The sequence below is a fragment of the Lonchura striata genome, chromosome 1 (assembly GCF_046129695.1).
Source record: "Lonchura striata isolate bLonStr1 chromosome 1, bLonStr1.mat, whole genome shotgun sequence".
In the NCBI taxonomy this organism is placed as follows: domain Eukaryota; kingdom Metazoa; phylum Chordata; class Aves; order Passeriformes; family Estrildidae; genus Lonchura; species Lonchura striata.
This window is the reverse complement of record NC_134603.1, coordinates 13,516,883-14,015,543: the sequence shown is the minus strand read 5'-3', so window position 1 is coordinate 14,015,543 and position 498,661 is coordinate 13,516,883. Positions and strand designations below refer to the sequence as shown.

At 39.5% G+C, this 498,661-nt stretch overlaps 7 protein-coding genes and 2 long non-coding RNA genes across 12 annotated transcripts; 3 read left to right on the top strand and 6 right to left on the bottom strand.

Annotated features, from left to right (window-relative positions):
- Positions 1–10,752: 10,752 nt before the first annotated feature.
- Positions 10,753–72,131, bottom strand: TAF2 (TATA-box binding protein associated factor 2). 3 transcript variants are annotated; one of them, XM_077782289.1, is made up of 26 exons: positions 71,605–72,131; positions 70,115–70,169; positions 69,199–69,359; positions 59,204–59,322; positions 57,715–57,856; positions 57,095–57,326; positions 56,592–56,776; positions 55,912–56,025; positions 54,564–54,663; positions 52,892–52,977; positions 49,253–49,388; positions 48,099–48,253; positions 45,878–45,992; positions 45,670–45,779; positions 44,944–45,009; positions 42,795–43,047; positions 39,398–39,538; positions 37,961–38,071; positions 36,711–36,904; positions 36,024–36,163; positions 30,347–30,416; positions 28,753–28,862; positions 26,296–26,525; positions 23,552–23,704; positions 23,033–23,138; positions 10,753–12,380 (listed from the first exon to the last, which is right to left on the bottom strand). In XM_077782289.1, exons 1-26 carry the CDS (start codon positions 71,655–71,657, stop codon positions 12,115–12,117), a joined length of 3,603 nt encoding a protein of 1,200 aa, XP_077638415.1. In that variant the 5' UTR covers positions 71,658–72,131; the 3' UTR covers positions 10,753–12,114. The 3 variants fall into 3 exon arrangements, with proteins under 3 accessions (XP_077638415.1, XP_077638410.1, XP_077638409.1); XM_077782284.1 differs by lacking the exon at positions 23,552–23,704 and having other exon boundaries at positions 59,204–59,319; positions 71,605–72,126; XM_077782283.1 differs by lacking the exon at positions 23,552–23,704 and having other exon boundaries at positions 71,605–72,125.
- Positions 72,132–72,664: 533 nt separating this feature from the next.
- On the bottom strand, positions 72,665–86,978 carry DSCC1 (DNA replication and sister chromatid cohesion 1). Its single transcript, XM_077782280.1, has 9 exons — positions 86,767–86,978; positions 85,070–85,238; positions 82,530–82,664; positions 79,610–79,700; positions 78,528–78,666; positions 77,034–77,086; positions 75,782–75,936; positions 75,080–75,228; positions 72,665–74,283 (listed from the first exon to the last, which is right to left on the bottom strand). Exons 1-9 carry the CDS (start codon positions 86,976–86,978, stop codon positions 74,175–74,177), a joined length of 1,212 nt encoding a protein of 403 aa, XP_077638406.1. The 3' UTR covers positions 72,665–74,174.
- A 23,858-nt stretch (positions 86,979–110,836) lies between these two features.
- Positions 110,837–186,173, top strand: DEPTOR (DEP domain containing MTOR interacting protein). The gene is made up of 10 exons (XM_021546564.3): positions 110,837–111,008; positions 111,165–111,259; positions 135,061–135,239; positions 137,195–137,318; positions 142,870–143,048; positions 157,333–157,518; positions 158,151–158,285; positions 161,394–161,464; positions 162,096–162,200; positions 182,799–186,173. The coding sequence occupies exons 2-10, from the start codon at positions 111,174–111,176 to the stop codon at positions 182,925–182,927; spliced, it is 1,194 nt and encodes a 397-aa protein (XP_021402239.1). The 5' UTR covers positions 110,837–111,008; positions 111,165–111,173; the 3' UTR covers positions 182,928–186,173.
- Positions 186,174–203,967: 17,794 nt separating this feature from the next.
- COL14A1 (collagen type XIV alpha 1 chain) lies at positions 203,968–313,542 on the top strand. The gene is made up of 48 exons (XM_021546489.3): positions 203,968–204,067; positions 206,672–206,793; positions 212,359–212,475; positions 213,538–213,681; positions 216,723–216,809; positions 236,255–236,410; positions 237,098–237,217; positions 238,572–238,736; positions 239,126–239,287; positions 240,606–240,754; positions 241,709–241,838; positions 245,996–246,141; positions 247,439–247,568; positions 250,651–250,790; positions 252,398–252,524; positions 253,394–253,533; positions 256,402–256,534; positions 257,651–257,722; positions 258,443–258,594; positions 261,294–261,423; positions 262,442–262,564; positions 263,894–264,043; positions 264,683–264,799; positions 266,616–266,762; positions 268,988–269,062; positions 270,417–270,556; positions 271,761–271,884; positions 273,374–273,517; positions 275,453–275,617; positions 277,107–277,145; positions 277,345–277,483; positions 279,695–279,837; positions 280,687–280,796; positions 282,009–282,167; positions 286,144–286,221; positions 286,505–286,591; positions 291,377–291,430; positions 291,833–291,928; positions 293,176–293,229; positions 293,669–293,722; positions 299,323–299,376; positions 300,248–300,319; positions 302,250–302,285; positions 302,713–302,779; positions 303,284–303,472; positions 310,622–310,699; positions 311,626–311,781; positions 313,138–313,542. Exons 2-48 carry the CDS (start codon positions 206,706–206,708, stop codon positions 313,458–313,460), a joined length of 5,661 nt encoding a protein of 1,886 aa, XP_021402164.1. The 5' UTR covers positions 203,968–204,067; positions 206,672–206,705; the 3' UTR covers positions 313,461–313,542.
- Positions 307,458–311,487, bottom strand: LOC116183265 (uncharacterized). The gene is made up of 2 exons (XR_004147856.2): positions 310,305–311,487; positions 307,458–309,516 (listed from the first exon to the last, which is right to left on the bottom strand). It is a non-coding gene; the product is annotated as an uncharacterized LOC116183265 (long non-coding RNA).
- A 102-nt stretch (positions 313,543–313,644) lies between the features above and the next one.
- MRPL13 (mitochondrial ribosomal protein L13) lies at positions 313,645–344,983 on the bottom strand. Of its 2 annotated transcripts, XR_002466906.3 has the most exons (8): positions 344,907–344,983; positions 343,289–343,412; positions 340,406–340,499; positions 338,770–338,830; positions 330,480–330,566; positions 330,046–330,167; positions 315,310–315,467; positions 313,645–313,719 (listed from the first exon to the last, which is right to left on the bottom strand). XR_002466906.3 is itself a non-coding variant. In XM_021546488.3 (7 exons), exons 1-7 carry the CDS (start codon positions 344,931–344,933, stop codon positions 315,443–315,445), a joined length of 540 nt encoding a protein of 179 aa, XP_021402163.1. In that variant the 5' UTR covers positions 344,934–344,983; the 3' UTR covers positions 313,980–315,442. The 2 variants fall into 2 exon arrangements, 1 of the variants encoding a protein (XP_021402163.1); XM_021546488.3 differs by lacking the exon at positions 313,645–313,719 and having other exon boundaries at positions 313,980–315,467.
- Positions 344,984–345,023: 40 nt separating this feature from the next.
- Positions 345,024–373,612, top strand: MTBP (MDM2 binding protein). Its single transcript, XM_077782268.1, has 22 exons — positions 345,024–345,111; positions 345,647–345,727; positions 346,724–346,797; positions 346,914–347,059; positions 347,505–347,563; positions 348,419–348,563; positions 350,078–350,195; positions 350,757–350,891; positions 351,685–351,779; positions 352,556–352,628; positions 354,200–354,317; positions 357,160–357,333; positions 358,472–358,585; positions 359,819–359,983; positions 360,350–360,443; positions 362,149–362,304; positions 364,558–364,653; positions 367,775–368,041; positions 369,238–369,469; positions 370,585–370,698; positions 372,377–372,442; positions 373,382–373,612. Exons 1-22 carry the CDS (start codon positions 345,024–345,026, stop codon positions 373,415–373,417), a joined length of 2,646 nt encoding a protein of 881 aa, XP_077638394.1. The 3' UTR covers positions 373,418–373,612.
- LOC144246066 (uncharacterized) lies at positions 357,275–369,522 on the bottom strand. The gene is made up of 3 exons (XR_013339728.1): positions 369,482–369,522; positions 358,665–358,707; positions 357,275–357,315 (listed from the first exon to the last, which is right to left on the bottom strand). It is a non-coding gene; the product is annotated as an uncharacterized LOC144246066 (long non-coding RNA).
- A 4,065-nt stretch (positions 373,613–377,677) lies between the features above and the next one.
- SNTB1 (syntrophin beta 1) lies at positions 377,678–488,985 on the bottom strand. The gene is made up of 7 exons (XM_021546490.2): positions 488,381–488,985; positions 432,554–432,770; positions 419,050–419,257; positions 391,388–391,527; positions 384,582–384,778; positions 382,876–383,066; positions 377,678–380,423 (listed from the first exon to the last, which is right to left on the bottom strand). Exons 1-7 carry the CDS (start codon positions 488,901–488,903, stop codon positions 380,331–380,333), a joined length of 1,569 nt encoding a protein of 522 aa, XP_021402165.1. The 5' UTR covers positions 488,904–488,985; the 3' UTR covers positions 377,678–380,330.
- Positions 488,986–498,661: the final 9,676 nt, after the last annotated feature.

The window sequence follows — 498,661 nt, the reverse complement described above, 5'->3', positions numbered from 1 at the left end:
TTTTACACAAATAAATTGTATATTTCAGCAACAGGATTACCCAGGCCTTTCTGAGGAATTCTAAGCCAAAACAATTTCCTCACCTAGAAAACAAGAGTGAGAGGGTTAAACCATTGACAATATTAAAGGTTTAAAACATTGAAAATACTAATTGCTATTCCCGTGTAGCAACTGAATCTTGACTTTTTTGTTTGTATTTCACTGAAGGAACTCCTCCCATCCCTGGGGAGCATGAACTGTGCAGAATGGAGAGAAGCAAAAAAGGGATGTCTCATTTTGTCAAGAGATGCATTCAGTCACTCAAAAAAGAATAAAATATATAAAATCACTTAATAAATCTTCAGCTCAAGAGTTACTAATCAAGGGTTCTTTCAGTGCCTACAGACTCCAATGATCTCCTAATGTCCAGCCCTTCATTCTGATTACCAGCAAAGAGATCTAAGCTTTTTTGATGATACCAAATTTGGGGGGGAGTTCAAGACAGTCCTCTGGAGACTGAAAATCAAAGCAGCAGTTGTATACAAAGTTTGAGACTCTTGGGTAAAACATCAGGGCCCATGGGGAACATTCCTGCATTAAAGTCAGTGTTTGATTCCAGAATTTGGTATCTCCAAGATGGTAAGAGAGATTTAAAGAAAACAAGACCATCACTCAAAGCATGACAGAGGCTGTCACAACATCATCTCCAACAGGCATTAACACTGAGTTTTAAACACTGAGTGCTGGGGTTTGATGCAGCTCAAGGAAAGTGCTATGCTAACCTTTGGAGAAGATGTACTAAATTTGGAATGTTGTCCAAAGAGAAAACCAGTTATATTCACCAAAAGTCCATCTAATGTTTTACAATGACCCTAAACCAGGCAGATTTAACAAGGGATGGCAAGTAGCCACTAAAGGTCACCTGTCAAATACAAACAGTGATCATGTACTGAGAAGGCACATGGTGTTCAACAAGCAGCACAAGGCTGAAGGGAGCTTGAAGGGTGGCTGAGGGCAGCCTCCTGCCTAATGCAGAAGGAGCTCCCAGGTGGTTGAGTGCTTCTCTGCTGCCGAGGACCTGATCAAGATAGCAACAAATTCTGTGCTGTAGAAGACATCCAATGTAGGCCAACAAGTCTCTGGCACTTTTTAGTATATTCATATATCTGCAACAACCAGCTTTAACATGCCCTTAGGGTATCAGCATTATCACCTAAATTTAAAATACGTCACCCAAAATGTACTCCAGCTCACTCAAACTAGGATAGATTTCCACTGCCACTCATTCTGTCCTCTGGTTAGACACTGATTCATGTCTTTTGCTCTGGCTCATATATATCCTGTTCAGGTGCTTTCTGTACAGGTCTTGGTGCTGTAGACCCTTGTTTAAAGCAACATCAACCACAGCAACAAACAAATATTCTTACACCCTTCCTTCATCTGCTTCCCACATGACCACCACACAGCAAACCCAGGCAGAGAGCTGATCCAGATGAGAAATGTTGAACCAGCTTGCTCTCAGACACATCCATTTAGCAAAGCTAAATGCTGCTGAGAAGAAAGGGGCACAGGACACACCCTTGCTGTTCAAATGCTACAGAGCTGTACATGAGGGCTGTAGGACCAGCTGAATCTTCCAGGTGCTGCCAGTGATACTGACAGCAGCACAGCAGCGCAGCACAGCCCCTGCATACAAATTCCTGACTTTTTTATTTGGAGGACCATTCAAAGGTACTCTATGGACAAGATTATAAAGAAATGTCTTTGCAGTGGCATCCAAGCAGTTTCCAAAATATCTTGACAGAATTCCTTTGAGCAGCACCACTTGCAGATGAGACACAGAGACATTAACAAACTATTTCTACTACATTTAAGAGCCTATCTTAAGACTTCAAGAATGCACAGCTTTATAAAGCACTACTACCACAGTCTGTAATAGGCACTACCAGAGACTGGCCGTACTGGATGTGTGCAGCACAGAGAGAGAAATTAAAAAACAACTTTTTCTAAAAATTATAGCTGAAAAGACCTGGCAGCATCTCATAATAATTGTGTCTATAAAGACACAGAAACAGGATCCAGCTCTCCAGAAAAAGATTGAGCTGATCTGAGCATGACCAGATTTCTCCTGCAGCCCCATTCAAGACACTGAGTTGAGATTGCCCCATTTACTTGAATGCCAAGGTACTGCATACAGTTGCCCAGATGGTCTTATGTCCATTCAAATGGACCTTATTCATATTCTCCAAAGAGAGTGCTTTGTGGCTTGTTTTTTTTTTTTTTTTTTTTAATTATTTTAAAAGACTGAATTCAAAAAAGAGCAATTCCTAGTGTGCTGATGATGTGCTGCCTCCTTCATGGCTCAAGAGCAGTACTGGAACATGTCCGGCTCCCATGAGCTAAGAGGTTATCCACCACAGCTGTTGTAGGCTGTCATCCCTTTGGTAACTCATACCTACAGAGGAATAAAACGTGTTTTAAACAAATGGATATGAAACCTGTTGGCCAGGAACAGTGAGACTCCTAAACCTCTGGCTACAACCCAGTGGATCATGGCTCTAAATTATTCTGTCTAGTCATCTTTGCCCATTAATCCTTGATGCCCAGCTTTTCTTCTTTGTTGCTATTGCCTCTCAGATCTTCCTTTGACTTTATGGTCTGTCACTGGTTCCCTTTCACAGTTCTTGATCCATTCACTTATCTCCCTCATTTCTGCTGCCTCTGCCCTGGTGGCAGTGATTATGTGAACTGCGTCAGCCTTTTATAAGGTGCTAACTCAGAAATTCACAGGGCTTTGATTTCACCATGCTGGATTTCTGGAAATCAGGCAAGGACTTCTAAATCACGTGAATGGTTTGGCCAATTTTACCTCTCATGTCCACTGAAAAATGTGTGTCTTTCAGTGTTTCAGGCAGATGTTAGTGGATGATTCAGGGAGCAGATACACATGGTTGCCAGCCATTGAGGTGAAGAAGCCCCAGAGAGAGTCAAGAGATGATAAAGTTGAGCAAAACTGAGAGTTAATCCAAAGCTTGTAACTTGCTCTCAGCTCCCCTGGGAACACACAACACACACTGAGCAATGGATTCCAAAATATTAAGAAATAAGCTAGCGTGTAAGAAAAATAAGGATCTCCTGTTGAATTAAAGAGTTAGGTCATTAATGCTTGTTCATATTACATTACTCACACTTGAGAGACAAATAACTATCTGTTGCCTCACTAACCCACATATTTATTTGAACAAATATTTCCCAAGAAGTAGGGAGAGAGAACCATTTCAACAGAAAAGTTCTATATTATGGTCTTATCATAACAAGCCACTTCACAGTATGCTGATGTGTATCGTATACAAGCATCCATTGTGAAAAGCTATTAAGTGTATCTCATTTTACAGTGTTGACATGCTGGTTCCTTCACAGAGGTCATTAGCTCACAATGGGGCCTCTCATTTCTCTATGCCTTTCTAAGGTTTTGCTATATTTCAGAATCAAACCTTAGTGTGAGCATTATTAACCCACAGGGGCATGATTGGTGACATATATAGAATTTATATAGAAATCCTGCAATTATTGACAATAAATTTTATTTATTTACATATATAGAAGGAAATCTACCATCTCTGAATAGAAAGGACATATTACATGATTAGGTCAATTTCATATGCTTAAGGTGTTTAACAGAGTAGCCTTCCAAAAAGGAAAAAATATCCAGTCCTAAACAAAACAACCTATTTTCCTCTAGGCTGAAAATGCTGCTCAGTCACCTGTTCCCAGGCCAGCCTGTAAATAGTGCTGGACATGAGCAGTGTGTGGAGGTGAATTGCTGCCTGTATTTTGATCAAACAGATCTCTGATTGCTGCTGGAGCACCAGCATGACCCCCCGTCCAGAAAGGAGAGACATGCCAGGCACTGGTGCTACTCCCTATCCCCAGTCACTCCAGCAGCCCAGAGCTGTGCCAAGGGCAGAACACTGAATCCATCCGGGCTGTAGAAAATATTAGAGACAGTCAAAACCTTTGCAAAAGCAAAAGAACAAGTCTGGGGAGTAGACAGTGGCAAATGACCAGTGCCCTCACCTGCACACTTCATGTGCAGTTTTTACTATCTCTGTAACTGTCTCAAGGCCATGAGAGACTATTTGGTGGCATGTACTGATGCCTTATGCATAAACATACTTCCATCTTCTGGTTCAGCTCTTCATCTCAATGACATTTGAAATCATGTCTGAGCTGGGGAATTGTGAAACAGCAGTAGAAGAAAAGAAAATGGAGAGAAGGAAGAGGGGAGACAGAGGAGCAGGGGGATGGGGCTGGGGTGCAAGGTAGCCTTATCTGTGCACTGTATGCAACTCATGAGAGGTACACAGTGGCTCACTTTCCAGCCCATCCTCTGTCCTCCTTGGTCTGGCAAGCTGCTGGTACAGCAGTGCCATGTGAAATGTCCAAAACAGCTCATTTGGGTGGTTGATGAACATTTCAGTCACAATGCAGAACGTGGGCTGGAGAAAATGTCCTGGCACTTGTGACTGCAGCTTGGGTGTCTGCAAGTGCTTTTTTACCCTCCGGAAAGGGCAGAGAAGTAATTAGTATGCAAATAGAGGACTTGAGCAGTAATTTGAAGGAAGAGGGAGATGCTGCCTTCACAGAGATGAACTCTGCAGATACAAAAAGAAACAAAAAAATTCTTAATTATACCAGGATCCAAAAAGCTGGGATAGTCATGTCCCTCCAATGAATGTCAAAGGCCTGAGAATACCAATTATTACACATGTGACAACTCACCATCTGGGCCTTCTTTTAACAGTAATACAGCATTGTGGATGCCTTATACTAATTCATCTTTACATTAAATATCAGTTACCAAAAACCACTATAGGATTTACAGCTTCCCTCTTTTCTGTAGCAGAGAAGTAACTGCCAGGGGTTGCTTCAGGAACCCAGCACATGGAGCAGGATCACCTCAGCCTGTCCAGACTGAATCCTCTCATCATCCTCGGGTGAAGCCTCCCTCATATTTAAGTATAAGAAAGGTAGATGAATGAGAAAAACCAGCACTCAAGCTGAGGAAGCTGGAAGGAGTTCTCAGTGGCACTGTAATATCTGCTTCAAATGGTGGCACTGATTACCCAAAATCATCTCAGACTCTAGGGAAAGGAAAGGTACAAGTCATTGCTTCAACTCACAGCCACAATCAGAAATGCACACTGATAAAAACACAGCTCAAAGGCTAATTCCTAACTGTGGTTCTGTGCAGCCCATGTATACATTACACACATTATTACAGAAGAGGTAAATCAGGCTCAAAGTATATTTGATTTTTGTAAAACAGCTGTATATAGATATTCAGAAGCTTTCTCTATTCCTGATAGTACAAATCACTAAAGGAAAAATGAAAAGTGAACTCTCAAGCTGTTAGTTTCTGTTGGATGACAGATATTCAGTCATGATACACTGCTTGACTCTGAGAAAGAAATGGGGCTCTGTTTTTTATTAAGGAATACAGGACTCAAGGAAAACGGTCAAAAATTAAGCAGCAGTTTTACATTATATACATTACTACTTTGTTGTTTTCATTTCACAAATTATTTTATCTCAAATTAAATTTTTTAAACTTTTTTTGCAAAAAGAATAGCTATCAGCGGCCCTCTCCACACTATTTTACTCTGAGGTTTTCATCTCTTCATCGTAGCTGTAGTCAACAATCAATTCCTTGATGTCCTTTATCAGTTCTCCTACAGTGCAGTTGTGTTTTTCTTCCATTAAGAGATATACAAAAAGTTTTTGTTCTCTCTCCTCATTTGTGTCTGAATCCTACTTATTAAGTGCTGAGTGTTTCAAAGAGCAATTGGAAGATTTTCAGTGTTATAAAAAAAAAAAGTCTCTGTAAAAATCTGACTCTCAAAATAAAAGCAACAGAAAGCGTTCAGTATTTTGAAATTAGTCAACTACTCAATAACAAACATAAGAATTCCAGCATTATAAAATGGCATTTGAGATGAAGAAGCATTTTTTATACATACTATGGCTCCAAACATAAGCGAGATGCTTGCACAGACTCTGGAATTGTAAAATGTCCACAAGGGACAAGGAATGTCTGTGCTTGGTTCACAGAGAGGAGAAATAAGCTGTAGCAGCCTGCCAGCCACAGAGCTGGGAACAGACCATGAAAGGCCATGACAAGACTCAAATCCCCAAGTGTAGGGTATCAATCTGCTCCTAAGCATCTTAAATCCTCTGCTTTAGAGGATGTTTTTGAGTGGTTTGTCTTTCTGGAAGCTTGGACATCCCTCTGACATCTATTACATTGATAAACTGGAAAAAGACTTGAAGGCAAAGAAATAGTAGAAGAAAACAAGTGATGACAGCAGCAGCTCCATAATACTTAAAAGCAGCAGAAGCTGCCTTTGGAGGGTGAGTGACAGAGCTGATGGGAGACCTTTAATCTCTCCAAGTCTCTCCTCCCTGAGCAAACAGACCATCCCAGGCCCTTCTCTTCCTCTCTATCTCAAGTTTTTCACTGTACAGAAAAACTAGGAATTAAGTGACTAAAACTAGCAAGACTAGCATTGTGAAAAACTTCCATGACCTCTGTATCAGTGTGAAAACTGTAGTCAAATAGTTTCAAAACTTCTAGAAAAGGTTCTTCCCCTATATGCTTTAATTCAGCTCCTGAATGGGGAATGAGCTACAAAACATGTAAGTTTCAAAAGAGATGTTTTTCCTCCAAAAATATGGTTTTGAAAAGGGGAAGAATCAATCATGTCTTGCAATATGCTTTCATTTTTACCCCACTTTCCAACTCTGCCTTTTTTTAGCGAATTTTTAAATTTAGAGATTTAAGCAGTTACATACACTTCACAGTGTATATTTACAAAATATAGGAATATTTAGAAAATGAAAAGTGCATTTTCAGAATGAATTGCTTCCAATTAACTCTTGTGAAATCAAATTCTGTGGATAAAATTTTTTACAATAACATTAATATTAACATTAATATTAACATTAACATTAATATCAAGAACAAAAGTAATTAATAAAATTCTATTTGACCTGAAATGACTTTTGGAGTAATTTCTGAAGTCAGTTTCTTTTCCACTCTATCATTGAGACCAATTTTTTTTAATATAGCCAATCAAAAAAAGTAACTGCCAGTCACGTAAGCTCATCTCACTCCAACCTTCCAAAATGTCCAAAATGAATCTGATTCAAAACAATCACTCAACCAATTCACAACAAAATTAAGACTCCCAAAGAGGCACAGATGTGAAAACTTGAATTCTCCCTATTGTATAATTTTCTCAGAGCAAAGTCCCAAGAAGCAGAGGAGCCAAATGAACTGGCTCCTTCTGCCAAAGAGGGTTTTGTTCCTGCTCACGCCTCCCTCCCTCCCTCTTCCCACTCCACCCTTGACTTCTCAAGCCAGGCATGATCCTTGCTGCCTACTCAGCCTCTGCCCGAAAGTTTCACTAACAGTGCAAGAATAACCCCAGTTTTATTCATGGATTAGAGAGTTGCATCAGGCCACAGAAGAGTCCAGTTAGCAAAATTCCTACATGTGACTGTGGGGTCAGGAGCTGTGGGGGGGGAAAAGAGCTTCTTGCTGCAGGAGGGACAAGCTGTTAAACCAGCCCAAACCATACCCACTTAGATTCACTTTCATTCAGAGATTAAGGAAATCCAGCTCAATATGCTCTCATTTGTTCTGTCACTTTATAGTGGTTACCACAACCTAAGCACCATTCTAACGGAAGGATTTTTCAGTAAAAGGCAAAGCCTTTCAAATGAAATATTGACTCTTCTACATCTACAAAGATTGTTAACATTGTAGATTTATCAGGACAAAAATAATAGTAAAAGAAAGCCTTAGAAATGTGTTTAGAATATCTGTATTTGTGGCATCAGGTTAACCATGGAATAATGTAGATTTTAAATATTATCTGCTGTGACTTAATTCATATGCAAACACTCATATATTATTGTAATTTAAGATTAAAAATTCAGAAAGTAAACATATATTTTAGAATATATATTTTAATGAATATATAAAAATTGAAACATACAAAAGTATTTAAATCTTACCTGAAACATTTTTACTTACCTTGTGTATTTTAAGGGCTGCTGTTTTAACACCGATGCTCTATTAAAATCTGGGTTCTTAAGTTCTGAGAATAAACTATCATAAAGAACTGAAAATAATGACATGACTCAAAATTTCTTGTATTAAAATTTGAAAAAATTCTATTTCTATGAATATAAAATCAACTAAAACTAAGAAGCTCTTATATTCCCAAAAGCTGAACAGTGTAAGACACTAATTTTCATTGATAGGAGCCCTCGTGTCAGCCAGAGAGCTTTATGGAGAACAGAGATGATTATAGAGATAGGAGCTCACCCAAGGACTCCATGAAGGTGCATCCTGCTGTCCCCTCCCTCCACAGCACTGGGACACTCCTCAAACTCCTGCTTACTTGGACACCTAAAGAGAGAAGCTATGTCCTCATTAGATGCTTCAGCATGCCTACAAATTTAAGAGATGCAGTACTTACTTTGTGGACATTTTATTCTATAATTATACTGAGAAATAAAAAAAAAACAATGAAAAGACTGCATTAGCAATGCACACAGATATTTTAGCATTACATATTTACTCTACATTTACATGTGTTCTAATGCTTATATAGAACAAAATAAAGAAATTAATGTTAAAACCTGATATACTGAAATAAATTCTCCAGACTTTGACTGCTTTGCTTATTTTCAACAACACATTATTTTCTGCTTATATGTGTAACGTGCATTCTTGGAGTATTTGGATAACATCCCACTCAAATAAAATATTTTTTCTTTTGTTTTAAGAAGAATGCACTATAAAGCAGGAGTTTTAACCAGAAATGAGAACCCAGATCAAAAGTAACTGAATAGGTTACACGCAACCTATGAGGTTTGAAGGTGGAGAGAACAGAATCCACCGTCCAATTGAATTGATGTCAGGTTATAACTTTGAAACAGTCATCAGTTTTTCAGCTGAAGAAAAACTCAAGCTAAACCACAATTGGTGAGATCTTTGGAAGGCAAAGACCTCAGTTTCCTAAACCTTCTGCAAGTGCTGGTTAAATCCAGGGAGGCATCACAAGAACTTCACTGACAAAAATGGAATATTAAAGAAACCATGAAAACAACCATAGCAGTGAGATCCCTGCACTGTGGTGGGGTGAAGCATCCCATAAATATCCCCTCCAGACATTTGCCAATCTGCTGCTTAAAAGCCTACATGAAATTAGTTTTCACATCATCACTGTGTGCCTGTTGGAATGCTTTTCATCTTAATATTCAACAAAAATATTTTTTCTTGTGAACAAAGCTAATACCTCCCTTCCCAAAGGAAATATCAAGAACAACTGATAAACATTTTTTCTTGTAGCAGTATTTTAGGTATGTGAAGGGCAATCTCCTCCCTCAGACTTCATTTATTCTAGACCAGGAATACTCAGTATTTTCTTATATGCAATGCTACCTCTTGTTTCCATCTGCCCACTTACTTCTTAAAATATTTTGCCCCAAATCACTGGCACTCAATAGAACAATTACTTTCACATCTAAAATTTAAAAATTCCTGTTAATCCTTAAATGACTTTTACTTTTGCAGTAGTATCAAACTGCTCACCTCTGTGCAAGCAGATGCTTTTTTTTTCACTGCACCATACTAGATGGGGAGAATGGCTTGCTTTCATGCACTTCCTTTTCCCTGGTGTTCAGTATTTGTGAATTTCAGTTTGCTTTTTTTGAATTACCTGTGCAATCTGCCAAATTATTCTGATATCTGAGCATGCTTACCAGTTTCCGAACATAGCCTGTCCATGTTGCACCTCCTGCAGACCTCAAACTTTGTATTCCATCAAATACACTAATGGATATTCTGAACCAGGAACATGATGTAACCTCAGAAATTGCATTAGAAAGTTTTTTCAGATTCTTCCCCTCCCTCCCCTACCTTCCAATTTTCTGTTGGCAGAATCTTCACCATATTGTCTCAGCATGTATTTAATAGTTCACTTAGTCATACAGCAAAACCTCTGATGGCAGAATTTCTGTGCTACAGCTCTGCCTCAGTTCTGTGCTTGTATCACTGAACAATATGTTTTCCCTCAGCCTAAGAGTGTAAATCCACATCTCTGAAAGTAGAAACTACACCAGTCTAAATTATCCATGACCTCATTTTTAAAACATAAATGCATCTGCCTTCAATCTTCCAAACAATGCCAGCTTTCATTGCTTATTAGCCAAGGTCTCCCACAAACACCCCTGGCACTGTTACATCACTGCTTAGCCAAGGGAAAAACACCTCAGAATATTTCCATTGAGCTGTGACTCTGTCTCACAAGAAGTGTAGAGCTGAGCTGCACACATGCTAAGTACCCAAAACATGCTCAGTACCTCATCCAGCCCATGCTTAGGTGTTCCCCTTGCACCTTTAGCTCACCTAAGCTCCAAGAGCTTGCAGTTATTGCTAAAAGGAAACCCAGGTGGGCTCCCCCTGACACGGCAAAGCAGCGATCAGGAGAGGCTGCAGGGCTGCCCAGGGCCACTGTGTCTGAATCCAGCCCAAACGGGCTCCACCTGCAATGATTAGCACAACTATCTGTGCAGCATTAAAAGGATATGGTGCTTGAATAACAAAGTAAGTACATGCATATTGCAAAATACCTGGCCTATCATCTTTCTAGTCTACAGATAACTTTTTATTCCAAGAACTACAGGATTCACCAGCAGGTATAGAATATAAAAGTATTTATTAACTTCCATGAAACAGAATACGGCTTTAAAAACGTCTTATTGGGTCCCTCTTGAACTTTCTCTCTTTGCTCTAAGAAGGAGAATCAGTCTCTCATGAAAATTTGTGAAAATTGATAAAAAAATATTTAACCCAACTACAACCATCTTATAGAACACTATGTTAACTCTGGGCAACAGAAGCTAACCAGTATATGGAAATAAAACACTGCCTCTACACACATAAAGAAAATAGATAAAAAGTGGCAGAGATTATTTATCTCTATTATTGAAACTTCTTTAAAATTAAGCTTTCAAATAAAGCCCTTCCTAGTTGTAAATAGTACACTGCATAAACCACAGCTAAAGAAATTTAAAAATATCCATAATTTCAAGTCCCAGAGCTAGTTTAATTTACTGATATATTTTTCCTGTGGATTCATGAGCTGATCTTGCTTTGAAACAAACTACCCATCAGGAGGAAGAAAGATGTATTTTTCAATATTTTAATTTTTAAACTTTTCAGAATTTTTAAAATTTTAGCAAACATCTTTCAAAAGCATATTCCAATATAAGCTTGAAGAAAAAAATCCTACCTCTGTCAAAATAATTCGCAAACTTTATTGGATTTTTAAAAGCCTGATTACAGGACAAAACATGCATTATGCATTTTGCTAAAATTCCAAAAACAATTGCAGAATTTAATCATATTAAAAGGCTCATATCCATAATAAATACCACCAGCTTAAAAGCAGCCTGGAATTTTTCAAGAGTTTTAGTATCTGAAAAATGCACATGTTCTACATACTGTTGTTCTTTTAGAAGTCTGACATTATGTTGCAATGGTTAAAGCAAGAAAACAGGTCAACTGAAGACTGAAGAAAATCCCTGTCTTTTGAGGCGATCTACACTTAGTTATACAATACTGCTCTGGAAACACTCTGTCACCAAAGGCTTGGCAATTGGCATCTGCTTAAAACATACTCTGCCTCTAACATTCTTCAAAGGATTAAACCATAATTGATTCTGGCTATACACATGGTAAGCGTGATGTGCAGGGGGTTGCCAGTGGACATGGGGCCCTTACATAAAGGGCTGTTTTCTTTGTTTAAAATGGAAAAAAGACTGGGAGGTGTGGAGAACAGTGAAATACAAAATGAGTCAGAATAATAAACCATATTTTTTGAATCATATTTCAATAACCACGCATGCAAAAAGAAGATTTCAAAGGTGGCAGAGCTGCTTAATTGCTAAGACAATTCATATATTCTTAGTTCCATAAAAAAAGATAGAAGCTACAGTTATGTACATCCTTCTAACCACTCCAGGAGAACTGCAAGTTGAACTCCAGAGAAGTCACTGGTATCAGTCTGAAAGGGACGGGGAACGGATTGATCGTGCACTGGCTGGACTGTTAGAGAAAACAAAGGGATCCTTTTCCTTTTCTTTAGTATCATGTTTATGTTTGTGTTTATGCTTATGCTTGTGTTTCTTCTTCTTTTTCTTGTGCTCATGGTGGTGATGGTGATGGTGATCGCTGTGTTTTGAGGAGTTTGATTCTTTGCTAAACACAGAGAGTGGAGCTGCTGAGACAGGGTGCATATTTATCTCTCCTGAAGACTGTTCCTTACCTGAAAGAATGGATATGGTGGGATTAGAAAATGTTCAACTTGCATTGTTTCCAAACATAAGAAATTCTGAAATATTAGATAAAACTTACATTATCATTTAAACATAAAACCGTGGAATCTGTTACAATGCTTGTACCATTTAGCTTTAGAGAAAGCTCTGAACATGCCATTAAAGTTCTCACACTACTGAAAATTTTTAGAGATGATCCTTCCTTCCTCAACAGCATAAAAGTATCCCAGACAATTAGGAACTGTAAGGAGCCCTAAGAAACTTTTAAGTCATATTAGCTTCCTGAAATTAATTTTTAAATAGAGTAGGAAGGCCACTGTACCTGAACAATGCAAATATAACTGCTTGTGAAAATGCTGATATTAAGAGGAAGATTGGCATAACAAAGTGCATTTTTGGGATGTGAACTCTTTCTGGTTGGGGGAAAACTTCATGCAAGAACATACAAACCTTTTGATAGTGGAAAACTCAACCGATTTTTCTAAAAATTGCCTCTTACAACCGATTTAGCCTATTTGAAAGATTATACAAGGATTTTTTTCTTAAACAAAACCAAATACCAATAAAGACAATTATACCATCTTTCTCAGTATGTATTTCACAAGTAGACTATAACTAGTTATATACTGAGCAAGCCTGGTATCTGAACCTGAAGAAGGAGACATGATCCATGACATCTCAATTCAGGAATGACTTTCTCATTCTCTCTTTGGCTAATTTAATATTTCATTATTTCAGACAGACTGCAATAGCTTCAATAGTAGAGATTAAAGGCCATTATTCTAAGGATACCTTTGTTGAAGAGTGGAAAAACTTGGAAGGTTGGAACATGCAGATTTCTTTAGGCAGAAATTGAATCAAATCACTCACATTGCAAGGATGCTTTAACAACTACATAAATGTAGAAAAGCACCAGCAGATTTTTGAAGGCAACTAATCCTTTAAGTATTACTTAAAATCTATTTTCTTCATTGCTACTTTAAATACGGGGGTTTTTCCCATCCAGTTTTTGGTAAAAATATCCCAATTAATTAACAAGAAATGATTTTATTTGATGTTATTATGCAATTATCTTTTTCTGTATATTTGAAAACACATTTATTTCCCAGTACGTATTTTTGTTTGGCTGGTTGTGTAACTCTACAGGCAAGAATGATTTGCCCATGGTAATGACTCCTGGAAGCCTAAAGAGACAGCTCCCTGTGCTATGACAAGCAAGTATTGAGAACAATTTCCATGCAGTCTTTCTAGCGTCATCTGAAAGACTGAGAACTGATTCAATCATGCATATATATAGGAAAAATTCTAGATTTTCCTATAGATATGCATACATATATGTACAGCTGTTCTGGGTTTTGTTTGTTTATAAATATGTATGGAAAAAACAAATTCTACATCTATATGAAGTGTTTAGAAGTCAGAATAGAAACAGAAAAAAATTTTAGTGAGGATAATCAATAACTTGCTATGGGACATAGTGGCATTTCTGCTGCTCGAAGTCTTAAGCAGCAAAATTATGTCTTTCCAGAAATATGTTCGGTCTTAACCACAAGACTGGAATATGGTGCAATATAATATTCTGTCGAGGTTATGAAAGAGGCTGGTCTGCAGTACAATAGTTTTCTATGATCTTGAAATATGTATCTGTAAACTTGAACTATATATCTCTAATAAAAAACTATTTTAGAAGGCTTTAATTTTTATTTAATCAGAACTAAGCAGCAGTAAGCTCATGTTACCAATGCAAAAATTTATTATTAGAACTCACAACTTTACTTTATGTATCTTATGGCAGGTAGAGGAGATGCACACCAATTCCAACTTCTACTTGCTGACTTCAATGCGTACCTACTACCATTTTTTTATACTGTTGTCTGGAGCCATTCTCAACAATGAAGACAGCGTGCAAGTATACTGCATTTGATGCAAAAAGTTACAAGACTACTTTACTATGTAACTATTTCCAGTTATAATTTTTAAAGGTGTTCCTCCTGTATCTAAACGTATCCCCATAATCTGAGCTTCTTCCTCTAAAGCATACACTGTTTAGACAACTTTATTTAGCAGCTGCAAGGATACAAAACCAGCCATTAAACAGATGACACAATGGTGAAAAAATGAGTATATCTGGCTCAGGCCATTAGAAAAGGAAAGGGTGGAGGCTGTATCTCAGAAAACCAAGGCAGGCAGTATTTGGTGCTATTAAAATAGGCTGCAGTAGTTACAGGTGAACTCTGGCAGTGACACAAGCAGAGCTCCTAGAAACACAGAAAGATCTTGGCAAAAAGCCTGAAGACCACTGGTTGGTTGTATAGAAAATGTACAAAAGATGACTTAAAGTACAGAAGACATTCTCATGTGTTCTCAAACTACAGGCACATGATACATTAAAATACATGTGCCAAACTCAAGACAACTTCAAATAGAAAAAAAACCCACACAACATGGGACAAACTCTTAAAAGTTCTCAGCTCCATTAATTCCAAATTGTGGAGTTATTTTTATATGGAAACTAAAACTTTAAGTCTAGACTCTACATTTGTAACAACCTCAAACCAAAGCTGAGCCTCTGAACTTAAAAAATTGTAACCAGAACTGCTATAAAAACACTGTTTAAAGTCTGCAGGGATGATGTAGCAGTAGTGTCAAGTGAAGATGGAGGATGCAACCAAACAGACTCAGGACTCTGTTACATGACCTGCCACTTGGGCTAATTTCCTGCAGTTTACTGAACTACCAGCTCTGCTAAGGCAGCAGTCTGTGTTATCACCTCATTTCTTATTTCAGTTGTGTTATTTGTAGCGGTGTGTGTTTTTCTAGGATTTTACAATGTTTTGTTTTAAGGATTAGGTGTTTAATGTTGGGTAGTTTCAGTTCGTATGTTCCTTGTATCCCCTATTCCTTCCCCTCACAATGGTTTCTCCCAGGTTTCTTCTAAGTTTTCCTGACACCTGACTGTCCCTCAAAGTGACAATCTCCCTGTTCCTCCCCTTGTACCCTTAATTGGTTCTGTCAGTCCAAGCTGTGCTGCCCACCTCCCTGTCTGTCATCATAGCCATCCCCATTTGGTTCTCCAAAGTTCCCTGTCTATTGCCCCTTCCCTAGTATCTCATTGGACTGGTAAATCCTGGATTGCCCTCACTGGATTATCCCAGTTGTGTTCTCCTCCCCTAATATCTCCACATTGGATGTGAGTTGTTTCCACCCCTTCATACCCTCCCCTCTTTATAATGTGCTGCCACCCTCATTCCTGTGCCTACTTGTCCCTGACCCCTCCTGGGTAATAAATTACCTTGGAATTTGCACAAGTGGCCCCTCTCCATGCTTGGGAGCTGTGCTACCCACACCACAGCCAGGCACAGGGAGCTGCCAGCCCCTGTGGGCACTGCCACCCCAGGGGACTCAGAAAAGACCTGGGGGCAGCCACTCCTGTTGTGCTCTCCGGCCACAGGGAGCGTGCTAGCCGGGAGACTCCACACTGTGGCTGCAACCAGGCAGCGACATTATTTTAAAAAATCTGTTTGTTAAAGCACTTAAACACCATTGATTGGGGTAAGTGAGGGAGCAAATACAACAGTAGTTAAAACCAACAGGACCAAAGGGGTAGTGGTGACCACTTAGAGAGGCAGTAAGATCTTCAGGAAAGGGAGAAACAGGATCCAACTGCAACTCAAGAGCTACTGACACTTAAGGAGACAGTCAACATTGGTAATATGGAAAAGACATCACTAAGAAATGAAAGCATGCCATTACAAAAATCTGCTTCTACTGAACCAGCAACAGGAGTACATACACAATTTCTTCATAGAGTCACAATAGTCTCTTGGGTTTTTAAACACAAAAATAAAAGCTATCCAGAAAATTTCTTCCTACTGTTGAAGAGTGCTTTGAAATCAAGAATCAAATATACTGATCCTGGATGATGGCTCCAAAAGATTGATCATAAACTACCAAGCTCAACTGTGTGCCAAAATGGACAGACCTATAAAAGCTCTATAAAAAATGTTACAGATTTCCATGCATAAATTTCAGTGTTGAACCTACTAAACTTTTTCCTTCTTCCTTTTAATTAGTATCTACTTAAAGCCTATGCCAGGAACATGGCAAGTGTAGTTAAGGAAAGCAAGGCTAAATAGAAATTGCTTCACAGGGCAGTATAATCATCCTTTTATCAATGGGGGAAGCAGGACTGATGCACAGAGCACTCCCTCTTCCTGCAGGGAACCTACTTCTCCCTGGCACAGAGAGCAGGGCTGAAACCCGGGTTTCACAAAACACAGAAACACACAATAAATGGAGGGCCAGCCCAGGAGCTGCTTCTGAAGTGGTCAGTAGCATTCCTTGGAAGAAAATGCACATAGCATGTGTCTATCCACATGGATCTCCTACTGTTTAGGATGTGGAGATTCCAATGTAATTGTTGGGTTTGTGGTGTTCCAGCTAGCTGGGTAGGTGCTTTAAATTAGGCAGAATTATGATCCCATGGGAGAAAGATCACAATATTTGTGTACCATTTGTGCCAGGGACAAATACAAATCCTGTAGATGTCATGAGAGAGAATAAAATATGAAAACATAGATCTTGTAAATTAAAGGGATTTAGGTCCTGATAAGCTTTAAAGTAACATTTGCTGTCACAATAGAAATTGCTGTCAGATAATTCTAACACCCTGTTCAATTAAGCTTTAGTGCTCATTGCTGCATTAACATTGAACTGTATGGGTAGAGTGTTTCGCCTATTTTTCTCCTATTTTGTTTTTGAACTTTTACCATATGAAAACCTGTAACTTGAGACTTTAACATGCCAACAGGCTGTTGTAAGACCTTTCATATGGTCGCTCCTATGTTTCTGATTTTGTGTGAAGAAAGTGGGATGCCACTAACTTCCAGCCTGTTTCTTTGCAAGGCCAATGGATGTAAAACACTGGCTGATACAGGATTTTTACAAATTGACACTTGTTTGAAAATACCCCATTTTCACCCTAATTTACTGAAGCATCAGAGAGGGAGAAGACAAATTCACAAATCTCAGCAAGTCTGAAGCCTGTGGGTCCTGAGGACAGGCTGGTGCTGCAGCACCTGAGATGGACAGGCTCTGGGAAGAGGGGATGTCCATACAAGTGCACAAGCACTTCACGTGTCTCTCCCAGAACCCAGAGAAAGCTCACTAATGAGAAAGGTAATGCTCTCTCTTCGCAGAGCAGTTGACCTGCATCTCTGGCTAGCATTTTCCCTAAAGAGAAAAAATTCAGAAAATGGAAAATACCATAAAAACAGTTTCAAAATTACCCTGTTTTTCCTTAGTTCTTATTTTCTTTTTAGTGTTACTCTGGAAACATCCAAGACACACTATTTTTTAATTTAATGCTGTGTTTATGCATCTGTTGAACCACCAACAACGTACATAGAAAAAGTTACCAAGCATAAATGATTTCAGGTTTCCAGAATGCAATGTCCTATAATTACTCTAAAGAACCAGAATTTTCAAATTATACATCTCTGAAAAAGGTTATCAATTTTCTCTCTAGGAGAGTGCTCTTTAAGGTTCATGGGACAAAAATTAAAGTTCAAGGGTGAAAAACAAAGGTCTAGTTAAAAAAAATAAAACCAGCCAAAGGTTTTCTGAAGATATGTTAAGCAAATCAGTTAATTTAGAGCCAACATAAACATTTTAACTAGTTCCAATTTACAGATTCATTTGACTTCAATTTTTTAGTGGGAACCAGACAGACCATTTCTTATACCTACACCAAAGGTAAAACTAAAGTATTGTATAGACAAGTTGCTGTTTTAACTAAAATACATTTTTTACTGGTAAGAAGTTTGATTTCCTCATCTGACTTTCATTTAACAAATATATTGCCTTATACTTACACTAAAATATCTTAACTGTGATGTTATTTTTACTACATTTATTTTAATATTCTAGAACATTCTAGTGAAATCCCTGTTTGTGAAAGAAAGAACATCTAAATCAGGAAGCCAATTCAGAATACTTTGTATACCTCTATCAGTCTCAGGTAGTTAACTTGAAAACTTGCTAGCCTTATTCATCCTCTAGATTTGAGAGTTATTTGTTTTCTCAGAGATAGTCACAGCTACAGTATTATGTTTTTTTTAATTAAATAATGGAGTTGACACACTGCTGCCACACACTGATGCAATTCTCATTTCTGTTGTCTCTATCTGTCTCTATTAAAGCTGCTTTCTTTACTTTAGAGTAAAGCACTGGAAAACACCATTCCTTGTGAAGTGTACAATCAACCACATACTATTTCAGTGAGGCACATTTATCTACAAATCTCAAAGCCTATGAACTATCATTTTGGAAACAGTTATATCTTGAGTAATAAAGTGTAACAGATACTGAACTAGTATTTTATGTTATTAAAAGGCATTCTAACAGAACAGTTTTAACAACTTTTACCTCCTTAGAAAGTAAAGCAAAAAGCCATCATTGTCAGTGGTGTCCTCCAATTCAAGAAGTGCTCATTTATATATCTGTCTGTGTGCTGATGTTTTCACAGCACTTTTTGGCAGAGAGCCACTAAAGGCTGGATTTTGAGGTACTGGTGCACTTACAGCTAACTGCAGAGGACTGGGCTTCTCATGCAGTTTGGACTGAATTCCTATTTACTCCTGCATCCAAACTCCAGATGCAGTGATTTGCACCCCAGGCTTGGATCTGCTGCTGTAAATGTACTCTTTAAATATAATAACTACAGTAGTTTACCTCTACACTTTACTGCAGCATATACAGTATGTCCAGTTTCAAAATGTTTCAGGAAAAAAAGTAAATCCAGAAAAACCATAATTTCCTGAAAGTGCAGTGACTGTGATAAACAAGACCACAATCTGATCAACATTATGACTGTGGTCTAGACCTCCAAAATTTCATCTACAGAGTAAACAGAGCAACCACAAAGTCAGCAGGGGCAATTTCCAATTTGACTATGCTGGAAAACTGCAAAAGCATTAACAGAATGGCCAAGGAATCTGTCTGATCTGAATCTGAACGCTCAGGATATCCTCAAAGCCCACTGCCTCTGAATGTCACCAGAAAAAAAACTGCCAGTGCACAAAGACAACATCACTGTATTTTATTTTTCTTTCCTTTGCAGAAATAGAGAGATAATTGGATGCTGCTTTTTATCAACTTTCAAGCCATCAAAACTATTTGAAAAAAGTTCAATTAAGTGTTCATCAGTGATGAGATATGACATGAAACTTCACTGGCAGATAATCCAGCCTACAGCCAGGCATTTATTTTGGAAGCAGAAAAGACCAGGCCAATCAATAACCACTGACAGATACAGCAAAACCTTTTAAAGGTTACTTTTGACATACTGTACTTTCAGATGAGTGAAATATTAAAGAAGTGTACCTTTATCTGATTTCACTGAAGTCAACAAAGCAAGAAAAATCACCTTACAGCCTGAGAGATCAAATCTGTTGTTTACACAAAGTCTCATCTTGAAAGTCTTTTATCATAAGATTTAAGTGAAGAGAGTGTTCCAAATATTCTCGATAATTAATAGCAAATAAAATATGTTCTCACATTAGAAATGTAACCTTGCACAGCCCTGGAGGTTCAAAAGAGGCTACCAAGTTTCCAGCACTAAGGGCAGATGAGTAACCATCACAACAGCATTCTTTAGACAATTCACAACTAATGTTTTGTATTAATAATTTCTTGATAAAATGATCAGATTTCCCTACAACTGACAGAGTCCACAGTTTTACTATCATAGTGAGAATGCTTTAATAGCATTTAAACCATTTATTTTCTGCATGAACTGGGACAGACGCTGTAATTATAACACTGAAACCTGTAATCCAGCACAAGTTGTATTAGAAAACTTGTTTTATTGTTTCAGCCTTAGGCTTTCACATCCATGGGTAGAACCATGCAAAAACATTCTCACCCTCATGTCCCCTTCCCCCTGCCCCCCTCCCCAAACTTTTAAAGGAAAATAATATTTTCCTGGTGTTAGGACGGTTACATCAGCTTGACCAAATCTAAATCATCATTTGGGGTGGTCTGGGAAATGGAAAAAAAAACCCAACCCAACAATCCAGAAAAAAAAACACAGATCCGACAGGACCCAACATGAACTTCCTCCTGGCAGCTGCTTTTCACATGCTGTGTTCAGCTGATGAACTAACACTTCATGTGACACACGGGGACAGAGCCCACAGCTGGGGGAGGAAAACTGTGGGTGGACCAAGAGCTCACTCCTTCCAATTAGGAGTCAGAACTGAGGCAGATTTAGTAACAAGACACTGAGACCATTTTAGAACCTCCTGTCAATCTATTTCACAATAATCACTCCATGAAATGCACTCATCCTCCATCATTATTGCAAAACCTCACAGGCCCTGGTATTCCTTTGTAAAACAGAACACTCTTCCTATGTGTGAACAATTTTATTTATGCATGCTTTTGTTTTTCCCCATCTGTTTCTTCTCAGCAGTATACCATTTCCTAAAGATTGAACTATCTTCATTTACTCCGTCTGTAATTCATACATTTCTGCTTCTAAGAAAAATGACATGAATAAGAAACAGGTGAAATTTTAGAAGCAAAAAAATATGTGAAGTGGAACTGTTTCTAATAGCACAAACCAAAAAAAAAAAAAAAAAAAAAAGAATAAAATAATCTGAAGTGTTTAAAAATAATGCTTTTCAAAGGCTTACTATTTAAAATGAATTCTGGTGCAAAACCTGGCATTTGTCTCATTTATTACCTATGAAAGAAAATGTATTACAGTGTGCTGAATGTCTAAACAACAGGGGTGAGAAGGTCATTCAGGACACAAGTGAGACTTGAAGTAGCTTGTGTCTGCTGTGGGTCTCTAAAAGCACCAGTTAAGTGGCCATTGCTCCACTCTTGGTCAGACTTCACCCTTCCTGACCTCCAGCACAAACTTAATCCGCAACAGTCCCGGAGCACAGAGCTGGCGCACAGAGGGTCCCCATGGTCCTATTTGTGACGTATCTGGCAGAGTTTTGTTTATGACTTTATATTCCATACAGTGTGTAAATCTAGTGATAAATTGTTGCAAAATATCATGTAAGAGTTATAAATATCAATCCTCAGCAGATCAGCTTTGCACCTGCATGCCCTGGATGCGTCATTCTTTGCCGTAACAGAAAATGTAATGGTTGAGAACAAAATTCAAAGCAAATCTGAGAAGTTTAAACTAAAGCTTTGCAGATATAGGCTCCTAAATTCATCAGAATAACCTATATGCAGCCTGTTCCTTTACACTGTTGCAGTAGGTCAAAAAGCTGTGGGTTTTGCTACTCTAGATACCTAATAACAAAGCTGTCCTGGTGGAGTTGCCTGTAGGCACACGTCATTAAATGAAGGCCATCTGGAATCCAGAAACTAGACCTCCCTATATATATGTGTTTTAATGTGACCCTAATTTCTTAGTTGAGAAGTGACAGCCATTAAAGCATTATGTCCAAGGCTCATAATGGAGTATGAGCCTCCAGCTTCTGCACCACTGGCACCAAGCTCAGCAGGATCCTCAGAGCAGCAGCATCCACCAGTCCTCTACAATGGGGCCACTAAACTGCCTGGTCACAGAGAAACCAGATAAGGTCACCTGTCAGCATAGGTCAGGACCTAGGGCAACTCAAGATGGAACCAACATTCCAGATCCTGCTGCTAAGGTCTATTCCTGTTTTACACTAGACAGTCACTGGATTAAAAGAAGAAAAACAAACAAGAGGGCAATTACTCTGAAATCTAAAGCAAAAAACTTCACTTTTACACAATACAGTACTGCAACCTTAAAATGTTGTTCTGAATCTGTATGGAAGATTCCTCAAAATGCTTGGTACATTGTCACATGACCTCAGCTTTGCTCCACTGGCACTTTCTAGAACTGAGCTGCAGACATGTTAAAACATTTTGGGGAAATGAGACAAACTGCTGAATTTCTTGGCTAGTGACAGAAAAAAAAAGAAGGTAGAAGTTCAACCTCTTTTAAAGTTTCTAAGAAACTTTAAAACAAGTGGAAATTCCACCATCTTTTTTTCTTAGAAACACTATGTCTTGAGAAAAAAATTGTCAAGTATTGTATAAAAAAAGATACTAAGAGAAATAGTAAAAGAAAGGAAGTGCTTGAAATGAAACAATTTTACTCACAGATGCAATTTTTTCAACTTTGGAAAATCCTTCTAAATACATTTGAGGCTTGTATATTTTTTAACTGCTAATGTTAAGTTATAAATCATTAGTATTTGAGAGGTTTTTTTATCCGAGGAGTCTTGCTATTTTTAAAAAATTATGCATTTTTAAATGACACCTATGGCAAGAAACATTTTACTTAATTGCTTATGGGATTCTACTTAAAACTTTGTGCTCTTTTATTCATTCCTTAGCTTTTCACTTTCATCAGAATGATTTGTCTTACTTAGATATGTGTGAAAATACACATGTATATACTTACCTATGCATCTACTTAAACCCAAAGAAATGTTTTTATGCATCCTTTCTGAAGTTCCTGGAGTTCCAGAAACATTTAACACTTACCAACACTGTATGTATGGAAATAAACAGTAGCAAAAAACACCTCACAGCTGAAGTAGTTAAAAAAATACAATCACCTTGCCTATAAAGTTACTCATACCTGGTGTGGATGGTCTCTCCAGCATATTCAAATGATGGTAAATGAAGGCTTGGCTGTCATGAACTGTGTCCATATCAATTTCCTCTTCCTCTTGAGAGTTGGAGAACTAAGATATCAGGAAAGAAAATAAGCAGATGCTAATAATTCATAAAAGCATTACTAAACACATTTTAAAATATTTTAGTTTTGAGGTAAACTGGGGGTGAGAGGGAAAGGAAGTGATATCTACCACTGCAAAGGAATAAAAATTCAATAAAATTAAAAAGGGTTGGTGTCTTTCCTTCTTTCTAATTTACTGTGAAGCTGTGTGAACAAGAGCATTATCTGTCAACTTTAGCTCTTGCCAGCCAATAAAGAATCTGATAGGAAATATTTTTGCCAAAGTAAGCATAACAACTGCTGTACATATATTCACAGCATGCCTTTTGTTTCAACACAGCTTCAAGGGAAGCCAGCAGACGCCACTGCTGTCATTCTGAACACCCTACACATTGTGCAAGTTGAATTTCCATTTCTTACTCTGATTTTGAGTTTGACTTTACTGTCTTCATTCTTCTCTAGTATTTGCCCTGGCTCCAATGGAGACCCGAGTGGCATATCAGCCTTCCTCTTCACCCCCTGCTGATGACCAGAAATGCTGGATGCTGTTTCCTTAATAAGATGATCATCCTCCTGAAGCAGCATTAAAAGACCAAAATTAGAAGATAGCAAGATCCGTGTTTCAGAGAAAGCGACCTGATACCTGAAAAATCTTCTGAGTAAAGTGGCTAATTTGAACAAAGTTTTCTCTGTAGCTCTGGCAAGAAGTATTTTCTAAAACCCTATATGGATTTGTGCCAACCACTCCTACAAACATAGTTTCTCTTTTCTGTCCCTGCTCCCTCTGCATATCTAGCATTGGCATCTTTTCTGTCGCTTCTCACAATCATGGTACTGTTGGTGTGCAACAACATTTGCTGCCTCTGAATAGTCTGTCTATAAATCTGTGCTTTGCAGACTCTCCTCAGGACAAATCTCAGTTGAAAAACTGTGATAGCCTCTGATCTACACATGGGATTTAGCTAAATCTTCTTTTAGTTTGTTTTAAAAGCTAACGCTTACTTTACTTAGTACAAATCATAATGAGTACTTATAATTTCTTTTTCTTTATTTTACAACAATATTTATTAAAAAATAAAAAAACTGTTTTGTAAATTTCTGCTTAAGATTATAAAAAGAACAAGGTCAAAGAAATAGAAAAACAGGAGAGTCTCCTAAGTTACACTTACAGTAATGAAAACAGGAGATAGGTGTTTCAACAAGTCTAACAGACAAAATTTAGAAGGGAAAATAAAGCATCCACAGAAGCAAATGTAATTAAAAGCTCACTAAAAACTATAAAAGGCATATATACCATAGACTCTCAAGGGCATATACTGTTCCCCTGAACTGCTCTTCTTCTATCCTACAAAGGGCACTCTAGCCCCACAAACTCTTGCCCTGAAAAATTCAAGTTCTGTTTTATGAAGTGGGTAATTTTTATCATCCTCAGCAGCTTCAGTGGCACCACTCTATCAGTACTGATTTTAACATATTTATGCTCTCAGTGTATGTCACTTTACAGAATCTAGTTAATCTGATAAATTCTATCACCTGTTTACTCTTTTCCCCCCCTCAAATATGCATTTCCCTTTTTTCATCCGTATTACTTTGTCCAAGGCACTGCTATTGTGAAAGATTTCTGCATTAACTTTGTCTGACACAAGAGGCAGTTTTTGTTTTATACTACTGGAAAATCAGTTCCCTGAATTTTGGGGAAGTTACAGTGAAAATGGTAACCTTAAGGTAAGGGGTAGGAGAATGAAGATGAGAAACAGAAGATACAAGGGATGAAGTACAAACTGAGGCTTATACCAGTGCTGTATTTCCACACCAGGACAAGCGAGTACGCTGCTAAATGAAGCAGCCTCTTGCACACACAGTTCTGTCCTGGGATGTCACAAGCATTCTTACAACTATGTGACAAACTGGCTCAGGAAACTGAAATTTTTATGAAATGTCTTTTCATAAAAAGATACTGTTCAACCAGATCTTCCCTGATCCAGCTCACTATTGCAGCAACCACTACTATGCTAGCACAAGGGAGAGGAATGTTTAGAAAAAGAAAAGTTAAGGGGAAATCTTTTGGTAGTCTGGCTGCAAAAAAAGTTTGGGTGTTCACTGAACTGCAGCCTAAAAATCTGCCACAAAATGCCTCCTGCTATTTAATTCTAATGATTAGGTGCAGCAAATTAGGACTTACTACATGATCTGTAAATATGCAGGACAGGTCAAACAATATCTGACTCTACTAGCATTTTCTCCCCCTGCTGGAAAGGGCCTGCAGGGTACTGTTAATTAGTATTCTCAGCATACTTTTTAATAAAAACTATTTAGGCATTAACTATGGGACCGATAAAGTAAAGAGTAAACCATCCTACTCGAAAAGGTGGAAAGAGTGTCAAACATGCTAATCACATGCTGCTTTTGAAATGGTTAAGAAAAAATCACTTATTATTTCCACGTCTGTTAATTTTTTCCCCCCCTCACAATTAAATTTGTCAAAAAAACACCAAAAACTTGGTCTTGCAGCAGTGGCAGTTATTCTTGCAGAAAGAGTTTATAAAAATTTATGTTCTAACTACACAATGGAATATGTGTTAGGACTGAAGCCTCTGAATCCAGAAAGGTACCAAACTGAATGTATGCCATTCTTCAGAAGTTGTTACAAATCCTTCAGAGCACAATACTAAAATGTCAGATTCAAATGTTCAATGCATATGTGTTAAAATTTCAACTTTCAGATCACTTTAAGTTGTTTATAATGAGGAGTATCTATGTATTTTAAGATGCAATAGATTTACTGATAAAAGGGTTTGGTTTGGAAAATTGGATAACTTGCCTATAAGAAACAGTCTCATGAAAAAAGCTTTCATCACAGCATCAAACATTTCTGTGAATCACTTCATATCTCATAAGCAGTAAGTTTCATAAGGAACAGAAATTATGAGATTAGGGAAAAAAAAAACCAACAAACAAGTAAAAGCATGCATATGCAATGCAAAACAGTTAAAAATGTCCAAAAACTCATGGTATATGCCAGCTTTTCAAGTGGACAGAATAAAGAGCAATAAGGTCAGAAGGTAAAGCATGAGAGGCTTGAACACAACACAAAATTAAATCAGCAACCCATGCAAGAACTCGGAGCCAGCTGAATAGGATGGATGGAGATGGTTTGTGCTTACGGTGTTCTGAAATCCTGCTGGCTGTCCATGATTGTTAGAACTGTTCACAGGTTCCTGAGTATTTGCAACTGATTCAGGGATAATTGTTGGATTGAGTACAGCCTTCTTTTCTTTCAGGTTAAGAACAAGTCCAAGCTCTGGCAATGGTAAACAGGAAGGTCTGCTGAGGCCAAAGAGTGTGAAATAGAGGTCCACAGCACCACATCGTAATCTCCAGTCATGTGAAGTTCCTAAATACAAAAGACATTTTTAGTATAGAGATAAAATCTCCTCCTCTCCCACAAATATAACAGTTTAAGTAATCCAGGCACAGCAGAGTATGACATTTTCTGTGCTTAAGATACACTTCCTTCATTATTCCTGTCTCTTATTGGCTCTTGCTTTCTTTTTAAACTTTCCTGATTAAAAGGAAGGCTTTAAGTTTCCTGGGTTGTAAGTTAGATACATTTAGTAGAACAAGACTGGAGAAGTAAATTCTATAGTAACATAATGAAAAATAAAAGAAACATAACAACACCCATATGCCTTTATTTTTCAAGTTGCACTCTTAAGTTTTTCTACTGGACAAGTAAATAGAATACTTTGTTACTACACTGGCTTCCTGTATCAATGGATTTGGTTGCATTTGCCCATGTATTCCACAAAATATAGTAAGAGCTTTAAGCATGACTAAGATCTTTACTCTCTGGAAGTAAAGATAAGAGAAATGCACAAGCATGCTTTTTAACATCATTACTACATCATGTACTTCACTGAATACTCAATACTTTACTTTGTATTCATACTCAAAATATGTATTCTTACTGCACAAAGCAATGCTTTATTTTTAAATTATTTTTCACTACAAGCTGTGTACTGCTTTAATATCTTCATACACAAATGGTCTAAGCACGTTTGGCACCAATCACGACAGAAAGACATTTAACATCTGGTGCAATGCTGCAAATACAGCAGTTCTGGTGTTAACTCAGCCCAGCTCTTGACTGATTGCAAGTTTATTGAACATATTGTTCCCCAGCAGGAACTAAACTATATCTGGTAAACAAGACACAGATGTGCCAACTGCCATATTAATGTGGCCATGCAAGACTTAGCACAAAATAAAATTACAAGATTTATCCCTGTAAATAGTAGTTTTATGGGGCCAAAATAGTATTTGGAGTAAGCCTAGCTTATCCTTACCAGTTACACTTACCCAGTTACAAATGAAAGCAAATTAATATTAATCTGGACATTTCTAACATTAAAATACTCCCCAGAGAATGACACATTCAAAAATGTTAATTTTAGAACAATTTGATATTATCAATTTAATTCAGATTAGCACAGAAAAAAACCAATTACATATATCAATCAGAGTCTGTTCTCCATTACATGTGCTTATGTTAAATAAAAGCAACTCATGATTCTAGAATCATGCACCTTTAAACCTGGCTACTAGCTTGTCACACATCAACAATTTTTTTCAAGGCAACCTGGAATGCCACAGTTATTCCTTACAGAAAATGAACTGAAACATTATGTCATCTTGAGGCATAGAACTTTAGGTACTTAAAGCCCCATGAACCTTAATGAGAATGTATACCCTATTCGTTGCTTGCAAAAAGAGGTAATGCTTGTAACACTGCACACACTCTTCTCCCATGAAAAAGCAAAAACAAATTCTCTGATGGGAACATCAAAATTGTTTATTTTCTGTGTCTGACAGTTGGCAATTCCTATGAAACTGAACTACTAGTAGTCTCCTCACTTCAACCCCTGGAGTGTAGCTGTAAACTTTTAAACACTGAATATAATGACATACAGAGAACAGAAAGCCTGCAATGACCTAAAAAAGCTATATAAATGTTTATATGTAATCTGTGTAGCAATGTGCCAGATGTTAAAGGGCAGTTTGTCAGGACTGGATAAAACTGCTTCAGTAATGAAAAACAGGTCAATGGTAAAGATGCAAGCCCTTCTCTCACTAAGATCTTTCCTAATCTCACAAGGCAAATTGAGTTTTAGGTCTATAATGCACCTCTAAAAATCTCATTTAAATTATCTATATCAATGCTGTCCTCTCATATTCCCTGAGAGTTTAGAAAGAGAGGACAAAAAGAGACCATGTAATGTAAAGCAAACTCTAAGTGTAACAGAGACACCATTATTTCAGGAAACACTTGCTTTGAACAATTTTGAACATTCAAAGTATGATTCTGTGCAGAAGAACATCAAAGCACACTACATCAGTAACCAGAAGAATTAAAAACAAGGTTCGGTAGCCTATGTCATGAAGAGTATTCTGGAAGTACATAGATTATATTCAGCTTCTGAGACTGGATTTTCCATTTCTAACTACTGAAACTAAGAGAGCTCTCTGCATATTCTGAAGCAAGTTTTTAATACTTATTTCACAAAACCTCATAATAAAACTCTAATGCAACAAAAAAACCCAAGCAAATCAAAAAACCTAACCTGAATTCATCAGTTTCCAGAGCTGATCTACCAAAGCTTCATTACATAAGGGGGACTCCATATTCTTGGTGAAAGGTGGATTCTTAGTTAGCATATCCAAAATCTTATGCCTGAAAGAAACACAAAAATAATCTTTATTAAATCCAAAAGAAAACCCCCAAAGATAAGAAGTCCATACAGTTTGCAATATTCTTACAAACTTATTAAACTTACATGATTAGTTCCAATTTTTAAACCAATGTTTTATGCCTCGAGTTCTTCCTTCTGTCCACAAAATGCACAGACACAGATTTACCATCAGCAATATAACTTGGAGATAAAAAGTAAGGTGCAAAGCAGTAGGATGTTTTTAGATGTAACTGTCAAAAGTTGTAGGCTACATTAAGCTCTTCTGTTTAGTCATGATCTTTTTTTGCACTGACTTGGAAGTTTACCAAGAAGATGTAACACTGGCAAATAAACTCCTTGCATACTGATACTGCAAATGTTTATGACTGATACAAAATGGCAGGGCCAAAAAACAGTGACTTGTACATTTTCCTGGAAACAAACACTGCCACCTCTTAAGTTACATTGGTTTTTGAAGATCCTGCAGTTACCATGCTGCTTACAGTATTTACAGACTGAGCTGAAAGTAGATACATTTCTGTTTCTTTAAACTTGGCCTTGAAAACATTTAATGAATTGTTTCATTACTTATTATTTTAACAATTTTTCTCTGAATAGCCAGCTTTCACTTTGCTGTCTTATATATTTGGAACAAGAAGACTCTTGCAGATACTTCTTTTTTTTTAATTTTCTTTTAGAAGAGGCTAACATATTGCACTCAATTCAAAATTTAAACTCCTCTTTAAAAGGATACAAATAAAAGTAAATCTTCTTAAACTGAAGCTAAACCTGTATTTATTTCCATTAACAAGAATGACAGAAATGAAACAGAACAACCTTGCAGTTATGGTATTTGTAAGAAATCACCTATATAGAGAAAGTAAAAGCAGTGTTATTTAACTTTGAAACTCAGTATTTCAATGGTGGTCATAAAAATAAAGTGTTGGGAAAAAACATTTATTATGAACCTTGGTGTTCACAGGTTTTTAACAAACATACTAAAATACCCAACCACTCGTGTGAAAATGAAGTTGAAACAAGAAACACTAGAAATTCCACCATATTTTCACATGATCCTTTCACCCCATCTACAGTCTGACAATTGCTTTACACCCCTTGGTATCCAAATATTGTGTGCACTATGTCTCAGCCTCTGTCTTTTCTAAATATCATGAAGTCTTTTTTGCCATATGCAACATCATATTTATACTCTTTATTTATGATCAGGAAATAATCTCAAACTTCTGCCACGGCAGAACATAAAAGACAAAAGTAACACAATGCAAAATAAGAGCAGAATATACTAATTTTTGAGATGTGAACTGTTGAAACATCTAAACACGTTTCAATTAATGTAAAATAACAAGAAGGAAATACAGTTTGGTGAAGAAGCAGTTAAGGATCTGATCTATTATGGTGATTCCAGGTGAAGAATTTACTTAATAGCCTCAGCATTAGTAAAAAACCTGTCTCTTTATTAACTCACCTTATGTATGGTACAGGATCAGTCTGAACCATAGAGAGTAGCCACTGTAATTCTTCATAGCTCCTATCAACTGCAAAGCAAAATAAAATAAAATGCCTATTAATATATATAAACTGGAAGGATTTTGATGAAGACAATAATGAGTTCCTGAATTAGCACATAAAGAGCATGAATCATTGCAACTAAAGAACTATTGCACTAATTATGGAGCAAATTCAAAGTAAAAAGTATCTTACTCTACATGGATATAGAAACATTTACAGAACTCTTACACCCCTCAATTGTTCAGTAAAAACCAATTTGACTATGTGCATGAGCATTGATAGGGAAAACCAGAGTGAAGGCTCATCTTGATATTGTGTGCTTCCTAAAATGAACACATTCAAATATTCTTTCAAGAATCAGAAGCATAGCATAATCTGTAGAGAATATACAATTCCCATACACAGGAATCTGTGAAAGATTACTATCTTTACAGAGGACTCAAAGAGGACTACTACAGGGCTTACATAAAACAGTAATCATGCTCCTCTCATTAGCCTTCATTAGTTTTTTAAATCATTGTACTTTGCAGCTAAAATGGATTTTGAAACCTATTATCACATGCTTCTAGAAAATTGGTGTTTGACACTGTTGGAAACAAAGTCAGCTTGTAAGTTTAACATGTAACTCACATTACAAAATTCCTTTGATTATTGGAGTAATATTGCAAAATAGGAAACTACACCGGAAATCATCATCACTAATTACACAAAACATGAAAGAATTTTTATTGAGATCTTTCTGTCAGGTGCATAACTGTAAGATTTTTACAGCAGTATTGTCATTTCTTCAAAACAATGAAGACAGTGTATTAATCATTACTGGATGGACAAGTCCACAGACATTTCTACTGCCTTCCATCTTCTGGTCCTAGCAACGTATTTCCTTCTTCGCCTAGCCAATTGTATTTTTAGTTCTAAATACCTCAGTTCAACTTCTCTTCCTTATTTTGGTTTGGTTTAGGTCAACAATTTTAAAATATAATTTCTTTATTCCAACCAATTCTAATACCAGTTATTTTTTTGTTATTTCACTAGAGTAAGTTGCTTTTAACAGAAGAGGCATTTATTTGTAATATAAGAACCAGCACTTCATTCTATTACAAATTTTAAAAATGCTTTGGACAACTAGAATGTAAGACCCCCTTTCTGGGGAAGCAACTACATTAAAATAGTGCTTAGATAATGGCTAGAGAGTCTTTTGCAGGCCACTTGCAAGTCAGCCCTGCTCTTCCCACAGTCTAGCCAAAACAAAACTGGTTACACTGGTGAGGCTCCAGTAAGCCCAGTTCAGAGGCAGAATATATTAGCTCACACAGTGCACTGCTCAGAGTATGGCTTCACACTTCTGGATGATGCCAGAGCAAATCTGTATCCATACAGATCAGAACTACAATCTCAGATTTGCCTTAAAAACCAGAAACCTTTGAAAAACTATGCAGAGAACATACTTTTAAGGGATTAGTTACTTCCTGTGCTCAGCTCAATGCACAGCTGCTCTTCCTGGCTTGGGACAGAAGGCAGCTAGAACACTGCAAACAAACGTTGTTTTGCATGGAACAAAAATAGCATTTTATTACCACACAGCAAATTGCAACACTGCAAACATAAAGTCAGAATCATTAGCAAATTGTAATTATTTTGACTAACAAAAGGGATTTTAGAATGCTTTTTAATTAGAAAATGAAAAGTCTGGGAGATTAATTCTTTAGGCTGATGGTACTGGATAACAAAACCAGGTAACACCACACATTTGTGATTAAAAAAAATGTGTTTTAAACTTATTTCTGCTAGAAATGAAGTAAGTCTTCCCTGTTATTTGCCTTATAGTGTAAACTAAGCCTTCTAGGCTTCCAAAGCTTTGCTACTAATGCATTTAATCTGCTTTTCAAATTTATATAGGAACTGTGAAACAATTTGGACAGAAATGACAAATTAAACCTGACCTCAGGCAGAAGAAATCTTATTAGCCAGAAGAACCATAAACCAGGCCTGGTTTGGAGAACTCTCAAGATCATCTGCTCCAACCTTCCATGGGAAAGGGAGCCTAGATGAGATTATCTAGCATTCTGTCCAACTGCATCTTGAAAACCTCCAGCAATGGGGATTCCACTACATCCCTGGTGAGGCTGTGCCACTGATTGATTATTTTCACTGTAAAAAAAATTTTCTTTTATCAAGATGAAATGTCTCTTGGTGGAACTTATTAATCCTTCTCCTTTCCACGTGGAGGAAAGAGACACTCCATTCACTTTGCAGCTGCGCTCTAAGTACTGGAATATTGCGATGAAGCCCCCCTAAGCCTTCTCTTATCCTGGGAGAAAAGAGCTAACTCTGCCACTCCTCTCACATAGAGCAGCTCTTGCACCCCTCTGATAATCTTCATGGCCCCTTTTTGGACCCTCTGCAGTCTGCTCACAACTTTCTTGAATTGTGAGGGCTGCAACTATACACACTGCTTGAAGTGCAGACTGACTACAAAGTAGGTGGGATGATCACATCTCAGTCTCTGTTAGTATGGTTCCTGCAGATGCAGCCCAAGATCTGATCTGCTGCAGTCACACACTGCTGACTTGTGGTCAGCTTCTCTTCCACCAAGACCCCCAGGTCCCTTTCAGTGATTCTGCTCCCCAAGCACAGATCCTAGCCTGTTCTGGGCTCTTGGGTTATGTTGTCCCAGGTGCAGGACCTTGCACTTGATAAACTTCATCCAGTTCTTGCTCTCCTGCTCTCCCAGCCTGCCCAGGTCTCTCTGTGAGATGTCTCTCTCTTCTGAATGCCACCAGCATTCTCATGAATAAACCTGGTGAGGCTGCTTTCAATGCTGTTCTCTACATAATTTCTGAAGATGTTTCCTGGGAGACCCATTTGTGCCAGACTGCCAGCCTTAGTAAAAACCACTGATCACCCCCCTCTGAGTGTGGCCCATGACCTGAATTCTTATCCACCGCACTGACCACCCATCCTATCTGTAGCTTGTCAGTTTGCCTACATGAAGGCTGTGGGAAAAGCAACATGTCTGGATTTTCATACTTCTGGTAGATATAAACATGTGCTTGCTTTCTGAAACAAAAATCCCCTTACAAGTTTTTTTTTTTAAATTACAAGCAGTGTTGTCGCAGTTTTCAATTGCAGGAGAGCATCTTTGACACTGAACATTCACATTCTTCAAATTTGATAATGGTTATTTATTAAGAATAGTTTGTTGTTTTCTCTTCCAAGTATGCAACTGCCTTGTTCTATACAAGTAACTATTAATAGTAATACTGCTCTCATAAGTAAATTTTATAAAGTTAAAAAACCCTTTTCACTTCAAGTGACTTTAGATAAACTGTCCAAGCCCCCTTGTATGCTGCCTCAAGCATTTTAAAAAGTTACCATTTCTCAAAAAACCCCTTGCTATTAATGGCAAAGAAAACAAGTTACTCTGTTCCATGAAGAAATTATTTCTTTTCAAGTTACTCAAAAAAAGTTAGTGTTATTTCTACTCAGAAAGTTCCACCCAGAAAACACAGACTTTCCTTTTTATGGAAATTACAAAATCGGTTAGCTTCCTTTACAAGTACTGTTAAAAGCCAGCTCTGGCACAAGCAACAGGCACTTGATAGCCGCTGGTTTGCATCCAGTGTGAACTGGAAACCAGGTAACTGGGAACAATGAGAATCAGATCTCTTGGCAATAGATCACCAATCATTTCTCCTTCCAAAGCCAGATTTAGGGCTCTGCAAGGCAAGCACTGCTAACTTCTCTATGGCTAGAGTAAGAAGTCAGCACACTGAGTTTCTGGATCATCCCTCCACCAAAAACCCACCAGTCTTACAGAAGGAGCGGGAGATTCTGTGTTCAATACTGGAAGCTTGTATTTGAGAAATGACTGATGACTAGCTAGATATCAGGCTGTGATAGAAGATAAATATTTGCATCTGCTACCTCTGCATCAGAGAAAAAGCTGTTGGCAAGGGACAAGGTACCTAGGTACAGCAGTATTCTAGTATGTCATTATCAGATCTCAGAGTGAGCTCAGTCAAAAACTCTGTTCAGATCAACCACTGATTACAAGTAATCTACTACTTTTCACCATTCAAGTTTTAGCTTCCTGTAGATTTCAAGCAACTTACTCTATTATCTTGCTTATACCACATCCCGTTTGATCAGCTGTTTTAAAGATGTACTTTAGAACTTTGTAGTACAAGCACTTTCTTATTCAAGCCAGTTATTAACTATAAATACCATCCATAAAAGGTCAAGAATTTAACGAGAAAACATTATTTCTATCAGTTTGTCTTTCCACAGGGTGGGAGGAAATTAGTGAGGAGATTGTTCTGAAGAAAGAGCTGATGAGTAAGCTTTCTATTCTCCAGCAAATATTTCCACTAACATTCTATGAAGGGTGGAAAAAAGCAAGTCACCCATAAGAGAGAGATATGCACAGCACTAGCACAGTTCTGTTTTCTAGCTATCACTCACAGGATCACTAAGTGGTCTGTGTGCAGTGGATTAAGGATACAGTGTCTGGTGATTACAGGAGGGAGCCTGAGCACTGCTGGGTGCACAGCCTCCCTCACAGGTATCAGCTGCTCAGAATGACAGCCTGCTTTCAGTCTGACTGGATGCCTGAGTTTCACTGAATGCATTCACTCCAAGACTCAATTGCCTTGAAACCTCCCACTGCTTATCTAGTTTGAGAAGTCTCTGAATAGAATAACAGGCATAATGTCAAGGTAATACAGCCCTTAAAATGAAGGAGAAAACAATTATTCATGTATCAAGCAAAGGAAACTCTCCTTTACCCTGAAAACAAAACAAACCTAAGAAATCTGAGGCAGAATAATTAGAAATCTAGATCCCCCAGTCTGCTACAGAGGAAGAACTGAATGATTTGACCACTTTGAAAGGTATAAACCTCCAAACACAAAAGTACTACAAATCTGCTGATCAAAGGAAGACTAACCCAAATAAATGAACATGACAATATAATATCAAATTAACTTCATGTAATGCAGATCACTGAAGCTGTAATTTCTAACTGCCATTAGAAATCTGTCAGGATTGAGTATCAACTACAGAACATTTAAGAAACTGTCCAGGGCTTTTTTTTTTTTTTTCCATGGATCTTCAATAGTTAACTACGATAAAGGCAATATTAAAAGAATGTAAACATCTCACAAACATAAGCGATACATAAGGAATGACAAAACAGAATCAGCCAAAATATATCTGCAATAATCTAAGTTTCCAAAATTTATAACCAAAAGATGCATGCAAAAAGCACAATTAAGATATTAGCAAGAAGGTAAAGCAAAATCAATTACTTTGACTAGAAATTAGGGCTAAAATCAACTAAATCAAAGTCACTGAAGTGTTAAAGACAAATTATCAAATCCCCTTACTGCCACTCATTATTTCAAAACATTGATATCTGATTCAATTTGCAAAGCACTGAGAAACAATGCTCAGCACATCTTCATAACACTTGTACTTGCTGGGACAAAACAATAATAGAAATCTCAGTTTTTTATTAAAAACCTGTGACCACACCTCTTCTGATGGACACTATTTCAACCTAACATTAATGAGGTAAGCATTACATATATGTAGAATTGTTACATAATGTCAGAATACTTGGAAAAAAGTACCTTTTGTGTAGTCAACAACAGCTTCCAGTGCTGCTATCCGGACATCGATGAAGTGCCCGTATTCTGCGTATGACTTGAAGAGAGCAGGATCACTTGGGACATGACCATTCTTCTGAAGCACTCGAATAGCTTTTAAACAGCTAGAAATGGTAGAAGAAAATATACATCAGCTTCATAGAATACCAGCCAAGAAAAATAAAATTAATTTCTTCCAAATCAAGTATTGCAAATCTTCTGAAATATGTTATCTGTATTAACACGATTAATATGTTACAATTACTTTCACAGCATTAGCATATAGCTCTTATTATCTCTGAATTAGGCAGAAACACAAACAAAATATTCCACCCTGTCAAATCCATTGCTTGGTTTCAGTACAGCCATGATAACTTAGAGAAAACATAGCTCAGATGATGTTGCATGCCCTACAGTTATTGTTACAAGGCAAAACTTTCATAAATGCTCTTCTTAAAGAGACATGGAAAGATCAAATTATGACTGCTACTAAAGGTTTACATTGACAAAAATTAATGCTGAAAAGTAAAGAAATCAAGAAAAACTTGCATAATCAGCTTTTGAAACTCAAAGGGAATTTGACATTTAAGATTAAGACATACAGGCTAAAATCACAAAAGCTAACTACAGAAAGGTACATAAAACCCAAGAAAAGTACTCATTAAAGTGTACCTGACTGTGATAGTATGTCTGTAACTGGGAAGAAGCTTCTCCATATTCAGAAAACGGGTAATTTCCTCAAGAATAAGTCGTACATCAGGATTTAAGTTATCTAATGTTCGAACTTCGTTGTTCACACTGACTGCAGGAGTCACAGAGTTGGCTAGGGCATCAATCAGCTCAGCACGATAGTAGTTGTCTGAAAACTAGAAAAATCCAGTATTTAATACCTGGGCTCATAGTTTTAGCCCTTCCATTATGCTGTCTTTTGCATCTGTTGGTTGTGTTAGTAAGCAGCAAAACATAATATTTACAAAAAGCAGACTGAAGTATTGGATTTGAGTATTAGTTACTTTAACCTAAACAAACCAAACATCTGTCAGATCCAGGAGAAGATTTCAAACACGTGTAGAAGGGACACATGGAAAGGTGAGGATGAGATGTCAACACATGTCACCCCTTTCTGTGACTACTGGTGTCCAAGTCTCTACCTCTCCCCATCCATCATCCTTATTTCAGTAACAAGCAGCACGTCTTGTTACAGTATGTGTTCTACACACAAGAAGAAATTAAGTTTAAGACACATTAGACTGGTTCCACTTCACTTTGGATACTTAATTGGGAAGATTATGCTAGGCTCCTAGCTATAGAGATGGAATTCTGTATCATCTCAGGATCTTAAAGGTCATTTAAACATCCTTCAGAAGTGTCTGTTTGGGAAGGAACTTGGGGTGACATTTCTAACTCAGATGGTTCAGTTTAGTGATGAAACAACATAAACCTGTGGTTCACCTGTTATTTAACCACATGAAGATAATCCAGTTCTGTGAGCTACAACTGATACTCAGAACACAGAATTTCAGAGTCCTGTGTAATGCTAAAAAAATATTATTTCCTTTCATTGCTCTTTCAAATACTCATCTCAAGTAGAAATAAACATCAAAAAACCTATGTTTAACTTCTCATGCTACATTTTCTCCAAACACTTGGGTCTTCTGAACGAAAAAGAGTAAAGCAAGAGAAGTATGTGTGCAAATGAAGACAAGCAGGTCCATAGTAACAACAAGCACACAGAGCTTTGAAACATAGAAATATCAGCTTACAGAATATTCTCTAACATTTACCGCATCACCTTTTCATCAACTCTGAGCTAGGTATTTGCAGTAGTGGCATCCAACATCATGCAGTATACTAACTCAAACTCTTTTCACAAAAAAAAAAAAAAAAATCAGTAAGAAAAGTAACATAAATACTGTCTTTACCTTATTCTTCCTGTTATCGTTATACTTGATCAAATCCAAAATAAACATTAAAACCTCCTTAGGACAAAGGTTGTGAACATCTCTCAGAAGGGCCATGGCAACAGGCATAGTCTGTGTAATAAAATTAATGAATATCACTCTTTATATTATTGAAATGATAGTTACACCCTGAAAAGAGGTACATCCTGAAAATCAGCAATTAACAGATTTACAATAGCAGGTGTCTGAAAAGCTGTATTTCCATGCTTTTTTGAAAGTCAGACCATGTACGGTGTAAGTTTCAGATCAAATCAACTACGTAGTTATTGCTCAGTAATTAGTCACATTACAGACATTAAAAAAAAAAGAATATTCAAAAAACAGACTTTCAAGTCAGGACACTATCAAAAAGGTATCAAATGAAAAACAATGAGACAAAGAAAATGATGATGGAATTTCTCTTGAGATAGACACTGAATTTGAGTGTTTTCATGTGAGCACAATGTCTAAGCTTCCACTTTCACTGAGACATACAGACCCAACAGGGTCAATGAAGCCTGAACAATTATTAGCCAGACATCTGTTATTCTGATTAGGTATTTATTTTAGAATGAGCTAAGCAGATCTCTCAGCTCCACTCAACATAGACTTAAGAATATTACTCTAGATCTACACACTTGCCACATAGCATTAGAAGGGAGAAAAATGTAAGATTCAGTGGTGAAGAATGAACAATGGCAAAAAAACCCAGAAAAATGCAAAAAGAAGGACCAAGAATAACACAGTTTTGGACAGAGTGATTTGAGTCTACTGTAAAATCAGTAATATATAATCCATGAAATAAGAACTCAATTACTCAGTCAAGTAAATCTCAAGAGAAAAGCATTGTAATTAATTTTATTATCCAATGAACAACCAAAAACTATGGGTTACAGCAAAAAAAAACTGTGCTAACACCAAAAGAAACAGCAGCAATATGTGATGTTGACAATAGAAAGAGGGAAAGAAGGATTATGCAATGTCTTGAACTAAAAAAGTCCACCAATTTAAGAGTTATAAGATTTTACTTGCAGTATGGTGTAACTGGTATTAAAGAATAAACGTAGTTGCTAAATTCACCTAAAAGATAAAATTAGTATCCTCCTTCAAGTCCTATTTATGAATGAGTTTACAAATAATTGCAAGTAATTATATAATAATATGTAATTCACCAGTCTTCTGAAGAAACTGCTAATTTAACTTCAGCTAATCAGAAAAAAATAGCTAAGAATTTGTTAATTTATTTTTTAATAAGATGGAACAAACTGAAGCCATATGACAAAGAATAAGTTACTTTGATTTTTATTACAGAGGAAATCAGGTTTGTTCTATCCACATTCCTATAATTGTCAATTGTAGGAACACTTTTGTATTTTTGACAGTTCTTTAAAAACATTCACTGAGAAAAAGAAATTTTACCTTTTGAAGAAAGTAGCTCTGAAAGTTCATGAAGTTGTTGGTCTTCACAATGTTTGGACAAGTCTTACAACAAAACATTCGGGTAAAGAGTGACTTCATGGCTGGTGGTCCTGTCCATGTGCTTACCATGGAATTTGCAATCTGAATAATTAGGGGGAAGGGAAATCATATTAACATGACCACTGAAAGTTTAGTTTGGCTGTAGAAAATTAAACATTTCCCATAATCAAAAAGGATAATTGCCAAGAACATTTTCTCCTTTAAACAGATACTTACTTTCATGAGTGTATTATCTTATATTAGCTAAATTTTCACTGTCAATTCCCAATATATCTTATCTACATTAAAGGTAAGTTTTATGGAAATGGCTCAATTGGAAGACATCTGCAACTAACTATCCTTCCATAATAAACTTCTGTTGTTAATTATTTTCTCTTTTATATATTTTAGATGAATATTCTGTGTTTACTAAGCCAAGTTCTCTGACTCTACGGAAACCAGTGATGGAAGGGGATTTTGCAATACCAACTTCACAAATTTACCCTGGCAGTAACCTCAGCCTAGACTTTAAAACAGGCCACAGCTACCCCAAGAATAAAAGACCACCCCTGAAGTTAAAGGCTTTTTGTGCCTTCCCAGCATCCTGGGTTTCATACATTTGCTGTATGGAGCACTGAAAGCCTGCAGACTTTCAGTCTGTGAAGAACACCTGTGCCTGCTGATGGTTAATCTGACTGATGATGTGTGTGCACACAAACAAATGGGACCAATGCACCCCACACAAACTAAGGAAAAACCTGTTGATACACAGAAAAACCTGAATTTGCTGATTTCCTTCTAAATGATGCAGCTTGTTTCAAAGGCTATTACATATTTAGCAAGTGAAGAAAAAGCAAGAGGCTATTTGAACATGCACAGCAATCCACTTCTCCATTGCTTTTGGGGAAGTGTGGTGCTTTATTACTCAATAACATTTTTCCACTAACTTGGGCTTCAAAGGAAAATCAGAAAGGGAAAATACTGCAATTGATCTTCCCCTTGCAATAACTGAAGTGTTTGAACTAAAGATGCAGGTACAGCTTTTTCTGAAAGGTACAATAACTCTTCCTGCAGAGGAAGATTAATCCCAAAAACTGCTTAGAAACCATGACAAAGAACGTAAAACTACAAATATGAAATTTATGTAGCAGTGTCCAATAAAACTCAATCCCCAAAATATCAAGTTGTATTATGCTTATAAGATATTCACTATTCCATTAATATCAGGGTGTACATTTTAAAATATTAACTTCTTATTGTAAGCATTTAATTTCACTAAGCCTGCAGACGAACAACTACTTTCAGTTAAAATCAAGAGTAGTTAAACCATCATCTTTTCATTATTTTTTTGGTCTTATGTGTTGTGACTCATTTGAATTTCTCTTTACAGACAGAATTTGACTTTTCTACTTAGTCTACTGAGACATTATACATTCTGAGCTAAATGAAACTGCACATTCCCCATACAGTAGCAGAAATTACTTGTGTTGCATTATTTCTACTTAAAAAGGCAGGAGGCACACTCAATTTCTGCATCATTCAATTCAGTACAGCATAAAAATGCAGACTAAGGTTTAACTTTCATGCACATTTATGAAACTCCTCAACATTTGGGAGGGTAGTGTTCCTACGGCAACATTTATAACACATCACCTACACTGCAATCAATCTGAACTGGGAAATCAGCCTGGGTACTCTCAGGAATTATGATTGTGACATTATTTTCTCCTTTCTCTGTATTTGTTATTTGTCCTGAAGGACTCAGCACAGCATGTGTACACACATGCTCACACGTATCTCTTAATTTATCAATGAGGATATGTCACCTGGATACTTCACTGCTGAGAGACTTTTTTACAATGAAGTATATACACCAAGAAAGTATAGCAAATTCACTTTGACAATTGCATTGTCACATATCATTTCTCCGTATCAACATGAATACACTGAGAATATTTGACAACAGTAACTGCAACCCAGCTAGAAACTGTAAATCAACAAAAAAGAACCTTCCTCCTGAATAATCACAAGGGACTTAACTTTTTTCAATAAAGAATACAAATCCTGAATATTTACAACCTGAGAAAATTAAACTCAATGACAACAGGAAGTTATTCTTATTAACGTCCTGATGTTGGAATCAGTAATAGAATGTATTACTTTCCTCCCAGGTAACTTACATAAACATATCTACAACTTTGTTCTGCCATGCTCCTTCGCCTTGATTTAATGTCACAGCCATACTTTCTGCCTGCCACATTATCTTCTTTTATGCAAGTCAACCACCTTATCCACAGACCCAAGATTTTCCATACAATTACAATTGAACAAAACCAGCAATGATTATCTGCAGCCAAATTGCCTAAGAAGTTACAGTAAAGACAGAAAAAACTATAGCATTAAATGTTGCAACAACATTCTGTTAATATTTACCTGTGGAAAATATACTATTAGATATGCCAAGTGAATTTGTTATGAAAAGCACATATTTTAAGCCAGATAACGGCAGCACCAATACTAGAACATACATTAGCAGTTTCACATCAGTGTTTCAGAATATTAAAATAGTTTGTCAAAAACACTGGGATTTTGATTTTCAAAATAAGGCTGAAGGTTTTATTTCTGTACAGGAACTAAATTAATCCAAACAGGTACACAGCAGAAAACAAGCTATATGTCAATAATCTGAACTCTACAAATTGTCAATCAATATGTCTTCATGTGCATAAAAGTCACTAACATGCCATTTTAGAAATTCTTCTTCTTCTGTATTTCCACCCACTTGTGGTAAAATTACAGGTTTACTAATTTTAATTCTTAATGCTAATTTTATGTCTAAGAAAAAAAAGATCTTCCCTTTTCAAGGCAATTATTTGGCTTTTTAATACTTAATTGTATCCCAACTTGATGTTTATTTTGTGACCCTATTCAATCTGAAACGACATAGAGCAGCAATCTCAAGTTCAGTTAGGAAAAGATGAATTTCAGCACTTCAGAGTTCTCAACAGACTGGCCAAGGAACTTCCCACTAAAAAAATAAAAAATATACTTTGGTTCTGAAAAAAAGTAAAACAAAAGTCTTTTATTTCTGCCACTTAATGAAATCTGGAAAAATCCCTTGTGGTTTTCATGTCTGACATCTCGATTTTGACAATTATGAAAGCCTTCTGCAGTCTCCATTTACAGGCTAAAATAATACAACTTTCCTTTCAAATCAGCCATGTTAAAAATACTTGGCAAATACATTCAAGAAGCTAAATCTCAAGCCAGTTTAGGAACTGTGATGAGTTTTGACCATTTTCAGCCATTTACAAAGTCTAGTGGATTTCCTCCCTTAGTGCCATCCACACAAGCTCACCTTTGCAAGGCAGAAGCAGGCCAGCATTCTCACGCGGTAGAAGCACTGCTCCTGCTCCAGGATGTCAGTCAGTGCAAGCCGGGATGCCGGAGTAGGGAACTTTTCCAGTGCCAGAATGGCTTCTTCTTGTGCCACCACATCTCTCTCGTATCTCAGCTGATACTGCCACATGAAATCAGACTGTTCAAATTCCACCTTCCTCAGTACTGACATATCGGGATCTATTCTTATCCAGAGCAAGGGGGAATCAGCACTAAGACAGACACAAAAACATCAGCAGTTTTACAAAATTTCAAGACTATAGAAATTCTAAAGATCTTCTAACTTGTTATGAGTTATTTTTAAACTATTTAATTTCAAAGAACCATAACAAAGTACAGGTTAGAGAGAACTTTTGAAAGTCTCTTGTTCTAATCTTCTGCTTCTATGATGGCAATTTGATAGCCTCCCAGGGCAATCTGTCCAAACATCTAATATATCAAAATGAATATAGTAGTTTAGGATTTTTAACCTACAGATCTTTGTTCATGGTAAACTACTGCATGATCCCAGTATATGTAATTCTATTCTATTCTATTTTCCTAACTGATAAGCACTTTATCACCTTTTAAAGGTTAAGACTATGAAAAAAAACCCAAGAAACAAAATCTGGTGGTATATACAATTTTTTTAATTAATAGATGTGAAAGTCCTTTACAACTCCTCACATACTATGATGTTAAAAGCTGACAAGGGTAATCATGAAAATGATGATAAAAATCAGGATTAAAGTTATCCTACAGATAAAATTACTCAGTTGTATTCCACCCAAATACATATTTTATACTTTATTATTCACACAGCACCATGACTGCCAAAGTGGTTTACGGAAGCAACAAGCACAAATTATGCAGTACATTATCTTACTCATTTTTCCCATATAAAAACCACAAGATCAAAATACCAGCATGGCATTAGAAAAGAGTTTGGACTGATGAAAAGTGCATAATTATAAATATGATGAGTATTTCTGTATATGTTTGTAGAAAATCCAGAATTACCACCAAGTTAGTAGGTAGAGAAGAAACAACAGTGAAAGAGTGTATACACAAGATTTAGAAAATAGAATGTGTATTATCATACATGCTTGGAGCAGAAGAGCCCAAACTGGAGAGCAGAATGACCACACCACAGATCTGGTTATCAGATAAAGTGCAAGTATCTTGCATAAAATCCTATCCCAGTTCAAAGGTCATTCTAAGATCACTGAAGTCTCAGCTCAGAGTAACGCAGCAGGGACCTGAGCATAACTGATCAAAAATAGTCACAAACATTTAGGGTAATTATCCTTCAATACAATTAAATTATTCATATGTCAACTGTCATATGGAAATGATAGCAAATGACTTGCTCAATGTAAATACGTCTTACAAAATTTTTTCTCATCATGTATTAGATTAGGTTAAATTTATTAGAATTAATGACACTTTTAAGATGACAAGCCATCTATCCTTCTTCAAAGAGACACCACTGGCTTTCAAGACCAGTTATTTACTTCCCTCAGCCAGAAAACAAGGTGCCAACACCTCCACTGTCTCTGAGGGTACTACTGGCTCCAAGTCAAGGAAGGTAAGGCAGGTATTTACACTGAGCAACAATTTACTTCCAAAGAACTTAACAGTTCCAACTGAAATTAATGTCAGTGTGGATTTCAGTATGAAGCACTTCATCATTATTTTAATCTAGAGGAATTCTTTTGTAATTACAGATTTCAGGAACCTGTCTGTATTAGCGGCAGTTAAATGGTCTTGATCAAAATCCAATAAAAATTGCTCTCACTTCGTTTCAAACAAATTCTTGATTACATTTTACCTATGAAGTTAGCTGAAAGGTATAATTGGAAATGAGTTTAAGTAATTTATTACCATCATACATGCTCAAGATTTTCTATAAAATCTGATTATATTGGTTAACCCATACTTTTTACACTTTGCTAGCATTTTCCCAGCTACAGCAGAAAAGTTTCAGTAGAGAAATGTGGGATAGTCTTGAAAGTTGTCAGCCATATAACAAAGTACAACTTTGTTATCCAATCTTTCAAAATAGCATGATTTAGACAAGGGGAGGATGGCTCAGACTCGCACTGAGAAACTCCAACAAGCCAACTTACTCCATAGCAGAAAGGTCCATGTCCACCTCTTCTCCATTCATCAGTGGAATCTTTTTCTTCTTATTTCTATTAATAAAGAGGGGAAAAAAAAGTATTAGTTACCAGACTGGCAAATATATGTTTATAAATGAAGTTTAAGACTGCAAAATACTCTATGCATTTCACCACATAGAAGCATAATGCTCTCTCCAGAAAAAAATATTCACAAATTTGAGCTATGCATCCATATCTATAATTTTTTCTCCCACTATTTTTACAATTACATATAAACATACAAGTTCGAGAAGTAGAATTCAAAGTAATTATTAAAATGCATTAGAAGATGGAGAGAGTCTATGTGGGAAGTATGTCACTTTTCTTGTTCCTTAGGTTTACCTAACAATCTTGGCACTCTGTTCACTTGAGGCAATCCTCTGGCCTACATTTGTCTTTCTTCTAATTTGTGATTCTCATTCAAAGACATTTTGAATAATTTGATTAATTGGAGTCTTCATTCAACTTATTCTACATAAATTAGGTTTTCACAAAACTTCTATAAGATGGTTTACAATTAAGAACTGTGTAAGGTTTCTTGCTGTCCTTAAACAGTATGAAATTCTCCCCTTTACATCACAGGTAAATCTTGTCTAGTAAGATTAAAAAGAAATATATATTTATCATCAAATGCCCTGTATATTTTCATAAATACATAGTAAAAATACCTGAAATTAATATTTTAGCTCTTACCTTCTGCTTTTAGAATGGCAAGGTATATCATGTTTAAGACTGTTTTCTTCAATCTGCAATGTATGGTTGAATGAGCCATCAAGTTCTTGCACTGTCACTTTAAGAGGACCCTTCAAGTTCACAAGATTTTGTTATTAACATTAAACTTATGCTTATTAATGTAGACATCATACTTGTACATGTAGGTAAAATATGGAAGAGACCTTACCACGTATTTCTGAGTCCCAGGAGATGTGTAATCTTGTTTTATTTCCAATTCCAATACATTCCGTTTTCTATTAAATGCAAAGCTACCATAAAATTTTACCACTCCACTCTGGTCCCTAATAAGCAGTATAGGAATTCTAGTGCACAATGCAATAGTTATAAAAAGCCATAATTCTCAATTCTTAACACTTGCTTTATGCTTCTTTATTCTTAGAATTTCCCATTCCAAGAAAATTTGGAAATGAAATCACTCATGTTAATTCATGAAATTCTGGGGTTTTACATTCTTTAAATTTTTTTTCTTTTCATGTTTCCTATGGAGAAAAACCAAAATGAAAAGAAAACTACCTAGCATGAAGAAATTAATTATGAAAAACTATTCTGGACTCCACCACATCCAATGTCCTTGGCATGCTCTCAGAAAAAGTAACTGTGTAAGACTTCAGTAATTTCAATATGGTTTTGCTATATATTTTAGTAAAATTAAACTGAGGGGAAAATGTAGACATTAGTTTCTGTTTTCTACCCACACTACATTAACTCCATTATTCTATTGCAGTTTTCCAAACTGGGTCACGTGAGCATTCACATGTGTGTATATATGAATTCACACATACATGAAAGTATACAATATGAAGGATAAAAAGTAACAATCTCATTCTAAATTTTTGCCCAGGCAATTATTTCTTCAAGACAACTTTTCCTGTGAATAATTTCATCCTTCATTTCTGTATCACAGCCATTACTACACTTTACTTATAGTAAACTAAAACACTAAGCTGAAGCATTTTAGTCTAATGCACACTCTCACAAGTCTCTGACAATATGAGACAAAAGCAAGGGAGGAAAATATGTTCTTTCATGTCCCAACATTTAAGGAAAGAGCTTCCATATTCAAAGACACTTCTTATTGTACAGGGGTAATTAATTTTCCTCCCAAAATTTGGCCATTTGCCTAAATACCTCAGACTGGTTCTGTTCATGGAGGCTGCCTTCACGAAACTCTTGGACTTTGTCATCAGGTACAGTTTAAGACATTTTTAGTGTTTTTTTAAACTCAGCATCAACACAGCCCTTGCTAATGGCATAAGACAGCACTAGGTAACAGCAGCAGGATCCCCTCCCAAACAACATGAAGACCTTCTGTGATCTTACAAGGTGGGAAATCCATTGCCACAGGAATAGAAGTGTTTGAAGCATGGTAGGGAGGTTGCAGGAGGTTGCAGGATTAAATACAAGGTATAGTTACCAGGACCAACCTTGGGGCCAAAGCATGGAAAAGGTGAAACTAATCCCCAAATGTGTGAGGTACAACTTTCTTCCCTACAGAACTGATGTAGTTAAGATTCACCCAGCTCAGACAGTAATGCTGACATTTAGGCGTCACTTCAGTGTGAATACAGAATTCCTATTTTTCTTAAGTACTTGGCATAGCAAGGTATGTAAATTAGAATAATGTGTATTTATTCTTTATTCTTTATATACTTCTGATGCAAATAAAAGACTAACCTCCCATATTACTCTGTAAATACTAATTATACCATGCCTTTTACTTAAGACATTGAGATGCGTGAACGTTGTTAAATTAAGTACCTCCTTTTGTTGTCTGTTACAACAGTAAGGTATGCTTTTGCTGCAGTCATGTACAATTCTAGCCTGGAGTAACAATGAACCCTGTTTCTTGATTAGTATCAGTTAAATTTGAAGAATCAACACACAGAGGTTTATATTACCTGAAACTGTGCTATTAACATAAGCTACCAAGCTATTAAAGTATATTGTAAATGAATACTCTGTGCTTTAGGTTACTTATTTCATGGTGATTTACTGGAAATCACATATTAAAATGCACCAGACTATAGCATTTTCCATGTCCCAGTTCAGCATATTTCTACGGGCAGTGTCCTCTGGAATCCTTTTAGTATAATTTGGCCTTAAACTCCAGCAGAGCTCCTGTGCTTCTTTCAAAGGAAAACTTAAAATAATGAAATCCCTTCTAGTAAAGAACATGCAAAAAAGCCAGCAAAGTTCAAAGGACTATGAAAAGATTGTGAACTCGTGGCTCACATATATATCTAAGTCACAGAATAATGTACTTAACTGTTTTATGCAAAGGCATTTCCTTATTTTATGCCCTTCTTCACATTCTTTTAATAGTGCCAATTAAAAAAACCTAACTCATTTTCCATATTAACAATCCAGACCAAGAATAAAAAGGATACACCCACTGCTTTATTAAAGGTTGGATGTCTTTGCCTGAGACATTTGAGATAGATTTCAAAAACCCAGATGTGGAAACCAACATCTGACTCCACATGTGTGACTGGAACTTCTGAGATGAAGCAGTACTGGCCAGACTCAACAATTTGTTGAAAACCTAAAATGATAAAAAGTTATTACTTTCCCTAAGTATTGATATATAAAATAAGCTTTTCTGTTCAGTTTCTGTTGAATTGCAACTAAAGGCTGATAAACTCACTTTCTGATAACTGGCTTTAAAAAAAGGCTTTCAAAATAAAGACTTTACAGGAAATTACTTGCTTGACTATATCAGAAATTTTCTGTCCAAATGTATCTTCCTCCAAGTTACACATACACATACCAAATATATTAAAAGAACATCAACTATCAAAAATTATCTACAGTCAAAGAAATCACTGACTATATCTTCTTTTTCAGTAATTAAACACTCATCAGATTCTCTGCAGTATTTTCAACCTGACATTATCCAAAATAGCTCTAGCACAATAATGTATGTTTTCCTTAAAAACAACCTCATACCAAGGCAAAAACCCCCAACCCCCCAAAAACCTGAAGCTGATAAGAAAATATCACTCATTTTTTAACTGTTTATTTGTAGCACCCTATTCTTTCTAAGGTATGTCACAAAACATAATTAGTGAAGAAGAGAAACTACAGTTCTGTAGAAGTTCAGTATTTAAGAATAAAATTGCAATCTTCTATTCAAATGCTTCTTCTAAGATAAGCATCTAAGTTTCATCCAGCACTGAAAACTGTATATAATGAGAGAACTGGATTCTCATTATTTATAACTTCATTAGATTAGCTCACAGCAGCACCAGTCAGGGACAGGAAAACAGGCTCCCAGTGTTAACAACCAATTAAATTAACCCAAACCAATTAAACACCTTAAGATTAAAGAGAATATTCAGCATATAAAAAGTATTCTAAGTTATCCATAACAGTTGACCTTATCCTAGCACAAATGACCAAATATTTCTACAGTCCTGCTAAAATTGAAACTACAAATGGAATCCTATGATGACCTGTTCTCCTCTGAACTCTATTTAATGAACAGAAATGCAACTGAAGACAAAGAGTTTTTTGTATCTCACATAATCATCTAAATACCTACCTGTAACATGAACTCCATGCTAATTCTGTTCTCAATCAGTCTCATAACAAGATGTGCTTTACACTGGAACATAGTGTAATATTCCCAGGACAGTGTATGAGGGTGTTTGATAGAAAAATGTAAATGCGAAGCAGGGCTGAAAAAAAAACCAAAACAAAACAAAACATCTATTTTGCATTTTATTGAATGAAATTTAAAAGGTACCCCAGCAACCAAGCTCAGAGCTGCACCAACAATTACTCATGATTTCTTGTACTGCTTTAGTCATAAATTATGGCACACTTAAAATGACCACTCATTTGTCCAGAAAGGTGACCAGGATGTATGCAGCTGGCATACAGCAAGTACTGTACAGAGATTAACGACACCTGATAGCTGCTGTGTAGTGCTGCAGAGACAGTGGAAGCACCAGCACATTGAGCAAGGGACCTGTGACTGAGTCTGGAAATTACTCAAAAAGCAGCAATCTTCCTGCTCCATTTCCATTTAAGAGTGACTGCATATAGTAAATATTTTGTATTTAAATAAATAATTGTTGCAATTCAAGGAAAGTAGGAATTTTACAGCTCACAGAACACTTTCATGTGATGTGCCTAAGGAATTTCTTTCCTTTTATTTTAGTTAGCAACTTTGTCTTTCAACATTTTGGCAAACTTGGTATCTTCTAAATTAGATAACATGTCAAAGAAGACTAGGCAGTTAATACTTAATCCTTGAGAAGAATAAGACTTTTTTGCCTCCTTTTAAGGAGACTCTTATTTGAGAAGACGAAATTATAGATAGTCTGACTTAATTTTCTTGATGAACCAAGTCTGTGGCAACTGTATGTTGCTTGGCTATGTTTCTTCTTTTAGTATTTTTCACAGGACATCTGAGTTTTCCATGAATGAATAACACACATCTGAAGAAACCAGATTCGCTGAGTTTCACTAGCAAGTGCTCTAGAAAGACAGTACCAGTACTTAGCTCCTTGTCTACAGCCCTTAATACTTCAGATGACAAGAACCAAGGGAGCTGCAATACCTTAACTTTCCCATCCTTCTATTTACTGGGAGAATCCCTTGACTTTGCTCATGAGTATCTGTTTAAACATCTTAAGAAGATACAAAAAGAAAAATGTTTCTAAATTTAAGTATTACACTTCTTAGGTACAGTAATTTTGTGAAAAAAAAGTACGTAGGTTAACTCCTTGTTTGTAGTTGATAAGCAGTTGCTGAAGTCTCCCCTTATCACAATTCTCCTGTTATTCTGAATACTTCTCTATTTTGAGGTAGGGAAGGAATAGAAACCATGAAAGAACTGAAATTCAAGGAGGAAACTGAGGTTGTGGCTCAGACATTATATAATAATTTGGTCTCAGAATAAAAACTATTTATCCAGCTTCAAATTATACAAATTATTGACTTTTGTAAAATTCTTTTCTTGCAAATTACAACTGAGCCAGTACCCACAATCCCAAGATCGCTTTCTAAATTTACTAAGTGTTGATTGATTTTGGTACTGGTTACATTATTTAACTGCAAAAGAAACTGAGTCAAGTTTGCATTTGACAGTTACATCTTGCAGTTCTCTCAATATTAATACATTTCTTCAGATTATATTTTTCTTCAGTCATTGTAGTTCCACAGATTTTATTGAACTGGCACCAGAACAGTGTAAAAATTACCAATATGGACCTTTGTCAAAGTAGAAAGTGAACCAGCTTTTCCACAGAATTTTGTAATGTTCATGCTCCTGAACACAGTCCAGACATTCAGTATAAACCCTGTTAGTAAGCTTCTTCCATACAAAATGTAACTATATAAGTTTCTATAAGTTTTTAATTTTTACAGTAGGGTGGCACCAGTACAACCAAAGGCTGAAGAGAACCACAGTCTGAGAGAGGAGGACAAAACCAAAAGGTTACACACAAAGCTTTGTTCTGAAGCTTTCATCCACATGGCAGTTAATCTGAAGTTTTCTCTCCCTCATTTTCCCAGGCTCTAGGATTTTGTCTTTTAGAATAAGCACTTTGGAGTGCAGTGTTTGTGCTACACCAGACATAAACAGGAAGAATCTGAGACCTTTGTTTTGCACACAAATTAATTTGTGTGTCTGAAGGAAGTTGGGGTTTTGTATTTTTTTTTTCCCTTGATGATTTATTATATTTTACTTCTAATTTAGCTGAAAATGAGATTATTACTTAACACAAGTTTTCCTTATATTATAATTAATTGGAACTGCTGTGCTGCAAATATGTTTGCCAGGAAACTGTATCACAGAACAAAGAAATGAAATGCATAGAATATAGTAGAGAAAAATGGTCTAGGCTCCATTATGAAAATATTTTCCTTAAATACAAATTATCTCTCAGAGTCAGGAACATACCCATAATTTACATACCAGGGAACTCTGCAATCTACAAAGAAGACCAAGCTGTAATTCATACTTAAGTGATGCTATGGTTACTATTAACAAGCTGTAATACAACGAAGTAGTAAAATAACTGTAGAAACACTTTCCAAACATGAATCACAGCAAGGAAACACACCTTTAAGATCATTAGGACAAAATTTTGCCAATTATTTGTGTCAAATTATAGAATAGAATTCTAGAATATAGTGAAACATAGTAAAACTATCAGTTAGAAAGAGATTTCAGAGTTTCCTTCTTTAAAAATCTCTAGTTTCATCTGATCTTATTACTGTTAATTTAGTGATTTTCATAATTCATTCCATTCTAAATCCAGAGTTTTAACTTTAAATTAATGAAATCTGGATTTGTACACAATCAAATGTAAAAGAAACACTGTTATAGGCAATTTTCATAAGACAGGGGCTTCTGCTGCAGTAAAGAACAGAAGCTGACATAGTAGTCTACCTGCACAGCCTCAGTCTTGCAGTTGTGCACATGCCGCTTGTGTGTTTCCAAAGAGCAACTCCTTTGTGTAGCAGTGTTAAATGGAGATCAATTTATGAAAGAAAAGAAAAATCTAGCAAAAGCTTGTCACTGAAACCCATATCAACTTACTGATCTGACATGTAGTAGTATTTTTCCACCTCCAGTGTTCAGTACTACTCAGTGGGTAGTACTGGAGTATTACAAGAGAGGGGAGGGGAATCATTCTAAGCTAGACACACTGAAGCCGCAATTATTGGGAAAATAAAAATCCAGCCAGTTCACACTGGTAACTAACAGTACTTCACAGATGACTGATCTAATAATTTTCTACCCCCAATATACTAAGAAATCTCAGTCTAAGACTACAAGGTGGTATCTGAGAGCAGAAAGAAAAAAGAACAAAGAAATAGAAAGCTGATGATATCATTAAAAAAGCATGAAAATTACTAATCACTCCAGAAACAGCTCACATCAAAATTCTGGCTCCATGTTCTCTCTTATCCTCTTACTAAAAAGCACTTTTGTAAAGCATTAAAAACATTAATTATACTTCACTTCTTTGAGATCCAAATTGAAAGAAAAATAAAATAACAGGCATTACAATATACTCACGATGTACTTTATGAGACTGGTAATACATGCCTTGGGCAGCTCGAGATCTTCAGCCTTTGGCTTTGTGCTACACAACACACCCAAGGCATATATTAATGGCCCCATAAAAACATACTCTGCAATGACTTGCAGCTTAAATAAACATACTTGTCTTTCTCTTTTCCTCCTCCAAATATTGGATGCAGTAGAACTCCTCCAGTCTTCAGTTCATATGCCACGATTTGATCTAACTCCTAAAAACAAAATACCTAAGTAAGCATAATTTTGAAGAGCAGAGAAATTATTTAAAGAAGACAGGAAAGCTTTTAATATTGTTCAAGTCATACCTCCTAATAAGCTTGTTTACAAAGGGAGAAATATTTTAAAATCAGGGATGTTCCTCAAATGAAAAACAATAATGAAGAAGAAATTAGCAGCTTCTACTTGTTCAGGGCCTGAACGGGGAACTAATGCCAAACAGTGCTGAACTATATTATAATCATATTATTCTTCAATAAATAAGTTGTCTTTGTCCAAAAGAAATAAATGTGATGAGCATTTCATCCAATGGAAAACAACAACAGACACACACAAATAAATATATTATATAGAGATATAAATAAATAAATATTTATGTCTGGCCTAAGCTCTGCACTGGGTCTGAACTTGTGGGATGCCAGGTTAACAAGCACACCTTAAGGCAGGATGTTTCTAAGGACTCACTGTCACCCAAAAGTCAACATGAACCAAATTGTGTCAGCTTAAGCACAGGAAATGGAAATTGCCTGCAATGTGTTGTTATAAATTTTCCAAATGTTTATATGTACTGAGATTTATTGATACATATTCACTCGCACACTTTTATATATTGGTAATACACTACAAAAATGGCAGAACTGGAGGCTGTGACAGCAGCACCCCTTTTGGACACCTTTACTTTAGTGTGGACAGCTAGGGAACAACATAAGCAACTTCTGCTGCTGACAGCAGTGAACGCTTCCAACAGACCTCCATCCAGGTGTGCTGTTCTCTGCAGCACCTACACCTTCAGCACAGACAACACAAGACTGGAGAACTGAATGAGCATTAGGTAGAGAAGGAAATGGTACTGGTCCCCAGGTGAGTAAGGGATGTGAATGGAGCAAGGGGGACAGGATTTACTTTTTGCAATAGGGAGAGTAAGAGAAGGCGATGAGAGGAAGAAGATACGTATCTGTTTGTGAAAAAATGTTATTTGCAAAGAATGAGAGTCACCGCTGCTATCACTAGAAAGTACCTGTTTCAAAGATTACATTTGGAAACGTAAGCTACAGATAGAAATTTGTTTTCCAAGAAAAAAAATCACTACAAACAGGGAATTTTTTACCATTTCATTATTTCATTTAGTCCTTCAATGATACAAAAAGATACCTGAACCACCCATCCAAGCTAAGACTGGAGCCTCTCTGAGCTATATGAATAGTCATCACAGCATAATAAATTCACCAAATACAAATCCTTATGAATCCTATATTCTATTCTATGTATTCCAAAAGTAGTATCTTTTTTTGACCCTTTTTTTTTTTGTTCAGAAGTCCAAAGAAAAAGAGGAAAACTTATTGCATGGAGAGACAACAACAATTATTATTATTTATTCATATGGCAGTCACAAAAATCTATTTTGGTTTGTATGCTTGGTGCTCTTCCTTGCATTAAGTGGTAAAAATATTCTAGCTTTGAGGTTTGTCACTACTAAAAAGGTCTTTAGATTGCAATGCAAAGCAATATTATATTTGGTTTTTATACTGTATTTTCTTTGATGCAAAATGTCAGAAAGGTGTAGAAAATGCTATGATAGTACCTGTTTAATCCAGTGGCGATACTCGTTAACACCAAAGGTTTTTTTCATCCAAAGGCCATAAATGTAACCAGAGATTCCCTTTAGCACCCATTCATCTGACCTATTATAAGAAAGAAACATGAATTGTATCACTTCAGAGGAAATTTTGTAAGGGATGGCCAGCTCAAAAATAGCCACAAATTTCAAGAGGTTGTATAACTTCTCTAAGTCAACAGAAGTCTGATGAACTGTGAACCAATTTATGGAACCTGGCACCTGGACAGAACCAATGAAACTGAAAAGTCAGTGAAAACTGAACTTCTACCACAGAAAACCAGATTAAAATATAAAACCTATTTTAGCTGGAACAATAATAATAAACAGGTGGAAATGGACACTAAAGTTAAAGCAACTGCTAATTGATATGATCTTAATTTCTTGACACAACTCAATGCAGTGCAGAAGATCTGGACACCAAGTAGACAAAATACCTGTCTCACAATTTGGTGGACACTCTTGTAAACACACCTTCTGTAAATTATGTTCTAAGAGATAAAAACCAGACAAAAACTAAAACATGATAATGAACTAGAACCTTAAAGAGAAAAATGATACTGTATACAGGGTATGATGAAGTAAATAGAACAAGAACTTGGAGTCATCATGGAGGATGAAAAAAATTGCCTTCATCACAGAAGTAGGCTAGAAATAAAGAGAGCCACAGAAATTACAACAGTACAATTTAAGGACATGTTGCTTTCCCTTGTTTAAGACAAGTATGATCCGGGACATAGACTTTTGCCATTAAAAAAAGTAATGGGTTACTTGTTCCCAATAAATAAAGTGTATGCAAAGGATTTAAGATATGTATTAATCAGAACTGCAAGAGCTATTTGGGAAGGTTTTCTGACACATGGAGTTATAGCCACCTTAGAAGGAATTTTCCTATTTGACACTAATTTTTGCATTCTCCTCCCTGAAAAACTTCTTAATTTATTAGTTCTGTGCTCTACAAGTATTTTGCATGCAGGCTATACTTCATCATCCAAAATATCTAACAGAAATTGACTGATAATGCAAAAGAGTTATCTTTCTAAAATTTTCAGATGCCAAAGCACAGTACAACATTCAGGAAGATATATTCAATCTATGCAGTCTTTACAACTTTTATCTCTCATGTTCTCCTTTCAAAATGACAAAAATACTAATGGATTTTCATTTATTGGGCTGTGTTTATTATTCTTACATTTTTTCCCATTTTTGCTTTCTTCTACCATTGCTGTTTTACTTATTTTGTAATTTGCAAATTAAAATTTGAGCTTCCTCGATACCCCCCATTTTTTGAAGAACACTATGGTAAAATACTTACCAGGACATTCTGGATATGAAACATCCAAAGAATTGCTGGGCCAGGGCCTGTGCCAAGCATCTCCTTGTCAGTGGAGTTTCATCTATAATCATTGCACTGTGCAAGAGATTTGTGCTGGAGCCCCAGAAAAAGAAAATAACACAACATGAGCACTGGCTCCAAAGAAACTAAAAAGACCTTGCCTTAAAAACCAAAACAAGTAAAATAATTTCTTCACTTTTTTCAGTAAGATAGCAACATCTTTTTTAATTTTTAATAATCGTAATGCAGGCAGATCTCCTGCTATTATCATCTAGACACAACCCTCTATATAGAGTCTAAGTAGTTTAACTGGTGATATCATCTTGTGTTCCTGATACCTTATTCCAGCTGGAGAAAAATAAAACACAATCAAACTTCTGAACTTAATTTGAGATAAAATATTTCATACATGGCATTTCTAATTCAGAAGGAAAATCACCACCAGTTTTTTCTTGCAGTAAATCCAACATCTTTATAACAGATAAAAATGGAAATGGTGTTAGAAGCCCATAATGTCAGTAAAAACAAGCCTTTTCAAACTAGAAAGCCCAACACTTAGGCTACAAAAATAACTAGAATTTCACATATTTCTCAATAGTCTTGGATCTAGAGCTTCTAGGCCCATGGATTTAGAAGGTGTAATTTCCTCAAATACGAACCTGAAAATACTCATGGATGCATAAGCAGCTACTTCAACATAAGCTTCATCTATAAAAACAGTCTTGAAACAGGAGTAAGGATAGCGGCAAGTAAGAATCTCCTCATAAAATTCAAACACCTCATGAAGGTATGATGTGGTATGTTTGAGCAGTGGAAGAAGTTGTGGTAAGCAAAAGTGAGTCACCTACAAACACAGGAAAATTAGTGGCAAGACCTACAAACATATTTAAATACATAAATATCAAGTGTATTATATATCTCAGGGAATTTCAACAAATTTGCCCCATAAATTCAGACATAAATGGCACTGCTGCTTATTTAAAGGCTTGTATTTTAGAAATAAATTTAAATACAGGCATTACTAGACAAGCTTTATCATACATACTGATGAAGGTTGAACTAGAAATACCCATTTTCGGACTAATGTATACTGAATGCAACATGAAACACCAGCAATTCTTTTTCAAAAAAAAAAGGAGGCTTCTATGATGAAGATTATTACCTCATGCATGTATGGATCAACAAGGATTTCAAAAGGTCCAATTGCCAAGGAGATGTTAGAAGCTGCAGTTGGAATAGTCAACATGTAATGAAAAGTCTTCTTTCTCATATCGTGGGTGTATACAGTTTCCACCAAATCTCCATTTGAAACAGCCACCATTGCAGCATCTACAGTATACTCAAGTTTCCAGGTACACAACTCAGAATATGAATCCACACAAGGAAACCAAAATCTAGAAAAGTAAGGATTAGGGAGAAAATGGTTAACAATTATACTTAACAATTATACTCTTATCCACAGGTGATTTTTCTTTCAAGTTCCAAACTATATCCCTAAATACTTTAAGAATATATGAATGTTGACATACTGACTTCTATAATACATTAACTTTATAAAGCTTTACAAGCTTTTTTTGTCTTTACCTCCTGCTGAGCTATAAAGACTAGACATTCTAATTACTAATAATTAGATGTTACTTCACATTGGTAAGCTCCTTTCAAGCACAAATTAAGTTTTAGAACTTTTTAAACTTGAAATAATTAAAAGAAAATATTTGTATTTCCTACACTTTGAGAAGAAATTTGAAATACAAATCTAACACTCAAAAACAATTTTCTTACCTTGTGGAATTTTGATAACCACATGAAAAGACATGAGCCCCTCTTTCTGCCATGTTGCCCTCCATGTTGGGTACCACAAAATGAAGGCCTCCTTTTGGCTGGTCCAGAGAAAAGTTTATATGCACCTTCAGGACTTTTAACTCTGCAGCACAAAGACCAAAACTGGACTAAGTCTATACAACTTACATGAAAGTTATTGCAGAATAGTAACTCAGTTTTGGACTCTAGGTCTTTGAAGATTATGGGATAATTTCATTCTCATGGACTTCCTGGTCCACTTACAAAGTACAGCTCAAAGCTTACAAAACTGAGACCTTCCTAAGCACAAGTTACAGGAGATGCATTTACAAGAATCTTTATTCACTAATAAAAACTGCAATTGGAGTCACATTTCATCTTCTAATTCCCCAAGAGTGAAGCATATTTATACACTGTATCTAACAACTGGCACCTTGCTGAAAAAATTTTCTCCAAAAAATCTATGAAGCAGGCACGTTCTTACAAGACATATTATTATTGTTTGCAGTTGCTTAAGATCTCTTATTATAGTTAATACTTTTCCTGTAATTTAAGTGTCTTCACTTTGGTTTAGTTTCAAAGAAATCTCACCTATGAATAGATTGGCAAACAAAGAAATTCAAGCATATGCTGAAATTTATCCCACAAGTCTCACTATATTTTGACACTGAAACACTGAAAAGTGAAATTATACGTGTTTGAATATTTCCCCTTCTAGGCTTGCACGTAAGGCAACAGGGACTTACACAAAACTTAAACTAAACAGAAGTGTCTTTCCCATTAAGGTGCATCTGACAATATTGCATAAGTCAGCCTCATTATACAGTTGTTATTGTTCTCTCAGAAGTCTCATAAATCCATGGGAAAAACCAATAAAACCATGCAGGAAATAATACAATAAACTAGTAGATCCCTGTAAGAAAATAATCAACACTGAAGAGTAACTCATTAAAACAGTTGCTTATTCCAGATCTAGTATGCCAGTTTATAGAGCCACAGAAGGAGTCTACTTGCACTACCAAGTCAATTTTAAAATTTTAAAAATTACCATTCCTTGATGTGAGATGGCATAAAATTATTAGACCTTTGTAAAAAGATGTATGTAACTATATCCTTGTAATTTTTTTTTTTTTTTTTGTTGGATCATGTATATTGCAAGCAGCTTCAAAATTACAATTTATCCCCCAGTACACTCCATTATTCCCATTTCCTCAACTATTCTCCTGGGGTTGTGACCACCCAAGAGTATGCTTGTATATAGTGTCAAGAAACCTTGCAACACTTCTCTCTATTACCAAAAAGTGAAAGTACTTTCCAGAATTCAGATGGACAGGAAAAAGGAAACATTAATCAAAAATTCATTAAATAATGTAACACTACTTCAATTTCTTCAAAGCTACTGTCTTCCTAAGCAAACTTGTAGTTGACAACTCTGACATCTTAAATTCATTTTTCAGTATGGTCTCTTTACCATCAACATGTTTCCACAGCTCTGAGGGAACCTTAATGCAGAGCTCTCCATTTCCAGCATCTGGGTCCACAGCACTGACAGCAGCAGCATAGGCATTGGAGAAATAGTTGAGATTCCTCCTGTCAGAAATAGCCAGTTAATTCTTAAAATACAGTTGTGCTGAACCACAAAAAACAACTCTGGAAGTTAAGACAATTTCTATACTGAATTTCAAGGTGCATAGACAACCAAGTGCTTTGTTTTGTTTTTAAAGGAGTAGAAGAGAAAAGGAGCAAAGATTAGATTTCAACAAGCAGAACTTAAAATATAGCTCCTGCAGAAGTGATCTGTGATCAAAAATACTTAAACAGTAATAACTCCCAATAAACTGAGAAATGCTCAGTGCTCTTTTCTTGCCAGTAATAACTACATTTATTGTAATGGAAATTAAAAATTCTGGTTTTTATTTTGGATGGAGTTTGTATATCTTTATTCTAAAGCTCTGTCTTGAGGATCTGGTTCCTCATACATTGCAGTTTTGCTTTTATTTTGCTTTTCTAAATGTTAAGATTTTAGCTTGGCAATGGTATTCTTCTCCTTTAGCTTGATGGACAGGAATAGGGGCACCTGTAAATAACATATAAAATATTATATGCTAGGAGTTTTGGCTGTAATATACAAACATAGAAATATGTGCTATACTTTTTTAGTTTCTAGTTATATTTGAAACATTCTTCTTTCTTAAAGTGTACATTTTTTATATAAGATGCAAACATGGTTTTTTTGTAATCAGGTTTGAGCAACTCCATACCAGAGTGGAATCCTTTGAACCCCTCAGGGAAATTCCCGGGGCCTCGCCCTGGAAGAACATACCATAGTCTCCACCTAGGCTGAAAGAGAAGACTTCCCCACCGAGCCAGGCAACACTGACCCAGTTTTCATTCCCCATGTGCTCTGAATTCTTGTGGTTTCTCCTTTCCTGTTTCCTCATTGGTTGTGGCATCCCTCATGGCCAGCCCCATCTTCACTGAAGAGCAATACCCTTTGTCCTGCCCTTTGAACCAGGCCCATGCCCTCAGACCATTGGCCGCTGACCCCTACGTAACCTTGTGCACACCACATGGCTTGGTCTTTTGTCCCTGATTTCCCCTTTGGCGTGCTGGAATAAACCCTGGCTGGAATTTATCATATAAAAGGCCCTTCTGCCTCTCTTGGTTGAGCAAGCTGTGACAAGTGCGGTGTGTGGACTTGACTGCTTGAATGCTTACCCAAGCTGCTTTTCCACAGGAGATGCTTATTGGGAAATAGGTAGCAGCATCCACCATCTAAATCCCACGCTGCTACATATCAGATTAATTGCTCACTTAATTACAAAGTCGGATCATTACTTCAGTTATGACTTAGATTAATTGTTTTCAACTGAAATGAGCAGGAACAAGCATATGTCTTCTGTTAAAGTACTTACAAGCAGGATGTCACCTTATTATTCAATGTGATTATATTTAACACTGGAGTACAAACAGTCAAGTCCAAAATTAACCCTGCTTTTACGGCTTTATGCAATAGCTTGTATACTTTTTCAAAATGGATTTCTAAACTGTTTAAAGCACGGAAGCAAAATCTTTCTTAATTCTAATTCTTCGGTACACGCAGCTTTTCGAAAGTGTTTAACTTACTTATCACCTTTTCCACAGAATTTAGGTACTGCTGATGAATTCAAGCACAAGCAGGACACAGTCAAGCATAAAGCAGTCAAGGAGTCACAGAGCCACAGAACAATCTGGGTTGGAAGGGACCTCCTAAGGTTCTAATCCAACTTTCCCGGGAGAGGACAGTGACATCTTGCACTAGGTGAAGTGGCTCAGAGTCCTGTGCAACCAGACCTTCAGTATTTCCAGAGATGGGGCATCTACCACCTCCCTGGGAAACCAGTTCCAGGGTTCCACTGCCCTCAGAGTAAGAGAGTTCTTCCTTGCACCTAGTCTAAATCTACCTCCTTTTAGTTTAAAACCATTACCCTTTGTCCTACTGTAACAAGCCCTACTAAAAGGTCTGCCCCATCCTTTTTATAAAGCCCCCTCTAAGTACTGAAAGGTTGAAGGAGATCTTCCTAGAGCCATTATCTTCTCCAGGCTGAACAACCCCAACTCTCAGCCTTTCCCCACAGACAGGTGCTTCATCCCTTTTACCATCCTGGTGGCCTCCTCTGGATCTGCTCCAACAGGCCCATTATCTTCTGTGCCAAGGACCTCAGAGCTGGGTGCAGCACTGCAGGTGGGGCCTCATCAGAGCGCAGCAGAGGAGCAGAATCCCCTCCCTCGCCCTTGCTGTCACACTGCTGGTGATGCAGCCCAGGACACTGCTGGCTTTTTGGGGTGCAAATGAACATTGCCAGCTTATCCTAAGCCTCTCATCCATCAGCACCCTGAAGTCTTTCTCTGCAGGGCTGCCTGCAATGCCTTCATCCCTCTCAACCTGTACTGATACTGGGGCTTGTCCTGACCCAGGTGCAGGATTACTGGACCACAATGGAGTAAATTAACTTTTGGCTGGGGACTCCACCTTCCATGGAATCTAAAGTCTACACAAAGCAGACATGATCTCATTTCAGGATTTTGCTCTCACCTAACCATTCTCTCTATTCACCATCCATGGAGAAAACAACCCAAATTACAGTACCTTATTTGGAAGAACAAAGTGTAATGAACCATGCCACCACCAGCATTCTGTAAGTTTACGTATGTCAAAGACCCTGCTTAATATTCTGAATCTTCCACAACTATAAAAAATTTTGCTAAAACACTGAAATATATTGAGAACATATTTTCATGTAGTTCTTCATCTTTGGCAACAATACTGCATAAATTCCCTGGCACCACTACCAAGGCCGAGAATATCAGGAGCAGTAAACTTTTCTATTTTACTTGAAAGCTTCTGAATAGTAAATGGGACCATTTCAGTAGAGAAACTCACAAACCTCAAGTTTAAATATATTTTTATTTTCTTTTTTCACAGCTAACTGTACCTAAAGGTAGGATATAATGCCAACAATTTTTAAAAGGGAAAGTTGAGTTTGTACCCTAGAATATAGTATAACTTCAAGTATGCCTCCTGAACAATTCCCACCCACTTGAACTCCAGCTGATGTGCTGTGTCCTAGCCTCCCACGCACCACTACTACCTCACCCACTAAGGAGATTACTGTTCATCTGATCCTGTAGGGATACAGCTGAAAGTGTCAAATGGGAAAATAAGTACTTTTTCTCTAATCAGACAGGTTTTAGTTGGTTTACTTCCTTGATCTGCCATTCTGAGGGGTCAAAGAACCTCCCTAAGCAAAGCTGCTTTAAGCTGTCCCTCAAATGGCACCCTAGAAAGGCAAATACCACTGGGAAAACTCTATTTAAAAAGAGTCTGACTAAGACCTATTAGTAATAAAAAAAAAAAAAGCTAGCAACAGAAAAACACAGTAACATTCTGTTAGACTGTGTCTAATTTTACTCCAAACTATTTTTGAAAATTGACTATTATTGATAGGGATCCCTTTCCTACACAGTGAGAACTTGTTCAAACTTTGAGGATTGTGATGAGCTTGTGGCTACACTTTAAACGTCACTGGCTTCACAGACAGGAAAAGGTTATGATTTTACAGCAAAGTAGGGAGACTCCAGAGCTTATCATTTTATGGAAAACAAGTCTATTCTTATATTTCTATTTTTGTGAAGTGTTCTAGTTCAAATGGGTGATTCATTGTAAAGAGAATCCATTAAAGGCATAGCACCACAGATTAATCTTTTCATAGCTTGAACTATTCTCAATAAACTGCATATGGCCATTTTAAGAAAAACAGAGCATATGCCAAAAGTTACAGTCCAAGGAACAATGATAAATTTTCCTAATGCTAACTGTAGACTGACAATGAAAAAACAAATATATATTCATGGTCTTTTCCCAGCAGAGATAAATTCTGTCATCAGAATTCACCCCAAACACTTTTAATTACAGCCCAAGTGCATGCAGCTTGAGTGACTGTAAAGAAGCAATACTACAGAGATTTATTTTTTGAAATTACTAATTTATTTCAAGCTTTCCATAGCATTTAGTAGCTGCACCAGTGCTACAAATGTATGTGTCAAACATATAGTCTATAAACCAGTTTTCCTACAGTACTTAACATCAACTTGGCAAAGTAAGTTATTTGCTCTGCCTATAATTCTTTACTCTTCATTACCAGTAATTAATTTACTATTTTGCATTGCTTCCCATACAGAATAAGCACTTCATATTGGATTGGAGTACATACATTATATACCATGATATACATTTATCATGTATACCATACATAATATATCATACATAATATACCATTGGATATACCATACATGATATAATACATGCGCATATAGGTGATTTATTAATAGGGCAATGATTTGAATCTTTGTCATGCTCAAAAACCTAATTTTCATTCCTGGTCAAGTTTAAGGGCTTTGTCATCTCTCTTCAAAAGTGCTCTACACCTTTGTGCTGTGGTATAGGAATTCTCCCATTTAGTGTTTTCACCAAAACTACTTCAAACTATGTGCCACTCTATCTCTCCACCCTGCCCCTTGGTGGGCTGCAGAGGAGAACTGGAGCCACAAAAGGTAAAGATTATGGATTAAAATAAGAACAATTTACCAGAAACAGCAATGAAATAAGACAACAAACAGTAACAGCAACAATGCCAATGACAATGTGTATGAGAAAAGAGGTGAATGATTCACATGGTATTGCTCACCCCAGGTAACTCATGAAAGCACCTGAACCCTCTGCCATGCTATGGAATCTGGAAGCAAGCCTTTTTCCCATCCCTGGAAAATGAGGCAAGGTGGTATAGAATAATCTCCAGGTCTTAGCCTTTCCCTGCTCCTGACTACTGCAAAAATGAACCCTGTTCTGGCCTGGACACTTTGTTTATTTCTAACAAAGTCTATAATGATTTTTCAATTAGACAAGCATTATACCAGTGAAAATAAAGGCTATTTATTGAAGCAAGGCAACACATGCTCAGTACCACCAGATTTTTTCTATTTTGTGTAAAGTCTAAAGGCTGGATCATTGATTTCCCAGAAGAAAAAATACTGCAAGACAGACATGCTCTTAAGGTTACCACATTGCTCTCTCTCACAGCTTACTGCTGCTTGTAACTAAAGCAACAGGATTTCAAAATATCTTCAAATTTGTAATGATTCAATATTACAGGCTTCAAGCTAAAAAAAAAAAACAAATGAACCAGCATTGCACAGGAAAGCATTATGTGCACATTAGCTAGCTATACAAAAACATAGCTTCCTTTACACAATAATAACAGTAAAACGCAACATCTTCTCAGCCTGGCATCCTAAATATCCCACAAACGTGAAGCATTTAAGCAGGATCACCAAAAACTTCACTTATCACAGATCAAACCACTGCACCCAAACTTTTGCTGTATCTATTTAACAGCTTACAATGTCAACCATAAGATTAAAAATAAAAAAATGTTTCCTTTGTCAGTTTTAAATAAATAGGGCTGAGATACAAGCAGTTGTCTAAGTATTCAGAATACACACTGGGGTCTCTACACAGAATGTGGAAGTATAGCCCAGAAAAAGCAAGCTCCTTTCTCTTACACTGATAGAATTGAAAAAGCACAACTTATAAGAAAAAGAAAGATGAGGAGAATAGACAGCTGTAACACTCAAAAACAGCAGCGCCAAAACATGACCCAAATAGACACTCTTCAACACTATATGCAGTTGCCACAAGATTTGAAACTCTTCTCAAAAGCATGGGATTCTCTGCCATCATGTGCACACACAGTAAAGCAACGTAAATTATTTCATAGCTGTATATACAAACACCTGTTCAGGTGTTTGCTCAGTCAGGAAGGAAGTGACTGCTTTTTCTAAGTTCATCTATCTATTCTGATATGAAAAAGCCATGCTGTACTGAAGCCTTCAGAGGCTCCATCCTCAATGATACTCAAAACTCAAATGAACATAGCCCTGGGCAACCTACTCTACCTGATCCCATGTGAGGGGAATTGGACTGGATGATTTCAGACACTTACAAGTTAGAAGTCTAACTTTGTTTCTAGATAAACCTTTAAACACTCTCTCACTTGTCAGCTGAAGTTATGGTTTAGGACTAATGGATAAATTTGCAATAGCATCAAAGCTAAAAATATATTTAATATGTTAATTCATGCCTTCTAACGTTTCCTACAAATTTCACTGATTTTTAATTACCTTTTTAGTGAGCATTTTTCTGATATTCAGGGGAACTGAAAAAATGCATGACTGAAGAAAAATTATTTTACCTTCTTCAACACTGAGAATGTGAAATTACAGAGATCATGTGTCAATGATTTTTTCCTCAAAGATGCTAACACCCAATAGTACTATTTCAACTGAAAAAAAGTTGAATATTTCAATTCAGAACACAAAGAGGTGATCTCACCAAGAAGCAGTAAAAAAGACAATAGTGAAGCAGACAGAATTGTGTCATAAATAAAGATGAATTCTTCAACCCTCTTTTAACTGTTTTCTTGCATGCCAAAATTTTCACCACATAACCATGAGCCACTTCTCTTAAACCTCCTATGAGTAAACACAACCTATCAAGTCAGAGATGCTGTAGCAAGTTTTCTAATCTTTACTCCATACAGAGTTTTCCATTTTAAACAGAATTATTTTGCTAACTAAGCGAGTAAAAAGTCTTCAGATTATTTTAACTTTGATAAAAAGGTAGGAAAGTGTCCATTAAATTAACAATTTTTCTAAATACTTATGCCCCAGATAAGCTACTTGGAAAAAATTTCTTCACAGAAAAGACTGTAAAGGTTGTAACTGACTGCCCAGGGAAGTGGTGGAGTCACCATTCCTGAAAGTGTTCACGAAACCTGTGGACATGGCACCTGAAGATATGATTTACTGGTCATGGTGGTGCTGGGTTGACAGTTGGACTCATGATGATGATCTTATGGGTCCCTTCCAATTTCAATGCTTCTATGATTTTAAGTCTTCTTTTAGAAAATAGCATCTAAGAAACTAAAAGCGTTATCAAAACAATAGAAAATGTTTGTATATACAATTTTATAACCTGAACTTATACCTCTTACACACCACAGGGAGAACTAAAGATTGAAAATAAAATATTTAACATAAACAGGTTGCCAAGCACCATCCTCATTTCCCCTTTACTAGTTCAAAAGACTACTTAAGAAAACTGTGCAAAAGGAACAATCCCTGTAAGATCAGAAACAAACCATCACATCTAATCTGTCACAAAATAATTGCTGCAGCTAGTTCAGATGCAAGGGTACAAAGGACATCATCACTACACTTGCCATAACAAATGAGAACTTGGAAGAGACAACCAGACAATTAGATACAAAGACTAGTACAAACCACTGTTTCTAGAAGCAGTTCTTTGTAAAGAAGGGCAGAGAAAACATACTGATGATTTTTCTGAAGTACTAATTCTAGAGTTTTTAGATTTCCAGTATTTCTGCTCGCAATCCTGCCAAAAGAGCAGAGATGCTCTATTTACCTACTCAACTGTGACCAGTATTTCAATGGAAAAACACATCTAACTTCATCTAACATTTTGTAACTCATGTTGCCTTTAACTTCTGAGATACAGAAAGAGGCATACTAGTTTCTTGTTATGAGTATTTAGTGACCTCTGTCTTTCAAAACTATGAATAACATGGGAGTTATGAAATACAGAGATTTTCCATTAAATTTGAATAGTTTGAACAAAAAAATCCTCATCTTCTCCACAAAATGACAGAATTCCCTCTCCGAATCCCTTTTTTAACATAATGGGATTCTTCACTCTGATAATTTGAAATGCTGCTCCTTTCTTACACCTTCCAGGAGTTACGCAGGATTCGTTATTACAGAATCACAGAATGGGTGAGGTTGGAAGCAATTTCTGAAGGTCTTCTGGTCCAACCCCTCAGCTCCAACAGGGTCACCAGAAACCACTTGCTCAGGAGCATGTCCAGATGACTCAAATATTTCCAAGGATAGAGACTACACAGTCTCTCTGAGTAAATTGTCCCAGTGTTCACAGTAAAAACTGTTTCTTGATGTTCAGAAGGAACCTCCTGTGTCTCAGTTTGTGCCGACTGTGTCTGCTCCCATCAGCGGATGTGAGTTAAAATATATGAAATTCTATCGGAATACAAGAAAATGCCTTTTACTTTGAGGGTCATCAGCACTGCAGGATGCCTGGAGAGACTGCAAAGATTCCATCCTCAAAGATACTCAAAACCCAAAGGGACACAGCCCTGTGCAACCTATTCTACCTGACCCCATGTGAGAGGAATTGGACTAGATTATTTCAGCCAGTTTTTTACAGCCTAAAGGACTCTGTGGTTTTTGGTTTTTTTTTATCAGCTGCTGTTTAACAACACTTTCACTAGAAGTTTTTTAACAATCCCGCAAATTGTAAATTCAACCAAGCCAGCCAAAAGAAGCTGTGAGAATATAAATGTTCCAGCAAATCAAAAGAGAATACCTAGGGGAAACATGTCCCCATATGCTCTTACCAAAAATGAAATGGCTAAAAGATTTTTTGCTAAAGCCCCTTCCCACATCAATTCCCTGGTGTGGGAATGGGGAATATCCCCTGTCTACCCTGAGGTGCTCTGACTCCCAGGAAAACACTGACTTTGACCGTCATTCATAGGAAAAACTTCCAAAGCCTCAACAAAAGTGTGAAATAGATTGCAGAGATTGTAGATAGTAGTGTAGTATGTCACATGAGTGAAAAATTTAAGTTTTAAGATTTTTAGTATGTTACAGATGAGTTCAAGATTGAAGATATAAAGTGTTGTCTCAAATTCCTTTCTTCTCTCTTCTTCCTCTTTCTTCTTGGGTTTAGGTGGTATCTTGTAATTAAGTAGAAAAGTCTATATTACAAGTCTTTAAGAGTCAGTTATTGAGTTAGAAAAGAAAATAATTTAAGTGTCACTTCTTAATTAAGTAGTTTAGTTTTTGATTAAACTTAAAAAGACCTTGCAGCACGAGGTTGTTGGCCATTTTTGTACTGTTTTCACACATGCAAGGTCTGGGCGCAGACCATGTGCTAAAGTTTTGATAAGTTAACAATAAACAGAAACTGAAAACCAAAAAAGTCCAATGCAACTCTCATTCCTAACACAGAACTGCTCCAAGAGAATCTCCCCTGCCAGGAGAGCCCCCAAAGAGTTGTCCAACTTAAGAGCCCACAAACTCACACCTAGACATTCAGGAAGCCACATGATTTAAAACATACTCTTCAATATGAGAGGCTGAAGAAATGTTAAACTTTTCCTTTCAAATTTTGAAGTGAGTTCAGGTTCTAGGACTTACACTGTTATCGACAACAATAAATAATGCAAGTTTGATTCCTTATAAAAGGCCAAAAGCTTTATTTTCTAGCTCTTCACAACAATCTAGAATCCCTGCAATAACAATTCTGAATTTTTGACATAATAAGTATCATAATGAGTATCAATAACAAAAACATCAAGTCACAAAGCAAACAATTGCAGAATTAATGTACTCAAGTGGTCAGTATGAAGACTCAAAGAAAATTTCGTAACTCTGATAATAAATTCAGTGTCCTATATAAATGAACACTGTATTTGCAAACTGAATTATTGATGCTCTTGCATAACTGATGAATAAAGGAATACCTAGGTGATACACAGTGTCTGTCTCAAGCACACAGATTAAATCCAAGGCCTTTTTCCCCATAAAGTACTTTATATAAATTTTTTTTATACTTTCACCAAACAATACAAAGATATATTAACATGAGAAATTCCAAAGAAGATTAGTGTAAAAGTCAAAATTATTGCCAAAATACTTCCCTAAAATTAGACCAGACCAGAAGTTACTATTAGGAAATTATGAGGTAAAACTAGACAGTAAAAGAGAGTAGATTATACTTAAGAGCAACAGAAAATACTACATCTGCAGAGTCTTAAACATATCACTTACTGCTTTGACTCATGGTGACAGACCTCCAGAGTTGGATCATTATAGATGAAAGCTGCTTCTAAATCATTGACTCTCACTCTGTAAATCCGGCACTGTTTACTGTTCAGCTTGATTCTGTTCAGGTTTGCAACTGTGGGAAATATTGTGAGTTCCACATAACCCTACGAAAACACAAATCAAAATCTTCTGTAAAATATTTAACAGTTTAAAAACTGGAGAGATATAAAAAATTAGTACTAATACAACTTTTAAAAATCAAATCACTGATATAAAGATGGTATTTTCATATTTGAAAAGGAAAATTATTTGCCATTTAGATTTTCTACATTTTCTTTCATGCCATTTAAAAGGTAAATTTTCGCAGCTGTAAATGAAACAGACAAAGCAAAAAATTTAACGTGACTGACAATTTTACTGGAAAAAATGTGCCTCTACTGAGTATATTTCAAGTTATTACCATCACTATGTCTTGGTACTTGAATTTGAGACAAGAATTCTTAAAACCTCAGCAGAATCCTTGAAACACGTAAGTAAATTGACCAAGACTCTTGAAGATTTTAGGACTGAAATGATGAAACTTTCTTCAAAGCCCAAGTGAACTCACATACAAGGGAGAAAACTCTGTAAGCCTACCCTTAACATCAGCTAACACTGTGTGAGCATGAATTTTGAACTGCAAATTGCTCTGTCATATTTACAATGGAGCAGCCTTCATTTAGAAATATTTTTCTAGAAGTGCTCACAATTAGGAATTTTATCTCAAGCAATGACAGACTTATGAGAAGCATCATATTAGAAAATATAACCTATGAAGTAGCTGAACAGCATAATTAGCTTGTAAGTGCATTTTTTCCCTCTAAAAGCATGAAGAAAACCCAGACAATTTCTACTTCACACTTCATTAGGAAATACTTACGACAACAGACTTTCTCTGAAAATTTATGTTGTTGATACAAACTACCTGATGAGTTGTGCTGAAAGGAAAAAAAAAAAGGTAAAAGGTAAGGTTTTGCATAAATGGCAGCATTTTAAATACTTTAACCCAGTTTAACAGACAGCCACACAGGATATATGTACATAAATACTGCAAATAAAATATATTTCTGTAAAAGTCATTAATGTTTGTCTCAATCTTTTATGTGGTCTAAACCAAATAATGAATAGAAGTTACCCACAATGTCAGGAAAGTCCCCCAAAAAATCAAACACAGTATCATGCCAGGATGAACATTACTGGTAATACAGGAAGATAACATAAATTTTGAACAATACTTATTTGCATATAAAGAATTACAAATGGCAGTGTCCAGGTCTAACACTGTAGTGATGAGCAGTATCAGTAATGGCATAAGCCATAACACTTGCAATCAGAGACCTGTGGGAAGTTTACCTGGAGAGCTGACACTCATACGTAATTTATATAAGCAGGTATTACACATTACAAGATACAGTATGTGTTTTTACAATTAGCATGCCTAAGAACTTGTATTTAAAATAATGCAAATCCCTTAATCAAGACAGGTATTTTATATTAGTCAAATGCATTTGCTTAAATTTTGAGTGATGTATTGGAACTCCTGGTAAATAAAACTGATTTAAAAGGTAGGAGATAAAATAATTCCAACTTTTAAAAAAACCTCTAAGTTATTTCTATGTAATTTCCTGTAATAGGTGTCATTGTTACAGTAGTGCGTTTCATGACCCAAGACAAAACCTTAAAATAATTCAACTTCTATGGCATATGGCAGTTTATCTGCATATATCCTGTGTGTTAAGAAGTGACATTGCTTCAGGTGACATAAAGTTTGATAAAAACTCTTAAAAGAGAATCTAAAAGTGGTTTCATACATTACTTACACAAATGTATTTCTAAGTAGAATCAGTCCTCTCATATACACTTAATGTAACAGATTTATAAAGGAATAAAACATGTAGAACAAGAAATCTATTAAAATGCACTGAAATATACCACCAACTACTTTGTAGCTCGATTACAACCCAAAGAGTGAATGTGTGAAAATGATAGTTTGCTTAAGAACATGGCTTGCTGAAAAGCAAGCATTTTTTTGTACATAAAAAGGCCCTTAAGTCAAAAGGGCTTTTTGACACAGCAGTATATATAGAACATCGTAGTACAGTCTTCAGTACTGACACTATGTGAACAAATGTCCAAAGCTTGAAGAGCATAATGTAAATATCTTCGTGAGACTGCATGGTTGACAGACTTGCTGCCCATGAGCAAGTCCATTTACATATTCAAACATCCATCTGCAACACAGGTTTTCTTAATGCAAGCTACACCACAAGCTGCAACCTTCTTAAATAAATCATTACTAATCGGCCTGTGGCCTGACTCAGTGTGCATTGGTTTCAAGTATAGCAATTAAAAAAAAAAATGGATACTTATAATTTATAGGGTCTTGGGCTTTCAAATCCTTTGTCTCCTTTCTTTCTATTCATCCTGAACCGCAGCACTAAACACACACTGCTGACCGTCAGACGGGCATCGACATCATCCTCACTCAGCGGGTCCCCCGGTTTTCCCCCGTGTCACGCCGTATTTGATCACTCATCTCCGCAGCGATGTGTGACCCCCAGCAGTCAGGAATCTGCAGTTCCAGTGAGCGCCATCGCTACAGCACCACCGACAAGCAGCGTTTGTACAAAACCTTCAGGGGAAGCGCTCTCAGCTGCTCTGCCTGCGAGGGTCACGGAACCAGTCCAGAGGCGCTTCCTCGCCACGGGAACTACGAAGAACAACCGGCTCAGCGGGCAGCGCCGGCGGAATCAGGAGTGCCGCGGCCAGACGCCGGCAGGCACCGGTGTCCGCGCTCCTGGGAGCGCCGGCTGGGGCAGCGCCGTCCGCCGAGAGCCGGGCAAGGCGCAGAGGGTGGAGCGGCGGGCCCGGGGCAGGCTCGGCCCCGCGGGTCTCCCTCAGCAGCGAGCCCGCCGCGGCCCTCCCGCAGCCGCCGCCATCTTGGCGGTCACCTCCGACCCCGCGGTGAGAGGTCACGGCCCGACCGCCTCAGCGCTGTCACTTCAGCGGGAAAAGCCCCTGGAGTTTCGCTTCTTACAGACGGACAGCCCAGCAGCGGCGGCCGGAGAGAATTAAAAAAAAAAAAAAAAACACGAGAACAAAATAACCCTCCCGAATAAGCCAAAAGCCGAGAGGGGCCGCGCCGCGTCCCCGCGCGCAGGCGCCGGCGCTCGCGCAGGCGCGGGGCTGGGAGCGGGAAGGGCGGCGGGAGCAGCGCGCGGCACGGCGCGAGCCCGCCCGCCTGCCGCTCCTTCAGAACCAGGACTGGCACCAGTAACCTCACATTCAGCTGGTTTAGGTTAACATAAATGCTGGCATCGAAAAAACTGATGGGAGTTTGAACGGTCATTGCATTTTGAGTATGTAACAAAACTAAGCAGGAGCACTGCACACATGGAGTAACACACGCATAATTAATTTAAACAAACTCTTTTCATTGATGTAATAAAGCTCTATTCATTAAAGACTTGTTTTACAAAGAAACACCTATGTAATTACAAACTTGAAGCACAAATATAACAGTATCAATTGTGTTGTGTATTTCAACTAAGGGCCCTTCTGTTGATGCAATGGAAGGAATTTCCAAGGCTTTTCCATTGATCTCTGGAGTGAACCTTGTGGTGCTATTGGGAGCTGTTGGAAACAGGGAGCAAACAAGTCAGTCCTTCCCAGCAGAGAGCCATTCTAGTCTCCACACAGCTGGTCAAACACTACACCCCTGCCGCACTGGGCAACAATAAACAGAGCTCAGGAAGTAGCTTTTATTCAGCTTTTTATCACTACCAAATTCAAAGTATGCACACATGTGCATCTTCAGAGTTACACTCGATTTAGGAGGAGTTTCTCTACTCCCCTCACTCACTCTACAGCTGGAATGCTGGCAGTTCCAAGGTATTTCCTACGTCACATCTGAGCCTGATGGAAAAAATCCTTTTTGTATCAAATAACCAACAACAATTCAGTTTAAAATATGAATCTGAAAACTATCTGATATTAAACTTTGGTTTACTGACATGAAAACAATCCTTTTTAATGATTACAAAATTACCATCTCAGGCACACCACTTCATGGCAGTATCATAAAAACATCCTGTTTAATTTCTCTACATAGAGCAGTATTACCATTACAAAACTGGAAGGTTTCAAGGCACAATTTCTATGTGCTGTTATTTGTCATAACAAAGTTTAAAAAAAAAAATTGCACTACAAAGTTTTGTAGGTTCTTTAAAAAGCACAAGTAGTCTTCCGTGAAACATTAGTTTTACCTCAGCTACATTTTAATGACAGTTTACAGGCTATTTGTAACACCATGTCCAACTATTCTCTCTTATATTCACACTTCACTGCAATTTTTTTTTGTAATATATGTAAGGCCATTCTGCCAAGTATTAAAGTGTCAGGTGCTTGTGCTGATGGTGTTCATAGACATGACCTTAAAAAGAACCACTTTTCAAAATCAAGACTTGTGTTGTCTCAGTGGGGAATGATTTGTTCATGAGCTTGATCAGCTCTGTGCTATTCAAAATGTTAACACTGCATTGAAACTAATCTTTAAGAATGGCCACTAATGGGCAGAAAACTAAAATTTCCATTTTGCTATTCAATTCAATTGACTGAGTTATTATCAAGGAGGTTTTAAATTTTCATTTCAGACTTATGGATAAACAGATTATTTGTATTCAAGAAGTAGAAGTTGGGCAAAGGAAGTTTGGCAAAGAAGGGAGGCAAAGGAAGGTGAGCTGAATATCATTCCTTAGAGGCCACAAGTGTCCTCACACTCTCCTTAGCTGAGCAGAGAACACAACATATTCAAGTCGCCTAGCTGTTTAAACTCAAATACTTGTACAATGATGGTTGGCAATTCTTTACCCCAGAAGGAAGCAGCAAGTAACATTCACTGTTACTACATTCAGTATCCTCAGTTCTTCAAACAGTATTTGTTAGGAGATGTGTCTTCTAGAATTATAAACTTTAACACCATTCAGCATTGAGGAGCGAGCATATTTTGTCAGAAGAGCACCAACGGTCTGTTTCTCTGCACACAAGTCTCTAAAGAGGAAATAAAGCACATGACATTGGCAGTAAGAAATACTCTCACACAAAATGAATCTGTAAAATATTTATAACTACAGCAATAAACTGGATTAGGATGTTAGGAAAAAAAAACCCAGAACTACTCCAGCTGTCTCATAATGCTTTAAATTACCTGAAGTTTAGAACTTACATTGACATTTATGCACTAGGCAAAACTACACGACTTACTTCAGAAAAAAGAATTTTGGGTTTTAGGTGGAGTTTTATTATTACTGTTCTCTAACAAAGTTTTCAATCTAACAAAACAGCTAGCTCTGAACTATTCAGTTATATTCCGATAAATTTAGAGCCACTCATAAAGGATTGATGCAGTTACTTCTGGGTTAGCACAACATCTGCTCACTTATATCACAGCTGGACATTCTAGATAGTGCAGTAGTGTAAGTCTTAACCACCAAAGGAACAAAAGATGTGGTACAGGAAGCACTATTGCTTTATAGTTCTAGTGTTGTAAATATAAAGACTCATTGTAAAGGTCAGGAAGTTTAGCCTTTGAATTTTCTGCTTTAATCAAATGAGAGTTATCACCCATTTAAACCCAGTAGGATCAGCTTTTTACACACATTTAAATCCAAAAAAGAGAGTTACAGATCCCAGAGGTGGGTATTCTATTCATATAGAATCCATTTAATTTAAAATGCAAAAGTATAGTAGTATCATTGAGGCAGTGATAGCTCATCAGAAGCCAGCTACGCAAAAAGGGAAGACTACAGTCCTAATTATGTTTTAATAAAAAGAAATACATCCTTACTGTATATAAGGGGTAATATCCACTTCCGTCCACTTTTCCCGTATGCCAAATAAACTGTTGAATCTTTCTTGGTTGTCCTCAGGTAAGTCTTCTACTTTCAGCAGAAAGATGGTCTCTGGTCTTGAACTTTTATCCACAAGAGCCAAGCCCTGTAGAACAGCATCAGAAAGGAAATGCTAAGTACTGACAAAACAATTAAACATCCTTCTGACTGTATTCCATGCAAGTTGCTCTTTGCAGACCCAAAGCCTTCCAGAACTGCACTACCAGAGGCGAAGTGTATAATAAAGATACTGTTTTACAGGCAGTACTTATAATTTCCTTTATAACAAGAAGGGAGAATCCATTGGGTTCCAATACCTCTCTGCTTTCTTTGAGCAAAAGGATTCCAGTAGTGTTTGCTATTCTACTGGCTGTCACTACCATCTGTTCAATGACAGTTTCAGCTTCTGTTCCAGTCACATTTAAAAGTAGTAAATTACAGCTGCTATCTTCCTTCAAACACTGAAACGTGCCTGAGTTACAGAAACCTGAATTATCATGATTCCAGACTACTGGTGCTCATAGAGGACATCATAAAGCATACTTGAACTCAAAAGCTGACAAAAACAACACAATACCCAATAATGGATAAAATCGATATATGACACAAGTAAGTTACAGCTTACTCACAAAAGAATCCACACTTCTTTATCTGTTTACCTGAAGCTGATCAAGCCTCGTTGTCATCCCCTCAGGGACACTCTGTTGCCAGACTTCTTCAAACTCTGATAGATTGAATTTAACTGCATTTTGCAAAAGCATTTGTGCTATGGCTCTGCATATTTTATCTTCATGCATTTCGAAGAATACCTCCCCTGCTGAGAAGCAAAAACTAGGTTATCTTCGGTTCTTGCCTTTTGATAAAAGAGCAGCCTTATTCTAATCTTCAATACACCAAGTATCCTCTTTTTTCTTTTCCTTGAGAAGTAATTTGATTTGGTGTTAATTTGGATAAATTATGCTATCTTCTCATTCTCAGGAATAAATTATGCAGAATACAGCAGCACTGTCACAACTACAGTATGAATTTGTATCAATAGATGTGTTTTCCCTCCATGTTTTCCCCTTTCACAGTGAACCGTTTCTCCTACAGTTCTCATTCCTATTTCTGAACAGAAAACGAAACTTGCATTTTAATCACCCTTATGAGATTATGAAGGGCTAAGACTTCATTTTCTCACACATCGACTTGGCTAAAATTCTCTGAACCAAATCAGGTATAAACACATCCTTCTATTGTTTCAGTCACCTGTCTGTAATTCAGACTTGTTCCTTGTGCAAGCTACCTAAATATATTAAGACAAGAGTCTGTTGTGACTCCAAAGAACATTTCCTATGTCTTTTAAAGGTTGAGTGAAACTCCTACTTCAGCCAAAGGCGAGATGAAAGCCACTGGGGGGAAGAATTCAGACTGAATTAGGGCAGTGCATATTGTATCTGTGTGGGAGATGGACAATGGAAATCTAATCACTACAACCAGTGGATCTTGTGGTGCAGTTCAAGAGATCACAAGCAGATACCTACTTCAGACAAGCTGAATTAAAGCTATTGACTACTCATAATAGCACAGGTAATTACTGAAATATCTGAGATCTTCTAGGGTATCTAAACAGAGATGTCATCTAAATTTTACTAGCAAGCTCTCTTTAGTCATGGAATTATGGCTTGTAGACATCTAATAAATCACTTCTAGTACCTCTGCTCACAATTGTCTTGTACAGTTTAATAGCCTTTTTTTCCTGTGAAATTTCCTTTAACAATTGTACTGATTTTTAACCCAGTTTACTCCTTCCTTATACTGGCACTGCAGCAAAGTAATTTGTTTGGCCCATTCTTCACAAAACCTACATTTCTTCATTAATAACTATTTATTCTATGCCAAGTTAAACCAGGTAAGCTTTCCCAAACTTACCATCATCAACATATTTCCTGCCATAGCTTAAAAGAATGTGTTCTATCATCTCTCTGGAAAAAAAAAAAAAAATCAGACATCAAGCTCTAATACTGTTTACTAGGACACTACTGAAACAGTAACCAATAAAATTAAGAAACAGGTATGGAGAAAAAAAAATAGCTGAGAAGAATAGATGATGAGACACATTTTTATGGGTGAAATGAAAAAATTGGTAAAAAAATAGAAGAGAGAACAAAAGGGAACAAATAACATATGATTTAGCCTGTCAACCCCAAAGGTCTCTTTCACTCCACTTTCTAGTCATAACTAGCAAAGACTAAAATGACAAGCGAAATAAGGAATAGATTCTTGCAATATCACTTTTTTCCAACGAGAAAGAATTGTATCAGCAAAAGTGTGTCCAGCAGGACCAGGGCAAGGATTGTCCCTCTGTATTCAGCACTGGTGAGTCTGCACCTCAAGTCCTGTGTCCAGTTCTGGGCCCTTCACTACAAGAGGGACATTGAAGGCCTGGAGCACATCCAGAGAAGAGCAACAAAGCTGGGGAAGGGTCTGAAGCACAGGTCTGAGAGGAGCAGCTGAGGGAGCTGGAGGTGTTCAGCCTGGAGAAAAGCAGGCTCAGGGGAGACCTTATCCCTCTCTACAACTCCCTGAAAGGAGAGTATAGCCAGGTGGGGGTCAGTACTCTTCTCCCAGGCAACAAGTGACAGGATCAGAGGAAACGGCCTGATACATTTAGATTGGATATAAGAAAAATTTCTTTCATGGAAAACACTGTCAAGTACTGGAAGAGGCTGCCCAAGGATGTGCTGGAGAAACTATCCCTGGAGGTGTTTGGGCACATGGCTCAGTACTGGACTTGGCAGTGGTGGGTTTATGGTTGGACTCAATGATCCTAATGTTTTTTACCAGTCTGAATGATCCTATGATGAAAGTCAAAAATTTTGCAATTAATTATCCTTTACTGAATAATGGTCACTTTTCTGAACCTCTGTCATAAAATTATAGTCTAACTGTAAATATATTTTTGAGCCAAAAGGCAGTTAAATGGAAAATGCTACATATTGTAAGCTTAAGACTTTCTTTGAATAGTAATTTTGAATTACACCAGAAAACATACCCCCTTCTCAGCTAGTATGCAACAGGTAAACCAAATATTTTTGGCTAGCTATAGCTTCAGAACAGATATTTCAAGATAATCAGTAATTTACAACTTAAGCACGTGCTACTTCCATCATTTACAACTCAGCAGCAATGTTTCTGCTGTGGATCAATGGAAATACTACCAATAAACACTAAAATCAGTTTACCAACCTATCTAAAAATTCCCTTGAGTATTTTTAGAAACAAAGAAAATGTATCATTTATATAACGGTAACTAGAATCTAGATTTGTAAGACTATAATTCTAATAGACAGTTAACAAATATGGTAATTACTCATAGTTAATAATGATTGTAGGCAATTTTAAGTACTAAAAATAATTGTTTACCTGGGTTCTAGAGATCCAAGTTCTTCAAGGCAGGCACACAGAGGAACCTTACTCAAAGGCCAAGACTCTGAATCTATTAGCTGAGTCACATGATTCAAGAGTTTCATCTCATAGTCAAAGTCTAAAATTCTCCAATAGCCTGCCAAACAAAGCACCACAAAACACTGTTAGAAGGAAAACATTAACACCTTAATTCTATTGCCATTAAGATACATTACTGGAGTCTGGACATTCAGGTCACACCTGTGCAATGTGCAGCAGCATTGTGGTTTTTTCAGGATTAAAAGCTGAGAAAGGGAACTAAATAATAAGAGCAAATGTAAAGGAGAATGAAACTTAATTATCTCAATTGTTTGCAATTCTTTAGTAATTCTTCAACTGCCACAGATACAAAGACACTAAAAATATCACTCCAAGATCAATCAGATGTGGAAAAACTAACAGTTCAGGAACAGAACTGCATGAACGGGCTAGCTGCATTGGCCCTACAAAACAACAACTCAGGTCCAGAGAAGTTCACAAAAATTCCAAAATCCAGATGACTCTAGGACTGCCATCACCTTGTGTCCCAGTAAGGGTTTGGGCATAGCCAAGTAAAGGATGAATAGGACCTATCCCAACGTGAGGCACTTACTCAAGCCTTTCCTCACATGGTAGGAAGACACTGAGACAAACCAAATCTGAGAGAAGAAAGGACTATGAAAAGGATGGGGGTACCTAAGAATCAGCTGGTTTTGCCTCTAGAACTGCAGAAAGCAGTACCCACTCATTCATGAAGAGGGTGACCAGCTAAAAAATATTAATGCTGTGGGTGGGATACTCCGATGCCAGTGTTTGTGGCAGCAAAGAAGGAGTTATGCTGGAAAGAGACTCGCACTGCCTGCTCAGCTTTATCCTTCTGATCAGATTCATAGCAGCAGAGGACATGGATCTATGGAAACAAGTCTTAGAACTTTGAAGTAACTTGCATCTTGAAAGACAAGGATATGGAACAGACCTTAGAAAAAGGAAACATATATTTTGGGAAGAATATTTCCAGGATTATTTCCTCATAGGTAATAATATTCTTTAGATAGGAATACCTTCAATTTTGCAGGCATCTATAACTTGCAATTGGTGGAGTATTTCTTCTTCACTTGCTTGAATCAGACTTAACAAATCTTCTGTTGTATACTGCAACAAAGGAAAAAAAGGGAAATAAAAGAGGTTATTCTTATTCCTTCTTTGCTTCAGCAACCAGACTAAATGCATTATAAGCTATAATGAAGACTTCAGATAGATGCCTTTTCCCCTAAACTGAATTTTTCGAAGGCTTGCCACACTCTCTGGAACTTTTCTTGCAACTTAAAACATTTTCTAAAATGGTTATTCAATATAAAGGCAGTCTAACTACAGGAAAGACTTTGTACCAGGACCAAGTAATATACCTATATTCCCAGAAAGTCAAACTAGCACAAGCAGACCTTGTAAGTGAAGTATCTCAGCAAGAATAAAAAGCAAATGTGTTGTGGCTTTCCTGAAATCACATCTTTTAATATGTGAGATTCAAAGAAAAGGCAAAGCAAAAATCACTTATCACTTCTGGATACAAGTTGGAACCTGCACTTAGTATCCCACTGAGGGAAAGCCTCCTCCATCATGACCTCAACAGTTACATGTTGTGTTTTGGTGTCTGCTAATCAGCTGGCACACACAGAGCACAGACCCAGCCCGAACACAAGCACCTCCCTGCAGAACAGTTATGTGGTGAGATGGGAAGGTGCTATGGGATACTGTGGTGAAGATGTGAGTGGATCAGAAGTTATCATGAGGAGTGAAGTAAATGGAAGAAATACCACACTTCAGTGCACAGGAAATAGCACATCAATTCCTTTATTCACAGTAAGCCTTTTTAATCAACTCTAATATTAAAGTTTTGTTGATTATAGCACAAGATTATTTCCAATCAGAAAGAAAAACACTGAATTAAGTATTCGATTGAGATCTATCAGACTATGGGAACACTATACCACCACTAAGTTTGGAACATCCACATGTTAAAAAAACATTTAATAAATACAGAAAGGCCTCCACTTCCTGTTATGCTATTCCTATCAGAGTATGTTGAAATATCATCAGGCCAAGCTTCCATCAGTATGCCAATGAGGGATGACAGTACTTAAAAAAACTGCTAGCAATTGAGAGCAAAAATATCCCCAAATCAGTATGTGTGTTTGAAGTTCATTGCTGCCATTCAGATGCCCTGCACAGAAGTCCTTGGGCTATGTTTCTGCTTTGAGGCCAGCCCAGCAATCCCAGTAGCTTTTTTGAATACGTCACTGCTCTCAGTTCTGATGGTTTTATCAGCTGCATTGCCCTTGCAAACTTAAAATGGAGTGGGTTGACTTGTACCATGTCCACACCAGCAACTTCCAGATAATGTATTTAATATGTTTCTTATCCTTTTTCTTATCAGATGTCTATGATCATCTGAGTATGCCCTGTCATTTCACTGTAAAATTCAGTACTAGCCTACATATTGATAAGCTTTCCTCTAGTTTGCTAAATCACAAAACTATGCAACAGGTTCCCTACACTGCCACAGATCTTTATGGCTCTTTTGCTACAGTTCACTATGTATGATACAGCCCTGAAAATCATGAGACTCAGCTTACAGTAAACAACCAAAAAAGTAACTTGCTTTCAAACATATTAAAGGTGGCCTATAAATTCCCAGCACACCATAAATGTTAAGTGTAAGCAAACAAAACAGTGGAAATCATTACTACACATACATTGTTTGGGATTTCAGTGAAAGTTAGTCCCATAGGAAAGACTTTTTCCCTGGAGAGCTTTCAGATTCATTTAGGAGTTCCACCAGAGCCAAGGTTAAGACTTGTCTACATTTATCTGATATATCTAGTTGCTATCCAGTAAGCTCACAGAGGAAATGCATTCTCCTTCAAATACAAATGGTGATCAATTCTCAAACCAGTCATTAACATTTGAAAGACACTGACATCTTCTTAATAATACTCAATATTATGAATAAATATTATTTCATATGACTTTTTCATGTTGCTGGCCTTTGACAATGCTTATAATTTTCAGACAATTTAAGCTCTTTAACCTTTGCCATCCCTTGTTTTGCTGTGTGTCTCTCTATGCCTCGATCAGCACAGGTAGGCAATTCTGGGGGCAAGATGCTGTAACTAATCAGAAATCAGCCTGTTAATCATCCAAGAAGAGAGAGGCATCATGTCTCTCCAGAGAAAAGTAACATCTGTGTTTGCACATCCAAGCACATGCAGGTGGTTTGGTGATGCCAGCTTCAATCAAGCCTCAGCATAAAATACTTGGGAACAACTACTTTTTGGTTTTAAAGTCAAAAGTAAAACCAACCAAACTAACAAAATCCCAGAATTTTATCAGCCTTTTAGCTGAGATCATATGCTGCACAGTCCAGGTCTCCCCATTACTCTTTAGGTCCCAAATTAAATTTCTTGGAAACACCATAAGACAGCAGGATAGGACTTCATTTGTATTTTCCCTTCTTTCAGTGTGTCTTATTCCATGCCTTATATAATCCCTGTTACTCTCTTCAACTTCCTTCTTCTCTTTGTCATCACCAATTACTGACTGGCAAGCAACTGGACATGGGTGTGCTCTGACTTCATACATGGCAGACACAAAGAAGAAAAGGCTGCATACCTTAGTAATCATGTAAGTCTCAAGGAATCTAGAAAAAATTCTGCTTCAAGAAACTTCCCATAGGAAAAGGGAAATGCCCAGCCTCCTTCCATGTCCTTCATTTTCCTCTTTTAACTAATAAACAGATTGCTTACCTTTACTCACTGGAAGTGCTAACAACAATCAACTTGTTTAGAATGGAAGGGTTAAAAAACTAACTCAAAGAAGCACTGTGAATCATATGAGAAAAGGGATTTTTCTACTTAAGGATGCATCTTCACTTTAATTTGCTCGTTACCAATTACAAGAAAGCAATTTACGCAGCTGATTTACCTTTGAAAATGTTGAAGTCTGCTCTTTCTGACTATCAGGTCCTTCATATGGATCTTCCATTAAAAGCTTCCTCAGTTTCTTCAGTTTTGGTCGACATCTCCTTAATTCCCAATAGTTCTTGGAGAAACCAGCAATCTACAAGAGAAAATCGTAACTCTTTAAACATTTTAATGTAGCATCTGGACTCAAAGCTGCTTACCAAAATTATCAGCAAGCACTGTTAACCCACTCACTGAAAACAAGTTAACTATTAATAGGGTAATTACTTTAGAGATAAAACAATCATTGCAATGTTTTCAATTTAAAAAATTTACTACAGACAGTGAAGAATAAAAATCCACTGTTGATTGATAAAAAATATGTTTGTAGTGCATCAGACAAAGGTAACAACTCAACTCTGCATGCAAATGATAGGAAATCACCACAGGATACATTTCTGCACAATTGCCCTCAAAACTGCTTTTTGTTCTAAAAATAAATTGTATTACTGTCATAAAAGCCTTCCTGTATTAACCTGTGTCTATCTTCCCCACTTCTTCCCATGCTTGAGATCTACTTCATGGTCTTTTTAATGAATCATTGTAGTCCTAAGCTCAAGCAAAGCAGACATCAACAAGGACACAAAGCTACACTTTGCACACAACTGACAAGACATCTCTGTTCCTTGCCCTGAGTCAACACACAAATGAAGAGTGTGCAACAGGAAATTCGGCTGCTCTTGATTCAACAACATCAACTTACCAAAGTTTCACTTTCAGAGTAATCCTCAGGTGTTTCACAGGGTACAGCTTTGACTTCCTTTGAAAAGGCCAGACTATTGGAGGCCCTTCAGCATCACTGCTACTATTTACCAAACTGACAGAAATAGGAACAGAATCACAGAGGCAGAACAGGCTCCAGCTCAGTGACTCCTGACCCAATCACTAGTCCCATGTTAAAACATCTTCCATGAAAAAGCCTCTAGACAGTGCTTTAAAATAGACAGTGCTTAAAATACCCTAAGTGCTTTACTTAGGGGTACTTAGGAGTACTTGGGATATTTTAGAAGGCCTCACTTAAAAAACAACTAAACTAAAACTTCGAAATAATATTCCATTTAAATCAACTATAAGAAAAACGACCTATATATAAAAGAAATTGTATACAAATTATAATACACAGAAATCTTTCAGTTTTCATCTATTACATAACTGGATTAGCAAAAAATTCAGCTAAAAATTCAGCTAAACATCAATTTCCTGACAAACTGCCAAGCTTCATGTCAATTAGCATTTACTTAAGTGCTAGGCTTTTTTCCTGCCAAGTTGTTTTCTGATCATTTGGTAATAAGAAGATACTCTCCATAGAAAAGAAAATAAACAATTCTAATTAATATTCCAAAACTCATAACAGGAGATAAGCTGTGTGAGGTGAATAAAATGGCAGATGCTTTGGCTGTATCAGCTGTGCAAGTGATACAAAGATCAGCACCAAGACTTCAAGTGAAGGGCAGTAAAGCCCCAAAGTGCTGACTACACACAATATCTTTTGCTATGTTTCACAATTTGCAGTGTTAATAAACCATCTTACATTTTTGATCTTATTTTGAGAACTCTTAGAAATAAAGCTTTTTAAATAGTTCCTAAGCAAATCACATTTCTATGATGTGTAACTTCACAGGAATAGCAGAATTATTAAAAGTAGCAAAAAAAAAGTATGTGGAAGAATATTACTTTCTCATTAATCTACTTCAGCTTGAATTAACTTTTTATATTAGCTCATTAGACCTCATGGAAGAAGTGATGTTGAAGTAGGATTATTCCTCAATAATGCCATTATGTTCATTACAGCAAATAATTAACTAATAATATTTGCCTAGCTATTTTAAATATAATTTTATTAACTATGCTTCAGGAGGGCAGAGAACAATGAATTCTTAAACAGAACTCTAAAATCATTCACTTTGAAAAAATGTTTTGATACACTAATTGAAAGAGCCACTTTTGAATATATCTCTGTATTTAAAAAATAGTATTCAGATGATAAAATCTCCCTTTTATGGAAAGTACTCCTAAAAATCAACCTGTAAATAGCTTACTTTAAAAATAGTTGCTAACACTGAGAAATTATACTTTCCAAGCTTTTAATACCTACCATAAGTAATTGCTATGTAATGAAAATAAACCACAGTTTTAACTTCTTTGAAACAGTAATAATCATACATTACAGAGAAAGTTCAGCTGCCTGAAGAAAGGCTCTAAATCCATTTTGGACACCCTGAGGCATAGCATGGCCCTATATAAAAAGTACATTTATAAAGACATCCTCCTGGAACTGGTCAATACACAAAGAAGCTATAGGAGACTTGTCCTGTCTCCAGTGGCAGCCTGCAATGGTGGCTAAGCAATACCACAAGGCATCTAAAATGGCATTAGAAGTCTATGTTTAGGCAACTGAATCCCAGCTGGGTTTCACATATGCATCTTGGACAAAATACAAGAAATTACAGAGAATAAGAAAGCAGAGAATTAAAGCAAACAAAAAAGCCCTGAAAGACATACCTGTGAGTGAATGATATTACAAGATGCCTGATCTGCATTCAGCTCCTCTGGAGTTTTACAACCAGGAACAAACAGCAGCATATTTGAAGTATCTGCTATTTTCATTTCATAAGTTTTATCTTTGCTGCACAACACTGCATGTTCATCCTTTTCACCACGGATTACTAGGCTGGGAAAAAAAAAAAAACAGCATGGTTACCTCTGTTTCAGGATGAACACTTATTAAACTTGTCTGATATTTTTTCACATTCCTACATTTGTAAAGAAATTACAAACTGCAGTTCTGTTTGTTAGCAGCAGTCACAGTTCACCAAAATATAAAGATGCAAATGTAAGTTAATCTAATTGACTATGTTTATCCCTCTTGTTTTAGTGTGGGAAAACTCAAAAGATAAGCATTCCAAGTTTTCATGCAGAACACAGTTGAATGCCTATATTCATACACCAATTCGCTCAACCCCCCAAAAACATGAAGTGATGCTTAATGTGTGAACTAGTTCACTAATCCTAGAAATTAGATTACAACTAGAGTTGTTCTTTAATGAGAACTGATGCTGGCCCACTGTGAAACAAGGAAGCAAAGAGAATTTGCATTTATTGTGCAGAGCCCTTCAGATAATTAATATCTATTTTCTTACAAGTAATTCCAAGCAGGAAAGAAAATAATCTTCTAGAACAATTCTGAATGAAGAGACAATGTAAACCACCCTTTTCAGCTCACACACCTGATGAAGTAAAGATTCTGCATGAGGATGTGGTAATAGCAAAGCCCCCATGACAGGGGAACATTCAGTTCCTCCCAGGCTACATACACTAACCCAAGTGCTCATATTCAATTCAATTCAACTGCTCCTCGTTTCCCAAAGCCTGCATGCATGAACAAAGCTCAGCTGTGCCCCAAGGGATCAACTTGATTCAGGCCTCTAACTGCAAATACTTCATCAGTATTGTACTAAATAGGAATGGGCTTACTAACATACATCTTTGAGAACTACCTTCTTTAGAGGGACTTCTCATTTTGTATCACTTTAACGATTTTCTGTATGTCACTGGCATTGCAGTAAAGGAAGAAATTTACAACAGTATCAAAACCTTATCTAGGACCTGTTCTTGGTTCAGAGTTTGGCATCACATAACCATCCCATCCTAGGGCCATGCTAATACTGCCCATCCTTCCCTGCATTTGTCCATCTTGTAGGCAATCCATCAGGCCTCAAGAGTTCCAATTGGAAAATCTCAAGGTCAGCAAGATTCTCTTAAAGACATAATCTCTTTTCTAAACCTGTATTTCTGATCATAGAATCACAGAATATCCCGAGTTGGATGTGATCCACAAGGATCATTGTGTCCCGCTCCCGGCCCAGGACTGCCCAAAGAATCACAGCACGTGCCCGACAGCGCTGGGCAATTGCTCCTTGAACTCGGCAGGCTTGGTAAAGGCACTTTTTGGGGAACCTATTCCAGCTTCTTCTGAGTTTTGTTTAGAAGTCTCCACAGCAGGAAGCTTTCCATTAAAAAAATAAAAACAAAACCAAAAAAAAACAAAACACACACACGCTCACAAAACCTGCAAAAAACAAACCAAAGACGCTTCTCATAAGTGTAAGTAGTTTTTAGCTTCCCGCGTAAGTGAGATTCCAGGGATCTAAGGCGCACCACACCAGGACACAGGGCGGCCCCGCCCCCGCGCGCGGTACCTGCGCCCCGCCTCCAGCTCCGCGCAGAGCGCCGGCTCCAGCTGCAGCAGGCAGCACTCGCCGCCGCCGGCCTGCGCGCCGAAGCTGAGGCAGTGCACGGCCGGCAGCAGCTCCGCCGGGTTCAGCTTGGCCGTCTGCAGCGTGGCGTCCACCTCGGCGCGGCTCCGCACGGCGGCCCCGGCGCGCTCCGGCCGCCGCGCCACCGCCTCCATCGCGGGCGGGCGGCGCCAGCGGAGCGCCTGCGTTGGTTCCGCGGTTGGCGGAAGGACGGGCGGGTGGATCGGCGGCGGGGCGGGCGGGAACGCCTGGGGGTGGGATCGAGGGGAATCGCTTCCGTCTGCTCCTCCGCCGGGCCTAATTAGGGACAATCCTCCTGATTTCTGTCTGGCTGCACAGGAGCCGGGCCGTGCTGCAGTAAGAGCTCTCGTTATGCCAAGAATGCAATAAAAATATACAAAATACGCAAAAGTAAATACAATTGTAAAACATTGCAAAAACATGTCCAATATGGAAGTCACTGCCCAGCTCTGTTTAGAATGGAAAAGACTTCCAAGATCATAAAATCCAACCCTTTATCCAGCACTGCAAATCCAGCACTAAGCCATGTCCCTGAGTGCCACATCTACATGTCTTTTAAACACTTCCAGGGAATGGTGGCTCCACCACTTCCCTAGACAAGCCAGTTCCAGTGCCTGACCACCTTTTCTATGAAGACATTTTTCCCACTATATAATCTGAACCTCTGCTGGTGCAACCTGAGCCCATTTCCTCTCATCGTGTTAGTTTTTAGCTGGGAGAATTCCTGCCTGGCTACAGCATCCTTTCAGGGACTGGTGGTGAGCGATAAGGTCTCGACTGAACCTCCTTTTTTCAAGCTAAATAGTCCCAGCTCTTTCAGCTGTTCCTCACCTGAGCTGTGCTCCAGACCCTTTTCCAGCTCCATTGCCCTTCTCCGGACGCACTCCAGCTCCTCAATGTCTTTCTTTTAGTGAGGGGCCCAGAACTGGACACAGCACTCGAGGTGTGACCTCACCAGTGCTGAGTACAGGGGGACAATCCCCGCCCTGGTTCTGCTGGCCAGTTTCTGATCCAGGCCAGGATGCCATTTGCCTTCTTGGCTACCTGGGCACAAATGTTCATGTTCAGTCACTGTTGACCAGCACCTCTTTTCTACCTGACAGCTTTCCAGCCACACTGTCCCAAGCCTGGAGCATTGCTGTGCCACTCTCAAAGTTTTTCCTCGACTCCAGAGCATGACAGCAAGTGTGGAGAGAGAGAATTTGAGTGTCCAAGCTACCACAGTGGGGCCTGACAATGGGTGGGAAAGCACTGCTGAGGCAGCTGCTGAGCACTGGTGTCACTCACCCCAGGTCCTTCTGTTCTTCTGGGGACAGTCTGACCAAGGGCAGCAACTTGCAGGTTCTCACCCACGCATCGATCCCTTAGGAAAGGGCTTGCACAGCCACACAGAGGTTCATCTCCCTGTACCTCAGGGCTCAGCTCAGGTTCTTGCTGTGGCTACGTCTGCCAGAGTAAGCTGTGAAGAAGTGCTTGAGCTAAAGCCATGACACAAATGAGTGGAAACTACAGGCATGGGTAATTATTGCAATGGAAATAATCTGCAGCTCAGAGATTCAAGGGGAAGTCTACTGATGTCCTTAAACCATAAGAAGAAAACAGAAGAAGAGGCTCAGAACACAGCAGGTAAGCAGAAGTGGGAGCCAGACTTCTGCAAGGAGCAGCACAGGATGCCTCTTCCCTGCCTTGTCCAGGACAACTGGAGCCTCGGACACTCACTGATTTTTGCTGCAGATCATATATAACACTCAGCCTGGTAGTGTGCTAGCCCTAGCTGTCGGCTGTGTGTATCAGGTAACAAATAGTCACTCAGTGGTCCTAAGTTATATATATCCACTTGCAGAATATCTCTGTGCTTGGTAAAAGTCTGTATCAAATGACCCACAGGAGGAGGTCATAACCCCTATTGTGTGGGAACCAAAAGCAGGAGCTGATGGAATGGAGCTGGCCTGGTTCAGTCCCAGCCTGGCAGAGACCAGGTGTTGTATGTGACTGAGTCAGGCATCTTCTGTCCTCAGAAGGTGGTGTCTGACTGGCGCCAGTGGGGCAATTGGCCTTGTAGAAAACTTTGCTGAAGTTACTAGGCAGTTACCTCTGTCACAAAACACATGCAGTGGCTTGTTCAAAGACTCAGACATAAGTCATGTTTTCATGTTTTATTTCAGTTATTGGAAAGTGGAAATACCGTCATTGTGCACACAGGAAACCAGAGGCACTCCAACTTTGGCTAGTTTCTACTAATACGTAAGTGCAAACTGAAATGTGTATAGCCTTATTGGAGACTTACATTTTGCTTTAATGTAAATTTATTCATGCACACCTCTCAGGTAAACCAGAAAATCACTTTTTACCAAGTAAATGTTGAAGTAGTTATTAAGCTTATTTGTGCTGGCTTTAATTTATACCTTAATTTGTGCAATTTTCCAATGACCTTGTACACCTTCATCTTTCTACTTTTCATTCTGTGAAATAACAAAAAAAAAAGTTTTGGTATAGCCAAGAGATTGAATCCAAGTCATGGGTTCATGGAGTTTGTACCTTAAGAGATCTGCTATGCAACAGAAGCTCAATAATAATTAATTCACTGGATGTTATGCAGGAGTTGGCATTGATCTGTAGTCAGGAACATTTGTAGTAATTATTAATTTTTCTAATCAGTTTTGCTTATCCCGGTAGTTCTGGTTGAAGATGCTTTTTAAATATTATATATATAAATTTCAGAACTGACATGTATGTGCTTATGCTGTCTGCCATATTTCTCTGCCTGTCCCTCATTTATTCCTGGAAGTTGTTCAAGATCAAGCAAATTTGGCATATAAATTTCCTGGAATTTTGGTAAAAATCAGTGTGTGGATGATATATTGAAGCCCCTACTTGGGGGAATGCTGCTCTGATCCATTCTAAGAGGCAGAAGCCAACTGACCTATCACCAAACACATGGACATAAATCTATAGAGATGTCTCATTTCTCAGGAAACAACTGGTATTATGTATCTGTTTTTACTGAAGTTGCTTTAGAGCAGTGACCTGACAAAAACAGGTTTGTCTAGGAACTCATGAAGTTAGTTTCTTGAAACATGGATGAATCATTTAATGAATTTTAATTGCAGAGGAAATGAGATTATGAACTATCAATGTTGCTGTCAATTTATAAGGAAATGCATACTATGGCAAGAGACCTTTGTAGGATCCTGAAATTATTTTATATTGATGCTGTGAGGTTATTTATTTGCTTTGGAGTTGCTATAGCATAAATTAGTTCGGTTTTCAGCTTGAGCTGGTCTGGTGGACTGAAACTGTCAGAGGTGAGGAGCATGTAACACCATGGTACATGCAGGGATGAAACTCGCCTGTCAGGAGCATGTAACATCATGGTACAAGCAGGGGTGAAACTCACCTGTAGAAGGATGGAAGCAAGAGTTAGGAAGCAGTAATTTCAACCATCCTGATGTATCACCAACTGCTGTCAGTCCACCCAGGTGCCCATTGGAGGCTTTAAGTGGCTGCTGTGTGTGCAGCTGTGAGTGTGAGGTATAAGGTGTACACCTGTCAGCATAAGGGAGCACGTAGACTGAACTGCCAAATAGCCTCAGCTGGGCTGGGGACAGGGCAGGAACCCGGTCAAGCCTCAGGCAGGATAAGCTTTGACACGGTTTTTCAATTGACAAATTGAAAATATGTAAATAGAAATTAGTGTTAATGGGATGTGGTTGGCAGTCATTGAGTGAAGTTAGCAAACAAAAAAAGGATTGTTGAAGATTTTTATGGTCTTGCCTTTGAATACCTGGGCCCTGTTTAATCTTTCCCAGAACTCAAACATCAGGGATGTGAACCGTTAAATTAATGAAGGGCATCTGTGACAAATAAATAAATAGCTCCAAAGCTCCACAACTGAAACATAGAATGATGAACTGGAAAATAGGAGTGCATGGTGCTGCTGCACTACTGCTCTAGTCATTAGGTAGCGTGTTCGGATGATGACTTCCCACTGTGATTGCCATTCAAGTGCTTGGGAGCTCTACAGTAAAATGTAGTGAGAAAAATAGAGCTACATGAAATGGGGTGTTCAAATGACAAAGATGTACACACTAGAAATTTATAGATGTCCTTCAAAGTACAACAGAGGTAGCTGAGAAAATAAAAAAAAAAGATAAAGCAAGAACTGGAAAAACTGACACAGTGCCAAAGTTGACTATAGCAACACATTATCAGCTCAGTGATAATTACACAATTCACAGTTACAATTCTTGGAAATTATTCCACAAGAGAGGCTCATTTTGATTAAAACCTCATAAACCCTAATTAAAGGGTTTTTCAACATCTTTTTTCAACTGGAATGCCATCTGCAATATGTAAAATTAGCATGTGTGTTACATTTTCACTCATTAAATGACAATTTATCATTGTCTAGAAATACCTGCCATAGGATGGGCTCATTATGTTTCAGTACAGAAGGTGACCACCTAAGCTGTAGGTGTGACTGGGGTGAGAGCTCTGAATCTCTTTCAACACATGGCAGACTCCTGTGAGACACTGGTATACCGTCTACTTTGCCTGTGTTACATTTCCTTCCTAGGAAAACAAGAAAGAGAAAAGACCAAACAGAAAATATCATACCATTGTGTAAATCCATGATGCACACCTATCCCAAATAATGATTGTCTTAAATATAAGAACTGGGGATTGCTGATGAAAAAACATAAAGCAATGGATTGTGGTGGTGCGTTTTTATTTATTTTATGTACGGTTTCACAATTTTGCATTCCCCCAATGGTTTGTCCCAGTTTCCCCCCGTTTGCTGTATTGGTACATCCTTTTGTTCTGTTTTCCCGCCTGGTCCTCCTTTCCCGCCTTCCCAGTACCTGTCCGTCATCCCCAAAGCTGCCAAGTCATTCCCTTATCCCCTCCCAGGTACCTTGTCTGTCACTCGGTGTTCCTTCCCCTCTGTCCAGAAACTTCTCCACTGGGCACCGAGTGATTGGACGAGGGCCTGGGGCCACTCCCATGTCCCCTTCCCATTGGACCAGGCGGAATCACCCCACCGTGGAGCCACTCCCTTCCCTGTCTCCCATTGGTTTTCCCTCCCTGATGTCCACTCCCATTCCCCTCCTGAATCCTATAATTGCCTGCCCTGAACCCCACTCGGGGTTCCAGCTTGGGGGGGGTTTCCAGTTGGTGTATCTTCTTAATGTTGGCCACGTTGGCCCTGGATTAAAGAAGACTTTAACCCAAGCTGGTTCCGGCTTTTCCTTGCCGCCAATAGGGTAGCCGCTGCTGATTCAGGACCCACGGGGACACCTCTCAAACCCCATTAGGGCGCAGCGAGAGGTGCCTCATTGCCCGTCCTCACCCCAGGTGCCGAGCTAGCCGGGGTTGAGCGTAACATCAGAGGGCATTTGGGGCTGGGGAGCGCGGCAAGTTGGCGCCCAACGTGGGGCCCTGGAATCGCAGCTAGGACCCCGCGGCAGAGGAGTTTGAGGTCCCCCAGACCTCGGGAATTAACCCTCGTGGCCGTCAACTGCCCCTGGTGCGAGCGCGCTCCGTTTTAGAGAGTTGCGCTCCCAGGGGACGGAGCCGGTAGCGCCGGAGGCACCAGCGGCGTCGGTCTCCACCTCGGCGGACTGCTAAGTTCTGCTTTTTCGTTTCTACTCTCCCCTGGTGGACCCTCACCGTGTAGACGGTGTAGGGGCGGTCCGGCTCTCCCCTAGCCCCCATCGGATTTGCCTCCCTTCCCGGGCGGGAGTGCGTCAGGGGTGGGGGAAGAGCGGGGAGCGGTAGTCTTCCCAGTTCTTTTGTTAGTTTTCAGATCTTACCTCTTGGGGCACCAAGTAACAACGAGCTATGGGTGCTAAGCTCTCGGTGCCCCAGAAAAGCCTTTATACCCAAGTTGTGGGCATCCTTTTAGTGGGTGGGGTGAAAATTAAGAAAAGTGAAGTTAAAAAATTTGTCCGATGGTTGTCGCAGGCTTTCCCAGACGTATCGGCAGCTAAATTGTACCAGGTCCCCTTTTGGGACCAAGTCGGGAGGGAGATCCTGCGTAAGGCGGATCTCTCTCTCGCAAATTTTACTTTATTGGCTCTCCAAATTCGCGATATTGTTAAAAATAACTACGGAAACCTGCCACAGCCAACTGACAAACAAATCCCCAGTTCAGCGGGTGGGTTTAGTTCTCCTAAACGTCTTTCCTCGCCCTCTGCTCCTAATTCCCTTCCTGGCGAGACTGGCGCCGTCTCTGCCTCTTCCCGTTCCCCTACTTCTCCTAAATGTACAGCCCCGTCCCGTAGAGAGTTTGTTCGTTCTAAGTTATCCCCCGATCCTCAAACCTCTCCCTCAGCCACTCTCCCGGGGCTGCCACAAAATGGCCGCCCTTCTCCCTCAGTCTCCCGGGCACAAGATGGCGGAGGCCGCGCGGCTTTTCCCGCCACTTGTGCTCCCCCCTCCCACAACCCTTTCCTTCCCGCCTCCCGAAGCTCCGCCCCTGCCCCGGATCTCCCCGCCCATGTCCCTCCTCCACCCTACCCCGACCACGCCCCTGATGACGCGGGGCTTGCCCCGCCCCCTGACTCCGCCTCCGGGGAGGGGAGTTCCCATCCTGCCACTCCCCCCGCTCCTGGCCACGCCCCTTCCGCCCCGCCCCCTGGTTCCCACGCTCCGACTTCCGGTTCCCACGGTATCGGTTCCGGAAGGGGGGGGCGTGGGAACCCGGAACCCTCTCCACCCCTTCCGGCCTTCGCTGCCGCGCCGGTTGTTTACACACCGCGGCAGGGGGCCGGGCCCCTCGCACAATGGTCCCCCATCCCACAGCATGTCATCAAGGAGCTTTGCAAGGCTCAGAGGGAATTTGGCCGCGAAAGCGAATATTTTCGGGGGTTGCTGAAAGCAACCTTTTCTGCGGCCGAATATGTCCCCGCAGACATTCGGACGCTCATATCATGTCTCATCTCACATGGTGAGTTCTTGATATGGGAGTCGGAATGGAAGCGGGAGATCAGGGATGTTCTCCCTGACCTCTGGGCCTCTGCAGAGACCTCCAGGGATGGGGATGGGGCAGTCATATCCCTTGACCACTTGTGCGGGGAAGGGGATTGGAAGGAGGGGGGCAAGCAGGCTGAAAAAATCCCAAGGGGCGCACTGCAGGTCAGTGCGAGGGCGGCGGAAAAGGCACTGGTCACCTTACGATCGCGCGGGGCGGCCATTGATTTCTTATCTATTAAGCAGGGACCCATTGAGCCATTCGTGACCTTCGTGGACCGCCTGCACAGGGCGATGGAGGCTCAGGTTCCAGACGAGCGCCTGAGGGAGGGGATGCTTGCCACAGTGGCAAAGCAGAACGCAAACGAGCCCTGTCGGCAAGCGATCCTCAGCCTCCCTCTCGAACCTGAGCCCACCCTGCAGGCGATGTTGCAGGTCTGTGCTAGGAAGGTCACGGTCCCTGCAGAGGATCCACGGAGGACCCCTCAACCACCATCAAGGAGGGTGTCCTTCGCCGCCGCCCCGACGCCGCCGGCCACACCATCGGCCAACCGTCATCCGCCAGGAGCATCCCCAAGAGGACCCCCGCAGACAGAAAAGTGCCACCTCTGCGGGCAAGGGGGGCACTGGGTCAACAAGTGTCCCCTCAGGGAGGAGTTTTTTAATTACAGGCAACACCAGGGGAGGTCTACCCCCAACTTGGGGGCTAGACCAAAAAACTAGACCATGAGCGCAGTCCCTCCCTGCGCTCAGACAAAAGTGAGGTGGGGAAAATACCATCGGAGGAGGGGAGGGACAACACCGACTTTTGCACCCCACCTGAGGACCTTTCTTTACAGGACATGACCAAGCACCGGACGAACGAACCAGCCTATATGAGGGAGGACGTGGAATTCATTTCCACTGCTTGGCTGGGTCGAGACCCAACCCAGCCTAAGCCAATACTTAACACCAACTCTAATTTCTCCCCATATAGGTTGGCCCTGACCAACGCTCTGCATCTGCGAGACGATTATTGGCATTTCGTCACTGTCAACGCTGACGACCCAGGGACCTGGAGGAACATCCGCAGTAAGTACATCGTCCTTGGGGACACAAAATACACGCCATTGGACATCACCATCGCTCCATGTGTGACATCAAAGGACCCGGACCAGGTGGTTTTGTGGCTGCACTGCTCCCATCCACCGGCTTTCCTTCCCAAGGGCCAAATCATCGCCCAAGCCATTCCTATATCTGGGCCACCGGTGCACCCTGAAGATCTGTGGCGAAAGTCCGCCAAACAGGACTATCAGGTGTGCCGGGCCCAGGTCATTGGGAAGGAAAGGCCGAAGTTGGGTTGTTACATGTGGAAAGGCCAGGAGTTCAAGCACATCAATGGACTCCTGGACACAGGGGCAGACGTCACGGTCATTCCCGAGCGGGATTGGCCGTCGCGTTGGGAGTTGCAAAACGTAGCGGGAAAAATTTCAGGAGTAGGAGGCACCCAATTGGCAAAACAATCGAAAAACGTCGTCAAAATTGAGGGGCCGAATGGGCAATCGGCGTATTTACGCCCATTCGTTTTGGATTACACGGAACCCTTGTCGGGGAGAGACCTAATGGCCCAATGGGGGGTCACAATTGACATACCGACCCCTCAGGTTTTTCGGGCAGCGACCATTGAGGAGCGTCCCACCCAAAAACTGAATTGGCTGACAGATACTCCAGTGTGGATGGAGCAATGGCCGCTAAATAAACAAAAATTAAAAGCGCTCCGGGAGCTCGTGGAGGAGCAGTTAGCCAAAGGGAATATCCAAGAAACCACCTCTCCTTGGAATTCCCCCATCTTTGTCCTCAAAAAACCGGGCAAAGACGAGTGGCGGCTTCTTCACGACCTCCGTTCAATCAACGCAGTGATTGAAGACATGGGCTCTCCTCAACCTGGGATGCCGTCCCTGGCGATGTTACCACAAAATTGGAATCTGGCCATAATCGATATAAAGAATTGCTTTTTCCAAATTCCCCTACATCCTGATGACGCGCCGCGGTTTGCCTTCTCGGTTCCCTCCATCAACCGAGAAGCCCCAATGAAGAGGTACCATTGGAGAGTACTTCCTCAGGGCATGAAAAACAGCCCAAGTATTTGCCAATGGTACGTTTCTTCATTGCTGTCCCCTGTGCGTGCAGCCACAACTGGCGTGATCATCCACCATTACATGGATGACATTTTGATTTGTGCCCCCAACGACGATCTGCTTACACACGCGCTTGAACTGACAACCAGTGCGTTGGTTGCTGCAGGGTTCGAGCTGCGCAAGGACAAAATTCAGAGGATGCCACCCTGGAGATACCTGGGTTTGGAGATCACTAAGCGGACCATTGTGCCGCAAAAATTGGCAATTAAAAATACAATTCGGAACCTCGCAGACGTCCAGCAGCTGTGTGGGTCTTTGAATTGGGTGAGACCCTGGTTAGGTATTTCCAACGGGGACCTAGCCCCTCTTTTCAATTTATTGAAAGGGGGGGACGAGCCTAGTTCTCCCAGGGAGCTCACCCCAGAGGCCAAAGCTGCTTTAGAAAGGGTCCAGGAGGCCATGTCTGCCAGGCAGGCCCACAGGTGTGATCCGGGCCTGCCCTTCAAATTTATCATCATGGGCAGACTGCCACACCTCCACGGCATCATCTTTCAGTGGATGGAGACCCTGGGAAAGGGCACGGACCAAGGCAAAAGGGACCCCCTCTTAATTATAGAGTGGGTGTTCCTGAGCCATACCAGGTCCAAGAGACTGACCAAGCCACAGGAACTGGTGGCGGAGCTGATCCGCAAAGCACGGATGCGGATCCGGGAGTTGGCAGGTGAGGACTTTAAGTGCATTTACATACCTTTAAAATTGGAATCGGGCCAATTCACCAAGGCCATGTTAGAACACCTGCTGCGAGAAAATGAATCCTTGCAGTTTGCTCTGGATAGCTACACGGGCGAAATTTCCGTTTTGAGACCGGCCCACAAAATTTTCGATTCGGATGTTCAATTTGAACTCAAAATAACTCGGATTCAGAGCAGAAAACCCCTGAAGGCTCTGACAGTTTTTACTGACGCGTCCGGAGGGTCCCACAAGTCTGTAGTGACTTGGAAGGATCCTCAGACTCAGCGGTGGGAGTCTGATATTGCTGTGGTGGAGGGATCCCCGCAGCTAGCTGAGTTGGCCGCAGTCGTCAGGGCTTTTGAGAGGTTCTCTGAACCCTTCAATTTGGTCACAGATTCGGCCTATGTAGCGGGTGTAGTATCTAGGGCACAGGATGCAATCCTGCAAGGTGTTTCCAACGAGGCCCTCAGCGAGTTGCTCTCAAAGCTGGTTAGGCTAATCTCCCACCGAGAGCAACCTTTCTATGTAATGCACATAAGGTCCCACACTGACCTGCCGGGGTTCTTGGCCGAGGGAAATCGGCGTGCAGATGCCCTTGCGGCCGCCCCCGTGCAGCTGGCGCTACTCCCGGAGAAGTTCCAGCAAGCTAAAATCAGCCACCAGTTCCACCATCAGAATGCGCCTGGTCTGGTCCGGGAATTCCATCTGACCCGGGACCAGGCCAAGGCCATCGTGGCAACCTGCCCGTCCTGTAAGTCGCTCCCCTTACCATCGGTGAGCGCAGGGGCTAATCCCAGGGGTCTCCAATCCTGTGAGGTGTGGCAAATGGACGTTACTCATGTCCCTTCCTTCGGGAAGCAGAAGTACGTCTATGTCTCTGTGGATACCTTCTCTGGGGCAGTTTTCGCCTCTGCCCACACCGGAGAAAAGGCAAAGGACGTTCAGAAACATCTAGTCCAAGCCTTCTCCATGCTGGGCGTCCCCAAATTGATTAAAACCGATAATGCCCCCGGGTACACCTCCAGGGAATTTGCCAGCTTCCTGCAGCAATGGGGAATAGAACACAAGACCGGCATCGCCTATTCCCCCTCAGGTCAAGCCGTGGTGGAGAGGACTCATCAAAACATCAAACGGATGCTGAAACAACAACTTTCAGCATCCAAACATGAGTCCCCCCAGGTCCAGTTATCGAGAGCCCTGTTTACGTTAAACTTTTTGAACTGTTCATTTGAGTGTCTCAATCCGCCCATCGTGAGACACTTCGGGGCATCAGAGCAGAGCAAGGTCAGGGAAAGGCCGCCAGTTCTCGTCAAAGATCCAGAGACCTGGCGGCAGGAGGGACCCTATGACTTAGTCACCTGGGGACGGGGATATGCTTGCGTATCCACGCCCTCAGGCCTGAGATGGGTCCCTTCCAAGTTCGTCCGGCCTTATGTCCCCAAAGCCTCAGACAAAAGGCCCTCAAGTCCTCAGGTGGGGCACGCAGCCCTCCGCAGGCGGAGGAGGTCCCTTTCCCCCAGCTCCGAACCGTTTTGTTATGACCTTCCCTTCCCCTTCCTAGGCTCCACGGAGTCCCTTTTTCTTTGGAGGATGGACCTCCCTATTAATTTTAAGTATTAATTCTCGTTTCAGTTTATTTTACAGAACCGTGCCCACCACCCCCGGTCCACCCAGCATGTTCCCGCCAATCTACCTCATCCTTCTGGGCCTCTCCATCGCCCCTCGTCTCCTGCATGCCTGGGTCATTCCTCAGCCTCCCGCCAATGTGTGGACAACGCTCGCAAAATCTTTAAATCAGGACCACCTCTGTTTGTCCACCTCCTCTGCCGCCAATCCGTTTCTGTCTTGTCTCGTGGGGATCCCGTTTCCTCTAAAGGTTTTTCCCTTCACTTTACCCCCCAACGCCTCCGCTCCGCCCACCAAGTCCAGGGCCAGGATTTTCTTCACCCATACCCTGAGGGAACCTGAGCGCTGGAGAAAGTGGGTGAGAGCATTCCCCCCAATGGAAAAGGACCCCGAAGAATTAGAGCTGCTCGGGTCCTCCTTAGCTTATTACTGTATCCATTTTTACGTTTCTGACAACCCTTTTGCCCACCCTCAACATAAGATAGTCCAAACAATCCCTGAATACCTAGCTAAAAATTGGTGCGATCAAGTCCTCCACGTTCCTGGTTTTTCCACCCCTGACCATCGACCCCACGCTCCCCCCAAAGGCGTCTTTCTGATTTGTGGCGACCGAGCGTGGGCCGGCATCCCCCCTCACCTGGTCGGAGGGCCGTGCACTTTTGGGCAGCTGAGCTTGTTTACACCCAACAAAACACAGATAACTCATTGGAAACGACTAAATTCGACAGGTCAATTGGCACGCCAAAAAAGAGACACAGATCTCACTGAATTAGACGAAAATTGCAAAGATGAAGTTACCTATTGGTCCAAAACTAAGAGCGTGGTAACCACTGCATTTCTTCCATGGTTATCCATAGCTCAGGCATTCAATGAATTGGCCGGCCTTGAATGCTGGGTTGTAAAACAAGCCAATCTTACATCAGCCGCCCTCAGCAACCTCCTTACCGATGAGGAGACGACGAGACAGGCAACCTTGCAAAATCGAGCGGCCATCGATTTCCTTTTACTATTACACAACCATCGATGTGAGGAGTTTGCGGGACTCTGTTGTATGAACTTGTCATCTAAGGCTGAGGACGTCCGAACGTCCATCTCAAGGATGCAGGAGATGATTCATCATATCCAGAAGGAGTCCGCCGGATGGCTGGACTCCCTCTTTGAAGGATGGGGTCTCACTGGGTGGATCCGTTCCCTTCTCCAAACGGGCATCGTGCTGCTGCTGGGGCTCATCGCCTTCGCCGTGGGCTTCGGCGTGATCAAAAGGCTACTGCTGAAAGCCCTCAGCAACAACATCAACATCAACCACGCTGCAGTAGCCGACCCCGGTGAGCTCCAGCCACTCAACATCAGTGAGCAGCCAAAAGAAGACCCAAACGATGTCTGGTTTGACGAGGATGCCAAGGACTCTGTCTCCCCAGTTTAAGGACTTGTGTTTACCCCCCTCCCCTTCTTTTCTTTTTAAACACAAAAGGGGGAGATGTGGTGGTGCGTTTTTATTTATTTTATGTACGGTTTCACAATTTTGCATTCCCCCAATGGTTTGTCCCAGTTTCCCCCCGTTTGCTGTATTGGTACATCCTTTTGTTCTGTTTTCCCGCCTGGTCCTCCTTTCCCGCCTTCCCAGTACCTGTCCGTCATCCCCAAAGCTGCCAAGTCATTCCCTTATCCCCTCCCAGGTACCTTGTCTGTCACTCGGTGTTCCTTCCCCTCTGTCCAGAAACTTCTCCACTGGGCACCGAGTGATTGGACGAGGGCCTGGGGCCACTCCCATGTCCCCTTCCCATTGGACCAGGCGGAATCACCCCACCGTGGAGCCACTCCCTTCCCTGTCTCCCATTGGTTTTCCCTCCCTGATGTCCACTCCCATTCCCCTCCTGAATCCTATAATTGCCTGCCCTGAACCCCACTCGGGGTTCCAGCTTGGGGGGGGTTTCCAGTTGGTGTATCTTCTTAATGTTGGCCACGTTGGCCCTGGATTAAAGAAGACTTTAACCCAAGCTGGTTCCAGCTTTTCCTTGCCGCCAATAGGGTAGCCGCTGCTGATTCAGGACCCACGGGGACACCTCTCAAACCCCATTAGGGCGCAGCGAGAGGTGCCTCATTGCCCGTCCTCACCCCAGGTGCCGAGCTAGCCGGGGTTGAGCGTAACATCAGAGGGCATTTGGGGCTGGGGAGCGCGGCAATGGATAACAGGAAAGAATAAATTTCTATGCAACACATTGAGAAACTTGGGAGATGTGGTGAAAGTCAAAATTACTGTGATCCACAGAAGAGACAAACAAGTTCATAAAGATGTGCTTGTCTCTGTAAATCAGAATATTCAGGTTTTAGTCATAACTAAGGATCCTAAGTAAATTCAGACCCCCTAAGTCACTAGAGCACACACTCTTCTGCTCTCCATTGGAGTTGATTATTGAGACATAAATTTTTTAAACTTTTTTTTTTTTTGGCACTGAAATATAAAATAGCAAAATGGCAGCTTGCATATTCCATGTTGCAGACCTTGGTGCCGCACTCCCACCCCAGGTCACTTTTCTGGATCCCTTTCTGCCCCGGCTAGCTCTCCAATGGGGCGAGAAGGGCAAATGGAAGCACCCTGTGCTGAGCCCAGCAGGGCTTTGGAGAGTGCTTTGTGGGTCTGACAGGCGCAGCTGAATCCCACGGCGTGGCAAAGAAGAGAGTCTCTTCTTGGGGGCTAAATCCAAAGGTTATTGTAGCCCAGCAGGGCCCAACAACACCTAAACAGTGCCAGCTAACAAGAGCACCAGCAAGGTGCTTGCAAGATGTTATATACTAAGAGGGAGGGGAATCAGTCAGCCAATGGGAGTTTAATGGGGAGTGGCTCTTGTATGGGCAGACACATATGGGAACCAATGAGGGATGGATGTGGGCGGGGCCCCAGGCCCCTGCCCAATCACCCGGCACCCAGGATGGAAGCTTCTGGATGTATGGGAAGGGATACCGAGTGACGGACAGGGTGCCTGGGAGGGGACAAGGGAATGACTGAGTGCTTCAGGGGAGGATTGACACATAGGGTAAGGCGGGAAAACAGGGACAAATCGAGCTGAATATGGGGGGTACATAGGAACAAACCATTACATTATGAAATGATAATAAAACATGCAATAACACAACTCCACACCTTGGTTCATTTGTATTACTGTACCTCAGTAAAACCATCATACCTGATGATGTCAGCCAGAAAAGCGCCACAAAGCAGGAGCTAGTGAGTCCAAGACTCAGAGAAAATTTCAGCCAATTAGTAGAATAACCAGATAGCTCATTGCTACCTCAGCCAAGGCTGTCTTGGCAGTCTTAACAGGCCACCAGGGAGATGCAAAACACATGTATTCAACTTAGAAGAAAATAAACAGCTGTAACCAAACCTAAATATTTGTGTAAACCATAAAATAGCTTGGAGTATCTTGATGGCATATAATTGGTTCTGGCCTGGAAATACTGGAGAAGAAATACTCAACCACAAAGCTGGAAAGCATACATCAAATAGTCAGAGCTCAAGCATGATCAGGACAATTTGGAAATGACTTTGAGAATGTCACTGCACACTGTTGTGACAAGCAAGAACCCAGATGCTTGATGCTTATGAGACAACCAGCAATTAGAGACCTGTTTCATTGCTATGTTGTTTCTTGCAGGGACTGCATGTGTAATTGTAAGCAAAGGCAGAGGATCAGTCATGCAACAGTGATTTGAAGATAAGGTGGGGTAAACCTGAGCAAGCTGCTATCCAGCCTACATTCAGAGCTTCTCCCAGTCTCAGCCAGTCAGCCAGGACATCCATTGCTGTCCTCACAGTGTTAACACTGGTGCAATGAGTGCGAGAAGATGCTGTGATCTTTGTTCACATTGGCATGAAAGAGCAATCTGTTTTTTTCAAAAATGTAAGAATTACAGGGACCCTTTTAAATTTAAAATATATGTCAGGCAGCCATGGTAGTTCATGCATGAGTACATCATTAAAATCTTTTGCTCCCTGTATATAATTTTCTGGGTAGATCTCCAGAGTGCTTCTGCCACAGCAAAGCCTGTAATACAGACTCAGATGATTTTGCTAGTTGGGAAAATTAGCAGCAATACTTTACTGCAGGCCCTAAAATTTAATCACATAAAACACCTGCTGCTAGAGATATATAAAACAGTGTTGTTATTATTAATATTGAGAAGTTACATTAGATAAATGCAAATAAAGGTAGGTTTTTTAAAATACTGTGTAGAGAATTTTGTGGCTAATTTCAGTCTGCAGATCTTATTAATACTGATAACCTAAATACCAGTATGTGTCATCTGGCATATTATCCCATCATCTCTTTTCTTGACTAGATGCTATCTGCATAGCAGTAACCTCAGAGAGTGGGTGTTTTTTAGTTTATTATTAATTTTTAAGTCATTGCTGGGGATATATACTACAAATATATTCCAGCAAACTACTTACTTACACTTTCAGTATGAATCTAAAATAAATAAATAAAATTAATGCAAATACTGTAGCCATTTAATCCAAAATATTTTTAAAAACCCAAAGAGGAAAATGCATCAATTATTTTTTTTGTAGAGAGAATACAATGGAGGAATAGAGTGGCACAGGAAAATGATAGTGAAAAATGGCAAGATGAAAACTTAAATGAGAAGAAGCCGATATGGAAAAAGCTCATGTAACAAAGATAGCAGAAGCCTTACATGGGAAAGATACAAATGAACATATCATAAAAATTATGTCCAACAAATCTAATGCTGGAATGAGCTGCAGAACAAATATCTGATTCTGTTACATTCTAGGTGTTTCTCATGCTTCTGTTTGTAGGGCCTTTTAGTTTCACTCTCAGCCATGATGAATAATGCAATCTCGGGCTGTAACCACCCAAGTATTACCAACCATTTCATTCAATTTTATCATTCTCACCTTTCTTCCCGATACAGAAATGTTAGATGAGCAGGCTGTACCCTTCCCATCTAGCTCCCCAATATACTTAGAAGCCCTTCTAATCCCATGCCCTTTTTAGCCCCAAACTATCAACCTGACATGAAAATGGAAAAACTCTGCAGACATCTCTGCTGGAAATATTTTGTTTTGAAGATTGCCATCTACCCCCCTCATCAGGTTGTAGGGCCTATGCCTAAAGCATCCCATGTCTATTATATTTTTGATATTTTTCTGTGAAGATGCTAACCATCTTTTTTTTTTCTTTGTTTTCACTGCTGCTGAATACTGGAGTTTGTTAAGAGGACAAACATTTTTGCATTGTAATCACTGCGTAAAATAGTATGTCAATTTTTTTTTTTACAACTCCATGATTATTGAACAGTAGTGAGTGTATCAAAAGGGTTGTCAATGTCTTGAGATGTTGAACAATTTGACATAATGTGGTAGGCTGTAACCAGGAAAACACAAGTAATTTTCCATTCACTGTATGTTTTGGCCTCTTAGATCCCCAGTCACTGTTAACTCGGAAAAGTTCACTGCCTATACAGTTAGAAGAGATTCTTGTCCTCTCACCTTCTCCTGCCTAAGTATTAGAGACTGGGTCATCAGTTTTGACACAGACCTTACCTACCAGAACTGCCTCAACCTGGGAAATTGCTCAGTAAGTGGATGATAAAGCTGTTCTCATAATGAACTGCTTCAGAAGATATCCTCTGTCAGGCATGAGGCAAAATACTGCTCTTTAAACCCATGTTCAGACAGCTAAATTAGTTTTCATCCAAAATTTAATTATTTGAATGAGGGAAAAATCAAAGGAAATTAAAAAACTTCAAAAGCTTTAATTAAAAATTCTATGCAGGTTCCATTCCTGGGGGAGTGCACACTGGGGTCTGCCAAATTGTGTTATAGAAGAAATACAGGTGTAGCTGATCCTGTTCCATGGTGGGGATGTGCAGTAAGTGGGTCTTCTGAGATGCTTCTGGGTGAATTTTCTATATTAACATCTTTAACAGTGGTAACTTGGAGGGCTCCTCTCCAGAGAGAGAAGTCAGTGCAGACATGGGGGGAAGGGCTTGTCTCTCTGACATTGCTGCGAAGCCAGAGGAATACAGGGAGAAAATTCTGAGGGACTTCACAAAGAAAATTTATTCCTTCCATCTCCTCCCTCACCATGGCTTGATTGCTGATGTTCCAGCTTCTTTCCCTGTTTTCTCCTGCTAAAGTCTTACTTATGTTCTAAATGTTTGCTGGTATTTCCTGGACCTTTTTATCCTTATTTTACCCTTTTTCCCAGTGAGAGTACACCTTGGAGAAATTTTCTTCTTGGACTCAACAACTACAGACTGATTTTTACATGTTTTTTTTTTTTTTTTTTTATGTTAAGCTGTTGAGAGCAGAACAGTGTTCCCACTACAGTTCAGCCCTTGGCAATATTGTTTACCAGGTTACCGATTTCAAGAAACCCGAATTTGGTCACATGAGAGAACCTTGATATGGTTCTGTTTCATCCCATTTCTGTCTTTGGTGCCTCCTTCTAACAGGTTTTTGGCATCCAGTTACCCTGATGCATATCTGCAGAAAAACTCTCCATTGAAGAATTCTGGTTCTCAGTAGCATTGAAGATACCTTCTCTTTAGTTCAAAGGAGGGACTGGTCATAGCTGATCATTTTGCTATATCTCAGCACAATGTACATTCTGATTTATTTTAGAATCATGTTCTACTGAGTTATTCTCATGGCTTCACCACTGTAGGACATCCATAAATACTTTGAGAACCCAGGAAGTCTCAGACAAATACTTGCAAACTGCCTTCCTTAATAAGAATATTGAATTATCCAGTGTTTTACTGACTTTTTCATTTTTACTAGATTGGGCAGTTATTTTTGGTGTTCATTGGGGAGGGAAATTAATGATGGAGTCAAATATGTTTGTGTTTTTAATTGTGTGCAAAGATCGTATTGTCTAAAGATTATTCCTTTATAAAATTAGCTTAATTTAACAGTCTTTTTCTTTTGTGGAGCATCGATTTACTACACTTTTCTAATTGGCATTTTCATACTTAAATTCTTGAAAGAGCCACAGGGTGGCAGAGCGATTGAGCACTGGCCACAGTTCTTTCTGCGGTCAGGGGCCCGGGTGGGATTGTCCCGGGGGGGCTGAGCCGTGCCATCGGTTTGTCGCGCTGCCGATGTCCCTTAGCAGCGGTGGCACTTTGTCACTGTGCTCTGCTGCTGCCTGTGCCCCAGCGAGCTCTGTGAGCCGGAGGAGCGGCTTGGCTGGTGGGTGATCCTCTGTGTGCCCCACGGCCTCACCTCATGAATTACAGGGTGGGATGTGGAGAAGGACAGACACAATGCTGGAGCCTCAGCCTGGGGGGTGGCCCATGATTCTGTGCCTCACAGACGCAGCTGTTGGGACTCTGTCAAACTGTTTGTCTCTCTTGCTGCCACCAGGACCACACATCCCCTGCGACATGCACCCTGCACACTTGCACCCACCACCTACCCCACATCCTATGGCTGTGATGCTCACCGTAGGAAACAGAGCCAGGTGCCCTAGGGCAGAGTGTGCTCCATCGTGGGCAGCGTGGAAAGAGAAACAGTCAACAGAAACTTGCCACTTCTGAGAAGCAGAAATAGATAGCAAAGGAGTCTTAGACTGAATCTGTACTCTTAGGTGTTGTCTCCCAGAGAACAAGGAAACCAACCCATGCCTGAGTGTTCAGGGCTGATCACAACTCAGTGTCAAACCACCAGTTCAAGCCACAGAGCTTTAAACAAACATTTTAAATCTTGTGGCCAGACATCAGAATGCATTAACACAGAGGTGGCTGGGGCATGGCTTAAGAAGCTGGCTTTTACCATAGAGCTAGAAGGTGTTGTCTTCACATGTGAGAAGTGGTTTAGAAAGCAGTTCCTTTTCGGCTCTTAGTCACACTTCCCAGCTGACTCAGACCTCCCAGTCCCAGTCCATACATTAGGCTGGATATTACACAAGTCTAGGACTATGACCCAGACTGAACATATGATATAGATGAAACTCAAATTGTACAAGGTCATAATTGCCCTTGATTAAAATGCAGAATAAAATAAAAAGAAAACAAGCAAACAAAAATAACTACTGGTAATACATATGAACTTTTTCAAAGATAAACCTGAGGTTTAAAACAGGTTTATAGGTGCTTTTAGGCTCGTAAATATATTTGTGATGCTCAAAATTTGAAATCATGGGAAAACAAATATATTAAATAAGAGGAATTAGAAAATATTCCAGGTACAATAAAGTAGAGGGTAGTGCAAAATGCTGGTTTAACAGAACATACTGTCAATTGGAATTATTTGGGTTACTGGTCTGATGCAAATTTCTGATCTTTTATCTTATTGAAGATGCTTGTTTCTGTAAAATATTTAACTCCTCACAAGAGCAAGCACTAAAGCAGGTACCCATCTCCTGGTCATGCCTTAGCTGTCAGTCTGCACAGAAATCTTGCTACCTCTGTCTGGCCTAGTGAGTCTTTGAATATTTAATGCAAAACGGAAAAGCTGTATAGGGACAGGCTTAGAAAACCCCTTTCAAGTTGTCTCTGTATATGTCAGGATCAAAATGCCTTTTTCTCTCCACTTCAGCTCACTATTACAACAACTACCAGGTCAGTAACACATTAAATATAAGAATATAAACAGATATGATTCTCTAGTGCTGAAATGTTGGACAGACTAGGAAAAATTCCTTCTATTATCTCACCATGGAGGCTTTTGCAGGAACTTGGATACAATAATAGAAAAAGATAAGTTTAACACATATCCTTGTTTTTTGTTTGTTTGTTTCTTTGGGTTGTTTTTGTTTTTTTGTTTTTAACACTTACTACGTATTAACTTTCCTGTGGTTTATCACAGGACTAAAATTAGCTTGGCCAGATGTATTATTTGAATCACACAGGCACTTTTTCTTACAACCAGTTCCTACCAGACAACTTAAATGGTTCAAACTTAGAGCAGCAATGAATGTAATCTGTGCACTTCCATGTGTGGGAAAACTATTGTACATAGCCTGAAAAGAGGAGGGGAGATTGGACAATACCTGGTAGTTCCTATGGTGCCCCTTCCCAGGCCTCTAGTGCTAAGGAAGTCAACCAGTTGAAACACAAAGACAAGGGAGCTCTCTTTGCAAGTAAGCATGAGAATATAGGAAAAAAACCTTCACACTCATTTTCCATGAGTGTTGCAAGAGCTACTTAGATAAGAGGTCAACTTAAGAGCCAAAAACCATTTTGTACTTGTCTTTCTCAGCAAAGAGAGTGAATGAGTATTTTTAAATTTCATATTTATATAATGCTGTCTCTTATACAAAAGGTGCTAGGGAAAAAAAACCCCCACAACTGTCCACCAGCCTACCTGCTAGTGCATTTTGTCCCTAAAGTGCTTCATCATCTTTTGCATCTGTGTAATTTTCCTGTTTAAAAAGTTATAGTCATCCCAGCAGGGGATAGCCAAATAACTTTATCTGGGACTTAAGAGCAATGCTATAGGAGAAATGAAGAAGTATAGACATGAATACTTGCAATTCTTTCATGAGGATGTCTTGTGTTAAAATAAGCTTGCAGAAAATTGACTAGTGAGGCTAAAGAATTAATTTACCAAATTATCAGATTTATTTATTGAGTCAAAATGTAGGCCACAGATACAACAGTCTTCAAAGCAGTGAAAGCAATATTCGTATTTCATTATGTAAACATCTAGTGTTTCACCACTTGGCCAGTTACTAAATGAGATAAGAAAGTTTATACAACTTACTAACATGTTTTCTAAAGTCAGTACTCTAATACAATGTGCCTATTCATGCATGGGGTTCCACAGAGCGTTGTGACCTTGGTGGTTCAAGTGTACTGCCTTATGCCAGAGAGCCTCTAATGTCACCAAAAGACACTTGAGCTACCCCTCACACCTGTGATACCAACCCTCTAGCAGACGTATGCAGCTTTTGGTACTCTCTTAATGTTGTGGAGGATGAGTTTTAAAGTGTCCCAGGGCTCCAGCTCAAAGATCTGTCACGCTTTTGGCTGAGGAGTGCCTTACTGGTGCCTAGCTACCTCCATCTCACTTAACTTCAGCCATGCTAAAGTAAAACTCAGGTATTCCTATGTAAAATAGGCACCAACTTCTAAAATTTATCCTGTATCTGAGAAAATAAATCAATCTACATACCAGAGGTTGTTCTCAGAGGGATGCCTCTCTCTCTCTTGCTTTTAGGATTTCAAACTCTGCACATGCTGTCCCATCTCTTAGAGGAGCATTTTAGTCTTTATGACCTCTCACTTAGGAGGAAGGGTCAACACAGCCTACTTTTTTGTTAGACCTTATGTTCTATAGCAATCTGTAGATTAAAAACAAGTTGCAAACATCCCACCAGGTTATTTTGTGTAGCTATTTGCAGGCTCTTGCCTGCAACGTGACCCTTCAAGGTTATGTCATTACCCTTTTTTGGGGGACAGCAGACTTGAAGTAACTGATAGTCAATTCCCTCCTCTCAGGATAACTGTAACTGTAAGAAATTTCAGTGTGAACATGTGGAACAAATTACAAATGGGATATCAGTGTGCAAAGGCCAACATGAAATTCTGTAATCATTAAATAATCTAGTACAGGAATTTGCACTGGCCTGCATTTTGCAAGTTGCAAAACTGCACAGGGAAGGATATGGATTTCAGGCTGCAGTTCCACAAGCATCCTTTGTCACTGCATGAAGACAGCTTCTTCTCCCTCTTCCTCCTCTTTTGTTCCTGTTTCAAGCTGCCAAGGCCCTCTCTACCTTGGTGTCAACTCTGGCACTCATTGCACCCTGCAATCATCTGCACAGCTCTACTTACTAGCTGAGAAGAAGGTTCTCCACTTTCTGTTACTCTTCTGCCTGTTTAGTGAATTGAATTGAAATGAGCAGAGAACCTGAAAGTGGGAAAATGAACATAAGACACATTGCAGATTGTGTTGCCAGAGCCTGGAAGAAGAGTGTATCTCCTTTTAGCAGTAGTGAATGGATGAAATCAGCCAAACCCAGGTGATAGAGCCAAGGATTTACCCAGAAATGGTCTGCAATGTACATTCTCTTGAAATTGTCTTTCTTTCAGTCATGTGATAAAGTGCTTGATAAAAATTGTTGTGTACATTCTTTGTCTTAAAGATAAGGTCAGGTGAGATGGCTGTTTTAATTCTCTTTTTGTTTCCAGTTCTGTGAATCTGTACTTTGTATGCTTGCAGTTTGACTGAAATTAGAGGCTGTTTGCAAGTATTCAGGTTAAATGCATGTCTTCCAAATTTACAGAAAGTAATCTCAAACTGTAATGCTTACAGTCCTAAGGTGTCCCTCTCTCTAGCCCAAATGAAAGAAGGCAGACTGTGTTTTTCTCCCTTTGCCATTCATGGATATCTAGTGCTCTGTGAGACCCACAAAGGTGCTCACTAAAAGGACTCTGCTGGATTGGACCAAAGGTCCATGTAGTCCAGTGTTCATCTCAGTGGCTATTAACAGATGCGGAGGGAGCAGCAGGGAAAGCACATATGAAATGTCACACAAGTGGTTGCCTTGTAAGACCATTATTTTTAGAACAGAGAATTTCCTGAGCTGGATGTGACTGCTGTCTGCATAGTAGCCCTACGTAGATTTCTTTTCCAAGTGTTTTTCTCCTTTGTTCCAAGTCCATTCTTTTACATCCAGAGCCACCTTTGATAATAAATGCTACAATTCTACTATGGGCAATACAAACAACACCTTCTTCCCATTATCTGCACTCTCGTTACTACTAGGTTCACTTGATTCCTTCTTAGTTTTTCTTGTGGTTCTATCATTTTGGTTTTGAATCGATGACAGTATTGCAAGAACTTTAGCAGACACAATTTCCATGCATGCAGACTATGTGCAGACAGATATAAAGGCAATGAATAGGCAAACAAGGTATTGCATGTGTTTGCAAGTGAAAACCATGGTTGGACCACTGCAGAAGATGCCTCCTCCTGGACTTTTTTAAAGAAAAGGGCAATTTTTTTCCCCATCAAGAATGTTGACAGTGTTTGTGACCTTGCAATTTATTTCCTGTTTCCAAGACAAAATGTTCCTCGGCCCTCAAGAATTCTGCATCCTCTGTCGCCTGGAGACAAAGAGTTGATGTGAGCAGGGGACCAGGGTTTGGACCCTGGGTGGCAGATAAGCGGAAATGTGGACAGCAGGAGGGCAGTAACAGTTTTTGAGGTTGAAACACCAGCTCCTTAGCTCCCTTTCTACTACCTGCCCCGCGCCGCATCTCCAAGGATCACTGCCAAGGCGCAGTCCGCGCTACCTGAGCGGGCAGCAGTCGCATCTCCTCCCGCGCAGTCGGATCGGCTTCTCCCGAGCTCATTGCTCCTCCGAGCAGCCCGTCCTCCCGGCAGCCCCGCGCTGAAGGGAGGACGCAGGACTCCGCACCCGCGGGAAGGAGCCACGGGCGGGGAGCGCTGCGCTCCCCCGAGCGCGGCCGCTTGCTGCCTGCCGGGCCGGGGCTGGCGGGGACGGCAGCGGCAGCAGCCGCTTGGCTGCAGCCCCCGGCAGGAGCCGGCCCTTCCCGCGGGGGCAGCGCCGACCCTGCCGTGTGACAGCCGGGGGGGGCCGCTGCTGCCTCGGCGAGCCCGGCTGCGGCGCGGCGGCTGCAGCCATGTGTTTCTCCGCCTGCCAGTGACACAATAACACGGGAAGCGGCGGGAGGGATCCGAGCCTGCCGCGGGGAAAAGTGACCTGAGGCGTTCAGGTGAGCCGGAGCGGCAGGACGTGGCTGTCGCTGCCCGTCACCCCCGCGAAGAGCTCCGGAGCCGGGCGGGAGGCGCCCCGGAGCCGCCGGCGGGGGCAGCGCGGCCGGGGGCGGCGGGTCCCGGTCCCCCCTCACCCGGCGGTGCTGTGCCCGCAGGCCGGGGCGATGGAGGAGGGCATGAGCAGCATGCAGCAGAAAGCGGCGGAGCTGGAGCACATGGCCGAGGTCCTGCTCACCGGCGAGCAGCTCCGGTAAGCGGTGCCTTCCTCCCGCTTTGCAGGGGACGCGTACCCGGGGTCAGCAGCAGCCCCGCTGACGGCGGGAGGGGGAGGTTTGGGAGGCGGAGGGTGAGGGTCTGTCCCCGCGGACTTTGATTGCACCGGAGCACCTGCCCTGCTTCCATCGCGGCCCCGGGCTCCGGGCCCGCTTTCAGCAGCGGCGAGGACGCGGGGCCGCCTCCGGCGCTGCGAGCCCGGGGAGCTGAAGCAGCGCACGGGGGATTCTGCCGCGGGCACCTCTGCTCCCCTGCGTGCAACGCCAGGCGGCTGGGGAGAGGCTGCTGCGTCACTAAAGGCATCAAACGCGGCAGGAGAGCGGCGTTTTTAAAGATTAAAAACCCCAAAGAAACCAGAAGAGACAAAGTGTCTCAGCACCCCACGGAGAGCCGAGGCGAGCGCAGGGCAGCGCTCCTGCACAGCCCGGCCGGCACTGGCAGCGGTGCCGGGCACTGACCCCGCGGAGCTGCGCCTCACTCCAAGGGACTGCTTTTATTTTGCATCAGCTGGTCCCAGCAGATGGAAGGGGATCCCTACTGTCAGTGCCAGCAGCAATTAACAGTGCTGTGTGACTGGAGTTGTGAGCAGCACAGGAGTCTTGAACAAAAATGCCTGTCTCAGTTAATTTTTAGTTCTGTGGTGTATGCTGGCTATGTATGCCAGCTGTACCTATACAGAGAAGAAAAAGTAATTTTAATAATGTTCATTTGGTGATGGGCCATCTTCTGATTCAGGAATAAAAATCTCACTATAATGTGTTATATAAGTAACTAGAAGGGGATAGTAAAATTATTTTCCCAGTAGCTTTTTCTTGAATTTTTAAAAACTTTTTTCTCAGATGCCAGACAAACACTGAAAAGTGATAGAAATGTTCCCTGCTTTGGCAGATACCATCATTGCTGCTAGTACAGACACTGTTACTGTTTGCATCCACAAAGTGAGGAGAAGTGCCACATTGTGATGCACACCAGTGATACTCCTGTTTGGCAAGTAAATGTTATTTTGGTGATCTGGTTGCAGCACACACCAGTGCCTCCTTCAAGCTTGAGATTCTGCTTCAAAGTAGCCTTTAGGGTGGCAGAGTGCACTGGCACAGGTACTGCATGGTGGATTTGGTGCAGAGTTGAGTGTCCAAGTGTCAGATAAGAATCCTGTTGTTCCTAATTTATGTTACTGAAAGTTGAAGATTTCAGGCTAATACAAAATTTCTATAAGGTTCACATTAATATTTCTGTATACCTCATAGTTAAATGCAAAAGCAAAAGCTTTGCATTCCCCAAAGGAGAAAATGAGGAAATGTTATCAAATCAGGCTCCTAGAATCAGCTCATCAGTGTTGCAATCAAGAATTACATTTATAATTTTATTTATTAAGGTATTGAAACATAGTCATCTTTTTGGGCAAGATGATTTGCAGATACAAAATAATTATTGTCCATGCTGTGAAGTTACCTATGGACATTGCTTCATGAATCTATAAGAAGTGTCTTAGATCTGCTTGGGCTGGGAGTTAATGAACAAGTCAGTGTGAATAATGTCTGGCTGCTGCTGAACAGGGAGATCTGATCTTCTTCTGGCCCTTTTCCTACTACCCAGCACTGTAGTCCCACCTCCACTTTGTGCCTGCTCAGGTAACTTCTTGGACTTCCTGAAAGCAGATCCAATGTGGTGATTTGGTGTGTAGGTTAATTTTCTGAGCTGCTTACTTCCAGAAGCTACAGAAAATAAGTGTTGGGAATGTGGAGCCAGGAGGAAGTGCTGGATGTGATGTAAAAGATACAAAATTTCTATTTGGATAGCAGTGAGCTATTGGGTCAGCTGGAACTGTATTGTGAAACTGCATCCAAAATTGTCTGCTTCCCCCCCAATTTTTTCTTAACTTCATTCTGTTTCTCTGTTGGGATATTCTGTGCAAAGGATTTGTATTCTTCAGTTTTCCAGGCAGTAAAAGCCACAAATAAGTGATAGAAGACTGGCTGGCAGACAAGTTTTTGCCAACCCTGCATTTAAAGTTTCCCTTTTCCTGTCCAAGATAAGCGTATAATTGCAAATGCAAAATGAAAATGTGTAGTGTTTTCAGGATCAAAGACAGTTTCTATCAGCAGGCTTTGGGGCAGGCAAACAGATGATAGAAAACCAGCACACACGTGCACTCAAGGCAGCATACTGTACTCTATTCTTAGGGATGCTTACAACTGCAAGATTCCCCAGTGGGATTGATGCAGCCAGACAGGTGATTATGTGTGTATTTGGGTGAAAGTGCATGCAAGATGAGCACATAACTGAGGAGTGAAAGTGTAAAATGAAACTGTGACCATGGTGTTACTTACACAAACCCAACCAAATGGAGGTATTTAAAGCACTCTTGTACTAGACCAAACAGCACGTGTGTCTAAACTCAAATACTTACCAGAGCTGCTCGATTTAAATTCCTTACAAAGTTCCTAGTGCCTATCCTGCTTTGGCCTCATGTGTTGCCTCACAGCTCTCATTCCCATGGGCTGTTGCATGTCTGTGAGGGTCAAAGTTGTCTGTACAGCACCTTGGCAAGCCTGGCTTTGCACACTGGCAGTGCCTGTGGTGGGAATGGAAGCCCTTTGCCCTCTTTCACTCCCTAGACAAGTGCACAGTGGCTGTGGGAGGGAAAGGAGTAGGACAAAGAGTTTTATCCTTCTCCTTGTTCCTGTCTCTTGGTTGCTTCTGATGTGTGTTTTGCCTTTGCAAGGTCAGGAGCCTCTGCCCTGATGTGTGCAATATCAGCTAGCACCCAGGAATTTGGCTGCTGGCACAGGCTGTGATGTAAATCCTGGCTCATGGGTGGGGTGATTTATGGCAAAAGAAATGAGAGCTGTATGTTAGATAACATGTATGTTAGATAGATGTAGATTTTTATATCCAGTAGTGTCCTTTGCCTCTATACCCAGTAGCTGTCTGAGCAAATGCCTCTTACTTTTGGTTAATAGAAACACATATTTTAAAGTGAGGACTTAGAAGTTTGGCTCTTGGCGAGCTTTTAAATTATGAAGCTGACAGCTGTGAAGGAAAGCTGAAGATTTCAGCAGTGTGACACACCAGCACAGACCCTTTGGCAGCTTCTGTTGCCATGCAAGAGATTTGCAAGAGCAGGGCGAAAGCTGAGCTGGGCACGACCCAGATGTAAACTTTGGCATTGATGGTCCTGCAGGGACAAACTGCAGGCTCTGGCTGCCTCACAGCTCCAGCCACCCAAAATCTCAGCTCTTCCTTTTGTTCTGCTGCAGACACCCTACAGCTGTTGAGTGGTGAGCTCTCTCTTCTCAGGAGGTTGCAACCACCCTGCCCTTAAAACGTTTGAGAGGATCACGGGGCCTTCAGATTCCTCAGGACTGCGAGAGCCCTTGGAGGCTCCACCCTGCTACATCCCTGCCTGCAAATCCCTGCTTGTACAGCCCTGGGGAAGCGAATGTCCCTGAGCTTCCTTGGTCTTGCTGGGAGTGCCTGAAGGAAGGTGTCACATCCACAGTCATTGTTGGAAGCTTAATAACGGCACTACTGAAGTTGTTAAGAATTTTATCAGAAGCTCATTTCCCTCAAAGCTGAAGGCAACAGGTTGTGCCCATTTCAGCACTGTTTGGCAGAAGGATTGAAGTGTTTTGTCTGGGTTTGAGCACTGGCTTGGATAGAGCTGATCTTGCACTCTGGCAACCAAAAGCAGTTTCAAAGGGCATGTTTTGATACAGATGCTGGTTGCCTGTCTTCCAAGGTAAGGGTGTCTGAAACCTCCTCATCTACTGGTTGTTTCTTGATGCCAGATTGTCACCAAAATCTTGTGTATCTCCCAAAAATCCCTAATTTCTTGCAGAAAATGTGCCTAGTAATTCAGGAATCCTCACACTTCAGACAACTGAGCAGCAATATTTAAACACCTATTATTGCCATTGTATATGGTGTGTAGTTCTCTGTAGTAGGTGTAACTTCAATGACATTTAATGTCCCTGCAGATCTTTAGATCCCTCTTTCCAGCTTTCACAAGAAACTACATCTTTCCCTATCCACACTTCTGTTAAATAGTGGGTAAATAAATATGTTTTATTCATGCACACTTCTCTAGATGAGGCAGTGATTTTGATAGAATAGTTTTTATAATCAGCATTGTCTTTCTACTTAGAGAAATATGAAACATGTTTCTTTCTTTTGGAAGAGACAAAAGTTTCAACTGAAATTTATTTCCCTTTTTGTCAGAGTTGGTGCATGAGTTTTGATTCACAGAGTTAAAGGTTTTACATGATAAACAGCTACACATTTTGAAGCTGTAAGACAAAAACAGTTTCACTCATCTTCCACTTTACTTCAGGAACCTTATCAATTTCAGAAGCTATATTTGAGTGCATAACTTTCAGAGTCATTAACTTGTGAAGGGTGGCAGCACCTACAGGTTCATAACTTTTTTCTTATTCTAAGCAATAAACAGTCAACATTTTTTTCATGGGAGTAGGATTGAAAAGTTCATTAGCACTCTAAGGTGCAGAAAGCCCATGACACATAACAGTGATCATTTCTAGAGCAATGATATCAAAAGACCCTTAGTGTTAATGTATTGTTATAATAGAGGATTATACAAACTGTACAGTTACAGAATTTATTAAATGCTATCACTGTGTTTGAAAGGGTGTTAAGACTATGGTGTAAGCTTAGACTCTAAAAGAATTTGAGATATATAATTGTTTAGAGGTCACTTATTCTCAAGTCACATCCCTGGATGTTAAACAAACATCTGTGCCATTTGAAGAACTGACAGATTTTCTTAAAATGAGATTTTGTAATCTGCTTATTAGAGACAATCCAATTTTGTGCTTCCTCCTCAGGGAATGATTGTTTTTCTACCCCTAACACTTTTTTTGCAACTTCCTTAGTTTTTTACCAGTGGTTGCATTTCCCAAGTGCTGATTGGGTTCAAAACTAACCCTGAAAAAAGTAGTTTTCAGGTGTCTCACTTGAGAAGACCCTTGTATGCTCACTTCTCCAGCATGGTTAGAACACAGAGATTATATCATCAGATCTCTGTGGAACAGACTCCTCCAGAAGTCTCTGTACAAATAATTTCACTTCCATCAATTTGTTTTCCAGAATTAAGCAATCAAAAAATTGTCATTTTTCTTTGTGAGGTTTTACCAGAGTGATACATTGAAAGAAAAGGTGTCAAAGTGAAGGTTGGTAAAGCTGCAAAATGAAGTGTTCTGAAATCAGGTTTCCCGCTGACTCTATCACAATTTCAATTACATATTTTTATTACTATATATTATTTATATTTTACAAAAAAGTGTTTTCAAATTTATATGTTCATTTTTCCTAGAGTCTTTGATTCTTCGTCTTTTCATGTGTTATCTTTTCTGTTGGTACTAATTCTAATGACAAACCCCATATGTATATATATATATATGAGGTTCCTGGGCCAGGAATTTCAATTTCTCATGTCCTTCAGTAAAATTTGGGCTATTCAACATTTGTAGAAATGAAGATGTAAGGCTTTGTTTCCTTATTTCTTTCTTTGTAGCTATGCCTTTTAATAATTCAGTTGTTGCCCACAGCAGCTTTCCTCAAGTGCAGCTCAGAGATCAAGTAGTTAACAATGCATGTGCAAATAGTGATCGTTCTTTCACTATGTACATAAGAAGGCAAATGTTGTATGAGTGATTTGTGCTGTATATTTTATGTATTCCATTCCAGATAGAGTCAATCATTAACTTTTGTTTCAGGTTAGCAGAGATCAGCAGGCATCCTGGTAGAGCAGACTTGTGTAAGTCCTTTTGCTAACTAAAAGATACTTCTTTCCTATGTTCAAGGCCAGTCATCCCCTCAGAATAAATTTAAGTGCGAAGAGGCTAAACTGATGAAGAGCTGGCAAAGGGGATCAAAGGCCGGGGAAGAAGCAAGAGCTAATCAGGTTTGGTTTGTGTATCTGGTCTTTGAAGAAGAACTGTGTTGAGGCTCTGAAGGTTAATAAAGACAGAACATGTGAAGGTTGAAGTTTCAGCAGAACCACTTTGTTGAGGGAAGGATGCATTTCATGTGTAAATCATGGGTTGTTGGTTTTATTCTTAAGCAAGATCAGGACTTGCAAACCATATATTTTAAACCATTTTAATGTATAAACCACTGGAATTAAATAAATGCTCTTGCCTTCTGGTTCCCTCCTCTGTGTTTCCCAGTTCTTTGGACTGGCTTAAGCACCTCTGGACCATCACCATATAGTGACCTGCAGTGGGGAGTGATCAACAGGGCTTTTGGAAGGCTGGTATTTCAGTTGGGTCAGTTTTACAAACCAATTTACCACATGGCCACAAAAAAGCTTTCTCTGAAGAAGTTCAGGGGGAGAAATGGGTTCTGGCTTTCCCCATGTCATTGGAATACATACTGTTTGAGGCTGTGGTTTACTGATAGAGCAGATCCAGCTGCAGCCTGCTATTGCCCCACTCTTATCACTTCCCTTGCACTTTGCACTGGTGTTTGTCTGGAATCAGAAGTTCAGGGAACTGAAGCAGCTGAAGCCAAATAAGAAAAAAATTAACTTTCTGAACAGGTTCGGCATGAAGTCAGACCAGTGCCAACACTGGGGTGAAGGAGAGAGTGGAAACACATGGTCAACTACATGGGAGAGGGAATGGTGGCAGCAGCCACTGCTGAGTTTGCTTGACCACTCCCTCAGGGATTAATTTGGTGAATTCCCATTAAAAAATTTCAGACACCAGTAGAAGACATTGTAAAAATGGTGTTGAGTTTAAAATGCCCAATGTACATGCTCTTATTGGGCAGGAACAGAGACTAAGTTGAACAATGATTTTTTTTTTTCAAGGCTTTTACCTTTACTTCTGCACACTTGTCATGGTACTGTACATGAATGGACATTCAAATACTGACATTTCATGTGTTTTGAAATTTGTACTGTGCAATTTGCATGACCAGCTTATCACCAGTGTGACAGCACTACTTCAGAAGGCAACCCTGACCTTAATTATCAGCCTTTTACAGGTTTCATAGTTTGCCTCTTAGCAGTGCCTCAATCTAGTAAATGCATTCAGATCTCAAAGGTGCAGTTGCAAATAATTAAAAAAATATTTCTGATTGCACTTTCTAATTCAGAATGAATATAGAAGCATGTTTTCACATCACAAGGCTGTAATTCCCATTTCCTTACAATTGTGTGGTTGGGTGCATGGACTACCACAGCTGTGTCACAGGGATTTGCAGGCAGGTGAGAGTTTTCTGGTTTCTGAGGAGCCAGGGAAGGTCATGCTGTGGGTTTTACAGGACTGGCTATGCTGCAGAAAGGAGCAGCCCAATTCCCTTGGACTGGGGCTTCTGCTGCATGGCTGGTGCACTGCATTGGTGTGTGTCTGAGCCCATGGTGAGCAGTCTGGGGGGCTCGGCCAGGGTATCATCCTGTCATATGTCATAGCACCGACGACTGTGTAAGACCAGCTGGCCTGAGGCCAGGGGATGGGGACCCCACAGTGAGATTGTCTTCTCAGGGAATCAGTTCTTGAAGTTAAAAGTACAGCTCTGCCGGTCCAGGAGCCCCTTCTCAGCCCTGTTCTTGCCCTGCTGGACCCTTATTTACATGTCAGGTTTTTGGAAGAGATCATAGCCATGCTAGACAAGATTTGGGTGACTCCATCCAAATGGGTCTGTGGCTGTTTGGATGGGATTGCTTATTGTAAATGCAGGCAAACCCAGTGGGAAGAAATTAAGATGTCCGACTCCAGTTCAGAAGGCTGAATGATTTCTTTATTATAACTATGCTATAATAAATTAATATACTATATAAAGGAAGATACTAAAACTACATACTTCTTGTTCTAACTACCATATCTCTAACTAGTTAGTTAGTTACAACTAACTAACTCACAACTCGTGACCCTGTTCACCAGAGTCCACACACAGGTGGATTGGATTGGCCATCAGGCCCAAACAATCCTCACCAGAATCCAATCAAGCAATCACCCCAGGTAAACAATTCTTCAAGTACATTCCACATGAGAAAAACAAGGAGCAGAAATAGAAATTGTTTTCTCTTTCTTCTCTCTGTGCACCTCTATGAAAAATCCTGAGAGAGAGAGAAATGTGCTTGCTACAGTTGCCTTCTCTATTAAGGCAGCAAGCACAGAGATGCTCACTTGAACGTAAAAAATCAAATGACAAACTGTTACTAAATGGCTGATTAGAGCAAAAGCCAACACACTTAAGAGACGGTGAGAGCAAAGATGGGAGCTTAAAAGTCAAGTATGGTAATACTGTTTGGTGGGACAGGAGAGTAGAAGGCAGTGTTATTCTTCTCAAGAGCTGTGGCAGCTGTATTTCCAAGCTGTAATGCTAAATAAGATTCAAAAAAGATCATGTTTTTTGAGGACAGTGCGTAGAAGACTTGAGGTGGAAAATAATAGGGAAGGAGAGCTTGAAAGAGTACTTAAACTTCCTGGTGAGTGGTATAGCTGTTCTGAAAGGGATACAAGGAATCTGCACAAGGAATCTGAGGAGACCAAAGTTCTGCTGATTCAGCACTATGATATTTATCCTGTATGAATATTATGTGCTGCGCCTGGTTTGGGAAGATTCTCCCACCTCCAGCAATACAGTGGCCATCCAGCACAATAGCCTTTGACTGCGTGTTATGGAGGTTTGTGTGGGTTTGCTTCCTTGCTTCTCACACTAAGTACTGGTGGGTGTTTTTCTGTAGTGTTTTTGATAGTGTCCAGCTGTACAACCCAGCTCCGTGGGTCTGTGTCTGCACCTCTCACCTGCACATTGGGCCAAATGTGTTTATTGGCAGCTAAAAAGAAGTGTTTGTGTGTCATGTCTGTTGCTCTTCGCACTGTGACTTGTGTCTTCAAGGCATTGTGGCTGCTTAAAGCAGGCCTGCCTGTCCCTTTGTGTTTGTACAAGCCAGTTCTGGTCCTGATTTAAGAGGCAAAGCAAATGCAAAACATAATTTCAATATGGTTAGTAAAAACAATGATTTTTTTATTTAATTCCAATGAGTATTGCAAAATATTCATAGGAAGCTAGATTTTTAAGGGTTTATCCGAGGAATCAGTCCAACATTTATGCTCATCCTCTCTGGAAGGAGAATCTGACAGCACACAGCCAACACATCACTCAAAGTTAGGATTGCAAATAATGGAAATTACTTCTGAAAAGATATTAGCTAGGCATTATTTATAGCACTGATTGTCAGCAGTGGAACAATTTCCTTTCATTTTTTCCTGAAAAGATCCTTGTCTTGATAATCATACATCCTTTTCTGCAGTAGCATATAATTGTATAGCTTAGAAATTATGGCGATATAATAGAAAGCTGTTAATTGTTTCCTGATGCTCAGGATATAATTAACTTACATTTTCCTCTAGTTGAAATTAATTTATTTTTATTAAAATGTTGAAAAAGTAACAGCTTAAACTGCTATTTTGCTGGTTGTTCAGTGCAAACAGAGGGATTTTATCACGGGAAGAAGCTCAAAGTAGAATTATCATGTATAAATCCTAAAAGACATTGTACAAATACCATTTTGAGAGTGTCTTAAAGACTTGCCTTGGACAATTATTTTCAAAACTCTTAGCATGTTAGACAAACTCACATCTTTCAAGTCATTTGGGAAATAGTAGAAATAGGTGAGATTAAATGAGGTTAATAAGTAGATCTCAGTGACAAGAAAAAATGGGTCCATAACAGGAGCCATTGGTATTATGTTACTACAGTTTTAATTACACAAGGGATGAAGATGGGCTCTTAACACACTAAACAAAAGAAATAAAATAAGGTTTATTAAAAGCTTTATTTTATTTTAATATGCTTTATTGATTTATCTTCTATTTAAGAAAAATTAGGCAACTTTAAAATAGACTGCAAAAAGTTGTCTTCCTACAAGACTCAAACCCCAAGGAGGGCTAGCTCTCAGGATGGAGCTGGGTCAGGGCATGTGATATACAAGGAGGTGCTGAGGGCTGTGTCTGCTCAGCCTAGAGAAGAAAGGCCTGGGGGATTCTTCTGGTTGCAACTACTAAAATGAGACAATGTAAGGAAAGGGGGAGAGAATTTTCCAAAGTGCATAGGAATGGTACAAGAGGCAGTAGTCAAAATTTGCAACGGACTTTCTAATCAGATATTTAGAAAGAATTATTGTCTGTGATGCTAAGTAAAAAACTGGAATAGGAGTCCAGAGAATCTCTGAAATATTAAAATCTTGCCTGGACATGACCCTGAGCAACTTGTAGTAACTGGTTATGCTTTCAGTATAGGTTGGACCAGATGACCTCCAGAGATCCCGTCCAACTGAATATTTTATGAAGGCATAATATGTTGTCTTCTTTAAGCTGTGATGGCTGATATTATCAGCTTTTTGTTTTTGGCTGGCAACCAGAGAAAATTATCTACTCAGTGGCATTGGTGGGAGGGCTTCTAAGAATGCCTCCTTACCTAATCCAGTGCAAAATCAGCTGGGTTAGTTTGTACCACTGCTCTCACATTGTCCATCTTTCCAAGCAAATTTAAGGATGAGAAATGTATCCATTTCCAAATGAATCCAAATAACTTTTTAAATCTCTCTGTTTCAATGAGATTTTTAGGAAGATGTGAAGGTGACAGCCTGACTCCCTTGACCTCAATGTCTTAAGTTAGGATTTTACCTCAGATCATGTGAGATTCATCAAATGCCAACATCACAACTCTTCACCAGATTTCTTTCCAAGATGTTTGTGATCTGTAGATTCATGTCTCAAGAACTTGGGGTACAGAAACCAAAGCACAAATATTTGGGACATGCTTGTTTTGTAGCAACCCTTGAAGAGTGAGAATAGGGAAAAGACTGGAGACAGTGTGGAGAGGAATATGTGCTGTAATGCCAGTAGGTCAGGGTGCCAGAAATGCTGCTGGCTGTGCCATGTTGGCATTGCAGGAGGAACAGTAATCTCAGGGCCAGCCACCTGCTCCTCATTCTCACTGCCTGCATGACACTCTCAGATCCCCTCACACTGTGCACAAAGGAAGGACCAGTTTGAGAGTCTGTTTGTGTGCAAACTGTGTGTACTGGTTCCTGTGCATAGTCCAGCAGCTCCAACTTTGCTTGTGGAAAGAGGATTTTCATTCACATATTGAGGGAGGAAAGTATTTGAACTATTAAAATTTTCTTCCCTTGGAGCTGGTGCATCTCATCCTGTAGTCTGTCCTGCAAAGACATGCTTATATCAAGCCTGTGTCCTACCATTATCCTACTTATTTAAAAATAATAATATTTCTTTCAACACACACAAATGAGATTTTTACTTTCTGTATACACCATTGTGCTTTATCTCAATGTTGCAAGGCCTAGGTCCTTTAAAAATATTTCCTCATGGGGGAAAGTCCAATCTCCTTAGTATTCTATAAAGTGGTGATTTTTCCAAGTGCTATGTATCAAACACCGTCCTGTATCAAACACCAGTGGTTGAAAGATAATTGCTTGCATTCACTTTGTTGGGCTACAGAGGGGCTAGAGTTGCTCCAAACTAATGTATTGATAACTTCATCTTACTTTTTTTGATTAAATCTGCAAATCAACACCAGCTGAAACAGTGTTTCCTACATAATTTCACACAAAATATATTTGTACCCTGTGTTGCTTGCTTTTCTGGTGAATATGGAACATCCAAGTTTAGATAGGGCCAGTAACAACAGCACTCTTAGGAAAGATCTTATAGGACCAAAGGAGGAACAAAGAAAGGATTGCATAAACAGTTAAGGAGAAGCACAATAAAAATGGAGAGAAGAGAAGAATTTATATAAACAGATAAGGAAAAGTTCCAGTGGGGTGGAAATTGTGAAATTTATTTGCAGGCTGAAAATTACAGAGCACATGTTTTTATGTGAAATATCAGTATTCTCTCTCAGAAAATGAAAAACCTGTAGTAAAAGGCACAGAAAGGTGTTGGCAACTTGATGAATGGTTTCATGTCTTCAGTGGCTACAAACCTTTTGCAATTTCAGCAGTTCATATCTGCACAGCCTACTTACATATGGACTGAAATGTTGCATTTCTTTATCTACAATCTGGACGAGGGGATCAAGGGCACCCTCAGCAGCTTTGCAGATGATACCAAGTTGTGTGGGAGTGTGATCTGCTGGAGGGCAGGAGGGCTTTACAGAGGTATTCGGACTGGATGGACCAGTGTGCTGAGGCCAATTATATGAGATACAACAAGGCCAAGTGTCAGGTTGTGCATTGTGTTCACAACCCCATACAATGCTCCAGTTGGAGATGAGTGGCTGGAAAGGTGCCCCTTGGAAAAGAACCCAGGGGTGTTGGTCAGCAGAGACTGAACATGAGCCAGTGTGTGCCCAGGTGGCCAAGAAGGTCAATGGCATCCTGGCCTGGATCAGAAACAGTGTGACCAGCAGGACTGGGCAGGGATTGTCCCCCTGCACTCAGCACTGGTGAGGCCACACCTCAAGGGCTGTGTCCAATTCTGGGCCCCTCACTACAAGAAGGACATTGAAGGGCTGGAGTGAGTCCAGAGAAGGGCAACAGAGCTGGGGAAGGGTCTGGAGCACAGGTCTGAGAGGAGCAGCTGAGGGAGCTGGGGGTGTTCAGCCTGGAGAAAAGGAGGCTCAGGGGAGACCTTATCAATCCTTACAACTCCCTGGAAGGAGGCTGTAGCTGGGGTGTGTTGGTCTCTTCTCCCAGGTGACAAGCAATAGAAGTCTCAGGTTGAACCAGAGAAGGTTTAGATTGAACATTATGAAGAATATTTTCACTGAAGTGGTTGTCAAGCACTCTAACAGGCTGCCCAGGGAAGTGGTGGAGTCATCATCCCTGGAGGAATTTAAAAGAGCAGCAGAACTTCTCTGGCCACCTTAGGGATTTATTTACTATTTTAAAGGAAAACTTCCATTTAATCTTAAGAGAAGAGGAAGAATGGTTCTTTAATAATAATATTTTCAAAGTTTATTTACTTGTGAGCTTTTGACAAGGCCTAATCAAACAAGACAAGATCCTTGATAGCATCCTGACAGAAGGAACTATTCATAAATACTGGTTGTGCCACAGCAGTGTATCTGTTCATATCATAATGTATGAGACATAGAAAAATGCTGAACTAATCAAATAAAACAATCTCCAGGCTAGATTTTTGCAAAAGGAAAATATTTTAAATAGATTCAGTATTTAAATATGATTTTTAATAATAGATTTTCCCTAATGATGAAGTTTTTCATTAGCCTACCAGAATTTAGGCAGTGACCAACTTCATCCCATTAAATAATCCCCTTAAATTCACATACCATAATTCTTGCTGTTATGTGTTTGCATGACCTAGATAGAGATTTAAAGCAGATAGGATGTTTTTTTGCTATTAAAACATTTGTGTAAGAGAGCAGGCTTTTCTGTGTTTAAAAATTAAATGCAGTAGTGTTATGTTGTGAAGTTGTTGAGTAAAATCATTGTTCCCATTGGCATGCACTCATTTGGAGCTCAGTCTGGGGCAGTCAGTAGACATTTTTAATTTTTTTCATCTGCTCGTGGTGGTTTATTTTTTCTTTTTCTTTTGTCAGTGAGACCTTATTGAATGTTACAGGATTTTCTGTAAGAAGAAAATGTATAAATGAGCAGAATGTTAATTAGGATTATGCTGCATTGTTGCCTCCAGCTGACTGGAAAGGTCATACTGGCTTATATTTTACTCTCAAAGAGAAGACAACTTAAGGGAACTCAAAAATGCTGTAACACCATTTGATTCAGACTTCTAACCTATTTTGATTTATTCACTTTAATAATTAGTTACTCTATATTATTTCAATAATTATGTGCCACTATATAAAATTAGTCAAATTCCAAGCTGACTATGACTATATAGACTATATGTTCTTTGCAGTAACTTCACAAGATCCCAGGTCAGAGGCTGGAGCCCCTGCAAACCTGGTGGTCTGGATCTCAAGAGGATGAGTGAATGCGTGCTCTGTGCATGCTGCTAGCCAGCTGATGGGTTTCCTCACAGCAGATCCCCAGCTCTGTCCTGACACAGTTTTATGCCACAAAGGTTTCCTTCAGATGCTGGAGGAGAACATTCCTCTAGTTTGGTGTTGGCTGGCCGGTTAAATCCCCATCCTTCCAATCAGCCAGGTAAAGACTATTAGATGCTTGCACAGTAAAAATGGAAACCAGGGAACACCTGTGGCAAAAACAAGGAAGCATGTTCACAAAATGGGGACATCTCTTGTACTTACAGCTGCTGAGCTTTGGCAAATACACAAAGAATGTCTGTGTATCTGCATATACACTTATAATAAAAGCTTTGATATAAACAGCAAGTGTCTGAATATAGGCAGCATTTGAACTTCCCTTTTTTGCTGCTGACATGAACCAGATTTTAAAAAGGCTGAATCCTGGTATAGTGCATTCAAAGGTCAGCCTCTGATATTCTTCCACCTTACACTATTCCCAAGGTTGTTTGGAGATAGCAGTGTAAATTATGTAATTATAAACCACAGGACTGGAATATCATCTGAAGAATATCACAATACATAATCCTTTGATATATTTATTATTATTACTCTTGCCTTAAGCAAGAATTAGAAATATGTTCTCCAAACTTTGTCTAACTCTTATGTTAGGATCCCTCAGTGTTACTTAAATAGCTTTTCTTGCTCTCTGCTTTCAACTCACCTGAAAGATTATAGACAGCAATTCTGTTCTTCTCACTTTTTGTCTAGGCAAGGTCAGACTCCCAGTCCTGTATTTTTTCTCTCTGCTCATGAGACTGGCTTGTCACTTCTCATACCAGAGCAGAGCTACATCATTGCATCTCTCTGAGCTGATCATTCTTGAATGAGATGTCACAAACAAAGCACAGTACTTTGATGATATTCTGTAGTATCAGATACCATGAAATAAGCAACTGGTTTTCCCATAATTTCTGGAAACATCTCTGTTAGTAGAATATAAGGTTCCTCTTGGTTTTTGCATAGTCTCAGCCTGTACCCAGTGAAAGTTTCACTACTGCATATTAAGCTATTTCTTACTCTGTTGCTTTTAGCCTCTGAGTTCTCAGTTTTCTGCAGAGCATTTTGGTGTTGGAGCAGAGCCTTATAGTTTATAGTTTTACCTGTTCCCCCATGTCTATTTATGAACTGTGAAGGTCATCCTTTAACAATTTAATTGCCTCTAGGCAATCCAGTCAAATGGATCATTACCTTCAGTGTTTAAAAATCTGCAGCAGTTTTTCAGCTTTATTTTACAGTTTAGTAGTCAACCACTGAATTTCAATAGACTTCTGGAAGACAGTGGAAAGAACTCCCTTGAATCAAGTCTGTGGTCAGTGTAGCATCCTGCATATTGTGGTGTTGCCAGGTGGAGGAGGTAAAAAAGCATGTATCAGTGTCAAAACATGGCAGATTTTTTTAAATTTAAAGAAATTCAATGCAAATTGCCTTTTCTAGTGTGTACTTTTTCACTTACTGCTATCACAGCTTCCTTCAAAATAAAGATAAATCCTAAAAAAGCAGTTATAATAAACATGAAATAAAGGAAGCTATTCATTTAGGATGTGAACAGATAAACAAAATTTGATGGGTTTAATTTTGTATATTGAAATAATATTGCATCTCTGTTCATTTTAAGATGGATCTACATATTTTTTCAAAGTGAATAAAAAATTTTGAATCATAGCCACAGTACAAAATCAAGTTTGTTAACAATTGTACATAACATTAAGCATATTATTATTCATTATCTTACCTGTTATTTATGTTATTTATTTATTTATTTATGTTATTTATTTATTTATTACCTTACTGGTTATTTATGCTTAGTGATTCAGTCATGATTCAGCACAGTATTTGGGTAAGAGTTTTGTATGTAGATGGAAAACAATTGTGAAAAGCAATTGAGATATTGCTGCAGTATGATGCTTTATTAATGATGAAGGCAGATTTTTTATTATTGCATTCAGCAGGGTTGCCAAGGACCACTGAAAGGAGTCCAAACAGCTCCTCTGAGAAGTGCAGAATATCAGGGAGAAAATCTCCTGCAGGTCTGTGGTTCTCAGGCTGAGAGCAGCCATTCCTGGATGGACTTTGAGCTCAGATTTACCCATATAATGTCCCAGCAAAACTATTTGTCACTTATTGACAGGGTGGGAGAAATACCAAACTGTGCTGAAGATTAGTCAGTTGACTGATTTCAATTCTCCCATGGATTTCTTGCAAATAATAATCCCTTTTACTGTTTGCACTCCAGGCTTATTCAGTACTGTGCTGCATTCTGAGTGTTACAGATTTGCCTATCCCCAGATGAGAGATGGATGTTTCTTGTTTCTCAGCTGGTCTGAAACTTGCTGCACACAGTTCAAGTGCCTACCAAGGTTAAAGTCAGCTTTGCCCTCTGGGTAAAAGAGGTGTCACCCTTGCTGCAAAAGGGACATCAGCCTGTAACTTTTTTGGTTCCCCTACTCCCATGGCATGCCAGATGCATCCAGGAGAGGAGTTCTCACACAGCAGGGCTTCCTGGTACCCACAGCTGTTTGTGTTCTTGGTCCTCTTCTTGGCTCCAGTCATGCAGGCCTGTAGCTGAGCATCCTATTTCCTAGCTGCTGGTCTGTCTCTCCAGGTTCCTGAATGGCAGTGCTAGCAGGAATATCTGTAGCAGTAGAATTTGGGCTCTCTGACCTGTATTTTCTCTGTTTAGCCCATTTAGCATTTCAAAGGAGCAGTCTCTTCTTCCAGCCATGTTACTGAGATAAGAGGCCTGCATTCCCTGACACAAATTTAATTGGTTTTCACTGGCCTCTCTTGGGACCTCACTGCATCTTCCTGAGTTTGCTATCCATAAAATAATTCCTTTATTGAGAGACATTTTTGCATAAGTCAGCAAAAGCTGATGAGCTTATAACCATGTTAATCCAGTCACAGGATGTCTGTAATAACAGTTCTGCTATGGTTTCTGGTCTGTACTTTGAAATTTTGGTGGTCTTCAGTTTAGATTTGGGAAAATATCCTTGCAAAAATATTATCCTCACAGTACACATTGATTTAATAAGCCTGAGAATATCTGTGCAATGGAGACACAGAAAATAAATGTGGATACAAAACCTGGTTGATTGATATTAGCAAAGATGGCTTGTTTTTGAGTGAAAAGTACATCAGTTCTTTTGGGGATCCACACAGTAGTATCCCATAGACTTTGACCTGCATACATTTGTCCCATGGTGCATCCCAGCTCATCCATAACTGAGTGAGAAGTACAATTATGTCTGACTTGCATTTAGAGAGGGAGGGCTGTGATTTGCTGAGTTCTGACTGCTTCAGCCCAAAAAGTGAGCAGCCTGACTGAGACAGGCAGGCTTCCACTTTCCTTATACGACTAGGGGCAGGTGAAATAAAAACTTCTGTGTTTTCCTATTTTTAAAACCCAGTTTTATGCTTTCCAGCAAGACAGAATCTCTTAAGGTTCAAGTGCACAGGCGGTTAGATATATTATTCCTGTTTGAACACATTTTACTTTAAATTGAAATGCAAGTGAAATGGCTTGGCAGGCAGGGAGATTAGTCACTTCACAGCTTCTGTAGGTTTTACAAGGGATCTCTAGTTTTATGACAGATCAATACAAACACACAGATTTAATTTCTTCTGCAGTCTGGGGTACTATGGAGGCTGTGGCTCTGAATTTGTGGGCTGAGTCTCAGAGACATCATGTTGATTTCATCCCAGACCCTGAGCAGTGTCTGTTCCCCAGAGTTTGCTTTGATCCCTGACAGTGTTAGTAAGGTGTTACGAGTATTGGGGATGTCCTTGTGCACCTTTGGGTGTAAGCTTAGTGGCCTTAGTACTTTCTGAACGTATAAAAATACTTCATAAAAGAGGCAGCCACAATATTTTATTTAAAGCCACAGGGACACTGGTGAACTGTCATTTCTTTGGAAGCTTTAGAATTTCCTCTGCAGTGAACCAAGAAATGGTTTATAGCTCTATGTTCTGTTATCTCCTCACTTTGACTACATACATGGCTGTGGGCAAAAAAGGGGAGATTGTCACAGTGATGAGAAATGCTATCAGGAGCTGCTTTGAAGGCACTCTTTGTATTTGAAATGGCAGAATTCCTGTTCTGCTACAGCTACCAAAACAAAAATATCTTCATCCTATTTCCAGTACGACCCCATGTTTTAAAGGGTAATTTAGCTCCTGTGAATATCAAGTAACAGAACGAAGTGATTGCAGAGCTGAAGCATAAATAGAAAGAGGAACAGGCAACAGTGAAATGCTGACACTTCAGCTGAGACTTGGCAAGCCCAGCTGGAAGTGCTTGTCCTAGCAACACACACTGCATTCACAGAGTACCTTCACGATTGCTTCTGTGTACAAAGTTCATATCCTCACTGACCTATTTTATTTTTTTTCTGACAGTGCAAAAGTTTAGTATAAAGAACATTTTAAGTAGTTTTTTCCTGGGTGTGTATATATACACAAATACCACCTTATACTCATTTATTTTGTAATTAATCAGGTGTGTGTAACTGACCTGTAAGTTTTAAATTTCAGTAGAACTTCTGCTTCTCAGTCACTGAGACGCTTTGGAAAAGTGACCTTTTAGTGCCCATCTACCACCCTGTAGGCAGGTCATATGTTTATGTTAGAATCACTAAATTTTGTGACATCTGGGAGGATACAGAACTGTTCTGTTTCGATCAGAAAGGGGAAATTCTACCTACCAGTGGAAGATGTAGGATGTGCCTTGAGAAGAGTTGTGAAAAATCTGTCCTCTTTGGCCACCAAAATGCTTCTTTTGTCCATGCATGTTTCTCACAAAGGACATCATGACTAGTTTTCCTTGGAAATAAGGAAATCCTTCTCTTATAGAAGTTCCAAAAATACATGAAACTTGTGAAAGAATTTTAAGATGGCAGAAACCATCTGCAGAGATTTGCCTCTCTGCATATAGCTGCTAATTTTCAAGGGATCTAATACAGTTTTGTTCCGTTTACACAAATTTGATAAAACTGTGGTTCAATGAGAGCTGTCTGGCAGTGCTATGGGATAGTCACTGCAACTAAGGGTGTTATGCAAGGTGTAACACATAAGCAGTAACCCATGAGCATGCCAGAACTCCTCAGCAGCAGTTGAGCATGCTGAGGCAGGACATACATTGTGCTGTGACTAATTACATCATCAGTGTGTATTGTTCAATAATTATGATAGGGATTCAATGAATTCTGATAGGGATTTCTATTTTAAGTGATCTCTTCACTGGTGGTTTGTTCTTCCATTAAAAAAAACCATTGTTTCACGCAAAGCATTGTGGACAGCAGGTTGAGGGAATTGGTTCTGCCCCTCTACTGCGCTCTGGTGAGACCCCACTGCAGTGCTGTGTCCAGCTGCGGGGTCCCCAGCACAGGAAGGACATGGACCTGTTGGAGCAGGTCCACAGAAGAACCCTGAAGATTATTAGAGAAATAGAGCACCCATTGTGAAAACAGAAACACAGACTGAGAGTGTCGGGGCTGTACAGCCTGGGGAAGAGACCTTATTGTGGCCTTTCAGTATTTAGAGGGGGCTTAGAAGAATGATGGGAACCAACTTTTTAGTAGGGTTTCAATGGTTTAAATTAAAAGAGGTAAATTTACATTAGATATAAGGAAGAAATTTTTCACAATGAGGGTGGTAGAATACTGGAACAGGTTGCCCAGAGAGGTGGTAGATCCTCTGGAAACATTCCTGGAAACATTCAAGGTCAGTGTGGAGGGGCTCTGAGCAACTTGATATAATGGAAGATGTCCCTGCTCATGTTGGACTGGATGACCTTCAAAGGTCCTTTTCAGCCCAGGCTGTTTGTGTGCCTGTGATTCTATGGTTCCATTGTATGTACATTTCATGTGTGTGTGTGATTGTCCCAGGAAGGCTAAAAGAGGTGAAAGGGTGGAACACATTATGAAAGTTTTCATACCATGTTGTTTATTTAGAGTGTCAGGGACCAACCTGTTCCTTGCATATTTTTTTGAGCCTTGCTAGAATAAGTATAGAGACTATATAGGATGTAGGAACTGGCAGATTAATTATTGAGAAAATTACCAGGAAGAGAAGGAGGGTTTTTTTGGTTGGGTTTTTTTTTTTTTTGTTTTTGTTTTCATTCATAGAACTCAAGATTGGATAACGCTTTTAAGATCTGTATTAGCTAAGCATAAACTACTAGACCTAATAGAGGGAAGTAGCTGGGTGAGATATTTGGACTGTGGTTCAGTTAATGATAGGATATTCATCCAGCATGTTGGCCTTTTCTGGGGTTGGAAAAGAAAGCTAATTGTGCAGGCACTGTCTCATAAATCCTTAACCACTAGTTTAGAAAAGAGACAAGGAACTTCAGAATGCATAATTGTCCCTGGTGGAAATAAAAATGCCGCAGTTGGTGAAAACCAAAATGCAAGTTTCGTGTAGCCACAAGAGAAATTTCATCCCAAGTTAGTGCCTGTTAGATTCTTAATTTCTGGGCAAAAATTTAGATGTTTCCATGATCATGAAAGTGCCTAATGCCATCTCAACAAATGACATTGTTCTCAAAAGCTCTGAAAACTTTTACTGCAAAGCAGTAAAGCAAAGCAGTTCCAAGGAAGACACTTCTGTTCGGAGCAAGAGTCCCTACATATTGTCAATTAGGAACAACTCCTGCTTAGACAAACCCCCAAGAAAACTATTCTGGCATGTATACTTGCAAATACAGCCTTTATTTATTGTAAGCATGAGTAAGGGCCATGGATATAATTTTGTAAATATTAAAGACTTGCATATGCCTGTTGAGCTTCACAGGCAATTGCTCGGGTGCTTTGGATCTCGCTCACAATGTTTTCCTCAGGTAGGGCAGACTGTGGCCTCACATGCAAAATCTATCAGGTGATCTTGAATAATATATGGAATTATAGTTGGATGAGGTAGTGGTACATACAAAATTGTTTTCTGGTGTTAAGCTATTAAGTTGCAGAAAGTGGGTCAGTATTTCAAAGGCTTGGTGAATTAAGGTGTCCCCCTATCACCCCTTGTTGTTTGCCTATCTTCTCCCCCTTCTCCTCTCGAACTGGTCAGGATTTGTCAGTCAGCTAATTCTCTTGAACAGCTCTTGAGAAAAACTCCTTCTAGTGAGGAAAATGTGTTTGATGCTAAGTTAGGTGTTTTCCAGTCATCATGCAGACTAGCTGACATAGGGTGATTAACATTAACATAACTTAAAGGGAAAACATCAAGGACTTTGGCTGAGAAGTCAGAATACTTCTCAATGCCAAGGGATAAAGAATTTACCACTTCACTTGAGTATTGGTTCCAGCATATAATTGTATTCACTGGTACATTTTATTCCTTTTTATTCCATTTGACTTGTCTTCCAAAAAATACTTCTGAGCAGAGACAGATTTTTTGAATTCCTGCCTGAACCTTTGATAAGCACACTGCAATATAGACTCAATACTTTACCTGAGGCTTCTATATTTGTAATTTAAGCTATGTACAGTGTCAATTTATTGATCTACTTCTCCTCCGTAGAGTTTGATTTTTAGCAGATTTGTAGAGTTGAGGGAGCATTGACAAAGAGAACAGCATATGCCACCAAAGAGAAAATCTGAATTTCTTTTGTGTTTGTTATTCCAAATAAATAAGCCTGGACATAATTCAGTATTGGCATAATTGGCATAGACTGCAGAAGAATTCACACATTCATGTGGAAATTCAGGTTTGTTAAGGATTATGTGGTCATGATTTCTTTCTCTTAATGATTTTGTATCCTCTTAGCAAATTTGGATCCACTTTAAGTGGAAATAAGGCAGATCATGAAATACCTATGATTTTTATAGATATAGACAAAAAAGTATACAGAGAGACCCTTTTTCTGAGTGAGCCAAAATATTGTAGTGGGAACCTGTGTCTTTTGGCATGACAGAGGAATTGAAATACTTATAAGCCCATCAACTGCAGGAAAGCCTGAAGTTGGAATTTAAGAAATAAATGCTCATTTCTGGGGCTCTTGACTACTGGCTTGTTTGTGAAATGTCGGACCAATCCTGGTATCCTCCTATGCTACATGTGGACAAAGAATTTTGTAGAAGGGTTTTTTCCTCTTGTGTCAGATGAACTCCATCCATTTAGACTTGCACAGCTGACTGTGTTGGATTGAGCTGTCTGCCTTTGTATGGTACACTCTTTTTCTAGTTTTGTTCTTGCAGGTTATTGTGTGACATGAGACCATATGAACATTAACAGAACCTGGAATGTATTTTAATTGTAAAGCTCCATCAGACATAATGATAATTGCATGTATTATAATTAAAACTGTGAATGCTTTTCTTTCTAAGCCTAGGGAGAGCTGTTAGAGCACATTTGGAAAATATGCTTTAAGCGAAAGTATTTTAGCACAGAGAATTTCACAATCTGTAGGATATTTATCAACATTTCTTTCCAGAATACTAATCTGATTTATCAGTATTTTTAATATAAAAGTCTTACTTTTTTTTTTTTTTAATTATGTTTACAAATCTGGATTTGAATTTACATTGTAGGTTGGCAATTCCAGTGTACTTCAAGGCTAAATGCTGCAGAACAAAGCATTGCTTTGCTACTATTTTTAGGTAGAAGCCTATATAAGCCTTGTCTGATGCCCTCATAAATTTTCTTCATTGATTTCAGCCAAATATTTTCCCTTTTTATGATTTTAAAGAGAAATTATTTTTTATAGTGGAATTTCATTGAGAAGAAAATTTCTCCTACTCTGCACTGTGCTTCTTGAGGCTCATGTAAACACCCTTCTGTGCTATTACCGTTGTACTGCCTACAATTATTATAGCATTACTCAGGACTCTTTGCAGTCAGTGAGAGTGTCTACAGGATAGGACCCTGGCCACTTGGAAATGAACAACAATGTCATTTCTGCACTTTCCTCAGAACTGCCATATAGACATTACAAATCCAATTTTTCTGATATGATTCATTAAAATGGAACAAGAAAGCATAAAACTTAAAACAACTTTAGAAGTTCTATCTGCTAATTTATTGTTAATGTTTCTTATTTTTTTAATTTGGAAAAAAAATGACTAAACATAAATATGTAGAACCTTAAAACCTCAAGTTATTGCTTTAATCACGATCTTGCATTCTGACCCAAGCATCTCAACCAACTTGCTTTCAGGATGATGAGGGAGATTTTGCAGAGAGTTTGTCAACAGATGCCTAAGCAAGAAATCAGTTTCCTTTATTTGGAGTAGGAGGCAACTTTTTAATAATAGATTACACTGTATTGGGGCAGCTTCACACCTGAATTTTAAATCATAAGTGCTGTCCTTGTTGTGCAGTTGGAGGCAAAATGCAGTTACGCAACCAAGTGAGAAGATACAGCTGGAAAAACTAATGAGATTAAAAAAAAAAAAATCTGCAGCAGCAATACTAAAATATAATATGGAGTACATTAGTGGCAATGTGGGAAAATTAATTCCAAATTATTGACAGTTTAATTGACCTACGGGAAGTATTTTAATGGACTTAATATGCTGTGCTGTTCTTCAGTTTTTTAAACTTTTCCACTGAGCAGAAAACAAGTTTTTCTAATTATGGGGTTTAAAGTTGTAACAAATGGTTGCCGTGGGTTCCCTGGCTGTGAGATACCAGCACTGGATGTGTGACTTTTCTGCCCAACACCTGCAAAGCCCATCCTGTGAGCAGGGTGTGGGTGCCACTGCTCCTCTCTCACCCTAACCTTGCTGTCACAGAGGCTCTTTGCAAATAATCCTTACTTGGTGATTTGACCCCCAGGCTCCGACTGCACGAAGAAAAGGTCATTAAGGATCGACGACACCACCTCAAAACGTACCCGAACTGCTTCGTGGCCAAAGAGCTGATTGACTGGCTGATCGACCACAAAGAGGCCTCCGACAGGGAGACAGCCATTAAACTGGTGCAGAAATTATTGGATCACAGCATTATCCACCATGGTAAGTGCTGTATCACCTGCTAAAAACTTCTAAGCTAAATTTACTGATTGCTGTGAGACAAAGGGAAATCCCACTCCTGTTCTTCAGCCAAGTATAGGACAGGTAGGATTCTTTCTCGGCCAGATATGGAGCATCTCTTGAACTGTGCTGCTATGCAAGGTCACCTGTATCCTGAAGGAGATGAGAACTTGAACAGGTATGGAGTGATGTTCCCCATGAAACTTACTGGAGAGTGTGATGCTACTTCCCTGTCTCCAGAGCAGCCTCAGCTGGATCGTGTTCCCCCTCTCCCTGCAGCCCTCATTTTGCTGCTCCTAAGAGCACAGTTCTCCATCTGAAAAACCCATCTGAAAAATCAGCCAGAAAAAAAAAAAATCATTTTTCTCACGTGGATTAATTCCCTGGCCCTGGCCCTCACAGCAGCTGCACAAACATTAGTGCTGGTACAGCTGCAAGAAAGTGGTCTGGCTGTGCCCTGATTAATTTTCTCCTAAACTTGTTGTCTATTTGAGATCTATTCCTTTCAGCTTCTTGAATAACAATTCATGCTGATGAAAAGACTTCCAATTCACTGGTAGCATTTAGTTGCCTTTTGGGACACAAAGAAGATCCAAGGCCTCAATTTCAAGCCTTTAGTATTACCCATTTCAGAATGGCAAATGTACCATTTGTTTCTTTTTAAAGAGAAAACTGAGTGATTATGAACAGACGAATGTTGACTTTATGCAGAGGTCATTGTATGTGCAGCAATGCTGCTGCTGTCTGCAGTACATTAACAACACCTTAACTAAAGTCAGAAATGCACATATTGAGTGAGTGCCACTTCTACAGCTTCTACTTGGCTATTAAATGAAAATTCTGGGTTGTTATGGAAACTGGGACTCACGGTAGATAGTTAAAGAATAAAGTAATTATAGGGTATTCAAATCTGTCTACTTAATCCTCTATTGAGAAAATGTCAGTGAAGAGTTGCGTGCATGCCTGAGTGACTTAATTTAATTGAGCAATAGATATTTTATTGCTGAATGCTTGTTGAAAGCTCTAACAGCCTTCAAGCCTTTTCTACCCTACCATCCAATTGAAAACTGTAGAAAAGATTTTATATATGTGTGTGAAGATATTAGAAATGGAACAGGTGTTTCTTGAAAATGTTCATGTATTGCACTCTAATCAAATACTTTGTGAAGTGAGTTTGGGCAGGTGAATTCAGAGAGGTTCTATCAGGTTCTGCAGGATGCTTAGAACATTCAAGTGCCATGTCAAGTAAAAGGGACACCAGTTCGTGCTTCTGTGGTCCCCATGTATGTGGGTTGACAGCTGTGTTAGGATTACCTTGCTCGGGATAGCTTTCCCATCAGTTTATGCCCTTGATGGAGTTCTGTTCTGCATTTACAAGAGCCCATCATCAGCTGCTGTTCTACAAATCTGATCTGGCATTTCTCGGTGTGCTCATGTTGTACCTACCATTTACTAGCTGGTATGGCAGAGCAATTGAGACAGTTTTAAGGAGGCAGAATGCTTTGGTTTTAACTGTTTCTTTAGGAACTCTCAGGTTTTCTACAGCACTGCTAAGTATGAATAACTTTAAGAAGTTTGGCAAACCTTAAATTATTGGGCATTCTACTCTGGTGGCCTTTTAAACAAACAAGACAACAGACTGTTTTCATCAAAAGGTTTTCTGGGTATGTGGTGGATGGATGCTTTTTTAGTCTTTATGTTTGCAGTAATACTTACAAAACTGATGGACACTTCTTCCTCTCACCAAGAAATTTGGTTACCTTTCAATGTTTTCTCCAGCCTTTCATTAGAATGGAGTAAAACTGTGTGCTGAGAAATACAGGGGGACAGACTATATACATGCTTGCTTTGAAGCTCAGCAGTGGTACCTGCTAAATGGGTCCTCAGCTACTTGTGTGTGAATTTTTTTTTATTTGTTTAATTATTTTATGTTTCAGTCTGTGATGAGCATAAAGAATTCAAGGATGTCAAACTGTTCTACCGCTTCAGAAAAGATGACGGGACATTTCCACTGGACAATGAGGTGAAGGTGTTCATGAGAGGACAAAGACTGTATGAAAAGTATGTTGCATTCAGTATTTGTAATATATTGACAACAGTGCCATGTGAGGCAAATAATACTTGTTAATCTATTTTTGAATCGTCAGAGGCTTTCAATTCATGCAGGAATGGATCTGGGCAATTCCATTACTTCAAGTGGGAGTCCTTCCTTCTCCTATTTTTCTTTTGCTTTTCTACCGTATTCACTTGAGGCATTTTGCTTAAAATCTGATGCCCAAGATTGTAAATACATCCTATATGAGAATTCAATGTGAATTGAAGCCCTTGAAATCTATTCTGTAAAAATAATTACAGAATTATTTGTCAAAATAATTCAAATAATTACAGAATTATTTTATATGTAAAAGCATAATTATAATTCCTAAAACATTATTGAACAAGCAGCCACATGTCTGTGGAGACTCCATATCTACAGCTTCACAGGGAGGCATGATTTTAAATCACCAGTGATATGAATCTCCAGTGTTCCAGCCTGCAAAGTTTCAACATCAGAAAAGTTATGTTAAATGCAATTTCAAAAAAAACCACCAAACCAACCAAGAACATCTGATTATCTAATTTAAACAGATTATTATACTGAGATACTAAATATCCCACTGGATTACTTCCATCAAGTAACTAGGTATCTTAACAATACTTCCTAATATTAAATTAAAGACATTTTTATTCAGGATTTAGAAATTTTGACATGGTACTTTTAAGCAGAGAGAAGAAAATGCATGTTGGCATATGCTACAAATTAATGCAAAAATTGTGATGTGTTGTTTACCAAAAAGCTTGAAGTATTGCTCTAGACTGAATACCACCTACTCTCCTGCTTGTTTGGAGCAGAAGTGTGCAGCAGCCAGGAGAGATGATGTGCTTTCTAGATAAAGGAAATTTGTTTCCTTCTGAGAAGAAAGCACTCAGGAAACTCACAAGTTTAAAAGCTGCTAATAAATATTATTTTCAACGTTAGCTGGCTCTGAAGAACAGTTTGGTGAAAGAGCAGTGAACCCAAAATATAAACAAATACTTGTAAATGCCACACCTTTTGTTACACCCATCATATCAAATTCCCCAAGACACAGTGGCTATGACTATTTAAAGTAAAAATATAATAAACTGTATAAGACATAAGAAAATGCATCACTGGAGAAAATCCTCCACTCTATGCACTGGGACAGGTGAAATGAATCAGCTACCTTCAAACTCTTCTGTGCCTTACTGAGCACAGCATTTTCTCTTTAGACTTAGCAAACATGCAGTGTCTACAAGCCTGATCCATACTCTGAAAAGCAGATTAGAGTGTCTATGGTGCTTTTTAAAGTTTATATTTCTATTTCAATTATCCATAAGAAAAATAATTTTTGTTGGCAAGGCTGATGTCAGTCTTCTGCATGAAAGGAGCCGTAGTAGAAAGAACTCTTTTCTAATAGTGTCTGCTTCCATCACCATTTCTCTGAATGGAGAACTATCCCCAAACCAATGTCTGTGATCCACTTTGTCTAACTCTGTAGTAGTAGAAAAATATTCATAACTGTAGAGAGTGTTCCTATCTTGGCAAAGGAGTTAATGCCAAAAGCAGCACCTGTATCTGAATATAACTTCATCATTGAGTGGTGCTTGCTCCTAGGCAACATATTTGAAGGGTTCAGAAACTTTTAAAAACAGCCCTGAGTGCTAAATATAGTATAAATTAAAAATACCTGTAATTTCAAAACCAGTATATGACAGTCAAAGGTAGTCAAAATTCTCCATGGATCATCGGAAGTATTTTATATTCTTGGGAGATAAGAAGTCATAACTGGGCTTAACTTTGTTTATTTTAGCAAACCTGTGCAGAGATTTCAGACTTTGTTAGTTTACTTGTCTATTCACCTTTATTAGCAACACCTTCAGAATTTCTTTGGATAACCTTTAAACTCAAAATCTTATGCTGAAAATCAGGAGGAGCTCTGCAGTAAAATGTGTGATTATGTAATATATTTGTTGTATCAGTTTGCTAATAGTCTTGAGAAAGAAAATATTAATTCAGTGCTATTAAAAATAATTACTAAATGGCAGCAACCAGAGAAAAGTATTTGTGCACAAACATTAAGTAATTTACCAGTGTATTCAACTTGTTTATCAAAATGCCTATAGGCCTGGTTGCAACAGAAACGCAGCCATGCCAAAGGAAATTTATCCAAATCCAACACGCTTTGAAAATCTGTCTATAATTTTGTAGAGTTTGCTGACCTTTACTAGGCTTTGCTAATTTAAGATAGACATTATAATTCTTTCTTACTCTTTTCCACTCTCTGATTGGGGCTGGAGTACCAGTGGGTTCAGAAGCCAAGGTAGTTTGTGCTTGCCAAAATTACCCAATACCAGTCCATGCAGATTTGTACCCTCAGGTAAAATTAACAAAATGCTTTAGGAGTATCAACAGGTTGCATGGATATCTTAGGCAGGTTCCTTACATTCAGACAGCTGTTTTGGGTAAATGCCTTGTTCTCTGCCCTGGGACATGGGAATATCAGGGCTGTCCCTCTGCTGAGGAGCTCCCTTTCCCATCTCTCTTCTGCATGACCATGAAGCTCCTTGTATCCTGGACTCTCCTTTCTTGTGTATTACCCCCTTCACCCACTATGGGCATCTTTGGTGGCTGTACCTGTGGAATTAGAAGATTTAAAATCAGTCTCTGATTGTATTCTCCCTTCATTTGCACTGAAAATCATGAATCAGTTCAGATTCCTGGCATATTGTTGGAAACTTTGGTAACCCTATCTGTGAACATGCTTTGAGGTTCAGGTTTATAACTAGAGATGAAAACTACTGGATTTCCTACAGTCTCATCTGAAATTGTTGAATAGTTTATAAGATCTAAGATTGGTATCAGTTTTAAGCTCTACAGGACTGCCCAGATACTTTGAATGAGATAAACATGTTTCCTGTTCAACAAAAATCTCCCTGCAAATCTTTTATAAATCCATCACAGACCTTTTGTAGCTTTAAAAAAAAAAATATCAAATTGTTGCAGGCACCTTGTTTTTATGATGTTTGTTATTCTCAGTAGGGTTTGGTTAGACACACAAGATTGTTGTTTCTGGTGCAGTCATGCATAGGAGCTATAAGTCATTTCATGATGCTGACATCAACTGAGATTTTTGAACCAGATTTCACAGTGAAAGAAGTGCAGATTTATGGTTTTAATTTCAGGAAATCTTTCAGATAATTTTGAGACTGCATTCTTGGAATCACTTTCTGTTTAACTCATCAGTGGTTGAGTTGCTTTTATCCTCTGGTGCAGTTATTTTGATAAAAACAAGGTTAAAGACTTCTTTTGAAAAGGAGTTTGAATTTTAGTGTTTGGATAAGTACATTCCTTTAATACAGGACAACACCAGTTTTAGTAAATATGTTTTGGCATTAACAGCCTCGTGTTGTTTTGGAACAAGGAAAAAATGGAAGAGTAAAAGGAAGTTTCCAGTTCTGCCTAATGAAAGGCCAAGTTTTTGATTGATGTAAATTGGTACAGTTTTGTTGACAGCCATGGAGTTACAGTGATTTACTTCAGTGAGTGACGTAAGTCCGTGGATTGCTGTGTCTGGGCTTCTTAAACTGGCAATTTGTCGTGTCTGTTCACAAGTCCAAATCCTTTGCAGTGCTATTCTGGGCTTATGCAGAGGGGTGTGAAATGTCAAACTGAGTGTTTTTCCACTTGATATTTTTCCAGATTTCTTTTGTGTCTCTGTAAAAATCTAACCATTAGCACTGCCTTTTCAAGGACCTTTCTATCTGCGATTTCAATGAGGCAGTCAACTAATTATAGACTCATCAAAGAACAATTAAGACAATCCTAAGGATTTTTTATTTGGTGCCTGCAGAGCCTGGGTAACCAGTTCTGGGTAGCCATGTAACAGATGGTATGAAAAGACACAAGCTTTGGGTTTGCATATTTTTTCTGGAGGGAAAAAGCCTGGTGAGCGAGAGGTATTTAAAGATAGCCCCTTGGAGCATAGTAGGACTGTATTAGAGGTGGTGAGTGTGGGACAAAATGTTGTGGGACAAAATGCTTGTAAATTAAAATATTAAAAAAATAATGAAGTCTGCAAGAATTCTGGAGTCGATACATTGTCTTCAGCTAATTTGGCTTTCTCAGTTCTTACTCAGCTCAGAGGTGCTGGCAATGACACACCACCTGAACGAGCAGTTTGTTGTGCTACCACCGACATTCAGCTGTGGCTGAGCAGCCTGGGGCTGGTTTGATGGTCTGCTACCTGGTGGTCAGATCCAGTAGGTTCAGGCCTCAGGTTAGTGCTCATTAAAGTGAAGAGAAGAGTCTTTTAGGTGAATAAAAGAGGTTGGACCATGTCAAACCTCCACTGTAATTTCAAATGGAACTTCTCTCTGTGTTCCTATGGCACAGATTTTTCTGATGCTTCCCAAAGGAGATGAAGTTATATTCCATAATCTCTGGACATGCTGTCAGTTTAAGAAGCAGATGGCTCGTGTATGGATTTATTTGAATTTCAGTTCCTTTATCAGAAGGACAAAGATTCAGCACTTCCAGAATATGACTACTGTAGTTCAGATGTGTCCTTATTTCCAAATAGTTGGTGAAGGGAGGGGACCTGTTAGTCTTACATGGAAAAACCATTTCTTGAACTATTTCTCTGAAAGTCTTACCACTAGTCCTATTATTAGCCTATAATAAATAATATAGTTATGAAAAAAAAAGGTTAATAAGGATGCTATGGTGCTCAGTTTCCTAAGAAAAAGTGGAATTCTGTATTAGATTCTCACTTCTTTTTTAAAACTGCCTTTTGCATCAACAAAATATTGAGGCACTTTTTTTTTTTTTTTTTTTAAGATTATGTCATTTGCATAGGCATCTTGAATAGAAAAGAGTTTTATAAGTATCCTTCAGCTACTCAGCCACCAGTTGCTAAGAGATTTTGGGACATCTCATAGTTTTCCTCTGGCAGGTGTTACAGAGAGCCAGCTGAGGCACAGAGAACTGTGAGCCTCAGATGATAAAATGTGTTCAAGTCCTTGTGCAACTTGCTGACTGCAACTGCATCATCAAATGTTGGATGCACAATATTTATCTGCCTCCAAACCACAGAACTACCTTTTTGCCTCTTGAATTTTTCTGCAGCTGTTTTAGAGCTTATGGGAAGAATTTTCAAAGTCATCTAAATGACTTTGGGGCATAATCCTGCTAACAGTAAATATTAATTAGGAAGCTTTGAACACATTAGTCACATTTTAGGCTAATTTTTTTTCAAAGCTGATTATACAGTAACTTTTAGAGAATGTTAAACACTAAATAGGGGAAATGCAAAACCTAAAAATCTAAAAAAGAAGAAAGCATTAACTTCACACAGGGATATAAAGCCTAAATCTGTTTACTAAGCAGTTTCATTCACTTCCTAAGTAGATTGATAGCTTGAGGAAAGATTTAGTAAGTCAGTGAGAGCTTCATATGCATTTGCTTGATATAAATGAGATTTGCCAGAATAGATCTGGAACTGCTTTTCTGAAGAATCATTTTCCCCACCAATTTTCCCCCCCACCACACCAGGCTGATGAGTTCTGAAAACACCCTTCTGCAAGCCAGGGAAGAGGAAGGAGTCAAGTACGAGCGGACCTTTGTGGCGTCGGAGTTCATGGACTGGCTGGTCCAGGAGGGCGAGGCCGCGACACGGAGCGAAGCGGAGCAGCTCGGCCGCAGGCTCTTGGAGCACGGGATTATCCAGCATGGTGAGACATTACTGCCAAGCAGCAAACCTACACTTACTGTAGCACTTTCCTCAGCTCAAATCACATGGAGGGGCCCTTGTCCTCCTAATCACAGTATGTTTAGGTTCTAAATGATTTCAGACAGGAGTCTAAGTAATTTTATTTAGTAGAAGGGTGGTTTTTTCAAAAGTGAGTTGTATTAGTTCTGAAAATTCTTCCTCAAATGCAGAGTCTGGCTGGAATTTGAAACTTTATAATAACAATTTAAGGATGTGGATGAAAGTCAGTATTCCTACACTTGCAGTAATTAACTTGTAGAACTTGCTATCTGCAATGTGTGTAATTGAGGTAAATAGATTTGTAACGATCAAATAGGGATTGGAACCATAAATTAGCTAAATTCTGTATGCAAGATAAAAATTTCAGGGTCTATCTATCTCCCTATTTGTAGACAGAACAGAGCATAGTCTTATGCCAGAAAAGCATATAACAGTGTTGTTCTAGTATGTTTGGGCAGGAAGGAGGATGTCACTTTTGGTTGAAGTGTTACTGTATTTGTCCTGGTGGTATAACTTTGAGGCAGGAATCAAATATTTCTTCATAGTCCAGTATAATGTGTCTGGCAATTACAGCTTCACCAAGAAGCTCCTTCTGTTAAGGGTGGAGGAGACAGAGTTTTCTCACTCTACTGCCCGAGGGTGAAGAAATTAACACCCCTGGCCCCATTTTACATGGTGTCATTATCTGTTGCCCTTCTGTGACCAGGCAGTTCCCACCATAGGAGTGGCAGTGCCTCTGGGAGGAATGAAGAGGTGCCAGGAGATGACCACAGAATGGCAGAAATTGTTACCTACATTGCTTAGTGCACAATGTGAAAATAATCATATCCTGGTGGTCCAAGTGTTGTTGCATCAAACCTAATTCTGACAGAAAACAAAGAGATTATATCAGGAAGCTGTTATACACAAGGTGCTAGATTGACTAGGTTGCTTGTTGCTTCACAAGAAAAGCTAGTTTTAATGAATAGAGAAAAACAGGCATGTAAGTGGTCTGCACAGTTCTGTCATGGTTCTAATCATATTCACATTAACTTGCAATTACTAGGAGCTACTTCTGAATGTTTACAGTGATCAGCTTCCACTTCTATAATTACTCCTGTACTTCCTATGATTTATGGAGTGCCAACTGCTCAGAGCTTGATGGACAGGAAAGGTATGCCACCCCTCCTCTTTACAGCAGCAATGATTTAATTCCTATTTTTACTTGAACATTTTCTGTGTATTACATACTATCCTTACTATCCTGGGGTCCTAAACCAGGACACTTACAAAAATTTTTTTAAAAAATATAAGTGAGATTTATGCTGATACAGATGTTTTTGCAGAGAAAATAAAGTCAGGAGTTAACATTTGGTACAAAGGTAGTTTTCTTAGATACTGAGATCTTTGCAGAGCTAAGAAAGTCAGGATGTGGCTTTTCTTGCAGATCAACCATTGTTTCATTAACTAAGGCAAATGCTCAGCAGGGCGCGTTTGAAGGGAAATAACTTTGCTCCTGTCAGGCCAGGTTTCAGGGGTCATTCCTGAGTGACACTAGCCCGGTTCTGGGAATTAGTTGATTGCTGAGGAAGTAGTCTTCTCACTTGTCCAGACCAGGTTATTGCTGCAAGGTACTGTCATCTTCCTCACTCAGTTTTTAATAAAACAAACATTACTGAGTGGTGATTTTGCAAGGAGTTGATGGGGATGCTGGGAGTAAAGTAAAACTGAATGGTGTCCTTGATATTTGTCTTCTATGAGTGAACATGCTTTGTGCACATTTTCTCCTTTGTGAAAGGAGATTTCATTCATTTCACTGCAACAATTTGTCTAGATAGTGTCAGGAATGTTGATGAAAGTACTGGCAGAATTAACATGGAGCTGATTTGGGGTTCATCTTAGCAACTGGACATGATCTGTGCACATTGAAGATTCTTGTAATGCTGGATTCCTCTGAGAAGGGGGCTCAAAATGACAACTACTGGTACAGAATTAGGGACATAAATTGTAAAACAGCAGAAAAGGTATTCTGTCCCCAACACCCTCCCACCCATCTTACAGAGTTCTAGATCCAATTAAAAAACAGAAGAAAGCTATTTTTCTCTGTCTTTGTACCATAATTCATTTCACCATACTGTGCTTCCATTATTTTGTCTCTCATCAGCAATACCAAAATGTTACTGGACACTAATGGGCATCCTTGTTGGCAGAACCAGCAGAAAGACTCTTGACTGAACAGCAGTGGAGACTGAAACATTTCCTGTCCTAAAGGCAATTTTTTTCTAGCAGTATTGTTTTATATCCACAATATGGAATAAAATAAAACCTGTTCTATTATTTTTATTAAGTATTTCTTACCCCACCTAAAGGGATGGGAAGTAATAGAAATAGTTGCATCCAGTTGCCAATCTCAGTGGTAATTTTCCAGCCACAACTGAATTATGCAATGTCTTTTTACTAATACTGACTTTCATTTCAATTACTCAGAGAAGCTGTATTCTGCAGCTGAGGCACTGTATTCAAAATGGCTTCCTGACACATTTTTCTTCACTTTTATTGGTCAGACACAAACCAGGTTTCACACAGGAAACAAACACCAATGCTAATTTTAAAAAGGAAAACGGTGGTTTAAGAGGAATTGTATAAACGCTGCAAAAGCATCAAATTCTCAGTTTTGAAATAATCTTCCTGATCTCTTTGGACATATGTAACTATACACATTTCCCCTACCATGCATGAAAATGCTGAAATGTACTTAAGTGCTGAATTTCTTCCTGCCAAAATCTCACTGGCCCACACAAATCACTGAGATTCGCTCCATTGGTTGGAGTGTAGTGCTAATAATGCAGAGTTGTGGGTTTGATCCCCATATGGGCCATTCACTTAAGAGCTGAACTCAATGATTCTTGTGGGTCCATTCCAACTCAAAATATTCTGTGATTCTGTGAAATCATAATCCACAAAATATCATTACCACCATTTTCATAAATAGGACCCAGAGTTCCTTTGCTGTGTATTGGTATCCCATGTAATAAGGAATAAAGCCCCCATAAGTAGCTGAGAATGGTGCATTTTGCATTTCTTGAAGGCTGGTGTTGGGACTGTAGTTGCCAGTAGTTATTTGGCACTTGTGAACACTTATGGCCTTCATCCAGAATATAAAGACTGTGGGAAGATTTATAAGTTTGGTAATGCACATAAAATAAAGGCAGGGACAAAAGGTACACAGAACACATTTCTCAGCTGTAGAAAAGCCCATAAGAGCTTGGTAATGTTAATAGATAAAACTTTCCTCCAGGAGACTGGATTTTTATTAGTTCTTCTTCATATGGGCATGGTGGGACACATTAGCTACTGTGGTCAATTCACATGCAGCAGGAGAAGAAGTTCTCTGCCAGCTCCCAGGTAGATCAGGCCAACGCAAGGATGGTCTGGGAGCAGGTGGAGGACAGTGTAAGCATCCACACATAGTCACAGCCCTTTCTCAGTCTGGAAAACAGAGATACTGAGATGTCCAAGACAAAAGAGGGTATTCACAGAGCTCTTTATGGATTTTTTTTTTACTCATACTTGCTTATAGCCCTTTCTGAAGAGCTTACCCTGCACCTGCAGCCACAACAACAGACCACTGCTGATGTGACAGGCAGAATTTTCTTGTCCTCCTCCAAAGACCCATTTGGTATGAAAGCTTGAGGGATGGAGAAACATCTGCCTGCCTTGCAGAAACTTTTAAAGTCTGGAATCTCCAGTGATAAATAAGTTAAATTTAAATCTGGTTGATACTGTTAAGAGAAACCAGTACTGCCTTAGGATAGCACCTACAACTTGCAAGATGAATATTTGCATTTCTTCCATGGCAGCAACCAAACCATAGCTTACTTATGGATAGTTTTTGATATATTGTGGGCTGCAAACACACCAGGATTGCCTTGTACCACAGATGGTACCGTGTGTGCTGCCAGTTGAGCCTGTGAGAAATGGGGGCCTCGGCAGCCAAACTCATCTCATGCCACATCACATTCTGAATGTTTTGTGGTTTCTCAAGCTGCTGCTGACCTTCACGTCCATGTGCTTGGTGTGATTTCTTCTCTGACATGCCTCCAGCATCCTCCCTGAGCAGTGACCACAGCACGGTTCAGCATGAAGCATTTTGCAATGGCTGTCCATTCTGTTCTGGGGGGGTTGAGATGTGGATTCCCAGACTCAGACTAGCAGCAGAATAGGTGGGGTGAGGTTTTGTTTTCCTGAATGATTGAGGAGTGTAAGAGTCTCTTTTAGAGACGACAGCGTAGCATCTGTCTTCTTTGGAGCACATGGTCTACCTGGACTTCAGTAAAGTCTTTGATACTGTTTCCTGTGATGTTCTTCAGAATCTGGATTCCCATGGTGTGGATGGGTGCACCCTTCACAGGGCCAAAACTTGGCTGGATGGCCAGGCCTGGAGTATCCCCCAGAGCTCAGTACTGGGGACAAGACCCATTATTTGGGCCAGGCCTCTTAATTATCTTTATTAAAGAGATCTTTATCAAGGGATCAAGGGCAGCAAAGGTGACTTTGTGGATGACACAAACTTGGTTGGTAGTATTGATCTTCTGGAAGGTAGGAGAGCTCTATAGAGGGATCTGGACAGGCTGGAGTGATGGGTCAAGGTCAGTGGTGTGAGGTTCAATAAGGCCAAGTGCTGGGTCCTGCACTTGGGTCACAACAACCCATGCAAGGAACCCCACCAACACTCCCAGATGATTGGCTGGAAAAGTGCCCACTGGAAAAGGAGCTGGGATCCTGGTTAACAGCAGCTGAACATGAGCCAGCAGTGAGCCCAGATGGCCAAGAAGGTCAATGGCATCCTAGCTTGTATCCTCGACAGTGTGGCCAGCAGGACCAGGGAAGAGATTGTCCCCCTGTACTCAGCATTGGTGAGCCAACACCTCAAGGGCTGTGTCCAGTTCTGGGCCCCTCACTACAAGAAGGACATTGAGGGGCTGGAGCGAGTCCAGAGAAGGGCAACAGAGCTGGGTAATGGTCTGAAGCACAAGTCTGATGAGGAGCAGCTGAGGGAGCTGGAGGTGTTTAGCCTGAGAAAAGGAGGCTCAGGGGAGACCTTATCACTCTCTACAAATGCCTGAAAGGAGGCTGTAGCCAGGTGGGTGTCACACTCTTCTGCCAGATAACAAGTGACAGGGCAGGAGGAAAAGACCTTAGGTTGCACCAGGGCAAGTTTAGGTTGGGTATTAGGAAAAATTTCTTCACTGAAAGGGTTGTCTTGAATTGGAGCTGCCCAGAGAATTGATGGAGTTACCATCCCTAGAAGAATTTAAGATGTGTAGATGTGGCACTTAAGGACATGGGTTAGTGGTGAACTTGGCAGTGTCAGGTTAATTGTTGAGCTTCATGATTGTAGATGTCTTTTCCAACCTAAATGGTTATATGATTTTGTCAGTTCTAGGATTTTTTTGATGGTAATAAATATGTGATATCTTAGACATGATATCAGTATCTTTGGCCTCCACCCTCCTTTAAAATACCTTTCAAATTTAAAAAGTTTTATTGATATAATTGCACTTGATCAGACCAGGTGTGTTCAAGCTAGACATGTGTTCTGCTGGCTTAGCACAGAAGCAGGTGCTTATCTCCTTTCAAGAGTTAATCTTTTATCTGTGAACTCCGCTGTGCAAATTACTTTCCAAGGTGAAAACCAACACTTTGTAATGACTTAGTGAGAACAGTAAATGTTGACATGTGCTATGTCCCTGTCTCTGCAGGAAAGTCTTATATCTATAATTTAATTGTCTCTATTCTTTGCAAGGACTCTCTACCTTTATACAGCAGAGTTTCCCGTCTGAAAATGATCAGTGCATTTCATTTTAAGCATCAAGACTCATGATGCATTTGAAAGTTTGTTATAATTGTGGTAGTGGATTGAATATATAACAAAGTATTATTTCTCTTGCTTTTGTTGAAAAGCTTTCCTTCTCTTCTAAAATTGCTGTGTTGCTATGTGCTACCTTAAATGTCCACTGCTTATGATTAGCTGATTATGATTCACTTACAAAGTGAAAACTTGACATGTATGTGAAATGTTCTCTTCTTTAATTCAAGATTTCTATTTGGAGCCCCTTTCTTAGAAATATCAACTGCAGATAAAAGTTTACAAGTGTCATTGCAACAAAACTTTGTTTTTTTAAGTCCTATTGCCCCCATGCTAATGCCAGGCAGAAGCACTCAGTTGTTCATATGGCAGTTCCTATGTGTAGGGACAGTAACCTCACCCAGAGTAATTCATCTGCTTATGCTAAATCTGGAGACCACTTTGCATATTTTTTATGATTTTGCCCTTGCAAGAAGTCAAAGAATAAGAACTTTGTATGCAATTGTAAAAACCCCCAGCTCCTTAGTATGTCAGCTTCTCATTGTGCTTTTGCAGTTGTCTTTATCTACAGCAGGAATGGATTTGGTTTTTCAAAGAGCCACATGCTTTATGCAAATAACATATGACAAATTCTTTTCATATTAATTATTGAATTTTATTTTTCTGACAGAGAATGGGTTTCATTTTTTAGCAGCTGCAATTAAAAAAAAAAAAAAAAAAAAAAAAAAAAAAAAAAAAAAAGAAAGAGATACCCAGATGGGCCTTTTCATCTTCTGCTTCCCTTGCCACAGACTTTACTTTCCATGCTTTATTTGGAAGCAAAGAAAAGCAGTTGGCTGTGTTCTGTAAACTTACTAAATTAAAGATGATAAATCCTCATATACAAACCAAAAAGACTGCTGAAATGTGTGTGATTCAACACTGGCTTTTCATGCTAGAGTAAGTAATGTGTATTTGAAAATACACTGTAAATAGATGGCAAACTGGCTGGAAAGACAAAATGTATATAGAAACACATATCTTCATTCCTATTTTAAGGCAGCAAAAATAACATATTAATGCACTGATGAGAACACTCCACCTTAATAAGAACAGGATACTCTGAATTTCAGTTCCCAAGGAACTTTTTGACAGTTTACTGTAATCCTGATGCTTTAAAGACAATATAAAGTAGTCTAGACTTTTTTTGGAATACATGAATATACTACAGTTCATTGAAACAGCTCAGAAAGTCTTCCAAGTTATAATTCAGAGAGCTGTAGTTATAGCACAGGTTTTTTGTTGTTTTTTTTTTTTCCTGAACCTACTTACAGTCACAGGACCTATTTATTTCTAGACATGCTTACTGACTTCACCATTAGAAGGATGAGCTGGAACAGCTCTCTAGATTTTGTATTGCAGGGCCAGAATCTGCCTCGCAGATTTATACAAGGGGATCAGTGGAAACAAGAGCAGTTCAAACTTAGATCCATTGTCTGTTCAAAATTTGGATTCCTTGTAATCCAAATAAGAAAAAAAATACAATTTAGTGCAGCTGTACTGCCGAGAGTTTAACGTGATGGTTGAATACATGCACAGGTGGGCTTATATACGGTCTGTGTAGCATATAAACATTCATAAAAGGTGGAAATGCAAGTGTTGTGTTTATGCAGTGTGGGGAATCCAAGACCCAAGATCCAGGCCCCTGTGCTCACTGAACATCTGTAGTCTCATTCCCTGGATTTGTGGGGGATCCAAGCAGGTGGAATTCATCAATGTGTAAAAGGAAACTAATCTGAATAGGTGCCATGATTAAAATGCATTTGCAGTGCCAGATTAGCAGAAAAACAGGAAGGCTTTGAGAGGAGTGGGGAAAGCATTGTCCAGTGCTGAATAAAGTGCCAGTTCCTCTCCTCCAGCCACACGTGTGTGTGCAGGGCAGAGTGCAGAGGGGCAGCACAGCGGGCACACGGTGGGCACGGTGGCAGAGGTGGCACTGGGGCTGGGGCTGGGGGCTGGGGGCTGGGGGCTGGCTGAACCCTGCGCAGCCGCTCTGCAGCTCTCAGCAGCCCTCGGTGTTTGCCAAGCCCACGGACTCACCACTGCTTTGTGAGAGCCAAAGTGGACACACACTTCCACTGTTTGTCTGGCAAGGGACCAAAACTGTGCTAGCCAAAGGCCTGAGGCACAGAGGAGGCTGGCTCAGCAAGCTGTGTGCTATCCATAGAGAGAGGCATTTTTTTAAGGAACTCATATTTTATGTGGTGATTTGTTTCCTTCCCTTTTAAACACTGGTTCTGCTTTGGAGAGGGGAGGGAGCAAGCAAAATGACACGGAATGGGAGCCAGACTCTTCCCTGAGCACACTTTGGGTGCAGGTGGCAGCAGCTCCAGCTGTGCTCTTCTTCAGATAGCCCCTCAGCCCCTGCCAGCCCCTGCAGCCTGTCACTGTGTGTCACATCATCCTGCATTTGTTCTTGGCATGATGTTGCTTTTTTGGGGTAATATCCTGCCACTCTAGAGGTCAAAACTGATATGGTCATCTGTGACTGGCTCTATGAAGGCACAGACTATTGCAGCCAGTAATAGTGAAGGTCTAGAAAGATTTGCAACTTCAAACGGCATTTGACATCATTTTAATAGAGGAAACTACCTCATTAAAAAGATAAAGTGTACTTGTGAATATACTGGGGCTGCTGCCTTGTGCAAAGACTTGGAAATATGTTGTGCGCTGCTGGAAAGAGTTCAGCACTGCTTTTGTCTTTAAGTGGAGAAAGATATTACATATCTACACTGAAAAATCCATACACTCTGCCCGTGTTTTATAGCCTCTTCCTCTTAACCCTAGCACAGGCACACTCTCACACAAACAAGCACACACTTCAGTGTGTCCTCTGCTCTCTTGAGAAAAGTTTCTCATCTGGCTCCTCGTACCTTTGATCTCCTTCCCACCGCTCCCTGAGCATGGAACAGCCGTTCCCTGGCTGCAGCCACGAGCTTGCTTGGTGGCAGTGCTGTTTCTGGGGACGTGCAGAGCAGCTGGAGTGCCTCACTGGATGTGTCCTACTGGGGACTGCAGCTTTCAGCTGGGAGAAAGCATTAATCACCACGGTAAAGATGTACACAGATTATCAGCACTAAAAATCATGGGGAATTGAAGTGGTGGGAGGGATTTGGGGGAAAAGCCAGTTATGAAAATGGCCTGATTTTTCAGGCATGAGTCATACCATTTATTAAAATAGGCTTTTGTACTTTCTGAAGCTTTCTCAGTCCTATGTAATCAGTGTAAAGCTAATATTTCTATCTCTGCTGTGCATCAGCCTCCATGAAAAAGTGGAAAAGAAAAGGTTGTGAGCTCCATGCAGATCATGGGATTTTATGTCAGAATCAGAAGCTGAAAGAAGATTTGCATGGATGTTGCTATTTATATTTTATGTATGTGAACAGAACAGGAACTAGAAGCACCAAAGCTGCAACATTAAGTGCTCCCAAACAGAGAAAATCCAAAATTAATATTCTGATTTTTCTCATCTGAACAGTAATGTAAATGGTGAATGACCAGCTAAAATCCTTGCCAATGAAATTTGCAAACTCTAGGGATAGATGAGACAGTAAACAAATAATTGAACTCTATTAATTAAATGGTCATTACCTCAAAAAAGATAGATTTTTTTGTATACCTAATGGTATAACTACAAGGCAGTGCATCTAGAAAATGGAACAATGCTGTGCAGGGCACAAATTATTCCCATTTTATACTATTTGTGCAGTACAATGTAGCAGTAATGGTGGGCCTGGGATGTACAAAAAGAACAACACCCAGTAAGAAAAGGGGAGTAAGGCTGTAACTGGGGGCATGCAGTTCTGAGAAGTGCATGCAGTTCTGAGAAGTGGATTTTTACAAAAGATAAAGATTTCTGAAGAGGACTCCAGGAGGGCTAAAAAAAGGTCAGAATTTAGGGTGTAGGATTTATTCAGTTGATAAAAGATACGTTTGAGAGTTGGCTTCATCTCTTCACAAATTTCTTTGCAGATTTTTTACTAGATTGTATGTAACTTTCTAATGAAGGTGTGATAAAATCCAGGGATTACCAGCTAAAGTTAAGCAAATTCTGCTTTGAATTTAATCTTTATTTTCTGTCAGGGCAAGGGACTGAAGGCTTGAATAGTTTGTAAAAGGAAGACTAAAGTGGTCAATAAATGCTTTAAAGTATGAGTAAACTAAATTTTTCGTAAGATTAAAAGTTAATTTTTAAATTCTGTTTCTGGGAGAAATTTTGTGGCCTGTGTATGTGGGAGATTAGACTGGTGGGCTATGACTCTACCTCCAAAGTTTGACATTTGACATATATTAGCACTGTTGCCTTTCCTTCCAGGACAGTAAATGCTCTTGTATACTTTGATGGGTTTGGAGGTTTCCAGTTGTCATATTTTTACTTTACTCTCTTTGGTTCATTTCTTTCTGTTGCATAAGGTGCACATTGTAACCTGAACATGTTGCCACCTGAACAGTTGTGAATTAAATTGGAGCAAGAAACATGAAGTCACCCCACCTTGCTTTTTACATCACCCTCATAATGTACAAATGCAGGTCCTGGTACTCTTCAGCCATGGCTTGACTGTTAAAGACAAACTGAAATGGGAGCCACTTCACTTTTCCATGCTGCACTATGGAGGGCAGTGAACTGATTCAGAAGTAGTAATGTTAATCCCTTTCTAGAACAGCAACTTGCATGAGAGGTACCTGGAGCAAGAGCTTTGTCAGCTGCCACGAATTTATCTGCTACTGCCTCTGAGTCAACACCCAGAGGTAGCAACCTCTAAATTACCTTTAAAGAAACTGCTCCTGGGCAAGTCTGTGCAACCCTCTCAGCACTGTGCCATTGGTTTGGAAAAGCTTTTCACTCCCACTTTTCTCTGCTGCTTGCAGCAAAGTGTGGGCTGCTAAAGCAGTTGGGCTGAGCACCATGACTGCACCTGTAGCCCTCACCCAGCAGCTGCCAGTGCAACAAACCCAGCCTTCTGTGTGTGCTCTGCATCCAGCATTCCCAGAACTGTGATTTACCAAGGACATGTGTCGCTTCTCCTGGCTCTTGCTTAAAGTCAGCCACTGCACCCGAGGAGTGCTTTCAGAGGCAGCCCCACATCTGCCTCCCCTTCCTCAACTTCTTCTGATCTGTGGCGTGGAAATTCCTTTTTCCACACCGTTCCAGATACACTCATCCTTAGGCAGAGTCACAGCCTGGACATTTAATCACAAATCATTAATAACTCAGATGATATAACAAAAAAAAAAAACAACAAAAAAAAACAAACAACAAAAAACAACAAAGCCCCATGAAGCACAGTAAATAGTTTTGGTGAGAGACTTTATTTGCTAATGTGTGTACAAGGAGAGAGTCTTAGCTATATTGCTCCTATTTCTATTTCTAGTTTATTTTTAAATATGTAAAAAATTACATGATGTTACAAGCACATGATATGTGAACTGTCCTTAGAAATGAGGAGGTAAAAATATGAAAGTCAAGGAGCATGCCAAATTCTATGCTGATGCTACATGTCCTAATAATTTTGGCTACAAATCCTTTGTTGTGTAAATCATATACAAATATTCTCCAACACACAGCCATTGGACTTAGCTTTTCTACTTGCACTCATCTATTGTATAAAAATTTACCCTTCTGTAGACTGAAATAATTACAGCAGAGATTAATGACTTAAGTGGAAGACCTTAGCCTTGCTTGTTTAAGTATATAAATATGACAATGTTTATTTGAAACAATTTTAATTCAAAACATTAAAATATGTTCAGCATCATGTTCATCTATGTTTAGAGTATCTAGTTTCATGGTCAGTAATTCTTGAATTTTGGAGTGCCTGACAATGTCTGCAGCATGAGTGTGTGTTTATCTCTGATTATCATAATTTCTGAGTACTGTCAGAGCACTTCAGTTAATGACACAAACAAAAGAATAATTTTTGTTAAAATCAGTGGCGTCATAATATTTAACTTGACTCAGAAACCCTACTGATATTTCTTACATTGTGAATGGTTGGCCACAGCAGTTCTATTTCCAAGGAAGCATTTGTGGAGCTCTCTTTCATTTAAGATTATGAATTGCAATAGTGCTGAATAAGTAAAGCTTGCCTTTTTAAGATTGAGTTTGAGATGGTCTCATAATTTTTTCTGTCTTTAAATTCAGTTATTCTAATAATGTGGTAAGATATTGATAGATATTGCTACTTTTACGTATTATGTCAGTGATCTTAAAATGAAACTGGTAGCTGCAAACACCTACGTACTAACTCTGCTTCTGATAGCAAATCCTTTGGGGGATGTAGGCAGGTTGCCAAATCTCTCCTCTACTTCCATTCTTCAAAAATAGTGCTTGTTAGTAAGTGTTGTTTAATAGTATTGCATATGATGTGTATCCAAAATGGGGAGCACAGCAGCAGTGTGTGCCTGCAATAATTAATGTGTCAGAACACAGTAACAAGGTACTTGTGATGCTAAATTTGACTTAACTAAGCCATTTTTCATCCCTGAGGTCCCAAGAGATTCAGTATCGAAAGGAAGCAGACAAAAGCTAAGTGGCACTGGCTCTTCAAAGATCTTTGAGAGAGCCAGGCAATCTAAGGGATGCCTTGGAACCTGTGCCATGCGACTCTGGGGCAGATGGTCTGTGTGGCAGCTTGGGCACCAGCATGAGTAGTTCAGAAAGTTTCTGTGTGCTGATTATTTCTTGTGTCCCCAAGATAGAAGTCCATTTGTACAGACAGTGGTCTGTGTGACAGTGACCCAGGCAGGCAAGGAATATGCTTCTTCACAAGATGGTCTGACTTCATAAGGCACTTTCTGCATCCACATAGAAGACGGTGCCCTCAGGATCATATCTAGGACTGGCATCTTCCTTATTGTCTGGGTGACTTGACATCCCTGGAGGTGACTGGACCGACTTTTTCCTCTTTGTGGTTATTTCTTCAGATCACAAACATCACATGACTTACTGGCAGTTTATGTATAAATACAGCCTATTTTGCAAGGTTGTGATGTGTGGTGTAGTTCTATAGTTCTATTAAGAGTAACCTGAGACACAGGGAGTGTTCAAAAGGGATGATAGCCAGAAAGACTGTGTTAGGGATGAGAATGAAAGGAAATCAGCCAGCAGGGCTCCAGGCTCTGGTTCTTGTGTAGCACCTTGGATTCTGCTGGTTTTCGGACCCCGTGTATTGGGCAGAGCAAAGAGCAAGGCAAAAGTTCTGTGTCTGCAGTAGGAGGCCAAGTGACTGAGACATGTAATTATAGACTTGACTGACCTCAGTGCATACCTGTGTTGTTTTTTACACTTTACACATAAATATCTATAGCCCACCAGTTCTTATAATTCAGTTTTGCAAGAAATACAATTTATAAACTAGGAAAATCCAGAAGCTAGATTCTTCGGTGAAAAGGTCAACTATGAGAAATTATTTCTGCAGAATGTTATCACAGAAGCTGGGTAAAAATGGAGAAAAATGCTGCCAAACACCTACTGCAGCTATTTTACATGCAGAGTACTCCAGAGAGATTTCCTGAAGTCAGGACCTACAGGAGTCAAAGCACTTTCAAGACCTGGCACAGAGCTCCATCCAACTACTGCATTTTTCATCACAGCATTGGTGGCAGTGAAGACGTAGATGTTATAGTGATGTAGCACTCTGGGGGTAGGCTTGGTGCTCCTGCTCTGACACCAGCAGCCTGAGGTTTGCTCTCAGTGTCCATATACAGGTTGCAATTAAGATTTTTCTTCATTATGTAAGGAATGATTTTTGGCCAGGTGCCCGTTCCCAAACCTTGTGTATCCGTGCAAAGCGGGGAAGTGGCCTGCAGGAAATGTCTGGAACACAGTGTCTGTGGTGAACAAGACAGAGGAAATACACAGGTCTTGATTCTTTGCTGCTCTATAGTTCTGGACAAGGTATCTGGAGAGAGCTCCAGGGGCTGCCCTAGACTGATGAATGTACACAAAACTTGACATAAGGAGCTAAGTTTGCTCTGTGGGGCCAGCAGCAGCAAGGCTTACAGAGGAATCGTGCACAGAGATGGGCCATTATGCAACCTGTCAGAGGGATAAAGTACTTCTATTTCCACTGGGCAATAAAAAGTGCCTATCATTAATCAAAGTAATGTAAAAGATTCTTCTCAGCATTTGCCACGACAATTCCTAGTTTGCTATTGCTGCTATAAAGGGTGTCTATTGAAGCCGCCTGTGTGAAGCTGGCCACCTTCCTCCTCTTTCTGAGGCTGCACAGGGGAAGAGGAGAGCTCTGAGCATTGCAACCTTACCGCAAGGTCTGTAGCATGCAAGTGGCACATGGGTCTGCTTGGATTTCTTTCTATGCCTACCAGGCATAGACTTTGTATCCATTTCTTTTCCTAGTGTCCAACAAGCACCATTTTATGGACAGCAACTTGCTCTACCAGTGCAGAATGAATTTCCGCCGGCGGCGGCGATTAATGGAGCTCCTCACTGAGAAATCTCGCTTGATGCCAGAAAGCCATGACAGCCCGTTCTGCCTGCGCAAGCAGAACCATGACAACAGGAAACACACCAGTTTTCTCTCAGGTGACTCATTAATTACACTGCTGTTTGTAGAGTGGCTCCATGGAGTATTAAAAGATTGGTTTTGGACAAAGGGTTTCAGTGTTAGAAAAAAATGCAGGGTTGAGTATTATATGTCCCTGTTCATAGGGATTGTCCATTCACTCATTTTACCAAACCTACAGCTCCCTGGGGAATATCTGTATTAACGGCATTTCAGATGCTGATCAAAATTTGGGATCCACATTCAAACTGAATTGGTTAAAGCCCCCAAACTCAAAGTAATTTGTCATACATTCTATGGAGACTTTTCAAGAAAATTAAAAGTGAGGGGAAGGGGTCCTGCAGCATTTGTGAACAGTAATATCTAGTAAGAACTGAAAGAAGGGAAAGAAAAACTGGAAAAATGTAGTTCCCTATATTGGAATGCCTCTTAGAAGACACTGCAATGGGAGCAGTTCAGCCATACTGCTAGTTACAGCATTACTCTCATACAGTGACTCTTCTAACAATGTAGGCCATACTAATCCATTTCCAGTGTTGTCAGTGAAAGCATAGCTTGTTGCTGGGTTGTTTTTTTTTAAAAAATAAATAGGGAAATGGCTTAATAACTGGTACCTGATCCCTCTCTCTCTTTGCTTTCTCTCTGCTTGCAGTGAGTCCCACCAAGGAGATAAAGATCGTGTCGGCCGTGCGGAGGAGCAGCATGAGCAGCTGTGGCAGCAGCGGGTACTTCAGCAGTAGCCCCACGCTCAGCAGCAGTCCCCCTGTGCTCTGCAACCCCAAATCTGGTGAGCACCAGCATGGCTTACAGTGCACAGCAGCCAGGGCACAGACATCTCTGTGGGGAGAAGGTGACATGAAGAATGCCTATCATCACGCCTAAGCCTCTGTTTCCAAGAATACATTAAAAATTCACAGTTTTTGTAGGCCAGAGGGAACTATTATCATCTTCTAGCCTGAAGTCCTGTTGAACACAAGCCAGACGTCTGCCTTCAGTAATCTCTGCGTCAAGTCCATAATTGTGGTTTGAACTGCAGTTTATCTCTTAGGACTACATGCAGTCAGAGGCCTAGATTTGCCTCTTTGCTGCCAAGCTCTGAACCAATTCAAATCTCCTCTTAGAGACATTCCTTTGGTGCAAGTCAGAGAAGAGTTTAACTATCCAGTGACTGCTTGAGCTGCTATGGAGTAACACCCCTCAGAAAACAGCAGGCTCTTAAAAAAACTGAGGCAGCATTGTTTCAGCCTATCAGAAACCATTTGAACATTTTAATTTGTTTTAAGTTTTACACTGCTCTGTTTCAGAAGGTAGAAGTAGTATTGAAGCTTATTTTCCTTTTGAAAGGATTTCCTATCCCACGCCGGAAGGTTAAACACACCCATTCTTCCACAGTTCACTTAAATTGTTTCTTACTGTACATCTGGGAAGGGAAAAGCAGACCAAGATAGATATTGTTTCAGTCTCTCTGTTTCCCTCAGAAATAGCTCTGAATATCAAACAGGGCCCCTGCTGCCCTTTTTGTTTCTTATTATTTCAAATTCACCAAGTCCCTGCCACTGGTGTGGGGAGTACTGTAAAACAGGGTAAGATTTCAGTGGATATGTGTAATCTTTGCTTTCAGAAGCATGCTGGCATTTGAAGTGATTACAGGAGAGTACCTCAAGCACTAGGTGAATGCTGTTCCAAACATTGACCATTTACTCTGGAGATGAGTGAACTAAAGTGTGTTTCATTCCTGCTGTGCAGAGTGGCCATCAGAAAGGGAAGGATATTTCCCCTCTCTCTCCTTTTAGCACATTTCCTTCCCTCTGCTTCATCTCTGTTGGGAATTCAGTATGCAGCTCTGAACTAAAATAATTAGAAGGACACAGTAGGGTTATTTGCTCAGAAGCCACAACCCCCTCCAGCAGACCTGCTGCCCAGCAGAGGAAATGCTGTCAGTTCTAGTGGCCATTGCAGCCTTGGGGTGTGTTACTCTTGGGTGTTCAGCACCATCTTCCAGTTCGCTCACCCCTTCATGCAAGGGGCTTGCCCCTAGATAAAGGGTGCTACAGGATCATGTTTTAGCAGAGCATCTCTCAGGTATACTTTGCAGAAATGCTCTGGTAGCTTTGGTATGGGGAGTTCTTTGTTCCCAGTACATTAATTACATCCTGGAAATTTTTCTGGAACAGATAAAACAGCATTCATGTGCTATCCATAAATGTGGGCGCTATCTAAAGTATGCCAACTATTCCGTTCATTTATGGTTCTGATTTTATATGAAGTGTCAGTCCATGAGTAGTGAGAACAAGTTTATTTTAATGCAGCTGATTACACAATACTGGAATAAAAAGAATAGGCTGATGTTGTTCTTGCATAAATTTTTTAGAAGAAACATTCCCTTAGGACTAGTTTTCAAACTGTGAATAGCTTTAACAGAATCATATTTGAAAGAAGACAGCAGTGGGCTTATAAACAGGCTGACTTTTCAGAATTATACGATTACTGGCAATGTAGGGTTATTTCTCCCAGAACACAAGTACAGATCCACACATCAGCTTGCATAGGTTAACATAAGGCTGTCAGATGGAAATGTTATGAGGAATTCTTAATCCTCTACTCACTATAAGGAGACTTTATTCACAAGTAGCTTCCTGCTATCCAGACCCAGAGCGTGTTGCTGAACTACGTGCTGATAAACACAAGGCAGAGGTGTATTTGTTGTCACACAAGCTCTCTTACAGGCAATCACTTAAAAAATACCCAGGTCATGACTTGACCAACCATGTAGAAAAACGATCATCAAACAAAAAAAATTCTAGAGGTATGATGAAGAGAGGCACATAAGAGAGCTCTGCGTGGATGATTTACCAGATTCTGACTTGTCAAATGAGCACAGTCGTTCAGTTTTTTTCACATTGACCAGACATGCTCTGCAAAGATTAACACTGGCTAAATGACAGTTCATCAAAATGCATGGGAAGGTTAAAAAAAAAAAAAAAAAAGGTATTGGTTTGTCTGCTAGAATTCTCCCTGCTCCCATGAATGTCATTAAGAAACTCAAGAACATCTTCAAATACCATCTGTGAGAAATATTGTCTCCCACTTGTGACTGAAAAGACAGACACCATCAAAATTATTTATCACTAAAAGAAAAACAGCCATATTATTAAGGGTGAAGCAGGCAAATGGGGTGAACAGCATATATCTTTATGTTGTCCTTTGAAGCATTTATGGACAGATAAAAAGTGATACACAGGATGGTATTGATTTGATCTGGCAGAACTTAAAATTTAATTTGTTTGGAGGAAAATTATGCCATTACATGGGAAGGCAATGGGGACCTGCAGAAACTTCCTGGTTTTGCCTTTCATTTAAAATCCCAGACAACTGTAGGTTACCTTGTCTGTCCCTGGATAAGATGGGAGTTGTAGGTCTGTGCCTACAGTTGCAGAAGTCTCTTGAGATAATTCCTCACCCAGGCAAGATTTTCTTGCTGTTCAGTTCTGTGATTCAAACCCAACTCAGATGAAATAGCAGAGAGCACCCAGCAAGTACATAGTGAACTGTGAAGGAAAGATGCTCTGTGCCAGGATGGTTGGTCACTTGTTTCAACACTGGACAAAGGAAAAGCCACTTTTGCATTTTGTAATAGTGTTTAGGGGATTTTGGTTGCAGACAACAAAGTCTGTTGGCTAAATGCTCCAGTTTTCCAAAGATCTCAGCATTTATACTCAGTGTTATTCTGCTGGCTTTTCCTTGGTTCTCTTACTGCTTTCAAGCAAGTCTGCAAGAATTGAAAGCATGTATGGGAAATGAGGCTAAAAAGATGTATCCCAACACTGTATCTTATTTATTAGAAGAAACTCCTAAGGATTGTTTTTATTGAATATTCATTTCTGTACCTCCACAGTATTAAAGAGACCTGTGACTGCTGATGAGCTCTTGATGCCTGGAGCCCCATATGTTAGAAAAACTTTTACGGTATGTCTCCAGTATTTTTCTTTATTTTCTTCATGTTATATGCATATGGGCAATCCAACGGACATTTTTTGATGGGATAATTAGAGCTCATTTGTATTTGCTGAGGTTTATACTGCAAACTCCCAAACTCCATTATCAGTACTTCCACAAATTACAAGTCTCATTCAGCACTTGTTTATTCTGTCTTTATTGCCAGTGTGATACTTAAAGGGGGTGTAAAATTACATAAAGCCAATAACATTTGTGTTATACAAACTCATCTGGACTTAGTTCTCCTGCTCTGCAGGAGCGGATTACCTACCCAAATCAAAGTTTTCTTAGCAGAGACTTTCTACATAATGAGACAGAAAATTTGACTAACATACATTTTTAGAGCCCTTATTTAAAAATGTTCTTGAACCTAGTCATTGGAAGCATTGCTTTTACAGCCTCCTAGTTCAACAAAGAAACTTCATTAAAAGTGAGAGGAACCATTTGGATAGAGCCTTTCCCATGAGTGACATAGCAGCCTGTACTCTACTATGTGTTGGAAGTACAGAGATGTTGAAATGACATCTCGGACCATTTAGCAGTTGCCCCCTTGAATTTCACGGAGCTGTTTGAAAGAGGTCATGTCCTTTCCCCTTTGCAGATCGTTGGCGATGCCGTGGGCTGGGGCTTTGTGGTGCGGGGCAGCAAACCCTGCCACATCCAGGCTGTGGACCCCAGCGGGCCAGCGGCCGCGGCTGGCATGAAGGTGGGTTCTCAAAATGGGATGATTTCCCAGGGAAATTTTTGCTGCTCGGTGAAGGTCTTGGGTTGCCTGCATTTGGGGAGGGAGACGTGCTTTTTTTTTCCAGTGTGCCTTTGTCTCAGTTTCAGGCATTTGTGCACAGTGAGTTTTGTTGTCTTTAAACCCCCTCCTGTTTCTTTTCTTCTGTTCCTGAGATTCTTGAAGTCTCTTTTTCACATGAGACTCAATTATTCTTTCCAGGTTGTTCTTTTGACCTTTTCCCTTTTTGAGGTGGATTTTCATTCATGTGGTTGGCTGGTTTTGGTAGTGGCAGAGTTCTTATTTTTTGATGGATTTTGCAATTTTGCATTTTTTTTTCAACTCTGCACAATTTTGGCTTCCCTCTTTACAATTTATGTGACTGCTGGTATACACCTTCTGGATTTTGCCTTTATAGGAACAGGCAAAGTCAGACATAACTAGTGAGAGTGAAGCTAGCATAGCCCACTGTTCAGTGTAAAGCAGTTAAGATTCAAGACAGTTTGGAAAGAACAACAGATAATACTTTCATAAAGAGCTGAAATAGCTTCATAAATGATTTAAGAATCAATAAATACAAGTTCCACTTTTATCTTTTGCACTGCAATGCAGAGCCCATTGACTTACCTGTGGGCTTGGATCACATCCTGCATATATCTGTGAATTAATCTCTGCCTTGTACAAAGAGAAAAATAAAGGCAAAGTATTATGTTAATACAGATAAAAGCAAGAAAATTGAGTTAGCTGCTCTGCTACACCTGCTCCAATGGCCAGAAAGATTAAACTACCAATTTATGCCATGCTTTATTGTATAGCAGCAACACAGATTAAGGTTTCAGGTGTATTCCACATGTACCCCAGTTTCCATTAATTTTATCCAGCCTTCTAATTCATGTCTCTTTTCCATCACACTCATCCCAGTTGTCTGTGACCTGTCTATTCACACCCACCAAGCTGGAGGCCACAGCTCCAGGGATGCACATCCTGCCTGCTGCACGGTGCCAGACCTGCCATGGGACCCTCCTCAGCAAGTGCAGGACAGGGGTTTCTGCTTTCTGGATGCTGATTCTTTTTTAAATGGAACTTTCAAGCACATGCTGTCTTTGAAACTTTTTTTAGTATAGGTAGGCAAAACCCCTGGGACAGGGAATGGCAGCTGCAGAGCTTGTTGATGCATGCAGCACCCAGACACATCCTGCTGGCAAAGAAGCCTAAGTTCCGAGGAAGTTTCTAAATATAATATACATTTACAATTTTTATATGACAAGTATAATTTTCAAATAATGACCCTGCCTAAAATGTAAAGGGCCTAAGTTTAAAAATAATTTATTAATTCATGTGCATATTCTAAATCCTGAACTTGGGAGCTTAGTATTTTACAGCAGTTTTATTCTCTGAATATAGAAGCTAGCAATACAGTGGAGCGATTCTGAAACCTGACTTGTAAAAACAACACTCTGATGTCATATGTGTCACCCCATGGGGTTACAGAGGTCTACCTGAACCATTCAAGATTGAGGAATGCAAAATAGTTCACTGTCCTGAAAGGAACAACCAGTGTTGTAAAACTGGGATATATTGCCTTGATTTTACACAAGGACAGATCTGATTATTTTCAAAGCTGTTATCTTTATATGAAAGTGCTTTTCAGAACAGAATTGACATAAAAATTTATAGCTGTCTATGAGATGAACCCCTCTTTAGACACAAAATTTGTTGCCCCATTTTTGGAAATGCTGATTACCTTTAGCCTAGTAAGAGATGGTGTTTTTCTTTGAAAATAAGGGCTTTTGTTAGAAGTTCCCATGGCAATACGTATGTAAATCATAGTGCAGTATTTGAAATTTAAAAAAAATCTATGTCACTTAATCCATCTGTTTACAGAACTCCTCAATCTGTCAAATTTAAAGAAATCAAATGACAGGCTTTAGATGACAGCTCCTTGAAATTAAATATTCCCCTGTGTGGAAGCTGCAGGAAAGGCACTTTGAAAACAGGCTGTTGGGCATGGTAACTTCTGGTGGGCTGGTGCAAGAGGCTTTTGTCTGCAAAAAGAGTGCTACAGCAAAGAAGCGCTAACAAGGAAAGTTGGCTATGATGAAAAGGCCAAGAATTTGAAGAAGGGCCAAGCCTTGGCGTTGCAGTTTGTCGAAAAGTTCTTGGCAGTAGCAGCAGGGATTTTCCTCCTAAGGAGATGCATCCACTGTAATTGTTTCTAGAATGTCTTTATTTGTAAAGCTTGTGGTTTTGCACTTGCCTGCTTTGGAGAGCACTGTTTTTCTGTCTTTGCATTATTCTGTACATACTGTAGAGAGGGGACTGCTGCCTACAATGTCATTGTAGGACCTTGGTTTGTGCATTTAAAGTTCTACCATGTATCACAGAAAGAAGTAAACATTGCAGGCTCAACCTTACCTGCTGGACTTAGTGGGGACTTGCTTACAGTTTGAGCTTGTCTGGGCTCTTGGCCTGCTCCAGAGTGCTGTGAGTTGGGAGTCTGTGTAGAAAACTCGGGACAGAGCTCTGACCACCCACAGTGGCTGTGCCTGGGCACGGCGTGAGCGGATGGGACACATGGGCTCTGTCACATGTGCACCTCAGTGTGGCAGATGTGTGACATCCTCTTCTGGGGGAATTTTCAGACTATTTCTGACAAAATCCCTACTAGCATGATCTGCTGAAGAGGCTGATGATCTGCTGAGAGGCTACAAGCTTTAGGATTTAATCCCTCTTCTGGGGCTGGTAAATAGGATTACCACTCACAGTCTGAAATTTCAGGTGTGAAGCTGAGAAAATAATTCAATAAATATCTAGTCAATTATATTTATTAAAGTATTTTTGGACCTGGTTTGCTGAAGTGTGTTTGCCTGTGACAGTGTTATGAGGAGAGTGGTTGCTGCAAGTGCATTAATAAGTGGGAGCTGGAGGCAACGCGAGGCTATGAAAGGAGTCAGTGTTGTGATGCGTTCTTCTCAGTTATTTGCAGCTCTGTTTAGCTGTCTGCTGTTGTCAGCATAGCAGACTGGAACAGCAGGATTTTGAAGTTCCCAGGTTGCTTTAAAATTCATTACTGATTGGCTGAAAAATCTGGTTCTCTGCAGATGATACTGCTAAATATTGCCAGCTGTTGTCAGTAAAACTCTTTTTCTCTTTTTTTAGTGATTTATTCTGTAAGTTCATTTCTGCTTTTAAGGTGCAAGTATTTTTTGAAAAGTTACAACTTGACTTCAAACTAGTGACTCAAATTATGCATCACATAACAATGTGATTTAGTGTGATATAACTGCAACAGAGTGTGATGGAACAAGCAGACCTAGCTAAGTATGAGGCTTGTGAGAGAGATAAATTAATCACTCATTTTGCTGATCATCTGTTCATCCCACTGGCTGGAGAAATCAATGCCCTACTCAAACTGTTAGAAGAAAGCTATCTGATTCCTTAAAGTGACTTTTAGCAAATTAGTATTTATAGCTGTGACACCTAAGGTCCTCAAATCATACAAGTTGCCAGTGACTGTTTAAGCTTTTCAAGCCTAGATCGTGATTTCAGCAGCAAGGAGTCAGCAGCAGGGAGTTTGAAGGACCACGTGCTGTCACTGGTACCAACACCTTCTGTTTGGAGCTCAGCTTGGGAACTGTAATGTGCAGCCAGGACCTTTTCAGCATGGTTCTGCTCTCCTGGTCTCTAAAAGCTGGCACAGGGAGGAGATCAGCTTTATATATTTTCTGCCTCTGCATTTGTGTTCTGCATTCACAAATTATTATTTCAGGTTAAGCTTCTCAAATGATTTCACTAGCAGAATAAGAATCAGCTCTCAAGAATAATTGAGTTGCCACTGTGTCAAGAAGCCAGTGGATGTCAGTTCATCAAGGTCATCAAGCCCATTTCATGCAGTCAAAGGAACATCAGTACTGTCTGATTAGTCCAAAGAATTGAAGTACTGCCACAATAACAGCGTATTACAGACTTGTAACATGGAAGACTAAAAGGCACACATTATAAATGTCCAGCAGGGTGAAAAACAACCTAAAACCATGTGATGTCAGAGGAATTGACAATGCCTTATGTTCCTGAAATTGGAATAAATTTGAACAGTGAGATTCTCATGAAGTTGAATGTACCTCAAGCTACAGAGAAACACAAAACCCATTTGATGGTCCTTGCCAAGCTGACCTCAAAAATGTGGATCGCATAACTGTCTGACAAGCAAGATAAATCAGTCTAAAAATCCTTAAAAAAAAAACCCTTCCCCCAGGAAAAAGTATCCCAAGTCCAATTACCAGTCTTTTACAGGATAGTGGGAAAGGTAGAGAAGCATTGATATTGTAGGTGAGAAACTTCTTTGTAATTCCTAAAGGCACCCTAATGGGAGCTTGAAAACTGGGATTTATATTGCATCAATAAGACACAAGGTACATGCCTCCATTTAACCTTCTCGGTGAAGTTTAGGAAAGAGAAGATACCTCAGTGTTTGGTGCTGGGCCTCTAGCCCTTCAAAGCACTCCAGGGATGCTTCAGTGCTAATTGAAGCTATCGGAAGGGTACTTTCCTTTTTTCATGGAATTGAGCTTTAAATGAGAAGATGGAGTAGGCTTGGATAAATATTTATGCTGTGCACTAGCATATGGTGTTGTTGAAGCAGATGCAATTCAGTCTTAGAATTCTTATCTTATACCAACATGTTACTGATTGTAGAAAAGCATAAATTACACGAGTTGCCATCTGTTTTCAATTACAGCATGAAAACACTGAGGCAGGTTGGGATTTTCCTTTAGCTGTGTTATCAGCTCACTGCTGAATTTGATAATTACATTAGAGTGAGTTGAGAATGGATGTATTTGGAAATGTGAACACTCAGAAAAAGTTGCTGACAAACTGCTTTCATAGCTTGTCCATAAATAGAGAAGCAGCAGAGCTAAACATGCACTAGCACTACCCACAATGAATGCCACTGCTGTAGGGCTTGAATATAAATGTATATATAAGTTTCAAACACATCCCTGTAAGCGTTTCATTTTCTGATAGTATTTATCTGTAAATTATGATATAAAGGTCCATTCTTCTCCACAGAAATGTGGAAGATGTATTTAAGCATCTATGACTTTAGAAAAATATAATTTTAAGGAAAGCTGATTTTTTTACTATAAAATCAGTCTGGTTTTGCAAAACCAAAGAAAACCCAAAGATGTTTTGACTGTGTCTTTCACTTTATGCAGCAATAACCAGGACCTCAGATTTTATCTGATGTTATCTATCACAGAGGTTGGAGAGTGAACTGACTAGGCTAGCATTAGCCTCAAACATCACTGAGATCATGCTTGAGAAGAGTGGTTGTTACATTACAGAATCAGGGTCATGTTGGAAGGGACCACAGGGGTCATCTGCTCCAACCCCCCAGCTCAAGCAGGGTCATTCTCGGGCACACTACACAGGACTGGACCCATCCAGTAAGGGGGATTCCACAGCCTCCCTAGTCAATCTGTTCCAGTGAATGATCACTGCACAGTAAAGAAGTCCTTCCTTGTGTTCAAGTGAAGCTTCCTGTGCTTCAGTTTTTGCATGTCGCCTCTTGTCCTGCTGCTTGGAACCACTGCTGAGACCCTGCCCATCCTCTTGATACCCTCCATTTAGATAGACATTAATGAGGTTCATCAGTCATCTCTTCTTGAGGCTTAACAGGCCCAGCTCCCTCAACTCTTCATTGTAAGAGATATTCTCCAGACCCTTGACTGACTTTGCAGCCCTCCACTGGACCCACTCCATTTTTTCCATGTCTCTCTTGTACTCTCTTGAGGAGCCCAGAACAGGACACAGCACTCCAGATGTGCCTTGCTAGGGTGGAGTAGAGAGGCAGGATCACCTCCCTTGACCTCCTGGCAATGCTTTTCCTAATGCACCCCAGGATACCGCTGGCCTTGGCCACAAGGACGTGCTGCTGGCTCATGGACAGTTTGTTCTCCACTGGGACCCCCAGGTCCTTCCCTGCAGAGCTGCTTTCCAGCAGGGTGGCCCCCACCCTATATTGCATGGGGTTGTTCCTTCCCCGGTGCAGGACCAGGACATGAGGACATGTTAAGAGCATAGCAATGGTGAACACAATGTTGAACAGTTTGATGAACATTTTGGATAGCTTTTTCATTATTATTTATTCAGTCTTCAGTGGAAACCTTTCTAAAAGACTCTAAAGAAAAAATCAGTAAGATTGTGCTAGTAAGTAGCATAATGATTTAACAGAAGTTGGAAGAGATCAAATATTTGTGAATGTAAAAATAATTATCTCTGCCATCAAAAATGAGTTCTTGACTGGTTGTGCTTGACAACTTTTTAACATGTATAGCACTCACCATGCTTTCCTGATCAGTGAATGAATCTGTGCCTGGATGCTGCTGCTCTGTTTGCCTTCTCTTCTTGGTCTTTGGTCATCATTTGCTGGAGTAGTTTTCTGATGAGCTCTGGTGATGCCTCCCTAACTGTCCCAAGTTTTCCAGTTTCCCTGTGTGTATTTAATTAAACTAAATGAGTAGTTCCCAAATTTTTAGAGTGAGTCTTTTTTTACCACTTCTACATAGGTTGGACCTTCCTTAAAAACCATGTTATTCTTACTATACTGGGATTAATGCCATGAAAATTATCACAGTAACATGGTTTTGTGAGGACTGGGAAGAAAATTGCATTGCACCCATCTCCTCTTGTCTGGGAGTTCTGTGAATTCATCCCTCTCACTAAAGTAGAGGCTGCTCTAGCTGAAGGAGAACGTGGTTTTGAAAGCTGCATTGTGTGTCACTGCCAGAACTTTGTTTAGTTGCCAGAAGGAGACAAGGTTTGGCAAATTTCTCCTTTGCTTTGATCTCAGGCTGCTACAAGTGCAACAACAGAGTCTTTATGTCTTTGACCATCCTTTGCATTAGCACAGTGTCTTGAAATAATGGAAGTTCTTCCCCGAGTATTGTGAATCCCGGTGCAGAATTGGATATCTCGCTTCTTCCCTTTCACTGCACCAGCTACTCTGTTTATTTTATTCCTTCTCTATTTTGGAAGCCCTGCCATTGTTGAACCCCTGTGTCAGGAGGCTCTTAGAGACACTGTTCCACTGGGCTGCTGGTGGACCTGCCCCATGGTGGCCACAAGGAAGTCACAGTTTGGATTTGGAATCTCCTCTTATTCCTGTCACAAACCCTCTGTGCAATACTGACCGTTTCCCACTAGAATTCATGTAAAGTGGTATGGATTTAAATAGAGATGGAAAATTTCAGAAAATATGACATATTCTCAAACATAACCAAAACATTTGATGAGTAGATCTCTTTTGGCACCTGTACAGGTAAGTTTGCTAAAGTTTCTTTGTTTCCTTGTGGGACCCGTGGTTCACAGCATAAAGTCCAGGTTTTCCAGACTCAGAGCAGAGAATTTGCAGACAGGGCCCAGCAATGTTACAAATCCCCAGGTTTCAAATGTCAGTTTGTACAGTTCTCCTCTTTTTAAGCTATCCTTCTCCCTCGCCTGAAATTTGTGTTTGTATTAACTCCAGATACTTTCTTTGTGACATCCCACCCTGCCACTCCTGCCCAAGTTGTAACTATTCTGCAGACACACACTTTCTATTTCCAATGTTACTATATTCCAGTCTCTGCTGATCTTTGTGGAATTCTCCTGTTTTGCACCATTTTTCACTAATAAATCATTAGCCTCTTAATTGTGGAACTTTAATTCTTTTAAAACCATTATAAAGTTCCTGTTATCTTCTGACATGTCAGAATTTCATCTTGCATTCCTACTCTTTTTGGTAGATTTCCATTTTTTTCTGCTTGTTTCCTTGGTTTGCCTCGTTTCTTTGTCCACAGAGTTGCATAAGGGTAAGTTTGTTTTGAAGAAATCTCCTGTGAGGTTGCAGAATTTCTGAAGCTGTTTTGAAAAGTTAAGTGAGTCCCACCCTGTGCACAAGCCTCAGAGTGCACAGCCCCACAAGGTAGCTGGGACTGGGCTTGAGCCAGTGGATCACGAGCCTCTCTTCTTCTGAGCCAGTGGACATAAAATTGACTAAAAAATCAGACCAGGTGCTTGCTGTGACTATCCAGAACTGTTCTATGATGAAGAAATCAAAACTTGACCTGTGAAAATGATGAGGGGAAAGCCCCCCACCATGCAGTTGGGAACATTGACGCAAACGTCACACCAGCAGGATGTGAGCTACAAACTGCACACACAAAAGAAAACAGAGAAAAATTCTTTTTATGATTTGCAGACCTGGTTTTGAACAACAGGATCCATGTTACTCACTACAGAGAAAAGAATTAAGACAGTGTGAATTCCCAGGTGAAATATAAAAATGGTGAGTTCAACTTTTTGAGTCTAAATTTCTCCTTGAACATCTTCCCCCCCACCAAACTTACAGGACACAGGTTTAACAAGGTTTTACTTGCTTATCCCAGGCCCAGATTTTGGCCTGCAGAGCAGTATTAGGTTTCCAATGCCTCTGTGTGATTTTTCCTAAAGACTCTTTTAACAGAGAGAGTTTTACTGGGCAATAAAATAACTTTTTTTCTCTTTACAACAACTGAAACCTTATGTGAGTACAGCAAATTTCATAATATCTCAGAGGTCTTTTTTCTGCATTCACAGTGGTGTGGTTGACTTTAGAATTGAATTTGTTTATAGGCCAGTCACCTAAAATGCTGCTGGGCAACAAGTGACCCACTGTACTTGTGTCTGTATGTTGGCTCTTTCTCATCAATAGGAAGTACAAATCTAAAACACAAAAATTCTCTAGCTTCATTACTGGAGATCAGTGGATTTTCTAAATTCAGTCACATTATTTTAATAAATGCTAGTTTTAAAAAATTCTTTTCTAGTAAGCAGTGTTTTATGATGGGATAACCCAGGTATCTGAATGCCCTTTTTGAAAGTGTTTTCTTGATTATTTTCTGGAGTCTTACAGCTGTAACCATTCTGAAAGAGAGAGAGCAGCACTGTAAAACAGGGCTTTGCTTGTGTTTTGATACAACTTCCAAGTTCCTGTGTGGTCTATAGGCCATTGAATGGTAAGATCTAGTGCCTGATGGAGCAGCTGGAATCTTCCCCATGCTCCAGCTCTTGTAGGCTATTGCAGGTCACTCCCTGATGAGAGTCCAGGCTCTCTAAAGAGGCTACTGTCATCTGAAAAACTGATCTGCAGGGTGCCTGAAATCTTGAAAAGGTTATCCTAAGTTCTGTAACAAAGACATAGAATTAAAGGTCAGTTCAGCAAAAAGCTGTCATTTTGAACTACTTTTGCTCTCAGCTAAGGATGAAAAGCATTTTGTATTACTTGGTTTAGTTGCAATACTCTTTTCACTTGATTCCTTGGAGAGTTCCTCAGATGCTGTTGGTTTTACAAGTCTGTGGCTATCTCAGCTCTCTGCCCTGAGCACTTCAAAGATGCTGCTGCTCCCCAGCTGCTGTTCTAAAGACTCTTGCCTCCACTTCTCCCTTTATCTCTTTTCTTGTTGCTGCTCAAGACACAAAGTGGCTTCCTTTCATGGTATAAGCGAATGATTCGGGAAGCCTGTTGCATTAAAGCCAAGGCTCTGTTTAGCTAGCCAAACACATGGAAAAACAATTGCACTTTTGTCTGTGCAAACAGAGAGCAGCTGTTTGTCTCAAACAGCGCAGACTGTTCCTGCTCATGACACGCTGGATACCAGAGGGTGCTGAGGGTGCCTTGCATGAATCTGTCTGCCCCTGTAATTCTCTTGCTCTCACTTCATGACTGTTTTTAACCAATATGGGGCTTACATGAACTACACTTCAGCATAATTATATTTGACCATGTAAGTAAATTGATACATAGTTTAAAAGTTCTTTATTCATTATGTGTGGTTTTGTTTTACTAAATATAGTTTAGTTACAGATATATCAGAAAAAAAAAAAGACATAGAAAGGTCAAGCATTAAAAGACATTATTTGTAAGCTTAGACTCTGTGTTCTTCTGACACTGATACAGTATTTTACCCAGAGCCATCTTTAGCCATTCGAGTTATTTAACATTTTCAGAACTGTTCTGTGGTAGGTATCAAATTGCACTATACAATAAAAATGCTTATAAAGTTAGACATACAGTCACTGGTTTGCTTTCCTGATGTGGCCCAGCCTGGTCCAGCTTTACCTGTGGGTATTTCTCACTGGGACTGACATTAAGTCAGTGATTTTACACACCAATTTCCAATTAGGGCCATGGAAAGCAGTGACCTATATCCCCCTACTCCATATTTATAGATGGTTTGTGTTTCAGGGTATTATGTTCTTATGTTATTACTCTCCACATGTGTACAGATAGCATTAATTTACCTTTGTGAATAATTCCTACTCAGTTGATCTGTCAGCAAAACTCCACCACTTGCAGATCTGAGACTTGTGCAGCCCAAGAGACTCATGCTCCAAAGCAAGAGTTATTCTCATGGGCTCTTAGGTCAGCTCTTTTCCTTCTCTAATTTATCCACTCTGTGGAGTTTGCTCAGCAATGGTTTAATTCTCTTCCTGATGAAGCAAAAAAAGGCTAGAATTCCCACAAATTATCATCATGTGGAAGGGAGGAAGGGAGGCAGAGACTATTTGAACCAATGATGAAGCCCTTGAGAATCTATTGACTTTTTTTTTTTGTGACTTACCCATTATGTTATAAAATAGATATTACTTTATTACATGCATTTTTTTATATTATGCAGTTTATAGATTATGTTGTTTAATTCACATAGGGTTTTTTTCAGCTGGAGACCAATTTGCTTGGAATACTATAAAAAAATTCAGCATCTTTTTTAAAAGTGAAAGAAATATATAATATATATGTAATGAAAGTGTATAAGGAAGCCTTGCTCAGGCAAACCATCCACACCACTCTACAGTCACAGACCAAGATGGATCACAAGAATGATGAACTTATATTTTAATTCTGTAAATGGAGTTCATTTTCTCTGCTATGAGTTTTACTGTGCTCTGCAGGAACACAGTTTCTAGCCCCGTGATGGAACAGGGGGTCAGCTTCACACTGCTGTAAAGAACAAACAAGAAACACATCTCTCTCTCGAGACAAAATCTTTTTTATGCAAAGCCTGGATACTTGCCTACTCCCACAACACCCACTGTACAGCCAATTACACTTTCGCTAGAGATATTTACAGAACTGAACACACATCTGCAATTTATTCTGTTCCATCCAGTAACCTCAGTTATGGAGGAAAGGCCATGGTATGATTTTTTAACCTTCCGGCTACATGCAGTTGGTTGTGAACTGTGAGGTTCCAGCTTTACTTTGCTAATCCTATCAAGATTGCATGAACTCTAAAAAAATAGCAAAGATAAAAATCTAAATGGAAACATAACTTTTAAGACCTCTGATTTTCATCTCTTTTCCTCATTCCATTGTGACAGTGTAAAGCTTAGCAGAGTGACAGCAAAAAAATCAGTGCTGCCTGTGTTTGCTTTTATGTAGAAGTTAGTCTTAGGTCTTAGGCTCTTCTGTGCTACCACATTCAGCATCTCTGTAGCCTGGCCTCTTGGCTGAGCATGGGGATTCCTTTGCTTTATGGCTCTGGGTGACCTATTAAAATAGAAGAACTCCTGTATCAGCATAAATGCAGGCTGTATGTGTAAGTGTGTAAAAGAAGCTGAGCTCTGCACTGTCTCCTCCACTGCTGTTCTCCTGCCTCAGATTTCTCTGCACTTGTTCTTGGTACCATAGCATCCATCTTGCCATTGATTGCACTGGGACTTTAAGTTATCTGAAAACTTAAGGCTGCAGTTTACTGATCTCTGTAAGCTCTGCCAGGAAGGTTGATTTTATTTTCACCTCTTTTTCATCTCCCTCTTTCCCTTTGCCTTCAAGCAGATATATATCTCCTTCCTCCATTGTGTCAGGCACATCAAGGAACTTACTTTGCCTGAAGAAAAGTTCTCAGATTTATTTATTTTTGCTGGCACGGGATGAAAAGGATGCAAAGGGAGTGGTGCCTGGCTTTGGTGTGCTGGTGTCTGAGCCAGCAAAGGGACAGGAGCATCTCTTGGGACTGCAGGCACCAAGTCCTGCTATGAACCTTCCTCCCCTTTGAAAGGGGTTTGACATCTCAATCCACAGACTCCTTGGCAACTCAGGTTGAGTATATCCCTTTCTGTGAGCAGAAAGAGTTGTGACGTCCCAAATCAAATTGCTGATTCAGCTGTTAATAAGCAAACACTTTTTTCCACATTTCTTTTAAAAATAAAATTTTCTTTTTGCCCTCTAAAGAGAGGGAAACCTCATTGTCACTAAGGGTGCTGTCACTAAGGGTTTTGTATACAAAACCGTGATGTGGTATGTGAGGTAGAAGGTGATGATGTGGTAATTGGCTGGGAAGATTTATTCAAGAGATCTAACAACTGGCAAGGCAAACCTGTGTGGTTTTCCACTTGTAAATAGCTCCTTTCTAGTTGGTAACAGCAATGAAAAGTACAAAAGGTGTAGTTTTTTTTCCTTTGTGACAAAATAACAGCCTTAAATGGAAACTTTTACTTTCACTCATTTCTCAATTCTTTCACATTTCATATTTAAATTACATTTTAAAAATTGATTTCCATCTGTTTGCTTGGAGGGCAGTGGTGCTTGGGAGGCAGGAGTGGGAGGAATGTTTCCCAGCATCTGCAGAGGAGCAAGGGGTGTGCAAGGGGGAAAGAATCCCATTGGAAAGATACCCATTCTTTCAAAGTGTTGGAGCCTTGGGTGTCCCCTTCCTCCTTGCAGAAAGCTGGAAAGCTGTGTTTCAGATGTTACATTCTTGTAGCACCTAAGCCTTGCCCAAATTTTGCTGAAATCTGTCAGCAAGACAGGAAAAGCCAAGGCAGCTGTATCGGCTCTTGAAACAAGCAATGGTAAAGTCTGTATTTTCTTTTTTTTTCCTTTGCATTTTCCTTCTCAGTTTCAGGGGTTTAGTAACCTTCCCAGGTGAGAGCTGTGGCCTTACCACAGGAATCAACAAATAAGTTTTAAATTTTAGAACTGGCTCAGGGCTTTCAAAAGTATCTAAAGTGTGAAAAGTTTGATTTGTTTATATCCTGCTGATGACATCTCCAGGTCACTGACAATTGCAAAATGTTAACCCTTCAGCCCTGATTTCATGGATGCCCATAAGGAAGGGCTCTTACTGAGAACATGGCCTGATAGTTAATAGAAATCAGGATCTTGTGGGTCTCTCATGCACATAGAAAACAGATGGGTTTGCTAACCACATATGGAGGGCTTTCCTCTGGAAGATCACAGTGAATTTCAGAATACTGTAATGAAACAATTATGATTTTGAGCTATTCAAACCTCCCAGCTGATCCTTGTCCCTGTCAGATTAGTAGGACCTGAAAAAAGCATTTATTTATAATTATTGAGGGTATCTGTATTACAGAAATGTAAGCAGGCTGTCTCTGTAATGGATTTAATTTCAATTTTCATTAGCAAGAAGAAAAGCAAAAATATTACCATTGGGATATACTTTCTTTTTGAAATAGTTATATTGTCAATTCTGCTATGAATTCTACTCTATAAAATAGTCAAAATACACTTTTGTTTGAACAGCTCTGAAAGAATTGTACTTAGGAGCTTTTATTTTTGTTCTTAGGAAAATGACTGAAGAACTTATCAAGGCTGAAAATAACTCCTACATTTTCCTAATTCATAATTTTTACTTGATGCTAATAAGGACTTTTTAAAAGACTAAAAAGAAAACAATACATTTTTTCATGCATTTTGGGAATGGTTTGTCTTAAAGTAAAAATTATCTGTGTGACTTTGGCTTCACATCAGATGATAAGAAGAAATAGTACTCAATGAAGAATGTCCCAAACTATCCACGTGTATGTAAATCACTGTGGATACAAATGATGAACAGGGCAAGGGGTTAAATCCAGTCTGTCTCATGCTGGATGACTGAGCCTGCCTCGTTTCAGACACAACTTTCCCAACGAAGATGACTTGTTTCTGTGCAATGTGCTAATAACTTATGAACTACCTTGGTCTCAAAGGGATCTGCTTTGCTGCAGAACGTGGGCCTGCTTTGTGCCGTCAGCTGCTAGAAATCTGTTTTGGATCCACACAGAGTCCAGGAATGAAATCCTGGCTGCTTCAGAGTGAAAAGATTAAGTCTGGATTTCACACTCTCTCCAGCATTTTAAAATATTTCCTTCATAAAGTTGCCATGTGTACAGTAATATTCACACTTTCTGAGGAAATTAATTGGTGGCAGTGTTTTCAGCATCTCTTTATGCTGTTAATTGCTGATTCCAGAGCTGCTATCAGTACCAAACAGTCCATCAAACCTTTTTGTTTGGTTGATTTTGTTGCTGTTGAAGGAGAAAAGTCAGGCGTACTGGCATAGACTTTGTGTTTTGCAGCTTTAGACCATGAATATTCCCATTTTTGCCTAGATAATGGGGTAACCTATCAGTACTGCTGAAAAACAATATTTTTGCCTCTGTCTTTACTGTGTCATTGTATAATCTAGCTTTGAATTTGGGAACTTCAAGCCCACATTATATTTGGTAACATTGATTGCTTTGGTACCTATTTGATCTGCAGTTTCAGTAGCATTTGTACTTTCTTAAAAAGTAGTTAACAAACAAACAAAACACGAAAGAAAACCACTAAAACTCCACAGTCAATCAATGAAACAAACAAACAAAAAAAGCAGAGTGGATTCCAGACACTGATGCTGCTGCTGAAATGTAAATGATAAATCCTTTGAGAATGAGAACCTCACCCCCAGCAGCTGCTGGACTGGGGCACAGATCTTTGCTGCTGTGGAAAGGACAGTGCTCCACCATCCCAGCCACACTACCTCATGGCAGTTGTATTCCTCTTAATCTGGACAGGTTTTTGAAAAAAATTATCTCAAATTAAGGTGGCCATGTAATCATCGTCTTATCCACACTGTTTTGAGATATATTATCTGTTGACTGTGTATGGTTGTTACTTGCTTTGTACCAGAGATGAACAGTTGGACTCACTGAATCCATAAATTTAAATGTCTTTTTAGGGCTGTCCCAAACAGCAATGATCACTTAAGTCAAGGTCTGCAGTAGGAATTTCCAGCTCTTCATAAACTTTCAAATACTTTTCTAAAAAGTGTGCCTAGGAAAAGAAAGAATGTTTTTAACGGATTTTTAAATATATTGCATTAAAAAAAGTCCAGAAAGCAAGGCTTGGCTCCGCAGGGAAAGCTAACTAAAGCTCACTGTGCAAACAGCATCTGAATATCCAAGGATCTAGGCTAGCTGCCTATCCTCTAAGAACATTCCTGTAGCACTTACAAATATTGAGGTCATCCTGAGGCAGAACTAACAAAGAATTAGTGACAGGTATGCAATGTTTTTATTTAATGATTGCCTTTAAGGCAGTTGCACAATTCCACACCCATGCCTGCAGCCAGTCTCTGACATCCCTTAGAAGGATCCCACAGTCAACCTCAGCTTGGGTCCTGATCAACACCAGCTCAGCTGTCCAGGCAGCCCCCTGCAAGGGATGGGGCCTTGGTTTGGCCAGCAGGAGCTGTCCCAGCAGGAAAATCAAGGGGTGTGGATGTACATCTGCAGGGCAGCTTGGCAAGACCGAGGAGGGGCAGGCAGCCAAAGATTGCCGTGGAGGAAAGAGCAATTACCAGTGAGGGGGAGGAAGGGTTGTACGGTTCCAAGCACAGCACAATCCTGATTTTGGCCAGTAAATGTTACGGTAACAAATTATTCTCGCCTCTTCTTGCCATCTTCAGTCCAATGATAAATGGCATGATGAATCTTTGCTAACTTCTTTAAACTGCAGGTTCCCAGATCCTTTTTGTACAAATGTAAGGCCAAACTTGAAGTTTCTCTTTTTTTGGGGACAACTGGATTTAGTTAAACCTTCTGTATGCATCATGGAAAACCCACAGAAAGACAGAGGTGCTTTTTCTGCCATCCCTGCTTCCATGAGCTGCTGTTTCCAATGGCGGGAAATTGAAATACTCAACAATAAATGCTTATTGCTGTAATACTTAAATATTTGAAATCTGTTAAGGGAGGGGTTTTTATTATTATTATTTGAGTGTTGCTTTATTTAACTATTATTAGTTCTGTGGTTTTTAGATCACCACATCCTGACCAACAAAATGGTCGGAATTTATTCTGGGCTGTGTTATTTCTTGAAGTCTGAGGGATAAAAAGGGATGGTTATCTCTTGTCAAGCTCCTTGGAGAGCAATGAGGAAATGAGCAATAAAAGGTTCTTTGAGGCTCTTTTAACTGTAGTTTATCATCTATTATAGTTACTGATGTGTGGAAACCAACAGAAATATTTTATGTGTTTGTAGTTACAAAGCCCTTAACAGCTGCAGCTATGAGCTGAGCACTTACAGCTTTTTGAAATGTGTTTTTATAAATGTAACATTAAATCATTGTGTTTTTGTAAACCAGTCTCCTTAAGAAAATTCCTGAGATATTAATATATGGGTTGACATATTCAGTCAGGGCTGGTGAGTGAGTGCTCATTTGGTCTTGTTTGTTTTCTAACTTCAGTAGAGCAATGCACAATATGAGCATTTTTGGGGCAGGATTGATGATGACTAAAATGCACAAAGCAGTACTGCATTTCATTTCCCCTAGCTGGATGCACTGCTGAATGGGAAATCAGGGTGGGAAGAGGAAAACTGAGTGAGTTGAGTGCAGTCAGCATAACAAAGGACACTGTGTATTGCCCTCTCCTCTGCATTTCTCTTCTCATGTGGCCTGGGTGAACTTCTTGCATCTAATCCTCTCCACTGGGAATGATGAAGCTAATAAGCCATGTGGATCCCCTGCAAAGGAGGGCACGAAGGGGGCTGTTCTCAGCTGTACACATTGCTGGGTAATCGTACTGCCAAGGGCATGTGATAAAACAAACACACGGAGAATGCAGATGTGTCAGCTCTTGTCTTCCACAAGAAATTCACTCTTTGGCATCCAGATTGCTGTTGATGTTGTGCCCGTACCATCTGCATTTACACCATTGCAGCCCTGGTGTGGGTCACTGGCTGGTCTGAAAGTGTGTTCCTCTGGCAGGAGTATTCCCCAAAGGCCTCTGAAGCTTGTGCCAGGATCCAGCATGCAGATTTGTCCATTGAACATGGCCAAACACGAGTCCCATGCATTGGAATTCCAGTAACTCAAGATGTCTGAGAATATGCAACAGTAAAACAAAGAGCAGCCATTCAGCTTCCAAAAATTGCTTTAAGCCAGAAGAGACAATGTTGTTTCTGCTGGTCTGTTTTAAATCAACCCAAATATTATTTTAGAGCCAGAGCTATAATTTAGTAAAACTGATACAATCTTGAAAAGCCAAGAAAGTATTAAGAAATATCACTGTAAGTTGAGACCTACAGATGCTGCAATAATCTGCATTTTAAATGAAATAGACATGCCAATTAAATACTGACTGGACACACTGCAGAAGATGATGGGTAACCTTTTCAACAAAAATCCTTAAAATTTAGAAGGATTTGTCTGCATGCAAAAGCGGAACCATTTTCCCAATGCTACTTGCAACTGAAATATTCATATATAGGAAAGATTACTGCCATGGGAATTTACTCAGTTGTATCACTGGTTGCCATACTTTAGTGATCATTTAGGCTACTAGTAAGGCTACTTCCAGGATCTTCAGCTCTGCAGAGGAGTTCTGGGGATAAGGAGTAAGGTGCAAGAGTCTAACAGCCCTTGAAGAGCTGCTGCTGCCACTCTTCCTGCGCAGGGGCTCTAAATAGCAGAGATTAAAGTCATTGGTGGTATTTTTTATGAAATGTTACATTTTTGGATTGGGTTTGCTTTCTCTATAATTTTTCTTAAATTGATAGCTACATTCTGTCCATTTTGCAGAAATACAAATTGAGTTTCACCACACATTTTACTTGAGAGGGAAGTTACTGGCACACAAAAGTTAACTGACTTGGCATGTGAGAAAATCTGCTTTAGAGCTAGCATTGGAGGATGCCAGAGCTGCTTCCCACCTCTCCCACATCCATTTCTATCTTGTGCTTCTGCCTAAATAGGAAAAGTGAAAAAGCATAGATGGATAGAATTGTTACTGCTGGAAAAGACTGGTTGGTCTAATAGAATCAAGTCCAGGCATTAACCTGACACTGCCGTGTTCACCACTAAACCATGTTCCCAGGTGCCACGTCCATGTGGGGTTTTTAAAACTCACAAGGATGGTGGTTTTATCTCTTCTCTGGGCAGCCTGTTCCAATGTCTGACCACCTGTTCTGTGAATAAATTTTTTCTCATATCACAGAATCAAATAGGTTGGAAAAGACTACTGAGATCATCATGTCAAAGCTATGACCAAACACCATCGTGTCAACTGGACCTGGCAGTAATGCTCCCCTGGTACAGCCTGAGGCTGTTGGCTCTTGCCCTGTCACTTGTTACCTGGCAGAAGAGACAAACCCTCACCTGAGTACAGCCTCCTCCCAGGGAGTTGTAGAGAGTGATAAGGTCTGAGCCTGAGCCTCCTTTTCTCCAGGCTGAACACCCCCAGCTCCCTCAGCTGTTCCTCTCAGACCTGTGATCCAGACCCTTCCCCAGCTCTGTTGCCCTTCTCTGGATGTGCTCCAGCCCCTCAATGTCCTTCTTGCAGTGAGGGACACAGCATTCGAGGTGTGGCCTCACCAGTGCTGAGTGCAGGGGAACAATCCCTGCCCAGTCCTGCTGGTCACACTGTTTCTGATCCAGGCCAGGATGCCATTGACCTTCTTGGCCACCTGGGCACACACTGGCTCATGTTCAGTCCCTGCTGACCAGCACCCCCGGGTTCTTTTCCAAGGGCAGCTTTCCAACCACTTTTCCTCAGCCCATAGGACTGCATGGGGTTATTGTGACTCAAGTGCAGGACCTAGGACCTGTCCTTGTTGAACCTCATAAAATTGACCCCAAAATTGATCCAGAGTGTCCATATAAAATAAAGCATGAAAATTTCTGGTGATACTTGTTTCATAGCTTCTTTCTTAAAGATTCAAGCTGACTTACAGGTAAGATAGTCTTCTAGTGAATGTATTATTTCCATTGAAACATCAAGACAATATTATTAATTATTCACTTAGGCTCCATATTTTTACCATTAAAAATACAGATCTAGGCACTACACACACTTTTTGATCTTTTTGCTAAACACTAATGTTATTAATAGATACAGAGAAGTCATAATGTCTTTGAGGAATCAGTATTATTTTTTTTTTACAATGTTTTTTACAATGTTGATATTAGTTTTTCTCTGTGTAAGTGTTTTAAGATATACAATGGTGTTGGTCAGCATATTTCTAGCAAGAATATTTTCCTTGAAAATGTCCTATGATCATACAAAACCTCCATTGTTTGTATTTGTTATGGCTTTTACAGACAAAATACTAGCATATTTGAAATTAATTAATAAGCCATACTTGATGAAGGAAATTAAAACCTAACACATGGTAGTGACATTTTAATCTATCCTAGTACTGACTTCATCTTCCATGATATTATTTCTTAAAATTTGGATCCATTTTGTTCATCTTATACCGTTGGAGGTTTTGGCACTGAATCTAGTGAAGTCATCATCCAGGCCTTGGCCTGAGCCTGGAACATGGTGCATATTTTTATTGTGATTACCAAGAGCTGACTAAAATGATTTCTAAGTGTTTAAGAGAAACTAAAATAACAGACTGCAATAGCCAAAGTTGTCTTCATAGAGTCATAGAATGGTTTGGGTTGGAAGGGAACTTAAAGACCATCTCGTTCCCACCCCCTGCTGTCAGCAGGGACACCTTTCTCTAGGCCAGACTGCTCAAAGCTCCATCCAACTTGGCCTTAAACAGTTCCATGGATGGGGCATCCACAGCTGCTCTGGGCAACCTGTGCCAGTGACTCACCATCCTCATAGTAAAGCATTTCTTCTTGATATCTAAGCAAAACCAACTCTATTCCAGCATAAAGCCTTTCTCCCTTGACCTGTTACTCCAGGCTCTTGTGGAAATAGTCCCTCTCAGTTTTCCTTCTAGGCTCCTTTTAGGTACTGGAAGGCCACAATAAGGTCACCCAGAAATCTCATCTTTTCCAGGCTGAACAAGTCTAATTCTCTTAGCCTTAGTTCCTTATAGAAGAAGTGCTGCATCCTTCAATCATTTTTTGTGGCCTCCTTTGGACTTGCTCCACCAGTTGTCCTTCCTGTGCTGGGGACCCCTTAGCTGGATGCCATATTGATTGCAAAGCACCGTCGAGACCATAACATATCACTGATACAAGAAAAAATAACATTGCTGTAAGAAAAAATGATTGATATTGATAAGTGATTGATGAACTTCAAAAGTTCAAAGATTGGAAACTTGAATTCCACCGATTTGAAAGTTGAAGTGATGTTTCAAAAAAAAAAGTTATAGAAAATTAACTTGTCAGATTAATTCTAAGAAATGTGGGGGCTTTTAAGAGTACCAAATGAGATGATGTGAAGAGTTCTGGAGGTTTTTGTCTGCCCAGGAGTTGATAGTACATCTGTGTAATTAACCTAACAAAATAAAGCCTAATGCATTACTCATTTTGTTGCTTGCTTGCTCCTCAGGTTTGCCAATTTGTCGTGTCTGTCAATGGCCTCAATGTTCTCCATGTGGATTACAGGACAGTAAGCAACCTCATCCTGACCGGCCCTCGAACAATTGTGATGGAAGTGATGGAAGAAGTGGAGGCCTGAGAAGGCACAAAGTCCCTGTTATGGACATTTTTGTGCGACGAATAGCAACAGCCATGGAGTGTCATGACACAAGGCAGCAGAATGTTGCTCTGTCTAAACAGATGATTTTGCTTTTAGGGGAGGGGGCTCTCTTTCCTTTAATAATAGCACTGGTGATTATGCTAAGATGTGAGCAATAGCTACCAGCTTATTTTCATCATGGACTTCTCTGTGCCCAACAGAGACAAAACCAGGGCCTTTAGGTGGTCTGTCCAGCCATGGCTGCATCGGGCAGAATGGGCTCCAGCCTAAGAGGCTGTGCATATTTCCTCACAGTCCACTGCTGGATCAAAGCACTGCAGGAGGTGAAAGAGCCAAGCACTGTGGGGTTGGGGTGTCACAGATGATTTCCATGAGATACTGACATTGATAAACATGGTCCTGGTGTCCAGCTTTGTCCCTGGAGCACATGCAGTCACAGTTGCTCTCTCCTTGGGCTGAGGGACAGCTGACTAAATCCTGGCTTGATTACAGTCAAACACAAATGAACTGCAAATGCATGAGAAAAGGTGTCTGTGCTCTGTAGAGGATAGTCTGGTATGAATGTTTGGGCCTTACTGATTACATGGGTTAGTCTAGAAAGAAAATGGGAAAACGTGTGGTCTTTTACAAAAACTGCCTTTGCAAATTGGTCTTCTGGTTTCAATGCTTGTGTGCTGGATAAGGTGCTTGAGTATAAAATATTGATTTTGAGTTTTTTTCCATACCTGTAAAGGAAAGATGCCTCAGTCTTACTATTGATCACTTCAGAGAAGAACCTTAATTCCCAGAAGAAGAATATTTGGCAGGTTGTAGTGGGAAATTCACAGTGTTAGCATAAGGAATGATACATTCAGATTCTCCAGTAGCAAAAGCACACTTTAAACTGAAGCAATGTACTTGAATGTACATGAAGCATATGAGCACTTTCCAATCATCTGATGTTTTGCAAAGAACCAACTTCCCTCATGAGCTCCATTTGACACTGTTACAAAGAAAACATTGTATTTAACTGACTCTTATTGTTTCTCAAACAGTAGGATTTTTTCATTGATGAATTAATGAAAGAAATATTTTTTAAAAGCATATATAAAAATTCCGTATTCTGCAGTTAGGTGACTCTTCAACTCAGTGTTAGGGGGACTGCATGGGTTTTCTTTGATCTTTGAACTGAATGAATATATCCTGTTCCACAAAATTCATATACACTTTGCAGACTTTCTCTGCTGTGTAAATTTTACAATTAAAGCTTGACTTTCTATATGCACATACCACAGATCATCCAATTCTGGGGTGGGGAAAGTATTTTTCCTCAAATAATTTTGAAACATGTTTTGTATTAAAAATTGTTCTCACTAAAAAAAATTGCTCTGTCAGTATGTTTTTCATTCACTCAAACACTTTTACTTCAGAAGTATAGCAAGTCTTACAACTCATGTATTCCTGAAGCTTTGTAGGAAGAAGTCCTTGAGTTCTTTGTTTCTGGTTTTGTATATCTGTGGTTGTATTTTCAATAAGAAAACTTCTCATATTCCACTAATATGCAGCAGTGCAGGGAGGTATAAAATTGCAGCTGCTTACTCAATACTAACCAGGCACCAGAGTGTTTGGAGGGTTGTTCAAACTGACATCTATGACAGTTCTGAATCCCAATTGTATTCCCCAAAATTTTGGTAAATACGTATACACCACATTGGGTTACATTTTACAGGTCATCCAAAATAAATAGCTGGGCACACAATATTATATTGGATTGTAATAACTGTCCATGGTATCCACTCAAAACAGTTGGAAACAATCTTGTTGTTCCAGAAATGTTTCAGTATACTATAAGTATTTTGAGTTTGTGAATCCAGGAATGCTTCTACAAATATTTATACTTAATTTCTATTTTTTTTAATTTTCTTTTTTTTTTCTTCTTTTTGTTTTTTTTTACCCTAGGTTGTTTTGGTTGCTTAGCCCCTTTAAAATATAAATTTGGCATGTTAGGCTAAGTTAAATATTACAATTGAAGGATTTTCTTAGCAAATTGCGGATGATTCTCTCTAATGCCATCCTGGGTTCATCTGTATTACATCTCTTGCCTTAGTTAATATTCTGCTAGAAGTTCTCTGTAGCTTACAGATAATTAAGAAACTGGGTCAGAATTTGGCTTAATAATGCATTACAGAGTACACTTCAGACTGGAGCAAAAAGAGTGGGAATGGGGGCAGGGAGAAATATGTGCATTTCATTATGTTACAGATTGGAGATGGCATCTTGATTCACAAGATACATTAGTCTCTATCACAATTTGAGCACAGCTACTTGCCTTCTGTTTAATAGAGATTTCCATATTGTGTTCTCAACTTGATTGACAATCCAGGATTTAATTAATTCTTTCCCTCTTCAGCGTGACAAAGGTATTCAAATTGTGTCTGCAATAAAATTTTGTATTTTGGAAGAAAGGGTGGAAAGTAAACAATTAAGCTACGAAATGTATCATTTCCAATTAAATTGCAGTTTGTCTGCACACAGTGCTGCATATGCTCCGAGACATCCCACAGCAGTCAGTGCCAAACTCTCATGCACTTCAGAGGGCACAGAATTTTAAATATAACTGAGCACCTTGCTTCCTGCAAAGTGCCAGGGGAAATGTAAGATTATTCACAGAAGTGAGGTATTTCAAGAGATATCTTGAATGAATAGCATGAATATCACAGTGTAGAAGGAAGCAAGAAACCAGAAATTAAAAAACGAACCCTGGCATCAACAGTAACAGATTCATTAAAAAGACAGGATTTTTGTAAGACTTACTCTCTTCTGTGATCTCATTTTGGTTACTGTAGATCTTACAAGATCCTCTAATAAATCTTTAAGCCTTAATCACTCAAATTAGTGCCATTCCTCTGTACATGTACATTTGCAAATCATTTATGGACATCTTCAAGCAATGTAATATTTAATTAAATTCAAGTAGCAGTTAAGCTAATTGGAGCATTAAATCATTGCAATATTTATTATATTTTTTCCATTATATTTCCCTAAAGATAAATTATTTTAATTTTCTTTTTCAAGATCAAAGACCGTGTGTATGGTACTGAGCACAACTGGTTCCACAATTAGTCCCATGGAAGGCATTTCATTCACACAATGATGCAATAATCCACTTCAGGTGTATCAGTAGTAAATTGTCTGCATTTTATGTCCGCATAGAAGCTGAAAATAAAACTTTCAGAATTAAAAAGACATTGTGTCATAGCAGCATCTGAAATATGAGTGGGTGTGACTTGCTGTACCTTCTTCTATGAGATTACATTCAGGACAAGGTTTGGAATTAAAAGGTCATGCACTTTTTCAAAGTGTTTTTCTTAATTTTTTTCTCTATTTTCTGATCATACCCTCACTAATGACTAGAGTGCTAGGGATGTGTCAAATGCTGTCCCAGAATTACTGTTTAATGGTCAGCTTGTTCCCTTAGCATGGTCTGGATCTCCGAGAAAATTGCCCCAGTGTAGTTCAGAGAATAACATGAGATCTGAATTTGGTGCCTCTTGGCCTTCAGACCAGAGACAGTCTCTGCACTGACTTCATGCACTAACATAGACGTAAACAAATGAGAATAGCCTGAGGTTTAGGAGGAGGAGGCAATTGACTCTTCTTCTGTGCTGATAGCTATAATGCATGGAGGTTTCCTTTTTCTTATCAAATTATAAATTAATTTAAGATAATTCTGGGAATCAAATACTAATTTTTAATGTTAATTTTTTTAGATATTATTTTAATTTTAGAGACAGGAGAAACTGAAACAATATGTCTTGCAAAAGTGTTTGTCTAATGCAAGACAGACTGAGAAATCAAGTGTTGCAAGTAGGAGTATTTTCTTCCCAGTGTGTAATTGGAACTAGACCACTTGTGTAAGTGAAAAATCACGTGAAATATCATGTGTAATATCACATTAATACAGTTAAACCACACTGCTCTTCAAATAAAGTGAACTACTAACCTTTTACAATAAAATTGTCATTAAAGGTTTTTATAGATCACCCTTTTTAAATGTCTTTAGCGACTGATGTGGCTTTTATTTTTCACTTATATGTGTTATTTACAAAAACAGAAATAGTACTTGCCAATTCACTAATTGCCTTTGTATACTCACAGTGCAGATAAAATTATCATTAATGTTCCAGAAAGGCTGAGTGATTTTAAGCCATTAGATTTCTTTCCGAACTTGTACATAAATAAATATTTATAGCTTAATTTTTAAAAGGAGCCACTAATGCAAGAGACAATTTAAGAATGTCAAAGGATGTCACAGGAATCAATGATGCAATTAATTTATACTATAAAGACAGTGTTTCATGTATAGCTACCTAATCTTTGTACTTGCAATTCCTCAGGAAAATTCTGTAATATTCAGAAGAGAGTAGCTAAAACTGTCAAACTGAATGTCCTTTAGGAAAATGGCTCTCCTCCCTCATATTGGCCATGGGAGTTGTGAATTTCCAGTATTGTTGAAACTCAAGTTTTATAAGTACACACTTAAAATGCAATACTTAGCTTTAAAAGCAGGGGTTGAAGCAGACACTGAACTTTAGGTAGCACAAATTGTTCTGGTGCCTCTTCTACAAAGATGCTGCCATATGCCCATAGGTTTCCCATCCTGTGTCACTATAATTCTCCTCGAACTTAGAGTACAACAGTCTCCTACTGGCTTTGTATGGCCTTGTCAAATAATAATCACGATTTCTTTCCAGAATTTGCAGGTGATTTGCAGAGGAAGATCTGGTTTTATGTGCAACCTCTTTCTTCAGTTCCTAAGGTGCTTCTATGTAGAGATGTCTACAAACTGCTCCATAGAGTGCATAGACAGCTAGGGGTATTCTGAGCACTTCAATAGTCATTTCCATCATGCCTGAGAGCTGAACTCCTCCTCTCCAGGGAAATGCTCCCATCCAGCAGCTCCTCCTGCTGCTGCTGCTGCATGCACCCAAGCAGGCTAAGCTGGAGAACACTGGTCAAAACAGCCCACACCCACCAGAATGTTTTGCCTTTACCAGTGATTTATGGATATATTTAATTTTCTTTCCTATTCTACTTATTTTGCTGCATAGTTGACATTGCTCCTACTTTATTTGAGCTCAAAAATAATTTCTGGAATATTTCGATGGTCCTGCTTCTTTGTATTTTTATTAGTCTGTTTTTGAGAGACTCTTTACCATGATCACCATCACTAGCTTTTCATAATTTAGCAGTGCTTATTTAGCAAGCCTAATATTTCAGGGAAACAGGTGAATTGGATGCTGCTTTACAATTGAATGTTAGTTAATGTATAAACAAAGCCTCAAGGCAAGAGAACAAAGAAAGAAAGTGTTACCATAAATGATGGAATAAAATTAATTATCATATAAAATGATATCACATCTAATCTTAAAAAACCTGTGTATGACTCTTAACACAGATGGGCCAGAGCTTCCATGAACTTTCTCAGGTTATGGAGACAAAAGAGGAGACCTCCACAGAGTGGTGTTTCCTTTGGGCCTCTGGATGAGCTACCCATGACTTCCCTCCCTCCTGTACCAGCTGGAGCACAGCCCCCAGCCATAGCTGGGCTTGGAGCCACGCAAACTCTTCTCTTCACTGCTAGCTGTAAATTACTGCAGATTTTTGTAATTACCTTTTATTTTCCACTTCAGGTTTTAGAGTTTCTCTTATTAAACAGAAAACCAATTAATTTCTCCTTCTATCTGATAAAGAAGTGCTGCATTTCATCCCCTTATGTTTGCAGTGGAATGTGTGATAAACAGAAATACTTTTCAGTTTGTACTCAAGCCTGACTCAGGGAATACTTGTTTTTACCTGCCCTTCTCAGGGCAAATCTCTTCTGGGAAAATATAATGAAAATTTCATGAAAACCCTAGCAAAACCTGGGATGTGATGCCTATTAGTAGATCAATCCTGGGAAATACATAATATGTTCAAATAATTATCAAAAAAAAAGAAGAAAAATGAAGACAAGTTAGCTCATTTTAAAATTCTCATTGATGATTTTAAAGTATAAGCAAAATGAATGTAGACCACAGAAGGGAATCTATCAGACAGGTGCAATGAAAGGATGTAGCATGGAAAGGTTCTGCCACAGAATGATAGAATGGTTTGGGTTGGAAGGGACCTTAAAGATCATGTAGTTTCATTCCCCTGCCATGGGCAGGGACACCTTCCACTCGACCAGGCTGCTCAGAGCCTCACTGAACCCAGCCTTGAGCCAGGGATGAGACAGTCCCATAATATCCTATTAAGTTTCTTAATAAACATCACAGAGAAAAAAAGTATTGTACTTTTACGGCTAAATTTACAATTTATGTTTTTAACCGTGCCTTGTCAATAAGGACAAAGTAGTAATCAATTTTTACATTTATGAACATACAATCCTAAAATGCAGTACATAAGTATATAGTAAAGATATATTTGGTTAGGAAATACCTGCCTTTCAAATATAACAAACTACCCAAAGAAAACATATCCTTTAACTAAATAAGTTCCATTTACATTATGAAGTAATTTAAACTTTTTTTCATATCTTCTATTTATAAAGTAGAATGCAAACACTGCATGTATCAACTAAAAATAAATATACATGCAGGCTTGAGTGAACAACTATTTTGTCAATGGAGGTATGGGGCTAAATTGAATGCTTCAGGTTTATTAACAAAAGTTTAATTAATTGTGATGTTGAGCAAAGCCTGGGAAATATTAAGGGATTACACTCATAAGTACTTAGCAATTTGCACGATCAGGAACCCATTTAATTTCAAAGTGCCCTAATAGCCTTGCTTTGCCTGCAAAATATTTCTAGAACCATTATAAGATTTTCTTAAAACTCTTTTAAAAATTGAAGGTGGGATATACTAGCTTTTATGGCTTAAGTTGGAAAGGAAGAAACAGGAAAGTATTTAAAATCTTAATGTTATATTTTCTTAATGTCTGTTTTGTTTTATAAGCATTTTCAGCTCAAGTGCTTTCTGAAGATAATGTTATGCACCCTTTATTTGTTACTGCAACTGGGAAGTGTGTGTGTTTAACTTGTTTTGTCAGAATAAACAAGATCTTGTTGAATATTAAAATATTCAATATTTCATTTTCTATTACACTCCATCAGGCAAATTGTTTATTAAATGCTTAAAAGATGCATTTACAAAAGAGTGCTGAGTTACCCTCTTAATGTTTGATTTTCGTGATGAAATATGTGTCATTGTGTGTTACATTTTTGTTTCATTTCTCACTGTACATGATTGTATCTTTGTTCTTTCTCCTAAGAAATTATTTTCTGGGGGTTATTGATTCACATTCCTTATAATATTCAGCATTCCATTTAAATATAAATCTCCATGACCATATCTACTATAGTTAGAGAAAGAAAAAAAATCTCTTCTAGTTCAGAAATTTTAATTTGAAAGATGAAGGCATAAAAACATTTACCTTAACTCTTGCTTTTTACTGCTTCTTTCTCAGAAAATAGACAATGCTGTCTTAACGTGCAGAGCTCCAGGAAGTCATGTAATACAGGAATAAAAACTTCATTATTAGGATCAAATTATCCACATTTTAAAGGCTCTTTGATGATACCCTTTTCATGTAGTTATCATCATTAACTCCTAACAATGGGCTTGTGATTGCAAAGATGACCTTTGACACAGGTTAATGCAGTGCTCTTTTCCCAGCGCTGCAGATAGTCTGAAGAAACATCACAGCAGGGTGATGGCATCTACTTCTACTTACCTAATTGGAATTGGAGCTCAGGAACGAGGGGCTTGCTTCTGTTGAATACACATAAATGTCAAGTGCCATTGAAGAGGCTTTTAGGGTATTTGAGCTATTCTGTAGCAGAGAGCAGCTTCAGGGAAGTCTGTGACCCCTCGAAATCACGTCTGGAGATTAAGTCCCAGAGGACATCTTGAATATTGTAGGATACTTCAAAATGCTTTAGACACCTATGTGTGAACAACTGAATGACATCCCTAATAATCACCACTTAACATCTGCTGATTCAATTGCCTCACTGCTGGTAGTTTTTTTGGAGTTACCCAGCTGTATATTCAATTAGCACTGCTGATGGAAAAGAACATCCTGGCTATCCAGCCAATTCTCAGAGAAGCTGCTGCACACTTGTATCATGCAGAACTGACTGTGCTGATGTGGTGTTATTAAATATGTCAAGAAATGTGTCTCCTTTTGTTTTCCTCATGCTTTTAGTCAAAATACAAAGTAGCCTCTCACCCAACAGTGCCTTTGCTTCTGAATTGTCTATTGGCAGTCAAGGGGACCAGAGCCATTTGTCACTTAAGCTGTAATCTGTGTATATAAATGATCATGTATAATTACTTCCTGTATGTTTCAGCAGCTACTTCTGCTTTTTGGGCGTTACTGTTTTTAAATTGTCCTGAAAAGTACTAATTTCACCCAAGGAGTCACAGCCATTAGAGACATGGGATCATAAGAAGGAGTAGCAGCTACTGCAGACCCAGCAGTGAGAACAGATGCAGCAGCAGCTGAGTGTTTCCACATAAAGCTGAGTTTTATTGCTCTGCTTACAATATGGCAGGTATTGTAGCTCCTTGAGGTATTTATGTACTACCTTACACTTCAGTTATTTCTCTCTTTGCTATGTCCCTTGCACCACAGTCAGTCACATCTCAGTGTTTGGACATCTCAGCCTTTGCTACAAGAGGAGTTTCTACTCACCCCATAGCAGAAGGGGGCACAGGCAGCATCCAAACACACATGAGGAAATCTAAGTGAAACTTATAGAGAATTGAGGTACTGACATAAAAAAAATCAGTTAAAAACTCCTGTTAACTCACACAGGTGTTTAGAAGGCTACTGGGACTGAAGATTTCACCAGTAGTTGTGACTGTTGCATTACTAGCTGGCTTTTACCTCTTCATCATGTTCATGTTCTTCATGGTTGTATAGGGCATCCTCAAAGTCCCCCACTCCCACATCCACCACTCTGCAAGTGCTACCACATGAGCTCCTAGATCCAATGTATACAATGTAAAATCCATGTCCTGGATATCCGAGCCTGTCAAGGAAGCCTGCAGAGGAGCAGAGCTGCAACTCAGTCTCATAAAACCTTGGCCAGTGTGCAGCCAGCAGGACGCCGTTCAGTGAGCAAATAAGGCACACACTGCTGCAAACACAGCAGTGCCCCATATCGACTGCACCCCACAGGCTCCATGGCTGTGGAAAAATATTTCCTTTCATGTATTTTGAATCTTCTGTAGCCATCCATGTGTTATTTGCCACTTGGTATTTCAATTTTGGCAGACTCTTGTCCCCAGTGTTCCTGTTACCCGCCACGTGCGGCCAACCTACGACCTCCTCAGCTCCACAGTGGCCTTCCAGCTGCTCTCCAGGCTCCTCTTCCTCGCAGGCTGTCCTGGGGAGAGGCTGTGCCTGCAGCCAGCCCCAGCCCCAGCCCCAGCCCCAGCCCCAGCCCCAGCACCAACCCCAGCCCCAGTCCAGCCCCAGTCCCAATCCCAGTCCCAGCCCAGCCCAGCTCCAGCCCAGCCCAGCCCAGCTCCACCCCAGCCCAGCTCCACCCCAGCCCCAGCCCAGTCCCACCCCAGCCCCAGCCCAGCCCAGCCAGGCCCAGCTCAGCCCAGCCCAGCCCCAGCCCCAGCCCCAGCCCCAGCTCCAGCCCAGCCCCAGCCCAGTCCCAGCCCAGCCCCAGCCCCAGCCCCAGCCCCAGCCACAGTCCCAATCCCAGTCCCAGCCCAGACCCAGCCCAGTCCCACCCCACCCCCAGCCCCAGCCCAGCCCAGCCCAGCCCAGCCCCAGCCCAGCCCCAGTCCCAATCCCAATCCCAGCTCCAGCCCAGCCCAGCCCCAGTCCCACCCCAGCCCCAGCCCAGTCCCAGCCCCAGCCCAGCCCAGCCCAGCCCCTCTGGCATCGCCTGCCAGGCGGAGGCCGAGTGTCCCTTGTGTGACCAAAGCCGCTCACCCGGGCAAGGCCACCCAAACAGGCTGAGGGCTGAGTACAGAACTCTCAGCAGCGTGTGCAGCTCAGGATTTGTCCTGCACATTCCTGCCTGTTGCTAAAGGCAAGCCCAGAGGCTTTCCACAGGAATAACTTCATAGCCAGATAACGAGTAGGTTCACACAGGATTTTCAGTACAATAACATAAGTGGGAATTTGTAAGTAAATATGACAGCTGGGAAATGTGGTTTTCATTTTTGCAAATAGAGGGAGAATTATGAATTGTTCAGATGTTTCATTTTACCTCCATTAATAATTCTGATTTTGTTACTGACAATAATGAAAGTTCTATAAATCTTAAACACTCGTTAAGCAAATGAAAAAAAAAAATAATGCTAGTTTAACAAGTAGTGTTGAAAATTCTTCAATAATGTAGTTAGGCAAATGACAATTGTGATTGTAAATATTTATGGTGACCTTCTGTTTTTATTTACCTACTGGAAAATCAGAATTAATTCCATTAAGTGTACAAAAATGCTGCCTGACTATAAGATCAGAAGAAAAATCAAAGTCTGACTTCTTATTGGCAGGCTGACTTTAACAGCAGAAAGATAAGACAGCTCGTATTTAGGAAGTTATTTTTTAAATTTGCACTGCACTTGACCACCAAATGCAACCTTGGTTTAAAATTTGAAAATTTGACTATGATGATTCTCTAACATCTTCAAAAAAAAAAAAAAAAAAAAAAAAGTTAACAAAAAGGAGACTGGATGCTCCTTGTGCCAGTAAAGAATTAACCTGCTCCACTGATATTCAGGGTAGTGATTCAGCATCACTAAAGCACTGGGTGTCATTCAGGCTCTTGTTTTAATAGGCCACTTCTAATGTGGCACACTGAGCTCTCTCTAATCCTGTGAACACAAACAAGCCACAGCACTGCATTCTTACTGTGTTCCTCTGCTGAGGAACCTTCACACGCTCTAAGTTTTATGATGAAAAGTTTGGAATATTAACAGAATATACATAGCAATCTGAACTTGTCTAATAATTAAACTTTCTGGACATGGCAAATGGCCATGTGGAAGTTTTTACAAAAAGATAACATCATAAGAATGTACAACACTGGTGAAACAAAGCTGGAGAAACAAAGCTGTTCTTCACTTCTTTCTAGTTATTTATTTTTTCATTAGTGTGTAGGCAATAAATACCCAAGTTTTTAAAATATCAGCAGATATAATGCAAAGAAAATTAAGTTCAGACTGTAGAGAAGGGCAGAAACATGATTTTAGGAAATCTTTATGCACTCAAAAATGCCCCATTACTGCTTGTTCCTTTCTCTGACACAGTACAGAAGCATCCAAAGGACAGACACTGGGATGGTTCTGCATCACCTGGAGGAGAACTGCTCAAGGAGAGCTTCTGGGTGTGAGCTGCACATGAAGATTACAGAATTTTAATGGTGCTTATAGCTTGCTTTGAAATAAGCTGATCCTATCCTCCCTCTTCTCTTTTACAGTGAGTTTTGCTCTTCATTGTAATGGAACACAGTCAAATCCCAACCAAGCTGCTTTTATCAGTGCACAGATTCAAATCCCTATTGTAGACTCCTACAGTTTGCATATTTTAGGTCCAGTGCATAATTATTTTACTGAGGAGGTCTCATTGTCGAAATCCACATTCTCCTGTTTAGCTTCCCAGACCTTCCAGGCTGGCAGCCTAAACACTGATAGAGCACAGGGAAGAAAAGAGGGGGAGTCCTCCAAAGGTTAATATCCATCAAATAACAATCTGATTCCTCCCTGGAGAGTGACCTCAGCTACACGGGAGACAGGAAGGTAAGTTATTCCTTTGGCTGGTTTGGGAAAAATAATTGATCAGGATGAAAGAGGATGGTGGTGCTTCTTGATGTAGTTGAATTGCTGTCTAATTGCCTGTGTCCTCAGTCTCTTACACAGGCTAATATTAGCTCCAGCAAGCCATCATATGCAAAAACAATGCAAACATAGAGTCTGTTACTGCAAGGACTCACACACTCACTCCCCAGTGCAAAAGCATTCAGAGTTTTCAGATTTTAAGGACTAATTTGTTGGGTTAAACCTTGCTGTTTAAAGGGACAAATTGGCTGATGGGTCAAACACGAGTAACTCATTTCCATGTTCTGGAAAATAATAATAATAGATTTATGATTAACTGCTATTTTTATATCTAGAAAAAAACAACATTATGAAATGTCCAGTGGCCTAAAGTAGGTGTTTTGACTGTTCTTCCAAGACTGTAAACCTCAGGACAGAGATTCTGATTGTGTAAGACAGTGAAGAACATCTACTATCCCACCATTATCTCTGAAGGTTATGGTGTAAGAAACACTGTGTAAGATACAAGACATTATTTTTATTATTATTTTATAACATGTCTGACCTCAAATGCTATGTTAAACAGGCCACAGAGAAACTTTTTTCAGTGCACTGTAAGACAAAGAATATTACTGTGGCCAGTGCCAATATTACAAGAACATTTAAACTACCATTTATGAAAGATGCTAGCAATAAATGAAAGATTACCAAATTAAGGGTCCAAACAGTGATAATGAAAATGAAACAGCAAAAAAGTAATGATATGGGGATTATGGTACTTGGTCAAGAAGCCTGAGATGAGAAATCATTCGCTACAGTTTAATAAACAAATACTAGAAAATTATGTAGAGTCATGGATGGAGTGTTGCCAAATATCTTATTTTTACCTATTTTGTGGAGAACATGGATTGAGGCAAGAACCATATACTCAAAAAAGTTTTTACAACAGCATAAAATAGAGTCTCTAAGTGTTGAGAGTTAAGGACAAAAAAAGGCAAAACCAAAAGCTTTTGAGATGGTATCTGCTTTTTGTGGTTGTAGACTATTGCCTCTCCTTTTTTCCACTTTCTCATTCTTTGTCACAATACCCTATAATTCTTTAAATCGTCAGATCACTTTGAGGCACGGTTTCTGCTGGCTCTTTGTTTAAGGCTAGAGTATACACTTACTTTCCTCCCGTGTAATTTCCTGTTATTTTTTACTTTATTTTAGGTGCTTAATCACGTTCAGTGGGAAGCGTATGCACTTCCTGGGTGCGTGCACAACACAGAGCTGATTCTGCAATAGATGCAGAGCAGAAACAAATGAGCCCCCTCTTTACCACAGCAATTCTTGGTAAACCAAATGACCCGAGTGTCAGGGAGAGCTCCGAGGCCACAGGCACAGGAACTCTTCAGCGCAGGGACCAGCTCTGAGCTCCGGCATCGCCCCGAGCAGCGCCGCAGCCGCCCCGCGGCACATTTCCCCCCCGAGGGGTCCAGGGGGTGTGCTTGCCTCAGTGGAACCTTTCTGCGCACAAGGGGACAAATCCAGGTCTGTACAGCTGATAATTTCTTGACTCGTAACGTAGATCAAAGAGTTGTGCTCTAACAGACACCGTACTTGAATTTGGATCTGCGGAAGCACAAAAGACAGAGGTTTGTGAATACACAGAAGAGATGTTTATCCAAGACTGCCCCCCTCTGTTATTGCTTCACAGCTAAAAAAAAGAAAACTATTTCAAACTGTTGTAGATTCTTCTCATACCTAATAAAATGAGACTTCCAGTATACTGATTTTTAGTATTAAATGGAAAAATAAAGCACAAATAAAATAAAACATAAATATAAAGTTAAATACTCCTGAAATATAAATATGGAAGGCATACTGAATTTCTTCAGTGAGTGTTTAAGTAGGGTTGATTTTACTCAGCTGTTTGCAGCAAATAAAAAAATTAAAATATCTCTTGGTTTCTCTCTGTTCACATTTTTGTATAAAATTAAATACAGCTAAAATACAGGCTAAGATTTTCTACAAAAAAATGTTATATATTTTTTTTAATTTTTCTTTGGCAAAGACATATCTCAGGACCGTTTCTCTTTCATAAGGTTTCCACTAAGGTCAAGTCAATATTTTATTCATGGAAAGATAACTTTATATGCTTAACATATGCTTAAAGTCTATTCCTGAAAATTCCAACCGTAATGCTTAAAAATGAGTAGGGGAAAAAAGTACCCACACCTGATTCTCATCATCCACTTCAAACCCCTTAAAACAAAAGCAAAGAGAACCAGGCTGTTGAAAACTGTACAAATGAAAAAGTTTAATGAATAAAAAATTTGAGAAATATAAAATACTATCTTAAAGGTGAGTTTGGTTTATGTGTTTATTCAGTCGCATAAAAAATGCTCTGTGATATTATTCTAGGAGACAACTATAATTATTTTTAGAGTCAAATGAATAGATGCTTTTCTTAAAACTGCAAATTGGAAAAACTGAAAATTCAGTTTTTCAGTAATCCGCAAAATGCAAAACCAGATCTTCATGCATACAACATTTAATAAATCTTGTTCCTCATGTAAAACTTGTACTAGAAAAGTGTTTAGAGTAGAGTGAGGCAGACCAGAGGTGCATAAATACAGTGTTCAAGGGTGTTTAGTGTAGGAACTCAGTGCAGATGCTCAGGAGGAGAAAGACAAGAAGCTCTGTTTATTTTAGGTAATAGCTTAAGATACATGTTAGTTGGAAAGGAATTCTTTCTTGTTCCCTTGCATTCATAACTTATGGTATTTATTTAGAGACCACCACAGCCTTGCTTCCAGCTCTGACTGGTTTAAATACACATTTCAGCCAGGATTTCATTCCAAAGAAAATTATGTATTGCACAGACAGCCAGAATCTGTAACTCTTATGCTTATTCAGTAAAATATGAGGGAGACTTCCCTCACTGTGTTGAGTTATACCATTGATGGGCTGCAAATCAATCTGCACTGAAGCTTAATCCAGTGAAACATTTTGCCAGGCTAAAGTATTTGTACCTATCCATTTCCAGCTGCTGGTAGATCCAACTTCACAAAGTCTGGTTGTTCTCTTTACGCAGGGCAGCCTCCCTCCATGCTGGCAGTGTCCCAGGACCTACCTCCAGATGCAGAGCTCTCTCAGGAGGGTTGAAGTCTCAGCATGCAGCCTACGAGCAAATGGGAGCAGTACTCACATTATGACTGCAGAGTATTTATGAGTATTTATCTTAACTTTAGTAATGCTTTCTACTGTAACTCCCTCATAGGTATACTGTTCAGGCATAGACCAGATGAGTAGACAGTGAGATTAACTGAAAATTGGCTAAATTTCTGGGCTCAAGGGGTTGTGATGAGGAATGTGAAGTCCAGCTGGAGCTCAGTCACCAGAGGTGTACCTCAGGGGTTGATACCAGTGCCAATACTGCTTTGACTCTTCATTACTGGACTGGTCAATGGTGGAAAGTGCACCTTGAACAAGTTCACAGATAGCAAAAAGGCTGGGAGGAGTGACAAGCATAAGACAGTTCTGCTACCATCTATAGCACCCTCACCAGGCTGGAGAAGGGCAAAATAGGAACATTATGAAGTTCAGCAAAAGGATGTGCAGGCTCCTGCCCTTCAGGAGGAATAACCTCAGATACCAGTACACACTGTGGCTGACTGCAGAAAAAGCCCTAGAGTGGGGGGCACTAGGCTGATTCCATCTGAACACAAGAAAACATTTGTGCTGTGGCAAGTTTTTTTTCCCTTCATTGTGAAGGTGGTCAAACACTGGAGTAGATCACCCAGGGAGGATGTGAAGTCTCCATTCCTGGAGATACTCATAACTCAACTTGACATGGCCCTGGGAATCCACTCTAGGCGACCCTCATTTAACAGGGTGGAGCTGGACTTGATGCTCTCCACAGATGCCTTCCAAAGACTCCATGATCCTGTATAATGCTGCTGAGTCCAGAACATTGCCAGCAACAGATGAGGAAACCCCTCCTTGTTGCAGCCTGAGAGAGAAAGAGCACACAAGAGCCCTCCTGTCCAGTGAGGTAAGATGGGCTCCTGCCCTGTGAACATGTCAGAGAGGATAACATCTCAGCAAGCTGAACTCAGCCTCCCTGCTGCTCATGGACTTTAATAATTGGCTTAGCTCTCTCCCTAAATGGATCTGACAGACTGCACTTGTCAAAAGCTCAGAAGGATGAAAGTAGTTCCTGACCATGTTGCCAGACCCATACAGCTATATTTATTCCTCAGACCTGGCTAGAGAAAGGCTCAGAAACTGGCTGAGGCGTGGAGGTGTAAACACACGGCAGATAATCTCACTTCTGCAATATAAAGAGGTCTAATTTGACTATAGAATGAAAAGCCAGATTTACAAAACACCAGCCTTGTTATTCTTGCCATTACCTTCTTCATACTGAGAAGAGAACAGAAAAATATATGATTGAATAATATTTGGGGGTTCTTTTTCCATTTCCCCATGGTCCTTTTACCAAGCTTTTCTCTCTTTCCTGCATGTTTGGAGGAGCAAGACAAACTCCAAACATGAACTTTTACACTTCGATGACCATGGCATCAATCTGGTTTCTTCTGCATCCCTTTCACTTACCTCATTATGTGTAATAAGCTTCAGATTAATAGACCTAACAGCTCAATAAAGTGCTGACAGCACTGAAAGTATCAAGGAAAAGAAAATGACTCATCAGACAAGTCAACAAATAAAAAAGCAAAGCTGGACTACTTTGACTGTTCCTGCCTAAAATCAGAGATGTAGAAAGCCACATTTGTGGGGTGGATACCAGAGAAATAGTTGTAGCACAAAGAAAGCCATTAGAAAAAAATACTTCAGAAAAGATATCTACCTTTTGAAAAGTCATTTCACTGTATATTCACATCACAAAACAATTGTCTTAACTAATTGTCTTAACTAATGAAGAGAAAAATTTAAAAGTAAGCATGCATGGCTAATATGTTAAAGAAGATAAATCACAATTAAAGTATTTTCTCTCTATTTTAATTGGGCAGAATACAGTCCTAAGTCCTTCTACTTTCTCAGTGCATGGCTTACTTCATAGATCACCTAGTTACTGCAAGTGTTGACAGACTGATCTTGGCAAACCACTTTTCAGAGTATTGTATATTCCATTATATTTAACAAAATGTAAAGCAAAAGTCAGTTATACTTCACCTCAAGTATTATCTCTGTGTTACGGAGTTCTTTTAATAGCAAAAAAAAAAATCTATGAATTGTTGTTAGGCCTAGGGACTGGTTTGAGTCATTCAAATAAATAGACATATCATAGCCAAGATCTTTGAATGTGACAGGAACTTTTGGATGGAGGAGAAAGGGCATTTAAAATTGTAAATTTCTGTGTAAGTAAATGAAAGGAAACCATATTTTAGTTTAGGAGTTAAAAATGCTAGCTAGCTTTAAAAACATAATTTTTATAAAGGAATACAATAATCATTTGAATAAAAACATACAAGACCTGGTTAGATTTTGTTTATTTGCCATTTGAAAATATCCCCCAAACTTGATATTCTCCTTTTTAAAATCTTGTGAAAAATGGTATACCTTGCATTCATTAGTGTATGAAAAAAGATAAATATTCTAAATATACCCTAAAAAAACAGGCGATATGGGGGGAAAAAAAGAAAAGGATTGATAATTACAGTGCAATTCTACCCTACAATGACCAAAACCATCCATTATTTTGGTTTCTGTTCAGTTTGCACAAGTCCTGTTGCTGGTGACCCATTGCTTGGTTTAATCAGACCATGAGATATTCAGCCAGCTCACTCTGAGGTCATGAGCCTGCACTAATTCTGTTCTTGCAATGGATTAATTGTTTCCAGCTGTATTTCCAACATCATTGCCTTGTAATCCTATTTATAGAAACTGTATGTAATCTACACTAGCCAAACAAAAGATGATCCATATCTTGCTGATGTGAATACTTTTAAAATGTAGTGGATTTAAATAGTTGTTCTTTTGAAATCACTGAGGATTGGCCAATTCATAATAGTGGAAAGTAAAATTTTGGGGCAAATTCACAATCAGTAAATTCATTCTTGAAATTCAAAGGTTTTTTGTTTGCTTGCTTGCTTTTAATGGAAGACAAGAAAGAAACTTTGGTAAATCATTTGTAAAACATTAATACTAAGCAAAGTGTGCTCTTACTCTATTTCCAGATGTGCACATTATACAAACTCTTTCAAGGAACCTTACCTTTTAATTCTTACCTTGAACTTGTGAACAATAGTTCTTCCTTGGAATAATGCAAAGAGATCTATGGTGCCCTCCAGAGAAAGCTGACTAAACTCAATGGTAATAAGTATCATTAGCTCTAAAAGTGGTCATATTATATTAAAATAAAATTATAAATGAGGGAAAAATATGATAACAATAAAATCAACCAAGTTACACTTGAAAGTACACAATTTGCATAATCTTAAAATATAAATTTCAATTCCGATGCAAACAGACAAATAAAAAATGAAGTTAAAAGACATTTGAAGGCTACAAGGAATTACAGAATGTATTTACCCATCAATGGCATTCTCAAGACCTGTCTTGTTTGAATCACAATATTCCAACTAGCTGCAGCCACAGGATGGTGCTCATGGGCTTTGGATACTACATTACAAATCTGGGAGGAGGGGAAAAAAAAAAGAGAGGGAGCCAGACTCTCCCCTTGGCAGGCTCCTCCTTGTTCTACCCTGAAATACGTGAGCCAGCAAGCAATCGTGGATTGGGTTGATTTACCCCTCTACATTTACTGATTCTTCGGGGCATTGCAAATAGACTGGGAAGTCCTAAATGTAATAATTTTGGACTTCATCAGAGCTTTGATACTGTCTCTCACATAATCCTTCTGGATTGTCCATCACACAGCTGGATAACTGAGTTATGTGATAGGTTAGCTACTGCCTCACAAGTCAGGCAAAAAGAGTTCTAGTGAATGGGGTGACATCAGACTGGTGACTGTCACTAGTGGGGTTCCATGGGGTTCCATCTTTGACCCAGTTCTCTTCAACATCTTCATTAACAACCTGGATGCAGGACTTGAGGAAATACTAAGTAAGTTTGCTGAAGACGCTGAATTGGGAGGAGCTGTTGACTCCCTAGAGGCAGAGAGGCCCTGTAGAGAGACCTTGACAAATGAAAGGACTGGGCAGTCACCAGCTGTGAAGTTTAACAAGGGCAAGTGCTGGATTCTGCACCTGGGATGGGGCAGCCCTGGCTGTGTGCACAGACTGGGAAATGAGAGGCTGGAGAACAGTTCCATAGAAAGGGACCTGGGTCCTGGTCGATGGCAAGTTGGACATGAGCCAGCAGTGCCCTGGCAGCTAGGAGGGCCAACTCTGTCCTGGGACTATCAGGGACAGCATTGCCAAGGGAGGGGATTGTCCTGCTCTGCTCTAGGGTAGCTTCACCTTGAGTGCTGGGGGCAGTTTTGGTCACCACCGTGTAAAAAAAGATATTAAGTTATTAGAGAGTGTAATAAAGGAGGACCGTGAGGATGGTGAAGGGTCTGGAAGGGAAGCCAAATGAGGAACAGCTGAGGTCACTTGTTTTGCTCTGTCTGGAGAAAAGGAGATTGAGGGGAGACCTCATTGCAGTTACAACATTCTTGTGAGGGTAAGTGGAGTGTCAAGTAATGATGTTTTCACTCTTGTGATCAGTGACAGGACCCAAGGGAATGGCCTGGAGTTGAGTCAGGAGAGATTTAAGTTGGATATCAGGAAAAGGTTTTTTTACCTGGAAGGTAACTGGGCACTGGAACAGGCTCCCCAAGGAAGTCATCACAGCACCAAGTCTGATAGAGTTCGATATGTGTTTGGACAACTCTCTTGGGCACATGGTGTGAGTCTTGAGGAGTCCTGCACAGGGCCAGGACATGGACTTGATGATCCTGATGGGCCCCTTCCAACTCAGCATATTCTATAATTCTATGAGCAGTTTTGTGTTCTTCTAAGTGTTACTGTTTAGCTAAAAACATAAATTAGGGACTGAAAGAGGTACAAACTGTATAATATTTAGCATCAATGACCTGAACATCTTTCTGCTTCAGAGGAATTGTTATCTTGCAAGCTACTCTTCTTGACTGGTATGTGTGTTGGCTGTTGCACACAGCTGACAGTGCAGTAGAATAACTGCAGGTGACAGGATCTAGGAATCTAGTGATCTGAAATCTAGGATCTGGTGATCTGGAATCTAGATGCTTTTTAGATCTAGGAATGCTTTTGAACCTTTGCTATAGAAAACAACTGGAACTTAAAGAGTTCCTTTAAAGCTTAAATGCTTCTGCAGTTTAACTGGAAAGACATCCATGCACTATGAATTTGGACAAGAATCTGCAGGACTGGGAATCCTACTCAGCAACAGAAGGTCCTGCTTTACACTTAGTCACAGTCATCTCCCTGCGACTAACTGCCTTCTCCTTCCCTAGAAAGAGGCCCTACTTACATTAAGAAAGTATGCACATCTCTGCATCACCTATGACTGATTCTTAACTTCTCCAGTAATTTAATCTGTAATTTTATACAGATGATCAAGCATGTTGTAATGAATATTTTCATTCACCTCTTAAATTCTCAGGATTTACAGACTTAATTGAATAGTAACCTTAATTGTAAATTCAGTAGGATATACTGCAAGGCAACTCATATTTCTATGGAAATATAGAATATAGATTCTGCAATTCCATGTACCATTGCGGTGTCTATCCATATGGCAAAAAATGTAGGTACATACTACAATAGATTTAATCAAGGTTTATACTAAGCCAGAAAAGTGTTGGAACACTTTTATATAAATATTTCCCCAATGAGTCACTAATCCACACATCTCAATAGCTGGCGTGGGGAACACTTGCATTCCGAGCCGTACTGCTTCTAGTAGGCAGCTTCTAAATAATTTATAAAGGAAGTGAATGAGGAACTTTGGAGAGAGGAAAATGAGTTAACAGATAGTAAACTCAGAATACCGAGGACACCGCCAAGCCCAGCACCTGCCCGTGGAGCGCTGCCCGCGCTCCCCGGCCCTGCCTCCCGCGCACCTGGCCGCGCCCCCGCCGCGGGGGTCGGGCTCGGGGGCGGAGGGTGGGATCTCAGGCATCGTTTATGCCTCTTCCCTCCTCCCCCCCCCCTTCTTTCCACCTTCTGCTCTATAATTGCCCGCCTCCTTTCTCTGCCCTTTTGCCTTATCGGATGCGGAGCGGGAAGCGGCTCTCCCGCAGCCGGCTCAGCACCCGCGGCCCCGCGTGAAAAGGAGCGGCCGCTGCCCGCCGGCCGCTCCCGGCCGATGCCCGCACAGGTCGGTGTGCGCTCCGCTTCTCGCCTCCAGGGCAGGGGCCAGGCGGGCGGGGGGTCGAGGCAGGACCGCAGCGCTTCCCATCAACCTGCCCGGCCACCTCCCCGGCGGCAGGACCGGAGCCCCGGAGGGAGAATGGGGCGAGGGAGGAGGAGATGGAGGAGTAGAAGGTGGCGAGCTCAGGCTAGGACGGGAAACCCCTTTAGAAAACCCCCTGCCAAGACCTTACTTTGATAGCTGATAGTAATTAAAACCCAATCAGTCTCACTGTTGGTGTGGCGGAGGTCCTGGCTGCTGCCCGGGTCCCGCCGTGGGTGCCTCCTCCTCCTCCCTCCCTCCCTCGGTGCCGCTCTGTGTCGGGGCAGTCGCTCCGCCCCGGCCCGCACGGCGCTTTCTTCGCGGGGCTGCCGGGGCTGGCGAGCGCGTCCCTGCCCCGTGCCCGCTCCCTGCCGGCAGCCCCCGGCTCGCACGGGCTCCGTTCCCCGCCTCGGCTCCTCCCTTAGCCCGGGGCGGCGGGCACTCGGTTTCGCACGGGTGGAGGTCAGGAGCAGAGGTTGAGGGCCGGGGCCGCGCTGCGGGGCTGTGCAGACCGAGCGGGAGAGCGCGGTCCCGGTCCCGGTCCCGGTCCCTCCGCCGCCCCCTCGGCGGGCCCGGGGCGGGTCACACGTGAGCGTGTTCCCGGGCAGCGCGGCCGCTCCGCAGCGAGACACGAGACGGGGAAAAGCCGCGGCTGGCCGGCCCGGCCCGGGGACTGCGCCGAGGCGGCTCAGCTCCTCCCCGGGGCTGGGTGAGCCGGGGCAGGGCGGAGCACGAAGGTGTGTGCCGCGTTTGTCCCGCCGGGAGCTCTCCCGGGTGAGGTGTGACAGGTGCCCTGTCGCCAGGTCCGTGCCACGAGTCCTGGAACCCAGCTGGGAGAGATGCTCTGGGGAGCGGGGCTCACCTCATAGCAGGGCTTCTTGCCCTGCTTGGGTCTGCTCCTAGTGCTAGTTTGGCAGATAACTCATTTACCACATACTTGCTAAAAGGTGAAATATATAAAAAGCAGAAGGAAAAGGATATTTGGTCTTAGTCCCACACGATGTCAGCCACAAGGTGGCTGCAGACGGGGTTTCTTTTTCTGGTTAAGTGAACCCTGACGTACCGATCATTGTAGAGGTGAACTTGTGTGTAGTTGACCCAGCACCAGTGATGGCTATTCCAATAAATCTCATTTCTCTGGCTTTTCTCTAAAAGCAACAGTAGAGAATGTTTCTAACACAGGCTTATCATAGCTTAGTATTCATAGCTCTTGCTTTGGAGGAGGGTTTATATAAAATATAGCAGATGGGGAATTTAGCCACCACTGTAAGCGAATATTTTAATATCAGGGTTATTATGGGAGGGAATCCACACATCATCAGTGGTAACTGCCTGGAAGAATGAGTTGCTTGCTGTTGTTTGAAGAGTCTGTCTTTACTTGATTCTTCCTGAGTAAGGAGAGAAGCATCAGCATGCATCATGAGATACATAAGAGGTGGATTTCAGCCTATTTTGAGATACTCTCAGTTCTTCCTATTGCCTGTCAACTGTCTGCTGACTTTGATCCTTGGGTGTTTGACACTTTTGTTCATGTAGTAGGAAACTTGGGAACTTTGTGCAGGTTTCTGAATTCTATCTAGAGGATGGCTCTAAGAGCTCTACATGGCAATGTAGAAGTTCCTGGTGCACATCTTTGATTTGGGATCTAGTTATTTTCCTCTGTCTTGAGAAATTTATACTATGAGAGATGGATTCAAAATATATGCTTAAGTAATGTGATATTTGTTGATAATATGGTTAAAACTTTGATAACCTCATTTGGAGATGGCACATGGTGATGTATCTCGAGATAGGTGCTGTTTTTAAGCTAACTTCTGTGGTCAGGTAAATGGCTTATTCTGACACTTGCTCTTTGGAACCAGAATTATTTCCTGTAACCCATCTAGTTCACCTAGGACTACCTTTAGTGTTCATATACTGCTGCATTCTAAAGTGTTGATTTTCTCCTAAGTGCTTAAGTTACTGTAAATGGTTTTGACCATGATACTACCTACTGTAGGTGCAGACAGTACAACAGAGAACACAGGATAAGCTGAATAAAGTAGAAAAAGGAAAATAAACAATGGGAAGTGGATGTGAGTTCCTTCAGAACATAGTCCTGCCTTTTTAAAAAAGCTTCAGAGTTCTTTGCCAGAGATATCTTGATAAGGTTCTTACAAAACTGGATTGTATAGAAATACATGTTGTACTTTGTTATTATCTATAGCTTACTCTATTGCCAATGCTTGTGTATGATTATCAAAGAATATATAGTTCCTTTTTATGTGGGCCAAGTTCTCAAAATTGTTGAGTAGCCCAAGTGGGGTTCTTTGTCCCTTTCAGGTAAAATGTGCTTTGTTCATAAAACTGCTGCCGGGAAAATTTGTCTCCACTGATGTCTGTGATGAATTCCTTGTTGTTTGTTTGTTTTGTTTGCTTGGGGTTTTTTTGTTTGTTTTCATCAAATCCAGATTTTCCTCACAATTTTCATTAAAGTGGATGCCTTCTCTTTGCCTGTTTAGTAAGTCTTTTCGTTCCACGTGTTTTCAGACCGGCTGATACTGTGTATATTGAGGGGAAAAAGATGCTGTGCCGATACAAGATACAGAGCTGTTTTCTCTTCACCTTCCTAGCTGTCACAGCTTTTTTCACCAGTGATGTCCAGGGTCAAGGTAAGTCACAAATAAGAAGATGGAATTTTTCACTCTGATGTGCAGAAATAGACTTTTTATTCCAAATGCAAGTGTTACTTCCTCCTTAGTAGGAAGTGAATCCAATAATACTGAAAGGGAGCAGGAATTTTGCTGCTGAGCTGGGGGAGCAGGTGGGAGTAGAATTGCATCTTCATGTGTGCTCTTTGAACCCAATATTTCTAATAGCATAAATATTTGTGCAAATTCATGTGTCTCAAAATTAATTATACACAACATGTTTTTACTCCTATTTACATGAAAGTACTTATCAGAAGTTGCTCTTATTGTCCTCTACACGATCAAGCAAGTTTGAAGGATCAGCTATGATGTGAAGCTTGTATGGAATATTTATGTTTTTTCTCTTTTGGAATAGTAGCTGTTGTAGTGCTTAGATCATTCCATATTGCACAGATCTGTTAAATGTCACAGACTACTTCTGCAGCTTTTAAAATGAAAATCTCTTTTGTGAGTATTAAAGGATACTGCTGGGATTGTTAGGCTTACTCACTTGTTGGATTGTATTGACGGTGGCTTGACTGCTAGAGAAAATTTATCCTATTGCTTGGGGAAGGATGGAAGAAGAATACCAATGCGTTTTTATGATTTCTAAAGAAAGGCACTTCTCTCAACTTTAGATTTATGTAATCCCTTTGATATGAGTTTGCATGGGCATACACAGGAGCAGAATTGGATCCTGGGGTCTTTTAAAGCAGTTTGTATAATGTATTATTCATGAGCACATTTGGAAACTATTGGCAACGTGAGGCTTTCAAAATCCTGATAGTGCAAGTAGCAGTGTTGTCCAGTCTGCGTGGCACTCGATGGTATGCTGGGGAAGCATTCGATCTTGGGTGTTTGGAAATCTGTGAGCATTTTACAAGCCTCTCCCAGAACTTAGGGATGTATGTAAGCTGTAATATATGCGGTTGGCGATGTGAGGTGAATCAATAAATTTGTTTCCAATGTTCAGTGCATCATTCTGGTCAGAAATTAGGTCCAGAATGTTTGTGACTTAATGAGCCAATAAAGCAAAGCATATGGTTAGTCTTTTCTTTGTATTTCAGTCCTAATACATATGGTTAAGATTTGCAAAACAGGTTTGGGGATTGAGATCCATCTCCAGAAAATTTTGCAAAATTCCTTGATCTTGGAAAACTATATTCTTCTCTTTTTTAAAACTTTGATTCCATCAATTATAGCTGGACAGTGTTCTCCCTTTAATACCAACGCAATGAAATGAAGGTCAGAGAGGTTTTTTTTCCACAGTAATCACACTAGCAGAAGCTAGAGTTGGTGTGCTTGATGAATAAAGAACAATACTTCCTTTGTTCTTAGACTCTTTCAGCGAGCATCAGCTATGGAATGCTGTCAGCAGTGTGATATTAAGCTAAGTGGACCATTGCCTTAGCCCAGCATGACTGTTAGTCTATTGAATTAGGTGATATGAAATTTCTATTCCATGTTCACAGAAAAGAATATCTCTTGGTACACTAGAAGTAATAAGATGCTTCTCAAATTCTTTCTTAAGTTTGCCACCTCTTGAAGTAAGCTCTTTGTGCAGCTGGAAAACTATTTACAATTTAATACTGTTGTTTGTCTGCTTTAATCTACTGTACACTCTGCCAATGTGTAGGAAGAGCTGGCATTAGTTCCAGCTTGTGTTTCCTTCCTTTGGCAAAGATGCCCATGTAAAGGTGTGTAATGTGACTTCTTGGAAAGGAGAATATGTTTGTGAGACTGAAGCCAGCATGCCTGAAGCTACAAATTATCTCTTCAGAGGAGCTATGTGGTTGTATCTCACTGCATTATAAACCACATAGCGCTCTTTGGTTTTGACTTAACAGCAATAATTTTTTCAGCACTGCTGTTTCTTCCCCATTCAATATAATGTATAAACAACATCTTTTGTCTGCTTATGTTATGTATAGTACATAAAAATAGCGCTGGGCAAGAAAAACAGTTGAGAATTTTTCATTTATCCATAAAGTAACTTGCTTTGAGAGTTTTTCTGTATTTCAAAATGGAAACTTTTCTTTGTGTAGCAATAATTGTCATGTGTTAGTACTGTAATTGCAGTGCATATTAACTTATTCAATTCTTACAACAACAGTAAAGCCACAATATTTCGTTAGTATCCAAATTTAGACTACTGGATATTTTGGAGAATTGTCCATAAGCAATTTATTGTATTTTTCCTTTTCAGTAAGAGTTGAAAACATTCTTTCCCTAGTTGTCCATAAGAGTTATGTGTTTGGAGTGCTAATTTACCTGGTGGCATAAACCAAAGCCTTGAACTTGTCAGTTTTCTTTTGGGTGACTGCTCTAATGTTGCTGACAGCCATTCTCTTTTGCATTCCTGTAAAACCACTTAACGAGATCTAGCTACTGATTTTTATCAGTTAACTGACTCAGCTTGGATTGATTTTTTCCCCTTTCTGCAAGAAGTGAGATTTTGTTCCACAGACAATAAAGGCCCAAAGAAATAAAGATATCCTCTTCAGGTTGGTGAATGCATAGTAATTCCCATCAATATTTTGTTGTCTGTTTGAGTGCTAGATTTTTAACTTCCTTAGCTCTATGTACTTTTCTATGCCAGTATGTTAGTCTTTGCATAACTAAGATTCAGTTAATTATCTGCCTAGTGAATAATTGTTTTCTTTCTTATGGCTTACTGCTGTGTGGGAATGCCCCTTCCACTGCACTGCTGCCTTTGGTACAAAAAGAACCCAGTGAAAATTGACTAGTTATGTAAAGACTATTCTGGCACAACTTTTCTAGTCTTTCACATTGTAACTCTGTAGTATACAGAAAAACTTCTGGTGATTGTGTCCTCCTTTGCTTGTAAGGTCTGTGTTTTTTTTGGGCTCGTATATTTACCTGTTTTGGTGATGGCTAATAGCAGTTAGGCCAGAACTATGCTTCTTTGTTAGAAGGTTCTTTCATAAACTGTCATAAAGTTGAAAGTAGGATGGGAAGAAATGATGGGAAAGGAAGATGGCAGACGAAGTGAGCTCTGAAATTCTAAGACATGATTGGGTTTTTTTTGGTTTTTGACATCAATCTTTGATGTTACTTTGTTGCTCTCTGCTCTGCTTCTTAATCCCCATATGAATTTACCACTTAATCCCAGTAAAATCTGCACTATTTTCACACTTGCATGCAGCCATTATTTAAAAATTGATTTTCTATTCCTGAGGCAAAATAATAAAAATAATTGTATTTTTGCAAACTTCCAGGTATGATTTGTCACTCTTGTTCATTCAGCACCAATTTATTGTGATTTATGTATAGCTCAAAGACACAATGAATCTTGAGAATGAATTAAAAACTGTAATCCATAATTACAGTCTGCTTGGCTTTAAAAACTTTTTGCCATAGTCTCTGTCATGTTTTTACAATTATAGCATGCTGAACGTTCTTGCAGAAACCTGCCTAGCAAAACATTTTGCTGTATGAGGGCCAAATTTTCAAAGAACTGATGTTGTATTTGCAACAGTTCCTGCACATGATCTTGCTCGCAGCCTCTTTATTTCTAAACTTCAGGGAGGGGACATGCTGAAGATGAGGTCTGACAAGATTGTGCCCAACAACTAAGGAAATGCTTGGGTTGGGTGTGAGCCCAGTGCTGCCAATCAGAGCAGCTTTGAGTGTGTAGAGCTCAGCTGCTGCCTGCTGTTTCTGTCCCCTTGCCTCTCTTCTTGAGCTTGCTCTCTGAGATCTTTGAGAAATCATAGGTGTTGATAAACTGTTCTTGGTACTTATGTGCCCTCTTTTCTCTGTTCTGGTGTTAAATCCCTCAAGGAAGAGAACTGCAGAACCTACCCTTGGTCTGACAAAACTGCCTCTTAGGGTATGAGAGTCTGGATGCAAGGGAATATATCTCTTGTATTAAACCTTGAGATTCTTCCTTCTAAGATCCGAAATATATTTAATAGTAGATGTCATGAGAAAACATGCACCCCTGAATATCAAAAAACTACAGCCTGCCTTTTTCCTTCTTTCTTCCCCCAAGCTCCTGGAAAAAGTAGCACGTAGGAAAAAGTTATTGGTTCAGAACAAGTCTTTGGCTGCTGCTGGTGCCAGAGCTGCACTGGCTCTAGCAGATCAAATGGAGAGGCCAGAAGTTGTTGGCCAGCACATTCTGCCTGTTGACTCAGATGCTCCATGTGCTGTAATCCCTAAATCTCAGAAATATCATGAGACTGTTGGTTTATTACATCTAAATGACCAACAAACTGCGGGCATGAGCCTAGTCAATTAAGAGCAATCTTAGCCCTGGGAAAAAGAAATTGCCACTTGCCTGCTTCAGATTAATTTCCTTGATTTCTTAGACTTACTAACAGAAACCATAAGATTAGTGGCAAAGGCACCAAGGATTTGGAAAATGAAGGAGACTGTTCAGGAGGCTGTGGAGACAATGGGAAGAGGAGGAGTAAGGTTGAAGGTGTCAAAGGTTTTCTAGCCCTTCTGTTGTTCAGCCTCCAAGTAGCTTCCCAGCTGCCTTTCCCTGTAGACAGTTTGTTCTCTGTGAGTCAAATTCTATTCAAATGCATGAAGATTTCTCCTTACTGACAGCCTTGAACACCCCAGGCTGCACTGCCAGGTGCTCTGCTGCAGTTCTTCAGTGAAGAAGGGATGTGCCTCCCCAAACCTGTGGAAAGGTTTTGTAGAGTGTGGTCCAGCATCAGTGGAGTTTGACTGAGCAGTGGGATGCAAAACTGTGAAAAACTCCTTTATGTGCTGAGACACAAAGTTGCTGATAGTATGGCAACAGCATGGGGCAGTTTTTCCATTTGTTCTTGTGTGGGTTGCTTCACTGATATATTGCCTCTTTTTCAATCATTTCATGCTTTTATTCATTTCACCTGCTGCTTCAGTTTGAAACCTAGGTGATGGCACCATATAAGTAGAAGCCAAATTTTACTTGCCATCTAGATTGCCCTAAGTCTTAACTGGCCTGTGCATGCTAGCCAGTCTTGATGAGACTGAAGCAGTGTTTGCAGATGCAACGCTTTGTGCTGCTTTAGCCAGGTTTGCAAATTGGGCAGCTGATGTTCCCTTTGCCTGTCTTTTTCTCTTGGTTATTCTCTCCTCACAAGGATTTGAAAATTTGGCCCTGAATGACATTAAATGTGGGGAAATGCCCACAGTAATGAGAGGTAAAGGAGAGTAGGTCATGCATATTGTCAGTATAAGCAAGAGAGCAATTTTAATTCCCATATATTAACAAAGAGCATTTTTATTACCAGCTTTGCCTGCTAAACTAGTGTCTTAACATCTAACATTGTTTGTCTTTGTCCTCTGCTGTTAGGTTGTTTAGTTTGTTTTGTAAAAAGAGAAATAAAAGGTCTGTCTGAGGGAAGTAGTGCACTTGGGGAAGTAATTTTACAAACTAATAAACTGATGTATGTGACATTTTAAATAACTTGCATCCTTTACCATTAAAATTTTGTGTTGTCTTCCTACATGTGTTTATTTTTGTTTGTTTAAAATTGCTTAGTGTTTATTTGAATTTAAAATGTTATTTTCTTTCCAAACTTGCAGTGTCCCCTCCAACAAGACTAAGATATAATGTAGTGAGTCCTGACAGTATACAGATCTCTTGGAAAGCCCCCAAAGGGCAATTCACTGGATATAAACTTCTTGTCACTCCAAGTTCAGGTAAAAGTCTGTATGTTCTCTTTTAAGGTGAAAGAACTGTCTTCCTAAGGCATAAAAGGCTTTCAAAGTTTAGTGTCATCCTCCACAATGAAGAAATTGTGAGCAAGCTTTGGGTAATGAAATACTAGCTGGTCAACAGAAGAGAGATTGATTTCACTAGAGAGTGGTCAGGCACAGAAAATGGAATTGAATGCTTGAGGTAGCAGAGGTGGGTCAATGCTAGTTATGCTTCATGTGTAGTCTTTGGGAATTGTCATTGATCACTTGTCTTTACCTTTTTTCCAGTGGGGTATAAGGAAGTCTAGGAATTGTTTAAGGGAAAGTACTGGAATCCTAATTCAGTCAACCTTTAAGGTGGATCTCCTTGTCCCTTATCCCTTAGTGAGCTGTCCAGAAAATAATTAAGAAAACAAGTAATCTTTAAAATTTTTTTTATTGAAAACTTGAAAAGGTAGACAACAAAGTGGCTGTATAGAGCTATAAAGGTCCTATTTCTGTACATTTAAACTTAAATTTAGATATAGAAACAGTTTTAACATGCAGCTAAAATACATATTTGTATATATTGGCATGAAATCTTTATATGTAAATGGACAGAAATGTTAAATATTTGTATTTATACATGAGAATTCCCTAGCCAAAAGAATGTTGGCAAAGCAAATCTTCAGAGGTGATGTGGGTATGACAGGGTCTGAACTGGTAGCCAGTCACAAAGGGAAAACCTGTTGGTATGATGTTACCAAACTTGACAGATTTTTGGAAATTGTTTCTCGTTTTCTTAATGATTTTGCTGGGCGCCATGGCTGTTTCATGAAGCCCAGATACAAATGCTGATCTTAAGAGTGTTTCTGTTTAAGAAAACTGGTTAGATTGCCTATCTTGTTGCTTTTCTGGGATGTTCTCTGGCCTGGCTGTATGGGTAGTCCCAAAAGTGGGAAAAGTGGGAATGCTTAGATCATGGTAGAGCTTTAGGTATTTTTAAGTCATTATGTTTACTGTGCTATAAGAAAAGCAAACAAAGTTATGTATTTGTTGGATTTTCTTTTGTCTGTTCTCCTATAGGTGGAAAAACAAATCAATTAATTCTTCAAAATACTGCGACCAAAGCAATTATTCAAGGTCTCATTCCAGATCAAAATTATGCCCTTCAGATCATTGCATTCAGTGAAGACAAGGAGAGTAAGCCAGCACAAGGCCAGTTCAGAAGTAAGTGTCTCTTTATGGCTGACATACGGAATGTATCAGATATTTAATGTAACTTCTGAAACGGTAACAAATCTTACACAAAGAAGAATGATGGAAAACCAGTTTTTTCTGTGGTGGAAGGAAAATCAAAGCCATGTATTTTAACATGTGTAAGTATAGGTGGAGGCCTGAATTAATTGCATAGTATGTTCTTGCATTGGGCTCTTTGTATCCATTGGGTTGGCATCCTTTTCTTCCTAGTTTCATTAGGAAATCAGCTGGTATTTCATGGAAGGAATCTTCTGTGTGTAGAAATAAAGTGCTATGTTCTGATACTTTAAAAATTTACTTTTTATTAAAACAATGTCATAGCTATGTCAACTGGCAACTAGATACTAGTTCAGTAGTATGAAAGGCTGATTTCTTAGTCAAATATCTTTACAAATTTAATTTTTTATATGATCAAGACATGCTCTTAATGTCTATATCATAGTGATATATACACATCCTATCTGATTAATCTTGATCTTCATGTTTAATGTGTTAAATATGATTTGTGGAGATCTGTGGTGTGGCAGTGTAGGAGTACAGTTGAAAGCCTGATGAATTCTCTGACACTAAATTTTCCTCACTGTCTTTGCTAAACTACCTTTCTCTTTAAAGCAGCACAAGATAAAATATGCTGAGTACTTGATGTGGTGTGTATCCAAGTCCTTTTAGCGTTTTACCACAACAACTGTGTATTTACTACCTTAAGTTCTGTTTTGGTTAAGAAACCCACAAAACCACAGATTACTTTAGCACTAAAGAGAAGCCCACAGAAGGCTACAGCAAATTCTATAATATTAGGTGTAGCTGTTTTTAGAATGGCATTTAGGAAAAGTAGAGCTACCAACTCCATTTAAGAATATGGGAATTATGTTCTATTTAGTATACTCTTTTTGCTGCACTTAAGGCTGGCGTTTCATTTAAAAGCATGATGCCTTTCATGAGTAAAGAATACAGATACAGCATATATAGAAATCCTTTTTTTGGTCTCCTGTATTATAGGTTTTTTCTTTCCCTTGTACTCTGACATGTGGCCACTAATTCTTGAGATGAAAAAAGGTCAAATATATAAAGAGTTTTCAGACTATCATCTGGTTTAGTGCATTGGAAGTATGGTTTTCATGCTATGGAGTTGTAACTGATGTACTAAAAATTCTCAAGCTTACAATAAAATTGTATTGTCAAAAGAGTATTTCTCTTTATGTAGTGAGGTGTACATTCTTATTCTAATACATAGTGTTTAATGAGCTAAGATCAATGGGGGATTTTTTTTTCCTTTGAAAATGCAGATGTAAAATCATGTGCTAGATAAAATCTTTGTGTAAATATTGGAGTAAAATTGCTATCTTGTCTCTTCCTGTGTGGTTAGAATTTTGACAGTTCCCAAATCCAGAAATCTCTGTCAGGATGTGACTGACTTGTCTCCTTTTGTACCATTTTCTCTGGAGACTTGTCCCTCAATAGCACCAGCATTAGAGAAGGCCAGCTAACTTGTTTTGCTCTTGGACATTTTTCAAAGGAATGCTCCTAGAAGGATAAGCAGCAGCAACCTTTTTGGCCCATATTGTTCTGGTATTTCACCTCTCGTTTTAGTCAGTCTTGTTCAGTTAAGGATTAAATGCAGACTTCTGACTAAGACCTGGTCACGTGGCATTATGTGTAACCCAGCTAACAACCATGATCTGTCTTCATAAAAGCTGGCTCCTCAGCAAGTTTGTGAACATGAATTTGCTCCCAAATCAGTTACTCAATTGTTTGCTAAAGGTGGAAGTGATACACAGTCACACGTGCTCTCTTAGAAGAGGAGTCAAAGTTTCAGGCTTTTTGTTCTCATCTCTGTAGCTGAGTGTGAGCACTGTAGCTTCTGTGAAGGGTTGTCATACTGAGAAAATCACATTCAGATGTTTGTCAGCTTGTTGTCCTTCTTAGAACTTAGTCTTGTGATTGGATTTTGGCTTGGAACTTGGAACACTCCTGATTGATTGAGATATTCCACATACTGTTGGGTAAATAGTGAAGTCAATTTGACTTTGGTTCCACTAATGTACAACAGAATATTTGCTCTGTCTCTCTTACACAGTCAAGAGACAGATAACCTCTTTTCATGCCCTCACAGTGTTTTTTTGAATGATGCAGTGCAGAGAGACTTGGCTGATGATCAGTGCCTGCTTGGACAAACGTCAGTCATAATCCAATTTTACATAAACTAAGAAGTGTAATTGGAGTAGAATTTTATTTTTCTGTGGAAGATATTCTCAGCTTCATTGTTTTAAGCTTTTCCTGGCTGTTGCAGACAGATGGAGTGTGGATAACAATTAGCATTCCAGGAAAATTCTGAAAGGGTTTTTTCTTCCCAATACGTGACTTTAACAATGACTTTGTCAGAACATTTCAGACTATTAGTAGAGCACTACTGGCTACTAATGTAATATTAGGAATTGTTAATCCAATTGGGTTCTGCTTGGCTGTTGTGAGAGATTTGAGATATAGTAAGGGACCTATCCCACCCACCTGTGGAACAGGAAACTGTCAAAGTCTCAGCTCTGGAGCAACCTTGCACTCCTGGGAGTATTTGGTACCCTGACTACAGATTTGGGCATGGGATCTAAGATGATTCTGTAAAGAGGACAATGTAACAGCTAGCTTATGTGCTTTTGTGTTGACTGACTTGGAGTGGAACTCTGCAATGCTGGACTTTCCCCAGCTAGCTTAGCCAATTTTCTGGACTATATTTCCAGTGTGGGATCTTGTCTGCAGGGGCTTAGGTGCTGATGTTACTATTTGGACTCTCCTGTGTGAAGAGTCAGTTTTGAGAGCAGTAATGATGATAGAATGGGGAAAGATCCATGAAAATAAATGCAAAGGGAGGGAGGGAGGGAAAACACAGAAACAGTAACTCATTACCTAAACATATCTTCAGATGTTCTGTGCACATACTTTACCAGGAAGTTGAAAATTACATGCTTCTAACTGTGTTGTTTCTAGATTAACTGATTTTCCCCCTTACTTTACAGTTAAAGACATAGAGAGAAGAAAAGACACAAGTAAATCCAAGGTGAAGGATCCAGAAAAAACAAATGCAAGCAAACCAGCTCCAGAAGGTCAGATCATAACACATATGACTTATGTGATATTCTGAATATAATCAGCTTCTTTATTTGTCTTGGCCATTGTAGAGATTTTCTCTAAGTCAGTACTTTAAATCTGGTTCCCAGGGTTAAATTAAATAGAGGGGGAAAAAACCCAGTATTTTCAGAAATATTGGAGAGTTGCTACAGAGGTATTGCTTTTATTTCTGTGTTTTGCTTGGCTTTTTTTATAAAGTCCTAAATACCATAATGAATAGATAAAAATTATTAAAAAATAATGTTAGATAATAAAATTATTAAAAGCTGCTTGTACCTTTCCACTGGGTGCACTTTGAGTAGTGGAAGATTCATTGGCTCTAAGACAGACTGGCAGTATTAATTCCCACCTAAAGTCAAATTAATACTATTGTGTAATTAACCACATAATAACTTAATAAGTCTGTCCTAGTGTAGGTTGTATATATGAAAACATCTGAAGCATTTTGAGGGCGGGGAAATAAAAGGAATTAATTTTGTCCTGTTGCAAGGAGCCAGTCTTCTGGTGAAATGTGATACAGCTTGCCATGAGAAGTTTGTCTAGTATGGATGAAAATCTATTTCAAGCTTAATATACAGCTCTATTTCCTGTTATTTTAAAATTCAAATAGCATCTTCTTTATGAAGTAACCCCAACAGTAATTATTCCCTTCAGTGGTTATTTATGGTATAGAGAACAAGAAGAGCTTGGTATGACCTCAAATAGTCTCTCTGTGAATAAACTGGACAGTTTCAAGGATCCCAATTTCCCCTTCCATATAAATCTGTCTCCAGTAATGCAAGTGTCAAAGACTTCACCCAAAGCTCCTTGAAGCCCACACAAATTTTTCTTCGGTGGGTTTATATTCTTACCACACATTTTTGTGTCATGTTGTATTTATTAACACTATGCAAGTTTGTTTCCATACAGCATTGGGTGCATTGGAAGAATTTTAGCTAGTGTTTGCAACACTAGAGAGACAAGTTGTACCTGCTAGTGCATGACAGGGTAGTGGATAGGTGATTTTCCTACATCATGTCTAGAGGAAGGCTGAGGTGGAAGAAATGACAGAACTGAGTAGGAAAATGTGATTTGCTTTCTTAATGAAGGACAATTGATAAAAGCTGAAGGAGAGAAAACTGGGCCTGTACTTGGAAAATGTTGATTAAAGACAGACAGAGGAATGTGTCTGCCAGACTGCAGGAGAGAATTTATGCTTCTTCCATGGAGTAAGGGCAAAACTACAATTGGCGAGAGGAGCTTGGATCTGCAGTCTCCCTTTTTAGGATTCATATTTACTTTTGAAGTCTTCAGTCACCTTTCTCATCCCTACACCACTTTTTACTCATCTGAGCTTCTTCAGTTGTATCAGGGGAGTTTGTAACAGGACAAAATATATCTCCATCCAGCACTTGTGAAAAGATATTGCCTTATACATACTGTAGCAGGTTTTACTAGAAAACTGCATTTAAAACTAAGGCAAAACTTACAAACTTCTCAATCAGCAAACCTGATCATAAAGAAAAAATATTATGCTAATCTTTATGAATTCTTGAATTTGTTTAGCCCTATTTCCAACTCAGCTATATATTGTAAAGTAAGACCTTTTTCCCCTAGTCTAATGCATATTTCTCTGCTTTGCGCAGTGTAATGATTATTCAAAGTGATGGTGATTACAACTAAATTACTTCAGTGGGAGTAGGGCGAGATTCCAAGTGAAAACATTGGGCAAAAATAACAGCATCAGCAAAAAATGTGTAGCGGGGCTAGAAGTGAATTCAGAATGGATACACAGGCAGTAATGGTATCAAAACTTTCCTAGTTTAATATACAAAGACTGTTCCACCTCAAATTGAAATAGAATCAAAGAAATAAGGAAAAGTCTGAAAGAAACTATTAAAGAAATAAGTGCAAAATTTTACAGCAAACTCGTGAATAATAATTTGATCCTCTGCAGATGTTTGGTAGGAAATTATTTGGGTACAACCAAATGAATTCAGGCCAGCAGTTAATTGGTTTCATAACCATTTAGTGTATGGCTAAATTTGATGGATTTAATAGCAACCCTGATACATTCTGTGTCTGTATCTTTAGTCAAGTTGGCTAGACCTTGGGAGCTAACACTACAGAAGAAACTAGAATCATGAAATCATTAAAGTTGGAAAAAACATGCAAGATCATCAAGTTGACCTTATACCACCACATCCACAAAAATATCTCATGAAGTGCCACATCCATTCAGTTGTTGAACACTTCCATGGATGGTAATGACACCAATTCCCTGGGCAGCCTGTTCCAATGTTTACCCTCTCTCACCATGATGAAATTTTTTCATAATATCCAATCTGAATCTCCCCTCATTCAACCTGAGGCCATTCATCCTTGTCCAGTCCCTTGGTAACTGGCAGAAGAGACAAACTCCCACCTGGCTACAGCCTCCTTTCAGGGACCTGTAGAGAGTGGTAAGGTCTCCCCTGAGCCTCCTTTTCTCCAGGCTGAACACCCCCAGCTCCCTCAGCTGTTCCTCTCAGACTTGTGCTCCAGACCCTTCCCCAGCTCTGTTGCCCTTCTCTGGACTCGCTCCAGCCCCTCAATGTCCTTCTTGTAGTGAGGGACACAGCATTCGAGGTGTGGCCTCACCAGTGCTGAGTGCAGGGGGACAATCCCTGCCCAGTCCTGCTGGCCACACTGTTTCTGATCCAGGCCAGGATGCCATTGACCTTCTTGGCCACCTGGGCACACACTGGCTCATGTTCAGTCTCCGCTGACCAGCACCTCCAGGTCCTTTTCCAAGGGCAGCATTCTAACCACTTTTCCTCAGCCTGTAGGACTGCACGGGGTTGTTGTGACCCAAGTGCAGGATCCAGCACTTGGCCTTGTTGAACCTCCCACCACTGGCCTTGGGCCACTGATCCAGCCTGCCCAGATCCCTCTGCAGAGCTCTCCTACCCTCCAGTGGATCAACACTCATTCCCAGCTCGGTGTTGTCTGTAAACTTGAGGGCGTTATTAATCTGTTTGTATCAGCTTTTAAAAATCTTTTATGATGACAGCCAGGTTGAGTTAAATAGAGGAATATCTCATCTGAGAAGAGCAATCTTTGCCCATAATCAAAATTGAAAACAACCATTGTCCAGGCTACTGTTGCCAATGGTTGTGGTTTCTGCTCTTGTCTTGAGTGAAGGAGAAGCATAATTCCTTAGTGATTAATGTCAAGTTGTGATATAAAGAGGTGCCTTCTGTGAACATCTGCACTGCTTTTTTACAGAATGATGTTTACTGGCATTACTAAACCAGAAAATCAAAAATAAATATTTTGGGGCAAAACTAATAAAGCACATCAATGTACTTGTCAGCGAGTGTGAAAAAGAGTAAGAACTCTTTCAATATAAGAGCTCCAATTTGTGCATTATAAGTCAAGTATCCTGCTGATTTTCCTGAAAGGAACTACATTATTGTATGAATGTGTTGTTTATAAATACTTAGCTAATATACACAGTAAACCCTAGAAATTTCTCTTTCAGTTTCAATGGGATAAAGATTTCAGCATAACCCTTCTGCTCCTAGAAACCAGCTCTGCTAACAAATGCGACATGTAAATACCTGTGCTTATGATTCTAGGTAGTTCCAGAACATTCCACTCTTATTTTCATCTGTGGTTTGGAGGACTGTTTATATAGTACTGACCACTATTTAATTACTAACTGTCTAAGGCTCTGAGCAGTGCTGGTAGGTCTAAATGCCTTTTCTGAACTCCCAAATCATCATCTTTCTTTCAATCTTTCTTCTTCTGTTCTTAAATTAAATTGCTGTGAGGGTTTTCCTCTGTCTATGGAAGCCTGTCAACAGCTTGTATGGCTTGCTAGTAAAGCAGCTTCAGAAACCTAGATTAAAATTTTTCATGTGTTCTGTCCTATTCATTCAAGTAGTTTAAAAAGATTTACTCCTTTTCTGCTCTAAGTATTTTGCTCTTATCACAAGCAAACCTCCTGTGTATATCCAGTAATGTCATGGTGCCAAATTAATTCAGGCTTAATGTCTAGCACTCCCCCATCAAATGTTCACTTTATATTTGATTTCCAAAAACACTTTCTGTAATTCTTCTGCATGACCACTTTCAAGTTTTGAATCTCCTTTCTTTATTTTTGAGAACCTGTCATTTTTCAGCTTAGTGATTCATTACTGCTGTGCACACTCGTATTAATAATGTCAGAAGCCTTTTCTCTTTCTGTCTGTTGAGAGAAAGCTCACAGATGCAGCTTCTTTCAGCATGCACTGATATTTGAGTGCTTGTACCCTGGCTTCTCTCCAGCTCCCTCATGTACAAAGCTCTTTTCTGTACAGTGACAGGGGTTAATACATTCTGTGCCTTCTCAGATGTTTTACAGTTTCTCAGAGAGCTTCTATGACTGATTCTCTAATCAAATCCCTTAGGGGAGGGGAGAATCAGTGCTTTGACTATATCCTCTGGCAAATATATGACTATATCTTTTTCTGCAGAATATTTTTCCATGTATCTGAACTGGGTTTAACTACCCATTTCAATACAAACAACAAAACACTGAGGCCAGTTTTATCTGCATTCCTGTTGATTTGGTTGGGGATTTTTAGTTGAGAGGTGTGGTGCCTTAGTGTAGGCTTGCAGCCAAACTCCCACCTAGCTGCTTGCTCATTCCTCTCCCCCGCAGGATGGGAGAGAAAAAAGGAAGAACAGGAATGAAAGAGTTCATAGGCCGAGATAAAGACAGGGAGACTGCTTACCAGTTACCATGGTAGGCAAACAGAGTCAAGTGGGGGAAGATTTACTTAATTTATTGCCACTTAAAAAATTTCCTAATGTGGGTAGTGGGAGACGAAAGAGACAAACATTAAAACAACAGCTCTCCTTTCCATTTTCCCAGGCTCAGCTTGACCTCTTTCCAGACTCCTTTCCTCTTCTCTTGTTATCACTGCAAGTTACACTCAGTCCAAGTCCCTTCAGAGAGGAAGCAAATGGTGCAAAAGGGGTGTTGAGAGATTGTGATCAGGGCATAGTGGTCTCCCTTTTCCATTCCCTTCTTCTCATACCTTTCTTCTCCATGTACGTCATGCTGCAGAGAATATCTGCTCTGCCATGGAGCACACTCTCCTCTGACCTTGAGATTCTCTCTACTGTTTCTCACTCTTTTTAACTTCACTCTTTACTGGGCATTTTTTTCCCCTTTCTTAATTATGTTTTCCCAGAAGTGCCACCACCTGTCCATGGATGCTTGGCCTCTTTTCAAAAAGGCCACCTCTGCAGCCTCCCTCCTGCTAAACCTGGCCACAAACACCCAATACCAAAGGTGCTCTGTTACTGCTTTACTAGAGTAAGGAATTTACATGATCTTTGACCTGTCCTGTTTGGAAATTCCCTTATGCAGATTTCAAATCAAGATGGTTTAGAATAGCATAAAGCATATATGTGTCAGATTTTTCTTCTGAATCAGGTGTTGCAGGATAAACCTTACGCAGTCTGCAGGCATTCAAACAATGAGAATGTTTGAATGTCTGCAGCTCCCATAAAAGTCTGTGATTTGTGTATGACAATGTTAGTTACTTTCTCATTGTAAAATGCACGTAATAGAGTCATACAGTATGACTGGTTAGGGAGGTCAGGGATCCTTCACTGCACAGCACACAGCACGGCAGTTTGTTCATACTTCCAGAGCCAAAATTGTTTCACCCCAGAGCAAGTCCACTAGGGGCAGGAGTGGTTTTTTAACTGATTTCTGTGAAAATCCAGTGATGTGGTGCCGAGTTAAAATACCTGGGGGAACTGCAGCTTTTTCAATCCCTTAAGTGCCTCTTTCTGATGAGCATCACCTTTGTCACATGCCAGGAGCAAGACTGGACCTGGAACATTAGCTGAGCTCTCTGGGCTGGTGGGAAGCCAGCTGAAAGCTCTGACAAAATGGGTGTTGCCACCCAGCTCCCTGCCCAAATGGAAAACAGAGGAAGCTCTAGGAGAAATTTATTGACAATACAAGCTAGATCTGAGTTTCACATTGTGGAAGACTGGGACAAGCAGGTAGAAATTTAGGGCAGAGGATTTATAACTAATCTGTTGTCAATGAGTATAGAGTGGACAACTTGGCAATGGAAAATTTAGGTAGTGGGTGAGTGAAAAACAGCACAGAAAGCATAGTGGGTTTTAGAGATAGAAAAGCAGAAGCTCTATAAAATGAGCTGTGTAATGCCATATCTTGGCATTAGGTGCAGATGTCAGTAATATGTAAATAATATAACCTGAACTAATGTTAAAAACAGTGAATAGTGACTTCATGTGCCTTGATCAATAGTCCTGCACTGTATATTAATTTAAATTAAAAAGGTTTCGAGGAAGAGGTAAAAATTACCTATAAGAAGAAACAAAGGATTCCTTTGAAATAATTTAAATTATTAGTGATCTTAAATGAATTTAACATTGTTACTGATATTATTATCATGATTGTGATTATTTACACAGATATATACATATACAAGTTATAAATACAATGAAGAATAGCTGCTCATTTAGTGACAGCTACTTCTGACTCATGCTGTTTCTACTTTCCTTTTCTTTCTTCACTACTCAGTGATGCAAAGAGTGTTTTTAGTACTTTCAGGGTTTAGTATCATAAAGTGTTCTGGAAAGAGGCCTGAAGCCATCTGTCATGTGATACCTACCTGCTAAGTAGCAATAAGTATGCCTGCAGTTTCTTTTGGGTGAGTGCTCAGTTGCCTGTAAAAACTGTTAGACATATCCAAAGTTATTATATTTGTGGTGGGATAGTTTTTGATAATCTTTTTAAACTTCCTAATATTTTGTACATTATTAGTGATATTACTTCTACAATCTTTCAATGTAAATATTTCTGAATGATTTTTTTTCTATAATGTGTTTTTCATTCAGTGCTATGCACCTATCAGACAATTGCATATCCTTCCTCAAAACACTATAATTGTCTGAGGTTTCTTTTTTAATAGCTCTTGGAGTGAGGTAGAATCAGTCTTCTGATAGTGATAGAAATGAGAGGTGTAGTAAGCTTAGAAAATCTACTGATTTTCATTCTTCTTTCAACATTCCTATACATTTGATGCAAATGAGCTTTGACATTTGTACTTTTATAGCTGTTGAATGGCACAATTTAAGTAAGATAGAAAAAATCCACAGAGAGGTATATTAAGGTACTATTCAGCAGAAGACATTAATTATCTAATTTATTAACTTGTCTGTTTAGTTAATGTCAGATGCTTCAGTAGGTATTACTAGACAGTGTGAAATGAGTGCCTGAGGTATTTAACTAAGCCACAGGAATGAATACCTTCTGAACATCTGCTTCATTGGCAGTGTTTCATAGTTTTACTCACTTCATCCTGGCTAATGTAACTGCAAATGTTGGTTTTAGTCATTATTTTTTTTATTATTTGCTGAACTCCTGGGCTACGAAACTCCTTAACTATGTCTTTACACAAACAATAATTTGATTTACTAGCAAGGTTTCCTTTAGCTTTCTGGAGGACACTTTATGTCTTGATTATGAGCAGCAGAAGAAAGAAATGATAACTATGCTGTGTGGGCATTTCCCCCCAGTGCCATTATGTTCTTCCTAAACAGTCTTTGTCTTTTCTCAGTTCTTGCACATTTTTCTGCTTCTTCAATCTTTGTTGGAAAGTACTTAGCTTTTCTGTTTTAAATGCTATTTTTTTGTCTGGCTTTGGGGGCGACTGAGTCCTTTAGCCCAGCTCCAGTAGCTGGACTGAGCATATAGTCCCAACAAGTCCGGGGTGATCAAGCACAGGGCTTGATCAAGTACTAATCAGCCATTTGTGCAGATGGAACTAGTCCTCTTGATACCTTCATGGCTCTATTTTCCCATATGTGTTCTTCCCCAAACTACCTTTCAATGTTTTTGGTTCCTCTCCTAAACATATCCTATCAGATCTTGCACAATCCCCAGGTACTGGTTCTGTATTCCCGTGTCTCATTGCCCCCTAAGCTGTGACCTGCCAGTTTGAGCCATACAGACCATGTTATGAAGTAAGAACAAGTTATCCAAATGTGTTGCTCATCTCAGAAGATGCAAGCAGGATGAAACCTGTGTACTTATTGTCTAGTTCCTGGGTCTATGGTGTAATTACACAAGAGGCAAACACAAAGTTTCTGCACACCTTTTGTTTTCTTTTGTTCCAGTGCAGCACAATTTAATACTGAAGGGTTGCTTGAACTAGATGCAACCAATTTCACTCCAAAACTAACAGCAGTGCAGCAATCCTGTTCAGTTCAGCACACTCCCTGGTGAATGCACTGCCCTACTCAGAACTAGCTACAGCATCTTCTACCTTATCCTCCATTCCAAAGTGTAGAGATAACCCTGACCATTGGTCTTAAGCATCAGTTTCTTGATGCTGCAAAATGGGAACATAGCCTACTTTGGGGATATGTTAGGTTCTTTAAACATTGTGGAGTACTTCTGCATGATAGGTTTCATTTTTAGATTTTTGTAAATGAAAGTCTGCATCAGAAAATATAGTGAAGTTCAGAACTATTGATTGCATTTGTCTAAATTCTACATTCTATAATGTAAGCATTCTAATGCTTACATTTCCCTAAAAGATGTCTATGCGTAACACTGAGACTAATATTTCACCTTTGCAGTATCTGTAGAGAGTATAGGGATGCATTACCTTGTCATGGATGAAACAGGATGCACATCTACTGTCATTAGCTATAGGCTGTTACTTCAGGATTTTTTTTGTTTACTTTTCAGTTCTGTGCTTACCATCTTGACAAATATGTTTGTAGTCTTCAGCAAAAGCTGTCTTTTGGCACTGAGTGGCATCCAGTGACATTTGCAGTAACTTGCAGTCCTTTGACCTGATTGTCAATAGCTCTTGTGTGTGTGGTGCGTACCTGCTTGTTCTAGCACTTAGTAGTCAACTAAAAGTAATATGAACATAGAAATGAATCTATTTTCTATGCTTCTTCAAGGGCAGTGACCCCAGATTCCTATGCCTGCCTTGAGAAGTCTGGGTAATGTTTGGACCATGCTTCAGTATTATTAGAACATTTTGGACCACCACAAAACTTTGTCAGGCATTTATTATTATGTTCCCCTTGCCATGCTCTTTTATTCACTCTGAGGTTGCTTAGCCCAGACGTTATTTTGTAGACCTGATTTTGGTTTCAGACTCAGTCACCTTGGCTTTGGACTCAGTTGGCTTTGTTCTACCCAGTCTTAACCCAAACAGAGAATCCATGATGTCTCCTATCTCAGCTTTCTGTAGTGAAAGCAGCACTTGGCCATCTGAACTTTGCCAATTGGGCTCTCATTAAAATGCCTACAGCCAGTGGTCTCCATGGTTTCAGTGGTGGTTGGATCACCATCCTGATGTGTGCTAAAAGATGCTGCACTGGACCCCGTGTAGAACCTGCCCAGCAATCCTGTCCCCATCCATGTTAAGTCAAAGAGCATGGGTTTTTTTTGACAGCAATTGTTTTTTAATTTGTGACAAATGTCATGGCTTTCTATTCTTCTCTGTAACATCTCATTTTCTCTCTCAACTTTAGGTGATGGAAATATTTGTTATAATAAGGAGATGAAGTAGACTTTTCAGAATGTGCCATTGCTCTCTTTAATATGAGAACTTTGGATGGTGCACCCTGGCCATCTTGGTTTCTGTACTTTTTAGAAGGTAGAATTTGGTGAGAGGCATCCATTAGGTTTCCAAGCTAGACTATAAACCTGTGAGCTGCCATGCAGAGCTTTGTATATTAGAAATTCCTTGTTAAATACTGGAGGACTTACAGGAGGACTCTGACACAAGGAATCTCTTGGGTAAACTCCTTTTTACTGTCCAGAAAGTTTAGCTCATTGTGCTGTGGATGATCAGTGCTTATTCCAAGAATTCATCCTAAGGATTTCTCAGAAGGAAATAGCATTTGCATCCTTTGATACTACTTGCAACTTAGATTTCATTCTGCAATGGCAGTACTTTCTATGGACCTGCCTAGGGTAATCTGGAAGACTCCTTCCTGGCTCTCATGACTGAAAAACGTGATGGGAAGTATCAGCACTGACATGGACAGAATTCTTAAGTGCTTTTCCTTTGCCATAATTTGGTAGTTGCTTTGGAGAAAATGAAGCAAGCTACATTTAGAGATTGCAGCATTTACATCTGCCATCAGGCCAATTTAAATAGCACACACGTGTGTTCACATAATCTGAATAAGAGAAAAATGTACTTTTGAGAGACAGCAAGCTTGAAACCGAACACCTGGAAATCATTTTGAAGCCTGGAACTGGGAAAGAGTTCATGTCGAGTTGCAAACTTTGATCCTGACAGAAGAAATCCCAGGGAAAAGAGAGAAAGAGAGATTGGGAGCAAGAGTTTGATTTTAACCTAAAGAAGTCTCTCTTATGTGTTTGTAACTGCTTTGTGTGTTCTGGATAGGTGTAAAATTTTATTTGTTTTCATTAGCCTAGGTTGAGAGTGAGTATTAATCTGAAGGTTGCTGGATGTCTTCTTCAATTTGCATATTCCAGATGACAAACCCTTGCTTTATTCTGTAAATAGAAAGGTTTGCATTAGGAATGATGACCAGTCTTCATTCTTACCCAGGGATTCCACTTGCTTACCTCCTGGCTCTGTGTTTCTGTAGGAGGGTATGCATTTCTTCCTGTCAGTATATTAATGTCTGGTTAAGGTTGGATATTACCTCTCATAAATGTTCCTGCTCAAGTAGAAGCTGGAGACTGGAGAGATTGCCTTTCTATCATCCAGAATGTCCCTCCCTAGGAACTCTACTTGAATGCATCCACTTTATTGAAGTGTAGACTCTGTGTTGACATCAATATCTAGAGAATCTGCAGTTTGGAAAAAGAACAATTTTCTAGCTCTCTATCTACTCTCTGAGTATGAAAAGAGACTTAGCCTATATTGGACTTAAATGAAAGTTTCATTTTTTTCATAAAGTGATCCACCTCCTGATATTAGAACCACTCAGGCTGACAACCTGAGTTAAAAGGTGCTTATCCTAATATTCATAACCCTTGAGTTATGTTTCTCCTCATATCTCTGCACAGTATGTATAATGCTCCATAAATCTGAACTATTACCAACTGAAAACTTGTCTGGCCTCTTTTTTTCCTTTGGTAGCTTTCCCCTAAGGCATTGACCTTTTTTTGTGCAATTTATTCATAGTTGAAGTGGGAGGCTGCTATTCACATTCTTGAATGATGGATTAATAGAAGCTCAGCTGAATGAATGGTCTTTCATTATCCTCAGACTGATTTTCATCTCTTCAAGTTGTTAGCTCTTGAGTATCCATCCAATCAGCACTGCACTGGCATGGCTGGATTCTGCTGGCAGCAAGAGATGTTCCTGTAAGTCAGATTCAGGGTCTGTGTTGACACTTTTCATAATTGAAACACTTTCATTACTACCCTGCTGAGACATTCCTTAACAGTTCTTCATCCTCTGGCAGCATGAATTTGCAGTCTGAAGGCTTTAGGCTTGCTCAGGACTACATATATTCTAGGTAAACATCTTGGTGTGTCATGAGTGATGCTTGTCTTTGATATAAAATGGAAGCCATGTAGTAACAAGTTGAAACTTTGGGCCACTTTTTCAAACTTGTGTGGCAACCTTGAAAGAAGAACCAAAAAAAGCTTTGTGGAGGTGGTAGCAAACAGATATATTATTAAAGACTGAAGTGCAAGACCAAGAACTTCTTGTAGGAATGTATAAATATAAAGGATTGATGCATTCATCAGCAAAGTCATCATGGATTTGCATACCCTGATGAAGAAGCTTCTTTGCTTTATGCTATAGTCAGCAAAATGGGTGAGAAAGGTTAAAGTTTTGGTATCTGTTTTCAGGGACTGTGAGATGGCCTTGTCTTGAATACAACTATAAGATGCCAAATTTTTGGGTTTTAGTTTTCTGCTGTACAAATTCTCTTTCAAGACTGCTCTTTACTGTTTCCCATTTGAGGAGAGTCTTGCATAATCTGTGTCATTCCTCTGTTGTTAAACAGCAAGCATGAGCTTGTACTGAGGAGAGATGATTTCAGGGTAATTTCCACCCTCACTGCGTGGTCTGAGGTCTTCATATCCATTCTGGGTCTGTTGGTGCAGGACTCTGGTTCTGGGCTGTCTCATGGTCAGCCCCCTTTTCCTGGTGCCCTGTCTGCTGAGTGAGCCCCGGTGTTAGAGCTGAGATACGTCCCTTGGTTAAAAGGTGCCAGGTTGCAGCTAAAATGGAACTTACCTGGCTGTGGGGCCACATTTTCTGCCTTAGAAGTGTTCTCACCTGTCTGATTGGCTGTACTGATAATACTGCTCTGCACGTAATGAGGGAGTCCTGTTTCCTGCTGAGTTTGGTAGGTGTGTCTTTGGCTCATTATTCTCCAGAGCTGTGGTATTCTTGTACTCTGTCTTTGTGGAATACTCGAAGGAGCTTCTGTGAAACACCAGCACCAGCTTGTGTTCCAATAAACAATTATTGTGCTATGAGGATGGTTACTCAGGTTGTGGTGTCTTGGAGACTCTTTAACTTTAACCTGACTGGACATGGCCCAGAGCAATCTGCTGTTGTTGCCCCTGCTTTGATTAGGGCAGTTTGACTAAACTCAAGGTCCCTTTCTTCCTCCAGTACCCTGTGATTCTGGGAGCTGAGATTTCTCAGAGTTAGATATTTACTCAGACATCTCTGCTAGCTAGAGAATGGAAGAATTGCTACATTCAAGAGGGCACAAATTTCATCCTGAGTTTTTCTAGATTGACACATGATATCTTAAATTAGCAATGCCTCTAAAGATCACTGCGTATTTTTATTTATACAAGCATATACACTGGTTACATCATGAAAATATTATTTCAAGAACTGCATGAAGTTAATTTAGGGCCTTGAATTTGGAAGCCTTTTGCATGGCAGTTGTGTTACACCATCCTTTTTGTTTCTAGATGCAGTGTCCATAATATCATATGTACTTAGATCTGTAATGCTGAGCTATAATTTAACTGTGCTGTAGCAGTTTGTTTCAACTAGTTTTTCATTATTTCTGTGTTAACTACTTGTATAAGTACACAGGCTGTTCTCTCATCTGGCTCTTTTCCATTACTTTACCTGTTGGGTTACAAGCTCAGGCACAGACCAGTTCTCTATCATGGTTTACAGGGATTTAGACAACACCTTAATTAATGTTGAGGATTTCTGAGTACCACTTTTGTCTGAAGTGCCCTGATTAACTGTCTTCTAGACAGCCAGAGAAAACTGTCAGGGATTTCATACTTTACTAAAGAAATTGGAGAAATAAGCCTTTTAAATCCTGGCATATTTGTTACATAGGAATGGTAGATAAGTATGACCATATTAATAAAATATACAGTTTTCTGTCTTTCAAAGTAATTTAGACCTTGAGACGGCTGTTTCATTTAAAACATTCATGCACTCAGATGCAGAATTGAGAGGAAAGAGAAGTAGACAGTTATCACAATAATCTGCAGAAGAGTTTCTTAGGTTTCATGCACTTTACAGGAGGATTACAGATCATCTTCAGTGTAAATTGTGGCTAAATGGACACAGTCTATTGCCAGGCTGGGCTTCAGGTTCAGGAAAGACTTCAGCAGCATGCTTTGTTCTGTGTTGACATGCTGTCTGTTGGAAGAGAAATTAGAACAAATGTTTTAAACTCTCAATTTAAATTCAGGGGGATTTAAAACTATATTTTTCTGTCTAGGTACACAGACCAGGAGTGTTTAGTATTGCTGTTTGGTAAGCTGCTGCAGTGCTATCAATCAACAGTGGTCTGTAAGGAGACATCAGAACTTTCACAATTACTTTTTTTGTCTCTCAAAATAAAAAGTTCAGATTTAGGAAGAAAGCTCTAGAAGTTTTTATAAACTAGTGACTACTTACTGCAGAAGTACAACTGTCATTGAGTGTGTATGGAAAAGTGTATAGAAAATGACTCTATGCTTCCTTTCTCACACTTGAGACTATTCACCAGTATATATAGGGAATTAATGTGTTATCAATGAGTGCTTTGATTAGTTTTGTGGCCTTAAATTCAGAAGATCTGCTATAAATAGTATTTAGTAACTGCTGTATTTTGGAAGCAGAAAATTTTTAAACTACAGTATTCACAGTCAAATGTGATGTGATTAGACACAACCATTCAGTCAATCTTAATAATCCAACTCCACCAAATAACAAATTCATAGGCTTGCCAGTTGGGCTATATTAGTTTCCTGGAGAGGAATAAGGCACATGGAAAAGGGCTGGCTGCTTTTTCTTTTTTCCTAGGGACCAGGGACAAACTTCTAACCTTGTTGGACTGCTTGTTAAAGCTAAAGTTCCAACATTTGGGTTCTTCAAATTCAAGCTGTGGTTGGATCTAGTTTAAAGAACAGCAGTTATGTTATATGCATTTGTCTGGTCCATAGGCCTGACATATGGGATGTGTTAAATTGAAGTCCAAGTGCAAGGATGATATCACCAGCACAGAACAATTATATCAATGTCAGAAGCATAGACTAGTGAGTTGCTGAATTTTGGAGCTGGACACTGCCTCACATCCCTTAATTTTTTAACCCTTTTTAATAAAATATGTGACATTTTGCTAATGTAGATTTACACTGCCCTTGTCCTCAGCAGTGCTTCTGCTCAGTGTGGTGCTGTCAATTGCTGTGGAGGACTGCCTGTTCTCTGTCATTCATGCTTTATTCACGAGGTATTTTTCACTCACTGCTGGCATTAAGCTTCTTGCTTTTGTGCTTTGTTACCCCATGAACGAGTCTTCTATTCATACTGTATTATTATTATTCACCTCTACTTGAACTTTCTTCCTCTCCTTCCACGTATATTATTTGACTTTCCACTGTGACAGGGAGTAAGAAAGGAAATGACATATTGCAGACTCAGAAAGAATTATAGTCTTAACTTCTAGCAGAAGAAGTGTGTGTTTTGGCTCTTGAAAATGAGAACGAAGTTTCATACCAAGGGGAGAAAAATATCAAATGTGTTTCTGTAAAACATATCATAACTACATGCAAATTGAACTGGTTTGTCTAAAGCATTGAGTCCTCCCATGTGACAGTGCTTGTACTTGCAGCTTCTCCCCTTGCCTTTCAAGGAATTTTCAAAAAATAGTAGTATTAACTCCAGGAGTCAAAACACCCTTCTCTAGATGAAAAATTATAGTTTTATATTTCTATGTGAGTAAGGCTTGCAGGTTTTTTGGTTGAACTTCTGTTTTTACCATTGCTCACTTGCTCACAACATGTGTGTGAAAGAATAGCTGCAGGTAGGGAACGCAGCCCTGGAGAGGTGGTCAGGGTTTCCAGGAGCTTGCCAAGCCTCTGTGCAGCCCCATGCTGTCAGAGCTTCTCTCTGGTCTCTTTCTACACTCCATTCCCTTCAGTGGGATGACTCAAGGGTCCTGTTTTGCAGGCTCCAATAACACTCCCTCTATCCCAGAAAATTCTATCTGGATCTTTCGTTCCGCATTGCTATCACTGGCTTCACTCTCAGACAGTTTTGGCATGGTTTTCAGAGTGGTGTAACACTTGCATATTGGAAATGCCAGCAAATCACCTTCAGCATCTGGAGGCTTGAGGAATCAAAATCAGAAAACTTCATATGGCAGATGAAAAGCTCTTTCAATGCAAAGTTCTTTGAAAAATTTCCCTGAAACCAAGGAACCAAAATTCTTCATGGTGATTTGATTTTTGGTGGTACTGAACCAGATTTTGTGCAAATACCTCACTCTAAAACATTGCTGGTAGCCCTTCGCTGTATGTTGGTGCCTTTGAAGGTGAAATTTTGACCCTGTGCCCTTCTTTTGTGAAAAGCAGTAATGAACAGAGTCCCTTCCTCCTCAACTTTCTGGCAGAGTGGCAAATTCCTTCTGCCAAGTAGTGCTAGGAAGATTGTAAATTTGTTACAGAAAGTGCATTAATATTTTACTTTCTCCCCCATAAAAATTCTCCTCCAATTGTAAGAGAAGCAGCTGAAGACAGTTGCTGGTGCAAAATATACAGATTGTTATTCTGTCTTTACAATTTGTACAATTATGTTATTTTTGCTTACCTAAAGATCGCAGTTATTGTTTGTTGTAGAATGCAGCACTTGAATCAGAATTATGGTTTCTATATGATGCTAGGAAACATGATATAAAATTTGGTAACTGATCTCTTCCCTACTGTCCTACTTTTGAAACTGGTGAGTATTGTATAACTCAGAGGGAAGTGGAACCTTCTCTCTCACTACACTTTTCTTGATGGCCGAATAAAAGGGAAATAAGCACACTATTGAACTGATCACACTATTGAACCTTGTAGTAGACTAAAACACTGAGTGTTGAGAGCTTTATTCTATGGAATGATATGCTGTTATCCTCCTTTAAGAAAAGTTGTTGGGAAAATTGCCTATTAAAGTTGTGTATGTACTTGAAATGTGCAAAATTACCCTCAAACCCTATGGAAAGATTATTGAAAAAGACATTTGCAAGAACTGGCAATGGAAACTGGCTAAGCACGTGGGTTGCAGAAATTATTTGCTGCATACTATGTCATTTAGGCTAACTTTATTAAGTAGGATGTAATGGTGTTTGTGTTCCTATCAGGTTTTAAAGATTCTATCACCGCATTATTCTATTTAATATCTCACTGTTGTTTATTCCCTTTTAGGGAACTTTCTACAATTCTAATAAGTACAACAAGGAGAAAACATAAGCAAAATAGTGGGTGTACAGAAGTAACAAAACCTAAATGTTTTATGCAGAAAAGATGCAACAAGTATCTCCTACCTACGAAGAACGAAACAAATTTTCACACTGTGACCTTGCAGTACAATCTTGGATCTAACCATACAAGTTTCTTTAACAAAAACAATTGGATTATACTATTTGCATTGATCTGATGATGTGGAAATAAAATATTGAAAGGAACATGGTTATTGTTTTCTTTATTCTTTGGATTTTCCTTCACTGGATGGATTTACTAATACTGATAAAATCTTTCACTACAAAGCCATCACTACAGGATTAAAGAAGCTTTATAGGCAAAACTTGTTTATATGAAATTACATGAAACATTACCAAGGGTAATAACTGGGTTTCATACTCAGCACAAGATTTTAGAAGTAGAGAAAGAAAATACAACCACACAAATCTTGTTAAATCCTCATTTGGCTGTTCGATTAAACTGCTGGGTTAGCCCTGAAAGGTACATCTGTGCTATTATACAGCTGCTTGGATGTGAATCAGGGGTGCTGTGCTGTCATTCTTACTGGTGCTGAGTAGCATTTTACTTTGCTCTTTTGAAGCTTATGATGCTAATATGGCCAGTGTGAGAATGGCACAATTGAACTGTGTGTTAATGGAAGACAAATACTGCTTGCAATGAAGACTGATGAACAGGAAGTTTATTTGGCAAAGATATTTAAAACATTAATTTTGCCATGATTATTAGATTCCTATTAAGTCACAAAATAGATTCCAGTCCCACTGAAATCAAGGGAAGTTTTTCTGTTGACTTCAGTGACATAAAGATTTGGACCTCTTTTGGATTTATATTCCAATTTAAGATAATTTTTCTGATGCTTACTAAATGTCCCTCAGTGTCAATACATTAAAATGTGTTGCCAATTCAAATAGTGTTGTCTTGTACTGTAAAAGCTAAAATAAAATATTTGCTTTGGCATCGTTGTAAGTGGAATTTCTGTCATGTGTTTAGAACTTATTTTGCACTGCTAGCTGCACGTAGGAAATGTTCCCTGTTCTTCTAAAAATATTATAGTACACGTTTAAGACATTAACTGTAACTTTATGGATTGGGTTTAATGCTCAGTGGATTTAGACTACAGTATGAATCTAACCCTTAATTATTACCAATGGAACTCCTTCTGCACATCAGATTGGTTTTGCCTGTGAGATTATAGTTTTGTATTTCATGAAAAGATTGTAATTAATAATATGTTCTGAAAGTTTAGAATTGCTAACCATGTGTTTTATTTTCTCTGTATATCAGAATTTCTTGGGAGCTAAAGTAAACACCTTTTAGATAATTTCTCACTGATTTACTTCTTTTATTTGCTAAACATGTCTGCTCAAATTGGTTTATTTCTGGCAGTGTACTTGGTGATTCCTGTTAGCTCCATGTTGAACTGTCAGTGTTCTTTGTGAACTAACTTATACAGTGGATCCTGACAAAAATGATGATAAAAACTGGGCTGCCACTTAATTCACTAATCTGTGCTCATTTTTTACTGTATTGAGGGTCATGATTTTCATCCCTAAATGGTTTGTGGTGCATCATATCTGTTCTATTAAACCTGCTTTGCTTTGTCTTTCCTACTTCCCTCCTTATTCTATAGCAAACCTGGTGGGGACTTTGTATTTTTGTACTTCAAACAGAAGCTCTCATTTCTTATACCTGTGTAACGTTGTTCTTTTGTTTCCTTCTCTATGAGTCCACTGTTACAGCAGCTTTAATTTTACAGTCACACATCCACTTCTGTGGAATATGGCAATTTTGTCTGAGGTTCTGGAAATCTTTTCCATTCCCTTACTTCTCTTCTTGGCATTTTCTGAAACTGAATGTGGCAGTTCTGTTTAGCTTCTCAGTTGGCTCATAGTACAATTTGTGTCTAATCTCTACTTCCCTTCCTTTGATTTTCCCACTGGTTAGGTAAGCCTTAGAGATCATTAATATGTACTTCTGCTAATTCTCATTAGATCTTAAGACTAAAGTTTCATTCTCATGCCTGTTCTCATAGAGACTGTGAATTAGAATCTGAGGTCTTTGCATTTTACCTCTGCTGTATTGTGTGCCTCCTACTTAGATTTGATGCAGCATATTCAATTGGCCTTCAGTTTTGCTCAACTCCCAGGAGCAGAAATGAGATTCACTTCTGGATTTACAAGACTACAGTGGTGCCTGTGGTTTTCTATAGGGCTTTTGAGATGTATAGAAACACCTGGCTTTCTCTATTGACTGTGAAAAGGGCCTTGATAATTGTTTTATATGTCTGCATCTCTAGGTAGCTCTCTCTGCATTGTCTGGGCCTAAGGCTATGTTTGATGCACTGTGTATGGGGACTGAAATTGTGTATGTGCTTTTGGAATGAAAATGAACTCTTGGTTTGGTTGTGCTATATGGCAGTTAATTTTTTCTCTCTCAAGTATTTTTAGAAGGAGGGTTTCTTTTTATAAGCCTCCCAAAACTAATTTTGAACACTTTAATGAAAGAACTGAAGTAGATAATAGCCAGACTATTCTATAACTGAAATTAGAATAGACTGGTTTAGTAATTTTGCTTTTTTCTATGGAAGAAAGCTTTAATTACTATCTTGGTGGGAAGACGAAAGCATATATTTCTTGGATTAGAATTTTATTGTTGAATGAATAATATTGATTTAATTTTAATGATTTACAGGGAGCCTGTTTACCTGTAAAACTCCAGCAATTGCAGATATTGTGATACTAGTAGATGGTTCTTGGAGTATTGGCAGATTCAATTTCAGGCTCGTTCGACTGTTCCTGGAAAACCTGGTTTCTGCTTTCAATGTGGGATCTGAGAAAACAAGAGTAGGTAAGGTGCTGACCCTTTTTTGTAATATTTCTTTAGCAATGTAAAGAAGTTACTACTTCAGGATAGTTAACAGCTTAATGCTACTCTTTTTGTGCAAGGTTCATCCTCATCTAGCATTAGCACTTCTATCATCTGAGTAATGCTGCCAAAATGCTTGTAGTATTAATTCTTCATAGTTTACTGTGACCCTTAGCTTACTTAACTCTCATGCAATGTCAGTGGAAAAATAAAAACAGTGGAAACAGTCTTACTGACTTCAGTCAGCATTAGGCTCAAACACAATTTAATTTTTGCTGGCAGAATGTGCCAATGGATGACTTTTCCTGTGCTATAAACCAGCTGAAATGTTATATTTCTGATCTGCTAATGTTCAAAAATACATTAAGTAAAATTGTTCTTTAGAAGAATTTTTGCAATGTTAATAACGCTGAAAAAGTTTGCATTTCTTTGCTTTTCATTTAATTAGCCCTTGAGTAAAAGGCTTTGAAAGTTAATTGAGGAGTTGTCACCCAGAACAACTTCATGCTACTTTTTGTTGTCAACCAATGCAGTTTTTCTAGTATGATAGTAAACCTTCTTGCAGTAAGCTAATTGGTAAGGTACTGGAAACCAAGTACATAAAATCTATATACTTGAAAAAAAACCACTTGATTTTCTGATGGATTACATTCATTTGTGGTTCTTTAGGTCTTGCACAGTACAGTGGTGATCCCCGGATTGAGTGGCACTTGAATGCCTATGGCACAAAGGATGCTGTTCTGGATGCAGTCCGGAATCTACCGTATAAGGGGGGGAATACATTAACAGGTACTGTGTATGCTTTGGCTTTTGCCTTTTATTAAAAAACATATTCTGCTGCACTGCCTAAGAAGTGTCAATGCTTATTATGAAGGGTAAAAAGGACAGGGGTTTTGCAGCTTGCCAATGGCTTTATCCAGTGTCAGTTAAATCTTTTCTGAAGTGCTTGTCCATTGAATTCACTGGGAGTCAGGACAGGGTCTCATAAAACAAAGTTACCTAACTCTCTGTCCTGGAAGTAAAATCTTTTACCTGCTGGGAAGAAAATGCTAAATCCATTTATAATATTCATGCATAGAGCTTTATTCTGGAGAAGGAAAGAATGTTGTTTCAATATATGACAACTGGTAATACTAACTTTACAAATGACCACCCAGGGCTTTTAGATTTCCATTGACCTTTTAGTAGTTAAAGCACTGAAGCCTCAGAGACACTTAGTGATGGATAAAGGGGGGGATACCTGACAATCTGGGAAAAATACAGTCTCTGAATACAATTCCAGTGTCATCAAAGCAACAGTTAGTAATATTGGAATGATATACCCAAAGAGCCAGACATGGCTTTAAGTAAATTACTGTCTTTTTTTTTTTTTTCTTTTTTTTTTTTTTTTTTCTTTTGTCTGAATGGTAAGGAACAGGAGAAACAATAAGCAACAGTCTTTATTTTGGTAGGAGTGATTGCAGTGGGACAAAGGACAAAAACTCTAGTATGATTCTAGAATTGAGATTACTGGGTGGTAGGAAGTAGTAAATTGTCATAATTATTTTATATGGATGTTAGATGAAAATGAGTTAGAAATGTCAGCTGTGTGAGATTTAAGAGTTTTCAGATAAGATCTCATCATGATGTGTAAGTTTGTCCTGGAGTTGTGTTTCTTTCCTTTTAAATAATTTACATTTATTAAAATCAGAATTTCTCTAGGAGTAAATAAAGGGGTTTTTTTTGGTTTGTAAATTGGAAAAAAAAAAAATAAAAGTAAGATTGTCTGTAGCATGAGGATTTACTAAGCTATCCAGAGCATGTGCTTCCATATAAGCAATATAGGTAGGAGAGGAAACTTCCTGTTTGAACTTTGTAGAACTTTGTAGAGTAAGAAAAAAAAGATTACATATTTGCAGAAATATCAATTTAGGTTTTCATCGCCAGTTAAAATACATTGATTGATCAAAACACTGCTAAAAATAAATTTCAGCTTCTCTGTAGGTTAGGCTGCTGTTGGAATTTAATTTTTCAGAAAATCAGTTCTTCTTTTATGCTTATTCTTCATTAGAATTTTTACATTGAGTAGAAAAACAAACACTGTGATATTGGCAAAACTAATGTTTTCATCTGTCAAAGTCTTTTAAAATGTTTTCTTTTTTAGGTCTTGCCTTAACTTACATTTTGGAAAACAGCTTTAAGCCTGAAGCAGGTGCAAGACCTGGAGTATCTAAAATCGGGATACTGATTACTGATGGGAAGTCCCAGGATGATGTTATCCCTCCTGCTAAAAACCTACGAGATGCTGGCATAGAGCTGTTTGCTATTGGTGTGTATTCTGCCATATCCATGTACATGTCCCACTGCACTCTGGTGTATTTGTATCTCTTGCTGGTGGCACTAAGGAAGTGTTCTTTTCTCTCTGTATCCAATAACTATCATCATTAAATTGTATCTTTTATAAGCATTGCTTATAACATTTTTATAACTGGAATTTAGCAGTATACATAGTTGCCCCATTTTCATGAGACAGCTGAAAAGATGCCATTACACTGGCAGAAATTATAACATCTTGCATTGACAGCTTAAAAACAGAGCAATTTGTAGTTGGTCATTAGAACAAATAGAATTTTATATTAGTAATGTTTTATCAATCCCTCTGTATACAAGATTTTCTTCTTTTTCACTGCAAATGTTTTATTTTCCTTTTAATAAAAGGTGTAAAGAATGCAGATATAAATGAACTGAAAGAGATTGCCTCTGAGCCTGACAGCACACATGTCTACAACGTGGCTGACTTTAACTTCATGCATACCATCGTGGAAGGTCTTACCAGAACCGTGTGCTCACGAGTAGAGGAGCAGGAAAAGGAAATCAAAGGTGAACAGAAACAAGATTTAATGTAACTTATGATGAGCTAGAGCTACAAATTAAGTACCTTCAGTTCAGGGCTGGCTTCTGGCACTAGACTCATGCTATATATTCTTTTGCTTCCACTGTCAGGGAAGTTGTTTTCCTAGCTATGTTTTATTCCTGCTTAGATATCTCTGATCTTTTGTTCTTTGTTTTTAGTAGAGGTAAATATTATGGTATTTGGTAGTAAAAAAAAAGTACATTCATTCTGCTGTAACTATTTCCAAGTGGCGGGTAAGGAAACATTTTTCTAATACAGAGTTTTGACGATTAATTAGTTTAACAGTTGGACATGGAATTGCTATGTTCGTGCTGTGCTTTCCATCCCCTAACTTAATGTTTTTACTGTCTTTAAGTACTCAGGAGTTTCAACTATTTAATTTGTCCCTCCTCTTGATGGATTTTTTTTTCTTTTATTTAATACACAAATAATACATTTTGGTTCACAAGAAATGATGGCAAGAAAGAAAATTGTTCTTATATGAAAAAGCCTCCTCTGACTACAATTATTTTGGCTTTTCTGAAGAAAAGAAATGGCTATGAAAAAATGTTGCAATTTGCCAGAAATACAGTTCTACCTGAGGCTTTTCTTTCCAAAAGGTTTCAGTGGATTTTGTTTCTGTTTATTAGTTTGTGATTCCTTAATAGCATAGAATTGCTCAGTTATTCTCTCCCTCTCTCATAATATATATGGATATATGGAATATAATATATATTTATACATTGAATAGATAGTCAATATAATATATAGATATATGTAATATATAGCAATAAGGAAGGTTCTCTTGAGCAGAAGAAAATGGAAAAACCGTGGATAGATGAGAGATCTTTGTGGAAAATGATTGCCAGAGAAGATCACCTTTCACTGTGTCTCTGCAGCAGACTGACAGGCAGTATCAATTTCCAACCTGCTGACGAGCACAGGAGATCACAGCTGTATATGTACTCGTAAGTTTTTCATGACTGGGAGGAAAGTAACCTGAAAGAAAACCCAGCAGAATGGTCTGGAAATAGTGATGGGAAGAAGGTCAGGAAGGCTTAATGTTGTATTTTTGTCTTTTTCATATAAAGGTTAATGAAAGACCAGAGAGGTTTAATCCCAAACTCCTTGTGCAGTACACATTATTACTTGTTTCTGTTGAAAATAACCTAAATAAATTATTTATTTATTTAGCCAATTATTTGATTTTCTGATGAGGAAGAATATTTAGAGCTTCAGCAAATATAACAAACCAAGCAATTATTATGCAGAAGAGAATAAAAAATTGTGTTGTCTCCAACCTAGGAACAATTGCTTCTCTTGGGACTCCTTCGGATTTGGTCACATCGGAGGTGACAGCCAGAGGCTTCCGGGTCAGCTGGACCCATGCACCAGGCAAAGTGGAAAAGTACAGAGTGGTGTACTACCCCACTCGAGGAGGGCAGCCAGAAGAGGTAATAGAAGGAAAAGATGCCCAGAAGTTTTTCATGCAGCAGGGGAGACTTACCAGACAGGAAATCTGTGGTCCTCTTTTAAATACACCCTGAAATTCCCTATGAGGGCTCCAGAAAGGAGGTTGGTCACACTGGTTGGTGACAAAAGTTAGGTAATAGCCAGGCTACATATCAGCCATACAATTTAAAGTAAATTAAGTGCTGTAATAATAATCCCTTTCGAGGCATGGGGTGAAGTGCCTGAATTTTTCCTTACACATGGTTACTTGAAACAATTCCACCAACACCTCCTGCACCACTCAGTTTGCAAGAACAGAAGAGGTTTAGGAGGTGATGGTAAGCCACATTTTCAGTTCAAAGAAATAAAGTGTTCATAAAAGGAAGATGGTACATTTTGGAACATCTACAATTGGTCATTGAAAATTTGGAGGGAATTGTTTATTTGGATGGAACTTCAATGTTTTGGAGATGGAAAAAACACAGTGGAACAAGCTTTTGACTTCAGGTGACAACTTACCAAGTTGAACAGAAGTGTAGAAGAGCAAAAGGATTTTACTGAGGTTATATTTTGTTTTCTTTTGCACTAAAACTAGCTTAGGAGGGATATGTATTGATGCAATATTCAAGTACCCTCTGTGTGTGTATACATGTAGTACTAAAGGAATATTTATGATGATATTATATCAAAAAGTGCCACATACACATCCTTAAATTGTATCCCACACACTTTGTTCAGCTAAGCTCTTCCTTTGTTCTGAATGGTTATTTATAACAGATAAACATTTTGACTATGTATATGGTTGCTGTTCTTTTCAGACACTTTGCCATATATAAGTGCAGCATGAACTGAACTTTAATACAGTGTAAAAATTGCCAGAAAGAGGGATTGATTAACGTTATGGTAATATAGTTTGTTTGCTTTATGCATATCTAGTTAAATTTTCTTTTGAACAGGTCGTGGTAGATGGAAGTGAATCAACAGCAGTTCTGAAAAACCTGATGTCTTTAACTGAGTACCAGATAGCTGTGTTTGCTATCTACTCCAATGCTGCCAGCGAGGGCCTCCGTGGAACGGAAACCACACGTGAGTATCCTTAGTGGGTTTGTTGCAGATTTGACTGTCTGCATTTAGTCAGACTCTGTAGGGATTAGTCTTTGTGAGAAATAAACAGAGAAGGGAGTCTTTCTCAATTTATCTTATTTTAGTGCATTTGTCTTAAATTAAATTTTGTTTTAATAAGTCTGGGCTAAGTTCCTAACTCCGAATGCTCTGTGGATATTTAAACACTGAGAAAGGCTTTATCTCTGGGCTGAACTATTGAAGTCAGTTGTATTGAACCCTAAATTAGAACATTCCTATGTTTTGGGTGTGGAGCCAAGTTTTACAAACTAGATTTGTAGCTGGAGGAGTGGAGATTTAGGTGGGACCTGAAATACCTGCATATGATTCCTGCCACTACCAAAGATTGCAAGGCGACTCTGTAAGTTTCTTTCTCAATGATTTAATTTTTTTCTGTCTGTAAAATGATGCCTTGGGATATTGTAAGACTTAATACATTTACAGTTTTATGTATTTGCATACAAAGTGCAAGAGTTTTTAGTAAGTATGAAAATATTAGGAATGGAAATAAAGAGTAACTTTATAATTCAGACTAGGAGACAAGAAGTCCATGTGTAGTATAACAGAGCAGCAGGGCTCAAGAAATCTACAGGATTTCTATAGTGCTTTACCACTGTCCTGACCCAAGTGATCAAGGAGCCAGCAAGAGAAGGTGCTCTGCTGCAGCTCATACATAGAAACAAGGAAGAACTAATGGTGGAGGAGGAGATCACATCCTACAAGCTCAGGAAAGGTCCCTGCTTGCCAGTTGGTAGCCAGCTAACTGGAGACTCTCATGGATAATCAAGAAGCTTGTAACGGAACTCAGACATCAAAAAGAAATAAGTGATGTATAAGAAGAGGCAAATGACCCAGGAGAAGTATAAAGCTGCTGTCTGATCTTGCATGGGTAAGTTTAAAAAAGCCAAAGCCAACCTGGAGCTGAATCTGGCAAGCAATGTGAAGAAGAAAACAAGTTTAACCCTACGCGTTTCAAAAAAAGGAAAGTGTGAAGTCCTGATCCCAGTGAGTGAGAGCCCCACGTGTCACTACACACCGAGAGAGCTCTGCAGAGAAGGACCTGGGGGTCCTGGGAAACAACAAACTGACTGTGGACCAGCAGAGCTCCTTTGTCACAAAGAAGGCCAAGAGCCTTCTGGATTGCATTAGAAAATGATTGTCAGCAGCTTTAGGGAGCTGATGATTCTTGCCTTCTGCTCAGCACTGATGAGGCCACACCTGGATGCCTGGTCTGTGCTGGGTTCCCCAACACAAGACAGATGTGAACTTTCTGTAGTGACTTCAGTGGAGGGCTGTAAAGATGATTAAGGGCTTGGCACATCTTTCAGCTAGACTCTTCAGCCTGAAGAAGGCTCAGGTGATCTTGTCAATGTGTCAAAATCCCTGATGTGAAGAAATGAAGAAGAGTGAGCCAGACTTTTCTTAGTGGTGCTTATTAGCAGGTCAAGAGCCAATGGGCACAAATTAAAAGCCCATTAAATTAAATTTGAACAGAAGAAGAGATAGTTTTATTGTAATGGTGGTCAAATACTGGAATAATTGTCCAGAGAAGTTGTGAAGTCTGCATCTCTGGAGATATTTCAAGCCCAACTGGACAAGGTTCTGAGCAATCTGCTTTATCTGAACCTGACTGAACAGGGAAGTTAATTAGACCAGATGACCTCAAGAGGTGCCTTTCATCCTCAGTGGCTCTTTGATTCTGTGTCAGTGCTAATCTTCTCAATCTGAAAACAAAATAGAATCTTACAAAATTATTCTAGTTTTCTTTTAGTCTCAGTCCCCCAGAATGTTATCTCCTGCCATGCTAATACCCCATGAGGCAGTGTTAGGACCTGTTTAATTTATTGAAACTTAGAGAACAGTCACATACTGAGCCAACATGATTGTTTTGTATTGCACCTGGTATTCCTTTGAAGTCACCCAGTCAAGTTCTGACAGAGACCAGCCCTGCTGCTTTCAGAGATTTGATCAGATCACACCCCAAGGTCATGCAGCATCCAATATTTTATACAGCTGTCTTTGATAGTGTGTTGGAAGTAATAGTCTGACATGTGCAAGTGTTAATCACTCTACATGCTAAAAATACTTGCAATTTTAAAGTATTTTTTTTTTTACTTTTCTGATATTATGGAGAATTATGGAAAATTGTAGTTTACATTCCTGCCTGTGTGAGAGACAGATTAAAATAGTGACCAATTGCATTTGTTTATATAGAACATTCAAAATAGTTTACAGGTATGTGCAATCTAAACAGATGTATGCATAATGTACAGATAAGTAGAAAGTTTTGTGATTTCATAGTCACTTCTAAATTGAAATAAATATGAAATTAATTCACATATTAATTTGCTAAAAATATGTTTTTTACCAGGTTTAGTTTGTTCCAGCTGGTTTTAGTTGGTTTAATTTATCCCTATGTTACCTGAATATTAGGATAGTCTGGTAACTGTCCAAGATGCAAAACAGCATTATCTAGTCAATATTTATATCTGAGATTCTGAGCTCTTTGGCTGAAAATTCCACTAGAAAACGCCATGTTTTATTTCCAGTCACCTCTTTGTTAAGTTTTATATATATTGTCAGAGTATCTACCATTCTGTTGAGACTGAAAATGCAAGTCATAAGTTACAGTTGGAGGACACTTTTCCTATAGGTTTTTTAGAGTCAAAATAAGGGGAAGAACAGGTGATGGATACTCTCACTGTGACCCTGGGGCAGTTTGAACAGGAATAAAACAATGTGATGCAAAGTGTGAGTGGAGCTCTGAGCAAGGACACTGAAGTAAATTTGAAAGTGTTCATGGGTAGTTTCTCCCTGTAATTAGAGAAATTGTGAGAATTCATGGGAATATAAATCAATACAAGAACAGGATGGAGGTAGGTTGAAAAAGGTTTGGAGGGGTAGGTTGAGTAACCTGGAAACAGAAACCTCAAGAGAAGCCTGGGCTGAAGTTTTGCCACTGTTCACAGGCATGAATGACAAAACTGAGTGAACAGCTTCAATGAACAGGAAAGGATGAGGCTGCCATGGTTGTGTTAGAACTCTTTTAGAGCTTGTTGAGCATAATATAAGAGATGTACTTGGAGATACCAACTTGACAGTGTTCAGCTTTTCTTGGACAAGGAGCCCAGAGAACCTCTGTGACTGAAATTAGAATTTGTTCCTGAATATTTATGTGCAGGTCAGATTCTTCAGAATTCAAATAGGAAAGGTTTTGTATCAGTTAGCAATTGCCTTCTGTTCTTTCAGACCATTCCAGTCATTTTGAGGGCTATTCTCAATGTATAAATTCCAAAGGAGAAGTCAAAGTTCCTTCATATCTCTCCATATTCATGCCTGAATATTTCTCCATATTCTGCCTGGATATTTTGGTGGGATTCTTCAGTGGTGTACCAGCAGTGGAGAAGCCATGGGATGTTATTCTGTGAGAAGAATAAAGTGAGGATAACCAGGAAAGTGCAAAATACTACTCTAAAGAGTTACAGAAATGAAAAGAAACATTTGGAAACTCAGTTTGGTGCTCTGTTCTGGTATCAGTGCCTTAAATCCTCAAGTAAATCTCTTAGTAATTGTTTGAATTTCACTCAGCTGGCTCTCCCTCACCAGGACAGCATTTGCCATGATTTGCAATGGAAATACCCATATTTGCATAATCCCACTGATACTGGCCTTGGTGCCATTGGAGAGTCCAGGCCTTAAACAGGCAACTGGTTATGACCTGGATGGTGGAATGAAGTTTACAGCCAAAATATTTTGCTCTGTGCAGTGTACTTATCCAGGGTTTTTCCAGGGCCTGTCACAGCCACCCTCTGGTTTGGGATTTACTCCCTGAAAGAGCCACCACTTAAAACTGCTGCTGGTTCCTAATAGCCACTGTGCTGAAATGCTTTGTGAGGCATAAATCTGCCCTGGCATTAGAATTGATTTGGGTTAGCATTTCCTTGTTTCTCTGATTCTGAGTTCTTTTATGCACCACTTAGATCTTATTTGTAGGGTACAGACAGCACTTCCATGCCTGGAGACAGCTATATTCCTGTGTGTTTCCTGGGGTAAAACAGTTTGAAGAATAGCTGGTTGTTCAAGTGAGAGAAATGAAGTGTCTGTCTCTTGTTCCACTGCAGTTGCCTTGCCAATGGCCTCGGATCTGCAGCTGTACGACGTGTCCCAGAGCAGCATGAGGGTGAGGTGGAATGGGGTCCTGGGGGCCACAGGGTACATGATCCTCTACGCTCCCCTCACAGAAGGATTGGCAGCAGATGAGAAGGAGGTGATGTATCATGCTTTCATTTCAATAGCAGTTAATTAAAAAAAAAAAAGTATTTTAAAGAACAGACTCGTACATGTTCTTAAACCTCCAATGTGATCAGCAAATACTTGGGGTTTTTCCCATGACTTGATTAAGTACTGTATGTGTCACAGGCTATGAATAAAGTGCAAATGCCAGTTGGTTATTTCTATGTAATTGTCATAAAAATGCAACAAATTAAACTGAATATATGTGACTCTTTTGAAATATTGTATGAAGTGATATTGTATCATCATCTAGAACTAACACTTGAAAAAATAAAGTAAAACTAAGATCTCTCCTAAGTGTGCTATTAGAAGAATATGAACTTTAGCCTTTGCTCTTATCAGGGGCTTTAAATATAAGTAAAACTTTTAGGTCTGAAGGAAAAACATAATTTGTTTTCTTTGTCTTTAAATGTAAAGATAACATCTTTAGTCAAAAGTGATTTTAGTAGGCTTTCTTTCAAAGGAAAAAAAGGGGGGAGAAGGTAAAGTTTAGTGTTCTGTCACTAACATGGTAAAACCAATGGAACTTCTGGTCTAGGATTTAAAAATTTCCACACTCAAGTTTCTAAATGTATTATTGAGGTTATGGGCAATATCTGTGCTTAGCAAGAACACTATAAAACATGCAGAGGCATGTGAGCTTGCAAAGGGGGCATGAAGCTACTGAAAGCCAGCACAGACTTGTGCTCACTGCCAAAGCAGTGACTGTGAGCACATCATTCTGTTAAAAGTGGGGCCTCCCTGAGAACTGGCTGCTTCAGGAGGACTGAGCTTTACCCCAAAGAAATAAGTACAATCCATGTTAATGTGGGTATACTATTCCACAAATAGGTGGAAAAGGAAAATGATACAAATAGCAACAAATCTGAGCCTCGGTGTGCATAGGAATCAACTCCTCCAATGAGTTAATGTGATTTTCAGATTTGTGACTGAAGATGAACCAAAGTGTAGATGTGAGTGGGAATAAGAAAAGGTAGATGGGTAAAGGCCTTAGTAGCTGCTCATTCTGGAGAGGCATATTTTATCATCACTAATGTGGTTAGTCATTTTAAAGTCCTTTTACCTGTGTTGGCTTATGGCTTTTTGAAAGCTTTAGTCTTTTAATTATTGTGCAAAATCCCAAAACCTTCGGCAAAGCGCTGCAAGCAGTGTCAGACAAATGCTCAGTAGAAAATTGATCATATATCTATTTCAAGTTTTTGACTGGCATTATTCCTCATTATAAACTAATTCATAAATAATGTATCTTTTTTGATTCATGGTGTTTTTAGATAAAAATTGGGGAGACCTCAACAGATCTGGAACTGGATGGACTATTGCCAAATACAGAATATACAGTCACAGTTTATGCCATGTTTGGAGAAGAAGCTAGTGATCCCCTCACAGGACAAGAAACTACATGTAGGTAGCTCAAATCTATATTCACTTCAGTGATAACAAAACTTCAGAATGGTCTTTGCATGTATTAGAACAAACATTTAATTATCTGATTTGAACACTTGAGCAAGCTCTTTATGTAAGTTTCTCACTGTGGATACTCAATTTACAGGGACTGAGGATTTCTACAAACCAGCTTGTTTTTGCAAGGTTTGTGAACTTGTCTCTCTCATTGGTAGTGGTCCTATGGATGTCCGCATTGATCTTGGTTAAATTCCTGACAGTTTTCTGAACATGCTGAAGGTGAATGAAGGTCACCACATAGACCTTCATGGCAAAAACAGAAACATGCTCTGTTTAGCCTCCTCTAGCTAGAAAACCAGGTGTGTGTGTGAGCCTGCTCATATGGAGAAAGTCATTCCTCTGGCTCAGTAGTAGTACAGACAGAAAAGAAGCAAAGAGAAGATTTCTGTCCAACCCCTGCTGCCTAACATCTGGTAAATGGAGGGTTAGAAAGCGCCTGTGCACTCATGATAGATGGTGTGTTTCTAATAAGCAGCAAGAATTTTGCCAGCTAAATTCTGTCCTCTGCAAACTACACAGACTGTATGTCAGCTCTCTAAATAGCTCCAGCCTTTGGAAGACAAAGGAATTGAAAATAAGCAACTGTGCTTCTGGGACATTTCTGGGACTGCATTCAGTGACATCTCTATTGCTCCCAGCAGGGGAGTGAGTGAATCCTCTTATTTTGTGCTCCTGGCATGAGTAACCCAGTCAGGGTGAAAGTGACTTGCATTTAATAAGTGAGAGCAGTTCAGGCATGCGAATGCTAGGAAAGATAAACTCCAGAGCAATTCCTTCTAAGGTCAGCAAGCAATAGTGGAGGAAGCTCTAAGAAAGGTGTTTGCTGGGTGTCCTCTAGGAGGACAGTTGTGGACAGACAAGTCACAATAGCAAACTACTGCAACTTGGGCATGTTTGTCACCTTGAAATGTCCCACCCTGGCCTTTGGCCAATATTCCCCCAGTATCAGATTTTAATTTCTCTAAACAGTAGTTTATGTAGTTTTTCACTGTGCCAGCTTCTATTCACTTCATCCCATATGGAGAGTCTTAGAGAATGCAGACCTCCAAACCTGGCTAACACATTGGATGGAAGATCACATACAAATTCCAGATACATTGGCACAAGCTGAGCTTTCATGACCAGTGTCTGATCACAGAAGCTTGGAACATATGTTAGTATCATCACTACTGCTGCTACTAGACCAGAATAAAAAAGAAATCCTCACTTCTCTGCTACCTTCATTTCTTTTTAGGATGACACAATGCAGCCATCTCTGGTCTATAGGACTGAAAGAAGATGGATTCTGTCATATGCAGCGATTCAAATAAACCCTCTGCTAGCAGGCTTTGATGAATCAGGCAGTGGGGCAATCTGGGAGGGAGAAGGCTCCTGGTGATCATGCTTGTCCCACATTGTTGGTGTTCAACAGTAATGTCTTACCTGTCCAGAATCTGATTTAAGCTTCTTTCGTTTTTTGTGTGGGTTTTCTTTGGTAGGTTTTTTATTCTTTGTTTGTTTTGGTTTGGTTTTTTTTCCCTTTCTATTTCAGTGAGATTATTCTGTCTTACAATTAATGAATAGACTACCTGGTATTTTCTTCCTGGAGCATATATCTGCCTGAAGAGTGATCTGCCAAATTTGCTGTAGTATTAGGTGTATTATCTAATAATCTATGTTTAGTAAATAATACTAAATTCATTGTATCATCTTGGTTACTGTAGGGAAACCTTCCCTATGCCAAACAGAGCTCAGCAAGCTGATTCTAGGGTGTAGTTTCATTTTGGGGCCGGGACTCATCCAAGACTCTCTGTAAATATCACGTAAGTCTGGCACCAGGACTGCCTGTCTGTTTGAGAGCAATGCTGTCAGGAGGTTGGCTCCAAGAGGAAGGAGCTGTTGTATGACCTGGGTGGTGGAATGAAGTGCATTTCATGAGTGACAGAAAGTAGAAAAGAAGGCCAGCACGTGATACTCCTTCACCAGACTCAGAGGAATATGTTGAATGCCAGAATGTGTGGCAAACCCATCTACTACAGTTCCAGTGTGTTCCCGTCTTCTCTTTTCTCAGAGCCAAGTTGACTTCACTGTTCCTGAGCTGGTTGCAGATTCTGGATTGATAAATGGCCTGGCTAGAGAACTCACAGAATATATGAGGCCTTTAAAATCTTTGCTTTTTCCCAGGTGCTATTGTGTGAGGGAAGCAGCTTCTGAAGTGCTGATATTTATCTGTCCACGTGGACTGGTGAGGAGTGTGTGTGTGAAGGCAGGATGGATAGCAAAAGGTTTTATAATTCAGAGGAAAGTAGCAGATGTTGGACTAATACAGAATCTACTGCTGAGAGTAACAGACAGCACAAATTGCTTTCTGCGGTGTGAAGAAGTGGATGTAATCTGAGACTGTCTCTTGCATGACCTCATTTTCCTTCAGCTCGTGACAGTCAAGGAATATATAGAATAAAAGTACCACTTTAACTGGGATTATTGTTGGGAAACAGCTAAGGTTTCCTAACAGAAAGGGTTGGTACAGGTAAAAAGTAGCATTTTTTGAGATTTTATCAGCTGGTTATGCTTTTTGGATAAACTTACCCTTATATCAAGATGTTTTAGGATTCAGAAGGTTTTTTGCCCAAATTCTACTGTCATGAAGTATTTTTGCTGGGATACACATGAAAACCAAATGCATATAGGATGAAGTACTAGCTGGCATAAATTAATTCACACATACAACCCCAAATCTTTTGCAAGTGTTCTGCAGGCTAGATCTTGCTATGATATCTACAGTGAACAACATCATAACATTTCTTTTTCAGTATCAGTTGAGATGCATTTAACAAATCTGGAGGCTCTGTTTCAGTAAAGAGCTAAGCTCTTTTATCTGCCTTTAAATACTTTTGTACCTCTATTTATGAAGGCCTTTGAATAGAAATACTGGTGATATAAAATTCTGAATGGAAAACATACTATTTATTATTAAGACATGAAAAATTTCACAGCTAAAACCTGGGATCACTTTCATGGTTTTACCTCTTTTCTTTTCAAGTGCCTCTCAGTCCACCAGCAAACTTGAAATTTTCAGATGTTGGACACAACAGTGCTAAGCTCTCATGGGACCCTGCTTCCAAAAACATAAATGGCTATCGCATCATGTACGTTAAAACAGACGGAACGGAAACCAATGAGGTAAATTTTAGCAACACTTTTCCCTTAGCCAGTCTTGAACCTTCCCAAACTTCTGGAATTATTTATAAACAAAAGCTACCATGCAAGCTCTAAAAAAGGATTTGCAAGAGAATTCTGAAACTTGGTGTAAGTGAGAGTTTGCTTAATGTTGGATGTACGTGGGGAAGAGTACTCTGAGCAGTGGGGGTAACATAAACTGAGGGAGACAAGAGAACAGAGGTTTGCAAGGAGCAGGATCTTGACTAAATGCATATTATGGAAATATTTATTCTTGATTCAGTTCAGATAATAAGACTTTTGATGGATCACATATCATGGACTCAAGTACATTCAAAACGACTATCTGAAGGCTTTGCCACATTTTCTCAACAATTTATTGCTTTAATTTATATTGAGACGCTCTAGAAACAGGATTTGGCTTGAATAGAGTGCTAAGGCAATACCAATATGTTCTAACTTAGACTCTTATATTTAATAATTTGCAATATTTAGTTCTGCCTTGTTACCAAGGGTGCCTTATAATACCTTTTAGCAGCATGAATTCTGTGAGTGAATGCAAAATGGGATGTAATGATTCATACTGAAATATTAATAAAGAAATTTTTAAAAATGCATATTAAAAAATAATTGCAATAAGTGTGTTTGATTGTTAGAACAGTCTAGGTCCCTTAGGAAATTAGTTGTCATGGATAACTTGGCCCTCAAGCAAAAGAAGTGTTTAATGGTAGTTCTCTGTAATTATGTTTCTTCTGGGACATATCTGGCCTTTCATCTGTATAAAGTGGAATATTTGTATTGAACCTGAAGAAACTGCTCCCAGCTTTAGAAGAGAGTATACCTATGCAATGTTTTGTTTCTTTTCTTTCTGCTAGGTCCCTTAAAATTTAAATTAGAAATTATTTGACCACTTCCTATTGATTACCCTTAATGTAGATAATATGCCTGACTGTACAGGTCACAGTGGTATTTGAACATCTCAGGCTCATTGTAGTATACTTGGTAATGTGAGTGAATGTTCAGTTCACTTTTCCTTTTTCTGTTCAGAGAACAGGTGGCATGTTTTCATTTGCTCTGCCTGGTAGCATTTTCCCTGCGGTGCTGAGCTAATGTGGCACTGAATAGTTGGACTGATAAACTGTTTATACAGCTTTGAGTTTTATGTCCCTGGCAAAGTCACTTAACTCCGGCCTGGAGAGAGACCAGACAAAACTCTCATCTGTCTCTTGACAAATGTTAAACATGAGGGTTTTATGCAGTGATTGTCTATGGTAAGGGGTTAGGTTTAATTGCCCAAAAAGCTCCTTCTCCTTCTGGGTTCCTGAACATGCAATGCTGATGTTAGCTGAACAGCTGGGCTTACCAAGGCTGAATTCTCCTTTTATATGGTTTTCCATAAGTGGAAAATTCTCATTTTTTGTAATTTTTCTATTAGAACTGGTTTCATCAGCTTTGATGGACCTGAGTTTATGCTTGTTCATAGTTTCACTGAATTTCTCTACTAATTGCATGACATTCTCCTTCTGTATCATTATTACCCAGAAGAATGTCACACAATGATAGTGTATTGTATGGTCAAAAATATCTACTGAAAATTATGCTTTCTCTAGGTGGAAGTTGGTCGTGTTTCAACCCATACTCTGAAAAGTTTGGCACCCCTTACAGAGTATACTGTTGCTCTTTTCTCCCAGTACGATGAGGGCCAGTCTGAACCACTTACTGGCAGTTTTACCACAAGTAAGTATTGCTGGACTTCTGAAGGCTTTCCAAGAAGAAATTTTATGCTTTCTTATGTTACTGGAAAGTAAGATAAGTTACAGCAAAGGTCTCTGGCTGTGAATTCAGATATAGGCAATGCTTTCTGTTATTTTCATTGCTGCTCTTGGCTTCTTTGCTCCCTTACTATGGAGCCAGTTGCCTCTTTACTCACATGAGTAATCTCTTGACATCATGAAAACATCTCCACAGCTTTCTGAAGCATTATTCAATGTGATGGCATTTGTATCTCCAGATGAAGTGTGATGAGTTTTGAATCATACATTTAACCACTGAACTATCCAGGCACTAGGGGGTATAACCTTATATACATACAGAGGAACTACATCAAAAGGAGAAAATATAAGACATTCAAAGTTCCTGTAGTTTGTTTAACAGTTACAGTTTCTGTAACTGTAGTTCTGCATTAAATGAATGGCTGATGACACATATCAGTGCTTTCCAACAATAATGGGAAGAGAAGGATAAGATGGAAGAGGAAGGGAGAGCATACATGTATGGTGCAAGATTCTGACACATGCAAAGTGCAAATGGAAATGTACACAGAGTCTAGAAAGGGCAGAGACTGGGACTTGGCTTTGAGGTACTACAAAAGAACCTGAGCAAAGGAGATGGACTTAGGGTTTCATGCAGCTCCTTCAGTGGAAAGAGGACAAGGAGGCCTGTCCAGTTAGAATAAAGAATCTATTCCCTAGTGCCTTTGGTGTCTACCTCCCATGTTACGCTATTTTAAGAAATTGCAAGTAAAATGGTGTGTGCCTAATGTTGCCATCTATGGAAGTGCCAGAGCATAATTCACTCTCACTTTTCTTGTGTGCAATATTTTCCAGAGCGAGTTCCAGCTCCTCAGCATTTGGAAATTGATGAAGTATCAACAGATAGTTTCAGGGTCAGCTGGAAGCCCACCTCATCAGATATTGCTTTTTACAGATTGTCATGGATTCCTTTGGATGGGGGGAAGTCTGAGGAGGTAAATTTCCTTGCCATCATGAGGGGTGAAAAGGAGGGAGAATTCCGTTCTGAGGACAACTGTGCAGCAACGTTTGCTAGCTAAATATGGCCAGCTGACTTACAGCAAAATCTGTCCCACTGCAAAGCTCTTGAAACAAAAATCAAACCAATATTCCAGTTTTGTTTTGAAGAGGAAATAGGGAATTGTGAATTTTGTGAATAGTCATTCTAATCTGTAATGTGTCAACAACCTTAGAACTAGCGTTGTTATTTGGGGCCACTTCAGTTTTTAGAGTTTCATGTTCTTTACTTTGATGTGAAGATGATGATGGTAGCTCAGCCAGAGTAGTGATATCCTCACATAAAGCTCCAAGTTTGTCTAATGTTCTGGCCACAGTAAAATTGCCTCTGAAGCCTTATCAGGTAACATTACAAAGGGAAAAGTGTACACATAGTTAATTTGTTCGACTGTTCATCTATTCCTCTTCATGTTTTCTCTTTTTTTCCTCTAATGATGTATTTTTTGCATTAAGCCCTTGTACACCTTTTCCATAGTACCCATTCCATCAGTCTAAATTTTAAAATTATTTTCATCCCTTTAGCTTTTCCTTTTAAATTTTCTTTTTTCAAAGTAGACAGACACTTTCTCTTCTTTCCCAAATTTTCATAGTCTGTCTCATTTCCTCTTTTTCTTTATTAACTCATTATTTTGGCTTCTTTTGTACTTCTCAGTCTTAAGTGACTCTCAAACATCTTTCTCTCTTGGCATCAGAAGTGTGTGGAGAGGCCACATCTGCAAACTGTTTATCTGGGTACAGAACTCAGGGGGAAAAATGACATTTCCCACCTGGCCCTAGGTTTCATGCATTATTTTGTCATCCATTAGGGCAGAAGGCAGTCATTATAGCTCAGGTTATGTGTCATTTTTTCTGTAAATTTAGCTTAGCCTGATTATTTTCCTCTCTTTCACCTAGTGAGAGGTAGTCATGCAAGAAAGAGAGAAATTAGAGGAGTGAGCAGGGAAAAGGAGTTGGCAGATGAGTGAACACAGGTCATCCACTAGCAGTTTCTTCTGCAGTAGATGAACTCATTTGTTTCTATTTCAGTTCTGTGAGTAGCTGTATTCTTCCAGTGTGAGAATAAATTATCAAGAAATATTTGAACTGCTAAGGTTCTACTTGTTCACTGTGTTCACAAAGAACAGCTGGAGGCTCTAATATTTTAGAATGTTGAGATATTAAAAATGCCTGAGCTGCTCTCTTGTTCTCCTTGCATGACCTCTCCAGCGGGGTCAGGCCTAGGATAGCACAATACCTCCAGGCTGTTGCCTCTTTAAGCTTCTTTCCCTGCTAAGTGATCAGTCATGCAGACAAAGGACATGCACTCCCTCCTTCTTTCTCCCAAGAGCCAACTTGCCAATTAGCTGAGTAAGGTCAGGGGCCAGTGGTTAATCACACACCTCTCATCTCACTTCACCCTCTCTGCTGATGGGTGAGGAGCGTGTAGTCAGGTGTATAAACTAAAAAGCCAGAATAAATTTAAGGGGGGCCTTTTATTTCTAGGTTACAGTAGAGGATGCATGCTGTTGTACTCATGTGCTTGTTGCTGCTGTTTGTCCTGCCTGCTTGAAAGTTCAGCACTTTGTGTTGTTTTTTGTAGCTGGGAGGGGAGGGTGAAGGAAGTGATTCTTCAGAAATTATGCCAAAGTTGAAAAGAAAGGCGTTACATGTACTTCTTATTATACAGCTAGATTCACTCAAAACTGATTCCTGAAATTTTCCTAAGAAAATCTGTGCCAGAAAGTGTGCAGCATGGGAGGCCTGATTCATTACTTGATAGTTGTAGAAGGCGTGGCCCTGATTTATTTATTTCTGGTTTTCTTTTTGTATTGGAGCTCAGAAGGTCTGCAATTGTGTTATGGGTCCCTTTTCCCCAGGACCAACTCAGGAAATCTTCTGTGGCAGTTAAAAGAAGAAAGTGTGATTCACTGTTTCTGCAAACCTCAGTGGCAGATTTTACACAGGGCATGTCTATTGTTTGATTTCCATTATAAGTCTAACTTTGATGTTGAATATACTGTGACCACCTTTAAAATCTTGTCAGTGTTAAGCCAGAGAAAGGTTGTTTTGTTGTAGTGTCTGTTTGTGTGACCTGAAAACTATTCCCAAAACTGGCCAGCCCATTTCACCAGAATTACTGATCAGGCTCCTGTACCTTCTGTTTTATTGTCCCTTTTGTTCCAGTTCCTCCCCATCTGGTGATCCCTTCCAATAAAATAAATGAAACACACAAAAATCTGAAGTGAAACCTGCTTACAGTTTACATTGCACATCAATCTTGTGCTGCTGTCATAGCTAGAAATGAGGAAAATTACCATTTAAAACTTCACACTGTATAGCAAACTAATCATCAGCACATCTCTCCTAATCCTCAAGTCTGAAGCACATGTTTTTTCAAGTTCTGTTCAGAATTGTGGAACCATAACTGAGACTACAGTTCTGGTATTGAAAAAGCCTTTTTAAGGCAGGGCAGATACTGAATACATTTGTCATAACAATGTTTGAATAGTAGAAGTATGAATGGAAGTTAACCTATTCTGTTATGTTGTTTTTATTGATAAATGTTTTGAATTGTAGTGATAAAAAAAAGCCTTTGGTCAGCTTTAGCAATTAAATAGATGTTGGTAAAAGCATAATACTATATATTTTAAATATTCTTAAGTGTTTTTTCAGATGTACTCTGTGGTATTAATAAATTTTTGGGCAGATCAAAGTGTAGATTTAATTTATTTTAAAGCAAAATAGATTTTCCTTCTTTAATTTCAGTCAATTCATGTAACATAATCAGATGCAGAACTGATACTCTTCAATCTTGCTGTGTAACTTAGGTTGTCATAAATGGAGATGCAGACAGTCATGTTATAGAGGGTCTGTTGCCTGACACAGAATATGAAGTTTCTCTGCTGGCAGTTTTTGATGACGAAAGTGAAAGCGAAGTTGTTGCTATTCTTGGAGCTACATGTAAGACAAACTCTTGATTGTAATTTTAAAAAATGTTTAAGTGATTGAAATTTGAGACATGCATCTTATATATAAAACATAGTTCATCTTGGGTAGCTATAATATTGAAGAATGTGGTGGTTCAGCAGCAGGGCTTTGCTGAGTAGTTTTTGCTTTACTAATTTAATATTATGTGATAGATGGCATTGAATCAAAATAGTGGTTTGGCTCCCTTTCTGAGATGTGATATTAATAACCTTTGGATCTGGGCAGATATTCTTCCATCCTTCATTTTAATATTTAGTCTTTGAATGGGGTTCCTTATGAGAAGATACATCAGATTTTGGAAAGGATTTGCGGTGAATGTTTTAAAGTAAATGATTTACAGGAATTTCCCTTAAGATGTTTGGCATTTTCAATTTACTCCCTTCTTATTTATGTAATTTATAGTCACTAGAGGTGAATTCACTCTCGGCTGAAATAATGGTCCAAAAAGCTTACACAGGCCTCCTGTGACATTGACATGAAGCAACAAAGATAAAACTTGATAATCATGTCCAATTTATTTTATAGTTTATTATCAAAACAATAGCCTGTATTTCAGGAAGATTACTCTATTCTCTTTTTATCAATAATTACTTGGATAAGTAAACAACCATATTTATGTGTAAATTCTAAATTTTATTTGTTTTTTGTAATTTAACTGCAGACCTAATTCTAAATCTTCTGTTGAAACAAGAAGCCCACACCCATCCAAATTATGTTGATACTTCCCAGTGTTGCTTTCTGTTTTTTTACATGGACAGAAGTAAAACACCCTTATAAAACTTCCAATTTAATTAATCAGACAACCTTAACAAATGGTCAAAGTGGAAGTCTATTATGCATAGTTCAGACAGAAATTTATGAAAATATACCCATTATTATTTGATTACACAGTTTGTATTTATGTCTTATCTGCAGATCTAAATGCTAACCCTGCAAATATATGTGCCTAAAGTAAACTAAATGAGTAATTTCCTTGTAGTATCTGAAATGTCTGAAGTGTGTGGGATACTTGTCACAGTTAGACATACATGAAAAATGCTGTGACTTCCCTGTTTGTTGAGCTGTTAGTGACCGAGTCCTGTTTTCCAGCTGCAAGTGCCACCACGGTGCCCAGCACGGTGACCAGCAGCAGCGCCGCAGCCGCTGAGCCCAGCACCGCAGGTAAGCTGAGCGAATGCCACAGCCCAAATCCGAGGGCGAAGCACTGCGGCTGCCCACAGGCAGCCCTGGGCTGGGGCAGAGCTGTGCTGCTGCTGAGGTGCCCCGAAGGGAAGGCAGGGCACTGCTGAGGGGTGCACACTGTGCACGCTGTGCTGCTCTGCACCCGTCCCTGCCTGGCCAGCCTCCCGCACACACCTGGATCAGGAGCCAGCCCCTTACGCCGGGCAGGGACTCTGAATGGTATTACTTCAGAGTACAGAGACTGATTTGGAGAATTCACCTAGAATTTCTCTTTCCCTTTATAAATGTGAGACTGGGAACTCTTTTCGAATTTTGCTTAGTTTTGAGTATTCTCTTTCTTTTCCCTGTAATTAGAAATTGACTTTTAATGAACAGCATTTCTGAGTTATTTCCCTTCTGTAGCATTCTAGCTTGGATTATTTTAAAGTTCCATAAACTGAGTAAGATAAACAAAGCAGATGGGATATTATATGTTAATAGAAGTGTAGGATAGCTATTATTATTATAAGTGATTACAGTTTTTATATTTTTAAGCCTAAATATGACTGAGCTATATGGTTTTGCCTACTGTGGATCTTCAGAGCCACCATGACTTCAGGAGAGCTTGCAGCTACTTGGTGATAATCAGAAAAATATAAAAATGGTATTAAATCTAAAAACTCAGGAGAGAAAATATTAATTAAATATTTCTGGGTTTAGTTTTTCGAACAGGAGTCAGAAATCTTGTTATAGATGATGAAACAACCTCAAGTCTGAGGGTGACATGGGACATTTCTGACTACAGTGTTCAGCAGTTCCGAGTGACCTACCTCACTGCAGAAGGTGACCGTGCTGAGGAAGCAGTAAGAATGGTCTGTATGGGTTTGGTTATTGGCTTCACAAGCTTCTTTAATAATTGCTAAGACATGATATCTTATTATATGACAATTTTGTTGCAATTAGTAAGGGATCAATATTTGATATTACTGTGAGCTTGAACTTCAAAGTTCTAATTGCACAGCACGTGGCACTGCAGACAACAGCAATTGAATGTAAGATCAAGGTCCATCACACAAATGTTTAATGAGCTCACAGTTAAAAGAGGAGCTGGCTGTCTCTTTTTTCCTGTACTTTTTTAAATTCATACAAGTTGTATTTTTATTTTTAATTTTATTTTTTACTCCTAGTCATTCTTCTATCCTGAGATTGTGTTTTAATGACACTTAAATATTTGTACTGTCTTAAACAATTTTCGTTTTCCTCTCCCTCTCCCTCTTTTAGTATCCAATGACTACTATGTTAAAATGAAATTAAAACTGTAAGAAAGGTATTAAAATTGTGACTATCAAAATGACAGTACAGCTGACTCAAAAGTTCATTAAATAAAATTATAAAACTGTATTATTAGGTAGGTATCTTGACTTTATTGTCACAAATTATTTAATTTTAAATACACTCTCAAGCCTTATTATCTTTAGTCACAATTCAGCAAATAGATTAACCACATTTCATCTTTGAAATTAATCAGGTGCATAAATATTTTACTGAAAAAGGATTTATGTAAGATTATACTTAAAATTTGGCACATTTTAATTGAAGGAATGTATTTTACCATGTGGCTTCAAGCACCTGAGAGGCGCTCAACAGATGTCAATAAAACAACACAGATGTTCAATTTTAGGAGAGTGCTTATATTCTTAGTACAATTTTTAGGCAGAAACCAAAAGTTTTGTGGAATTTGGGCTTACATTTTCTATAGCGTGACAGTTCTGTGGTGAGCACTTACATTTTTTGGCTCTGATTTCAGTGATATAAGTTTCAGTTACTCCTCCCTGTCCATAAAAATATTAATAAGCTTTATAATTCCTGATGCAATTGGCTGAAAATCAGGGACTAGAAAATGTAATAGAATACAGAGGGGTCAAGCTCTAAATTGCATATGTGTTCTTGCTTGTGCTGTACATACTGGAAAGATCAAATTTTTTCTCTTCTTTAAAGCCAAAAATGTTTCTCATTGCTGAAAGCCATATTGATCTGTGGAAGATTATGCACATGTGGAGAGGAGAGTTCTCAATGTTTGCATCCACTGTTCTAAAAACTAAAAAAATTAGTTGGATTTTTTCAGAAACTTGGTTTGTGTGTTTTGAATGCATGTGTATGGAAGAGGAACATGGAAATCTTTCAAGAACATTTATTAATGGTTTAAGTTCAGTTTTGATCAAAGAATGAAGCACTTTGACAAGTATCAACACCTGGGTGCACTAGATAAATTTCCTTCTTTGTATCACTTGCCAAAACTAGAAGTATTTTGAATGAATCCTGGAGGGTTAAACTGGTGAGACCTTTCTTGAGGATATGCTTCAAATCTTTGCCATCATCACATGCATCAGTGCTCTTTGAAATAACAAAAAGCTTTTATAGACCTATTTCTTTGCTTTTCCCCCATGAGTTTGAAGGATTTATGCTTCTCTCAACTTCTTGCCAAATCCTTGTAGTTGCTGGCTCAGGTGACAGATTCGCAAAATGGACTTGAGCCAGGGAATGTCCAAAATGTGACGTTGGACCCTGGGACTTGCTTCCAGCAGCATCACTTCAGAGCACAGATCTCTGCACAGGAAACATAGGAATAGTTTCTCTTCTTTACCATGCCCATACCATGTAATGTAAGTGGCTCCCATACAGGCTTGGGAGGCTCCCTGAGATTAAATTTTACTGGTGAGTTAAGCAATTGCAAGGCTTTGCTTGGCACTCCTGCCACCACTATTGTGATACTGGTTTTTGAGGCTCTAGCTAAAATACAATAATCTATTCAAGAGTTTTAGAACTAGCTGCTTATAGGGAAACCTGTCACTGTGCTTAGTTCAGCACGCTGAAACATGTACTCTAAACCAAAAAATTGTTTGGAGGAATTTCTACAGCTGCTCTACTACCAGGTTGTCTGGTTGGATTTTTCTTGCAGATCTTCCATGTTCCCTGGCAGATTGGGATCCTGTGGTATTTGTGGGATGCCATCCTACTTCCTCTCCTAAATAGCTGCCTTCATTTGCTTGTCTCCAGACTAGATGCAGACAGGAAAAACATTTTTTATTCCTGCTTGCTCAGTTCAATGCTTCCAGATCTCATAACCTGATTTTCCTTCCTCCCAGGGATGGAGGATTTTTGTCTCCAGAGAGCAAAACAATCAGCCTTTGTCACCAGGCTTCAGAAAAATCTAAATATGTCCAGAATAAATACATCAAGAGGATGTATTTTGTCTATACAGTAAAATAATTTAAATATTTATGATCCAAACAGTACCAGTGATTTATGGACCTGCAGTGGCTCATAGGTTTAATATAAAACAGTGTTATCTCATAGGAGCATTTCCATTATTTTCTTTTGGTGTAATGGTAGATCTGTTAAAAGGGTGAATAATGTAGTGATTTTATTTTAATGTAGAGCATCACTAATATTTGAAAATGCAAGTTATATAGCAATGGTAGTGGAATGTGTTGTCAAAGGCTATGTAAGATAAAGTGGTTTGGCTCTAGTCATTGAGCTTCATTTGTTTCTGCATTTTCTGACCCTCCAGGTAATGGTGCCTGGCAGACAAAACACTCTTCTACTTCACCCTCTGCTGTCTGATACAGAATACAAAGTTACTGTAACCCCGGTCTATTCTGATGGGGAGGGAGTCAGTGTCTCGGCTCCTGGCAAAACTTGTAAGTACAAACTTTCCGCCTGTCTTTGGCCAGGATGTGCATGAATAAAGGCTTACTCTTTGTAGCCTTTTTTCTTTGGCTGTAGAAATGTATTTTAGGATAAATGTGGGCTTATTTTGCATGACTTATATGACTCAAATTTTAAATTAATCTCAGTTGATTGATTTATAAACAATGGGTTTCTTCTAAAATACAAGCTGTATTTTATATTCAAATACTCTGAGTTTGCAGAAACTTGTTCAGTAATAGAGCTGGTAAATGCTTGATAACCAGCCCACCAAGGGCAAGCCAACTAATACAGAAAGAAAGTAAACAAAACCTGCTGAGATGGTGTTGAACCAACCATTGTACTGTTAGATTTTCTTTTGTGTGAGATCATTGCTTTCTAAGGGTCATAGGAAATGCTGCTGAACTGTTTATAAAAAGTGATTGCATTATCTCCAGAGTTCTGACCAAGTACCAAAAGATTACTCAGCTGTAGCTTAAGCTTCCTCTCTTCTGTATATTGTAAAAAATCCTTTCATTGTGCATTTGTAGTCATGATAGTATAATTTTATTGAAATGTTCTCCTAATTTGCATAATTTGTCTTAATTGAAGTGCTATTTATGCAGAGACTTAAATCACTTGTAAATAAGTCCTTTGATTCCATCCTACAGAATTAAGTGCTCAAAAGACCATGATTTATACATTAGTCTGCTTGGATTGGAATAAACTATACAATGTATAATTATCTCTAAATTACCTTACATTTTTAGGAAACAAAAGTGAATTTTTTTAAAAGAAATGTATGAAAAAATTTTGGAATTAATTCAAAAATTCATTGTTTGTTGATCAAAGTTTGTGGTTAATTAATTGAGTAATACAAAGAATGAATTTGATTAAGAGTTTCATCCTGATAATTTTACATGTAAATCTGAGACTAATGGGTATCACACTTTTTGTATCTGCATATCTTGATTTTTCTGTATAAACTTGTATGAGATAAACTTGTAAAATCCCAGTGTGGTTTCTTTTCAGTGCCCCTGTCTGCTCCCAGGAATTTACGTGTCTCAGAGGAGTGGTACAACAGATTACGAATCAGCTGGGATGCCCCACCTTCAGCAACAATGGGTTACAGGGTTGTCTACAAACCTGTCAACAGTGAGTTTTTACACTGATTTTTTTGGGGTTATGTCTGACTGAACATTATTTTTCACTCAATTTTGTTCTTAAAACTATCAGTTGCAGCTACAGCCTTGAAAGTGTTATTAACTTTGGTGCCTCATATTTTTGAATATGAAAGTTTGATAATCACAGAATGATGCAGGTTGGAAAGGATCTCTGGAGATCATCGAGTCTTCCTCATGAACAGGACAGGTCCAGCTTGGAACAGGTTTCAGTGGACCCTGACCAATTGAATTTATAATATCTCCAAGGATGGAGATTTTTAAACTTCTCTAAGTATCTCTCCCAGCTTTTGACTACTGTCACTGGCAGTGGCTTTGCTAATATATGATAAAAATTTTCCATGTTGCAAAATTTTTCTTTTTTCTTCTACATTTTCCTGTTTGCCTCTGAAGACATTCTGTCTGTGTCTTCTCTACCACCTTGCATAAAGTAGGTGTTGGCAGAAGTAGATTTCCCCTTAGACTTCCCATCCTAAGGCTGATTAATCCCAGCTCTTTCAGTCTGTGTTTTTTCACTTTATCATGACTCTGTTGCAGAGAATATGATTGCTTTTTCCTGTTCCTCCCTTCTGTATTCTACTGTTTTTCAACTTCCCTCCCCTCACAATAAAAGGTTTTCACTTCTTCTCAGACACTTGACATTTTATGCATTGTCCCTTTTGTGTGTGCTGCATCCTTTGCCTGCCTGTACCTTGCAGCTGGACAAGACATCCAGAATCCTTCAAATTTCTTTAGAAAAACAGGATCCTCTATTGACAGCAAATCACAGACATGTGACCATTAAGGGGCTAAAGTACTGTCCAAAGGCAATACTGCTGACTGGTTTCTGAAGTGTATCCAGAACAACTAGGGGAGGTGATGAAGGAGCTGTTTGAGATTCTGACTTGGGAAAGTTTCATTCTTTTCTATTTTCATTATCATTTTTGCAGTTTTAAATGATGCTGTTGTATAAGAAGCCCTGAGTGACTGTAGTGCTGGCTGGCATCTGCTGCCCCCCATGTTGGTCCTGGCACACGACCAAACTGGGGAGATATTTGGCTGCCCCTTTAGAGCAGTAGTAATTCACTGAAGCAGAGCAAAAGGTTTTTAATAGAACCAGTGTCTAGCTCTGCCTTAATGAATCCCACTGCTGAATTTCCTAAGTGTGTTTGTTGTGTCTTCTTTCCATGCAAGGATTGAGGAGAATGTCTTTGTGTATGGTTAAAAAAAAGGCAAAAAATATTAACTTTATGAACACTTATATTTTTTTCTAATTTAGTGGATGATCAAATGATTTTCTAATATATTTCTTTTTTTTTTGCAGCTCCTGGTCCTGCATTGGAGACCTTTGTAGGGGATGATATTAATACTATTCTCATCCTAAATCTCTTCAGTGGAACGGAGTACAGTGTTAAAGTATTTGCTTCATACTCAACAGGCTTCAGTGATGCCCTAACAGGCGTGGCCAAAACCTGTAAGAATGATTTCATGCTGCTCAGATCTCTACAAGCTGGTTTTCCTTACAACTGTGGCTTTCTGCAGTTCCCTGAATAAATTTTCACATGGAAGACGTTACTTTGTTTTCCTGAAATGAAAGTCTCTCTTTCTATGAGACTATACCAGGCTTTTAAGTGCTCTGCTGGATGTTAGCAAGACAGGAATCATAAAGCAGTTATAATTTATCAGCCAAAAATATATTTGCCTAGTAGTATATGTAAATTTCCTTCATGAAAAGTCTATTTAGTATATTTTTTCTAGCTCCATATATAATATTATTTGCTCTTTAGATAGCTAAAGCTCAATTTTTAAATTAGATTTTGACAGAAATACTGCTGTTATTATGATACTTTTATACTTATTTGTAAGAACTAAACTTTTTAGCAGTGTTCATTATTTAGTTTTAAGTAAATTGCCTAAAGTTCTAAACTTTTGTTTTTTAAGTTCATTGCTTTTAAAAATTCTTCTTTTAGATTTTCTTGATGTTTTTAAGCAGCTATGGACATTATTTGTTAAAAATGAATTGGCACTGGTTTCACTGTAATAATTTTGTCATTTTTTTTCTTTCATGTCTTATTAGAGGTATAAAACTAATTTTGTCGTATTTAATTTTCAGTGTATTTGGGAGTGATGAATTTGGATTCCTACCAAGTCCGCATGACAAGTCTGTGTGCTCAGTGGCAGCTTCACAGACATGCTACTGCTTACAGGGTAGTTATAGAGTCACTCGAGGGTAAGTTACTAAATAATTTGACCTGCAGCTACAGCCCAACCCAGAGAATTGAATTGCATAGAAATTGTATGCAGTTAGACCTGTAGACTGGCTTCTGAAGTACTGGAAATGATGGACACAAGAGAGGTGTGTACACAGTGACAGTTTCAGAATGGGGTAGCATCCCTGTCCTTTTATGTCAAACATGTTGATAGCTTGTGCATTTTATGTCAGGAACTTGGATCTATCAGTAGAAGAAGGGTGATTACCTGAGTTTTTCACTGCTGTGAGGAACAGAAGATGGATAAGGATGCATCAAAGTTTGTAAATATACCACCAGCAGTAGCTTTCTATGATTAGGACAGACAGGAGAAGAGGGCAGAAAGGTAGCAAAGCTCTGAATGAATCCAGACCATGCCCACAGAATCAGAACAATGTCCACTTTTGTTTGTTCTCATTCTATTGATGCTTCTTTGTAGTTCATAGTAGTAATGTTACTCATATGGATAAACATGACACAGTTTTATGCAGTCACACAAGAAGTTTTGATGCTTTTAGCACAGCATATCTAGAGGGTAAATGACAGCCTCTTCAGCCTCACTGATTGTCAGGTGTAGCCAGAAGACATTTTGTGACTGTTTGTGCAGAACAGCTCTCTTATCCAGAGCAGACATCAGCGCTCTTCTGACAGGCGGCAAATGAAAACCTGGGATAACTTGAGAGAAGTGCAGTTAGGAACACTTAATGGGCTGTGTTAAAGGTGTCATGGACAGTAACACTGATCATGTGGCAAAAAAGGCATGACCTTTCTGTGCAGTGGCAAGTGGATGGTGATAAGGTTTATTTGAAGCCCTGAAATACAGACAAGCTATTCAGATAGCAGAGATCTTGGCTCACACAAGACAGCACAGACATCCCTCTCACCTGGGAGTTAGCCAACACCCTACTTTCCTCATATAGAACTGCCAGAATTTAGCTGAGCTGAAAGCACCTAAATGTGAGCAGAACAACCTAGAGTGTGAACAAATATTTCTTAATAATATATATCCTGAAGGGATTTGACTGTCAAATTGGGTGTGTGTCTGGTTCAGGCATCAAATATTTTTACACTAGTGTAACACCTGATAAGCATTAAGTGGCTATTTGTCATTTTTTATACACTCTGTAAAATGTGAGATCAATTGCTTGTATTTCACTTCTTCCTGATGCAGATTTTAAATGGTGATAAAGTTTTTCTTGTTATTAAAACATGCCTTATGCTATTTCCAGTACACAGCCTTTTTCTATTGTCAGTGTATTTTCCAATGCAGGATTTAGCAGAATCAGTTTTGGAACCCTGTAAATGCTATCCCTTAACCATTTTGCAAAGTGGCTACTAGTGAAAGCTGGAATATGATATCTGGTTCAGTCTCTTTTGTTGTGCCCAAGCACATTATATATGCCGAGAACCAGAGAAATAGACAAAGGATACCATAGAATTTCATAATGCAACAATTTCTAGTTAGACTCTCATAATTTAGGACTAGATCCAAAGCCTGTTCATGACAGTGTTAGTGATTTTTATTGCCTTCAGTGCATGGGGAAAAATTAATCTTTTTTTTCCTGAAGATGTTTGACACATTCCTCAGCTCCTACTTAGTATGAAGAATGAAATGTTACAGAGACTTCTGCACAGAGGTCATTTTCCAAAAGTAAGGCAGCATGTAGTTTATTAACTTATGCCAACCTCTTACTCTTCATATGCTGTCATGTACTCTTCTTATTTATTATTTAAATCATATCATTCAATAAAACAGTAAAAAAAAAAGAGCTTTCATGGTTTCTTCTGTAATTCCAGATGGAAAAAAGCAAGAAGTAAATCTTGGTGGAGGGACACCTAGACATTGTTTCTTTGAGCTGATGCCTGGAACCAAATATAAAATCAGTGTTCATACACAGCTTCAGGAGCTGGAGGGCCCTGCTGTGAGCATCATGGAGACAACATGTGAGTAAAACAGAGGAGACAGAGTTCAGCCAGCTGCAAAAATTGCTTTTCTTGGGTTCTGCCCTTTGCCCACACATGTGCTATTCCTACAGTTTCCTTTAGCTCAGCTATTAATTTTCCAAGTACATTGTGACTCCACCACAGATGTGCAGGATTCTTACACCACTGCTCTGAAGTAATTGTTAAGCCACATTCAGCAACTCTATTGGACTTCTAATGAGAATGAGACAGGGAGGATGGTTTAGTTTTCTTCATAAAAAGTCCCACAGTGGGATACTCAGAATATCTATGACCTTGGGAAAACAAGAACAACAACAACAACCAAACAAAAAACAAAACAAAAAAACAGAAAAATAAGCAAACAGAAAGTTCTGTTCCTGCAACTCTTGTTATTTAGTAAAATTAACTAGTGTTTGAATAATTTACAGATAAATGAGACCTCAAAACCCAATTAAAGTGTTTTGAAACAAAAAAACCAACCAGACTTTTAAATTACTAGTTGTAGTTATACAAGCAAAAAAACCCCAATCCTCACAGCTGTTTATGAAGGCAAGATGCTGCTGCCATGAATTCAAAATACTACAAAATAAAATATGGGACTACTAGAATGAATATTTTATCTTTTTTGAGCCCATTTACAATTTCAGCATTACCTATCTTCTCATATTATATTGCTATACACCACAATGCTCTTCCCTTTCTCTCAGGGTAGAAAGTGTTTGTACTTTTCTTCTTTTCCTCCCACATTTATGGTTTCACATAGGAAAAACTTGCACAGATGCATGACTCCAATTCCTCCTAGTCCAGAACACATTCTCTGAGCAGTGAGCAAAAAGCCAAGCTTTTCCTGCTCTTTGGGGAATTGTGTTTAGTGTACTCTGCAGGTCAGGGAGCTAGGAGACATGAGGAAGAGTACACCTTGGGCCATATGTCCATTTGAAAATGATGGTTTGTGATAATTTCTCTAAACTATTGTTTCACCTGTAAGGGAAACAGTCTTCAGGATGACCTGCATCTCTTTGGTGCTGAGAGCAGCCTTTAAAGTCATTTTACAGCAGCTGTGACCCTTTTTTAGTGGGTCTGGTCCTGGATTGCTGTGGCCATGGAGGTCCTGGGCACTACTTCTGTGTAGGTGTCTCAGTCCCAGCCCTTTCTTTTGCTGAAGCCATTGGGAAACTCCCAATCAGCTACAGTGGGATGCAGACATGTAATGAATACTGTTGGCACTGATCTTTCCCAAATGTAGGTTCCTTTTCTCAGGCTGCCCTAACTCTCTCCATTGCCTATAAATGTAACTTAGGCGGTACAGAGAATAAATTTAGTCTTACTTAAAAGACTGATGTTCATAAGAAGGCACCTGTGCCTTTTTATGCTAAATGCATTGAATGAAAATGGGGAAAAAAACCCCTTGAATGAATGTGGAAGCTTTTTCTCCCATAGGGTTGTGGAAGTCAATGCATATGCATTTTATCTCTGAGAGTTCAGCTGGGCTGTATTGAAAGGTGCTAAATAAAGCTGTTGCATTCAGAAAAGCTGTCAATTCACCTAGGTCACTGCAAGGTTGAAATTCCAATGTCAATTTTCAGGAGAAGAGTGAGGGGCACTTTCAGAAACTATAAAGCAACTTTAGTAGAAGTTGCTGCAGGCAACAGAGCCACAGTCCTGTTAGAATTGGGGTCAGAGCTGCGTTTCTGTCTGGAAGCATAACAAATTCTTTGACCAAGTTCAGAAAAGTCATCATCAGGGCAGACTGTGATCTGCTTTGAGTGGCTTGCTTTTCCTCTCTGTCTTTGCATTTTGGATTGTAGGACTGAGATATTCTTCCTTCCAGAGTGAATAAAAACCTACTTTCTGTAACTGAGGACTTTTGTTGAGAAAGGAGGACATAGACCTTTATCAAAATGAGTTATGGATCCTAGGTCAAGAATAGTGCTGACACATAGTCTGCTACACTGGAGAATCTCAAAAAGGGGCAGTTCCAGTAGTAGTTCAGTTGTAGTATTGTGTCATTCATACTGCATATACAGCCACTAATTGTTTTGCATTAAAAATATTCTCTTTCAGGTGATATTTCTTGCATGCACTCACCTATGTTTACCTCCAATTGCATAATGAGTGGATTAGGGATAATTAATTATTTTCATGTGGAAATGAGTAGAAAATGCTGTTTATTAAAGATATTGGGCTTTTACCCATGTTTGAATATTCCTTCTTTTATTCTCCAGTACCATTTCCTACTCAACCACCAACAACACCTTCAACACCACCCCCACCACCTACAATCCCACCTGCAAAAGAGGGTAAGTGCTACCTGTGTGAGTTTATAGTAATCTTAAAGTGTTGATGCAATGTTTTTCTACTTCTGACGGTATTTTAGACTTGTGGGGAGCAGATCCCACAAGGCATTTGCTGTAGAAACACTATTAAGGCAGCTGGCTTAAATTTAATGAGCCAAAAATCTGACCTCATTGTTGTACTGTTAAAATTTGCTGAAGGGGTGGTTAACATATGTGACACTTCCTTTTTCCACAACTCCTAAACTATACATATTTTGCAACTGAAGCAGACAGTTTAATTATCCTAGGATAATTAAACTTCAAAAGCAGCATTATTTTTAAATATGTCTACTTTAGGTAATGTGAAAAGTATGGGCCATATTCAGACTCTCCTCTTTAAATACAGACTTCCTTTTATTATTATTTGAAGGTGTCACATTTTGTACAGAGGCATATAATATTTCTGTGAGAGGAGCAGTATTGGTGGAGACTGAGGATCAGATGCATCAGCTTGAAGTCTGTGGACCAAACTGATGTATATATGGAGACTTTAACCCACAAGTACAGGGCAAAAAGACCTTGTATGTGTGTGTGTTTAGAACTACATAGGAGCAGAAAATGAGGGGGTTTTGTTAGCCAAGGAGTAATCAACAGAAGATGAAAAATACAGGTTTATATCTTCTTGTTCTATTCTCTGGATTTAGATGAAATATGATGATGAAATATGTTGAAAAACCTAACTTTGCTTTGAGACAGTTTACTTCTGACCCCAAGCAATGGACTTGGATTTCTGAGAAGTGCTGGAGGCTCCCAGTTCCCATGAAAGAGTGAGCAACTTGTGTGAGCAAATGTACAGCTCTTGCAGGCCATTTTGCATAAGAACATGCTGGAATCAGATGAGATGGTGAAACCTGCATGGCTCCAACACAGTGCAGTTAAAGTGCATTAGACACTGCAGACCTTAGGGTAACTAATGAATATTTTCCCAGTGGGAACCTCCACAGTTGAAATTCTGTCAGCTTGCTTACTGTGTCATTTTAGGAGTCTGGCATTGTATGAGTTAATGTGTGACTTTACATTAAAACCTAAATAAAAATAGAAATGATAGGCCAGACTTAAAAGAACCATTGAAAGGAGTTCTGTGATAGGATCTGTTGGTGCAGACAATTCTCCCTTGCAGAACTCAGCTGGTTCTGCACCTGCACTGAAGTCAATGCCAACAGGTCTGTTGGCTAAAGCTAACATTATGAGCTAACATGTATTAACTAACATTAAACAAGGGCTTTTCATGATGGTTGCATTTTCTTAAGTGATTATTGAGCTTTCATGAGGAGTTGAGGCATTGCTCTAATTCCAAAATTCTTGCTTTCTTCCTCAGTGTGCAAAGCAGCCAAAGCTGATCTGGCATTCCTGGTGGATGGGTCATGGAGTATAGGAGATGACAATTTCAATAAGATAATTAACTTCCTTTATAGCACTGTGGGAGCTTTGGATAAAATTGGTCCTGATGGAACACAGGTAATCAACGTGTGCAGAGATGGAGGGTGCATGGACTTGACAGGGTATTTTAGACTAGACCAGAAGTGAAATGAATCAAGAAATAACTGGCATCATTTCACACTTCAGTGAAAATATAAACTGCTCTAGGTCAGTATCTTTTTTCAATATCTTTTTATGCACACCATATGTTAAAATTCTCAATATAAATTTTGGTAGCATGAGGTCTAAGTATCATTTCAGTCTCCTCTAATTCTAATGACATTTAAATTTGTTAATGTTTTTGATACTCATTGTAGTGTTTATTTATAAGTAAACTAAAAATGGCATTGATAAGGAAAATTAAAGGTTCTGTTATTTTAAATCTCTCACTCTACAGAATCTACAGTGCTCGAAATAAAATTTGCAACGATTGTTCCATTTATGTATTTGTTTAGAGACGTGCTCCAGAATATATTAATGGCAAATACATTACTGTTTTAAGTGTTACCTGTATAATATGTGGTTTGGGATCTCACTGGAAATTAATTTTAACTTGTGCAACCCTGAAGAATACTTAGTTTTTACTATTTCTTGCTATACACCTATTTTTCCGGAATATAGTTAATGGTGCTTCAGAAACTTTGTCACAAGTTTAAACACAATAGTTCCTTTTAAATCAGGGGCATGACTTCTGGAATATGAAAATCAATATATGCTTTGTGAATTGTGGTAGTTTAGTGTACAGGATTGTAATACAGGGTCTTAACTCAGTAGTGTCATATTTGACAGAGGCAATATTTCAAAATATATTCCTGAATCTTTCTATTACTTGCTTCATTCTTGCTCCCTAGTTTAAGTTACTTATGTGCAGTTATTAATTCATGGACTCTGAATTAAGTCCCAGCAGCTCTGAGTATGAATAACTGCACACATGTGAGCAGCTGTAACCAGGATTTTGCTTTTGGGGCTTGACTGAGGGTGCTTCTGCCAAAGTGGGTATTAATGTTCTCATCCTGTTTGCTGCAAAATGAAACCAGAAAGTGTTAGATGGTTGCCAAGGTTGCAGAGAGTAAAATTGAACTTTGTTTAGTGAAAGCTTTCTTAAAGAGGAAAAAAGTCTGGCTTCAATTTAAAGATGAAGCAAAGTTACAAGATAAATCCTTGTTTTAAGTGTTTAGATTCACTTACTTTTTGCTTGCACAGTGGGTGGTGCTTTTGTAATGAGCATCTTCTATGTGCACAGGTGGCAATAATTCAGTTTACTGATGATCCCAGGACAGAATTTAAATTGAATGCATACAAAACAAAAGAGACTCTTCTTGAAGCTATTCAGCATATAGCATACAAAGGAGGAAATACAAAAACAGGTGAGAAAGGATGTGCTTGTATTGCAGATTTTTTTCCCTGCTTCTCTAAGGAGTATTTATTTCTCATTTGCTAAATGGTTTAATTAATCACTGCAAAATCAGTGATAACATGCTGGCTCCACACTGTAGATGAAAGACTGGGCTCTGAAATTAGAAAGTCTTTGTAATCTGTAGTTTACACACTTCAGCCCCTACTGCTGCATATTCACCCCACTGACCAACAGTGATAACAAGGATCAGGGAGGCAGGGAAAAAGGCAGGAGGGCTAAAGCAAATTATTTTGGGGGTAGTGGAAGCTGGAATGGAGAGTAATATGAAATCAGCTTGCCAAGTGAGCAGAAAAGTGATAACGGGGAGAGGGAGGGAGGGAGCTTGCAGAGCATGTATAAAACTGGAGAGAGCAGAGAGTCTGTTTGGGTATAAGCCAGGACAGTTAAGCATCTGTGGGATGTTTAAGATTGGGATGGGGAAGGATGTTTGTTAAGGTTGCATTTTAATTAATCTCTTAAAATAGCTTTCTGATATAAAGAAATTATAGATGAGGGTTCAAAGGGTTAAAATCTGTTTTAGTTGGGGAAAACCGTATGTTTTATTATTTTCAGATTGCACAGAAATATCTTGCAGCTGTTCTATTGAATCCAGTTTCAGCATTATCAAAATCATTTTCTATTTACTACAATGACATTCTCAGTTGTTCATGTAGACAGTGCCCTACAATCCAGAAAAGGAAAGTTTTGTTATCTCTAACCCAGGTAGCAGCTAAATACCACACAGTGCTCACTCACTGCCCATCCCTGGTGGGATGGGGAGGAGAATCAGGAAAGGGTAAAGCCTGTGGGCTGAGGAAACACTTTCAGGATTGAAATAAAGTAAAATATGATAGTAATAGTAATTAAAATGGGTATAACAAAGAGAGGGAGAGAAACTCCAAGAAAAACAGATGATGCTCAGTATAGTTGTTCATCACCTGCTGACTGATGCCCAGCCCATTCCAGAGCAGGGATTGGCCCCTCCTGGCCAACTCCCCAAGTTTATACACTGGGCAGGATGTTCTATATGGAGTATCCCTTTGGCCAGTTTGGCTCAGCTGTCCTCTGTACACTCTCCTCCAGTCCTCTTGTGCAGCTGCTCAGGGGCAGAGAGTGAGACACTGAAAAGTGCTTGACTCAGGGTAAGCACAGCTTAGCAACAACCAAAACATCATCATCAACATTAGCCTCCTATGGAGTCCAAACCCCAGCACTGTACCAGCAATAAAGAGGGAAATTAAGCTGATCCCAGCTGAACCCAGGACACACACAAAAATCATGTTTGTGATCTTCCCTTCCAGACTGAAAAATGAAGGGTCGAAGCCATCAAAACTTGAAACATTATAGTCAGAACCAAACTTTTCTAAATCTTGATTTTAACAAATACAGAATGAACAAACTGACAGACTACTCAGGAAACTGGATTTATATCACAGTCAATGTCAATTTTTGTGTTACAGGCAAAGCCATTAAACATGCACGAGAATTCTTATTTACAGGAGAGGCAGGAATGAGGAGGGGCATTCCAAAGGTTTTGGTTGTCATCACTGATGGGCGATCACAAGATGATGTGAACAAAGTCTCCAGAGAAATGCAACTAGATGGTAAATTGTGTGATTTTAAAAACAACTCACATGCTCTTTTTTTCTCATTAATTGCCTAAGTGAGGGCATAAGGTAAGGATAGCCTTTGCTTCAGATTTTCAGTTTTAAAGAAAACAGCAATTGCTGAGAAACACAGAATATCACTAGGATATGATTAGACTCTGGATATTTTTGGCAGCAGTGCTAAAATCATGTAGTAGTTAATGGAATTGTTCCCAGAATAAAGATGTTGGGGAATATGATCCTGAGAATTTGGATTGTCATCTATAAAGTGTAGTCTAGTGGTTATGTGCAAATTGAACTATTTTGTTTTCTACACAAAAGGTCTATTGAAAGTTCTTATACTGTTTCTGACCTGTTCTCGTATTACACTAATTACCTCTAGGAATTTTTTTAAAGCTTCAATTTTAGAGCTTTAAGCAGCCACACCATGTTGTGAGTCTAAGTGTAAGAAGTGGATTAATTGTTGTAGAAGTTTGTACCAAAACTGAAAGGACACAATGTGCCACCTGGCACAAAACTAAAGAATGGAAGAAAAAAACTATCTTCCTTTTAATGTGAGGTGACCTGAAGAGAAATTACATTTGTGGCTTTTATTTGCTTTTAGCTTTGACAGCCATGAAATTCCCAGTGTAGCTCACTGATTTCTGAAACCCAACATAATTGTCCAGCTTGGCTGCCTCCTTGTTTGTTGCTAGGTGCTGAGTGTAGAGGCTTCATCAATAAAGCATATGACAAAACACTGGGCTTGCATGACCTGTTTTAAGTAGCAGTTAAGAAAACTGTATTTGTGAATAAATTGGAGTTTGTGTCTAAGCTGAACAGAAAATGTTCATCTCTCAGGGAAGTCTTGCAGTTGCATTATTAGCTCCTGGACTGGGAATGGCCTCCAGAGAAGAAGGCACTTTGTAGGGGTTCACTTGCAGGGATGGGGCACACGATGCCCCTCTCCCATTTCCCCTGGAATGTCCTGCACAATGAGGCTGCAGACAGGTTGGAACAGGCACTGATGGGCATCTGTGACAGAGGCTGGCACAAAGAGGTGCTGATCTTGGATGAGACTTGAAGATATTGTCATAATGTATTAAGTCAAAGTTTTATTATACTGAAAGCTCTGCAGAAGGTGATGAATGCCCCTGGTTCTCATCCAAACTTAAAGATAATATTGCTTGACTGGAATAAATTTGTGACTGAGCCATGCTATATCCAGTATATCCCTTAACTGTATTTAGCCTGATGTAGAGGGGTTTTTTCCTTCATCTCTTATAGAAAGGAAAATGTTGAAAACTTATGTCTCCTGAAACATGTAGGGTAGAGTTTCCATTTGATTTAAATCCTTTAAGTCAGGCTCATATTTTGAAAAATATTCATACTAAATATATAGAACAGATGCAACCGGTGCAGTTAAATTGCTGATGAAATGAGAATGCATTTATTTCAGTGTTCACTCATGAAGCAGCAGTGCCTTGAAATAATATATGTACTAACACGTGGCATAGAAAAAATCTGTAAATAACCTGCAGGAAATTAATTTCTCTACCTTGTATTTATTCTGTACTTGATACATGAATAATTTTGTGTAATACAGTATTATTAATACTGTATTACAGTATTAATAAATTAAAAATCAAATTAAATTTTAAAAGTATTTAAACATATGCTAAAGCTTTAAACTACTGAGTAGACATATATCTTCAGGAAAACGCTTCAAGTTTAACTAATTAAGCATAAATAGCCAGAAGAAATATTTCACAGAGAATGTTTTGCTTTTATTTTAGATTACATACGTGAATTTTCTCATGCTATAGGTTAATAATTAAATGTCCAAGTTGGTGTTTAATCAGGAAAGGAGTCAGGGCAAATACAGTTGTGTTCGTATTGTATTTCCACTCTCAAAATGAATGACACCCAGGAGTGTTCTTTTTTGTTTTACAGGTTTTACCTTTTTTGCTATTGGAGTGGCTGATGCTGACTATTCAGAATTAGTTAATATTGGCAGCAAGCCCAGTGAAAGACATGTCTTCTTCGTGGATGACTTTGATGCCTTTACAAAGATTGAAGATGAGCTGATCACTTTTGTTTGTGAAACTGCATCAGCAAGTTAGCCATTTCAATTTATATTTGTTTCTAAAATAACTGCTAAATACTGGGGAGATTGTAACTATTAATTTTCTATTAAGACAAATTCTTGATCTTTTTAATATAACTTACTGCTGACTTTATAATGTTATTTTCACAGAAGATTAAGGAAATGAAGGTGTTGTGACTTCAAAATAATTAATGGTTGTTTCTTTAAAGCTAGAATACAGTCACTGGTTGTCAAAAACTCATTTCAACTGTTGTTGATGTTTTAGAGTCATTGAAGATAATGATATTTTATTTTCTAGGCTACTGGGGGTTAAAGTTAAAGAATACTGTGACTTATTCAAGTCACATGGTTAATTTATTAATAGAGATCAAATCCTTAATGTTTTTGTTATGAAGTTGATGAGTTGCAGCCTAAGCAAAAGCATGAAACACACACAAATTCTGAAATCTGTGAGAAAGCCACACTTCTGCCTCTTCATGAAAAATAAGGAATAGACATTCCAGAGCAACACTTAATGATTATTGGTCAGCAAGTCACATGCTTTTAGGTGTGTGCCCACAATATATTTCCTTGTTTATAAGCCAGGAAGCAGGCACTGTGTAGTTGATGTGAACCATTTGTGATTGTAAGGAGTCCTTGTGCACAGGGTTGTGTGAGTTATCATGAGATTGTGAATTGTCAGAGCTGGTAAGTAAAAATAATCTTGTTTGTGAGCCACCAGTTCTGAGATTTTGACCATGAGTTCTATTTTCAATGGTAGAGAGAATGTTAAATATTGACAGTTGTCAACAGTATCATATATTGGTCATTTGTGCTTGTTTTCTAAAAGTGATCTTCAAATGTGAGTATCCTGGGGTGCCATATTTGGTTGACATGCTGCTCTGGGCTTGTTGATTTCCCAGGGCACCTTTCCTGAAATATATTAGTGACCTTTCTTCCCTGCCAAAAGAAATGTATAAATCAGATTTACAGCTATTTAAAATGTGAGCACACATCTTAGGGATTGTTCTGGTTTCTCTTGCTCATGGAAACTGTAGTGGAGTTTGAAAAGGTCACCTGCAGTACTTGAACTTGAGATGGGTTAGGCTGGAGAAGCTCATAAACAGAGAATTAGGGAAATATAAGACATACTTCATTTTATGCAACAGGCAGCGAATTTGTTGGGTTTTTTCCCAATAAATTTGAAATTGCTGAAGAGGTTGTGAAGGCAGGTTTATAGGGAGGATTAGACAAGTTAACAGACAGGAAATCCATAAAAATATATTATATGGAGCACACAGGGAGCACCCCTTAATAGCTTTGTTACAACCCTTGGGGATCCTGAGAAGCATTGACAGAATGGAGTAGAAAGTGGCCAGGTCTGCCTGTCCTTCCTACCCAACCTCTCCTTCTTTACCTGCTCTTGGGGGTAGATTGCTGAGTTTAAGTCAAAGTACGTGATTGTTCTGACTCAGTGGGACATCTCTTGTATTCTTAAATATATCTTTTTTTCCTTTACAGCCTGCCCACTGGTAGTTAAAGATGGCAATAATTTTGCAGGTACAGTATTTTTGTGTTCATTTTTGTTTCTGGTTTATGGAATAATTTGTAATACATTATTTTCACGGTATTAGGCAATACATTTCCCTTCATGCTAACAGGCAATGAAACTCTTAGATACAATTGGAGTTGTCTTTTTTTGTATTTTCTAATGCAGTATTAATTTAAATTAATAAATATACCTTTTGATATCTTCCAGGATTTAAAATGATGGAAATGTTTGGTTTGGTTGAAAAGGAATTTTCAGCTGTGGAAGGGGTTTCCATGGAACCTGGTACATTTAATGTTTTCCCATGTTACAGACTGCACAAGGATGCTCTGGTATCCCAGCCTACCAAGTATGTGTTCACATATAAATACTCAAAAAACACATGAAGATAATTTTCTAGTGCAGGCAATTATTCATTTCAGGGAATAGTATTTTTAAGTCAGAAGAGCAGAGGTGCTAATGTATATCTGCAATGTACTGATGAATAGAAAAACTGTTTGCTGCTCTGACCCTTCAATCTGTTTAATTCAAAAATAACATTTGGAGGTAAAAGTAGGCAAGCCCACTGGCTATTTTGGTTTTCCCATGAGCCTGTTTCAGGCTTGTGTCGGTGTAACACCTGGAAATTTCGTGCAGGCACACGTCTGGGAAGATTCCAGTCTGCAGCACTTTGTGAAAGGTGCCTCTGGAATGCAGGTTGAAGTCTCATAGAGTTCAGCATGTCCTTGAAACAAGGGTCAGAATGAAAGCCTGACCTTCTTCAGCTGTCCTCAGTGGCTTCTCCTGCCATCTGTGTCCAGCCATGGGTTACAGAGGAGTAGCTGCCATCTAGTCCCTTCCTGGGAGGCAGGACATCTTCCAGTCACAGGGACTGGGCCTTGGGAGGGTTGTGGAGGAGGCCATGAAGAATCCCCTGACTGAACTTTTACAGTCATTCCTCAGAGAGGAAGTGATGGAAACCCTGTTTCTGTATAAACAGTGTCTGTGTTGTGTTGGGTTCCTCTCAGTCCAGACCCCCACTGCATTTTAAGTGGCACCAGAGAGAAGCAGTGGCTCTGATGTATTACATGTGGGAAGGTTAATGAAAAATATGCTTTATCTAGGATAATTAAGAAAGAAAAACAATAAGGGGGATTGAAGGCTTATATTAGGTATCATCAGAATGTGTAATTGTCCTGTTGCGTCTCATTTGGAATTGTACTTCTTGGTGCTGTTTCACATTCTCCTTGTTTTGTTTCCTACTGGGTCTTGATGGACTGAAATGTCAAGGGATTAATATTTCTCACTTCTTTTCCCCTTTCTGCTTCTTTCTAATTTGATCTGCTGCCTTTATATGCTATTCTCTAGTTGCCACCCAGTCTTACTGCTTCATTAGACTTTCACTCCTTTTCATGGTTCAGAGAACACCTTTCTCTTGATGATCCACAGGTACGTCTGAAAAATACCACTTAGCTTTGTCACTTCATCTGTGCACTGAATGCCTTTAATTTTATTTTCCTTTTTGAGCTCTGTATCCCAAACCTTGCATTTAACCCACCCTGCTTATTGAATTGTCTTTCATTCTTGCACAATGGGCACACTGTAAAAACACACTTTTATCTATCGAGTTCCCCTTCTTTCTCTATGGGAAATGGGCAGTGTAACTTCACACTTGCTCATCTACTGAGACTGTGCAGAATACATTGATGATATCATGTTAACTCTTTTTTCAGCATGATTCATGTGATGTGCCAGAAACACCTAAAAGGAATGGGTCATATTTGGGGAAAATAAATTGTTTGAATAACTTTTGAGACTTCTTTCAGATCCCCTTACTACAATTTTAAGGAATCAGACTAATTAACATTTAACACACAGATGTCTCAGACACGTGCCCAAATGTTTCACTTTGGGATTTGATAACAAAGCATTAAATTAAACTTGAAGTAAGAAATAATGAATTTTTTTTTAATGACATAAAGTATTTATTTTATATCATAAACTTCCTTTCTCTTCTGCATAAATTCTAGGAAACCAGATTGCATTTCAGTATGTGATCTGTTCTGACTTCACTTTCTTTTGTATTGGCTTTGAAATGTATAAACTCCATTCTCTATATTTTATAAAGCTTCCTGTAACAGTCTGTCACTCCTAATTTTAATCCATTTGTAATGGTTTAATGACAAAGGACATGTCTATTGAGACTGGTCTTCCAAGCTATTTCCATTGTCTCCTAAATCAAACAATTTCAAAGGTCTTGAGAGTGGCTATTCTTCGTTAAAAGCTTTAAATATAATTAGTTTCAGCTTTACTTCCAACTGACCTCTGATTTGATCTTCAAATTAAAAAAAAGTTAAATTTTAAGGTCAATTTTGTAAATTCAAGGGAGACAATAACTTCTACTTTCTTCATAAGCATTCTTTTAGAGTTATCAAGCTGAGTAGATTTTATAGATACATATTGCTTTTCATTCTTGCTTTATAAGGAAATATACTGAGTAATAGGAAGCATGTAGAGCAAAATTCTGATGAGTAAATCACCAGATTTACCATTGTTTTCAAAGCCATTATTTCTCTTACAGGTATTTGCATCCTGAAGGTCTCCCTTCTGATTACACCATCACGTTTCTCTTTCGGATACTGCCGGACACACCTCAGGAGCCCTTTGCTCTTTGGGAGATTTTAAATGAAGCCTATGAACCACTGGTTGGAGTTATTTTAGATAGTATGTGGTTTGTGTTTTATTGAGGATTTTAACTGTACATGTGATTAATTCTGTGTCTAGTTTTATTATTGCCAGTGTTTCAATGTGCTGCCAGATCAACCACCTGAATCTGGCAGGGAGTTATCTCTAATGCATGGGTTTTAGATTCAATTTAACTGAATTTAATTTGGAGTTAGAGTCAAATTTTGAGTTAACTGCTTTAAGCTGGATTCCAAGGATCTATACTAGATGCAATTTGATGTGAGGTACTCATCTGCTTTTAAGATTTCCAGTGCTTTGAATCTGATTCCGATCAAATCTGTCTTGATATGGGCCAGTGGGACTGGGAGCATAAGTAGAGGAAATGCAGTCTGGTGAAAAGCAGAGTTAGGACCACAGACATGAACTCTTGATGGCTCTTGGTTTTACTTGGTTTTGCTTTCATAATTGTGAAACAGGGATTAAAATTTACACATTTTTACTGTTGGGAAGATGAAGCTACTGTGATACCTGTTCTTGATAGCTGCCAGTTTGTCATCTTGAAATAGGTGGGAATTAGATATTCAGCCAGCTTGAGGAAGAGTTTTTCTTGTCCAGCTCTCACAGAGAATGAATGAGAGAGTAGAACCAGGTAGACATGGGTGAGGTAGACTCAGAACTGCTGGTCCATCCTTCCTGTCAAACCAGGATGGAGCATTTCTCTGATATAACTTGTTACTTCCAGGTCAGGGTCAGTGTGTTGTTTATGAATGTGTTTCACTAATATTTGAGCTATCATCTTTGGTCTGCTTTGTTAAATGCAAATTGACTCTTTCAAATATTGTATCAGAACTTTTCTTTAACAGAGCCCTTCATTTTGATCTCACACAGATGGTGGAAAAACTCTGACTTTCTTTAACTATGACTACAAAGGAGATTTTCAAACCGTAACATTTGAAGGCCCTGAAATAAGGAAGATATTTTATGGGAGTTTTCATAAGGTTAGTAATGACAATAGGGAGAAAAAGCACTCTGAATAAAAACTTGTGAGTTTTTCATGTTTCAAAATCATGTTTCATGAGGTCAGTTACTGCCAGAAAAAAAAGTTTATTTTGCACCACCTGCCTTACTGTCATATGTCTCTTTGCAGTATTAGCTTAACATTAAACAAATCATGATTTTTATCACAAAGCTGATGTGTTAAATTTTTATCTCGTACTTCTTGCCTGTATTTTAGAGTTCATTCAAAATACATATCTTGAAAAGTAATTTAGAAATAAATCAGCTTTTCCTTTTAAGATTTGGATTGGTGGTGTCATTCAAAATAAAATGTCGAAAAATCATTTTTTAATCAGTTGTAATTTTAAAATATATTTTAAGTGTTGTGCCATGTTGAACTTTCTTCTGTTATTTGAGAACTTTTAACATTCTTTCTGAAAGCAGGTGAAGCGATGCTGGGATTGCAGCACCTATTGGTTCTAGAGGGTAGTTTTGCCATTGATGTTTTTTCCTGATGTTTGGATCTTTCCTAAACAAAACAAACAAACAAACACCCTGAGAGTTTGCTTATGACAGGACAGTTGTAGCTAGTCCTCCCTACTGGGAGTGTCTCTGCTGCATCATTGAGGGACAACAGAGTGTGATCAAGGCAGAAGGAAAGAATGTAGTTGTTATGCTCTGCTTTTTGTACAGCATTTGATGTAATTTGGTTTTTTCAGTGTAAAAACTTCACTATGACAGCATTTGCTGTCAGTGTATAATTTACAAACTAAATTTTACTGCTTAGTTTTGTCTTCTGCAAGTTGCTGGCTATAATGGCTGTAATGGTGAAATCCAATGCCCCGTACAAGGAAAAAACACATAAAACAAGGTTCTGTGGGATCTGAGTGGTAAATGAACATTGTGCAGATCTTCTGTTGGGACAAAATATTTATTTATTGAATAAATCATGTAAGTTGCAAATTTATTTGCAGATGTTCCACAAGTAGAAAAATAAACCAAATTAATTCAACAATTTACAATCATACAATAATTCAGGTTGGAAGGGACCTCTAGAGGTTACCTGGGTTATTTGCTTTGAAGTGTTCTTTGAGTTTCATTAGCAAACATGGAATTAGGAGCTCATTTCAAAAAATGCCCCCTTTTTCCCAAGGAAAGAGCACATATATCTCATATGCTCCTTTGTACATTAAAGCATCTTATCTTTTGCTCAGTTGCATGTTGTTATCAGCAAGACCACAGCCAAGATAATTATTGACTGCAAGGAAGTGGGTGAGAAGACCATTAATGCAGCAGGGAATATTAGTTCTGATGGCATAGAAGTGCTGGGGAGGATGGTGAGATCCAGGGGACCAAGAGACAATTCTGCACCGGTGAGTGGAACAGTAACAACTCTTTCTAATATTTAAAATATTCTAAAAATCAACTGTTTGGGAACTTTGCAGTCAATTTTAACTTGAAGCCAAGTGATTTGGTATTTTAAATAGTAAAGTTCTGGCATTTCAAAAATTCTGCAAAAGCCTGTAGTAGTTGTCAACTTTGGCAAAATCCATTTTTTATTATTTTAATAAATGAAATAATAAAATAAATTTTGTTGAAATGTTATTCTCAAAAACATATGTAAACACAGTTGATGCATTCAGATATTACTTGTGTTCCAAAAATAATTACATGGAGTAATATCATGTATAACTCCTTTGCCTGGAATGATTAAAACTTTGATTTTTAAAATATTCTGTAATTATTCTCCATGTCTCTTATTCCCTCTGATTCTTTGTTTGCCCCTTAATTCACTGTTTGTTCATTAAAAAATTGAACTGGTTTGGCATGGGCTGTCTCCAAAAGCTCCCATCTTAGTATACCTAGCTCTTTTATAATATCAGACATTTTAATTGTGAGAAGTCTCCCCTCTCCCCCAGTTTAAGTGCTCATTCATTCCTCTGAAGTTATTCTCTCAGAAGCAGCAACTGATTATTCTTTCTGCATGACAGCCAATGCACGTCTTTCAGTTTTGTTTTGTTTTGTTTGAGGGGCTTTGACTTTTTTGTGCGTAGTAGTGTTTGCTAATTTTCCTTGAACTTTCTTGACCCTAGAATGAGTTTAGCAGAGAATGTGAACCTTGAACCAAAGATTGACTTGAATAAGAATGAGGTTTCAAATATGTATTTACTTGTTAATATATGAAAATACTCTTGTTTAGTAAAAAATAAGCCCTCAGAATAAGTCTCTGTATGAAAAGAAAGAGCTTTTAGGACTCAAATGGATGGATAATAATTATATGAAGCCTGAAAGACAATTACACAGAGGAACCTTTGTAGACACATTCCAACAGAAACAGAAAAAGACAGACTTAGGAAATCTTAGAATTAGAGAAGCCTTTGTAAAGAAGTGGAAAGAAATGTGTCTTTTGTTGGAACATAGGAATCTATAAAAAAAAATAAGACTGCCCACTCACTAAAAAATTTGATTTTGTTCAAATGAACTGTAAAGCTGATGTATGATTAGAAATGCGTAGATGAAGATGAAAATTCTTTAGTAGGGTTAAGCTGTCTTCTAGTATTATAATATATACCGAATTAGAAACAAATCAAGAAAGCACCCAAATACCATCCTCTGGAGTTTCCATTCTGCACAATTTATGTATATGGTGCAGTACTTCTTTAAATAGTCATATTTAAAACATGAATGAGTTGGTTTCCTACTCCAAGATTTGGAGGACATCAAAGGAATCTAGTAGGGGGCAGGATAGAAGTTCTCAGAAGAGCTACTAGATATATAAATATCTTAGTTTTAGAGATGCTTATTACATAAAATAAAAGTAAGCAGGCAGTTACTTTGGAACACAATTGTAGATGTTTTGCTGTAACTGTATTCACATGGGACATTTTAACATTCTTGGAATGTTTTTTGTGTATTTTTAAAATAAATCAACACAGAGCAGTCCTTTGAGTTTTGCCAGACATTTCAATTTTGAGGAAATATAATTGTACCAGAGTTTTCTTTCCCATCAATATATACAGTGTGCAATGGCAAAATGAACAGGCAAAGATGGATGGGTGGATGGATGGATGGATGGATGGATGGAGAGATAGATAGATAGATCGATAGATAGATCAAAAAGGGATTAGGCTCAAGGTTCCTAACCCTTTTAACACTCCTGAATGAGTCATCTCAGGATTAGATTGTAGCCAGAGCAATGAACCCTGACTGGGACCTGCAGCAAGTAATGTTTTCTATTCCTTCACTGGGATTTAATGAAAAGCCCAACTTTAAAATATTATCTACAATTTACAGACCTTCTCTTTATTGATGCTTCCTCCTCTTTGAACCTTATTTGATTGCATGTGTATGTACTGTTAATAATATTGTCTAAGGTGGTCTGTTGAGAAACATTTGCAGAGCTGTAACCTGGTTAGATGAGGACTTTTCCACCTTATTTATTCTGCTTGTGGGGCTGGATGTTTAGAAATCAAAATCATTATGAATGCATAGACTTATGAATAAATGTTTAAGAGTAGCAAAGGAAGATTTGTTTAGGGTTTTAGCTTGAGTCAGAGCAATCCACATAATGTTTTTAAAAAAGAATACTGAGTCATCCAACATTTGGTTGGTGAATACAGCATTTCTGTTTGCTCTTTAATTTACATACTTTATTCCTATGGATGTCCAGATTGCCTAGTCCAGACAAAATGAATGCATGTGCACACCTATCAATAAATTTTGTTATTCTACCATTGTTCAGGATAATAGAATAGCTCAGGATGGACTGGGTTATGGAACAAAATGACAGTACAACTTATCTTCTGAACCTAAGGTGCTCTCTACAGCTCTGGTTTTGCTGCACCCTTTTTCTGGGGTGTTTGATTTGCTTAAGAGCAGAATCATGCAAATGCCCAGGTATTCTGTGTCCCAGAGCAGTGTGTGCCTGCACTTTTATCTGCTGCTGCACTAGTGGGGCCTCCTGGAGTTAGGAGCTTAGGGATGTGCAGCAAAGAGGGAGACTAAGTGGCTCCACGTGGAGCCATCTTCCATTTGACACAGACATGGACACAGACTTGTTGGAGTTAGGGTGGCCCTCCATGGAGCCAAACTGAGAGTCCAAATGCTGTCTTCATGCTGCACTTCAGCTGTCTGAGGTGTTTTGCATGGTGTCAGCTCATTGTGCCTCATCTGTAGTACAGCAAATCTACAAACCAGCTAATCTGCCGGCAGGTGAGAAGAATGTATATTTATATGAAAGGTGCCTTTATTTAAAAAATAATATTTGATTTTATAAGGAAAAAAATGAGGCAAAACCAAAGGTGCACATATGTAGTTCATTTTAACAGCTTTAGAAGCAATGCAGTTATAGGAAAATGATAAAATTCATTCCTCTGTTCTGATCTTAAAATAATGTCACTGAAAATAACGGGAACAAACCCAGCATTCTGTCTCTAGCAGTTCCTTGAATTTTTTAACATGTGGGGTTAATTTAATGGGATGTTCTGTTCCATACCATTCTGTATTCAGTATGCACATAAACAAGGCATGGAAAAAGAATAGAAATAGTAACAGAAGAAAGCTTCATCTCTGTAAAACCCTTTGTTCAGTGAGGGCTGTAAAGGAGATAATTGGTTTTACCATTGAGTCCTATTTAGTATATTGTTTCTGAGTATCTAGCAGCCACTATTTTCAGCAAATGTGTGTATTCTTTCAGATTAAATTCTTGTCCAAATCATGTTCCCAGAACTGGGATGGGAATTTTTTTTTTTGCCCAAAGTTGTCACGTGGTGACCAAACTTCTCCCCATTCTTAATCTATCATTGCCTGGGGATAATACGGATAAGAGAGGGCATATTCTAAAGTAAAATTAAACTGGAAAAAATGAGAAATATTATTTGTGGCTCAGCTCCAGTATAAGTAATAGTCTACAGAAGACCTTGTCCCAGATAAAATATGAACAGCAGACCAGAGGGTCGAGAGGAATTATTCAGAGAAGCTAAACTCTCTTTCTCCTGACTCTTGATGTCCTTTTTGCTATAAAAATATACTGGAAGACACCATTGGGCAAAGTAAGGAATTTAAGCAAGGAGTGGGGGAAAATTAACAAATGCATGCAGCATTTAACCTTGAACAGCTTTGCTTAATTAATGTAATGTCTGATAGTTCAGATGATTTGGTTGGACATACATTTGGTCGAAGCAGTGGATTCACCATTTAAGTGTGCTATTTGTGGCTTACTGCTCAAAGTCAAAAGACTTTGTCTAATCTGAGTGGTTGAATCAAGTTGGCTTTGCTTGCTGATGGTTCCATTTTGCACTGATCTTACATTTAATAGTCATGTTGTACATCACCCTTGTTTTGAAACAGCTGCAGTTACAGATGTTTGACATTATTTGTGCTACCTCATGGGCCAATCGAGACAAATGCTGTGAACTTCCTGGCTTGGTAAGAAACCTCTTTCAATAACTGTAGAATTTATCTTTTATTTTCTGCTTTGTTGAGACAAATGTTTTATTGTGAATAAAATGCTTAGAAGTTTTTGAAAAAGCCCATCACTGCTTAGATTACTTGTCCTATTGAAAGTCAATTAGACATATTTTTCTAAATCACGTGGGTGCTTTTCAGTACTGTGTTTTAGACTGTGCTAAATACTACATCTTAGACTGATAAAATACCTAGCATTTGAAGTTCTGCACGTCATTCTTCTCCTATCTTAACCTTTTCATAGAGAGATGAGGAAAATTGTCCTGCCCTTCCTCATGCTTGTTCCTGTTCAGAAGCCAATAAGGGTCCCCTTGGACCTCCTGGACCACCGGTAAGGTTTTATTCAGCTTTGTAGTGAACTGTACCAAATAGTCCACTGGCCACCTTTATTTCAAAACTGTGGATTTGCTGCCATTGTATAGCTAGTAAGGTTAAATTACACTTTCAAGTGCTGGTAAAGAGATAAAATTATACTCAGTTTATAATGAAGATGCTATTAATTGTGTAAAGAAGGATTATGCTGAAGCAGTTGGGGTATTCTTTAGACCTGGAACCCTTTTATCTGTCTGCAGCATTAGATACCTCATTGGTAGTGCCATTTATTTCCAAATTTTTAATAACCTCTCTGTCTACTCTAGCAGATGTGTATTAAATATAGCTTGGAGTTTATATTTCTGAAATGCTCAGTTTACAGAATTCTTATCAATTAAAGATATGGAACATGACAATACCACTTATGTAGTATGTGATGAAAGAAGACTTTTCTGTCTTAAAAGCCCTACCAAAGGAAAATACTTATTGGAAAGCAGAACTGGAAGTACAGGTTCTTCTGAGAGTTCTTAAAGGCAAAGAGGTATCCAAGAGCCGTGAAGGGAAGAAATAATGAAATAATCTGCCTTTGTGGAAAGTTAAATTTAATAAAAAAAAAAAAATTTCCAGTGAATGTTGAAATGTACACTGTTACAACTTTTACATTTGCTTAGTGGTGTCATTTTGATGGCACTCATTAAGAGTTTGCTCTGTAGGTGTTAAGTGTGTGTCTAAGTTCCTTGTGTAGCCAGTGGAACTAGGTAGTCTCTTGTAAAAGACAGTTATTTAACTTCCCCTCTATGTTAGTGTAGTATCTTAGATGGAATAAATCTCCTTTCTCTTCATTGGCTTGTGGAAACTCAGACAATGAATCAGACCAGACAGTGGAGACACAAGCCCACTAAATTCTGAGAACCCAATCTGGCATCCCAAGGCTGATTTTTATCAATTTAGAAAGGCTCTGCAATGGTTCATTATTGGTTTGGTTTAACAAGAATCCTGATTGGGAGATTTGTTGAATGGTCATGGTTTTTTTCTGTTAAGACTAGATAAATATGATTGGTATCTTAGGGCTGCTTGCTGAGTGAGTTTGAGATGAGGGTCTCTTGTGAAAAGTTTGAACTGCATATTTCTCAGCTCATACTGTGTCCTGGACGTTCCAAAGGCATGTTTTTAAATGAAAGAGACAGGGAAGAAAGTAAAGGAAAATGTCTTTGGTGTTAAAGTACACAAAACACATGAGATGCATGTTTAACAACAAAATCGACTTGCACATAAGGCCTTCAGATGGGAGGTCCTAGCAGACATTAATCCTCCTGACAGCTCAGAGGGTAGTCTTTCTGCAAGAACTATTCTTCAAGCTCTGGCATAAAAAGCTGGAAAGAAATTCAGGAGGAAATTCACTTAAGAGCTGCATCTTGAACAAGGAGAAAATATTCTGTTCTGCTATTTGAATATAGGTTATTAAACAAGTATGGATTAAAGTTTCATTTCCACATTTTAGCATCTAGTTTGTGTTCTCTAAAAAATTGGATAATTCACATAAAAGTGTCACTTAAATTAAGTAGTTTGACCACATGTCACAGTAAAATGAAAACTGTTTGAAAATTATTTGACTGGAAGGATGTGTATTACTATAGTTCAAAATATATATGAATCAGGAATTGCTAAGGCTTAACCCAGTAGTAAAATAATGTACTTCTATATATTACATTTAGGATTAACCATGTTTTGAATAGCATGGTGCCAGGCAAGAGGAAGCTTAAAATCAAGCAGAAAAATCACTGCCAAGGCAGGGAAATATGTGATTCTGGAACTCAGCCTGTTACAAGTGATTCTTTTTTGCCAGACAGTTAGATGGTAGAGCTTTGCAAAAAAAAAAAAAAAAAAAAAAAAAAAAAAAAAAAAATTAAGTTTAAGTCCAATGAAAAAAGCAGAGCAAAAGGATTAAAGTCAGTGTTCATCTCTGCGCCAACCAAAAGTCAGAAAGTCAGATGTGCTATTGTCTGATCAGGAGTGCTCCAAGTCATTAAAATGTCATGTGACTTTTCTCCAAGCCAAGGATTCTTCTGTTTCAGACATCAGGATCCTACCATGTAGCCAGTTTTAAACATTAGGTTAAAAAAACTCCAAATAAAATGCTTTCATTTGTTTGGGACAGTAAATGTAGAAAGAATTTTTAACCTTTTAGAAAATGCTTCACTTCAGATAAGACAAAAAGTTGTTTAGAGTTAAGATTATCTGGCAATTTTCATCATGGGATACTGCTTTCATGGCTTCACTTTTGGCAGAATTTGATCCTGCTGTCTGGAGTTCCCCACACAAAGTAAAAATGAGATATCACAGAAAACTAATGCCTGCATTTGAAAGAAACACTGCAGAATTGAAGGTGAAGGAGCCAAAATTGTTGAAGGATTGGAGAAGCTTAGCTCTCAAAAATAAAAAAGCTTTCAGTGCTTCATAGGTTTTGACTACTAAAAAGAAATTAGGAGGTGTCTTGGTAACAGTAGATTAAGATCTATTTCTGGGGGAAAGCACTGGCTGCTAAGAAGTTCTTCAAAATAAGGGAAGGAGGCATAACATGAATTTTTTGCCACAGAAAGAAGCACAAAAAAAAAAAATTGAAATTAATCACACAGGCTTAGAAGTGCTGGGGAATAACCACAAAAACAAGTTTATTAAAAAAATAAACATTTTTTAATGTTTAAAAAAAACATAAAAGGGGGCCTCTTCTGTTGCTTTCAACTTAAATAAATGTTCTTCTGGAAACTGTGCTTTTTCCAAGCAAGGTTATTGGGTTCAGAACATGGAGAAGTGTACCAACTTCAGCATGAATCTGAAAGCATATAATTTAATGGCTCAGCATCAGGCTATTTCTGAGCATATAGTCTTAGTAAAAATACAATCCATTTATGAGAACAAAATGGGAGAAAACTGTGACTGTGTTTATGATCAAAAGTTGCAGTTATTGTGCTGAGGAATTTTTTGATCTCAGAGTTAGGAGTAAGGTAGAGGAAAGAGAAAGGACAGCAGATTGGAATGCAGAAATGTATCTGGAATTTTGCAAGTGTCATTTGGAACTTGGTTCCATGGAGAACATGGGATAAGAGTTTAGCATCAGAGCTGGCTGTGGTGGAATGAGTCGTGGCCATAGAGATGTGGGATGGAAGAGAGAAGCCTGAAGGAGCTGGGAGAGGTGGTGGAAAATTGTTCTGTGATCACACATGGGAAGACCATATCATGACACTTTCATTGAAGGGCAAAGAGTACTCTGGGATTTCCAGACATTTCTGTTATTTCTCCTGTTTAAAGTCTCATTGATACTGCATATAAGCATATTTCCCATTCTTAATGCTTTAATTTAACTGCTGTTATTTTTGTAAGTACTTATTGTAGCTTCTAAAGAGTTCTCTTCAGTTATGGTGTCTAGTTGTACAAGGTCCTTTCTGAGTACAATGAATACCTGTAAAGCTCATATTCCAAGAGATTAGGCAATATATTCAGATGGGGGAAGAGGGAAATTTATGTGAAAAAAAAGTTATTTGTGCGTCCTAGAACAGAAAGCACATGTAGATGTTGTTGCAAAGCACATTCATGGCAGCCATCCACAGATGTATGGTACTCCAGTGTCTCAGATGATACTAATAAAAAAGGCAAAAGTTGGTTAATAAATGATGAGCAGATGTAGGCATTGTTGAAGAAAGCAAAAAAGAGAAAAATGTCCAAAAGAGCCCAAAAGAGCATTTTACCTAAGAATAGCTCCAAATTAAACCATGGTGCAGGTCTAGTAGACTCTGGAGTTTTCCTCACTGAAAACTATTCCTAAGTCATTAGAATAGCAGAATTAATTATAGAACAGTTTATGTTGGAAAAGACCTTTGAGATTATTGATTCCAGCCATTATCCCAGTACTGCCACGTCTGTCACTAAACCATGTCCCCAAGTGCCACAGCTATGTTTTTTAAACACCTGTGGGGATGGTGACTCCACCATGCCCCTGGGCAGCCTGTTCTAAAGCTTGACAACACTTTTTGTGAATAAATTTTTCATAATATCCAATGGAAAACTCCCACAGTTCAATTTTAGGCCACTTTCTCTCATCTTGTCACTGTTAGCTGGCAGAAGAGCCTGACCCCCACCTGAGTACAGCCTCCTTCCAGGGAGTTGTAAGGATTGATAAGGTCTCCCCTGAGCCTCCTTTTCTCCAGGCTGAACACCCCCAGCTCCCTCAGCTGCCCCTCACCTGAGTTGTGATCCAGACCCTTCCCCAGCTCTGTTGCCCTTCTTTGGATGTGCCCCAGACCCTCAATGTCCTTCTTGCAGTGAGGGACACAGGATTCGAGGTGTGGCCTCACCAGTGCTGAGTGCAGGGGGACAATCCCTGCCCAGTCCTGCGGGTCACACTGTTTCTGATCCAGGCCAGGATGCCATTGGCCTTTCTGGGAACTCGGTCTTTAACAAAGTGATTTTGGTGAGAACAGACAGATGTGCAGGAGGTTTCAGCAACTGGAAGGGAACCCATGGCCACGTTTCTATCCATATCATAGCCTCCAGTGTTATTTTGATTCTTACGTAGTGTGCATTCTTGGCTCTAAAAAGTAGTCACATCTGTGTTTAAATCTGTTCCTGTGTATGGCCACACTTCAGTATGTTCAGTTTAATGACTCCAGTGGAAGGATATCGACAGGATACTTACTGATTCTTGAACGCTGATTCAGGAACAGGAAGAATCTGTTTGGGCTTCTCAGGATTTCATTTCTGTTTGAGAGTTTTGGTTTTCAGTGAGTCCCATGCTTGTGCTTTACAGGGTGGTCCAGGTGTCAGAGGTGCCAAAGGTCATCGTGGTGATCCAGGTCCAAAGGTACTTTTTATAGAACTTTACATTTGACAGATGCATGGGTTCTTAGTTTATCTCTGCTGCATGGAAACCTTGAAATTAATTCCAGATTGTCTCTGGCGTTTTTGAGGAAAAAACATAGTGAAATGTCATTGGCATTTGCTGTGGCTCTTTCCAAAACAATTACTTTTTCTATTTGTTCCTTGATAAAAGATATAAAATTCAGAATACTGCTTTCACAGCATAAATAATATTTTTTTTTTAGTACTTATAAAGAAACCAGACAGTTTTAAATTGAACCCTAACTGCTCAATCATATTAACTCATATTTCAGATGTTTTTGAATCTATTGGTATTTAATTCTTCAAACAGAAGCTGCCTTTGTCCATATGATAAGAGTTTAACTTATGTCCTGTGCTACTTTAGGGACCAGATGGACCTCGAGGTGAAATTGGTGTTCCTGGACCGCAGGGACCTCCAGGACCACAAGGACCCAGTGGACTTTCTATTCAAGGGCTTCCAGTGAGACTTAAAAAATCAATAGGCTTTTTTCTGTGATCTTTTAAACAGCAAATAGCTTACCTAGACTGAAATAACTTTTGGTGTTGTGACCAGAATCTGAATTTCAATATTTGAGGTGAAATCACAGATGTGGGTTTGACCTCTAGTGAATGCGTGTTCGATGCCAAAATTTCTGTTTTTTTATTTTGAACTGAATTTTCAGTCAGCTGAAAGTATTTGATTGCAGGTTGAATATGACCTGGGTATTATAACTCAAGCCTGGAGTCAAGTGAAAATAAATTGCAGTGGGGGTTGTGACATGGCACTAGACCAAAATGTTAATATTTTCTCTTTTTCTGGCTGTATTGCTCATCACAGATCAGTTCTGACTTGAAAGGTGTACTCAAGCAAGAACACCATATTCTCTGCCAAAATTAAGCAATAATATTCATTACATAATAAAATCTATCATCAGAGGAAGTGATTAGACCTGGACTTTGCAAGGCTGTTATGAAATAAGTCACAGAATTTCATCATAAACAAACATTGTTAGAATAATGAACCAGTGGCACTTACCTTGTTTCATACACCTCTCCAGCAGATGGGTACAAAAAAGCCTAGAAAAGTAGTAATATATACTTTTTCTGCTATTTTTTTCAAATTTACTACATTATAATACAATTTCTTTTTTTTTCCAGCTTATGGGATACTAATGAAAAATACAATGGCTTACCAAATCTGTGTATTTTTTGATTATGTTATCATAGTTAATAATAAGAATACTTTAATTATAAGAGCAGTTATTTCATAGAGAAATTGTTTTTACATCAAAATTAAAGTTTATTTATTATCTAGAAAAGTATATTCTTCTCATGCACATGTACCATAGAAACATGCCTAGTTTCCACAGAAAACCCTTTTTTTCAGCATTATTGGAGATACTGCTGAGGCCTGAAGTGAAAATAATTCCTTTAAAGAGAAAAAGAAAATAGCTACCTTTCTTTTTGTAACATAATGGCTATAGTTTTATCATGATATGATAAAACTATAACGCTTATGGAACCTTTACAGTTAGTTTTATTTTTTATAACTTCTACGTTTGCATTTTTGCAAATAAGAGTCTGTATGTTTACTTTTCAGAAACAAACGTAGTCTATTTTCTTACTGGTTGCTCTGTTTTGTTTTTTTTTTAAGAAGCTGAAGGGAACTATTAAAAATAGAAAAGTAATCATATATTTGGTTTATTATGTGTGATTGTTTATTTGCAGGGGCCACCAGGTGAAAAGGGAGAGAAGGGAGATCTTGGTTTTCCTGGCCTGCAGGTATTCTCTATTGTATATTCTGTCACTTACTAAGTTTGAATGCTGAATTGACATCATTGTGAATTTAGGGCACATTTTCCAAACTTCTGAGAAATGTGTTGTTGGGGTGAATTTGAACAGGGATTTAGAAAGAGGAGGAATCCAGGGTAGGCTGGTGTGCAGTGACCAATTCACTTGGGCTTGAAGAGCTGGTTACTTTCTTGTTTGATGCTGAAATTGTGTCTCTGTAGACTCAACACCTCTGCATTTTAATGATGTGTGTTTCCCCATCTCTCATTTCACAGAAATGCCTTCTTTACTGAATCTCTTCTATGGTGCCACCCATTATTGAGCTCACTGGTTCCATTTATCCAGAACATGCCATGAAGTTTCACTTGAAAACTTAGTTGGATTCTGCTAATTTAATCTCATAATTTTTCTCTCCTTCTATAATGCTTAGGGTGTCCCAGGAGCATCAGGTTCACCAGGAAGAGATGGAGCTCAAGGTCAAAGGGTAAGCTAAAATCAGTCTGTTTTACACGTGTTTTGTTCCTGTTCTGTAAGGGAAATGTTTCCCAACATGGTTGATTTATTTTAATTTATGCCACCTCTGTCCTTTCTGGAGATCATCTCTCTTTGCCAATAGGCACAGGAGGATGGACATCCTTCTGTCTGCTGATCAGAGCTGAGGTGTGTAATGGGAACCCTGCACAATGCCTGTGCTTTATCCATTTGGTAGAAGTAGATGTTACTTGTGTTCAGCACTGCCAGTTAATCTCTTGGCTTATATAATTAAAATTAAATGGTTGTTAAATGGTATATAATTAGTATGCAATCCAATACAATGATCAAAATTTGCTTTCTAGCTAATTAATGAAACAGAGACAACTACAAGGGAATTTAACGTAGAATGTAGAATGAGACCTGCAGAAACAGGTGACATGAAGAAAAGGTGAAAAATAATACCAAAATTTAGTCAACATTATTCTGCTCCTGGTAAAACAACTGCAGATACTTACAGTCTGTCTAGGAGCCAGTAAAAGAAAATTAATTTCCATTTGTGCAGTTAAGCCTATAAGTCCTCTTCTTTGTCTCCTTGGGGAGACTTCTGTTTCATTATAAGTCAGATTCAGGAAAGTTATTGCTAGCATAGTAATACATTTCTGTCTACAGCAGAAGTTCATTATATAACTTTTCATTTCATTTGAGCAAGATTTACATACTCATGATCCTTTTTTTGGAAATGTTAATGTAACTTGAACTACAGAGAAATCTGGGAATTCTTTAATTTTCTGACCTTGGTATAAAAAACCCCAAACCCTGTAGCAAAACATGTATTTGAACTCACTATTATGAATTTAAACATTGGCATATCATTATGACTAGAAGTAATTCCACTGAAGTTACTGTAGAACTTGGACAATAGATAAATGTGGTTTTTTTCTCTAAAAATCAAGAAAAGAAAGGCATTTTCTTAATATAAAGATTTATGCAATATTATCATCAGATGAATAATGTAATTGGAGGAATAACCTTCTAATTTTCAATTAAATTGTATTGAGATATGTAAGTAAATGCATTTTTTCCCTTACTTTATAATACCGTGATGTATTATGGTTTTGCATGTTTTTATGTCTTTTTTTTGACTGCATTGGAATATTTCCCTCTAAATTGCCCAACTTTCATGCCACCTGTTCATCTCCAGGTTAATGAGACCTGGACCCTGATAAACATTTGGGTTTTTGCCATGTTCTGTCTAGTCTTTGTCCTGGACAGGTTGAGATGGTGCTGAACATTGTACAAGTGAGTGCTTTGTGCCTCCTCCCTCTGCATTCCTGATCATCAGGGACATTGAGGTGCCTGCATTTCAAGGAGAAAAGAACTCTGTTTTTATGTTATTCTGTAGCTGACTTCATATTTAGCAGAGGATGCCCTCAGCCATGCATGGAGGCAGAGGTGGTCTAGTTGTCCCACGTGTGGGAGTTACCAGGTTGTTGCAGAGATGAGAAAAGCTGCGGAAAACTAGAGCTGCAAAAGCTTTTTATACAACCTGGAAAAGTCATGTGGTTTTCATTCTGTAGAATACCCCACTGTTGTCTATAAAAAGGTAGGGCAATTACATAAATTGCCTGTTTTTATAGATATGGTAGTAATGCTTTGTTTGTGTGTTCTCTTTCTTTTTGCTATTAATCATGGGAGCTGGATAAACAGCCCAGAGCTCATAAAATTAGTTCTGTTAGCCTGGTATTGTCTCTGTGTGACCCTTAAGAAATGTTGTCCAGCTATATTTATTTCTATGGCAACAAATAATTATCCTATACTGATTTTATGGTGTTGTAACTAATTTGATTCCTGTGAAGTTATGACAACATTGAATTGCTTTTAATTGGTGAAGTTCCAAACTAATTATTTCACTGCAGTCTCTTTGAAGACCCAGCACTTTAAAAAGAGATAATTCTGAAGGGCATAACTTCAGCAGCAAAGGGGAACTGGAAAATTCCTGGAACTAAATTGCCTATTTGTATAATGTTCCTTTTGTTAGGTTTCCTCCTGTTAGCCAAGATGCCAAACTGTTTTGCAAGTACTATACGACTAGAACTGAGATTTTCTGTGTTTTTCTTACCTTAGTTATCCCTTCCTATTTAGTATTTATTTATCTTTAAATATTTTAATTATAGTGCTACTAGTGCTGTAGAATACTTAGGCAGGTTGCTAAATCACACTGATTTTAATGGATGGTAAGCATAGGGCTGATATTTTTTGAGAGATCTCTGAGAACTTTGAACTGGGTATAATGTGATATTAGACTCATGAAGTGCTGAAATGGAGATTTTCTTTCCTTCAGTCCCTGATAATTGGAATAACTTCACTTTTACAGTTTGCTTTCCCATCTTTTTGTTTTGATTTTTAGTGTTCATACTTTCTGATTTGCTTTTTGAAATCAGTTGAGGAAAGGATTTGATTTTCCTTTCTAATGTTGTAGTTCAACACTTAAGCTATAAAATTTCTTTTTTGTATTTCTGAACTTGGTTTTTAGTCCCTAATTTATTTGCTTTTACTTGGGTTTTAGAAAGAAATTGAACATCTTCCCTGCCAGTTATGTGAATTCATAAAAAATTCATTTTCATAATGACATAACCTTTCTATGAAGAAGAAATAAATATAAAAATACTTTGTAAATGTTGAATCAGAATTAAAAAAAGGTTATTTCTGATAATAAAGCAAATATTCTGAATGTGAATATATTTTATACCTGTCTGGTAACCTGTTTAAATCTACATCTCAGACTCCACATGAGGAACAGTCCCCTCCTCTTTCCTCAGCTTCCAGAGCATCAGGAAAGATTTTATTAGTGTAAAACAACTTTTTTGGGTTTTTTTATGTGTGGCTGGAGCTGTGGTTGTTTGGTGTCCTTTCTTGCTGCCCCATATTTGCAGCTAGCAGTACAGGGGGCTTTTAGTAAAGAGAATAGATCATGTTTCTCCACCAGTAGTCCCAAGCATTTCATGTTGAAAGACAGATCTTGAATTGGCAGTCATGTGTCCCAGGCTGCAGGGGTTTTTAAAAGGCTCTACATGAAAGTCTTTCAAGCCTGACTCAGTAGCTTCAGTTAAGTTTTTGCTGGTATCTAGTCCTACTTGAAAAGTCACCTCTCCACAAGGTCCCCCAAACAAATTCCAGCCTACTGAAAGCTCAAGAGTTTATAAGGGGGTCAGCAGCAGTACTGATTTCAGCAGACTTGAGACTTTACCAGTGATGCCATTTGTATTTTGGCAAATAAAATCCCTTCAAAAAATTCTGTCAGAGTTACACTTCTTCTCTAGAAATGATATAAACCTTGAAGACCTACATCCTAGTTCACACATCAAAATCTGTCCTATTCTGCTCTTGGACATGGAGTTCCATGGGAAAGAATCAGTGGCTTTGTGCAGAGTCATTTCAATCCTGGAAGTGACAGAGCTATGTAATTCCTACAGTGTGCTATGTAATTCCTCCAGTCATCCCCCTTGGATTAGAGGTGGTTAAGCAAAGAGGAGAATTCAATAAATGGGAGATTAAATAGCATCTACAAGGCTTCAGTACTCAGAATACAACTTTGTGAATTCTCACTGTGTTTTATTTTCTTCTACATTACACACACCAAAAATTATGGGAGGAAGAGCCAGAAGAAATAAATTCCCACTCTTCCTGCCAATTTCCTGGTACTTACTAATCTCTGCTCTCAGCTCAAAAGTTCAGACTGAGTGTCAGATCCATTCTGGCCATCAGGTGGTCTGAGTAACATCATCTTCAAATGCTGCTGGCAGCACAAACAAATACCTTAGTCTTTTACCAGCATGAGAGAATAGGTATTGCCATACTCTTTCTTGAACAAGGCTTCTATTTGATTTATATATAGCAATTTTCACATCTAGCAAATACAGTAGGAGATGATCTTTTGTGGGCGATACAGACACAATGCCAAGAGAAATAAACCCTAGAAGAATATATAGGAGGTGATTACTGAGCAGCCAGGAATAAAAGCACTGCTCAGAAGAAAGAAATTGTGAAATATATTCCAAGAAAATGTATTTTGAGCATACATAATGCTACTCTTTGACTGGGTTTGGACAAGAGAAAGACATACAGTTTTATTTTTCTTTAGAAGCTTGTGTGAATCCACACTACATCCTAGAAGTCAGTGGAAAGCACTATATTTCCCTCCTCCTAGTTAAATTAAGCCCTTAAAAGGGTCATTTGAGTTTTCATCCTGCTTTGGAACTGAGCAAAAATAAATAGAGGTTTTACATCTTTGCTTTAAAAAGTGAAACATAAACATGAAGGTGTCAGCATCATCTGGCTACAGTGTAGAATATGAAGATATGTCCTTTTCAAATCTAAGGATACCTAGATAACATAATGTGAGTTGACTATGTGGCTTATTTTAGCATTGAAACAGCCATCTACTAGAGTTTTTTAAAAAACTTTTCCAGGTATATGGCAGATAGTATTATTCCACAGCCATTTTTTATGCAATATGATTGCAGATTTGAATAATATTTTCCAAACTGTGCATATAGGATATGTTATATTCATTTCTAAAACCATGGCAGAAACAAAGATTTGGAAAAAAGTAGAAACCAAAAAAGTTGTAAATTTTTCTTCTGAAGCTCCATGATCCTGAGGCCTGGAGCGTTCTTTACTGTGTGCGTCACCATAAACATTTTCAAACATTTCAGCAATAAACCAAACACTTTCCAGCATAAACCACCTTTCAAACTGGTCTTGAGCCATAGGTAAAACCATATATCTCTTGTTCAGGCTGAGTAATAACTGAAGAATTGCCTAATCTCCAAGCTGGTCAGAAACCCAAGCTTTATGGCATGTGGATACAAAATGTGGTTAATACAAATTGGTTAATTTGTAAGAATACTTCGTTAATAGTGTATTTTCTTCTACATCTGGTCAGTCTTTTTTTCTGTGATGTACTGCTTTCCAGTTTCCAAGTTATCTTTAGTTTTTGGCTCTCGTTTCTGGAAGCTCTGAGGCACGTTCATAATGTAAACCACATGAGCATTCCCGCTGCTTCCCGAATCAGGACCTCAGTGATAGCTGGAGCATATGTTCAGCACTGCTGGGCAGGGAGATCCACTCTCTGTTGCCATCTTTCAGCACCTCATCAGTGGGACTGGGAATGCTTGCAACCAGTGAGAACAGATGTAAGAACGTGACCTTGTGCTAGAGAGGTTTGACAGCAAACCCTCGCATTTATTTCCCTCCAGAAGTGTTCTAAGTGAAATTCACTCAGAGGTGAAAATTGCCAGTATGAAGAATTTTGTATTGTTTTTTCTTCAAAAATATTGTGAGACTAGCTGGTTTTTTTTTTTTTTTTTTTAATCTTGGTGACACTATAGCACCTTTTCAGAAAGAAACCTTTCCCAGGCAAATAAGGAATTTTTTTTCCTGAGAGATCACTACCAACAAGTATTAATTTAGGAAAAAAACAAACAACACAACAATAAAGCAAAACAAAACCAAAGAACAAAAGTAAAACATTTCTTCTAGATGAAACAGAACAGATTAATGAAGTACATATAAAAAGCTGATAAAATTGCATTTATTTATCTTTTGTAGGGTTTTCCTGGCAAGGATGGACCCACAGGCCCACAAGGACCTCCTGGTCCAATGGTGAGTATTGCCCATGGAATTTCTTACTGCAAAAATCAGCAGGATTTGGGGGGATTACAGGTCACACTGTTATCTATGCTAGAGTGGATAGAGCAAGGCCAAAGAAAGTTAAAGTTCTCATGATGCACAGTTGGCAGAGAGCTGCTTGTCCAGTGTAATATCTTTCCACTTCTACTTAGCTCAAGAAGAAAATGTCTCCCATGGGAAGGGGAGAGAGATGTTCTGTCGATTGATAGTTTGTTCTTAGTCAAGCAACTTCACTGTAAAGAAGGAATTCCTGCTTTTAACATTTGAAACAAGATTTTCTTTTTGTCAAAAATTCCAATTAGGAATGTTAGCTGAAGGGAACCACCGAGTTTTACTTGTTTTAGAGGCTGGAGGAGAGCACAGGTGCTCTCATAGAATAATCGAGGAAGACAGCAGAGGCTACATCCAACCTCTAGTGCAGGATATATGTTGCCTTCAGAATCAGTTTCAGCCTTCTCAGAGCAGCTAGGCAAAGTTAATGCCTTCTAAATAGATTTTAAAAATTAGAGGAAGCTGCTGGTTGTACAGAGTATTCTCTAAGTCATCTTGTTGTTTTTTACAAATAACATTCTGAGTCATCCCCCCTGAACACAGTATTGACATCCCAGGATTTTGTCCAGTGGATCAGCAATTTCTGCCTGTTCCAGAAAGCAACCCAAGTTATTTTTCTCAAGTGTTTTTCTCAGAGCTGTGCTTATGGTGCTGTTTTTCCTGCAAATTGTATTTATTAGTTTTCTCTCTGGGAATCTTGTCTTTGACTGACAGAACTGTCTGTGCACTTCTCCTCATCAGGACTCATGGATGTTGATTGTCATCACCACAATTTTATTCTTTTTCCACACAGGGCATACCTGGTGCTCCAGGTGTTCCAGGTGTTACTGGAAGTCAGGGGCCACAAGGTGATGTTGGAGCTCCTGTAAGTAAAACCAACTAATATTTCTCTATCTGCTGTTGTGCACTGGTTGTTTTCTGAGCCTGGCTTCACTGTTTGACAGAACTTCTCAATATTTATTGCCTATGATCTGTTTGCAGTTAGTGGCTTAGTTAAACATCATATTGACCTTTCTTTGTTCATTCTTTGTAATTAAATATATTTGTTGATCTTACATACAATGTTTGGAATATAAGAATTAGAGTCAAAACAGAAGATCAAAAACACAACTATGTGAATTTGTAGTCTTTACTTAATTACATTCTCTTTTTTTCCCTTTGCCCTTCCAGTGACTCTCTGGAAATTCAAGTATTTATTAACCTGAATATTTCCAAAATATTATTCTGATTTCCAAACTGTGAAAATAATATATGAATAAAAACCTGTATTTTGAGGTTATTCTGTCTTTAAATCATAACAAAGGACTCATGACTAGAGCTGTTTATATAATCTATATAATTTTTGGGAAATTATATCCTCTATATCTAAAATTGTATTAGGAACCTCCCAATATTAAGTTTATCTCTCAGATATTATTTTTTTATAAATTATTTTAAAAACCCCAGAACAAAACATTTTGACTGAAAGAAAGGAATACAGCTATGAAATTAATATATATTTTACGTAAAAGAAAAATTATAGTGAACTTCTTTGTCTCTGTAAGAGTTCAGACAACATTATGTATTCATATTTTAACATTTGATGACTTTTTTAATTATAAAGATGGTTCAGCTTTTCCCCATCTATTACAGTAGACATTCTATTTCATTTTTAAAGACATCAGAATGGGACAGTGTGGATTTCTGACTCTATTTGTAGAATAGAAAACTTTTTTCCAAAATCCAGTTTGGTTTGGAGATTTAGCCAATGCAAGAATTTTCATTTGGTTAAGTGGAAATGAAATTAAATTGACTGATGATACATAAGCAGAGACAATAATCTAATGCCTAGGTCTGCATAGTTTCTAAGTGTAATAATGGAATATACAAAGGAGATTTGATGAGCTATTGAACTTTTACTATCAATATATAGAATGCTGACTATGCAGTTCCTGTCCAAACACATATTTCCAAATACTGAACAAAATTTTCTAGAGTGTAGATATTCCCGTGAGTCATGCAAGAGCTCTGTTGTTCATGGTTGGACTCTAGTAGTGCAGAAAAAAGCAAGTGGCTGAAAAATTACTGAGCTTTCTATTCCAAAACATAGAGTTATAGAGTTAGAAATAGTCTTCTAGTCTTGTAGGAGTTTCCTCTCTGCAAGGATAGAATAAGCTGTGCTTAGCCACGTATCTGTCAGCAACCACAAGGATCACCAAGTCCAGCTCTCAAGTGACTGGCCCATACAGGCATCAAACCATGGCCTTGGTGCTATTAGCATCAGGCTCTGACCAACAGACCTTTCCTTGTCTGTTGGTCAGAAATATGTAGCCTACCCCAAAAACTGACATTGGTGAAGTTGCAACTGCCCTAGACTATGGTTTCAAATCTATAATCCTCCTCACTATCATTACAGTATTACATTATCCTTAATGTCAAACGTAATTTTCTGTGCAGCTTAATCCCATTGCTTACTCTGTTCATTATGGATGCCGAGTCTCAGTACAGCAAATTTCAGGCTGCTATTTTTGTAAAACTTAGACCTGTTTCAGCCATGTGAAATGCATCATTTCAATTCAATGTGTGGCAAACTCTTGTGAAAGTAATTTTTCCCACGTACTTGCCAAAGGTGAACATTTTGTTGAGTACTGAAATGATAGAAGTGTATTTGTGACTGTCACTTAACCTCCTGAAAGCTTGTTTATTGTTTATTTCTTCTCCCTTTACTATGAATCTGCAAGGCAGACAAAGTTCTGGTGTTAAAAATTTTGAACAGAGCAAAAAGAGAATTAATTTTGTATTGAATCTTTTCATAGGGTCCTCCTGGAGCTAAGGGGGAAAGGGGTGAAAGGGTAAGTCTGTGTTCATGTTAGCTGTGGGTTTTTCTTCCTGCCTGGCCTTCTGTCTCATAAAGAGCTTTTCCCAAAAATGTATGTTTCTGTTTACAGGCACAGTAGTTTTCTCTTTGCAATTAAGCAAACTTTCCTTCTTTTCCAGACATGGTCTTTTTTATAGCTACATTAATGTTTTGAAGGTGGGAAGTATGTGGCAGTAAGCATGCCTCCAAATCCCTCATTAGGGTTATCTTTTCAGACCTCTGATTGCTGGCCAAAAAGAGAAATGGAAGCCAATGAAATCACAAAATTTCTTTGGCTTTACTTTCTCATCTGTGAGGATGTAATGTCTCAGCAATAATAAATATCTTTCTTTGCTCAAAGTGCTGTCAGCACAGAACTGACTCAAGAAAAGTTGCATGACTCTGCTGCTGTTGTTATCCAGGGCGATCTCCAGTCCCAAGCAATGGTCCGGGCTGTTGCTCGTCAAGTGTGTGAGCAGCTCATCCAAGGCAAGTAAATAGTCCATATGCTCCTCTCTCTAGAATGGATTTTTCTGCCACAGTTAATTACAAATATGACATTTTTCAAAATATCCAAGGGTATCTGTTTGTTTTAGACTAGACAGTTGAGATTTATGTTTCAACTAGATTTATGTTCAACTGGATTTATGTCCAGCTAGTGCTGATTAGCATCAGCCTTCTGAAAAAAAAAAGCTGGAATTGTCTCCAAGCTATTACAGTATACAGAAGCTTCTGCTGCACCAATTTAAAATTTTTATAGACATAAAATACAGATGCCTCCCAAACCCTTACTGAAGTAAGAAAATAAAATCCTGCACAATTGTTCTTCCAGTTTTTGTGCCCTCCCTAACCTACTACTTCTTCCCTAGTAGTACACAACTTTCCAAAGCATGACAGACCACAGCCTTGAGAACCTCCTAGTATTCTGCTGAAACTGTGCGGAACCAGATTTTCCACTGCTACTTGAAAATGACAACTTTTTATTCCTGACAGGTCATATGGCAAGATATAACTCGATTCTGAACCAGATTCCAAGCCAGTCTGTCTCAACACGAACCATCGCGGGACCTCCTGGTGAGCCAGGTCGGCCAGGGGCTCCAGGGCCACAGGGTGAGCAAGGATCACCAGGCATGCAAGGGTTTCCAGGAAGCCCTGGTCAGCCAGGAAGACCAGGAGAAAGAGGTAGGCTTCATTCTTCACAAACACAAAATTATACCTCCCTTTCCTGATACATTCTAACAACTTTTGTCTCCCGTCTAAATGTGAAAGCAACATTTTCTCATTAATTAATTGGTGAGCTTAACACAGACCATAATGAAGGCTTTGGAGACTCTGTCATGAAAATCATGCAGGCTTTGCCAAGTGTGTTTTGGCAGGATCAAACAGAGGTTTAATGTTTAAACTGCTGAAGATTGGTGGAATCTAATTGTGCACATCCCATCACATCATGTTTCTTCTTAGTAAGACTCTAAAGTGAGCGTAATCTCTAAATGTATATGCAAAAGAGCAACTGAAGAGAGTCAGATGCAAAATTGATGTGTATGTTGGGGAAATGCTGAGCTTTTCTGATAACTTCAAATGTGTCAGTCTAGGAATTTCTGAGTCATGATCACCTGAAAGAAGCAAGATTGATAAAAAGAGAGAAAAATTCCTACTTTGAGGGGCTTGGAGAATCAAGAAGAGGAAATGGTGAGGTCAGAGAGAAGTAATACATTTAACATTTACAAGAATTATCTTCTGTATTCTCATGTGCAGGCTAGATCCCATTCTCCTTTCCTCCATGAGCATTGTCTAATAATGAAACAAGCTCCATGTTTGATTCACTCTCTTTCTGTGCACCCCTGGCTATCTTTTGTGTCCCAGAGTAGCACTAACCTCAGGACATAATACTGAGTAGATCTATAATTGTGAAAGTGCTTTAAAGAACATCACATGAGGAGGTGACCAAAAACCCAAGAGACAAATGTGATATTCAGAAGCAGTGAATTGGTGTTGCTGTTACAAAATATGCTAACTGGGATTTTAAAAATTAACTGCTGTGAAGACTATTCAGGAATTTAATAGTTCCAGTTCACAGTAGCTATTATAACCATAGTTAACTAAATACTTTTTAAATAGAAAGTCTTTTGAGTGAACTTGTGAGTCTTGCCCTCAAGACTGTAAATCTCATTACCATTTTGAAAAAAAAAAGGAAGGTTTCAGGTGCTGACCCTTCAGTCCTGCTGTTGCCTGCTCCAGCTGAGCAAAAAACAGGCACTGTCCAGAAAGGAGGAGGAATGAGGTAGTGTGAGACAAGTAGAAAAGAAGATTGGAAGAGACAGCAATTGAGGAACTGACACTAAAAAGGGTGATCTGGACACAGTGAATACAGATTTCAGGATATTTGATTCCACACTAGCATATTTTAAATATTTCCCTTCTTTCTGGGAAGAGAATTTTCAAGCTAGGACTTTGGGAAAGGGAAAACCAAAATGCCGGGCTACAAAAAAGGAACATATCCAACATTTAGCCTGTACTTTTTTGTATTTGCTGTGCTGATGTCCAGACATGCATATTGTGGGATCACAGACTGATTAGATACAGTCATTTAAATGAAACATCATGTGGGTTGGCCCACTGCAGACAATATGAATGTTTGGAAAGCAGCATTGGCAATAGAGCGCAGAAAGGGTAAAAAGACATGAAAAAGAATATTGCCCCTTCCCTCTCTATATGGATAACTGATGTTAGAAGGAACTGATTTTGGCAGGTAGTGCTTGTGGGGAGTTTTATACTTGGTAGAGAGAAAGCTCTAATCAAGCATCTTTCAGAACTGCAGTCAGATTTTCATAAAATGTGATACCAAATGTTGGGAGTGTTCTACAATATTTTCAGTTTAAAATGAAGTTGTTTCAAGAATCAAGAATCCATGCGTAAACTTTAAGACAAAATAATTGTCTAATTTATTTGGAGTTAAAATAGATTTTAGGACATTCATGTAACTGGAGCCTTAAAAAGAATCTGAAAGAAACAGGAAGGAGCTCCTTTAGAAATGAGATGAAAGCATATAATAATTTATTGCTTCTTGAGGTTTTAATTTCTTCAGAAACTACTAAACTTTCAGACTGATGTGTGTTTGATGCAGTAGGACTTTACTGAGCAGAAAGATATATTTTGCTACAGACTCATGGTGTTTCTGAATAAATTTCTAAGGAATTGCTTTAAGCCAACCCCAAAATGCAAAAATTAAAATTTAAATTTATTTAACCAGCTTGTGGAGAATGATTGGAAGTTTTTCATGGATTCCCAATTCTTGCTTGATTTGACATGTCATACATGGAAGCAGCAGATTAAATTGCTCAGCTTCTGGATGGAAGGGTTTTTAAGTTTCCAGTGACGACAGAGAGGAGAGTAAATGGAGTCAGACTCCATCCCTTGCTATGTTCTGGAGCATTGTTTTCATTTAACTTGTTCGGCAAACACAATGTTTCATCCCGTCCTGAAGATCTCCAGCCAGCCACCTGGAAGTCTTTATGTAAAATGTGTTCCATTAATGTCATCAGCATTTTGGTTGCATATGAAGCCGATTTAATGTTCAAGCCCAGTGCCAGATTTGCAACTCTGAAAGTCAAGTTGTGCATTTAAGTTCAGGAAATTCCCTGCAGCCGAGTGTGCTAAGAAGTAATAGTCATTAGAAGGAAAAACCACTGGTTTGCTTATCTAGTAGTGCTGCTTTCCCCCCCTCAAACCGTTGGAATTGCTACAAGAGCCTGTTACGAGCTCTGAGCTGAGTGGCATGGTTCTGGTGGAGTGGGAAGAAGGCCAGATGTTTCTTTCAGCTCACCTCTCTTGCCTACCACCTTTTCAAGCCCAATCTATAAGAAGGGGGCACTTCATAAAGCAGCATGTGGAACTGTCTAGAAATGGTGCACCACAGAGACCTTTACTGGAAATGTCAGCAGTGGGAGACATCAGTGAACTTCCCTGCTAACTTGCCTGGCTAACAGCTTCTTTTCCCTTGTTTATGTTGTCACTCTGCCAAGCATTAATCAGAGGCTTTGGAAAGAGACATGGATTGAGTGTATGGAGCTCTGTTAGAAACCTCCACTTGAACTTCTATGTCCATGATGTCCCATTCCTGGATGGGATTCCCCTTAGTAGTAGCACATTGAGCTGGTCTTTCCAAGAAAGACCACCTCAGTGAGAAAGGACAAGTCATTCCCTCGCCAGATTCAGTTCTCAGTGTCTGTTGCCAGCTGAGAGGCCACATTGTATTACCAGGCCCCTACAGCATATAATCCCAGATAAATCACTACAATTTTGCTCTTTGCTTATTTGCATAAGTATAGGAGTTTGGAAGAAAAAACAAACACTGATTATTCACAGCCCTTATCTCTATTTTAATTTTAACTAGCTCACAGCATTGGTTTCTATCTTCCTTTCAGCTAGTTTGAACATATTTTGTTTTGTTTTTGTTTATGATCTGGGACTTAAACAACTAGTGCCTGACTTCTGAGTGCCCAGGAGGTAGTTGCATCTCTGCAAAATGGTACAGAAACCAAAAGAATCAACATGTTGTTTTCTTCTTTTTGGTTTCTAGTTATTTTTGTAATATATGGGTAGTTTTCTCAACTTTGTGGAAAAATGGAAAAGCCATAGTAAAAATTATTCTGAGGCACTGCTAACTTTCAGATGCTGTGAAAGTGCAGCTCTTCTACTACTGAATGGACTTCAGCTCTTATGTGGTCTAAAGTGGTGAATAAAACTTACAGCTACTCAGCCCATCCCCACTATGATTAAAATACAATAAATACCTAAGCTGTCACTGGGAAAGTTACTGTTCTCAAGCACAGCTTCATCCTTATTTACTTCCTGGCTTCATATGAAAGAGCCAGTTAAACATGTGTTATCAAAAGACACGTTTACAGCTGTGATGGCAAAATTTCAGTGGAATTAAATGGAACTTTTCCCAGTTTCATCAACTAAATATTTTAATTTCCAGTTTTAGCTTCATCTGTATTAGAAAAGAAAAAAAATCACAACCATGTGTTATTTTACACTATGCTCACAGCTGAACATCTTGAAAAGAGGACATTTTTGGTATAGTTTAATTTTTCTTAAGTGCATAGTTCTCACAGGACAGTATTTTCTTGAAGACAAAACAGGTAAAGAACACCTGAGATTTCCATTTGTGCAGATACCATGGAAATTTATTTTTCTTTGCTAGAGAACATGTTCATGAGTTTGGTGTTTTCAATAACTGATGCTATCAGTTATTTTTAATGAAGGGCTGGAAATAATTGATTTCACTTGCTTGTGATCTCCATGGGGCTGAACTGAAGACGTGTATTTTGGATGGGGACAAGACGTAAAGCCATGGTTATGAGGGGGGAGACAGTTTGATGTTATTGCTGAAGCATGTCCAGAGCACAGATATGAAAGCAGTTCCTGGGATCCGAAGGCATTCGTAACTCAAATGGCAGTTTGGATACACACACTTTCGTTCTAGGGCAATTAACCATTGCAGCAACCCACAATGCAGTAACCCACAAGAGTGATGGCTTGTTTGCTTGACTTTCTGTGAGCCATGCTCTGCTAGCACCAAATATGACTTGGGTCAATTTTGAATATTCTGCCATTTATCAGGAGTGAACCAAGAGGTCTGTGAGTCTCTTAAGTCCCTTAGGGAAGCTCATGGCTTTAACTCATGAGCATTTTGCCTTAAGAGTAGGATATTTTTGCCTCAGTGTTTATGTTCTCTTTAACTTGGATAAACTTTACTGGAAATCAGACTAAAAGAAACCTGATGCAGACTTTTATCTTGGCCTTCAGTGTTTGCTTTCGAAGAAGGTTTGCCCTGCACAAGATATTCATCATTTATTCTAGAATAAATGTTTTCTTCTTAGCCTGAGTAGATTCATTCCATGTTTAGCATTTCTTACTGACATTTTATCCTGTGAACATCACATATGAGTGTGTAGTTTTATGTGTTAATAATTATAATTGAGTGCATGGCAGGCTGTGATTTCAAAACATTGTGGCTGTTGCCTTTGAAGTCACCAAGTAATGTTATCATGCAGTAGGATAAGCAATGGTCCTTGTACTAAACAGCTGTGTAGATTGCAGATGGTTGTAATGGGTCAATCTTCTAAGGAAAAAAGCAATTCACACAAACAGATTTTACCTTTTGCAAAGGGCAAACCTTTCCTTGCAGGTCCTCTGTGGTGAGAGTTAATTTGGATTGTAACATTTACCTTATTACAAGGCCTGCAGCACAGACAGAGAATTGCAATAGATGAGTTTCTGCATATGTTTGAAGCAAGCCAGGGCTAAGCAAATTTCAAGCATGTGGAAAAAACCACCACCACCCTTCCCTCAAAATTATACAACTGAAGGAAATAAAAGGCAAAAAAGCAAAACAAACAGGCAATGCCTTAACTATGCCAGGACAGTGACAAAGAACCTTGTAGAGGTAAGGTAAAAAGGTCTTCCATGATTTGGTTAAAAATGATGTGCTCACTGTGGATTTACTGGTTGCAGTGGTGTAACTTGTGTTTTCCATGTCGTTGGGCCAGACATTATGTTGCCCTGGAAGCCTCTTGCTCCTGCAGAAGACCCAGAACTCTTCCACAGATGCTGAATCCACTTCAGTTCAGCAGACTCGTATTTGATAAACTTGTGCGAGCAATTCTTTGCCACTGAGGGGTTTTAATTACAATTTTTTCCACACTTAGACTTTTTATTTATTTGCTTCCATTACAAATTAGCTTAAGAAGGTAAAAAATATCTTCTGTAACTCCCTGAGGGGAAGCCTGATGAGGAGGGGCTGAGACCACTTGGTTTGTTCAGCCTGGAGACTGAGGAGAGACCTCATTGCAGTTACAACTTCCTTGTCAGGAGGGGCAGGCACTGATCTCTGCTCTGTGGTGACCAGTGACAAACCCAAGGGAATGGCCTGAAGTGTCAGGGGAGGCATAGGCTGGGTATCAGAAAAAGGTTTTTTACCCAGAGGGTGTTCAGGCACTGGAATTGCTCCCCAGGGAAGTGGCCACAGCATCAGCCTGACAGAGCTCAAGAAGCTTTTGGACAATGCTCTCAGGCACATGGTGGCTCATGGTGATGGTCCTGTACAGGGCTGGGAACCAGACTTGATGATCTTTGTGGTGTCTTCCAACTTGGCATATTCTGTGATTCCTTGCAAAAATGAGGTGTTCTCCAGCTGTTTTGCCCTAAGAGGTAGCAGTTACCTGAGCAGAGAGGAGGGAAGGAGCCCAGTCAGTGGAACTGTAGATATTGCCCCATCCAGGGCAGCATCTGTTTTCTTCCTGCTCTGTGTTGCTGAAGGTGCCATGTATAGACTTTAATTCTGAAAGTGGGGAAGCTGTGAAGCCAGGAGAGCAATTAGCAGTGCTGGGAGGGAGGTCTGGAAAATGGGGGGAGAGAGGTCCTACAAACCAGCCAGGATTTGGTGTCTTTGAACCATCCAAATCAAACACAGACTTTATGAGAATTTCCAAGTCACCAGTGGAAACTCAGGGTCTGGAATTTATAGTTCTGACACCTACTATAGTTCAACACTGCTTATTGTGATGGCTACATATAGCAAGTGCTTTTATAGGATGCCATAGCAATAGTGCTGAGGATGGAAAGCTGGAAGTTAGCAGTGCTTTCTCTCAACTATGAGATTTGTGATCTCCATGGATCAGACACAAGGAGAGAAACTTAGCCCCACAAGCGAGTGCAGGAGCACAACTCACTGGGTCTGCCTGTTGGAATATCAGAGTTTCAAGACTGGGAAATGCTTGGATTGTGCTTTACATGGGGGTCAGATTTTGACTGTGATAAAATTCCTTTCTCATGTGTTAGAAAGAATCTGCCATAACTGGTAACAACTCTCTCCATGAACAATCTTGTTCTGTACCACTCTTTGGTGGGCAAATGTTTGAAGGAAAATTTGCTGTAGCACTGAAATTTGACTTTTTTGGGCCACACAGTAATTTATAGCTATGAGGCTTGGAAGACTCTTCTGACTTACAATAGTAGCGCACTGGTGTAGTTCAGAGGCAGCTTTCCACAGGAAGTGCAGCCTGGAAACTGGCTGATGCCTCTGCATGCCATCCTGATGAAACCACCATGGCAGCAGGAATGTTTAAGACCCCAAGAATGACTTTTCCCTTCAGAGGCTGTCAGGGGAGGGATGGAAAAAGAACCAAACAATTTTTAATTTTCACCTTCTTCCTTCTCTGCCATCTGTTTTTAGATGAAAAATAACATATGGAACTATAATCCTGGTTCAATAATAAACACTACTCACACTTTTGATCAAAATGTGATTGAATACTATTTCCTTAGGTTTACCAGGTGAGAAAGGAGAGAAAGGCAATCCAGGTGTTGGAACACAAGGACCCCGAGGCCCACCAGGATCCACAGGTAAACTTACATTTGAGGCATCTGGATTAGACCACTCTGACCACATGTCAAGAAGCTTACAGCAGCTCTGTCTTTCTCCTTAAGGAGAGTAACAGAAGAGTAGCAGTTCAGGCACCATAACTGTCATAATACTCTTACTATGTAATATCATGTTGGGATGTGCCACAAGATCGTGTCACCCATCACACAAATATTTTCATTTTCCCTATGATAAACTGCTTCCCCAAGCCCACCTTTTTAAAATGTTTCATGAATTTTTTTTTCTGACATGGATTCTAGGAGGGGAAAACATTAGTTTGGATTGATTATATTTGTTTTCTCGTTGACTTAATGTCATACATAAATGTGAGTTGACAGAGAAATATATAGTAATTAAGCACATTATATCACATGGATTTATATTTAGGTCCTGAAAAAGCAGAGAGAGTGATAACCAGGTCCTGTTGAAATAGGAGTAAAATTGCTCATGAGGGTATCTTGGCCATTAGGCACTGGTATCAAGTCACAGCATTACCCAGAAACTGTATTGAAAGGAAGTGGGATGAATCAAGAGCTGTGCAAGCATCCAGGGCTGTCCTTTCCCCATGAAAATCCATTTCCAGAAGTCTGATGTTTGGTGAAACATTTGCTCCAGTTCTGCCTAGAAGCCGTCTCTGGGCTAGGAAAATGAAGTAGCAGCCAGAGAGGAAGCTCATTGGAAGTGGGTCTCCTCTCCAGCTGCTGCTCTGTCTTCCTTGCCAGAGGCTGAAGTCTTTCCCTCAGTTTGCCCAGGGGAGCCAGAGCCAGGATGCCTTGCTCCTCCTCTCAAACTGTCTCCTGAAAGTGTTTATGACACACTCAGTGCCATGTTTTCCAGGCCAGGAAAGATGGCCTCATATCCCTGCTTTCATGACACTATGCAGATGTTTAATCTCTGTTCTATGCAGGACCTCCAGGAGAAAGTCGAACTGGCAGCCCGGGACCACCAGGATCTCCAGGCCCACGAGGTCCTGCTGGTCACACGGGGTCCCCGGGCTCACAGGGTCCTGCTGGGCCTCCAGGGTACTGTGACCCATCCTCCTGCGCTGGGTACGGCATGGGAGGTGAGTAGCCAGCAGTCAGGACAGCTGCCGCTAGCAGAGGTGTGGGTGGCATTTTCTAACAGCCCAAGTGAGATGGAGGCTACCGATGAAACTTGCACTAAAATGTGGTGGCCCCTAAAAACCTGCGTGTCCAATGGCTCTACTTTGTGGGACTGCAGCACGAAGAGAAGGTGACCCAGCATAGTGACCAAAGGAAAGTGACCACCATCTGATCCCAGCCCGTAAAACCCATCCTGCCTAGTGGGTTTTGTCCTGTTCGTGTTTGTATAGTTGTATGAGCCTGCTCCATCTCCATATTCTGTGTTGAAGCCCTACCAACTCATGTTTGTGACAGCAGAGTTTTTACACTTGTAGTTTTTCAAATGTGTTGCTCAGCCTCCCCTTCCATGTGCCTCTGAGTGGCATGAGAGCATGACCCTTACTAAACCTGTAGTAATGTAACCTGGCACAGGGATGCACGTGTCCATCATTAACCAGTGAAGCCATCTGGAGAAAATTATTCTTTCTATATCTTCTCTGTATCCTATTTTCCCATCTCATTATAGCACGTAGAGGCCATGGGAAGAAGTTAACACTATTACCAAAAATTACATCACCCAACCTAAAATAAAAATTTATTAGTAAAGCACTAAACTACAAATGTTATGCATAAGGCATATTTGTTTGATGTTTAGAGTTTAATCTGCCCCTGAGCTGATTTGTATGTTTTACTTACCTGAATGTTTTTGTTGTCGTCTCTTCCTATCCTTTTCTCCTCACTTCCCCTCCCCATTGTTCATTTCCTGTTTTAAGGCCCAATCCCTTACAATGGCTACCAATACAGAAGGTGAAAGGCTCATTCTGGTTCAGGTCTCATTGGGCTGAAGGTCAGAGATGGATGCTGAACTGCTCTGTGCTTTCCAGCAACGATAATGACTACCACTAATGAACTTACAGCTGCTGTACATGCACTTGGCTTCCTGGCACTGCTAAAAATTATTGCCTGACCTGTTTTTGCCTGCTACTCATGTATTCTAGCTCATAATTGGAATAAGCTATAGCAGGCAGAGTGTGCAGTGTATAATGAACACAGTATTACAACCGGATATTTGACAAATTGTGGTGGTGGTTTCCAACTAACTTGGCTGTCTGTTGGTGGGTTTCCAATTGTTCCAGCTTATTAATTTTGTTAAATGTTTTCATTGTTCCTTTACGTGAATAAAAGGTGTGTATTTAAAGATTATATATATATACTCACACACATTATATAGAAATATATCTATATATAAAATGTCAATTTCCTAATGAATGCTTCAATTTTCTACTCCCCTTCTCCTGTGTTAACCGTATGAATACTCTTGGTGGTGGTGGGTTAAGGTGGATACGGTGAGCCAACTGATCAAGACATCCCAGTAGTGCAGTTGCCACATAACTCCTACCAAATCTATGACCCTGAGGACCTTTATGATGGTGAGCAACAGCCGTACGTAGTTCACGGGTCCTACCCCTTACCATCCCCATACTCCCAGTCCTATCCATCACCTCATCTTGCTCAACCAGAGTTTACTCCTGTTCAAGAAGAGATGGAAGCTGTTGAGCTGAGATCCCCGGGAATCAGTCGCTTCGCAAGGAGGATAGCCAAAAGGAGTGCCAAGACCCCAGTACGCACAAAGGCGAATGGAAAAAGCCCCCCTCAATGAACTGTTTAAAAAAGGGAAACATTTTATGCACACCTGTGTTTGGCCTTTTGCCCCGGTGCCTCACCTGTCACTGAAGATGTTTACAGGCTCTTATGTTAAAGGAGAAAAAAGTGTACATGGCCAGTTGACACAACAAATAATGGTAATTATCTTGCATGCCAGAAGTTTAGTATGTTAGTGGGTTGGTGCTAGCTGATGATGAAAGGTCACTTGTAGATTTTCCTTTGGAGTACTGTTCCGTTCACTCTTCAAACTGTATCTGAAAAAATGCATCTGGCTAGGTGGTGTACGTAGAACCATTCACAAAAGTTAATGTTTTGCTATCCATTTTTTTCCAGTTGATTACTTTCTGTTTGTTTTGGATTAATTGTTTACTAGCAGAGTAACCTGACTAATTCCACTGGAGAACAATGCATCAGGTGTCCTTGCACCCAGGTTATTATCCTTTTGTAAAGATTTCTTACATTACAGACCACTGTTTTCTTAACTCACCTAAAATAAATACACAAGAATGTTCCGTGGGAGCACACTGATAATTTATTGTGAACCTCTGTCATTTCTGTTTTGTATGCAAATAAAAGTGGCAAGCTTTTGTATAGTAATTCTGTAGTCATTTGATTTTTAACTCAAAACAACTGCATTAGATCTTCAGGGGACAGAATGCAATGAGAAGGAAATGTATTTCTGGTTTCCAACACTTTGGGGCAACAGTTCTATTTTAAAGGATGCAGTATAAACATTATTTAGCCATATTTTTTAAGTTGTATATGGACAAATGCAGAGAGTAACTATGAGCTGAGGTAGTTGTACCAACTGCAGATGTGTGCAGATTGCTTATGTTGACATGCCCAAGTCAAAAGACTGGCAGGTGTAGTTGGGATGCCTAACAAGGAGAGAAAGGCAAAACACTAACCCAACCACTTGAGCACAGAGCAATTCATAATCTACAAACAAGGTAAGTTGAAAAGAGACTCAATAAACAGCTTTGAACAGCACTGGAGACTGAGCAAGATTTAGCTCAAGAATGGCCGTTTAAATTGAAAGCATAGGCTTTGAACACTTTTTCTTCAGCCATATACCGACACGGAGAGGCTGTCCTGTACATCTCAGGACTGTCCTCCTCTTCATCAATGAAATCTCTTCTACTGGGCTGACAGTAGACCTTCTCCTAGTGAGGAAGAGTCACTTCAGAAAATGCACTGCACAACCCCAAAGGGGTGTTCTGGCTGGTAGCAAGCAGAGCTATCAACACTCTGGACCAACAGAGTGTGCCACCTGCAAAAGCCATGCCCAGTGGAGCAGTGCTCTGTCTGCTGCTTTCCAAGGCAGACAGAACCATAGGGATATTGACTCTCCCAAAGACAATCATGTAACATCTCAACAGCAAGAATAAAATACCATTAGGAACACACTTAATGATATTCAGCAGCTAGAAAGTAGAGCCACCTTTGCTGTTGTCATTTAGCACACCCAAGATTTAGATGCAGATAAACAGTAGTCTGAAAAAGTAAGATTATAAAAAAATAGTAGTTGTCATTTTGTTCCTTAGAGCACAATGTACCAAAGATGGCCAAAGCTCAAGGATGAAAAATTGTGGCTGGTGACCATAATTATTCTCCTACACGGAATAAAGTTTTGCAACTTTTACAGTGAGCTACTTCATAGCAGTAGTCAATGTCTTGTTTCTATGAGACGCAAATATTCATTACAAAGGTATTAATTCTTTAATAACAGTATCAAATCAAATGTTGTTAAAAAATACCAAATCATGCAATGCAGAGTACAGATGCCATTAACAAGATAAAACCCATTCTTAGCTGTTTCAAATACAGTGATTCTATAATCTTACCAAGTCAAATTTGCTAACAGCTGTCAGAAACGTTCAGTAGAGAAGGGTTGGCTGAGGTGCACAGATCCTTCCATAGTAGAAGAATTTTCTTTGAAGGAGAGGCACTCCTGATGGCACTTTTTTTTCATTCTTATTACTTCCTTCGAAAATCTTTAGGTCTGTGGGGGAAAAAAATATTTTAATAAATGCATGTGCACTGCAGTAGCTTTGCTTTAGGACTGCAGTAGCAGCCTCATCTAGTTTTATTTCCTTACTCTGGTGAAGTTTTTTTGACAAAGAAGAATATTATCTGGATTACACAAACAAGACAGAACAAATTAAAGACATTTACTAAGACCTCTAAAAATTTACAGACATTGGGACTAGTTGGTCACTCCTGCTTTCCTAAGCAAAACAAAAAAACATCTTGAACTGAATGCAGTCTCACAGGGCTTTAAACACAGGCACTGATTTGTCTTCACTTTTAAAAATTGAATAATCCATGCATAAAGTGGTAAGTTTTAGTTAACATCACAGTCCAACACAAGTTTTAACTTAAATAAAGTTAAAACTGATGATTTAAAAAAACCCCTAACTTGAATCTTAGAAGCAGACTGCTGTTTGCAACCCTCTGTGATCTCCTATTCAGGCACATCTTTCTCCCTGCCTGTCTGCCACACATCCACTGGCTGCAGGAACCACATTCTTCCTGAAACTACACAGCTCAGACCAGCTTATGGCTTTTAGAGTGCTGAGTTTGCAGAATCAGCACATCTACATCCCTAACGTGTCCTGCAGAGAAGTTGCACACCCTGGACTCTGCCCAGTCACTCCCCAGTGCAGGTCAGGGTCTCTGAGGTCCCAGGACGTGCCCGGTGTTCGCAGCCCCCATCCCACACAGCTGCAGCCTGCAGGAACACAGTGCTCCTCACTGCTCCTCTCCTCAGTGGATCAAAGCAGCTTGGGGAACTCACTGGACTCAACAAGACAGGTATTAACAAAGGTTTTAGAGACATCTAAAGGAATACAGGGTCAGATTTGCCATTAAGTTGAATGAAAAATTCTGGCATACAGGAAAACGTGCAAACAGCTACAGTAACCAAGTTAAATTTCCAAAGGTGGTAACATTTTATCTTGTAATTCAGCTCAATAATGGAAATGAAAAGCAGACACCAATGGAAGCAGACTTACTTTAAAGACTGAGAGTTCAGATGGCCGCAGAGATGCCACATAAAAATCCAACACTTGTTTAGTCCCATGTTGCAGTTTTAGAATTTGCCAAGTAATAGCACTGCAAAGTGAAGTCATTCACACAACTCTTGTATGAGCCCATAGGTTCTCACATGAAAGCAACTCTGGAATTCAGTTTGTGTTATTTCAAGAGTAGCATATAAAATTGTGTGAATTTTACAGAACAACTATAAAGAAGAGCTAGTGTTCATGCTGTAAAGAATCACAAAGCTGCTCTGTTCCCCATTTAAATAGCATATTCTGTATTAACATTTGGGCTTGTATTTTTGTGCATGACAGAACTGCTGCAAGCACCATATATGTTGTTTACATACTTGCTTAATGTTGAACATACTCATTGTTTGATGGCTGGTGTGCGCTGGGAAGATACTTGGAGATATTCAGAGAATAGAGAATCAGAGAATGGTTCGGGTCAGAAGGGACCTTAAACATCCTCTGGCTCCAGCCTCTCTGCCATCCCATATTTTGTTACTCAGATCTCAGCCTGCATGCCAGAATAGGTATTTCATTATATCAAACTGTTTGTTGAGTAGTAAGAGTACGGGATTTTGAAAAGTTCTCAGCAGTGACTTAGAAGTTTTATCACTGCATCCATCCTAGACAAGTAGATGGTGCTGAAGATTTTAGGCAACGCAACATGACAAAGACATCCTTGTCTTGCAGCTTATAGTTATTATTCTTTCTTTTTAGAAACCAATCTATTCTCTTATATATTGCTCAAAGGATTTTGCATTTTTCTATTAATGACTCCCCTAAAACTTCCATCTAGGGTTATGCTGGATTGCTGCAGAGCTACAGGTCTCACAACACTTTGTTCTGGGGTGAAAAACTTCTTTTTTTCCTTGCTTGCTTGTAATCTGCATTTCAACTTTAAAGCTCATTGTTTTAAAATTTACATGCATAAAAATGCATAAAACACTGGACTCTTAGTTTGCAGTCTTATTAAGTTAATGAAGCTTAAAGACAGGATTTTCCACACTGAAACACTCGTGTGAACAAATACAAAAGTTTTTAAAGCCTTTTCTATTGCTACAGTAGGCTTTTTATGCCCACTAGTACTTGGCTTTTGGACTGCTTTTGAAGAATTCTTGGCACCAGAAAAGCTAAGCCTTGGAAAACACTGACTTTGGCAAAAGTGTTACAGGCATTTTGTCAGACGAAGAATATGAACCCACAAAAATGCTGTCTAGTCAGAGAGAATTATGAACTACTTGTGAGCATCAATGGGTAACTGCTCATTGATAAGTGACACAAATCCATGTGAGAGGCTGGTGGCAGCACTTCTGCCTTTCCTCACCAAAGGCCTGAGTTTATGCACTTGGAACAAAGGAAATGCTATCTCCTAGAACAGACAGTTCAGAAATTCACCCAAAGGGCAAAACTTCACATAGCTGTTTCTCCTTTTCTTTTTAAAGTAACATTCTTGGGGAAAAGAAGTTTTGCTGTATAGTGACAGGAGATTCCAAGACAAGGGAAATGGGGGAATGTGGGAACCAATGTCTCTAAAATCTATGCTGAAACGCAAGCTATTATGTTTTCACTGAAAATATACATTAGTCTGTGCAGCAGATGTCTGCCACCAAAATATTTTAAAAATATTTGTCTCATTTTTATATTTGACAAAAATATTTTTAAACAAAAAAAATATTTGCATCATTTTTGTAACATTTGTATACTCCACATAAAAAGTGTTAAGACAGTTCTGTGAGTTCTAGGCAAAATACTCAGCTAATTAAGTCAGCAACCCTTTTGTTACAGGAGGCCTCTCAGTGCTTCTCTCTTAACAAATACTTTACCACTGAGTAAAAGGCACTGAAGAGCTAGTCCCAAGCTCTGATTACAGCTTTTAAATCTCTTAAAGCTGCGCAGGGAAGTCATGGATTCTGCCTCTCTGAAGGCACTCAAAACCCACCTGGATGCATTCCTGTGTAAGCTGCTCTAGGGGACCCTGCCTTGGCAGGGGGGTTGGACTGGATGATCTCCATAGGTCCTTTCCAAACCTTCACAATTCTGTGATTCTGTAAATTCTCTCAATTTTTATCCATACTCACAGCTATCAGAAGGGAAATACAGCTGATGTGAAATGCTGACAAATCCACAGCCACTGAAACTTACAGAACATATAAACCTGCACTTATGTCCAGCTCCTAGGATCAGCTTTTGTGGTGGAAAACAAAAGAGTCTTAGTGGTCCCCACTGGTACTGGTAGAGAGCTTCCCAAAACTGTGCAGAATAGATGTATTTCATATAAATGTTGTCTTCTGATATGGATGCCAGCCCTTCACTCTGCAGCGTTCAAAAAAACCAATGGACTGTGAGAGTTTTCCCATTTACAGGAAAATAGTAGCTGCTTTGCTCTGTACCCCACTTCATGAAATTAGACTGAGGTCAAACTAAACCTTAGAACATGGAGAAGTCCTGCCTTTTTTCATTGACTTTAAAGATAACTTGAAGAGGCTCCTGTCCTTGGGCTACAGCTTGCCATAGTAAATTCTCTCTTCGGTGTCTCTGCAGATTTCGCAGTTACAGTTATGTATTGAAATGCACTGCAGAGTTTAGTGCTGGCATCTGTATCATTAATTAATACTGGAATTTGGTGAAGATATGTGTACTTCCCTGGCAACTCCAACCAACTCCAGCATACACACACCCCTTTGTGCAGCTGCATGAAACAAGGCTGTCTTTAACCTAGGTCAGTTCTCTGATTCTCCATTCTGTTGCCACACAAGCAGAATGGAGAGGCAGGAAAATGGATGGATAATTCTTAAAACCCAGCCTTATTGCCAGAAAAAATGCTCATGAAGCTATGACCTCAGCCTCTGAGCATCTCAGATGGCAAACAGAAACTAACAGCACAAAAAGACCTACTTGCAGATCTGCAACTATGATGGGACACCCCCACTTCACAGAATATTCAATATTCTTTTTCAGTGTGATGTGAAATACCCACTTTCAAGGGTATTTTTCCTGTGAGAAAGGAGCAAGACAGACCCTCTGCAATAGTTAAGTGTGTTCAACTCTCAACTCCTGGAGTGAATATTTATTTCAATCAGCTCTGAATAGACTTGCTGCATAGCTCCATCTTTATTAAATTCTTGTCAGCACATTCCAGCAATGATGTTTCCCTTTGCCTAGCAATGCTTTGTGGAGGTAAAGCAGCCTCAGAAAAATAAAATAAGGAGTGTGTGTGTGTTACTCTATGAACTTCAAATCTAAATAATCATTAGTCCGTACTATACTGCAACTAACTTGATTTCAAAAATATACAGGACAACTTCACCATCTTATTTCTAGGCAAACAAGCTAAAACCTTGTAGCATCTTACAAGCAGATAGGTTAGCATTACTAACCTTAAGGAAATAATAAATGCTGTAGAGTAATATATGACACTGTCTATTCCATATGTACAGCAGTTATTTTGCAATCCAGACAATATTTTAAAAAATATTTTCTCTTCATTTTTAATGACTCAGAATACCTCTTCATAACTATGTATTTGAATCCAAATGACTTTGTTTCTTAGAACTTCTAAATGCACTGAGATTAGCTATAACAATAATTTGTAGTTAACACTGCCCTTTCTTCTTCCAAAAGAAGTGACCCACCTCCCTAGTTTCTTCTACTTCATGCTGCTGATAAACAGCATTTGATAACATGACCTTATCTTCTTTCAAGCTCAAAAACCCTGGATAGCCATTTCTCCACAAACAATCCCAACTCACGTGGCTTTGCCATTACACTGCATTGTCTGAGACTTTTCAAAACAAGTTTTATGAAGTCAAATCTCATGGAATTGTTGCAGTCATGTGTGCTTGCAAGCCTGTGTAAATGACTGGGAATGGTTTCAAACCTGCCTCTGCTGAGGAGTAAGACATTCAGTGCTGCACAGTAAGTGACCTGCCAACACCTGCTCTTGACTCAGCAATGCACACCTGGTGTGGAAGTTCCGTCTCAAATCGCAATTTTCTCTTCACCTGCGGGCAAACCATTGGATCACACGGCCCCGAGAGCTGGAGCTCCCTGGAATTTCTGCACTCTCAGCAGCAGTAACAAGGAGTGGTCAGAAAAGATTTACTTTTGCATCAGCACTGCAAAAGGTTGGTGCCTTAAGGCTAACTTATGTCACAGGCTAATACAGTGACTGAGATGAGAGCACTGGTAAAAGAGCAAAATTTGAAGACTATAGGCTTCGATTTCTGTTAAGATTTTACTGCTTCCATGAATGAGAGACAGTACTCCAGATGTATAAAAACCCCCTTAAAATTAACAACCATCCTGTAGGAAAGGCACATCCATCTCTTCCATTCACAGTCTGTACAACATCTGAGAAATTTAATGCCTGGTAGGATTCCCATTTGCATAGGTTATTCATCAAAAACAAAACCAAAGAAGTATTGGTCTTAACTCACAGTTATCGATATGTTTTAAGAGTAACTCACCCCAAAGGGTTTTAGGTCTGTGGCTGCTATGTTAGCTTTTTATCCAGCAGCCTTTTTACCCCCTTTCCCCAATCCTGTTTCCTGGACAATGCAGCATTCCCCAAAAGGCTGAAGGAGACTTCAGCATGACTATGTAGTTTTACAGACGCTCTCCCTGACTTTCTTATACAAGTTTCAAGAATTTTAAGAAACAACAAGGATAAAATCTCTCCAAACTTGTCTGAAAAACTAGACATACACAAAGAAATAATTAATGCTAAAGTACTTCTAACCTACCTCTAATTTTTTAAGTACTTAACAAGTGATATCCACTAGCTCATAAAAGTCTCATTTAGGGGAATATAAACAACACTGTTTTGAACAGATGACTGTAGTTGGAAGTAGGTAGTTGGAAGACCAATTAGTGAAAAGACCTTGTGGACCAATCATGCCACTTACTTACTAACCCTCAGCCCTCTGATCCCAGTATTCTCTGCTGGCAGGCACACTTGATCTGTATTACTGTGATGCTCTTCTCCATAATTCTGGAAGTCACCATCACAGGAATGTGGAATTATTGGTAACTGATGACAGTTGTCTGCTTATACAGAATGGTTCTACGGCTCATCTTTCATATCTACTTATTAAGGGCAATAGGTGGCCTTTAGCCTTTTCTTATAAGAAAAGGTTCCAAATAATTTGGTTTTGTCTAAAATTAGCACACAATATATACAAAATGAAATTTGTTGTCTATCTGGCACACATTTTAGGGTTATGTTATGAATAAACTATGACATTTTGAATATTTAAGATTTGTTTTTCTAGAAAAACTTCAACACAGAGACAGAATTTACTGTAAATTCTGAAACAAGAGGAATACATGTATTTTTCAGGAAAACTTTGCAAGTTGTGCCAAAGTCAATAGCTATTAGGTAAGGGGACTATAGCTAAAGGGGATTTCTGAACACATTTCATCTTTTTCACTAACCACACTAATAAATCAAAACCCAAGGATAAGACATTGCTATCATTCCCTGGAAAACCAAGTTATGTGGTTATACTCAAACATCAACAGTTTGGCGCTGGGGTGGGGAGGGGGAGAAGAATCATTCCTCTACGCAAGGTATACCTATTATCCCATGGCAGTTGTATGCCTCTGGTAAGATAATCAGTGAAATAGCTAATGATATTTCAACTATCACTAAATTTCCAATTCACACAGTGGCTTATTCTAAACCCTCAATTCCTCTGCCTGGGGCACAAGAACCGTTTCCATGTTGCTTTCATGTAGACTGTTGACTTGCCTAAAAAGCACTTCTACAAGTATAACTTACTTTACTTGGAGAACAAACCACAATAACAGGAGCTGCATTTTCTAACAAGAGTAAGAAAAGTGATACTGCTGTGACAGTACAGCTATAGTGACTAATCCTCTTAAGCAGAAACAAAACTAAAGATTTATATTTTATTCTACTCAGCTGAAACTTGTTTGCTTTTTTTCTACATAAACTAGCACCTGTAATTTTTAGAAAGTGTCCTTTAATCAAGTTATCTGATATGCATTTAGGTACTCTCAGTGAAATGAAGAACGGCTTATGAAAATTTCAAATAAAGCAGTTACAACCTCAGTTTCTGTAAGAACAAATTAAGCAAAATTAATCTAAGCTTTTTTAAACTTACTGTAATTCCCTAATTTTGACCTAGCTGATATGAATTCTGTTTGGAAAAGTATTTAAGTTAAATCAATGGAATATATTTGTAAGCTTCATCTTGTTAAGATGCTTTTTGAAAATAAAAGGTTACTCATTTGGTGATATATTCTGCTAAAAACTGTAGGACTGTATACAGAGGAGCACTGTACACTTGGATTTGGACAATGAATTACGTTATTCTTCAAATAAACAGAGAAGTGGGTGAAGGAATGGTGAAATATTTTCCAGCTGTCAGCCACACAAGTGTAAAAAGGAAATCTAGACACTTATAAAGGAGTGATTAAAAATTAATTTGACTCCAATTTCATCTGGGCAGGTAGTTCAACAGTATCGTATATCACCATTCTCCTATTCCTTGTCAAATTTCCATTCATTGAGTTTCTATTCTCACATATGAGATAAACAGGTTTTAAGGGAAGAGGAAAGTTGCTTTGGAACTTTCTTTTTGAGAGCCTCTTCAGAAAGTTCAAGTAAAAGGGCCAAATTACCCATTTATTATCTCTTACCTTCAACACTCATTTTAGAAACAACCTAAGCTGCCCCCAGGTAAAGGGGTATGAGAATCAGTAGCAGTGACCTGTTTTAGACATGCCAGAGAAAAGCCAGTAATTGAATTCAATAGGCTAAACAATCTGAACATGGATGTGTTGGATTTTTAAGAGTTACTGACCCTTCTTGATTAGTGTCCAGTTGCTGCCTGCAGCTAAAACCTAATGTAGAGAACAATTTTCTTCTTAAGTATCTGTGTGGCTTTTTGTACAGGAATTTAGACCCAGCCTGAAATGTGGGACTTGGTTACCTCCAAATCTCCTGTTAAATGAACACAAATCTGCCACACAAAATCCTGAGACATTTTATGCCCTTATTAATAAAAACCCCCAAAAGTTACCAGTGATAGTTCCTAGATTTGACTGGGGATTAATGATCTCCAGTTAGTTCATACGATTTCTACCAAGAGGCAAAAAGGCCACAGAAAATGAACTGCCAGAGAAATTCCATTGGAACAGAACTGGGCTAGATTGGCAGAATAGCTTTTTCCTGATTTATACAGTTTGTTTTTCAGGAAAAAGTAAGACTGGATGCAGTCTTTTACAGAAGTTTGTGTTGGCCAAGTCTTCTCTCAAGACTGCTACATGCTAGCCCTGCTTTGTGAGAGAAGATGAGCACTAAAACTGAAGGAGCAATATTTAGCCCGAGATAAAAAACAAGTATTAGCAAGTGAGTTATAATGTAAAACACAATACAAATCCCAAGAAGCTGCAGACACACTCTACAACTGAACAGGAACTAAGAAAAAGACTGGAGAAATTAAATTTCGTACCAAATTTTTAAAGGCTAATAAATAAACTTGAGATGGTCCTTATAAAAATGGCTCAAGACCTCACCATCTTTAGAGATGGTTTTATGGCTTTCCCTCTGCTCTTCTCAAGGTAACAAGAGTGACTATTCCAAAACTTTTTCCTTTATTTTACCTCACATTTTGTGGGTCTCAAATTCAGTCAAAGAAAGAAACTGAGAGTTTCTAGCCAGGCAAAAGCCTGGGAAAGAGCTGGGAAAGAATGTAAATAATTCTTTATCTCTCTTGTTTTTCACATTGTTTATAGTTAAGTTCTATCACTGTGCGTCAAGCACTCTGCACCAATGGTGTGGTTGTTTCCACTTCAGAACCAATGGATTTGATCCTTGTGAAGCTCTGTATAAAAGAGCGGTGTATTTTAAATAAATCAGAGTTTTACTCTCAGCAGCCTTCTGAGTCAGAGTCTCTTCATTCCTGTCCTGCCTCGACAGCAACAACATTTCATTGTAGGGAGAAAAAAATATGTATAAACACATGTATATATGTATATGTAGTAAAAACTGCAAGTTATAATTTGTAACACAGCACATCACTGGAAATACTCCAGATGTAATTTCTCTATGCAATATAATGTGAAGTGTCTTTTGGTGTTCGCTCCTCATGAAGTTATCTGAAGAAATTAACAAACAAAACAAAACCTAATAAAAACTGTTGGCATCTTGCACATACAAAAGTACTGTTTAGAACATTCCTTCAGCCACATAATCAGGATATCTCTGGCTTCTTCTTCTGTTCAATTACTACATTCCAGAAATAATCTATGTAACTAAAAATAGAAATTTGCACTAGAAATTGTAGAATTGTGCAAGATTAGTAACTGCTGCAGTTCTTCTAAGAAAACAGAAAAGGATGTGGCGGCTGAAAGGATTTTTTAACCCAAAAGCTTTTTTGTTGACCAATGCCCACAAATTTATTTGCTGGGAACATCACAGATGGCTTCTGGTTGCCTGAGTAGCAAGGCTGGTTTTAAGGACACAAAACTGGGGAGGAACTGGAGTGGCACAGAATATGTAAGAGGATTATCAGAGCCATCTGAAGTTCACAGGCATCCAATATGCTTATGTTTCATCACCTACAAATTTCTGCCTGAGAACATTGTGATTTTCTGCTTTCAAAGCCACAGAGAATTGCTGACGAACTTCCAGTTGCATGCCGTGGCATGGAGATGACAAGCAGCGTCAGTACTGGGACCCTGCCTAACCCATGCTGCTTGGCTGGAACACAATCATGGCTTCAGACCAGGCTCTGCAAAGCCCTGCCTTAAAGCAGGATGTATAGATGGGGGCAAAAATCAGGAAAGTTACTCAGAAATATTAACATTAAGAAGGTGTTTGGTTTTCAAAAACCAAATTGCAGAGTTTACAATATACCGAGTTTTCAAAACTTCGGAAGTGTAGAAGAACTTGTTCCCCCAAGGACAAGCAAGCAGCTGTCTGGCCCAAGGGGAGCTCCTAGGAGGTCTGGCACTGGACCAGGCACTCAGTCTGCAAACCAGCACCAGCCTGAGCACACTTTATGCAATTAGACAGCTCTGCTTTCTTAAGGGAAACTCCCAGGAATGCATCCTTCTCACTGGAACAACACAGAGCTGCTATTCCATGTATTTGGTAACATTTAAATACTTCTTGAAAAACAATTTCCTGCCTTTAAAATTGTCTTAAAACACATTTATACCTAGACAATTAAACAACTTTCAAATGGTATATAACAGGAAAATTTGCCCATTAATCTGATGTATCCTTGCTTTCATGGAACTGAATTGTTTGCTTAGTCATACGTAACTGGTGAATTCTGTGATGATTCCTGTTTAAACTCATTTAAAAGACATACAATCTGAAATTTCAAACACACTTGAAATAAAGGTTTCATTCACAGTACAAGATCAAACTCTGTCAAAGGAACTTGTTTTTGATCTTTTTGACCTTGAAGTATGTCTGGATCAGACATAATTTACTTTCCTGTATCGACATGGTTTTCCCCACTTACTTCAGACCTCTCCATGGAGGATCTAAGTCAGAGCCTCTAGACAAGCTGGAAAGTCAGTTGGCTCTGATTAGGAATAAAGGAAAGAATGCTTGTGGAAAGCTTCTCTGACTAGGAATATTCTGACTTTTAATTCTCTACTTTCATGGAGCAGGATACCTCTTGATGTCCTGTCATGGTAGGAGAGGTGATGGGAAGGCTCACCACTCTGAAAACCAAACTATTTTCTGTGTTTCCACACCTGTGCTTTCCTTAAAACTATGTCCCTATTTTAGTGTCCCACTTGCATATCGTGTCTTTGTGGTGGGTCAGTCTCCAACTACCAGCAAAAGAGCCTTTAAAGAACCCTCTATAGCAAGACATTTTAACACAAAATACAGCCAAAAGGTCCAGTAACATTAGCAGCACTGAGCAAGTTCTTCACATTCCAAATGAAAATTTACATTATTATTTCCAATTAAAGAGGAAAAGGTTATCTTCCTCCTGATATTAGTAATTTCTGATATAAATTCAGCTATTTACATTCATACCCTATTATCCATCTTATGTCTTATGTCAGTAAGGTACATTTTAAGAGTATAAGTTTTAATGTAAAACCTCAAAGATTAATTTTCTACTCATAATTGTGTTTATCTGTATTTATAGACTTACATACCTTTAATTAAGATGCTTTTCATTTGATTTTTTCCCTTAAAGCATACAGGTATCTTAAAGGGTATCAACTATTTTTTTTTCTGTAGAAAGAAGCTGAACCACTAACACTGTCTCCCTCTCACTTCTCCCTTTTCTAATCACTCTCAGAGATATTTCATTCCATTTTGAACATCTACTCTTTGGTAAATAGGTTGGTCACCAGCCTCAAAACTTCATGGAAGATAAATAATAATTAAAGCCAAAAGTCACATAAGGCAGGAAGAATTACTAAAACCATATGAAGAAGAAAAAAAAAAAAAAGAGTTTAAAGCTTTTCTGCGTCCTTCATCTTCTTTCCTTCCTTCAGTAAGGACTGCTCATAGTGCATGGAAGCTATTGATGGGTTCTGCAAAAGCTCACAGATCCAAGTCCACAATAAGGCTTTTTACATCCCAAATGCAGAACTTGGGGGACAAGAAGAGGCCACTCATTTTAGCATGGTGTGTTCTCACCCAGATTTCTAAGATCCTAATACAGTGTAACAAACAACAGTCCCAGCAAAAGCGAAACCGGACTAATAAGATTAGCACTGTGTTTTTTAAACACAGTTTATTAAAATATCAATCTATTTTACTATGTTTGTTTACTTTCCCCATTTATAAAGAACCAGAGAGTAATTTGCATCCAGAAGAACTACACTGAAAGAGGAATTAACTTCAACATTACATCAGGTTGCTCAGGAGCTGTACAGTGAGTTCTAAGCATCTCCAGGGCTGGAGATTCCACAACCTCCCTGGACAGCCTGTCAGCTGAAAAGACTGAAATGACAAGGAACCCAAACAGAAAGTCAGTTTGGCATTCCAAGATGCTTGTATATCTCTGCAATATTTGGATTTCTACAAAACAACTCATGTTCCCTTTACGTTTTCTCTTCTGAAGTAATTTTCATGTCACATAGTACCGTTCTCAGTACATCTTAAATGATCAGATTTACACAATATCTTTGGTTTTTTGAACAAAGCTGTCCATTTTCTGATTTCTTTTTAAAAGAATATTTGTGGTATATGCCTCTAAAAAGAAGAATATTTAAATACTTATATTTTTGTTCCTTCTCCTTTTTCACAGGAATATTGTAACAATGCCAACATGGGTTGGCATGGGTTATTATTATTCCATAGGTTCACACACGGAAAAAACTCAGAACAGAGATGCTATTACCTCTGTATATTCATACACCCTTTATTTTAATGTGTTTGGTGCAAAGCTATCTATTCTCAGACTCTCCAGCTGGCATTTTAATCAGAACAGTGTGGACACATGGCTATGGTTCATTTTAAGTCCCCTTTTATACACCTCAGTATTTTACTTATCACATCAGAAAGATATTTTACCAAATTTGCTGAATTCTTCATCTTTTATTTGCTAACTAAGCCCTCTTCCCCCCCAGCCCTGAAATCTGAATGCCACATAATCAAAATACATTTTCTCATTCAGACAGGAAAAACTGTTTTTTTAATCACATTATTTTTTATCACTATTTTCCCCATTACTTCATATTGGAAACTCTTCCGAGATAAAAACTGGTAAAAAGGTGAGCTGAAGGTTAAATTAAAATCTATCTGACACCAAAAATGGTCTGGTTGCAGGCCAGGACAAGAAGCCGAAATTGCAACAGCAATGAGCCCTCCAGTTAGTGCAGAGATGGAAGATAACCATCTTCATTCTTCTCCCTCTGCTAGATCTTACCACCTCCTGAGAGCATAAAAGCAGGTGGGACAAAAGTCTAACACAGCAAGGGTTAGGTGTGTCTCCAAGCCTTTAAATGTGGCTCTAGATGGAGTAGGTGGTTGAAGGGAAACTTCTGCCCCAGTCTCTACACTCAGAGCATTAAAATTCTCCCAAACTCCCATTTCTTTTTCCCTACCCCACCCAGAGACCACTAGCTCCACTTCTCTCTAACATTCTGTCACTCATTTTAGACCCAGTATTCTGTTCCTCTCAGGCCCACCTATTCCCTGTTTTTTCTCACCATAATGCCCACTTGAGCTCCCTAGCTCTTCCACAGGAGAAGCACTATGATCCTCTGAGCTGAGAGCCTCCAAAACTGCTATAGGATTCTAAGGCTGCACTCCCCAGCCCCCATAACTGGCAAAGAGTAGGAAGACTGCATACAGAGCAGTTACCAGCAATCAATCCAGATAAGAGTGCAGAGGAGAGAAAGATTAAAAAAAAGAGGATGCTTATTTTCTCTGTGCTTTGAATTCCTTTGGAGGGAATTCTTATGGGAGGGGAATTCTAACTGCAGTAGTGCTCTTACAGATCTTGCAGATTTTCCCCAAAGTTAATACGCTGACATGAAGATATTACAGAACTTAGTTTGACAGCAATGACTAAATTAGATATCAAGTTAATTTGTCCCCTGCCACACACACCTGCAAGTCAACACAATTAAGGTGGCCCAGTCCTAAGGAGATGAACTATGGGAGTGTGTGGGGACAAAGAAATTAATTTAAAAAGCTCTGTCAGCACAACACTATTTCACAATTCACAACACTTTGACAATACAGATATTCCCAATTAGTAAGTTAAAACTAAGTGCCAGCTCCTCATTCAAGCTGAATTATTGTGGAGAACCTCTATCAGTTTTAATATTAATCACACTTACAGAAGACTAAAGCACACCATACGACAGGAGAGACTTATCAGCTTTACTGTAAAGTACTGCAGAATTCTGGTCAATGGTGCAGAATCTAAACTTCTTCAAGGCTAATCCACAGAAATCTCATAGAAACCAGGAGGTCTCAGGAATTTTTAGCTCCATTCAGTATTGAGGATAAAATCAAATATACCAAGTTTTACCAGTGACATGGGTTAGAAGAAGTCAAAACCAATCTCCCTGTTCAGCTCAGAAGAGGGTGCAAGGTATTTGCTGGATTCTATTTCCTTTAACAGACACTGTAACACAGAGGTGCTTCTACTACACAGAAAGATGTACAAGCATATTATAGTATTATCTAAGGTGAGGAACCTACGTACAAGTGATTTCTAATAAGCTTTTGAAAGTTTACAGACCTGAGTGGCATTTCCTTTGGCTATTGCTAACAGTTATGCCTTATAGAGCACATCCAACTCAAATCAGGTAATGAAGATTTTTACTTTATTCATTTTGATGAAGCAAGGAGTTGAAAATATAAGATTTTAAGTAAAGCTTTCCTTATGTAAAAGAAAACAAACCAGAAATAGAAAATTTTAGCAACCATTGTTCTTTGCTTTAATGACCTCGTCTCTCCAAAAAAATATTACATAAAGAGAAGAATGACTACCTTTTGTTTACTAATAATGTGGGAGCCTACATAATACATATTCAGTCAATGTGTCCTCTTAAAAAGTCTAAGATACTTACGGAATCCAAACCTTCGGAAAGGCAGCAATTTCTTCTGGTGTATATTCATCTAACCTCTTGGGGACTGCACGTGGCTGAGGAATCTCTTGTAGAAGGTTCTTCTCTATATCTTCTGGAATAACCTGAGACAGGTGAGAATAGTCTTAACTACTTTACTGTTTAACAAACAACACCCCTGCCCACAAAGCCAGACCAGTATTTGTCATTAGTACTGCATTTTTCATGCCAAGTGTTTGACCTAAATACACCAATCTCATATGTCTTGAATCTCTGTGGAATAATATGGAAAACACCCAACTACATATAAATATATATATAAAAAAAGTTTGATTTTTGTTTTAATTTACTTACTTATGAAATCAGTGCTATTGCTAACACTCCCTCTTTACCTCTATGTAACACATGGATGAAAATGTAACTGCATGGCTACTCACATCTTCGGGGAACAGATGTAGCCTCTGCATCAGAGTTCTTCTCTGAAGGTTTTTTGGAAGCATTCTATAAACAGCCAGTTTAACAATCTGAGGAAAGGTAACATAGTAACAAATAATCAGGGAGGTTACTGATAACATGAAATAGGTTAACTGTGGTTCCATCTGTCCACTTTGTTCATCATTGAAGCTCTTAGTCATCTTTCAGGCGGAGCAGTTCTGGCACCACACCCAGAAGGAGCTCTAGACCTAAATTTTATAAGAAGAAATATTTACTCCTTGTCACATAAACACTTATTTTAAGAGACATGTAGAAAAATTCAGCTTAGAAAGTTAAGAGCCATATTTAGCATTTTTTATGGATGACTGCGTATGATCATTCAACTTCAAAGAATTGAGAAGCTTGTGGTGTATTTTATTGCACATTTACATACACACATTGTTTATAAAGAAAAACACTTAAATTTTCCAAGTGCTCCCAGTTTAACAGTGTAATTTGCTGTATTTAAAACACTTTTATAATTAATGTTTTGTACCTTAAGCAAAGCTGACATATCAAAACACTTACTATTTATATTTATAGCCCTTGCTATTAGTTCCAGATGAACGGTCTCACTTCTAACCATCAGGAATGAATAGAATTTGTACATCTACTCTAGATAGTGCTCATTGTAAAGCAAACAAATTTCACCAGGACTCTAATAAAGATGCCTTTTATTGAAATACAAAACACATTGTTATGGATGTCATCCAGAAGGGGAACATTTGTAAACGTAAAACAATGTACACAACTGTAGGAGACTAAAAAGGTTTCATAAAGGACAGCAAAGCTAGACCCACATGCAATTTTGTAAGTAAGATGTTTGCTCCAGGACACCTGGATATAAACTAGCTCCAAATCAATAACTATCCAGGCATGCTTACTGCAGCATCCATCTCAAGCTGATAAACCACACTGAAATGCAGGGCACTAAGCACAAACAAATTTCACAGGCACCTGGATATTTTCTGAAGTGTATTGAGGGAAATTACGTATTTTTATAAAATTAACTAAAGGAATTAAATTGAAATTTTAGAGATAATCACCGAGTTCCCAGGTTGAACCACATTAAGATAAGATTTTCAGCTGTTATGCAGCCAGTACCATAAATCTGTGGACAAATACAATAAATCAAGATGACAGGACAAATATAGCAGTTTAATATACAGTTTTGATACCTTCTGTGATAAAAATGCTCTGATAAAAAATGCTAATGTATTAAAAATCAAAGATGAAAACTAATGCTTTTTAGGGATAAAACTTATTCATGCCTGTAAAGCAGACTATAATTTATTTAGGTCAGTATATTATGTGTCCTGTCACTACAGGTCTGGATAAAAGGTCTGAACCCATCTTTTTTGTAAGCCCCCTTTATATCCTTGAAAGGCCCACAATAAGCTCTCCCCAGGGTCCTTTCCTCTCCAGGTTGAATGACTCCAGCTTTTTCAATCTCTCCTCATAGGAGGGGTGTTCCATCCCCCCCATCATTTTTGTGGTCCTGCTCTAGACCTGCTCCAACACGTCCATGCCTTTCCTGTGCTGGGGGCCCCAGAGTTGGACATGGTGCTCCAGGTGGAGCCTCAGCAGCATGGAGTGGAGAGGGAGGATCACCTCCCTCACCCTGCTGGCCATGCTGCTTTGAAAGCAGCCCAGGATTCTGATTTACTGCAAGGTCATTAGTCCAACTACAGAACAGAAGGCTAAACAGGGAGCCAGGACACAGAAGGTAGTGCTGGAAAAATTCCTTCTTTGTAACTTCTGCCTCAAAGACTATTCTACAAGCCAAAATAAATCCAAAGCCAGCTACTGGAAAGACCAACTTACATCCAACTTCTTGCCCAAAATTCTGCCTACAGCCACAAGTTCACTTTCACTGCTGTGGTGTCCAGTTAAAGACATCAGTAAAGCATTAAGTGAAGTGGTACAGACTGTTTTCACACCTTGAGTAAGGTTGTGTCACAGAAAAGGCAGATCCAACCAGCAATACTTGCAAGGTGTTAAACAAGAGCTCTTCTGTTACCTGAACATGTTCAAGTTTTACTTAAAATAAACCAACCCTAAATAAAAAAAGTATGGAATTGCAAATCTGCTACTGAACTACTGTGAAACCCAAACCCAGATTCAAGGCTCCCTGAAAACACACATCAGAACGTTTCTTTCAGGAATTAACAATAAAACCCCCTTTTTTACATGCTTGTAATACACTTCCAGTAAAAGACAAACCTTATTGCTTTCAATGTCATTATGCTTACTTCAAGCTATTAAAATTGTAAGAGTTTAATTTTACATGAAAGTTTAAAAAGCTAGCAATTTCTGTGGAATTTCAGACTGGCAGAGAGGTCTACCCACCCACAGGTCTCACTGCAACCTTGATCTCACCTTGAAATTAATTAGCACAGCTAACAGTTTATTCAGTTATTCACCTCACTGCCTCCTCCCCCACTACTTTATCTTTAGTACTAACAATATGTAAAATTCCATATCCTCATAAATACTTACTCCTAAAGACCATGACACTTTCTCCATCAGGTAAAGACATCTACCATCAGAAGCACACAGCCATACCAGCATTAGTATTTGGGGATGTTTATATTACTGGAATGCTGTTTGCCCCAGATTTTTTTTTTAATTACAAAGTTCCCATTGGCTCTAATTGCAATTGTCATCTTGAATATTGCAATACTTTTTTTTCAGCTTGGCTATTTTATATACTCACAGCACAGACATGCTCTTAATAACACAGTTATATGACATTATTCTTTTAGTTTCCAATTTAAAGGGCTAATTAGAAGGAAAGGAATCTGAAGGCAGTTCTATTCAAACTCTTGTACCTTCAGTCCCTTACAACACATTAATACATTTTATGAATACAAATAAGTTAAAATATATTTATTTGAAACACTGAGTCCTAACATTTCAATTTTTGTGACAAGCTTTGGCTTATGTGCAGCTTGTAGACTATGTCTGATGGAGACAAGTTCTGAGAAAGATTCTTTGCCAGCTAAAACATACTTTAAAGATGGAAATCAACAGAGCAATACCACTCCTAGTACTGAGAAGCACGAAATAATTGGCTGAATTTCCAGAAGAAAGTCTATCCTAACAGCTGAATTAAGTCCAATAATCAACAGGAAGCAACTCTATAACATGGGAAGGACACAGTGCTCCAGAGAAAACAAAGTGATTAATTACAAGGCATACCAAAACAACCCTAGAAGAATTTCAAGAGATACAGCAGTTACTTGGAGGTACAGTTCAATACTACATCTTCCTTCCTCCAGTCCATGGTTTTCAGTTCTGTATACAATATTGCTCTTTTCACCCACGTATCATAAAATATAGCACAAAGAACTTTCTAACTCTGACAAGTAGCACAACTTGTACATGCAAGAGTGAATGTACTCAATACTGCCGTAAGAATCATTTGGTCACAGACAAATTAAACTTTCACACACATGCATGTCATTTGGCTTTCCACTGCTGCTTTCCACTTAACAAAAATGTGGAAATTTAACATCTTCTTAAAATTATTAACTTGACTCAAAAATAAGGAATGGATTAAGACTTTTTAATAGTAGCATTTATTTTTGTGTACTATGAAGAAAATGGCCAAGTTAGCTCTAAGACTTACTGAGATCACCTAGAGGTAGGTTTTAAGATAGCATGTTCTCCTCCCCATGCAAAACTAACTTGTGTGCCAACTAATCTTCGAAGTTTTGTTCTACCTAATTAAAAAACATTACTCCCTTGTAATATGAGTACTTCTAGTGTTTCAGTGACTGACTTCCAGCATGTAATATTACTCTATCAACTATCCCTTACTGATGCAAAGAAAATAGGTTCTCAACAGCAAGATTTAACTGTGCTTGCTGTCTGAGCTTTTCTTCAAAAGACCATTATTAGGCAGATATAATGGCAAGTCTATACATGCAAGCAGTTACTAAAGGGCATTCAAAATGAGAATTAGAACATTTTAAACTTCTTCACATCAGTGCCAGCAGCTGAAAAAACCAAAACCTGGACACCCCTGGAGGCTCCCTCCCAGCACATTTCCACTGAGCTACCCTGCTTTACTCAATAATCTTCCCTAGCAGGTAACATTCATTCTGAAAAATTATTGCCCATTATTTTTCTGTCACAGGCAATACAGCCTCTGAATACTACAAAGGTCAGTCTTTCACTGAGCATTTGGTCTCAACCAAATGTCATTTCTTCTATTTTTCTTTTCTGGGGTCAAGTTTCTTATGCAGCCAGAAAAAAAAAAAAATAAGCTGAGTTTTGCCTACCTTTCAAATTGCAAATCAAAGAAAAATTGATTGAAAACTTTGTCCTCACAAGATTACTATCTACTTCTGCAGATTACATCTGACAACATTATTTTGCAGGCATTTAAATGAAATTTCTGCCAGGATTTTTTTTCAGGTAATCTTTGCCCCCTCTCAAATCTGGGATTTAAAACTACATCTTTTAGTCTTTCTGTATCCAGTACCTAGAAGTCTAATTTTGAAACTGCTGGTCTCATGCCAATCAGCAGGTTTCCAGCTAAATAAAACTTCTGCAAGTTTTATTTAAAAAGTCAAGAAGATCCCAAAACTCTATGCACTCCAAACATCTACACCTCAAATTCAAATATTTACCTGTTTCATTTATTTTCAAAAGATTGTCCTGGTGAAGAAAACACACCAAACCATTCAATCAGATTATTTTTTTTTTAGCAACCTCCAATGGAAACTAATGCTGCCTGCCCACTTATATCCCAAGAGATTATTGCTGCCCTACAAAATATTAGTATTATATTAACCCAAAGAACAGAGTGGCTGTTTTGAACTACAGCACCAAAGTTTCATGGTGCACCTAAAGAACATATTAATAGTTTTGCTTATGTGTGGTCCAAGAATTAACATTTAATCTAAGTCAGAGAAATGTGAATGAGTTGGTTTTTTTTTCTTTTTCTTTTCAATAAGCACGTCTTAAAGTAGCCCAGCCAACTTCATCAGATGAGTTCTATTCTCTGCTGTTTTGAAGAAGAGCAGACAAATTAAAACACTAGAAATTTTAGACAGATTCAGAGACACTCCCCTCCTCATGCCTCCCAAATGAACTCACAAGTATTTAAGGTAAAAATGTGCTGGACTATGTACTTTTGTACTTTTGAAGGGAAAAATATTCTGGACTATGTACTTTTGCTATCTTTTTGTTAGCACACTAATTTCCACCCTTGCTTAAATGCAAATTTTTCTGAAGTGCTGAAAAACTTGGCAAAATGAACAAAGAACATTAAGTTAAGCTCTGTACGAAACATCAACTATGCAGACTTCTTTCTGCATTCACTGCCCCATATTAACATTAAAGATACTTAGCAATGGAAACAAAAAAGTAGTCTTTTTCTAATCTCAGGTACAAAATCATACATCAGAAATCAGACACATATGACTGGACAGGTGAAGTTTTTTTATCCCTTTCAACAAAGAAGAGAAGTCATGGATACAAACAGTTGTAGGAAGCTTTCAAGACCTGTCTGGATAAATCCCCAGCAGTTTTATCTGACCTAATAGTTGACACCACTTCGAGTAGGAAGCTGGACTAGAGATTTACTCAGATTCTCTTCAATCTGAATCATCCTATGGCTCTCTGAAAAAAGGCACATGTAAATTCAAATTCAGCACAATCCCTCTGAAGCAATAACTACCACCTGCAAGGAACATAAAGGTCCAAAATTAGTAAGATAGATACAATGAGGTAGCCTCCGTGAAGTGAGAATATCACTAAACCTTGTTGGCACCTTAGGAAGGAGCTAGAAATAATCAGGGATGATACCACAGTAACCCTGCCTAAATTCTGATGACTATACTTATGGCTTTCAGCCTCCCATGTAAGCATAAACTAAAGCATTTTACATCAAATTACTCATTACAATCTTTTTAACTAGCCATTAGCTGTGAAGCAGGTTTTCCTAAAACACTGTATACTAGAAACAAAACTGACATAAAAGTATTTATCTTGGGGATTTTCATGTTTGAATTGAGATACATGTAAGTAAAGACAGTGCTAGGCATTCCTGCAGTCCTACTATACACACACACACTCAGGAAGTCTTACATAAACTGCAAATAGTCAAATGCATTGCAAAATCCCTATGTAGCACCATGGAAGTTTACAACATCTTTTCCTCGGAAGTAGTCTCTTTCATTAATTTACTGCCTTAATTTCTGTAACAGCACTATTTCCAAAAGCAATGATGACTCCTCTAATGAAGCACTACCAGGATGAATTAGCTGGAGGCAGTAAGTCCAAGGGCAGAGAAAGAACAGTAGCCTCCAGAATGAAAGTGACACTTTACAAAATAAAGATTCAGATGCCACAGGAAGATACAGCCTGCTTCCTACAATCTTCCTAATTCCACTGGCTTCACAGGAACTGAGTTAAATGTGATTAAAAGAGAAAGGAAATTAAACTGATTTTAAAAGTCTCCATAATAACTATGTGTCATTTAGATTATTATTTGAAGATGCATACTTAGGCTGACATTGTTCTCTTTACAGTACTACTTTTTCAGGTTTTAAAAGCTAGTTCTAAAATTAAAACCTGTTAATAAAGCATCCTCATAATTTCCATTTTTGTCATATCCCAGTGCATTTCACACCAATACAATTCAACTAGTAAACAAATGTTTCTAGCCATAAAAACCCATTACAGCTACACAAACAGAACGTATCTTGCCAAATTACCACCCACTACTACTAATTATGACAAAAACATGTCTGAGATATCTTTATGAGAGAGGCAACTGAATGCTTCATCTCAGTAGAATGACAGAATTAATTGCTGAAGATTCTCCACCATTGTATTAAAAAAATAGTGTCTGCTGCTAAATTAGACCGAGACTTAAGCCACATCACCATTTGCTGAGCCTTTGTCCAACATGCTTTAGATTTTGGCAATGCATTTAATCCTCTTCTGTTTGCAGAGAAATTCATCTATGAGTCTGGCAATAAATGAGGTATTTTACAATGAATGCCAGAAGGTAATTTAGAGAACATCCAATTCTCATGCCCTAACAAGTTGTGTTTCACTGCCTCCCAGTGCTCATCTGCCTGAAGATGAAATGAAATACATTGAAGAATCCATTTTAGACATGGAACTATCAGTAATTCCCAAAGGAATTGCAACTATCTTAGAGGCTGTTTGCAAAAGCATTTTCAAAATTCTAGACAGAACATTATATGGAAAGGTAGGATTTAGTTTAATTTCATTTAAAGAAGTTGCGACAGTAAAACCAGAAACCAGGCAAATTCATATGGTGGACCACTTTTTCATTGAGTACTTGCACTTATAGAAGGCAGACTTGGGACAAACCAGGATTTCCAAATAATTGAAAAAACCCATAAATTTTACAGCAGACAAGATTTCTCTAGCTAAAGGAAGAAACACTTCAATATTTTATACATAAAGTGACCCAAATTAAAGCATTTTGAAGTAAAAACTGAACATAAATATCTATTAATCTCTGTAGGTCTTGCATCATGCTCTGGAACATTAGTACTTGTAGAATTCAGTCCTCCAATGATGTCTATTCAAACCTCTAGTAGAAGTTACTTCATAACTGTGTAAGTCAAAATGTTCATATCTGCATCCCTATTTTTTAATCAGTACAAACACATGAAAACTGCATTTCAGAATATACAACAGTCTAACACAGAGTAAACAGGCTTATGTTCAACATAATCATAATTTCCATTTCTTTTGCAGACCATGAACACACAGTATTGCAGAAAAGATTTAAAAAACCATCATCACTTAAAACCTACCATTGAATTTCACTGGGAATAAGGCAGATGCACTTTTTTAAGATTAGCATTATTCTTGCTGACTCTTAAAACTTAAAAAAGCAGTAGGGTCATTAAGCTCAAATACAGCTTAGCTCACTCAAACTGGAGGCAGTTCACTTATGAGAAAGGTCAGACCCTTGAAACTAAAAGGAAGAAAATAAGTGAAAAATCAGTGAAGCAAACAAGTTTGATTTGCTCCTTTGGACAGAATGGAAGAATGACAAAAATACACAACTTACAATCTAACCCTGAAAACATTGTTTACAAAAATGCTGTCACAAGGCAAGCTTCTACAAACCACTAGTATTATGTTTGTAATTTAGCTTTAGAGATGCAGGTAACTGATCCCATTTATTTAGGAGAACTAATTAACTGGAAACCAACTAGTTTCACAAATGAAAGAGAAGAAGGGAAAAACACTTACAGCAGTTGGATCCTTCAAATGGAGCTGAGTTGCTGTCACTTGTTTGAAACCACCAGGATAACTAAAAAAATGAAACAAACATACAAGCGTCATTCTACACGCTCAAGCATTATGTTAACAAAAGTATCACTGCATCTTGAACAATGTGCAATGTTATTATAGGCCCTCAAAAAAGGAAGTACTTCTCATGAGCTCAAAACTCGTATTTTATTTATCCTGTCAACTATCTAATTTCAACACCATTTATGCTTTCTTATTTATTCACTTGAGTATAAAAAACCTTGTGCTTCACAAGTAGATGGATATGTTTTTAAAACTGCTTATTAAATACACCATAACAGCTATAGAATACAACAGGAATAAGATATGCAGAACTCTGAAATAGTTCCAGATAATCAAGACTCACAACCAGTCTGTAGCTGATGTAAGAGACATACATCCATTTTGAACTGTATTTATTATTTTCTTGCTATTCTAAATAAACCTTAGCAAGACTTGGCGTATCTACACTTATAAAATTTTAATTTTACTACAATGGATCCATCTTTCTAAAGCCTATAAGACATGTTGAAGCGGCACTAATTCAGATCTCTGCATAAGCTTTAAATGAATAATAGCATGGAGTAAGAATTACATGGAAGTCAGGTAATGCTGGGTTTCATTTTGATTGAATTACATTAGGAATCAGCCTAAGTGAAATGAAAATAGGCTGAACACCATGAAGACATCTCCACTGATCTGCATGGATCTAAGTATTAGTTTTAAGCATACAGTTCTTATTTATTCAAAACCAACTCAGGTACTTTAAGCAAGTGCTTTAACATACATGTTAAGTTTTTAGAGAAAAGTTCAGGTCATAGGGGAGATGGAGACAAAAAAAAGCACATAATTTCCATCACCTCTGAATGTGAATTTCTCAGCGCTTCAGCAATTTCATGATTGCAGCACTAGCACTACAAAATTAATGTGATTTATTTATCTTTCAATAGGATACATTGTGACACTTAGAGATTATTATGTATTAGTATCACTGCATAAAATAGGAGCACTGAACTGATCATGGACACCCTGTCTGTAGCTGATTATTCCACTCTCCACTGTAAACAAGTTATGTCTGCCAGAATAATACATTTTACATTACTTTTTAATTGTTTTTCTAATTTTTTTTCATCCTCTGATTCAATACTTACTCTTAGGTAAATAGGTCCTGGTAGGATAAAGTAATTCAAGTTGGTGACTATATATATATATATATATATATATATATATATATATATACATATATAAATACACAGTAAACAGAATAGTCCAGATCACTGGGTCAAGAGATTAACACAAGACACAACCTCACTCACCAAATCTGTTAACTTATTCAATTGTTCTGACTACTTTTGAATTAGATTTCCCTTTAAAAAACCACCAAAAATAAAAAAAAGAAAAAGAGAGGAGAAAGGTTTACACCATTTTAAACATAATAACACATGCAAATAAACAAACAAACAAAAATCCCCTAAAAGTTAGAGCAGGAATTCTCTTTTAAACCAATATGCTAAAGAAGACTTCAACTATTAAGAAAATATGACATGAAATTTACCACAAGCTCATTACCACAAGCTTTATTTACTATAAAGCTTACCCAGTATGTGAAGAATATACTTTCTGTTCCCATTTGTTACCAGAGAAGGCAATATGCTTTGTATTTATTATGACAACATGATCTCCACAGTCATCTGCAAGGTAGAAGTAAGTGGAAGATATTAAAAAAAACCACAGAGGGAATCAATCAAAGTAACAACTATTATGTGTGCAATATATACATAGTAGCATATAAATACACCTTCCATAAAACTGAAATTTAAAAATTTGAGCTTTTCAAGTTGCACCATCCAAATTAGGACTTAAATACCAAACTTAATTACTATTTTTTGTACTACCAGGTTAGAAGGCAGGTAAGCAGGTAAAATACCATCAAGCCAGATGACTAAACCATTGCAAATATTCAGCTAATATTTGGAAATCTGGCTTACAGGCAAATTTCAATTCTATTATATTCAACACATTATGCTGTCTATGCACATATATATAAAAAAAAACAAAAAAAAAAAAACAAAACAGGAGAAAAAAAAGTTAGTTCCAAATGACCCTAAATATTTTTTATTTTACTTTCTCATAAAAACAGTATCTGTGTTTACTGAAGGTCTGAACATTTTGGGTAAGTAAAATACTTCTATTAAGTAGTAACACTCTCAGGCTAAATACATAGAACAAACAAATATATTGCATTGAGGGAAGTGGCAGGGGGAAAAAAACACCACTCCCTACAGCTCTGTTGGGAAAAACTCCACATTTTCATCTATCAAACAGAAGCGAATGTTACAGCATCTACATGTATGTTTAAAGTTATATCAGCAACTTTAACATCATAAGTTCTTTAAGTGCAAGGTTTATAATCTATTACCAACACCCTGCCAGAAACAGGATATAAGGCTTCCGTAGTAATAAAGTGCTCACAAAACCTCTATTATCTCAAAAATATTACATAAATAGGAGAAAAGATGCAGTTTTTAATTTCAGAATTAATGATCTTGGTCAGCTGTAATCACCAATTCATCTGGAGTGAAAATGATTTCTCCAAAGTTCAGCCTCATTTGTATCACCATATTAGAACACAAGTATTTGAAGAGGCTCACTTGATTAAAACATTTTTGAGTAGGTAACAAAACAGGTATACAAAGCAGGGCTTAAATTGACCAAGAATTTTTTATAGGAGCATGTAATTAATCAAAGCAAGTTTCACACCTTAAGTTTTTTATTATTTTTTAACCTTGTATTCTTTTAATGTGCCACTTTCAATTACAGCTGAAGTGCAAATGTAATTTACACATCTTTATTGCTTCAGCCTTTCACTGCTGACAGTTCAGCTCTAAAAACACTGTATGTCCTCATAAATATCAGGGAACTGACACTGGGTTAGTTCCCAGGGACTTTGAGGGACTATTGGGACTTTGTGACTTTTTGGTGTTTGGGCTGGGAAGATAACACGATAAGAGCTCATCTTAAGGAAATTTCTGCCAACAGTTTTCAACTTGTAGGAACACTGAATTCACAAAAACCAAATTAAAAACAAAACAATAAATAAATCATCCTGAGATTACTCTGTCCAGGGACCTGGTATCTTGCAGACACTAAAATATCTGTTATTTCAAAAAAAAGAACTGCAAAAGAAGCATCAAGTACATAAACCACAAGTTCTTCTATACTTTTCTCTCCTAAATGTCTCAGCAGCAGTAACCAACCAGTCAGTGTCAATATGTGTAAAGCAATTAGTACTGATTTACAGAACATTTTAAACAAAATGAAGTTATCCTTGAAATATTTCCCAAGACTTTATAACTTCACAGACATAAAAGTATCAAAGTTCTTTCGCACAGGGTCACCAAAGCATTTTCCTCTCAGCATCCACTTTATTTCTCAAGACAACCTTAAGTCTCCAGTGACACCTTGTGGATACAACAAAATTTGCAACAGCAGAACTGACATTTAAAGGTCTTTACAACACTACAAATTCTACCTCCTCTTGTGAAATAGATTGGTATATTTTTACTATGTATGCTTCAATATATATGAGCCAACTTCAAGGTTTCCTTTAAGTAATGTCTCTGGGAAAATTTGCATGGGTACTTCAGGAAACATTGTACCAGTGGTGTGAAAGATCAACTTTTTATTATTTATAAAATGCTTATCTCCATGAAACAGGCATGTTTCAGCATTACAGGTAATGAACAGGATTACAGAAGTATCTTTATAGCTGAATCTCTAATTAGCAGAAAGACTAAATTATGGCTTTGTTTAAATAAGATGCCTTTCAACAATGATTGTCACCCCTTTAAGGACAGGTCCCAGCCTCCTCATCACAGAATGTGTGAGGCAGGAAGGGGCCTTTGAAGGTCACATATTCTAAACCAGTGACCAAAGCAGGAGTAGCTTCTGAAAATCTCTACAGATGGAGACTTCACCACCTCTTAGGCAATGACTTCCCATTATGCTCAAAGTAAAAAATATCTTATCTGATTTCAGTTTGTGCCCACTGCCTCATAAATACTGGACTGCTTGGCACCTTACTCAGAATGAAGCACTCCAAGACTGTGGTCCTGGGCACCTACTGAAAGGAAGCACTCAGATGTTTCTTTATGTGCACCGTGAACTAAATCTTTACTTTAAGACCAACAAAACATGTTCTCAGGTTTTTAAAATAAAATAAAAGACTAACGCACTGTAATTCAGTTACTCAAAATGAATTACAAGTTCATAACATTCTTTATATGTACTGGTAAAGAAATAACACCAGGTTGTGGACAGATATGATGGAAAAGGAGAAGAAAGAAAACAAATTAATTTTTAATTTATAAACAATTGAGAAAAGTAATGTTTTATATCAGGTTTGATTTTAAAACTGAAATTGGAAGAAACATGCATGTTGAAGAAAAGTAAGTTTGCTTTCATCCATTGTAATACTCACTTAGTGCATGATAAATAGGCTTATGTCTGCCTTCAAGCCTGATTACAGTGGCAGCTGCTATTTTTCCTGGGGGTTGCATCTTTGCATCGAGGAGGTACCAAGCTCTACCAAAAGTAGCCCATTGCTGAAAAGGAAGAGTCAGTACTTATCATAGGGAAAGTTCATATTGCTGTAATCTATCTTCCTCAATTAAATAACACTTCTTTTACATTCAATAATACCAGAAGGAATACTGATATGCAGCACCCCTTCAAATAACCATTAAATGTACAGAGCACTGTGATACACCCACTACAGTGAGATGTACATGGGTAACACCACTGATAGGCTACCGGCCCTGAGGGCTTGGTTCCAAAAACGTAGGTCTTCTGCTGGAAGCTTCCATTACCACTACTTGAATTGATTTATTTAAAAATATGGATATTGATCTAGTACCGATATCCAACTTGGCGGACAAAAACTCTCTAACAGTTTAAAGTTAGAAAGTGCATGTTTCGTAGACGCCGAGCAGCATGCGGGATAGCTCCCAAATACACACTGCACCTTCCAGGTGATTACAGAGCCCTTTTACCCATTGAATACCCAAAATACAAATACATATCCATAATTTTGGTACATCCCATTCCTCGCTTCGTATGCTACCAATTTCAAAAGCTATTAAGCATGTGTAGTTTGTTCCTTGAAATGGGTCGGTGGTCCCTTTCATGGGGATGGGTCTCAATATGAGGAACTAAATGAAGTCTTCCTCGTTCTGACCCTTCTACCTTTTTAATGCAAATATAACAAATGAACTCTTGGTAACACTCCCATTCCTTGTCTTCAATTGGTTTCAGAACAGAGGAGGCACACAATTGTCTTGTATTCCTAAAATCTATTTGTCAGTTTCTATATTCTTCATTATACACCCAGCCAACTAAACGTTGTGTTGACAAGCAATCAATTAATAGTTAACTACTAACTGTTAACTGCATCGAGGCCTACTCATTTATTTTAATTAACTCTAGTAAGGCTTATCTCTAACTAAAATCTTAGCTCCTCTAAAATCTCTAAATTCCTTAAAATTTATGTTTCAGAATCGTAACATCGCTGCAGGATACTGAACGCCCAAGGTGCCCTTCCCTCCCGGCGAAGGGCGCAGCTCCCCACACGCAGCGCTCAGCCCGGGCCGCGGCTGTGCCGGCCCGCACACGCCGCACGCAGCGGATCCCGCAGCGGATCCTGTAGCGGTTCCCGCAGCGGATCCCGTAGCGGTTCCTGCAGCGGATCCTGCAGCGGATCCCGCAGCGGATCTTGCAGCGGATCCCGCAGCGGCTTCCGCAGCGGATCCCGCAGCGGCTCCGGCAGCGGTTCCCGCAGCGGCTCCCGCATCGGATCCTGTAGCGGTTCCCGCAGCGGATCCCGCAGCGGATCCCGCAGCGGATCCCGCAGCGGCTCCCGCAGCGGATCCCGCAGCGGATCTTGCAGCGGATCCCGCAGCGGATCCTGCAGCGGCTCCCCCGGCCGGGCACCGGGGCAGCCCCGGGGCGCTCCCCCGCGGACCCTCCGTGCCCGCCCGCTCCCCCCGGCCCCGGGCCCTGTCCCGGAGGCAGCGCACGGCCGCGGGGGAGGCCGCGCTCACCTGGGCCGCCCTGCTGTAGCTCGCCATGCCGGGGCCGCGGGAAGCGGAAGCGCTGCCCTGCGGAGGGCGGTGCCGGGCGGCAGCGCGGGCCCTTCGGAGCGGCGCCCGCCGCGGGCCATGGAGCGCTACGTGCTGCTCCTGAGCTGGGGCGGGCGCAGGGCCGAGGCCGGGCCCGCCGCAGCGACCGCCGGGGCCGGGGCCGCAGGTACCGCCGGAGCCGGGGCCGGGGCCGCAGGCACCGCCGGGGACGGAGCCGGGGCCGGGGCCGCAGGTACCGCCGGAGATGGAGCCGGGGCCGGGGCCGTAGGTACCGCCGGAGATGGAGCCGGGGCCGGGGCCGGGGCCGCAGGTACCGCGGAGGACGCTGCCGTGAGCCCCGGGCCGGGCCGGGCGGGCGCGGTTCTGGTTCCTGCCTCCCTAAACACCCCTTTGCTTTCAGGCTGAGCCTTTGGTGCCTTTAACCCGTATAAACTTCAGGGGGGTTCCTGCTTTATTGCGATGATGCCACGTAACTCCGCAATGTGTTCCTGAGCGTGACTTAAAGGAGAACTTAGGAAAATTTGTCTTTTTAAACTGCATGTCTGCAGGTGGTAGTTCTGTTAAAAACCCCAACTAAGCCCTTTCCCCCTTCTCCCCTAAATTCACTTTCCAATATCACACTGAACTTTATACTGTATTTGCAAGAAAGTGAGATTTAACTTACGTAATTCAGTAATTTTGATTTTTTTTTTTTTTCCTAGCTGGGACTGCTGCACACATGTATCAGTTCCTGAAAGAAAGCTGTAATGCATCTATAAATGCAGATGTTAGCATATTCCCAGGTAAACATGGCAATGCACGGTGAGGTAGGGTAAATGCTCTCAAGGAATTAGCCTATGCATGTTCTCTTAGGGGAAACAAGTCAGAAATTTAAGTGAACTCCATTGCTGTGGTGTGGGCCTGTTCCTGCTGCTCCTGTTTCTGTGGAGAAACTGACATCATTTCAGCAGCTAAGGTGTTAGGAGATTATTAGATTGATTGGTTGTGAGAAATGAAGGGGAAGGGTTTTGAAGAGTTGACAAATTTCAGTCCAGTTGAGCAAGGAAGAGTAGGAAATGGCTTGTTTCTCAAGTCACTGGGAAGCATGATATTTTAATTACTTCTATAATGTCTTCTGATATTTTCAGTAGAAACAATAGTTGTTTGTTGGGTAACAATTCAGAACCTTAATCCATAAATATTAAATCATTTTTTCACTTTAGAAGAGATGTCTTAAGATCTGCTTTAGTACGTTTAGGGGCTGCTTGCTTGTTGTTTTGGGATTTTTTTAATCCAAAAGATGCTTTTTAATTCGTTACTTGGTTTGGATAGCTATTGTTATAAGCTCATCTTGTCACAGATGTCATGTAATTGGGATTTATGTGGGGAAAACCACTATAATCTCTTAAAATTCATGGAGCTGAGAGTTCTGTGCTTTGTATTGCATATAAATGTTGATAGAGCATCTCATTTTGTGAACTCTAAATCATATTTATGAAAGGTGTTGCTTAGTTCAGGTCTGATACAGATCGTGCAAAGAGAAATCAATATCACCCAGAACAGAGAAGAGCTCAAATGTTTTCTTACTTACTAACAGTCACAGTAATAGACACTTGCCAAGACACTTACCTACACCTTAATATGTTTAGAGCTTAATTATGGTGCCAAAGGAAAGTAGAACTCAATTAATCGTTGTACATTAAATGACTCGGAGTTTTTTAACAGAGATGTTCATTATAATAGGAAGAATAGATTGTAGTGAATTGATTAATTTAATTAATTGTTTTATCTCTTTGCAGCTTGCTCAGTGGCTGGTATTCCAGGTGCAAAGAAGTGGTATTTTGCAAGTCATGTCATTTGTGGTTATTATCAGGTAAGACAAACTTTTTTAGAGTATAAGTTCCTCAACCATCTGCCTGACTGTAGTACAAGCTAAAACTGTGATGTTCAAAACTCTTTTTGCTCATTCAAATATTTTTGTTTGATTAGTTCTGCAGTTCTGACTGGGAGGAAATAAGTGTTGACACACAGAAAAGTGAAGACTCTTTCCAAGCAAGTATTGACGAGACCCTGGGAACCACACAAAATTTTGAGGAAGATGACAGTAACAGTCAGGAATCACTGTCTCTGACTGAGTATGTTTTTGGTTATTTTTATTTAAAGGACAATGATCTGACATCTAACAGTGTTCTGACATCTGGGGATGACCCAAGGGGATCAAGAAATTTTAACAAGTGAGAGTTACTACCAAAGCAAGAGTTAACTATGAACAATCCCCTACTAGTACAGAGAATACTTTTATTCTGTTTAGCATAGCTTTAATTTTTTTACAGAGGATTTTTATAGGATAACAGAACAGTTTCCTAACAGCTAACATTATATATACTAAAATTTCTTGCTAATTCTGCTTGAATCCTACTTCCAGTTTTACTTCAGATTATTTTTATGTCATTAGGCCTACTTCTGTCGTAGTAAAAGAGATGATTTCTCATAGCCTAGGTATGTTTGTGCAGAGTTTTAAAGATGTAAGATGTATCAGGTACCATTCATTAGTTGTAACTTTTTGTTCTTCATTTTTAGTATCTATGATGAAGCTGCTGAAAGTCTGCATCAATTAGCTGATAAATTGCCTGCCCCAGGTAATCTGTCCTTAAAAACCAATCTCATTGGAGTTTGTCTTGTTAGTTACTGATCTAAAAACTCATCTGGTAGAAGCATAGTGAATGGAAAAGTTCAGAGAACATTAATTTGGTAGCTGAATTAACTTAATGTAGCTCTTGAAGGTAGTTTAGGAACTTGAGCATGGTTGGCATTGCAGATCAGCTTGAGGACTAGTTTGCTGCTTGTTTCTTTGGTAGGCTGTAGTTCAGTAGAGTTTAAAATAGCTATTTATATAATAAATTTGTCCATCTGAAATGACACCAAAGTAATCATAGACAGTAAGCAATACAAAACTCAACACAGGAAATTTCTTATTTGAAAAAAGGAAGATGTTGATATCAGGTTACAATTACATATGATTTGACAGCTGCTTGCTTGTGAGTGAAGAAGATGAGAAGGAAAATACATCACAACTGTTGGACTGCGATTTTGTAAACTGGAGATACATACCACCTTGCATGTTAGGGTTATATAATATTGCAGAAGTTGATTTGGGATAACAAAGGAACTCAAGAAGAATGAAAAATAGCAGCTTAGAGTGTTAAAGGTAGGAGAATAACATAGCTTAGTTGTACAAGAGACAAATCTCATCTAGCAGTGTTGAGTGAGAGAGGAGAAAGGGACAGAGCCACTGTCACAGTGGGAATAGTGTTCATCTAAGAGGAGCAGCAAGAAATAAGCTAAAATGTGTGAAAAGTGTTTTAAATCTTGAAGTTACTTGATCTTTTTTGCTGGTTTTAATGCAATCAATGATAACCAATACTATTCTATCTTTAAATGACTGAAAAATTTACTGAATCATGATGTTTAAGTAATACACAACTATTTTATAGGCAGAGCAATGGTTGATGTAATCCTGCAGGCTGTTGAATGTGATGGACCCAAGTTAAAGGACTGCTTACCTGCTATTGGTGCCCTGAAACACCTGAGAGAGTGGCACTCTGCACAGATCACTATTGCAGCAAGTGATGCTAAAGGGTATGGCATTTATTTCAGGGGTAAAACAAAGTTTTTCAAGGTTATTTCTGCTTTGTGTTAGCATAGATCAGTGGGTTGAAATAAAAACAGCATGTTGAATACTTTATATATATACTTTGAAAATATGTGAATTAGTTGTGTTATTGTATGAGGAGAAGACTTACTTATCCTGATTTATTGTAAATGCATGTCCTAACCAGAGAAGCAGGCAGAAAAGCCAGTCCTCCGCACTTGTTGTTTTCTGTGGGAGCAAAGAGTAAAATATTTTCCCTTTCCATGGGTTCAGTGTGCATACAATGTTTTCATGTTGGATTATGCTATGGGATACTTGTATGTTGACTGTAGTTTTCCAGATTTTTTTAAATAAAGCCATACTACTGCTGGTTTTACGTTAAATTTTATATTACCTTTGGTATTACTTTTCAGGGAGGAAAAGTAGAGTGTGTCATTTTTCCCTTTTGAAAAAGGCGTATAAATGCTCTATTACTTCTTGTATGCTTTTCAGGATTCTGTTAGTATGAAGAGTTATTAATTCAAGTTGAAGTTAATTCCAGGAATTTACTTACTGTCCTCCTCAGATTGACATATTAAGGCCATGATATATCTCGCCATATAAACCACAGTGTTTTGGGGCTTTTATCCCTTGAAGTAAATCATTGTGTGGATACTGAACAATTTGGCAAGGTCTCCACTTTCCTTCCCCTTGGTGCCCAAAAGATTGAAATTTGCTTCATAGAATACATGGTTAAGCTTAATCCTGAATTAATCATGTTTAAAAAGGTGAATGTTCAGTCCTTGGATAGAATAAGCAGTATATCTACTTCTACTATACAGTATTTCCTGAGGTATGTGGAGGACAAGAAAGTTCTCAGTGTTTTCCACGAACACTCGATCTATCTCAGTGCTCATTGATATAATCCTGTGGAACCAGCTTTTGACTGAAGAACTTTTTTTCTGTTTCCTATTATGTAAAGTGAGATTATTTGGGTATAGAAGATCTCTGATGAAAGTTATTTCATTTAGTCTTCCTGTTCTGTTGATGGTGCTGATTTCTCTTAGAAGACAGACTGCCAGTAGAACCCACAGACACCAGCTGTTCTCTCTCTTGTTGAATTTGGAAAATGCTTGTGCTGCAGTCATCTCCATTTAGAGGGGTAACTACAAACCATCTGGACAGGCCAGTGATAGCCCCACTGATGGCTGCCAGGCTTTGCTGCAGCTTCTAGCACCCAACATTGCTAAACAGTACTTGCAACTTGCTATTGCCAGTCCTATTTGATGTCAAAGTTCTTTACTATCACTTTGATGGAGCATATGAACAACTTCCTTTATAGACCCTGAACAAGCAATTCTAGAATATTTTTTACTTAATGGAATATAAAACTTTATTGTCTGTCTTGACATACACAAGATTGTTCAGTGCTAAGAGGTCACAGGTGAATTCAGTCAAACTTCACTGCATGTTCATTTGTAATGCTAAATTCAGTAAGATTAATTCTTTGATATTCTTACAGTAGCTGGCAAAAGATTGCAGACTATCTGTCAGCAGACTTCGTATCATCAGATGATATCATGAATGTTATTGATTTAAATGAACTCTGGAGAGGAAAGATTCAGATATGGGAAAGAAAGGTAAAATAACTTTTATTTTATTATTATGGTGATTATTTTTTAAAGCATCTGTGTACCTCACTTAAAGCATTTATATTGCAGTGCATTTTATGCCTTAAGTCAAATTTAGTTTCAACTATGTAATTCAAAGTAATGTGTGATGTGTCTGGGTGGGTGGCAGGATGAAAGGGTAAGTGAGATCAATGCATCAAGATCTGAACTTCAGAAATCTAGATGCTCCCCTCTGAAATATTTTTCTTAAAAGTTACTGTTCAAAATTAGATTGTTTTGTATCTATCACAAATCATTGTCTTGTGACTGTAACTCATTGTTGCAAGCATATGTCTAATGTTTCTGCAAAACCCGAGAGGTTTGTGACATTGTTTACATTTTCATTATTATGGTTTTAGATTGAATAGTTGGTTATCTAAGTCTAGTATTTTTTCTTAGTTTTACAGATCTAATAAAAATAATATTAATTGTTAATTGTTAAAAGTAGTAACACATCTACCTGGCTAAAGAGAAATAATTTTTATCTCTTTTTGACACATTTATTGTCTTCTTCTTTTTTTTTTTTCCCAGTTTGGATCAGGAGTAGATTTTCCAGAATTCTGTATAAAGAGCACTTCAGCCAAGACATTCAGGACTGCAAATTTAAGGTCCCGCTTTGCTGTTAAAAAAGAGTGGCAATCAAGGAATACTGATACTTTGCCAGAAGCAAGTATTATTCTTGATCTTTCTTTGAGTTTTACAAGTCATCTGTTTTACTTTCTGGAGAAAATTACTAATTGGGGAAACCTTAGGACTGAAAGTTAAGTGTAGAAGTAATGATTGGATCAAATGGAGGAGTACTTCTACTCATATAGTATATATATATGTTGTCAAAAATCGTCCTTAAAACTTCACCTGTTTGTACTTAGGAATGCAATACCAGATTTTTTTTTCAAGTAGAAATCAAGACTTTGTTCACTTTAATACTCAAAATAGTTAAATTATGAATTCTGTATTTATCTAACCCTTCCCACTTAATTTAAAAAGTTTAAGTTCTTTTCCTTTTTCACTTTTGTTGTTTCATGTTTTCTACTGGAAGTAGGTAATTGATGGGAACTCCAGAATCATATGTATTAATGAAAACAAAAATGAGTGTTAGGAAAATTTGTATCAGTTTGTAGTTTGTTATTTTCATTGTTAAAACATGCATTTTGTATTGCATTTCTCTGTTCCTGGTAGATCATATTTTATTTTGGGTAAGAGTTAGAATTCATTTGATGCCCATTGTTGACATTCTACAAAGTCAGATTTGTTAAAAAAATTAAATACCTTCCTTTTTGAAATATAATTTAGTATAGTGTTATAAAATGTTTTTGTATTCCTTTATATCTCTTTCAGATGTTATCTGCAAGGGTAATGCCTCCAGCAAAATGCTCGAGGAACTTCTGCTGATATAACCTCCTGCATCATGTTATATTATAGTGTTATATATTTAGGTTTTTATTTGATCTCTTTTCAGGTTTTTCATTATTATGGTCCTGCACTGGAATTTTTACAGATGGTGGTGCTCTCTGATCTACCTTCCATTTTTATATCAGATCTGGAGTTTGAGCTGTATCCTTTTTTTAAGGATCTAAACTACTACTGATAATTGTCTATAGCAGAAAGAAAAAGATCAGCATCTACCCATGCAAGCAGCACAGATGAGGATAGGCAAGGGCTCATTCTGTGCTAACATGACAAAATAATCATAGTGATTCTTCAGAACTGGATGTTTTAATTTTGAAATTTAAATTACATTAGCAGTACCCATAGTGTTGATACTATTGCACATAAGTCTGTTGATGTGCATGATCTTTGTGGGAAAAGAATAGAGAAATGTTTATTCTGTGTAAGTTTAAAAAACGCCTCAAGCCCTTCTATTGAATGAATGTAGCATGCTTCACAATATAGGAACATTTGTTTACAAACCATGCTTTTATTGTGCAGTGGCAAAATCTATGGCAAGGTTTAGCAGGGGAGTTCTCTCTTGAGTGTATATGCTGCAGAGATCTCAAGCCATATTACTATTGTTTTTGAAAAGTATGTACTCCTGGTCCCAGTGTTGGTGTACCAATAATACCTTAGGATGTATAAGCCTGCTATGATTTTGAATATATAAATATCTGTTTCTGTCAGGCTAGAATAGAGATGTCAGTGGAGTATTTTGTCATATAACATTTTCAAGTGTATCACTTTACCTGTAAAGGTGAGTTTTTTATGTTTTGTGATACTGTAGTATCAAAATTTAGATGCTTGCAGTGCTTCTTTCAAATGATGGTAACCTGATTTGTAAAATAGAGGTGCAAAGTTCTTTGTGAAGATGAGATTCCTTAAACTGTTCTGTTCAGGAACCTGTCAAGAAAGAATACCAAGGAGACATCTGCACTGCTTTTGAATCAGATTTCTTTTCTCTCTGGCAAGGTAAAAACTTTTTATTTATGTATAGCATAAAAATGAAGGTATAAAAGATGTGGGAATAATATTTTTAAACCTAGCCTCTGTCTAAGCTTCTTCAAGATTTAGTTATAAAGCAAACATGGATTTCAAAGGTCCATGCTATACATACCCACTGAATAGTTTTCTCTTTATCTCAGCTAAATTTCAATCTCCTTAAACATTTTCTAATCCTATCCTGACAGATAATTTCTGTGCTATCATAATTGAGCTATTGATTTTTTTAGCAAAAGGCAGGCATGTGTGCAGCCTACAAAATGTATCTAGGTACTGTGAAATGGTAAGCTTTTTTATTTTATATGTGCATATTCTGATTTTGGATAAAAAGAGTTCATTAAACATTTACAGTCCTACTTTTTCCCTCCCTTTGCCTTTGAATGATAGTGAGATTATTCATAGCCAAAGTATTATTTTGAAGATGTTTTTCCTGAACATTCTATCACATTTACAAACAAGGTAATACATCTTGTTTAGGAAAGTTTTTTAGTGTTTATAAAATAAATCTATGGCATTCAAAATAAAACATGCACTTTGAAAATGGTGATACAGTTATTATAAATAATATATGTTTTTTGTTTATTGTGGACTTGGTATCCCATTATCAGGCTGTATGTTTCATTTTCAGTTTGTTATTTGGGTTTTTAGTAACTCTTTTTCTCCCCTGCTACTCCATTCTCCATTAGCTTAGCCAGAAAAGGAAAAGGTCCTTTTTCTAATGCTGTACCAAACATATCTCTTAAAATGGTTTTATATGAGTAAATATCTCAGGTAATCTTCAATTTGCTTAAGAACACTTGGTTATACAACTTTTACAATCAGAGAGCTCACATTTCTACTGGTGTTTTTAAAGAAGAAGCCCAAACAGTGAAAACACATTCTCAGGTTACTTTTTAGGGTCTGCGCATGTTGAATTGAATATATTTTGATAATAACAGTTTCTCATAGGGATTTTTTTCAGTCTCCTACTGGAAATATTGCACATTTGTAGGCTTTTCTAAAATCTGTAATAGCATTGCTTTATTCTTTGAGTATCCTTTGAGTATTCAAGTATTTCTGCAATTTTTCTGTTAGTGTTTATTGACCTGAAGTCTGTGTAGAAACATAGACATAGTGTAGTTTCTGGTTAAGGGACAGAGGTAATATGTAGGAAGGAAAAAAGAAAGAAACTATTTCATAGGAATGCAGAGTCACTGATGCTAACTATTCTCTTTGAATTCTCTTTTCATTCTGGATACTGCTCTACAAAAACATTTGTAGCCAAGTTATGAAGATACTTGCAATAGATAATAAATACCTTTTTATGTATGAAATGGAAATTCAGTAGTTAATGACCTCTCAATTGGACCAAAAAGCAATTTTTACAGCTTTTGTGTCAAATGCAGTTCCATTTTGATTGATGTGAATGACAGATATGTTAAGTGGAGATGTTTTTCTTCAATTAAGCTAGATTTGAAGTAATACTAAATCAGTAGCTCAAAATGAAGTGTAAAACAGATTTCATTAATGTTGCATGTTTTGTATTTGCTCTCCTTATTTAGGTGGGAGCTTTATTTACATTGCCATGTAATGTAAGCAGTGTAGTGATCCCCTCTCCTGCCCAGCTGAGCACTAAGAAATGGAAGGAATATATGGCTAAGAAACCAAAGGTCATTTCTGGTATGTGTATTTTGTATATGCGTGTGTGTGTGTGTATATATATATATATATATATATATATATATATATATATATATATATGGTGAGTTTTTTCTGTACATTTGAGATTCTCTTTCTAACTTCAATTAAATTAGGTCAGTGATTGTAATCTTCATTGACACAAGAAGATGTGATGAACGCAAGTTCAGTTATGCAAACTTGTAGGAAGAATAATGGTAACACTATGACAGGCTTTGGGGAAACAAGGCATCTCCTTTAAACCATTTTTGTGTCCTGACTGTCAGTTAAGATCCAATTTCCACGCATCTTTCTAAAGTGATTGTACAATCCATGGCACAGAGGTTTATTTCTGCAGATGGAATTCCAGTCTGCTTCACTGAGGCGCTTCCGTTCTTGTTTAAGCATTTCCAGAAGTTCTTCAGTGCATTTGCATTTAATTTCAATCGCTTCCTGGGAAAATACAGACTATTAAGAAGTGCTGAATTCCTCCATTCACCTACTAAACCTGTGGTTGAGAATGTGCTCCCTGTAGGGCTGCAGTTATGGCAGCTGACTCTCACACCCTCTGCCAGTGCACAGAAATCTGTTTCAGAAAGTGGGAGAAGAGAATCAGAGCACACCAAGGCCAGGGGAAGTTTCTCAGTCAGCCCTGCAAGTTGGAGGCATTGTACAAGCAGTGACTGTGAGGTTTGCAGGCACTTGAAAACATCTAAGAAACTAAAAGAAACTTGGTGGTAAATCAATGCTTAAAGTACTTACCTAAGACACTGAAGTGCTGAATTTTGCCTTCTTTCATAATCTTGTTGTTTATACATAGTCTAATATGTAATTATTGTAGATTCCAAGGAACAGTGACTATTTCTGTTACCAACTTAAGACAATTTTTTAAACAAGTATGCAGATGAGGATGGATCGTATTGGTAACTGATATTTTTTCAGGTTTAGGGGAAGGAAAAATTTGAGAGGAATTATGAAGAGTTGTAGAAGAGGACAGAAGCTTAATTATGGAATGGGTGCTGGCAGTGTTGCTTTTTCCCAACCTGGAAATGAAACTTGAGATAATTTTAGGAAGGAGGTAATATAAAAGAGGATCTTTAATGAAGGCCTTCAGAGGCAGTTATGGAATAATGTCCACAAAAGCCCACCCCCCTAGGGGTGAGTACATTTATTGGTTTTAAGAAATTAGCATAATTTATTAAAAGCACTTAGGAGGACAAGTGGTAATGTAATATCCCCAAAGTCAAGGCCCTTCTCTGGAGCCCCCCTTCAGCACTAGTTGTACTTTGTCCATGAAAATCTATCTCAAAGAGTTGTTCTGGGCTTTGGTTCTCAGGAAGAGCCAAGGTAGCATGGGGCCTTGTACTTCCTGGGGCTTGGAGCTCTGGAATTTGTTTTGTCTTTCTGCTTAGGGAAAGGCCATGTAAAGGTACTGGGAAAATTAGCTACTAATACAATAGTTGACAGAGTTACAAATACATGTGTGAAGAATACAGAGAACATACATAAAAGCAAAACAGCAAAACCCAAGCGGCATCAGCATTATATAGATTTAAAGTTCTCTGCATGTTTGGAAGTGGTGGAATACAGAGGGTGTAGAGCTGGTCACAGCAGCAGCATTTGTATTTGTTAGAGAGATACTACTGATGCAGTCAAATGAGCACAGAATCCCCAGTGTCTGTAGGATATTTGTCCTGTGCTTCAGTGGAAACATTTTGTATAAGTATTAACTAGTTGTGATCAGTAATACACAATATGTTCTTGTTAGGCTTCTTGAGTAAAATTTACAATCGAAGGAGAAACACAGCTTTTTAAACAAATTTTCTTGTTTAGTTGAAAACTGTTGATTTTTTTAGTGGCTATCACTAATCTGACTGTACTAAGGATTTGTGAATCCTTAATCTCTTCTATCTGTGGGGAGGTAGAATTCTTGGTATTGGTAGTTCTTAAATACTAAGATTGAAATGCGAAATAAAAGTTTACTCCTCAGGAATCAGCTTTGAGATGCCAAGATAAACTGAAAAAGGAAGATATTTCAATTGACATGGGAAACAGGACAATATGACAACATTTATGGAATATTTTTTCTTTATTGTTCTTTTTTCTTTTCTAAATTGATGCATTGAGTTTTCCCCTCTTTTCCCATGTCCAACTATAAATTTTCAACAAACACAGGAATATATTATTTGTTGCTAATAAAAATTTATGATACTAATAAATGTTCCTGTAGAGTTAATTATTGTGACAGTACTGCAAATATCTTACGAAATTAAAATATTTGACTTTTGAAAGTTAGTACATCAAGAAGTATTTATTAGCTTGATTGCTATGTCTTCCAAGGTGCTAGAATTTTTTTTCTGTGTGAAAAGATAGCAAACCCATCCTTTCACTGTTACAGCTAGGTACCACATTAATTTACTTTCAAAACTGAATACTATATTTCAGTATTCAAAAATAGAATGTCTTTATCTTTCATCCAGACACAAGGGTAAAGCAGGGAGTGAAGGTTTTATTGATGAATAATGCAGTGTCCTTGGGAAGAGTGTGTACAATACTTCCTTTTCTTCTACAGTTGTATGTTTGTTCATTGAGCATTTAATTTATTTTGATGCACATATGCAAAAAAGCCTGTTTTTACCCAGCAGAACAGAAACGTCTTTGTTGTTTCATGGTAAAAAGGTAACTTTGGCAGTGAAAGGTTTGCCTGTTACTCTTGGTTGGTGGTTAGTAAGATTTCTCACAGAACAGAAGAAAGCAAATGAAAGAATTTTGATGGTGGATTATAGTTTGTTTCAAAGATGTTTTTCTGCAGGGGTTTTCCAGTTATGTCTTGATGTTTGTTAAGTTCCAGAAATTGAACTGAAAGGAGAATCTTGCCGATATTATTTCTTGCTACAAGGCAATGGCTCTGGAGGGTGTAAGGCAACCTTGATTCATTCAGCTGGCCAGATCAATGGGATGGCCACTCTTGCTGCAGTAAATGGAAAGCTAAAGGCAAAAACTGAAGAAGCAGAGTCAGGTAAGAGTAATGATTTATTTATTAATGAGTATCTGAATGCAGGCAAATGGTAAGTTCTTAAATTTCCTAAGTTCCTTTTATTCACTCCAATCAGTATTCAAAGGGAGAAAACAAAGAGGAATATTACATCTTTTGTGAAAGTGTCTTTTAAGAATATTTTTTCAGATCCATAAGAAAATATAGTAAGAGCTTATTTATTCACAGCATTTACTGCTACCATATTTTTAAAATTGACTATGCAAAGTTATTATCAGTCATTTCTCATAACTGAAATTAGTTGAAAATTGTTTATTCTAAAGGAACGTGCAGGTAATATTGCAAAACCAATTCATGAAAGCTTAAAGTTTTGAAAGTGTGTGTTGTCAATGTAAAGACTGAGCAACCCATGCCAAAAATCTAGGTAAATATATCTTGAAAGTCCTGTTTCGTTGATGATTTAAAATAAAAGCTGCAAGGCAGTGGACAAGTTGAGTTTTGTTATCACCTTCAGTCCGTTTGCCAATGTCCATGTTAGTACGAAGTGTTTAGGGTGTGAGCTGGCACGCCTATCCTAACTCCTCCACTAGGGAAGAGCAGGTATGCAGCCATTTATCATGGAGTAGTTGTCATGTTACAACTACACCTACCAGGTAACTCTACTGACTCCTGTGCTTGTTTAAATAACACTGGCAAAGAAAAGGAGCACAGTGACCTGCATTGTATCTGCTTAATTCCTTATTATTGAAATAAATCTGTGTATTATATGAGTGACTACTGAGCCATTTATCCTAATTAAAATCCCATTAGTACAGTGTCAGAAGTCTGAAAGTCCTTGACCATATGTTGGGAGAAAACTTTTCTTTCCTCGTAACAAACTTAGGATCTTTTTACCTTCTTTAAATGTTAGTCACGTTAATTGTGTTGTCATTATACTGGTTTTGTACAGAAATTCAAAAATACTAGTCAGGCATCTCTTTGAAATTATCCTCCTGGTGTTCAATTGGAATTAATTAATTTGTTTATTCAATGATTAGCCATAGTTGAAAGTCTGGTTGTTTCCTTTGAATATGAGATTTTTATGTTTCCTATGATTATACCTTCTATTAAGTAATTATTCCAAAGAGACATTTTTAATAAAAATTTGTCCTAATCTGTACAGACTTCTGTATTTCTGACTTTATCAAGTCTCTGCCATGCTATTATGGAGAGGAGATTGTACAGAGAGAAGCAAAACTGTCTCATCTCCAAGTGTTTGCCTTGAAGGAGTATCTCAGTAAGTAATGGGAAAGCTCTGGTAATTCTCAAACTAATATTTTAAATGTCTTTATTTCAAATTGGGTGGGATGGCTCACCTTACAAAACTGAAGTTGTTTGACAACCAAAGCGTGTTGATCACTGTGGAGAAATAGCAGAAGTTAGAAACTTTGAAGTACATCCATGATTATCTGTCAGATAATGTAAAATAGAACACTGAAGTAGTGTTGGTGGTTGTTATATGAATACTCTGAATTTTTGAGCATAGCATTGAAATAATTTTGTACAATTCTGTGATGATTTCCCCAAAATCCTTTACTGCTGGATAATATGCCTTCTACAAAAATAAGAGTTCTGGTTTGGGTTTTTCAGCTTTTTAAAACTTTATTATTTCTTTGAAAAGTCTTAAGGAGCAGAGGAAAACCATGCATTGGCAATTTGTTAGATTTATCATGGTGCATCATTTATAATAAAAACTTGAAGGATCATCCTTTTTAGGTTTTTATGACTTTGCAGAGAAGTACATTTGAGTGTCCTGATGTTTTTACATCTTAAGTCCATTGTTTAAGAGACTCAATTAAAAGAAAAAATGCTTCAGAGAGATTGGCTGGCTTATTGAAAATGGTATGCTGTGGAGGTAATTTAAGTATATTATCATTAACAGAATAGTACCTTAAAGAAAATAAGATTTCTGTAAGTAGTCTTGTCTCCCACCCCACACCCCCTGATAACTTAGTAATTTTCAGATTCCTGTCTGCTTCAGCCCTGAGGCTGGGTCTGCTTTAGAGCTTGTGTTTTAGTTTCCTTTGAGTGGGTCACCCATTTCCATTAAGAGACTGAGTAGGAGCAGTTGGGATTCACTGATTGTCCTAAATAATACCAGAAGTACCTGACCCTTGATACTATGACCAAAGAGACCAGAGCAGGCTCTCAGTTATACTGGAGCCCTTCACTTTTAGTCTCAGCAAGTCCAGGTGTTTGTCTCTGGGGGATTCAAACCTGGATATACTCAGAAATGCATACATTCAGACTGTAAAAACATGAATCACATGTGACTTCAGCTATTCTCACTGCTGTTTTTTCACTTGTCTTGGAATAAACCTCCCATATCTTACTGGTACAATGGTAAGTGTCAAGTTAACTTACTTGTGTTACTGGTTTTGGGTGGGGATTTTCTTGTGTAATTGTTTTTTAGCAGGCTTCTGTTCTTGTTACTTAGCAGATGCAGTACCTTTTATTTTTTCTTTTATAGAGAGAAAGGAATTGACTAAGCAGCCTGTAGTTATTTCTACCAATGAGTTTAAAAGCTTATTAAAACTCACAAGAGAATGTTTTTTGGACCTGTGCAGCACTAGTCTTCCTAAACCTGTTCTACAGAAGGTCTGCAATAAAACCAGGTCATGCACTGTGACTTGTGGTAAGTATTTTTATTTACAGACTACACTGTTTATTTTGCTTGGATGTATTCTCATACTGGTCATAAATCTTTTAGTAAAAGGAGTAAAGTCTCTTTACCAAAAGAGAAAAGCATGGAAGGAAAAGTAAAGTAGCTTTTTAGGCTTATTTTGCAAACTGAAATTACCCTTGCATTACCTAGTTCCTTTTTCTACCTTGATGAAAAAATTGTCCAGAGAACATTTCTGATTGCATCACCAGATAGATTTTTATTTGCATACTTTTAGAGATATACATTGAAGAATATCTATATATAAAGGACTGTATATCTATTTATTTAAGGAATAAGGTTCTTCATTTAGGATTATCTAACATGTATTTCTTTTAGAGCCTGATTTAATAGAGCCTAATCCATTGGAGTGGCCAGAAAGACATGTTCTTCAGAATTTGGAAAACTTTGAAAAAAACAAACAAAAAATGAGGTAATAATGAAATGCTGGAGATTTTCTTTGGAGTAGCCATTGAAATTTACTATAGAGGATCTTTATATGTTGATAACCATAGTGTAAACTGTTTACACATATTGATAATCTTTCAAAGAAAATATTGCTTAAGGCTAAAACTATTTTTCTGTCAATTTCCAAGGGTATAATTTCTTCGTATTTAAAGAATTATTATTTTGATTTTTATTGACTAAATGCAACTGGAAGCTAGCTAAAAGTATAATAGTTGTAAAATTAAATTACCAAAATGCCACTTCTAGAAAATAGTAGCCATGGTAAGAAAACCTACAAAAGCTTTTCTTTCTCCCAACATACCCTAAGTAATAGAGATAATTTAGCTGTTTTTGTCAACATGTGCAATGAGATCTAATCTGCTCATATTTCCTAAATAGTTTCCTAAATCATATATCAATAGCTGATAGTCAGTAGTTGATACCATATATCAAGTAGTCAATAGTTGATATCATATATCAAGTAGTTTTGCAGTCAAAGAGCCTATTTGCTTTATGTCTGAAATTTATAATTAGTTATGTTTTGCCTTCAGTACTGTTCAAATGAAACCCATAGATGTTTGTGTCACTTAAGACAGCCTCTTGATTTCAGTCCAGCTTTCACTTTTATAAGACTTGCCAAGGAGTGTTTAGGTTGGCCATTAGAAAAAGGTGTTTTACCCAGGGTGAACAGGCTCCCCAGGGTAGTGGTCACAGCACCAGCCTGGCAGAGCTCAAGAGGAGTTTGGACAATGCTCTTGGACACATGGTTATGACTCTTGGGGATGTTGCTGTGCAGGGCAGGAGCTGGACTCAATGATCCTTGTGGTCCCTTCCAGCTCAGTTTATGCTGTGATTATGTGACTTAATGGTCTTTGGTGTTGATGTCCTTGCTGACAGACCTGTCAAACCAAGTGTCCAGCTGTCCTTTTCTGAGTCACTTCATCCCATTTCTCTCTTTCAAGTACTGTAGTTGGCCATGGCTTGGATTGGAATTCTCCATCTGATAAATTCTCACATTAGCTTTCTCATGGTGGTATTACTATTATCATCATCATCATTATTACTATTATTGGCTTTTGTTTCTCAGGCAGGCAAGTTCTTCCTTTTAATTAGCTGTTGAAAAGATTCCTGAAGGACTTTTCTGTTAAATAGTCAATGTTTATTTTATTGCTCATAATTTGAGCTGAGCATTTTTCTTATCCTGCATCAGGATACAGTATGTTTGTTTGTTACAAAGGGAGAAAAAAGGGAGAACTTTGACATTCTTGATGGAAGACACTAAAAAAAAGAGTGGAAGGTTGCATGCAGTAGTGGCTTTATTGTTCCTTTGCTAGATATTGTATATTTTTAATTTTTTTTAAATGGGAACCAATTTTTGGTTGGTCAAAAAAAATAGAAAAAAGAGGTGAGTAATCATCTTCCCATGTTGTGTTTAATAACCAAGCTCTAAATTCTTGAAGAAATTACTTTCTTCAGTTGAATTTTAGAGAACTTGCACCAATTATCATGTTCTTTATCATGAACATTTTTGTGAATGTTCTCAAGAAGCAATTTTGTTCATTTTACTTTGGTACTAGTTTAATTGCTTGAGAGTAGCAATGATTTAATATTTTTTTAAATGCCATGAGTTTATTAAAAAAAAAAAAACAAACCTGTCTTAGATTAGTCTTTGCTCACTGCCTTTTTTCCAGAGTTCCTCTGTTTGCACATTCACCTGAGCAATTGCTGGGGCATAAAGACAGCCAGCGGGAGTCGCTGACCTTGCTGGATGCTAAAGAGCTGCTCAAGTATTTCACCCCGGAAGGGCTGCCCGTGGGGGATCTCCAGCCACTCCAAGTTCCCAAGCGGTATGGTCAGCCTGGTAAAGCCACTGAAGACCAAACTCAGAGCTGGTGCAGGGAGATGTAAATAAAGGTGGAATGGGAGTCAAAAAATGGCCTAACTGGATTTGAGTTTGTAACATCCTTACATCATATGCCTGCCAGTGAAATCATCTGTTCTGGTCTCCAGTCAGTATTGCTATTTAGTTCTTTCAGAATCTGAAATGGCTGAAGATTATGGTCTTGGTCATAGGCATTTAAATAACAAAATCATCACCTGAAGCACAATTGTGTTACTGGTAGAGAGAGCCCTGCCAAGCTGCTGCTGCCTTGTGTGTCCATTTCCAAAAGAGTATTTCTAGTAAAGCAGAAGCTACTGTGGTAGAGCTTTAATTTTTTTGGTGTGATTTCTTTCAGTGAAGGGGAGTCTAGGTGGGAAGACAAAATAAGAAAATAGCTGAGCCTATTTAACTGTGTTTGTCTCCTGTCATGCTTTTTATGTGGTAAAGTGCTTCTTGAAGGAAACTTACATACTCTGGTGGCTTTGCAAATATTCATTCTTGGTGTGTATTAGTGTACTAATACTTAGTATATTAACCACTGCTTTTTCAGCAGGAAGATAGCTACATGCAGTTACTGGAATAATTTTCAGGATCTGAACATCTGTTAGAGTTAAGGCCAGACTCTATAAGAGTCAAATAGTGTTTGTAGAAGCAGAACCTGTACTATTTGTGCAGTGTGTCACAGACTGCTAGGTAGGCAAGACAGTCTTTGCAGTCACTAAAATTATATTTGTTGACCTTTTGAATACTGAATAATAGAAACTATAATGCAATTATTTGATACAACCCTTCAGACTTCATTATACATAAAGGATACAATCCTTTTTCAGACTTCATTATATGTAATAAAAGTGTGAGGGAAAGGTTCTGTAATACTTTGGATTTTCTGTAGGAATTTTGAGACTTCTGTAAAGTAATTGCTGAAGTTTTGAAACTAAATTGAATATGTTCTGAGCAGAGAATTCAAGCAAATTAGAAACTATGCAGTAAAGATTTAGAATCTCCTTCTGGGTAGTTAATGAGTGCAGAAGATTTAGAATTGTAGATAAAATATTTTCCTTCCAACTAGTTGTGTGGGAAAGAAGTGAATAATTTTTCACTAAAAAGATCTATATTTTTAGTCTTTGATTTTTTCCAAAGCCTCCAGAGAAGCACTATAGCATAGAATACCTTGAGTGTTCTGAATGATTTGCTTTGAGCTAGAGATGAGTGAGATCTGAATTTGAATTGAGTCCAGCAGACCACTGTACTCTGAGCTGCTCACTCCCCTAGCAGATGCTCTGACTAAATTCCCTGGAATTTTGAGGAGCTTTGCATAGTAGGTGATCCAGAGCAGTGAGTATGGACCCAAGGATCTTCCTGACCAGCAGAAGTATTTTGAGAGAAACTGGTGAATTAAAGGCATGTTCCCTTGTTTTCTGTGTTTGAGCTTAGATAGAATTTTGATAGATTATAGTTTTGGCTGACAGTCTTTCCAAATTATCATTTTGCTAGATTCAGTATCACATTATTCCTGGATGTTTTTCTCAGATTATTGCAGTGAAAATGGTGCAGTCTGTATGAATAAAATTTGATGCAATGTGTAAGTTTCAGATTCTGTTACATCTTGCCTGTGTGTCTTCCCTTCTTTAGAGATAAATGTCAGTGTATGTAGAGATCTGGCAGCAAGATCTTTCTATCTGCCTTGCTATGGCTTATTCCCTTGAAGTACCCTCAAACAAATACACTCTTATGATTTAGCTGCAGAGAGTTACTATCTGGAATTGAAATATCCCAAGGATCAAGCCATTAGTTCTGAAGTCTGGGAAAGATGAGTGTTAGGTGAGGTAACAGTTTGAAGCTAAAGGGAAGGAATTCACTGCTTACAGTGCATGATTGAGAAATGGGAGGTCACTTTCCAGTTCCTCTCAGTTCATTCAACTACTCAGGTGTCCTTTATATGATATTTGCCTAATTTTATTGATAAATTGTTTGGAGCAGTGACCTTAACCATCTAAGAAACGCCTGAGAGCTTCTGTAACAATAATAGCTCAGTAGGAATTATTTGAACTTAAATTCTCACATCAATACTGTTTAATTTTCCATTGATGCTAGGGGCTTAGCTGCAAGACATGCTGTTTTGATCTTCCTATGTCAATGCATTTGTTTCTGATTTTTGGAAGTATAATTTATCCTGATGGTAACTGGTTAAAATAGATCTTTGTTTTTGTCCTTTCAGTGAAAATGCATTTCTTTTGACACCAGAGCTTACTCCTCGAAAACTCAGAAGTTTGCCTTTTGAAAAAGCAGCTGGATGCCATTATCATGGACTTGAGTAAGTTTCCTGTTTTCTTTTCCCAGATTTATTTTTTTAGTTTCCAGTCTAGGTATAATTAGAAATGTTTCAAGCAACATGTTAAGGGCATGTTAATTACAGTTTAAATGTCACAGGTTTAAATTGCAACATTCCTGTCTTGATGGTAGTGTAGAAATATTGAAGGTCTCTTTTTCTCAGTTGTACTGCTTTATCTATTCTCAGTGTCTCTGAAAATTTTAATTCAGAATGAAAAATGGCAAGGGAATTAGGGAAGATGCTTTAAGTACATACATAGTTTCTTCTTTGATATTTAATTGTAGACACTTTCAGACTAGTCAAGGGGTTTAGTGAGACCTGCTGTGATGCTACTACCTATATGTTCAGGGAACCTGGAAACATCAGGAGGCAAGTGTTGGTAACAATGTTCAAAAGGATCCCTACAGCTAGGACTGTTAGTCTCAGCCAGCCAGCAATACTGATTTGTCAAAGCAAACAAATGGGCAAACTGTCACATAATGTAGCTGTATAAAAATAATTTAGAAAAATACAAATATTGACATTGAGGAATAAAGGAAAAAGGCTATAGAAATGCTGGAGTAGATAATTAAGCATATTTCTTCCCTACAAACGGTCTTATTGCAGTATATATTAGTAAGGGCAGTGGATACCAACCATAGTTGGTTCAGTTTTTGTGCAGACTTCTGTTGCCTCCTAAAATCACATTTTCAGATTATCAGAATTGACTAACAATGCTGCTGGTATTTTTTTCCCTATCTATTTTACAAATAGTTTGATTAAGCCTGTGTTTAATATTTGGTAATTTTAGCCAGGTTCTCTAGGGCAATGAAGCACTCCTATCTCTTTAGTTATCTCTTTTTCTAAACAGCAACTCATGAGCCTGTTAGCCTTTTTAGATTTGTAATAAGTGTCACAGAGAGGCAACTGGGTAGAAAAGAGAAATGCATATGGTAGGTGTGGGAAGAAACCACTTTTCTGTTGTCTATTGCTATGTGGTACCTTGCTGCCCTGCCTGACCTCAGCAAAGAGTGTGCCTGAGATTTCAAATTCAGCACAGCACAGCTTGTGCTGCCTCTTCTCCTAGCAAAAGGTGACAGATATAGACCACAGGGAGACCTAGATATTGTGGAGAGGTGGAAGATCCTGGCATATTAATATAGCAGGGGCAATGTGTAGCAGTATGGGAGGGAAGCAGTAGAGTGGGAGGTAATGTATGACCAGAACATATTGTAAGAAGAATTTTGTGGTTATGGGGCAGATGTGCTTGCTACTATGCAGTTTCATCTGCCCAGCTGCTGTATTTATATTTGGAGGTAAAGTCTTGCCAAAAAAGCAAGGAGTAGCAGTTGTCTTAGAATGGCTTGAGTTGGAAGGGACCTTAAAGATCATTTAGTTGCAGCCTCCCTGCCATGGGCAGGGACACCAACATCCCACATCTTTTTCCCCAGAGCTGCTCTTAATTAATCTTTCACTCAGCCTGTATTTGTGCTGGCATTGCCCTTACCCAGGTGCAGGACCTTGCACTTGGCCTTGATGAACCTCATCAGGTTTGCACAGGGCCACCTCTCAAGTCTCTGGATGGGATCCCTTCCCTCTAGTGTTGACCATGCCACAGAGCTTGGTGTCAATGGCAAACTACTTCCTTGAAGTCCAGGGTGAGCTTACTTTGTGCTCTCCTTGCTGCCCTGAGATCTCAAACTCCACTGTTTAATGGCCACTGCAGCCAAGGCTGCCCTTGAGCTTCACGTTCCCCACCACCCCCTCTTTCTTGGTGGACACAAGGTCCAAGATAGCATCTCACCTCACCTCACCTCACTCAGAGAAGAAAGTTACCAGTTCATTCCAGGAGCCTCCTGGATTGCCTCTGTCCTAGGTATTAGCCCTCCAACAGATTATTGGGATGGCTGAAGTCCTCCATGAAGACCAGGACTTCTGAACGTGAAGCTGTTCCTATTTATGATTAAATCAAATTTTTGGTGTAATGAACACGTCAGACACTTGAATGCTGTTTTGCAAAGAGAATGCAATTCCTATTAAAGCAGTGAGTAAAATGGCAATTTAATTTCTAAAGTTAAATAGATTTTTTTATCTTTGTAGGGTATGTGACTACTCAGGGGACTGAGAATATAAATAAGAAAAATTAAATACCTTGAAATTTTTAAGTTCAGACAACTTAGTCTCTTATCACATAATGAATTTATTTCTAGTGGAAAGTCTTCCCCAACTGTAGAAATGGATTAATCAGCCAGCTATTAGAAAAATTAATCTGTCTCTGAATATGAAAATACTCTGAAGAAAGGGGAAACATCAGAACTAGCAATTTAACATGACTCCATTTAAGAGATAAAAGTAAAGAATATGTCTTGCATTCCTAAGAGTAGCAAACATTGCTGAGCACTTTGAAGGGTGGGCTGAGCAATAGCTCACACTGCTCAAAACAATTTGTAACAAAGAGGCTGAAATAATACAGGATTTACTGTTACCTTTCCCTGCACTACACTAAGTGACTGGGTGATGAAACATTGTTCTCTTGCAAGGAATCCTGGAAATCATTTATACTAGCGAAAAGTTAGTTAAGACACATTTTGTGATACCTCATGTGTATGTTTCACTGAGTTAGCACTTGTTCATTTCTTATCTTTCAGCCCCACTGTAATCAATACAGTTTGTGCTGTTGATTTGGTTGATTAAACCACTTATTCATTATAGTCAATAGGAAGCGTGTGCTTGTTAAGTGCTAGTTTTTTGTATTTTTAGTACTTAAAAAATGTGAATCTCTCATACAACAGTGTTTATCTCAGACAAAGCTAAAAGTTGCATTTCAAAGAGTTTGTTGAAGGAAAAAATTCTGCTAATGTCCATGGAAATCTTATAAGAACAGGATAAAGAATTACAAATAATATATAATTCACTTCCTTTGTTGGAGTTAGACTTAAATATAGCAAAATCCATCAGGCAAATATTAATTTACTGAGCTGTTAAAAGTTGTTTTTCAGAACAGTATACCAGTTCAAATAAAAAAAAGGTTTTGGAGTTTACATGACTGTCAGAAGCAAGTTTTCCTGATTGTAATAAAGCAGAGACTTTCTCTCACAGGTATCTCACCCAATTTCAATTTTAGATATTGTCTTGATAACAGAAGGGCCTTGGAGAGAGATGTGGGATATGCTGAACTTCAAACTCGTCTTATTCGCTATGAAACTCAGACTACTTGCACCAAGGAGTGCTGCCCTGTGCCACTTGTCCTGAGTCCTCTGCCATCTCCTGCAGTCTTGTCAGAGCCTGGAAGTGTCCCTGATGGAGAGACTTTACAAAGTGAATTCAAAACAGAGACATCAAGGCTAAAACGCAGATCAAAAGACCTGGATTACTTTTATCCCAAGAAAAGGTAATGCACTGAATAAAATGAATCTTTAGCATGAAATGTTTCAGTAGTCTCTTGTGAGCTGCATCTTTTCTTTCATTTCAAAATGTTTTAGTGAAGTTATCTAGACAAACATTCTACTTGTTTAATCCTCTTCTGTAGGTTCATTTTTTTTTTTAAGTGTGATTTCGCATCAATGGCATTAGATTAATCAAAACTATGCAGCACAAGCACGCTTTATTTAACGGATTTGGGGTTATATCTTGCAATCTCAAGTGCCTTTGAAAAGATGACAGCCTCATCTAGGACTAAAACAGTCAGTGCTCCTGTACTACGAGTGAACAACTAAAAGTTTAGAAAGCCAAAAATTGTACAAACAGAATAATTGAATTTCTAATCCAAAGGATTTCTGGCATAAGATGACCTACCAAAATTCAATTTTATTGTCAGTCTTGTTTATTAAAGTCTTTTCTGGAAGTTTAGTTTTTATGTACTTTGCTTTGTCCTCACTCTGAAGATGCAAACTCTGTCACTGAACAAGAGCTGCTAAGTAACACTATTTCCAAATTCACTTTTTTACTGTAATACTTCACTTCTTCCTTATTTCCAGTTTGATACCCTTTGCATTCTAATCACAATAAGCCTTTAACAGAGGTGTGGTTTTAGAAATATGTATGTATTTTGCAGGTTACTGAATAGCTAGAAAAGAAGTTGCAATTATACTTAACATTTTTAAATTGGAGTTTGGAATTACTAATGCTCTTACAGTTGGAGGATCAAGGATTACAATGTTCCCATAGAATTTTAATGCCCAACTTCTTGTAGTTAAAGATGAGTTGTGACATTCCTATAGGGCCAAGAGAAATTTGATAGTTTCAAGAAGTTTTGTCTCATCTGAAGACTGGAGGCCAATTCTCTTCCTAAGAGTTTTATTTTCTTAGTTACCCAATTTCTTCAATTTCTTTCTAGACCTTTTTAATCAGAGGTGCAATGGGTCTATGTATCAGAGCCCAGTCCAATCAGCAGAGTGTTCTTCTAATACAAAAAATTTTGCAGAATAGAATCCTGTCTTCCTGTCTGCTGTTGTCAGATGTTGTTTGAAGGAATGCTCAGTACTTACTGCTCTAAAGCAGCAGCCTCTCTAGCAGAAGCAATGGCACTAAGAGTCGGTACAAAACCTGAAAGTTATTTTTATTGGGATTTTTTGCTATTCTTTGTAGGCTAACTAAATCTGAGAGTTCAGACTCGCTCCTGTCTCAGGCAAGTGGAGGCAGCAGGAGTCAGTGTGCAGTCGCTGTGACGAGGAAGCGCTCAGAGAGATCCGTGTCTGTGGCTGCAGCGCCAGCGAAGCTGCCCGGCCAAGGCCACGGAGCAGCCACCAGCACTGGCTCAGCTGCAGAGCCTGAGGCTGCAAAGCCAGAGAAGGAGTCAAGATCCCAAAAACACACCAGGGTAAAAACCTACCTTGTTCTCTCAGTGAAGAAGAGCTGTTTAACTTCTTTCTGTGGTATTTGATTTGTAAAAGAGTTTTAACTGAAGGTGAATTATCTTCATCTGTATTTGTTACTGAATTTAATTCTGTTCACTTGTGTAAGTAAATCCTGAAGTCACTGAGGAGAGTGCTGCAGAAACAAAGAATGAAAAAGTGTGCAAAGAAAATTTTATCATGCCCAGAAAATTAAGGCTGAGAGAGATAACAACGAGGAATAAAAAAGGTGGAAATGAATAGCAATTCATAGGACTTATGAGATATAGATGATTAATGTAAAACCTAAAGGCACCAAAGAGATATATGTTCTGGAAGGGTCAAAAGCATTGCGGAGGAACATACTAGTCTGAGAATAAAGAGATTCTTGTAGTTCTATAAATCCATTAATTGAGATAGCAGTTAAATAATTTTGTGGAATAATGTTTAATTAATAACTGTGCATATTAGGAATGCCTCTTCTAAAATACAATACACAAAACTGTTTCTGACATGGTGATACAAATTTTAAATTAATCCCAGGGTAAAAGGAGAACACTGCAAGAATGTTAAGGTACTGTCAAAGGCAAGTTGGAATAGTCCAAGGAAGCATAAATTGGTGTGATTCATTCAGCTCTACAGCAGAGTTTAAACATCTCTGATGTAAAGAATGTCAGAGGAAATTTTCTAATGAGATTTTAGTGTCAGATTTTTAAGGTAAATATTTTTTTAATATGTATGCATCAAACAAGGGAATATCAGTACAGCAAAAAGTGATCATTTTATATATATTATTTTGGAGAAGAAAAAACCCAATATAATACTGACATCTTTTTTATCTTCCAAGCTCCATTTGACTGTTCATTGATCCTTGATATGTAAGCATTTTCTTAATTTTTTTAAAATTAAGGAAATGGAAATAGATTGTTAAATAATTCTGCTTCAGTTCAGGCAGTGAGCTGATCACATTTGGCAATAGATTAAAGACAGACAAGATCACAAAAGATCAGGTTTTCTGTGTTGGTCTTTTTTGCTTCCCTTGGACAATTTTTTGTGTCAATAGTTGGGATGAACTTCTGAGTGTGTTTCTTCTGTTTCCAAGATGCTGAAGGAGGTAGTTGCTAAGACTCTTCAGAAACATGGAATTGCAGAGGATCATAAGTGCTTTGCATCATGCAGCCAGCGTCTATTTGAGATATCAAAATTCTACTTAAAGGTAACTAGAAGACACACTCTTACAGTTCTTTATTCTTAGTTAAGTGAAGCCATCCTGAATAAAACTTGAGATAGCATGTGGGATATTCAGAGTTGATTAAGCTAATATTTCCTAATATTTGACAGTGGTGTGTTAGTAATGTGTAGATCATGTGAGGAGACCTTTGGACTTTTTGTCAAATGGAGAAGGTAGTTTTACAATATAGTTTGGTGGAATTTTGCTTGTTTTAAAACCTTCTAAAGCAGTAGCCTTTTATACATAGTGAAATAATATGCTAAAACATGGACCTGGTAGGTCAGGTCACTCTTAGAGCTGCAACAGCTAAGGAGGCAATAGAGTATCTCCCAGCTGCAGCTGTGACAGCTCAGCATTCTCCCTTGTTCTAAGGTTGTTGGCTCAATAAGTAGCTTACAGAACTGACTCAGAAATTGCAGTTCCCTGACATGATGTGCTCTATTATCTAACACATACTGGTTCAGCAGCACCCTGTAGAATTGCATCAACCTCATGTTTAGGGAGAGATGAGAATTTTTTCCACAATATCTAGGAGACTGTGAGTAAATGCTGAAGCCCATGTTACTGTGTCTGAGCACAAAATAGAGTTAATTACAGTATGGAGTGATTAAAAGCTATTGCTCACAAGCTGAGCTGCTGTTCTGTTCATTTGCAGGTGTTTAACCTACCACTATGGGCGAACCAGCTCAGTTTAGTCACCTTCAGTAATGGTGCTTTAAGCTAAAAAAAAGTTGAACAGGGCTGGATGCTTACACAATCGAGAACATCTTGCTGATAAGCACCAACCTTAAATAATTGGAACACAGTTCTGCAGTCATTCTGTAAGTGCTCCAAAAATCTCCCTGAAATATGCCCTGAAGGAAGATCTCCTAATCCAAAATCAGAAAGGACTGCATGTAGGGATATGTGAGTAGAGCAAATCAGGGTTTGTGGTTCCATTTCAAGTAGAAAAGGAAAAGGAAGAATATGGCAATGATCCTGTCCTTTCTAGAGAGAAGTGTCACAGGATTCTGTTCTCCTGAGCTGTCTTGCAGCTCCAAGTCTGTGAGAGTCCTTTGAATCCTTTTGTGTGCTGCATAATTCAAAGCATGGTAACATAGACATAATTTTCCTCTGGAGACAAGTAGTAAATGCATTTTATTTCTCTCCAGGCAATGTTTTGTTCTTGCTTTGTTTAAAAGAGTAGATTAGGTTGGACTCATTAAATGGACTGCAAAACAGAAATGCCATTCTAGATTTTTCCCTTTTCTGCACTGGTTTTCTTTTCTGATGTCTGCTTCTCTGTTCTTTGCCAGAACAGGGTAAGTTCACAGCTGATTTTCATGTTTATATAGAAACAGGATTTCAGTCAAGACTGTAAGAACTTTGAATATCATTGAAGAAAAAAATTCTGGAAATTGTGCAGAAATATACAGAAGTTTAGGAAGACTCAGTCATAATTGAGTACTAGGTTTGGGCTGCTGTAAGGAAATCTGCAACCCAAAGGAATAGATTTAAATTATTTTCCTTTTTTTATTAAAAAAGCAAAGGCAAATAATTCTTCTGTTGCCTAAACAAGGTGATAAAAGTGTAACACTGCCCTGGTTATTAGGGCTCTTATAACCCAAAATTCGAGTGACCATATGAGTTTACTGACTTCTGTGCCTTTTTGTTTCATATTTAGGACCTTAAAACTTCTAGAGGACTTCTTGATGAAATGAAGAAAACAGCCAATAACAATGCTAAACAGGTAAGACCATGTGTTTATTTGTTCCGTACAATAATCATAAATTAGATGGAAAAATTTGAACTGAGATAGGTAGGTAATAGAACAGACTCCCAAGAAAGCTGCTAGATTCCCAGAGAACTTATTCTATAAGAACAGTATTGGCTGTGTCCTGTGCTATATTCCTTTGTAGATTGCTTTGTATGGTTGATAAGGTTTCAAAACTTATATGGGTTATGATGTTTGGTGTTGACCTGGGCTATTGTGCTGATACACTGCTTCTTACCTCCATCTTTGGGCAGAAAATTGGTAGTTTTTTTGTAGATTTGCTGTTGGCAAAAGGCATTAAAATTGGTGTTCTAAACTGCTTACATCTCCCTGTATTAGAGAGTATTTTGAAATTACTTTACAAAATATAATTGCCAAGGACTAGTCAATGGTCTGTACAACTGCCCTGTTTGGAAAGCAGCAGTGATAATGTTGGTAGATTCAGCAGTGAACAAATTATCCTTCATTGCTTTCTTCTCTGGCATTAAGAACTTTTACTGCTGGAAGCATGAGCTGCTTGGCATTATGTGCACCTTCTTGCTGGTATATGGAGAGAATGGGGTGAAGTATTTCAGTCCAGGCGTTCTAAAAATGGCTTTTCCTAAAGACAAAACATTCTGTAAGATTAAATACAATTCTAGGGTAATGCTGTTTCCTCTCAGATTATTAACAATATTTTCTCGTCTTGAGTAGTTTGCTTTTAAATCCTGTTTAGTAAATACTACACAGATGGTAGTATTGTATATGGTATATATGGTGATATATATATACACAAACATATATAGTGTATATGGTGATAGAGGACTAAAGAAAGAATTGATAAAGTCTGTGAGATTGATAAAGTCTCTCTGTTATTAATTTGCTTTCAAAACCAGGAGTTATGTAAATTGTTTGCTGTCTCATTTATTTGCCTAGGTGATTGAATGGGTTTTGGAGAAGAGTAGCAAGTAGAAGCACTGTGTGGATTCTAGTCACACCTTCCCAGGAGCTGTGGAGACAGAGCACTTCTGACTTGAGAAGCATTATACTGCCCAAGGCACATACAGATCTGCACACTGGGAGGACTTTGGTCATAGTAGTTATATCAATTAATTCTTTAAGCACAAGAGCAAAGTTGGAAACTTTTTATACTGAAAGTTTTAATTTTTTTTTTAATTCAAATGAAAAGAGGTTGTATTTTATATGTGTATTTATTATGTTTGTTAAAAGGAATATAGCTTAACTTGATTTACAAAGCTTTCTATATTTTTCAACCAATGTATTTGGTTTTTATATCAATAAAAACTCCTACATATTTAATTTTGGTAACTACCACTTTGTTTTACCTTCTTTCTGAAAACAACTTCCTCTTGTATAAACAGCATCAGCTGTTAACAGTTTATTCACTAATGAAGAATAGCTCCTATTCTGCAGGTGAAAACAAACACAATCAGAATTTGAACCATAATTATCTCTGTGTTGTAATATAAGGAAGAAAAAAAGCATGGCTTGAAACTTGGTGCAAGGTCCCATTAAAGAAAGTTCCTTTGTTTTACAAGCTGAATTTTCCGTATAATTTCCAGCATGCTCTTTGTAACACTCCTTAGAAAATATCTAAGGAGAGGTCTGAGATTTCCTTTCCTGGAAGAGGAGAAAATCAAAGCAATAGTGGTAATGAGGATGGTGAGAGCTGGGAAAGAGCTGGTGTGCTATGCTGAAATGTAGGGGAAAAAATAGTTTCTAGCTGTGTTGCAAACACAGTAAAATACTAAATTTGGCCTCTGTTTAAGTTTCTGGCATATACCTGGCTGGCACTAATGTAATTATTCAAGTTAGTATTTTGTTGAGATGATAGAGATTTAGGGTTATTGTTTGCTATATTATCCCAGTAGGAAAACAAATTAAGCAATACAAATATAAATTAAAAGTAATGTTGTGAAAAAATAATCAAACTAAACCATATGGAGGTTAGACTTAATACTGTAAAATCTATGCTTTCTCTATAGAGCCTTCCTGATTTTGTGACATTATTCTTTGCTTAATTCTATTTGGTGTAACGCTGAACTGTAAGGAAGTTTTTCATGTCTAACAGGATCTGCAGTTAAATTGTTCTGTTCCTTTGCTCCCAAGCTTAACATTGTCCTGAACTCTACAAGACCTTTTCTAGGTGGGTGTTTACTTGGTTTAACTGAGCTGCAGTAGGAGAGTTCTGAAGTTGTTCTGCTGTGACAGTGAGCTCTAGTGAGTACTGTGTGCATCTAAGCCCAGGACAAACATAACTACTTGTAAGATGGATTACATTTGTCTACAGAATGCCACACATCCACAGCATCCCAGTTTTAGTGATTTGGTGAAATAGAAATGAAATTAAGAAAGTTATTTAAATAATCATTTAATGAATGTGTGCACAAAATTGCTCCAATGTAATGATTACTGTGTATGGCTGACATTTTTTTGCATTCAGTATAAAAACAAGAAAGTAATCAAGACATCAACCTTTCTTAACATCTTATAGTGAATCAAGAAAGTCTCTACTCCCAGAGAGAGAAAAGCTGTAAGCTGTAGCCTTATCTCTTCAGCTTGAATGCTGATACTTTTGTCTGAATACCAAAGGAAGCCACTGAATTTTGTATTTTCTACTTAATTTTGGGAAGTTTATGTATTTGTAATTAGGAAAACTTTGCAGTTAATAAAAATACATAAGCTGATAAGTAAAACTACAAAAACTCTACATTTCATAAATCCTTGAGGCTATCTGCCATGAGCAAAGAAAATACCTTCAGGAAAGTAATTAATACTTTGAACTGGTTTTCTTGTACTTCAAATAGAACACAGTGGTTATTGGTTTAATTAATTCTGTAGAGTCAAAGACTGGCCTGAAATAATCAGCAGGAAAGCAGTTAGGGAAACATTAGCATTTTGATGTATTGTTTTTTTTGCACAATTCCCAGTGCAGAACTAATACACTGCTACCCACGTTTCATTTGCTCTTTGTGTTGGTAGCTTTTTAGGGCAAGTGGTAGCTGGTTTATTATTGTGGCTTAATAACACCATGCCCCATTTGAGCTGTAATAACTGTCCCTGTCCATCCTCTTAACCTACAAAAAAGCAGGCACAATAATTTGACCTGGTCCAGTGAAAAAGCACTAAACCAAATTATTTTATATGTGTCATAAACAGATGTTTATGACATCTATTTACTACCCACTCTGAGAGTTTCTACAGCTTGGCTGATACGCTGTAACTGAAGTGATGCAGAATGTAACATCACCCTTTGCCTCTGAAGTTCAAATTATTTTCTTGTTTGTGGCTGCTGAACCCGAAATCCAGTCTGCCTTATGCATATTTTGTGTGTGTGCTTTCATGTTTTTGCAAACCAAGATTTAAATCATGTTCACCAGTACACATTTCTGGTTTACCCATAATCTATACTTCCTATATAATAAGCATAATGTAATAACAGAATGTATTATATGTTAGAAGGATATAATCCATCCATGTTATGTGCTTATATTCCCCACAGGATTGGGGTGAGACAGCACTGATGTGGTTGCAATTACTTGGTGATGTGATTACTTGTAATATTACAGCAATTATATGATGAATATCACTGGGCTACCACAGAACTTAGCTTGGGTACTAATGCCAAATCCACATACTTCTTTGTCCCAATTCACAGTTCTCCCTTGGAATTTGTTTTCTAAATTTCTTTCGCAATGCCTCTAATTATTTACACAAGTATGGGAATTCTGATGAAGGAAATAAAATGAAAAGCTAATCCCTGTGGGAAAAGCAGGTGATTATATTCAACAGGAAGTTGTATCTTTGTTAAATATTTTTCCCTCATTCTTTTAAATAAAAATTTTGCCTTGGTTAATCTGGGGGTTCACTTTAAGCAAGCAGGCTGAATTTCTCAAAATTTTGCAAGAATATTATTAATATCTGCTTTTTAAAATTGAAGTCACCACTGAATTCAAAAGTGTCCATAATATACACAGTATGTGTATATAAATATGTAATATATACTGTATTAATAGTCTCTCTATATAGTAAATAGATCCAGTAAATAGCTACTTATCAATCTGCCAGTTTGACTTTTATGGTAAATAACATCAATTTAGAAATCAATGGTACTGTAATGAACTGTAGCACATAATTTCTTTAGGCTCTGATTCTGCTTCCACTGAAACCAAAAAAGTTCCAAATAACTTTTAAGCATGAGTAAGAGGACACTGAGAATGCTCTCAGGTGGCAATCAGATAAATCTCCCCTTCAAATCAGCTGAGCTTCCCAATGCAAAGAGCTGGATGGAGGGTGCTGCCATGTCCTGTGGGAGGAAGAAATTCTAACATTCTGCAGAAATAAAACACTTGTTTTGTTATTTGCAAAGGATCAATTCTAATGGTGTTTGTGGTGGTGATTTGCTTGGTAGCATGTCAAGAGTCTTGTTCTGATTTTTAAAGAACCTTAAGAGAGATGCTGCTTCCATTTGAATGGCAGGACTATTAGCAACACCAGTATGATTCCCTGAAAACAATCAGATCAGCTTTATTTTTTTTTTAACAAACACTTCAGATCACATTTTTCAAATAACATTTTTGCTCCAGTATATATCCCAATCTTTCTCATGGTGAAGCAGTTATACAAGCTTCCTGATAAGACCATTCCATTTATTGTCATTATTTTGTGAAAAGAGTGAAACTCTGGAATATCCCTTTTTAGGCTTTCCATGAGGCTGTTCTGTCATAACTCAGGTCAGACTGAAAGAAAAGGCTAAAATTCTCACAGTTAGCTTTTCTATTTGGGCCACTAAGTTAAGAATTAAATCAAAGGAGAAAAAATATTTGTTTTCCCATAACCATTCCTAAGAGAAAAAAGGCACATGTTGGCCTCAGTCCTTGAATGCAGAAACTTGAGCAGAAATTTCTGCTTTTTCTTAATTTTTTTGTAAGTCTTCTGTTACCACCTAGTCCAGTATAAGCAACAGAGAAAGCATTGCAACTTCAGCAGAGATGTCTGAATACCTGCCCTGAAACATCCCTGTGGGATTTCAGGGTTTTTTTTCAAAGTTTAACTTTTTAAGTCATTCCACCAATGCAATTAAGAGTTCTCTCCAGTAACAGAATTCTTAATAGAAACACTGAAGTTTAAATGTATTTCGCCCAGCCCAAAAGGAAAGGACAGCCTTCCAGATAGTTTGTCTGGATACAAAGTAAGCTCATCTCACAAAAATCCAATAAATGACTTTATTAAATATATTCTTTTCCTCTAAAATATAAATATTCACTATACTTTTATAAATGTGGAGTAGGTTCATATTTCATTTGTCTATCCCATCCAATATGAATCAGTCCAAAATCTGCAAATGAAGAAATAGCATCTGTAATCATCATTAATTTTTTTCTATAAATATATATAATATGAATTTTCTTTGCAAACTGCTTAGTTATTCACTTAGACTTCATATAGGACTGAGCACCTTAGATTACATTTTGTGTAATTTAATTGTTGGCACTAATATAGGAATTTGTAATATTTACAATGCACATACATGTTAGGTATAACATTCCAGTGATTTTTAAGTGTTAAAAGGAATAAGGAAATAGTGCAGTATAGTTTACATATGTATTTAACCTACCCCCCCCCAGAATTTTTATTGGAGCCTATCTCCAAATTTTTAAGTTGTACTTTGGAACAGCAATAAAAATGTCCTGAACTGTTTTTTTAAAGACTTGACACAAGAGTTTCCTTGGTAAGGTGACATGAGCTCCTCCCCGGAGTCCTGTCCCCCTGCGTACCGACTGCTCTCAGCTTCTCACATCTCTCCTGGAAGCTCCCAAGCCCAAGGAGTCCCAAGTAACTGCCACAGCAAGTTGTGTGAATGGCAGTGGTCACTAAATGAGAAATGTCCATCTGGAATTTACTGGTAAGTTATGCAACATGTTACCTCCTACTTTGTTAATTTACATGAGGAATTAATTTTTAAGTGCAAGTACCGTGACAGTAAAATGAAAGTGCAGAGCTTGGTGGATCTCTACCTGGTGTGCCTTTGACTGATGAGAGATCCTGGGAATGGGGCTGCTCTTCCAATGGGGCATTGAGCTGTTCTTCAGTGATTATTTTCTGTATTTATGAATTCAGCCCATCATCCCAATATTTTAATTGGTTTTAATGATTAAAATACCTATAGAAATCACCATGATTTTATGCTTTGAATAGACAGCATGACATGCTTAACTCTCAAATTTAGCTTAAAAACAACATGGAACCAAAATGTGTTTTTAATTTTTCCCTTTGCCAGCCAAGTGATGCTAAATTGAAATCTGTGTGCATTCTCTGGATAAAAGAAATGTAATATGAAAACTGAACATCCACAAACACTGAATATATTACTCCCTGTCTTTCAAAGTGTGAATTCAGAGCAAAACTCTAAAAGTAGACAAAACCCCACCCCTGTGTGAAACTGTTCCTTTTAAAAAGGAAGAGTAATCTAAGTGGCATCCCCATTTTGCTTCTTCCTATTCCCACCAGATTAAAATTAAATGATGGTGGGAATCACGAATGTGATGCCAGTTCATTATTTCCAGGTGTGTGCTGTTGTGTATCATCTCTGGTGCTGAAAGTCAGCATTCCTCCCTGTTTTTTGCTGCTCAAGTAGCTGTGAATAAGGCTGAAACTCCATGAATTATGTTTTGAGTCAGAACAGTAAGCTGTGGTGCCAAACAGTCACCAGTAAATTGTGGGCATGGAGATGAACATCTTGTATTTCCCCAGCAAGAAATCTGGTCTTGCCAAGTCATGCCCATAGGAGCAGTTCCATGTCAAAGAGTGCAGCTCATGTTCCTGCCCTGGTGTATGTTTCTCACTGTTGTGGAGCTGCTTCAATAAATTTTTCACAAAGTCATAAAATCAAGTCTTCCTCCTTCCCTATATTTATTTTTCTATGAAGACCACACAACCAGACTTACCTGAGAAAAGATACTCAGTAGGGGTAGGAGGGACAGAATCTTAGTATGGCTTTCTACTGGAAAAATACCATGGAGATATGCTGGCAGAAGCATCATCATGGCTCAGAATGGATTCAGGTAACTTTGAGCTGGGGCTCCCAGGCAGCTGAAACTCATGAAACTGTTCTGGGAAGTCACTATAAAAATGCATCCTGTGTTCATTAACAAAGGACCCTCCTGCCTGTCCCACCTGACAGCTGGCTCTCAGCACCATCCCTGTGGCTGGTCCTGCTTTGGCTCCATCACTAGGAATGTGGGTGACATGTGGTTACTGCTTAATGTGAAACTGCCCCTGGGGGGGACCCTCCAGCTGTTACCTGCCACAGCTGGATTGCTTCAGAGTGTCCAGCTCAAAGGTGTGTATTTGCAGGCTCTGCTGGGTATTCATGCAATAGGTTCTGGCAGTGCTCCAAAAGAAAAATCTGGAAGAGGTGCACAAATTATAACTGAAAGCACCTTTTGCTTTCAGTTGATGGGACAATTTTTAGAGTATTTCTCCCCAACCAACTTTGGCTTGCATCACAACCAACAAGTGCTCTTGTCTGCATAGCCCTTTACTTTGTATAGACAAGTACATTGAAATAGGCACAATTTATGATTCTGAAACATTTACATGTGTGGTACTACACGCTTTTACGATCTCATATGGGATTTTAAAATCCCATTATTTACAATGAAATCCCCCATCTTCCTTGTCATGCCATCTCCTCAGCTGATCGAAATGAAACCTGGACCTTGGAGGACTGCAGAAATGACCGATGCCCCGTCCTGAGTCCCAGGCTGGTGTCTGCTGACAGCTAGGACAAGTTGCTGCTGTTGACTGTACTTAGATTAGTGTGGTTACCCCGTCTCTCTTGGAAGAAACAGATGGATCCCACTTATGCCACCAAGCCCAGTCTCGTGATCTTTGCTGACAGGAAGGAATGAATGATGAAAACAATTGGTTTTGGACAGGAATGAAGGTCCAGTTGCTGAAAGTACAGAAAAAAAAAAAATCAAGCTGAGAATTATAGCTCAAAAAGGAAATAATTTACTGAATACTCAAACTGCTGTCTGATATTTTGAACAGGCTTCTATTAATAACAACTCTACACTATATTGTTTTTCCTTTACATTCAGCTGCAAATATTTAGGTTACTAAAACTAACAAGCATCTTGGAAGCAGGTGAGATCCTGATGCCTCTGGCTTTGTATCGCCTGGGTGAGCAGCAGAAAACTGAGTCAGACTCTGCAAGCACTTCTTCGAGAGGCTCAACACCATTTTTTTGGCCATTTCTGCCTGGGATGGTGGTGGGACTGCTCTGTCTGATGCCCAGTGCATCTGCTGTTGGTGCAGCTGAAGTACCTTCAGCCGGTGCTGCACAGCTGCTTCTCTGTTCTCCCAGCCAGCCGTGAGACTGAACTCAGATTTGTTTTCTGTAGTCATGGTTCAGATGATCTCACCACGCACTTGCTAAGCATGACAGGCTTGTCAGTGTGCAGAGGCCCAACAGGGCCACGTTTGCCTTTCGTGGTGGTGCATTCTGCCCTGCTCCCTCCTTTTTCCATGCTGCACTGCAATCTGAGAAATGCTCATTAGGCCTTGGCCTTGAAAAGCAGCACCTGGGCTCATCCCTTCTTAAGCTTATCAGAAACACCCATCTGCTCCCAGGAACTACTGCTTCTAAGGAGTTCCTGTTTTTCTTATGAACAACCTTGGAAACTTTTCCTTGCCTGAACAGCAAAACACTCAGAGAAAGTGCCGACCCAAACTGTGGCCAGGATGAATCAATGTTATGACAAAAGCTGACTCTTTTGTGACCCTATGAACAGCTGTCCAAAATGAGACCCTTTGAGCTCTCCTGAACTGCAGCAGGCTGTGACCAACACCTCCCTCTTAGCAGGTCTGTACTTGGAGGATCACCTAACAAGTCCTGGGCTGGTAACCTCAGTCCTTGAGGCCTGACCCTTTTCCCACTGGGAGATGCAAAAGCATCCAAAGTGAGTGTTTCCCTGACCTCTGAGGGGAATTTTTCACAGGTACCTTGTTTGCACTGACTCTTTCTGCCTGTGTATATGCTTTAGCAAATCTGGGAAACATGCTGTTTTCTTAGATGTTTAAGAACCTTAGATATCTCAGTAAATTAGGCCCATAAGTAAGGTTGAGTCATAAGTTGTAAACTAAGTTAAAGGCTGCTGTTCTTCTATTGAGTTGCTAAGTTCAACTTTGAAGTTCTAAGTTGGATTAAATGCTGCTATTCCTCTGTTAAATTGTTAAGCTATAAGTCAAGTTAGGTATAAGTTAAGTGTTGCTCTTTTGTGAAATTGTTAGGTTTAAGGTATAAGTTAAGTTAAAGTACTGTAAAGTTTGAGTGCTCTTAAGGTTTTAGACTATGTTCTTTTTTATCCTTGCCTTCACAATCCTTTTGATATGCTCACCTTAACACCCACACAGGCCCCATAGACAGTTCTCAGTTCATTTCTGTTTTGATTGCCTGGATTTTGATTGCCTGCTTTTGTTTTGTTGCTGCTTTGTTTCCTTGGTGTGCCTTAATTGTCCTGTAGGAAGTAAATTTTGCCAACAAATCTTGCCAACAAACTCTGTCATGCTGTCACTAAATATTAAATCTGGTTTGTGCTGATACCCTTGCTGATGATTTTTTAAGCAATCTCAAACACTTATTTGTAACACCTTTCCAGCAGTCATGAATCAACTTTATTGACGGCTAGTAAGAAATTCCCTTCAAAGCCTGAAAATAAGGAGTTTGCAGAATATATGTTAACAAACATGATGTTTAGAATTAAGTACCCACCACATTTAGGAACTGATGAAAAAATCTTGGAGAAAAGACTATGTTTACATTTGTAATTCATGGATTTATAGTGGAATATGCATCTTATTTTTAGGCATTGTGACAGCCTAGAGGCTTATGCAGACAGTTTGCACAACATCCGTAGCTTTTTTTTCAGCAACTACATGTTCAAAACAACCTAAAACATAACTTGTGTCATAACATGAAGTCCCTATGTGTACACTGGAATTAATAAGGTCGCATTCTTAAGGTCTTCCACCCTCAATCATTTAAAAAAGTGAAATGGATACATACAAAAATTTTAACATCTGGCCATTTAGAAGTAAAATTTGTTCTAAACTATGACAAATCTTTCATCTCTCTATGGCTTTACGATTTTAACTGTCTTTTTAGTTTATCTCCTTCTAAAGCCTGATCCTCATGCTGTGCTAGAAAACGCAGTGTCTAAATACTGGTACTAGAACTTGGCACTGGCCAATTGTTAGAATGGAACAGAATGGAATAAAGTATTTCAGTTGGAAGGGGCCTACAGTGCTCATCTAGTACAGCTTCCATTAGTGCTTCTCCACCCATAGCCTGTAGGACAACCAAAGAGATGGTAACATGCACCCCTTCTAAACACAGTACTTACAATTTCTCCATCTTTTTCTCCAAAGTCCAAATAAAGCATCCTTATCCCATCATCTGAGGACATTTTCAGTTTTTCATAGGGATATTGTGCAATTGTCTTGGAGAAGGCACCATCTTGCGGTTCGGTTGTAAGAGAGAATCCGTGCTCATAGTGGATGGTCAAGCGGCACTCCTGGCTTTTGTATGTGCAAGCTGGAGAAGAAATCAAAATTTAGTCTCTCACATTCTTAAAAGAAGTTCTTCACGTTCCATCATATATCTACATACTGACAAAAACTGTGTACTGAAGTTTAAGACGGCTCAGACTGGTGTTTCCTCCTTCCAAACCTTGACAAAGTCACAACTACTCTTCTTGCATCTGACAGACACAGCCAGAATCAATAAATTCAGCACACAATGCATGAGAAAATTAGGAGTTGTAAAGGGTTTCCCTAAAGTATTTTGACAAAGATGAAGACGCTCCTGAGTCTCATTAGTGTCGTAGTAATTGAAAAAGGGCCCAGATAATTGTATATAATAGCTACTGCAGCAGAAAGTCTGCATCTCCCCCTCAGCTCTGAAAGAGGGGCCATGATCCAAATTAAAGAATGAAGAGTTTTGGAGTTCACATTCCAAATTCACTATTCAATCACTTTCTTGGAACAATTATAGCAAGGAGGATCCTTGGCAGCGGGATAAAAGCACTGTGATAAAAGAAGGGGCTGATGCCCTTCTTTAGGAAAGAATGGCATCTATGTCATGGTGCTGAGGAGAGGGACCTGTTCTGGAGCTGGTTCCCACTGAGCTCTCTGGCTGGTTTGCACATCAGAGGCCCCTCACAGAGCATCCTGAGCTCCCTATTTGGGCTAGGGCCAGGCAGCTGGCAAGCAGCCATGACTCTACCTGAGCTTTGAGAAACAAGAGCTGCCCTTTGGCATGGCTGGATTTGTGCTTTGGCTCCTGCTCTCACATTTTTAGGAAATGACTGGAGATAAAATTCAACATTAACAGCCCTGCCAATTGTAGGACTAGCACGGGATGGACTGCAAAGCCTGGGGGCACTCAGGAGAAAGGCCCAGCCTCATACCCCAGAGTCACCCCAGGCTTACAGCTACCTGGCCAAACAGGGTATGAGTCCAGAGCATCTGCAGCCAAGTACTTATATTACAATTGATTTTGCATGTACAGAAGCACTGAGAAGTGACACCCTAATGTTCAGGGAAGGAAATTACTACCCATCAAAATGTGGTTATTAGACTGGTTTGTGTGTTTTTACTCTCATTTATTGTGCAGAGCTGGGTGATTAAATGATCAATTCATACTTGTGAATGTGCCAGTCCTCTTCTGCCTCCTCCCTCTGCTGGAGAAACTCCTGATGGGCTCTCAGGAGTTTCCTGAATCTCATAAAAACGTTCTTTTCTGTGGGTTTCTGGACAAACCTCTGACAATCACTCCTCTCTGACATGCAGGCCTACATGGCTGACTACAGACTTGTTTCTAAAACAACGTGTTGAAAACAACCTGAAAGTCAGCATGACAATGAATGTGTCACTGGACACAGGTACCACAGCAGCTGGGACTGCTCAGAACCTGACAGTATTTTAAACAAGTAGAATCCCAAGCATGCACATTTTTTTAAGTAAATCACCTCTAACAGAAGGAACTTGGACTGACACAATTGTCATGGGAAGGGTGTGGAGGTGTGGAAGTGCTGCAGGTGTTGCTCACCTGTGGTGATTTCTGTGATGAGCTCTGCAGAGTTGTGGCAGCCCTGCACTACACTCCTCGTCCACAATGAGAGGTCTCGACTGGTCTCAGTCCTGAACAGATGAGTTTCAATCCCTTGTCTTGTACCGGTACGGGTTGCAAACGACAAATCCACCCCTGACTTCGGTGAGCCTTTTCCTGGGCCAGAATGGACCAACCTGCAATTGGATTTGAAAACACATCAGGCAATTCTAACAACAGTTCACTGCACCAAAATCCCCACCTGAGCACAGCTCTGCTCTGCACATTCCTAATACACATGGTTGGGAGCATGAGAACTTGCATCTCCTCTATATTCTCTCTCAGAAGAGTGAGGTCCAAGGCAGTGAGTGCAGAAGCAGCTGGACACACAGGTGATGACATGGATGTCCCAAAATTATTTAAAATTAATTGTACAAAACATCCCTTTGATTGAGGAACTGAGAGAAATCCCTGACTGGTGTGTGGTAATGGAATCTGGTCCACAGATACAAGTACTGGCTCAGATGAGGCAGCTGAATCCAGCTTCCATGGTGAAGCAGCATTTGCTCTAAAGCTTAAACATCTGCCATCAAATTCAATGATAAATACAGCTGAATAAAGCATGAAGCTCTGTAAAATATGTAGATGCCAAAGTACTGTCTTGTACTTACTTTTCACATATGGAACCTGTAAAATGCAAAATGTTGCAGCTACTTGTGATATGAAATTCTCTCACATTTGTCTGCAATTAACATTTTTTTGCCCAGCATCAACAGCTGCTCTCCTGTGACCAGGAAAGGTTTGTTCATGTGGGCAAACAAAAAGAGCAGGGAATATTTTTGAGTGAGAAAATCAATACTTCATAAAAAACAATTCTTTCTTAAATCTGCCCTTTTATGTTGTTTTTTTCCCTATAAAAGTATGGACAGTCAACAGAGAATTCACTCAGGGACACAGCACTGATACATCTGAAAAGAATAATCCAGGGGAGCTCATCACTCTTTGAGATTCAGAGACCAACTCTCAGAGGCAATCACAAAATGAAATTTGAAAAGCTTATTTCTGTTTTGTACCTTTTGTTTTTCTTTCTATAGGCAAACAGTATACTTCACAGTAGTCTATAAAATATGTGGCATGGTAGAACACTTGTGCTAAAGGAGAAAACATTAGATTAAACTAATTTACTGAATACTAATTTACCCGCAAATCATTGTTTTGCATCAGCAAGAATAGTTGCCTGTTAGCTGACACTGTACAGGTATGCCACCAAACATTGACATTTTAGTAGAAACAAAAAAAGCAGAAAGGAAAGAAAAAGCACAGCTTTGGCTTTTCAATTATTGAAACACCAGCCACAAGGCATCTGAAATTTTCCCCAGTTCCCTTACAGTCCATGCTGACATTTGAGATGCACATTGTGTCAAAGAGATGCAGCACCCCTCTTTCATACCCCACTTGAAGGTTTGCAAGATTTGTTCATGCTCAAGTTCATGGAAACTTTATTTTGATTTTGAGCATCCCCTTTGATTTTATGGTCCCAAGAGCTCCTGGGAAGTGAGACACAGAATGTCCTGGTCAGAGATGCCCTGCCCTGTGTCTGGGCAGGACAATAAGGGGGTTTTTCCCTCTAGAAAGGCTGAGTTAATGCCCCACTCAGCTTTGATACTCAGGGCCTCCTATCTATACTATAGGCAAATTTTGAAATTGGGGGCTGAGGGGCAAACAAACAGCCCAAAAACTTTAATTCCCTTTCATTTGGTTTGAGAGGGTGCAAACTCTGAGGGGAAGCTACATCTTGATAATTAAGGCAGGAATCAGATAACTGAAATCTCCAGTGACATCTGCTGCTGTCTGTCCTGGGTGGTCACCCAGGTACAGGCACGGCCACTGCTCTCGTGCTGCCTTCAGCTACTGGGCTGTGGAAAAGCAGCCGGGAAAATCACATCAAGTTGGTAGTTAGAAATAAAACTATTCCACCTTTTTCCTGGGTCATCTCCTTTATGCAGTGCTCATCAGCTATATAAAAAAATCATTTTCTATTACTTATGTTACTGAATACATAACAAACAGATGGTTCCAATGTTTGATTTCCTTCCAAAACAGCACCACCATCCACTCCCTCACACCTTCATGCTGTATCCATAGTACTGTAGATTTTTCAGCATATGGATAGACTGAAGACGCACTTCACAAATTAAAGTATGTGAACAAATCCAACATGAACATTGATCCTTGTTTGCCTTTTATTATTATCTCCTCATTATTAAAAATCCAGTCTCACTATTTAAAAATAGTTGCTTTTCCATCAAGCAACTCCAGATCATGCTTTGGAAAGTCATGCACTTAAACACGAACTAGACAAACATGCAGGAGGACATTTGATAATATTTATGTACCAGCTGGCAGTGCTGATGTATTTGGCTACAAGTCAAAGGATGCTTTAATAAAGTTGCATTAATGTGGACCATTTCATTTACATAGAAGATGTTTTATCCTAAAGACCACAGAGATACCTTAAAAGGCAAAGAACAGCCTTAGAAACCTCACAGAAGGCTTCCCCTCGCTCCTGCCTCCCATCGCTGCGGCTGCAGGGGAGGCTGTGTGTGTGCGGTGTTTGCTGCAGCCCAGGGCCAAAGAAGCACGGCAGGCCCGGCTCTGGCAATACCCACCCAACCCCTTGAAGGCTCCTGTGCTCCGTGGAGGTTCCTGGGGGACGTGCGAGCCCCGGAGCCCGAGGGCCGAGCGCCGAGAGGGCAGGAGACGGCCGGGCACGGCGCACGGCTCGGGGCGCAGCGCCTGCAATCCTCGATCCTCCCTCATTCCGCCCTTGTCTCTCTGTATTTCAGGGACCTTTTTAACCTTATTCTTTGCAAACGTGTCATAGCGAGATGGATGTGGTCTAATATGGAGTGCTGGTGCAGGGTGAGATGCACTGGGACCTGTGTCTCATCCTAATGCTATGGGAAGAGTTTCAACAATTTATTGCAACAGCCAGATCTAATGGTCTCTGCAGAAAGGACAGTGAAACCAGCACTGACATTCAAAGGAAGCCTTCAGCTGCTCACTTGAGATTTAGCTCAGAAGAGACCACGTACAAGTGCATCAACACTGTGATCAGAACACCACTGCCATCTGACCTTTCCTATGGCACCCTGACAGCATTTGAAACCTGCCCTGGAATGGCTGTACTCCTTGGAAACCTATGCACATTCTCCCAATTCATCTGCAGGGAGGCACCCACAGCCCTCCTCACTGCCTTGGGAAGACAAGCAGAGAGCTTGCACAGCACCCATACACCTTCTTGGGGCACTCAGGGCACCCAGTGCTCTCTGCCTGTCCTTCTGACCACTTGCCCCGATGACTAAACAGTGCCCCCAAACTCCTTCCCCCAAAGGAGGACTCCTTCCATGTCATTAGCTAACAAACTGCTTTAATACTTTCTGGTTACAGACCTCAGCTGTACACAAAAGCTTCTTACCTGATCTTTAATCAGAGCCCAACATGGGCTGCTATTTTTTTTCCCCTTTCCTTTCATATCTGGCTATGATAGATAATGGAATTTGATTGCAAACATATAAGATGTAATTACTTAAGCCCCATTCCCATGCTAGAAGGAGGTACTGTTATTCAAGCATAAGGAAACACTGAAACAGAGATTATGACAAAAAGGTCCTTGGAGTCAAGGCTGTGTGCCAGCTGCTCTGCCTCCCTGTGCAGAGATTTAAAGGAACAACTTAAATCTGATCTCAGTTTTATTTGAGCTATTATTTATATTCCACACAAAGCTAGAAAAGATTGACTGTAAAATATTTTTAGGTCTTAAAGTCATCCATAGGATGTAGGCAAACATCATCAAACAAGAAGGGCATGTTGAAATTTTGCTGTTAAAGGACTGTAAGAAGATTGTAATCCTTCTAGCATTTTCCAATTTTCTCTGCTCATTATGTCTTGAGTAGATTAAGCATGACTCTGTACAGTATCTGGCACTGAAGTTTTCCAGTTTCAGCAGCTTTTCAAATATGCATTAGCTAAGCAAAAATATTTTCCCAAGGACTCATAAAAATCTGAAAGATGGGATCAGCTAAGATTACAATATGTGCTCTTCAAACTTTCCAGGTGAAAAGTTCTAAATTGCACTGATCAATGCACAGAGGGGATTAAAAAACTCATCACAAGAAGGGGAATCACTGACTGAGAATGAACACAGCAGTCAATATCAACAGAAAACCTGATATTTTTTTTTGCTATAACTGTACTCAGTGTGGTAGATCATAAAAGTAAGACCCTGCAGAGTTTTAATCAAAATCATCCAAAACAGGAGGTGTAATGACTTAGGGAATTTATATTTATGATTTAGATTCCCTAAATGATAAATGTAAATATAATCTAAAAATATATATTTATAGATCATAAATATCTATTTATGATCTATAAATCTCTATAGTAGATTTATGGAGTCTGCTATATATGTGTATATGTGTATTTATCACATTGTGACTCCATTCTGAACACCAAATTCTGTACAGCTGCTGTCTTTTTATCTGGGTGTTACATTCAGTGATAGTAGTAAGAAATCACAGAAATAGGACTGGAATAGTGGTCAGGAGGTCACCCAGCACATTTCCCTTCACAGAGCAGGGCCAAATGTGTGTCACCCATCTTTCAATGCCCCCAGTGCTGAGGACTGCACGCCTTTCCCAGAGAATCTAAACCCGTACCACACCAATTCCTTGCCACAAGTGCAGTCAACTATGTCCTGTTATGTTCAGGAGGGATCTGGAAAAGATACTCCCCTGTCCTCCTTGTGTCTTATCTTCACATCTGAAAACTACTGACATGTTTTCCATGAACTTATCTAGATTAGGCTACTAAGGTTTCTTAAATATCCCCCTCCTGATAGTGTTTCTATGTTATATATTTGCATTGATTTCTTCTAGACCTTCCACAGTAAACTGGCATCTTTTTGGAAGTGCAATGCCTCTCATGAACATGGAGTATCACCTGAGGCTTTGCTCCTTCTCTGTAGTTAGGTATGATTACTACATCTGCCCAAAATGCAACACTGCTGCTATAACCCAAGATTATTGTCTCCATTTTCCCCTCTCAAAAACACAACACCTTAGATTGAAGCAATTTTATCACAGTGCTCAGGTGCTTCCTAGCAGAGCAACTATTTTGTTGCTCACATACCACCCCAAAATTGCAGAGGTGATTATTCCCCAGCACTGACCTTTGCACCTGTCCTTTCTGAACTGCATCCTGGCTTTCTTACAGACCACCCTGGCTTTCTTTCTTCCCAGTCTGTAAAGACCCTTCAGCAGCCTGACACATGTGCTGTGCAACTTCTCATTCCCCTCCAGCATGAAAACCAATGGAAGGTATCCCATCAGACAAAGAAATGACCACCCAAGGCAAGGCTGTCTGCTATCCAATGTGACCTCATGAGACAAAATAATTAACAGGCCCCAAGATGTGGACTTAGATTATCTGATGCAGTAAATTGGTCTCACTGATGATGGGAGCTGGCAATACTCAGCAAGGAGTTGTCTTTACACATGAGGACATGTGGCAAGGAAGGGGCAGGGTGCACTACAAGATACCCAGTCATTTCAAGGAGGATTTGAGCTCATGTAAAAATGAAACCCTGAAAAAAAGGGGAGGAAGTGCATCACCTTCTGCTGTGGTGCTATTGCTTCTCAAACTCTAAGACATAGTGATACAGCTGGACACAGGCTGCAATATTTACCCAGCTTTCATTGGGACTTGTCACCTAGAATTGTCAATTGCATCCAGCACCATACCATGCAACCAGCTGCAAGCTGGTGTCTCTCACCCCATGGGGGTGTCAGAAGGTGGCTTCCCACTGTTGGAACACACCATAAATGTAAATCAGTGAGTTCAACTCTAATTTTTTTAACATCATGACTTAGCAGCAAAGCGTCAGTTCATTTGGGGAGACACAGAGAACAAAAATTAACTAATGAGAGTGCAGCAAGAGCCCCACTGCTTCTGGCCAGGGCAACCAGCCCTTCTGAATGAGAACTCTTTGAAAATGGTATAATAGAGGCCTGTAGCAAAGCTGAAACAAGGAACAACAGCTCTTTCTCAAGCCCTTTGGCCATACTGGCAGAGAAACGTGATTAAGATTCACATGAAGAAGCACAGACAGTTTCCACTGCATAAAGGAAACTATGGGAAAGGTCTCTCTGAATTAGTGTTAATGGTTACCTTCAAAATAAAGCAAATTCTTATTCCTAACCTAGATTCCAGAATGTGTCTTCCAAGCTTACCATTTTAATCAAAAAAAGCCAGGAACTAATTTGCTAGAGAAGGAACAGAAGCTGTGCTGATGTGTTTCTATCACATGTGGAACACTCTGAAAGGCCCAAACTGGTGGTGTAGAACTGCCACATCAGAACATTAAACTCAGGGCAACAAGTCCACTTTTTTCAGCCTGGAGGAGCAGCTGTAAGTCAGGGTGTTTCTGCCTAGCTCACAGGTCTGGACACTGAGATAGGAATCCCAGGAGATTGAGCTCTCAGCTCTTTCTCATCATTCCTGCCTCTGAATCCAGGCTAAGTTGCCACATCCAAAATCCCAGTGAGTTTCTGGTCATCAGCTTCAGCCAAAACTTGAAATGGAGAAGAGAGGAGTGAAGCTCAGCACATCAGCCCACTGAAGAACTTGCTTCTGAAACCACAACATTTCAAGTGTGACTACAGCTGTGTACCAGCTATACCTGTTCCTGGCTGACTCAGCTGCTCCCACTGCTCCTGAAATCTTTCATGACTGAAAAGCAAAAGTACCTGGTGGCAAGCAGGGGGTAGGTATGCACAGGGCTGAACCAGGCTTCCTTTATCCGTGGCATGCTCTCATATATTAAGAGGTCTTTCTCTGTCAAAACCACTAACACTGGCTTCCAGTGCTTCTCGTTGTCTCCTGGCACCTGGAAAAGAGCAAAGCCTCAGTGAAACAACAAAAGACAAAGCTACCAGCATGCAAAGCCAGATGAGAAAAGCATGTTGAGCTCTGAGTGAGAAAATGAACATAAGAGAGTTTTACTTCCCCAGCTTTTTGACAACTCCCACCTGCATTTATAATCATATGCAGTAGAAATGGAGTAACATGCAAAGTCATCTGCTGCTACCATTAGCACTGCCATTTCCAGCCTTCCTTTACTACAGGCTACTCCATAAAAGCAGCATTGGAACACTGAGGTGGAGCTGGCTGTTAGGTAGCTGTGGTATGCATGAAAAGACCTTAAATGTATATTTATAATGTGCACCATTCATGTGTTGCTGGCACATTAACCTGAGCCCTGGACACTACTGCTGCTGTTTCTGTTTAAAAAAGCTGCAACATCATCACTATTAAAGAAGAGTGACAGGTAGCAAAATTAGTGGTTTGGGAGTAGATTATTTTTTCCTCAGCAGTTCACTTTTTTTTTTTTGCTTCTCCTTCCTTCATACTATTCTTCCAGTTTTAGAAATGTGTTTATAAAGAGATCCAACTGAAATGTGGGGTTCATCTCAAGCATTGACTTGGTGATGGATCTGCCTTCACATTTCAAATCTTTCTGTCAACGATGTCTAACGACCAGACCATCAGAGCCTTTTACTGTCTGCAGAATCCAGATGGTGAATTATATTTTGCAGTTTAGATGTGTGATGTTCACATAGCTACACAATTATTGTTATGGGGACCAAGTGTGGATCCTAGTTTTTACTTCTACTCTGGCAGCATAGAAGTGTCTTAAAATAGATGGGAATATGAAAGGACTTTTATTTCAAGTAAGAATGAAGCTCTTTCATGGACAAACTAATCATTTTCCTTTTGGTGCACATAAAGAAAAAGAAACACTGGTCCACAGTAACACTCACAGCCATGTTTTCAAACACAAACATCTTGGTTGGGTACCAAAAGGAATGAAACAAATTCTGAAATTCACCAGAGAATCTGCTTGTCTTCATGACTCCTTCACTAAAATCTCTTGTGGGATAGAGAAGCAGCTGTCTGCACTGTTCTGTGGTTGATGCCAGCCTGCTTGCCATGGGCATGTATCACTGGGCACATTGTTGGGTGGAGAAACATATAAAAGGGATCAAAGTTTGGCCAGGCTGGGAAAGACACACCCAGGTATGATAATTCAGAACCATATTTGAAACACTTGTATTTTATACAAAGATAGGCTCCCACAAATTTCTAAACTTTTAAGGGCTTCCAAGAGCAATGTAACACACCTTTACATCAGAACACAATGCCCAAAACCACATCTTAAACTAAGATTCTTAAGATGTATTTCTCCCTCTGAACTAAGCTTTTCCAATAATCATATTCTTGTTTACAGTAGCATTACTTGCTCATTGGTTTTTCATGTCTCTTGAAGTCATAAACAGTTCATGGTTTCAATTTCTACAGAAGCTTTAATACTTATTTACAATTTCTTGTGGTGACAGTTTCTTGAAACACAATCTTTCATTTTCTAATAGGGCCGAATAGAGAAGCCACATAATTAACACACCCATTACTGCACTCAGGAAAGAATGCAAAATCCAGAGTTCTCACAGTCCATGTACCATGAAAATATTCACATGAGCTAAAAGCACCCTCAGTTTCTAAATACCACAGCTATTAACTACAGTTAACACCCCAGTTCCTAGTGTGGCAATACAGATATGAGTGTCACAGGTAATGTTAACATTCAGCAAATGTTAATGTTAACGTTTAATTTTGGACCACTTCACCTCACTTCTTTAACTAGAAAGACTTTAATACATACTTTTGAAGATTTCTAGAAAAAAAAATAGAAGATAAATATGAAATTTCCATGACTACAAGCAATCTACAGACTACGGTAAGATGTTTAGTTTTCCTGAAGAACCATCCTGCCTGTGTAGCATTTTCAATCACACGTTTTGCTATCAGGTGGCTGGTCAGTCAACAGCGACTTCAGAAACTTTGGGAAACACTGTTCCCTGTAAAGCAATTACAAGAAAGATAATAAAATTGATTTTGCCAGCTGCTCCCACAACTCTTTGCTGGACAGCTGTAAATATTAGGAGACAGAATCTCCAACACGAATCCTGAAGTTAATGACCTGCACTGTGAAGCCCACAGCTTTGCCTCAGTCCTTCCCAACAGCAGGGTGATAGTGGAGAAGATGGGGCTTGGTCATAAAGATATTGAAGATTTGTCTCAAGAACAAGTGACCTTACACTACCTGTCCTTGTAGGATGTCTCCCTGGTTTGCAGGGTTGTGCTGGGCAGAGGCGAGGAGGCGAAGGACGACTGCCTGTGCTCTGCTCTGCAGCCCTCCCCAGTGAGCAGGGCCATGCAATGCACACACTTCTAAGCACAGTTTTTAAACCTTACTGGCACCATAGCTGCCTCACTGATGAGGAATGCTGGTGTAAGCAACACTGCTGCTATTTCAGACCTGAAAAAGGATTTGTGTGCTTGAAAGCCTGTGTGGTTTTTCCCAACTGTAAGAGCTGATCTAATAAAAGATACTGCCTTTCCTTAAAAACCTTGAATTGCATCACTATTCCCTTATTTTGCAGGGTTTGGATCGGGCTGTAACAGCTGATGCCATGCTGCTCCACAGGCAGTTGGTACTTCTGGAAGGTGTCAAAGAGAACATGCTGTCCTGTAAATGGTAATAGCAAATTTTACAGAGAAAGAGAGGCTGAAAAGATAACATTAGCCTACAGGGCACATTCATCACAAATCAGCATGGGAAATTAATCCAGATCTGCAAGTGTCATACCAAGCATCGGTATAATAGCAAATTACAAAACAAAAGCAAAAAACATGCTGCTTATGGGCAGCTAAGTGAAGGATTTATTCAAGATTTGAAGATTTTAATATCTGACATACCATAAAGATAGCATGAAATGCCTGTGTAAGAGTAAATTTAAATATCATTTGAGATACATTTTACGGGGCATGGTTTTAGATAATGATTAGGGCCTGCTCCTTGCCAGAATTTTGCAGATTTCTGGCACTTGCACTACAGTTTCTTCACTCCAGTTCCCACTTGCACATGTACAATTCAAAGTGCAAGTGGGAGCTGGAGTGAAGAAACTGTAGTGCAAGTCTGTGTTGCAGACAAATAAAATCATCATCCACTCTAAAAAACTTTTCAAACTCAACACTTTTTCAAAGTCAAAATTATTAGATCAACTCTAGATGAACTATAGGAAAGTAAGTACTCCACAGCAAAATGAATCGGCAAATATTTTCCTGGTGTCCTGGGCACTGCTCAAGTACCTCCAAGCAACAGGTAGCAGTGTTCCCTCTATGTGTCACTGGGGTCACCACTTATATTCCCAGGTGAAATTCCACCTCAAGTCAATGAAGCTGTAAATATTTATACCAGAAGCAAACTTGAATTTTTTTGTTTCCTAGACATAATCTGCCCCTAGATCAAGGTCTTAAAGCACAAACTTGAAAAGGGAGAACATTTTCTAAGAAAATAAGAGCAGTGAAGAATAGTTTTTGCTATCCAAACCTCTCTGCTCCTCATTTACTCACCCCATTATATGGAAACACCACTTTTTCCCCATATGCCCTTCTTTGTTTACCTTTCCAAATTCAGGGATGAAATCTCATCCTTTTTTGTGCATAATACCATGATTGCTGGGCTTGGGGTGACACCAGAGGAGACCTGTGTTGACGACTTGCTCAAAGACTTCCCCTGCAGTCAGGTTAAGTCCTGTTCCACAGGAACACTGCAGTCTCTGCTGGGGTGGCAAGGGCTCGTGTGGCACTGCTGGTGGGAACAGACGGGGATGTGGGGGCAGACAAAATGTGTGCAAGAACAGCTGCTGAATTGCAGCAGCCACAGCAGCAGCGAGCCTTGGGCTGGGGCAGCCACGCTCCGGCGCCGAACCCGGCGGCGCTCGCAGGGCTGGGACGCGCCGGACCCCGCGCCAGGGCACCCCCGAGCCCTGCCTGTGCAGTGCCTGGCTTTGCTGTGGGACCAGGTCTGAGTGCCAGGGACTGACTGCAAGGGCTGACACAACCTCAGCACCACCTGTATGGCAGCTCTGCTCCTGCTGCTCTTCTGGCCACTGCTCACAACGTGCCCTTAAGGAGTAACTCCCCTGTTAACTCCCCTGGTACACAGCAGTGTTTCAAAGGAGCCAGCTTGTTGTGCCTGAAGTGATGGGGATCCCCGTCCCTCCAATGGGTATCAAGCTTCCAAACCTTTAACAGTTTTCACATATAATTAGTTGCCAATAAAGACAGTGGGGATCTCAGTGGAGAGAAATTCTTTTACAAACTGTTTGGACTTTTGCTCTTTCATCTGCCAGGTCTCCTTTTCAAAAGGTTTTTCTTTGAATTTTGGTTATCCATCCACTTCAGGCTGTCAGGAATGGATGAAAAAATACTTTTAATCTGTGAGGCTTACAGATAACTAAATTAGAGGCCTTGGTCTACTCTGAGAAGCTATTTTATATTTTTGTTTCCTCAAAAGGGACATTTCAACTGCATTCCCTGTTTAGTAAACAAATTATAAACTGCCAGCAGACTCCACTGCAGCAAGTATCGAAAATATGTCTTTTCAGAGACCACTGTGAAGTTAGCAGTTTATGTTTACAGTAAGTGGTTTGTTTAACCCCCTTTTCCAACACCTCCTCCCAAATCCCAGACCTACACTATCCTCTTACACTGAGCACAGGAGGAGCAATCAAGAAAGAATTTTCTTGCTATTTTACCTCTTCCTTAAAATCTCTTTGTGCTGACAAGCCAGATTTGACACAGGCTGAGATATGTTCTGCTATGTATTTCTTGCCTTTTCATTGTCTTTTGATGAAGGGTTACACCCATGTTCAGAATAAATTTGATTAATTTACAGAAACCCACTTGTCAGTTCCTGAAAATAACAGCTGGGACTGAAAGGGTTTTTGCAAGATGAACAGCAGGGATGCAGAAATACATCCTGCAAACCCCAGCATATACAACAACACTGATATTTGTACGAGCTCATTTGATGGGAGGCAAATTGTAATGCAGGAGTGGGTGTAAGTGACAGCCGTAGGCAGGGGATATCAACACCTCCCATACCACATGCGGATGGGGCCTGTTTTGCTGCTAAACTTTGTAGTTTTAAACAGGAAATAATGTGCACGTTGTTCAGGATTTTTTTAAAAAGCTAATGAAAACGTGTCTTGTTTTGTTTTTTTCTCTTTTTTTTGACCTCAGCGGTGGCTCAAAGGTGGCTTGTGCCGTTATCAGATGTGGATTGAAGTCAATGCACAGATGAAAATCCCCCAAAGGGCACAGTGCTGGCTCCTGTGAACAGTGAGCAGCGAGCGAGCGATGCCCGCGGCTGGCACCAGGGCAGTGCAAGCAGCCAGAGCTGTGCAGGCCAGGTGGGAGCCACACAGGGACCCCACTGATCCAGCCCTTGCCGTGCCCCACGCAGAGCCCAGGAATACACTGACAGCCTCAGCTACAGGCACTGCTGAGCACAGACAAGACACTCATTCTCAAGGCTGGTCTGTTCAAGTCTGAATTCCTTCTCATTATCCTTTAAAATGACAGGACACAAGCCAACTTTTGCTGAAATGAACACAGTCAAGCACATCAACACAGCAATATTTTCAAACAATGCCCTTACTCTCTGGACTAATGGGATTTTCAAACAGCTCTGGCTAGTATCCAAAGACCTCTACATGCAAGAAAAGTACCTAAGTGCTGTGAACTCACCCATGCAAGAATGGCAGGTGATCTGAGACCTTTCCTATAGCCAAACAGGAATGCCTGATCCCAATTTGAAATAGAAGTTTGTTCTAGAGTTTGGTGAAGTTAACTAGAATTTTCCTAACAACTGTTTAGACCATGCCCTTGGGAAACAAGCCTGGAGAGTTCCATGTCTTCCACACTTCAGAAAAGATGGAGCCAAATTCTTCTTGGAGGTGCACTGGAAGAGGATGGCATTCAATATACACAAATTGAAGCAAGGGGAATTGTGGTTTGATACTCAGAAAAACCTCTTCTGTGTCTCATGATGGTCAGATACTGGGAGAGACTGTGAATAGCCACCCCTCAAGTTACTCACAACAAGGCAAGGGCCTGAGCAAGCTGGTCTAATTGGGTGTACTTAGAGCAGTGGGGGGTGAAATCCTTCCAACTTATCTGAAATAGCAGAAAAAACTGAAGACGTTTTTTCTTCTATTAGTGAGTCTATGAAATAGCAGAAAAAACTGAGGAAGTCCAGATGTGGGTCAGTCATCATATAGATCTCATATAGAGTTAAAAGTTGGCTGTATAATTATTCTGTTCACATGCAGCTTCTCATGCATGTGGTCCATGAATGTTGCACCAATATGAATGCAGTAGTAATACAAAATAGTTATCACTCCTAAAGGGTTTGCAGGATGATTTGCCTTGAGCCTTAAATCCTCTAGAGCTGTATAAGAAGTGAATCTTTGATTCTTCTATCTTGATGGAGTCTAACACTCTGCCTTTCCATTGCAGGAGATTAAAGATAAGAAACAAGGGAGTGAAAAACCCAGCATCACATACACTTTATTCACTCTACCTTAACTAAAAATATATTACACAACAACATAAAAACAGTTTAAAATCCTGATGTGTTGTCTTGAGAGCCACAGAAACTGATTAACTAAATACATGGAAATCCAAGTCCAGGAGACTCAAAAAGGGAAAAAATGGTAATTCATCTATTTTTGAAATATAAACGATCCAAAATCCTTCTGCTATGCATGACGTTGGGATTTGAAGGTCCATAAGTAAGAGCTATTCTTCAGTGAGGCAGGAGATTCTAACTTCCTGAAAATGTCAGGAATCTATCCAGGGAAAACCAAACAGGCAGTATGCACAGGATCCAAATGCCCCGCACTATTTGTTAGGACACTGCTTTTCATCTTAGTTAAGCTGACCATTGTGATTTAAGAAGTATGTTAGTGTAAAACACATTTTCTTCTATAGCAATGACTTCAGACCATGACAGCACTGTGTGAAATTAGAATAGCAGTAATTTATGATAGCAAAGCTTTGCAAATAGCAAAGGTCCAGTCTTGAAATGATAGTGTTGAACCAAATTACTTCTGTAGAAATCCTACACTTTGCTGTCTTTTCTTGTTTTTATTTTTATTGCTTCTCAGAAATTGCCAGGGGAGAGCAGGGAAGGTAAGAGGACATTTCACTGCTCAAGGGCAGTGGCCAACCTGTAAGTCACAAGGACAGAGACAGATACAAATCAGACACACAGGAAGGTCAGCACAGCTCCACTGGCCACTGAGGCTCATCAGGAGATAGTGGACAGCTAAAGTTCAACTGACCTTCAAAGAAAACTTGGCTGGCAACAAACCTGGAATGGAAGAGGTCACATTTTTAGAACTGCTTGTAAAAGAGGCACAGGGGAGGGAGGACTAAAGGCAGGGATAGACCATTAACCCCCTTTTCTAATCAGTCATTCTGACTGAACAAATAAATGGAAAGCCTGAAGAGAGGGGTTGAGCACAAACCTGCTATTTATAAGCAAAAAAACTCTGTAAAAGTGGAGGCAATCACAAGTACTTATCCCCATGACCTGTCAGCAGATGTCTGATCTGCCAGCACCAGTGTTTCACACAGAAACCTATCTCTCTTCCAGCATGCTCACAACCAGACATTCAGGATAGAAGTGAAGATGCTATTAGCAGACACCTTTGAATCTGTTGTGTGTGCATGCATAACTTATTTGTGAGGTGTCTGGGCTCTTCAGGCTGCACGTAAAAGTGGCTGAAAACTTGCTTTCTGAACTGCTTTCATGAACACATCACCAAAAAGCTGCTGAAGCAGCTTTCTGATGTTTAATAAATATTTAAATAAAAATCACAAAATTAAAATTTTGTAGAAACTGTACTTCTAAGATGCAGCTTAGTTTTGGGAAAGGTGAGCAGCTATATTGTCTCCAAAATAATCACTGGATTCCAAAGCACTAAAAACCTAGTGTTAGGGGGAAATCCTGTACTTCTGTTTAAAATGGAGTAGTCTCCCTCCTCCAGTAAGCCAGGCTTGCCCTGTGAAAAGCCAGGAAGGAGCACAGCACAGTTGTGTCTTCTGCTTCTGTCCATGGAATCATTTTGCACATCAGAGTCAGCCACAGAAGGAAAGGGATTCTACTCTGTGTTGAAGGCTGTGGAAGCTCTACCACCTCTCCTGTGCAACTGCCCAAAAACTGATATTGTTACTTCGTGGTGGGGGAAACGGGTATGCTCCAGGATACCAGGAACAGCCACTGCTCCCTGCCATGCCCCCAGGTTACTGTGTGCTGGAGTTGTGTTGTGAGCAGGGCGTTCTGTTCAAGCCAAGGTGAAACACTTTTTGAGGGAGTATATCATTATCAGTGGGGCATAATGGTAATTGTACAAGAGCAGAATCCATGTGCAGACACCATAGTTTCAACTCACTGTCCCTGAAGGGTCTGTAATTTGCAATTGTATCTGACCTCTGCTGATTGAATTGGTTCTGCATTAAGATAAATGAGAAATAATACCCATTGCCTCAAAAGATACAAGCATGTCATCTTTCAACCCAGTAAAAGTGTGTGGATTTCTAAATATCAGCTCAAGAACACTTTTCAACAGCCTCCAATCAAATGCGAGTGTTGGAGGTGGACTTTTGATGTGAAAGCAGCTTGCGGTTTTTAACAAAGGCTGAAACATGAAAAATGCAATTTGAAATTATTACAGTATCTATTTGGTGAAGGACAGGTAATCATCAATGTCTACATTAAAACTAAAGCGACTGAAATCTGTCCCAGAAGATGTTCTGTGCCTTTGTCTACCACATTGTCTTCCCTAATATTCAGTCTCAGAAATAATGGCCCATCATGACTGGTACCTTTTGAAGACTGACAGATTTGACTACTTTACTCAAGGGTCATAATAAATCACAAGTGCTGGAAAAAAAAATAGTAGGGGAGCAGTAGCGAGAGAACATGTTTTGTTCTCATTGTTATGATGTTGTCTGAAGGACAATCCAGAATACTGTGTCATTTCAGTCTGTGTGTCATTGATCAATAGCCAGTAATACTGATGGGCTGCAATGCAACTAACGACCTCAAGGAAATGAGTGAATTCAAAGAACAATTAAAGCCTGTATGCTATGCTTCATCAACTAGAATTTTGAGCATGCTGAGAGATATTTGGAAGTCTTATTAAAAAACCAAAAATTCAACTAGAATTTTTAAAAATTTCACTTAATTTTGAAAGAATGTGGAGCAGTCACAGATGCCTGAAAAAATTGGTGAAAATTAGTCACAATTTGGAATCGAAATCTACTTATTAAGATTTATCACAAAAAACCCTTATACTTGTCTTTTTTTTCAAATTTATTTATTTATTTACCTAGTTGTCAGCTTCAAAGCCATTAAATTGTTTGAAACATTTTTTTTAAAGTGGTTACAAAGTCTGTACCTCCATCATCACAACGACAGACCTCCACAAGCTATCTAAGTAACTCAAGCAACCTACCTGTTTCTGTCTTTTTTGGGTGGGGTAAGGGAGGAGGAGAAACCTAAACTTTTCATTTTGATTTATCATATTAACATTTTCTGATGGGCAGGATTATTTTTTTCCCCAGAAAGCCAGCTGAGCTGGCTCTGAGAGACCTCTGTTCACTGAAGAGATATTCAGTTTGCTGCACCTTGGCAGACACTATGGAGAGCTGGGAGAACATCCAGCAGATCTTCCTGGTGGATCTTGGCACGAGCAGATCCCAGGGTGCCAGTAAAGGTAAGAAATGAACAGCTACTCCATTTAATGTCCAATTCACTTTCTTTCACTACTTAATGAAGACAAAACTGAATTTAAAATCTTTGCCCCTTCGGAAAGTTCTGTTTGATTTGCAATTTGTTCATTTTCTAAGGAATCTGTACAGAAGACAAATGGTATCTAACCAAAAGTGCCACTTTCCCCACTGAGAAACTGAGTATGTAATTTTTCTGTCTTCCAGAAGGAAGGCAGAAATCAATCCAAGCCAGTCACTGATTCAGAAATATGAATGCTTAGATTCATAGAAAGAGAGCTGAAGATAGAATCATAGAATCATAGAAACATAAAATTGCTTCTGTTGGAAAAGACCTCTGAGAGCATCAATTCCAACCATTAACCCAGTTCAAGGGGCTTGGTACTCAAAGAACAACTGGTCTTACTATCAAAGAGCGAGACAAAGAAGGTTTTAAATACCTCAGCTGTTCACTCATTCTTTGTTCCTATGTGTTCCCCCACCTCCAATAAGGGCTGGAGATTTTCCTTAGTTTTCTTTTTTTTGCTGATGTATTTATAGGAATATTTTTATTGTCTTTTACCACAGCAGCCAGATTAGGTTCCACATGGGCTTTCATCCTTGCATTTTTCTCCCTGCATAACCCACAATATCCTTGTGGCCTTCCTGAATTCCCCATCCCATCTTCCAAAGGTCATAAACTCTCCTTTTTGTCCCGAGTTCCAGTCAAATCTCCCCATTCAGCCAGGATTGTTTTCATCCCCACCACTCATCTTCCAGCACACAGGGAGGGTCTGCTCCTGTGCCTTTAGGATTTCCTTCCTGAACATCGACCAGCTTTCCTGGACTCCTCTGCCCTTCAGGGCTTCTTCCCAAGGGATTCTCTGAACCACTCTCCCAAGTGGATGAAAGTCTGTCCTCCAAAAGCCCATGCTATTGGTTTTGCTGACCAAAATAGCAAAACCTTATTTCTATTTCTCCAAAAACTGAAAACTCGTTTTGTGATTGCTGTGCCCAAGATGTCCTCCATCCCATCCCATCCCATCCCATCCCATCCCATCCCATCCCATCCCATCCCATCCCATCCCATCCCATCCCATCCCATCCCATCCCATCCCATCCGTCCTTTTCCATTCCCAAATAAAAGGTCCAGTCAGTGCCTTCCTGAGCTGGCTCCCTCACCAGCTGTGTCACTCCAGGAACCTCCTAGATGACTGAAAGATGAACACTGCTCAGGGGAGGACAGCGTTGTCCCCAAGATTTGTCTAGCCTGCTCTTTCAAAACTTCCCTGACAGAAATCCTCAGCTACTCTATTGTAGTCCTAGGCCAGTTTCCTATTAGGAAATCACTTCCCAAACTGGAGCACATGCCACTGTGGTCCTGGGGTTGCTGTAAGTTCAGGAATCATGCTAGTGGAGACTAACAGGAAACTTGAATTTTCTTTTTAAGCTAAGAGTAGTTTTAAGATGGTCTTTACTGTAACCCGCCAAAAAATAATTCCAGGAGAGCAATGGTCACACAGGAAACGGGTAAGTGGGCAGAATGCAGGAGAGGAAGTTCAGAGGTAGAAGATGACTGCAGTTTGTCACCAGTCAGGGATTTGCTGGACAGCTGTCATCACTGATTGTGTGGCACATGAAGAAACACACACGTCCCTAATGATGCAAAAATAACTGGCAAGGCAGCTTTAATAGGAAACCACTGTTACCAACTGTAGTCAGCCAAATTTCCCTTGGGGATGTCAACTGGGGCTCAAAATCAGTCTGAGGTTTGCCTGGTATTTAAAATACGTTTTTAATTCTTGCTGATACATCAAGCCTTTTTGCTTTGCTGACATTCCATAGTTTCAAGCTTTTCTCAGTAGCTAGGAACATACAATAAAAATGAGAGCTCAGCTTTCATAAACCCTATTTATTTGATAAGATGCAGTCAAAGAAATATCCTTAAAGTAAAAGTGTTCAAGCTATGAGATTGCCACCTATAGTCAGGATGTGATCTGCCACTTCCCAAGAGGCATGACATTCCCAGATCTGATACTGTTTATATTACAAGACCAGGCAAGATCACAGCCCAGGTATTTAGAGCAACAACTCTTTTAATTAATCTACTATCTAGAAAAAAGAAAGAAACAACAACAACAAAAAAAAAAAAATCACATATTGAAGGCCACGTGTTAATAGAAATTATGAGTATTCAACAGAAGGAAGGCAAATAAAGAATATTCTACTTAGCAGTTAACTGTGCTGAGCTTTAAATTAGCCACACAGGACAAATGACTTTAGTGCTGTGCCATGTTATTTGATCTAGATTACTTTAAAATACACAATTAGGGCCATTAATCTACAGAACTAAATCCCACAAACATCAGCAAATTACATACTGTAAGCTATATAATTTTTTAAGCTATTGCTCTCTACCTGTTCTAATTGTCAGTGTTTCATATTTTTAAAATAATTACAGCATTAAACTACTTTCAGAAAATTGTACTGAGAACTGAACATCCTCTAGAAGAAAAACGTGGGACGAATAAAGTTAATCTCCAAAGTTAGTATAACCAGATTGCATGCTACAGGTTATTTACATGTGGGGCCAAGATGAGAAATTAAGGTTTCAGATTTAAGAAACAACCCTGGGATACATAATTTAATAAAATAAAGAACTTCCTGGTAACAGCATTAGACTTTCAGATCTCTTAACAAACATATCACCTATCCAAAGAGAAATTATTTTTGGCACCAGAGACATACGATCTCACGAACCAACTGATTTGATCAATGGAAGTTTCTTTCCTGCTGTGGGCTAATAAATCACCCCAGCCAGCAAGTGCCAGCCATTTACAGTACGAGCTGGCTGAGGATAACTTGAACATCACAGAGCTGCTATAACTTCTGCAACTACAAGAAAGTGGAAACTCCAAGAAGACAAACACGTGTGAATATTACCAAGTGACTAGACCTAATTCCACCCTTGTTGTTAGAAAAATACTTGCCCTGAATGAAAATTTCACTAGGAAATGTTACTAATTATTTCTCTTGCTTTTATTCCTACAACAGAGATAACTATTTGTCTGTTTGTTGAGATTTCTTTTGTAGTCTGTATTTGCCTAAGCATCTTATATATTGGTAGAAAAAAAACTTAAGTAATTTAGTTGAGTAACATTGCAAAAAAAAAAAAATTGGGAACTATGTATTTCATTACATAGTTATATGCTAATATTCACATAACCATTTTTACAATTACAGCAAAAGGGATTGCATTGGCTATCATATCAGCAGATTCATACCAAAATTTCTGGATTTTTAAATACTCTGTCCTCCTTGGCTTTTTTATTTCCTTAGCCATATGGAAAAGTCAGGCACAATTAACAACTTGTCAGAAAACAATCTATTAATTAACACCATTCTGTGTGAATGGGCTGAAAAGCACATTCTTTGCTTGCCAAAAAAGCTTCCATTTCTGCTTCATGTTTATGCTCTGACTAAACATAGCTACAGATACACAGCTTGACACCACTGGCCACAGCAGAAAAGAACAACTGCTGCCATGGTTTTTCAGAACCAGAAGCCATTGAGATTTTCTAAAGATAGGTAGGGGGTCAGGAGAGCTTCACCTCTGCATGTCCTAAAATTCTTTACTGACAGATCCTTGATTGAACTGGGCAGAAACAGATGAAATCCCAATTAAGACATTTAAATTTGTGACAGAGCTTGAAAGAGAAAATATTTGAGGGGGGGAGGAGGGAGAATAAGTTACAGTGTTTTTTAGGCTTAACCTTAAAAATATAGGGTCTGACTTCAATTATATTTATATCCTTTCAGTTCTACTGACGTCAGTGGATTTACTCCCAAATTATGCCAGATGGAAATCAGACTAGCTATTACAACATTTTCATGCATATAACCCCTTTAAATGCACCATTTATTCAAAAGTACATGCTCAGACAGCAGGCATGTTCAGAGAGCCCAGCCAGCATCAGAGGCAGGGGCAGGCAGTGATGGGGAATGCTGAGGCTGAGCTCCAGAGTGATAGAAGGGGAAGAGACAGAGGAGATCTTTATATGCTGTTATTTGCACGTGCACGTAACCTTTGCTGCTGCTGAATCCTGGGCACTAAGCTGATAATGTCTGGGGTTGACACAAGGCAACATGGTGCCTATTTGCTTCCCTAGAAAAAAAGCAGCCTGAGATCTGTGTTACCTCTGAGACTGGTATTCTTATAATTCATTTTTTAGCACAACAGCCTGTAATGTTATTGTATCCAAAACTGTGAACCACTTTGCAGGTGCCCACAGGGCTACAGGTGTGTAACCATTATCAGTTAGTGGTTGCTTCCTTGTCATGTTTTTCAGAGTTGTTCATTCACTTGAATGTGATCCTGTAACCACAACCCATTCCTTCTGCTTGCACTTTCAAATATCCAAGCAGCTGTTTCAAGTTATTTGAAGAGGGTAGAGCCTGACGTTTTACTTGATGTATCTGGGCTAATGGAAACTGATGATGTACATGACCTTTGTTGAGTGCAAACTGAGTCCAATCTGAAGGAAAATAAGAGAGAGGAGCTAAAATTCCTCTCTTTGAAGTCCTCTTGCAGCTGTGAAGAGCTAATCTTATTGTGACTATGAAAGGTTCAGAGAAGGCTGGTCTTATTCTTGCCAGTAGAGAAGATTTCCATACCTTCCAACCCACTCAACATTTTGTACACCTGTTTGTACCCAGAGCTCTCTGCAGTTCATCTATTCATCATCTGCTCTTTCACTGTCACCTTCCTCAGGCTCTTCTAGCTCAGAATCTTCCAGTCTCTTCCAGTGTTGTCCCACTCTTCCCTTTCCCCCAGCTCTAATTGTCTTTCTGCACACATCCATTTGGCTTATGTCCCAGAGGAACAAAAATCACAGCAGAGACATAGAAGATGTTTTGTCCCATGTATCCTTCTTCCTCTTCTTGCCTACTTACATGGTTAAGAGTTTGGAGCAGGGTCTGCTCCTATTGCTACTACTTCTGCTGCAATCTCACACCATGGCATTCCTCCTTTGGCTATACCTGGGCACTTTCATACTAACGTAATAATTAGTATTCTGTTAGCCACAACAACCACCCCCAGAACCTGTGCTGCTCTCTTTCTCATTTCAAACTCTTGCAACAGCAAAGGAAGAATCCAACAGCAAGTCAGCTCATCCTCAATAGCCAGCCTTATCAAAACCCACAAAATGAGACAAAAACATCACATAAAAGGTTCTCACATTGCCCAATTTAAGCTGTACAATCCCTTTCCAATCTGCTCCTCTTTGCAACACTTCCAGCTTCTTCCATTCCTTCCAGTTGCCTTTGCCTTGCTAACACATGCCTACAGTTTTGGGCAAGCAGATTTAAACCTCTGTTTTGAAAATTTATGTGTGAGAGTATCACTGTATGCTATAGCTCTGTGATTCAGGGATCCAAAGAATATAGCAATAATAAGCATTTCTTATGTGGAATGAATACATGTGTATGTTGAAACATGAAGTTTTAACATATTTCCCAACCTGAAGAGCCCTGCACTAAATTTCTCAGGCTGGCAGAATCCACAGACAACACCATGAACTGTTTATTTTCATAATAATGTACAAGTTTTTAATTCCACAAGCAAATAGGTAAGTTTCTATTCCCATAGCAGGCTTCTCCTCAAAGTGAACCTTTTAGAGCCATTTCCATAAATATCCTTGGCATTTCCAGCATGAAGTACAAAAAAGCAGCTACAGCCACACTACACATCAGCAGCTACTCTGGCCAATGTCTGCAACTATTTTCAGCACAAGATCAACAAATGAATGTTTGCACAGCAGCATTTGTCCAGCAGAAATGTATAAACAAAAAATGCTCCAAGAATAACACGATGTGTTCACACAGTTTCAGGAATCTTCACTGCAGCTAATAGTCATTAGTAATTAAAACCCAGGTGCTTCCTTCCAGCAGGGCTACTGGTACTGCAGAAACACCTGAAACTCAGGGAATCCAGAAACATCTGAGAAAACCTTTGGAAAGCCCATTTGTCTTCAATGTCACTACACTGAGAGCAGAAGGTCCAAATCCCCAGACATATGTCCTTCAGACATACATGCACTTTGGCTCCAGACCCCATTTTTGTATCCTGACTATTGAACAGGCTCACTGTACAAGCCAAAATGCCCTCCCAGCAATGCCACAACAATGCATGATGGGGCAGCTTCTCACACCTGTAGAGAACTTTCTTCTTCTAGTAAGTCCTGTTTTGGATACTTCTACCCCCTTATCACCCTGTCCCTTTCAGCTGTTTCCTATCTTGCATCCAAAGTTTAATGTGAACACAAAACACTGGATCTCTATGGACTCTGGGTTTTTCCACTTGATTTCACTGGATTTTCTATTTGAAGAAGTAATGGTCTTTCAGCCTTATTGATCTGTTTTCATTGCACAAAGAGGAGGACGCAAAACTGTGTGTGATCTGCAGAAATGAAATTTATTCTGTCTCTATTTCTCTGTCCCTTACAAGTGATTGTTTGGAGCTTACACTAAAATTAAAATTGAAAATGTTTCTTTTGTACTAGTCATTGAGTAACCCTTCCTTTTCTAATGCTTCAACTGAGGAAAACAGTCAGTACAAGGATATTGTGCATGTTGAGATTTTTGTCTATCTCTCCATAAGGATGATTCGCGAAATACTCTCTCTCCCTAGATTCACAATTGTAAAATCTTGTCCTTTGAGGGAAATGTTGCTTTTGGAAATGATCAGAAACACCTTTCAAAACAAGTAATGATGGCTGTTTGTGGAAATTCAACAATCAATCTGAAGAATTTTACTTAAGAAGAAAGGAGAATTTTGCTAAATATTGCTAAATAAGGCATCTACTAATAAAAAAACACCTCAATGCTCCCAAATTCTTTGCAATGCCATTATAGCCATTAGATTGTAAGCTCTGACAAGGTTAAATCTAATGTTATTCAAAGGCTGTTCCCTGAAGCAGATTCCCTTTTGGTAGTAGAATCATTGTCTTACTGTTTAAACATTCAGGCTTTCCTCTCTATTTCACACTTCATAAAGCACCTTTATGGTACTGAGGTGTTTTTTTTTTTTCCAAACAGAACAGAAGGCAGTTTGTTTTTCCAGCTTTGATTAAATCCTACATCCCACAAGCAGTGAACCTGTGATACTGCCCTACTGTTTTTATTGTCTCCCTCTATTAAGATTCCAGCACGGAATGTCTTCCCTGCAGCCCCGGCGCGTTCTGCTCCGAGCCTGCTGCAGGTGCTCCAGGTCTGAGGTTAATGTGTACACAGCACAACTCATTAGCCCTGCATTACCATCTGAGCCAAAAATCAACGTGATTGATCCAACAATATGTTTGGGCTTGGGACTCGGACTCAAATGAGGTCTCACCAAAAGCAAAGGTCAGCAACTTGGCACAAATTTCGCTGTGCATGGAGAAAGCTTTTCTTCCAAACTATTCATCAGGGAAGGTACAAATGACAACTAATATGGGCCTCATTAAAAATGAGTAGAGGAAATCCCTTGGAGAGGACAAGGCTCCCTTGCTATCAAATTTCTTTCAGTCCTTTTCTAAAGCTTTTATTTACATTACAGTAAAGACAATGTGGAGCTTAAAGATAGCTGTGGGGCTTGGGGTTTAGGAGACTCCTTAGACTATTATTGTGATGTGCACTATCAATTACTGTCCACTTAAGAAGAGAGGGTAATTCTGCAGGCAGAAATAAATCTTCAGAACTAAAGAATCTGGAGTAAAGGGAATAAAAGGATTTTTCTTTATCAGCAATATTTTTTTTAATGTTAAAACTCCGTTGTCAAAACATTTCCCATCTTAAAATAACTAAAATAAAACAATCATTAATTTAAGAGTGGGAGAGAGAAGAGGAATGATACATGAAACCTTTTCAATTGTGGATTTGTTTCAAGTACAGTTCTTACAAGGATTTCACCAATACTCAAGCACTTTTCCCACAGACAAGCCCTGAAATCAGAACTTCAAAGTATGCTATTTTACATATGGTATCAGCATGTTATTTCTTCCTCAGTAATGAAGGGTGTTGAAAATGCTATTGATACAACAATTAGACTGTATGAGAAACACTTCCCTGCAGTCTACAGAGTTGCTGTGTTGCAATATAATTGTCTAATGGCACATTTTTAAAGGTTCTCATGGTATTATGGAGTATAATTTTATTTTTACAGGATTCAATAATAAGGTAAAAGGTTGGTATTAATAGTCTTTTAATAATTTGTTACATAACCAGAGGTTGAGCATTAAAATTGAACTGGTTTTGTAGAGTAGGTACTGAGTGAATGTCTTGCCACAACAAAAATTGTAATGCATGTAACTTTTCCCTCTTCACTGTTCTTTTAAAACTCTCTTGTTCTTCTAAAGGTCAATCCCTCTTTCCAACAAAGAACACAACCTCTCCTCAAGATATAGTTAGAAAATCTGTTTATTTTTCTCTGTTAACAGTTGTTTGGCAAAACAGCTTTCAAGGCATATATTGCTCCTGCTTGTACCAGCAGTGCTACTCTGCTCTTCCACAACAGCCCTCCAACGTTAACCAGCTCATCTGTCCTGAAAGCACATGTGGGTGGGGATAGCACTCCTCTGACTACAAGCTGAGTGGGTGAGCATGATGGGGCAATAATATGCAAAAAGAGAGGAAAAAATTACAAATGTTTCTCTCTAAATTAGGATATTTTTACTAAGAATAGCTCTACTTTTGCCAGAAGTTTACTCTGGAGATCAGCTAAGGGGCCTGGGGGGAGAAGAGGGGCTGCAGAGCAAAGAGGCTTTTTTATGGCCAGTTCTGCTGCTTTCTGATCTATTTATTCATGCCATTAATCAAAAACCTAAAATAGGAGTATTGTTATGCTAAGAAAAAAAAACCCAAAGAAACGATGCCTGGGGTGAGAGGAATTCATACTGGGCAAAGCCTGAAGGTCAACACTCCCCTAAGGGCCTCTCCATTCCCCTGAAGGTGATTTTTAACTTCAGGAGACAAAACCAGCAAATGAGAACCAGGTAACTTTGAACAGAGAAAATGCAGTTTTGATGGGAACTTAATGCCTGAAAAATCCAGGATTCTCTAAGACAGACAATCCCTTTCTTTTTATGCTTCTATCATGCAGCCTGTAAGCAGAAAAATGCAGACAAATGAGCAAACAGACAGAGTGCAAGGGCACAGCTCTTGCAAAACAGTGTTTGCCAGCACCCCCACATCGCATGGCTGCGTGCTCAGGGTGGATCAGCCCTGGGGATGCAAGCAGCCCTTCTTGCCCATGGCAGTGAGGTGGGAGCAGGGGCTGAGGGTGTCCCCAGCGCAGCTCGGGGCTGCGGTCAGTGGGGCCAGTGCTCGGGGCTTTCCCATTGCCCAGACTGCATTTGCCTTGCTCTTTGTTTCAGCCGAGTTTGCTCCAAACTATTGCCCTAATGGCAGCTTCCTCACCCTGAATAACCACTCCACAGCATCTCCAAATGCCCAGGATGAGCTCCACACCTTCCCCAACCATTGTGCTGGTCTGGTTTCTCCCACCCTGCATCCCACAGCTGGGCAAGAACAGGCACTCCCCTTTCCTAACCCACCACTGCTGGCACCCTACTTGCACCAGGGAGAGGAGGCAGAAACACACTGGGACAGAAGCAGATCAGTTGTTTTGGCACTTAAGCACTTAAAACAATTAGAGCACCACCCTCCACTCCCCACTGACAGCAGTGCTGGATATGGGATCAGTAGAGGTCTCTGCTCCCTACGCAACATGTTTTATAAAAGAGGTAGGTTCATGTTGCATTTAAATCACGTTTGAATACCAAAGGGCATCACTGCCTCCAATTCCTTCACTATCTTTCTTACAATATTTTCTGTCAGAGGCTGAGAGAAAAAAGGAACCTTTTCCCCAGCTTCTGAATGAAGGGAATCAAAGTCTTCCTTCACATCACACCTGTATCTTTGCTGTTTTTTGTTTTATTTTTTTTTTTTCAAATGAACTGTACTGCAAATACATTCAAACAGAGGCTTTCCAACCTGTGCAGCCCCAAAAGGTGAGATGACCCAGCACATGCATGAGGGGAGCTGGACCCTTTTGGACATATAACTGCAACTGCCAAGGCAAAAGATGGAAAGGCCCAACATCCTGAAAATGTAGTAAAATCTAGGAAGAAAATACCTCAATTGCCAAAATCTAGAAAGTTTCTTGTCCAGGAAAATCCAACCTAGCAAACAGCAGTTCCAGTTTGGGTTATCTAGAACAAAGAGTTAAGTATTCATGCTGTGGGAGACACACTGTGCAACATAGCCAGTGCCCAGAGCCACACCAGGATGTGCTCCAGACCACACTAGGATGTGGTCCCACAGCTAACACCCTGTTCTGTTGAAGGAACCAAGAGAAACAGCTCCCACACCTCAGGAAGGCACTGAACTCCCCATTTCCTTTCAGCATCCTCTCCCACCTTTCAAGCTGCAGCCCAGCATTGTTCCTCTCAAGCCGTACCCAGGGTTGCTGACCAGACATCTGCAGAGCTCCCTGTCACAGCAGAGCCCTGTGGATCCTGCCTGGGGCTGCTGGCCCTGCCCGGGCAGGCACTCTGACAGAGCAGCAGCCACGCCTCGGGCTCCGAATGCGTCCTGACACAGGCAGGGAGAAGTTAAACTCTGTGGAGAAGAATAATTATCAAAAGGAACTTTCTCATCATTCCTGGGGTTCATAGGAACACTGATAGACATATGCTGTATTTTATGGAGAAAGCTAAGTCTGCGAGGACAGTCAGATCAAAGCTGAGGCAGAGGGAGAGCAGGAAGGATGTGATTACCTCTGCTGGGATCTGACCAGAACTAATCCAGCCCTCATGGGAAGGGTAAGGGGATATGCAGGGCCCAGTTCACACTGCAGCTCAACTTCTGCAAGAATAATTTAATACCTGAAGGCTACCACAGGCACAACAGTGCTCACTCACTACTTAACTGTGCTCTATAATTATCTGATAGAGGGGTTTTCCTTCGGTACAACAACCAACTTTACTGCAGAAATACAGACTTTCAATTTCAGGTCCTTCATGCATTTACCACCATATTCCTATAATTTCTCATTATTTACTTTTACCTATTCTTCTTTCCAGTCTCCTTGCAATAAGCACTTCACTTATTTTTGTTATTTGCTCATCTCTCATTGGCATGGGAAGAAATAGCATGTGTTTTACAGATAAAGGCAAAGCCTTTAAAACAGTACAGTGAATGAAAAGGCCGTTTTCAGCCTGAGTTTTCCTAAATACAGCCATTTACTGAAGGCACTGAAAGCAAGGAGAGAACGATGTCACTACTGGTAAAAATGGCCTGTGGAGGAACCTCACTGAAGCTTGGAGAGGAAATTACTCTTCATGCTATTTCAGGTTTACGTCTTTCCTAAGAACAGGCTGATCGTTATCCCAGATAATGAAGACTGTTAATGTAATTAAGAACTCTGTTCTGGTGTTTTACAAAGCAAACAAATATGTTCTGGAATTAATAAGCTGCAAGGTTAAGTGACACAGGGCAAAACTGGGACTCTTCATTTGGATGTAAGTGCTCCACAGAAAGTCATTAGCTGGTACTTAAAAGTTCAATTTCTAATTTAGAACACAGAGAAGGTTTTCTATTTGAGGTGTAATCTCTAAAAGGTCAGATCAATTTTAATATTATGACCAGATGTATATTATCAATATGAGAAACTGCATCCTTCTTTAACCACAAAAAACAGGAGAGCAGGACCAAATTGACTTGCTCTTCTTCCTGGATATTACAGGTGAGTAGTATTTCCAAACTTCTCTGTAAATCCTTTCCAAAAAAGTTAGGCATTTCAGTAATAGTTTTTTTAGTAAACACCCATTTTTCCAGCAGTTTATTTATTTATCTGATTAAATCATATATTGATTTGTACTGGGTTAACACACAGTACAACCCAAAGCCTGCTGTAGGCTCAGCCTACACATGCACAGGCACTTTCCAGGCACAGAAGAGAGACCTAGGGATTAGTATAACCTGGATTTTATTCCTGAAAATGCTGCTGCTTCAGACTGTGCGGCCTGATGAGGCAGTCACCCCAGAGAAACAGTGACACACTGCCTAATGAAGCAGCAGCTTCCCAATCCCCTCCTCCTTGCCACAGGTTCTCATTACGTGCCTTGCACTGGGATTTGCCTCTGTCACAAAACCTGCAGAAAATTAATGGTGTCTCTCCAAAAGTAATGACTTTTCTACCAGAACTGCCACCACCATGATGGAAGAGCTGGAAGTGCTAAGGGGAACAGTGGCAGCTGCAACCACAGACATAGCCATGCCACATTTTTTAAAATGCTGCCTAGCAGATGCTGTGCTTCATAGGAAGACGGTTAAAGTCAGATACAAATAAATAAAATCAGATAACATCAGACATATAATGTTAAATAATGGCAAAATGTTTTAACTACGTGGTGGGCTGGTGGATTTATTGTGTAAAGACATCCTAAGCTCACTTTTACAATTTGGAAATTATATAAAATTTTTTAACTAAAGATCTCCATTTCTTTGAAAACTCATTTGTCTGTGATGAGAATAACAACATGGCTCTGTTGCTGTCTACTTATTTTGCTAACCTGTGAACATGCTTCCTAAGGAAATGGTAACATTTTCATTTCATACTGAGGAAGAAAAATAACCTCAAATACACTCTCATGTCATTTGCCTAAATCTTGTTTGGACAGCTTGCACATCTCACAGTTTTCCTGTTATCACTAGCTCCTCTGAATTAGAGAGAGAGCAGAGAGATAAATGTAATACTGCAATATACAGCTCGATACTGAAGATCACTCTGCTGCGACATGCCTTGCACTTCAGCACTAACACAATGATATGGTTATCTGAGGTTTGAGGAGCCTGTAATATAGTAACACCCTTTTCATTTCAGAGATAGTGTCAGGAGCTGAGAAACAGCTCTGGCTCACCAGGTTGCTTTGGTTATTTCCCCTCATCTCTTTTCTCCCCTCTGAAACCCACAGCAGACTTGTGGAAGCAGCAACACCCTCGCCCTGCGCAAGCAGAGCAACATGAACAGGAACCAAGTGCTGGGGTTAAGAGCTAGTGAGAAAAGCCCTTAAGGTCACTTTTTCTGCGGCTTCAAAAATTAACATTCTAAAAGGCAAGTTGCAGGAATTCCTATTTTTAAGTTTCTCAAAGGAGCTTTTTGTCAATTTTAAGAAGCCCACTGCCTGTAAGACATTTGACATCCGGAAAGCAGAACAGTCTCTGGCTGCAGAAGTGCTTTTTCTTTCTTTCAAGCCTACATGAAAAGTATAATTGGCACAGTGAGGACAGATGAGAGAGATGCACAGCTCAGGGTTTTATTTAGTTTTGGGTTTTTTTCTTAACTGACCCAGCTTGATGCTGGCGCCTGGCTGCAGTTTCAGCTGCCCTTGAAGCCAGTCATGCTTTTGCTTGTGTGGCTGACTGCTGAATTGGCAAAAGCTACCTTCACAAAACCTCTTTCGCCAAAACACCTTTTTGTGTTTGCATCAAAGAAGAAAAAAATTAGATAAAGCTTTTGCCAACAATATTTTTCTCTATTGGAGCAAATGTTACAGAGTGATAAAATAAACCACCATTTCCTCAGTGTTTTAGCTCTTCACTTCAGAGCAGAATTTGCTCCTCATGAAGGAACTCAGTAGTAGATGTGTAAGTGTAAGGAGAAGAGCAACCATGCCTGTTCCAACTTCTCTGTAAGTCCTGGGATGTGCAGAAGTATTAAAAAGAGGCGGGGGGAAAGCTGGGAAAGACATTTTTACAAGGATTTAAAGTGTTCCTGAAAGAACAGAAACAATACACATTTGGAAAAGCTCCTTAATTTAGATGACATTACTAATTTTTTTTTTTTTTTGGTTGCCAAAAGTATCTTTATAGGGAACAAAAAGACAAGACTTCGAAAAATTAAAACACACATCTAATTATTCCCTCATGCTTTGTACAGCTGTTAAATGCAGAGGTCTTGCTGAAGTGAAAAGACAAATACAGGAAGCACAAAGTGATGAGGAGTGCACACACCTCATTACAAACCAGCACTCGGTATTTCTCTTAGTTACAGAGAAGTTTTAGGATGCTGGTGACTAATAAAACTCCCTAATCCTTGGTCAGCTTTAGAAACCTTCCTCATAAGGCCAAGGTCAGGACAAGGCTACTTCCTTATTAACAGAGGGAAGATGGCAACTCTGATTGCTTCTGGCTGTTTTTCTCCTTGCCTGTAAGAAGGCCACAGAGAACATTTGCTTTAAAGTGATGCAGAGCTCTCTATTTACCAGAAAACAGACCCTCACTGCCCACCAGGAACCTGAAGGTGGAATTGCAAGATGGAAATTTCAGGTTGAAGAGCAGATGTTTAGTGCTTTCTTCACAGAGAAGTTCAGTTAAGGTGGCAGAATCCTGTTAGCATGCAATGGCTTAGTATCTTAGATAACCTACTATTTTTTTTAATGTTACCCACCTGAGGGAGGCTCCCCTAATGAATCTATTTTTGTAGTGTCATGTAGGTTGAAGTTTAGAGCTAAGTTTAGAGCCTAGTCATATAAAAATATCAAACCAGGAAACAGTTTAATTGAAGTACAGAGTAATCACAGCAAATTACAGTGAAATTTCCATGGGATTACATTTTGCATTCCCCAAACAAGCAGAGGAATTCAACTCACAGTCTTCCCATTTTGCTGAGAATTCACTTCAAGGATATGCTATGTAAGTAACATAAAATGATGCCATAAAGGCTGTCTCAAAAGTTACAGTCTAAGATGCTTTTGAGACCCTGTGGGAAGCCCGCTGGAGCTGGCTCCTGGCAGGATTGGGGGCCCTGTGGAGAGAGGTGCCCACCCTGGAGCAGGCAGGACCTGTGCTGCTGCTGGGGACCCACGCTGGAGCAGTTTGTGAGGAACTGCTGCCCATGGGAAGGACTCATGCTGGATAAGTTCCAGGAGGACTGGCTCCTGTGGGAGGGACCCCACCCTGGAACTGGGGAGCAGTGTGAGGAATCCTTCCCTGAGAAAGAAGGAGCAGCAGAGACAAGGTGCGATGAACTGACCACACCCCCATTCCGGTCCACTTGTGCCACAGGGAGGGGAGAAAGGTAGAGAAAATCACAAGGGAAGAAGGGAGGGGCAGGGGAAAGGTTTTTTTTAATATATGTTTTTATTTTCTCATTACCCTACTCTGTTTTGTTTGGTACTAAATGGAATTAAATTTCCCAAGTTGAGTCTGTTTAGCTCATGATGGTATTTGGTGAATTATATTTCCCTACCCTTATCTCAACTCCTAAGCCTTTTGTTTTCTCTCTCCTGTCCAGTTGAAGAGGGGAAGTGGTACAGCAGCTTTGGTGAGCACCTGGCATCCAGGCAGAGTCAAAAGAACCACACTGGTATTCACAGGGACTTCCACAAATCACTGCACAATTTAATCCCTTCCCACTAAAAAACCTAGGTTTTTTTCATAAGGAACAGCTCTGGTCTGCACCTCCCTCAGCTGCCTTGAAAACTTCCTCTGAAACAATATGTAAACAGCTGGCATATTCACAGTATATGCAGGTTATCTCCTTCATCCAGGCTGTACAGCCCACAGTCCAGTAAGACTAAACAGAATTTCACATCACATTTTGCCACATGTAGGTATTTTTTCTACTTTTCAACAGGTCTCCAACATGAGAGAAAGGTGGCAACTTTTGGCATCATCCTGTTACTACTGCACAGTTCTGAATGGTTTTTAGTGAAAAATAAGTTGTCTTTTCAGTAACAATGTCACTGCAAATCTCTCAAGGCTAATTCTTGGTAACAGCCACCATAAATACACTGGAACATGCACAGAGTCACAGCATGACCCTAACAAAGGCAAAACAGGTTTCACCACTAAATTTAGAAAGACTTCAAAATGGTCCATATTGAGTAATACACAATAAGATTTCAGCCCATAAGGGGAGAAGAGAGGAGAGGAGAGGAGAGGAGAGGAGAGGAGAGGAGAGGAGAGGAGAGGAGAGGAGAGGAGAGGAGAGGAGAGGAGAGGAGAGGAGAGGAGAGGAGAGGAGAGGAGAGGAGAGGAGAGGAGAGGAGAGGAGAGGAGAGGAGAGGAGAGGAGAGGAGAGGAGAGGAGAGGAGAGGAGAGGAGAGGAGAGGAGAGGAGAGGAGAGGAGAGGAGAGGAGAGGAGAGGAGAGGAGAGGAGAGGAGAGGAGAGGAGAGGAGAGCTTTTCAATGTGATATTGTGTATTAGCTGTAAGAAAAGGAAATTCATAAACCAGGAGTCATGTGTCCACTTAAGATGATCTGTGAATATTGCATTTACAAGATCTCTATGATCCACTGCAGAACAGTTACCCTTTCAGAGGAAAGCATTTTGCAACAGGAAAAGCCCCTTATGTTCAGCTTTTTATAAGTTTATAGAAATATGAAAAGGAAAACAAGATTAAAGATCCCATGGCTGTATAGTTTAATACTGCTAAAATTTACTTACCGATCCTTTGGTGTTTTAATCCCAAATTATTCATCTAAACTTTTACATTTTCTACAGCATTAAGCCAAGGAGTTGTGCTGCTGTCCCCACTCTGCGAGCTTGGAGGGAGGGACAGGAAAAGATAGAAAATCTGCCTGAAAGTCTTGGCAATCTTTGTGTCACTGCAAGTGGTGCAATGACGCATGTTTTGCTAAAAATTCATGGTGCGCCTTCTTAATGGACACTAGATAGAAATACAGCACCTGTGCCTGTGGCTTCTATATTTTCATCTACAAAATCTCAGAAAGAGATCAAACATACAGTATTTTTTTTTTTTTTTTGGGGGGGGGGCAGTTACAGTCAGTTTTGTACATCTGTGCTGGATGAAAGGGCAGGTTGAAAAGACAGTGGCCATTTTCCCACACCCCCAGCTGGAGGGGCAGAGATGCTCTGGGTGGCTGCCCAGGCAGTAGATGGATGGAAATTATTTCTAGGCACAATTCTAACACTGCTGCCATAGCAAATCCACACTTATCAGTTATTAGTGCCTAAAATGAATTCTGAGGCTACTGATTTAAAATTAGATCATCTACATACCACCCCTGTGCATTCATAGATTGTCTTTCCACAGGTCAGCAGATCCCAAACTACTCTTGAACAGAACACAGCTTTTCTCTGTGCATAAAACATTTTAAGACTCAAACTTTGAAAGACGGGCAAGAGCTGCAATTCCAAGCTCAGGCTGATAGGATGCTCAGCTCAAATGCATGGTTGCAATTAAAGAACAATCTCCCAGCCTTTATGGGAAGCTCGAGATCATGCCCAGCTCCAGAGGCCAGGCACAGCAGAGGGGTGGCCCATGGACCAAGTAAGTAGGTACTTCCCAAGCTGGGAGTCAAAGGTGACAACCTATATATACAATCATGGGGATTGTAACAGCAGGTGAATTCAAAAGCTGCTGTCAGTTTTTTTGACTCACGTCCCATCCTTGAACTTGATGTGAGACTTTTTGATCTTCCAGGAAAGTCTTTGTTAATTGGCATGTAGAAACAAAGACTATGGGGATGTTATAGTTTTCTGCTTGATTTTTTAAAGCACAAAAATTGGCATGTTATGAAAAGAAAAGTCTTGAAGGAAAGGTAAATCAAACCCCAGAATCTCATTTAGTCTCTCTACTTCCAAACAAGGTTGAATTCAGGAAAAGAGAATAAGAGAGAGAGAGCTTAGAAATGAAAATAAGAGTGTTTTCCTTACCTTTTCTGCAAGCCAGCCTAGATGCCTAATCTCTCGACTTCCAGCAATCCCTGTTTTACCCAGCTGGTCTCTGACCTCTGCAATCACCCTGGGGATGAGTTCATTGACACTGGAGTGGATGGCATTGAACCAGGCCTGGGCTGTAGCTGAATCCTTACTCCTGAGCACCACAGTGTGCTTGGCATCAGGTGAATGAACTTCAATAATTCTAGAAAAAGGGGGGGAAAACATTATGTTCATTCATATGCTAATAGGCAGCTAAATTTATTACCTCATTTAGTGAATGCAATGAGTTTAAAAGGATACTAACATTGAGACCTAGCACTAAAAACTTACCTTTAAAACACCTGAACAGAGTAGGGTCATCTTAACTGAATCCAGGTCTCTGCTGGTGTTATGATAACATCCTTGAGAAGGGGATTTGCCAGTGCTAATGCAACCCCACAAAAAGAATGTCAATAGGAGTTTTGAATATAAAGGCAAGAGGAACATTCACTGACATAGACATAGTTGGTTATATGGTGGAACTTCTTCAGCATGTGTCACTTCTTGCTCCTCTTCATCAGTGAGATCAAAGTTTTCACCTTTAGGCCAGTTTGTAATTGTCTCCAAAATCCCAGGGTAATTTGGGTGCATTGTGTGATGAGAGTAATCCACTTGCTCCATTGCTGGCATGGTGGGTAGAGGGAAACTTTGCTTTGAACATCCACCCCAGCACTGGTAGTCAGGGTGCCAGGAGTTGTACTTCAGTGCAGAACCACAGACTGCGTGGAAGATGACTCTGGAAAAGCCAGGGATAAGCTGCTGCTTTCCTTAGCTGGTTATCATGGCACTACCAGAGTTTTTCAGTGTGTTTATTTTATACATGCAGAGATAAATGAAAATCATCCTCGTGCCAAACAGAGGAATTTTCCTAGGATTGTTCTGTGGTTTCAGTGATACCACTACTCATTAACACAGACCTAGCAAAACTGGCCTTCTTCAGGAGTTATCAGCATCCTCAATGCTCCATTTAGATCCTGTTAACAGTGGCAACAAGAAAGTGCTAACAATAATCATATGATTGCTGCTGGCAGGCACCTTTTACAGATTTTCAAACTCCTGTAGAAGGAAATGAGTTTTTTTTCAAAGAAGACATTCCCACTCGACTATTCTGTGGGTTTCCACTGTGGTTTGAAAAGTACAACTGAACACAGTTTTCAGGAAAATGAATCCTGGTCATTGTGGTAATGGGACCTGTGCCAACACCTTTGTTAACAACAACCAAAGTGCTTTGACAGGATTCTGCAGCTATTTTAGCTCTGTTCTTAGTGAAGTTATTAGTTATTAGTGGGGCTCTTTATAGCTTTGTGGGCCATTTTACTTGAACATCTGGTAAATAACCCACAAATAGCCTGTTTTAGCTTTATGTGGCAATTATAAAACAAAGCCCTGGTCATTGCCCATCACTCAACTCTGTATCACATTTGTGCTTTTTTATTATAAATGTACAATGACAGCCCCAAATGTTACCCTCCCAAATTCAACCTGGGATCTGAGCCTAATCATGTACTTCTGTCCTGTGTACGGCTGCCCAGCCTCTGGGACACACAATGACTCCTTTCTGCAGCAGAAAATTAATTAGCTCAGTGGAATTTATTCAGGTTGAAGTTCAAAACGAACTGTAATGCAAATATTTGTTGTGCAATTACAAAATCCAGCAATTTGGACCTTAACTAACAATTAAGAGGTGTTAATTATTTTGTTAAACCCTAGCAGAATCCAGAATAGAGGGTGACTCGATCTGCACAGCTCTCTGGGGCTCAGAGAGGAAGGATCCCTGGTTTCATGTTTGTTCATTTTGGGAAGGGGAGGTTTCCACATAGACACTGTTCTAAATATAGAAAAGGTCATGATTTTCCCAACTCAGCAGCTGAACTGTTCAGGGTCTTAAATCACTGGATAGTTTAAGAAGTGACTTGATTTTTCAGGAAGCACTGAGCCAACACAGTAATGCATGCTTCCTCAGTAAAGCTGCTGCAGTTCAGCACTATCTGAAAATTAATGTTCTTATTTAGCCACTCCAGGATGCACCAAATTTTCAGTTTCAAGTACCAAAGCAAAATTCCTTGATACATGATGACAGCCTTGTGAACTAGAAAACTGTATTTATAGATAGGCACCTTCCAAATCCCACTCCCATTTTTTCTAAACTGCCAGAAACAGCCATCTCCTTCATGGTTAGGATTTAGCCATTTGTGTCCACAGATCATTACAATCATGCACAGTTACCATACTCCAGTCTGTCCTTCCATCACAAACACTGCTCTCCCACTGCTGAATCCCACTGTGACACTGAGCTGGAGTTGGAGTGTGTTCTTGTAGGCAGCCACCACCAAAAACAAGCTAGACAGGCTTGGATTTTCAAAATACATTGTGGTAATCAATGAAATGTTGCTTATTACTTACAGAAGTTTTTGGCAGGAGATCTTACAGTACTTCACAAATGAGGTCAGTGACAGCATCCTCATTTCACCAAGAAAAAAAAAGGGAAAAGTGAAGAACCCAGACAAATCAGGGAACAGGCAAGGAGCAGCAATCAAGATTTTCAGTCCTCTGCCTCCTATTTTAATACTTCTTTTAAAAACAAAAATTATTTAGACAACACAGCAGTACTGTGCTGAATTTGAAATATGTTAACACACCATACAGATTGTGTGAAACAATGCTCTTTACAAAGCCTGTGGTTTCTACATGGGGACTTCCCCCTACAAACTCACTGCACATCATGCAGTAAACAAAGTGCTGAACACAGACTCTAAAGGCTCAGAAGAAAGTGCTGCTTTTTCAGTTGCAAAGGAGCAGAAGAAAACTTGTATGATTTCTTTATAAGTTAGAGTTGTAGTAGGTTTGATTTAAAAATAAATTATTGAGAGCTGAAAGAGCTTCCAAATGGCAACTTGTTCACCTCCAGTTTGTAAATTCTTCTTTCAAACACATGGATTAACATACAAACACTATTTAACATACAAAGGTATTTTAGTACTTGGGCCTTCATCAAAGTATATGTTCCTTGATGGTGACTATTTAAGTATTTCTACAAGAATTCTATCTCCTAAAGTAATGAACATTTAGACAGTTCTCAACAGTTCTGTTTAAGGGGTTCTAAACAATGCATATTCTTTCTAATATCTACATATTCAAATGTGATATCAAAGTCTAAATTCTAATATACATATGCATAAACATATATTGAGCTATGCTTGCAAAAATACTCATCCCTCAGTGACTTGTAATAGAGCTAGTTTGGGAATGATTGTCAGTCACCAAAGTTTGATGATGATGCACTAACAATTGCAGAAAGTTTTCCTTGTTCCATGAGCTGAGTAACAAGATGACTGGACAATACAACTTACACTTCTCAAAACTTAGTTCAAAACAGGATACTGCTTTGACTGTACTGAAAATTATTTTTATCCACAGCACTTGTCCACTCCCAGAAATACATCTGCAAGCATCATTCCTTAGCAAGCTGCTGCATAGGCCAACTTTTATCTACACATCCTAAAGTCTAAATCCTCAACTGTCTGAATTCTGCTACTTGGCGACTGCTGTAAAATCTTGACCAGAAAACCTTAGGAAACTGAACTTGCAGATTTCCACCAAAAGCCGGGACTCCTGTCTCCACAATCAACTAGGATGGAGATACTAAAATAAACTTTAAATCTTCCCGGAAACCCATGGGCTGTGACTGCAATCAGATGCTGAAAGCACTGCATCCCTATAAACTCTTTCCTTTTCTGCCTTTCAGCCCACACTGCTTTGATTTACCAGTCCAACTGGATGATGTTTTCTGTATTGCAGCTGACTGATGGCATTTCCATACTTTCTGAAAAGAAGAAAATACCACTGACCTTTGTAAACTCCAAGACTAAGGCACTTAAATGTTTCCAGCAGTCTAGCCATTATAGCTTTGATTTGTTCCTTAGCTAAACTGACCACCTCTTACTGACTTCTGTTTATCTGCAGTTCAGTGATAAAGTTCCCTTATTCCCCACTGAATTGAAATATTTAGGGCAATGCCACAGCTGTGTTTATTCTCACACTCCACCACAGTTATGTAAATACTGCATATGGAGCTGTTTCTGATAAAGCCCATACCAACCCAAAGGAATTATATGTTGGCTCTAGATGACTGCCAAGATGCGCGGCATCTCTCCAGCTTGGCAATGCATATGAATGATATCACATTTTCTCAGAGATCATTTGGCAAACCTTATAATAAAAGGGTAATTTTCTCTCTCCTTTTCAAAGACCCACAGTGAGCTGAGGAGTGTTTCCAGCATCCCCTTCTCCACCCGCAGAACACGGGGGTGACACAAAACCCAGTGCTTCCAAATGCTGTAACCTGGCACGCAGGTTACCCTTCCTCTCTTCATCAGATTTTCTACTTCACAGTGGATCAGAAGAAGTTGAAAGCAAATGTTTGGTCGACCATACTCATTCAGCATTTGATAAAGCTTCTTTCTGTAAGAGTGTTCATTATCTAAGAAATGCCTTTAATCAAAACTCTTGAAAGTACTTCTGCCACCAGCATTGGCTCAGGACCAAATCAGGCACTGAGTTACACTTCATGACTCTTCCTGGGTCAGATTATGTATTCAGTGACTGATTAAAGTGTGGAGTAAATCCCTTGAAGTTAATGATAAGCTGGAGCCAGAGTTACTCAAGTCCATCACACTACTTTGATTTTACACTGGCACAGAGAGGAACAAAAGTCTGTCACCGACTTTGCAAACTTAAAGATGAATCAAAGGCCAAACTGTTCATTCTGTCTCCTCCATCACTGTCTGCACATGAAACCACAATAAGTAATTTTGGTTTTTTCTGAGTGTACAAACATAGGAGCCTTTCCAGGAAAAAGGGGGATTTAGAAGAACACAAGCTGATTTATATTTAAAAAGTTGTCGTTTTTGTTATAAAAGAAATTTTAAAAAATGTTAAGGTTCTTTTGAATTCTACATGCAGCATCAGGAGATTAACCAGGAACAGAATACATTAAAATTAAGCAATGGAAATTTTGGGCTTAGTCTGCAAGGAAAATACTCCAGAGAGAGACTGTTAGGCTTGCAATGAATTCCCCAGCATACTCTCTGAAGAAGCATCTTCATTTGATGATCCTAAATGGAGGTGAAAGCAATTTTACCAAGCAAGCACTACTTGGTAATCAAGTGGAATTTTTCTATGTGACAGGCTCTCGGTCCCCTTGCTGTCCCCTTCCTGTCAGAAGAGTACTTGCTGTATTAACACTTACTTGGTGAATTTCAGCTTACAGTGCTAAAAACGATGTAGATACTTTCCTGGGAGCTGGACTAGACTGATGTCCAGCCAGAGGGTGTATATATCACTAATGAGCTGTCACAGTTGGTTTCATTTCTATTTGCCACCAGCAGGGCTTTAATACAAGGGATATCAGAGGAGTTGTACCACATGCAAGTAAAGAAAGGATTTGGTTCTGCAGTGGACTTGCTCACACCACTGCATACAGATGCTGACCAATCTGCAGAGACATCACACACTGCCTTCTCCACCCACAGCAACGACAAAAGTAATTGAATAGGTTATAACTGTATATGGATATTAAGGAGCAGGACTCTTACACCACAGGGCCCAAAAGACCTCTTATATTTTACTTTCTTGATTTATTCTTTTATATTCTGGTTGTAATTTTGCTGAATATTGGTAATCCAGGAATATAGAGTTCAGCCTTCTTCACAGCAGATTCAGCATGAAACAACAGCAAAAGCACTATTTCAAGGAAGAGTTGGGGTCAATTATTTGGGAAAAAAACCCACAAACAGCATTTTTTTCATAGAGATGTCAGGAATTTGATTTAACTTTAGAAGATGCTGAAATTTTAAGAACAGAAGATGTTATTGGTATATTCAATACACTGCCCAGAGCTCCCTGAAGCAGCTGTTTTTCCTGAAGCAAACCTACAGCCAAACTCAAAGCAGCAGCAGCAAAGCAAACCTTCTGCAGCTGGAACTGAATCTGGGCTTGGCAAAGAGCATGTAACTGCAGCTGGTAATAGTGGGAAATGACCCCTTCAAATTGAGAAGAGGGTGGAGGGTCTCATGCTGCTGCATAAGCAAGAGATCATGGGTTTGGAGATGAATTAGATGTCTTCTGAGAAGGAATGGCACTCTTGCTGTTAGGAAGTGCTGTAGTACGACCCAGGGGAAAGAAGAGGATGTGATCCACAAGCGTAGGTGAAAACTGATATGGAAACAAGAAAAATTAGTAGGGCTGCTGACAGATCAGCTCTGTCTTGTGGATGAGTTGTCACAGAAGTCTTGCTGGAAGAGAGAAATGGCAGATCCACCTATTTTAGCAGGGTATGTCTCAATGTCTCATTATGTTATAGATCTACTTTTTGGCTTCCATGATCAAGAATGCCAGGGATCACTGCTTACTTGCCAAGTGAAACAAAACTGAAGCCAGGCAACCATGACTACAAAGCCACAAATTCCTTCTGGATCAATTACTGGCCTCTGAGTGCTGTGGGAAGAGGCACCACCTGGGAGCCAGTCCCAGAGAAACTGCCAGCTTCGAGGGCCTTGTGCATGGGTCACCTCCTGACCCATGACTGGCAGTAGACCTTCTTCCCATTGAACAGACACAGAGACTGATGGAAAAGCTGTATGCAAGTGGTGAGGAGAAGTAGCAGCTTCAGCAAAACTCTTACTACAGTAAAACAGGAATTTCCATCAGCAGAAACACAGAAGAAAGCAAGCTAGAAGTGACCAGAGGGTATTAAAATAGCAAAGTATTCACACACAACCTAAGCACTAAGGACCAGCCTCAGCATCTAGCAACACTGAGCTGGGGCACCTCTGATGGCAGCCCACCACCAGGGCTCACACTGCGATTGTCATTTGCTGCCACTCCCATGACTACACGAGGCACAAGAGAGAGCAGCTTTAAATACACCAGCTGAAATCCTGCTCCTTAATTAATGGCAGATCAGGCCAGATCAGAGCTGTGAGACTGAAATCCAATTTGCAGATGGGCTGGTAGGTGAGGGAAAGACCAGCACTGAGCAGAGAACAACAGCCAGGCAGGAAAAAGAACCTTGAGGCTGTCACTCTCTCCAGACTGAGGGGACTGGGAGCATAGCAGGACACTGAAACCCTTGCAGATCAACTTTCTTTCTTTGGGAGATCTCAGGGGTCTTTAAACTGCTCTTCAACATTATTTAGCATCAGCTTGGGTGTTGGCACTTACATACCTTTACATACAGATGCACATAAAAACATTATTAACTATTTGTTCTCTTCTTCCCTTCAGCACTCCCACTGCTCTTCCTTTCCCTTAATTCTGTGACACATTTCTTGGAGCAGCTCTCTTTCTCCATCTTTTCAGAGTTTTGGTTTTTATCCTTTTTTACAAAAGTGTTTGTTAAGTAAAGTCTGCTGCAGTCTTCACTCTCTGGGTTTGTTGCTCTGCCTTGCTGGTTGGCTTCTTCTTTAATCACTTTTTCTTAATTTGTGCTCCTCTCTTCCCTCCATGCATTTCTCAAGGCAGTTCCTTTTTTTCTGTTTCCCTTCACCTGATTAATTTCCGGTTCCTCTGCTCTTATTTCCATTTCTCATTTCAACCCTCTACAGCTGAAGCTTATTGGAAAAATCAAAACTCTTTGACTTTTTCAAAATTCCCCTAACTGAAGCAATGGCTGAAAAAAACCCAAAATGCAACACAAAAACCTATCAGCATGTGGGGTTTTATTTTCATTATTTAAATATTGTCATAGGAAATAAAGACTTTGGTTAAAAGCTTGTTAATCAAAAATCCAGCAGAAAGCTTTCTTCCAGCCTTAGTTACTGCCACCTCCTCATCACTCACATCCTTCCTCACCACCCAACTCACAGTGACATTTTATTCCTGTCAGGTCATATTCACACATAGACACACACAAATATATATAAAGTTTTATTTATAGTCACATATATGCATGCATGCTTGTGAGTTACACATGCAAGAGTTTTGCCCATTCCTATTTGATTTATGCTGGAGATGGGAAGGGCACCAGGAGCTCACCTGGGTGGCCCAGAAGGATGGGGAAGGGAGAAAGCCCCATGCCCCTACACCAGGAGAAAAGATTCATCTTTTTTTTTCATGAAAATGTGATATGCCTAGTCCGAAATTCACCAGGACCTGCAGAGCTTGAAGGTCAGTCATGAGATGCTGTAACAATCCAGTTCTAAACTGGTACCTCAAACATCCTGCAGGAAAACTCAGGGGTTTTCATTGTGTCACCAGATCCTGGTGCCCCTCCCAGTAATTCAGCTCTCAAACCATTACCCAGACACATCATCAGTCTTTAGGATGTTAGAAACGTATTTTAACGTGATTTAACAGAACAAGAATTAAATAATGAAAACAAAAACAATAATGAAGTTCACCTTAGTCTTGTGATTTGACTCAAAAAGGCAAAAATGCCCATCTTTGTGGGAGGGATAGTCCTACAGAAGTATCTGATCTCAGTGGCCTTTCAAGAAAGATGAGAAAAAACTGAGGCTAACAGAAAAACTGGTATGACCCACACTGAAACTGTTTGGTTTGGGACTTTCACAAATTATAGAAAACAACTATTTCACATAATGAAAAACAAATTTAAAAATCACTGTTTCTGCCCAGAGGCTTCAGAGCTCCAGCTCCTACAGGTTTAGAAAACTGCTCCTTATCAAGATAGATGACTGCAGCTTATAAAATGCACCAGCAATTGCAGGGCTGCCCAAAAAGCAGATGATGTAGATGACAGAGAACTGTCAGACAACCAGTTATAGAACCATTAATTATTAAATCTATCCCTTAATGGATTATTAATTGTAGCAGTTAATGACTTGCCCCCAAAACACTGTTATGAGAGAAAAAATGCAATGTTACAGGTCCCTCAAGTGGCAACCCTAGCCCTGAATGCACTGACCCTGGCTACTGAGAAGTGTCCCACAGCCATGAAAGGTATTGAGGAGGAAGAGGAGGCCTTCCCCATGACCCATCCCACAACTCCACTCCTGTTGCCCATACCCCAAATTCTGCCCTCTCCTACCCTCAGAGTACTGAAGGGGATGCAGCCAATGCCTTTTTAGCTAAGTTACCTAAGTTCTCTCAGCTTAAAAAGAGGCAACAGTAGATAAACCTGTTGTTTTATCTTGAGAGGCAGCAGTGGATAAACCTCAGGTGCTGCCTCCTTGTTCATCCCTTCCAACAAAGAGCAGGTTTTGTAAGCAGATTAGCTGTTACAGAACAGGAACAAAGCAAGAGACATCCAGCTTCACACAAAAGCTCGATTTAGACCCATTACAGTAAAATAGTTGGAAGCTAAGGTTAAAAACACATTTTCATCATGACTTTAAATTCACAGCCTTTTGTGGGCAAGGCTGTAACAGACCAAGCACACTGTGATAGCACAATCGGGTGATTTAAGAATGAGGAGAGAGTCAGACAGAGTTTCACTCTGATTATAGTCACTTTTGTTCTTTTCTGGATTTGAATTATACTCTTTCAAGTTGCTTTACTTTAATGTTGGATTGTTGATATAGTAATCTAAGGAGATAATAAACACAGCCCACCAGGAAAAAAAAAAAAATGCTAACAAAAATTCTTGATATAAATCAGACTGACTCAAGCATGCTCAATGACTTCTTCAAAGGACTTATTGATATTCATACAGTAAAACATGTCTGTACCAATAATGATAATTAAGTGCTATGTGCCTTTCATCCAAGGATCTCAAGCTGTAGCTCACAACACTATGAATTAAGTATGGTCTCTGCATTTCACAGAGGTTCTACAGCCAGGGAGCAGCTCAATAACAACACAAGGAGCAAAGCATAAATTCCTTGAGATGTGGAGGGCAACTTTTAATACTGGTAATGTGCCCATTCTATATCTTTATCTATGCTCTATCCCCCATGCAGACAGAAGTTGTCTTTCCTTGCCTACCTACAACATACAGTAACAGAAAAAAGGCCCCAGTTTCCTAAACCAGAGCCCAATCTAGCTAAATCTGTATTGTGCACTAGGGAAAAAAAATTCCCAGCTCCCCGGGAAGCCTCACAGAGCTGCAGATGCCCACCCAGGGCTGACACAGCTCCAGCGTGCCAGCAGTGCCAGCACAGTGGTGGAAATGGGCCATCACCTCCTTACTCCTTGGTGCAGGGCTCAGCCTTTGCCCAGCACCTAACCCCATCTGGGCTTGCTGCTGCCAGTGTCACTGACTATGCTCAGTGCTGTCAAACTACCTCCTGAGAGGCAGAAAACAAGGCAAGTGTGACCTGTGCTCTCCAAGAGCTGCTGTAGCTCATTCTGGCTCTCTGGTCACTCTGTGGCAGAGCCCTGCCCTCTGTGAGCCCCAAACACACATGATTCAGGGAAATCATTCCCCCAACAGCAGAAAAAAACCCAAGTGCTGACAGGATCAGGCCCACACCGCCTGGATTTGGCTGAAAGACATGTAGGCAGAATTTTAGGGTGACTTCAAAAGCAGATGAGAAAACCTTTTCTGTCCATATAGCTTTGTCTCATTTCTCCAGGGAATATTGTGTATAGAAGCACCTTTGTATTATGTCCCAAGATTTTAAAGCACCAACAGAAAAAATTTCACCTGAGAGACCTTTTTTTTCTCCTGTTTCTTAATATCATCACCAGAAATTGATGAAAAGCTTTTTACACTGCAGCAAGGTTTTCTGCTTATTTGCATTACTAGCCATGGTCATTTCCACATGTTCCATCATTGGGAGGGGATGCTCCTCAGTGAGACCTGACATTAACCTTTACTGCTGCCACCAAAAAGGTCACTTATCAATGAAAACACAGCAAACAACTGATTTTAGCAACAATTATTTTAACCAGTTTCTTCCAGTCTAAAATATAACAAGCCCTGCACCTAGAGAAGAATGGCATAGATGCTCTGCATCTTTTCTCCTGTTGGCATGCTTTTATTATTAAAAAAAAATCCTACACACTAATTTTGGTATTGGTTTGTATTAAGGATCTTCTCCTTGGTATCTTACAGTTGTTTTTTTTAATCAGGTAACAGAAAAGATCTCCTCCAGAATGAACCCACAGGCAGATCAGATGAAGGAGACATCTGAGAACTGCTGGCTCTAAAAGGATCAGACATCACTTCTGCTCCAAAATAACAAGTTCACCAAACCATCTGAGAGTAGACACAGACTTCAGAATCTCTGAACTGGGGTCAGTCTTCCATGAGAAGAAAAAAAGTCCTATGCAGGGCTACAGCTCTAATGGGAAAAACAATACTCCTCCATGCCTATTAAATCCACATTTCACTGCAACTTTCTAAGAACTGGAGACAATTCAGTGCCAACAAGCATTTCCTTTTGGGTCCCTTAACATAGGTATCTTCTCATGCTGGACATCAAATCAGTTCATCCTGGTCCCAGAAGGCTGCTGACATCCCCAGCCCAGACTGAAGAAATCGCTGCACTGGAAAACTCATGGTTTCCATGCCCACACTTGCTCTTAAATGAAAATTAGCTCAGTTATAGTCCAAAGGAGCCCTTTAATGGCCAACATATGCTTTGGCATCCTGCCAGCAGAGCTCTCTTAAAGCCATCCAGGAAAGTGACACCATCAGTCATAAAATCTATGTGTGTCAGGTCAGTGGGTTATGAAACAGAAGTGTTGTAAGCATGTAAGGACATGGCTTAGGCTCTGTCTGAGTGAAGACAAAATTACTGCTCTGGAATCGGATTGCTATCTTGGAAGACATTCCAGTAGGAAAGGGTCACTGCATTGTAATACCATTAAAACTGGGAAATATGAGTTCCAGTGATCAGAATTGTGAAAAATCACTGAAACCAGCAGAGATGCTAATCCATGGGGTGCTACTACGACACAGCAGCTAGCACGATGGTGAGGTACTGCATGCTTGGATGGAAAAATCCATCTTAGACTGCACTGTGCTGGACTGCAGTAAAATCAGAAGTCAGTCTTTCCACAGGAAATGACAGCAACATAACATGAAAACCATGATAACAAGCAATATGACTCTCCCACACATTACTTCCTAGTAACACTGAAGAAAACACACATATGTATCATACTTCAAAAAAGTCAGCTCCATTGCAGAGGTTATCATGAGCATGAATGTGTGTCCCTCTGAGTCAGTCCTGGCTCTCAAACCAACTGAGGGCCAGGAGAGTGACAGAAGGTGAAAACTACAATAAAATAAAAAAATAAAGGGGAGAAAATATGAAAAAATATGAGAAAATAAAGTCAATGCAGGTAAAATATCATTATATTTTACTGATTAAAAAAATACAATCAGTATGAGTATTTTTAAAATACACACCATGACAGAGAGAAAGACAAATGCCCAGACAAGTGATACAGCTGTCAAACCTTAAACTGTGCAGATGTACGTGGAAAAAAAAAGTGGCCAATATCAATAAACATCTTGATCTAAACTGAGAAGGACTGCTAGTGTTATTTCTGGTTTACAATTGAATTTCTATAGCAGTCAGTTACACTGATTATGGGGACAACCACTACGTGAGATGAAGAGCCAAAGCAAGGTAAAGCTATACTAAACAATAAAGCTTGGAGGGGGAAAATTAAAAGGTCAGACAAATGTAAAAAGGAAAGATGGAAAACTATACAGATACTAATACAATTTCTGAATTGCAGTGCAAGAGATTACACAGAAACCCATCCTTCCCAAGCCACTTTCTTCTCTCTCCACTTCTCCTTATGCTTTTCTGCAAATGAAAATGTAACTTTTGTTTATGCCTATATGTAAATGCTGAGAATCAAAGGCATTACACACAGCTTCTGCAGAAAAATGAAAAGGCCATTATTTGGATGGAGAATTAGTCTGTATCACTGACTTGACTACTCCTGTTTTTATTAGCAGCTGTTAGAGAAGGGATCAGGGAATGTGCTGGTGCAGTGCAGCTGTTCCACATATGTTATAAATAAGGGCTAGTAAAACCTCATCCTATTTTTAACATTAAGAAAAAAAACAAGTCACAAAAATTCCCCATTAATGCCTTGTAAGTGGAACTTTTCTCCTCTTTTTGACTTTAATGTCCAGAACTGAATACTCAAACCAGACCATTCTTAAAACAATATTAATTTAAAAAAGGAAAGAAAATGCAATTTAGTGGAATCAGATTTAACCAGCCTGGAGGATGTAAACAATTAGTGTGTACAGTGTCTTTTCCTTCAAAAGCAGACATTTAATCAGGATGAAAACAACCCCCTGAAATTTTATTTCCAACTAAAGTGCTGGATGACTGCATGGAAGTTCCTCTAGCATAACCAAAAACTGAGCCACGCCTCATGTGTCTCAGACACCACCAGCAAAGCAGTGCCAGCTCCCCTTGCTGGGTCACTGCGTGCAGCCAGAGCCCCACTCCTGCTCGCCAACCCCAGTGTGCAAAACAACAGCAACCATTCAACGTGACAGTGAAATCCCAACCCCAGACAAATTCACCTGTTTTCGGGGTCTGACACTGTCATGTTGCGTGTCACGTAGCACATCTTGAGGGGAATTGTCTTCCTGTCCCTGTGGATGGAGAGTGAAAGCTGCGACATCGGGTCAGCAGAGGCGCAGCCCAGGCGCGGAGATTCGGGGGGAGGCGTCTCCCACCCGATCTCCGACACGGGGGAGCCCTTCTTCACATAGGGGGTCGCTTCTCTCATGTATTTCACTATGGAAGAGAGAAAAAGAGATGGAAAACAATAAATAAATGAATATTCTGGAGTTCCCTGCCTCTGTGAGTTCTCCGGACTGGTGTTAACCCTCGATGCTGTCCATCAATTCTGCTCACCAAGCATCCCAGCATGGGAAGCTCTGCAAATACAGAAGATGAAGATGTGTCTGCTGCCAGTGTCAGTACGGTGCTATGAGTAAAATGAGGGAGAAGAACACAACAGGCAAAGTAAGAACATACAGACATACCATGTAAGGAGAGCCATCCCACCTTGTGGCAATAGGTAAGCAGTCATGCAACAATTGCTTCACACAGAAGCCATGAGCTGTCTGAAGTACAGGGATGTTTAAAGAAAGACATTCAATCAAGTGACTGTGAATCTATTATTCGCCTATCTAAAGTGTTCCAGCAATACTTTCAGTGATTCCAACTCACATCTTGCTTCTAGTTCACACTTGTCAGTGTCTCACCACTAATCTCAACTACTATTGCTGCTTGCCGGGAAGCACTTTTGCCTAATCTACTTGTACATATATATATATATATATGGAGCAAACAAATAACACCTCTTAGTCTTCTCATGGGGGAAATAAAATTGAGTTTGAACCTTTTGTGAGAGTGAAGGTGTCAGATTAGGTCTCAGCCTCTTCTGGGCTTTTTTCCAGAACGGATAAGAAAAGTGAATGTAGGATTCTGAAATTAGCTTACAATATTAAACTATCTTAATGTATTATACCTCTTTTACATGCATGCTTCATATTCCCCTCTTTATGCAGGCAAATACTGCAACATTTTTCTCATTTTTTAATTATTTTGGTAGTTTAAGATCACTTTTGCTTTTGCTATTGATGTGCTGGGCAAGGGCTGAGCCCTTCCCCTTCACAAACCTGATGGAGTTCAGACAAGACAAGAGATCCCATTTAAATGCCCTGGTTAAGCCAATATTCCCCCAGCACACAGCTGTGGCTGCATCACTGGCTGCTACCACTTGATTGTACCCACAACTCAAACAGCAGTGACATGACCTCAAAGGGCCTGGGCATTGTGAACATGCTTGTGGAAATTATTAAAATGTTCTGAGAGAATATTTCAAGGAAATGGTGCAGATCATCATGTCAGCTCAGCTGAGGAAGCTGGGAATGACTGAATAACAAAAAGGTGAGTAAATTACAATAGGGCATTGTGGTGAGGGATGTTAAATTAGGGAAAGCCAACTGAAGTTTTTGAGTTCAAAATGAAAGCAAGATAAGTATTCAGAAGAGTGGAGAACAACAGTGTTCCTATCAAAACCACAGATCAGGTGATTAGCTTCAGCAGCACTATTTTCAAGGCACTCTGTAAAAATTTTACCAAGAGAGAAACCAGTACAAATCCAGAGTCCAGGCTCTGTGAACACCTATTGCTACTTTTTCTCTAAAACACCTTAGTGCCTATCTCGCCATTGTTCATTTTATCCTTTCTTAAAAAATTGGTTAACTTCAATCACAAGGACTTCTGTGTTTAGGTATGTTATGGGATATTCCTTTTTGGGAAGAACCATTTATGATTCATCAGAAAGGTTGTCCATTCAACACTGATGTTTTTATTTCCTTGTCCGATACTATTCTGAGTATTTTCTTAAATTAATTTCTTAAATTAATTTTATTAAATTAATTATTTAATATTAGTTTATTTTAACATTATATTATTTTATTAACTATATTATAATATTTTATATAAAAATACTTGAATTTTAAGATGATAAATTTATTAGATTATATAGGAAATTTTTTTTTAATTTTTTTGATATCTTTTTGATACTTTTGGTTTATTTTTTTTTAACTGTTAATTGGGAGAAATTATAAGATTAATGCTTGATAAAAGGCTGTTAAAATGTTTAAAATTTTTTTTGAGATTTCTTGAAAAATATTTGAGAATTATAAAAAATAGAAATGTAATGATTTTACTTACAAGAAATATAGAAAAAAACTTAGAAAAATGTATAATATAGTTAAAAATTAAAATGAAATTTTAAAATGGTTATTCTGTGCCAACTTTTATCTTCTCAGGAAAAAGTTGGCACAGAATTCCACCAGGCTTCCAGAAACTATTTCAGGCAAAAAGAGTTGAGAATTATTTTTTCTAAAGTTTTTTAGATATCAATCTAAAGTCCATTATCTAAAAACTTGTGTCACCTAACTCCCCAACCTGGTGCTCATCTTTGGGTACTCCAAAATTACATGACTTTCAAAGGTGCTGAAATTAAGCAGTTGTTACCAGTGTCATAGAGATACTGGTTTAGCAGCTGCCATCTCAGTTTGGATGTACTCATAGCCTTAGGGAAGCCAAGAACAGAACACATACAGATGTGGTGAATCTATTCCTGCTAACACTGAACAAACATGATCTCGTCATTAATTTCCATGAGTGGAACAGCTGAAGCTGTGAAAATCACGTTCAACTTCAAAAAAAATTTTGTTCCCTTTAAAATTAGAGTTTCATGATTGCTCTGTTGAAAAAAGTAATCCAGTAGTTTTGGAGCACTGGTACAGTGACATGCCAGCAAATGTGATTCCAAAAAAGGTCCAGGTCTCAATAGTGTAGCTATTTCATCTGTGCTATTTTTATCCTTTCCCAGTTGCAGTTATATCCATTCAACCCTAGCATATTTTAATTAAGAGAAGGAGAGAGGGGCAGGAGGAGGAAGGAAGCTGAACTAAAAACTTTGCCTGGAAACCTAAGCAGGAACACAAACTGTGAATTTAATTCCCCAGAGACAGGACAGAAGAAAAGAGGAAGCCTTTCCATGTGCCAAAAGCCAAGTTTCCATGCGAGGTACTGGTGAATTCATGGCAGACAGCTGCAGTATTTCACAAAATCCCATGAAAAAGGAAACAAGAGTAGGGGAAGAGCAGAAACATAATCCTCATTCCAGAACCTGAGTCTCAAACAAAGCAAAAGCCAAGAAGACTACCTCGAGGAAGTACATCCTATGAAAATTCCTTCCAACTTCTAAACTCACAGACATCTAGTTTCTACTGCATTTCAACAGAAGATGGTTGCTTGGCCATAGGGATATGAATAAAGAGCTATTAATGTCGTGTTAAACTGCTAACACCATCTTCATATGAAATTCCACTGAATGAAAAAATAAATATATGCTTTCTGTAAAAAAAAAAACAAAAAAAACCCAACAACAACAAAAAAAAACCAATAAAAAGCCCAACAAAACACATTTTTCTAGCTTCTATTAATAACATCCCACTTCCTACTAAACACAAGCACAGGTCTCTGGATTCATGGCTGATCTCTGCTGGGTTTTACAGCCCAGACTTTATGGCTGTTGCATATTCAGGTGTGTTTCATATTTTATAAGCCCCCAAATGGATACATATAAAAGCACAAATATAATATGGGAGTGGAACAGGTGGCAAAACTCGATTCGTTAATATAATTTTTGTTATTATTTAAACTGCAGACCCACTGCTTTCCATTTACTTCACCAACATCTGTAATTACATGTCCATAACCAAAGCCCAGTTTATGAATTTAGCTGGAATCAGGCACACATTGTTCAGATGACTCATAAGTTTTATCAGCAATTATTTCCTATTTACCTCTAAATTCTGGGTGCAAATACTGCAGAACATTCAGTTTTATAACAATGCACTAGCAACCCTACTACATACATAGCAATTTAGGATGACCCCACACTTTTACATTCTGCAGCCTGTTCACTAACCAGTTCTTAATCCACATAGCAGAAAACAAGTTGATACCAGTATCTATTATAGGCATATTCCTATTCCACACTACACTATCTGAGAATCCTGGATACAGCAAAGTTAAACTGCAGTTATACTATTCACACCCACCATCAAGTTTTAAAACCAGAAAAAAGATTATACAGTCTATTGGACATTAAAGTAATAATGTGGATAATACTGTTTTCAGAGCATTACACTCAAGAATTGGATTTTCTTTTTGATACAATGGCACAAATTCAAGTACTGACTGAAAAAGAAAGCAACTATCAAAAACACTGGGTTTATATATTGCCAATGAAACTACCTAACAAATTAAAACATCAAAATATTTAATAAATATAAAGTATGCAATTGGATAATAACTTTGAATTATTAATAACTATTATATATATATATACATACATATATATCTTTAGTGTATATACATATGTCTAACATATATATAAATATTAGATATATATTTATATAAAAATGCCACAATCTTTAAGACCACCAGAACACTGCAAACACAGAAAACAACATGCAGGGAATCAGAAAAAAAAATCTAATAATTTCATTATTTTAACTCAATTTACTTATAAACTGTAAGTTTAGTCAGGAGTTGTATGAACTCATTTGTTTGAACCTATAGCTCAACTTCAGAGATCCGTATATTCAGTACTAATTAATGATTCATACCCTTTTGCTGCACAACTAATAAGAAACTGTGGTCAAGCAATTAAAATTCCAATTTCTGGAATACCCCTCCCCACAAAGAGAACAGGAAGGGAAGTGGCAATCAAATGAATTAATCCACTGATACACATTGAAATAGTTTGGATTTATTTTTTTGATCTGCAAGACAGGCAACATAGCTTCCAAAAAAGCACTTCATTTATTTTTCATTTATTTGTGCTTCTGCCAAGTCCCAAGACTCCACAATTAATGCTTTGTTACTGTTCACAGATTACTTTTTTGGGGGGAAGAAGCAGGCTTTTAATGAAATACTACAGACCAACTTGGTCAGGTTCTTGGCCGGACGCCTTTCTGAGGAACTGGGACTCTTCTGACACATTCAGACTGTTTCCTAGGAGGGAAGACAAAGACCCTGAGGGGAAGCCAGCAAGCCGGGGGAAAGCTCTTTTGTTACCACAGGAATGAGGACAGGATGTGTAGGTTTACAACATGAAAGTAAAGGGAACAACATACTCGAATCTGATTGAAGACACTTGATCAAGGAATTCCCCTTTGCAGGAGAAAAGCACAGAGAGTCCTCTACCATAGTACCAGAATTTGCCTGCTAGGCTTTATGGGAGAGATCAAATTTCCGCTAAACTCAAGCCAAGTGTCTTACAGTGAAGCACTGTATAAAAATGAGATGAGCTGCTGGTGCCATCATCAAACTAAGACCCAGAGAAAAGAATTTATGAATCAGACCATCTATGAAGATGTGTCACATGATCCTTTCAGCAGCTTTAATGTGGGCATAAACCAAAAAACAGTCAACAGTCCTGCTTGGCCATGTTTCCACTACATTTCCTACAGAAACATCTGTTACTACGCTTGGACAAGCATTATTTATCCATTAACATCATCTGCCATCCCCCATGCTGAAATGGATTTGAAATAGTAAACCTCTTGATCTGCCAAAAGCATCAGATCTCCACCTCTGGAAGAAGACAGAAATTAGTTAAATAAAGGCCTTGTAAGAATAAAAATCCCCTTTATGCTTTGGCCATTTCTCACACTGTAGGGAGATTATGCTCAGCTTCCATTTTTCTGCTGTTTTTAAAATAATTTCACTAAATTCAGTGAATTGTCTATTCAAACAGAGAGAGGCTCTGTTTGAGCCTCTCTTAAAGTGACAGGCTTGGATTTAAATCATAAGGGGCTGTTCTTAAATCCTTTTAAAAATATATTGCACTTATTATACTTTTTATGTGGAATATAAGAAGGAAAATTGCAAAAGAATAACTTCAGAAAGATCCAGAAGACAAACACATCTTTAAGATAAAGTTACCTGAAAGAAGCACCTTAGCAATTGGCCCCAAAATGTAGCTAGTAAGCAATCAAGCTTCAAGTTTAAGTTTTCAGTAGGGTACAGCTAGGCTGGATTAAAAAGATCAACAACTGCATTTTTAAAATATAAAGAATACTTCACAATGTGCTTTTAAATTTGCAGCTACTTTTATAGGAAAGGTGAAGCTATGTTAAGGAAGGCTATAAGCACCACCACACAATTGCACTCAACAAGGTACAACAAATGTACCTTGCAATAAGCAATTTTATGTAGTTAAGAGAATTTTTTTTGTCAACAAGGCAAGAGATTTGTGGTCCTGGCCCCATCAAACAGGAGAAAATGGGACTAAATAAGCTCTTCTCAAGAAGCCATGAGAGGGTGCAGTTTGTGAAACCACATGGTTTTGATATTTGATAACTTGAATAAGTCACAGTGATTAAGCCACACTGTGTTATCTACATCAGGTAGATAACAACAAACGTAACTTGCCACCAAGAATGTTTTAGAAGTTACGAAGTGGCAGGGGAAAGCCCAGCACAGGTCTTGGCTGGGGCAGTGGACAGTGTTCCTATGGACACTTCCTCCTTCCCATCTGCACTAGGGGCATCCACTCTGATTTCAGCACTTGTGAATCTTACTCATATAATGGAGATTACATTCCCAGGCCATCCCATGCTTCTGTATAACACCAAAAATTCTTCTGTTACTTATCCTCTGTTTCTTTTCCTGAGACTTTGCCTGTGATGTGGGCTGATTCAGCCACTGATTCCCCAGGCCTGATGTCTCCCTTTAGCAAACACTTCTTCAACAGAGTCTGAGTTTCGTCAGCATAAATGCTTTCTAGGGAGGGAAGGCTTTACATGTTTTCTTATCTTCTGCAGTGTAACAATTTTGTCAACTGTAACTCTAAATATTAATTAACTTTCATTCCTTCACACAGCCATGTTTTTTTACTGTACATAGAGCAGCATGAGCAGAGCACACAGCTCAGCCCCACCAAACTGCAGCAGACAGCCTGAAAGCTTCACCTCCAGTCAGCACTTCCCACCCACTTCTCCCTGAGGTCACCTGGAGCTGGTCACTGCAAACCATCCCCCTTCAGCTCCTTTTCAGCTGCATTTCCATGGTCTAATAATAAAGTCCATGTTTAAAGTTAACAGCACGCATGCTTGAGGATGCAGGACAAATTTCTGTGCTGGGGTGAGATTTTCTGTATTTCTGTTCAAAACAGATTAACAGAAACTGATTAGACACAAACTTGTGTCCCACAGAATCACAATGGAACTGGAGGTTGAATACATGACACTAGCACTTAAACTGATAAAGTGATCAAAAGCAGTCACAGGTTGTCAAGGTTGTCACTAACCTGGTACACAAAATTTTTAAACTGGTAAAGTAATAATAATAATAAACTAAAGGCAGACTGTTTCCATTGGGTGTTTCTCAATACTTCCCATTATAATGTCCATTACTTATACCTACTACACTGAATGTGCCACAGTTTCCTTCAAGTAATTTAGTTTATTTTAAATTTCAAATTTTCTGTTTCAATCAATTGGATGCATTCAGTTCAGAGTTTTGATATGTCACTAACAATAATTGGATGAATTCTAGAGTCAAGGTCTCATAAGCTATTAATCTATCTTTCAAAAACTTTACATACTGCAGCAAAATAACTGCATATACATGTCTTCATAATCTGAAAAACCAGTTTTAGCTTGTAAATCCCAGAAGTACAATGTTTGGTTAGAAAGAAGACATGTATAGCTTGATCTAGGAGACACTGATGCTATCTTGAAGAACTTGTACTCAAAAGAAACAGGACTCAGTGGAGAACAGGGAGCAGCTACATTGCACAAGTGTCTCTTAGCAAATACACTACAAATTGAAAAAACTACTGCCAAAACCTGAAGACGGGAGCTATCTAACCTACTACATTTTTAAGTAAAATGAACTTGTACTCAAAAGAAACAGGACTCAGTGGAGAACAGGGAGCAGCTACATTGCACAAGTGTCTCTTAGCAAATACACTACAAATTGAAAAAACTACTGCCAAAACCTGAAGACGGGAGCTATCTAACCTACTACATTTTTAAGTAAAATGTGACACAGCTCATTTGCTACATTGTTATGTGACACTGAACTCTGCAATTAGAATTACGCAGATCTTTCATAATGGAAATGGAAAAACATCTGAAACTGGCAATTTGGGAGCTGAACATGGAAATTAGCAGTCACATTTTGAGAAAAAGCATTGTGGGACCTGTGAGTCACTCACTGATAACCAAACTGGAGGTTCTGCTTGTCCCCAAAGCTGAAGCTGAATGTGTCCTAAGTTTAACAAATAAAAAAAAAAAAAAAAAAAAAAAAAAAAAAAAAAAAATTAAAGGAAAAAAATATGTAGTTTAGTCAAATGGAGTAAATGGAGTAGGTAACCTTACTCAAAAGTACAACAGAAAAATGTAACTTCATGTAAAGCAGAGAAATGGTGCAAAATACATTTCTTCAATGGAACTGGAATGCTCAGATTTCTAAGGGCCTTCTCCTACCAAAAACTGATGTTATATTTTAAAATCTTTTACCTAAATGTCAGGAATGAGTTGATTCAGAATTTCTTGTGTGCTGCTCATGTTTGTTTCCCTGACTCTATCAGTATTTATAGATCCCTCTCCCATCACCCACATACTCAGATGGAATTCAAGGTGTCTGGCATTGCCAGCATGCTATAATTTTTCTATTTACATGAGTAATCTCAAGTGTCAGAACAAATATTTCAGCCGCTAGTGATTATGTGAAAAATACATAAGGGTATTACGGTTTTAGAGGATGCTGTTATTTCAGCAGGCACACAAATCATTAAGTAGTACAGGATAGACTGAAAATGGCACTCACTGAGAGGGAAATTATTATGCTGTATATGATTGTACCTCTTTTACAGATGGCTAAACTGACACAGGTAAGTTAAACTGCCTTCCTCAAAGTCATGCAGTAAGTCAGTGACAGAGTTCTCAGCATTACACTCAATTTCTACCTACATTACTTTTCCTCTTTAAAGAACTCACAGGGATGCTAGTGCCAGTGAAGACTGGATTGGCAATGCCTACTGTCTTCTCCCTACGATAAGATCTTTGAAGATTTTCTAAGATCTCCAGGATTTATTTTGAAGAGCAGAGCTGCAATCACTCACAAGGTTTCAATTCACCCTTTTCATTCTTCACTGGACAATACCAAGAGCTTTGAAAACGAACAAACACGGGGCACGCATTCAGCTAAGAACTTGCTGTGGCTGGGCTATGCTTTGTTTTGGGGAGTCTTTTAGTTTGCAGCCTTACCACCAGGACAGGCCAATGGCCATATCCAGAGTCCTCAAGTACCAGAGATTAGGAATATTTATCCATACATGGAAGGGAGGAATAGACAAAAGGAGAAAGGAATATAAACACTATTTAAGATCAATGGCAAACACAAATCCTAAACTGATTAGGGGAAACTGGGATGAATGTTTCTGACATGGCATAATGCAGTAGCTCTGTTTTTACATAGGTCAAGTGCACCTTTGTCTGGTTCTGAAATCCAAGCACAGCCTCAAGATGCCTCCACTCTACCTCAAGTCATTTGCAAGATTACGCAGCAGAAGAATGGCAGACGTGGAATGAACCTTGGCTGTACACCTATTTCCTGGCTCATCTACAGGCTAGAAGAAAACCACCTGAAGCAGACAGATTGCTCACTGAGGCACTGGAAAGGAGAGAAGAGCTCACATGACACCACCCCTTGTATTTCAAGGGGTAAAGGAAACAGGACTGTATAAGCAGGAAGGATGATGAAAAGAATTGAACAATGAATATTAAACCACGTCCTTGTGCCTCAGTTCTTTGGCTCCCAAATGAATGGAGCTCTTTTCTACCAGGGATTATGGTTTTCTCTAGGAATAAGCCACTGAAATCCCATCAACAAACTACAACAATCAACAATTAAAGAATGAGCACACCAGTCATTAGCATCAGGTAAAAGGTTTTCCGAAACCACCTGCACTTGGAGCAGGCAAGGGAAATTCTCAGAACTGATGCACAGAAACTGAGGCTGAAACCCAACTGTGGTGCCATAGGACTGTGGATGGCATCGTGTGCTGCTCTTTGCATCTCAAAGTCTCTTACCAAGATGACAGCTCTTCTGTTCTCGTCCCTGAGGAGCTATAGTTACTGTATCTTAAAAAATGCCAATGATCTGTGATGGAATATGGTCCTCCTGGAACTTCAGTGCATAATGCAATTTGGGGTGAGAAATACTTGGGAGGAGGGGTAGGTTTATTACTTTTAAATAGACTGAAATAAAACTATTCTACAGATAGGATCTCAAAAAATAATTGAACACAGTGAACAAGGGAAACAATGAAAATCCTCACAAAAATACTGATTTCAGAAACAGTTTTTTTTTCCATGAAATGGTTTTGTGAAGTGCTTTAAAAATACATCTTCATTCAAATTCTTTTCTTTCTCTACAAACAAAACAGAACTGCGAATTGACATTTTGATTTAAAATGTCTTTTTAAGATCAAACTCCTTTTCTAATAAATATTGCATAGAGTTTCCCAGCATCCATTTTTTCATCTGGAAAATTTATACAGTTATGATTCTATTAGGTTTCTTGCAGTGGACTGGGCATTTAATCAATGAGAGCAAAGAGCATCTAAATAGGGTTAGGCTGCAAATTCCTTTCAGTGAGAAGTTAAATCCCCATTAGCTTTGAGCCATAAGCCGCCCTGGGTTTAGCATGCAGCTTAAAAGATAAGTCTGTGAGGGGTCATGGCTCTTTACTGAGGCACAGAAAGCCTATTTCACAGACTGCCCTGCAATAATAATGTAAATATAATCCCGTTTCAGTGGGCACTTTATCCTTACAGAAAACAACAGTGGTTTCTGTCCCAGGAAAAAAAAAATCACATTAATCTTCAATTTAAAGGTAAAGTAATTCCCTGCTTCATTCAGGCCCCACTATAGAGAATTACTGAGTTTGTCCTGGCCCTGTGCTGATGTCGGGGCCAGCAAAGTCCCCCATCTCTCTGTAGGGCAAGACAGGTTGCTCACAGCAGCTGCTTTCAGCAAGCGAAGTCGACTGGGCACATCAAAACACATTTGCTAAATACCAGTTCTGACTGTTTCAGGTTAGGTCAAAGCCAAGTTAAAATAGTACAACCCATTGTTTTTCAAAGTCTGCAAACTGCCTGCCAAGTACTTTTCGATCACTAGCACAAGAGGCTGATAACAGAGGCTGGAAAAGAAACTGAGCTTCAAAGCGCTGTAATAAAATGCAACCCGGGTTCAAATCATCACAGAGAAAACCATTTGTTTAATCAGTGAGAAGAATGTTAATTTATTTGTATCTCAAATTTATTTGCCATTTGTACTACTGGATCACTTACCAGGATTAGTGAGGAACCAGGGCATGACAGCCTCAGATGCTGTTCAAACACAGAACAAAAAGCTGGTCCCCTCCCAAAGATCTTAGAAATCAAGAACAAGTTAAAGGACAAAAGGGACACGACAAGAAAATAAGCAGGCAGAAAAGCCCACAATAAAAATCATGCATGTATCTCCCCATGTTGTTACAGCTGCATTGCATTCCCTGAAACAGAGACGGCAGTAGCAGGTGCTGTTTGTAAAAACACTGAAAAGACCTGAGTGGGGTGACACAGTTGCTAGGATGCTTTTACAACTAATAGTGGCAAGAATTTTCCGTTGTTATCACTGCTACTTCCGAAGAAGGGCCTCCATCAGGACATAAATTTTCAGCATCACCTCAGGCATAAAAGGTTTTCACACTGGAGCTGCAGCCTAAATTCTGCTGTTAGATAAAAATATCGATATTAAAGCATTTGTCTGAAGCAAGGTTAGCTCCAGTGACTGGGAGCAGTTAGGCAGATGAGGATGCCCGGCAGAGCCTGTATGGGCACATATAATGAAAAGTGCTCAAGACACGTGCAGCCTAACAGCGGCTCTGCTGAGCCTCACAGTCGCTGTCTTGGCCACGCACGGTCAGGCCAATGCACACAAAACGGAAAAAAATACCCTGCTGTATGTCTGTCCTGTGAGACCTGGGGATAATCCTGTTGCAAAAGTAAATAAGCTTTCAAGGCTTGCAGACTGAAAGCAAAGGGTAGTACATATGTATGTTTCGTTGGTGTAACTGGTCTTCTTTATGCTCTGCTGTGGCAGCACCTTTGAAATGAGGAGCTGAAAGCACAGCCACATCATCTGTGCTTTTACAGAGGCTTAAGGATACACAACAGGGATAACTATCTGTTTGAGGCTTGTTTGCTTTATTTAGCTCAAGGGCAGGTCTCTCTGCTACTTGCAGAGAGCACAATCAGATTATATCAGTGCTGCTGCTTTTTTTTTTTTTTTTTTTTTTTTTAACAGCAACAGCACTGATGGGCACAGACAGGAAAAGAATGTATCAAGAATAATTTCTGCCTCAAAGAGCTTCTGATCTCAAGGTCACTCACAATTTCTGCCAAAGTCACTGGGTTCATTATCAGTGGGAGTTAGCTCAGGTCAAATGGTCAAAGCTGAAGATATGAATACTCTATAAAGAAGCAAAGCATGGGAAGTGGGAGGAAAACTAACACTGGCAGGTTATATAGCAACATGAGTAGCTGTTGAACTCCAGTTCAACAAGAGATATCCTAAATGGAACCATTGAAAAAGAGCTTTGAGGTCAGCTTTAGTGCTGACACCGTACCTCAGTGCAGACTGCAAACACCAGCCTGTCTGTATCCCTACAATCAGGGTGACTCCTCTCATCTTGGACACCAAAGACCATGGGAATCATATAAACATATATTTCTAAAGAGATCACTCACATAAATAAGCTGACCTTTGAATGTATCGCTATTGTAGGTTTGTGCTCCAGTTTTTAAAGGACAAGTTTGAAACTCTAGATTTCAGCAAATAACGGAAACTGATAATTCAATATTTATCTAAAATTCAGTATTTATCTATAATTCACTATTCATCTACAACTCTTTAAAGACTAATTCTTAAGAATTTTAGAGACTATAAGAGACTCTCAATTTTTAGAGACTATAAGAGGCTGAAGTAAAGTTGGCAGCAGATTGATAGCTTAAAGCAAAACCTTTGAGGAATCTGCTGATTGGTTATTGAATTTAAGAAAAAAAGATGAGGATCTGGGAGAGGGTTTTAAGCTAGCTGGTGGCAGAGGTACGTCTGTGACATTTACATCTCTTCCAGCACAGAGAGTGTTAGAAACTTGTTCTGGTGGGTAAATAATGGCCCACTAGTTACCCCAAGTTAGGAGCTGAGAATACTGGAGTGCTGTATACACTCACTCTTCGTTTAACCAAGGGTTATTATGTAGTTCTTTCATTAAATGCATGATAGATTAGAGAATGTACAAACCTATCAATTGCAAAGAGGGCAGACCAGTTCTGAAGTACGTGCCAGTAAATACAGTACTTCTAGGTCACTCCAGCTTCCTCAAGACTGTTTTTCACACTATTTATATTCCACTGCCTTGTCTTAGTCCACTGAAGGGACCGATCATCATCACCACCTTCAGAGGCAGGACTAGGAGACTCATAGGATTCTTGCAGATTGACAGCACAATCCCTGGATCTCAGTTTTGCTTACAAACACTAGATCTGGCTCACACTCTGAGGTTTATAGGATTTGTACTAAGCATGCAGTGACACTAATGATCAATGACCAGAAAGCCCTCTTCAACACAAGTATTAATGAGATAATTCAGTAGCAAGAGAGCAACTGTATAGACACAAGTCAATACAGTAATACATGGACATTTATAAATGTACAAAGATGTACATGCATCTTTTCAACACATGCCATGTCCTAGGGTGCTATTAGAGATTTCTGGCTCCCCATTCCTCCAGCAGCTGTTACCTGATCACAGTGGTTCTACCCCAGGACCAATTCTACACTTGTTCCTCTGTCAGGAATTGAGCAGCAGCAGTGTCCCCTTCAGCCAGCATGTACCCCAGCCTCTTTGCTGCCTCCCTCCCACAGGCACACACTGCACACCCCTCTCACCCACCCTACTTATGCCAATCTCTTCCCTCACTGCCCAAAACATTTCACCTGCCCTTTTACCCTTTCCTTCCCACAGCAGCAGCCTCTAAACTCTTCTGCTAAGGAAGGGAAGAAGGAAAGAGAGGGGGCACAGAGATAACCAGTGCTGCTGAGCCAGGCTGCCCTTGCCTGCTCCCCTTTGCTCCGTGCAGAGGCTGCACACAGGGAGCTGATGCTGGACCCCAGCACCTCTCTCACCCTGGCAGTGCCCTGTGTTGGGACAGGTGCTGCAAGAAGCTCCCAGGCTGTGCTGTGCAGCTTGCAGAGCTGTCCCCATGGGAAAGCACAGCAGCAAGGGGAGAGGCATCCCAGGAGCCATGTGCTGTGCTCTGGTGAATGATGACAACACGTTCATGTCAGGAATTCTATCTACCAATACACAGAAATATTGTCTCCCTGACAAAATATCTTTATAACATTCATAGCACTCTCTAACCAGTATTTTCAAGTCACTTCACAGCAGCTCAGCACCCATCAGTCAGATCAATTTGTGGCAGTAGGGTTTTAGTGCTCTATGCAAATGGATGCCTTGGATAAAAGAGGAACAAGACGTCCGTGCTGGGCCATGGCATGGCCACCACCACCTTCTGGCAGGCATGGGGAGTCAGAAGAAAGTAAAAGACAAAACATATTTAATAATATAAAGTCAAATTAAGTTTTGAGAAAGGGATTGTGATTTTGAGGAAAGCAAAACATTATCAAATCAAGGACACTGTATCCTAAAAACAACAACAAAAACCACCCAAACACGAAACAAACAGACTGTTTATTGGGGCTGTTAAAGAGATGCTACCTAACAGGATGAGCAAACTCATTACAGCCTGTCTATCTCCTTGAAATTCTTCACTTTCTTATAGTCTACAGTGAATTTCCAGAGCATTAGCTGCAATAGCGAATTCCAGCTACATTCAATACAGGCAGTAATTAAATGGTTATAAAAACGTGGAGCTGGAATGCTGACAAGCTCTATGAGCAGCATTATCAGCAGTGACGGCCAGGGAGTCAATCTGCTGCACTTCTCCAATGGTTTAAATAATGCTTGTCAGGATCCCACAGTCAACGCTTTTCTCCCCCCTTCTCTTTGCATCATGCCGCAGTAATTCTGCAGATGCCTGCTGTGCTCAGGAGATGGAAAGCTCAAAAAATTCTTCAGGAGAAGTAAAACACCAACAGAAACCCTCAGTCAATTAAGTCATGTTCCACCTTCCAGCAAGACTAACCCAATGGGCCACCAACAGCTTCTCTCCCAGATGTGCAACCAGTCCTAGTCCTACAGCACCCAGATCTGCCCATTTCTTACTTGTGAACAGAAATAATTATATTTTTAAATACATACTCGGGAGTGTCACCTCATGGGTGACATGTACCCATGAGGCTCAAGAAGGACCCTCATATATTTACCTCAAAATTTATGATCAGGGTTTTCGTAGTAGATGAGAATCTCTGGAACAACATAGCTGTGAAAAGATGATGGGCTATGCTATTGCCTTGGTCCAACACTTCTTACTAAAAACCATTTCCCAAGTCTCCTACCGTGTACATGTAGCAGCAGGGCCTCTTTGTTCCCCAGGGGAGAGGTAAGGAAAGCAGGTCCGAGCACACAGGAACCAGGTGGTCCCTTTTGCTGCATCCATTGCCCCTCACCCCTGTGCTGGAGCAGAGCTCTGCTGTAGCTACAGCTGTCCGAAACCAAGACTCTGACTCGTGCTGTGACAAAAAGCAGGCGCCTTTGCAAGGGCTATTACTTGTAGAAGAACCATTGTTTTTCTTTAAACTCAACAGTTGCTCCTGCAGTGGGAGGAAAGGAAGTGTGCAGAGGCAGCCCTGCTGCCAGCCAGGCTGTCCTGCATGGAGCAAAGCCCCAGCTGCTCACACATGAATGCCTGTTTCTGGCATCCATCAGACACAGAAATATCAGCAGAAGCAAAGGCACACACACTGACTTCTCCCCTACATATTCTCTTACACATTCTCTGTCTCTTACATATTTTTTACATATTATCTGTTTACTACTCCAGAGTCCTGCAGCCTCACACAGGCATTCAATGTAAATTATCTTTTCCTACCATCCTCTGCTCTCAGTATCCTCACTACATTTCTTTTTATGGATACTCCTTTGTGCTTGTGCTCTGTTTCTGACAAAAAACCTACCAGGCTTTCCCAACTGGTAACCACTAAGGGGAAGAAAAGAGATCAGCTCTATTTCACCACCTGATTTGTTTCATACAATCAATCATTTAGGTAGGTCAGGGCTGCGTAATGTCACAAAACTAAGAATATGTAATAGCTCATAATCTTTCACTATTATTCTCACCTTTCATCCCTATTTTATTCTCATCAGCAGTTACACGTACTTGTCACACCTTATCCTTAAATGCTCATCTCTTCAATCAATGCACTGTCTCTTCTGCCTTCCTTCTGCATTGCCCAGCACTGCAGGGATATGATCCTGACATTCACTGGAAGGAAAAAAGTTTGTCTTACTTTTGCTTTGCTACCACTACAGACATCCAAGCAGTCCCGTCAAAAGCTGGAGAGGCAGGAGGAAGGAAAACACACCTAAAACCTTAGACAATATACTGTACCTCCTTGGAAACACTGATCAAACAGCAGCGTAGAGACTTTATCAGCAGCCTGCTGAAGGAAATAACCAGAGGCAAACCCTCTTTAGACACCAGAAGATCTACAGAAGGAAAGTGGTATGAAATATTTTCTTCTCTTGCAGATTTTTTGGTAAAAAGATATAAAAGCTCAGCAAAATGTTTCCTGCATTAGGACATTACAACTCTCACTCTTGACACTGGACGCTGATGTTTACAAGACATCAGTTCCCACCATAGTCTTATAATATTTCTAGTTGATTAATTAGATTAAGAAATAAATCAACTGTGAAACAGGATTTGCCAAAAACCAGGTTCTATTAATTCTGGGGCTGTCAGACTTCATGCTTTTTGCAAATAACCAGGAAGTCCAATTACATGCAAAGCAAAACTCCCAGAACATTAGATTCCTCAAAGAATTTACAGAGCGAACCCAAGCCCAAAATAACACTGTCTGGGCAGTAAACTGTTGCCTTGCAATGGGAAGAGCCTGAATAGCACTATACACACAGCTGCCTTCAGCTTGTGTCATGTCCTTGCCAAAAGTATCCATAAGCAGAGTCATCCCCACACTGGCCAGATGGAATCCTTGATGGAAGCTGAGTGGAGAACTGAGGCCTGAAGAGCCATAAACCCTCTTCTCTTCAGCTCAGAGGCACAGCACTAGCTGGGCACCACCAGCATCCAGTGCAGCAGCACTACTGAGGTCGAGTCACCAAAGCCACCAATCTCCCTGCTTAACCAAGCATGGTGACATTGGTCTTTTAAGAAGAAAAAGACCAGGAAATCTTGTAGAACAGAAAGCAGGCCTGGCTGAGCTCCCAAGACTTCAGTAGATGATTTGTCTCTGCTTTTTTGGCACAGTTATCTTTTGGTAGACACATGCTGCTACTATTCCCTCGGTGATCAAGTTAGCAAAATCAAATGACTAAAAATGAGAAGTCTGTGAAGAGATGGAGGCCTTTAATGTGATCTAACACAACTTAAAATCTAAAATGAAGACAGCCAACAATGTGGCATAATGGGAGGAATTCACTGAGTTAAAATTACTATGTTAGAAACTGGCAATCTCTATAATTCACAGAGATAAATAGTCCTCTTGAGAGGGCAATTCATGCAGCAGTTATTGTAAGTGGGAAGAAATCTGCTTTTGGAGCTGCCAGGCTTTCTCCTTTTCTTTGTTAACAAGCATGAAGAGTCAGTATCTCATTTTAGCTAGCTGTCAAGCACTTAGCTAAAGTTCAGAGGAATGAATTTCCCCCAGAAGACCAAGAGACTCCACTTGTTCAACCTGTATTTGATCTTGCATCAAATCCAATATTTTAAATCCAAGGTCATATCATCCAATTATAATTTGTGAATGCTGAAGCAGTACTGCAAAGACTTGGGAGTCAGGAAAATAAGAGTAAATTAAATGCTCTGGAGTTTCCATAAGGTATTTTTGATTACATTACCATACCCAAATCACATGCATATATATTATTCTTTTAACTGCACACCATAATCAGGGATGACAAGGCAGTTCATCAAGTTTTGCAAGTCCCAGCTAATGGATCTTGAAAATAAAAGAAGTTCAAAAAGCTCAAACCCATCCATCCCTTCTTTCCCATTCCTTCCGAAACCTATTCTAAATCAAAGGTATGGATTACCCTGTTTCAAATACAAAGCTTGGATAGGCAAAGATAGAACAGATGTTCAGGAATTCCTCTGGGCAGGCTTATTTGATGGCATCTTGCATGGACAGTGAGGAATGGATGATAAAAAAATACTTTTCTCAGCAGGTATGAAATTGAATAATATTTTAAAGTAACTATCTGTGTGAGGCAAAACTAAATGGAAATAAAAATTTAAAAGATCATGACAATCAAAGAATAAATAAATGTATTGTCCTTTTTTCATATAGTTACACAACTACTCATTTCTGTCACCAAGAAATATATTACACAACTCAATATTCATCTTGACAGTTCAGGAACCACCTGTCACACACAGCCCCAGCAGTGCTGCCTCCTCCTTGGAAATGTCTCATGGAAGCCTGAGGGTTCTCAAATATCCTGCTTTTTGTCTTCATAAATCCAAGATCATATGTGAGGCACCAGAAATGTACTGTTTACACTTAATAGTATATGAGCTGAACAGGCAGAACTCTTCTGCTAAGCATTCTCCACAGACCCTGGGGTGATGCCAGATTTTCAGCCTCTGACTGCCTTCACCCCACCACTCTGCTCAGTGATAGCTCCCAGTGATATTAATAAGAATTAAAATTAAAGGCTAAACTGTCAAAACATGATGCAGTTACACACAGTCCTGCAAATTTGACTGTTAATTTCTCTTACTATCACCACCAGTACTTATTGTGAAGATTTTTACTTTGAAACCAATGAACTCATGCATTTGCATTGAAGAGTGAGGACTGTCTGTAGGGAAGAATTAAACTCAAAATCTAGTACTACCACAGGGAAAAAGGGTTGCAGGAATTAAACAATGTATTGCCTATGTTTTAATTGATGATTTCTTCTTTTAGAAGAATAAAGATACTTTATTTATACAACTAAAATCTGAACTGCACTCTAAACCCTCTTCATCACTGGATCAACTACCACCTTATTCCATTTTTTATGTTAAAATTACAATAATTAGTCTGAACTGGACAGGAGAAAACAAACCATTTTATTGCATATTCAAAAATATTTCAGCAATCACAAATTAATTTTCTCTAATGCAAGCACTAATCTGGAACACAATTATTTAGGAACTTACACTGCATTTATATTCAAGCATAATGACTACTACCCTCAAATCATGGTCAACTCACTCACCCTCTGAAAAACTACTGTCCACATGGGAACCTTGTTCTGAACATCCACTTTAAAACCACTGTCCCCTATCCCCCAAGGTTTTCATCACATAAATTCTCCAGGCTCACATTAATGCATGCTTTCCAATCCCATATGCACAATTTAAAGGTACAAGTTAAAAGTAAAGCTATATATGGAGGTTTTTCAAGATTTGTTTTCTGCATGGAAGGCACATTAATATGTATTGTTGATCAACAGTTATTTTGAGGATCCTCATTTCCAAATGCTAAAAAGTATATGTAGAAGGGGAGAGTACAGGACTTGACTTTTTGAAATGTCAGTTACATGTATAGCAAGTAAGAAATTCAAAGCTATAGGAAAAAAAAATACATAAGAAATCAACCTCAAATCAGGTAGAAATAAAACAAATAAAAAATTCCAAAGTTTTCCAAGTCCATACCCAAAAACATATAGAGGTCTAAACTAAGTACAGCATGGAGAAACACACTTTGGTTTGCACAGAAAATATTTTTTTTTCCTAGCAGTAAAAAGAGGACACTGATCTCTCTGTCACAATCTTAGTCAAGAATGGGTGGTAAAAATAATGGTCAGAAACAGAGCCCCAAGGAATTTATTCGGTAGCTGTATTCGGAGACATTCAGGGGCCAAAAGTTATTTCAACAATGAAGTAAATCCTCTCCATGCCTAAGCAGCCCTCCTATTGAGACAGTCTATGGTTACAATAGACACAAGATCACAGTTAATCTCCAGCAGAGAGCTGCATGCCTTGGCTGAACGACAACGTGTAGCCCTTCCTGGTGCTCCCTCCAAAAGCCCTGCTGACAACATCAGAGCTGACCAAGCTTTAGTTAGGAGGACCCACTATAGCTGCTGAGTTTCAATCCAAACTAATTCATCCTCTTTGGCCTTTTTAGCCTTTTTGCTCGTGGATGCAAATCAGATAGAATAATTAAGCTTGGAAAAGACCTTTCAAGACCATCAAGTCCAAGCTTTGACCAAAACCAATCCTGTTACCTGAACCATGGCACTAGAAGTCATGTGCAGTCATTTCTTGAACCCATTCTAGTTCTTAACCAACCTTTCAGTGAATAAATTCTTCCTGATTTCCAATCTGAACCTCCCTGGCCTGAAGCAATTTTCTTTTGTCCTATTGATTGTTACCTGGGAGAAGGGACCAATCCCACCTGGCTACAGCCTCCTTTCTGGTAGTTGTAGAGAGTGATAAGGTCTCCCTTGAGTCTCCTTTTCTTCAGGCTAAACACTCCCAGCTCCCCCAGCTCCTCCTCATATGATTGACTCTCCAGAACCTTCCTCACCCCACTCTGGGCCTGGCTTTGGCAAGTTTTTAACCCAGCAAAGCGTGCACCTGTCCAAGCCATGGGCTGCCAGCCTCTACAGGAAAATGCTGTAGGAGACAGTGTTGAAGGTTTTACTGAAGTCCAGGTAGACAACACCCACATCCTTCTCCTCATCCAGTAGGTGAGTCACCTGGCCATAGAAGATCAGGGTCTTCCTTTCCCAAATCCATGCCTGATGGGCCTGATCCCGTGGTTGTCCTGCATGTGCGCTGCGATTGCAGCCAAGGGGATCTGTTCCTTCCCTGGCTGACAGGCCTGTAGCTCCCTGGATCCTTCTTCCAACTCTTCTGTAAGATGGGCATCACAGGCCAACCTTCAGTCATCCAAAGCCTCCCACATTAACCAGGACTAAAGATAAACGATGGAGAGTTGCTTGGGAAGCTTTTCCATCAGCTCCCTCAGTACCCTCAGGTGAATCCAATCCAGCCCTAGATTTGTGAGTGTCTAAGTGGCACAGAAGGTCACTAACTACTTCCTCCTGGATTGCAGGGAGTCTATTCTGCTCCCCATCCCTGTCTACCAGCTCAGGGGGCTGGTTTCCCTGAGCATAGCCAAGGAAAAAACAGCATTAAGTACCTCAGTCTTTTTCTCATCCTTGATGACCACATTTACTGCCCCATGCTCAGTAAAGAATGGGAGAATTCTTTGGCTCTCCTTTTGTTATTAATGTATTTATAAAAACACTGTTATCATCTACAGCAGTGTGGCAAGACTGAGTTCTACATGAGTTTTGCCTTTTTTATTTTCTCTCTACATGACCTAACAACATCCTTGTACTCTGGACTGACTGACCCTACTTCAAAAGGTTATAAACTTGCTTTTTTCCCCCCCCAAGTTCTAGAGAAAGCTCCCTATTCAACCAGGCTGGTCTTCTTCCATTCCAGCCCATCTTTTGGCACAAAGGGACAGCCAGTTCCATACCATTAAGATTTCCTTCTTAAAGGATGTCCAGCCTTCCTGGACTCCTTCATTATTTAGCACTGTTTCTCAAAGGACCCTCTGAACCAGTGTCCTGGACAGGCCAAAGTCCACCCCCTGGAAGTCCAACACAGAGGTCTTGTTGACCTCCTTCCTTACTTCAGCAAGAATCAAAATCTCTGTCATTTAATAAGGAGGTTGTAGTGAGATGGGGGTCAGTCAGAAATGGTCTTAAGCTGCACGTGGAAAAGTTCAGAGTAGATATTAAAATTTTATTTTTTTCACTGAAAGAAGGGTCAGGCATTAGAATGTTGCCCAGGGAGGTGGTGGAGTTACCATCTCTGGAATTGTTCAAGAGGCATTTGGATGTGGCACTTGGGGAGCCAGGTTTAGGGGTGATTATGGTGGTGCTAGATTGATGGTTGGAGTAGACAAACCTTGAAAGTCTCTGCCAGCCCTCATGATTCTGTAATTCTGAAAGGCAATAACATGAAACTGGTGTACATGGAGGGGAAAAAAACCACTAATCCCAGAGAAGGTCATAAAATACCCATATACATTTCTAATATGAAGAACTTTGTCACAGCCAGAGCTGACAGGAAAACTCAGCTTAGCTGCCACAACAAACAAGCCTGCAGGGAAACGCTGCTGTTGCATGCAGGAATTCTTGGGCATACATTTGTAAGCTACTTCTTTACAAGATTAAAGACTTAGAATATTCTCTTGATACAGGCTTTGCTAACATACACTGTGGGTAGGCTGCTGCCAGGCATGGGTTTGCTTACCAAAATCAGAGACATAAAGAAGAGTCTGGACATACTCAGTATATTTACAAAAATGCTTCTAATTGCAAAAGGCTGAATAAAGCCAGCAAATACAATCTCCTCTAGGAAGACAAAGTACTCTTTTTCCCTTTTAAATATTTGCACTGATATTCAATGGTTACCAGCAAATTACAAAAGAAAAACTTTGCCTTCTACCAATTTCCACCCTTTTCATGTTTCATGCATATTTCTTTGAGAACATCTTTTCTGACTGGCAGTCAGATGCTTAATTTTTGATGAAAGTAATGATAAATGAATCCAAAGAACCTATATTTACCTTCCTTACCTTGGACTCATTTTGAAAGCCTTTGGAAGAAGTTAATTAACCACTGAACAAAAGCTACAGAGCTGTAGAGGTTGGAAGAGAGCTCTGGAGGTTGCCCGGTCCAGCCCCTGCTCAGAGCAGGACCAACCTCTAGCCAAGAGCCAGCTGCTCAGGGCCTTGCCCAGGCAAGCTCTGAGTTCCTCTGGGGATGGTGATTGCACAGACTTTCAGGGCAACTTGTCCCAGTGTTTGACCTCACAGTCTGAAGAATTTCTGCTTTATATTGAACTGGAATTTCCCTTGTTTCAACCTGCAAGATTAAAAAAGTATCAGTTATGGCTATTTGGAGCTTTAAGAACTGCCAGTGTTGCCAAATCCTATCTCCTCAACACAGAGATGGGAAAGTGGAAGGAAAAAAAAGCCTACATCAACTAAGTTTAGTAGAGACTCACACACATGGTCAATTCTCTCTTTTCCTAGAGTTAGTCCAGGTATTTTGGCCAAGGGCCCAAGGTGCTTTTGATCATGGCTCCAACCTGGATCCTGGGTCAGTGCCATGAGGAGTGCCTGTTTCGTTTGTACTTGTATCCAATTCTACCACTAATCAACTCTTTAGGAAATTTTTAAGTTTCACATGCTGTGGATTTTGAAGACTAAAGGCTCAAAATATGTCACCTGGATACAATTGGTTAGATAAGATTTCTGAAGGGAAGATTATGCAAAGAATTACCAGACACAGTGAAATAGCTCAGGAAATGCTTCTGAATTGCTGTCACCATTAAATTTGTCCCTGATGTTTCTCTTTCTGTCTGCAGAACTATTTATTTTTTTTTTTTTTAAGTCAGACTTAAAAAGAAAGCAAATAAACACTGATCAAGAGTACAACAGATGGAACAAATGTTTGAGGATCTGAACATGTTCAAAAGTTTTGTTGAATTATGCAGGCTGCAAACCTGTATATCAGAAGGTAAAGCTTGATGATATTTCCTGATTAATACTGAAATATATACTGAAAATATACATCAGTATATTTTCATCTCAAGACAGGCCAGTTGACAATGCTATTACTTAACTAACTAAATAAATAAATAAATGGATGGTTTTTTCTTCATTGCAATAAGCACCAAAATAAGCAAGAAAACAATATTAAGAGACAATTTTAGAAGCTATATCCCAAAGCAGGAAAATGTCAGATAAACAAACTGTATATACAAGTTTGTATAAATCAGATGTAGACAGTTGGTCCCTTTCCTTATTTTCTTCATCGGGAAGTTCTAGCACCAAGCTGTGTATCACACATTAAGGTTGCATGTGATAGGATCTTATTTTTCTCTTTCAGTTGTCTCTGATAGAGATCAGTCAGACCAGAGAGTCATTTTGAATTGATCAGTCAGCTCTGTCATCCTATTTGCCTATTGAAACAAAAATGACAACTACATTCACCTACAAAGCAGAAAACTAAAAGCTGTCTATCCAGTTCTTACTCAGTTCAGTGGTGGCCACAGTCTCCTTTCCATAACAGCATAGGGATGCTTCTTCCACAGGAAAGTCACCTGCTGGTACCTGCACATCCTGACATTTGTTTCATCAGGAGACTCCAACAATTCTAGCACAACACTACCAAGCTGGTTTTGACCTGCAAATGAATCACTCTCTTAGTCTAGATTCTTCTTCTGGTTAAGATATGTCTGTAAAAAAAATGTGATTTTAAATGCCAACAATCAACAAGTTCACCCCTAAGGTGAAACTGAAGCACGGAAGAATGTGCAAAATAAATTGACACACTGAAGACCTTTCTTGAAACTTTTATAACCAAGACATGAAAGTGACATGAAAGTCTTCCAGAATGTCTTAGTTTTTTGATGTAAGGTAAATATAAACACCAAAACACATTCTTTAGGATGAAAAGCATGGAAAATGTTGGCTTTTGGCGGTCTAATTCTTGACATCTCCTGAATTGCTCTTCCTGATATCAACTTATTTATAGTCATCTTGATGCATTTACCTCAAGACAAATTTACAAAGTACATTACAATGAGGACAACTGAATATTTGGGGGTCAAGACTGTCAGGGGACAGGAACCATGGATTTGGGACTTACTGTTCTAATCCTATGAGAAATAAACCTTGGGATATGAGACTATTGAGGTACTCAAGGTAGAAAAATGTTATGGGAGGTCTAGAACAACCATTAGGTGGTAGTATGATGAAAGTGCTGCACTGAGTAAGGATTAAATTGCCAGAACACATGGTGAATCTACTCAGATAAGATTCTTCTGGGAACCTACATTTCATTAGCATGAACAGAAAAGCAGGAAAGTAGGAGAAGTAAGCACGTCCAAGTGACACAGGCAAAACACAACCTCCACGTGACACTTACTTGTTTCTCAGTCACATTAACAACTGCATTTTGTCATCCACTGAGATCTACGAATTTGCAGGGCACAGCTGGGATTTTAAAAACCTGTGGCCACCACAGACACTTGGACTTTGTGATTACTGTTCATCATGCCCTTCTGGCCTCACACTGCTAAAAAAAACAATGTCTGTCATGCAGCTTGCAGGAATTGTACCAGATAGTTTGATGCTCCCTTAATATTAACAGCTAATTAAAAACCCTATGATAAAGACCCCAAAATCCAACACAGTTTTCTCTGCAGACAAGGTATGAGCAGAATTGTATGGTACTTGAGACAGGAAGACTGTGCATAAAAAATGAATAAAACATTAATACACAGCAGGTAATAAAATTATTAAAGCAGTTTTGAGGGGATTATTATTATTATTATTATTATTATTATTATTATTATTATTATTATTATTTTGGCAGGTGGTAACAAAGTACTCTGTCTCCTCCTAAACTTGTGTCTCTAAGTTGGAAATACAACGTGCGGTTCTTGTGCCACAAGGCTGAATTAAACTACATTTTAAATTCTATATTCTAAATTCTATTCAGGTAAAAACTTCCTACAAAACTTCACAGGCAAAAAGGAAAGAATACTTAGTTCTTATTAATTTTCATATTTCCAGTTCTGTCTTCAAAAAGGTAATGCTAACAAGCCTATGATCTGTCAACCCACTCCAATTCTAAGTGGTTCACCTGATCTCTGTTTTTTTTTTATATATAAAGTCACTGATGAATGCAGCAAAAAGAGCATGGCCACTTACCTTTTGGGAGGGCAGAACAAAATGTTACCAAGGATCCTAATCCTGCCTTTCTACATACAAAAGGCTGGGGCAGAAAACGAAGCAAACCTGTAATTTTTTTTTTCCTAAAACACTTGAAAGACTAAGTGCTAGAGGATATGCTTTCCAATGATTATGTAACCTGTTACACTTCGACAACAAAGCTTTTTTTCTGCCCTAAATAGTCCAGCAAGTCTAGGAGCTGGTACAAGCAGTAGACAAGCTGCAAACAGGACTGGGAAAAAAACTCAATATCTGGTTGCCTCTTGGATTCAAAAGACAGGAAAAAAAGCAGCACATCTGCAACTGGCAGGACAAAAGGCATGAGATTCAAACCCACAGTGCAGTCATCTCCAAAAAAACCCAAGAAACAAAAAAATCCCAATGTGTGACACAGTCTACAACTGCCTCTAAACCAGCACAGCATATTTGACCAGAACTTTAAGCACTTCTTGGTCTATGACTTGAGTTTTGGTACTGTCCCACATCCCTCCTGTGCTCAGCAGGATGATATTTTTGCATTAGCTTTCACATCCTTATTACATACCCACTTCTCCCTAGTAATGTAACCAGCACTTCAGCAAGCCCTCGCTATGGCTCAGCACACACAGAGAAGCCATTCCTAAAATTGGATTCAATCATTTCTCTCTAGAAGTGCAAAAGAGAAGAAATCCTTCAGGGAGAAGAAAGAGAAACCCCAAACCCCAAGACAAATCAGAAAAGTATCATCAATGAGCTTGTCCTGTAACATGAGTATTTATCTACTGAGAACTACAAGGAGAGCAAACAAGCTATTAATTTGCAAAGGTCACTGAACAACCATCAGATAACAGGATTCAATCACTACTGACGTGAACTGAATTTCAAACAGCAGTGTAAGGTCTTAGTTTTGTGTTCTCAATTTCATGAACAAACCACCAAATGCTATCAAGGCTGCTGATGCACCAGGAACTGAACAGGAATACATCTAGGTTAGGGAACAAGAAGTCTGCAGTACACTAAAGAAAAATCTGAAGACCACATCAGTACAGGGTGAATGTTTTTGGGGTGAAAGTCTTCCTCTTCTTAGACAGCCAAATCATCACTGTTTGCCAGCACAGACACTCAAGAACCTTCTAGTTCAAGTCCTCTGCTCAACCAGGCTTTGCATGTATCCTCAAAAGACTTCTGGGAATGAGGCTGAGGAAATGCACCATGCACAGAACACCCAAATACCTTTATTTTGACAGACCCTCCCAAAACAGCTATGAGCACCAGCACAGTAGAACTCCCATGAAGAAAAAACTGATTGCCAGTTGTGAATAAAAGCAATATTAGATGGATTAGTATAGACAGAAATGTAAGTGGAATGAACTGTGAGTTTTGCTTTACAGAGTGTCTAAGATGCATCTAAAGAGTATATTTACCTGCTGCAAGTGCAGAAACTCTGGGAGCAAGGATTGGAGTGCTTATTTTCAAGTTTTTCTCAATAGCATTGCTACAAGGAAAAGGGCTGTTCTAAGGAGATGCAATTTTCAAACCATTACTTTGAAATCACTAGAAAGTGAAAAGGGGGAAGAAAAAAATAAACCAGAGATTCACTGGCATTCAATCTGCCCAGTAATAAACTCACATGCCTTGAACAGAAAAAGAAGTTTCTGGTTCTCCTGAAAGAAGAGGCACTGCAAGCAGAGATGGGCTGCATGCATCAGGCTAAAGAGAAGGGTGACTGCCTCACAGCTGGCAGGCACTGCACCATCAGTGGCCTTACCTGCTCCAGAAAAAGCTGCAGCTGGAGCACCCACTGCTACATGGACTCCCCATGTCTGTTACTTCAAGGGTAAAGCCATAAAATGAGGATTTAAAAATAAAAAATAAAATCTGTGGAGCTATCACACAGCAGGTTAACATATACTGGTTCAGTTCTCCTTCCCCCTCTGCTCATTGGTATTGTTTATTTAGACTATGGGCACTCTGAAGAAGGGACATTTCTCCCTATATTTGGATGCTGACACCCTAAATTTCACCAAGCACCATAACCCAACCAGGGCAGGCTGTGCTGTTCAAACAGGGTCCAGATTTGTCAATGGATAAGCTAGTGAGACTCTCCAAAGGGTTTACTCATTAATTAAGAGATGTTACAAAACAAATCAGTACAGACCAGTGAGAGCTTGCAAATAAATAAGCAGTACAGTTTGCTCACAAGCTTAAAGATTATTACACTCAGCTGGCTGAAAAGATGGGAAGAGGTGGGCTGGTGCAATAAAGGCAGTGGGAAGCCTTGATTTAAATAAATGTAACATTTTTTTATCCTTTTTTTATGAAGTTAAATTTATAACTTTCTTTAAATAAAGTTATCTAACATTAAATTATCAAAATATATTGTCATGCAGCTATATACTGTAACACGGTGCATTTCTCTTTGTCATCAAGTAAACAGATCCAGCATAAATACTCTAATTATTAAAATAAATTATTTGTAATATTACTCTTGGCTTGGATGACTTTTGGGACCAGAGAGAAAAAAAACTCCCATTCCAATTAAACACCATTTTTACCTGGGCCTCCATAGAGGCTGTCCTGCTTCTCCCCTTCAACTCCCTCCAGTTTGATTAACTGATTAATTTAAAAACTTAAGTTATTTTAGGTTTGAAACAAACACCCTTAAAGCCACTGGACTTGGGGCTGTAGCTGGAAATCAGCTGCAAGGTAAAGCAGGCAGCAGCCCTCACAACCTGGCCTCCAGCTCAGAGGCTTTCATTTGTCTGCTGAAGGACTTCACCTCACCCCAGACCTAACTCCATCCACGTTCCCCAAGAAATCCAGACCCGGAAGGTGGAATTGTGCTGTGCAACTCAATGAATCAAAGAGCAGTTCCTTCTTGGTGTAATTTAGGTGTTCAAATACAGCTGAAGGACAAATGTGTTGCCATGTCACCAGGGAAAGGGTCCATGTCACGGTTTAAGGAGGCAAAAGGGCTGAGCTGGGGAATCACTGACACTTGAAGTACATCAGGGAGTCACAGAGAACTCATAAAACCTCCCCATGTGCCTTATGCCATGGCCATCGAAGTTATTCCAGGGTTGAAGTGACAAAATGTATTTTTTGTAGCCTGTCTCTCAAGCAGAGCTGGCAGCAATTCTTCACAAGACAGTTAAGTTCACTCATCAACCTTAATCCCTCTGCTTTCACTCTGCTGGGGACTCGGGGGTTTCAGTTCTTTGTGGAGATTCTCTCTGTCTCCCAGTCCTCTGCCAGACAAGAAGTGCTCCAAGGTTACTTTAAGCCAATCTGGACAGTCATCAGGATATTCCCATAGGGTATTACTGATGAGATTAACATTGGCTATTACAAATCAGTGAAGAAATCTAAAGGCGACAGTGGAAAAGGCTCAGGGAACATCAGAATGGAGGACTGCAAGAAAGAGAAATACATTGACAATACACTCACATCAACATAGCCTTCTCTGCTGGTCATCCCATCTCAAAAAGGATTTAGAAAAACAAGAAAAGGCAGTGAGGGTTAAAAGGATGGCTGTAAGTGCCAGCTTCCAGACATATCAGTCGACTGAGGATATCAGAACATGTTCAAAAATGTGTTTGATGATAGAAATAACAGAGAAAACAACAACTATTCATCATTTTTTCCTGACAGAGAACTAATGATCATGCTGTGAAATTATCAGCTAGACAGCTTAAAAGAAAAGTATTTCTTCTTCTACATTTGCTTGCTGCAAGATACTGCAGGCATAGCTTTGGGTATTCCAGAGCTTAAAAAAAACTTCAAACAAATTCATGAGGGTTACACCAGTGGTGGCTATGATATGCAGGGGCTGGAGCACAAATGCCTGGATCCAGCAATCCAGAGCAGAAGAGGATATGAAGGGAAGGAACAGCTCACCTCAAGCTCAGGCAGATTTTTATACATTCCCCACCATGGTGGTTTTGGCTGAGATAGAGTCAATTTTCTCCAGAAGAGCTGTGAGGGCTGTGTGTTAGGTTTTTGCTGAAAACATTGTTGATGACACGGAGATGTTTTTGTCATCGTTGAGCAGTGCTTACACAGTGTCAAGGCCTTTTCTGCCCCTCACACCTCCCCACCAGTGAGGAGGCTGGGGGTGCACAAGGAGTTGGCAGGGGACACAGCCAGGACAGCTGACCCCAACCAAACCAAGGGACATTTTGTACCATGTAGCAACACACCCAGTATGCACAGCTGGGAGGAGAAGGAGCAGGGAGACATTCAGAGTGATGGCATCTGTCTTCCCAAGTCACCACACTGCATGATGGAGACCTGCTTTCCTTAGGATGGAAGAACACCTATCTATCCATGAGAAGTGGGGAATTAATTCCTTGTTTTGTTTTGCTTTCTTTGCATGTGTGGCTTTTTCTTTACCTATTAAACTGTCCTGAGCCCATGAGTTTACTCACTTTTACTCTTGTGATTCTCTCCCCCATCCCATAGGGATGAGTGAGCACTATGTGGGGATGAGTTGTTGGCTGGTATTAAACCATGACTCCCCCAAATACCAGGTTACTGGCCCCTATAATAAAGAATCCTGGGGTGGCAGGCATCCAGCCATACCTGTACAGGTGCTCATGCACGCTCACAGGATCAAAGCTACATATCTAAGGGTGGTTCAGCCCAGAGGGAGCTGTGGCATGGGCATGTCTTCACCACAGCTTTGGACAGCACCTTGTTTGTGAGCAGCAGCCCTGTGTGCTTCCTACACATTGCCAATACAAACCCTTGAGAGAGCATTCCAGCAGCTGGAGGTGTGCTCACCACCCCATCCTGGGCCAGGGGTGAAGCCTTCACTCAGAGGCACTCCAGGGATGCTCACCAGCTCTGTCCCTGTAGAAAGATGTGATTCCAACAGCCAAAAAAGTTGCAGGAGGTCTCTTTTCTCCCAAAAACTCTTTGGTAGTGGTCTGACCCAGCTACCGTTTTCTGAATTCACACCAGGAAAGTTCCTCAACCTCCATCATCCAGCTCCACTAGGAACAGCAGCAAAAACATCCTTGCACACAGCAGTTAAGTCCTCTTCCTTCCCCACCAAGGCAGGAAGAAAACGAGTTAAAGATGGGAGGGCAGGGTGAGAGGAGGGACTCATGAAGCCTGGCTGGAAAAAGAGAAAGACTTGCTGTGATAACTTGGGGAAACAGGATGTTGCAAGGAGTCAAATGCCCACGCTATTCCCACACCCTGATCAGATACTGTCCAGACTCCCCATCCCCCTGAGGTTTGTCTTTATTTTTAACAAGTGCAAAAAAATCCCCCAGGCAACACTGCACTGACAAATATAAATGACTCTGAGTAAGCCCCAAGACTAATTTTCTCTCTAGCTCTCCTCCTCTCAGAGGTAATCTCATACCTTCACAATAACAAGATCAAGACAAAAGACATCCCTGGTCTGTCTGCTGGGGGGGTCAACAAAACACTTTGCATCTCCCAGAAGCATTGGAAACTATTGCAAGGCAGAACATTTTTCTCTTAGTTCCCCTACAGCTCTAAATAAGCCTCTGTTACTTCAAGCAGTAAAAAAATACTGACAAAATCAATCAATTTGGCCCTGCTAGTAGTATTCTCCAGGCCACCATAATAGTGATTGAAATACCAATACCCTTAGTAGTCCCACATAAAGTTGGGCTACTTTCAAACAACATTCTCTTGAAAAAATAGAGGAAGTTTGCAACTGTTCAAAACTTGCTTCAGTCTTAAAAGCCGCACAAATAAGGGAACAGTCTCACTAGGTCTTTCAGTTAAAGTTTAGAGCACTGAACCTGCCAAGGAAATGTGGTGTCCCATTCCAACAGTCTATTAGGCAGCCACAAAAAAAAAAAAAAAATGCACCAAATCCTATTTACCAGCAAAGGTGCCTACCTGATGAACATATATATTTTATACATAAAAAATCTTATTCGTCACCTAATCATCCAAACAACAATCAATTTTGTTTAAATGTGTAGGCACAAATCCAGTTTCTATAGTACTTATATTTGCATGTTTGTAACAAGAATGAAATTGTCCAAATTATTTTTTCTTCTGAAGACTTGTCCAAAGAAACCTGAAGTCAATGCAAAGATTCCTTTCTACTTAGCAACTTAAGAAGGCTTTAGATTAGGTTCCAATATGTGATTGAGAATCAAGAAAACACATGTGGTCTCTTTCATTTTTAATCTCCTACAGACATAGCACATTCAAAGGAATGAAATTGATCTGCTAATGATGCAATAAAAAAATCATTCTTATAGCAAAGAAAGTACATTAACGCTAACCATATTTAAAGATCCCGCAGAAATGAACCATAGTATTTGTTCCCTTGCCATTTAAGAAAGAATAGTTTCATTATTAAAAACACAGTAGATGCAAGGCTTTGCCATAACAACTTCTGCAGACTTTATTTCTTGCTTTCATTTCTCATTATTCGTTCTCCCCAATGCGGTTTAGTCCCATTAAAATTGGACAAGTGGGAAAATTTCTGTTGCTCAGCTTCAAAGACATTAAACTATGCACAGAAATGCACAAACACCTGTATGCACAACTTCAAGTCTTCAATTAATACTGACTTTGTCATATGCTGTTTTAATAGAGGCATTCTCCCCATATTTCTCAGCAGCTGAGACATTTGGTGGAAGAAAAAGACTATTGCTTTGAATAAGATGACAGTTTTCTTAGCCAGCCTGTAAAAGACCCAATCCTTAAACTCAGACTGGAAATTGCACTTTCTGTAGGTTTGTGAAAGGTAGACATATGTACGTATTTACTGTGAAGCAAACAAAGAACAGAAATAGCAAGAAGATTAATAACTTAAATTGTAGGCCAAAATAGCAGGTGTTTGAAGCAGTTCAACTTCTGAGTAAAAAACCAAAGCCAAGAGCTCGAGTGCCTTTGTGCAAGCAGCTTTGCCATGCCCCAGTGGCTGTGGAATCCCATCTGAGCGTGGAAGAGGTGACGAGGGCTTGCAGCACTGAGGACGCTCCACCGTGTGACACGCAGGAGTGGGAATCAGAAAAAAAACACACAAGGAATGGTGACCCAGAAGTCACAAAAGAGAGAAAAAAGGCAAACAGAGACTTGCTGGGCTCCTTGTTGACACGGATGAAGGTTCACTTCATAGAATACTCTGTGTTCTATACCTCGGGTGCAGACAGACCACATGAAGACAACAGTGTGCTAAGCTGACCACACGCCCTCCCCTGCCAAATTCTCCAAGCCTTGAACATTTTGCAAAGGTTTTCAAATGCTTTGGTTCCTCTTTGTTTCCTACACTACTTCTTCTTCACTCTCTTTACTGCTTTGGTTTGTAAAGCCAAAACCTCTGATCAAGAACCAGATTAAAAAAAAAAGGCACATTAACAAAAATTACAAAAGCATTCTTCATTCCTGCATTTGAACAAAGCTGACATTTCACATACATTCATAATTCCTATCAGCTAAAAGGGTTTACAGGACAGACACACTCCCCCTGGGCTATCATTTCTGTAATGGATTCTTTACTAAATCTACATGCCAGTAAAGGATGGATTGTAGATATTCCAACAGCAAAGCTGATTAACTAAACATAACTACTTCCTTTGAAACTTTAATAGATGGCAAAAATCTCCATTTATCTATTCTTATGTGTGAATTTGAAATATATGTGAAACTCAGTAGTCTTCTGTCATGGAAATTAAGAATGGGATTTTCCAGGTACCTCATCAGGAATCCTGAAGTGAAGTGAGGGCTGCTGCTGTGGCAGGTCCTTGGGATTAGATGACAGATGACTTTTCATCTCTAATTTTTATTGGATTTCTAGATGTGCTTTTTACTTTCACAGAAATACTTCTTTATATGAAGGATGCATTTACCAGCTCTCTACTTGGCACCTCCATTTCAAGAGATTTGTAGCCTTATCAGCAGAAGTAAACATCAGTACTTACAAAGACTTCAATATTGAGAACATTTATTAGTATTTCTTAGCATTTATTAGCTAAGTTTGTTCACCCCAAATTTAAAATGTTCAAATGGCTACAGCACATGAAACCATACTACCTGATGTCCATCCTGCTCCTCAAGGACCACTACTGGCATAAAGAGGGCTCACACTATAGCCAAAATAACCTAAGGCAGACTAATGTTTTAGCTCCTTTCCAGATTCAGAATGCTTAATTTCAATATGAAGTAAAAAAATTTGGGCCAACCTCACATCTTGCACCTGCTGCTGCCTGTGTTTTTGCAAGAATGATACCAAATCCTCCTACCTCCTCTGTCCTGTGCAAAACTGACAGGCTCTGAACCACTGAACTTTCAATAGCTTTATTCTCTCCACGGAGGTGAGAAATGTGCAGCTAGGCCTGGGTTTGCCTCCACTAAAGCTGGGACATGTGTTTACCCCCTCCAGGAAAGGGCAGAGACCTCCATCAATCCAAGCCACAGGAAGGTTGCAACTTCAGGAAAGCAAAGATACAAATATTTTTATTGAAAATTGCTGCTTAGACACCTTGGTGGTAGCATAAAGGGAAAAATAAAAGAAAGAAAAAGGTAAAGGGAGAAGGAGAGATGAGAAAGAGAGACCTTGTGAGGTCTAGAAAAAATAACTTGCAGAGCCATGTAAAAGAGTTTGAAAGAGCAAGAACAACTACAGGAATACATGCAGAGATGTAGTGTGTAAGATTTGATGTTCATATACAGAAGAACAGAAAAGGAAAGAAAAACATTGTGGGTGCATCAAGCAGAGCTATATAGTCTGGTCCTCTACCTTCACCCTGTGCCATGTGTCACTGCCACCACCCCACAGCAGCTCTGAACAAAAGGGACACTGGCAGCTCACAGCAGTGACCCAGGAGAGGAGGAGAAGACAAGGAAATGAGGGGAAAACTAGGTGATTGTACCATATCAATTGTTAAGATAAACTGACACAGTGCCACTTACTCATCTACCCTACAGCCAAAAGTCCCTGAAGGTTTTCTGTCTGCCTCCACTGTGTACTTGTGGGCACTAGACCTAAAACTGTTTATGGACATCTGAAAGGTAATCTGAACCCAGGAACTCATGTAGGCATGTTGATCTCTGGCCTTCACTGTCTGACACAAACCTCAGTATAAGGCTGATGTAGTTCAGTCCTTTTCCAAGGGGTAAGCTTTTGTGCATATTTCTCAAAACCCAATATAAAACAGTGTGAAGAGGGACAGGTGAAGTATTGCAGTCTGTATGCCCAAACTGTGAGTTTGGAGAAATGTCATCTGGCCTATTTACAGCAAGGGGTTTCCATGGCCTCTGCATTCTAGTGTTTTTTAGTCATGTTGATTAATTCAAAAACCCCTCCATAAAAGGAGATAATCACTGTTTCAGACACAATGGTTCTTTTCACATACTGTCACAGAATTTGAAACTTTCAGATACACTGATATTAGGCTAAAACACATCAGTTAAGGGCAAATAAAAAACCCATCAAATAAGAACAATGTATAAGGATGTAAAGAAGGCTGCTGCCTCCAAAAGCACTGCATTTAGCAACTGCTCAAAAAGCATGCTCTCCTGAAAACTGAAACCAGTCAGCATGCAATAGTGATTTCTCCAGCAGGTTCAAGAAGTGCCATGCCAAATTCTTGGTCCTATCCACAAACTGCAGTTTGCCACTCTCTCTGCTGGGCTGAAGACAATACCCTGGGTGAAAAACTATAGCAAAACCAAAGACAGTGAGGGAAACAGGAAAGATATTCAGGTAGGGAATAATTTCACCCTGTTGATGAAATAACACAAACACTCCTCATGTTCAGCTGTGTGAACCAACTCCCTGCCTGATTGCAAAAGCACCACACAAGGGACAGTTCAGGTCTGCAGCCCCAGACTATTGCTGGTTTAAGTCTCTGAGCCAGGCCCTTAGAAACTCAGATAAAAGCCTGAACCATGCAAAGAAGAGTAAGGAAAACACAGCTGGGGGTGGAAGGAGATCAGTGCTCCAGTGACAACCATTTGAGAAGTTTTAAGTGCAATGCAACCAACACCCCAAGTTCTCACACATGTATTAACTCCCACCAGATCAATACACTAAAGTTGTTGGATCATGCAAAATTGTATTTCCAGATTGCAGCACTCAATCTTCTGGAAGGGCCATGCCAAGGACCTGGAAAGAAGCCTTGTGCTAAGAAATAAGTTGTAACAGAAAGAAATAAGAAATAAATAAGTTGTTGTCTGAATAGGAAATGCAAAGCTATCCTGCAGGCATGAGGCAGTCAGTCTTGCTGACTAAGGGTCACCACCTTTTGCAAGAAGTGAGTCAAGTTCTCAAGATCATTTCAGAGCTTTCCAAACCTACTAATCCCATTTTTTTTCTGTTTTTTTTTTTTTTTTTTTTTTTTTGTTTGGTTTGTTGCTTTTGTTGTTGTTGTTTTGTTTTGGCGTTTTTTATGTTTTGTGGGGGTTTTCTTGCAGATCTTTGAAACCTTCACAATTTTCTAATTTAGCTACTAAAGATAAGCTTCTTACAAATCTGGTGGTGTTTCCTGATTTATTTTATTTGTTTTTAAAAAATATTTTTTCAAGAAAGAAAGTCTTTAAATATTCAAACCTGGTATTCTGGATAGTGTTGCCAGATTCATTTAGTATGAAGAGCATGCAGTGGAATAAACTACTGGTGAAGGTGCAAAGAACCAGAACATTCAGGCTGTAGTTACCAAAACTCAGAAACAAGAAGGCAGAAACAACAGAAGTGACAAGCAACAAGTTTTAAAAATCAAATTTGTTACTAATACAACAGGGACAGAATACAGAAGGAAATAGTATTGTAAAAAAAATCTTACATAAACTAGAGCATTTGGAAAGGCTGTAGACCTCAAAAAACAAGCAGCTCTGAAATGGGTAGAAAAGTCAATGTATTTAAATGGCCTCCAGGCACAGTAAATTCAGCTTGGCTGGGTATAGCACAGGACAAGTCATCCAGAACTGAGATCCATGAAAACACTAAAAAAAAAAATCACAGGATTCCCACACTTAAAGTGTGGCCAGCTGCAAAATGTGGACCAAATTTAGCATGCCCAGGAACACAGTGAATTCGAAGTTTTTCAGACATGTCTGCGTATGGCTAGCGAAAAGATGGAACTAGGGCACTGCTGGCACAGAAACCCACTCATGAATAAGATGTATTTTTTCTCTAAGCAAGGTGTATACAAGCAAAGCTGCTGCACTTCAGTCTCGCTCCCTGTGTTGATGCAAACCAAGACAAACATGCCCAGCTCCAGAGGCTCAGTTGAATCTGTACGTTGCTCCTTGGCACAAGGCTCAGTTCTATCTCTTCTTGCCCATTGAAAATCTTGGGGAGTATCTCATTTTCTAGATCTTGCTCCTCACTTCAGCTGTAACGCCATTGCTCTTTCTGCCAAGTTGATACCCAGCCTTTGTCCACAGCATAGGTACTTTTACCTTTTGCAGAATTTCCCACTCCCCCACACAATCCAGGAGACATTCTGTATAAAAGATTTATATCCATCCTTTAAACAACACCTCAAGGTTATATAAAAGCTGGGATATGCAGAATACAAAGCAGGTGAGAAGCACACTTTAACTTGCAGGTGACAGAATTAACACTGAAAATTCAAGATTATCACTCATAAGTCTAGTGCTTAAAAAAAAAAAAAAAGGAGAAAAGGTGTCTTTTTTTCTCAATTGTGGCACAACTTGCAACACTAAGAGAGATTCTGGCCCTACTCCATCAATGAGTGTTTGAAGTTGGTTTCAGCAGGGCCAGATTTCATCCACTGCATGTTGTCAGTAACAAGACAAGCCTCAGCATGATGGGTTCAGTTTCACAATGGCTTTTCATGGATCTTAAATATGAGCTGTCTCACAAAAGGGACCTCCAATGACTTGAGCTTCTCATGGCCTTGCTGCCACCCAGAGAGCCGACCTGAGGACCTGGAACACAGCATGGCCACAGGGAAGCAGCTGGCAGAGCTCAGGTGAAGGAGCAGGAATGAGCTGCCAAGGCCAGGAGGATGGCAGGAAATTCTGATCAGCTCAGCTGCAGTTTCACAACGCATTGGTTTCAGTGACAAAACCATCTCGCTGGATTCTTCCTCCAGCCTCAGCATTTCTGCCTTGTGCTGCAGTCCACGACTCCTTTCTGCAGACACAACTGCTTTCCAGTCTCCTCTGTAAGCTCCATCATGGACAAAGGGAGCATTTGAGATGACATCTTTTCTGGAGCACACATTTAACCCGTGTAAATTTAAATAATCACACAATTCACAGCAATCTCAAAGAGATGCAGTGCAGCACAGGGATGGGCTTTGCTCATGGAAGTCTCTTGCCAAGGCCAACACACAACACTATTACATGCTAATATTCTCAAACAGTATACATGGGTTTTGTATTATTATTGTAACAAAGATATATAGCACTTTCTGCTCTTTGGACTATATCCTGCCTGACACAAAATTCCAGTTCTGGAGAACCATGAAACTGAATGAGAATGGAGACATACAGAATTGTCCTTGGGTGTAAAGGAAAAACTTGAAAAACAGTATAAGGGAGGGAATATATGCCACATAGCTTTAATTACCTAAGATGTCTAACTGGATGCCAAGCTAGTATCCCCATAGTAAGTGAGGAAGGGGAGTGGCACCTCCCAAAAATCACTCAGTCTGTTTCTCTCTGCTGCTGATCCTGAGAGAAGAGATGCCCAGCATAGCCTAAATGTCTACAGTAAGAAGAATCCTTTCTAAAGGTCTGAACACACCTGAGAAGGGGGAAAACAAAACCAAAATCACAAGCATCTTTCTCTGCCTATTACCTCTAATACTCAAAATTAGAAATTAAGACTTTGGGGGTCACAAAGGTCACTACACAATGAGTAAAAAAATGACAGTGTAAAGGCAACACCCAAAGATACAAACAACTTATTTATAAAATACTTTATAAATAAAGGGGATAATAAAAAAGAGGAAAAACGGAGAATGATTTATCCTTTCAACCAAAAGCCTAAAGCAACTACTTAACAAATGCTGTATTCCAGACATTACCCTTCAAATTAAAGTCTACCAGAAGCCTGGGCTGCAGTCTGGCTGCCCAAAAAGGACAGAGGCTTTCCACCAGACAGACTTCTTGGCCAGCTGTGGTACAGGGACAGTATTGGTGGGGCATTTTCCCTCCTGCCCCACAGGACATAAAAACATCAGTGCATGAGGACAGCATCCCAGCCACTCTGCAGCTTCACACTGCTGGCTCAGTGATCCTCTGCCCCAGAGGGAAGACCATAGCAAGACCCCACACACCAAGACACCAAGATCTGTTGTTACCTCTACAGCATGAACAAGATAAACCATGCCCCAAAAGCAAACATGCCACACCAGGCCTAAAAAGACAGGTTTCACTTGGCTTTATTTGCTGAAGCCCAGCCCAGCACCACAGAGAAGCACAGAAGGATCAGCACAAGGGAGCTAGAGGAACAAAGAATGGGCTTTGGCTCCAGCACAAAGCTTTTTCAGCACTCAGTCTTTAATTAGTGTTACTGGACATTAATAATACTGCCTACCCTGGGAGCCAAATGCTTGGGCCCACCCCTCATAGTCCATCACCACTGCTGTAAATAAAGAGACAGGCATTTGGAGGTGATGTACACATTTTCTGTAGGATCCAGCTTCATGGCTGCCCACACCCAGGCTTGGCTTCACATCATTAACTGTATTAGAAGGAACTGGAGCACAACTAGTGTGCACAGAAATCAGACCACGCTCCCTGCATGACAGGTAGGGTGTGAAAAGCATTTGCCCTGGTGATGGGAGCACTCCACACTTGGCTACAGAGGTTCAGCCTCACCAACCTCAGCAGCTTACAAAGTGCCAGATTGAGTGGCAAGGACAGCCAGCAGGGATCCCAACCTGTGCAGCATTTGAGCAGTGCTCTGGATAGCCATGGCTATTAAGCACCTTCCTCTTCCTACACTTCCTCTGATGCATTATTGAGATAAAGTCAAAGGAGCCACGCAAATGACAGTGGCAAAGCTGGAACTACAATCCCAGACATCCCACCTCTCTGCTGCTGATGGCAAAATGTGCTGCAAGTTACACCAAACTCAGGAAGAATGGTGAATAAGTCTTGGGCCAGGGGAAGTAACTCAAGTCTGAGTTTACTTAAAAAAAGTAAAAATACCAAGCACTTGAATAGTATCAGTGTAAGGCATCATATAAATGAAAAGAGCAGAATTAGACTTTTTACATAATTCCAGATCTCCTCCAAAATTTCACAAGCGCACATCTTCTGAAGTAACAATGGTAGGCTCTTGTAAGTTTTAAATTGCTCCCACAAGAGGCATTCCCACTAAACACTTGTAGATGTAAGTTGCCAAGGAAAGAAACAACCAGCAGTGGCTTTGCTGGGCACTAATGCACCTCTTCACCACTCAGAGCACTAGGGCAGTGAGGCAACTCCAAGCCTCCAACCAGAGCAGAAAACTTGTGCAGAGCAAGCTGGGGAGTCTTGTGACACAGCTGAAGTACCTCAGAGCCGATATTAAACTTTGGCTTCTAAAGACTTAAGCTGTTTCACTGCCTGCTCGACAGTTCCCTCTGTTAGCAGCATTTTCACAGGGACACAGAGGAGCCACTTGTCTCTCTTCTGCTGTCCAACAAGCCGCAGACAGCTGGTTGTGCTGGTCAGAACCCATTTTGCCCGTTCCCTCAGAAAGAAGAGGGATGCTTGTGCTGGGGACACAAAGGCTGATCTGTTCAGAGCTGGCTGCAGCTCTGGCTGACACAGGCTGGCGTCAAAGGGGGAAGGGTACAAACACAAGGCTTGTCCCATTTCCCCAAAGACTGTTCCTAGCAAATGTCATCATTTCAAGCACTGAACTTCGAGAATACTTGTGTGAAGTGCTCACGGAAATCTCAACTGTGTAAATTGGATTTTAATTTGTATATTCAACATTGCCGCTTTTTAAAAAGAAGTTAAACACTGCTATGTGTTTCCTAGCAGAAAAAGCCATGATCTGTAAATGCTGCTTCTCTCCTTGGCAATCACCACCATTTGTTTGTTTTGGTGCAGCTTAGGAAGGAATGATAATAAAAACACGAGCACTTTTTCTCCTCACCTTGAAGGGGGACAGGCTCAACAGCAAGCAGCTTTGTATAGTACAATCGACACTCACGTGCCCACAGGAGAAAGAAAACAAAGTCATGGCTCTTCTTGCATAGCTTTACCCAAACTAAGCCTTAATGAAATCAGCATGAAAGACATTATATATGCAAAGGTCACCCTCATCTATGTAATTACAGAATGAGGATGTGGACAGAGGAATCCATACACACTAAACCTCAGCCTACACACACACTGCAGAGCAGGTCGGGGCATTCTGCCTGGCCTTGCTGCCTGCCCACCCTGCTTCAGCCTACAGAGTGGAGTATTTTTATTTGTAGGGCCCCCCTTACTTTCAGGAAGTACCTGTGCATAGAAACCATGGATCCAGCCACAGCACAAGGCAGCTGGAAGGAAAGCTGGTCTGAGGGGGGCTGACAGTGCCCCCCAGGCTCCATCCCCCTCACTACCTACTATAATAAGCCCACCTACTATACTAAACAGGGCCATGGTGGAAGGTGGTTCTGGGACAGAAGCATGTCCAAAGAAAGGCAAAGGAGCTGGGAAAGGGTCTGGAGCAGGAATCTTATGATGAGTGACTGAGGGAGCAGGGGGGACTTAGCCTGGAGTAAAGGAAGTTCAAGGGAAATCTTATTTCTCTCTACAACTCCTTAAAAGGAGTTTGTAGCAAGATGGGGGCCAATCTCTTATCCCAAGTAATAGGACAAGAAGAGATGGCTTGAGGTTGTGCCAGGAAAAGTTTAGATTGGATAGTACAGAAATTTTCTTCACAGAAAGGGGGTTATCAAGCACTGGAACAGGCTGCCCAGGTAAGTGGTGGGGTCACCATCCCTGAATATATTCAAAGATGTGTGGATGTGAAATGTTGGGATGATTTAGTGGTGAATTTGGCATCACTGGGCTAACAGTTGGACTCAATCAATTTTCTAACCTGAACAATTCTTTGACTCTGTAAACCACTCCCATCCCCAGAGCAAGCAGCCTGATAGGCCCTCTTTTCTCCAGCCTCCTTGACCACTGTGGCTCACACACAGATGTCCTTCAGCAGGGCTTTTCAGAGGGCTCAAACTGTACCACTGTGGTCCTCCCACCAGAACTGATCCCCAGAGGAGTCAATGCCAGGGGCATTGCAGCTGGAGTGCCATTGAATCAGATTTAATTTTTGTTATTCATTTATAAAGGAAATAACATTCAAAATACATGGCATTATTATTGCAGACCTGTGTCTCACTTGACTTTCCAGAATCAGTTACTATGTTTTAACTGGGTATTCTTCATGTAATACTCTAAGGTTTCTTTGTAGCACCCTCCAAAGCTATGATAACAGTTCTAACATTACAGCTTAGCTTCAAATCTCCATGTTTTCCAATGTTGCCTATATTTAAAAGAAAAAAAACCCACAAGGTAATCATGTTTTATTCCAGGCCTGGAGACCTCAGGGCTTCTGAGCTAACCCAAATTCCCCTGAGACTTCAGGCACAAATACAGACTTGCAGCTTCAACTTTCTTGTGATGATACCAATTCTGTCACTCTTCAATCACTCTTCAACTGTGGTCACAAATTTGCAGCTCTTTAGAGACAAGGAAAACCATCAGGTCTGGCTGTTAGCCAGGTAGCCATCAGCAGCTGATGGAGCCTTCCTGGAAGCACTGCCCATCCCAGCAGGGCTCTGCCAGCGTTCAGACACACAACGCAGCAGCCTGGAAAAAGTCAGCAAGTCAAGGGTTTGATTATGCAATTACTTGTTCAGCTGCAACGGCAGGTTTTCCTGCATAATCAGGCCGATAAATATAAATTTTTTTCTGGTGTTGCCTTGCATCCTAAATGATGCAGTCAGAAGTCAAAAAGAAGGCAAGTGATACCCAGAAAACCCAGTGGGGAGAGAGGCATTGTGTTGTTGGGTTAGGGGCAAGCCACGCAGAGAATTTGGGCTTGGTGTACTCTGCAAACCCAGAACACCTCTGATGACCGCCACGGTCTGGCACTATATACTGCAATGGCACCAAGGCAATTACAAACTCATATTTCTCCTGGAAAATCATCTAGGCATGGACAGTTCTATAGAGATGGCATGAGGGCACTTACAAACAGTAAGTTCGTAAGTGTTCAAATAGAAAGGGGTCAAATCTCTGCTGGGTGCAGCTTTTTGGAAAAAAAAAAAATACTAAACTACTGCATAAACCAGACTCCACCTGAAACTATAGTTTTGTTGTCTCCACAAACAGTGACCGCTTTCTGCTCCACCAAAATATTATTTTTAGTGTGTTTCTGCTCTTGAAGAGGTCAGGGCTCAGCTCTGAACAAGAAAGAAGACCTGAAATATCCTTTGAAAAGCTGTTGATACAGTATATGTCACCCTGGAATTTAAGGGAAAGCAGGGAGGTTTGTAGAAGAAACATTTTGATACTTTCTAATTTGATGCAAGTACCCACAACTTAAGCACATATGCGACTATGCAGAGCTACTCAACCTTGGTGATCAGCACAGAACTGTAAATAAAGAAACAACAACTGTTTAATCAATTATTATGTGCAAAAAATGATTGAAGTTGGAGACTGAACTGCTGTCATATGCATTTTACAAAGATTTTTCCCATCAGTGTTTGAAGGAGCGGAAAGGGAGGAGGGACCTGGCAGGGTAGGGAGGCAGTCTGGAGCCAGGTTTGCTGGGCACAGTAAAGCACCAGGGTAACAGAGACTCCATGGACAGCTCAGAGCAGAAAGCCAGCCAGGGGAGTCACAGTCAGGACCAAAGAGCTGTCCACACTATTTTAAAGGGGAATTAATACAGTAGGTGTTGGGGAAAGATAAAGCTGTATCAGCATCCTTTTTTCCCCATCAGTGATTTATGTCATTATTGCTTGCTAAAAAATATCATAATTCCATGGAAATTAATGGGAAAATTCATGCCAGCTTCAAGACAAGGTGGCTTTTACTCTCCCACCTCCTGCTCCATGTTGATTCCCCTTCCTGGCACTCTCTAGCAGAGGGCAGGTTGGCCCCACCAGCCTGGCCATCACTGTCTCACCACCAGAGGCTTGGCCACAGACAACTGGACAGGGACATTATGGTCTGGGTGGGGAACACAGACCTTGAGGAAAAACCCCAATTGCAGGTGCAGCCTCCTGTAAAGCATTTCAGCAAATGAATCAACCCCAAGACTACTTCAGTGCAGGTGTAATCAAGACTCTATTTATTTTTGTTTTCAAAGAACAATTAACTTAATCTACGTTGCCCTGAGATCAAACAAATTCTGTCTTGGATATGAGCAAATGCATGTACAACATACATGCAAGCTGTGTGTGCCCACCTGCATGCCCTGCCAATGTAATTCTGCTGACAGACATTTATAGCTGCACCCACACCAGGGCCAGGTCAGCTCTGGAGTTTAACAGCTACACTTCAAGGCATTCCTAAACCAACACCAGCCAATGCAATAGTGAACAGAAAGAAAGCAAAAAGAAAAAAAAAAAAAAAAAGAAACTAAATTATATATTGCATATTCCCCCACAGAAATAATTTCCCAGCCTTTATGGTTTCATGAACTTGATTTCTTCACATACAGAGTTCTACATGAAGTCTTTAATACAGCAAAAGCTAAAAAGGTAGTGGGACCAACTTTATTTACAGCTGCATTGAGAAGATATTAAAATTACACCTAAAAGAGCTATTTTATGTGAGTTTTAGAGACCTGAGAAGTCTCTTCCTGTATTCAAGGTTTCCACTGTGAGTTTCAGAGAAACAAGGAAGCATTCCCCCAAAAGTATGACTAACTGAAAAGATCAAATGTAAATGTCTTACGGGAATTCATATAATGTATCACTTGTGACTTCTCTACTGGAAGTATATTTGTCTTGGCTCATACCAAATATACATCCTTATCCACTTCAAACAGTGTGCATATTGATAGAAAAGTAACAAAACAAAGTGATTAAGGAGAACAGCATATCTAAATTTTCCAAGAACTGAATAAATACTTTCACTTATTGAAACTAACTGTATTTTAACAAAAAGGAAACAAAGTACTACATTGAGTTGGTCAAAACTTTTTGGCTATGAGAATTTCCTGTAATAAATGTAATGTGACTGCAGAGATTTTCTATGAGGAGATGGTACATTGGGTAATTCCCTGCTCTTCTACACAGAAAATTCTACTTATAAAAGGTTTTAAATGCAAGTTCAAATCAGTCTTTTCAAAGAAAATTGATTAATTTTTAGATATAAACTGCTATCTAAAATTGAAACATAAAAATTCCCACAGAAATCCGCATGTTTTCAAGTTAGCCCTTCCTTTCCTCCCTCAAAAACCAAAAGCTATTTTTTCCCAGTCTTTTGTAAAGAGAGAGAACTCTGAAAACTCTCTAAGGTTTTAATATTATTTATGCATGTAGACAAAAAGCTCTGGCAGTATTTGAATGAAAACTCAAGCATTAAATACTAACATTTCATGGTATGCCTAGCAGAAAGGTTCAATACATATATAAAACAAGATCAACACAAAATGATTCTAGCACTGCAGTCCAAACACAGGCAAAGCCCAGAATCAATTTCAGCTTCTTTTTAATGGGTGTAATTTATAATATGCTCATACTCACAATTTATTTCCTCAAGACTTTATAAAAAAACTGCTGCTCTTTTGATAATCTATCCCACATGTTTATTAAAATAGATATAATAAAGTGAAAGGGAAACATAAAACTGATGATCATTTTTAGTTTCAGGGATATTTTATATGCCATCTCTTAGAACTTCAATTTATGACTCTCCTTAATAGAGACTTTCAGGGATGATTTTAATGTTAAGTGGAAATTCCACTGGTTTGTTACTTCAATGCTGTCTTTATGACCTACTCTCACACATCACCTAGGTCTGACGTATTTATACACAGAGCCATTCACTGAACAGGAAGCTTCTTAAAACTAGTTGCTTTCATTTGCATTCTTCCCATATTGAAATATTATTTGCTTTTATGTCTGTTTTTGGCCTGACACTTGTCCAGCATTTCATAAACATAAAGAAGACTGAAGTTACCATGAGGTTTTTTACATCTTTCAAGGCAGGAATAGAGATTTTGCCCCCAGAGCTAGATGAGAACTCTGTTTTACAAACATCCCAAGAGCATCAGCATGCAATCCAACCAGTATTCCTGCAAAGAAAAGGGTAACAAAAGCCATGAAAGCAACAGTGCTTCAAGCAAGTGCTTCACGCTTATTAGCCAAGACATCTGCAGCACCTTTCGGTCTTTCATTAGGTTACAGCATTGTTTGTGTCACTTCTCACCATTGTGCTCAGAACTTCAAAAATCTGGGCTATGTTAACTGTTTGACCAGAAGTTTGATTTACCTAAACTTATAAAATCTAGAAAAGTTTAATGTGGGCAAAACACAGTAATAACACCTGGAGCTCTTAATTAAGAGCCTCTGTTGTCATCATCTAAGTCATCTCAGCTTGAAGCTTGCTTCCCTTCTCTTGCATAAGCACATCTTCCTGACTCTAATATGACAGAGCTCACAAACAGCCACATCCTTAGCTCTGGAAAAGTCTTCCCAGAGTTGAGATACAGAGTAAGAATCACAGAATAGTTAAGACTGGAAGGGACCACAGGTGGGGTATCTGGTCCAACCTTCCTCAAGCAGGGTGTCCCTAGAGCACATTGCACAGGGTTACATCCTGACTGTTCCTGAATATCTCCAGTGAGGGACACTCCACAACCTCTGCAGTGTTGAGCTAGAGCAGCCCACCACGACATCCTAAAAGCAGAGAGACCCAATGGGTAACAGGCATCAGCTCAGCTTCTCCAGACCTGGCAAAGCCCCAGCAGCCTAAAGCTGCCACGTGTGTGAAGGTCAAGCTCCAAACAAGGAATACCTGTTGATGGGACTGCTCATTACAGAAGTATGTGTGATGTAAACACATCTTATGGTCTGTGTCTCTCTGCCCAAGTATATATTTATGTGGTAAGAATCCTGCTGGGTCTCTGCAGACACTTCTTCATCCCAGCCACCTATCACTGGTGGAGGAGACTAGGCACCAGGAAAGGCTATCACTGAATGAGACAGGACAAGTAGGTTGAAAGGGACAAGTAGCAAGTAGTTATCAAGAATATGTTCTTTGGAAAACAACTGTAATTTGGAAACCTTTTTTCTGTTCACAGCATCCTCCACAAAAAAGTCCCAACCAAATAAAACAAAAATACAAAAACCCAAATCAGAAAAAATAAATCAAAAAAAGAAAGCCACAAAGAAATCAAACCACAAGTACTGAAGGCAAACTCTGCTCATCTTATCCCTGGAAAACACTCCTGAACATCCAATACTTAAATACCTCCTTTGGCTTTACACCAGCAAGAGAAGGATCCTTCTGGCTTCTACCTGGGAAGAGTAAGACCAAAGGGAATCTGCCTACTATAAGGGAAATCACATCTGCCACAACAATCCTGCTAGTCCCTCTGCTAGTTTTGTCTTTCCAGGCTGTTTAACGGGGACTAAAGCCCAAAGCCCAGGATAAACAGATTAAACTTTCACCGAGTTAAAACTATTAGCTTAAAGCAGCCTCATAGGATACATGCTGGATAACTAAACCTCTCCAGCATCTTCACAGCTGTCTCTTGCTCCCCTTGCAGAATCAGAACCAATGGCAGTTTAAACACATCAGTATAGTAAAGCACCCTGAAAATAGCTACTTTTTAAATAATTCAGACTAAAGTGGAGATCTGTAATTTCCATGGTGTAGCTTTTCGATGCTCTCTCATAACTTCTTGATAATGTTAAAAGCCAAAATAGGTACTGCACCAGCTGTACATACCTATGGCAAATGGATCATAAAGTTTAACTAATGGTCCCATTTCCCTGAAAGGGCACATGAGGCTGATAAATATTCCCAAGAGGTCATGCTCTTGATGCAAATCACATAAGCTGTGTCTCTTTTGCCAGAAAATAATTTAATTTATATTCTCATACCAGCTTTTTACATTTTATCTTTATGTTATGACATATTTCTAGCTTTCTGATACTTGAAAAAAAAAATCTGTTTCTCAGGTACTTGCACCATACCAGGAATTTACCAATTTTCAGCCTTTAAAGTGAACAGAAGCTGTTCATGTAGATGCACACACACACACATTACTCACTGGCATGCTGCCTTGAAGCTGCCTCACTGCTCAAATACATGTCATCTTCAGAAGGAAATATCCCAGAGCAGAGAAGAATAAATAGCCACAGCTTTAATTCTGCTGACTTCTAGAGCTGTGCCAACAAGCAAAACTTCCAACAGTTCAGCAAAAACCTGTGTATCATTTTTAGAAGGAATGTGCTGTACGTTAATAATTTCTAATCAGAGACAGTTTTTCCACATCTACTTTTCTGGCTCATTTCCTTACAATTAAAGACTCCATTTTACCCAACAGTACAGTACAGATGTGCCTCTTTGGCAGTAACCTACTTTGTTGTGCCCTTAGCATATGTGCAACAAAGCTGTAACCAGTTCAGTAGTTCAAGTTCTAGATGGACAAAATTAAAGCCAGACTGTAACAGAAGTGTACAGAAGCAGCAGCCAGAAATCTGTATCTGCCAAAGAGTTATGTGGAAATTATGTCCCTTAATTGAATTTATGTTAAGGAACAAACCCTAACTGCAAAGCAATATCTAGTGTTGAAGCAATCTGATGAACTAGTCACAGCTTATTAAACCTTTTTTAAGCAAGTTTATTAACTTCTGTTCTGGGAAAAATTATGTTTTGATTGCTAATTGGATGATGAACAAACCAATTCTGCCTTTTCCCAACTTTCCCCACAAGCAAACTTTTGTGTCCCTGTTTATTACTCAGTGTTGCTGGACTATGAGATGTTACAAAATGGTGGATGTCATAATTTCAATTAATCCTCTTTCCCAGAAGTCCCAGGTAAAGAAGGCTGAGCTATTAACCTTCTTTTAAAGCACAGAGCTATGGTCTCAGAGAGCAGCTTTCCTAGTCCTGCAAAATAGCAGCTGACACATAAGAGCATGAAGAAGGCTCACAATACACCTTCCAACACGTAGCACAAATGACAAATAGCACTCCATGCTTTCTACATCCTTTGTAGTTTCTCACAGACTTCTCTAACCCAAATCAGCCTCACCTTGAACATCTTCAAACTGCCTCCTTGCCTGCAGTGACACTCCTCAAGGCATGTACCAAATGCTGCCACTCCCCTGATGTTCCTTCTCATCTTTACAACAAAATTTGTGCCTCTGCCAAAACAAGTCAATTTATTCCTACTATTCCGAGTCTTAACTCTTTCCCAATCTGCCATAACAATACTGATTGCTCTAAGAACAGATGTTCTGCTAAGGACCCTTAGCACAGGCACACCTTGTGCTGGCAGAAGTATTTTTCTCTGCTCGACAGTTTAAGGTTTGAAGAGGTGACACAGTTGAGCCAAGTGAAGCCCACTTCCCACCAGCTACAGTTGCTGTAGTGACACCAATGTGGGGTTTGGAGGAGCTAAAAGAACCTGGCCCACCTCTATCCATCATGTCAAGGCCAGCAAAGCTGCGTTCTTTGGGCTACTCACAAACTCTATATGATGAGTAGCTAAAGGGTTTTCTGCACATTCTAGAAATACTGCTACCATCCCTTCTTCACCAACTATTTTTCTGAGGTGCTTGAGGATCTGTTTCGGACTTGGAAAGCCAGTCTTCCATGCTGTACTGGGACAGCTTTGCTCTCGTCACATTTTGTTCACTTATGCTATTTGCTCTCTTGAACTACTGTTTCCTCCAATTTCCCTTCTACTGAAGTAGCTGTACCAATTCTAACAAGTAGCCATGGCAACATAATCTTGCAGAATAAAGTACAAAATAATCCTATGATCAGAAATCTAAATTAGAAAAATGGAATGGAAAAAATGTGTTTTTAAAGCCTGGAAGCAGACTGACTACTGGCACAGGTTACAAATAGAGCAAACTCTCCAATACTTATAAACCCTGAATGAACACAAACAGATGCTATACTTACAGCCAAATTTACAGAAACATCACTAGCAGGGCAAGTTCCACACCATGTATTATAGAAATTGTGAGATTAAGAGAATAAAAGAAAGTTAAAACTCATTCCTAGTTTACACCTGAAACCATCAATCTATTGGGATCAGTACCTCAGCTGGGCTGTCCCAAATCCAAACTGGTTTGAATTCTGGATACTCCCCCAGGACAGACATGCAGTGAGCATCTCTGACTCAAACCCAGTGGGCAGCAGGGGTGGGAGGAGGCCAGTGCCCCTGGCATCACCTGTGTAAAAATGTTGCCCTGTGAGAGTGGAAATGGCCTTCAGAGAAAAGTCACCTGCCCTAGCAAAATTAAGACACAAACATTGTTTTGTTAACCATAGCAGAAGCCTTCAGCTTTCAATTTTACTCTCATGGTTTAAAGATTCTCTAAAGAGTTATACCAAGATTTAAATTCAATTTTCACGGAAAAAATTACTACTGGGATTTCAAAACATCTTTTCTTTTCTAATGATACTTATTAACATGTTTAATCTGTATGCGCAATTGAATCCCAGGTCTCTTAACATATTTAATTTTCTAAGCACCCTTAAGGAGATGGTAATAAGTTGCTTCTATAGGGCTTAGTATATGATTCCCAGGGTGGGTTGACAGGGTCAACCCACTTGGTCCAAATAAATCCAGAAATGTGTTGCCCACAACTGCCTTATTTTCTTTAGAGTAACCAGGAGAGAGGACTTACACAAGAATTACTGCAAAGAGGATGTACTGATTTTTATCTGTGAAAGGTGATACAGGCTGTCGGGACTGCTAAATTAGCCTGTAATCTAATCTAATCAATGAAAAACACATCAAGTGTTGCCACTCAAGCTTCCCCATCAGCTGCAGGCAGCTGAAACAATCAAAATTGAGATTCTCAGGGACTGCTTAGACCTGGAACTCTTAGAATAATATTACCTGCTCCTTTCCCTTTCAATTTCACTTTCAAACAAATGTGTGCCAAGAGCAGCTACGTGGGTCATGAAATGTACAGCTTCTAAATATAAGGCATTTCCCTAACTGCATATTTGCTGGTAAAAACATCCCCCCCCCAAAAAAAAAAAAAAAAAAAAAAAGATAGTTTTGTCCATACATATGCTTCCAGTATAAAGAATAACTACGCATACAATTTGCAATCACTAAGACTTACAGCCCTGACCTGACTGTAGTAACTAGTTATGTCACTTATTAAGTGTCCTGTGCCTCATTTTCCTCTATATTTGCAGGAGACATACTTTTTGGATAAATACTTTATTTTGTTATCCCTCAAAAATCTCCTGTTGTCACTACTTTACTGAGAGAAACACAAAAACATAGATAAGATCAAAAACTACAGTCAACAAGAAGCCCACACCTATTTTACACTATTTCAACATGTAATTCACACAGACACAATTGCTCTGCTTCATCCAGAGAAAATGAAAAAAGGGTAGGAAAAGGAGAATCCTTACAGTTCTTACAGAAATATCGTTTGGAAAATAGCACACATTACTACTGTACAAACTGTATCGTGCTTATTCTTACTTTGCTTCAAAGCTGTGTATTAGTCCCAAGAATGCCACAGAAGATGAAACAGGCTAGTATCCATATGCTGCAATTCACTATGCAGGGGGATTCCTCTCTGTGGGAAATTTATGCAAACCCAGGGAGGCTGCCAAAACCACTTCTCGATGGACATTGCAACTGAGTTAACTGGGAATCATTCAAAACCACTAAAATTCTAATAATGCTAAGAAGATGCTCCTTTTCCCAGCACATACCTTCCACCACCATTGCTATTAGCTCACCCACACCATGAAACAAGTTAGGGGAAAATGCCCTGCAGAAAGACAGCAAAATTCACTAATGCAGTTGTTTTTTTTTCCTTCACATCCCAGTACAGCATCCTGCTGGGGGATCCTGTTTGACATTAGCATAGGCTAGTTCAAGTTTTCATTTTTTTCACTGAACACATAGAGAATACAAGTAAAGCAAACCAGCTTAGTTACAGAGCATGCCAAGGGACTGCTCTTATCCAGGATGCTTTGTTAAAAACAAACACCTTTGGTGTCCTGAGAGTCACTTGAATGTAATCTGCTTCACAGAGCACAAAAGGGGCTGCTTGGTTTTTCCTAAGTGCTTATTTAAGAAGCCCAAATTTAACAGAACCTCAAGGAAATCATAGGTATAAACAATAGCTGTCAGGATAATTTTAACTTCCTTCCATGCCTGCAAATACGTATAGTCCAAGGAGGCTGCCTTGTCTCTCACGTAGGGAAATCCTCTCTGCTCCTGTATGCTGGTGAGAAGCTCCATCCTGCTGTTCTGAACACCTGGGAAGCCACCCAGGGCTGACATGCCCAAAGTCAGGCTACCCCCACCCCTGCTCCCTCTGCCTGCTCTGCTCCCCACACTCAGGCTGTGATGAAAAGCTCACAGGAAATTAAACCCTTCAGGCAGAAGTGGTCAATCCCTGCAGATGAGGAGACAGAATGATTTCTAAGGGTCCATAGTCCTTCCTCCTCATCACCTCCCTCTCCTCTTGAACATTCTGCTTTACAGCTCCGCTTAAGGCAGTATTACCTGTTGTATTATGTCCTTTCCATTTATTAAATTCTACTGGATTTAAGGTACCGCAGCCAACTATACAGACCACACCTATAAGTAGGAACTTTAGCTTAGTAGATGAATTACACAAGTGTCAGAGATGGAAAATGAGAAGACAGAACAACCCAACCTGGATATTAAATTTGTTGGAGTAGGGCCCTCTCCTACTGGGCTTTACAGCTGTGCCCCTCACACCAGCACAGCTGCTGCAGCTACATCACCCCTGACCCTTCAGCAAATCTCTCTTTCCACCAGCTAAGAGAAAGCAATCAATGCAGGAAAAGGGGCAAGTGTTAAAATGAAGCATTTCCTTCTCTTCACAGACCTTCCTCCTCCTGCCACCCACCCGGGTGCCAGCCCTGCCTCCCACGCAGGGTGCAGAGGCCTGGGGAGGGATTTTCCACTCCCTTGCTCCCTGCACAGGAATGCAGGAGAGACTACAGTTTAGTGCTGAGCTGGTAAATGCCTCATTCCACTGAGCAAGCAGTTTTAGGCAGGACACTATATAACAAGCAGGCTCCAGCACACTGATATTGGGTATTGAGACACATCCTCCCTGCCATCAGCTCTAGGAAATACTCCACGGTAAGACCCTTTCCAGGAATGCACAATGCATTGGGCAATACTCAGAGCCCTGCTGCACCATTAAATGTGTTTCTTGTGCTTTACACCTTGCCATGCCTTTGCAAATTTGACTTTCCTGGGCTGGAAGACACAAACAAATCTCAGAATCTCCCCAAAATGTAGATCTTACATTTTGACCCTGGAAACACATGCTGACTTTGCTCTGTGAATTGGATAGAGTCTAGAGAGGACCTGCACAAGGGTGTTGCCCTGCCCCATCACAGCCTGCTTTTTGCCATATATAACTCTCTAAGAAGTCAGGAAATGGCAAAATCCTATTGTCTGTAAGGAAAGGAAAATCAAGTGTTACCCTTCCATACTTTAAAGAGTAAAAAGAACTTCTGCATTTTCCTTCCTTTAGTAATAAACATACCATTTTAGACTCTGCTGCTGAAGAATGAGCTTCAAAGTGGGCAATAAAATCACAGAGAATTGTTCTAAGCTGCCTGTTTTCACACGCCATTCATGTGGAGTGGGTCCCCACTGAAGGGAGAAGCCCTCCCAGGCAATGCTGGAGCCAACGTTTGGTTTGGTTACTCTGCTGAAATAGCAAGAGAAAGCCAGGACAAAATACGGAGTGCAGCATCAGAATATTTTACCTCTATATACAGATCACTACTGAAATATATTCTCGTTTTGCAAATTACAAATTCAATTGCAGAAACAACTACTGAGGCACCTCAGCACGGAGCAAAGAAATGCAAGACAGCTGTGATGTCAAAAGGAGTGAAGGAGGGTGCTCAGAGTCCCCACTGAAACGGCTTCATCTTCACTCCTAGCCTGGAAGAAAACAGGGTTTTTTAAGGCTCACCACACAGAGGCAGGGAGATTTGCAAGCATCATATACATTACTCATTAGGTCACAGCAAAAGCCCAGCCACTACCTGACGGCACCCCAGAAAGACCTTACACTGCACAAGCAAATCAGTGACAAAATTTAGATGCAACAGCCCCACTTCAGAGAAGTTCATATTAATACTTCAGAGGTATAGCTGTAATCAATTCAGCTGCAGCAAGGGAAGACAAGATGCACTTCGGTCCTGCAGGTATTGCAGGGCACAGAGGGAGAGGAGACACAATTGTCCTCAGCTTCTTAAATCCTCATGGAGCATAACTCCTCCAGTTTTCACTGTCATAGGGACAACAAAAGAGTTTCTCAGCACACACTACTATGGAATACATTTGTCACCTTCTCTCCCTTTCAAACTTTTTCTGCAAATTTATGCCATAGTTGGCTGCTCATGGCTGATCCTCAGCTGCACCTCCCAGCCAGCGGTAGCATCTCCTTTTGCTCCTCAAAATAACCACCAAAAAAACACAGAAAGAAATGCGCGGTACGGAAAGGGCTACAGGTACAGCGAGGTGGGAGTGCCGGCAGGAAAGCGATGGCACAGGGGAAGGCAGCGATGCAGCATGCCTCAAATGCCATTGACCTCCGGTTAAATGAACTCGTGGGCAAATATGTAATCACTTTATCATACACACGCCAAGGGCAGTTCTGAAGCTGTTCATTCTCTCAGGTGGAGCAAGTAAATTAGCCCTTGTGAAAAGACGGGGATTAAACGTTTGTGCACGCCTCTCTCCTCATGGACTCGTAGTCTGAGGGAAACCGCCTGTGCTTTTCTACTCGCTCTCCCCCAACATCCGTCCCGTTCTGGGGGGACACCCTCCCTCCACGTCCCCTCCACGCACACCAGCGTCTGCTCTTTTCTCTGAGGTCAATTTCTAAGGCTACTTTTTACAAAACTGTTTCAGCCACCCTTGAGAAAGGAAAGGGCGCTCCTTTGCAGGGGTGGGATGGCTAGTGAGTCCGTGAGGCACCTTCAGCTTCATTTAAACCGCTTTGCCCCCACCCCACATCCCTATTCGGGAGTACGTGGTGGAAGGAGGAACTGGAGAGAGGGTGGTGTCGGGCGTTTCGAGATGACTGGGGCAAAGTCACCCATGTCATTCCCTTAATGCCAGGGGAGGAAGGAGGGGTTCCTTTACTTGTTTAACCTCTCCTCTCAAAGTACCCAACTCTCCCCACCTTTCTTGTACTGAAAAGATGTGAAAGCGTCCTGACGGCAGATCCAGAGGATCCCTCACCCTGCAGGAGGCTCGGTCAGGCTCCTACCGGGAGCCTCAGCCCAGGAGCAGATATTGAGTGTATTGGGTGCATCGCCGCGACCAGACGGGGCTGCGGAGCCTCCACCGACCGCGCACGGACGAGGCTGTGGGGACTGCACCGGCGGATACGAGAGCGGAAAGTTCAAGCCCGGCTCCCCGGCATCCCGCTCGTCCCTTGCCGAGGGGCTGTGTCCATGACACACGCCGTCGAGGGTCCCAGCGCGTACAGGGCGTGAACTCTCCGTGCTGAAAGACGCTCGGAGGAGCAGCAGGAGATGCGCGGGGTCATCCCCTCGCTCCCAGCTCGGCTCCGCCGCCTCTCGGGCAGCGGAGCCGCCCCGCCCCACAGGCCCCCGCTCCCGGGTGCGCACGGCCGGACCGCCCCGCTCCCCTACCTTCCAGCAGCACCTCCTTGCCGGCCCGTTTGAGCGCCTGCACCGCCTCGTCGTGAGTGGCATCCCGCAGGTCGGTGCCGTTCACGGCCAGGATGGCATCGCCCACGTAGAGAGCCTGGGTCTGGTCGGCCGCCAGCCCCTTGAAGATCTTGCTGATGAGGATGGGCATCTTGTTCTCCTTGCCCCCCTTGATGCTGATGCCCAGTCCGCCCATCTCCTGCTTCAGCACCTTCACGCACCGCTTCTTGTTGGAGATGGCCTCGGGCACCTGCTCGGGGGGGTCGGTGAAGGCGGTGCGCGCCGCCGCCGGCCCCCCGCCGCCCTCGGCCCCGCGGCACGCCGTCCCATCGCCGCCCAGCCCGTTGTGCGCCGCGCCGTCGGGGCGCTCCTCGCCGCTCAGCACCAGCGCCTCGCCGCCCAAGTTGGCCAGCACTTTGTGCCAGCGCTCCCGCACCAAAACTTCCAGCCAGCCGCTGCGCTGCGCCCGGCCGCCCCCGCCGCCGCCCGCCGCCGCTACCGCCATCTTAGGAGCATGCTGGAAGCGCCGAGTGACGGCACCCCCGGCGCGGCTCGGCTCGGCACGGCGCGGCCGCTCCGGACTTCAGCCGGGGGGCGGCAGCTCCCGGCGCGGCGGGGTGGGGCCAGGAGCCGCGGCCGCCCCGCCGGGGCCGCGCCGGGGCGGGCGCACCTGGCGGCACCGCCCGCGGGCGGAGTGGGACCGGGGCGTCCCGCCCCTGCCGCGGGGACACGGCGTGGGACCCCCGCGGGGAGCCCCGGCTCCCTCCGAGCCCCACGGCGTGGGACCCCCACGCGGAGCCCCGGCTCCCTCCGAGCCCCACGGCGTGGGACCCTTCGGGGACACGGCGTGGGACCCCCACGCGGAGCCCCGGCTCCCTCCGAGCCCCACGGCATGGGACCCCTCGGGGACACGGCGTGGGACCCCCGCGGGGAGCCCCGGCTCCCTCCGAGCCCCACGGCGTGGGACCCCCACGCGGAGCCCCGGCTCCCTCCGAGCCCCACGGCATGGGACCCCTCGGGGACACGGCGTGGGACCCCCGCGCGGAGCCCCGGCTCCCTCCGAGCCCGGGCTGTGGCCGCGTCTGGCGCTGCGGGGCCCCGCCGGAGCGGCAGTGCCAGCCCCGCAGCTGCCGTCTGCAGTGGGGTGTAGCGGGGAGCTGTAGGAAACCAAGGGCAGGGAAGAGATAAGGAAAACCCAGTTCTGTTTTATTCCCAAGGATTTTTCTATAAAGTGAATTAAAACTAACGGGTGGCCCCAAGTACTTAAATTTCAGCGGTATGGAAGTAGAATACAAGTTATTTCACGGCTTTGTAGGATGAAGGTATTAAGTGTTTGTGACTGATACTTTTGCACATTTAGTAATTGTTTATATGCCCTTTGATTACAAATGTTAAAGACTTGTGGGGCTACATGTCTTTTTTTGCAATTTTTCCCATACTCTCTGCCCTCCTAGGAAACAATAGACCCCTGACAAGGGGCTTAAAGCTCCCGCTCAGGCATCAGAGAAAGCAATGCTTTCAGGTTGCCTTTCAGAAATGTCCTCAGCAGGCCTGGAGGTGCTCCCCCACAGCAGCTGCAGACAGGAAGCACCTCCAGGACTGCCTTTGTTTCTGCTCCTTGCAGAGCAGCTCTGCTTTCTTCCTAAGCTGGAATGAAAACTCCAGTGCTTCTGGACCATCTGGTGTATGTATAGACAACACTTTGTGGAGGCTGGGATAGCCAGAGAAGTTGGGGATATTGGGATAGTCCAAATAATTTTGGATAGTCCCAATCATTTCAGCCATGTGAGTCATGTGGCTTCCTAAGGGCTCCATCTTGCCCTTTTTTGAAGTGATGCCATTCATTTCTGACACTGGGGATTTGTTTCTAGGTACACACATGTGCCCCAGGGTAATGTGGGCTGGCCAACCTGGGACTCACCTCCTCACTTTGTGGTGGGACCTATATATGGGATCATCCTCAGACGAGTTTGTCTTGGTTTAGTAGGGTCTCTCAGACCATGCTTCTTCCCTCCAAAAGGAGGCCTCTACTTTAGTTCATCTGCAGCCTCATCCAGGTTATGGATCCCTCCTCCCCAGTAGGAATGCAACCCTGCACCTATGGAGAGTGAGAATCCAAATTATGTGTTATTCAAGGATAATGAGTGGGTGGAGAAAAAGCAGACGGAAGAGAGGGCTCTTCATTTCTCATGTTAATCAATGCAAGGTGAAAAGCTATAATTAAGTTTTCAGGGCTGTGAATCCAGAGTGAAAAGAAGCATGTCCCGCTAAACCTGAACAAGGTACCTAATCCCTGTGCAGGAGCAGGCTGCAACACACCCTTTTCTCCACCTGATTCCTCCCTTGCTCATTTAGTAGCTCATGTACAATACCCTGGATGTTTGGGTTGGTGGGTTTTTGTAGATCCCATTCCCAGGTGCAAAGCATAATTAATGAATGTGCTCCTTTGGTTCCAGCAGCTTTAGGTTTGTAAAATAAGGATGGGAGGGAACAGACAGGTTTGCAAAATCAGGTGTTACCGTGCCTGTTGTTGTAGCATTCACACTCCTGTGTAGCTTCAAGCACAAATGTCCAGGTCAAGTTATAAAATCAGACATCTGTTTCCAAGTGATCAGCTCTTACCAATTATTTTTATGTTTCTTCTTTAGTAATTAATAAAGGATGAGTGCTGCTGCTAATGGAAAAGTGTATTTTTGAAGTAGTTCAAGAAAATTTATAATGAAGAGATATTTAGGTGGTTTCTGTCCTGTTGTGCAAAGGTAATAGAGAAAGGAAAGTAAATGTTTAATGCCTCACCCTTCTTTGGCACACTGTGTGTTTGGGCCATGTTTGCTGACTGTTCCTGGTGCTCCAGTAGATTCCCATGGAACTCACTTGTATAGACAATTGCACTGCATGTAGCTGAGAGTTGTGCTTATTCCAGATATTTTGCTTTCTCATTCCAACTGAGGTACATAATGAAGTTTCCCAGGACCTTCATCTGAGATATGGATCCCCGGTACAAAATAAACTTCATAGCAGCCTTCCCTGCTTCTTCCTCCCCCTTTTTGCCCACCTTGGGACTGTAAAGAAAATGGAGGTGATGTTTTAGTCTTGAAAATAAAGGTAGTGTAAGAGATGCTAAGGCACAGGCTCGAGGCAAACAGTGCCACAGATTGTCTTTCCTCCTGAAGACACTGCAGTTGATACTGATGCGTGTGTTCCCTGTCCTGGGAGTGCAGGCTCATAATTCTGTTTGTGTACCCTGAGTCTTTGTGTACCCCAAGAGCAACTTTGGGCTGCTGAACTGAAGGTGAGAAAGAAAAGATGTCTTGAGATTTCTCTGCTGGTACCCCTACCAACATTACTGACTTCAGTCCTGCCTCAGGTCTGCCAGTCACACCTGCATTGTGATTTCTGAAATTCAGGTTTATGCAGCAGGAGCAGAAACAGAAGATAAAACCAGGCATTTAATTGGGTGTTCAGATATTGGATGCCCAGGTTTGCCACAGAAAATTGTTATTCCAAAGTCAGCTGCTGGTCCCTAATGTTTTCCAGGGCATAGCAGAAAGCAAATTCCTGATTTCAACTACAAACTTTCCCTGACAGTTTTGTTTCTGGCAGCATCTGTAATTACTCACACTGCAATTGCAGTGTTCAGTGACTCTCTGTAAAGAAGCTGAGATGTGTGGTGGGATGGGCAAAGCACTCAATACTTCCAAACTTCCATCTCTAATCACTAGAAAGCCGTTCAGCACAGACAAGGCTTAGCAAAACTCTCTCTCCATCAGTTTTCCTTCTGAAAGGGTTTGATGTGAAGAATGGAATCTTTCAAACAAGCCAAATAATAATTTTTTGATTTTTGTATTTTAGCAGTGCTTAGATGCTTGAACTAGATTAGTGTCCCTTTCATTCCTGCTATATAAACAAATTGTTAGGCAAAATAATGCTAATAGCTGCTGTTGACCTGCAGGGGCCCATGGGCTCAGCTGAAGTCAAGGGCCTAAATGGAAGAAGCAGTTCAGTGAACTGGAAGAAGTCAGGGCATTGAAAAACACAGAAGCTGCTTCCCAGGACAAGGAGCACCAAAGCATGTCCAGGTCATAAAGTGCAGAAGTGATGTCTGAGGAACTGCCCAGGTGTCCAAGCAAGATCAAGGGATTTGGGGTCTGTATGTGCAAGAACAAAAGTACAAGAAAAACTGTGCAGAAAGGGTTGTGGGTATGGTGCTCAACTTTCTGTAGAGGCTACTGGAGACAATGAGGACACTGCCTGTTAATGGGGGCTTTTCCCTTTTTTCAGGCAGAGGCCAGTGTTCATATCTTGTGTACATAAACTGTCGTCCTAATAGCAAAATCATTGCAAGGCCACATATGCAAGCTCACCACTCAGCACTACAGGGAACATAGTTCCCATTTCCCTCACAGGCAGAGAAGGTAAGGACACAAGAGAGCCTTTCTATAGCTGTGGCTTCTTTATGACTGTCTGTGCTGTTCTATAGCAGAGGTGTAATTTTTTAAGGACTTCTGGGACATGCTTAAACCCTTCTTGTATCTTATTTTTCTTCCTTTTTGCATTATCAGTGTTACAACAGCTTAAAGCCAGCTCAGCCAAAGCTGCTTTAAATTGGAAAAAACTGGGTTGTGATCCTTGAACATGCTTCAGCTGACGGAGGTTGGACAAAATCAGGTCTGGATAATGACATTCCCATCTTGTTACCCTGACACCGACCAGCTCAGCAGACAGATCTGGATAGGAAGGAAGTCCAGTGTTGGAAGGCCAGTGCTGGAAACATGGCAAATAATGAGAAAGCTGGAAGGGAGTTCAGCTCCTTCAGTGATCCCAAACACTGTAGCAGCCAAGTTTAAGTTCCTTTCTGAGGAACATGCCTGAACTACTCGTTCCCCCATGGCAGCCCCTCCTATGTCTATGCCTGATGGGATGCAGCAGGGCAAGCTCCAGTGCTGATGCAGATGTCCCTGTTGCCCCGTGGGGGGACATCACACGTGGCCTGTGTCATGCTTTCCAACAGGGATTGCTGGTGCAGGGCAGGCAGCTCACCTAATCCCCAGGAGAAATCCTCCCCTCCTCAGTGCTGAGGGAGCCTGTTGTTTTTAAAGTCAGCATTCAGTAATCACTGCTCATTGGTGCTGGTGGGGTTTATGAAGATGTCAGGAACGCCTGAAGGTCTTCATAACCTGGAATTATGGTTTGTTTTCCAACTTACAAAAGCATTTGTTTTTCTTTTCCTAGTTTGAAGCTATCCAGGTTTTTCCACACATCATGGCATTTGAAAATAAAATGAATGCATACCTGCTTGCCAGCAGATGCTTTATGCATTCAGTTTTTCAAAGCAGGAACCTACTTGTGTGTACATGAAAGAAGTATGTGTGTGAAATCCATATGTGCACCTACCTGAGTCACATGTTAACTAGGCAAACTGAGCAAATATTCCCACAGCCATGGAGTTATGGGCCAGGATGCAAATGAACATCTCCCTGCTGCAAATACAACTCTGGCACAAGTTAATGCAGAAGCAGGTGCCAGAAGTGTTCAGATTTCTTGTGCACACAGATCTGAGTCTAGTTCTTTCTACCATTAAAATTATTTTAAAATACACAGGATCAAGCTCAGGACTCTAAAAATGTTTGCCTTGACTTCAAGCAATTTTATGAAAAAAACAACTCAAAAGGCTCTGAAAATAAAGTTTCATAGCTGCACTATTTACACTATAGTAGAGTTTTTACTGGCTTTGTGTGCTTCACTTGCTTTGCAGATCTCTCTCAGTGCATTAGCTTCTCAACTTTTTCACTCCAAGTTACTTTGATCTGCAGTTGCTTGAATTAGTTTTTTATCTCTTGCATACCGATCTCCCTCCACTCCATAAGCTAAGCCCAGCATGTTTTAAATGCCAAGATCAGAGGTTTGCATTGCAGTAATTCTTGAACATATACTAAATAATGAAAAAGGTAGTGGGACTCCAGATATCATCCAACATGTTTCAGCTCTGGTTTTCATTTTCATCAAAAACACATTAATCTGGTTGGTTGTCAAAACAACAAAAGCCTTTTTTACCATCTTTTTGTTTCCTCTTGGTTTTAACCTTGGACTAAACTTTTTTTTTAATGTTGTAGACGTGAGATGTGTTGTGTGTTACAACTGTGTGACTCTGACCTGACAATCCAGTGGCATCATGCCCATATCACCAACCTGCCAAATCCTTTACGTTCCAGCAAGTCTCACTTGGAGGTGCCCCACCTTCCACTCCTCTCCTGCCATGGTGCCTGTGAAACACACTGTCCACAAGGTCTTTAGACTTTTCCTGCCCTGGAATCCCCTGTGGTATTCACTTCTCCTGTGGTATTCACCAGACATCTGTGCCTGCAGCCTGCTGCCCACAGAAGGAGAGAAGCTGGCTGCTGTGCAGGTGCCAGAAGACTTTGTTTCCTTTGTACAAAGTAGTTCAGCTAGAAAAGCTAGTTTTCTCCAGCTGTACCCTCTCACAGGTGAAATAAGGTCACTGTCCCTCTTTCCATGCAACTTCTAAGGCTGTATTACAGTGGTGAGAAACAGAGACTGCTTGTTCGGACAGAAGGGAAATGATGAGAGGAGTCTGCAGTCTGGAGACAGGCTGTTCTCCAGGACTGGTCCTGCAGAGATGATGCTGAGCTCATACTGTGACTTCAGCACAAGCTTGTCTCCTAGAAGCATCCCCAAACCCAAGAGAGAAAAGTGCTGTGGCCCTCCCGGTTACCAAAGAAGAGCCCTCCAGGCTCTCTAGGAGCCCTCCAGGACCTGAGCAAGGTTCCCTACCTGCCTGTCCTTGCTTGGAGCAGCAACTTGATACTCCAAGTAGTAGAGGTTCTCAGTGCTTCAGAAGTGCCTCACTTTCTCACTGCCATCACCAGAGAGGGCAAGGAGCTCAGACAGCCCCTTTGAGCTCTGCACTGTGGCAGTGAATGTGAGCTGCAAACCAGAAACTGTGATTTGCTCCCTCCCACAGCAGGGCAGGACCTGTTCAGAGGGGAAGTAGTGGATTTCCTGAGAAACACCTTGTGCTGCACAGAAAGCCTGCTCCACCAAGATATGAGAGAGTACAGAACTGTCACTGGAATGCTCACCTCTGCATCTTCCATAACACTATTATATTATCCTGCATGTGCATATGGCATTGCCTTTGTTCCACTTTTGAGCTCTGCACAGCTGAGTTGCACCTCTTGCTTCAGGTTATATCTGGGCTGCTTTCCTTCTGACAGCTTTGTAAATCAGGTGCAAGTCTGGGGAGGGCAAGAGAACACTGAACTCAGAGAAGTGAGAACCAGCCTCGCTATGTTTTTTATTCTTGATGGTTCTCTTGTGGTCTAGAAATAAGACACAAAGGGTCTACAATTAATTCAGATGGGAACCATCACATTTCGGGGGACTAATGACAGACCAAATTATGAGGCAGGTCTGGGAGGGAAATGTTGAAAGTGTGTTCTTATTTTAGTGTAATCTCTGAGTTAGTTTTCCATTGGCAGTAATCACCTGAAAGAAATGTAGGGGCAGACTCAAGTAAGGCAGGGCAGGAGCAGAGCCCTTACACACAATACATCCATTCACTGCTATGATTGCCAAATGGACCACAGCTCTTTGTTAAACCAGATACTTCTGTTGGATGTGAACCCACCATATATACAAATCACAAAGTTGCTTCAAATTCCATTTTAAGAAGCTGTGAAGGCATTTGACACTGAAATCTAAGTGGCACTGGTTATGTGACATTTAAGCATTCTTTGTTAATCCCACCTGCTGCACAATGCATTCTAGGACAGATGTTTCAACCCTTTTCCCATCTGTCTGACAGATTCATCAAGAAAAGTTTTTGGTTGTTTGGCTGTGGATTGCCTTTACGTCAGTATTTTTCTGTGCATAAGCCCTGGCCTGCAAGCTCTGAAAGCCACTGTTGATGGACAAACCCTTGTTTTATGTCCTAGTTCTCTATCCATTAAGGGATACAATAATACTTAATTTCTTTTTAAAGTACCTTTTGTTAATGGAAATTATCATGTGAGCTACACAATGGCATTTCTCAATATTCAAGATGAAATTAAAAGGGGAAAAAGTCACAGAGGATGCAGGAACTTCTAGATGTAATCTCTTCTTCACCACCCAGTACTGCCAAACCACATCCCCTTTAGCTCTTCCACACTGAGCACACTCTTGCTTGTGTGATAAGTGAACAGGCTGCCCTACCCTGCCCTACCCTGCCCTACCCTGCCTATCCTACCATACTCTATCCATTCTATGTTCCTGTCACTGTGCCCACTGCCACTGCTTCTGCCCAAAGAGTCTGCCAAGATGGAAAGCTCTTGGTTGGAGCTTTTTGGTATGTGACTAATAGATGTGACATACTAACCAGATTTATTTTTCCATATTTAACCCAGAACTAATACCTACTCCAGAATTAAAAACCATGTTTAGTTTGAAACATATTGACTAATCTTCTGGCAGTCTATTCAGAATAGACTGAATCCTTCTTAAAACTGGTATTATAGTGAAAATGAATGTTTTGCATCTTTTTATAAGAAGTTCAGTCTTTTGGTAGGTGATACAAGTTAAACTGTGCTGAAACACACTTAATGGAAAACATAATTTCAAAGATTGGGTGGTTTCTGAAATATTGGGATTTTGTTTAGTATTTATATAGTATAAATTAAAAATAGGTTGTTGAAGGTAGTAATAGAAATTGTATAATGTGTTTAACAATTGGTTAGATAGTCAGCACAGTTATTTAGCCAAGTATACTCTTCCCAAGTATTCCTCTGGGAATCAGGTTCTACCACATATAATTAGACAAAAAAAAAAAAGGTGGGGAGAAGGAGGTGATTTTAGCAAAATATGCTTTTTTATGCTAATACAAATACAGAATAACTTTCTCACTAGATTTGAGCTGAGACAAATAAACATAAGCCTCTGAAATCCAGCACCAGGAACACACAGGAGGGTAACTCTGGACTGCTTCCCAGTTGCCTACAGCAACTCTGATTTTTTCTGGGTGGCAATCCATTATTAAAACCTAACAATAAAAACAAGATTATTGCACATTTACTATAAAAGAAAAAATGCATTAATGATAACAGTGATAAGCTTGTATAATTGTAGTGTACACTTGGCCAGAGAACATAAAATTCCTAAAGATAGTGCTGTTTTCAGCCTATGGGAATGAATTTATTTTTTTAATTCAGACTCTTTAATGTTGTTTTAAGGCTGGGTTCAAATTAATGTAGGGAAGTGCAACCAGCAGAGCTGGGAGCAGAGTAGAAAAACAACCCAGCCTCACGGAAGAGCCCATGTGGTGATCAGTACCACCAATCCCAGGCAGTGGAGGGTGAGTTCTGAAGTACAGTGTAAAGGCCAGGAGAAGGACTTGAATGAGGACATGTAGCCCATGCTGCAGAATGAAGATCCACTTGTTGGTCAGAAGTCAAGTGTCTAACTCCTGCTGGTCTTTCACAGCTCTCCCCTGCCCTATCTGAGGGTAGCAGCTGCAGCTTACTGGAAACCAACTTTATTTGGTGGCAGAATCTTTTTTTCCTTTTTAACATTTTGTTCATACAACACTGCATTCCAGTTCCATTCACTACCAGGAAACTCTCTGGGCCCACTGTTGTGGCAGCAGTTGTGAAATCATTGTGAACATTTATAGATGTAAACAGCTGTCAGTGTTCTCTTACAAACCAGACACCCTCAGCCCCAAAAGACCCAAGACTCAGAGTTTTGCGTGCCCTTCCAGCAGCTCTGAGTGTTCACGCCTCGCTGACATTTGCAGGGCTCCCACGATCCCTGGGGCAGTGATGGACCAGAAGGCCTAGATGGGGATAACTGTAGAGCTCTAAGCCTTCAAGCCTTGCACATCTGCACAACAAATGTGAAACATCTGTTGTCTTATGGAGAGTGTTTGTTTCCTTAAGAAAATCCCTAATTTATTGGAGTCTTGGTTTAGAGTAATGCTCGCGTGGGAAATCACGTCTCTTGGATGGGATGTTTGGCTCGCTAGCCACATGGCAAATGAAGTGGCTGTTGTGAGGGTCCCTGCAACAGTGTTTTCTGCTGGATCAGGTGACACTTCCTGAAACACCATCCTGCTCAGTTCCTGTAGCCCAGCTCTGTTGCAGTCCTACATGATCTACTGTAGATTCTCTTAAACCATGAGCAAAACATCCCCTATTTATCTTTACTGGGTGCAGAAGGCTGTTCTGCATGACCAGTTCTGCTACTGCAGGAACAATTTCTACTGAGTAG

What these genes read in the sequence shown, in the direction of transcription:
- TAF2 (XM_077782289.1), bottom strand. Translation starts at nt 71,657, where the DNA reads ATGAATAGAAAGAAAGGAGACAAAGGATTTGAAAGCCCAAGACCCTAT. An exon ending in TGTCACCATGAGTCAAAGCA is followed by an intron (nt 59,323 to 69,198) that starts GTAAGTGATATG and finishes TATTTCTGACAG; the next exon opens with GAGGAATCTCAACTATTTCT. An exon ending in CCTTTAATAAAGCAGTGGGT is followed by an intron (nt 45,993 to 48,098) that starts GTATCCTTTTTA and finishes ACTGCTTATTAG; the next exon opens with GGACCAGAGTGGAGTGGTAA.
- SNTB1 (XM_021546490.2), bottom strand. Translation starts at nt 488,903, where the DNA reads ATGGCGGTAGCGGCGGCGGGCGGCGGCGGGGGCGGCCGGGCGCAGCGC. An exon ending in CATCACAGAAATCACCACAG is followed by an intron (nt 383,067 to 384,581) that starts GTGAGCAACACC and finishes TTTCTTCTCCAG; the next exon opens with CTTGCACATACAAAAGCCAG. An exon ending in GAGAAAAAGATGGAGAAATT is followed by an intron (nt 380,424 to 382,875) that starts GTAAGTACTGTG and finishes CTGTACTTTCAG; the next exon opens with CAACTGGACCTTCATTCCTG.
- MRPL13 (XM_021546488.3), bottom strand. Translation starts at nt 344,933, where the DNA reads ATGGCGAGCTACAGCAGGGCGGCCCAG. An exon ending in TACATCTGTTCCCCGAAGAT is followed by an intron (nt 330,168 to 330,479) that starts GTGAGTAGCCAT and finishes CACCTGTCTCAG; the next exon opens with GTTATTCCAGAAGATATAGA. An exon ending in TTTCCGAAGGTTTGGATTCC is followed by an intron (nt 315,468 to 330,045) that starts GTAAGTATCTTA and finishes TTTCCCCCACAG; the next exon opens with ACCTAAAGATTTTCGAAGGA.
- DSCC1 (XM_077782280.1), bottom strand. Translation starts at nt 86,978, where the DNA reads ATGGAGGCGGTGGCGCGGCGGCCGGAGCGCGCCGGGGCCGCCGTGCGG. An exon ending in CAGGAAATATGTTGATGATG is followed by an intron (nt 75,937 to 77,033) that starts GTAAGTTTGGGA and finishes GCTTCTCAGCAG; the next exon opens with GGGAGGTATTCTTCGAAATG. An exon ending in CGAGGCTTGATCAGCTTCAG is followed by an intron (nt 75,229 to 75,781) that starts GTAAACAGATAA and finishes GCTGTTCTACAG; the next exon opens with GGCTTGGCTCTTGTGGATAA.
- DEPTOR (XM_021546564.3), top strand. Translation starts at nt 111,174, where the DNA reads ATGGAGGAGGGCATGAGCAGCATGCAGCAGAAAGCGGCGGAGCTGGAG. An exon ending in ACACACCAGTTTTCTCTCAG is followed by an intron (nt 157,519 to 158,150) that starts GTGACTCATTAA and finishes CTCTGCTTGCAG; the next exon opens with TGAGTCCCACCAAGGAGATA. An exon ending in ATGTTAGAAAAACTTTTACG is followed by an intron (nt 161,465 to 162,095) that starts GTATGTCTCCAG and finishes TCCCCTTTGCAG; the next exon opens with ATCGTTGGCGATGCCGTGGG.
- MTBP (XM_077782268.1), top strand. Translation starts at nt 345,024, where the DNA reads ATGGAGCGCTACGTGCTGCTCCTGAGCTGGGGCGGGCGCAGGGCCGAG. An exon ending in ATACTGATACTTTGCCAGAA is followed by an intron (nt 350,892 to 351,684) that starts GCAAGTATTATT and finishes ATCTCTTTTCAG; the next exon opens with GTTTTTCATTATTATGGTCC. An exon ending in TTTCTTTTCTCTCTGGCAAG is followed by an intron (nt 352,629 to 354,199) that starts GTAAAAACTTTT and finishes CTCCTTATTTAG; the next exon opens with GTGGGAGCTTTATTTACATT.
- COL14A1 (XM_021546489.3), top strand. Translation starts at nt 206,706, where the DNA reads ATGCTGTGCCGATACAAGATACAGAGCTGTTTTCTCTTCACCTTCCTA. An exon ending in AGGGGGAAAGGGGTGAAAGG is followed by an intron (nt 302,286 to 302,712) that starts GTAAGTCTGTGT and finishes GTTGTTATCCAG; the next exon opens with GGCGATCTCCAGTCCCAAGC. An exon ending in GTGTGAGCAGCTCATCCAAG is followed by an intron (nt 302,780 to 303,283) that starts GCAAGTAAATAG and finishes TATTCCTGACAG; the next exon opens with GTCATATGGCAAGATATAAC.